At 44.1% G+C, this 465,285-nt stretch overlaps 9 protein-coding genes and 1 long non-coding RNA gene across 34 annotated transcripts; 6 read left to right on the forward strand and 4 right to left on the reverse strand.

Annotated features, from left to right (window-relative positions):
* Positions 1-9,672: 9,672 nt before the first annotated feature.
* On the reverse strand, positions 9,673-72,674 carry LOC128349455 (2-hydroxyacylsphingosine 1-beta-galactosyltransferase-like). The gene is made up of 6 exons (XM_053305763.1): positions 71,941-72,674; positions 55,936-56,780; positions 52,056-52,195; positions 43,041-43,117; positions 18,263-18,482; positions 9,673-11,550 (listed from the first exon to the last, which is right to left on the reverse strand). Exons 2-6 carry the CDS (start codon positions 56,770-56,772, stop codon positions 11,235-11,237), a joined length of 1,590 nt encoding a protein of 529 aa, XP_053161738.1. The 5' UTR covers positions 56,773-56,780; positions 71,941-72,674; the 3' UTR covers positions 9,673-11,234.
* Positions 72,675-83,630: 10,956 nt separating this feature from the next.
* Positions 83,631-118,901, reverse strand: NOLC1 (nucleolar and coiled-body phosphoprotein 1). Of its 3 annotated transcripts, none has more exons than XM_053305761.1 (14): positions 118,745-118,901; positions 114,812-114,867; positions 109,547-109,671; positions 107,344-107,450; positions 105,542-105,710; positions 103,903-104,021; positions 101,698-101,851; positions 100,887-101,015; positions 97,520-97,603; positions 92,982-93,101; positions 88,939-89,463; positions 87,728-87,840; positions 87,338-87,418; positions 83,631-87,156 (listed from the first exon to the last, which is right to left on the reverse strand). In XM_053305761.1, exons 1-14 carry the CDS (start codon positions 118,853-118,855, stop codon positions 87,115-87,117), a joined length of 1,935 nt encoding a protein of 644 aa, XP_053161736.1. In that variant the 5' UTR covers positions 118,856-118,901; the 3' UTR covers positions 83,631-87,114. The 3 variants fall into 3 exon arrangements, with proteins under 3 accessions (XP_053161736.1, XP_053161735.1, XP_053161737.1); XM_053305760.1 differs by having other exon boundaries at positions 83,631-87,160; XM_053305762.1 differs by lacking the exon at positions 92,982-93,101 and having other exon boundaries at positions 83,631-87,160.
* LOC128349456 (uncharacterized) lies at positions 89,864-113,981 on the forward strand. Its single transcript, XR_008318816.1, has 2 exons — positions 89,864-92,062; positions 113,424-113,981. It is a non-coding gene; the product is annotated as an uncharacterized LOC128349456 (long non-coding RNA).
* A 4,302-nt stretch (positions 118,902-123,203) lies between the features above and the next one.
* On the forward strand, positions 123,204-214,836 carry PIK3AP1 (phosphoinositide-3-kinase adaptor protein 1). Of its 3 annotated transcripts, XM_053305759.1 has the most exons (18): positions 123,204-123,409; positions 133,962-134,021; positions 134,195-134,369; positions 144,579-144,730; positions 152,023-152,167; positions 159,376-159,518; positions 162,459-162,591; positions 167,137-167,333; positions 169,854-170,043; positions 187,847-187,930; positions 191,107-191,289; positions 193,870-193,935; positions 198,123-198,328; positions 200,805-200,877; positions 204,633-204,788; positions 205,454-205,524; positions 207,618-207,733; positions 211,189-214,836. In XM_053305759.1, the coding sequence occupies exons 2-18, from the start codon at positions 133,998-134,000 to the stop codon at positions 211,253-211,255; spliced, it is 2,181 nt and encodes a 726-aa protein (XP_053161734.1). In that variant the 5' UTR covers positions 123,204-123,409; positions 133,962-133,997; the 3' UTR covers positions 211,256-214,836. The 3 variants fall into 3 exon arrangements, with proteins under 3 accessions (XP_053161734.1, XP_053161732.1, XP_053161733.1); XM_053305757.1 differs by having other exon boundaries at positions 133,962-134,369; XM_053305758.1 differs by lacking the exon at positions 123,204-123,409 and adding an exon at positions 126,306-126,324 and having other exon boundaries at positions 133,962-134,369.
* An 11,151-nt stretch (positions 214,837-225,987) lies between these two features.
* Positions 225,988-228,840, forward strand: LOC128351834 (uncharacterized). Of its 2 annotated transcripts, XM_053311785.1 has the most exons (5): positions 225,988-226,727; positions 226,909-227,034; positions 227,214-227,255; positions 227,340-227,564; positions 228,531-228,840. In XM_053311785.1, exons 1-3 carry the CDS (start codon positions 226,022-226,024, stop codon positions 227,240-227,242), a joined length of 861 nt encoding a protein of 286 aa, XP_053167760.1. In that variant the 5' UTR covers positions 225,988-226,021; the 3' UTR covers positions 227,243-227,255; positions 227,340-227,564; positions 228,531-228,840. The 2 variants fall into 2 exon arrangements, with proteins under 2 accessions (XP_053167760.1, XP_053167759.1); XM_053311784.1 differs by having other exon boundaries at positions 227,214-227,564.
* A 10,675-nt stretch (positions 228,841-239,515) lies between these two features.
* Positions 239,516-304,756, forward strand: TM9SF3 (transmembrane 9 superfamily member 3). 2 transcript variants are annotated; one of them, XM_053309400.1, is made up of 15 exons: positions 239,597-239,754; positions 255,728-255,923; positions 266,852-266,974; positions 279,403-279,563; positions 280,219-280,296; positions 282,076-282,207; positions 287,592-287,758; positions 291,228-291,322; positions 295,181-295,311; positions 300,154-300,293; positions 300,748-300,816; positions 300,937-301,083; positions 301,435-301,518; positions 301,652-301,728; positions 302,559-304,756. In XM_053309400.1, exons 1-15 carry the CDS (start codon positions 239,677-239,679, stop codon positions 302,624-302,626), a joined length of 1,746 nt encoding a protein of 581 aa, XP_053165375.1. In that variant the 5' UTR covers positions 239,597-239,676; the 3' UTR covers positions 302,627-304,756. The 2 variants fall into 2 exon arrangements, with proteins under 2 accessions (XP_053165376.1, XP_053165375.1); XM_053309401.1 differs by lacking the exon at positions 301,435-301,518 and having other exon boundaries at positions 239,516-239,754.
* Positions 304,757-314,119: 9,363 nt separating this feature from the next.
* Positions 314,120-335,588, forward strand: EIF3F (eukaryotic translation initiation factor 3 subunit F). Of its 2 annotated transcripts, none has more exons than XM_053310160.1 (8): positions 314,120-314,170; positions 316,324-316,394; positions 318,779-318,858; positions 321,204-321,341; positions 322,088-322,179; positions 325,554-325,690; positions 325,781-325,894; positions 335,288-335,588. In XM_053310160.1, the coding sequence occupies exons 3-8, from the start codon at positions 318,791-318,793 to the stop codon at positions 335,363-335,365; spliced, it is 627 nt and encodes a 208-aa protein (XP_053166135.1). In that variant the 5' UTR covers positions 314,120-314,170; positions 316,324-316,394; positions 318,779-318,790; the 3' UTR covers positions 335,366-335,588. The 2 variants fall into 2 exon arrangements, with proteins under 2 accessions (XP_053166135.1, XP_053166134.1); XM_053310159.1 differs by lacking the exon at positions 314,120-314,170 and adding an exon at positions 314,521-314,845.
* Positions 317,133-349,722, reverse strand: LOC128351057 (uncharacterized). 4 transcript variants are annotated; one of them, XR_008319572.1, is made up of 4 exons: positions 349,444-349,582; positions 345,965-346,038; positions 334,085-334,338; positions 317,133-321,825 (listed from the first exon to the last, which is right to left on the reverse strand). XR_008319572.1 is itself a non-coding variant. In XM_053310161.1 (3 exons), exons 1-3 carry the CDS (start codon positions 349,720-349,722, stop codon positions 334,089-334,091), a joined length of 603 nt encoding a protein of 200 aa, XP_053166136.1. In that variant the 3' UTR covers positions 334,081-334,088. The 4 variants fall into 4 exon arrangements, 2 of the variants coding, with proteins under 2 accessions (XP_053166136.1, XP_053166137.1); XR_008319573.1 differs by having other exon boundaries at positions 317,133-321,842; XM_053310161.1 differs by lacking the exon at positions 317,133-321,825 and having other exon boundaries at positions 334,081-334,338; positions 349,444-349,722.
* On the forward strand, positions 349,657-388,983 carry ANXA7 (annexin A7). The gene is made up of 13 exons (XM_053310158.1): positions 349,657-349,789; positions 358,124-358,178; positions 367,863-368,106; positions 368,681-368,776; positions 369,732-369,769; positions 370,424-370,526; positions 371,568-371,662; positions 372,799-372,912; positions 374,957-375,127; positions 384,531-384,701; positions 384,857-384,932; positions 385,483-385,595; positions 388,652-388,983. The coding sequence occupies exons 2-13, from the start codon at positions 358,125-358,127 to the stop codon at positions 388,772-388,774; spliced, it is 1,398 nt and encodes a 465-aa protein (XP_053166133.1). The 5' UTR covers positions 349,657-349,789; position 358,124; the 3' UTR covers positions 388,775-388,983.
* A 4,929-nt stretch (positions 388,984-393,912) lies between these two features.
* On the reverse strand, positions 393,913-458,450 carry PPP3CB (protein phosphatase 3 catalytic subunit beta). 15 transcript variants are annotated; one of them, XR_008318977.1, is made up of 16 exons: positions 458,141-458,448; positions 441,643-441,843; positions 436,038-436,162; positions 425,151-425,262; positions 423,935-424,080; positions 421,976-422,115; positions 421,819-421,896; positions 421,629-421,723; positions 419,283-419,408; positions 411,267-411,344; positions 410,517-410,543; positions 407,922-408,006; positions 403,787-403,884; positions 401,611-401,686; positions 398,513-398,542; positions 395,403-395,507 (listed from the first exon to the last, which is right to left on the reverse strand). XR_008318977.1 is itself a non-coding variant. In XM_053306665.1 (15 exons), the coding sequence occupies exons 1-15, from the start codon at positions 458,211-458,213 to the stop codon at positions 395,341-395,343; spliced, it is 1,527 nt and encodes a 508-aa protein (XP_053162640.1). In that variant the 5' UTR covers positions 458,214-458,450; the 3' UTR covers positions 393,913-395,340. The 15 variants fall into 15 exon arrangements, 11 of the variants coding, with proteins under 11 accessions (XP_053162640.1, XP_053162635.1, XP_053162643.1 ...); XM_053306665.1 differs by lacking the exon at positions 401,611-401,686 and having other exon boundaries at positions 393,913-395,507; positions 421,819-421,842; positions 458,141-458,450; XM_053306660.1 differs by lacking the exon at positions 401,611-401,686 and having other exon boundaries at positions 393,913-395,507.
* Between the last annotated feature and the right edge of the window lie 6,835 nt (positions 458,451-465,285).

The raw sequence follows: 465,285 nt of genomic DNA on the forward strand, positions 1-465,285 counted from the left end.
AGGAATTGGGCAAAGGGCTGGGTTTTGGTGAATTTTTGAAGTATAGGATTTTTCACTTAGGGAAGAATTGAGGTTTTAGCAAAAGTATAGCTTCATGTTGGGGGGAAAGGGGTGGCCCAGAGCAGAGTAGGGTGGGTGGTAGTGCCCAGTGGGGGCAAGGAAGCTGCCAGAATGATTTCAAAGGAATTGGGAAGAGGGCTGATTTTTAAAGATGTAATGGAGTTTGCACGTCTGTAAAGTTCTTCCCCATAGGGAATGATGGACCTCTATAATTCCTGCCCCATATCTGCACTTGGGGGGCACCAGGGTGGCCCAGAGTGAGTGGTGGTGTAGACCACATAGGGTGCCAACCACCCCCATGGGTTGCTAACCCATGGGGTACTGGGATCTGTTGTTTCTGAGATGTTTTGAGTGTAGATTCAGATTCTCTGGTAGCATATGAGAGTGGATTCATGGTTTGTCATTGAAAATCTCATGTGCTGCCAGAGAATCTACACTCAGAACACCTCAGAAACAACAGAACCCAGCACCCCATGGGTTAGCAACCCATGGGGGCGGTTGGCACCCTATGTGCACTACACCACCACTCACTCCTGGCCACCCCAGTGCCCCCCAGGTGGAGTTATGGGTCTGCTGAAACCTCCATTATTGGGGGGGGGGATTAAAGAAGCGTAAACTTCCAACAATTCCTAAGAAATCAGCCCTTTGCCCTGTTCCTTTGGAATCTGGGTTGTGGCAGGCACCCCTTGGGGCATTGCCACCCAACCCACTGCTTTGCCCCTCAGGCCCCCTTTCTGCCACAAAGACATTTCAACTTCAGAAATTCTTTAAAAATCAGCCCTTTTCCCAATTCCTTTGGAATCTGGGTGGCAGCAGGCACCCATTGGGGCACCACCACCTGAACTGCCCCTAAAGCCCCCTTTCTGCCCCCAATCCACCCCAAATAACATCAACATCACCCATCAACAACAGCAGAGCTTTGGAAAAAATCAGGCAGATTTCCAAAGGTCATGCACATCCACATCCCCCCACCCGAAATGCAATTGATCTACACACAACAGTGTGAAACAACAACAATGAAATGCACACTGCCCCACTGGCCAATGAGGGTAAAATTTACCCTTAAATTTGCTTTAAAGGAATAAGGAGGTAATTGCCAGCAGATCAGCCCATGCTTTTGCTGGCCAATCTGCAGGCTGGAAGGGCTGGAAATTCAAAAAGATGTCAAAACTAAAAATAGAGACCGCAAGAGAAAAACTTTCTGCAATTGCAAAATGGAGTTCCAAAACAGCCGAAACAACAAAACATTTCGTATCCGAAACAGGGACATTTTGTTTTGGCTACAAAATTTTCTGTTTTGAGCATTGGGTGTTTTGTTTTGGCTACAAAATAGCCGAAATGGCCTGTTTTGTTCACAAAACGTTTTGTATCCGAAACGAAACGCACATCCCTAGTATTAAGAGGCATCATGTCTCTGAGGCTGGAGATGGCCCACAGCCACCAGACTAGTAGCCATTGATAGAGCTTGAAGATCCTCCTGATTTTCAGGAACCCTGCCCACTCTGCCACTCCTATGCCACAGACTGAACCCCAAGACAGATGGCGCACCCCAATTGCAACGCCCCCTAGCTTCAATTGCGACAATCCCTAGCTTCAATTGCAACCATCCCTAGCTCCTAACCCCTTCTACAACCTACACTGTGACTGAACAATAGATGTCAGCAGGAACTATTGCTTGCCAATACTTGCCAAGAGAAGAAGCCAAGAGAGGGAGAGACAGAGAGAAATAGATTATGTCTGACCAAGGCATTGTGCCTGGTTTGGGCACTCATTCTGTCGAACTCCCTCCCCAATCTGAACAATGAACACTGAAGTCCTTTGCAAAATGTATCTGTCTGCACATATTTACTTATGTTATACTTATGGGGTTTAGCCTATGTGCTAGAGTTCCTAGATGGGGTTTATAGGAATGTATAATTGATTGAGTGTATATCTGATGGAGGTTATATTTGATTTTTGTTGTTGTTGTTGTTGTTGTTGGGTGGTGTCACAATGATTTAAATGTATAAAAGCACTTGGCCTCCTGAACTGCAGGACTCCACTCTTGCATGGATCCCTGTGAGCTGGGAAAGCCAAGGACAAAGGGCAATTGACAGACCTCTGTTGCTGTGGGATCTGTGAGGTTGTAAATTCTGCCACATTTGAAGGCAAATACTTGGCAAACTATCTGGCCATGAATAAAAGGCTCTCTCAGACACGTGCTTGTGTGACTACAGCACATGTGACTGTGAGATGTACTCAAAGGGAAACTGGACAAGAGGGGGTGCACCCCTACTGATCCACACTCTAGATCACAACAGCAATATTGAGAATATGTTTATCTTCAAACTATTACTCCAACTGCGCTCCTGCTTAACACAAGCTGGTTTGAAAAGATGCAACTGCATCTGCTGGTGAAATTTTTTTGAAAAGCCCTATTGGGTCAGCTACTGACTAGAAGCAGGGACAGCTATTGAGACTGTCCACTGCTGTCTTGTGAACATGCAATCAGGGAAAACAATCATTACTATGAGTTCGGCCTAAGCATTGTCTGTCTTATGCATTTTGCCCGGGGCAAAAAAAAAAAAAAATGCATAAGAGAGGAGGAATATGTTATGAGCACCCCAACCTTAGACTTAAAGGTCCCAACTCAGAAGTATGTGGAATTGAGGCCTGTGTCTGATTTCATTTTATATTAAGAAATGAATTAAGGCCTGGACTCAAGGTGAACTGACACCCAGGTCAACTGCTCTGTGAGGGAGGAGGCAATCCAGCATTGTATTGTGAAATGAGCACTCACAGAAACAAAAAGGCTAGGCCTGAGCTAATCAATATGCTAAAATGTAACTCAGTATCAGATAATGTCTGTGGAAGAAGCCAGGGGCTGATCTCCCCTTTCCTGTTTCAAGAAGTCTGTGTTAATCTTGGTCAATGATTGCTCTGCTATGCCCAAAGGGGATGACTCAGTTGCTGTCTATAGAAATTCTACCCTAGGAGAACACCTGTAGATTTAGTCCTTTTACTAACACCTTTTGGGACCAGGCTAGCACATCTGGGGCCCATTTGCAACTCAGAGATGCAGAATTGCTTTAGGCAATGTCCCCTCCTCAAGATAGCAGCTAACAGAAGATGGGATTAAGATCTCTCTGGACTGACCAAATATCCTGAGCTAATTTTGGTAATTAAAAGACAGTATTCAGAGGATAGCAGGAAAAGACGCCTTTTGGGATCCAGAAGACTCAAATGGACATCAAAGGATGGAACCACTATAAGAAGGAGTCTCTGGACATGGCAGATTAGCTATCTTGTGCCTCCAAGCAAGATCTGCTCACGAGCGATCCCAGAGTTTGCTGCCCAAGCTGCAGGGCTAGAGGCAGGAACTCTGTCCATGCACAGGAACTTTCTGTGACTTCCACTGGGCAGTGGGAAGTCAAGACTTCCCCAGCCATGGTGCTCTGACTCTCAGCCGTGCTCTGAGCAAACTGCATGCTTGATCCAAGAGCTCCTGTCTCCAGCCAGAACCTCGCTCCTTCAGCTGAAGAGATCTACCACTCTCAAGTCTCTGGTCCTGGGTAATATGCTGCCTTCACAAGCCTTGGATCCCTCTTTCTTCCTCCTTACTAATCACTGCTACCCCCCCCTTCCTAAGCCCCCCCCCTTCCTCCTTCCTCTGCTTCTCTCTAAATGTTTTATTTAGGAATTGTTAGATTGTTAGATAGTTGTAATTACTGATTGCACACACACATGTTAGTTAGGCACATTACACTACACCTTGAATCGGAAACATGTTTTTAATGTGGATTATTTTATCCTAATGAGCAACTTTTTATAATAAAGCCCATTGAACTTTCTGAGTGTGTCTCTCTCTATCTCTGTTTGCACGCCCAGATCCTACATGGTCACCATCTCCAAGAACCAATTCAGTTTGTGTATGATGTGACTTTGTCTCTTTCCCTCTGAGCATGTACAGAGTGTGAAACCAGGTATAGTTCACAACACTGTCCACCATGAATCTGTCTAAGCCCCTTTTAAAGCCATTCAAGCTGGTGGCCATCACCACATCCCATAATAATGAATTCCATAGATTAATTATGCGCGGTGTGAAAAAGTACTTCCTCTTGTCGGTCCTAAATTTTCTGACCTTCAGTTTCATGGGGTGACCCAAGGTTCTAGTGTTGTGAGAGAGAGAGGAAAATTTCTCTCTGTTCACCCTCTCCACTCCATGCATAATTCTATACACCTTGATCATGTCTCCCCTTAGTCGCCTCTTTTTTCCAAGGTAAAGAGCCCCATATTCTGTAGCCTATGGAACGTGCTCCAGACCCCTGATCGTTTTGGTTGCCCTCTTCTGCACCTTTTCCAGTTCTACAATATCCTTCTTAAGATATAGTGACCAAAGCTGTACGAAATACTCCAGAGTGGCCGCAGCATAGGTTTGCATAAGGGCATTATAATATTAGCATTTTTATTTTCAATCTCCTTCCTAATGATTCCTAGCATGGAATTAGCTTTTTTCACAGCTGCCGCGCACTGAGACAACACTTTCAATGAGCTGTCCACTGCGACCTCAAGATTTCTCTCCTGGTCAGTCACTGACAGCTGATATGTGAAGTTGTATATGTGAAGTTGGTGGTTTTTGCCCCAATGTGCATCACTTTACATTTGCTTACATTTAACCACATTTGCCATTTTGTCTCCCACTCTCCCAGTTTGGAGAGATCGTTTTGGTGTTCATCATGATCCAGTGTGGATTTCACTACCCTAAATAGTTTAGTGTCATCTGCAAACTTGGCCACTTCGCTGGTCATCCCAACTTCTAGATCATTTATGAACAAGTTAAAGAGCACTGGTCCCAGTATCAATCCCTGGGGGAACCCACTTCCTACCTACCTCCATTATGAAAACTGTTCATTTATTCCTACTCTCTATTTCCTGTCCAGTTACCAATCCACACATGAACCTGTCCTCTTATTCCATGACTGCAAAGTTTACTCAAGAGCCTTTGGTGGGGAACTTTATCAAAAGCGTTTTGCAACTCCAAGTATATTATGTCAACCGCATCACCTTTATCCACATGCCTGTTGACACTCTCAAAGAACTCCAAAAGGTTAATGAGGCAAGACTTTCCCTTGCAGAAGTCATGCTGGTTCTCCTTCAACAAGGCCTGTTCTTCTATATGCGTAACAATTTTGTCCTTAAGTATGCTTTCCATCAATTTACCCAGCACCGAAGTTAAGCTGACTGGCCTGTAATCCCTTTTTGAAAATCAGAGTCACATTGGTTACTTTCCAGTCCTCTGGTACAGAACCTGATTGTAGGGACTAGTTACATATTTTTGCTAGGAAAGCAGCAATTTTACATTTGAGTTCCTTCAGAACTCTTGGGTGGATGCCATCTGGCCCTGGCAATTTGTTAATTTTTAGTTTTTCAAGACAGTTTAGAATATCTTCCCTTGTCACCTCAAATTGGCCCAGTTCTTCAGCCGCTAAACCTGAAAAGCTCAATTCTAGAGAGGGTTTATGGTCAGTATCCTCCACCATGAAGACAGATGCAAATAAGTCATTCAGCTTCTCTGCAATCTCCTCATCCTCCTTAATAATCCCTTTCACACTCTCATCATCATCACACTCTCAACATCTCTCATCATCCAACCGCCTCCCTTGCAAGTTTCTACTTCTGGTATAGTTAAAGACATTTTTGTTATTCCCCTTGACACTTCTAGCTATATGCTCCTCAAACTCTCTCTTTGCATCCCTTTTTGTCTCCTTGCATTTCTTTTGCCAGAGTTTATGTTCCTTCCTGATCACTTCATTTGGACAGGACTTCAATTTTCTGAAGGAAGTCTTCTTTTCTTTTTATAGCTTCCCTGACTCTACTTGTTAGCCATGCTGGTGTCCTCCTGGACTTGGTGGTACCTTTCCTCCATCTTGGTATATGTTCATATTGTGGTTTTAAGTAAGTTCCATGCCTTCTGGAGTGATTTGACCTTCCTGACTTTCTCTTTCAACTTCCTTCTTATCAGTCCCCTCATTTTTGAGAAGTTTCTTCTTCTGAAGTCTAGCACATCTGTGTTGGACTTCTTTGATAATTCTCCACCCATAAATATGCTGAATTGGATCACACCATGGTCACTGCTACCCAATGGATTTGCAACTTTGACATCTTGCACCAGGTCCTGGGCACCTGATCACTTCTGGTCACAAGATTAAGTCCAAGGTCGCCATCCCTCTGGTTGGTTCAGCAACTAACTGTCCTAAGGCACAGTCATTTAGCATGTCTAGAAATTTGGCCTCTCTGTCGTTACCTGAATGTGAATTTACCCAGTCTATGTGTGGGTAGTTGAAGTCACCCATTATTACTGCCCTGTCTCTCTTTGATGCCTCACTTATCTGTTTCTCCAACTCCAGGTCACTCTCAGCGCTTTGATCCAGAGGGCAATAGCACATCCCTAGTAACACATTTCCTTTCAGTTCTTGTAATGTTACCCATAATGATTCTGTGGAGGACTCCAGTCCACCTAGGTTTTCCAACTTATTGGAATCTATCCCTTCTTTGACATACAGTGCCACTCCTCCCCCAATCCTCCCCTCCCTGTCCCTTCTATAGAGTTTATATCCAGGAATAATCATGTCCCACTGATTCTCACCATTCCACCAGGTTTCTGTTACACTTACTATATCTATGTTTTCATTAGTAACCAAGTACTCCAGCTCACCCATCTTGGCTCGGAGACTTCTGGCATTGTATATAGACAGCCATACACCGGGCCCCTCACCTGGTGTTGGAGTGTGCTATCCCCCTTACCATCATTTGACCCATTTGGCAAGCTGTCCTGTGTTTCCTTCTGCTCAACTCCTGGCTCTACTCTGTCCCCTTCTAGTTTATCCAAAACATGTTCACCCTCACACCTTGGGGGTTTTGCTGGCCGAAGCAGATACTAGGGATGTGCACGGAACCAGGTGGGGGTGGTTAGACGGGGTGTGTGTGCACCTTTAAGGGTGGGGGGAGTGTGTGCTTACTCCTCCCACCACATTTCCCCTGCCGGTGCTCTGTTTTGTTAAAGCCCCTTGGGGCGGCAGCGTACCTCCCTGCTGCTGCGTCTCCCAGAAGTAACAGATGGGCCTGCATGTGTCGGGCATGGGCGTGCGCCTGTTGTGGGTGCGCATGCACATGGAGTGTGCGCACACATTGCGGGTGCGCACAGGCGCATCTGTTACTTCCGGGAGATGTGGCGACATGGCGGCAGGGAGGTACACTGCTGCCCCAAGGAGCTTTAACAAAATGGAATGCTGGTGGGGGAAATGCAGCGGGAGGGGTAAGGGCACCCTACCCCACCCTTAAAGATGCACCCTCCCACCATTGAACCGGTGGAACCGCCCACTGATCGAACCAGTTCGAACCAGTAGGCACATCCCTAGCAGATACCACCCAGTTCCTGCCAGCAATCCTCCAGGCATTATTTTAAAAGCTGATCTGCAACCTTCTTGATTTTATGCACCAGGAGTCTGGTTCCATCTTGGTTCAAATGGAGCCTGTCCCTTCTGTACAGGCTTTGCTCCCCCCCAAATGTAGCCCAGTGCCTAATGAATCTAAACCCCTCCTCCCGGCACCACCGTCTCATCCATGCATTGAGACCCCTTCAGCTCCACCTATCTCACTATCCCTGTGCGTGGAATAGGTAGCATTTCAGAGAATGCTACTCTGGGGTTCCTGGAATTCAGTACGTTACCTAGCAGCCTAAATTTGGCTTCCAGGACCTCCTGACTGCATTTCACAACATTGTTGGTGCCAACATGCACCACAGCTGACTCCTCTTCAGCACTGCCTAACAGCCTACCTAGATGCAGCATGACATCTGCAACCTTTGCACCAGGCAGGCAAGTAACCATGCAGTCTATACGTGAGTCACAAACCCATCTCTCTATGTCCCTACTGACTGAATCACCCACTACTAAGAGGCCTCCACCCCCTGGAGGAGTATTCTCTGTGCGAGAGGCTATGGGTTCATTACCCAAGGAAGGGGTCCCTGCTAAGGGAGTGTTTTCCTCTTCCTCAGACCAATGTCCTCCTTCCTTGAGACTCTCATTCTCCATGACAGCATAAGTGCCATCAGCCTGGGAGTGGGATGTCTCTACCACTTCCCTGAGGGTCTCATCCACACACCTCTCTGCCTCCATGAGCTTCTCTAGGTCAGCCACCTTGGCTTCAAGGGAACAAACTTGTTCCCTGAGAGCCAAGAACTCTTTGCACCAAGCGCACACCCACGACTTCTGCCCCGCAGGCAGATAGTCATACATGCGACATTTTGTGCAATACACTGGGAAGCAGCCCCACCCCTGCTGGCATTCTACTTTCATAATTACTTTTATTGGCTATATAGAATATATGGGGTTTGCAGCTAGGTACTGGGTACAGTTGTCAGCTAATTAATGGTTTTTAGTTTGTCCTTCAAGAAAATTACAAAAGTTGGGTAGTACTCATCTTATTCTTGCATTGGGTGTCTCCCCTGTGATGAAGGGGCACTACTGTGTGCCTCCCCACAGATTTTCCCACCAATCTCCCGCTAAACTCCTGCTAAACTCCTTAATTATCTGTTTGCAAGCTCCTCTGGCCTGAGCATTGTATTCAACACCAGCAGTCAAACTGACTCAGCTCTGGAATGTGAGCCCTCCCAGAAGCTGGGGCCCTCACCTGCAATGAATCCCCCACTCAGGCTTCTTCTCTGACAAAGACACAAACACCTCCAGCCAGCCAGAAATCAAACCCTAGGAGAGTTCTAGCCCTAGCAGACTTGGCTTCTCCTTCCCCTCTTGTTTTCTTGGTGATTTTTAAATTTTATTTCCTTGCTGTATTCCCTTGCTTGATATCTTCTTTAGGAGAGAAATACAAGTTTGTTGCTTTTTCTCTTTTCAAGACCAGCAACCAACTGGGTTTTTTCCCCTTTTTGTGTGAATGCATATTTTTAAAAACATGCATATTTTAAAAGTGAATCTGGGTACAGGGCCAAGGCCCTCAAATCCAGGGTACAGACAGGACATGTACAATTATATGCGCATTGAACATAGTGTGTGAACATCTTTGTCTGAACATCCTTCAGATCTGCTCTCACAGTCAATACCCAATTGATTTGTTCTTTTAATAGAAAAAATGTCTTTCTTTTGAAAAGCCCTGACCTCTTGACTCTCTTTGCCCCTGGGGATTCTTTATGGCGACACTTCACTCTCAAGACCTGAACCGAAGTTACACATAGTTGTGTTTTGGTATTAGTTAATCTGGCCTGATTGAATGGACAGATTGCTGTCTGCTTCCCTGCCAAACAGTTCTCTGTAGAAGGGAAAGATTCCCCTAGTATTTGAATAATTGCCCCAGAATCAGATTGGTGCCCTTGGCCATGAGCATGCAAAATAAGTGCACATATGCATAAAGAGAGAGGGTCAGAGACAGCAAAGAGCATGATTGCCCATTCATGTGTAAATATTGATCATGTATCTGGCATATTTAATGTGCTACATTACGTTGTATATATACACAACATAATATGTAGTTATGTCATAGATGTGTGTACCATATGTCCCATTGCTGAATAGCCAAAGTTCTCATGTTGCTTGGGGAATAACACTATGTACAACATCAAACCATTGAATCTTTTATTCTCCTTGGCTGCGGGAAGGAGGATGTCGACAAAGCAAACACAACTGGCAAAATGAATGTGGTTTTTCTTTTACTGTAGCCAAAGAAGCATTTGCAGGGCAATTTTGATCTTAAAAGAAATAAAAAAATTAGCATTTCCCCACTACTCAAGAGTCCTTAAGTTTCAAATAGTGCAAAGCTTTACCTTTTTTTCCTGCTTTGGGGTTGTAAGCCCTTATTCTCTCCATAGAGCGGCAGAAGATAGGTTGGAACTGAAGCATAGCTTGCCACAGATAGCAATATGGCATAGGTGAACAGCCCCCACCCTCTCTCTCTCTCTCTCTCTCTCTCTCTCTCTCTGCTTCCATCATCTCAACTGTGCATTATTTCCCCTGCCTTCAAGATCACAGATTGGGCATCACAACTATTAGTAGGAAGAAGAGGTGGGAACTTAGGAGAAGCATTTTGATGACACACCAAAAGACCTAGCTAGGATAGAGATGGGAATATCTATGAGAAGGGCAGCTTTGTACTTTGTTTGAGCAACTCTGGTGTACCGAGTCTTGATTGTTCCATTTTCTTTTTTTACCCCCACAACTAATTTAGATTACCTGGGTTGGTGCAGGAGGGATTCTACCTTATGCAAGGAATAAGGCTAGCTGATCTTCAGGTGCCTCCTAGGTATATCACAACTAGAAGCAACAACTGAAATCGCTCCATCAAGCTTTCAAATTCAAATTCAATCCTTGACTAAAATGACTGAAACAATGTCATTTATTAAAAATAATTTACTATTAAACAGACAAGAGTGTAAAGTACCAAGGGAAACTGGAACACCACCCACTGATGAACAAACTTTGAAAAACATTTTGGTTTCATTGTAGTACATAAAAGGGCTCGAAGTCTTCTTGGGACCCTTGCTTGCTGCTGAGCATGTGGCAATGATATTCCTCAGCTACTAGATCAGGGGTTCTCAAGCTTGGGTCCGCAGATGTGGTTGGACTAAAACTCCCTGTCCTTTGGCCACTGTGGCTGGGGATGATGTAGTCCAACCACATCTGGAGGCCCAAGGCTGAAAACCATTGTACTAGACCATAAAAGCACTATTCCTGCTCCTTTGCTCCCATATCTTAACTATAACGCAATGATCTTCACTATTTTTTCAAGCAGGGACTACTTTGGTGCAGGGGCTGCAGAAGATTTCATTTCCCTTAAAGGAACTCCACCGGTGCTGGGCAAAGCACAGCACAATACAGTGGGAACTCCACATGGTGCCAGGGGGACTGTGCAGAGTATTTCATTCTGGCCAAAGTTCCACACAGACGCAATACACCATGAGTCAGGGAGCCACACTTAGGGCTGATGGGGGTCACCACTGGCTCTCAGGCCTTACAAGGAACAACCGTGCTATAGTGAATCAGGGAAGAGGGGAGTATGCATTTCGCAGATTTAGTCCTGATTTCAATGCTCTCACAGAGGCCTCACATCCAGCATCCCCTTTTGCCATTGTCCTCATTTCCACCCATTTCTACATACAGAGGCACCAACGTACATTCTGCCCAGCCCTACTGCACTTTCTTCTCCTCCAGAACATGGCCATTCAAATAGTGACCATTTCGATGCACTAGGCCGACTTCTGATCTCCTGTGCTTCAAACATAGTCTGTATATAACATAGAGGATGCCTCCTAAGCAAAGAAGCAGAAGTGCCAAAATATCCAAGCAATAGTACTGATAGAAAGAAAGTTTGTAGAGGAATGGGCGGAGGTGTGGTGCTCCATCATGATGAAGGATGTACTCCAGCCAGTAGATTGTGCGGTTGAGGGGAAGCATAGGTGCATCCAGATGCAATTCTGAGATCTTCTTGGCTGCCTTGCGGAAACTACAAGAGAGGAAGACAACAGTCACACCCATGGCCAGTATGAAGGAGAATACATGTCCCCTATTGCTACCTGCCCAAATCTTGCTAGGACACAATTGCCCAAGGTACCCATCAGCTTAAGTTGCAAATACTCAGCACTCCTAAGTAAAACCCACATCTCTTTTGTAAAAGTCTCCCTGGTGAATATCCAATCTACCACTGGGCTATAGGCCCTCCAGTTCCTACACTCAGCTTTACCAACCTACCTCTAGAAGCAAAATGCATGTGACAGAGACTATGACTATATATCCCAGAAGTATTTTGAGTGGCTCCCCAGATCATTTGCCTCCATGTAACAAAACAGATGACATATAATAATTGTATTTCATAGACTCATCATGAGTCTGACAACTCAATATCAGCAAAAGAATTAGTGAGGAATGCATTACAGACACATAAACAAAACTCAGCATCTGGAAATGAATGTACAAGGTAGACAAATTGCAGGCTTTATTCAGCTTTCAGAATTAGTTTGTTTCTGGAAACTGGCAGCTTTATGGCACTGTAATAGCATTTCGTAAGATACTGAGATAGTACAGGAGAAAAGGCTGGTAATCACTGAACCAGCCATTTTCTTGCAAAAGAAAATGTCAGCAAAGGAATATAGTAAAGAGAATTATACTCACTCCACACACACTGCCGTGAGCAGCACACCTGAAGGCTCACACAAAACCTTTCTGAGATTTTGGTAGGAACTGCCCACATCCTTAAGATCTGTGATGCAATCATGAGAACTAGAACTATTTCTTTAGAACTAGACTCCCAGGATTCCATAGATACCATCTGTGATTAGTCAGGACCTTGCCCAGACTTAGTCTCTGCTTTCTACCATCCTCTGTGAGCATCCTGTCCTAGACAGGGGCAGAGTCACAATTGCTGGGGGTTTTTTTTCCAGAGAACCTGGGCTGCTGTGTTCAGGGGCCTTGCCTGGAGTCCCAGCCACACCCCCTGTATCTCACATCAGATGCAGAAGGTGCGGCCACGTTAGGAAACGGGGCCACGGACCCTGTTTGCAAGTCAGCTTCGGCAGGCATTACATGTGTAGCACGACCGGTAGTGCCTCTCCCTACTTGCAAAAGCAGAGGCGCGTTTCCAGCCAGGCTGGGAGTCCAGTGCTGGCTGAAGCCTTTCAAAAATGGAACTGCATGACAAACAGGGCACGGGGCCCCATTTCCTAATGGGGCCACACCTCCATGTCTGACATCACATGAGGGGCGTGGCTTGGGTGGTGGGGACTGGCAGCAGCAGGATGGGTGGAGCCACCAGCGTCTTTGCTCTGCCACTGGTCCTAGAGCAGGGGACTCCCTAACATTATAAGTTTAACTGGTTGGCAGGGGTGGAAAGGCACTTAGCCTCATCCCCGACTCTCCACAGAGAAAGCTCTTGGTCTGTTTTCATTTCGGCCTGCTTGCCCTTGGGCGGTTAAGTCATTAAGTCAACTTGAGATGATCCAAATGAAAGAAGAGTTTATTATTAAAGAACTCTGTAAAGAGGTACAAACACACCTTAAGTGGTGCAGTGAGGAAATGCTTGACTAACAAGCAGAAGGATGCTGGTTCGAATCCCTGCTGGTACTATATTAGGCAGCAGTGATATAGGAAGATGCTGAAAGGCATCATCTCATACTGTGCAGAAGGAGGCAATGGTAAACCCCTCCTGTATTCTGCCAAAGACAACCACAGGGCTTTGTGGTCGCCAGGAGTCGAAACCGACTCGACGACACACTTTACTTTAAAGAGGTACAAACAGGAGTGAGAAAGACATCATAAAAGTTACATAAACTACTTAAATCTCTAAACTTGCCTAGACAGTAACAATTCTAAGCAGCACTTAGATCTAGACTTCAGCATCCATACTTGCATGTATGGGTCAGCTATAGGTGTCACAAAGCTAGTACATTTAATTAAAAAACAGTTCCTATTTTGAACTTTATAGGCTTTATAGAGGGTGAAGAGGAGTTGGGCCCACCAGTTTGGGTGAGGAGATGAGGACCTACCGGTATCCAATGAAACCGAATCTTCTCACAGTCAAGTTGGTTTTGAGACTGCCCAACAGGTAGATTTTGACAACAAGTGTTGGAATATATTTTGCATGCCTGCTTTGACACAGCACCGAACTGGTTGAGACTGATCTGTGCAACATGCTTGGCTGCAAGATACTGGTCTCCAGAGATCAGATCCCCTTTGGATTTTGCCTGGTTCCAAGACCCTCATTTGGCCCTGAGTCCTCATTCCTGTTTTTTGCCTTATTGCCTGTCCTGGAGGCAAGAGGTCCCTCAGCACTGGGTCCATTCACCCTACCATATGGATTTAGGTAGTATAACTAATTAAGTATAACTTGTATGTTTCCCAAACTATGGGAAACATCTATATTGGGCAGCAGAGATATAGGAAGATGCTGAAAGGCATCATCTTATACTGTGCGGGAGATGGCAATGGTAAACCCCTCCTATATTCTACCAAAGAAAATCACATGACTCTGTGGTCACCAGGAGTCGACACTGACTCGATGGCACAACTTAACTTTTAACTTTAACTAATCTCTGTTCCAAAACCTCTTGCTCTCCTCCTTTCTTGCTCCTTCTGAAATCCAAAGCTGTTACTCTTAGATTGTGTCTCAAGTCAGCCTTGAGTGAACTTAATTCAGAACTCAAGCCAAATCACCTCTTTGTGAGCCATAACTTAATTCTATTGATTTGTTAGTCTTTTTAGTTTTGATAGTTAAATATTGTGTTCTCTCTTAACCAACATTTCATTTCCTGTACCCATAAACCCTAAAATAAAACTCATTCTCTTTTTGAACAACAAACTGTCAGTTCTTTCCCAGACCGAAGCTCTGCACAAATTTATTCTGAGGTGGGATGCTCCATTCATGCTTGCTAGTTCCCCACACAAGCCCCAAAAGCAATCAGCGGTGTTTGCCTGTTCCCCAGGAGCAGTACCATTAACACCCTTCCTATGGCATCGAACCAACGCACGAAACTTGGTTTGTGCACATCCTAACAGAGAGACTGGAAGTTTACAACATCCAGGTATCAAAAGGAAAGATGAGATGAAGACACAAGGGATGAATGGAGCAGGCAGAGCATCAGGCAGAAAAATTGAGATCTTAACAAGACAGGCCCTAATAATGAGGCATTTTATGCTGGCTGAATGCCATATTCAGAGTTGGAATTAAAGTCTGTGATTTGTAGAGCAAGGTAACTTGGTGATATAATTTGGAAAAATATTTTTCTTTTCCCTGCCCCTAATTTTTCAGGGTTTTTTACAGTGTTTTTTAATTCATAAGATGTAACACAACCTTAACATTTTGGGAGATGATATACTTAATTAAAAGTGCCACAAGCTTTAATTGTCTTAATCAGGAGATTTATCAGTGAAAGCCTAGAAGTTAGATGGGGCCAATTTCAAGATTTCAATTTCAAGACTAGCCATTAGAATTGAGACTATTTTAATTCCAGTTTGTTATGGCAACAGGGAAAGAAAAAGAAGAAGAAGGTTGGCCTTACCCCCTCCCCTGTGTTTACTAAAAATCACAGGCAGCTGGGTTGATCCATTAGAACAAATCCAAAAGCCACAATCTACTAATACCTCTATTAGGATCAACCAAATGGCAAAAAATTGATTGATTCTCTACCTAGTGCACCACCTAAAATTAATTTCTAGCTTTGCTACTATAAATGTCACCAAGCTTCACTTGCTTCTGCTCTTTGTTTTACAAGGGATCTGTATGTTTTGATTAGCAGTGGGGATGGAACAGAGTAATTGCTAAATTGTCTATTTGTGAACAATGGGGAAATAACATCTTCCCCGCCCCAGAAGCCCTTAATGCCGCTGAGATCTGTGCCTAGTAGGGCTGTGCAGTTGTGTCGGTCCAAAAGACATGTCAGAGCCAACATGCCCTCTGCTGGGGGTTTGTTCGAGGGAGTTCCAGAATGACAGCAGGAGCCTCCAGCAGTCAGAACTCCAACTAAGATCCATGTTATCATTCTGGAACTCACAGATAGTCCAATATTTCTGTTGAATACCCTGCCCTGCCTCCTTCTCCTACCCACCTTACCTGGATGGGTAGGAGTTGCTTCACTCCTGAGGCAACGTGCAACTAGAGGATTGAATTTTAATGTCATTTTATTTGGACCATCTACCAGTCAATAGCAGCACCAGAAAAAATGGGGGGGGGGCACAGGAGGAGGAAAGTGCATTTATGGGAGAGTGAGCCATTTCTGAAACAGAAATGGAGGGGGGAGACACTTGGAGGGGGCACTTCGCCACCCATGCCTCCCCTCTGGAGCCACCACCCTTGCTACCAATATATGCCTGAGTGCCCCAGGTAACCCCAGACACAGATGGGCCGCTCAGGCACTTAGTAGGACAGCCTTTTGTTGAATGATATATAGTATCTTTTATGTTTTGTTGTTTAGAAGTTTGTCCCAGTGGGGATCTGGTAGAGAGTGTGGTGGGTGAAGTCAGAAAGGGAAAAGAAAGGAAAGGAGGAGGAGATGGAGTTGTTTCTGAATAAACTCTTAGTTAAAGTAATCTTATATAGATTTGTGTTTGTAAGCGAAGCAGCTATAAAAACCTTTCTTCTAGGACCTTGAGTGGCCCTGAGTAGGATCCTTAACTTAATTTGTAAGTCACTTGACTTTCCCCCCCCCAATATCTCAAAAAGTTACCTAGTTAAGGTTTTTATATATGCACATGTATTTAAATTCAATTAACTTGTTAACAGGCAGATGATTCTTCAGCTAAAAATTATTTAATAAGTTGATAGCCGTATTAAGTAAATACTACACAATTTGGGGATGGTCTGGCTATTGTTATATGGCTAAACCTTTTAAGAGTTTGTTATAAAAGAAGAGAACATCCACATGACACAATCCAAGATCTGAGTAATGAATAAAGATGTGGATGTACAGGGGGGAAATGGTAAGTTGGGAGGAAAAAATCCTTTTCCCCATGAGGCCTTTTTATCCTCCAGAGATTTTTCCAATGGAAATTGGGAGAATAGTTAAAGACTGCTTATGAACTATTGTTTCATTTAGAATAATAGTGATGAAATGCTTTTTAAGGCAGTGCTTTAAAATATAGGATCTCTCAGAAACCAATTCATTGGGGGGGAAAGCTTCAGATGGTTGTATTTTTCAATACAATCTTTATTGTTTAAATGCTGTGATATTGGTCTCATGTGGCTGATTTTATTCATAGTTGCTATGAGTGTGTGGAAGATGGTAAACTTTGATCCCCTCAGTGCTATAACTCAATTTACAGGCCTTAGTATTGCAATCTGTTACGCTTGAGGCAGATATTGGTTTGTTTCAAAGAGCTGGAAGCTGTCAAAGAGTTGAAAGAGAAATTATTGTTTGTGGTATATGCACATTCATTACATTGTCACCTCTGGTAAACATGTGTTGCAAGTTTTTCTAGTGTTTCTGGATGATCCTGACATGATCCAGCAGTGAGATAAGACTGCTTCTAAGTCCAGATAATCAACAATTGCTTTCATTTACCTCAATGTTGATTACAATGGTTTCAATTTTCAACACCCCGCCCCCTCTATTTTCCTAACTGGCAAAAAGTGATATATTGATATATTGATATATATATTGATAAAAAGTGATATACCCTGGTGGCGCAGTGGTAAAACTGCCGCCCTGTAACCAGAAGGTTACAAGTTCGATCCTGACCAGGGGCTCAAGGTTGACTCAGCCTTCCATCCTTCCGAGGTCGGTAAAATGAGTACCCAGAATGTTGGGGGCAATATGCTAAATCATTGTAAACCGCTTAGAGAGCTCCAGCTATAAAGCGGTATATAAATGTAAGTGCTGTATGTTTAGGTACCTTTAGCAGCTTGTTTCTTCATCTCTAATACTTGGTGGTAATTGATTAAAACTAAGGAATTTGTACTACTTAATTTCATAACGTAGTGGTTAGGGTGTTGGACTTGGACCAGGAAGACCCGAGTTCAAATCCCCATTCAACCACGAAATTCACTCTGGGCTAGTCATGAATCTCTCAGCCTAACCTACCTCACATGGTTATTGTGAGGATAAACACAAACATGTACACTGCTCTGAGCTCCTTGGAGGAAAAAGCGGGATATAAATGTTAAATAAATAAATAAATAAATAATATACTGAACAAAGGTTTAAATGCTAAGTCAAACGTGCTACAAACATCTGCATTATATGCTTGTAAAGTAGTACACTTGGATCTAATTATATATTTCAAAATATATTTCAATTCCCCCAAAATAGAAAGAAAACAGTATCCCCCCCATCGGCTTTTATTTCTAGAAATGTCACTTCTCTCATGATGAACTAAAGCACCAGCCAGCTGTCTCCACCACCTCCCCTGCCCCCAGCAGTTAATTCAGCTCTTAGCAACTGATAGCCAAGGCCCTGCTGATGATAATCCTGTGACAGCTTCACCCTAGCAGTGGGATAAGTTGTTGGAATCATTTATTCAGGGACAGCATATGCTGGAAATCTGCAGGCTGCTGCTTGACCTGAGCTACTTAGCAGATGTGTGCAAAAAGCAGTCTAAAGCCAGTGAACATATGCATTAGCTTTCACTAACTGACGTCCACATAATAGGCTTCCTATTAGGAAATAACAGTCACCAAAGCCTCATTCCTTTTCCTTCCTTTGAAGAAGGCTACCCTGTGGCAGACTCACCTGGGGTTAGAAATTACTGTGGACAATGTGTGGTAGAGACCATCTTCAGTAACCCGGCTCCAGTCCACAAGGATCCCCATCCCTTTAGCCTGAATTCGTGTCATAATGTCAAACTGGTCCCCGTAGAGAGGGAAGCCTATAACTGGCACTCCATGGAAGATGGCCTCAAATATGCTGTTCAATCCACAATGGCTGACAAAGGCTGTCACACGGGGGTGGCCTGCAGCAAAATCAAGCAACGTTTCAAAAGTCACACTCATAGGACCTACTTAACAGTATACATTTACCACCAACCAACAAGGGGGCACAAACTAGATTTGTGTTTAAATGCTAAGCAATGTGTGTTTAAGCCACTACCTACCTGAATTATTTGCATTAGTAGCCAGCAACTTTGGTCCCTACCAAGAGAGAATTTAGCTAGTTTTCCATTCTCCCTGATGAAGAGTCCTCAGCAACTCAAAGAGATGCTGTTGTACTGTAGAAGCTAGAAACCTCTGGTTCAATCTCACCTCCCGCAATCAACTGGGCCTGATCTACACATGCGGCAAACTGAGGAGGTAGACTGGATTGAGCCACTTCAGACCATAGGTGGGGGCTCAATCATTTTTGAATGCTTGCCTGTATAAAAAAAACAAAAAGCTATCCTGTAAGTAGGAAACTACAGCAGCTGGGAAAGGGATGATCTGAAACCAAAACTCTAGCCTTAAAAAAAAAAAAGCAACATCTTTTAAATATTTATTTTACAATATGTATATACTGCTTTTACTGCTTTTCAGCAAGTTCACAAAGCAGATGATATAGCAGAGGTATACAAAAATGTTATTTATTCATTCACTTATTTTTTCACATTTATATATCACTCCATATACAAACTTCTGGGGAGTTTACAGACAATGGAAGCAAAAATGCTGGGCTTCGATCTTTGAAATTGGGTTAGGGCTTCGATCTTTGCCCTACACATGTAGGGCAGGATGAGACGGCCCCCATAGTGAATTTGAAGCAAATTGGTCAATCCTTTAATTTTTAATGAATTTTTGAAAATAGTTTTAAAATGGCTAAAAATGGCAAAATCCAGCTTGTTTCAAAGCAGAAATTCACAAAAACATATGGATCTGAAGTGTCCCCCCCCCTGCACTCTAGTCATTATTCCACCCCCAGGTGGAGGGACTCTGCCCTTTGCCTTCAGGAACAAGGTAACAACATACACCCTTTATATTTCCAGAATGGCTGGGCATAGGTTGGACATAGAGTAGTGAAAACAGGCACACATGTAGGACAAGATGGCAGGACTCTTGTGTTTTTATTTCAAGGAAATCAGTCACTCCTGTGATTTTTCATGTTTTACTTCTTCCTATGCAGGATCATGGAGGCAGTCAGCAGAATCAGAACACTTCACAGCTTTCTGTTTCTTTAATCCCTTTATAGCTGCTGTGAAGTATTCTACTTTATGTTTCTGATATTGGGTTATAAACCATCTGATTTTGACCAATTTTGCCAGTGTTGGATTAATTCTGACATTGGAAATCAGACTTTGCACAGCCCTAGAGACCCTTCTAAATCTGGTGCAATCCTAATAGAACTTGGCTGAAATGCAGTGGTTTAAAAACTGATCCTTAAGCTCTAGAAAAGCTGTTGGCTACCTTTTGTTGGCATCTAATAAGTAACTCCTGAAGGGGCCATGCAGCCCCTTCAGGAGTTAAAAGGCTAGCGCAGCGCAGCCATTCGCAGTGCAGCCAGGAGCAACTCTTTTCTGCAGGGAAGAGCCACTCCTGGCCGCGCTGCGAAAGCAGTGCCAGCCTTAGTTTAGCTCCCAAAGGGGCCGTGTGGCCCCTTCGGCAGTTAAACTCCAACTTTCGAACGGAGCCTCAAAGTTCCGTTCAGGAGTCAGACCACGCCCCCACATCTGATATCGGGGCGGGGGCGGGGCTGTTGCCGGGGCAGCACACGGGCCGCCGGTGGTCAGGCTCCACCCCTGCAGGAGAGAGAACTAGTGCAATGTGTGTTAACTGAGAAAACCAGTTAAAAAATGAGGAGATAATGAGAAAGGAGATGGGGTGGGGGCTGGAGGAAGCAAGGTATGAAATGGTGAATGGAGGAAATGGAAGGAGGGAGAGTAGGATGAAGAAGGAACCCACTAAAAGCTTTCACACTCATACATAGCACTTTTTTCTCCTTAAACTTCTGCTTTAAAATCATTACAGTTATAAAGACCTGGATATGTATGTGTGGTATCAAGGGTTAATCTCCCACCCAATTCCCTGTGGTTTACTTTTCTAATGTGGATGCCATGTTTATGTGTAAAATGCACTACCATAACATTACCATTTCAAGGGCTGCATATTTTGGTTGTGATTGTACTGCTTGGAGGTTTGTGATTGGTTGTGATTGTACTGCTTGGAGGATGTTGTTTGGTTTCAGACTTCCAGTATGATATGAGGTTTTGGGCTTCCTATCAATTAAGTTGATAAAGTCTGCCCTGTTTTGCATTTGGATCTACATGTGGGCACTGTATGGTATTCCTTTAGGGCAGGGGTGAGCAAACATGGCCCTTCAACAATTGTTGAACTACAACTCCCATCATCCCTAGCATGAGTGTCTCTCTCTCAACCTTGTCTAGTTGCTCTAGGAAGAGCAAATGCATGCAGAAGGTTCCAAGTTACCTTTCTGGCATCTCCAAGATCGGTCTGCCTGTAACCTTGGAGAAGCCGCTGCCAGTTTTTGTGTGTATACTGAGCTGGATGGACCAATGGTCTGACTCAATGGGAGGCAGCCTCCTATGTTCCTAAAGTCCAGAAATCTCTGTTTTGAGTATGTTTACAGTGTTGGACTAGGATTGGGAAGACCCAAGTTCAAATCCCCATTCAGCTATGAAACTCACTGGGTGACTCTGGGCCTGTCATGTATCTCTCAGCCCAACCTACCTCACAGGGCCATTGTGAGGATAAACAGGTATAGAAATCTGATTATGTAAACTGGAAACTGCTGATCAGGAAGAGATAATACCGGATCTTTGAATATATTATTATTATTATATTATATGTGTATTATGTATGCCTAAAATTTTGGTCTATGTCCGCAAATAAACATGATTGATTGATTGATTGAAATCTATTAAATAAACAAACAAACTTAAACTTGAAACCCTTTTACTAACTGCTGGTCCGGGAAATTGTGCATGAAGAATGTACCAGTCCTTGATTCCGAAACCGTTGAAAAAAACTGCCTTAGAACACAGAGGTTAATACTCAAAGGCAGAGTTTTAGTTCCTCAGAGGAATACTGCCCTCTATGAGCAACCAGAATTCTGCTTTTGAATATTAACATTCTACATCAGAGGTCTACAGCCTAAGGATATGGAAGCTCCACTCAACCAGCATGAGTAAGAACCACTGATATACATTTCTTTCCCACAGTGCCCAATCAGATGAGAATTAAGGTGCTTTCAATTTTCACATGTGCTCTAAAAAGCATGGAAATGTCAAGTTAAGGTGTCCACCTTAACTTCCATGCCTATAAGCTGTAAAGATATCTTGTATATTACGCTGCTATAGAAATGAGGATCTATACACCCATGCTTTGCCTTGGTCTTTCACTTCAAGATTGGCCTGGGGAGGGATGAGCTCAGGCAGAAATTCAAATTGTGCATCTTCCCCAATCACTGGCTAGAGATACCCCTTATCAATTTCTATCTGATGCATCTCTACTAGGCAGCATACAGAGTATTTACTGCTTGAGTGACGTGGAAGATCGGCACCTTGACTTGCAGTTTTTTGTTTTTTGTTTTAGCATGAGTGAAAATGTACATCATCTTAACTCTCATCTTAAACCAAAGTTCCTTGGATTACTGAACACCAGCAACAGCCACTGGAAAGGCTATGCTGAAATGAATAGGGACAGTTGCTCTCCCCCTGCTAAATATAAGCCACCACATGAAAGATGCCTTTTGGCCCAGTGAGCAGGGGTATCTGGGAGAATTTTTTTTAAAAAATGTGACCCTTAATCTGTAGTCTGAATGCATACAGTCCTCACAGCTATCTTGTGAACCTGCCAACACATTCTACTGCAGAACAGTCCTCACTGAGCCTCAGTTGAGACATATGGACGACTCCTGATGCAGATATATTCCAATTTAAGTGCAAATTGCTACTAAAACTAAGAGGGGGACTCCACACTACCAGAAGGATGTCATGTAATTCTCAGTGCCATCTGCTGGCAATCTGTGGCAATTCATGGAACCACCATCTTTTTACAAGCTCCTTTTATTCTAATTTCAAAAAGATGGTTGTTTCATTCATTGCCACCAGATAGCGCTAACAATATTATGCAACACACTTCTTTGTAGTGTGGATTTTCCCTTTTCTCTATAGTAATTTGTGTTGTTTGGAATATATCAGTGTCTGGAAGAGCCCATGGACAAGAGTTTTGTTCTGACTGGTGACTGGTTGGAATTCTGAGGGCCCCTATTGACAAGCATACTAAATAATATGAGTTACACTCAATGGCTTTCCATCATCCATCTTATATTATCCCGGGAGAAGAAGCTGCCATGGTTGCTCTGCTTTGCCCCCCTCCCCCCGGCCACACCTGCCCCGACCCCTTCAACCTAACTTCAGCAGCTGTGGCTATCTTTTGTTCCGGAAGTTGCTCATCTCAGGAGTTGCTGCTGATGGAGCAAGAAAACATCTTTACAAAGCTAGCTGCAATGGTGGAAGACATCTGGGGATGGGGAGTAGCAGCAGTAGCAGCTTCTCCCACTTTTTTGACCTTCTTGAAAAGGTTCAAAGTGGGAGATGGCAAACCACTGAGGTCCCCTTGCCCTGAGGACATGAGGATGCTGTTGAACAGGGGTCTAAAAATTCCAGCTAGCCAGAGATGGACTCCTACCCTGCACAGCGGGAAAATGTCTGAACCTCTCAGCCTTCTGTCCCACATCTTCCATACAGTGCTGAGAAAAAGCATGTGAGCCCCCTAGGATGGGGTCTGCGTGCGTACGTGCATGCACACACACACACACACACTTATCCAGTTGAGCAGGGAGGAGAGCTGATCTTGTGTAGGCAGGCAGCATGAATTGTCCCCTTTGCTAATCAGGGTCTGCCCTAGTTTGCATTTGAATTGGAGACTATATGTGTGAGCACTGTAAGATATTCTCCTGAGGGGATGGGGCTGCTCTGGGAAGAGCATCTGCATGCAGAAGGTCCCAAGTTCCCTCCCGGGCTTCTCCAAGATAGAGCTGAGAGAGACTCCTGCTTGCAACCTTGGAGTCTGTGTAGACAATACTGAGCTAGATGGACCAATGGACTGACTCAGTATAAGGCAGCTCCCTATGTTACACACACACACCGCCTGATATGTGTGTCTCTACACAGTGTACACAATTTAAAACAATAAACATAAAATGGAGTAAAAACAAAACAATTTAACAGAATAAAAAAAATTAAGACAATTTCATAGAATAAAAACAAACAGTTTAAAATTAATTTCATTTAAAAGCCTGAGAAAACCAGTGTGTCTTGAGGGTCTTCCTAAAAGCAATCAGAGATAGAGATGCTCTTATTTTGATAGGAAACATATTCCAAAGCCCTGGGGCAGCCACAGAGAAGGCCCGGTTCCGAGGCGCCACCAAATGAGCCAGTGGCAACCGTAACCAGACCTCCCCAGAGGGCTTGAATGGGCAGCAAGGTTCATGATAGAGAAAGCACTCTTTTAAGTACCCTGGTCCCAAGTCACTGAGGGCTTTATAGGTAATAACCAGCATTTTGTATTTCACTCGGAAACATATTGACAGCCAGTACAATTCTATATGGTCTCTGCGGGTTATCCCAGAGACCAGTCTGGCTACTGCATTCTGTACCCATTGTAGTTTCTGGACTATGTACAAAGGCAGCCCCATGCAGAGTGCATTACAGTAGTTGAGCTTGGAGGTTACCAGCATATGCACCACTGTTTTAAGGACATATATTAGCTCAATTCTTGTTAACAGGATTAAATCCTAAGCTAAACCTGATAAGAGATAGAGGCAACCCCACTGAATAAGTAACTCAGGCAAAAAGGATATACAGGTAGCCCTCATTATCCGTGGACTTGCGGATCGCAGTTTCGTGTATAGTTTTAGGTTGGGTTTCTTCATCCATGGGTAGGAAAGTAGGGGAAATTTGCTTATCTGAGGTCTTGAGTGGCTGGAAGTATCCTGGAAATGGCTTTTGATGTCATTCACGGCCACCATTTTACAGTGGAGAGCCATTTTGTTGTTCTCTTTTTTAAAAAATGGTGAATATTCATCCAAATTTGACTTTTTTCAGAGTTTGGGAGGCATTGCTGGAGAGCTGGACACCTGGAGAATAAAGTACTGTGATTTTCTTGTCATTTCTGCCTCCCTTGCTTTTTTTTCTTTTTTTCTTTTTTGCATCTCCTTTTATTTGCTAAGAATCTAACCCCTAGATTCCTATAGGGGTAAGGTTCCATTATTCGTGGTTTCCATGTTTGCACCTATAGGTGAGGATGGAACCCCCATGAATAACAAGGGCCACCCACATTTTGAATAGTTACCCAACAGAAAGATTCAACAACAAACATCTCTGTGTGAAAAAGTACGTGAACCCTTCATTCAGTAGCTGTGGTACCTCCTTCAGCAGCAATAACTGCAACTAAACATTTCCTGTAACTCATGATCAATGATCTCACATTGACTTGGAGGAATCCTGGCCCATTCTTTCATACAAACTGTTTCACTTCAGTGACATTTGAGGGCTTCCTTACATGAAGCCCATTGCAAGGGCTTCCTTGCTTCAGATCTTGCCACAACTTTTCAATAGGGTTTAGGTTGGGACTTTGACTTGCCCACTCCAGAACATGAAATCTCTTCTTCTTCAGCCATTTTAATTGCTTTAATGTTTTGGGTCACTGTCTTGCTGTATGACCCACTTTCAACTAAGCTTCAGCTTGCAGACAGATGTCCTAACATTGTCCTCTAGAATTTTCTGATATGCAGCTGAATTTTTCAGTGATGGCTAACCATCCAGATCCTGATGCAGCAAAGCAGCCCCAAACCACAATGCTTCCAACACCATGCTTGACAGTCGGGATGTGGTTCTTACTTTGGAAGGCAGTGTTTCATTTTTGCTAAGCAAAATGTTTGTGATTGTGAAGTTCATTTTTTTGATTAATCTGTCCAGAGAACATTATTCTAGAAGCCTTGTGGGTCATCCAGATGCTCTTTAGAAAACCTGAGCCAGGAAGCAAAGTTCTTTTTAGAGAGCAGTGGTTTCTTCCTAGCTATCCTCCTATTAACACAATTCCCATTCAATTTCTTTCTGGTGGGTGATGCATGAGCCCTCTGTTGCCAGTCAGCTCTGTTTCAGGGTAGCCCAGAGAGTACCACTCTATTCAATGTCTGAGTAGCACTGGATCACGGGCTCATGACCAGTCAACTTTTCACCCTGCCCTAGTCTGGTAAGACTCACAGCTGGTCGCTGGCACAGGCAAGAGTTAGGCAAGTGCCTGCAGCTTAGAATATAAAAATAATCAAAATGGGACACGCCAGCCCCTTTCTTTTGCAGAGAAGTATCAGCATGTACATGCAGACATTTTTTCAAAGGTTCAGGAAGGAATTCCAGGGAGGAATTTGGAGAAGCCGCTGCCAGTCTGTGAAGACAATACTCAGTGAGATAGACCAATGGTCTGACTCAGTATATGGCAGTTTCCTATGTTCCTCGCCTCAAGAGATGCAAGGAAAGCACCCTTCAGGGGCACATAGATAGATGGCACATTCCAAGCCCAGTATAAATTACAAATTGTCTGGCAAGGACTCGATGGAGAAGTGGCCCATAAAATTATTTAGGCGCATAATACTGCGTCTGAGCACATCCTAGTTTTGAGGTAGGTAACCAAATGTAGCTCTATTCACCACACTTAGCACATTTACATAGTTGCACTCTTGCCTTTTGTGGGTCAAGATCCACTCAAAGTTACTCAGTCCAGCAATGGACGTCTTTGTTTTGCAATAATTCCTTACCCTACAGGGAAGGATAAGCCCCCTTGACTGACTCAGTTCAAGCCTCAGGGGATGATTTTGAGTATATCTGCCCTATCCAAGCCACATGGCCTCAGAGTCTTCACATCATGTAGACTCAGTCTCCTTGGATTACACTCTCAGACACATGACCTGCAGCCCTTCGTTCCTTGCTCTTCTTTTCCTCTGCTTCTTACTCACAAGAAGTCCTCTCCGTCTGAAGTACAACAAATGCACTAACTTATTAGGACATATAGGTAAATGAACACCTTGTTCTTTTAAGCCTCTTCGCTGCTTTTCTCCCTCCTCTGTCTCTGCTCCCAGGCACTTTTCATGGCAAGCCTTAAGCCAGGCTCTGGTTTAGAACCCTAGCCAAACAGATTGACTCTCAATTAGGACTTCAGCTAAATTATTTTCAGCAAGACTCTCAGAATATTAGCCAAGATTTATTTCAATGCCTAACCAAACTTGTCTTCTTGTACCCTCAGCAAAGTGATTTAAGCCGTATTTCTGCCTCTTCATCTTTTCCAGTACTCCAAGACTTGCTTAAGTTGATACTGAAGCTGAACTGCTCCCCAAGCCCAGCTAATATACCCACTTTAAGCCAAAAGTATAGTTGGTGTGTCTAGCCATCAGTCCTGGGCAGTTCTGGTAACACCTCACATCAGCCACAGTGAGAGAGGCCTGCAGATCTTTACATGTTAGTCTGGGGTTCTTTGCGACTTCGTGGATGATTTTCTGGATTGCCCTTGGGGTGATCTTGGCAGGACGACCACTCCTGGGTAGAGTCACTGTAGTCTTCAACTTTTTCCATTTGTCTGAGAGTGTATTGATGGAGCTTAGAAATGCTTAGAGATGGCCTTGTAACCTGTCCAGGCAAATGAGCATCAACCACTCTTTTCTGTAGGTTGAGACTCTACTTGGAGAAGTCGGACCTGACCTAAATCACTCATGTGTTGGTAACATCCAGATTGGACGACTGCAATGCGTTCTATGTGGGGCTGCACTTGAAGACAGTTCGGAAGCTTCAGCTGGTCCAGAATGCTGCTGCAAGGATGCTTGTGGGCGGCTTCATTGGTTACCTGTCCGCTTCTGAGCTAGAATCAAGGTGCTGGTCTTGACCTTTAAAGCTCTACACAGCTTGGGGCTGGGGTAACCGTTGGACTGCATTTGCCCATATGACCTTCCAGGGCCCTCTATTCATCATCTCAGGCTCTGCTCATGGCCCCACCACTAACAGTGATCCTGTTGGCAGGGACTAGAGACAGGGCCTTTTCTATTGTGGCCCCTCAGCTTTGGAACTCCCTCCCTGAAGAGCTTTGCCATGCTCCCTCCCTCAGTGAAAAACAACTAAAACCAAATCTTTTTAAAGAGGCTTTTCAATGCTCCATTTTTGGTTATATCTGGTAGGTTCTTTAGCTTTTAGTCTTTATGATTCTCAATTTTTAGCTTTTAAAATAACTTTAAATTTGAAACTTAATACTAAATGTGGTTTTTAATCTGACTTTTAACTTGTTTACTTAATTTGGTTAATTTTTAAACTTTTATTGTATATTATATCTATCGTATTGTTTTGAGCCGCCCTGAGCAGTAGTGTACTGGATGGTCGGGGTATAAATATTTTAATTATATAAATAATAAATAAATAAATAGGCTCTCTGGAATTTCTTTTGATTGTGAAATGTCGAGTTCCCACTGACTGTCATGGTGCAGACCTAACTCGGGGCCTTTAGGACCTTTTTATAGGACATGTTGCCCAAACTCAGTCATGCAGTATTTCTCTGCAGGGTGGTTTACTTGTTACCTAGTTTAGTTAGGCACCTGATTGTGATTAGCCCATTAATTGTGCTAAGGACATTAGGGGTTCACTCACACACTGATCCTGAATTTAGACTGTGTGTGAGTGAACAATTCCCATTTTGTACATTATTGTGTCTCAAGAAACTCCTATTGGAGTACTGAGATTAAAACAAGCCTTGTGACAATGGGGCTGGGGATTTGTCATTTCGGTGAGCTCTTGAAAGGGTATCAATCAATCCTTTATTACGGTCAGAGACCAGCATAAAATTGATACAGGTTAAAAATTACATGTTATTTGATGTTATGATGACATGATGTACATAACTTGACAAATCTAAAATTAAGGATGATTGCAATTTTAAAAGGCAAGTTAAAATACATTTTAGTACATATCATCAAAAGGCTAAAACTACGAATGACTGCAGTTCAAAAAGTAAAATAGATAGAATATACTCGTTAAAACTAAATAAACTAAAAACCTAAAATTACTAAAGCTAAAAGAGATAAAATAATGATAATATAATGGTACAGTTTCTATTATAGAAATGCCCAGAAAAAATAAAAAGGGGAGTATAAAATTGGAAAAGTCCAGATTCAAAATTATAAAAAGCAATAAGGGGGTGGGGAGGAAAACAATGAAATGTAGTAAGATGCAATAAAAATGCAGTACAATGCAATAAAATAATAGGCATGGAGGCATGGGCAAGTGCAAGATCAATCTAGAGTCATCAAGAATTGGATTAAGGGGGCTCACAGCCTATCATCCTTCGACGGATGCCAATCGCAGCCACACAGAACTTGGCAACGCTATGTGTAATGGAAGGGTTAGAGTCAGAAAGCAACAGAAAACTGTAGAATTGTCTCGAACATCCCAGGAACTTGCTTAGCAATGGAAGAATAAGGGCGACACGAATCTCTCTATAGAACAGGCAGTATAGAAGGACATGCTCAATAGTTTCGATCTGTTCTGAGCCACAGGGACATAATCGCTCTGCAAGTGGGATCTTTCTGTAATGGCCTTCTAGCACTGCTGAGGGGAGACCATGGCAGTGAGCCAAAGTGAATGCCATTCTGTGGTTTGGGACCTCCAAATGAGTGAGATATGCTGCAGGAGAGGCAGTATATCTAAGCTCCTCACTGATACAAAATTTTGAGACACTACTGAGGTCCGTTTGGTGCTCAATGTGTGTAATGCGCTGCTTAATAATTGCTTTTGCCTGATCATGGCCCATGTTGAGCAGGAACAGTGGGGAGAGGCCCGGGGAAGCTAATTTCACCTCAATTGCCTGAGTCCAACTAGATTGATAATCATCATGCAGGGTTAGAGGGGCAAGACCAATTGGGCAAAAGGATAGTCTAAGCCAATAGGAGAGAGTGGCCATCCACATCCTGGCCTCAATCTTGATCTGGCCTGTCTCCAGGTGTAGGGTGGCATTGGAGACACATCTTGGTACATGGAGCACTGCCCTCAGGAACATGGATTGTACATGTTTGAGGGTCACAATATTGGGAAAAGTGCCCAGTTGAGCGCCACAGAGTCGTTGAGCTAATGACTTGGCTTGAAACAGTTTGAGAGCTGCGGGAAAGTAGTGGCCTCCTCTTGTACGCATAAATTGAAGGATGGTGGAGGAGCTTCTCTGTGCATTTAAGGCCACATGTTCTCCATGGGCTTTTCTAGAGCCCCCGGAATGAAAGACTACGCCCAGGTACTTAAAATGAGCCACTTGTTCGATCTTGTGTCCCTCAATCCTCCACGAGTGGATCTTGGGCCTCCTAGCTAAGGCCATGATTTTAGTTTTGTGATAATTGATTTCCAGACAATCTTCATTACAGTGCAGCATCAGGGCCCTCAATGCTCTTCTAAGGCCAATGGGAGTCCTTGAAAGGATGGCTGCGTCATCCGCGTATAGTAGGGTGGCTATATGTCTCCCTTTGGAGCTTTGGAGGGTGAAAATCAGTATTTCTGAGCTGGGCCACCGTTGAGTTGATATAGAAATTGAATAGGAGCGGGGCCAAGATGCATCCTTGCTTGACGCCCTTCTGTGTTAGAACAAGACTTGTAACGTGACCTTGTAGACTACATCACACCTTGAGTGAAGTGTCTAGGTGCAGAGTTCGAATGAGATATAGCAGGCGCCAGTTAATGGTGGAGGCCTCCAGCTTCTCCAATAATTTGACACGTGAGATGGAGTCAAATGCTGCCTTGAGATCAATAAAGGCAGCATATAGAGAAGTCGCCCTACAGGAGAAGTATTTCCCAATGAGGTGCTGTAGAATTAGGCATTGATCGATGGTGGAGCGCCCCTCTCTAAAGCCTGCTTGTTCCCGGCAAGGAGCTTTTCCTGTTCCAACCAATCCCTAACTTTCCCATAAAGATGTCTTGCATAAAGTTTACTGACGGTATTGAGTAGACTGATAACTGATAATTGGCAGGATCATCCCTCTTGCCCTTTTTAAAGATGGGGACAATAATTGCTCCCCCCCCCGCCGCAATCCTTGGGGATTTGGCCATTCGTGTTGATGAAGGTTAAAAGCAATGCCAAGATAGGGGCCTACCGGTCCAGATTGTTCTTAACAGCCTCCGATGGAATGAGGTCCTCACCTGGAGCCTTTCTCGGCTTCAACTGGGCAACAAGACTGAATCTCTGAGGTTGACACCGGAGCCCATGCCGGAGTGTCCTCAATGGCACTAGGGGAATCTCTGCATGTGGTGGTGGGATCTTTGTATAAGTCATAAAAGTATTTCTCCCAGGTCCCTGGATGAATGTGACAGATTTGGCCCATAGCTGGGAGAAGACTTTGTGAGATGCCAAAATGTGGCCGAGTCCCTGGATCTAGAGGCCTGGATTAATCCTGTCCAGGCCTCTTTCATGGCCTCTTTTTTCTTGTGTGCCAGCACAAGTTTATACTGCTTTTTCTGCTAAAGAAGATTCTGTGCTGCCCTCAAACCAGAGCTGGATTTGTAGACTTGATAGGTATTGGTGAGGGCTTTTTTTGGTGTTCACATAGTTCTTAAACCACTGCTTGGAAGGCGGTTGGTTCAGGACATGATGCTCACGGTTCCTACGAGAGAGGAACTGCTGTAGTTCCTGAACTAGTGCTTTGTAAGACACCAGAGGTGTAGAGGTAGGATCATTGTTTAGTAAAGGTGAGTGGATAGACTGCAAAAGATCACAGGCAAGTAGCTCTCATAGCACTTGATCCAGCCGTGGTGACCATTTTGAGCGGTAATATGTTCCCTCCGCTGAAGATATGGAGGAATTGTAATAATTCTCAATGTGTGACTGATGGATGAGTGGTTTTAGAAGTAGCAAGATAGGGAGATGGTCACTATCAAATTTAGGAACAACCTCCAATCCCTTCACTAGAGGAAGCAGGTTCCCTGATGTAATGAAATAATCAATCAGGCTCATTCTAGTGCCAGCAAGATAAGTAAACTCAGCAGGGTGGTCTTTTTCAAATGAGCTGTTCAGAATGGAAAGGTCAAGTCTTGTGGCCATTTGGCTCAAGTGGATACCCACATAATTTGACTTTTGATCCTTAGAGAGACAGATAAGAAGGAGCCCATCTGCCACGGGGCTGGGTAAATAGGCCCTTTGTTGGGAGTATAAGGTGTGGTCATCTGGGTCCATCCTAGCATTGAAATCACCACCCAGTACCACATATGCATTGGGACTGGAGTGGATGAAATCTGTTACATAATTTTCAAGTTCAATCCACAACGTTTTGACCTGTAATTTCCTATGTTGGAGAGGGAGGTAAATGTTGATTATCAGCAATTCACATCAGCTGAATTGAACCAGGACGGCCATCGTGTATTGCTTGATCGATGGGAGCAGTCTTGAGGATGCGCGCAGGGAGGTAGCAATAAGTACGGCCAGTCCTCCTTTGAGTCTGCCACGGCCTGCCCCGGGAACAGCTCCAAAGGTATGTGAGTGGAAGCCATTGAGTAATAGATCCCCGGTAGCCCAGGATTCCTGAATCGATATAATATCCTGGCAGGCTAAATAGTCTCTAAAGGAGGGGTCTGAAATAGAGGCATACTAGCCATTAACATTCCGAGTTAGGAACCCAATTTTAAGCTGTTCTGCTGGATAGCATTGAGTATCTGGAGGTGCGCTATCAAGTTCTTGAGCGCTCACTGTCTCTTCTGTCCTTTCGACCAGCTGGCCTGGATCCAGCCCAAGCAGGGTGGTAGGAGAGATCAACGTGTTCCCAGCCTCTGGTGAATAATCTTGGGGGTTCAGCTCAGCACCATCAGAGGAAGGATCAGGCCTTACATCCAGTGTAGGGATGTCTTCTGAGACTTCTAGGTTGGTCTGGGAGCCTGTATCTGGAAAGACACCAGTAGGGGCCTGGATACACATTGGACCTTGGGGGCTGACTAAAGCTCCCACGATGTTTAGTTGAACCGCTCTGGTCGAGGGCAAGTCAGATCCCCGCTCAGTCACAATGGGTGACGCTTCTCCTGCATCAGCAGAGGGGTGTTGTGATGTCTCTGTGAGTGAGGATGTCACTAGGAGGGGCTGCCCTTCCATCTCTTGGGTTGCCTTTGTCCCCAAAGCCATTTCCTCGACATCAGAAGAGGGCACTGCAGTGGGGGCCTGGGAGCTTCGAGGCATGAGCAGTATGTCTGGGACAAGGAGGGCAGTGACACTATCAAAGTGTGGATCTGGAGATAGCATCATCACGCACGTCGGGGAGACGTGAAGCTCGTGCGCAGCGTCTTGTCGGAGCCTTTTGCATTGAAGAGCAAGAAGGGGCGGCAGGGAGGTATCCTGCCGCCCCAATGTTTACAATACGAGCGCTGGAGGGGGCAAAGCGACGGGAGGTGTAAGTAAACCCTCCCCCGCTCTTAAAGGAACCCACCCCACAGTGCCGGACCGCAGCTCTGCGGTTCCGTGCACACCCCTATTAATCTTGTCTACAGGGTTGGCAGTCAGCCATCTCACTAAAGAGGGTTGCCTGCGGCTTATCATGACCAGCAAGCCTGTGATGATAATGTGACCTTGTTCTTACATTCCGGACCCCAGTTGACGAGGCGATGGTATAGCTCATGCGATTGACATTAATGAGGTCATTAATTAAAACTCTGGAGCCGAGATCTTTGAATACATGTTGGGAGATGATATTAAATGTTCTCAGACGCTGTGCTGAAAGAAATGAGTAGACACACTTGCTGTTTTAAAGTCTATAAATAGCCTTTTGTAATCCAGTTTCTTTGTTTCTTTGTTTGTTTGTTTGTTTAACTTCTATACCGCCCAAACTTTCGTCTCTGGGCGGTTTTGTCTCTGGGCAGTTGGGACGGCAGAAAATGAAAGTTCTCAATTTCTGAGGGGGAGACCTGATAGTTCAGAAGTTCTGAAAGGGAGGTAAGAATCCTTTTCTTATTTGCCCATAAATAGGTGTCCTTTCTGGGAAGGCGGATTAGAATCTGGTTATCTTGCAGGATTCTTTGCACCTTTTCCTTGTTATAGCCATCTATCTCAGGGTGTACTTGGTAAGGAATTTCAGATGCCAAGGAAGAAGGGAGGGCTGTAATGACGTCCTCAGAGTTGTTAACCCCTTGCTGGGACTTAGCTGAAAGTTTGGCAAAAGCCTGAGTTAAGGTCTCTATTTGCCCCCCAATTTGATTTAAATGCCCTAATATCAGAATTAGACTTTTGGCAGAGATTAAGCATGTGTCACTCAGCTGTTGGGTGATAAGGTCAGGCTGAGGATGAGGTGCTTGGCCGGCATTAGGGTTGTGGGAGTTCTGTCTTGAGGAATTTCCCTCTCCCTCTCTTTAGTGAGACAATTTTGAAGTTGATGGATTGCTATCAGTCTCCCGGGGAGCCGGTATGCTGGTGGGGGCCGTGGCCAGGGCTGCAAATCTGTTTTTGGTACTCATGGCAAACGAAGTTCCCAGCACTGCCTCAGTTGGGGGGAGGAAGTTTTCAATCCTTAGCTGTTTCTTCTTCCTCTCTCTCCCCGTTTTTCATCAGAGGGGCTCTTGCTGATGGGACTTTTCTGCAATCTTTTCCTCCCCCTGGATGTGGTCAGCCCCTTGGATGGTATGCCTGGGATGGAGAAATGTCCAGGCAAAGGCAGGAGCTGGGAACATAGGCTGTTAGTCCTTCGCCATCTTGCCCCACCTCTCTTGAAAGGGTATATAGTGGGGGTGGGGAACAGATTTCCTGTGTCAACATAGCCAGCCAAATCTGATTCCCCCCCCCCATATACCTTTTCAAGAGCACAATAGATTGCTGCATGTTCAATTACCTGTGTTGAATTCTGAAACTATACAAAACACATAGAGTTTATATTTTCAATTGATTTTTTTTTTACTGAATCAACTGAAAACAATCTTTATATGTTTTGTATAGTTTCAGAATTCAACACAAGTAATTGAATACACAGCCAACCTAGTGAGCATAGAAGGTGAAAATAATCACACTAAACATTACATCAATGTATTAACATATATTGGCTATATTTTCTGAAACTATATATTTTCTGAAATATATTGTTAAATACTCATTGTCTTTTATTGTATCTCAATGTTTAATTGCATTTTTAATGGATCAGGCCTTACACTGAAGCTATCAAATCCTGGTTCATCTGTGACCAAGAAATTGTTTTCTGCTTGACTATTTTGGAATTTTGGTTGCCTATGTAATACTTGCAGTCAGCGCTATGAAAATATAATGTACCAACACTGAAACCCATGAGAACATGGAACTGAAACTTGCTGTTAACTTTTTGTTGAACCTTTCTGTTTTCTATTTAGAACTATAGGTTAATCAGATCTGATGATGTAATTGTATTTTATATGAAGGAATCTTTTATGCAGTATGATACTTTTATCATTTGTAATTAAGTATTCATGTTCATTATGGAGAGAAGTGTGTGTGTGGGTCTCCTATACTTTTAATTTTAAAAAATTCAGCAATGACCCTTTTGAGTCAGACTGCTGACAGGTAGGGATGTGCACAAATTGGTTCGGCGGTCCTCTCCGGACCGCCAAACCGGTTCAGAGGTCCAGAGATTGGGCTGGTTCAGTGGTGGCGGGGAGTTACCTTTAAAGAGCAGGGAGGGTGCTCATCCCACCCCCCGGTTGTGTTTCCCCTGCCAGCACTGCCTGAAAAACCACTGGTGAGGGGAGGCAGCGTACCTCCATGCCACCCCAGTCAGTGTCGGATTGGGGGAGAGAGAGAGAGAGAGAGAGGTGTGTGCACGTGCACCGGCCATTTCCAGTTTGATGCTGACCAGGGCCGCAAGGAGGTACACAGCTGCTCCGCACCAGCAGTTTTGCAGACATAGGAACATAGGAAGCTGCCATATACTGAGTCAGACCATTGGTCTATCTAGCCCAGTATTGTCTTCACAGACTGGCAGCAGCTTCTCCAAGGTTGCAGGCAGGAATCTCTCTCAGCCCTATTTTGGAGATGCCAGGGAGGGAACTTGAAACCTAGATGCTCTTCCCAGAGCGGCTTCATCCCCTGAGGGGAATATCTTACAGTGCTCACACTTCTAGTCTCCCATTCATATGCAGCCAGGGTGGACCCTGCTTAGCTATAAGGGGACAAGTCAGGCTTGCTACCACAAGACCAGCACTCAGACAATGCTGGTGGGGAAAATACTACTGGGGGTAGGATGAGCACCCTCCCTGCTCCTTAAAAGGTAACCCCTGCCACACCAGCTGAGTGCCAGTTCATGCATATCCCTACTGACAGGCTACCAAATTATTTTGAAAAGCACTTTGTTTATCATGTTCTGCTGTACCAGCTGTCTGGCTGACCACGAAGAAAAGGAGAAGCAGGAAAGGATAAGTAGCGGCTGTCTTGCAGTTTCATTAGGGCACTGATTTGATTTTTTAATACACCCATAGTGAAAATATGCTTTGATGCTTGTTGGTATTCCAGTATTTACAATATCTGCAAATACTTTATTGGTAATCCAATAAAAGGGGGTTATTTATGCTTTTAATTTACATTTCTGTCCAGGAGTTCATTTGGAACTTTCTAACTATAAAGTTCATACGGATCAGTAGCTGGGCAGATTATTTTTAAGATTTCATTTGTCAGACATTTTGGCAGGACATTTGTTCCCAAAATGGAGAAGTTAGTCTGGTTTTACTAAGTCAAGTGAATATTTTCTATTACATCTATGCAGACCATTTATGGGGGAAGAACCTTAAAAACCAGACATAATCTGTCTGACACTGATCATTTGATGCTGATATAATTGTATTCTCAATTTAAATTTGCAAAGTGTTGAGATTTATAATTATTCTGTATGACATCTTCCTAATTAATAATGGGAGGTCTTTTGTTCTTTAAAGTAGCCTATCAGGGTCTACCACACATCCCAAACCATTTTATTGGCAGGCACAAAACTTTCTTTGTCATAAATTAGAGAACATAAAAGTGTCAGTCATTGAGAGATTAGATGCAATTCTTTTTCTTTCTTTCTTTCTTTCTTTCTTTCTTTCTTTCTTTCTTTCTTTCTTTCTTTCTTTCTTTCTTGGATTATCTCCCTCCTTGGAGATTTGTTTTACCTAATGAGGAAGAACCCTCTTTCTTTGAAGCACTTGCTTCTTTTTGGAATTTCTCATCTATCTTCAAGTAGAAGAGCCTCTACTTTTTGAGAAACTCCTTTCCCATTTTATAAATTTCATGTGAATTGGGGTTCTTCTGACAATCTGCTTTTTGTCCACTATTTTCATTGAATAATTTGAATTTCTCCTTTGGCTCTGATCATTAAAAGTTGTGCCATCGAGTTGGTGTTGACTCCTGGTGACCACAGAGCCCTGTGGTTTTTCTTTGGTAGAATACAGGAGTTTTTATCATTGCCATCGCTCGTGCAATACGAGATGATGCCTTTTAGCATCTTCCTATATTGCTGCTGCCCAATATAGGTGTTTCCCATAGTCTGGGAACCTCTTGCTCTCTTGGCAACCAGCAACCTCTTGCTCCCTAGGCAAGTTATTTTTCCACTGTGCCATTAGGTGGCTAGGTCTGAGTATTAAGCTCTAGCCAAAAATCCTTAATTTTCCTCTTGATTCCTTTGAAAGCATTTGTTGTTTTTGCCTTTTTAAAATTTTTATTTTTGCCATATTTTTATTGTTTTTATTTTTTATTATTATTATTATTATTATTATTATTATTATTATTATTATCATCATCATCATCATCATCATCATCTTGTTTACACAGTCAGACAGGTGTTATTGACTGGTTTGTTTTATCCAGACATCGAGTCCTTCCCTAGGACCTGGGATGGCTGAATTTTATCATCAATACTGTTGGTTATTATAGATATCGTCGCAAAATATAGGCTGCTTTTTGTAATTGGCTGATGGTGATTTCTGTGGCCCCTATGGTGTTGAGGTGCTCTTCAAGGTCTTTTGGGACTGCACCCAGGGCGCCAATTACCACTGGGATGATTTTGGTCTTTTTCTGCCACAGCCTTTCAATTTCAATTTGTAGATCTTTGTATTTTCTTATTTTTTCTATTTCTTTTTCTTCTATTCTGCTATCCCCTGGTATTGCTATGTCGATTATTTTGACTTGTTTTTCTTTCTTCTCGACTGTAGTTATATCTGGTGTATTGTGTGGCAGATGTTTGTCTGTTTGAGTCGGAAGTCCCATAATATCTCCCATAACATCTTCATTTTCTACCACTTTTTCAATTTTATGGTCCCACCAATGTTTGGCTACAGGTAGCTTGTATTTTTTGCAGATGTTCCAGTGTATCATCCCTGCTACCTTGTCATGCCTTTGTTTGTAGTCAGTCTGTGCGATCTTTTTACAACAGCTGATTAGGTGGTCCACTGTTTAATCTGCTTCTTTACAAAGGCGGCACTTGCTGTTTGTGGTGGATTTTTCGACTTTTGCTCTTATTGCATTTGTTCTTAGTGCCTGTTCTTGTGCAGCCAGTATTAAACCTTCTGTTTCTTTCTTCAAGTTGCCATTCTTAAGCCATTGCCAGGTCTTGGTGATGTCTGATTTTCCAGTTATATTGTGCAAATATTGACCATGCAGGGGCTTATTTCTCCATCTTTCTGCTCGGTTCTTGACTTGTTCTTTCTTGTAGGCCTGCTTTGTTTCATTGGTGTTGAATAGTTTCTCGTTCTTGACCATTTGAAGTGCATCTTCTTCATTGTCCTTGATATATTCTTCAAGGCCTCTTTTCTCTTCCTATTATTATTATTATTATTACCACCTTACTGAGATTGATCTGCAGACTGAATCAACAGGTGTTGAGAGACCTTATAGTATGTTCAATATCTGGGATTCTAATCTTTTCTTAGTATGTTTAGTGTTTTCATATATGTTTTATTTGCTTCTGCTAAAATGTGCTCTGCTAAATTATTACTAATGTAGTTCAATGTAAAAGGGATTATCCTCATTTCTGGAATGTGTGTTTCCTTTTGGACAGTGGGCAAGCAACTAGGTCACAATCCAACAACCACAGTCATGTTCTTTCTGTTGGGAAAATTGGGAATAAACAAATCCCTACAACAAGTAGGAATAGTTTAATGATAGTTTAATTCATGCCCTTTTATTGCATCAAGAAAGACTGGTTTCAATTACACAAGGGTATCATGGTAAGATCTTGCAGTGCTATTCTCCGTATTCTACTTGGGATTCACAAGCCTTTTCTCAGCACTGTATGGAGATAATAATACTGACTATTTTACAGGTTGTTTGTAAGAATTACTGAGATAGCGTATGCATATATTCTAAAAGCAGAATATTGATAAAGGGATGTTCCGATAATGTGCAGATAACCCAGCATATTTTCAGGAATTCTCACAGGCAAGCCAAGAATATCTAACAATGGAAGTCTATTCAAGATATAGAGTGGGGTTACAAATAGGTCAGGGTGAAGCAACAGAAGGCATAAAAAGAAAACAAACCAGTAAAGCTCTAAATCACCTACCCATGGAATAATTCTAGCTTCTAAAATCTACATTTATATCCATGATACAACTAGGGACAGCCTCTGGTGGATGAAAAAGCTGACAGAGAGAGTGGGGGGAACTCCTTAATATGATAGGATCTGCTGGCTAAGGGAGGAGGTTGAGCTTCCAGTACCTAGCCAATGAAGGGAAAAATCTTCTCAGTAAGGTGGGTGGGTGTGACTGCTGCATAGGCAAAAAATTAATAAGACTACTGCATAGGCAGAGATTTAATGACAGGTGTCAGGGCACGTTTGACAAGTGTACCTTGACATGTAGGAAATGGGCTATTCATACTCTGGCCCATCCCAAGGGAAAGGTGAGAATGCTTCATCTCCTCCTAGTGAGATTAACAGTGATATTTTCTTGTCTGTGCATATGGCAATCAGACTGATGGCTGAGGTGAACTAGTAACTGAACAGAGGAACAAGACAAAAGGGTACATTGTCTGCACACCACATGAAGGAAAGGGAATTATCCTACTTGCATGCATGGGAAGAGTAAGGGAGAGCACGTTTCCCTGCTTCTGCCTTGTCCTCTCCATCAATCCTTTGTGTTTTCAGATTGAAGTCTAATTTTGTTCATGTGGCAGCAATCCTGGAGGCTCCTTCCCCAATGGATATACAGACTCTGTGTTCTGGATTGGGTCTTACCTCTTGATATGCCAAATTTATTCCAAAATATGCATCTGTGGTGGAGCCCCTTCGAGAACTGTTAAGGAGAACTACAAGTATGAATTGGACAGTAGCAGCACAGACAAATTTTGAGAATGTGAAGCAGCTTATTGTTAACATGCATTGACATTGTTTGATTCTATGCTACCTACAATTGTAAGAACAGATGCCTCTGACTATGGGTTGGGTGCTATTCATACACAATTACATGAGGGGGAGTGTAGAGAAGAACGCTGCATTTGCATCAAGAACACTTACTAATGCTAAAAGAAATATTCAGCTATTGAAAAGGAAGCACTTGCATGTATGCGGGCTGTTGAAAAATTGAGAACTTGTTTGTGGGGTCATGTGTTTAAGTTACGTACTGATCATAAGCCTCTAACAGCATTATTGGCTACAAAAGGAATGGGACAAGCAAATAGTTGTATTGCTAGGTGGTCTGTAACATTGCTCTCTTTTACTTATGAGATAAGAGTATAGACCAGGAATACAAAATGTGACCTATCGGGAAAGTTTTTGAAAACCCCTCTGGCCAGTCAGTTATGCCCTTGTGGCTCAATCTGTCCACCATGTGCTGTTGTTTTGCCCTTTTTCTAATGATAGCCGGTACAGTCTTATTTCTTCCTTGCTATCACGCTTTCCCGGCCGGACAGATGAATTTTATGCCATGCTCCTCCTGGCAGATAAGAAACATACAAGGTTGCCAAATTTTGTGCTGTTCAGATCCGTCAACAGCTAATCTCTAGTCCTTCTTTTTAGATGTTGTTACATAAGGCTTCTATGTTGGTGTATTGTGTATGATTTACTTCATCTGTTTGTATATATAACTGATCAAGGATTGTAATAAAGTGTTTCATTCAAAATGTGACAGTTGATTGTTTATCTTAATTGCCATTGCCATCCTCAGAGGAATAGGCTGATGGGGGTGATGAGGAGGTAGTTGCAGTTCTCTCTAGTGCACTTACTGCAGTGACCCAGGAACAATTTCGAACTGCATGTATGGTATGTCCAGTTCAACAGAAGTTGCAGGAATATATGGCTGGCAAGTGGCCTAAGGATAAGAGGAAGATTGACCCAGTGTTACTGCCATTATAGGACTCAGGATGAACTTTCAGTAGAGAATGAATATGTGCTGTGGGTGGCATACTGGCTGCTTGTGCCAAAAGAATTACAGCAAGTGTTTACACAATTGGCACATGATACTCATCAAGGAGTGGTGAAAACCAAACAAAGATTGCAGGATTTGTATTGGTGGCAAGGTATGGATTCTCAAGTAGAAGCAGCAATAAAATCATGTGTTATTTGTCAGTTGCATGATAAAACAGCAGTAACATACAATTACACCCTATGCCACTCCCAGATGCTGCTTGGGGAAAGTAGCCATTGATATAGTAGGTCCTTTGGATGTGGCCCCTGTGGATTGCCAATATGCGATTACCTGAATTGATAGTAAATGGCCTGAAGTAGCATTTACATCACAAGCTACTTCTGCTGAGTTATTTCTCTCCAGTGTTTTCAGTAGGGAAGGAAACTCTAAAGAGATAGTCTCCGATAATGGGGCTCAATTTATCTCTTTGGAATTTGAAATATTTCTAGCAGAATGTAATATTATACATAGGAGGACACCAGTGTATTATCCTTAAGCAAATGAAGAGATTGAGAGGTTCAATAGAACCTTGAAAGACAGTTGACAAACAGCAAGGCTAGAGGGGAAAACATGGAAGACCTTTACTACTGAATTTTTACAGGTATATAGAGCCACACATCATGCAATAACACAAAATTCACTTGCAGAATTGTTGCATGGGAGAGATGCAGACTAAATTGAATGTGGCTGGGATAGTAAAATCAAGACCAGAGATTTGTTCAGAACAGGATATGAGAAGGGTGGGGGAAAGACAAGAATAGTCTAGAGTATATGCCGACCAGTGTTGGGGGGCTAAGATGCAAGAATTTAAATGTGGTTCACATATACGGGTCAAAAAAACAAGAATTAGAAGGAAAAGGAAGAATAGATTTACATCTATTCGTAAAGTTATTGAAAGCAAGGGACAGTATACTCATAAGTTGTTGGATGGAAGAGTGTGAGATGCTTCCCATTTGGCCCTGTAATTAAGGAAGAGCGTGGTAGCTCACAGTCAGTGCCTGATAACTTTGATTCAGCGTCTGGATTCCAATCTAAAATAAAAGAGGTCCAAAGGGCAAATGAGCAGAACCAAGAGGAAGGTAGAGCTGAAAGGTGGTCAGTTTGTGTAAGACATTTATCTGTATGGACAAAGGGTTATATGTAAATTTGTGTTTTATCTTTTAATTTAAGAGGAAGAGAAATGTGGTGTGTGTGGTTTTAAGAATGTACTGTTCCTTTAAGGGGTTTGAAAGTGGAAACCAGCTGAAAAGAGTCAGTATATGAGAGCAGTAGAAGGACAGTTTGCTCAGCTCTTATTATGTATGTGTTTTGTTCTGCTTATAATTACAAGACTACAGACAAGAACAGCATCTGAGATTTAAAATTTAAAGAGAGGGGGGTGGGGAGAGAGAGATTTAAGGGCAAACGCTCAGCAGAAAAGAAACATCTTCAATAAGTTCTTAAAGGCTGAAAGGGAAGAGGCAGACTGAATCTGGGGGAGGGGGGAAAGATAATTCCAAAGTATTCTCTTGGCAGTATCTATACATGCAAAGATGAGGGCACCCATTAGCAAGTTCTATTAATTCATCAGAAGTGGTGCATGGGGGTTGGGAGCTAGTGGTAGAACTTAGAACACTATAGATTTTAAATACATGCCAAAGCAGCAATCTCCCCTTCAGACTCACTCACCAGAAGAAAGGAGGAGTAGCTCACATTTAAAAAGAAGAGCAAGTACCACAGCCCCTCAGAAACACGTTTCCCTGAGGGAGCAAACAAACAAAATAACCATCCAGGATAGGAACAGATGTTTCAGGGTGCTTTCCAGATTAGACCCTGCTATGGGGTCGTTGGATCTCAGAAGTGTGCTTTCACACTTCCTGCATTGTGACACCACAGTCCATACATGGACAGCAGGGTGCCGTTCACACTGCCAATTTCTTGTCTCAAATTTAATCACTGCAATATAGAGCTAGGACGTTGTATAACTGGTGTAAGGAAGCTGCTGGTTTTTTCGGGTTGTTAGTTTCTGCAAGACTGCTCCCCCTTCTGTTTACGTTTTCAGTGCAACTTGCCTGAACGGAGACATTTTGCTGCTGTTGAGCAGCTAGTCTGGAAAGCACCCAGCTGTGCACTTAGTTGGATGGCAAGGGGGATGGCTTCCTCCCTTCCTCGGGACATGACAGACAATTATTTGCTCTCATTTGGCTGCTACCTCCAACTTACCCAACAGATCATTTTGAGGAAGCCATTCCATCATCAGTGTGTTCTTGCCCAGGTTACCTGGCTTCTGACCAGAGTATCTGTCAGCAGGAAGAGGGGTGAAGAAGAACAAGAATGCAAAGGAACCATCACTTAAACAATAAGAAATTCTTCCTCTTTCCCTCACACCTGACTCAGAGGAAGTGGATGGGAAGTCAAAAATGTTTGGCAATATAGAGGGCTAATGCAACAATGTATGGTAACACCTAGGGTAAATGACCTATTCCTTCCAGTTCTGCAATTATTTTTATTTTTATTTTTTATTTTTACAAAATATAGTTGCTGGGCCCAAGACTGCCATGAGGAGAGAGGGACTTCTTAACCATTTCCCCTCATGGTATTTTCTTACAGAAGATTACCCTCCCCAGATGCTTTTTATTCCTGACAGAAAAAAGATATGGAGTATTGATCTCTCTGCCAGCAGAAATGGAAGCAGCTGGGGGGTGGGGTGGGGGGCAGCACAAAGGGGAAAGGGTTAAGGAGCCACTCTCCTGCATGACGGTCTTTTGCAGTCTCTGAATAAAGCCAGTCTTTATACAACTGCAATGTATAAAAGAAAAATTCTTTTAATAGAAAATTTCACAACATGAGGCAATGAATCGTTTTTTGGAAGGGTGGTATATAAATCAAATAAATAAATAATAATTTTAAAATGTGCAGTTCTGCTCCTAAAATGCTACATACATTGTACATTTTACCAGAGACCTGCGACCAAAGATTTGGCCTGTAAATTCCAACCAAGAGGATATTCAGGCCCTTCTAGATACATCCCACTTCTTTGCCTCTCTTAGCTGAGACCCACACATTTCTCAAGTGTTCACTCCACTCCAACATCATTCTTCTGGTAGGACTGTCTGGTGCCCACAGTACAGAAACACCCCTCCCGTTCTCAAGCTGTGTGAGAGTTTTATTCTTCATGGGATGGAAACTTATTGCCTACATACCTCATTCTTTGACATACCTAATTCTTTGAAACCTGTCCACTTATACTGTACTAGTGTTTCAGGCCCGTTGTGATAACGGGCGCTAGTAGGGGAGAGTTCCCCCCCGCCCCACTTCCTCTGGCCTCCCCCCCCCCCACGCCCTCCCAGCTGGCCGAGACTTCCTTACCCAGAGCAGCCCGCGACAGTCGGGCGATCAAAAATCCATTTTTTGCGAAGAAGAGAGGAGCTCCGGAACAGAGCTCCTCTCTGTGCTAAGCCAATGCCCAAACTGCTGCTATGGACGCAAAGGACGCAATAGGCGTCCTTTGCGTCCATAGCAGCAGTTTGGGCATTGGCTTAGCACAGAGAGGAGCTCTGTTCCGGAGCTCCTCTCTTCTTCGCAAAAAATGGATTTTTGATCGCCCGACTGTCGCGGGCTGCTCTGGGTAAGGAAGTCTCGGCCAGCTGGGAGGGCGGTTGGCGGCCATGGCGGCGGCCGCGGAGGCATTCTTCTGGGCCGTTTTGGCCCTTAATCATTTGCGGGGGGGGAGCGGGGAAGGAGTATTTGGGCAGCTGGGAGGGCGGGAGAGTGGGCGGTGGCGGTGGTGGTGGCCGGGCAGACTCTGGGGGCGCCGCTGCCGGTCCGGTCCGCCCCCGCCTCACATTCCCGGCCTGTCTCCCCGGAAGGGCAAGGGCCCCAAGGACTCGCAGCCGCCTGGCTGCGGCGGCGGTGCCAGGCCTCGGCGGCGGCTCTGCCGCCACCTCGGCCGGCTTACCCCGTCACCTCCTCCCCCCGCCCGGCTTCGGCGGCGCGGCTCCACCGCCGCCTTGGCCGCGCTGCATCCTCTGGCCGAGGCGGCGGCTTCGCCACCGCCTCGGCCAGTCTCCTCCTTCCCCGCATTCCCGGCTTCTTCGGGGCGCCCGCTTCTGGCCGCCCAAGATGGCCACCGGGTGCCGGCCCTCATGTCTCCCTTGCCCTGTTCTGTGCCTGCGCTTCGCGCAGGCGCAGAACAGGGCAGGGAGGCACGAACACACACTTGGTGCCCGTCCACGGACGGACACCAAGCGTTTTATTAGAGAGGATAATATAAGCTGCTGTGAAGAATTCGCCTAATGATATGGCAAAGAAAATAACTACAGGATGCTTATTTATTTAGTTAGTTAGATTTATATGTCGCCCTACTCCCACAGGACTCAGGACTCATAGGACTATCGGTAACTTTGGTTCTTCTTGTGGTCATCCGTCCTTCTACACAAATGGGCTATGTGTCTGCGAGAGACCTCATTGGAACCTAACAAGCTCAGTTCTTCAATTCTAACAAGCTTCAGGCGGGAACCCCGCCCCCAGCCACAATATGTAGCTGCGCCACTCCTCATCCCCTTCGTCACGCAGTCAAGCTTCAGTAGACCCTGCGGAGAGGACAGGAGGGGGTGTAAAAGGACAGGTGACCACTAGAAGAACCAAAGTTACAGGTAAGCAACCTGTAGTTCTTCGACGTGGACTCTATCTTTTACACAAATGGGTGCATAACAAGCAAGCACCCAAGGAGGAGGGAAGAAACAGAAGCAATCTGTAAACTGCCAGAAGTATTTATTTCAGAAACAAGTACAACAACTGAAAATGGATTGCAGGACACTCCTGCCAAATACAGCCTCATTCCATGCCCTGGCATCAGTAGCATAATCCTATATAATAAAAGGCTAAGTGAGTGTCCATGGCTTTGGAATGTTGGCGTCTGCGTCCCTGTCTCCCTGGGCCGTTCTGGGCCTGCGCAAAGCGCAGGCCCAGAACTGTCCGAGGGAGACACGACCGCCAACACCAGGCGGCCATGCTGGCCGGGTCTCTTGCTGCCGCGTCTGGGAAGGGAAGGGAAAGACGTCTGGGAAGGGAAGGGAAAAGAGGGAGGAAAGGGATTAAAGTAAAGCGGTGCCCCCCCCCCCCCGAGAGAGGGAAAAGGAGAGCAAGAAAAGGAAGGAAAGGAAAGAAATGAAGAGCAATAGAAAGAAAAAAGAAAAAAATGTGGGGCAAGAGAAAGGAAGAAGGAAGAAAGGGGGATTAAAAAATCTAGCGCCCGTTATTATAACGGGCTTAAAAATACTAGTGATGGATAAACGAGTGGGGCAAAGCCTGGCAGATAGCGTCCAATGGGACTGCATAATCCAAGGCGACAGAGGCCACCATGGACCTAGCTGAGTGCACCTTAATGGTAGCAGGCAGCTGCTTATGAGCCAACTGACAGCAAAGTTCAATTGTGGAAACTACCCATCTAGACAGGGATTGGGCCGAAACTTGAAGACCCTTACGAGGCCCATCATAAAGAACAAATAAGGAAGGAATTTTTCTTCACTCAGCAGACCTCTGGACTTAGAAGGATAATGCCCTCCTATCATTCAAACAATGCAACCTTCGCTCTGCATCCGAGGAAGTGTTTTGGAAAAGCACAGGTAACGTGAGCGGGGACGAACGGTGAAGCATAGATACCATCTTAGGAAGAAACTGGACATCTGGCCTGAGCACAACCTTGACCTTATGGAACTGAAGGTATGGTTTATCAGCCCTCAGGGCCCGTAACTCACTCACCCTCCTAGCGGAGGTAACGGCCACCAGAAAGGCGACCTTCCAGGTCAGGAGACAGGGTTCAATTGAAGCCAAAGGCTCAAAGGGAGGCCGGAGCAGACCGGCTGAAACCACAGACAGATCCCAGGCTGGTGACATGACAGGGTCATCTGGCAAAACATGAGACAAACCCTTTACGAAACTCTTCACCACTGGGTCCTTAAACCACGAAGCCCAAGTTGTCGGGAAATGCATCACAATGGCAGCCAAATGTACCTTAAGGGATGAAAGCTTCAAACCACACTCTTTAAGGAACACCATATATGTGCGTATGTTTTGTACTGAAGGATTAAACGCATCAAACCCATGCAAAGACGCAAACGAATAGAAACGAGTCCACTTGTGATCATAGGATTTCTGCTTGGACTGCTTTCTGGCTGCGACCAAAACTTCCTTGAGTCTTGGTGGGAAGTTGGTAGGACCTTCCAGGCTGTCAGATGAAGGGGCCAAACATCCAGGTGGAACACCCGTCCCCCCCTCCCGCAACAGCAGGTCCGGTAGGGTGGGAAGTTGCAACCAATCCACTGCCAACCACCTCAGGGCCAGAAACCAAGGCCTCCTAGGCCACCACAGGGCTATCAGGATGGCCCTGGCCCGATCCACCCTCAGTTTGCGCAGCACCTTCAGAATGAAGGGAAACACGTACAGCAGAGGGCCTGTCCAAGATAGGATGAAGGCATCATCTAGAGAGCCCTCGCCTTCCCCTCCCCTGGAACAACAGAGGGCACATGGAGCATTGTCCAGGGAGGCAAACAGGTCCAGAGTCGAGACTCCCTATTTTACAAATATGTCCTTGAGAATAACCTGGTCCAAGTCCCACTCGTTGGAGACCACCGTCATCCTGCTCAAGGTGTCCACATGGATATTCAGGGAACCCTGAATGTTGACCGCCCAAAGTGACACTGTATGTGCCACGCACCAAAGCCAAAAGGTCCAGAGACAGGAACAGAAGGCTCCTGGAAGGTGTCCCACCCTGTTGATTGATGTAGGCCTTCGCCATCGTATTGTCCATTTGGATTGTCGCTGAGCAACCCCCAATCATGGGCAAGAAACCCTTGAGAGCATTGAATATGGCCAGCAACTCCAAATAATGGATGTGCCGGGTCCTCTCCCTGGGGGACCAATGTCCACTCAGGTGAGAGCCTTCCTGGTGTGCCCCCCAACTGTGCTCCAACACGTCTGTCATAATCACCCATTGGGATCGAGAAGCCTGGAAGGGGGCACCAACATTCAGGTGTTGAAACATGGCTCACCATGCCTCAGTCGTCCTCACCCACCGAGGGGGCATACATTCAAAACAGCCTGGATCTCGAAGTGGGTAGAATATGTCCAAAAACCACCTCTGAATGATGCACATTCGAAGGCACGCCTGAGGTAGCACGTAGGTGGTAGCCGCCATATGCCCCAATAGGCGCTGTACCGAGCACATAGTCTGTGGGCCTCCAGCTAAGAAAGCGGTGGCCAGCCTCTGGAGAGTACTTATGCGGGCGTCCGGAAGGAAGACCTTTTCCAATGTCATATTGGCCCTATGAATTGTATCCTGTGGGTTGGTTCCAACTGATGTCTTGAAATTGATTTGAAAACCTAGAACCTGCAGAGTATTGATCACAATCTCTAGGGCATCCAGAACTGCTCATCTGGTGCTCGCCAAGATGAGCCAATCATCTAAATATGGCAGTACCTGCAACCCTCACTCCTGCAGGAAAGCCACCACCAGGGCTAGACATTTTGCAAAAACCCTCGGCGCCGTCATGAGGCTGAATGGCAAGGCCTTGAATTGATAGGAGATCCCCCCGATCTGGAAGCACAGGAAGCATCAATGCTGAGGGCATATCGAGATGCAGTAATATGAATCTTTCAAATCTAGGGAAACCATCCACATGTCCTTTTCCAGGATAGTCATAATGATCGGTAGCGACAGCATTTTGAATCTTTTGTAGACCAAGTGCCTGTTCAGGGCCCTGAGGTCCAGTATAGGATGCCGACCTCCGTCTGGTTTCGGCACAATAAAGTACCCGGAATAGAAATCAGGACTCTCCAGATTGGCAACTTTCTCGATCACATCCTTTGACAGAAGAGCAGCGACCTCCTGGTCCAACTCCGGGGTGCACGGAGTAATCACAATCCCAGACACTGGCGGAGTCCTGCAGAACTCCACGGCATAGCCCAAATGTAGGATTGTAAGGACCTACTGGTCCCCGGTCACCCTGCCCCAGCTCACTGAGAACAGGGCCAGGCAAGTCCAGAAACGCCCTGAGACATTGCTTCTTTTGGAAGGTGTTCGGGCGCAGTTTCTGAAAGGCTGGCTTACTAGGCTGGAGGCCTGACTTGTATCTTGACTGGAACATGTTGCCACGAAAGGAACGTTGGGATGCAGACTGCTGTTGAGAAGGGGCCTTCTGTGGTTAATAAGGGGACCACCTGGAAGTTTACTGTGGTTTGGTGGTTGACGACGAGTACGACATGGATCACGCTGTGCTCCTCAGCTTCTGAACTTTCTGGAGTATGTCATCTGTCTGCTCCACAAAGAGGCTAGAGCCCTCAAAGGGCAGGACCTCAACCCTAGCATGGGCCTCATAGTTCAGTCCAGACAAATGCAGCCAAGCATGTTGACTGAGTGTCACAGATGTGGCCATCACCTTAGCCACGCACTCCACTAAATGCTGAGCTGAATAGAGCTCCTGATTTACCACCTGAATAGCCTGGCAGAGAAATTCTTTTGCTGGATCCCGCTTGTCCTGTGGCAGGAGATCAGGGAAAGGACCCACTTTCTCCCACAAAAAGTGGTTATATCGGATGTTATAAGCCTGATAATTGGCCACCCTCAAGAGGAGGACTGAGGCTGAGTAAAGCTTCCTCCCAAAGGAGTCCAATTTTCTGCCCTCTTTGTCACTCTGTGCCGAGTGGCTGTGACCCTTGGTCCTTTGCAGGGACGCCTCCATGACAATCGAATTTGGGGTGGGATGATTCTTCAGAAAGGCCGTATCATCTTGCAATTGCACCCTGTAAAAGTTCTCCAAGTGCCTATTAGGCTGAGAAAGAGTCATTGGCTTTTTCCAATAACCCCGCATGACTCCCAACAATGCCAAGTTCTGGGGCAAACTGGCTGGTACCTTGGCCTCCAAATTGATAAGGCTGAACAATGGGTCCAGTTCTCCCTTCTGCTGCATACCGAGGCTCATACCAAGGGCCGAAGCCATGTGGGCCACATACGTGGTGTACTGTTTGAAGTCCTCTGACGGGGAAACAGCCTTTGAATCCGACTGTATGTCGAGTGGGGACAACCCCCAGGAAACAACTTCAGAGTCCTGGGAGCTAGTATCGCTCTCATATTCCGACTCCGGAGAAGCCAAAGAGTCTTGAGCCAAGGGTGTCAAACCTATGGGGGAGACCGGTCTGCTTCCCAGATTGTCCGGTACCGAAGCGGAAAGCTCTGCCAGCAGTACCTGGACAGGCACAGCAGCCTGTTGCAGCATGGGAGCTGAAGCAGGTGGTTTACATCGCTCATTTCGATTCCAAAGAGAGCACTGTGGTGAGCAGGATTGCGGCCTTGCTTCTGAGAGTGAGGGGGGATCACTCCAGCCCTGCACAGTTCCAGGTTTCCCATACGTGTGGCCTTCCAAGTAACAAGGTCCATATCGGGGCCTAACATAGTCCAAATAGTCTGATCAATAGTCCATCTGATATCGATCACATGATCCAGAGTCCCGACGCCAAGCACCATAAGAAGGCTCAATCTTACTCAAGGAAGAATGGCACTCTGCTGCCCAGTACCGATCCGGATATGATGGCTCACAACACTCCCAGGCCCAATCTTGCCTGTAAACCGAGGAGCGTTATTCCGAGTACCAACGGGCACTACAGTCCCTAAGAGGGATGTGCTCCTGGCGCCTTCAAGGGGGTGAATGACACCTAGGCAACCCCGATGTGTCTTCCACAGGCTTGGCCAGGGAACAGTCCTCCTCTTCCGATGAAGCATACCCCGGCTCATCCATTGCCATAGTTCTCTACTCGATCGAGTTTGATCATGGGCCACTGAATCCACGACCAAATCTGAGTTAGGCCGCCCCAAAACCGACAGCCTCCATATAGGATGATCTGAGTCCGCTTTAGGTTTCTTGGCCACAGGGGCCTCCAACACAGGAGCCAACGCGGCCTTCTTTTTCTTTGGTATAGGAGGGAGGTGTTGACCCGCTGGCAAATCACGAGGCAACTTTGACTTCATCTTCTTCCTCTTTGGTATCAACACCAAGGGATTCGGGGAAGACTTTGGTACTACTTCCGAGCACACCGGCTCACTCGACACTGAAGGACGGTGCTGAGACTGGTAATGGGGCCGGGTTTTCGGCCTCCACAGGAGCAGATACTGAATGCTCCGACTGCACCGATGAAGCCATTTTAATGGATCACTTCAATGATAAGGCTTCCGAGGAACAGAGAGCCAGATCCCACAGGGCTGCGCACAGGCAAGAAGCTCTATTTTTCTGAGCCTGCTTCGTAAACTTCTGACAATGAAGACAGGTCTCGACAATGTGGGATTTCCCCCAGGCACAAGAGACACTCGGTATGAGTATCGGGGGAAGGGATCTTAGATCCACAATGAACACATTTTTTAAAGTTTGTCGTGCCTGGCATAAATGCCAAAAGCTGGCTGGACACTATGCTCCATCCCAGCCGGGATTGGAGCTCTGAAGAAGCGAAAAAACCCACAAAAAACCAAAATGCCAAAAAAAAACCCACGGTACTGTGCAAAAGAAATAAAGAAACCAAGAAAGAAAATTGAAGAAGCAGGGAGAAAAAACAACAAGGGGATAGATAGATTCTACTCGTTGTCAAGCTGCAGACTCCACAATGCTTACTGAAGTGTGGACAACGAAAGACTGAAGGGGTGTGGAATGGTGCAGCCGCATATAGCGGCTGGGGGTGGGGTTCCCGCCCAAAGCAGGAGAACTGAGCTTGTTAGGTTCCGACAAGGTCTCTGCGCAGGTGCATAGCCTATTTGTGTAAAAGACAGACCATGTCGAAGAAAAATGGTTGCCCATCTTGGCATTGGAGAGGGGAGAGTGGGAACTGCTGCATGCATCTGACATGAACCCACACCTGTTCTCTTGCCTTGTCGCCCTTCCCCTCCCTCAGTGGCTACAGCAACACTTGTGCCCTCATCTGAAGTCTCATTGTGGGGGTGAATTTGGTGCCTTGCTCAGTTCTGCCTCTCTGAAGTGTCAGGCCCACTGATCTGCAACCCTGAACATCAATTTTCAGCAAACCATTGCAGTGCTGGCGCACCACTCCTCTGCTTGCCTACTACTACTAGGCAGAAAGTGGTGCTGCACATGTGAAACAGTCACACCATCACCCACCATTATACACACACTGTTGGTAGCAAGGCTTTATCACCACAAGTGCAACACAAATAGGTTACTGAAAAGCAGATCTTACCTCCATACAACCTTCTGTGGAAGGCGTGCAAATGCCCCAGCCATATTTTCCACTATGTTGTTTGGGAGCACTTTAATACCAATGCCAAAGGAGACTACGACAACACCAGCATCTGCAGTTTCCATCCAGAGACGCAGGTCCTACACACAAACACACATCCAAATTGCAGGGATGAAACTCCTCATTTAAATGATTTTTTTCAAGGAAGAGAAACACATTTTGGAGGAGGGAGATATGGGTTATTAGATGGGGGGGTTTCAATAAAATGAGAGAGGAAATCCTCAGATGCTTAGGTGGTGGGATCTGCACCTCTGCCAAGTTGTTCTTTAAAACGATATCCAATTATCTTTCTAGCAAGACAGGCTAGAAAGAAAATACCTTGCCTTCCACTTTCAGCCAGGTTAGCAACAAGACCGGAGTCACTTAAGGATCCCACCAAGTTGGATTTTGTCCTCACTCAATCCTGCCTGCCCCCACCAAACATGGCAAAACAAGTTGCTTGTTATAATGAAAACTTGCAGTCTTTGCATAATTATTTATGATGGTTTGGGTATTTGGAGGGAACTAGGCAAGACATCAGAGCAAAGAATATTATCACAAAGGCCCCACATGGCAAAATAATATTTTTTTAAAAAAACCACCACTAATTTTGAGAACACACTGCAAAGTTTCGGTATTCAGGTTTTTTTTTTTTTTTTAATGTCTGTGAGCACACCTGTCCACCTCTAGAAATGCTGTTCTGGCACAGGCAAGGAAGGTACTATCAGAAAGCTGACATGGGCAGGGGGAGGTAACAGACTTCTATTTGAAGTACCTGTCAGAGAACCCCCAAGATGCACAGAAATAATAGTTGCAAGGACTGGTGTTATCAATGTGTTTTGATAAACATTCCCTTGAGAAAGACCAATTTATTTACAAACCCAATCAAAACTGTATTGCAATAATCTCTAGCAAACTGAAACTGATGGCATTATTTCTACAGACATTGCACATAGCATTGTAGACACCCACTTCCAGCACAGACAGCATGGCCTCTTGGCCAACTTTCTCTTTACAAAGGCTAGGGTTGAATATAGATGCTGCTCTTTCAGCCTGGCTCCGTTCATGTTGATGCCACCAAATCTAAATTCTAGAACATGCTCACAAACAAGTTGGACAAAATGTGTTAACTTGAATGCAGGATCTGGAGTGTAGATATGTCCATGTCCTCCATATAGACAGTCAGCTCATTGAGAAAAAACTGAGAAACCCTATTTGGTTTTTGCTAATTACTACACTTCTTTCTCTTGGAGACTTGCACATTTATTTATTTTTATTATTTTTATTTATTTATTTTATATACTGCCCTTCCAAAAGTGGCTCAGGGCAGTTTATATCAAAAACATGAACAGCAACTGTCTGAAAGTAAAACTTTTGCATTCATTCCATCTTTATGTAGGCAAAGCTGCCCAAGAGGCTGTGCTGAATCTGAAGGAGAGGTCCATAATGCTATATGTGAAGCCTGTGGAAATAACATCATCAGTGATGGGACCTGTCTAACAAAGATTCCTTGGAAATATATGTTTGATGAATATCCCAAATTGTATGGGTCTTTTACCAAAGATGAAGTTCTGTAAGTGTATTCGTGGTTGATTCCATTGACTTCAGTGGCTGATATCTAGATTAATGAAGTCCTGGTGGAGCGATGCTCCATGCAAGCTGCAGAGAAGTGTTATTCCCCTACTCCCTCTAAAGCAGACTGTAACTTCTGAAAATGTGTCCACAAGGTTCCCACAGCCTTCAGACATACTTTTTGGAAGCCACAGTCAGCTTCAGAGGGAAGGAGAGATTGTGGCACATTGCCCCTCCCCACTAGGACTGGTGAAGCATTGGCAGCATGTCTGGATGTCTGCCACTGTGTCTGACCTGCAGAAGTGTCTCTCTCCCTAATAGTCAAATACAAATGTTTTCTATTACATTATTTCATTCTTATGTTTCATTGGTCAGAATGAACCAATTCATTCTGTGGAATTTTTCCTTAGCCTAGGCTATTTAACTTCTCTCACATTTTTCTACTTCTCTCCATACATTACAAGAATTTGGCCTTTAAATAGTAAGAGGTATATGAAACACCAAACTCTGAAATCCTTCATGCTAATACAATTTTCTTAAGAAATTGGATATCCCAGTGTTGTCAGAAGCATGTTAAATAAGTTAGGAGAGCCTTTTTCTATGAAAGATATATACACAGGACTATTGTGTGCATTTGTACACACATACATATTTTAGTGAATGACTGCATTTTAAAAGTTAACCTGGCTACTGGTCTCCTCAAATGCAAGGTACAGATAGGAAATATACTACTGTACATGAGTTTAACATACTGTGAACAACTTTATGTGCATAGAGATATGTATGTGTGTACACTGTATACAAATTGTACATATGTTGAACGTAACATGTGAACAGGGATTATCTCAAAGTCTAAATGCATCAGGATCGGATTGATATAATGCAACATTTTATAAAGTGTTCAAGAACAATTTAATTCCAAGTTCAAATGCTTTGTGTACAGTATTTAAGAGAGAAAAAAGTTAAAAGGGGTGGGGGGGATCAGAAACATGGACAAATCCTGAGTTTCCTTTATCTCAGATCCAAACAAGGCTTTGTCAAAAGTAGCATCTTATAGACATATGTTGCTTTTAAACATAGATTATAACATTTTGACAACTGTAACTGAGGTTATATTTTTTAAAATTTAATATGGGGCAAATAGGGGTGTTTATTTCTTCCTTTCTTTTGGCAGATAATTTGGAGAAAAGATTAGGAGTGTGACCAATATACCCATAATGTTATCAAGTTGAATCAGCTTATTTCTTCTGATGCTGTTTTTAAATCCTTTGAGATTTTGAGAGCTGGGTTTGATCTATCTCACAATGATAGTTGGCAATTTATTCAGCTTAAACATTTATCATAGCTTGGTGGTCCCGATGCAATTACAACTTCTGAAACTCCATCCTTACTAGATTTGGAACATTTATTGGAGGTACCCAAACCAGTAATTTTCCTTTACTGGAAACTTAAAGATATAGATAAGATTGATATTTATATTCAAGATCAATGGAATAATGAACTTGAGTACTCTGTTCTTCCAAATCAACAGTAGTTCACTTTGAAGGCATTGAAACATACTTCCTTTGATCTCAGAATATTAATATAGCAGAAACTTTTATTCCATATTTATTGGACATCTCAGGGAATAGGGCTGTTTACATGACCTAAGCAGGGTCAATTGTTCTTTAGCAAGAACAATTTTGAATGGGAAATTGTCAAGGCCTATCTTATTAAGCATGGAGTAAGGCAAAGTTGTTATCTCTCAACACTGGTGTTTAATACTGGTATAGATATTTTTATAATTATTAAGAGGACGGACATGAATATTTATTAAGATTTTCTTGTATATAGCCTCCTCCAAAGACCCTAGGTGGTGAACAACAATTTTTTAAAAAATTAAAGGGCAAAAGCCTGGTGAAACAGGTAGGTCTTAGGAAGGGCCTTAAAACCAACAAAGGCTGAACAAATCTGGGGAGGGGGTGTTCCAAAGAAGAGGGGCAAGAATACACTTGGAATTAGAGTGATGTAGTGACTCTCTGCAGTTGGAGGTAAGTTAACTGTGGACTGGCTTAACAACCCTCCATTAATCAACAAGTACTGCAATAGATGTATCCCCACACACAGGGTAAGAGAATACAGTTTGCAGTTAGGGGGACTCCTTCCCACTCATGATGCCATTTCAAACCAGTCTCTCAGTGCAATTGGTATATAAGAGAAGCAGATATTAGTGATGACTGAGCACAATGATCTGAATATTCTACAGGAAACACTATGTTTCTTTACTTACCACTGGAAGGGGCTTTGCAGGTTCTGCAAGAATTCCCCCAATGAAAATAATATTGGGAAGAGTAGGCCGAGGGAAATCAAGCACCACGTCATTGGACAGGAGGAAGAGACTGGCACCATGGAAAAGCTCTATCATGGATTTCTGTGGTTCTACCACATGCTTCTCCATTAAAAAGTCAAATCTGGGCATGATCACCATCCTGGTTCCTATGCGAGACATGATAAAAAGTAGGAGATTCCAAGCTCGGCCCACAAAGCCCATTTGATCAGTCATCATGGAGTTGAATTCAGGGACATAGGCAATAGGGGAAGTGGCTCCAATCTCTGCAGGGAACCAAAAGCCAGTGGAGAGGGCAACATATTTTACACCAAGGAGGTGGGCTATGATTAAGCCACACATTTCATTAAGATCTACCAAGACCAAGTCAAAGTTTTCACTCTGAAGCTGCTGTAGAAGGCTAGTATTTCCCAGCATTAGATCACAGTTCTCCAGGTACTTCCCCAGAAGAGAAAACAGCGCCAAGACAGTCATTTCCCCCTCAATCACATGCTTCAGCTTTTCTTGCAGCCAGTCATCAGCATTTTCTGTGCTGAAAATACCTTGGTATCTCTGTACTCGGAAGTCCTGTGGGAAGGAGTCCATTTTCCGACCTTCATGGAGGAGGAGGACAGAGTCATGTCCCCGGCTATTTAATGCTTGTGCTACACGTGTGAAGATAAGTAGGTGGCTATCAAATACAATTGTAGGCATTGCCAGCACTTTGGCACCATAACATGGATCAATGCAGATGGCTTCGATAGCAAAGAGAAGAGCAATGAGGTGCAGCCAATGCTTCATGTCAATCACTGCAGAGAAAGGGACACAGTCATTTCTCATCATTTAGTGCACAAGTCAGAGGTGTTGACATCCTATGAAAGGACCAGGTGCAGTTCAACTGAACCTGCCAATATGAAGGTGTTGCAGATTGCCTCTGGAAATCTTATACCCCAGTACTGAGATTAGCTATAACCTTTATCAGGAAACTGCTGCGTGTAATCTCCCATCCAGAAATTACACCACATCACGGGTTCATGTTCATGAGGCTATGGTAATGACAATAATTAAAGATAAGTACTCAAGAGAAAAAAGCTTCTATAAAACATTAGTGTACTTATATAGCTTCTAGTACAGCATATATAAGCACAAACATAGACCAAGCATAAAACATCAGCATAGAAGTCATTACACAGGGCATTTCATGAAAGAGACTTTCAAGGAGCATTGTACTTACTTACAAACTATAGAGAAAGAGCCATGAGGAGCCATAAAAGGCAATCTAATAGCAATCTAAATTTCCACCTTTGTTTTTCTAAAGTGTCTTATGAACAAGCAGAAAATTCTAAGAAAAATAGTCAACACTTCAATTTTCTTAACAGACAGCTAGTGGTCACATAAGAGTTCTTCCATTGTTTTACTGTTACTTTAACTCAATTTATTAACATCCCCTTTAACCTCCTTTTCTAATTCTCATATTAAGAAGCAAGAGCTTTGAGAAGCAACAAACTTACATAGGTACTAAATATATACATCCTGAAGCACAACTGTGTTTCAGGAACAAATAAATTGTAGGTTAAAAGGTTACATGTAGGCCATCTTCTCCAGGCCTAGCTGAATCAAGTGAAATAAGCAAAGAAAGGGTGATTTTATTCCTAACATCCATGACAAGGGCTTGGTGAATATGGATCAAAGAATTTAAATTACAGATACTACTCTTCTGTGCAGAGGCTGAACTGTCACAAATCTCTAAATTGTGTAAATAAACTATGCACATCTGTACAGTTAAAAAATACCTTGACACAGAGGCAGTGCTGGTAATGTTGGCAGAGAGGGCTGAATGGCCAGCTGTCTCCTAGACCATCCCCTATTCCACCATGGGCGGGGGGGGGACAAGCTTTTTCCTAACATCCATGAAGAGGATGGACTATCCAGTGCTTCTGCTGCTCCATCTATTTTAACCAAGGTGGGAGTTGGTGGCCATGCCACTGGTGCATATCAAAGGTGTATGATGACAGGTAAAGGTCAATAAAGGTTTTATTGTGTTCCTAAAAAAATCCTAATATAAGCATTCATTTGCTTGCTTGCTTGCTTGCTTGCTTGCTTGCTTGCTTGCTTGCTTGCTTACAGTTTTCAGAATTCTAGAGCAACTTTAGAGCATTATTTTGTTCTAAAGTCAATTTCTCTACTCTTTCCCTGCTACATTGGAGCTTATGATGCTGGTGAGAAACAGGAACGATTCACTAAATCACATAAGCGCATTGCAGTAATCAAGTCTGGAGGTGACCAGCAAATGTACTACTGTTCTGAGATGATTTATCTCAAGAAATTGATGCAGCGTTTTGGGCAGTATATAAATGTTTTAAATATAAATAAATAAATAAATAATTTTGCAAGTCATGTCATCATAGAGTCATCTCTCTGAGTTTATGATTAAAACTCATCTTTAGAGTTGGACAGAGACTGAGGGTTTCCTCCCCTATCTGCAGGCCACGGCTGCAGCCCCTCAGAGCCAGCACAAAGCCAGCACTCCTCCTTGCCACACCCCTGCGTCCTGGAGAGTGTGCATGCATGCCTGAAAGCCCCTTCCTCCTGCCTGAGCATGCGTCTTTCTCAGGCACTGCTAACTCCCTCAGAGGAAGGACTGTGCCTCCTTGATGTGCTGTGGTACAGGAGGAAATTGGGAGAGGCTCATAGGCACACTTACTTAGGTGTAAGTATTGCACAGTGGGACTTACTCTTGTGTAAAAACAAAAAAGGAGATTGGGTTGTCGTGTGGAGGGACTTGCATTTGAAGGGTCAGATCAAAAAGTTCCAAGCTGAAACTTTTTGTACCCTAAAGAGAATGGCTGGTGCTTTTGTGTCTAGTATAAGGTTTTATCTATCTATCTATCTATCTATCTATCTATCTATCTATCTATCTATCTATCTATCTATCTGTCTGTCTGTCTATCTGTCTATCTGTCTGTCTATCTCTCTATCTGTCTATCTGTCTGTCTATCTCTCTATCTGTCTGTCTGTCTGTCTGTCTGTCTGTCTGTCTGTCTGTCTGTCTATCTATCTATCTATCTATCTATCTATTTCAGGGGGTGTCATGTTAAATTCAAGGTCCTCTTCCTTTTGGATAAATACAGGTATTACCTTTTTTTAAGCAGGAGAGTCTTATGTTAAGTCTTCCTATGGTTTCACATTTTTCAAATATCTCTACAGTCATGAAACAGCATTGGGATGGGAGAAGCAATTAATAATCCAAGACCCAATGCCCACATTTCTTACCAGACTGCATGCAGCAAAATGATATCTACGATTAGAGCCAGCTTAAGGTTTCAGAGGGCCTTCTGCTTACTGCCCTCATGCCTGCCCTGCTCCAGTTCATGATGGGGCTTACCTTGGCAGAAGGGATGGGAGAGAGGAAGTGACTCTCCTGGCCAAAAGAATCACTCTATCACTGCCACACAGAGATTGTGTGTGTATAGGGGTGGTCAGCAGCCGGCCCTTCTGGGGGCCCCAGACTCATGGCAACTGCCCAATGACATCAACTTCTGACACTAGCCCTGCCCATGACAGAGAATACACATAAAGGCCCAGAATTCAGTTTCTGCTTCACTGTCGGATTCTATTACTATTCTCACCCTCTGGCTCAGTGCCTGAGCTCAACTTTCTGATTTCCTAATCCTTTCCCCACATATGTGCAATGAAAATAGTTGCAAAACGCTAAGCAAGTTGAGCAAAGCACTGGAAATGGAGGGTCCCTGTTGCAATTGCAACATTAGAAGAGCAGCTTCCCATTAGGGCTGAGGTTCATCCTACCTTCTCCTCCTAGGACACAGTGGAAACGAGACAACCAGTTCTTTGCACTGATATTCTACCACAGCCACAGCCAACACAGAATAGATATAGGTCCAAAAATCGGTTTGACCATGAATGTCTCACCACAAAGAGGGAGTTAATAGGGATGTGCACAAAACCGGTTTGCCCGGTTCGGTTCGGATCCAAACCGGGTCCGAACCAGGAGGGGGTGGTTCGGTTTTGGTTTTGTCCGAACCACCCCCTGGTTCAGTTTGGATCCAAATCGGTTCAGATCCGAACCGAACCAGTTTGGACTGGTTCAGATCTCGAAAAATAGCTAGGATGGTAGCTGGTACCCAGGGGTACCTGTCACCCAAACCCCAAAGCAATCGGACACTCGTACGATTTTTTTATGAATTTTTGAAAATTATTTTTATTTTTTTCTCATAGGATATAATGGGATTCAAAACAGACCATTATTCCTTATTGTGGAGCACCCATGGGTGCCAACAACCATGCAAACCCTGAAGCAATCAGACACCCCTATGATTTCTTATGAATATTTGAAATATTTTAAATTATTTTTCACATAGAGTATAATGGGACCCAAACCAGTCCATATCCCCTATTGTGGAGCACCTAGGGGCACAAAAGCAGGGTGGGTGGTAGACAGATAGGGGTGCCTACCACCCAAAATATCCCAAGGCAATTGGACACTCCTCTGATTATTGGTGAATTGTTAAAGTATTTTTGAATTCCTCATAGAGAATAATGAGGATTGCAGCAAATGTATAGCTTCACGTCAGGGGGAAAGGGGTGTTGTAGAGTGCAGTGTGGTGGCTGGTAGTTCCTAGGGTGGGCAAGGAAGCTACCTGAATTATTTGAAAGGAATTGGGCAAAGGGGTGATTTTTAAGTGATTTTTGAAGTTTACGCGTCTTTAAGGTTTTTCTCCATAAAGAAGCATGGAGGTGTCAGCAAATGTATAGCTTCACGTCAGGGGGAAAAGGGTGTCGTAGAGTGGAGTGTGGTGGCTGGTAGTTCCTAGGGTGGGCAAGGAAGCTACCTGAATTATTTGAAAGGAATTGGGCAAAAGGGTGATTTTTGGTTAATTGTTGAAGTTTACATGTCTTTAAGGTTTTCCCCCATTAGATATAATGAAGGGTGTATCGCTTCACATCGGGGGGAAAGGGGTGGCCTAGAGCGGTGTGGGGTTGGTGGTAGTGCCGGTTAGGGGCAGGGAAGCTACCTGAATTTTTTCAAAGGATTTGGGCAGAGGGCTGCTTTTTGGTTAATTGTTGAAGTTTACGCGTCTTTAAGGTTTTTCCTCATAATAAGTTATAATGGAGCTTTCAGCAGCCCCATAAGTGCACTTGGGGGGTGCTGGGGTGGCCCAGAGCGAGTGGTGGTGTAGTGCACATAGGGTGCCAACCACCCCCATGGGTTTCTAAGCCATGGGGTACAGGGTTCTCTTGTTTCTGAGGTATTGAGTGTGGATTCTATGATAGCATATTAGAGTGGATTCATGGTGTCTCATTGAAAATCTCATTTGCTATCATAGATTCCACACTCAATACCTCAGAAACAAGAGAACCCTGTACCCCATGGCTTAGAAACCCATGGGGGTGGTTGGCACCCTATGTGCACTACACCACCACTTGCTCTGGGCCACCCCAGCACCCCCCAAGTGCACTTATGGGGCTGCTGAATTCTGCCCAGCACAATTGTTAGAACAGGGCGAGTCGACGGCAAGATCCCTAGTCAAACAAAGGCATAGGGACACAAATTTCCAGGAGGAAAGGGCTTCTGTAAATAGGCCGCTACAATTCCTAAGCACCAAGAAAGACTGGGTCACAGCCTCTTATTTCTATACAATCTATTCACCAAAGCTGTGCTGGGCGTTTACAAGAGCTCGCTTGAATGCTTTACCCTCAGCGATGCTAGTAGGGAAATTTGAGAGAAAACCCTATGAGGAGAGACTATGCCCCTGCGGAGCTGCTCCCGAAACATTGACGCATTCACTGTTACATTGTCCACTTTATACCGATGAAAGAGATTTATTTTTATCACAGTATCTGAAAGATCTCCAAAGCCACTCAGTGGAGACAATTCTTATATGCTTATCAGAAGACAGGGACCCAACAATATCCCTGGCGGTTGCTAAATTTTGTTATACATTGACCAAACTAAGAGAAGCTAGAGCACAGCAATCGGTTACTGTCAAAAATTCCTGATTTTATATATTTGATGACATTTTAGACTTGGTTTCCATTATTGTTTTCTCTTTTTACTGTGTATATTGATGTTTGATCTAAGATCATAAATAAACAATAACCACATGACTGCTGGTCAAAAAGATCAAGTGACAGTAAGGGAGATAGCACATAGCAACGCCAGGCAAGAGACTTGGCATATAGGTGTTTATATAGCAATGCCAGAAGCCTCTGAGCCAAGATGCTTGGAGGCTTCTGGCCACCAAGCCTTTCTGGAAGCGCGGTATAAAAATTGACCAAATAAAATTAAAAATAAATAAATAAAGACGGGTGAACTGGAGTGCTTGATGGTTAATGAAAACAGATATAGTGAGCATAATGGAAATCTGGTGGAATGGACAGAACCAGTGGGACACTGGAGGGGAGGACTGGGTATGAAGTAGCACAGTATATTAAAGAAGGGATAGAATTCAACAAGCTAGAAAACCTAGGAGGACCAGAGTCCTCCATAAAATCATTATGGATGGCAATACAAGGACTGAAAGGATGTGTGTTACTAGGGATGTGCTATCACCCTCCAGATCAAAACACCCCCTAGGTTGGACCCTAGATGATGCGGATGGGAATGGGAATGAGGATAAGAAGATTGCAAAGAAGCTGAATGTGTTCTTTGCATCTGTCTTCATGGTGGAGGACACTGACCATATTCCCGCTCCAGAACTCAGTTTCTCAGGCTTGGAGGCTGAAGAACTGGGCCATTTTGAGGTGACAAGAGAGAATGTTCTAAACTGTCCTGAAAACTAAAAATTAACACATCACTAGGGCCTGATGGCATCTACCCAATAGCTCTGAAGGAACTTAAATGTGAAATTGCTGATCTCCTGGCTAAAATATGTAACTTGTCCCTACAATCAGACTCTGTACCAGAGGACTGGAAAGTAGCTAATGTAACCCAAATTTTCAAAAAAGGATCCGGGGAGTGGGGGGGAGCCAGGAAGTTACAGGCCAGTTAGCTTAACTTCTGTGTCAGGTAAATTGACAGAAAGCATACTTAAGGACAAAAATTTTAAATGTATAGCAGAACAGGCCTTGCTGAAGGAGAACCAAGTCTTGCCTCACTAACTTATTGGAGCTCAATGAGAGGGTCAACAGGCATGTGGATAAAGGTGATCCTGTTGACATAGTATATTTGGACTTCCAAAAAGCTTTTGACAAAGTTCCCCACCAAAGGCTTTTGAGTAAACTTAGCAGTCATGGATAAGGTGGCATGTGTGGATTGGTAACTGGTTAATGGACAGGAAACAGGTGGTAGGAATAAATGGACTGTTTTCACAATGGAGGGAAATAAGAAGCGGGGTCCCCCAAGGATATGTACTAGGACCAGTGCTCTTTAACCTGTTCATAAATGATCTAGAAGTTGGGGTAAGCTGTGAAGAGGCCAAATTTGCAGATGACACTAAACTATTTAGGGTAGTCAAATCCAAAAGAGATTGTGAAGAGCTCCAAAATGATCTATCCAAACTGGGAGAGTGGGTATCAAAATGGCAATGCAGTTCAATGTAAGCAAGTGTAAAGTGATGCATACTGGGGCAAAAAACCCAACTTCACATATACAGGCAAACCTCTTTACTTGCAGATTCATTATCTGCAGTTTCGCATATCTGCGGTTGCAAAAATGACACTCAACCTTGACATATGTGGGGGGAGTGGGGGAACACGCTGACCTCGTGTATCTGCAGGTCGGAGGGATGGCCGTAAATGGGGGAGAAGCAGAGTAGTTAAGAAGCTCCCCCCCCATGAAAATCGGCCAATTTTGGTCCATTTTGGCGCCATTTTTGAACCTAACCCCCGTGATCCCATAGGGATCAATGATCCAATATTTGCGGTTTCTGTATGCACTGTACAGCCGCAGAATAGAATCCCTGTGAATATCAAGGTCCGCTTGTACATTGATAGGGTCTAAGCTGTCGATGGATGACCATGAGAGAGATCTTGGGGTCACTGAAAGTGTAGACTCAATGTGCGGAAACTGTGAAAAAGAGAAATTCTATGCTAGGGATCATTAGGAAGGGGATTGGAAATAAAAATGCTAGTATTATAATGCCCTTATACAAATCTATGGTGCAGCCACATTCAGAGCACTGTCTGTGTACAGTTTTGGTCACCGTATCTTAAGAAGGACATTGTAGAACTGGAAAAGGTGCAGAAGAGGGCAACCAAGATGATGTGAGGCCTGGAGCACCTTCCTTATGAGGCAAGACATCTGAGGCTTTTTAGTCTTGAAAAGAGGCAACTACAGGGAAACATGACAGAGATGTATAAAATTATGCATGGAGTAGAGAGAGTGGACAGAGACAAACATTTCTCCCACTCTCAGAAACTGGAACAAGGGGTCATCCCATGAAGCTGAAGGCCAGGAAATTTAGGACCAACAAAAGGGAGTACTTTTTCACACAGCACGTAATCAATCTATGATGTGGTGATGGCCACTAACTTGGATGGCTTTAAAAGGAGCTTAGACAAATTCATGGAGGACAAATCTATCAATAGCTACTAGCTTGGTGGCTATAGGCCACCTCCAGCCTCTGAGATAAGAGGCCTCCAAATGCCAGTTGCAGAAAAGCAACAGCAGGAGAGAAGGCATTCCCTCACCTCTGTCCTGTGGTCTTCTCAGAGGCATCTGTTGGGCCACTGTGTGAAACTGGATGTGCCTTGGGCCTGATCCAGCAGGGCTGTTCTTATGATTGTGAGTTAACCTCAGATTTTGGAGGGATGCTCCCGGGTAGAATCCCTAAGGGAAGAAGCTGCAACAGAGGAACTTGAGTCTAACGGAAGTGAAACACACAAGAATGGGATGAGTATTTGAAGCGGAAGTGTTTGCCACCATGAACACCCCTGCTCAAATTAATAAAGGATTCCAGTTCAAGGTGAGCATAACCTTTCAAGCTTACCCCTGTTTCAGTTAGAGCTCCTATCCTGCCTCCACTATTTCAGCAAACCCTACATTTTTGCAACCCCACCCCCACCCCACCCCAATCTCTGGTGCAAACCACAGCCAGCTCCATAAGAACTTAGGCTTTGGCTAAGCGGGTGGGTGTCTGCAAAAAGTACTCTGCTATCCACCACCTGCCCTGCTTTCTATGGATTGTTACCCCTCTCCCTTCCTCATAGTAAGGATTGTTCTCCAGAAGAATGGGCAGGACAAAAGAACTGAAGAAGCTGAGAAGAACTGTCATGACCCCCTTGGACACTGACACCCTCTCAGAGTAAGATGAGCATACCCCTCCTGAAGCTCTCTTTCCTGACAAAAGCCTCTTGGAGCCAACAGACCCTTGATAACCAGAGCTTGTCGCCTCTCCTGCAGTCCCCTCCTAGTCCTGGTGCTCCCCAGCAAGGCTTTTGCTCCATCCCCAGAACCTCCTTCATCTCCTCCGAGTCTGCAGGAGTAGAGGAAACACTGCACCAAAGCTGAGCTCCAGCTCTGAAGGCAGAGTGCTTGCCTGGCTGTTCAGGGCTTTCTTTCCAATGGGTCTACTCAGGAGGAGAGTGAGGCCAGCTCAAGCACCTCTTTTAGAGCAGGGCTGGCTTGGAGTTCCAGGAAAGGGCAGGGCTCTCGTTGGCCACAGCCTTTTGTCTGGCAACTCTTCATGAACTTGTGACTCCAGCTGCCAGACCTGAGAATGGACAGGAATTTTCAGGTCAAACACGCAAAACCCACTTTTTTGTTGGTTTGTTTTTAGTATTCTACTTGAGCCCCTGAGCAGCCCATTTGGTCAATCAAAGAAGTGATCACTCCTAAATCTGTATCCTGAGTTAGGCTTACTGTGCTGTAGCTAAAGTCAAATCTAGGAATCAGATTATTACTAGCAGTCAGATTCCTACTACATTGCTATGGCAATGTAACCTTCAACTGATAAATAATACTGGAAATACCGTAAGTACAGGTTGCGCACGTTGCGTGCAACATGTGCGGCATGCGCACGGCAGTGTACACACGCGCAACCCATACTTCCACTATTTCCGGGCAACAACAGGGGCAGGGGCAGCAGGGAGGAATGCTGCTGCCCCCAAAACTTTTTTTTTAATGGAGCGCTGATGGGGGAAAAGCAGCGGGAGGGATAAGTGCAAACCCCCGCCCCTAAAGGGAGACACCCCCTGCCAGTGTCGAACCGCGCCTCCGCGGTTCCGTGCACATCACTATCTGGGAATCCCTGTTAGAGGGAACACTGCTCCAAATGTCCCACTAACACCAGCCTGGACCCCAATTTCTCTTTCACGTGGCACGGGTGCAGCTGTGTGGCCCAGCCACGGTAGCAGCAAGCTGCCTGCCTGCCTGCCTCCCAGTGCAGCTGCTCCTGTGTGCAGACTCACCCACTCATGCTGGGAAAGACAGTGAAGTGAAGTGAAGTGAAGTGAAGTGAAGTGTGCCATCGAGTCGGTGTCAACTCCTGGCGACCAAAGCCCTGTGATTTTTCTTTGGTAGAATACAGGAGGGGTTTACCATTGCCTCCTCCCACACAGTATGAGATGATGCCTTTCAGCATCTTCCTATATCACTGCTGCCTAATATACGTCATGTTTCCCATAGTCTGGGAAGCATACCAGTGGGGATTCAAACCGGCAACCTCTGGCTTGCTAGTCAAGTCATTTCCCCACTGTGCCATTAGGTGGCTGGGAAAGACTGAGAGCATGTGAACTGAGTGACATCACAGACATACACGAGGCAGGCTGCTCAGGCAGCAGCAGTGAGAGGGAGTGGTAGAGGCCTGACTTGTGCTGCTGGCTGGAGGCTGCATTGGTACAGATGACTCACAAGAAGTAAGAGTGCGACATGTTTTGTTGCACAATTTTTATATTAACCCATAAATTGTCATCAATAATAAATAAGCTTACTAGCTGACCTTGCACAGAGCATCTAAGCGGCAGTGCACTTACTGTTTGGGCTTCACTTTGGAGACTTCGATTGGCCCCCGCACAGTGCATCTGTGCAATAGGGCACTCAGCCTTTGGCCTCCCCTCCGGAGACTTCACTTGCCCGCCCAGCTCCTCGTCACTTACCCATTTGTGTCCTCCCATCCACTCACCTGGTAGCTGTGGCCATCCAGCCCACCCACCTGCTGCTTGCCCATTCATCCCGGCTGCCATAACTGCCCCAGCTTGTTCTCCCCCCCTACCTTCAGCCCCAGCTTGTTCTCCCTCCCCCACCTTCAGCCCCAGCTTGTTCTCCCCCCCCCACCTTCAGCCCCAGCTTGTTCTCCCCCCCCACCTTCAGCCCCAGCTTGTTCTCCCTCCCCTGCCTGCCAGCCATCTCCGGCAGGCCTGCCACCACCTCAACCTGCCAGCCGCCGCCTCAGGCCAGCACAGCTTTGCCCGCCAGCAAACCGCCAGCCGCCCCCAGCGGCCAAACTCCCTGCCGCTTCCTGAAGCGGCCCAACTCCTCTGTGCCTGTTTGTTGCTCCCAGCCGCCAAACTCCTTTCCGCTTCCCAAAGCGGCCGCCTGCCAGCCACCCGCAGCCACCAAACTCCCTGCCACTCCCGAAGCGGCCAAACTCCTCTCCGCCTGTTGTCTCCTCTCTCGCGGAACTCTCTCAAGTAGTGCTGCCACTCTCGCAAGAGTTCTGCTATGCATCCCCATGCATAGTCTTAGAGAATTAATTATATATTTAGATACTTGGCACAGATCGAATTTTAGCACAGATGTATGTGGGCCAGAGGCTACATAAGGGGGGAAGTTAATATATGTTGGTGCTAGAAATGTTGAAATAGGGTGCTTGTAGTTAAAAAGGGTTTCAACATGGGGCAGAAAGGAAAAACAGGAGTCTGCAATAGCCTGTAGACAGGGGTACCAGTCAGGTATAAAATGATTGTATTACATTTGTTCTGGGTCTGACTGTTTCCCCAGTCAGTCCCAACCAGCTGGTTGAGCTGCTTTGCTTCTATGCTCTTGCTGAGATGGTGGTGAGATCAAATAAAGCCTCACAGAACTTATACCTACAGGTGAAACTCGGAAAATTAGAATATCGTGCAAAAGTCCATTAATTTCAGTAATGCAAATTAAAAGGTGAAACTCATATATGAGACAGACGCATTACATGCAAAGCGAGATAAGTCAAGCCTTAATTTGTTATAATGGTGATGATCATGGCGTACAGCTCATGAAAACCCCAAATCCACAATCTCAGAAAATTAGAATATTACATGGAACCAAGAAGACAAAGATTGTAGAATAGAACAATATCGGACCTCTGAAAAGTATAAGCATGCATATGTATTCAGTACTTGGTTTGGGCCCCTTCTGCAGCAATTACTGCCTCAATGCGGCGTGGCATTGATGCTATCAGCCTGTGGCACTGATGAGGTGTTATGGAAGACCAGGATGCTTCATTAGCGGCCTTCAGCTCTTCTGCATTGTTTGGTCTCATGTCTCTCATCCTTCTCTTGGCAATGCCCCATAGATTCTCTATGGGGTCAGGTCAGGCGAGTTTGCTGGCCAATCAAGCACAGTACACTGTATACTTTTCAGAGGTCCGATATTGTTCTATTCTACAATCCTTGTCTTCTTGGTTCCATGTAATATTCTAATTTTCTGGGATTGTGGATTTGGGGTTTTCATGAGCTGTACGCCATGATCATCACAATGATAACAAATTAAGGCTTGACTTATCTCACTTTGCATGTAATGCGTCTGTCTCATATATCAGTTTCACCTTTTAATTTGCATTACTGAAATTAATGGACTTTTGCACGATATTCTAATTTTCCGAGTTTCACCTGTAAGTTTCTTACTTTGGGAGGGGTTCCTGGGAACAGCTTGTCAAGGTCTCATTCACTACCTGAGAGCAGTCAGGAGTAGATTACCCAGACAAACCCAACTTTTTGAATGGAATACTTCAAATAGGCAAGGCCAAGTCTATTTGAACTGTTCCTCACATGTAATTGGATTAAATTTCTTTCACTGACAACTCTTGAACACTAACCGAAGGAAGGCAAAAGAAACTGGTATTTCTAAAAGTAAGCATGGAGGTAGAGAGAACAAGCGGAATGTGAATGGAGAAAACAAATGATTAAAAAGAGGGAGAGATGAGAAAGGGATAGTTAAAGGGGACAGGGGAGTGACTGGGGGAAACAAGGTACAAAAGGGTGAATGAAGGAGGGAAAGTAGAAGAAGAAAGAACTAGCAAGTAAAGAGGGAGCCAGCTGGGCACAACAAGAAAGGAGGACACAGAGGCAGCAGTTAAGTGAAGGGGGAGTATTCAACATTGGGATCTTGCAGGCTGAGCCATCTGTTTGGTAAGGGGCTAAAGCTGCTGAATAAATGATTTGGGGTTTGTTTGTTTGTTTTTTTAAAGAATTGCATCAAAATAAGACTTTGCAAATCAGTTGATTGTGATTTCTTTTTTAAGCTGCCTTTCTCTCCTGCCCTTGAAATGCTTACTTATTCTTAAATCCTAAGAAACTAGGATGACTCCATGTATGCCATTCTATTGTCTGGTTTGAAATCAAATTTGTGGAGATTGTCTTGTCTATATTGATTGCGAGAACTGAGTGACTTCTCTTTCTGTTTGGCATAAATGGCATTGAATAAGATGATTTTATTGGGGTCATATAGCTAAAAGTCAACATAAATATGCATATGTTGTTGTGTATGTTCTTATGACACTTATATCCTGCCTGCCTTTAAGTAGCTCAGGGTAGTGTGTATGATTCTTTCTTCCTACTTTTAATCTTAAAACAATCCTGTGAAGTGGATTAGGATGAGAGAGAGTAACTAGTTTAAGGTTATCCCCTGAGCTTCCTGGCTGAGTGTGGAAAGATTTGAACCCAGTTCTTCCCAATTCTCATCCATCACTCTAACCAGTATCCCACACTGGTGTGACAGTTTTAACTGTGTGGGGCACTGAGTGCAGGAGACAGAAGAGACTGAACTCCTCAAGCTATGAAACAAATAGTGGAGTGGTATAAACTAAAAAACCCACCATGCAATAGTAGCTTTTCATAGGGGCACCTATGGAACCTTACAAACACTTACTCCATAGTAAACCTGTTTTCAGTCGGATGAACTCAAGAGATTGTGTGTTCAGGACTGAATCTGTTCCCCATCAGGTGGTTGATAGATACTTGCACATGTGAAGTGGAAGAAAGGGAGGGGGGGACTGCAAAATACAATTTTTCTTTCTTTCCTATTTGTGAGAGGTGTGTCTGTGTGCATGCACACACTTGTACCTATAGTGGCATACATGTGCAACTTGATGCTGCTGCCCAGAACAAAACTCATTCTGCACATGGATGAAAGAAATTAGAGGGAACACTGGTGCTGGCTGATATCTAAAGCAGAAGAGCAGCATAGGGTGGGAGAGGGTGAGAATCAGAGCAGAGGGGCTGCTGCATTACAAGAAGAGCCCGGTGGCATGTTAAAGCAGAAGCTGGCATTGGGTAGACTGGCAAGAGAAAGTTGATGATTCCCAATAATTTAAAAAGAACAAGTTAAAAAAAAATCTCAACCATGGCTGGCCTTGTGCTGATCGCTTACCACTCAGCCTTGGTGTTCATTACCAGCAAAATATAATTGGTTCCCTTTGACTAGGCATTTGTACAGTTCTGCTTTACAGTGTATGGAGTTTTATGTTAGAATCCTTAATCTGTGTGAACGGAGGCATAAGTTTGTCTGTTAGGGATGGGCCTACAGTTCTCTAAAAGAGCACATGTTTTGCACGCAGAAGGTGGGTCCCAGGTTCAATCCATGGCATCGTCAGATAGGGCAGGGATAGGGCCCCTTAACTTCTAGAGAGCTGCTGCGAGTCAGTGCAGACAGTACCAAGTTAGATGGTACTGGTATGACTCAGCATCAGGCAGCTCTTTATGTTCCTAATCAAGATGTCATGCAATGTGCAATTGGTCAAGCCAGTTTACACAACTTTCTAGAGAAAGCCCTCCAAAGTATGCTAACAACATGAAACAGTAAGGATCATTACTTATGCCTGTGAAATCTTGGCACTCAAGTTTCACCCACTCAGAAAGCTGAAGCAACATGATCCACCAAAACCCCTTTGGAAGTGGCAGCTTTTCCCAGTGCCACCAGAGTTTGACTTCCCCCTGCCCCTCTGGCTTTTCCACTAAAAAAACAACAACAAAAACAACAAGCAACAACAACAACACTCCACAACTAGTTTCCACCTCCAAGGAGAATTTGTGTTGGGAGTTCAGTAAGGCTTTTATATCCAATTTGTCACCACCAGTTTTTCTGCAATGTTCAGCAGGGAATGATGCTTGCTGAGATGCATTTCGGGGTGGGGTGGGGGACTCCAAAGTCCTTTAAGGTGATGAGACATAACTTTAGGCCCAGACTCCAAAATTACCTAGGTCACCATTGGCAGCTATGATGGAGTCTGCAGCGTACAGGGAAGTTTGATAGTTAGGTGAGGAAAGTATGTATGAAATATCGATGCCTGTAGGGTGGGGAGTTCAATAAAAGAAGGATGAGAAGGGAGCGTGGAGAGAGACCGTCTCAGAGGGAGAAGTGGGATGGAAAGCGTGACTGTCCCCCTGAAAAGGCAAAGCTTGATGGCAGCGAGTGACACCAGAAGAAAAGTTAAGGGGCGGCACAGAAGGGGTCAAGAGCATTTATGCGCAGGGGTGTAGGGGGCGGGGCGGGGCGCAAAGGGACAGAGCGCCTGTGCTTCATCTCGGCTTCTGGGGGGGCGTGGCCATGGCCATAGGGAGTGTCATGGGGAGCGCATGCACTTCTGAATTTGCACTACATCACCAGCGGGACCCCACATATTACATTTCAGAAATGGGGGGCAGTGGGGACAAACCACTTTTGAGGGGGGAAGAGGCCCGCCCCCGCCCCCGGAGCCATTGGCAGTCTTTGGGGGCAAAGCACCAGGAGAACGAAGCCTGCCTCCGACGGAGGACAGAGCCGCTAGCTCGACGCCCCCCGTCCCCCAGTCGCCTCCGTCTCCCTGTCCCCACCTTGCGCGCCCGGGAACTTCGGGAAGTCGAGGCCACTCTTGCCTGTCTGCGTGTCCGCGGGTGTGAAAAGGGCGAGAGCGGCGGGAGGCTCGGCGGCGGCTGTGTGCGGTTGTCTCGTGCGCTGGCGGACTTGCTCGCTCCGTCGCGCCGGTCGCCTCTTTGGGAACTGCTTCAGCCCAGGGTTGTGCTAGGAACAGGCGCGGCCGCGTTCAGCCCACACGCGGCTCTTTCATTGGCAGCCGAAGCCGTCCCAGCGCCCTTGCCTCGCTTCGCCCGGCCCAAGCACCTGCGGGCAGAAGCCAGAAAGCTGTGAAGCGCCGGCAGACAGCAGCAGGCGGGCGCCTCCTCTCCGGCCCACTCGCGCCTCCAGCACCCCGCGAGCAGACTCCCTGGATCCGAGAACCTCGTGAACCAAGCAGGCCGGCCGGGCGGGCGGGCTGGCCTCCGGCCTCCCCTGTCCCCGGCTTACGCGGCGTGATGACTTCTTGTGCTGTACGTGGTAGAGCAACAGGCAGCAGCATCGCTTCCCTGTAGGCTGTAGACGCTCCATAGAGGATGAAGAGAGGAATCCTCTTTTGGAGGCGTCGCGTATGTTGTTGTTGCCGCCGCCATTCTGCCGTCTTCCCTGTCCAGTACGCTGAGCGACACTTGCATTTTGACCCTTTCGGCCAAATATCTTGGGATGAAAGAGTGAGTGTGTGAGTGTTTAAGTTGGTGGGCTTCTTCCGTGGTATGAGAAGCAGGTGCTCAGTCATCCTCCTGGAGCGGATGCTGAGGAGCAACATAAGAAAAGCCGTGCTGGATCAGGCCCATGACCCATCTAGTCCAGCATCCCATTTCACCCAGTGGCCCACCAGATGCTGCTGGAAGCCACAGGCAGGAGATGAGGGCATGCCCTCTCTCCTGCTGTTACTCCCACGCGACTGGTACTCAGAGGCACCCTGCCCCCGAGGCTGGAGGTGGCCTACAGCCCTCTGACTAATAGCCATCAATAGACCTCTCCTCCATGAAGTTATCCAAACCCCTCTTAAAGCCATCCAGGTTGTTGGCTGTCACCACATCCTGTGGCAGAGAGTTCCACAAGTTGATTACGCGTTGTGTGAAAAAGTACTTCAGTTTGCTGGTCTGTTTGCGTGCCTGTTCTTTCCTCCGAAACTATAAACCTAGCCAGTCCAGGGCCTGGCAGTGGATCATCATTTAAAAGCGATGAATGTTTGCATGTCTGGCTGGCTACAGATATACTATAATTATATAAACATGGGTGCGGGGGGGGGAAGCATCTCTAGCGCAGATTAAGACATCCCCAAAATCTCCCCCAAAGCAAAATGGAGTGTGTATGTTGCAGGAGAGTGCATGTTGCAGTGTGTTGGGACAAGCATTTCCTACAACTCCAGTACAGCCCATTCGACAACATCGAAGTATGCCGGAGGGGAGGGGAGGGGAGGGGGAGGGGGAATCCTGAACTAAGGAAACAAAAATGATTTATTCACCTAGCCTCCCTTCTTTCATACAACTTTTTGAGAACAGGTAGTTGTTAGGCAAGTCGCAGTGCAGCAACAAGGCAGGAATAGACAAAAAAAATATATTGGTCTTCAGCCTATGCTACGATCGATGAGCAGTTGAGCACCTGTTTCTTATACTATGGAAGTCCAGCAATTTGAAGAAAAATCCCACACAATCAAATCCCAACAGGGTCTTTGCTGTCATCATTGCCTTCCCCCAAACGGGGAAGGGAGCATTTGCGTTTCTCTCCTCTCAGCAACAATTGCAGCTCCAAGATGGTGATACAATATATCACCTCCATTTTCATTTCATGCACATTAAGAGACAGAGAGAAAAGGTAAGTGTTGCATTCTGTAGCCATTCCAGAAATAATTCCAAGGCGGATGCTGTGTGGCTTTCCTCTCTCTACTACTATTTTTACCTTATATCTTGAGTTTTGACTTTAGATGTAGCTATAATTGAGTGAAAGGGTTCAAAGAATACGGGCCCCCAGCTCCTGAGGGCCCTCCAGATCCATCCCTCCCTATTTTCTTCCCTTACTCTGGGGGGGCTGCCAGAGAGAGGGATGAATGGGCCCACTCTTCCCTAGCTACGCCCCTGGTAAGCATGTCGCACACTGGATGGGGTTACATTCCCCTTGAAAGAGTGAGTACTTCTGGACCCCAACTTCTTCCTGGTTTCTTAGGTTGAGGCTGTGGCCAGGAAGGCTTTCTACCAGCTTTGGCTGATAAACCAGATATGTCCATCTCTGGAGATAAATGACCTTAAAACAGTGGTGCACATGTTATTTTTATTTATTTATTTTATTTATTTAACATATTTTTATACCACCCAAAACTTATGTCTCTGGGTGGTTTACAACAAGATAAAAACAAAAAGGTAAAAAAATTAGTTAAAAACAAAAACAAGAAATTTAAAAACACAATTTTAAATTTTTTTAAAAAAAACAATATTCTAAAAACATTAAAACAATCAAAACAATATCAGTTAAAAGCCTGGGTGAACAGATGTGTCTTTGAAGACTTTTTAAAATTTGTCAGAGATGGGGAGGCTCTTATTTCACTATGGAGTGAATTCCAAAGCCTCGGGGCAGCAACTGAGAAGGCCCGTCCCTGAGTAGCCACCAGACAAGCCAGTGGCAAATGCAGACAGACCTCTCCTGATGATCTCAATGGGTGATGGGGTTCATGATGAAGAAGACATTCTCTTAAATACCCAGGGCCCAACTGTTTAGGACTTTATAGGTTATAAACAGCACCTTGTATTTTGCCCGGAAACATATCGGCAGCCAGTGTAACTCCTTCAATATGGGAGTAATATGTGGTCTCTCTGAGATGACCCAGAGACCAGCCTGGCTGCCGCACTCTGGACCAACTGTAGTTTCCGGACTACATACAAGGGCAGCCCCACATAGAGTGAGTTGCAGTAATCCGGGTTACTAGCAGATATACAACTGTTTTGAGGTCATCTATCTCAAGAAACGGGCGCAGCTGGTGTATCAGCCGAAGCTGATAGAAGGCACCTCTGGCCACTGTCTCAACCTGGGACACCAGGGAGAGACTTGGATCCAGAAGCAACCCCAGACTGCATACCTGTTCCTTCTGGGGAAGTGTGACCTCATCCAGAACAGGCAGATCAAGATTGTCTCTCGAGTTTCGACTCCACACAATGAGTACCTCCATCTTATCTGGATTCAGTCTCAGTTTGTTATCCCTCATCCAGCCCATTACTGCCTCCAAGGCAGGCTTTAGGGAGGTTATGCCCTTTCCCAATGATGCTGACATGGAGAAATAGATTTGGGTGTCATCAGCATACTGATAGCACCCTGCACCAAATCTCCTGATGATCTCTCCCAGCGGTTTCATGTAGATGTTAAACAACATCAGAGACAATACAGATCCCTGAGGGACACCATACAAAAGTTCAGATTTTGAAGAACAACAGTCTCCAAGGGACACCATCTGGAACCTGCCCGAGAGGTAGGAACGGAACTACTGCAGAACTACTAGCTGCCGAGAGATCCAAAAGGACCAACAGAGTCACACTTCCTCTGTCAATGCCCAGTTGGAGATCATCCATCAGGCCGACCAAGGCAGTCTCCACCCCATAGCCAGACTGGAAGCCAGTTTGAAATGGGTCTAGATAATCAGTTTCCTCCAAGACTGTCTGGAGCTGGGAGGCCATCACCATCTCAATTACCTTGCCCAGCCACAGAAGGTTGGAGACAGGCCTGTAGTTACTCAGCTCTGCGGGATCCAAAGTAGGCTTCTTCAGAAAGGGTCTAATAATTGCCTCCTTAAGACTAGGAGGCATCCTACCTTCCCTCAGAGACACATTTATAATCTCTACCAGGCCTTCTACAACAACCCCCCTGCCAGATAGTATAAGCCATGTCAGGCAAGGATCAAGTGAACAAGTGGTGGGCCACACCGTTCCAATCAGCTTGTCCACATCCTCAGGAGTCAAACTGGAACTGATCCAACCTAACCTCAGAAGAGGAGTCGCTGGATACCTCCACATCAGACACTGAAGTAATTGTGGAGATAGAATCTAAGTCCGCCTGAATTCAAAAGATTTTGTCCACAAAGAATTCATTAAACACATCACAGCAGGTGGTAGATGGTTCCAGATTCTGATTCAAGGGAGGAGTGGCACATACTAGCCCTCTCACAACCCTAGACAACTCCGCCAGATGTGAACTTGCAGATGCAATACGGGCAGAAAAGAATTGCTTCTTTGCTGCACGTATCACCTAAGCATAGTGAGCTCTATGTTGCAATCTTTCGGATTCAAGCCGAGTCTTTCTCCACCTGCACTCCAGTCGTCTACCTCGCCGCTTCAGCCCCTGTAGTTCTTCTGCATACCAAGGGGCCAGTTTTGAAGCGGGTCAGAGAGGACACTTAGGAGCGATCATGTCTACCACCCTGGTGAGTTTGCTGTTCCAATTCTCCATCAGGGCATCAACAGGATCACCAGCAGAGCCAACACTAAATCCCTCCAAGGCTTCTTGAAATCCTATAAGATCCAATAACCTTCTCAGGCAGACCATCCTAATAGGTCCCTCACCCCTGCAAAGGTGGGGTGTGACTGTGAGTCCAGTGTGATGGCATATGATGGTAATATCCATACTTGACTATTGCAATGCGCTTTAGGTTGGGCTGCCTTTGTACATAGTTCAGAAACTGCAGCTTGTACAGAATGCAGCAGCCAGGTTGGTCTCTGGGGGTGATCCAATCATATTTTAAAAGAACTACACTGGCTGCCAATAAGTTTCCAAACAAAATACAAAGTGCTGCTGGTTATTACCTATAAAGCTCTGAATGACTTGGTGGGTCCAAAGTATTTAAGAGAATGCCTTCTTCATGAACCCTGCTGCCTATCAAGATCATCTGGGGACTGGAGATTGCCACAGGCTCAGTTGGTGGCAACTCAAAACTGGGCCTTTTCTAGGGTTGCCCCGGGATTTTGGAGTGTGCTTTCTAACAAAATTAGAGCCTTTTAAGAAGAATATGAAAACACTAGTTATTTTAGGCCCGTTAAATTAACGGGCGCTAGGAGAGTTGTGCACTCCGGGCCCCCGGCCGCCATTTCCCCTCCCGCCGCCGCCAGCCTCCATGCCGTGGCCGGTCTCCCAGGCCGGGCAAGGGCCCCCCGCCACCGCCAGCCTCCCCTTTCTGGCTTCCCCCGCCGCCTCCTCACCCCATCCGGCGGCGGCTCTGCTGCCACCGCCTCGCCTGGCTTCTTCCTCTGCCTTTTCCTCTGCAGTGGTTTCGGGTGGGGGGTCCTCTTCCCCCCGCCCGGCTTCGGTGGCTCCGCCGCCGCCTTGGCCGGCTTCCCCCGCCACCTCTTCCCCCCGCCCGGCTTCAGCGGCGTGGCCAGGCCTCAGCCACGGCTCCGCCGCCGCCTCGGCCAGCTTCCCCCGCCCGGCTTCACGGCGGCCGCTTCTCCTCAGCCACCGCTTCTCCTCCTCCAACATGGCCGCCGTGTCTCTGCGGCCGAGAAAGACACGGGCGCAGAGACACGGGCGGACACCAAAGGCTTTTATTATAGAGGATACCTGTTTAGTCAGGCTTTTAGTTTATAGTTTTTACCTGTATAGTTTTAATAGTGTTAATGTTGTAATTGTTGTGGTTTTAGATTGTGAACCACCCAGAGACTTATGTATGAGGTGGTATAAAAATGGGACAGAACTGGTCTTGAGGAAGCAAGCATGAATTATCCCCTTTGCTAAGCAGGGTCTGCCCTAGTTTGCATTTGAATTGGAGACTACATGTGAGCACTGTAAGATATTCCCCTCAGGGGATGGAGCCGCTCTGGGAAGAGCATCTTAGGTTCCATGTTCCCTCCCTGGCATCTCCAAGATAGGGCTGAGAGAGACACCTGCCTACAACCTTGGAGAAGCCACTCCAAATCTGTGTAGACAATACTGAAGCACAATGACACATCTAGGCATTTTGGAAGCTTGGAATTGAAGGGCTTTGGAGGCCCCCCTCCCCTGCTTTAGAGAAACCTGGAAACCTTTTTTTTTTTTTAAATAAAGGGGAACAAACCTGCATTTTGCATACCACGAGTTCACCATGGCACCTGCCATTCTCCTATCCCCAGGGGACTCCAGCTGTCCTGGGGGGCCTCCTCAGCAGTCCCCTGCCATGCCACTCCTTTGTGCTGCCATGTGTGTGGCCGGGGGTGGGTGGGAGCCAAGCGGGCCTCCTCCATGCCACCAGTGGCGGTAGCAGCTAAGTCATTGGTTCTGCCGGGCTGTTGAGCTTGTCCAGGCCTGCTCGAGGCTTAAGCAGAGGTGTGGGGCTCCTTTGTGCCTGTTCAGTGTGACATCACAGGCACTCGAGACTCACACTGCACCTGCGTGTGGGAGTCGCTCACCTGTACTCAGGCCTCCAGCAAGCCCAGATGGACAGGCCCACCCCCAAGCAGGACCAGTGGCTTAGCCACCTCCACTGGCAGCATGGAGAAGGCCCACTCGGCTCCCACCCACCCCAGCCACACACATGAGGGCATGAAGGAAAGAGAGTGGTGCAACGGTGGGGGTGGGGGCAGGCAGGTAGGGCAGAGGGCTGCAGGGAGGCCCCCAGGACATTTGGAGGCTCCCTCCCAGTGCTGAGGACTGGACTTCATCCCCAAAGTACGGTTGAAAGAGCCAGGGGCGTAGCAAGGTTGGAGCAGGCCCAGAGACAAGATTTTAAAATGCCCCCTCCTCACTGAAGCTCAGCTCATGAAGTAAAGAAATCTTAAATTAGGCTGAATTGTGGTAACAAAAAGCACTATATGGTTTTGTAAATTGTGGACGATGCAAGTCATTTAATGGTACAAGAGAAAGAGATGCTGTTCTGGTAGCTCCAGGTCTTAACACTCACATCAATTTTTAACCTCACAGCAGTCATGCCTCCAGCCCCAATCCCACCTCCAGGTTACTAGTACTATTAGAGGCTTATAGAGATGTAAGTTTTGGGTGGTGTACAAATATGTTAAATAAACAAACAAATAAATAAATAATGTGGGCCAATGAGTTCCTTTCACCTCCATGTGACCTGCTTCTGGGGGCCCCCCCAAGGCAGTGGGCCCCCAGACAACTGTCTCCCCTTGCCCTATTATAGTTACGCCCCTGGAAAGAGTGTTGCTGATAAACCAATGGTCTGACTTGGTATAAGGCAACTTCCTATGTGCTAAATAAATAAATTTACAGACAGCAAGCAGGATCCAGACTGTTTGTCATGGCTAAGAACAATTTAAATAAATGAGGCGAGCTAGTCATGGCTAACCTAAATCCCATTAATTTCCATTACACTTACTCATGACTAACTTAGCTTAGATCCTGCCCTCTGTAAGCAACCAGGGTGCTTTGGGCTGCATAGAGGTACCTCACTCATATGTGATGCTGCCCAACATGAAATCAGACTGCTGATCGACCTAACTCAGCATAGTCTGCTCTGCTCAGACTGAGAGTACCACTCCCCAAGATCTCATACATCTTTCCCAACTCTTCTACCTCAGAACATCTTTAACTTGAGCTTGAACCTGTTACCTAATGCTTGGGGAAAATATTTGCTTTGCTACAGAGATATGGGTCTTCCCCCTTCTTGAAGGAGAATTGTTGAAATTTACTATTTGATTTCTTAGTGATCAGGGTATCTTGGACTACATGTATATCAACCTTCTGTGTTCTATGGAAGTAACCTCCATTTGTATCCTCATGAGCGTGGTGTAGTGGTTAGAGTGCTGCACTAGGACCGGAGAGACCCGAGTTCAAGTCCCTATTCAGCCAGGATACTTGCTGGGTGACTCTGGGCCAGTCACTTCTCTCTCAGCCTAACCTACTTCACAGGGTTGTTGTGAGGAGACATCTAAGTATGTAGTACATCACTCTGGGCTCCTTGGAAGAAGAGCGGGATATAAAATGTAAATGAATGAATGAATGAATGAATGACTATAATCTACTCGTGTTCTGCAGGCATAGAAGATAGTTTCTGGCTGCTGCTTGAAATATCATGTTCCATAATCCGAATCTGATTAGTGGGTGTGAAGAGGCAATGGAATTTGCATAGTTCAATTTTCAGAGAAGACAGGCGGCTTCCGCCTCCCATTATCTCCAGGCAAGTGTTTGGGGGAGGGATTTACAGCTCTGTCTGGATCTGAGCCTGTCTCTCAGAGCCCAGTTTTGTTTTGTCCTTCCACCAACAGTCACTTTAGAGACGGATTCAGTTCCTGAGATAACCATTTTGGAGGGAGGTATTTTCTGCTCCATGTGCTGGCTGAGGAGAGCAACCTGGTTGGCCTCCTTTCCCACCTTAATTTGTGTTTATACTTGTGCACTCCAGGAAATATTACCCAACATCTGCGTCCACTTCTTCCTGGCTTTGGGGGCATGGGGGCTGTTCTCTATTATTTGGGTACACCTTAGGCCCCACCCACCTCCAGTCCTCTCCCTCCTACCATATGGATGTTGCTCACATATACATGTTGGAGGTACACTTTTCTAGCAAGTGAATTGAAAGGAAACTAAGGACAGACAAATATGGACCCACAACAAAATGTTGCAATATAGCCTGGCATGCATGTGGCTGAGAATGGGGGCTGGGGGGAGGGGACAAGTGTTCAACAAAGAGGAGTCTCTACCAGTGTTCCCTCTAATTTTTTTTTCATCTATGTGATGAATGAGTTTTGTTCTGGGCGGCAGTATCAAGGTGTGCGCATGTGTATTCAGAGTAGGGCCTAAGCTTTCCTGACTCAACCTGAGCGTGATCTAAAATTTGAAAAGTGGACAAATTTAAAAACGTGTGGGCACATGCACACACCTGATAGGGAACACTGCTCTCCATTCTAACTTGGGTCTTATTTCATATGCAAATTTTATATTTGCTGGATTTTTCAGGAGGTACCACTGTTCAGTCTCAGCTTCTTTTCATCCAGCCCTAACATTTTAAGAGTTAAATGGTTGGTGAGCGGTCAGTTTAATGCTTACAACGCTATTTGTTGAGGTTTTAAGAATTGTGGAATAGGCTATCTCTAACAGTGAGTGTTGTTTATTGTGTGAGTGCATGAGTGAGACAATTTTCTCCTCCATTCTTCAGGAGAGCTCACATACAGACGGAGTTGTATATCTTATTTGGCGGCGGTGGGCGTGTTAACCAACCACACCAAGAACTTACATGGGTCAAACCCTTTCCTCCTCAGAAACACAAAGCTGTGAAACGGCTGATAAGAAAACAAGTTTAAGACACATTTAAAGAAGGGGGTTATGACTTTTTTTGCATAATCTTCAAGCTGAGAAATTTCCTGCACTTTTTTCAAGCCCTCCCCACCACATGTCTTTCTCCACAGAGCTCCATTAGCTCCGCTTGCCTGGTTTTCCGATAAGTGCCCTCTGTGTGTCTACAAACATTCAGTTCCACTGAATTACAATTTGCAGGGTCCTCCTCAGGTTTTGTTTCCTTCAGATTTTTATGACATATCTTCAAGTTACCCTGAGTCTGCCAGTACCTCCCTCCGTCCATAAAAAGATAAAATTCACAGCTCTTTCAGAAAGAGATGTTAAATTGTTAAAACATTTTTACCTTGCTGTTAAGGAGACAAGGTTCCCAGAATGATTTGCACAGAATCAGTGAAAACAGCAAATCACAAGAACAATAAAGCAGGGTGAGGAAGGTTTGGCTTTATGGATGCTACTTTTCTTTGTCATAGGGTAGCTGATGGTTCTACTGGCCTCTGCAGAGGGAGGAGGGGCTGAATCCCAGCTGGAGAAGTCACAGCAGACAGAGATGGGGTGATTACAACACTTCACCTCACTTACTTCACTTAAAGTCCATTGAACTGAATCATGATTCATTTACTTCTGTGCAATCCCACAGCCCTCACTGGAGGAGCACTCGTCACCCGTCCTCCCATCCCGTCCCCTCCTATTTATTTATTCATTCATCTGGAGACGTGCCACCGCCATCCTCTGTCCTCAGAAGATCCAGCAGGAGGGGAGCAATGAGGGCAACAGCTCAGAGGAGTGAGGTGCCCCATCACTACCACAAGGCTCCCAGGTCCTAGCGATATATGCTGGTGCAGCTCTTTGACCAAAGATAACCACATAGACATGCAGTATTAAAGTCTCACCATTTCTTGTAAACATATTTTATGTATCCTTTTAAATTCTTCTCTTGTTACCTTTAGCATGCATATGTATTTGATCCCGACTATTCTTTAAATTTATTTGATGAGCCCCTTTTCCCTAGCTGACCTAAGAGAGCAAATTTGTATCTTTTACTTTCAATATCTAAATCTCTTCCCTTATGACGCCTAGAGACATTTTCAGAATTATAAATCTTGCTGCTTTATCAATTGTGTGATAAGAAAAAGTAACTGATGTAATAAAGTGCTAGAACCACTGTTCGCTGTAAGGTGTGTGCACGACCGTGCACTTAGAAGTTTTTGGATGTCCACTCAGTTCATTTTAGATCCCACTCAGGTTGAATCAGGAAGGCCTCATTCTGAATGCAGGTGCGCACACACTGCCTTGATACTGCCACCCAGAAGAAAAATCATTCTACAGAGAAATTTAAAAAATTAAGAGGGACCACCAGCTAGAACCACAGCATTTCTGTAATAGTATGCAGTGCCATCCTTTTATCTGATCAACCACATGCTTTATCTGAAGTTGGGTAATATTTATGCTACCTCTGTAAGTCATACCATAAGGAGTCAAAACTATATAACCTCCCTGTGTAAACAGCAGAGCGCACACCTGGCTTCCTAACAGCACTGAAACGGCACTGGTTGCCCTGTTGGATTACCTGTATCGCAACCTCGATGGGAGAAGCACACCTCTCTTGGTTCTCCTTGGTCTCTGTGGCCCTCAATACCATTGATCATGCTATCCTTCTGGAATGCTTAAGTGGGCTGGGCTTTGGTGGCACTGTTCTTCTGTGGTTCCGGTCCTATCTCACTGGGCAACTCCAGTCGGTGTTGACTGGGGTGAGTGCCTTTCTTGTGAGGTTCCACAGGGCTCAGTCCTTGCTCCCATTTTCTTTAATGTCTACATGAAGCCACTGGGCCTGGTCATCTGTCGGTTTGGGGTAAGTTTTCATCAATATGCTGATAATACTCAGCTTTGTATCTCTACTCCGGCCAAACAGGTGATACCATCCATGTGCTGGCTGAGTGCCTAGAGGCTGTCGGGATCTGGATGGGCCCAAACAAGCTCAGGCTTAATCCCTCCCAAGACCGGAGTTCCTCTTGTTCAGCTTGTGATCTGGCCAATTACTGTGTGTGTTTTTTTCTTTTGATGGGGTTGCACTTCCCTTGAGAGTTTGTGATCTGGGAGTCCTTCTGGACTCATGGCTCCTGCTTGAACATCATGCCTTTGGCCAGCTTCAGCTGGCTTGCAAGTTACAGCCTTTTCTTGACCGTCAGGCCCTGGCAACAGTAACTCATGCCTTTGTTACCTCTCGTTTGGATTACTGTAATGCACACTACCTAGTGTAGCCTTTGAAAATGATTCGGAAGCTTCAACTAGTCCAGAATGCAGCGGCCTTTGGAACACTCTTCCCTGCCAGATTAGTACAGCCCCCCTTTGGTTGGCTTTAAGGCCTTCTCAAGACCTACCAGTTTCGCTAGGCATTTGGGCTTTAATTTTATTTAATTGTTATTGATATTGTTGTTGTTCACCGCTTAGTCTTTGGAGGAGGTGGTATTATAAGAATTTTTTATTAAAAAACAAACATCAACATAGATTGGTGATTTAAAGTTCTACTTTTTCTACATACACACAATTGGCACCTCCGACATAATTCCCCTCACAGTATCCTTCTAGATGTGTGGTCTTGCAGTGATTTTATTCCTATCTCATAGAAAGACACCAAATGGTGGTTCTTCCCACCAGGATTGGAGTGAGGCATCATCAGCATGCTCACGACAACCATTTCTCTTTTTGTCCAATACAAATGAACTGTTAGTTTCCTTTGCAACTGAAATACTGTACATAATCCAATGACAGCAAATCATTTGGAAGCTTAATCCTAATAATATAGAGCTGTTGATAGTGGGAGACCCGGTTAGCCAAAAGGCAATTATTCTAGGGTTACTGCCAAGTCAGCACTGTTGTTGGATGATTACATGTGGTTGGTGCACTCTTAATTTGCTTTGGTTGATTTAGCAACTGCACTTCCTCCTGAGAAAGAAGGTTCTTTTATCACTGCCATATACATCTTCATAACTTCCAGATTTGACTACTGTACTTTTGATAGTCTTTGGAAACAGCTGGAAATGTCAGTTGGCTCTAAATGTATCTATACTATTACTCATTTGTTTAAAAGCTAAATTCAAGTGTACTATTTTAGACCTGTATAGCCCTATCTAGCTTGGAACCAGAGTAGCTAAGCTTCCTTGAGTAATTTGACAATATGGGTTTCTTCCTGCGCAGATATATAGGACTCTTCCAAAAGACACACCAAACTGGAGTTAAATTTGCCTGAGGTTAGCATTTCTGACCATTCAAATGCATGATTTCTTCCCAACTGTGGCTCCATTATTACCTGGAAATCTCCATTTGAACCCTCAGTTTGAAGTTGACTAGACTGTTGAAACCAGAGTTTTGAAGGCTGCATTGTGACATTAGATTTCAGCACAAGCTGTAACCTGGGGTTCATGCTGAAACTCCTCCCACAGCCACAGAGAACAAGGCACAGAGCAGCCCCCAAATGCATCTGCTCTTGGCAGCCTGCTTCTCTCACTGGCTGTTTCTCAGAGGGAATGCTCCGCCTTCTTCTACCTAGTAACCTGTGGCTTCAACACCTCCTTTCATTGCCTGGCAACAGGCACACCCAGGGGTGTAGCTGTAATTGAATGGATGGGTTCAAAGAACCCGGGGCCCCCAGCTACTGAGGGCCCCTCAGCTCCACCCCTTCCTATTCCCTTCATTATCTCCCTCACTCCAAGGGGCCGCTGGGGAGAGGGGCGAACATGGGCCCCCTCTCCCCTAGCTACACCCCAGGCACGCCATGTTGAGAGACTTCCTAATTTAAAAGCATAGAACTAGGAAAAAAGCACTGGGGAGGGGGGAGTCAAGAGCCATGTCTCTTCTTGCTTCCTTGGAACCTTTTCCAAAAACCACCTTGTAGGATTACCTCTGACTTGTTCACACATTGGCATGTGTTTGAAGAAATAGTTGAATCCCCCCCCCCGCCCTTTAAACAATTTTACCCTTATTTGCAACTTCTCAAAGTTTTCAAGACTTTCTTCCCTACTGGCCATTCAGCCTTTAAAAATACGTTGTGGCTAAGAATTAGTTTGTATCGCCTCATTTTACTGTATGCCAACAACTGTACTACAACAGGCTGTGGTAGATGGATATCATTTGGGGGGATACTGTTTTACACAAACAATTTTTTTTAAACCTGAAAGCTAGCCCATCACATCGCCTAGTTTGTTTCCCTGCAAGCAAAGAGTTAGCATAGCAGGGTTCAATATATATTAGAACTTTAAAGCTAGTGCATGAAGTTATACTCGCCTCTCCTCAATCACCTTTATACACCTGGAACAAAAACCTGCCAACATTTACAAACATTTTATTGTACTAGATGCTTGTCAATTCAAATAAAACCTCTAACCCTCCCCACACAATTTAAAAATCAAATCTTGATATTTTTTGTACTGTTCTCATGGAACTTGAACACACAAACATCCAAGAGCTAAGGCTGTGTAGAGCAGCCTCTTTCAAGCATTAAACTGTGTAACAACATTGTTTCGAGCCCCCAAGCACTGTTGGTAAAGGAAGGGGAACCGAGAAGAAGACTGAGAATTGCAGCAGATGCTCACAGCAGAGGAAATACCAAAGACACTGTCTCAACAGCTCACCACATAGTAAAACCATTCCTGAATTGGTGATGGGGGAAAATCAGATGACTGGAAGAAAAAAAAGTTCCTGCACAGAGAACTGGATGTTTGGGAGTAGGGTTCTAGCCACCTTGTTAGCTTTTGATGCATAGGAATGCCCCCCATGGGAAGACATTCTATCAAATGAGCACCTCATCTCAAGTCCCAAACTGTACCGTCTTTATGTTTTGTCCAGACAACCACCTCTCCCTCACCCTAACTCACAGTTATCAAAAGGACATTTCTCTGACAGACCAGGCTTCCAATAAAAGCAGGTTTCTATCAAGCCTCTAGGCCCCACTTGCCAAAAACAAATCTCAGGGTGTCAGCTGCCTCCCTCACTGTCCCCATTAAGCTTCGCTGAACAAATCTGAGGATACCAGCTTCTCGCAGCAAAGTCTTAACTGGAATTAGCTGTGCTAGGAATTAAAGTCATCACATTTTTGAAAAGAAGAAAAAAAGAACAGCCTGAACTAAGTTTTCACAGGGCGCACTTGTACACTATTAAAATGAAACGGGGGCCATTGTGAGTGACATGACTCTGTATTCTAGCTGCAGCTAAGCCTTGCATAGAACAATTAATTTGGGACAGTCAGTGACTATCAGTAATCATGACTGGTGCACTTGAGGAGGGAATGCTCTAATACCCCAGTTGAAGAGATGATTTTTAAAAAGCCACTCTCTCAATGGGAGCTGATGAACTACTCTAAAAACGATCCAAATAAGGCATTTCAAATGGGATGAGGGGGCAGCAAAATAAGGCATCTAAAAAACAGCAAATAGAAGATTTGATTGCCTACCAAGTGTATGCTCTTTGTACTATGAAAGGGGAGGAATAAAGAGTGTATGCTACTTCTAATTCATATCTGAAATGTGAAAAATCAAAAGGGATATTCACAAAAATGACATATTACTATATGCATTACACAGAACCTGAATCCCTGCCTTTTAAAATAGAATGGTACATAACTAAGAAAGTCTGGGGATCCCCTGGCACAATCATAGTGACAATCATATAACTACTGAAGACTGTGTTTTCAAGTTTTGTCTGTTAATAACCTAGCAACTGTCCTTCCACTTTAACAGTACAAGAGACTTTATAAGACAATGTTTTGCAGAAGACATATTCACTATGATTAGTCTTTTCACATCTTAAAGTCTGTGCTCCCTCAAACACAACTGAAGTTTAGTCACTCTCAAATTTGATGGAGTTGATCTGTGTAGAGATAGTGCCACCACAGTAGCTTCCCCTTTTCTTCTTTGTCTTCTCATGTCGGAAGGATTTGCCTTTTGTAAATTTCAGCACATCATTTGCTTTCTCACCCCAGTCACCTGCAGCTCCTTTCTGGAAGAAATTGGCAGACAGTGATTACCAATCAGCAAAACAATGCCCAGCAACTACTGAAAAGTAGTGTTGCTTCTTAGACAAGCTCCCTTAGGCAAGAAGTTCTTGAACAGTCTTCTAATCCCAGAGTTTGGCACAGACCACTATTTGAGGCACGCAGCTCTACTGTTTGCTTACCTTGGCATCAAATGAATTGTTTGCCACCCGCACATCCACTTCAATCTCTTCTGCCCTCACTCTGCGGAATGGACTGGATGACTGTTGAAAGAAAGGAAGTATTTTGCCTTTTCCTGCAGTAACTGTCAAGAAACTGCAGAGCACAAGCCCAAGACACATTTAATTCCTGGTCTTACCCTCCCAGGTACCAAGTTAAGAATCTGTCTGGGCCTGAATTTGCTTCTAGAGGCCCCAGTGACTACAGCCACAGATATCACGGCATTCCAGAAAATTTGTAGAACTTCATAAGGTACGTTAGGATTCATGGAGACAGATAACAGACATTAAAGCCTCTGCAGCTCTCATGATGACAGAAAATTATCACTAGATTCCCCAAACCTCATTACTCACCCGCTTCATCTTGGGAAATGTGTGTGGTGTCTTGGGTTTTGTCTTGCTTTTCTTAACGTCTGGCGTCTCCAACTCCTGATCATTTCCCCTTTTCCGCTTCTTCTTGGTTGGGCCTGCCACATTTTCCATATTTGTATTAGGCTTTAACACAACTTAACCCTCCTGGTCTAGAAGAGGGTTTAATGCCCATTAAAGCCAGGGCATTAAACTGCCAGGCCACAAGCCGGATCTGGCCCGTGGAGTTCAGCAACCAGGCCTCTGACAAGCCACTGCTTCCCCCTCCCCATCGCCTTGCTGCGCTCCCAGCCTGCCAGCCTTCACTCAGAGGTCTGCCACCATTTTGGAGAATGGTGAGGCTAGGGAAGGAAAAGCACCAGCAGCAGGGAAAAGAAACATCACAGTGGCAGCTGGAACCAGCCATTTGGTGTGTCCGCCCCCCCCCCCCCCCGCCACCACACTGTGCTCTGAAGCTTCCTGTGGCTGGCTGGATCCAATCATCGCCGTTTCCTCCCCCAACCTCGCCATGTTCCGAAGCAGCGAGAGACCTCCGAGCAGAGGCCAGCAGACTCAGGCCTCTGAAAGAGCAGGGGCTGGGTGAGGGAGGAAAGGAGTCCATGGTGGAGGAGGCCAGGCTTCAATGAGTGGATGGTAAAGGAGGGGGGAAAGAGGGCTTCTGCTTTTCTTGAACATGGTGTTTTGGAATTATTGAGTGGGGAAAATAAATTCTAACCGTTATTGTTCTCAACCTATTTATATGTCTATTGCTTTCTCTGAGAATATTCTGGTGTAAAAAATAGTGCATTCAGCCAATTTAAATGGCAGAGCAAGGGAGGAAGGAAAATGGGAGAGGGAAGAAAAAATTGAAGAGAGCGAAAGAAAAGGTGGAGGAGGAAGGCTATTGTGGCTCTCCAGAGGTACACTGGAATAAAATCCAGTCCACCACCCGATTTGAGTTTGCCACGCCTGCATTAATATAGCCCATTACATTAGCTAAGGTAGGAAAAGGAAATGATCAAGTTGATCTTGTGACCGAGATCCTCAGCCAAGAATAGAGATATGCACATTTAGTGAGTGACATGTGATATTGCGTCGCAATAATACTATACACTGTGCCATTACTGGGGAAAGACTAAACACACAATATTATTAGAGAAGGGTCATCCCTCACATGTGCTCTGCATTAAGAACTTCCTCCACAGGAAGTGACCTACCTCCATTCATTGTCTCTTCATCAGAACTGCTGGCCTCCACAGCAGTAGCTACTTTAGATGTCAGAGGCTTTGATGCTGGTGTTTTGCTCACAGGAGTGGATGAAACTTTTAGTTTCTTCTTCTCAGAGCTATTGCAGCTGGTCTTTACTTTTGTCTTCAGTCCCACTTCTGCCACTTTAGGCTCTTCATCACTGGAGCTATCAGAAGAGCTGCTACTGTCAGCTGCTGCTTGCTTCCTAACCACCGTGCTGGTGCCCCCTGGAGATTTGCCAGCTGACTTCCCAAGAGGTTTGCTCTTCTCCTCTTCACTACTTGAGGTGTCAGTATCTGAACTGTTTTCTTTGGGTCCAGGGATATTGGACTTTGAGCCTGCTTTCGTATTCTTTGCACCAGGCTTTGCTTTCTCACTCTTAACTGAGCTGCTTTCTGCTTTCTTTGCTGCTGTCACAGAAAGCTTCTTCACTGTCTTTGGGGCTAGTTTAGCGGCAGACTTCTGAGGAACTTCATTCTCAGAACTGTCAGAATCTAGAAAAGAAGTTTTTAAAATATTGCATTCAGAAAGCACTCCAACAAGGCAAATCTGCAATACAGCGTGAATCCCATCCACACTATCTTAACATTTTGGATTTAGGATGGGGCGGTGTGGGGAGGAACACAAACATCCGGAATGTCAAATCTGGGTGCCAGTGTTTGATATCCAAATAAAGAACAGAAGGAAAAGCCTAGGATTTCAGGATGGAGTTCAATTAGGAAAGCCTGTGAGAGTCAGATACTATTTCTCAAATCTTTGCCCTTGCTATTTGTGACGGTTGGCAGCAGCACCAGAGCTGTCAAATCATCTTTTGAAGCCCAAGGAACCGCCAGCCAGGTGGGATTCCTGAGGGAGGGGCTTTAGAATGGAGCAGCGTATGGCAGTTAAGCGGCCTTTCTGTAAGCTCAGAGAGTCAGATAGGGCTGGAAAGAGCCAGAGCTAGAGAGAGGGCTCAGAGAAGCCAGGAGATAGCGACGGGCAAGGCGAGAGAGAGGCTCTCTAGGGAGACAGTGTCTGTTCTGGGACTGGTGGGGTTCCGGGGAGGTACAGGGTAGAAAAGAAGCGCTGTCTATAGGTGATAGACAATCCAGTTGTGGATACCTCAGTCAAACTTTTTGTTTAACTATCTGTCCATAGGTGTAGAATGTCTATCAGTGGGTGAAGCGGTCATAAAACCTTACATCAAATTATTATATACTCTGTAGCCAAGTCTTGATCTTGTTACATACACCATTACGTGTGAAAAGCCCTATTTTGGCAGAGAAAAACCTTTAAGCTGCTTGTACATAAACTTCACTCTGTGTCCAGTGAGTTATACTTTCTCCCAATGCAGCCCTCAGCTATACTACTAAGGAACTGTCAGGACATAAACCTAAGCAAGAGGAGCTTGATGGTGGTTGCAGAATCTTGATAAAGGGGAGAAGAGATAAGAACATCATTTTCAGTAAAATGGGTCCACAAAGTCATCAAGTTATTAACCTCTCTAGTTTTGGGCATAGACCACCCCACCTGCCACTAGCAGTATCCCAGAGTAACAGTCAGGGTACGGTTCATCACACGATTATCTACCAAAACTGACACGCAAGATATATGCATCTCTCATGCTTGTTCATTAGAAATTAGAATGACTCACAAATTAATTTTACTGATCAAATACTGCAAAATCTTGAGATTCTGAATCATGACTGATGAATCTTATAAAAATTGTTTCAGAATAGCAAGAGCTACATGTCTTATCAACTTTGAAACAACCTTGCACCTCTGCTGGAGCTAACAGGATCAAACAATATTAAAATAATGAGGGAATAATGAAGTGAGCCACCCTTTATAAAAGCAGTGGGCAGGATCCAGACTAAGTTAGTCATGACTAAGAACTGTTACGAGGGGGTGCTGTTGCGCCCCCTTGGGGATATTTTAGGCTACAGCTATAAGGCAGGCAGATTCCCAGAAAGTCACAACCGCAGGCTTAAAATCTGAATAGAAATGTATTTTATTGAACACAAAGTGCAAATTGAATAAAACAGAACATGCAGGGCATTACACAGAACATGTAAGATGGTTCACGTATCTGGGCGCTAATACAGGAGGACCTCATTATTCGTGGGTCCAGCACCTGCAGTTCTGCATATCCGTGGTTAGCACCCAACCTTGGTATATGCAGGAAAAACCCAGGGAGGCGGATGGTTAAACCTGCATATGTGCAGGTTGGGGGTGACTGGAAACTACCTCGGAGATCATTTCCAGCCACTATTTTATTTTTGGGAGCCATATTATGGCTCATTTTAACAAAAACGGGGGAAACACAGCTATTTTTGGTTGATTTTTGCCATGGTGGAGAATATGGTAGGGCACTTTGGAAGATTATTCTTTGGGGGGGCACTTATTTTCAGAAATTTTGGGGCAGTCTGGGAACCAACCAACCCCCCCTTCCATAGCCCTCATTATCCATTATTTGTGGATTCACTATCCCCCACCCCCGCCCCGACAGAACACAACGCCTGTGAATAACAGGATTCTCTTGTACTTGACTTCTGACATCCTGGCTATTAAAATGTATGTGCTATACTGAAGACTGGGGAAAGGGAAGAGGGTGGAGGATGTGAAGGGCAAGGTGGATAGAGAGAGACCTGAACAAGATCAGGCAAGAGAGAAGGCAGGGTCAATGAAAAGCTCCTGAGAGACAGCAGAGGGAAGAGAAAGACAGACCCAATGAATTCAGGTAAAGAAAGTGAACTGGGGTCAGTCCAAAGTACTGAAGGGAAAGTGGAGCGAAGGAAGGAAGGAAGGAAGGAAGGAAGGAAGGAAGGAAGGAAGGAAGGAAGGAAGGAAGGAAGGAAGGAAGGGGAAAGCCTGAATGAGTCTAGGAAGAGAAAGCAAATTCGGGTCAGTCCAGAGGACTGGAGAAGGAACAGAGGACAGACCATGACAGATCTGAATGAGTTTGGGGGAGAAGAGAAAACTGAGTCAGCCCAGAGAACTGGAGAAGGAAGTGGGGCAAAGATCGAAAGACACTCGAACAAGTCTGGGAAGAGAAAGTAGGTTGAGGCCATCCAGAGATCTGGGGAAGGCAGCAAAATGAAGAAACAAGTTCAGGTAAAACTGTTAGGAAAGAGCGATTTGAATTGGCTTCACTGGATGATGGCACAGCTACGGCTCAGCTTCCTAGCCAGGGAGCAAACTTCAGGGCAGGGCTATGTAAACGAAGGCTTAACTGTTCCAACCCGGGATGTGAAATTGGAAGAGATGACTGCTAATTAAGCAGACACCTTTAAAAGTAGTGATTCTCTTATATTTAACAAGGGGAGAGCAACTGGCCCTATCCAGCCCCAGCACAGCATCCTCCCAGTGGCTGTTGCTGGTATCTGCCTTGTGTTTCTTTTTAGATTGTGAGCCCTTTGGGGACAGGGGACCATCTCATCTGTGTATTATTTATTTTGCTATGTAAACCACTTTGAGAACTTTGGTTGAAGAGCGGTATATAAATATCTGCAGATATAGTAATAATTTCTGCTCAGCCCCAACAATCCTACTTTAAAAACAAAACAAACAAAAAAAAAAACCCAGTACATTTTCAACTATCAAAGATGAAGAGTTGAGTCTGAAGCCTTGTGCACAATTTTTTGACTTACACCTGTCTGTTCAGGTTCCCAGCAATAAGGGCCTAGGACATTCTCATAACATTACTGTTGCTCTTATTGACCAATATTTTGAATTTCAACTATCCATTGCACTCTAACAATTCTAGCAGAGAAGTACCCAAAATAAAACCTCCAGTCCTATGCAAATATGATGAAGCTGCATTATTTGCTTTATAATTATGAAGCAATTATAATTATAGAAATAATTAAAATTATAATTATTTGGTTTATAATTATACTATTGCTTTATTATAATTTGGCAAGGTTTTTGTTTTGTTCGTTCAGAACTTACTCCAGAGTTCCCAACTATTCGGCAAAATAGACCAAATATTATTCTTGCCCTTGGGCCAGAAATGGTCAATACGAAACAATACCTGAACTATCAGAGGAACTAGCTCCTTTCTTCTGTTGCACTGGTTTAGTAGTACCCTTTGCTGCAAAAGATCCGGCAGAGCGCTTGATCAGCACCTTCTTGTCTTCTTCAGAGCTGGAATCTGGGCAAGGAATATACATTCCCCATGAGCACTAACATGTTGAATGTCACCTCAGAGGCTAGCTCTATAGTAATTATATGTGCTTAAAGGCAGAATATACTGTACAGCTATGACTATAAACAGAAATTCTAACTGAATTTTCATGAATACAGAGAGGAAATGAGCAAGCACCAGAAAGCAAAATAAGTAGCTACCACAGCGCAGAGCCTGATGGCACAAAAATCGCTTAATGAGCTACTCATCAGCTGTCTTGGAGCAAGTGGCAATTGTATTTGAGTAAAGAGAGTGGCAAATACATGGTACACTCGCCCTTCATCTCCTTTATCTTAAAAAGGAAGCTTTAAGGCTACAAAAGGAGGAAGCCAGTCTGCACGTGTCACCTGCCAGGTAGAGCTGTGTCCCTCTGGGTTCAAGGAAGATGGCGGCAGGGAATGAGTCCCAATGCTCATCTTCCTGTGAGAGAAAAGACAAGCACAAAAATCTCTGCCTCTACTTTCCCTAACTCTAAGGCAGAGATTCTCAATGTGTGGGTCCCCAGATGTAATTGGACTTCAACTCCCATAATTTCCAACCAAAGGCCACTGGGGCTGGGGATTATGGGAGTTGAAGTCCAATAACATCTGGGGACCCACACGTTGAGAAACCCTGCTCTAAGGAGTGTCTGTGAGGGGCAACATGAAAGACAAATGCAGTTACCCTTACATAAGTTATCTGCAAGAAGCACTACATTATACCATGCAGTCCACTCCCGATGACAGCCTAAGCAGGGAGAATGGAAAAGAGGTAATGTGGCCATGATGCCATTTTATCTTCTTTGCTTCAGGGATATGCCTTATTGGCACAGAAGTATGTATGTCTGTGTAGGATAGGAACATGGCAAAAAATTGAAACTGCAAGTGAATACAAGGATAATAAAAATAAGCAGTAAAACACTTATCTGAATATTAGTAATTTCTCAATTTAGACTTAAAGACTAAAAAAAGCTTCCCTAAATACAGTCCACATAGTATGTTAGAAAAGTGTTCCACATAATGGGATGCCTGGTTCATTCCACAACAAGCAGTTCAGATAAGAATTAGTCTACCTAATTTCCATGCAGCCACCATTTGGGATTGGGGTACATGATGTCATTACAAACTAGGCCATTCAGGTTTGATGTTAAATTTATTTCAACTTGGAGCATTTACTAAAATAATAGTATCAAGCTACACTATTTGCTTACTTGCCAGATGGCATTCCTTTTCCCATGAATTCTGCACCAATTGAATACATAAAGAGCAAACAGTGGGTAATCTCTCCAGTGGAAAATACCCCTGTACCTCTCATGGAATCCTTAAGACCAAATGTTCTCCTCAGTAAAGGTTACATAATGACTAGGGATAGATTGGGGATTCTCTTGGAGTACCGTCCACACCACTGCCCAACTGACTCCCTAACTGAGCTGATGGAGCTGGACGCGGAGTTGGTGTTGGAGTCTCCTAGACCTTTGGTGCTGGGGGACTTCAATATCCACTTTGGGGCTGGCTTGTCAGGAGTTCATAGCGGCCATGACAACTATGGGCCTATCCCAATTAGTTTCTGAACCAACTCATGTTACCGGCCACACACTTGATTTGGTCTTTTGTTCAGATCAGGATGTGTTCCGTAGGTAGGGGATCTGGTAGTTTCCCACTGTCATGGACGGACCACTACCTGGTTAAGGTTGGTTTCACAGCTGCAATCTACCCCGGCAGGGGTGGTGAACCTATTAGGATGGTCCGTCCAAAAAAGGCTGCTGGACCCAGTAGGCCTTTTGAGGCCTTGGAGGACTTTGATGTTGATGTGGCCGGTGATTCTGTCGATGCCCTGGTGGGAACCTGGAATAGGGAACTCATCAGGGCAGTAGACATGATTGCTCCTAAGTGTCCCTTCTGACCTGTTTCAAAAATGGCCCCTTAGTATACTGAGGAGTTGCAGGGAACATAAGAACATAGGAAGCTGCCATATACTAAGTCAGACCATAGGTCCATCTCACTCAGTATTGTCTACACAGACTGGCAGCGGCTTCTCCAAGGTTGCAGGCAGGAATCTCTCTCAGCCCTATCTTGGAGAAGCCAGGGAAGGAACGTGGAGCCTAGATGCTCTTCTCAGAGCGGCTCTATCCCCTAAGGGGAATATCTTACAGTGCTCGCACTTCTAGTCTCCCTTTCGTATGCAACCAGGGCAGATCCTGCTTAGCTTAAGGGGACAAGTCATGCTTGCTACCACAAGACCAGCTCTCTTCCAGGGGCTGAAGCAGTTGGGTAGGCAACTAGAGCGCAAGTGGAGGAGAACTTGGTTCGAATTTGACAGGATGCAGCATGTGACCTATTTGAAGACTTATGCGATGGTGGTGCATGCAGCGAAAAACAGATTCTGGTCTATGAGCATTGCGACTGCTGGTTCACTCTCAGCAGAGCTATCCCAGGTTGTGAGGAGTTTAGTTTCTGCTCCTTCTACTTCAAATCAGTCCCCGGGGTTGTTCTGCTGTGATGCTTTTAATGAGTTCTTTGCAAACAAGATCTTCTGTATTCAGGCCAACTTGGACTCCACTATTTCTGCAAGGTCTATGGAGAAGGTATCCAGCGATCCCTCTTGCAGTATTAGATTGGATCAGTTTCAATCTGTGACTCCAGAGGATGTGGACAAGCTGCTTGGGCGGTGCAGCCTACCACCTGTTCTCTGGATCCTTGCCCAACTTGGCTGCTTCTATCTAGCAAGGAGATTGTTGGAGAAGACCTAATTAATATCATAAATGCATCGCTGAGGGAGGGCAGGGTGCCTCCTTGTCTGAAGGAGGCAATGGTTAGACCACTCCTTAAGAAGCCTTCCCTGGACCTCTTAGCGATGGATAGTTACAGGCCAATCTCCAATCTCCCTTGATTGGGCAAGGTGATTGAGAGGGTGATGGTTGACCAGCTCCAGGCAGTCTTGGAGGAAAATGATTATCTAGACCCATTTCAAACTGGCTTTAGAGCTGGCTATGGGGTTGAGACAGCCTTGGTCGGCCTGATGGATGACCTTTACCAAGGAACCAACAGAGGGAGTGTGACTCTGCTGGTTCTTCTGGATCTCTCGGCAGCATTCGATACCATCAACCATGGTATCCTTCTGGATTGCCTGGGGGAGTTGGGGATAGGGGGCACTGCTTTGCAGTGGCTCCGCTCCTATCTCTCGGGTAGATTCCAGATGGTGGAGTTTGGTGACAGTTGCTCCTCAAAACACGAACTGTTATACGGAGTCCCTAAGGCTCCATTCTCTCACCAATGCTTTTCAGTATCTACATGAAACTGCTGAGTGAGGTCATCAGGAGATTTGGTGCTGGATATTACCAGTATGCTGACGAAACCCAAATCTACTTCTCCTTTTCATCTTCACGAAATGGCACTCATTCTCTAAATGCCTGCCTATAGGCAGTAATAGGCTGGATGAGATAACAAATTGAAGCTGAATCCAAGCAAGATTGAGGGGGGCTCAGAATCTGAGGGGTGAGTTAGATCTTCCTGTGCTGGATGGGATTACTCCCCTCCAGAAGGAGCAGGTGCGCAGCTTGGGAGTACTCCTGGACCCAGGCCTCAGCCTGGTATCTCAGGTGGAGGCCATGGCCAGGAGTGCTTTCTATCAGCTTCGGCTGATTCGACAGCTGCACCCATTCCTTGAAGAAGATGACCTCAAAACAGTGATGCTTCAGTTGGTAACCTCCCGGCTTGACTACTGCAATGTGCTCTATGTGGGGCTGCCTTTGTAAGTCTTTTGGAAACTTGAGTTAGTTCAAAATGCGGCAGCCAGATTGGTCTCTGGGACAACCTGGAGAGACCATATTATGCCTGTCTTGAAACAGTTACACTGGCTGCCAATATGTTTCTGGGCAAAATACAAAGTGCTGGTTATTACCTTTAAAGACCTGAACGGCTTAGGTCTGAGTTATCTTAGAGAGTGCCTTCTTCTGCATGATCCCCACTGCACATTAAGGTCATCTGAGGAGGTCCGTCTCCAGTTACCACTGGTTCATCTGACAGTGTCTCAGAGGCAGGCCTTCTCTGTAGCTAAACCTGGGCTGTGGAATGCACTCTTGGCAGAAATCTGTAATTTGAGTTCATTATTGGCCTTCAGGAGAGCCCTTAAAACCTATCTGTTTGGCCTGGCCTTCCAGGGTTTTTAAACTACTGTAAACTGTTTTAAATTGTTGCCCTGGTTTTCCAGGGTTTTTAGCTGTTTGAATGTTTAAATTGGTTTTATTCTATTTTTATAGTTTTGATTTTCATTGTTAATTGGTTTTAATTGTTTTTATCCTGTTGTAAACTGCCCTGAGCCATTTTGGAAGGGCGGTATATAAATCGAATGAATGAATGAATGAATAATAGGAATCCAGGGAACTTGCTTGTGCCTGAGATACTCACCCGATTCAGTCTCTGAACTAGTATCTTCTTTTTGAGTAGAAACAGCAGCGGATTTGGAGGCAGGTAGTTGTTTAGCCACAGGTCCTACAGTAAAATTAAAAGAGAGAGAGAAAAGTAAAATAACAATGCTCTTACCACACTTTCTTTCCAAGAGACAATTAGAAGCTAATATCAATCTGAGATCAGGAGGCTTCCTACACATTGACACCAAGTAGTCTAATTCTGAGAAAGCAGGAAATTTGCGAATAAGCTTAGCAAACACTAACAGAGAACAGAGTATTTATACATGTGAATGGTGTATGTGTATAAAAGCATTTTATAAGTGTTAGAACTCAAAAGAGATTTATTTTAAATGTTGTCAAAGATATTGGTAAGCATCCAGACTAGTCATGGTGAAGCATCATAGCAATCAGTGAGACAAGTATGTAATGAGCAACTAAAGTCACATTAATTTCAATGAGTCTCAGTAATGACTAGCTTAGTCTGGATGCTGCCCAGTATGGTTTGCCCTCCCACTTTGAAAACCATGTGTGCAATCTGTGCTAATATACAGTCATTTTAATAATAATCATTTTCATAATGTTTTAGAACATTAAGAACCTTAAAAAAAATATGCAACAGTCTATTTTATTAATCAGCAAATTTTACATTAAGCAAGCAGTGTTTCTTAGATTGTACTTTAATGAGGGAGATTGCAAGTAACAACATATTAATAAGAACTTTTAAGAATTTGTTGTTGGGTGACATCCAGACTTTTGGTGCACTACTGGCAGAAGCTCCTTTTGTTAACAGCCTTCCTCAATTTGGTCAGATACTGGGCAGCTGCCCCATAGGTGGATGGCAGGCTTCTGTGGGCGGGGCTTTTCCAAGTCTTGGCCCATAAGAAGAGAGGGCAGAGCTAGTGGGGCAACTAGGAGGTACTTTGAAGGTAAAGGAGATGCTGGGAAGTGTGTGTGTGTTTCATCTCTCCCCCTTTTCCTTTTGGGTGGGAAGGTTTGGCTGCAGGCTTGGCTTTGTGTGAGGCTCCCTCTCCCACCCCTTTCCTCCTTGGCTGATCTGCCTTCCTTAATTTGCACAGATACTGGGCAGCTGGGTCAGCTCTGCCTCACAGATGGGAGGCAGGCTCTTGTGGGCAGGGCTTTTCCAACTCTTGGCCCTTAAAGGGGGAAAGCAGCAACAGGGGCACAGCCTCTGGCACAGCTTACTTGCAGGCGGCTGCCAAAGCTGGCTTTTGAGGTGGGCCTGAGGCCTATTTATTTTCTTGGACCCTTTCCCTATAGTGCCAGCCTCTCTTTTATTGCCTGGCTATTTACAGCTATGTGTCAGGGTTCTGGTATAGGTGGAGGAATAGGGGCACTTCTGGGGGTTCTGGAGCAGCTTTTACAGTAGTGGTGGGGAAAAGAAGATTTGGTGTTAGCAGGTCAGCATGCCATTACAGGGGAAGGCAGACCAGAAATGTAATAGAGGTTTCCCCTTCCAGCTGTCCTGTCAGCTCTCAGGCTTCAGTGAGTAGTTCCAATCACCCTCAGAACGACCTTGCTCCTCTGCAATGCCAGGTTGGTTCAAAATAAAACCACAATAATCCATGATTTGATCATGGACGAGGGAGTCAACTTGGCTTGTATAACTGAGACCTAGCTGGGGGAAGCTAGTGGCCCAGTATGGGCTGAGTTCCTCCCTACTGGGTACTCAGTGGTGCAGCAGGTATGGGGAAGGGGGTGGGGCGTGTGCCGAGTGGCTGTGATCCATCAGAGTACTATCTCCCTTACCAGAATCCCTGTGAGACAATTGGACCATGTTTATTATGTGAATAATAAATAGGGGTGTGCACTGGACCACGGAGCTGCGGTCCGGCACTGGGGTGGGGGGTTCCATTAAGGGCGGGGGGGCTTTACTCACCCCTCCCGCGCTTTGCAGCTTTGGCGCCATAATTCTTTAAAAAAAAAAAAAAAGCGGCTGCAGAATCGCTCTCCGCCCGCTCCTATGGCTCCGGGGCTCCTTCTTGTTTTAAAAATCGGGCGGCAGGATACTTCCCTGCTGCCCCCTCAGCCCCCTCAAGCCATTTTGCTTCTTTAAATCTTGCCCGGACCGAGTCCGACCACGCTCGGGCGGGCTGCAGCAAGATGTCCGCCCGCCTGCCCGCCCCCTTCCCTGCCGTCTGCGAAGTGCAGGAAGCCTTCTGCGCATAGAAGGCTTCCTGCACTTCGCAGACGGCAGGGAAGGGGGCGGGCGGGCGGAAGGACATCTCGCTGCCGCCCGCCCGAGCGTGGTCGGACTCGGTCCGGGCGAGATTTAAAGAAGCGAAATGGCTTGAGGGGGCTGAGGGGGCAGCAGGGAAGTATCCTGCCGCCCGATTTTTAAAACAAGAAGGAGCCCCGGAGCCATAGGAGCGGGCGGAGAGCGATTCTGCAGCCGCTTTTTTTTTTAAAAAAAAATTATGGCGCCAAAGCTGCAAAGCGCGGGAGGGGTGAGTAAAGCCCCCCCCACCCTTAATGGGACCCCCCACCCTAACCCTCCCGAACCAAAACCACCCCGTCCGGACCGGTTAGGAGGCCAGTAGAATGGCCTCTGAACCAGTCCGTGCACACTACTACTAATAAATATAAGTAAATAAGTATAGTGGTTAGAGTGCTGGACTAGGAACAGGGAGACCCGAGTTCAAATCCCCATTCAGCCCTGAAACTAGCAAAGACTGCCTGAAAATGAGCTCTGGAGAGCTGGCCGAAGTTGTTTTGGGGGGGCTGCCTGGGAGTGGATGCGAGGGGGGTGACCCCCTTACTAACTGCTGGTCCAGGAAACAGCACAAGAATAATGTGCCGGTCCATGACTCCAAAAGCGTTGAGAAGCACTGGCCTAGATTATATCATAAATGCCTCACTGAGGAAGGGCAGGATGCCTCCATGTTTGAAGGAGACTATTGTAAGACCTTTGCTTAAGCAGCCTGCCCTGCTCTCAGTGATGGGTAATAGAGCAGTTTCCAACCTCCCTTGGGTGGTAGCCTGATCAACTCCAGATTTGGAGCAGGGTGCTATCAATATGCTGATGACACACAAATCTATTTCTCCACGACATCATGCTCAGGAAATGGCACAGCCCCCCTAAATGTCTGCCTACAGGCAGTAATGGACTGGATGAGGGATAATAAATTGAAGCTGAATCCAAGCAAGATGGAGGTACTCTCTCATTTTTATGGACAAAAAAGTTATCAAGCCATAACACTGAATCCAGGGAGAGGAAATGTAAAAGAAATATTTCACAGTCCAACTTTATTCAAAATTGGATTGTATAAAGAGAATCTGTTTCTCACATTGGAAACAATATGGATAACTAGTCACTAGGATTCATAACTCCTTCTTCTCATACACACCTGTTTTCTTTTTGGCAACCTGCTCCTTTTTGCCATCACTCTTCTTCTTGCCAGTCTTTACAGCAACATCTTGTGCTTTTCTTTTCTTTGACTCTATGGCCAAAGGGGGTGGCACAGCACTGTACTTTCCTGTACAGATACAGATGAGATCAAGAACAAAGTATAACCACCAAGCTCACACAAAAAGCAAAAAACATGCATGGTTAGTCATATTACCAATAAAACCATGCATATATTATGCTTTCTCTGTACACTTTCTTTATAATTTAGCTCTTAAAAAGCTAAGATAAGTTGTGAAGCATTTGGGGTTTTGTTTTTAAAAGTAGTATTGCATTTTACATGTAGCAAAGATTTCATAATGGATTCTACAGCACAGCCTTTTTCTAATGCATTGAAGAAGTGAATATTCAGCATCAGGAAATTACATTCACATTCTGTGCTGAGAATAATCAGATCAAAACAAAATGAAAATCGCCTTTTTCTTTTAAATTCAAAAATGATGCTTCAAACCTAAATCATAGTAAAATTGAAAGATGGACTGCTACTACTGAGTATGTGCACTTGCATTCATTGACTTAATTAACTGAACATGAACAACTATTTGTCTTTTCTACAACCTCTGATCTCTCAGAATTCTTATGCATACTTTTCCTATATAGATGAACTAATTTGCTTAGTAGCAAGTCAATTTTAGCAACTAATATATTAAAACTACAACAATTGTGCTTTTCCTTAAGTGTGCAATATAATTGTCATAAAACAGAGTTTCTCAGAAACAAATTTCTATATATGCCCCTCATCAGTAACTCACCAGCCTTGGACTTTGAAGTTTGTTTTTTATCTTCTGAACTGTCAGAAGAATCCTCGCTGCTACTACTGCTGCTGCTTTGGTGCTTGCTCGGAGCTTTGCTTTTATTCAGGGACAGCTGAGCAGATTTGGACACTGGAGTTTTCTTAGGAGAATTCTTATTAAAGGGGGAAAAATGTCCACTCTTATTAAAGGGGGGAAATGCCCTATCAGCACCCATTCATTATAAGTGAAACGTTTAAAGTCTGATCACCATTCAAAGCTACTCATTCCTGTCCAACCATGCATTGGACAGGAAAGTATCAAATACAAAGTATCAAGCCAGGGACATGGAGTGCTATTAAAGTTCCACCACTGACATGTATTCCAGAGGGGTAGCTGTGTTAATCTGTTTCAGGAAACAGAGTTGTGTGACTCCTTAAAAGACATTGGATATCATCCAGATTAGTTTTGTGCTAGCATAAATGCTGTCGTGCAAGCATAAAGTCATGGACATTGGACAAAGAAACTCACCACTAGCACCACCTCTCAAACAAGCCCACATATGTGCAAATAGGAAACTCCTTGAGAAATATACATTCAGGTAGTTTCTCTCCAGCTAGCAATAGTGCAACTTTGTGGAGCACCACAACCACAAAATGCCCTTCCAAAGGTATTACTGTGGATGCTATCTGAAGACAATTATTGTGGCACACACTTTTGTGGACCAGAGCCCACTTTTTCAGATGCCTCATGAAAAATTGTATTAAATTTCAAAAATGTAAAGAAACAAATTTTTTACTTAAAGGGTCTGTTAAAAGGGCCAGCAAAGCAAAAACACACACACACACACACACACACACCACAAAACAAAAAAAAACAGCTGCAGGTATAATACAGAGAAAGTTCCCACTCCACCCTCACCCCTGAAAAAAAGTAAAGGTTTCGTAAAAATTGAAATATCCAATTTTCTTAGTGCCTTTTACAGATCTAAAGTCACTTTTTTTCTTTGGGAACATAAAATTTATTATGTATAACCTGCTTTGCACAATAACATTGATAGTGTTTGGTATATTACATTGAAATATCGTTTATTCAAACAGTAAATACAAACTGAATTTACTTTTAAGTGTTATTAATTTTTGTTCCAAAGAACTACAAGCTGCTAAACTCCTAGGAATCCAGCATCTCTCTGTTTTTGCCAGTGTATGAGAAGCAGCCAAAAATCAAAACAAAAAACTATTATAGAAGAAACATTATAGTAAAGAAACAGAGTAAAATAAAGAACACTATTATGGATTTTGTCTGCTCTAGTATCAAATACAGAAAGTGTTCATTTTCAGAAAAAGAGAAGATGGGGGGAGGGAGACTAAGACTTCTTGAATACAATTTTTCACCACATGAAACTTGATCTTATCAGTCTCATTTCCTGAGCTCTCACTATCAGCAGTGTCTCACACACCCACAAGTAGCTGTACATCTAAGAGAGATGCAAGCTTGCTGGTTCTGCGGCACTTACCAGACCATGGGTGCTTCTGACAAAGATGGAAGAGGTTCTATGAGAACAACGCTTTGTGTCGTTGCAATTCCACCCGACTCTCATTCCCAATGGTATTTGGTACAGCAGCAACGACACACGGTATCATTGGCATGGAGCCTCTTCTACCATGGACTGGTAAGTGCTGCGGAACCAGCTAGCTTACACCCATCCTGGGTGCACAGCTCACTGTGTGGTCTGTGGGCCACTTTCTGCTTCTTCTGATCCTTAATTTTTATCATTTTCATGGACTTCTGAAAATTGCCTGAACTGAGACAAACTTCTCTACTGTTTCATGTTTGCTCATTTCTTGATCTGGCTCAGGCATTTCCAAACCTAGACCAATTTCTTTCACACACTGCAGAAGATGGAGGAATGTGAATCAAGCAAGATGCTTGGGAAAGCAAAGGCCAAAACACCCTTTGTTACACATTTTATGCCCCCCTCAATTTTTCTGGTTTTCTAGGCCTTCCCATCTCTAATCACAGTACTAAAGTATTTTAAAGTGCCACAGCTCACCTTTTATTATAATGGCATTCCATTTCAATAGGACAATTGAGAAAAAGAAAAATGCATTCCTTACAGACTTGTGAAACCAGCATAGCTCTGAACAAAAAAAGAACCCAAACCAACCAACTGAATGGTAAGCACACAGATACAGCTGTAGCTACCACAAAATACCTATTGCTTACCTTGACAGGTGCACCCTTTTCTCTGTCAGAATCCTCACTGCTGCTGCTGCTTCCGCTGCTACTGCTACTACTTTCTGCCTTGCCATTGGTAAGTCTGGGTACCACTTTGGCAACTTTTGCTGCCAATTGTGATAAAACAAAGAATATTCCATGCACAAAAACAGCAGACAATCAAAACCATAAAATCTAGCTATAAGAAAGAAAGAAAGAGGAAAGGTGTGTGTCTGTGCACCCTCACACCGCAGGAATTTACTGCCCTTTTCCCAAATGTAACTTCCTGTACTGTACAGTGGGTCCAATGGTACTTAGTAATGTGCCCGGACCGATCCGGAGGCCATTCTACAGGCCTCCAGACCGGTCCGGACCTGGGCGGTTCGGATTTGGGTGGTTCGGGGTGGGGGGTCCCCTTAAGGGCGCGGGAGGGTTTACTTACCCCTCCCGCCGCTTTCCCCCCTCCGGTGCCCGTATTTCATGGATTAATTGTTCTATTTCCTCGAGCACCCCTTCACCGGCGCTCTGCTGCAGCGATTGTTTTAGTAATGGGGTGGCAGGATACCTCCCTGCCGCCCCTTCCTCCGCTTGGCGTCATGGCATAAAGTGCAAAAAGGCTTTAAGAAGCCTTGTGTGTGTGCGCACGCACGTACTTTCTTAAGTAAACGGAGTGGCAGGATATCTTCCTGCCGCCCCTTCTTCCATTTCGCTTTGCTGCAAAGTGCAGCAAAGCGGGAGAAGGAGCAGCAGGAAGATATCCTGCCGCTCTGTTTACTTAAGTACATGCGCGCACACACAAAAGGCTTCTTAAAGCCTTTTTGCATTTTATGCCATGACGCCAAGCGGAGGAAGGGGCGGCAGGGAAGTATCCTGCCACCCCATTACTAAAACAATCGCTGCAGCAGAGCGCCGGTGAAGGGGCGCTCGAGGAAATAGTAAGTACAATTATTCCATGAAATACGGGCACCAGAGGGGGGAAAGCGGCGGGAGGGGTAAGTAAACCCTCCCGCACCCTTAAGGGGACCCCCTACCCCAGTGCCGGACCGCAGCTCCGCGGTTCCATGCACACCCCTAATGGAACTCTCCAATAGCATAAAGAAGCCCAAATTAGTGTGTGCCACATTTACTGCTTTCTGCAAGATTAATTCACTTTAAATGGAATCTCTACAGCACTATATATGATTCAGGAGCTGGTCTCAGACTGTCTGAAAAACAATGAGGTTCAGAGCCCTTAAGCAAGAGGGAGGATTATATTCTGCACACATGTCTTTAAATTCAACTTCATATTTTTATTTAGATGTATGGCTGAAAAGCTTTTTGAGACCCATTCCAAGCCTTTTGCACAGGACAAGCAATTAAATGAAAGTTTTCTTCTTTCCCAAGTGCTGTGAGCCACAATACCTTTCCTAGTACAGCCTGAAAAAGGAGTGCTTTATTAGAGAGAGCTGGGGGGGGGGGGATGAGAAGAAAGCCAATGATCTACTTCCTTACTCTAGAGTAGGGGTAGCCATCTTCCTCAGCCAAGGCTTTATACAAGCTTCTTGCCACATGTTTGCTCAACTCATTAACAAAATTATCTCAAAGAATTTGTTTAAGAAGTTGTTTGCTAACCTTCCTGCTTATGCCATGTGTAATGCAGGATAAGTACCTGATTTAGAAGATACTTGTACTCCCTTTTTGACTCCCGCTGGCTTTGGTGGCTTCTTCTTTGAAGCTCCTTCATCTTCTGAGCTACTGGAATCTGAACTAGAACTGCTAGCCTTCTTTTGGGGCTTTGTTTTCAGGGTAGCTGTCTTCACTTGGAGTGCTGCTCCCTTCTAATAAGAGGTGTAAACAACACAAACCATATAGCTACATTTATGCTAGTTATCTTTTATGTAATGACTACAGTCCTGTATGAACTAGAACCTTGCTTGGCCTTACCTGCACAACCTGGGGTACAGCCTTGTTTGACCTCCCAAAATGCTTAGAGCCAGTATTCCACTCTGATTCTTTCCCAACAGCCATTCATTCTACATTTTGTCAGGATACACAGATGCTATCCTTACAGCACAAAAGCACATGAACCCACCTCCCAGCTGCTCTGTGTTTATTTACTGGCATCTTCCAGAATAGGTAGTAAATTTCCCAAATCCAGAACGTGAGCTAGCCCACTTTCAGCAGACGCCAGAGAGCTTCAGGAATAATCACAGTGTTTTCATTTAGCATCCATAGTTGATATTCTCAAGTTATGACCTTTAATCTCAAATACAGTATGTAATATATCCTAAACCAGTGATTTTCAAACTTCAGCTAAGGAATCCATGTCTGCCAAGGAACTTCTGCACACCTGCAAGGGGATCCATTGCAGAGAATACTGGGATGGATTCTAGAGTGCATGTTTAGTTCACGGGCAAGGCTTGCTAGACCCTTTCATTGCTCCATATGAAGTGAGAGGGCAGCCTAAATCACTCCATACTCTTCTGCCCTGGGGCACTGCAGAGGACAAACAACAGAAATGGGCAAACTCTCTTACATAAAAATTTGTCTACCATTACCAGTTTTTTTTATTGCGTGTTCCCTGGAATGAAATTTGAAATCTACTTTCAAACTTCACTAAAGGAAGAATATGCAGCATAACACTAACAACCAAGATGTCTCTGTGCATTGAGCTCTGCTGCTTTCTATGTCTGAACGGCTTTCCATTGCCTCCTTTAACTAAATCCTCAAAGCCCCACTTCATTATCCAATTATTTCCAGAACCAGACTAACTTCTCCTTTCCTGCTCTTACATGAGCATATAATCAACTGCAAACTCATTCCCACGACTCATGTGCCTTAGCTTCTCCTTCCCACAATATCTATTGTCCTGACATCCATGGGAACAAAGGAGGCTGCCTCATACCGAGTCAGACCATTGGTCCATCTAGCTCAGTATTGTCTACACAGACTGGCAGCAGCTTCTCCAGGGTTGTAGGCAGGAGTCTCTCTCAGCCCTATCTTGGAGATGCCAGGGAGGAAACTTGGAACTTCCTGCATGCAAACATGTAGATGCTCTCTCCAGAGTGGCCCCAACCCCTGAAGGGAATATCTTATGGTGCTCACACGTGTCTCCCATTCACATGCAAACCAGGGTGGCCCCTGCATAGCAAAGGGGACAATTCATGCTTGCTATCACAAGACCAGCTCTCCTCCAAAACTACCTGCTCCACTATTTTAATTTTGGATGGACCGTACTCTATAAATACCTGAGCACAAATATAACAAATGCTGAAAGTCACAGCAGTAGGTCTTTGCTCTTGCACTACTTTTTGTCCTGGGGGAAAAACCATCACAATTTATTTCTTCATTAAGGCCAGGCAAAGCGTACAGCAGAACATCCCACAGACTATTCAAGAGGTTCTTTCAGTTCGACTTTCCAGACGATCTCTAGGGAGTAGCACTTGGGAAAAGTGAGGGTAATGCACCAACCTTTGCTGGCTTCTTTTTTTCTTCTTCAGAGTCTGAAGAGTCACTAGAGTCCTCACTGCTGCTCTCTGCCTTTGCTGGCACTTTGGGAACAGAGGCTGGCTTAGTGACTAGATGTGGGGAGGGAAAGAGCAGATACTGAGACATACTTATCCAAAAATCAAGCATCATTTTCTTATCTCGTTGGTAGACCATGACGGACAGCAGTCAACCAATTTTTTAAAACTGGTTTGAAATTGTAGATTAAACCCAAATAACTAGTGCAAAATTAAAGCCTTCGTCTCAGAGGCAGCACATGTAAGGGAAAGAAAATGCTGAGTCATCCCTGCTGGGCTGCCTGGGTGGGCTTCTCATAAAACCTTTCTATATTTCCAGTAGATTTAAAATGCTGCCACCAAGCACCCTAAAGCTTGCAGAGAACCAGACCAGTGGATTGGGTGCTTTAATCCAAGGCCCCTCTGTAACTGGGTATTGGACAAATACAAAAACCTTCCACGTGTATGCCTACACGAGATGAGAAAAACTGCTGAGTACTTGAGGACACTTTTGCACCAAAGAAATCCCCTTTTCTGCCCCCCTCCTTTTCCTGAGTTAAACCAACTCTGAGACGCTTATAAAAAGAACAGAACAAAAAACAGTTTTATTCCATTACTACAGACTGCTTCTGTCTGAGGCTTTTAGCTTTAGATACATTAAAAAATACTTAGTAGGTTACAAAAATAGGTTGTCTTAGGCTTCAGTTTTAGGTTGCATTTAGGCACACTTAGATGTTTACAGAGTCTTTTGCAACGCCCTAGGTGGGTTGGGTGTAGGCTAGTGTTTCTTATTTTAATTACGTTGCAGGTAAACAATACAAGAACAGTATCAGGGATATACAAAGCACACATACAAAAAAATATAAGTTTCTAACGCAAAGTCTGAATAAACAAACTTTTTCCTAAATTAATCTTCCCAAAGCCAAAGCCCAGACTTCCTTTCCTTGAATTCACCAAACTAATGTTGAGAATCAAGTCCCTGCCGTTCTAGCTTCCTACAGCTGCAGTCATCCTGTTGCAGCAAACTCCATTGCCACATGCCCCCTGGCTCCTCCAGCAAATAACTTCCTTTCTTGTTCCCAGAACTCCCAGCAACAGCTCTCTAGGTCCCCTTCCGCCCAAGTGGACTGACTGGGCGATCTCTGTAGGTCACCAGCCTGTCAGTCAAGACAAGGGTTCACTTCTGGTTAACTCTTTAGAAGGAGGGGAGACTGGTCACTACAACTAGTTTCTCTCCTGTAATATGATTATTTGAACCCAGAAGGTGGCACTTCTTTCCTAGTGCAAGACCTACACTTATATATTTTAGCACTCACAGAAACTATTAAGTTTACAATGGTCTGCACTAAAGAGGAATTTATGGCTTCTTAATCAACTACCTGCCTCCTAGCAAAATCAAGATATAAAATGAGAGATTAAAGAAGAAAACCATTTTTACTTAACAGATTTATATCCTCTCTTTCTGCCATTTAGGTCCTCTTGTTTGAATGAAGCTGATTAGTCTCAGCAGAGGCAGGTTTAAACATTTTGGATTTGTTTTTCTCGTGTTTTAATTGATTTCTGCAAGCCATCTTGGGAGGCTTGCAACTTTTTCAGGGCTAAAAGACAGGATATAAACCAATGTCTTGCTTCCAAGTCAAGCACAAAGGAACACACTCTCCCAACCCACAGCTGATGTCTGATTCTGGCTCTCTCAGTGGTGAGGGAAAGAACAGACACTTTCTGAAAACACCGAGAATATATTCCAAGAGAGGAACAGATAATGTCTGGGTTTGACAGAGGTGGCTTGATGGCTGTTAGAATCCTTGCAGGCTGGGTGGGCTTGATGAAGCTGTCTTCACTAATGTCAGTGACAATTATGGCTCTCTCAGCTTTGTCAGTGGGGCAAGAAGTACATCCTCCCCAGAAACACCAGCTTTTGAGAACTGGAGGCAAACAATGGAGAAGACTGTAGCCTTCATGGACTGTTTCTAGGTTTCCTGGAGGTTATCTGGTTAGCCACCACTGGAAATGAAACAATAGACCAGACAGACTTTTGGTCTGATGCGACAGGGCTCTTCTTATGTGGATGTAACAGTAGGACTACTTACAAGCTTGTGAAAGCAGCAGGGGTCATCTGAGTCATGTTTGCCATCTCTAATCTGCACCAGAAACAAGCTAGCAAGCCTCACCTTGTTTTTTGGCTGGGGGCTTCTCATCTTCACTGGAGCTCTCCGAACTGGATGAAGATTCTTCCTTTGCCTTCTTTGCAGGAGGGCCATTGGGAAAAGCTTGTCGTTTTTTGGCTTCAGGTGATCTGAGGAGAAATTTTAGGGTCATTATTCTGTATTACTCTGTGGGCAGGATTTTCTGTTACTTCAATAGGAGAAGAAAAGGTGTATGCCCATTTCAGATATCTATTCAGCCTTTATAGATACAGATCCTTCCCTCTATTAACTGTACATTGGAGAAGTCGTTTCATCTTGAATGGCAATGAGGCACCCAAGCAGAAAAATAGCAAACAGGCAGTTAGGAATACAGGACCAGGTGGAGCCGATAGATCGCCCCCTTCCTCCTTTGCTTTTGGTACATGACTGAAATCAGACCAGCAGCCTTTCCCAGTTATCTCTTCTGAAAGGAGGAGGAACCTACTGGGAAACTGGCTGTTTGTAGCAACAAGCATGAGGAAAGGAGAGGTGTTAGGCAGACACTATTGTCGGTGCTTCAAGGTGTAGAGATCCACTGTCCAACACATGTGAACTGCCAACTCCTTAAAACATACTGCTTTGGGCTTCACAAAGATCCCTCCTTCTCCCCCTCCCCCCTCTCTAATGACAGCTGAGGAGAAAGAAGTGGGGGCAGAAAAGGAGGGAACTTTGCAGAAGCATTTTGTTCTTTGGGGCTCAGCAGTTCATGTGTGGTGCTTCTCTGTATCTTCCATGTGGGGGCTAATGATAATATAGAAGGCAAGTTTTGGAAGATCTCCCTCATTCCCTTTGCTCAGCCAGGCATAGTCAACACTTGCAAGCAAGCAAGGAATAGGGATGTATGAACTGGATCAACCTTGAGCTGGTTTGCCATCGAAATGGGCATGGTTTGGCTCTAGCTGAATCTCACCCTCCTCTAGCCGGCTTGAGGGCCAGTTCAGGGGTCCTAACATTTAAAAAATTACAAGGGGGGAATAAGGCGTGCTGCTGCAGTGGGGTCTCCCCCCGCCTGCCAGCCAGTGTTCCCTCTAAGGCGTGCGCATGTGTGTGTGTTCACAAGTTTTTTCATGTCTGCTCAGTAAATTTTAGATCCCGCTCAGGCTAAATCAGGAAGGCCCCATTCTAAATGCATGTGTGCACACACTACCTGTATACTGCCAGATTTTATAAGCCATGTCAGGCAATGATCAAGAGGGTAGGTGGTAGGCCACACCATTCCAAGCAACTTGTCCACATTCTCAGGGGTCATGAACTCAGGGGTGTTTTAACCATGGAACAGTTCCTACTCCACTAATGTGTGAGGAAGAAGTTTAAACAAGTTGTTCTAGTAATAATTAATTAGCCTACTTTTCTTTCACTGTCTCTACATCTGGACTAAATTTGGTGCAAATCGAGGTCCACAAGTTAGATCTCTTGCGCATCAAAAGTTTTATGGTTCCGCCACCTTGAATCAAGGTGGATGACATCATCACAAACTACACCACACCACTGAGGTGTCCTTGTGTGTCACTACAACTGTACCTAATTTGGTTTAAATTGGTTAGACAGTCCACAAATTAGCCCGCTTGCACCTCAGATGTTCACATGGCTGCCATCTTGGAGTGGATGACATCACACACCACACGGACATCCCTATGTAACCCTACATCTGTAGCAAATTTGGTTCAAATCGGTTAGGCAATTCACAAGTTAGCCCACTTGCACCTCCGCCATCTTGGATCGAGGAGAATGACATCATCCCAAACTATGCCGCTGAGGTGTCCTTACAGTTGTACACGATTAGGTTCATTTTGGTCCATGTGTTGCAAAGTTGATAGGTTTGGGGGACACACGGATGGACAGACACATGCACAGAATGCCAGGTGATCTCATAAGCCTACTGGAAAGCAGGCTAAACACATATGTAGTTTCATGGTGAAGTTATATGAAGGGAAGGCACAATTATCTCCAAACAGAGCATCAACAACTATCGGAGTAGGGGCTTCAATTCCTGCATTTTTGTAACTTTCTGCCACAAAACAAGCTGTTTATAGCACCCTTCACTTGTTTTAAAAACTTTTTTCTTACAGTTATTAAAAATCAATGTGTTGGCCTATTACCTTCAAATTCAATGCACATAGTGCTCTCATGTACTACCACCATGTGAAATTCTAAAGCTTTCTGACAAACTATCCAGAATTGTTATCAAATTTTGTTTCTTATTGATCTCTATGGGGGAGAATCTGATCTGTTAGAATTCCCAACTGAAAATATGACATGATCCAACTATATAATGGTACATACACATACACACACACACACACACACACACACACACACTAGCCGACCCACAAAGAGCATCTGTGCGCTCTTTGGGGCCGGCTGTTCCCCCCCCCGCATCCTGTCCCACTCTCTCTTTCCCTCTTCCTCCTGCCCCTCCCCTCTTTCCCCGTCCCCCCCTCTCGACACAGTGACAGGCTGCCCCTTCATTGGCCAGACCAGGCAGCGGTGGCTGCCGCCTCCTCATCCGGCAGCTGAGCGGCCAGCTGAGGCGCTGCTGCCGCCCCCGCCCCCCCATCGCCTCCTCCTTGCTCGGGACGGCCTGGCCAGGCCACCCCACCGCTGCCTCCCAGCGGCCAGCTGAGGCTGCCTCCTTCTCCTTTACCGGGACGGCCAGGCTAGGCCGCCCCACCGCTTTCGCCTCCCAGCGGCCAGCTGGCCGTCTCCTCCTCCCCACCCAGGACGGCCTGGCCAGGCCAGACCATCCCACTGCCACCTCCTCTGGCCTTTTTGCGCCGGCCCGCAACCGCGATTTTTTGTTTCCCCTGAACTCTCGCAGCTCGCCCATGCCGGCATGCATATATACACACACACACACACACACACACACACACACACACACACACGCCAATTCCAATTCCAACAATTTTTATGTTGAATCAAATCATATCAGAGCTGATCTGACTTTTTTTTCTCATGCACAGGCCTAGTATATAGTACCTTATTGTAAAAGAGCTTAGAGTCTATCAATGACTTGTTGGGAAGGAAAGGAATCCAATTTCAACAATTGTCCTATTGTTACATACAGACCAATCCCATTCATATCTACTCAGAGGTAAGCCCTGTTGAGTTTGATGGGGCTTATTCCCAGGAAAGTGTATACAGCATAGACTAGCAGCCTTGCTATACACAATAGCCAGGATCTCGATTTAGTCCTACTCAGAGTAGACCCATTGAAATAATGGTATTTAAGTGTGTCCTGAGCCAATGAATTCCCATTACTTTAGTCAGTCTACTCTGATTAAGACTAAGCCAGGATCCCAATTAATTCAACATTGGTGTTAAAACCTTTTTCTCCTCTTTTTTGGTATGTAAAAGAAAAGGCCAAAATATTCACCAGAAATCATATGGTCATGTTTTGTAGCTTGTGAAAATACCTTTCCAATGACACCTTACAAAACAAAACTGGCCAAATAGTAACTGAGATAATGAGGTTTAATATGCATGTGATGGTAGCCATCTCGATGATGTCATGACAGCCAGGTGCCACACTTGCAAGTGTAACACCATGGTAATTCTTCCTCTAGATAGCATTTCAAGTCAAACAAAATCACCTGTATAAAATTTCTCACAAACTTTGCCATGGAACAGGTTTTTCCACACTATGCTCCCAGACTAACATGTGTGTGGGCTATCTGTAGCTTTCATTCTGGTACATATAATTTCAGGATCTAGAGAAGCACCTCATTAACCATACATTAAGGACCAGCATCACGGCCATGTGCCTATGAATGTCAACACAGTAGGAGAATCACACGTGCCAGTACCCTTGAATGTAATTCTTCAACACAAACTGCAATATTTCCACTTCATGTAATTTCAGATACAAGGATGGCCCTGCACCTTTAAAAATGAGACAGTGAAGACATCCTGAAGTACACACACATGTTCCAGCATATGCTTAGACTCAGAGCTGGAAGACTCCACAAGACCATCAAGTCTCAACCATTCTGTTGCTCTAAGGCAAAACGCCTACACTTCAGCCCCTCCACCCCATTCCCAAAATGAACAAAATGCAAGTTTTCCACCACAGGGTGCCTGCAGAGCTCAAGATGGCTACACACAACTTCAGCCCTCCAGCTGTTGGATTACAACTCTCTTAGCCCGAGCCACAGTGATCTCCAAAATATTTGGAGATCGAGACACATTTCTGACTCAAGTAGCATTTGAAACCTTACATAAGCACTGCAAGTCTCAGCCATCTGTCTCTTCCAGTATTCTGATAACTGTGTCATCATTCATTGGGTTACTTTGCTTTGTTCTGCTGTTTCAGCATTATGATTTTTGTGTTATTAACCATTGGGATATTGTACACTGTATAATTACTCCTCACATGTATATATTCTCTTACCATTGATATTATAATATACTTTATTAGGTACTTCTCTTTTTTGTGTTTCGTAACTGCATTTGGTGTTACCCTTCCCATTTTCCAACTTTTCCAGTACTACCTGGAGATGCCAGAGACAGAACCTGGGATCTTCTGCATGCAAAGCAGAAGCTCTACCTCTGAGCTACAGGTCTACCCGCAAGAAAGCTTAGGGCAGAAACTAGATATTTGGAGGTGAACATGGGATTAGACAGTCTGTGTTTGTTGCCAATGTGTTTGTCTACCCTGAGCCATTTTTGGAAGGACAGTATATATCAATCAATCAAATAAATAAGTTAGTGCAAGGGTGAAGAGGCAAGCAAGAGGCAAGGTGATTAACTTCTTTCTGCATGCCACATTTTCTCTATAATCCTCACCAGAGCTATTTTATCTCAAACTCCAAAAACAGGTTTTCTGAGTCAAGTAAAATAAATCTGCTCTGTGGAGAAGTAGACCCCCGTCTCCCACTAGCTACTTCTCACCTACATACACTCTCCATCACACTCATCCTACATGAGTACATGTCAACTTTGCATTTGGCAGCAAAAAAATACCATATTGGAAGCTACGGGGTTAAGAACCTTGAACTTGGCATTTGCTGCTTTATGAAATCAAGTAGCATAATGATCTATCCCGTTATCCAAAAGCATTGTCCACTTGGTAAGGGAGGTTTCAAAACTTTTAAACTGCTTTAAAGAATGATTAAATTGGAGAATTCCAACAGTTGGAATTAACATTACTATCTTCTGCACAGACTTCTAAGATTCTTGACAAAGCTCAAGTAATCAAAAGTACTTTGGAACAAACAGGCAGAGCTTTCCTTCAAGAGCCACATCACTTACTTCAGCCAATAGTTGAAGACATCAAGGAGAGAAGCAGCATTAGGATCGTGTTTAGTCTAAAAAGGCAAGCATAATACAAAATTAAGATATCTGCAATACATGCTTTTCCACAAGACATTCTGAGCCTGTTTGAATATGTACAGCTCATAAACAAGGAAAACCATGCATCATTACAAGCACAGTAATGCCTGTAACACAAGCATTAACACAAACTGAAAGCAAAGCTTTCCTCATGACATTAACACTAACAGTTATAAAGCAACTTCAGATATCTGTTATGCTACTATAGTTTACCAATTTATAAACCTGTGATAACACCATTAAATACAGAACCAGATTCATTTAGTTTGGGTGGCTTAAATGAACACACACCATGGGCACATCAATACAGCAAGTAAAGCCAGTGGACTTTCTGCAACTGAAAACTTGTCCGGCAATATAGTGCAGGTGGCCCTCGTTATCCGCAGTCCTGACATGTACCGTTTCGCATATCTGGCACTGGACAATATAGGCCTGATCTCATTATCTGCAGTAGAGGTTTCGCATATCCACAGTTTTTGGCTCTGTCCTTATATGGTCATGTGCCACATGGAGTTTGCGTGACAGAAGAGTGCTTGATTTGCATGTTTAGAGTTTTCTGTGCTTCAAAAATGCATTTTTAAAAGCATTTGGCAGGCTTGGGTACTCTTTGGTGGCCTTCAGGAGCCTTCTAGAGCTTTTGGAACCTTATTTTGGAGGTATTTAGGTGGAGCCTTTGCAAGCATGTTGGAGCCCATCTTGAGCCATTCCTGTGGAGTTTTTTGGAGGAGCCTCTTGCAGCATTGTGCAGCCCTAGTAAGATGCTAATTATTTTAATATGTTTAATCTTGATGAAATTATATATTTAATTCTCTAAGACGTACCCATGGCTAATCCCATGTATGGCAGCTCTCACATGGGTTCGGAGAGTTGCCAGATAGCTACGGGTATGGATGGGAGGGAAGAAAATGGTGGCTGCGGTATCAGGGCCGGCCAGCTGGCTGGGCAGCCTAAGACTACCACCAGCAGCGGTGGAGAAGCAGGCGCGGGAGGAAGCGGGCCGGCCAGTCTGCCAGCCAGCCTAAAAGCAGCGGCAGTGGCAGAGCAAAGAAGCCGCCAGCCGACCAACCCAAAAGCAGCAGCTGGGGGTCGGGGGAAGCAGGCCAACTGGCCTACCAGCCTAAAAATGGTGTGGGGGGAGAAGAAGTAGGCAGGCAGGCCCACCAGCCTAAAGGTGGCGGCAGGGAGGTGGAGAAGAATTGGGCCGGCCAGCCCACCAGCCTAAAAGCAGAGGGGGGATGGGAGAAGTGGGCTGGCCAAAAAGCAGCGGGGGAGGGGGAAGAAGAAAAAGCTGGAGGTGGTGGCGGCAGGTGAGTGGGCCAACGGCGCAGATGCTCTGCACCTGGCCCAACTAGTTTTTAATTAAAACATTCCAATTCAAATGTTAATTTTGGCAGTTATAATACTGTACTATATAACTATAGGCCACTTAATGATGCAGCGAGGAAGTAATCTGCCTAGAGAGCAAAAGGCTGTTGGTTCAAATCCTCGCTGGTGTGTTTCCCAGACTATGGGAAACATCTACATCAGGCAGCAGCAATATAGGAAGATGCTGAAAAGCATCGTTCATCTCATACTGCATGGGAGATGGCAATGGTAAATCCCTCCTGTATTCTACCAAGACCACATGGCTCTGTGGTCGCCAGGAGTCAAATCCAACTCGATGGCACAACCTTTCCTTTCCTATATAACTGTAGTTAATTTAAATTGCATTTTAAAAATTATCCATTAAAATTCATTTTTACGTACTGTACAGTATCCATTAAAAATTGATTTTAAGTATCCACTGAAAATTGATTTTAACTATCAGTTACAGTCCTGTCCTGTACTTTATCAATGTGGGTGGATGGCAATGATGTACTGTACTGTACATTGTACAATGATGTACTGTATATGTTGTACAATTTTTTTCTTCCTCCACAGTAAAAATGAGCAAACACACAGCAGAGAACCCTGCTGAGGGGAGTGGCAAAGATCTCGCAAAGAGTTGCCCTTGAACAAGAAAGTGAAGCTGCTGGACATGTTGGCTCATGGGGACAACCAAAGACCTGCACATGGGTATTTTTAAGGTGGCAGCACCTTTAACCAAGAAGCACCCAAATCCTAGTCGACACCCACTGAGCAAAGACAGGTCTGAAGCTTGGCGCGTAAGGAAGAGCCGATTGCTGGTGATCCTGGAGGAGGCATTGCTGGAGACTGTCAAGGCTGGGAAAACATTTGAGCTGTTGAACTGTGATAAGCATAAGTTGTTGCTCCTGCAGTAGGAGAAACCGTAGAAAAGAGGGCATGCCCAGTTCAAGAGCGAGCTGGAGGTTGCTTTGCAACTCTATAAGGATAGCTACCGGGTTCTGCAAAGCAAGAGGAAATGAAGGACCATCATCAGCTACTTTGAAAAGGTAGCTATACCCACCACTACAGCTGCGGAGTCATCATTGAAAAGTGACACTTCTTTCCTCTTCTAGGAAGATGATGATGATGACGACGACAATGCCAGCAGCAGGTCTGCCTCTGCAAGGCCTGCTTCTGCTACGTGACCTGTGCTCCAAGCAAAAGACTGAAGCCTGAGTGCTGCAAACTCCAGCAGTGGAGTGAAGGAACTCCACTGCTTTCAAATTTTGATTTTTGCTGCTGCAGGCCAGAGCCTGGAGAGAGATGGAATGCTGCGAACTCCAGCAGTGGAGCGAAGAAACTCCCCTGTGTGTCAATTCAATCTACTTGAATTGGTTTCAATTCTGTGCCGCCTCCTTGGCCAACCTACCAACCAATCAAGCCAGGGATTTGTGCTGCTAAGTGCTGAACTTCAACTGTGGGGAGCAAAAACTTCACATTTACACATTACTGAAGGAGCTGGGGGTCACTGCTGGAGCACCTGGAGAGTGGGAGGTGGCCAAAGTACTGTGCTGTGCTCATCGCCTTTCAGGTGATTTTTTGGGTTATTTTCCAAAACCAACCCACCCCCAATTCCTATTGACTCAAGGTTTCATTAGCTACAGTTGTAGACTAGAATGGAACCCACAGGAATAACAAGGGCCACCTATACTTACAAAATTCAGGAGTGGGGGGAAATTAGGTTTAGCCAGTTCTTCCATTATTTCCCCATTCAAACTTACATAACCATTCACAATTCCTGAAGCCAGTAGTTTATTGCATATGCTTCTTTACAAAGTCCTCTTGTAAAACCACAAATATAATGTTCTATTATGCAGAACATAATAGGGATGAGGGAAATGCAGTATGACAGATTAAAAATTTAAGTCAAGCTACCATGGTGAAGTGGTGTTTCTGCATTATGTTATAGGCTTGAAATATCCTGGAAGAGCAAACACATTAAAACTAAGTACCCAGCTCACACACTCCCGGTCTTGGTTCTTTCACACAATCCTGCAGCCAAGACACTGGCATTCCAGTCACCTACGATCACACTTGCCCTTCACCCTGCCTAGTAGCCACAGCCCAGCCAAATAAAGACAAATTTCCCTCAAGCCACGCATGTCCTGGCTTCAATTTTCATGACTTTGCTGCAGTTAACCTCGTTTGCCAAAATATTTAGCCTTTGCCTTACCTGGCCTCATTCCCATATATCATCATCATCATCATCTCACCCCAAGTGGGCACTCCTCCCCTTCTGCTTCTGGGAATAACAGCCAAACCTCCCACCTGCTTTAGAAAGCAGCTCTTCCTCAGACCACAACACCCGCGTGGAAGGTAAGTCACCTCGAAGCAACCCTGATCCTGGAGTGCCTCTTTCCCAAATCAGAATCATCTCTCTCACGCACTCAGACCACCCGACCCGGACACACAGATCTCGCCTCCGTCCCAAAGCCCAGCGGGAGAGCAAACCCAGCGCCATCTCACCACTCCAGCCTCCTTCCCAAAAGCGCGCGCCGCCCTCTCGAAATGGTTTTCCCTCAGAAAGGCAAACACCAGCGGGAACAGGTCACTCGGCACCACGCGCGCCTTCGCCATGCTGCCACCCACAAAGGAAGTGACGCCAGCAGCCCCGACCGGATATAGTTCCTCTCAGCGTCCACAAATACCATAGAGAAAAGGAGCTAACTAGAGTTAGGAAAAGACGAGAGAGACCTACGCGGTGCCTTATTTTACGTAAACGGACTTAACCTTTTACGTAAAATTATCACATGGCATTTTGTTCATGGCAAAAGCGCAACGTGTTCGTCTGGGTTGGGAGGCAGGTTGGACATATCGGAAGAAAACTAAATTAGCCTTATTTGCTGTAATCTGGAATGTGTTTTGTGGGGCAGGAGTTACCAAGGATCACTGCATCATTTTAAAGGACTTTTAAATAACCACTGAGGCCCAAACTACATATTGGGGGGGCGGGCTGGGAGGGTGAATGCAGTCTCGGCGAGGGTGGGGTTACGAAACTAATCACAGCAGAAGCCTTGCGGAAGGAGCTGATTAAATCTTTCCTTCAGGCTATTTTTGCAATTATTCATTTTAAAAGAGGTATACCCCGCCCCTCGCTGTAATGATCCACAAGGCCGGCTTATATTAAATTGTTGCAGTAATAAATAAATATGTGTAGATATATTAAAACCACACATATTTTAGCTTTCCCAAGCGTGAGAGACTAACAGGAGAACTGCCACGGGGAGGGGTCGGTTTTGCTCACAGAATAATAAAAGCGCTTAGAAAATCCTCTCCCCACCGCCGGCGCTCGGCTACCCATCAACTTCGGCCTGCCTCTCCCCCCTTGCCCCACCCCCACTGAAACTCTAGATTACACTGACTGCCGGGTTGCTGAACACTCTCTTCCTCTCCCCTCTCAATATGCATATGGCAACATTGAATTACTAAGCACCGCTTTATCAAACATAGCCACCCTCTTTTGAAATATCTCGATAACCACAGGCTGTAGTCTGTCGGGGTGACCGACAGGACTCCCCACCCCACACCCCATTTTTAAACTGTCTAAAGCGAGGGGATCTTTTTCTCGTGTCAGAAAAGCAAGCATGCCTCGTCTTCCTTTCTGCCTTTTGAATGGAGGAGACACACACGCTGTTACCCACTGACAATGACTCTAGAATCTTGGATTTCTTTTTATGAGCAATTCTGACTTGTGGTGTGACACGCACACACAAATGACTCCAAACGAACCAGGAAGCATCGCCAGACTTTTGGTGTGTCACTTTAATGGCTATTTTTAATTTATTTCCGTGGGCGGGAGCCCCAGTAACGTATGGGTCGCTAACATGCTAGAGGCAGGCAAGTCTGCTGTAGCAGTGCATGAGAAAGGCGGGTGGCTAGACTAGTGTTTGCTAGTCCTGAGCCAGGCAGCACAAAAGGGAAAAGACTGTGTGAGATCATGGCAGTGTTACACATGGGCTCCAGACCTGCACACCTAGAATCTTTATACAGATGTCGTTATATATACACCTGAAGTGCAAATACTAAGTTGGTTTAAAGGCAATTATTGTCCAAGGAATCCTGGGGCACTGCTGGAAATAGCGATAGATCTCAGGTGAATTCCGAATGAGAGGAAGAACAAACCAGAAACCCTCCTAGATAACATAAAGCTAGTGCACATTTATTATATGCATAATGGTTGGATAGTAAGGGATTTGCAGGTATTCTCATGCATATTCATTCAGAAGTAACTCCTACTGAGTCCCCTTACTCCCCAGTATGTGTGCATAAAAGTTGCATAATAGCAGTCCAGTGCTATGTCCAATAACATGGCCACCAGCACAAGCTATAATTATCTTCTGGTCAGCAAGTGACACCAACATGATCAACATGAGAAAGAAGAAATAAAACTAATATCAGAATCAATAATGCAATGGATGGTGAACACCCAGCCACACCACAGAGCAGAGACAAATTCTCCACTCCCAGTAATAGAAGGACCATGAAAGATGCACCTCCTCTTGCTCACACATCCTGCTCACCAGATCACTTTGATATTCTATATGAAAATGCCTTTCAGCCAGCTGCTTACTTTAGCAGCATCTATGTAGTTAAGCATCAGTGCTTTTACTTGGATAAGATTGCATGTATTTCCCTCTCAGGTCCTGCAAGTGAAGATTTGATAGGATCCCCTTGTCTTTGATGGTTTGTCCATTTAATAGTCAGGAAGTGGAGTCAGTGGAGAATGTTTTGCTGCACTGTAGCCACTATACTACACTACACCTTGATCATGTAATGTAATGGTCAAGCAATGAATGCACCACTGAGAGACCTTAAAGGCCAAGTTGAACCAAGTTTAACAGTTGAACTTAACTGTTGCTAAATCTCTCTCAGTTGCTAAAAAATTTTTTAAATTTATTTAACTTTTTTTTCTATACTGCCCCAAACTTGTGTCTCTGGGCAGTTTACAATAAAATAAAATAAATTACAAAATACAAAGTTAAAACATTACAACGATTTAAAATTTTAAATCCATGTTAAAACAGTTAAAACAGTTGTTTTAATAATAATGAAAAAGCAACTTGTGAACTAATGCAAATGGTAGGACTGTTTTGTGGGGAGGGGTTATTCTGCGTCACTTATTCCATATTTATGAATCTAGATCAGGGATTCTCAAACTTGGGTCCTCAGGTGTTATTGGACTTCAGCTCCCATAATCCCCAGCCTCAGTGGCCTTTGGTTGGGGATTATGGGAGTTGAAGTCCAATAATACCTGAGGACCCAAGTTTGAGAATCACTGATCTAGATGGAATTTTAATTTCCATATTTTGTGTTGTACACATGATTGTTGCTTACTTCTACTTCTGGTCCATTGACTGCAATAAAATGAATTGATTGAATGATGCACCTAAGAACACTTAAAACCCAAAAGATAAAGGTCTTCACATGTTACAACTTGTAGTGAGAATTGCTTGCACGAGGGGACTTCTGTTTGGCTTTCCACCATGAGTTATGTTTGCAAAAGAGGAACACATGGATGATGGACTTCAAGAACTTCAAGCATCACCCAGTTGCAAAACATAATATGCTTTTTTTCATTTTATGCCAAAAGTGGGTTTCCATTAATAACTTTGTTATCCCATCCTCCAAGGAGCTTGGGATGATATACAAGGTTTCTCCTGCTAACTGAGCAAAGAGGTGTCTTTTTAAAGTGGCAATTCTCTATATTTAGCAACTGTCCCCAGCACAGCATTCCTCCAGTGGTTGTTGCTGGTGTCTAACTGATGTTTCTTTTGTAGATTGTGAGCCCTTTTGGGCAGATGTGTTCCTAGGTAATTTTGGAGCCTGGACCTAAAGGCTTTTCGAGCCCCCGCCACACACACAGTATTTTTAATACATATTTAACTGACCACACCATCGGAACAGACTAAAAAAGATTTGGGGAGGGCCCAGAGGGTGTGGAGGCCCTGGACTATTGGCCCCGAAGTCCAGGGGTAAGAGCTCTTCTGCTCTGGGGACAGGTCAGGAGCCACTTTATTGATTTGCTTGTTTTTACTTCTCTATGTAAACTGCTTTGGGAACTTTTGTTGAAAAGTGGTATATAAATATTCATTGTATCATCCTTTCCCTGCCCATTTGATACTTTTATAATATGCCAAGTTAGTGGCTCAAAGAGATTGCACACCAAACAAAAAGGCACAGGACGCCTATTGACTGTGTAAGGAACATGAAATACATCCAGCAACACTGGGCAAATTAAGAACAGACCCAGAATAACATAGTCAGTTTCTCATTCATTAATAACTAGTTAAAAGGCCCATCAATTTGACAAGCAAGAGATGCGTGACCCTTATATGCCTAAGGCTCCTGAGGGGGCACATATGCATTCCGCAGCCCCACATCCTGATCAGTGCCGGACGGGCCACGGGCTGTCAGGAGAAGGTTGTACCCAGGGGCGTAACTATAATAGGGCAAGGGGAGACAGTTGTTTAGGGGCCCACTGCCCTGGGCCTCCACCCTGATGCAAGTCACATGACTGACTCCCACAGCTGTGCACCCACCTGGGCTGCCTTCAGTTGTTTTCATCCTCTGAAACTGATGTGAGTGTTAAGACCTGGAGCTACCAGAACAGCCTGTCTTTCTCTAGTACCATTAAATGACTTGCATCGTCCACAAGTTACAAAATCTTTTAAAAAATAATTTAGGATGATGTTCTATTGTGGCACATATATATATTCAGCCTCATTTAAGATTTCTTTACTTCGTGAGCTGAGCTTCAGTGAGGGGGGGCATTTTAAAACCTTGTCTCTGGGCCCACTCCAACCTTGCTACGCCCCTGGTTGTACCCGATCGATTGTTCCCAAACGAAGCGCTTAACCTTTCCCCATAGGAGTCGTCCGTGGCGCCCCTTGGTTTTTATGCAAGATAAAGTGAAGGGGAAGGGAAGGGAAGGAAGTGATCGTCGCTTTCAGTCAGGCTCTTCTTCTTGCGGTGGAAGCCCTTCCGCTTGCCTTGCCGCCCGCAGCACCGACGGGGCCAGGCACCCAGCAGCAGGGAGGCGGGACCGCTCTCTCGGTCCCGACTGCTGTGCTGACCATCGAGGGCTCGGCTTCGCCAAGGCTCGCTCTGGCATGGCGGCGGCCCCAGCCCCAGGTAAGTGCTGCTCTGCTGCCCGACAAAGCCCCAGCTGGAGCGGGAGATGCTCTCTGCAGGACGCCGCCGGCGAGAGCTAGCCGGGGAAGGGTCGCTGCGCAGGACCCCCCGCCCTTGGCAGGAGGCAGTTCAGTTAAAGGGCGGCTCCCGGGGGGGTGGTTATGGGGGAGAAGCCCCCCCCATTAGTGGCTTCCCCCCACCCCGCCGATTCTTGCTTCCGAACTCCAACATGTGGGCTCACCCGACGCCTATACATGCCGGCCTTTGCTGTGCCCCGCCACCGGTTCAGTGCCATGTGTCGTTAGGGGGGGAAATCGGAATAGCCGAGATCTGGCCTCTCTCGGTTTAGGGGCTCCCATTACCGCCCTCTAAGCCCCAAGTCAAGGGCAGAGGCAGGCAGTAGCTGAATGCGCCTAACCCACACGGGGCCGTGGAGGTGCTTTCCAGTCCCATCTGAGGCTGGCAGGCGGCGCCTCACTGGAAGGGCTGGCTGAGGAGCCCCGCCGCAGCCTCTGTAAAGGCTCCCACCTGTGGTTAGCCAAGCCCGCCTGCCCATTGCGCGCCCCCTCCCCGGTCTCGAACCCCACCACTCCTGCACCCTGGTACAGACAGACCGCGCGCTTTGCCCCAGCCTTCTTGCCGGATCTATGCTGGTGACTTTATGAAATGTCTTCTGACAGGACAACGGAACTTTTTCCCCGCTGAGGGGATTGTTGTTTTACACGTTAAAACGAGGGCTACGTGCAGTTTTCCCAACTCAAATCCTTATACTGTGCTAGGAATGTTTGCTCCGATATAAATCTCGTTGGTTTCATTGGGATTGAGTTTCCTACCTACTGCTTAGAATTGCAACTTGATAGTATGCATATTTACCGAGATGTGAGTTTATTCAATCGGCTTATTCCCAAGTAACTGCGGTAGAATACATAGACGACTTAATACATAGATATGCAGCCTGCTCCTATGCATATTTCGTTGGATTCAATGGGATTAATACCTTAATCTATCGATGCTGGTTATCCGTTACGTTTTGCCTGAATAATTGCCATACACAGACAAGGTGGTGAAGGTTTGGTAGTTGTACCTGCTCCAGGATCCAGCCTCTAAAGTGCTTTGGTATTATAGAACAGTCTTGCCAGTTAAGAATCTGCAATTAAATGTCTTTTATTCTCAGGGTGTTCAGAATGGATAATGCCAATGACTGGGATTGTTTGTTGAAAGTAATGGGCCTTGGCAGACAGACTTGCAGACCCTTCTGGTGCGGTTAATTGATTGTGCTGTATTCACTTAGCCCAAAACCCAGCCTTGAACCTATCTTGCAACATACTATTACTGACTACAGCTGTTTAGCAAGCCATTATACATTTTTGTTCTTGTTACTGAAGCCAATGTAAGCAGAATAATATTTTGTATTGATAATAAATAATGAATAGAATGTGCAGCCTGATCCTGTGTAGAGTTAGGTGTACCTAGGCCCACTGAAATAGATGGGTTTAAGTGCATTTTGCTCTGCTCAGATTTGCCACGGAAGAGGGAGAGCGAGCACAAACAAGTTTCTCTTCTCCTCCTTTGGGGGTGGTGGTGGTTGTGTGTGTGTGGGTGTGTGTGCGTTTCTGCTCTAATAATGTACAAAAAGGGAACTTGTGCATCTCCCTTATGGGGAGCTGCACAAGCTGCCCTCGCCTGGAGAGCACACTTGCGTTACCCACAAGTGCAAACAGGGGAAGTGCGACACAGTGTTATATAAAGCCTCCCCCAGATGTGTGAGAGAATTCTTCTATATATATTTATATTACTTGTACATCCTGGCTTAATCTTTACACTGGTTAGCAGCAGCCCCTTTCCCTGCCACTGCTGTTCAAGGCAGATTAAAATTACAATAATATAATCTAACAATAAAACTTTAACTGCTTGTACAAGCAAACATAAAACTGCTGTGTGGTAACAACGTAGGCTAAACAACTTGTGATAAGGGAGATCTGCAATTAAATCTCCTGGTGTCTTTTTCTATACTCCAGAGGCTGATCACCAGGCTGCTAACCTGATGTGAGGGATGTTGAACCCTTTGTCAATGCAGCAGGAGATGGCAATGGTAAACTCCTCCAGGGGTGTAACTATAATAGGGCAAGGGGAGACAGTTGTCTGGGGGCCCCAACAGGCAAGTCACATGACTGACTCCCCCAGCTGTGTACCCGCCCGGGGCTTCCTTCAGTTGTATTTATCCTCCGAAACTAATGTGAGTGTTAAGACATGGAGCTACCAGCACAGCATGTCTTTCTCTAGTACCACTAAATGACTTGCATCGTCCACAGTACTATTCAGCCTCATTTAAGATTTCTTTACTTCATGAGCTGAGCTTCAGTGAGTGAGGGGGGGGCATTTTAGAATCTTGTCTCTGGGCCCACTACAACCTTGCTATGCCCCTGAACCCCTCCTGTATTCTACCAAAGAAAACCACGTGGCTTTGTGGTCGCCAGGAGTCGACACAGACTCAATGGCACAACTTTATCTTTAATGCAGTATTGCTTCCCCTATCAAGATAGCAACCTCCTCCTGCTTCTTTTGAGTAAACACAAGAGAGAGAAATCTGATTTTTGGATAGTCCACATCGCATGTCATTTGTTCCTTATTCACCTCCATGCTTCCTACACATTATGGAGTATTATGTGAGAATAACCCTGCCCTCCAAGGTAGTTGTGACCATGCAATAAAAATCTACATAGGAAAGGAAAGATTGTGCCCTTGAGTAGGTGTCGACTCCTAGGGACCACAGAGTCATGTGGTTTTCTTGGTAGAATACAGGAGTGGTTTACCATTGCCTTCCTCCTATGCAGCATGAGATGATGCCTTTGTCATTGTCACTGAAGTGAGCATCTGCCTCCAGCACCTTCCTAGATTGCTGCTGCCTGCTACAGGTGACTACAAATATATATTTACTATGCACACTCTGGGAAGCACACCAGCACAGATTCGAACTAACAGTCTTTTGCTCCCTAGGCAAGCGGCTTCTCTTCTGCTCCACCCTGTAGCTGATAATCATTCTCTGCAGCTGATAATCATCTACATGTACCCACAAAATTAAGTTATTGGAGCTTATTTACATATTTGGTAGAGAAACCAAATATTTGTAATAGTTTATGGCAAAATACATCAGTTCAGACTCTTGACCACTCTGGGTAGTTCTTAATGGTGATAATCAGAGGAAAATCTCACCCTGGCTATCTTTATCCTTGAATACCAGGGAAGTGATTAGATATCCCTGTGATATAAGCTATAGTAATTCACCTGTGTCAAAAGGATTGATACAATAGGCCTTTAGCTGGTTCTGTGAACAACAACAAATATTTATATACTGCTTTTTAACAAATTTCCAAAGCAATTTACATAGATAGATAGATAACCCGGCTCCCTGTCCACAAACAATCTAAAAAGAAACCTAAGAGATACATCAACAACAGTCACTGGAGGTACTGTGCTGGGGGTGGATAGGGCCAGTTACTCTCCCCCTGCTAAATAAAGAGTGAGAATCACCATGTTAAAAAGGTGCCCCTTTGCCCAGTTAGCAGGAGTTAGCAGACAATAACTGATTGACAGTTACATAGTAGTTATCTACAGCCACTGTGGCAACACACTATCTAAGTTCCATCTGATGCCAATTGTTATATTATTTGCTAGTGTGATGCCCTGGAACGCTAATATAACAAACAATTTCCGACTGTTCCAGGATCAAAGGTACTAAAGTCTGCAATACAGCCTCTGTGAGGTTGGAACTAAGTATGAAGCCGCACCATACAATTCTGGTTGTGCTGAATCCCTATAAACACTGTGGTGAGTGGAGGGAGGTGTGTGTGTGTGTGTGTGTGTGTGTGTGAAAGGAGTTGACCTTTCACCCACTTTTGCTTTTCTTCATTAAACAAGGTGTGCCCCCCCCCGCCCGCCCACAAGTGCAGGTGACTTCCAATCAGTAGCCCCACTAAGAGAAAAATTACTTTTATAACAATGGCTTGGCAGGGTGGTGGTGGAATGCTGGCATGGGAAAAGTTCAGCTCCTGTCCAGTATGTGTGTGTTCAATATCCCCAGCCCTCTGCTTGTAGGGATCCATCACCATTACCTTTAGTCTGGCCCTGAGAGAAGTGAAAATTGTCAGTTTGGCTGGGATTAAAACCTCACACACCTTGGGGATAAGAGTAGCATGGTAAAACATGCTGTGGGCTGGGAAGAAATCCCAGGAGGCATGGGGTTAGAGAGTCTAAGGCAAAGTGGCTTTAAAAAGGGTGCAGAGAAGACAATGGATTGACCCCCGCCCCGCCACCCCCCCCACACACAAAAGGACGTGAGGGAAGAAAGTTGCCTGAAGAAAAGGCAGGTAAGGCAAAAGGGGGCAAAAGAGAGAGGCGTTCTGAAGAAATTTCAGAGCATTTAAGGTCAAGAGCAGCTCCGTGCTATGGAGGAAGGGAAGAGCAGAGCAATAGGGAGGTTGGCCATAAGACACAGGGCAAGCTCAAACAATACTACTACCACTGGTCCTAGCACATGAGAAAAGGATGTGTACACACCATGAGTGGACAAATATATTTTCTCTCCTGGCATACCTTTCCTTACTTATATGGGGATGGGTGTTTAATTGGCGCCACTCCTCCTTAGGCACTACAGATACTTGTTTAAATGTCCTTATTGTGCATGTTTGGGCCGATTAATATAGGGCTGTCTCTGGCCTCTGTGATGAATCAGTATTGCCCTGGCCAGGCCAGAATTATAAGTCTCCATTGCTGTGCTACAGTGTGGGGACCCCTACAGGTGTGGGATCCTGGGAAGTTGTCCCTACCCCCAACTTCAGAAAGTCTGGGTGGATGAAGTACTGTCCCACAGTGGAGCAAGAATGTGCTCAGTTTTCTCCTAGTTGCTTCCAAAGTGCAGTTTTCCTATGCTGATAAGCTGGGAGGCACTAATACAATCATGGTTAATAACTGCAGTAAGTAATTAGTACTACAAAATGTTTTGTTATTCAAGCCACATGAGTGAACTTAAGCATTCTGCACCCCTTCTGTAATAAGGTACACATGGCTGAACTTTGGTTAAATCTTAGAAGGGTTTGCATACTTCCCAACCTGTCCCTATTTTCCCATTCACCTGAATTTCATCTGAATGCGAAAATAGGGACATGTTGGCAGGTATGGATTTGGCTTGATATACTAACTGTGAATTAAGAATCCTCAGCAGGCTTGTGCTGCTAGGCCACGTTTGATTAGTGGTGCATTCACATTGTCTCTGCAGCTTCCTCTGAAATCACTGGCAACTTTACAGTTAATTTGCAGAAGGTCAACATTTTGATGTTAACCTGTGATTCTATGCAGAAAGCTTAGTAAAGGAACAATTCAGTTTAACCAAAAATGAGGAAATGGAACAACTTCCTGCTTTGCAGAGCTGATCTCATCACTGTTGGTGTTGGTCAAATACTTGCCTAGGGCTTTTTGGTAACAGGAGGAGCTTAAATGTGTTAGTACGTGGCCGTGTTTTATTGGGAAATTCTATTCACTGTTGCTTTTGTAAACCATATGTTAAACATTCTCTAATAAAAGTCAATCAGTTCTCTGTCAGAAACTGATAGATGCTTTTGTGTAATGCTTCTTGAAATAATAATTGCACCTAGCCTATGCTCTAAAAAAAAATGTAGATTACATGTAATGCTCAGCAACAATTTAACCGACCTGTGGTCTTAGGTTGAAGGGCAGTATAAAGAAATAAAAATAAACAATTTGAGTGAAATAATAGCAACTATGGGTCTTCTGTGCCTATATTTACCAGTTGCAGGGGAGTAACAGCAGGAGAGGGCATGCCCACAACTCCTGCCTGTGGCTTCCAGTGGCATCTGGTGGGCCACTGTGCGAAACAGGATGCTGGACTAGATGGGCCTTGGGCCTGATCCAGCACGGCTGTTCTTATGATCTTATATTGCTTGCTTATTCATTCATTCATTCATTCATTCATTTATTATTTACATTTATATCCCGCTCTTCCTCCAAGGAGCCCAGAGTGGTGTACTACATACTTGGCTTTCTCCTCACAACAACCCTGTGAAGTAGGTTAGGCTGAGAGAGAAGTGACTGGCCCAGAGTCACCCAGCTAGTATCACGGCTGAATGGGGATTTGAACTCAGGTCTCCCTGGTCCTAGTCCAGCACTCTAACCACTATACCACGCGGGCTCCATCCCTCCTATCTTATTCCTCCACTCCAAAGAGAACTGACACATCTGCTTAGTGAAATGCAGGGTACCCTGGCAGGCACTCCTAAACTCAGATTGCAAGGCTTGGTCAACCAGTACCCAAGAGACAAGACAGCCACGGATTTATTAATCCAAATAAATATATATTGATTACAATTAAGAAGCAAAGGATTTAAGAACAGATGAGAATTCTTACATTACATAGAACACTCTAGATAGCTATAGTGTACTAGTTTTTTCAGGCCCGTTAAAATAACGGGCGCTAGGGGAGTTGCACGCTCCGGGCCACGCGCCGCCATTCCCCCTCCCACTGCCGTCAGCCTCCATGCTGCGGCCGGTCTCCCCAGCTGGGCAAGGGCCCCCCGCCACCGCCGGCCTCCCCTTTTCTGCTTCCCCCGCCGCCTTCTCACCATGTTTGGCGGCGGCGGCGGCAGCTTTGCCGCCGCCTTGACCGGCTTCTACCTTTCCCTTCTTTTTTCGGCAGCCGGGCAAGTTCCGCCGCCGCCTCTCCCCTCCCCGCGGCTGTTTCTGCGGCAGGGACGGTCCTGCCGTCCCCCCCCCCCGCGGTCAGGCCAGTCCGCCGTCCGTCCCCCCCCGCGGTCAGGCCGGTCCTGCCGCCGCCGCCGCCTTTCCCTGTCCCGTCTTTCCTTGCTCCCTTCTCCCTTTTCCCTGCTCCCTCCGGGAGCCAACATGGCCACCCATGTCCCTGCGGCCGTATCTTTCTTGGGCGCTCTGAGCATGCGCTCTGCGCATGCCCAGAACGCCCAAGAAAGACATGGCCGCAGAGACACGGGCGCACACTTTAGCTCTTTATTATAGAGGATAGGCATGAATCACTAACTAAAGTGGGTTCTTGAGTGTGTTGGAGACTGACGGGTACTTTAATATATATGTGACTGATTAGGTAAAGAATAAGTAAGCAGTTAACTCGGCAATCGACTAACATACTAGGTCAATGTATCTAAATTACTAACTAAGGCCAAGTCCTACTGAGGATAGAGGAAGAAAGAAGCAAAGGGATAATGTTAAGAGCTTCAGTCAGGACCCCCAAATAAACAGTGTTAGAGAAGGGCTCAAGGAAGAAGGGTGGGGGGGAGGTGAACCACCACTAACACAACTAAATCTTTCAATATTGATTAATGAATGAAGCGAGGAAACGGTTACAAGGACTGTGTACAAAACCCTATCAGAGGAAGGGACAATAACACGATTTAAGTGAAAAGCAGTATTGGAGGCAGGTTAAAAAGGGACAGGGAGATTGAGGAAAGAAGAGGCTTTAATGGAAAGAGTGAGAGAGAGTGTCCCTAGTTAGCTAAGGGATAGGTTGAGGCTAGCTAGAGGAAGCAAGTCAGAGTACTTCTCCTAATCAAGGCTTATTCCTATTAGAGATAGAGGAAGAAAGCAAAAGGGGGAAAGGTGGGGAGAAGCAACCAAGGCTGAGGAGAAATTAGTATCAGAGAAGAGACAGCTGAGGGAAAAGGAAAAACCGGAGACAAGGGGGAATAAAGAGTGCTCAGTGTAGAGACAGAGAGATAAATCAACCACAACTAAGGGAAAGCAGAGAGACAGAGAAGCATGGGTGAAGCATCCATTGGACAAGGGGCAACAAATTTGCCCAGGCCTGGAGGGTCAGGGGGTCCACAAGGGTTGGGGTGTAGCCTTTCACCACTGCCCTTTCCGCAACAGGTGCTGGTGCCCTGTAGCTGGGGTGCCTGTTGCTTTGCACCCACATATTGGGAAGGAGTGCACTGGGACTTCCTTTCTCCTCCCAGCAGACCGTTCCTCGCCGCTGCTCTGCCCCCTGGCCACCATGCGAGAAGCTGCTGGAAGAAGGGTTGCCTGGCCCCGATCCGCCGCCACCCTCTGTGGAGGATGGCAGCCCCCAGCGACCCTGCACTCAGTCCCACTCCATTGTGCCAGCGCTGCTGCTAGCCATCATGGCAGCCACCCTCCTGCACTGAAATGCTCACTGAATGGTGAGTTCAAGAAATGGGTGTAGCGTCCAATGGGTGGGGGGTAGGTTGCCCCGCCCCCTTGCATCTGATGTCGGACGCAGGATGTGTAGCTTGTAGCTCTGGGTTACGTGTGATGGAGGCCCCCTGGCTAAACTTTGTCCCCTGGCCGCCAGGAACCTTGCTGCGCCCCTGAGAGAGAGTCTAGTTAGGTGACAGGTCTAGGCTATATGGATGAAGCTGAGTCAAATAAAGCAATAGAAAGACAAACTAGGAAGGTTTAGGAAGAAAATACTTAAAAATGCTGAGCTATTCTAAAGTGAGACCACGCAAATGAAGGGTAAGTGTTGCGTTCTGGGATGTAAAATCATGGAGGTGGCCATCCCTGGTTTACCAGGGGGTTATCAATGAGGAAATGGATGGTTGGAACAGAATTATGGAGGCTTAAACTATTGGGATTCATTTTGGAGGGGTTCTGGTGACTGGAGTTATTTAAATCTGGAAGGACACCAAATCAGAATCCTTCCCATAGAGGGTCTCCATGGAGACTCTTCTCTTGTCCTGGGGAAGAGTTGGCTGTTCTCCCTAAAGGCCCTTGTCTCTCTGGCCCCAAGGGACAAAGGGCCTTTCCCGTTACTCTAGTAAAAGATAGATCTAAAAACTGCTAGGCTGGCTGGTCCTTACACACACACACGTTGCCATATTCAAGCTCTCCAAATCCAAGCACCCAAATTTGCATATTATGCAAATTAACTTATGCACTGTCCAGTTGACTTGTATTTACTCTGGTTATCTACCAACAATAATTGGGGAGAATCTCTTTACCTGACCATTTATCTGAGCATTAAACACCCAGACTTAATATCTCAACATTTTCTAACATACAAGTTCAGTTTTAAATTAGCTAACTAGTTGTCTAATTAGCTGTGTGTAGTGCTGTCATGGATTCTTCACCCACTGCAGACTACATGTTAGACAGCAGCCTCAGTAGACCTTGGGTCTTAAGTTGCAGTTCACAAGCCTACATCATGGTAGATTTTGCACGCTTCCAGGAGCCATGCAGCCCAGTCTCGGCTAGCAAAGCTAAACTAACACAAAAGTAATATTCTGGAGACAGCAACCTCAAGAGCCCATCTGATGATGAACTACCACCCCACCTAACCCAATTATACACATTAACTAGCTGTTTCCTTTATAGGGAAGAGATTTGCAAATTTAGCATCTAACATGCAGAAAAGATACAGTCAAGTGTCAAATTATTCTTCTTGTAGATGGGCAAAATATCCTAGGATCCATTTGCTCAATATTTATTTCAAAAGCATAATATCTCCCCCTGATAATAGCAGATTCCTGAGACTATAGAGACCCCTATTCGCATCTTGGGTACTTTTCCTGGGCGCTTTCCAGACGAGACCCTTCAATGGGGTCATGACACATCTCTGAAGTGTGCTTCCACACTTCCTGTGTCATGACACCGCAGTCCCGACGAAAGTGCCAGGGTGCCGTTCATATGTCGGATGCTTTGTTTTGAATTTAATCACTGCAACTTAGTGCTCTGACGTTGTTTATCTGGCTTTTAAAAGGTGGTGTTTTGGGGGGGGGGTTGTTAGTTTTCGCGAGACTGCTCCCCCTTCAGGTTTTCTGTTTTGAAAGTGGTTTGCCTGAATGGAGCAATTTGGTGCTTTTGAACAGTTAGTCTGGAAAGCACCCTGGTCTACAGAGGTTAACTGATTCACAGCAGGTTAGTGTGAGACACAAAATACACTGAACAGCCAGGCCAGGCCAAATTGGCTTTTAGATTTGAGGGAGGTTCTGATATGAAACTCTTAAACGAGTTTTTAGGCTGAACATTACACTAGAGCTTAGCTTTCTTTTTCCTTTTTTTTTTTTTTTAATGAAAGCTGGGAATCTGGGCAAGCTAATGGCTAACTGGGCACCAGGGGATATGCTTAAAATTTGGTAAATACCAGGAAATCCAGGAGAGATGGCAACCTTATCTGAGACAAATGGTAAAATATGCAATAAATGCACAAACCTGTACGTGGTGGGGAGGGTACAATAGTTGTAATTCTGTTACATCAGTTAACACGTTGATTTCATTGGTATTACAGCAACCTAAAAATGTTCAGGATTGCATACCGATGGTAATAGTAGGATGGTTGTGCTGAGATTGGTAAATATCTACATTACTTTAGGTAGGTCACTACTAAGAGCTGAGATTACTTTCACTTGGTCTCAACAAGGTTATTAAATGTGTGCTGGATCATAGTAATATCTAGTTGTTACTTTGTCTACTGTTGAACTTAAGAATTTGAATAGTGCAGCTTAAGATTCTTTTCTTAGAAACATATCTATCTTATTTCACTTTTGCACAGAAAAACACTCTGGTGAATATGATGTGCTGATTATGTATGGAAAAGATGCTGGTGAATGGTGTGAGTATCTTCAGAGCCTCTTCCAGTTGTACAGAGAAGTCCAGAGCTACCAAGTGCAGAATGGAACTGCTATTACTTCTGAGGAACTGGACCTCTTTAAGAACAGCAGATGCATCATTGTAGTGTTATCCTCTGAGCTAGTGCAGAACTTCTATATCCCTGCTGTCCTTCAGAGCCTACAAGATGTTCTCCAGCCACCACATAAAGTGGTGAAACTGTTCTGTGGCTTGGAAGAATGTGGGAATTACCAAGAATACTTCAAAGACTGGCCCCAGTGGAAACAGCTTACACATGATGATGACCCTGAAGTCTATGTAGCAGCTGTCATGAAGGCTCTTTCAGAAGGAGGTGAGCTAGTAATTATTAAAATGAATTGAATGTGACTTATTATTTTTTAAAATGTGTATATACTGCTTTTGATCTCCGATGAAGTTAAGAACTTGGGGCTGTCTCTTTTCAAGCCTCTTGATCATGATTCTCAATACCTTGCAAGCTCCCTGACTCAAAAGGACTGCATTTAGCAAATGCAATACTCAAAGTGCTTATGGGGAGAATCTAACACTGTACACTTATCACATATAGCAGTAATGTTGCTCTGATATCTTCCTAATTCATAACAGATGTAACTGGAAATAGAGTTGCTGATAACTTGGTTTCAGATAAGTCCTACAAAATAGATGAGGTGAGGCCCACCTTACTGGACCACCTTTGATAGATACAACGGTATGAAAGCAGTCAAATTTGCATTACAAATAATTGGATGTGATTTGTATGTTACATTCTTAAGCAGGAATATGAGCTGAAGGAATTGCTTGCCCCTCTGCTTTCTTGATATTGCAATGTATGAGTCTCTGACACAAGTAATTTATCCAGTCAGATTCTTACCGTGACATGAACTCTTGTAGCAAATGTAATGGAGGGAGGAGGCAAGAATATAACTTCTATCCTGTAGTGCAAGTACATTTCTAAGCATTTCTATCATCTGTTTAGGAGCTAGCTTACCTGAAAACATGAAGTTTATCTAAGCATTAGAAATTCTAAAATGCTGAAATGTTGTATGACTCATCAATGATCCATATAGTAAATTACTTCATTACTGAAAATGACAAATATCTTAGAGGAGGTAATACATGTACACAGTTCTGTACTGTAGGCAGTCCTCAAAGAAAATAATACTTTGTAAACCAGGAGCTTTCCCAGACAGCAGACTTTCATGTAAGTTTATTGTGTGGATTTACTGCGAGCTCAAATTTGCCCCCCAAAACTGATGCAAAAAATGGATTTTTAAAAAAACCTGTGACATAAATCAAGCTTGGCTCTAACGCGCAATTAAAAACCTGAATAGTGTGTGAAGTGCTCCCCAATATCTCACATAGACTTCGGTGCAAATCTGGCCAATCTGTGAACACACACCCTCCATTCTGGTGGAGATGTGAGCTAAAAAGCCCTATCCTGGAATGCTCCGGGACAAGTGGTAAAGGGCATGAAAGATGGGGATGAGCTTGTTGGAAGACAGCAGGCAGCTTTCTGAATCATTATGATACCACAAACCCAGAAGAAAACATTGCATATACTCAGCAGTTGTAATCCATGGAAGACAGGATGCCTAAATAGATCCTGGGTCTGTGGTGTTTGAAAATAGGTGGCTAAGAGTTGATCTTGCCCATACGCTTGAAGCTCTTATGAGAAGCTGGCGTTGGCAGGAAGCTTTACAACACGGGTGTCAAACTGTGGTCCTCCAGCTGATATTGCAAAGAAATTGATGCCCCCTGTAGAATCCAGAGGAAAGAGTTGTGGTATGCAAGGACAAGACAGTAGGAATATTCATGGTTTAATAAGACAGATATTATTTACAGAAGTGCAGTCTGCCTTCAGTGCTCTTGCTGCTGGCTGGTTGTCCTCTACTCCAGGACTGGAATAAAACTGAAGAAAGCCCCATTCAGAAGCTGGCCTGGATCAATGAATGGATTAACCAAAAACACCACACACCCCTTAACCTAGAAAGAGATTTCCCTTTGTTAACTACAGCTAACTACAACCAAACTGAGTTATGTTCCATTGCTCAGTGTGACAAGCAGACTTGTATCTAATAAAGACAAGAAGGCCAGCTCTTTGGATCACTTTGTTCCTTCCTCTAGTTATTCTCTTCCTCAGAAGCAAGTTGAAGGCTTTTCTACAGGAGGTGCTTCTGCTTTGCAACCAAATATTTTTTCTGGGCTTTGAGCCGAGGCCTTTTCTTATATCCAAAGCAAGACAAGTTTTCTTCTAAACTGTAGGAGTTCTCTGTCGGGGTTACTAAAGACGATTCCTGCTGCATTGAGCAGGGGATTGAATTGAAGGCCTTCAAGATCACTTTCAGTTCTGACATTCTATAATGATAATGACATCTGCGCAGAATGAACCAGGTGATAAGGATCATCATCACAGCTGAGAACCGAACATTCAGTTCTTCCGATGGCATCTGTGGCTTGACGGAGAAAAGAGAGTTCCCTTCTGAAACATCATTTTGGTTAAGGTTTTGCATCTTAAAATCTCTTCCACAAAAGCCACAGATAATCGTAGCAGGTTATTTTTAGCATTTGCATTGCTCCCTTTGTGGTTAAGATTCATAAGATTCATCATAAGATTAACGATAAAATATATTTTGTTAAATCTGCCACTTCTCTATGGTGTCCCCCAGGGCTCCATATTGTCTCCAATGCTTTTTAACATCTACATGGAATCTCCTCCTGTTTTTTTAAAAACATCTCTTTTCTGGACTTTGTTGCTGATTGTCGACTAATCACTTCCTGAAATAGTTACAACCCCAACCCTTTCCCTTTAGTAACTGGGCTGCAGTCTTGTGCATGTTTTTGTGGAGAGTAAGCCTCAATGAACACAGTGGGAATTGCAAGTAAATTAACATATATTGTGATACTGAGACCACCAATTTTCTTTTTTCGGTACAGAGAATGTACACTTTACAAAACAATAAAAATCAAAGTTGCAAATCGGGAAAGACACTCCCCACCCCCACACTTCCTTCCACGCTTTTGTAACTAGGATGTGTGTGTGAAGTAAGCGGTATAACAGTGATACTGCTATTATTTTTGCTTTGGCGATAGACTATAATGAGAAATCACCAAAAATACTTAGAGCTTCTTTATTCCTTATCAGAATGGGATGAAACTTGCATGCATGGTAGACCTTCTGAGCCAGCGTGGTGTAGTGGTTAGAGTGCTGGACTAGGACTGAGGAGACCAGAGTTCAAATCCCCACTCAGCCATGATACTTGCTGGGTGACTCTGCGCCAGTCACTTCTCTCTCAGCCTAACCTACTTCACAGGGTTGTTGTGAGGAGAAACCAAAGTATGTAGTACACTGCTCTGGGCTCCTTGGAGGAAGAGTGGGATATACAATGTAGATGATGATCCCCAGATATCACAGAAACGCCTTCTTTGAAGGCACACTTAAAAGTTTTGTAGTTTGACTTCTCGTCATTTAAAACATCTCAATCAGAGGAGTTGGGGTGGGAATCATTTTTTTAAAAAAAATCTGATTAGTAATTAGTCAATACATAGCCTGCCCCTGTCTCAAAACATATGATTATCCTCACTTCCTCCCTACTTGGGAAGAAGTCCTAATAACAGCAGTGAGGCTTACATATGAGTGGGAGTGGGCTATTTTTTTAAAATTGCAATTGCAATAATAGTGGCATTGGGTTTTGTTTTGTTTTTTAAAGGCAAAGTGCAGTGATTGGATGTAAACTGGCAAAGGGGCACTCAAGTGCAGAAGTGAGGATGACTTTGGGAGCCAACCCTCCACTACCCACTACTTGTGCAGAAAATTACTTATCTTCAGACCCCGGACTAGGGATGTGCACGGAACCACGGAGGCGTGGTCCGGCACTGGGGGGAGTATCACTTTAAGGGCAGGGTGGGGTAGTGCTTACCCCTCCTGCCGCTCTTCTCCCTCCAGCGCTTGTCTTTAAACAAACGTTTTTGGGGAGGCAGGGTTGTTGCCACTGGTGCGCACGCACATGACATATGCAGCGCCCCGGCAGCGACAATGAGTGTGCGCGCCCCGTGCTGGTCCCATGTGTAGCACCAGCTTCTACTTACCTTGGCCTTCCAAGGTTTTTAAATTGTTTTAAAGTATTTTTGATTGGTTTTAAATTGTGTTAAAATTGTTTTTATATTGTTTTAAGTAGTGTGTTTTAAATGATGTTTGTTTTTTATGTTTTTAAACTAGTTGTGCACCTCCCAGAGCCTCTGGATGGGGCAGTTTATAAATGTAATAAATAAAAAAAATAAAATGTAGGTTACAGAAGGTGAGAGGTATGAAGACAGAAGACCTGATTGTATGTGAGATTGTGTGTCTCTTAATGGGCATTCTGACAAAGCTACAGATATGGAATGGCCGCTGTATGTGTATATATTATCATCTTACAATTAAAGTAGCTGCTTATATAAACCTAATTGACATCATTCTGAAGAAGGAATCTGCCTGGTTTTGCTACTACAGTGGGCTGCCTGATTACATAATACTGGTGTTGGACCTTTAGCAAGTTAATTAAAAGGCAGATGATGGAACATATAGTCACTAGAACTGGTGGAGGTAATAGCAATAGCAATAGCACTTACATTTATATACCGCTCTATAGCCGGAGCTCTCTAAGCGGTTTACAATGATTTTAGCATATTGCCCCCAACATTCTGGGTACTCAGGTAAGCCAAGATAACATGTTTAAATTAATTAGAAAAGAAATGAAGCTTCCAGCACTTTTACTGCATTGCTAGAGTAAGTGTTCTGCTGAGGGAAGTGTGGATTTCTTGGTGACATCTTCTAAAATCTTCTAGTAAGAACAAATCTGCCTACTTTCCTTTCACTGTCCCTATGACTGGACTAAATTTGGTCCAAGTTGGTTAGGCAGCTCACAGGTTAGCCCACTTGCACCTCAAATGTTCATGTATCTGCCATCTTGACCTGGGGTGGATGACATCATTATGAACTATGCATTTGAGGTGTCCCTACAACTCTACCAAATCGGTTCCCATTTGCACCTCAAGCATTCTTGTGTCTGCTATCTTGAATCAGGGTGGATAACATAATTACAAACTATGCCTTAGAGCTGTTCCTATGTGTCCCTACATCTGTAGCAGATTTGGTTCAAATCAGGCGGTTCACAAGTTAGCCCAGTTGCATCTTAAATGTTCATGTGTCTGCCATCTTGAATTGGGGTTGATGACATCATCAGAAACTACACCACTGAGGTGTCCCTATAACTGTACCCAATTTGGTTCATATTGGTCCAGGGCAGGTATTGCAATGCTGATGGGTCTCTCTCTCTCTCTCTCTCTCACTCACACACACACACACACACACACACACACATCTAGGTAATTTTGGAGCTGTTGTAAATATGTTGGCACAGCTGACCCAACAGGATTTATGGTCCCTCCAGTTCCACTTCTGTGAGTCATGATAGAAATTCTGTAGATAAGAAAGTAGCAGCTTAGCTGCACAGACTAAAGTGAAGGATGACTCTCAAAGATAAAGTAGTAGAAACAAAAATAAAGTCCCCTTGTAGAGGGGGGTCCTAGGTACCCCCCTCTACAATATCTGAGCAATAACTGAAATAAAAGAGCAAGGAAGGAGCAGAACAAGGATAGGCTGAAACAAGAAAGGTTGAACAATTATAAGCACGAGGAACACTGTCTGCAGTAGGCAATGTTGCTGACAGTACCGTCTCAGGAACAGTGTTTGCTTGATATAGGGTTCGAAATAATCGGCAGCCAATCAGGCTGTCCTGACTCAGCATTTCTATTCCCTCTCCCGCGAGATCTTACGCCTGCGTGTCTCCCACTGAGCCTTTCTCTTGAGACATCTTCTTAACACAGGTGAAATTCCAGCATCCTCCTGATCAGACTCCTCAGCCCTCATCTCTGCCAGCTGTTCAGATTCCCGTCTGCTGCCGTTCCACCTCAGCTTCTGAGCCTGCAATCCCAACCAAATCCTCCTGCTCCTCCTCTGACTCAGAGGTCTGGGCCATGACAGGAGCCTGGACTGAAAGGCCTTTGGAGCGCCCCCCCACCCCCACCCCTGCTGCAAGTTAAGCATCATTTTTTAACATGTAGGTTCTTGAGGGCACAAACCACACCACCTAGGACAGACTAAAGAGGATCTGGGGGGCCCCAGGGGCTGTGGAGGTCCTGGACTTCGGCCCCAAAGTCCAGGGGTAAGAACACCTCTACACATACATGGATGGACACACATATGGAATGCTGGGTGATCTCATCAGTCAGTCAACATTTGTACATATTATTACAAATATTTATATACCGCTTTTCAACAAAAGTTTCCAAATTGGTTTACATAGAAAAATTATAAATAGAGATGGTCCCCGGTCCCCAAAAGGCTCACAATCTAAAAAGAAACATAAGATAGGCACCAGCAACAATCACTGGAGGGATGCTGTGCTGGGGATGGATAGGGCCAGTTGTTCTCCCCCTGCTCAATAAAGAGAATCACCACTTTAAAAAGGTGCCTCTTTGCCCAGTTGGCAGGGAACGTAATGGAAAGTAGGTTCTACTGGAACAAGCTACTGGAAAGTAGGCTAAAAGAGTGTTCACTGGCCCACTTCACCAACCACAGGGTGACTTTAAAATGAAGACACTGGAAATCGACTCAGCAAAAGCCTATCCCATCTGAGATGTTCATCTACAGTATTTGATGGTTAGTCTCCACAGTGGGGAAATAACTTGCCTAGGGAGCAAGAGGTTGCTGGTTTGAATCTCTGCTGGTATGTTTTATCCAGACTATGGGAAACACCTATATCGGGCAGCAGTGATAAAGGAAGATGCTGAAAGGCATCATTTCATACTGTGTGGGAGGAGGTAATAGTAAACCCCTCCTGTATGCTACCAAAGAAAACCACATGGCTCTGTGGTCACTAGGAGTCGACACCAACTCGATGGCACAACTTTACTTTATTGCTATCTGAAGGAGAGGACTGGGTACAACTCCAAAGCACAACATCTTGGATTCTGAATTAAGTTAATTAGGTTAGATTGGTAAGCAACAAAAGCATAAGGGAATAGTAGTAAAGACTGATGGCCATGGAGATCAAGGACAGTGATTCATTTGTGAGAACTGAAGGCTGATCTAGAGAAGTTTGTCTCAGGTGGCAAGGACATTTCAAGTAGCAGGACAATTGTAGCTCCATCTTGGAAGAAGTTTTAAAAAATAGAGATGTGCATGAAATTTGCACAAATTGATATGATTTGGAACCGCTGAATAGGGTGGAGATTAATTCAAATTGATTTGAATTCGCCCAAATTCAAATCAAATTTAGGAAAATTTGCATCAGTTCGAGCAAATCTCCACTCTGTTCAATGGTTCCAAATCAGATAAATTCAAAGTTGATTCGAATTCAGATTGATTTGTGTGAATTTCATGCACACCACTATTAAAACCCCCCACAAGAAATCCAGGCAGAGAAAACACATTCTAGTCACAGACAGCCAAGATCAGGAATAAAGCCCCATTCAAACATGGTTGTAGGAGTATACATATATCTGTACACTTGTTTTGTGTGAATGACTGTACCTGGGTTCATTTTAAAAGGGAACCTGGATAAGGCCCTTCAAATGCATGGTACAGATGGGAAGTGTACTGCTATACCTGTGTTCAACATAACATGTGAATCACTGTACACTGTATATTTATTGTATGCATGTTGAACATAATGTGTGAACGGGGCTTTGGTCTGCTTGAAATGAATTGAAAGTGTGGAAAACTCCCCTTTCAGTCTCTCTCTGAAAGGATGAAAAGCATATGCCTCTGCTTCCAAGACAGTAGCCATCTTTTATATGTCCCAGCTCAAGCTCATCTACAATTCTAACTTGAGGCATTTATGGTAGAAGTTAAAACTAACTAAAAGCTCCATCTTGTTTGACCTGTTTTAATACCTCCAGCCATGGGGCAGATTTAGATAACTGCCAACAGCCCTGCCCACATTCCATTATTGATATGATTTGGAACCGGTGAATAGGGTGGAGATTAATTCAAATTGATTTGAATTCGCCCAGATTCAAATCCAACATTCTACCAAGATTATCCTCCTGACTTCCAGATCTTGAGGATGGAAGAAGGTAAAATATTGTGTGGAGAATCTTGGTAACTTGACTTGGCTGGTTAAGTTGGTGCTCATACCCTCATTCATACTCCCATTTTACTGAGACGTTACCAGCGTATGGAGCTGCCAGGGGTCATCGGAACCCAGCCATAGAGTGGGAGGAGACTTCTAGTCTAACACCCTGCTCATTGCAGGAATGATAGATCTAGACTGAGCATCCACAACAGATGGCTGTCCAGCCTCTGCTTGAAGACCTCCAGTGAGAGAGAGCTCCCCCACGGTAGTTTCTACTAATGCTCAGCTGAAATCTACCATCCTGTAACTGAAACCAATTAGAGACTGCCCTGTCCTCTGGGGCAGCAGAGAAGAAACTGTTGCCTCTTTCATGTGGCAGCCTTTCAGATAATTGAAGAGTGCTACTACTGGTTCCCCCTTAGTCTTCTTTTCTCTAGGCTAAACATATTCCTTATAGGATTTGTTTTCCAGAATCCCTGACCATTTATATTACCCTGTTCTAAACACATTCCAGTTTGCCCATATCCTTTCGAAAAATGTGATGTCCGGAACTGTACTCCAGACGAGGTCTGACCAGTGTGGCATAAAGCAAGATCTTTTACTTCTCATGACTTGGAAGAACCATTAGTGTGGTTCTGCTAATGCAGCTGCTGCCTACAACTGGATTTGCCTTTTTTGACGTGGGAGTGATTACAATCCCAAGATACTATTCACACGTGTAACTGACAAGACATCCCCCCCCCACCAATACCTGTGCATTTGATCCTCCCCCTCCACCAGTGCAGAACTGTGCATTTGTTAGTTTCAGCCAATTTCCCCCTTCTATTAAGGTAATCATTCCTGTCTTCTGAGGTACTAGGCATCCATTCCAGTTCTGTGTTGTCTCCAATTTGATGAGGATTCCCTCCATTCCTTCATTTGTAGCCATTGAACATCTACCTCCTTGTCACTGGATCCTAGGGAGGCAGTGGTGGGCTGGATATAGGCTAGCAAACTGAGGTTAAATCCAAACAAGACAGAGGTGCTGCTGGTCAGTAAGAAAGCCAGTCGGGAGTGGGGGATTCAACCCACTCTGGATGAGGTTGTACTTCCCTTGAAAGAGCAGCTTGGGGGTATTGCTGGACTGGGATACCCGGCTCTGCTTTTAGATGCTCAGGTGGAGGTGGTAGCCAGGGGTGCATTTGCACAACTTTGGCTATTGCACCAGCTACGTTCCTTTCTCAAGAAGGCAGATCTGGCCATGGTTACCCATGCCTTAGTCAAGTCATAGCTGGATTACTGCCATGAGCTTTACATGGAGCTGTCCTTGAAAAGTATTTGGAAACTTTGGTTGCTGCAGAATGCGGTGGCTAGGATTTTTTCTGGAGTTGTTCATCTGGAGCATATTACACCTATTCTGAAAGAGCTGCACTAGTTGCTAATTTGTTTCCAGATCCAATTCAAAGTGCTGGTTATCACCTTTACAGCCCTTAATGGTTTGGGCCCTGGTTATCTGAAGGATCACCTGCTCTTGAAGGTTTCTGCCCATCCAACAAGGTCGTCAGAGGGGCCTTTGCTCTGCATGTAGACACCAAGGGAGCCTCAATTGTCCTGCACATGGGACAGGGCCTTCTGTGTTGTTGCCCCCAGGCTCTGGATTGTTCTCCCAGTGGGATCCGTTCTCTAACTCTGTGGCTGCTTTCAAAAAACAACTAAAATGTTTCTAATTGTTTAGGTTTTTACCCTTTAGGGGTTGCCAGTTTCTCTGCCCCTTGCTACTCTTTCTCTTTCTATGGCTGTTGCGTTGTGGCATTTCTACAGTTTTTAATGCTTTTAGTACTTTAATGTGATTTTAATGGAATTTTATTGTATTTTAACTTGTGTAAATCACCTTGGGGTGAGTTTTATGAAAGGTGGCATAGAAATTGAACAATAAATAAATAAAATTATGATAATGACAATGTTAAAGAATACTGTATTAAGGACACAGCAAATGCAGCAAACCACTTAGCTATGTTGACTGACATCCTGATTAAGGTTCTCAACACTCAGGGAGTTACTCTATACTTAATTTCAGTAGGGCTACTCAGGAGTATTTTAGATTACCCTTGAGCATTTTGACAAGTGTGCTTTGTCCAGTTGAATCTAAATAAAGCTAATGAGTCACAGGCTTGACCAGGCCTTGCCTAATTCTTAGCTAAGTTAACTGCCTTACTGGTAGCTAAAATGAGTCCAAATGGGACGCCTTTATTTCAAGGAAATCAATACAGAGATTAATGCCGCATTGTTCCTTATTGTGCAGAATGCACCTGTAGTTTCTAGGTACTGGCTAATTGGTTTTCAAACACACAAACAGACCAACTTCCTTTTAAGGCACATTCTTAGCTAAGTAACTAATGTTGTTGAACTACTTTTAGAAATAGCATTCCTCTCTGTGTTCCACTTAGACTCTGGTTGTGATTCAGTGACGGATGCAGAAGTGGAGGATGACGGAGACCTACACGGCCTGTGCAACCGTGCAATAAGTCAGCAGCATGGGATGTCGGTGACGAGACTGCGGAATCTAATTGCAGTGCAGCCGGATCGCATACGGTGTGGGGTACAGAATGTTTCCATTCCTTCAAAGCTGTCATGAGAGGGCAGAATTTTTTTAAAAAATGCTGTGTTGGGAATGCAAGCTTAGTTTTGCCACCACCTTCCATATCTCAAACCTGTGTTTATGTTGTTGACTGAAAGTGATAACCTTGTGATGAGTTTGCCTTCCCCTGCTCATAGTTGTAACCTGACACCCTGTTGGGCATTTTCCTTCATTAATTCCACAGTATTGTCTGCTGCAAGGTGGGAAGGAATGCACAATGTGATGGCCGATAACTACGTATTGGGGGTGAATTTGACATGGGGCTACCAATTTTGGTGGCAACCCAGTGTTTGACATCCTCCTAACTTGGGAGTGATGATTTTATAACACTTCACTAGCTGGATGCCCTGATGGTTGTGATGTAAACCTAGAGCAAAGATGCTTTGCTTACGCACTTACTGAGGAACCACATCTGTTTCGTCATGCTCATGTCCAGGGCCCAAGAATGGCTGGTGCCCCAGGCAAAGCTGGTTTTGGCACTCTGCCTCATTTGCCTGGGTGGGTAAGTGGGCAGGCAGTCCCCATTGTCTGAGCAGGGGGACGGATGGGTGAGCAGACTTGCTGTCTTCACTGTTCTGCTGCCTTCGCCTGCCACTATTGCCACTGCCAGATGCTTCTGGGCAGCTGGCCTGCCACCATGCATTAAAACGATGTTGCTGTGTGATGCAGCAATGCGATTATAATGTGTCACAGCAGGCCAGTTTCCCAGAAGCTGCCAGGAGTGGCAAGCGGAGGCAGCAAGGAGCACAAGTGGGTGGCGGCTGAGCAGGCTACAGAGATGGGAAGCCCCAGTTCGGGGGCCTCAGCTCTATCACCAGCCTGCTTACTCACTGAAACAACAGGAGGTGAGCGCATCCTCCCACAGGGATGGGGGTCCAAAGCAGGCAAAGAGGGCAGGGTGCAACAGTGCACTTCACAAGCTGCTGTTCCAGGCGACCGCCTAGATCTTCCTAGCAAGCAGGCCAGCCCTGCTTTTGGCTCGCCAGATGGCATGTGTCCCAGGTAATCAGCACCCTTCCCCACTTGGTGTCCTAGGCAACTGCCTAGTTTGCATAGTGGATGAGCCAGAACCGTTCAAGTCTTGATTGTTGACATTGAAACATGGGTATTACCAAAGCTATCCATGCTGCTCTATTGGTGAGGCTTGAATGGTAGATTTTGAAGAGTTTATTGAAGAATTTAGCTGCATGCTTGCTTCTGCAGTTTGGTATCCCAAAATTCTTGGAACTGTATTGCTTTTGATTAATGAAGCAAATGCAGTATATGGCTTTAAGGCAGGCCTGCTCAACTTAGGCCCCCCAGCTGTTTTTGGACTACAACTCCCATAATTCTCAGCCACAGCAGCCAATAGCCAGGAATTATGGGAATTGTAGGCCAACATCTGCAGGAGGGCCAAAGTTGAGCAGGCCTGCTTTAAGGTGTGTAATTAAAGTCCTTTATGAATAGGGACAGAAGCAAATTACAATCACAACAGTAATAGAATAACATCATAATTACAGACTGGCAACATGTGCATGTGTTACTTGAGCCTATGGCTGAGCATGGTGAAAATACCAAAGTTGTTATCAAAGACAGAAGTCCCTACTATAACTTGAGTCTTACTTCATGTGCACATTTTCTGTTTTCTATTTTTCTGGATTTTTGTTTTTGTGGTGGGTAGGGACACTGATGTTCAGTTCCAGCTTTTGTTCATCCAGCTCTAAATTTTCAGGAATGAATGGCTGGTGAGGGATCAATTTAATGTTTTCATCAATATTAGCTGAGGTTGTAGGGAGGGAAATGGATTATGGAACAGATTATATCTAATGATGAATGGTGTTAGTTTATTGTGTGACTGTGTGTTCGTGTGTATACACAATGATCAGCAGATTAACAAATTTAGTGTACAATTTCCATCTCTGTTCCTCAGGAGAGTTCACACGCACACAGTTGTCTTTATGTTCTTTTGTGGGGGTGGGTTAATCCCCCCCAGCCATGGAATGGCTTATGAGAAAGCTGTGAAATGACTTATGAGAAAACAAAAGAGTTTTAGACACTTTTCCCCTTCAGAAGCAGAAGGGATGTGACTTGAAGAAGACAATTCATTAATGAAGCGAATTTGGTATATGGCTTTAAACTTTTGTAATTAATGTCCTTAATGGACAGGGACAGAAACAAATGAAAACAGCCGCAATAATAATAATATTTAAAAGGGGACAATCCATCCAACCTCCTACACATGTGAGTGCCTCTCTGTGTGGAAGGCTTCTGATGGGGATCTGTGTGTGGAGCAGCACATACAGGAGGGGTGAGGAAAAAGAAATGTGGGACTGGTGCATGCCCATGGTGGGGAGAGAATCTTCCAGCATTTCACATAATTATCTCAGTAATCTTTACAGTAATCCTGTAGGAAAGTATTATTATCCCCCAATTACAGAAAGGGTGAGAGTTGCCAAATGTTAACCTATGTATATTTCATGTTCCACACAAGTGTATTAAACTCACAGTGTGATTAAACTTAAACATTATAAGACCAAACAGATTTTATTTTGTTTGGGGTTTTAAAAAACAAAACAAAACAAACAAAAAGATTCTTTAGCCCTTTTGGTTGCATCGAGGCTAAAAAAGAGCATGCTTGAAAGTGTGTTGGCAATGTGTGGTGAATTTTCAGAAGGCAAAAGTGTATAGTGGCTAGGGTGCAGGGACTTCGCTCCCTATCATGAACAGAAACAATATGCAAAACAGGCAATTTTATTAACTTATACTGATTGCAGAATTAATATTTCCATGGAATGGATTTTGAGATGCCTTCATGCAAAATATGTGTGTGTTTGATAGTATGGTATAATTTTCCTTTAGTATATTACTATGTAATATATCATATAATAACTGAAATCAAGATCTGAATCGGGGATTTCTAGTTAATAGCACCCACTCTTAACCACAATGTTATCAGCGATCAAAACTTGTTTTCATTTCTGATCTATAGAAGATAGGATTTACTACTGTGCTTTCTTTTAGCCTCACCTACGCTCTTTTGTAAAGTAAAGTACAGTTGTGCCATCTTGACTCCTGGAGACCGTAAAGGTAAAGTGTGCTGTCAAGTCGATTTCAACTCCTGGCGACCACAGAGCCTTGTGGTTTTCTTTGATAGAATACAGGAGGGGTTTACCATTGCCTCCTCCCGTTCAGTATGAGATGATGCCTTTCAACATCTTGCTATATCGCTGCTGCCCAGTATATGTGTTTCCATTAGTCTGGGAAACATACCAGCTGGGAATTTGAACTGGCAACCTTCTGCTTGCTAATCAAGCAGGGGCAGAGCCACTGTTGGGGGAATGGGTCCAAAGAATCAGGGCCGCTGCCCCTCGGGAGCCGTGCCTCATGGCCTTGACAACCCCCCCCATGCGTCTGACATCAGACGCGGGGGGTGCTGGTTTAGCTCCCGAATGGGGCTGCGCGGCCCTGTTCGGGAGTTAAGTGGCCAGTGCTGCGAACGCAGTGCCGGCCCCAATCTAGCTCTTGAATAGGGCTGTGCGGCCCCATTCGGGAGTTGGACAGCCAATGCTGTGTTCACAGCACAGTTAGAAGTGGCTCTCTCCTGCCTTTAAGGCTGGGAAGAGCTGCTCCTGGCCACGCTGCGAATGCAGTGCCCGCCGGGCTCTAACTCCAGAACAGGAGTCCATTTGGGAGCCAGACCATGCCCCCCGCGTCTGACATCTGACACGGGGGCATGGCTAGCCCCGGCGTCTGATGTCAGGCGTGGGGGCAGGGTGAGGGGGGCCGCTGGGGTGGCTGGGCACGGGCCGCTCTCGGTCTGGCTCCGGCACTGTAGTCAAATATTTCCCCACTGCACCACTTAAGGTGACTGTACATCACATGAAATTGATGGCTTCTGCTTGAGGAAGCCATCAATTTCTGCTTACATATGGAAAGAGAAGACTTAATGGGAACAGCATAAGGCTGGGTTGCCTAGTAGTTGGATATGTAGAAATGTTGAAGGTATGATGGTTGCAAAAAGGCTTTGAAGAAGGTTTTGTTAGAAGAGAAGGAGTTTACTGTTATTTCTGTGTTAAAATTACTGCAGCTGTGTTCTGGGAGTCAAACTTGTATACCAGTACTACTTAGAGCATTTGACATTGTAAAAATAATAATGCAACCTTAATTCTTGGTTTGCAATAAACTCTATCTCTCCTTCCAGTACAACATACTGGAAACCAGTAAATTAAATATTAAAATAGACAAAATTATGGTTGTATTGCAATTATACATTCACCTTGTAGGGCAGCAGTTTAATACCAGTGTATCTGATCTCAATCTGAATTAATACCTCCACAGGAGGTTTTACAGACAGGGCTCCCCCCTCCCCACCGAATCCACTCCTGATTGGAGTGTGCTAGTCCTCCTATTCCAGGGATTTAACTTGATCTCCCTGCAGGCTATCAGGGACCAGGACAGACAGGGCTTTGTTTTTCTCTGAAGGGAGGCTGCGAATTCTGGTTTCGCCTGAGTTATATCTGGAATAAAAAAAATCTGGGGCTTCTGCTTTCTCCAGGGTGTTGATGGAGGTGCTGATGGCTATGTGAATGGTCCATCTAACACCTTGAATTAAAATGCCTCAATTCTGCTGCAAAGCAGATTCGCTCTTCAGATACCCTGAGGCATAGAGCCATGTGTAAAAAACCTCCAGGTTAAACATTATTCAGGTTCTCTTGAGTTCAGTGGCCAATAGATTGTAACAGGCCAAAGTAACTGATTACCATCTGGATAATATTAAAGTTCAACTGGGATTTTAATAAAGCATTTAAAAGGAATCTGGATATTGTGCACAAAGAACAAAACCCTGGTCAATGCATATGAGGAAAAAGCATGAAGGCGAAGTAGTGCCCACTAAACTATATATTTTGGAGACTGAAAGGAACGTACAAAAATGGAAAATAAAGGAAGCATTATTTATAGAGAGATAGCCACCTAATGGTGTAGCAGGGAAATAACTTGCCTAGGGAGCAAGAGGTTGCCGGTTCAAATCCCCGCTGGTATGTTTCCCAGACTATGGGAAATACCTATATCGGGCAGCAGCAATATAGGAAGATGCTGAAAGGCATCATCTCATACTGTGCGGGAGATGGCAATGGTAAGCCAAGAAAACCACATGGCTCTGTGGTCGTCAGGAGTCGACACCGACTCGACGGCACACCTTTGCCTATTTATAGAGAAACTGAGACCAGACATCATTGCTTGGGAGGCACAGGCTGATGCTATAAAGTTCATTAGCCTCTGAGAAAAATCAGGTGATTGCTCTTCTCTCTCCCCCCACCCCCACCCCTCTCATTATGTCTCCGCCAATCATGGAACAGAGTGTTATCTGCTTTAAATAATTTAACAGCTGGGGAACAGAAGAGGCCTCTTATCTGTGCTTGTTTGTTTAACTGATGATGGTGTGTAGACCAAAACATTTTATTTCATACTAGCATATACCGCTCAGAGCATCTGTGCGCTAGGACTTTATTGCTCACGCACTCACTTACTCAGCCGCCTCCCTCTCACTCGCTTACTCTTCCTCCCCTTCCCCTCTTGCGCACTTGCTCATCCCTCTCCCCTTCACTCACTCACTCAGGGAGAGTCTCCTTGCAAGGAGGATGGCTGATCTGGGGTGGGAGAGTGCACCAAGGGCTGTTCTCTGTCACCCCACGGAGTCTCCTTGCAAGGAGGACAGCCAAGCTGGGGCTTGCCGCCGGCCTGCATGGAGGGACCCAGCCGTCGCCCTCACAAGGAGACTCAGCAGGGCAATGGAGGCCCCACAACTCACTGCTCCGTGTCTCTTCTCAATGTCCCTTCCTCCTCCTCCACAGGAGCAGCTGCCTCTCTGACCGCCGCTTATCCTACACTGTGCCTTCTCTCTCTCTCTTAACTCTCTCTCACAAGTCTCGCAAGATGTGCCACGTACCATGGGATTTCCAAATATGCCCTTATATCAACTTTATTTTTGCGCAGTAAAGGGTGTTTTTGAAGAGAGTTGAGAAATCTGGATATTTATGCTAAGTTAATGTAATTCAGTGTCTATCCTGCCCGCACTCAACACATTTCTTTAAAAAGCAAATACAAACTAAATAATTACTCAATATTAAATATATACAATATAGAAAATAACATTACCCCACTCACAGTTCACCCTTGAAATTAAAAGCAAGAGCAACTTGCAAAATGTTTCCATTAACCCAGACAGTGTTTAGGTTCAAATTTTGGTGGATCAAAATGAGAAAAGAGTCTCCCAAGTGCGGCGCAGCTACTAAGAACTTCTCTTTATGTGCTCTCACTATTTAAATGTGGGACTTACACAGTGCATCAAGAAGACATTTTTGATTGTAACTGGGGTGGGGTGGGGTATGTTACCTTAAAAGTGCTCTCTGTTGTAATCAGTCAGCTTCCACATAGCTCAGTGCTGTAGCTGTTTTCCTTCCTGCTTCATCTACCTCAGGTCTTTTGCAAACCAAGCGAGCTTGGGGACCTGTGCCAAGGAAGTCTTGGGAAGCAACATCTCTAATCATCTGTGTCAATGACTGAATGCTATCAAAATGGGAGCCACTAAGGTGGAAATTCCCTGAAGAGCCAGCCCAGCAGTCTAATTGGTTTCAATAGTCTCTGGGGGATAGGCATAAATGTGGATAGGCATCAAGGCGGTGTCATAAATGGGCCAAAATAAGGTAACTGCAGTGCAGGATTTCTCTGAATTTGGTGTTTTGAAGTCAAATGTTTTATGAAAGGCTGAGGTGAAGAGTTGGAACTAATTGAAGAGAGGATGGATGGAGAATAAAGGCAGGGTCCATGGACTGAGATGCAGGTGATAGTCGCACAAAATGAAGGAATCCCAGGCTCATTGGACTGTCTGCACAAACTTTCTCAATTGTAGTTTAGCAAATACCAGCATCATTTTTCCTTTTTTGTTTTTCCCCTGTAAGAAACAGGAACCTAGAAGAAACTTGCAAGATTCTATTCAGGTTATCATGTGCCATGCTCTGCAGAATATTTTCATTTAAAAGATAAACAGATGTGAACTTAAACTGATACTTTTGTTGATTTTTTTGTGATTGTGGATCGATGTGTTTTAATTCTTTGTGTGCATTTTTTAAAATGCTTTTTATATTGCATGTTATTTTGGACACATGTTTTGAAGAAAAGGACTACCAAGTCTGTACAGAAATAAATAGCGATTGTACAGTATTCAAGAGCCCCTGGATATGATTACTTAAAAAAATGTTATAATCTACTTCTAGGTGCAGACAACAGTTTACATCCTGCTAAAATGTAAGCTGGATAGCCAAGTAAAAATGGAAGTGGAATTTTCTTCTGAGAGCTGTCAGTCGATGCGAGTCCCAGCTAGAATGGAGAATGAGTATATAGTCTCAGTTTGCACACCTGGTAGGTACAAAACGTGTCCTTCCTTTTACTAAACTGCATTTCTGGAGCAGGAAGTATTAGCAGAATTTAATTATTTAACCCAGACACTGGCCCTCCTCTCAAAAGTAAATTGGGACTACCAATTTACTTCCTGCCTAACATGTAGTCAGGAACTGCTACCTTCTAATCAGAGCTAAAAAAACCTAACAAACATTAAAAAAGAAAGTTAGGTCTATGTGAAACCTCAGAACGATTAATGCTAGAAATAGAATGTGTAGAACTTTAACAGCCTGATTTAGACCATGCTTCCTGTTTTCACACTTCTGTGTAATGTCTGAAGTGAGGGTTTGCGACTTCGCGTGTCACATGGGTGACTGCATGAGCTCAGATGTGGGGAGAGCAGCCTCCAAAGGAAGCAGAAGTTCACTCGCACTTCCTGTTTCACTCACTTGCTACCAAACATTCAACACCACTGTTAATTTTAACTTTGTGTCTGTGTCGAAAGTACATGAGGACATTCTGTGATATTCAGATGTGAAATATTATGTGTCTTCAAACAAGGGCATCTGAAAAAATAATTATGGGAGGAACAGTTCTATTAATTCTAACTACAGACCATTGGCCTGACTCTTTATTATCATTGATGCCCCCCACTTTCCACTGAATAAGAATGAAGGAGAAAAATTAGGCACCAGAGGGGCCACAATTGTGTGTGTGTGGTTTGAAACTGACTTGTAACAACTAATTTATCCATTTAACAATAATATAGTAGGGCTACAGATAGATGTACAGCTGTAATTTAAGAACAATAAAGAGGAACTCTAGGCAGACATGCATTTTAAAAACAGAAATCTGAGCAGCTACAAGCCATGCCCCCAAGGCTGCATTTCACATCCTTCACACAGAACCTATGACCTACCTTGGCGATGGAATGCTAGGTATCAGGTCTGAAACTGGTCTGGCTTCTCTAGTAATGCAGAGGGCTGGCCCTAGGGTTTTTTTGGTACCCTAGGCAACATGACTTTGGTGCCCACACACCCCAGGCAAGCCAAGCTCCACCACAACCTGGCTTCCAAGCCCCAGGGCTACTCTTTGCAGAGTGTTCCACCACTTCTGGGTGCTCGGTGAATGACAGGCTGCCCCAACTTCATAATGTCCTGGCTGGTGTCCAGGACATTATGCTTCCATTCTGTTTCCTTTCCTCCAAGCACAGGAAGGAAGAGACCCAGTGGAAGCCAAGAAGGACAAACCACCTGCTGCCGCCACCACCACCAACCCCATGTGATGCAGCCGCTCTGGATTTCTTCCAGTTCCAGAAGAAAATCAGAGCAGCTGCATCACTTGGGTTCTTCTCCTCCTAGTGGGTGGGCCAGCCCTGAAATGCATGTCTGTAAAACAAAACCACAGCAGCGGAAATACATCAAGAATGTTCAATAAATTTCTAACTCTGGCAAGGTGGCAAGCACCCTGTCTTGCCACCCCATCCTCACACTTCTTCAAAACAGATACTATGTTTATGTTCCATACTAGTAGGTGAGGCCTGTTGCTGACCAGGCAAAATCACTTTGCAAAGATTACACTGATCGGGAAATCAAATATATGTATTTAAAAAAAAAAATTATGTGGTTGAAAACGGGAAGTAAAATAACAGCTTGAAATTTGTAGGATTTAACCTTCAAATTATTTAATTTAATTTAATTTAATAATTACAATATTATTTGAATCATAGTAAATTTGAGAAAGATCTGCTTCTCTTAGGCATGATGTTGTTTTTGTATTACTTATCTGATTATTGAGTATTAAAAATCTGAGAACAATAACAGTTAAAATCTGCTGATTGCATTAAGAATCTATCTATCTATCTGTCTATCTATCTATCTATTCGATTTCTATACCACCCTTCCAAAAATGGCTCAGGGCGGTTTACACAGAGAAATTACAAATAAATAAGATGGATTTCTTCTTTTTTTAAAAATTAAACCATTCATCAAGTGTACACATTTTTTACGCAATGCTTTTTAATGCACTGTGTAAAAAGTAGTGCATTCAGGTATTTTCAGTGGCAGGATTGTGTATGCAAAATTTGTATCTGTAGGTCATCAGGTTTGTTATGATCGAGGCTAAAGGAAGAATGAAGTGCTGAATAGTGTCCCTGGCTAATTCTTAAACTTTCTGTTTCATTTCTGGATAAGCTTGGGTTTACACAATTGCCTATCGTGCTGGTTTGTAGGTTTCTCTAGGAGGGCTTTTTGGTGCTTTCTTCCCTGACTTTCCAAACTGATTGCATGTGGAAGAGAAACCGAATGAGCTTCATGCAGCAGTTCTCACAAGTTTCTTTTGTATACTTGTTGCTATGTTTCCATCTGCACTAGGGGGCATAAAATTACCAGGTGATTGTCTATACGTCCCCCTTTTCCTCCCCCATGCCCCCCCCGAACTTGTTTTTTAGTTTAAGTTCTATTTTAGTTGACTTCGGGTTTATTGAACTTCCTCAGCTTCTCGCTTCCTTTCTACCAAAATTCCCATGGAGCTTGGAATGGGAGAAACAAAAGAATAGATGTTTGTGGTTTTAAGTATGACCTGGTTCTCTGAATATTGTTGCTGATTATTAACTAGTCACTTCCTGAAATCCGACCTATCATTTTTTAATGACTTGACTGCAATGAAAGTTGTTTTTAAACTCAAAAGGGAATGGCCAGAAGAACAGCGACAAAGGTGCACTCAGGTGCAGAAGAAGAAGTGTGCCCATAACCCTCTGCTACATTGAGCCCTTTCTCATGAGCAGTGAGAAAAGACTACCGTGTTTATGGGGAGGAAGCCCTAAAGAACTTACCTCCCCACAGGCGATCATTCTGCTGTCCCTGGGCAGGCGGATTGCCTGTCCACACAAGCACCGGCTGTTGCCAGTAGCACCGAGGGTTGAGGTGCCGGAACGCATTGCCCCATCCCCTGGAGCTCCATTAATGAACCGCACAAGTGTGTGGTGCATTATAGGGATCCCCCCTCTCCTCCCCAAGTTTGCCAGCCGCGGCTGCGTGCAGCCACAGCTAACACATTATCAAAGAAACAGGACTAGGAGAGCACTTGCTCTCCTAACCTCATTTTCAAGGGTAGCTCCTTAGGCGGGTTTGCCGACATGTTGCTGCCAGGATCAGGCCCAGTCCTGGTGGTTCACATGTGCATACAAAACTGGGCTAGGCTCCCTTAGCCTGGTTTTGCAGGCCCATGTGAATAGCCTCATTGTCAACTATATGAAAAAACAGGCATTTTATGAGAGTGGCACAATTTCTGCTGAGGAATGAGAACATCACCTGGATGCTCTATAAATACTTTATTTATTTATTAGGTTTATATACCACCTTTCAATCTCAAGGCATTTTACAAAACATTTAAAAACACCACAAAACTATCAAACAGTTAAAACAATACAAATATTAAATTGGAATATACAAATCTAATTAAAAGTGTGTGTGTGTGTGTGTGTGTGTGTGCATATATATATATATAGAGAGAGAGAGAGAGAGTATATATACTCCATAACAATCAGAGTTCATGCTGGAATCATCATCTGGAAGGGCCCAAGATGTTTCACCCTCTACCACACAGACACAAATTAATGTCAAAGGGGGCATGTCATAGCAACATCACACCTTCAAAAAATAGCCTCACAACTGATTTTGGGCGACATATAGTGTTTTGATGCTTATTTTTAGAGATGACCCTCATGTCTGTATGCTTGGTGGTGGGTAACACACTGAGGGGGGAAATATTGCTAATTTTGTAAGGTAAATGAACACATAAAACTACCCTTGGTTTAAGAACACCCCTTGGGATATCGCACCCATGGCAGCATGCACTTAGATGTGGATGATCAATCAGAACTGGGGAAAGCACAGCACTGTGCGGAGATTACCACAGTGAGAAATGGCTCTCACATTAAAGATTTTTTGCCAAAGTAACCCCCACTTGGAAAATAGTGAATATCATTGGCCTAGGGAGTTGTTCCGTATAGACAAACAAAGCAATGGCTGACATCCTCCACTAAGGTTTATGAGAGAAGTTAGAAAGCTGGGGATAGTTTAATAGGGTTTTGTGAATAGGCAGTAAATAGGCTAAATTTCCATGAGGATGTGGTTTTTTTTAGGTGTGAAGTGGCCCAGTCCACTGAAGTCAATGGTACTCTAACCCTAACTCAGCGCACTGAAGTCAAATGCAGTTCTGCTGTTAGTATTCTGACAGTGTGTGTGTGTGTGTTGGGCGGGGGGTAATTTTGAGGGCAGAGGGAGCCATTTTCTGCCTGTCAGGAGGTTGAATGATGAAGAAAGGAGATTTCTGTACATTGTTCAGTTGTGTACAGTGGCTATGGGGGAGAGAAAAGGGATGCTGCTGTCCTGGCCAGGCTTACTCAGAAGTAAGCCCTTCTGAACAGAGAGGAACTTGAGCTAAAATATCCTGTCTCTTTTCACTCGTACACATCTACACAGCTAACTACTTGTGCTCTGTGCATATATTTGCATGTATATGTGTTGTATGCCTGTGCACATATTTGCATGTGTTTGCATATATTTGTGTGTGCACATGTATCTGTGCCTGTTTTGAGTTCATGTGTTTGCAGCATACACACGTTTGCATTTGTGTGCATGTGTTTCTGTTTGTGTGTTTTGTGTGTGTGCATTTTCAAATTCATTCCATATACCCAAACTGCTACAGCTTCTCCCCCACAGTGCTACTAATTACCTACCTGGCTCCCCCAACCTGTCTATTCCATGTCTCCCCCTCCCCTCCTTCCCTGAGAGTTAACATTCCATTGCTAACAGAATAGGTATTGCACTTGCAATAGACTCTACTGGCTCAGAGGTTCTCAAACCAGGGGTCCCCAACAACATAAAAGAGGGTCCCAAATAACTCAAGGGAATTTTCAGGAGCACAGAGGCCTTACCCAACATGTCCAAGGTATTGAGACAGTCAGGGATGATGGGAGGCAGACAGAGACAGAAGCCAACAACTACTTGGCTTCTCCTCCACTATCAGAGTCCGCTTTAGCACTGGCTCTGAACCTGAGAGAGGGCAGCTAGTCTTGAACTATCCTCAGATGAAGAGTCACATTCTCAGGAAGCCACGGACATAAAACCCGAGAACCCCAGGGCTGAGACTTCTGAAGATTCCTCTGAGAGGCTAGAAACTCAAACACCCAGCCCATCATCAGAACCTCTGGAGTCAGTAGAGAGTACCCTGCCACAGACTTCAGAGACAGAGACCCTTTGCACCCAACCACAAGAGTTGGCTAGGCCTGAGGCAACCCATACCTGGGCTCAAGGTTCTTCAGGCCCTAGCACTTCCCCTGCGAGTCCCCAATCTGATAGATGCTGCAGACTCAGTGAGGCCAAGCCAAACAGGAAATGCACATCTTGTGGCCAGACAATGGGAATACTCGGGGAGGAGAAGTAAGCAGCCAGCCCCTGCCAACTCAGGAATAAGGCTTAGTGTGCTCCAGGAAAGGGGCTCTCCAGACCCTTTATAAGCAGGTTCCTGAACCAGCACCAGTGCTGGAGACAACAGTTTTCACTGAGCACCACTCTCAGTCCTGCAGTCCTGAGTCCAGCCCCACTCTCATATCTTATATTCAGATACTAGAGCTTCTGAACTGCTGAGGGCTGCTGGAACCCTACTCCCTGTGTGAGAACCCAGACCTGCTGTGGTTTCCTGAGCTTGCCTGTGACGATGTGACCTCCTGCACCTCCTGGCTTGTGCACGCTACAGCTGCCTCCTGGGCTTCCTGGTGAGCCCCAGCTGGACCTCGCACCGTGGGTGCTTGACAGCCACTCACAAAGCCAACAGCAGGCACAGCAGTGGCACTTCTTTGGCTAATGGGCCGGGGAGAGTTCCCTCTCTGGAGACACTCACTAGAGCTCATCTAGTAAGTGACCAAAGAAGTGCCATCACTGTACTACCCTTGGTTTGGTGAGCAGTGGAGGATCCAGGTGGTTTTCAGCTCATGTCCCCCTGCCCAAGACTTGGAGAAGTCAGAGCAGCTCCTCACTTTATGTTCTTGAAAGTATCTCTTCCTGAATTTTGAATTAATGTGCAAGCTGAGTACAAAGAACTAGATAAGAAAACCATGTAAAAATACTGACTTCCTTTGCTTGATTCCTACTTGTGTAGATTAGAATTTTCAGCAGGTGCTGTTATAATGAGCAAGTATCTAGTGAAAATAACTTGGAGCCCAAAATTATTAGCAGTCTCAAACATAAAGCCCAGGTTTGAAAAACTAATTAGGAGCAAGCAAGCTCATCCTCATTTAAAAAGTAAATGTGCTTTATTTATCTTGGCCTAATCAAATAAATGGCTGACATCCTGGCTAACCAAATGTGTGTGCTCCTAACATCAGTAAAGCACTAGCCGCATTGCATTTTGCTAGACTGCTTGACCCACGGCAATGTGTTTCTGGCCTACACATCATCAGGATGTCAGCCAGTAGCTTTAAACTTGGCAGGGGGCAGGATCACATAGCTTTATATATTATGTTAGGTTGTCACAGTATCAAAAAGCTTGAGAATCCCTGCACTAGCTGGCTCCCTGTTAAGAGTACTGGCAGATGTGTCAGCATTTTGGCTTCATTGTCAAATCAGCCATGTTCTGTATAACTTTTCCAGGTCTTGCTAGCCATAGGTTTTAATGGGACAGTAGTTTGAACTACTGCACAAAACTTCCCCTCCTGCACAAGCCTAAACAGAGTATGTCTGTCATTTTCACCAAATATGAAAGAGATATATGATATACTTGTCTAAATTTTGGACAGAAAGCATAGATGTGTTGATTTTAGCACTTTTTAACTTGCTGTACTTGTGGCAATTTTCATCAGATTGCTTTGGAATTAGATATATTTGTGGACTTTGTCTAGTAGGCCACACATGCCATGTTTCACATTATTAGCTCAACAAATGTCATATTTATAAGCAATACACTTTTGAGGCTTATAATTGCTGATTTATTTTTATTTTTTATTTTTGCTACTCAGATTAACTAAAGGGGCACTTTAATTCAGTTGAGATGTTTTCTTACTGTAGCTGTTCAAGATCTGTGCATTCAGCTGCAGTTGTGTTGAAAGAAGTATCATCTTGCCTGACATTCACACACACAAATAATCCCCTGCCCCATTGCTGCTTCTAGCATAATGTATTTCTTTTGCGGCATTGTCTGTCAGTGATTAATCTTTGCTCATCTCACAGACTTATCACCTGGAACTGTATGTTTACGATTGTTTTCTGGAGATTTAATGATAGTTGAAGCAAGTATCAGCTATTACACCGACATGGAAGAAATTGGCAACTTGCTGGCTTCTGCAGCAAACCCCGTGGAATTCATGTGTCAGGTAACATGTTAAAGCAGCTTCTAATGGGGCAGAAATGAGAGCTTAATTGTTTGCATATTAACATCATTGTTACATTCACGATAGATCCCCAGCTGGACTGGTAGACTTGAGGCTTGTTTACACAACCATTTGGAGGGGCAGGGGCAAGCTCTTACCCCATCAGTAGCACGTGAGCAGAACCTCCATTTTGGTTCACAAACTCAGGAAACAGATGAGCAAGGCATCTGTGGCTGTCCTCCCATTGGCCACCAAGGAGCAAGTGGCGGACCCAGCCCTGCCAAAGCAGCTGCAACTTCAGAATCATAGCATGTGCTTTGCAAGGGAGTGGGTCCCATGCTGATGGCTGCTATGGTTGTAGATTTCTATGATTGCCATGTGGGGAAGGGCAAGATGCCATTTGACTGGGTAGAAGAGCCACATGAGTTCTCACAGCCATAGAATCAAAATAAGTGAGCTTTCTACCTCTACCCTCAGTGAAAAGCTGGGTTACCTTGCTTTGAGCAACCTGGGTTGGAGGCATTTGTGTGGGTTGTGATGATCATACAAATCAGGGTAGCCCAGCTCCTACCCTGATTGTAATGGTTGTGTGAACCAGCCTATGTTCTTCTGTGATATCATTCAGTGTGACAATAGAATAAGTCTCTTTGGGTAGCTCCAGATACCAGCTTGGCTGCTGCATTTGCAGTCTCTGGACTATGTACAAAGGTAGCCCAATGTAGAGTGCATTTCAGTAGTGGAGCCTGGATGTTACCAGCATATGCACCACTCTTTTAAGGTCATTTGTTATTTCTCTATGCAAACCACTTTGGAAACTTTTATTGAAAAGCAGTATATAAACATTTGTTGTTGTTTATCTTGAAAAATAGATGTAGCTGGAGTATCAGCTGAAGCTGATAAAAAAGCATTCCTGACCACTGCCTTAACCTGAGATTATCAGGGAGAGGTTTGAATCCTGAAGTACTCCCAAACTACATACCTGATCTTTCAGAGGGAGTGTAACTCCATCCAGAACTGGCAGATCTAAAGCACTTCCTAAGTTCCGACCTCCCACAATGAGTACCTCCATCTTGTTTGGATTCAACTTCAGTTTGTTGTCCCTCATCCAGACCATTACTGACTCCAGACAAGCATTGAGGTTAAGCCATTTCCTGATGAAGCTGATATGGAGAAATAGATTTGGGTGTTGTCAGCATATTGATAATATTCTGCACCAAATCTCCTGATGATCTCTCCAAGTGGCTTCATGTAGATGTTAAAAAGCATTAGAGATAGAATGATAATATCCTGCACCAAATCTCCTGATGATCTCTCCAAGTGGCTTCATGTAGATGTTAAAAAGCATTAGAGATAGAATGGAGTCCTGTGGGACTCTCCCTCTGAACAGCAACGATCTCGAAGCAACACCTTCTGGAGTCTATCGGAAAGGTAGGAGCAGAATCACTGCAAAGCAATGCCTTCTGCTCCCAACCCCCTCAGGTGGTCCAGAAGCATGGTCAATGGTATTGAAAGCCACCGAGAGATCCAAGAGGACCAATGGAGGACCAAGAGGACCAATGGACGACCACTAGAAAGAACTTGTCCCATAGCATCACAATTATGCATACATTTGCTCCATTTGAAAATTATACTGGAAGGGATGGGTTTGCCTAGTGATTGAAGAAAGGGATTGCTGATTGCTATAGAGAGGTGAGAAAGTGCTAGTCAACAGGCAGTAGACCTCCTTGGTAGTGGGAAACGTAGACCAGAGGAACTGGTAGAGCTGAATATGGTCTTGGTTAGCAGAAACAGGCTATGGGGAGAAGGTGAGCTGGAGAATCTAGTAGAAGTTGGTTTGATGGTGTTACTGCTAAAATTGGGGGGGGGGGTGAGGGCTTATTTCATATGCCATCACAGAATCTTCCAGGCAGAGTTGCTTTTGTTTCTTCTTGCCTCATGTGGTACTGACCCCAGTCTGTATCGGCCACATCTGCTGCCTCTGGTCTCTTTAGCTCTTATCTGCCGGCTCCAGAATTTGACATCCCTAGCTACAGACTGGTTTAGAGTCATGCCAAGACCACCTGACAGAACCACAGGATCAAGTAGAATCTGGGGGTCTGGCTGAACCTGCCCTCAAATACTTCTTCAATTTGAACTGAGAATAGTTGTATGGCCTTATCTAACCATGATGTCCTGAGACACCCCAAGTGTTTTCCTCAATACAGTTACCTGAACTTGGGGCACTGAAGGGTTGTGTGACAGTAACTACAGGTACAACTAAACAGAAGCTATTCACCATAATATGCGGGCTTCTTAATTATTCTTAAATTCAAACAAAGAATGGAGGAATTATCTTGTACCTCTCTGTTTCCATGTGATCATGTAGGATGCGATACAAATTATATTTCAATACAGATCTTCTCTCCAGACCTTTTTTACTGTGTAAATTAAAACATAGAAAGACAAAATTGCAACAAAGATCGGACGTTTTGACGTATATACATCAGCTTCAGTAGTCTGAGAGGTCTGGAGAGAAGTATTGTAGCAGATCCATCATGCATATTGCGTTGCCATTATATCAACTAATTCAATACAGATTGATTTCCTGCACTAACTTGTATTTAGAAGCAGTGTCCCAAAAGGCAACTTAGACTGCCTCATATTTATCATTCTCTGATTCCCAAGGGTTCATTTCAGGATTTTATAATCAACCATATTAAAAATGTATGCAGAGTTATTTTCTACCACCTGACAAGTCACCAACACTTAATGTGCATTGGTTCAATCAATATTGCTTCATTTGGCTTAAATTAATGTTGGTTAAGGAACTCTGAAAATTTACAAATACTTAACCAAAAGGGATTACTTTTTTACACTCTTGAGATTTCAAAATGATGAACAAACGCTTTTACTTTACACTTTCAAAATCTATTCTAATTTTTCTGGTTTCCTTCTTGTATTCAGGCATTTAAAATAGTACCTTACAACATAGACACTCTCGACAAAATTCTGACAGAGTCATTGAAGAAGAACCTTCCTGCAAGTGGTTTGCATCTCTTAGGGATCAACCAGCTAGAAGAAGAAGACATTACAACAAGTGAGTGTGATTGTGGTTTGAAAAATACTCTGTGAATACTTAAAATCTGAAAATAAATGAAAATAATCATACCACATTTTCTGGAAAAGCATTATAGAGTTCATGGAGAAAAGATGGGAGAATATCAGTTTGACATGCCTGAATGTCCCACACAATACAAGCCAAATGCTTGTTCTAGCTAAGCTGTTTGGTTCTCCACAAGGCTTTTAAAAAGGAAAATTCAGAACTGCACAATGGTACATGAGTGTAATTTACATGTGTGGCATGTGCCACTACAACATACACCTGTGTGTTTTCCTTGCCTGTGCACACATACTTTATGGCCTAGAGTCACATTTCATAACATATAGAAGCCTACATAGAGTGGGAGAAAATCCTCAGAACTGGGAATTTGACAGCACTGTTGAAGAAGAGTTTTATATTCATTGCTGAAAACTGAGGGGAGTAGCTGTGAAGTCTGTGGGAAATGTCTTTGGCAGGGGAAAAGAAATGGGTACACTTGATTAAGGTCTGGGTTCTAGAGGAGCCTGGACTACTCACTTAATTTTTCTCATGGTTCTGAGTCATTTTTTACATGCTCTAACATAAAACAACTTTCTCATTACTTGAATTTTTGAACTGCACAAATGTTCGTTTAGAACTGCATGTTTTGTGGCTAGTTGCACATAAAAAAGACCCCAATTCTTCATTAAACAAACATAGTTGAGAGCAAAGGGCCATGTCTAGGAACAGCAGGGTTAAGCAGATGTGAAGATTTTTTCAATGACCTTCTTTAATGCACAATAAAAGTTTAAATGCACATTAAAGAAGGTCATCGAAAAAGCTTTGCAGTGTGGAAATGCATATTTCATCGCCCTTATACCATCTTAAACAGATGTGTATAAAAATGTATTCTGCTATTAAAATCTAAATCTGAGATGAAGCTCAGCTGTGAAACCTGCCAATGTTAGGCTTAACTCTAAAATATGAAAAGTACAATATGGTGCATTAACTGTTCTTTAGTAGGATTGCCAATGGTATCTAGCAGCCCTTGTTACCTTTCCCAGATGTTATGCTAAACCATGGTTTAAGGCTTAGCATTACAATTGCAAGCTTTGGCCTTGGACTCCACCATATGAGGGGAGGAAGAATTGCAACTTCCAGTCTTGGTTTAAAACAAATTGAGATTTGCCACTGCACCTAGTGGCAGATCCTGGCTTCTTCTAACCATAGTTTGGGAACATGCCAGAGTATCAAACTCAGATTCAGTAAAGTCCCAAATGTAAATCAAGATGGCCCAGTTCTCTGTCCATGGAAATAGAATAACCAAGGAGATGCTCGAAGTGGTGATGAAAGCATTTCGGGGCAGGGTCTTCCATATACCAACCCAGAAACTTATGAAGCTGCTGGTCAGTTTTCTGGACTTTGATAGCCATTTGTTTTAACCTCTTGTGGGGAATGCTCACTCATCTTTGCATGGTCTATGGTTCTCCTCCCTCTTGAATTATCATTTGAAAGGAGTCTTTCCCAAACAGTGTAGACTTTGTCTTGACAGAAATGTTTATTTTTACTTCTGTGCATTTTATAAAATAGGAAGCACACGTTTCTGCATAATCTGTAGCCAGGGTTTTATACACTTGCCTTGGACTCCCACACTCGGTACATTGTGCACCAATGAGACACAAATTTTTTATTCGGTGGGGAGGGATGCAGATCAAACCTGCATTTAGTTTGAACAACTCTGCTGCCATTACAGGTATATCACATTTTCAGTACATGTACATATTTTTTGGTAAGGCCAGGGTTGGTTAATCCTATAGGCTTACTAGTGGGGTTCACTCTGATACTAATACTTCTCAATAGTGTAATTATGTAAAAAAGTGGTGGAAGAATACTGGACTCTAAGGGGTTCAGGGCAATGACAGTGGTTAAAACAAAGGACTCAAAGGCAGGGGAGGCTTCTGAATGGGGTATTTCCAAGATTACAAAAGGCAGAGAGTATGACAGTTAATTTTCTAACAAGAGGAGCTGAGTGGGCCAGGTGGTAGTCCCTGATATGGAAACAAAACAGATGGGGGTCTAGGTATGCCAGTTTGATCAATAATAAGGAGTTGTTCTGCAATCCCATTGCATTAAGGAGGGACTGGGTAGTCTGTTCTGAGGCTCCTTTGTCCTAGAACCTTTGCTTGACTGGCTGACAATCTTCAACAAGAATGCAAGAGCACTGGATGTGTTTCCCACTTTTCCCAGGTTGGTAGCTTTGAAACACAAGCTTCTGTCTACAAACAGGGTCCTTCCAGATGGCAATAAATTGCACAATGTGAGAAGCTAATGTGTAATTTTCAAGTGTGAGTTTACTTACCCTCCACACACTCCTGCTGGTTTCTTTCATCCTTTCCAGCTTGAATTCATGCTTTGTTCAGATGCTGAGCTAGGGCCTCAAACTATTTTGACATCTGACAGGGTGAAGCAGGGAAGTTATAATTGCAGAGAACTATGCTGTGCATTATCTCCAAAATCCCACACCATTGGGTTCATTGTAAACCACACCATTGGGTTCATTGTAAATTCACTAATTGATTTGGGTCAAAGGAGCTGTCCTGCCCTTTGCAAATTAATTTACATAGACTGCTAAATTGATAGTGCTGATGCATATTTAAATTAATATCCCCACTCCTTTGTGGATAACCCTTTGACCTCTTTCTTAAATTAGCTTGCATTTGAGTTAGTTAATACTGAACAAATACTACTGACATAGACTAGTGGTTTTCAAATTGAATTCTGGGAAACTCTGAGGTTCCTCAGAAGCACGTCAGGGTTCCTTAATGACAAGATCAGTAAAGGCAGGCAAGCTTCTCTGAAAGACAGCTTGCTCACCACTACTAGCCTTTCTCTGCAATGTGAAGCCAAAAAGGAGTGTTGCATGTGCACTCCTAGTTTGCATAGTGCACTCTTAGTTTGCATAGTGTGACAGTGAAAATCAGGAGACACAGAAAGCATGAACACTCAGTCCACAAGGGGACTAACACATGTCCTAGAATCCTTAGCAACATGCAGGCATTTTATAGCAGTTGAATAATAATTATTATTTTTATTTTATTTTATTTTATTTTCAATTTCAACAAGAAGTTCTCAAAGCAGTATACATAGAAAAATAGTAAGAAGATGGTTTGCTATTCCCAAAGGGCTCCCAGTCTAAAACTATTAATTAGTGCATGTCATTGTGGCAAGGTTACTGTAAAGTAGCAAGTTTCAAAACTATTGTATGGTGTCCCTCAGGGCTCCGTATTGTCTCTGATGTTGTTTAACATCTACATGAAACTGCTGGGAGAGATCATCACGAGATTTGGTGCAGGGTGCTATCAGTATGCTGATGACACCCAAATCTATTTCTCCATGTCAACATCATCGGGAGAGGGCATAAGCTCCCTAAATGCCTGCTTAGAGGCGGTAATGTGCTGGATGAGGGATACCAAACTGAGACTGAATCCATATAAGACAGAGGTACTCATTGTGCAGGGTCGACACTCTGGAGATGAGTTTGATCTGCCTGTTCTGGATAGGGTCACACCCCCCAGAAGGAACAGGTACACAGTCTGGGGGTGCTTCTGGATCCAAGCCTCTCCCTGGTGTCCCAGGTTGAGGCAGTGGCCAGAAGTGCCTTCTATCAGCTTCAACTGATATGCCAGCTGCGTCTGTTTCTTGAGATAAATGACCTCAGAACAGTGGTACATCTGCTGGTAACCTCCAGATAATCTCCGGTAATCTCTAGATTACTGCAATTCGCTCTATGTGGGGCTGCCATTGTGTGTAGTCCGGAAACTACAATTGGTACAGAATGCAGCAGCCAGGCTGGTCTCTGGGTCATCTAGGAGAGACTATATTACTCCCGTTTTGAAAGATCTACACTGGCTGCCGATAAGTTTCCAGGCAGAATACAAGGTGCTGTTTATAACTTATAAAGCCCTAAACGGCTTGGGCCCTGGGTATTTAAGAGAACGTCTTCTTCATTATGAACCCCACCACCCATTGAGATCATCAGGAGAGGTCCGTCTGCAGTTGCCACAGGCTCATTTGGTGACTACTCAGGAACGGGCTTTCTCCGCTGCTGCCCCAAAGCTTTGGAACATGCTCCCTGCTGAAATAAGAGCCTCCCCATCTCTGACAACTTTTAAAAAGTCTTTAAAGATGCATCTATTCACCCAGGCTTTTAATTAAATATTGTTTTAATAGTTTTAACATTGTTTAAAATGTTTTAAGGTTTGAATTGTTGTAGTGTTTTAACTTTTGCTGTATCATTTACTTTATTTTAACAGGTGTTTTAATTTTTGTTGTCATTTATTTTAACTAATGTTTTAACTTTTTCTGTTTGTTTGCTTGCTTGCTTTGTTGTAAATCACCCAGAGACGTGAGTTTGGGGCAGTATAAATTTTTTAGATAGATAGATGGATAAATAAATAAATATTGATCCAGACTATTTCTTCTGTATCATTTGCTAGTGTGCTCATCACCCACTGGCAAAGCTGATACTACACTGGAAGTTTTCTTTGTCTTTTATTTTTTCAGGCCAGAGGGATGAAGAGCTGCCAACTCTGCTGCACTTTGCTGCAAAATATGGGCTGAAGAACCTCACAGCCCTGTTGCTTACATGTCCAGGAGCCCTGCAAGCTTACAGTGTTGCCAATAAGTTAGGACACTATCCCAACAACATTGCAGAGATACACGGCTTCAAAGATCTCCGACAGTTTATTGATGAATATGTGGTAAGAGGGACTGTTTGCCTTCTACTTACCCAAATTGTATCCTGTTGGCAGTAGGCTGTGATAGAGGGAGAAGTATTGAGATTCCTAAAGCTTAACTGCATGATTGAGAGTCCCAATGCTATACTTAGCAGTTTTATCTCTCAAAAAGTGATAACAGAGCTGAATGCACTCCCCATTCTCCAGAGGATGAAGATAGGTTTCCCATGAACACCTGTCTCATAAAAAGGCCATTCTGATAACAGAATAATAACGTGACAGAGAGATCCTGAGAACACCTCCCCAGAACTATTTAGATGTCAACCTGTAAAATTAGGACTTGGAGATATCCGCAAGTGAGCACTGTGATGTTTTAGGTTTTATATGAAGGAAAATATCTCATTTGGACTATGTTTGACACATTCCCAGGTACGCAGAGGAATGGGCAAATGCAGGGGCACTGTGGTTTGTTAGTGTGATTTTGTGGTGGGCTGGTGTCTTCATGGACCAGGGCAGATATGGAAGATGCACCTACTGTTCTGCTTTCCTGGAATTTTGTAGGTACAATGTCCATCATAGTTCTCTATAGTGATTATCTCTATGTTCCACCTAAACAAAAATCCACGAGGTATAGAGGTGCATTGTTGCAAAGGAAAGGGGATGTGTGCATATGTGGGTCAAAAAGAGGACTAGATGAACTCTTTCATGTTGGAGAGGACTTGGCATTAAACTACTAAAAGCAAACCATGAAAGAGTGTAGGCATAGCAAGAGCAAGAGCAGGTGAGGACAGAGTTGTTTCATTCAGGATGGTACAGGGAACATGCACAATAAGCAATATCCCTTAACATAAGCACTTTGAAGGAAAAGGAATGGGTTCTGTACAACCCATGTGCAATATGCAAAAAGAAAAAGAAAGAAAGAAAAGTCTGAAGCATCTGTGTAAGAGTTGTGTAGGCCTCTTAGCTTTTCCTGACACATACACAACATTTTTCTTGTACAGATAATATCTTCATATGGGAAAAGCATGTCCACCATTGTATGAAGGGCGGCATAAACGTTTGTGATTGAGTGTATCGGGCATACAAATTCTAAGCCTATGACAATTATTTAAAAGTCTGGAACAGTGTTTTCAAGCTGCATTCCAGGGATTCCTGGGGTACCTCAGGAGCTTATCAGGAGATTAAAGTAAAGTTGTGCCATCGAGTCGCTGTCAACTCCTGGCGACCATAAAGCCATGTGGTTTTCTTTGGTAAAGTACAGGAGGGGATTACCATTGCCATCTCCCACACAGTCTGAGATTGTTCCTTTCAGCATCTTCCTATATTGCTGCTGCCCAATATAGGTGTTTCCCGTTGTCTGGGAAACATACCAGCAGGGATTCGAACCAGCAACTTCCTGCTCCCTAGGCAAGTTACTTCTCCACTGTGCCAGATCACTAATGGTGGACAGGTTTCCACAAGACAGCATGCCTGCTACTGTTGATATTCCTGTATTATGTACATTCCAAACATCTACTGAAGTTTCGCCTCTGCCTTTTTGTTTTGTTTTGTTGAAGGAAGAAAGTTCTGAAAACCACTGATCTTTGACTATAAACTAATTCAGAGGGTAGCTGTGCTGCATTGTTGGTACCACTGACAGTGCCATTGACCTGAAGACACAAATTGTCCTCATATCTGGAATAATTAGTGCTAATGGCAACTTTCCCTATTTAGCTGCGGGGGGATGATCCATATCAGGACCACAAGGTGGGGGCGGGGGGAGGGAAATGTCAAAGTTCCCTCTCTTTGACATGGTCCTTTATCTAGATGGCAGCCCTGCAAACCTGCTCTTTGTTTGATTATATTTAAACACCCAGACCCCAATAATACGATCAGTGAATTGTCTAGTTGTTTCTGCATGCTGGGCAACTGAGTGACTTCCTGAAGCACAGAACATCTAATTTACACCCAGTCTGGTCAGTTTGCTTTAGAGCACTGAAAGATACTTGTATGACTTAAGCATAATTGTTGGACAACAATTAACCATTTGTGGCGATCCAGGATGCCGCTTATGGAAGTGTCAGTCATCATGGTTACAGTGCTTTTCCCTTCACACAAAGGGTGCCATAACTGTGAGTGGCCAGCTGGAGGGAGTGAGTGGCAGTGCTGGGGTGGGACTTCCTCCCTGGTTTTGGCAGTGTAAGCATGAGGAATAACACTGCCAGGAATAACACCTAAAGACGGCTCAAGACAAAAGTAATTTAGAATGAAAATCAATTTCAGCTTCCATGTAAGTTGCAACTTTGCATATTGAGCATTTCCCCACTTGTGCACTGAAATACATGACAATCCACCTTTATCAATAAGGTGGGACAACAGCACAATTCTGCTTCCATGGCAACACCCTCTCTCCATCACTTTCCTCCATCCCTCCCCAACATCCATTCAGTATGAATGGGCCATCCTGAAAATGCTAACACTGGGGAGGGACATGCATCCCACTGATTCAGTAGCAGTCACTCACTATTCCTTTAAAGGGAAGTCTATTTTTTCCCTTTCTTCTAGGAGACTGCTGACATGCTGAAAAGTCACATCAAGGAGGAGCTGATGCAGGGTGAAGATGATGGCTCTGCTTATGAGTCCATGGCACACCTTTCCACTGACCTGTTGATGAAATGTTCTCTGAACCCTGGCTGTGATGACGAGCTCTACGAATCCATGGTTGGCTTGGTTCCCAGTGCCGCAGATGACTTGTGTATGTATAGAGTTCATTTTGCTGTGAAATTCTATGTTTACAATATGCTAAAATTGTAAATTTCCTCCCCCAATTTTGTCATCATGTTTGTAGGATAAGAAGTTGGGAGCATTTTGGCAAGGGCAGGCGTGGCCATTCACAAAACTCTTTCCACATGTGGCAAAGGCAAAAAGGACTTTTTCTGGCGGGAAGGCTTGGGTCAGGCTCCTTTTGACGCAATCCAGCTCCCTTTGGCTTGCTCCCCTTGCTGGAGCTCCAGCCATTGTCGGGGCTTTCCAGGCCTGAAGCAAGGCAAGTGGCACATTGCCCATCCTTCCTGCCTTCCTTCCCTTACTTGTGCAAGGCCAGCTCCCTGAAGGTGGAGTGAGCCCTGCTGCCTGGCTAGCTGGAGCGCCTGGCACACCAAGATGCTGCCAGCACTGCCTGCACCCCCCCCCTTGTTGCCTTTGGGGAGTTGGGTGGGAAAGGGTGCTGGCATAGGCACAGGCTCAGTTGGGGGCGTGTGGAACGCCTTTCCCTTGTCCCCCTTCCAGATACCTATAAGGGCAGGGATGTGAACAGAGGCAAAGTGTGGGGGTAAATTTACCAGCAGTGGACATCACAATCCTGAGTGTTGGCAAACATCATGCTTTCTGCCCACAAGGTGCCAGAGTGAGAGCAGGATGCATTGTCTTACTCTGTTGCATGAAGACACCACATAATCACCTAGCCAAATCAGAGTGAGGGCAATGCTTCTTACCTTCATGCTGATGCCTTTGCGTTGTGGAAATGGCAGCTGCCAGTAACCTGGAGCACTATCTCTGCCAATGATTGTACTGCGAAACATTGGTAGAACTGGTGAAAAAGGTGAGTGGGGCTTTCTTGAAATCTTTTCTCCTGAACCCCCAACTTTCAAGTGAAAAAGTTCTGCAAAGAATATTCTACTCAACTCTAGCATAAACAGAGTATTGTGCTGACTTGCCACGAAAGTGTAGTACAGAAGGTGGGGGAGGCAAAATTGTTGCAATTTGACGTCAGTAAAAGTCTTTCCAGATGGTGATTTATTCTAACATGATCGCTGAGTCTTACTGAAGATTTTGCAGTGGATCTCGACAATGTTCTCCATATTCCATAACTTTGTTGCACAGTCTGCATGACAACCTGCACTTGTGTTTTTTTCATATTTATTCCAACTAGATCACGGAAAATAAAAAGCTTGTGCAAGGAGGAAATGTGTGCACAGACCATAGTCTTGTAGAGGAGTGGTTATCTGCACAGGTGTATGGGAGGGTGGGCTCTCAAAGATATACTTCTGCATACCCTTTCACTTCTCCACCTGAGCACCCCTTTGCTTCAAGGCACAGGCACACTTTTCTTTCAGTTCTCATCTTGTGCTGTCCTTTTGTGAGATTTTTAAAAGGTTAGTTTGCTCAATATTATCTTTTGATTCCTATCTGAATCCTTTAAAAATTTAAAGGAGAATTAGAAACATTGTTCCTGTCCAGTTAGGGCAGGAAAATATCCATCTGAAATCCTGGAGAGTTGCAGCATAGACAGTATTGACCTAGATGTACCAATAATCTGGCTCTGTGTAAGGTAGCTTCCTATGTAGCCTAATAGCATTTTAAAAAGAAAAAGGAAGAAAATGTGATTTCAACATCACAATAATGCATTTTAACTCAGAAGTAAGTCCCATAGCAAGGCATTAAAGGGGAGCTATTGGGCAGAGAGGAAAGGGGAACAATTTAGCAGGATTTCAGAAACTGATTTATGAAGTGATCAGCAACAATGCCCAGAGAACCAGGAGAAACTGAAAGCCACATGAAACATGGTTTCTTCCCTTCCAGATTTCTTTCTGTGGGGGAATACTGCAGAAGTTCAGTAAATGGGAAATATACAACAGTGCAACAACAACACAAAATTAAATTAAAAACATTAAATTCCTGCTTTCTGTGCATGCACACCATTGGAGGGGAGACAACAGTGGGAGAGAACCACCAACCTGGAGTCTTCTCACAGCAGGATGATCTAGTGCAGGCATCCCCAAACTGCGGCCCTCCAGATGTTGCTGAACTACAACTTCCAGCATACCCAGCCACAAAACATTGTGTCTAGGGATGCTGGGAGTTGTAGTTCAGCAACATCTGGAGGGCCGCAGTTTGGGGATGCCTGATCTAGTGTAAGAACTGCTAGTTATAGATACCCACCAAGTTATAGATTCCACAACCAGTTCATTGTGGAAGCTAGTGCCAAAAGGCCCTTTGTCTGGAAATACCTGGAGACTGAGGAAGACTGTGCTTTATTCTTGGTACTACAAAAGAGCTCTGATCCAGAAATCTTCATGATCATAGTTCTGCTTCACAGTCCTTCTGCCTCCATGCTGTTTTTCAATTTCTGGTGCATTCATATATGTTTAGTAATTTGCTCCGTTTAAAATGCTGCTGTTTATGACCTTTTTGAATCTGTTAACCACGTTGACTTAATCATGAACTTCTTTCTAAACTGTGGTACATACATTGTGAGCTTTTATTATAGGCTGCTTCTGTACAGCAATAAAGTGCAGAATATTCAAAGCTTTTGTTCAAGTTCCAAGTGCAATCTTACTCCCTATCCGCATGCTGCTGCAGGCTGCAATGCTACTTCCTAGCATGATCTTAGCCTCTGCACACATGCTGAGCAGGGGCCTCATGCAATTTTTGTCAGCTAGCTCTTGCATTCAGAGAAGAACTCATCCTTTTCCTCAGTTGCCACAAAAGTGGCAATGAAAAGAGGCAAGTTATTTTTGGGATACTAGAGCTGGCTGTCAGGTGGCATGTAGAAAATTGTACAAGGTCCCTGCTCGGAGTGCATACAGAGGATAAGATTGTTCTAGGAAGTAGAAGCACGTGTATGGCAAGTAAGATCATGCATGGAACTTAAGCAAAAGCTTGGAATATCTTGCATTTTATTGACGTATGGGTGTGGCCATAATTGTTGTAAATAACCTCCAGTATTCCTGAAGGGGTTTTACCTTTCTGACATCCCCCTTAGCTCCTTTTTGGAAATTCCCAATTTTGAAATGGAATAACATATTGGCTGTAATCATTTTGGACTTTCTGGACAATTTTCCACTCATGTTGATTATATTTGAGAGCAGTATGGTCACTGTTCCAGGTGATTTAACAGCACTTACGTCTCACACATGATTCCCTCCGTACCACTTAGAAACAAAAAGAGTTGCCCTTCCTTTTGGTCAGATGACTAAATGTAGTAAGCAGAGGCGTAACTATAGGGGGGGCAGGGGGGCCATCTTTTCGGGTCACATGGGGGGCGCCGCCATGACCAAAAAAATTTTAAACAATTTTTTTTTAAAAAAATACAAATTTCTCCTGCTCAGTGCAGCAGCGCTGCAGCAGTCAAGGGAGCGCGTTGGCGCCCCCTCCCCCACGAGCGGTCCCTTCCGCACCATCTGCGGCCCCCCCCATTGCTTTGCTGGCGGCCAGTCAGTGGCCTGGCTTGGCGGCAGGCGCCGCGGCGGGCGCCTTTCATGCTGCTCACTGTGCCTGCCCTTGGCTGAGGCTCGCTCGCTCGCTCCGTCGCTCGCTTAGTCTGGAACAGCCAGAAAGAGGCCCTCTAGTGGCTTGCTAGCCAGAGGGTCTCTAGTCAGTGACGCACGCATGTGCAACTCGGACGGTGTGTCGTGTCGCGCTGTGCACGCGTGTGGTGCGTCTGTCCTCCTCTGTTCGCCTGCACGTGGTGGTGCGGTCGCCGTCGTGGAGGAAAGCGTGGTTGCAGGGGCTGGGGCTGCACTGCAGCAGGCGCAGGCAGGACGACGAGGACACACACGGACACCCGGCACGGAAGAAAGGATTCGGCGGCGGGTGGGTGGAAGCAGCAGACCAAGTGTCAGGGTGAGAAATTGAATGAGTTGCAAAAACTACAGAAGCCACATGTGGGGGAAAAACATATTAAAGAATCAGGCTTTTATTTAGCTGCCCAACTATGGTTCTCAGATGCCTAACAGGTGTTAATGTTTGCATTATACGCTCCTCTCTCTGCCCCCAAAGAAAGAAAAACAATCATAAAGATTCTTTGGCACTCAATCTTAAATGCATGCATGTATATGGAACTGAGAGTCAATTCCCACAGCCTGGGTAGTACAGCAGTGTGAGTTGACTCAAGTAGTGTAACATATCTGCCTGTGCATTGTTACAAGGTGTTTCAAGAGAGTTTTACCATGAGTTCTGCTTGCTGGCATGCTCGTTTTTGCACTGTGAAAGCTTGCCTTGTGATCTCAGTTTACGCTGAAGTGCTCCTATAACAGCTCCATCTCAGAAAAACCTGCAGTGTTAGCTTTAACAAGTGCCTGTGGTATCCTGCTAAAGACACAAAGTTTGGCAAGAAAAATGGGGGAGGGGGTTATATGCCAGGACCTTTGGAAATTGTCTCTTGCTTGTGAGGAAAAACCTAAGTATAATGTAGTGTGTTTCATCATTGCATCATAATTCTGTTGTTTGAGATACAGGCCAACTCCACAGGGTTGTTGCTTGTGAGGAAAAACCTAAGTATAATGTGGTGTGTATCATCATTGCATCATAATTCTGTTGTTTGAGATACAAGCCAACTCCACAGGGTTGTTGGTTGTGAGGAAAAACCTAAGTATAATGTGGTGTGTATCATCATTGCATCCTAATTCTGTTGTTTGAGATTCAAGCCAACTTCACAGGGTTGTTGTGAGGAAAAAACACATGTGTGTCAGTCAGATGTATGCTGGGGGGCGGCGGCAGGGGGGGGCACGGCGGGGGGGGGCGCAGTTTCAGTGCTTGCCCCGGGCGCTGTTTTCCCTAGTTACGCCTCTGGTAGTAAGATTTCTTTTAAGCAGTTAAAGGCCTTAATTAAGTTGTTTTAAATTGGTATTTATATTTGTATCTCTGTTTTAATTGTTTTTAATGTTTTCTGTTTTAATTGTAAACCGTCCTGAGCCATTTCGGAAGGGCGGTATATAAATCAAATAAATAAATAAATAAAAAACCCTTCCTGTTGGTAAGTTCGGCTCATTTCATTGCTTCCTGCTGACCAGACAACAGGATTTGTGATGAATAAACTGTTAATGACATTGCCCAAATGTTAGAGTGTTGGACTAGGACTGGGAAGACCCGAGTTCAAATCCCCATTCAACCATTAAAACTCACTGGGTGACTCTGTGCCAGTCATGTATCTCAGCCTAACCTACCTCACAGGGTTGTTGTGAGGATAAAAATAACCATGTACACAACTCTGAGCTCCTCAGAGGAAGAGTGGGATATAAGTGTAAAAATAAATTTAAAAATTCTGTTTCCTAGGGAAGTGAGGCTCTTTGACATTTCCCCCTGACCCCTGTGATAATAGAAACGAACATTGGATAAGCTGTTCAATGCGGTTTAATGGGTTATTTGTCACTCCTCTTTCAGCTGTGCTCAACACAAAGCAGTAATTCAGATGGAACCCGCGAGGAGGAAATGTTTAATGTTGTAGAGAACCTCTGTTGAACAGGATTTAGCTTTGAGTAAACATTTTAGATGAATGCTGGCCACAATTAAGGGCACTGCAGGATAATATATCTTCTGCACTATATTAAATGTTGTGTGCTCGCTCAGTTGCAGTTCTGCTTCCAGCTAATTGGGGTTACTCCCCACAATTAGCTTGAAGCAGAATTAAAACTGAGGGGCCACATAAGAAGCAATGCCTTGATAGCACTGAAGAACACCAGCTGTGAAAGCAAGCCGGAAACAGGAGAGATATACAGGTGAAACTCGGAAAATGAGAATATCGTGCAAAAGTCCATTAATTTCAGTAATGCAAATTAAAAGGTGAAACTGATATGAGACAGACGCATTACATGCAAAGCGAGATAAGTCAAGCCTTAATTTGTTATAATTGTGATGATCATGGCGTACAGCTCATGAAAACCCCAAATCCACAATCTCAGAAAATTAGAATATTACATGGAACCAAGAAGACAAGGATTGAAGAATAGAACAATATCGGACCTCTGAAAAGTATACAGTGTACTGTGCTTGATTGGCCAGCAAACTCGCCTGACCTGACCCCATAGAGAATCTATGGGGCATTGCCAAGAGAAGGATGAGAGACATGAGACCAAACAATGCAGAATTGCTGAAGGCCGCTAATGATGCATCCTGGTCTTCCATAATACCTCATCAGTACCACAGGCTGATAGCATCCATGCCACGCCACATTGAGGCAGGAATTGCTGCAAAAGGGACCCAAACCAAGTACTGAATACATATGCATGCTTATACTTTTCAGAGGTCCGATATTGTTCTATTCTTCAATCCTTGTCTTCTTGGTTCCATTTAATATTCTAATTTTCTGAGATTGTGGATTTGGGGTTTTCATGAGCTGTACGCCATGATCATCACAATTATAACAAATTAAGGCTTGACTTATCTCGCTTTGCATGTAATGCGTCTGTCTCATATATCAGTTTCACCTTTTAATTTGCATTACTGAAATTAATGGACTTTTGCACGATATTCTAATTTTCCGAGTTTCACCTGTATGAATCAACTGTGGCTATGGTGTGATGAGGAAATGGGAGAGAAAAGCAGAGTTTGAAGGAGGACAACAGAGATCTAGGTCAGGGTGGGCATCCCCAGAGATTAGCAGGAGGAAGTGGAAGGGGATAAGGAAAACAAAACACATGAGAAGGAGACAGTGGTTTATAAGGACAGCAACATAAAATAAGAAGTAAAAGGAACAGTGGCAACTTAGAATGGGTGGTGGCAACAAATGTTGAGGAAGATAAACTACAATTAAGGTTATAGATAGAATACTGCTGTATGCCGGGATAAGACTGATTTACAAAAACACAAAAGCATATTAGAAAACAATATCAGGCTCCATTTCTTTTCCTGTAAACACACCTCAAAATTCTGCAAACCCCTGTTTTAAGATACTAGGTGTCACAAGTTCCTGGCACAGCCAGAGACTCATTATGAATCAATATGCTCAAGGAATTCATATGCAAAATCGTGTCTGTGTGGTTAATTAAGAGGACAGTGACCAGTTCCTTACCCTTGATGTCAGAGCATAAAAACCAAGGCAGAAGAGAAGATGAGACAGCTGGTGAGTATACCCAGCCACCAACTAGGCTTTTGGGGGGTTTGTTTTCCATTCTCCTCCTGAAAAGGGAAAAGAGGGAGAGGAGTGTGTGCATGATTCCATCCTGGAAGTTCTGATTACAAACTTTCTCTTTATTTTGCTTTTAAAAATGTGGTATTAGGGCTCACAGCATGGAAGTTAAAGGCAGGTGGCAGAAATGCTTCTTGTTCTCTTCTGCTTGCCATAAAGGATTGGTGACCTTGAAAAGTGCATGGCTTGAGGTGACCCTGAATCCTTTCACAATGGAAGGCATCTTCTTAACAAATGTTTAGTAAGTATGGTGTGAGGTAACCCATGGTCAGTGAAATATTTTAACCTATCAGCAGAGGCTTCTATTGAAACGGGAATTCAGGAATTAAGTCTTGGGTGAGTAGACTGCTGTGGGGGGGAAACCACTTTGATGTGCATTGTATTAATATCCTATGTGCTTTTGCAGTTTTTCCAGATCTGTTCCTCAGATCTACTTGTAATTATCCATTGGAAAAAAGGGGAAGGGCACGAATATCATCCTCATCAAGCTTTCATAAATGGACAGGCCAAATCTGAAATGGAGGCGTTGAGGAAGAGTGTTAAGGAGAAGCATGAATGGCGTCCGGAGGAATAATTGCTACCAGGTTGCAACTTGAGAAGAACATGTGGGTGAAGACAAAGCAAGTTTTCCAGATGCAACAGACCAATGGCTCAGGAAGGACCTGAAAATCTGTGCAGGCATTTCTATCACAGCCTTATAGAGAAGACAGGACAAGTGACTGTGCCCAGGAATGTGTGCCCCTAGAAGAGAAGTGCCCCATGCCATGGAATGGACAACATGCGTCATGCACCTAGCTGACCTCAGTCTCTTGCTCTCCTTTGAAAAGAGGAAGTACTCCTCCTCCCCACCTGAATGCAGTCTGTAATTGGGGATCTCTCCTGCCCTATGTTTACCATTAGGGAAATCTGTTTTGTTGTTCTGTTATTAATAAAAGTTGTTTTACTTTCCGTGGTGGGTCACTCAGCTTGTTTATATTCGCAATGGCAAATAAAAAGAAAAAAGGAAAGCAATCTTTGTGTGCAAAGATTATAATCTGCTTTATTAAAAAAAAAAAACCCAAACCCCTCTATTGTAATGCACATCTTGTGCACAATCTTACCCATGTTGAATGGCAACACAGAATAGACATGTCATGGAGTCAGATTCCCCAATTCTGATGGCCACTCTTGTGGCCACTAGAATGTGGGCTTCTGCATCACACGCTTTTGGTCTAGTTCAGGGAGCAGGACTCCCACAATTTTAAGAAAGATCTTCATTCTGAAAATGTCCACCCTCTGGTCAGAATCCCAAGTACCACAATTTCCCCTCCCCACTTGGTGGCAGCAGCATTTAGGCCAAAACTAGAAGATCTCTGAGGTGATCCATGCCCCCTCACAACTGGGGGCGGGGTATCTTCTGCAGTAGCCCTGCAAAGGAATATTTAGCTCAGATAGGCACACTCTGGCATTCAGAGGCACGCAGGAAGAGTCAGCTAAAACAGGCGGGAGAACTCCCTTCCCTCTCCATTCCTGAAGCGGCCGCTGTGCTTGTTGCATTGTGAAGGTTCTGCTCCTGTGTTTCTCTCTTGATTTTGTGGAAAATGTTATTTGGATTGAATTCAGCTTGACTTAGACTGTTTCACAGCTATTCTCCTCGGGCTATACTATTGAATCTGACTCTGTATATACAGGTATAAGACACACCCGCTTGATTCCTACCTTAGAGAAAGGAGTTATTACTCTACTTTGGGCCTGCTCAACTTTGGGACTCCAGCTCCCAAAATCTCCAATCTCACAGTGGCCAATAGCCAGGGATTATTGGAGTTGTAGGCCAACATCTGCAGGCCTACTGAAGTTGTAGGCCTACTGGGATTTGTAGGCCAGCTTTTGCCAGCTCTTGCACCCAAAGGGTGCAACAGAGCCTATTCCACCTGAGGCTGTGCAGGGTGGTTTCTACTCTAGGTACCTTTAGGTTCCAAAGCATGATGGGGAGCTTTGCCCTGTTATGGACTTGAGTAAGCTTAATGAATATTAACATGTGAGCAAGTTCTGGATGATCTCTTTGCACACCATCCTTCTTCACCTATCGGAGGAAGAATGGTTTGTGATGTTAGACAAGGATGCTTATTTCCATATAGCCATCTAGCCATGTCACAGCCAGTTTCTTCATTTTTGTTTGGGCATTAATACATGGTCCTACCCTTTGGTCTGTCAACAGCACCTCATGTTTTTACTAAATGTATGACTTATTGCCCATCTTGCATCCCAGCATTTTTCTGTTTTATCCTCCTGTATTTTTCAGACAGTAGGATTTCCATTTATTCCTACTTAGATGACTGGCTTATAACTGGCAAATGCCAATTATAACTCCCTTCACTCTGATGTTCAATATACTGTCTCTTCTCACAGATCTGGGACAACATCTTCTTTCGTATATTGGTGCTGTCCTGGATGCAGACTCCAAACCCGCCTATCTTCCAGGCAACAGACTTCTATTGCTAACCTGATCTCTGCCTTTCAGGCCACTCCAAAGCAGAGGGCTCACTCCATCCAATGCCTCCTAGGCTTGATGGCCTCCTGCACAACCACAGTTGCACACACTCATCTGAAGATGTGCGGATTACAGCTTTGGTTCCTTTCTATGTTTCACCTGAACCTAGACAAACAAACCAAATAGCTGACTATCCCATCTCATGTCATGCACTCCCTTCTATGGTGGGTTATGCCTCTATCACTATTTCAAGGCACTCCCTTCTGCCTCCACTCCCCATCAGTTATGCTGACAACAGATGCTTCCCTTCAGGGTTGAGGAGTCCACTTGCAATCTTTGTTCTCAGGGCCATTGGAACATCCATCAGCAGGAGTGCCGTAAACCTGTCCCACTAATCTGGAGGTATAAATATCAGCCTCCGGAGAGTGAAACGGACAGGGCAGAAGTCAAAAAACAAAGCCAGACAGTAAGCAGTTTCTTCAAACCAGAGCCAGTCCGGGTCGTAATATCACTTGTCAGTTGAAAAGAGTCCAAATCGTAATCGACAAACAGAGTCCCAGCTGTCCAAGGTCAACACATAGGCACGCACAGAGTCCAAATGGTTCAAGGCCAAAACACAGGCACAGCAAACAGGAACACAGCCAAGTATCTCAGTGAAGAACAACGTTGATACCAGCACAGTGGCTGTGGCAAAGCCAGCTAATATAGGCTGAAACCATGTGCTGTTAATCATGGATCCCTGAATCAACAGCCTTGCTTGTTAGTCTAGCCGTTCTGCACATGCGGTCCTTTATCTCCTGCTGTCTCTTTGAGTGACGCCTCTCCACTGCTGAGACCAGCTATCCTTCTTCCATAGGAGCTGCCATGACAGGCTTTAACTCTTCTCCAGCCTCCCGTGGGCTGGTCCCACTCTCCTCTGCAAGTTCTGGACCTTGCACTCCCACCTCTGCTGCCATCCCGTCCATCTCTTCCTCCTCCTCCTCGGAGTCCGTCCACGTGCTTATGACAAGGAGCTCCATATCAACTTCCTTGAGCTTCTGGCAATCTTTCTAGTTCTGAAAGCATTTCTACCAATCCTGTGGGGGCGTGTAGTTCAAATTCATCTGGACAACACAACCGTGATTGTCTATATTAACCACCAGGGCAGCACAGTTTTGAGATCTCTGAGCAACTTGGCTCTTCAACTGTGGGAGAATGGCAGCCCTGGTTTTCAACCCTACTCAGGCTATCCATGGGCCAACATTGTCGTCTCCCACTCAGACGGGATCTATTCTCCCAGGAATCCAGGCTGGTTCTCCACCATGCCCTAGGAACCCTCAGCCTGACAGTTTGGAGGCTAAACTCTGGTCTAGATCCTCCTTAACAAGTGAAAGACAACCACCAGGAGAAATTAGATGTGTAAGTGGAAGCGCTTCACATCCTATGTTACCACACACCGGTTCAACCCATTCTTTGTCTCCATCTGGCAAATCCTCCTATATCTGACCTCCCTTAAGAGAGTGGGATTCTCCAACACCTCGCTCAAGGTTCATGTAGCAGCTATCTCAGCTTGCCATCTGGGGTGGGATGGCCACTCCATCCACCCAGATTTCTAAGCATTTTCTCAAGGGCATCAAAAACCTGTACCCAGCTGTGAAGGAACCTGTTGAACCATGGAGCTTGTCTCTCTCTCACTTAATCACCTTTTGAGCCCTTGCTCTCCTCCTCTCTGAGGCACCTTTCCCTCAAGACTGCCTTCCTAGTAGCCATTACATTTAACAGGCAGGTCAGTGAACTATCTGCTTTAAGGGCTGACTCACCATATACAAAATATACAAGGTGGTGCTTCACCCCGAACCCGCCTTCTGTCCCAAGGTGATAACTGACTTCCACCTCAACCAAGACATCTTCTTGCCTACTTTCTTCGTAAACCCATCCACTTCTCTGGAATGGTCAGTGTACTCCCTGGACATACGTCAATGCCTCCTTTACTATCTGGACCACACAAAGTCCTTCCGCCAGTCTAACAAGCTGCTCATTTCCTACTCTGACTCCAACAAGGGATGTGTAGTCTCCCAACAGAGACTCTCCAACTGGCTCATTGAACTCCTCTTTTCTTGCTATAGACTGCAAGGAGTCCAGGCTCCGGTCAGAGTCTGAACTCATTCTACCAGGGTCATGGCTCCTTTCGCTGCCCATGTGTCCAGGATTAGTATGGCTGACATCTCCAAAACTTCCACCTGGTCTTTGGACTTGCCCTTTGTAAGGCTTTATGCTGTGGACCTCTGCTTAGCTGTGGAGGCCAACATTTGTCGAGTGGTACTCAAAAAAGTTCTTTAATCACACTAGCATCCACCTCTGTCTCCAGAGTTTGTCACTCACCCAGTTGTGAGGGAATATGGACCACCTCAGAGATAAATAGGTCGCTTCCTGTAACAGGTGATATCTCTGGTGACCCATGTTTACCCACAATACCCGCCCGACCTACTCCACTGTTAGTGTGTATTCACAGTGGTTTTTTTGCTCTTACTTGTCTTACCTGAACTCTGCTGGTCTTCACATCATGGCAGGAACTGAGAGGGAGGGGCTCTCTTGGGAAGGGCTCTCTCCCACTTATTTTAACATTTGCTTCCCACACACATCAGAATGCCGGAGAGCTAGATATTCCTCCATGGGACTACTGCACAGACTCAGAAGACCTCCCAGTTGTGAGTGAACATGGATCACAAGAAGGATCACCTGTTACAGGCAAGCAACCTGTTTTTATAGGAAATATAGGGTGGTGTTGAGAACAGCAACCCAATGTCTCCCAACAAAACCTGTAATGTGATATTGTTTCCCATTAGGTAGACTTTCCCGTCTTGCTCTGAATTTCCCTTGAAGTGGCAGCCAATTAAGTAAAGTTGGGAGACATGCAATATTGATGAGGTTACATCACATACTTTTTGCATTACTGTAAATGTTACTGCAGAGGGGGAAGGAAGAGGAGACACGGGATTTCTTTTTTTTTAGTGGCAGCTGCATGCCTCCGGTAACATCTCATCATAGCAGCCCAAGACTTCCACATGCCTTTTGAGAAGGGATGGTAGAGGAAAGTGTGAAAGATATGGGAAAAGACAAATTTCCCCTCCAGTACTGCTCTGGGTGGCTCACGACATTAATGAAATAGATACAATGTAAAAAACAATTAATAATAAGGTCAAACAAATTAAAAGACTAGGCTAAAACCACTTGTGATGTGCACAGAACTGGCTGGCCCGGTTCGGTTCAAGTCCAGACTGGACTCGAACCTGACTGGGCCAGTTCGGTTTGGCCCCCTGTCAAACCCCACTCCCCTGTTCAGTTCGGTGGGGGGTGGGGGGTGGTTCGTGAACGTGTTATAGTGTAAAAAAATTTTTTTTAACCTTATTCTTCTCTGAGGAGTTGCTGGAGGCGGGGGGGGCTGTCCGTGGAGGTTCCCCCTCCCCCTGCCGGCTTTACTTATGCTCTTTTTTGACCACTTTTCAGCCTTCTCATGGCAGCCATTTTGGAGGCCACGTTCCTGCGTGATTGGCCTCTGCGTGGCCTGGGCCATGCAGAAGCTAATCGTGCAGGCACGCGGCCTCTAAAATGGCTGCCAGGCCACTGGGACAAGGCCGAAGAGCGGCCGAAAAGTGAACTTATGCCAGAGGGGAGCATAAGTAAAGCCGCCGGGGGGGACCTCCACGGGACCCCCTCCGCCACCTCCAGCAACTCCCCAGAAGGGAGTAAGGTGTAAAAAAAATTTTTATTATTATTATTTTACACTGTAAAGTGTTCACAATTCCCCCGAACTTTCGGGGGGGGGGTCGGTCCGGGGTCAGACCGAACAAGGGGTGGTTCAGTTCAACCTCGGACCATTGAACTGAACTGGTTCGACGTCGAACCAGTTTGCACAACCCTAAAAACCACATTTAAAATTACATTTTAAAAAGCTCCAAATTAAAAGTTATTAATAAAAAGCTAAAAACTGAGAACTATAAGAACTAAGGAACCTACACGATATAAGCAGCAGATGAAACATTAAAAGGCCTCTTTTTTAAAATGTGTTTTTAATTTTAAAAAAAAATTGGTGGGAGGGAGAGAGCATGGCGAAGCTCTGAAAATAGCTGAACCTGTAGAATGGAAGTTATCTTTTAGTTTTGGAAGTTTGATAGCAGTGCATGAGAGGGCCTTTTCTGTGGTGGGATCCAGCTTGTGGGATTCCCTGTCATATGAGATTAAATCAGCTCCTTTTTCTCTGCATGCCACCTACATTTAAATACTTTTTTCTGCTTTGGCAAGTATTTTAATTTTGATGTACTTACTGTGCTCTTCATGTTTTATTGGTTGTTGGATTATGCTGCTTTGTTTGTTTAGATTTTGTTATCTTAATTGTTTTGTTTTTAATTGATGGTTAGCTGTTTTGAATGCCTCTCTTTCAAGAGGGGGGAAACTGGAATACAAATGCTTATACTGTATAATGTAAATACCAAAGATAACTTGTCTTTAAGACCTTGGATTTCAGCAAGATATTTTATCCCATCCTATGTGGCAACCTCATACAGGAAGCTCAAGAAGTGTGGCTTAAGTGGAACATAAACTGAAGTATAATGTATATAATAGTCAAAGATCAACATTAGCTTAGAAAAACACTTGGCAAATAACTTTTATTTGCCAGCCATGCTTCTAAGCTAATGTTCACTTACTTTATGACTGTCCATTGCATGCAGCTTTTTATCCAGTTTAACCGGAGCTAATTTCTGACTTGGAACAGAAGGACCAGCAGTGTTTGCTGCATCCACTAACTCACTTCCAAGCAAGCCAAGACACAGTCAAAAGGCTCCTTTAAAGCATGCTTCCCCAGAGCAAACAATGGCTTGGAGAGAATTCTCCCTTATGAATTTCATCTGCTTACTGCCATTTGCCTGTCTGTCTGGAAAGTGGAGGTGCACACAGTGAAAATTCTAAATAAATCCCTATTGCTGCCCATACCAGGGCACTAATCTTCATTATTTTCAAGCAGGAGCTACTTTGGCCAAAAAAAAATGTGATAGCCATTCTCTACTGTGTGGACCTCCATGCTGTGCTGTGCTTTCCCCAGCACGAATGTGTGTGTGCGGGGAGGAGGGGGACTTGAAGAGAAACAAAGCCCTGTTGAGCCCCACAGCCACTTTGGAAGGTACACACAGAACACGGGGAAATGTTTTTCCTCGTGCTTCCCCCCATAGAGCTCTGTGGGGGAAGTGGTTGCATTGGGGCTATATACCTTGCGGGGGGGCTGGCATTGGGCAAAGTGCAGCACTGTATGGTGAGAGCATAAGAACAGCCCTACTGGATCAGGCCCAAGGCCAATCTAGTCCAGCATCCTGTTTCACACAGTGGCCCATCAGATGCTGCTGGAAGCCACAGGCAGGAGTTGAGGACACGCCCTCTCTCCCGCTGTTACTTGACTGGAAACTGGTACTCAGAGGCATCCTGCCTCTGAGACTGGAGGTGGCCTATAGCCCTCTGACTAGTAGCCATTGATAGACCTCTTCTCCATAAAGTTATCCAAACCCTTCTTAAAGCCATCCAGGTTGTTGGATGTCACTACATCTTGTGGCAGAGAATCCCACAAGTTGATTATGCATTGTGTGAAAAAGTACCTCTGTTTGTTGGTCCTGGATTTCCTGGCAATCAATTTCATGGGATGACCCCTGGTTCTAGAGTTATCTGAGAGGGAGAAGAATTTCTCTCTATCCACTTTCTCCACACCATGCATGATTTTATAGACCTCTATCAGGTCTCCCTGCAGTTGTTTTTTTTCTAAGCTAAAAAGCCCCAGGTGTTGTAGTCTTGCCTCATAAGAAAGGTGTTCTAGGCCCCTGATCATCTTGGTTGCCCTTTTCTGCACCTTTTTCCAGTTCTACAATGTCCTTTTTTAGATGTGGTGACCAGAATTGTACGCAGTACTCCAGGTGTGGTTGCACCATAGTTTTGCATAAGGGCATTATAATAGTAGCCATTTTCTTTTCAATCCCCTTCCTAATGATCCCTAGCATGGAATTGACCTTTTTCACAGCTGCCGCACATTGAGTGGACACTTTCAACAAGCTGTCTACCATGACCCCAAGATCTCTCTCCTGGTCTGTAACCGACAGCTCAGATCCCATCAATGTATACCTGAAGTTGAGGTTTTTCATCCCAATGTGCATCACTTTGTGTGTTGAGGTGGGTGGGGCTGTGCAGTGTATTTGACTCTGGATGAAGCTTCATATAGGCCCATTCAACAATTAGTCAGGGATTCATTAATTAATTAGTCAGTCACTGTGATGAAATGGGGGTGACTCTATGCTTTCCTGGAATCTACTCTCAGTAGAGAGATTGCTCTGATCCCAAATCTAGGAGCATGCTGCTCCTAGGTAGGCTGCCACCAGTTTAAGAATGACCTAAAGCCACTGACCAGGTTTAGACACGGCTTCAACAACCTAGAACTGTTCGGCTTGGAACTTACAGGCCCTGTACAGCCAGAGTCCACACAACCCAGCTCTAGAAAATAAGATATTTTGCTGAAAACAACGCTACCGTAGCAAATGAGTGACCTTACAAGGCACATGGGGAAGAGTTTTGCAAGTAACCCTCCAGAACCTGTTAAATCAGACTGAAGCCACTTCTAAGTATATGGACTTTATTAAGAAACAGGGTTGCACACAGAATAAGAAATTTGGGAAAATAGGGTGGAACTGGGAGTAAAGAAAGGAATACAGGGATTCAAAAGAAAATACGAAAAAGCATTTACTAACTGACTAGCCGATCAGTAGGCAGCTCCTTGGCTGAGAGAGCATTAATCTTTACAGTTATCTCCGTGGAACACCCATTTTTGCAGATGGAAAAGAGTGAACACTGGCCAGGCCTTTGCCCTCTAGCTTTAAAGCCATGAGGGTGGGGGTGAGGTGACTGTGAGTCTCACACCTGTTCCTGGTTCAAAGAATATGCTAATTTCCTCCCCTCTGGGTGGTGAGATGCAAAGTGGCCCTATCTCCTGTGTCAGATAAGATTAGGAAATTGGTGAACTCTCTGGGTCTGGGTTTGTCATAGTCACTTAGGGTTGATGGGAGCTTGCAGTGAAGAACACTGTACTGGGGAAAAGGAGTTGAAGAGCTCTTTGCCTCTTTCAGCTCAGAACAGAAGTGGTGGAGATAGCTAATATTGGAGGCGGGAAGAACTCCTTGGAGTCTGGATATGGGTTTGGTGAGGCCAGATAGAAAGTTCTTGCAGGGGATGGATAAGGCTTCCAGATGTCTCTTCCTCACTTAGATGTAGGGCTTTGGGCTGGGTCCATAGGACCCATGTTTTCACATTGCATCTGAAGGTGGCCATGGATATACATACATTAGTGGCAAGAACAAAGACAATATATGTACACATAAATCCCAACAATATCACCTGCTTAACTTATGTGTATGAGTGATACAGCTGTTTCTTATTCTCCTTATAGTTCTTGATTTCAGAATTAGATATGGGGGGAAACCCACATCAGTACAACTGTGTGATTTAATTGTAAAATTTACTAACCTTATTTATGGCTGTTTTGATCAATGATGGAGGCTAAAATGATTTTTTTTAAATAAAAAAATCTGACATTTATAAATGATATAAAAAGCTGTGCTGAGCAGCATCAGGTGGCCCTTCTCTACTTTCTTCGGGATATTAATACCATTCCCAAATTACTGATTTGGGATTAAAAGGAGACATAATGCCCTGAGATTTATGCAGCAGATAATGAAATTCTTTTTACATGCTTCCCTTACACTGATGAGTAATAACTTATTAGTTATTAGGGCATTATAGCACTTAAGCAGTTTACTGATTTTGGTGGGCCAGTCGGGACAAATACTGACATGGGAGGCCCTGCAGTATGACAGTGGCTCCATACAAGGGCATTGAGTGCTGCTCATGGATTGCCCAGGCTATGTGGAGAATCTCTATGCCAGCAACCACCAATAATTACAACATTGCTATAAAGACTCCCCATATGGCGGGGTTGAGCCACCTGGAGGGTGGAGGTGTTTTCAGTTGTTACAGCTTCCACATGAGGTCTTGCTGTGCAAAAGCATTTTTAGTGGTCTTCCACGTGGTGAGCAAATATGAGACTCTGCCTTTGTGATGAGAGATACTGTTAAAGAATACAAGGAACTTATGTGTGTCCATTTTTTGTTTCAGATGTTGAAATGCTTCAGCCAGATGCTAGCAATCCCTTGCAATCACGAACAACAAAGGACTACATGATGCGCAAATTTTTAGAAGGTGAGCACTCTGTGTGGAGAGAGAGAGAGGGCTTGCCTAGGACTGGTAAGAAGTACCATGACTGTGAAAGTAAAGCCCTAATTTCTGACTGACGTGACCAGTGTCTCTTCTGTCTTGGTGAGGAATAATCAGTTTCAATAATCAATAATCAGCTGTTCCTCCAAGGAGCCCAGAGTGGTGCACTACATACTTAAGTTTCTCCTCACAACAACCCTGTGAAGTAGGTTAGGCTGAGAGACAAGTGACTGGCCCAGAGTCACCCAGCTAGTATCATGGCTGAATGGGGATTTGAACTCGGGTCTCCCCGGCCCTAGTCCAGCACTCTAACCACTACACCACGCTGGCTCACTATTGACCATAGTATCCTTCTGGAATGTCTGAGGGGATTTGGGGTGAGAGGCATGCTTTGCAGTGGTTCTGCTCCTACCTCACCTTGTAATATGATATGAAACTAAGTAGGAATACCATGTCTTCATCTGCTCAGTCTGCCCCTGGATGAGGCCCCAGAATGTCCAGCATCCATCTCAACTCCATCGGCCTGTGCTTCAATCCCAGCTTTGGTATATAAGTCTCGGGGCTTGAAGTCTCCAGGATAGACAATGCCTCACAAATAATCAGATTTGCAAAATTTAAATATCACACTTTGCCAAAAAAGGCCATTCTCATGGGGAGCCAAAAAAGGAAGGAAGGAGATACTGATGGCTGCTGTCTCTCATTTACGTAGTCTGGAAACTTCAGTTAGTTCAGAATGCGGCAGCCAGATTGGTCTCTGGGGCAACCCGGAGAGACCATATAATGCCTGTTTTGAAACAGTTACACTGGCTGCCGATATGTTTCCGGGCAAAATACAAAGTGCTGGTTATTACCTTTAAAGCCCTGAATGGCTTGGGTCCGAGATATCTTAGAGAGCACCTTCTTTTACACGATCCCCACCGCACCTTAAGGTCATCTGGGGAGGTCCGTCTCCAGTTACCACTGGTTCATTTGGTGGCGACTCAGAGGCAGGCCTTCTCTGTAGCTGCTCCTGGGCTGTGGAATACACTCCCAGCAGAAATTCGTAATCTTAATTCTTTACTGACCTTCAAGAGAGCCCTTAAAACCTATCTGTTTGGCCTGGCCTTTCAGAGTTTTTAATTAGTTTTAATTGTTTTAAAGTTAACCTGGTTTCAGGGTTTTAATTGTTTTGATAGTTTAATTATTTTTTAAGATGTTTTTAAATTGGTGTTTATATTTGTATTTCTGTTTTAATTGTTTTTAATGATTTCTGTTTTTTAATTGTAAACTGCCCTGAGCCAGCTCGGAAGGGCGGTATAAAAATCAAATAAATAAATAATAAATTTAATCAGTGGTTGAATGTGACTAAGCTTGAAAATGATTTGGCACAGGCTACTTCACTCCTGTTTGCCAGTGATGGCATTGATAGCAGTAATTCTATCTGTCCCATTATTCGCACAGTCCATACAAGCTCTAGGTCACCAGACACCATATTGTTCTTCAGTTAACTCAGGAGGAAATCTTTTGAACCATAACACATGTTTAGTATCTTTTAAAACAGCTTTTTGTGTGTGGATGTAACATCAGCAAGATGCATTGGTCAGTTTTGTGCTCTACTCTCATACCATCCTTACCATCAGTTCAACCAGGACAAGGTTCTCTTTTGTCCAAACATATATTTCTACCAAAAATGGTCTCAAAAGCTACTTTATTATTTTATTTATTTATTTATTTATTTACTTTCCCCTCTTGTCAAATAAAATTGGGTGTGTGTGTAGTTTGGAATTAGGGTTGGAGCCCTCCTACTCCCTGCTTTGGCCCTAATCCAGCATCAGCACTAATTAAAGCCTTAACATAATGTGCAGTTTGGCCATAAGTGAGTGATAGTAGTTTGCCTAAGGCATGAGCTCATAGCTGAGCTAAGATTTGAACTAGGGCATGAATTTGAACATATGTCTGCTCTCATAACACTAGGACCAGGGGTCATTCCATGAAATTGATTGCCAGGAAATCTAGGACCAAAAAACGGAAGTACTTTTTCACACAACACATAATTAATTTGTGGAATTCTCTGCCACAAGATGTGGTGACAGCCAACAACCTGGATGACTTTAAGAGGGGTTTAGATAACTTCATGGAGGAGAGGTCTATCATTGGCTACTAGTCGGAGGGCTATAGGACACCTCCAGCCTCAAAGGCAGGATGCTTCTGAGTAGCAGTTGCAAGAGAGTAACAGCAGGAGGGAGGGCATGCCCTCAATTTCTGCCTGTGGCTTCCAGCAGCATCTGGTGGGCCACTGTGTGAAACAGGATGCTGGACCAGATGGGCCTTGGGCCTGATCCAGCAGGGCTGTTCTTATGTTCTTATGTACTTGGGGCCAGGTCAGGAGATGGAAGCATATCTTGCTTCATTTGTTTTATCCTCACTCCCTAAATATAAATTTTGTTTTAGGTCTTTAACCTGCTCTTTCCTGAATACTCAGTGGACTGCAGTATAACCGGATTCTGCACAAACGCATTTGGCCACCTTGGTGGAATGTGTTCTGGTGCTGAGTCTAATGGACAAGGTTTAATTCTCATGAACTTTTGCATTCCTTGTCCTCCTTCAAGCCATACATTCTGTAGCCATTCCGTGTCATCCTCTCTCTGCCCTTATGGAGATACATGACCAACTGAAAAGTTACTTCACTTCTGTCAATGAGGCTCCTCCAACAAGGTATTCTTCCTTGTGACTTAAGATTCTCTAGGAAGGGCTTGTTTGTCTTCCCCCTCCCCCAGCTTGATACGTTTGGATGGTAGGGGCAAAATCTCTAACCTTTTCAGTTGCGGCACCTGCTTTTAGAATTCCCTGTCCAGGGAGATTCTCCTAGTAGGCCTTTAAACTACTGCTATGATGCTGAGATGTGAAAGCTTATTCTATGCCATTTGTGCTAGAAGTACCCATTTTGATGGAAGAAGACTTTTCAGGATTCTGCAAGCTTGCACATTATTGTTCAATAATTGTTCAAATGATTGATTGGCCCAATAACAGATATCACTTCACTTATTCTATTTCCAATAAAACAAAGATATTCAGGCTCACAGTTGATATTTGAAAGATTTTTTCCAGCTGTATGAAAATGAAAGGCACACATTTGCTCCGTTCTGCATTATCTGTTTCCTAAATATTAGTTTGCTCTCTAGGTTTTAGTGTGATTGTGCCGGAAACTAAAGAGGATATATACCATCAGTGTGAAGATGAAGAAGTCTACCACATTGTGGAGCAGGATACCTTCCCTCAGGAAATGGCTAACAGACCTCCTGTTCCTGTTCCAAGACCTGAGCCCTCTTCTAGACAACAGGACAAAGAATCATACATTCATAAAGGTGAATCCTGCATCAGAATAATCTATTATTTTCCAAAAACAAATCCTAGTATCTAGTCTGCTTTTTAATAGGTTCCTTTTAGGAACCCCACTCAATGGCAAATTTGATTAAATCTGACTATAAAAACTACCAAAAGATTGAAAACAAAGGGAGAAACAAAAATGAGGCTCCCCACACCACGTTTTAGCACAAGTTCATATAACCAGCAGCCACCGTGTGATCAGCTCTGACAGTGTCCAGAACCTCAGCTGGACTCATTGCCAGAAGACAATCATACAGAAGCATATTTGTATAATGAACTGGATGCAGGGTCCCTCCAAATGCAGGGTCTGAGCATGGGGATGACAGGAATGGGTACATTTCGCCAGGGATGGGTGGGTGTGGTAGGGTCCAGCTTCAAGCTCAGTTGAAAAAGCTGAAGCTAGATCATATATCATGCTTGAGGGTGTTTCTGAAAACTTCCTTTCCTGTAGCTATATGGGGTGTTCAGATCTTGTGAGATTTACTGGAACCAATCAGAAGCAGTTTTGAAACTAAACAGAACAAGGAACACTCTGAACAGCGAGCTGCTGGCCAAGACCTTCCTCTAGAACAGATGAAGAGATTGCACAGGACTCTCTAGCACTAGGGATGTGCATAGGACCGGTTCGGAGGCCCTTTATGGGCCTCCGAACTGGTTCAAAGACCCGTTGGTTCTGCCGGTTCGAAGGTGGTGGGGGTGCTGCTTTAAGAGCAGGAGAGGGTCAGCTGGCTTATTGAAGGATGCCGGCGGGGATAAAGCAGCGGGAGGGGTAAGTGCACCCTCCTCTGCTCTTAAAGTGGCACCCCTGCCACCTTCAAACCGTCCCACCGCAGTCCCGTACACATCCCTATCTAGCACTTGTACTCTGAGAGACAGAGAGAGATGTGCATATGTCACTTACTTTCTCAATGACTAGGTACATCCCAGAATTTGTTTGTCTGAAAGATGTCTAGACAACCCTTCAGAATACCTGCCAGGGAGTAAGGTATAGTCAAACTAAAAACGTTGTATGCAATATAATCACACAATTATAAACAACAGAGGAATGCATCAGCAACAAGATTACTGAGCTTTCTGTAGAAACACAGTGAGATTAAACCAGTTTTAATTGCATTCTAGAATGTCTGGCCAAATAAAAACATCTTTGTCGGGCAAAAAATAATAATAATACTCTCTGCCAGGCAAGATTCCCCAGGGAAGGCATTCCAGAGTTGGGGGTGAGAGGGCCTAATGAAAAGGCCTTCTCTCTGTCACCATGAACCAATACTGAGCAATACCAGGCAGGTTTATGTAGTAGGTATTTGTGGAGGAACGAGGCCTAGATCTCTTGGGTTTCTGTAAATAAGCCCCTGTATTGTATAGTGTATTAATAGTCCCAGACCTCTTCTCGTAAATCAGCCCTGATAAATGAATTGTGTGATATTATATTCCTAAAAATCTCTGTATTGTTGTAAATAGGATTTCTGTGATTGCAAATCCCTATGCATGAAGAAGGTGCAGGGTCAAAATTTCATTCTTGTTTCACTTTTGGTTTAGTGTTTTTCTGACAGTTGATTTTTGGAGGGAAAAGAGATTTCAAGAAATGGAGGGCATTTTTGTTTGTTCTAATTGGATAGCTTTAAAAAACCTGTTGGGCCAGAGAAACTGTATATATTGAGAGTGTTTTGAGAGGGAGGTCAATGAAGTCAACAGAGTCCTCCTGGGAGACAAAGAGTCTTGGAAGCCAGAGAAGTCAAGTCTGCTGGAGAGAGTCAGAGCTGAAGGTTGAGGAAGACAGAGAGTCTTGGAAGTCAGTCTGTTGTAGGGAGACACCCAACTGAAATCACTAAGAGGAAAAGCAAAAGCCAGGCTGGGTTGTGCCCCAGACCTGTGCTGTAATCAGAACCACTCAGCAAGCCAGAAGCTGACAAGAAAGCATAGAGGTCTCTGAGTAGGAACCAGTGAAGAGTCAGGTAATAGATGTGTTTTTCCAGTTTTTATTTTCTTGACCTGCTCTGTTAGTAACTGTTTTGAATTTTTTTTTTTTGCTGCAAAGTAATGCTTTAATTGAACCAATTTTCCAAAAGTAAACTTTCTTGTTTTTTTAAAAAAGTTAGAAGCTTGTTGATTATCTCCACCCCACACCTATAAGCCTTTTTCACACTACTGAGGGCGTTTTTTGTTTTGTTTTGTTTTGAAGGGCTGTTGTAGTGGACCCAGCCATACCAAAAGTCTACTTGGTGGCAGTGGTAAAAAGGTTAGGAGAAATAGAAGGGTGTCCTTCCACAGTAGTTCTTCTGGTACCCAGCTCCAATTTGTTAAAGATTAGCACCCACACTTCGAATTGTGCCCAGAAATAGGCCGAACCAGTCTTTCTGAATGCCCTAATCAGTGACAAGCATCTGTCTTGGTCTTTAATTCATAGACCAGTAGAGATTGGTCAGCTAATTCCCTTTGGTCTAGAGCAAAGTAGCTAATTTAGTTAAGCTTTTTGCTCTGAAGATGAGTTCTCCTATGGGTTGTGTGGGCTGAAGTCATGAAGTTGTTTCATGACTTTCTATGACTTGTCTCTTGTTTAGTATTTTCAGGAAAAGAGCAAGAAAGACCTGGAAATCTCTATGTGTCTGCAAGAAACATTAAAAAAGGTAAGCCAGAATTACAGCACTCTCCACTCCCCATTATCTGACAGGCATGTTCTTGGGTATTGAGTTCAATTTATTGTAGCTGGGGATGATGGGAGTTGTTGTTCAGCAACATCTGGAGGCCCCCAGGTTGGGAATCACTGGTCAGTATCATTCATCATATTATACATAGATGAGCTGTGTGTGCTGCTTACTGAACTTAAGATTCCAACTGAGTACATATAGACACACGGTGGCAGTCATTTTAGCTGAACTATAGAAATGGACTGCTTTGGGTGGGGGGAAGCAAGCTGAAAAGGAAGATATAACAGTCTACAAATATATTAAAAGGGGCTACAGAACTGAGACATGAACCATTTAGGTTAAAGAAGACAAACTAATGGCTACAAGTCTAGCTTAGAAATCAGAAAGACTGACTGCATGCACATACACACAGAAGTGCTCTTTGATGGCATCCTTATAGGGGCTACAATATTTAAATTGACTCATGTGATTTGTACTATCACTTTTCTAGTATTGTCAATAGGGCAATTTCCAGTGTTCATTAACAGTGGTATTAACATTCATATGTAACAGGAGACCAGAGCCTGAGGTTGAATTTCTTGTACATATGAATGCATGCAACCATGGTTCCATCAGAAAAGTGACTTGAGGTGTTCCAAACTCCAAACTCCCATTTGAATCCTCAGCTTGTAGTGAGTTTCACTGCTCCTATCTGAAGTCTGTGTTCGACAGTGTTACGTCTGAAGGCAGAACTGGAGTTACAGCGAGCTGTAACCAGAGCTAAGGGAGGAAGCTCCTCCTTCACTCTGACTGCGATTGGCTGCCAGGGCTGTCCTTCATGCCAGAGGGAAGCCCATATAGCCAGGTCCCCTGCCAGCACAGCAAACAATACCTCCTCCTTCCAGTCTCTGATATTGCAATTTTGCATGCGAAAAGTGGGGTTGGTGGGGGAGAGCCCTTATTAGCCTGGCATGAAGGATATCAAGCTGGCAGGGACTGGGGCTGGTCAAACCTCAACTGGGCACCCCTAACATCTGTGTTTAAATTGGTTTTTCTGCTACCGTCAGCCTTTTGGGCTGGCCAGGCAGGGTGAATGCCTGGAAATCATGATCCATTCCCAGACCCCACTATGAAGGGTTTACCCTTTGTAGCCCAAGAAAGGGGTGGCCTCCAAACTCTATTTTAAAATGCCCTGGAGCCTCTTCAGTAGCCTATGGCCTCAGCAGTAATGTAGGAGAGGCAGAATGCAGCACGGTTAACCTTGTGATAAATCAAGAATTAAAAACAGTTTGTTTAATTCAAAATTTAAGGAACAGTTTACAGGCAATTAAAAGTATAAATGCAAATGTTCAAAAGCCAAGCAAGCCTTCTTCATCTTGACCACAGAATGTTATTGGGTCAGAAGGTTGATAATCTTAGTTACCAAGGGTGAAGTTTTAAAACTAAACTCTCAGCATGATTGATTGGAAGGAATGCTTCATGCATCTTAGAGCATGGAGCTCTGATGCAGGAACCCCAGGATGAAAGCTTTCTTAGCTTTTATAAAACTTGTGTTTTCCTAATCTGGTGACTAGAGCTCAGAGGGAGGTGTTAATTATACCCTCCATCTATGCACCATCCGGGCTGGATGTTGGGAAATGGCTTGGGGCTTTTGTAATCAAAGGCCAGCTGTCCAATCCTGATGGGCAAGCTAGCCCAAGTCATAGCAAGCTATTTATCTGATGGCTCCAGACAATAGGAAGCTATTTTGCATACTAATTTGCCCATTCTCTGCATTTTGTGGTTTGTCGGAAACAGGAAACATAGAATTTACTGATTGTTCCTAGGCTGTTATGTGAGACAGGACAGGTTTAAAATGGAGTTTCAGAACAAAGGAAAGTTCTGGCCTTTGGGCTGAATAAAGGCCAAGTTGCCTGCTGCCAGTCTGTTTAGAACATACTGAGCTAGATGAACCAATGGTCTGACTTGACTCGGTAGAAGGCAGTTTCCTATGCTCCTAGGAGGGTGTGCTAGGCCAGGAGGAGGTGTGCGTTTGCATATGTCTTGCATATGCCACTTCATTAGACACATGTCTAATGAAGTGGCAATGGCAGCTATTGCTGCCACTGCAAACAAAAAATGAGATATGCAAGCTGGGGAAGGCATCCATTTGACACCTTGCCTCTGGTGTGCCAAGGTCTTGGGCCATCCACCATTGCAGGTGCAACATGTAAAATATGAATTAAATGGTATTATCTTCATGTCTCTGTGTGTGCAACTACTTGTGCAACTACTTGTGTGTGTGTAGAAATAAGATGCAGCTTGCACCCCAAACAGACTTGAGTTCTGGAGATCTGGGAGAAAAATAGTGACAAAATAAGAACAACGGTTTAGTAGGGAAAGGTACCAGGAAACAAGGACTGTCCTTGGCAAATAGAAGCACTTGGAACATATGAAGTTGCAGCAGAGAGCTCGACTAGATGGACTTTTGGTCATTTTCATCTTCAATTCTCTGTACTACACAAGGCTCTGTTCTTTGCCATTAGTGGCATTTAGTTTTCATGAAGCAATGATTGGTATTTGAGGATTGTGTAAAACTTCCTCTATGTGTTGCATCTTCAGCCACAGTGACCAAAAGCCTTCATATAAACAACCTCATTTTCTTGTATACATATTGAGGTCTAGATGTTTCCTGTATGTGAACCTTTAGAAAGTACCATTTAGAAACCATCTACATTTTCAGAGCTCAAACATTTGCCACTGAAAGGGTCTCTTAACACGAGGCATGGCTTTACTATGGTGGACTCTACTCCCAGTGTTTATAATGTGAATGCTGAAGATTATTTGTGTAATTGTCTCCCCCAAAGTCACAGTTGTAGACCATGCTGGATTTTACGTTCATCATCCCCCATTCCCGAAAGCCACAGTACTACTCTGGCCATGTGTGGCAAAGGTACAGTTCAGGTAGCAAATGGTGAACACCATGGAGAGCATAACATAGGGCTGGAATCAAGATTAGTCCATATTCACTAAAACAGAGAAGTGCTTCAAGAGCATGCTTCAAGTGGTCTGAGAGCCAGCTCCTATGATGATAGGCAGGGAACTTGCTAGAGAGTTTTAAATGAAAATTGAACTTTGTATTCAATGTTTTTAATATTCACTGAAATATTGTTTTCAAATATGGGATGCCTTTACTGAGGTATTTCTGTCAAAGGTAAAATTACTCACTATACTGCTAAATTGTATTGTCCATTTTGTTTCCAAGCATTTATCATATATATAATAATTCAAATAGAATGTCAAATATCAAATAAAAAGTTTAGGGGGAAAGGGGAGCTGCACTCTGTTATGTGTACAATGAACAGCAGTTGGGCTGGAATGCCTCCTGCAGTCTCTGGGCTTAATGTGGGGGAGCAGGATCCTCTGGGGCTGCAGGTGGGTCTGTGGAGAAGTCCTCAAAGATAGGGGGAAGCTACCTGTTCAGGAGAGGAGAAGGGAGGCTTCACTGTCCTGGAGCTCTTCTTTCTCTCTGGAAATCTTTAGGAGGCACTTCCTAAAGCACTTATTGTCCTGGATTCAAATATCCCTTTGGCAATCATCTTGTGCCAGACTGGAGCTTCTTAAGAAATTAAGAATTTTCCTCCTCTAAAACAAGGTGGTTGTTGTTGTTGTTGTGCTTTAATGCCTACAAAGGAAAGTGAGCATAGGATAAGCCATTGGAAACTCTGGCCATGGCTTCACCACGACCGTCTTTGTTAATTCAGGCCTTTCTTGGTCCCCTCTCCTCCCACCCTGTTTGTCCAGACTGTTTTAAGCTTGGACAAACTCTAAAATTATAGCCAAAATTTGGTACAACTTTATGCAAAAATATATAGATTTTTCTGTGTGGAACTTGTTTTTATTCAATTATACTTAGAATTTAAATAGCACTTTTCCTAAGTGCTTTGTGTACATTTTCAGTAATCCTTTGAAAGTACTGTAAAGTAGGTTAGCATTACCTTTTCCATATAAAGAAAAGGGCTGAGGCTATTGGCTTACCTAAGACATCTTCAGGGTTGTGCTAGGATTTAAATCAGGAATTTCCAGCTCACACTCTGAACCACAGCACGAGTCCCTGGTAAGGGAATAGGCAGCTTTGGTTAACCTGAGTGATTAAACAAAATTTTAATCAAATTAAATGAATTTTCTAAGCAATTTTTCTTTTTCAGAGACAGCAGTCACAACTTTGAAGGCTCGGTCTGAAACCAGTATATATGACCCATTTGTGGGGATGAAAACCCCAGGCCAAAGGCAGCTGATCACTTTACAGGAGCAAGTGAAGATGGGGGTGCTCACGGTAGATGAAGCTGTCCTGTGCTTCAAGGAATGGCAACTTAATCAGAAAAAGCGATCAGAATCGTTTCGCTTTCAGCAGGTGTGTGATTCAAAAAGTACTTTTGTGGGTAACTTAAAGGAGCAGCATCTGCTTTGCGGATCTCACATAATTCTTCATTTATCTTTTTGTTGTCATTGAGGTTTTCCAGACAGGGAGGTTTATTGTGTGAGAAAGTATCATAAATGCAAAGTGGAATTGTGGAGGGCTGTACATATGGACTGCCTCTCGTACAGGTCTCCCCTGCCCTGTTCCATCCACACAGGATGATTCCATAAGGAAATGCTCTTGTTTCATCTTCCCACCTTCCTCTTCCACCACCAAGCCTTTCTTTAATCTCCACCCATTTCCCCTCTTACTTCCTACAAGTCACTCATTTCCACTCTGATGGGATTATTGAAATACCCATTTTAATTGGATGGGAGTGTGTCCAGGTACCGAAGTTAGGGTTCCACTTCACCTGGCAGCTATTTTAAGTATTTTTGAATCACACCAAAAAAAAGCCAGCATGGTGTAATGGTTAGAGTGCTGGACTAGGACCGGGGAGACCCGAGTTCAAATCCCCATTCAGCCATGAGACTTGCTGGGTGATTCTGGGCCAGTCACTTCTCTCTCAGCCAAACCTACTTCACAGGGTTGTTGTGAGGAGAAACTTAAGTATGTAGTACACCGCTCTGGGCTCCTTGGAGGAAGAGCGAGATATAAAATAATAATAATAATAATAGATTTTGAGTGCAGAGGTGGCTATCTGCAGATCCACCCAAACAGTGAAGCACATTCGGGATTCCCCAACAGCAGCAGAATACACTTACTTTCTGTGTTACTGGGATTATTCTTCCCATTGGTGACAATGGGTTGAGGGTATATCAGGGTGTGGTAATGGTTGGGCTGCACCTGACGGCCATTTTAAGTACACCTGAATTTCATCGGATCCCCTCCACCACAGGCTCATAGATCTACAGTCTGCAGATCCAATTGTACAGTGAAACACATCCAAGATTCTCAGACAGTGGCAAAATATTATTTTATTTTGTTTTGTTTATTTGATTTCTATACCACCCTTCCAAAAATGGCTCAGGGCAGTTTACACAGAGAACTAATAAATAAATAAGACGGATCCCTGTCCCCAAAGGGCACACAATCTTAAAAGAAACATAAGATAGACACCAGCAACAGTCTTTGGAGGTACTGTGCTGGGGGTGGATAGGGCCAGTTACTCTCTCCCTGCTAAATAAAAGAGAATCACCATGTTAAAAAGGTGCCTCTTTGCCCAGTTAGCAGGGTTTATATGCAGAGTTCTGCTGCTGTTGGAGAATCTTGAATGTGTTTCTCTGTATGGGTGGATCTCCAGATATCCTCCCGTAAACCCATTTTTTAAAAAAAGTCTGTGTGATTCAAGGGTACTTAAAATGACTGTCAGGTTAAATGGAGCCCTCACTTCCATACCTGGACACACCTCAACTTGAGGGGCATGCCTGTACCAGCAACATTCCCAAAATCAACCCCTCCTCAACAGGGAGCTGTGATAGATGTTTTCTGCACACAGTAATGTCATATCTTGGACTGCCGTTTTCAGGACAGTTTGTAGATAGTTTTTTTCTGACTGTTATGTAATGCATTGGAGGACTAAATGTCAGGAGAAAAGCTGGGAATGGTAATTTCCTGTGTGCATGCTGCACAACGACTGTAGTGAAGCAGCAATAAATCACCATATAGAAAACCTAATTGCTGGGAAAGATTAAAAAACTGCTGTTCTCTTGCCTGAATCTGGCCACAAATGGCATACCATAGTTGAGTTCAGAATTTACTGGTAGTACACAGTGGCTTCAGTATGTGAAGCTGCTGTAGTGGTCTGTAGACTTCTGTGGTGTAGGTGTTGGACCCAAGTGGGCCTAAAAAAGACATCTGATTAGCAGTCTCTAGCATCCCTATTTATGCAAACAAGACCACAGTGACCTGCTGAATTGAAGTCTTGTCTTTAGAGCCCTCTAATGGATTGATGTATTGTTTTTTAAAAGATGGCTACTACTACAAATTCACATATACTATGTCAATGCTGGAATCTTGTCTAATAACCATAACTGGGAGGAATGTACTGAGTACAGAAAATGGTCCCAATTACACCCAGCTATGTGACTCAAAATGGGTTAAAAATTGGGCAAACTTTAACTGAATCAGCATATTTGAGGATATTTTCCCACAGAAATTGAAAATATGTTCAAGATATGCTTGTGGAGGACTGTGGGAGAATAGATGGGATTCATGAAGTGTAGGGAGAGGGGAATAAGTTTATAATTCTAGGAGAAACATGGGTTGGAGATCATGGGGAGTTGCTGAACCCTGCTAGAAACATGACTACTGGTATCCCACTCCTAAAAACCTACACAGTGAGGGCCATAGGGAAAAATGTAAAGAAATGCAAACCACTTATCTAGTTTGGATGCAGGAAGATTTTGTCAGTTGCCGATAGTTTCACATCTTTATCCAGATCCTTGAGAATATAATTTTATACTTCTAGGAAAATCTGAAAAGATTGCGTGATAGCATCACTCGACGACAAATTGAGAAGCAAAAGACAGGCAAAAATCCAGGTAATGTGTGGCTAACTATGCTCAAAACTGCAGCAGTTGGAAGTCTCTAGCCCAATGTGATGGAGCTATGATGCTCACCATGCTAGTGACCAGGTCCTGCCTAGTACATAGCCTGTTTTTGTCAGACCTTTTATATTTTGAAGAATGTGTTGATTAGTTTGTGTGAAATAAAGTCATACTTTCTGATGACCTACAGATACCAAATTTTACATACACAATCCTGCCACTGAAACCAGCTGAATGCAATATTTTTACACTGAAAAATACAAGGAGGGTGGGTGGGTAGTTTTAAAAAAGAAATCCTGAATATCATACTGCCTGATTTCCTACAGATAACAAATTTTCCATGAACAATCCTGAAAATAGTTGAATGCAGTTGAATGCATTCTATTTTACACTGGAATATGCTGGAGGGAAGGTTTCTTTTTTAAAATATTAAAAATATTAAAAATAGTGGTTTCACTTATTCACAGAGTACTTCCTTGTATACCAATTTAGTTATTGTGGGAGGTAGTTTTAGTTATTCAACAACTAGATTCCCACAGTTACTTTTGCAATTACTTTCAATATCACATTCAACAGATTCAAAAGTTTTAAAAATTGCTCCAAGCCCTTTTCCTTTGAAAGAGAAAAGTTCTTTTCTTTGAATCCCTGTTAGTCCTGTTTTTCTGATTTGAAGAGATTCTGGGTAATGAGTCACACCTCTTGGTATTTGCCCTGTGTACAAATGTAGCTTTGAACAGCAACCACCATGTTTTCCCTCTTGTAGAGTGAGCCTAGCTTCCTTCTACTTTTGCAGCAGAAATGATAGGTGTATGTACCATTAGTTCTAACACTGATTCAGTCTTGCTCCTTCCCCTAAGTGTGAAAGGATCTACCTATCTTTCTTATTTATTAAGCATCATGTTCTGTTAAACATTTATTGGTTGTCTTTTTTAAACACACACATGCTCGCTCACTCCACTTCTAATAACACTGCAAAACTACTCTAAGGACTGGGGTAATCAGGATTGGATTTGTAACATCACATATCAGCCAGTTGGTGCTGTTCAGCTGCAGACTTGCAGAACCAGTTTCCATTGACTTTAGTCCTGGGGGGAAAGTTATTTGAACAGAATGTGGCGAGTGTACTTCTAGGGCAGTTCCACTGCTCAAATAATGTTTTGTGTGTACTGAACCACCGAGTCACTGTTATCTATCCAACCTAAGGTTTCTACCTGTCAGAACCAAGTGCATTGTGTGTCAACTCTGAACTTCTGCCAAATGTACCTTGATTGTTTGTTCATTTTTCAGCACCTTGGTTAAGCATAATATTAGTGACTGCTTTAGAACACCCTGCAAACAGAATTGAACCAATCACATGCATCTTTTATGGTGACTCAAATGCCTGCCAACATGCCTCAGTGGGAAGTATAGGGACACAGTCTCACAAGCCAGTGCTCTGACCAGCACTGAGTCTCCCTCCAAGATCGGATGATGTGAACATTCTTACAGTCTCTAGAATGTACAGTTACATGATGCTGTCTTATCCTAGAATGTTTTATATTTATTAGCCTGCTGGAAAATGGTGGTGTTAACAGTAAAGTCAAATGCAGTATAAGAAAGATGCAATTGACCATTGGAGTCTGACTTAGGTTTGTTCCATTAGGCAACCTCTCTAATGACCCTACCAAAACCTTATCAGGATTTTGTCCTGATCTAATGGCATCTAATGACCATCTAATGTCCTGATCTAATGGCATCTAATGACCCCACCAAAACCTTTTTGTCTGATAGATGCAATGCAATGCAATAAGTGATGCCATGCAATAAGTGATCTTAACTGTTTTTCAGTGAGGGCCACTTTGGGGGGAAATCTTCAATGTGAGATCCATTTCCCACTATGCTTTTCTCAGAGCTCGGAGGGCCCTTTAAAAAAGAAGGAGCCCTTTTAGAACTTATGTTTTGTCACTCATCTATCATCTGTTGGTGTTTAGTTAGTTATATCTTGACCTGTACTGGGCAAGTAGCTTAGCAGGTGTATGAGAGTAGGATGTGCTTAGGGTTCCTTATTAATCCACTTTCCTTAGAATGAGAAAAGCAGCATTGTGCTTTAAAAGGCATGCTCTGCCATCTCAGGAGTGTGCGAATGGCATACATGCCCTGATCAATGGAGAAAGACCACTCTCCTAAAGCCACCTATATACAGGATAATGACAAAGGACCTCAAGCAGCATCCATTGTCTCTCCCTATTGCAACTTCCTCTTTGCCATAGGACCTTATTATAAGTGGTAGGCTGCCGAATGATTTTGGTGTATATCATGTGATAAAAATAGATTAAAATGAGAGAGGTTTGTAAAGACTCTTTCCTGCTTTCTTGCACAAACTACTATTGTTACACAGGGCAAAAAATACTATATAAAAACACAGCAGTTCATATGGCTGCAGGATTTGTAAGTGGAGTTAACATTCCTAAATGAGTTTCTAAAAAAAGCTGAAGAATCTAATCTGCCCATTGCTATAATAACCCTAGCAAAGAGGGGTAAGAGGTTACCCTTGGTCTCCAAACCAACAACTCCAGGTTCCTGGAAGGCAGGAACATCTCACTCTGCCTATATAAACCTGTTGGAGATGCCTTCAGTGGCCATTAGAAGCAGTAGGAGTAGTACTAGTGACAGTGAGGAAGGATCTTCCTCTTTATTTCACTCTTCTTGTCTCTCTGATCTGGCTTTCTCTGATTGGTAGACTGATCCCTCCACCTTCCTTGCTCCCAGACTGCCTGTTGACTCTGCTCTGCTGCAGACTCTATTAGCCCATGCAGCTTCCCTCTTTCTCTCTATACTGTGAAGACAGAGAGCTCAGTCATATAGGCTTTCTATCCAAGAATGTAAGTTCCTTATTAAAGCTTACCTACTTTTGGATCTTAAACAATTTCTCAAGCTATTCTTTAATGGGCTCAGCTTTTACTGCTCGCGCTGGCTCCGTTATAATTGGGGCTCCCTTCCAACAAAACCCTTCAAGAGTGCCCTCACACCAAATGAATATAGCTTCCATCTCTTGGCCAACATTATGTTCTTCACTGGCATCACTGCTCACTAAATGGAGCACTTCCATCTAAGCTGGTACGGTGCCTTTATTTGTAGCAGTGCACTGATGAACAGAGACTAGACTGGGCATTGGGGTGTAGCAGTGGCCATTGTCACCACTATGCTGTAAAAGCTCAGAGTGCAAGTTTGGCCAATTGCACTGCTCAAGGATATTTGCTTGGCATCAATGGTGGCACACAGAGGAGGCAAGGCTCTCAAAAGAAAGCCAAAGCAAACCTGTTCATGGCTTTATTTCCAAAGTATAGGAGGGGCAGTTGGTTTGGGGACATAAACAATTGTGCCCATTTGCAATCTTAGCTGCAGATAGAGATATAGTAGGTGACAAATGGTATTGGGGGGGGAGGCTTTTTTTGTTTTTACATTGTATATCCCGCTCTTCCTCCAAGGAGCCCAGAGTGAGGTACTATATACTTAAGTTTCTCCTCACAACAACCCTGTGAAGTAGGTTAGGCTGAGAGACTGGCCTGGAGTCACCCAGCAAGTCTCATGGTTGAATGGGGATTTGAACTTGGATCTCCCTGGTCCTAGTCCAGCACTTCAAAGTTTAAATTTAAATTTGTGCCTTCAAAGATTAAATGGTATAACCTCAAAAGTTTTGTCCTGCAGATGGTAACAAAACAAGGGCCATCTTAGTAAATGACTATCAAATCATTGCTTTTTCTTCCTAGACTTGGAAATCTCTGTGCCTACTGGACATTTCCAGAATGTTCCCAAGAAACCAGAATGCAGTGTGTATGAATCTAGCCCCCGGAAAAATTTCTTCCCAGCAAGTAAAGAGATAAAGCGAGGGGACTGGAAATCGGAAAGCACATCAAGCACTGCAAGTAGGCAAGCAACTGGAAAGCTGATTGATGATGTTTTAGAATGGCAGGGTGTGGGTGGCATTCCCACCCATGCTGCATATTACTGGGCCTCATTGAACCTGTCACTAAGTTTGTGTGTGTTCAATAATTCACAAGGGCAACATTTGGTATTAGACATAGAATTCAGCATCTCTGTCCACCCCACCCCTTTTTTTTAAGTCAAGCATTTCTACCTCATCTTACTTAAAGCTTTGTAGATGAGTGCAAAAGTCTGGCAATGCTTTGGTCTGGAGAGGATTCAAATAGTTGGAAAGCAGGGCTTCAAATGCCCCGCAAGTATTCTTTGTGTATAGCCACACAGCCCACCACCATAATGACTAGCAGACACAGAATAAATTAGGGAGCATTCGTAAATATTACCGCAAATAAAGCTGATTTATGTAAACTCTTGATATTATGCCAAGTAAACAAATTTGCATATGCTTGCTTATTACTTATATGTTTTAATTAATTTATAATTACTTATATGCTTATAAATTCAAAATTTATAGGACTAAGGGGAGAGGTGGTTTCATGGCAAGGAAATGAAACTGACAGGTGGTTTTTCAAAAGGAAAACTTAGCTAGTGGGCCCCATTTATAAAATGCTTGACAGCAATTGCTGGACTTGTTTTCTCACCTAACCAGGTAGTTCAAGTAACCGATCCAGTACACGAAGTATACTGAGCATCAGCAGTGGGATGGATGGAGACAATGAGGTAACTTTTCTAAATGCAAATTTTCTTTCTAGCAAACTTTGGCAATTCTTTGAACTAATCCATTTACAAATAGTTTATCTCATCTAGGTTTCTCTAAAATAAGATGTAGTTTCTCTGAACTAATACTATACAAATATACTACTATGTATAGGGGATGTACAGAACACAAGAAGTATCTTCCATCTCGTAGACATCAAATCCAAGACAGACAGGATAGAAACTGATAAAGCAGTAACTTGAAGAGTTAATTGATAGCAGTAAATGGAACTGTAGTGTCTATAAAAGGCTTAGTTAGTTGGTTAGTTCTTTTATTGCAGCCATAGGCCAAACAGAAACAAAAGTGACAATAACACAACCATTCAGAATTACAGTAAATAGAGTAAATATAACAATACATATACAGATAAAACTAAAACGACCATAAAATCAAACCTATAAAAGACCGTGGCGGGATGTCTGTCTCATCGCTCCATAAGTAAATTTGGCTACCACTTTGGTGACTTCATCGTTAGTAACAGCCAAGCAGTAGTTAAGATAGAAGGAATCAGGCCTACCAGGTAATGGATACAGTAATTCACTCCTAGGATCACGGTAAAGGGAGCAGTATAGAGGAATATTAGTGACTGTTTCCAAGCTACCCTCCCCACATGGACATAACCCCGAAACAGGAGGTTCTTTAGAGAACCTCCTTTGAAGCAAGGCCAAAGGTAGTACATTCAGCCTAGCCCTAGCAAAGGCTGACCTAAATTTAGCAAAATGGAGCGTGGTTAGATATCTAGCAGCCTGGTTCCCAGCTGGAAGAGAATACCAAGATGTAAAGGGGAACAACATTTATTTCTAAGGTCAACTAGGCATTGGTACTCAATGTCCTTTAGGTGCTGAATGACAATAGCCTTCACCTTTGCAAATCTCGGGGGGAAATGTAAGAGGGAGAAAGCCCCATGCCCATCATTTTATTAGTGACAACAGTCAACCATGGATTAGGGAAGGTGTCTCTCCACATATATTGGACATATGAAGGTCGCTGAGGGTCCAAACAAAGTTTAAGCCAGAGTGTCAATGAGGCCTCCCAAGCTAAACAGGAGATCGGATAGGAACCGGTCTCCAAACATAATGCAGCGTAAGAGACACATTTGGGGACTCTAAAGATAGCTCTAAGGCAGGCATCCCGAAACTGCGGCCCTCCAGATGTTGCTGAACTACAACTCCCAGCATCCCTAGACACATTTTTTTGTGGCTAGGTATGCTGGAAGTTGTAGTTCCACAACATCTGGAGGGCCACAGTTTCGGGATGCCTGCTCTAAGGAATCGAGACTGGATCGATTCAATATCCAAATAGACTCCTTGGATCCAGATAGCGACTCCGAAGAGCATTTGAGCCACAATCTTGGCATGAAACACTCACAAGGCCATAGGTATAAATTGGCCACCTTTTCCATAAAAAAGCACAAAAAGGCATATAGTGTATTACGAGCCAGGGAAATAGCATATAGCCACTGCAATTTCCAGTTCAAATTGGATTAAAAATAAATCCCAAGGTATTTGAACTTGGTGACCTGTTCTATACTGGTCTGGTTGATACTCCATTTATAAACTTTCCTAGAATTCAAAAATACCAGAACCTTTGATTTATTTAAGTTAATGGAAAGTTTATTTGAATTACAATACTGGGCAAACACCTCCAAAATTCTCATTAAACCAAGCCAAGACTGAGATAAAAGCGCCGTGTCATCAGCATATAACAACGCCGGTACTCGTACATCTGCCAGTTTAGGAGGATGGATATCCACCTTTCCCAAAACCTGGACCAGGTCATTAATAAATAAATTAAACAGTGCAGGTGCCCACAGACAACTTTGCCTGACTCCTTGGGTGGTAGGAATATGCTCAGTTAAAGCCCCTGAGGGATCGTATCTAACTTGGATTGTGGAGTTGGCATAAAGTCGTCTGACTAGGAATAAGATGTCAGATGCAGAGATCCCCCCCACCCCGCAGCTTAGAAAGTGGTTGTGCCACTTCAAAGAGGATAGTTTCAAGGTAGTGGTCTTCTTGTTGTGGCAGAAATTCACTTTGACATTCACATCTTTGTATAGGATAATGAGATGCCAGAAGTGAGAAGAAATGTCAGCCCCATGATCCAGCAAGTGGACAAGCAACCCTTCCCACCACCCGAAAGGCCTCCAAGAATACCTCCTCGAGTTGCTAGCAGGTTTAGTAGAGCAATCTTTTACCATTTTAGCTTTGCTTAGAAAACAAGGGGGATTAAAGGTCAAACTAGACATGGCTTTAATCTTATGGTATTTGCATTTGCATGGTGTTTGTATGTGTGCATATGCTGTTCCCCCATAGCCAAATGGCAAGCTGTGCAATAATTCACCACTAGGCCTGCTCCAAGGCAGCCTGAGGGGTTGGGTCAGGCATGGGAACTGAAGGAAGGCACAGTCAAGGTGTTGCCAGTGAAGCTGAACCAATACCCACAGCAGGATCCATGACTGGGGTGGGGAGACAAGTCTTAGATAAAGCTGAAGCAACAGGCTTCTAGGAATACTCCTAGAACGCAGTATTCACATGAGCCATGTTACAAGGTACAGGCCTGAAGCTAGCTAGCCTACAAAAATTGGAGATTATGTACATTTATTTAATAAGTAAATATTTTGCAAGTACAAATTAAATGCAGGCCATTTCCCCTCCTAACTGAGCAAAGAGGCACCTTTTTAGCCTACTTTTCAGTAGGCTTATGAGATCACCCGGCATTCTGTGTGTGTGTTTGTGTGCCCCCACCACCACCACATCAACTTCGCAACGCCTGGACCAATATGAACCAAATTGGGTACAGTTGTAGGGAGACATAGGGACACCTCAACAGCATAGTTTGAGATGACGTCATCCATCCCAGTTCCAGATGGCGGACATGTAAACTTTTGAGGCACAAGTAGGCTAACTTGTGAACCGCCTAACCAATTTGAACCAAATTTGCTGCAGATGTAGGTGTACATAGGGATGCCCAAATGGAATGGTGTGTGATGATGTCATTCACTCCAATTCAAGATGGTCGCCTTGTGAACATCTGAGGTGCAAGCAGGCTAATTTGAGGACTGCCTAACCTATTTATTTGATTGATTGATTGATTGAGTTCTATACCGCCCTTCCAAAAATGGCTCAGAGCGGTTTACACAGAGAACTAATAAATAAATAAGATGGATCCCTGTCCCCAAAGAGCTCACAATCTAAAAAAAAATAAGATAGAAACCAGCAACAGTAAATGGAGGTACTGTGCTGGGGGTGGATAGAGCCAGTTACTCTCCCCCTGCTAAATAAAGAGAATTACTACGTTAAAAGGTGCCTCTTTGCCAAGCTAGCAGGGGTATTTGAACCAAATTGGGTACAGTTGCAGTGAGTGACACACATGGACACCTCAATGGCATAGCTTGTAATGATGTCATCCACACTGATTCAAGATGGCGGACACATAAACTCTTGAGGTGCAAGTGGGCTAACTTGAGAACCGCTTAACCGATTTGAACCAAATTTGCTGCAGCTGTAGGGACACATAGGGACACCTCAGTGGCAAAGATCGTGACAATGTCATCCACCTCAATTCAAGATGGTGGACACGTAAACTTTGGAGGCACAAGTGCACTAGCCTGAGAACTGTATAACCGATTTGAATCAAATTTGGAACAGCTGTAGTGAATGACACACAGGGACCCGTCAATGGTGCAGTTTGTAATGACGACATCCACCCTGATCCAAGATGGTGGACACATGAACATTTGTGGTACAGGAGATCTAACTTGTGGACCTCCATTTGCACCAAATTTAGTCTAGATGTAGAGACAGTGAAAGGAAGGTAGGCTGATGAGTTCTTACCAGAGCAACTTGTTAAAGTGGTGATTCTCTTTACTGAGCAAGGGGAGAACAACTGGCCGTACCCAGCCCCAGCACAGCATCCCTCCAATGGCTGTATCTGGTGTCTATCTTGTGTTTCTTTTTAGATTGTGAGCCCTTTGGGGGCAGGGACCCATCTTTATATTTTTCTATGTAAACTGCTTTGTAAACTGTTGAAAAACAATATATAAATATTTGGCCGTGGTGGCCATCGCCCATTCTTTGGAAATGCTTTCTTTCTTTCTTTCTTTCTTTCTTTCTTTCTTTCTTTCTTTCTTTTATTTGCTTGCTTGCTTGCTTGCATTTATGTCTTGCTCTTCTTCCAAGGAGCCCAGAGCGGTGTACATAGCACTTACATTTATATACTGCTCTATAGCGGTATAAACATAAACATGATTATGTTTATCCTTACAACAACCCTGTGAGGTAGGTTAGGCTGAGAGAGAAGTGGCTGGCCCAGAGTCACCCAGTGAGCTTCATGGTAGAATGGGAATTTGAACTCGGGTCTTCCTGTTCACCTAATGGCACAGCAGGGAAATGACTTGATTATCAAGCCAGAGGATGCTGGTTTGAATCCCTGCTGGTATGGTATGGGAAACACCTATATCAAGCAGCAGCAATATAGGAAAGATGCTGAAAAGCATCATCTCATACTGCACGGGAGATGGCAATGGTAAACCCCTCCTATATTCTACCAGCAGAAAACCACAGGGCTCTGTGGGCACCAGGAGTCCATACTGATTCGACAGCACACTTTACTTCCTGGTCCTAGTCCACCACTCTAACCACTATGCCATGCTGGCTCATAGTTTTCTGGTTATGACAAACTCATATATCAGACTCAGAAGAGATGAACTGCTAGCAAGTCTGAGCCTCTGAATCCACTTTGGGATCTCAGTGGAATCCTGACACAGAAGAATGAAACACATGACAACGTAACAATTGATACACAACTCCTCTTCCTTTAAGATATTTGTTTAACCTTGTCTTCTATGGGCAAAGGTCTCACAAGGCAGTTTACAAAGATTCAAACTCAATAAGGAGACGTGTACAAACTTTCTGGAAGGCAGGGCTGTTTGCTGCAGCTGAAGTGATGGATGTAGTAAAGTGCATGCTGGCTTAGTGCTGCTATTACATTGAGTGGCATTTGTTGTTTTAATGGTGTAAAGCAGAACTGTTTGTTGTAAGCTACTTCAACTCTTCAGCAAGACAGAAACTTTAGTAATAATTTAAAAATAAACTCCCAGGAAACCAGTTTTGAAAGAAAGAGCAATTTTAATCCCCTTGCTTCAAACCCTTCTCAAAACCACCTTTTCTGTAATCTTTTTGCTTAACCCTTTAATTCCCATCCTAAATGAAAATGAAGTTTAAATACTTCTCATTTTGATTGTCTTTCACATTCTATCTTTTTCACCTATGTCACGATGTATGCACCTTGGCGCAAAGACCTGTGTTTCTGATGAGTTACTTTGTAAAGTGCCATCTGGTACTAGTTAGTACTATTAAATAAATTAATTGTACTAATTCCTTATACACTTTCATGAAAGACATTACTTCAGAACTCCTCATTTTGGGGAAGTTCAATTTGAAACCATTGTCAAGGTCTGACTTTTGGATAGCTATTTAATGTGTTTCTGTTTCAATTTTGAGTTGGTGGAAGACATAAAACTGAAGACACCAAGACATTCTGTTGTTTTTCCATCTTTGAAGTTGAACATATGTTGTGTACTATTCCAAAGCTGCTCTTATGCTTTGCTTTTCAATGTTTTAATGCAGGCCACTGAGTAATGACAACTTCCATCCTCCACCTGTACCCCCAAGAGGTCGTGAAATGCCGCGCTAAATCTTTGGGATAGTGAATATTTTAAATAAGGAAATTCATGGTTTTTATTGACTTTTCAATAGTAAAGATGTAAGTATGTTCAGCACAAAATTCCTTCCCCTTTCCACTACTCTTCTCAAATGAATCCTGTTGGCACAGAAGGTTATTGTAAAACCAAAGACTTAAAGGACACCAAGTTAGTCCTCTAGCAGTAGTGACTTTTTAAATGATTACAGCAGGAGAAACAACACATTGAGCTTCCTTGGAAATGGCCAATGTGTCAATTTTCATCACACCAGACTCAGGATAGTTGGACAATCATCTCAACAATCCCTCGACATCAAAATGGAGGATCTACAAGCAGAACTTCTTTTGTGTTAATCTGCATACACAATGCTCAGTGCTACTTCATTGTACTGCATGCATGCAGAAATGTACACTGTACTTCAGTTAGGCAGATTCAGGATTCCATGGTCCTTGCAGCAGCTAGACTGTACTACACCAGACATACAGACATCAGCCTATATGTTTACTGATTTTATTATGGTTTTGTACTTCAGACTACCAAGTTGATGCCTAAGGTTGTTCTTTAAATAAAAATGAAATATAGAAACATTGACCAGTGTTTCCTACTTTAAATTTGGTATCTTAAAACACAGGGACGAATTTCCATGTAACAGTGCTTGCCTTGCCTATGTACTGCTTCTCTGGCAATGCTCACAACCCACCCAGAAAACTGAATGTAAACCAGATTCTGTATAATGTATGATTATCGCATGTTTTCAGTACAAGTATGTAACAAACATAACTTTTGAAGAATTCCTGTTTGCAGGGAGCGTGTGTGTCCTGTCCTGTACCCCAGAGCCCTTCGGGTCTGATGGTTGACAAAAGCAGTCAAGCAAGGCAGCAGAGCACAGTTCAGGCTACAATGCAAGATTCAGGCAGCATCATGGACAGAGCCATGGAATATGTTGACCCAACAGCAGCAAAGGCAGACTGAGCCCTGATATACCCCTGAGTCCAATCTGCCCCTACTGGGCTCTGTCTCCCTACTGAGAGAGTAACCTACTTCAAGGGGCTTAAAGCCTGACACTCCTTTCTAATTGATATTGCCTCTGCTGCTGGTGCTGATGCACTAATATTGGAGAGGGTGATGGAGGAGGAGGGGCTGGCTCCCCAGGGTCTCAAGCTCCGAGGTACCTCTGGTATCGTCACAAGGGGCCCCATTTCTGGGGCTTCCCCTAGCTTCAGTCTGGTGTTGGGACTTGAGGCCAGATCTGGTTCTTGTCCCTCCTCAGGATTAACCTCCCTCCTGGGACTCCCACAGGGGCTTCTGGGCCATTGCTGGGGCCAGGGCTGAGTCTTGTGAAGGTCCTGTCTCCTTAGGCCACATTCTGGGATTTCCATATGCTTTGGATATCAGGGCCCGGATTTGTCCAGAGATGGCTCTGCCTCTTCCTGGTCAGACTCCGTTTCACTAGTGAGGGTGAGGCTTGTGACAATATGGTGGCAAAGAGAAAGTAGAGAGACAGTAAGTTTTAAGGCCTATATTCCTAAACTGTCAGTGGGACCTCTTGGGGAAGCATATGACAGCTGGAAAGAGTCCTGAAGTTAAAGTGGGAGAAGTGGATCATGCACCAAACATCTTTCCTCCCTACCCTGTGCCCATATCAGATAATATATCTTCCAGAGTCTGTTCTGACAACAAATGCCTAAACTCAAGTTGAAAAGAAACCTGTGTCTGGTACATCCTTCTCTATCAAATTTGCTTGAGAACAATCTACATGGAAAAGGGAAGTATGACTTTGGCATAGAGGTATTCCCTTTAGGGATGGGGCCATATTTCTGGTCGAGTGTCCCAGGTTCAATCCCTGGCAGCATCTCCAGATAGGGCTGAGAAAGACTCCTGCCTGAAACCTTGGAGAGCTGCTGCCAGTCAGTGTAGACAATACTGAGCTAGATGGACTAGTGGTCTGATTTGGTGTAAGGTAGCTTTTTATGTTCCTAAGTTGCATGTCTCCTGGCAGAGGACTCCCATTTTGTTGGAGTGACTGTATAACTGCCATCTTACACTGACCTAGAAAAGGAGCTCAAAGAGCTACTGCCTTTTTCTAATTATTTTCAAAAAGCATCAGAATTGTCCTTTTCCTCTCAGGAATAGGTCAGGGTTGCATTAATATCCCAGTTCCTTCGATACAGGCTTAGATACACAGCAAAGATTGTCAGATGCAGTAGTGGGCCATATCCTTATGATTGCATGAAGATTGCCATGTACTTAACCAAACGCATAGCCAATGGCGAAATGAGGGGCCAGAAAGAGTGAGTTTTGGAGGGAGGCTTGAATTCAGGATGTTTGAGGACCTTTCAGTTTCACAGCTGTTTAGGAATGCCCCATCCTAACGAGTGGGGGTGGGGTGCTGAAGGGGACACAGCTGCATCTGGTTCCTGGCAACTCAGTTGCTCCTCCCTCTCATTCCGCCTGGGGTTGCCATCTGTCCCACATTTCTGGGGATAAATTATTGTCCTGTGTGGGACACAATTTCTCCCACATCTTTACCATTTTTGTTTTTAATTTAAACTTTTTGGGCGTGCACAGCGGGGATGGCAACGAGAGCTTGGCAGTGGCACCCACCTGTCAAAACCATGGCAGGCAGCAGGTGGGCGCGACGGGCAGCGGTGGGCTGCAGGTGGCTGAGCGAGCTGGGAGCAGCTGAGCAGGGCAGGCAGAGGCAGACAGACTCACTCAGTGACAAAAGAGCTCCTCCCTCATTCCAGCCTTCCTTCCAAATGAGGCAGAGCAGCCTCGGTGTACACATGCGCATGTGCAGAGGCCGCCTGAAGTCGGCTCTTGTCATTGGGAGGAAGGCGGGGCCCAGGGAGGAGCTTCCTCATCGCTGTCCAAGTGAGTCTGTGCCTGTGCCTGCCCTGCTCAGCTGCCTGCCGCCCGCAGCCGACTCCGATCCACCCGCTGCCTGCCATGGTTTTGACAGGTGGGCGCACGCAGACTGAAGGTACTAAAAGAAACCAGACCCCACTCTTGACTCCCTTCCCCCACCCGATTTGTGTCCTGATTTTGGCCAACTCAGTGTTGGCAACTCGAATTCCGCCCCACCCTGGAGTAAATGAGATCAGTGCTGCTTGCAGGCTGGCTATTCATCAGGTAGAGCTGTGCCAATGATTAACCAGCCCACACAGTTCTATCTGATTAATGGCAAGCCTGCCAGCAGTGCAGCTCTTGTTAACTGCAGGGTGGGGCAGAATGAGAGAGAGAAGAGCAATGGAGCTGCCAGGAACCTGAAGCAGGTGTGTCATGTTTCACTCCCCCCGCCCCACCCTTGGACATTCGGACTAGCCGCTGCTGCAGCTGCTGAGGAACTAAGATAAAAGAGGGATTGGTCATTGGTGCCAACCAATCCAGGGCACAAGAACTCTGCCTTATACCTGCTGGATGAGTTATGGTCTCCACTTGCATTGTTTCAAATTTATTTAAGATTAGAGACTTTTCCTGCAGAAATTATAGTTATGTTTCAGATACTGTTTGGAGCAGAATTCTATTGTCTATGGACCAATTTTGTTATAATAAAAGAATTGCTGTAAAAACTTCCTGCTGGTTGAGTTCTGGTTATACAGATTTTGAGTGCTGCCTGCAGCTAGCTAATTAGGCTGGCTTTGTTGGGTGGCATTCTCTCTACTCGTGTTTTGTCATGTTGTAAGCTGCAAAGTGCCCCATTATCCCACAGAGTGCTCTCTCATGAGAGTGGCAGACTAAGGGAAGTGAGGCAGGATGCTCTATGCAGAGAAGCTGCATGGATGGGCACTTGGGCAAGTGCTGTCCTGGACTTGGTAACTGCCACCAAGCTTCTGTCAAACCTTCCACCCTACCAGCCTGCACGCCCATGTGTGGGTGTGCCCCACTGCCTGTGGCCCTGAAGGGCAAACCCACTGTCCTGGGGCATCTAGAAACTGGGGCTCTCCTCTCCCGGGAACCCCTGTGCCGGGACATCTGCATATGGCATCAAGTCGAATGCAGCCTGGGAATTTTGAATTGGTTTAAAGGTCCATGCCCAACCCCTGTGCCCACACTGTCCAGAAAAAGCATAACTGAGTCAAGAGGACAAGACATCTCATTTTCCCAACAACACCTGCCTCGTGAGAATGTCAGCCATGGGGGTGCTGAATAGAGCCAGGTTGCTGGGTGCAGATGAGGCTCGGGGAGGGCTATCCTGGAGACTGCTCTTGGGGACTGCAGACGGGTTCTAGGCAAACCGGGTTCTGCTTCCATCTGGGCAATGACACATGGAGCATCTAGATGTTCTCTGGGTGCATGCAGAGGTCTGCACAGGGGAGGAGGGGTTGGGGGGGAATCTGTTCTATTCTTGACAAAGAAAGAGTGGGGAAGTGGGGCCCAGCCACTTTCCTGGGGCGGGGGGGGGGGGGTTACAACCCTGGCTTATTCATGAGCGGGGCCAGCAGGATAAGAATCCCTCAAGTTATTGGAATGATACTTCCTCTGTGATGAGGGAGAGGAGAGCTGGTCTTGTGGTAGCAAGCATGACTTGTCCACATAGCTAAGCAGGGTCTGCCCTGGTTGCATATGAATGGGAGACTTGATGTGTGAGCACTGCAAGATATTCCCCTCAGGGGATGAAGCCGCTCTGAGAAGAGCAGGTGGTTTCAAGTTCCCTCTCTGGCTTTTCCAAGATAGGGCTGAGAGATTCCTGCCTGCAACCTTGGAGAAGCCACTGCCAGTCTGTGAAGACAATACTGAGCTAGATAGACCAATGGTCTGACTCAGTATATGGCAGTTTCCTATGTTCCTATGAGGGTGGCTACCCAAGCCCACACGGACTGCGCCTGCTCATAAGTGTCAGATCATGGGTGCTCCAAAGTAGAGCTGTGTTGCTGTGTGTTGGGAAGCATTGGGCAGGTATCACTGAGACTGATCTCCTGCTCCAGGGGACAGTGGCTGAGGTGCCTCGGAAACAAGGCCTGGCCATCCGCATCGTTGAACAGGTACACTCTCACATGCGGCCCCTGAAGTCGACCCAGCTGCCCTGGGGTTGGCGGAGCAGAGGAAACTGCCCTCTCCCATGATTCCTCATGCCTGCTTATCTGCATATGGCGCACAGATGGAACGGACCCCAGATTTTTAAATGTGTGTAAATGTGCTGTCCGGTTGGTCCACGCTATGGCTGTGCACACAGCCAGGCTATGGCACATGGAGTGTCAGGATGTCCTCTCGGGTATGTGCAAGGCTTCAGAGGGATTTGGGGAGAGGGAGGTAGTGTGCCCCCCCCAATTTTTTAACTAAGAGAGTTGGGGGGCCCTGGTGAATTCCCTGGTGGTGAAATGGGCTGACTATTTTTGTGACTCGCAGTAGACAGGCGGGGATTTGTCCTTTTACGAGCAAAAAAACCCCAGTCCACATCCCCTGTAGACTGGTCATCTCATGAGACTGCCAGCCCACCTGGCAGCAAGCTGATGGATGGAAGGAATGCACTGGGGTCTGGATGGACTGCTCTGCTGGGGCCACCTCTCACAACATCTTCCCAGATTAGGGTCAGACAGACATCCCTCCCCCAAGCATCCTTTGCTCTCCCCCATTTGCACATCCCATTCTAGCTAATGTGGGATTTCCCCTCGTCTCCCACACTGAAAGCGGGCCCCAACCTCTCCCCAGCCCCCAATCCCCCCGGAAATTTGAGTTTGTGTGGTGCTTTCAGTGTGGGTGTCCACTTGTGGGGGGGGGGCAGCATTACCATCACTGACAGAAGCCGCAATGGAACTGCCAGGCATTTAAAGGGCTTTCAATGCCCTTTCCCTGCCAAGGACAGGTGGAGCACTCTGAAATTGCATGATCATGCTCAGCATGCCCATTCAAGATCATAGCCAATCACAGTCACCCTGGTGATGCTTTGCCCACAGTCTGGCCATGGAGCTGGCTGGGATTGGGCTGGGAGGCCAAGCAGCAGGGAGGGGCTCCTCTCTCCTTCAACTCCAGTTTGGCTGGCCACAGTTTGTTGAACTTCTGCAGCATAAATTAGAGTTGGGAATTGTAACTCCAGCCATGATTAACTGCAGTTATCCTGTATGTCTGAGCCCGGCCACTGTATGTTGGACTCTTAGGGAAGCACATAGCAGCTGGAAAGCTACCAATACACATGGAGTACAAGACCCTTATTGACAGAACACTCGAACCTTACAAATCTGTCACTGGGGAAACCCTTTAATTGGTCTAAGGCAGGGATCCTCAATGTTGGGCCCCCAGATGTTAGTGGACTTCAACTCCCATAATCCCAAGCCCCAGTGGCCTTTGGTTGGGGATTATGGGAGTTGAAGTCCAATAACACCTGGGGGCCCAACGTTGAGGATCCCTGGTCTAAGTTATCTCAGGTGGATGTTATAGCTAAGAGCATTTTTCATCAGCTTCGGCTGATTTGACAACTGTGATTCCTTGAAGAGAACAACCTCACAACAATGGTGCACCAGCTGGCAACCTCCAGGCTTGCCTTCTGCAATGCACTCTACATAGGGCTGCCATTGCGTGTAGTCTGAAAACTTCAATAGGTTCAGAATGCAGCAGCCAGATTGGTGTTTGGGGTAACAATGCTGGTGGCTGAGGCCAAGCTTTGGCTGGTACACTAGCTATAGCTGTTCCTGGAGATGGCAGCAGGTCTGGCCAATCACCACCACCCCCGAACACCCTCCTTGGTTTGGTTCAGTTTGCGGGGGTTCGTGAGATTAAATTTAAAAAAAACTTTTTAAAAATTAGATTTTACTTACTGCCACCCAGTCCAGGGGCTTAGATTCAGCCATGGGGTGGGGGGTGGGGGGTGTCTCCAGAAGTTCCCCCTCCCCCATGTCAGCCTCCATTTATGTACAAATCACCCGGTTTGGGTGGTCTTCAGCCTGTTTTGGGCCTGTCCTCTGTTGCCCATGCCAAATGGGCCTTTACGTGGCTGGGTCATGGCTATTTTTGTAAAGTCACGAACCCCACCCCCCCCAAAATGGCCAGGGGGTCCGGTAGCAAACTGAATCGGTGGGGGGGGAGGGTTCAGTTTGATATCTGATTCTAGAACTGCACAGGTTGAACCTATTCGACATCGAACCTGTTTGCACAAGCCTAATAGATATGTGAGAAAGGAAGATTAAGAAACAAGCAGTGGTAGGAGGGAAAGCATGCTTGATGCATATCTTTAATACATACACCCCCATGGAGTACTGACTCTTATCCCTTATTGGTTTTGAAATAACTAGCTGCCTTCTGTGCTGCTCACACAATATGATTCCTTTCCAAAGTTATCAGTCCTCATTTGGGCCCAGAGTACTTACTGTCAGGATCCAGCCATACTTGCTCTTGGACCATGACGTGGTCTTCTCCTTTTCAGCACTGAGGATCCTATGGTTACTACCAAGCTGGAGCTTGGCCCTTTTGCAGACATTCTTTCTGAGGAGTGTGGTGTCTTGGGCGACCCAGCAGTCAAACCTAGACCCCTGCTCCAGCTCTGGACTCTCCTCCATCATGCCTAGGGCTCCAGGAACAGTTATGACAACAAATTAGAATAGCACTCCAGAAATAGCAGTGATGGGGTCACCTGGTTGCCCAGGGGTTCCTTTCCAGTGGGCCTAATTGGAAGGAGGAAACAAGCTCTGGTGCATGCCCTAGATGGGGACTGAGCTAGAATTAGGAAGGGCTGGGTTGCCGCCACTATATTCATGCTTCAGCCTCAGCCTCGTTTTCACCTATGCAACAGCTCGGAACTGGGAGTTCATTGCAGACCCAGCTCCAGGTTTTTGCTCCAGCCCTCTGCTTCTGCTTTCCGTCTTGGCCCTTGCTTCAGCCTCCGAGCCCCATCTCCTGCTTTGCGCTCTGATTTCCAGCCTGCAGCTTCCTCTGGCCTCTCCTGCCTCCAACTCTGGCTCCAGCCCTAACCTGCAATCCAGTCTCATCCTGAGCCTCCTGTGACTTACTTTGCCTCTTGAAGGCAAAGGACCACCTTACTCGGCACCCGTCCGCTCTACCATTGCTATCCTGTGAGGAGGCCCTCTTCCAGGTCCCACCATATTCTGAGGTGAAATTGGTTGGAATGCAGCATGTGAGTGAGTTACTGTTTCTAGTCGAATGTTGGTATAGGGGTTTTAAATAGCTTCCACCTCCCTTTCCCCATATCCATTCAGAATTTTTTTGCAACTCTTATATTACAATTCCAGAGAAATGTATACAACAAACTGTACAAAGAGATGACAAATTACAATTAACGTACTACATTACAATTAAATGCCTGAATCTGGAATCCAAGTTCACTTTTCTGGGAATAAACCCCACTGAGCACAGTGGGACATACTTATGGGCATAGCGTCCATTGGATGAGGGGGTACAAATGTCCCTGGGCCCGGAGAGTCAAGGGGCCCACAAGGGCCCCACCATCCTGCTCCTGTGCATCCCTGCTCTGCCATTTCCTATTTCCCCTTGATGTTGTTGGCAGTGGTGGCGGCGGGGGCCCCTTCCCCCTCCGTGGCCGGCACACAGGCCTCCCCATTGAGTAGGGGGAGTGTTGCATGCTGTGCCATCTGGACACTGCCTCGGTAAGTGTCCCTCACCAAGCACCCTGCCACTCCCCTCGCCTCCCCCGGCTGGCTCTCCTTCCCCAGGACACCAGTAGCCTGCCGTGTGTGTAAACGCAGCTCCTGCTCTCTGGAGCATCTCTGGCTGCCTGGGAGAGAGACAGCGATGCTTGCTTTGCTTTCCCAGCCAGGCTGAGCTGTCCTAGAATAGCCAAGCCAGGCTTTTCTTCCCTGCAGCAAGTGGGGCTGGGAGGGAAATACAAAAGGACAACAGAACGGATACTCAGCTGCTTGGTAGGGGGAGGTTAGACAGGACGGCTAAAATGGGTGTGTGTGATACATTCCCCCCTTTTCCTTCCATAACTGAGCGGCAGCGCTGAGAACTAGGAAGAGCCCAGAGCAAGGCACATCTGTAGGGATAGTGATGGAAGAAGAGAAGCACTCCCCACCAATCCATGGGAGGAGCATGCCCCACCCAGGGGTCTGCTTTGGCCGAAATGCACAGGGGTCAGCCCCCGGCGGGGGCCAAGCAGATGCCTACAAATGGGCACGAAAGCAGCCCCCTCCCCCTGCATCACAGTCCAACCCACACAGCGCTAGCAGGGAGAGAAGCCAGAGCACTGAGAAGCCCACCCACAGATAAATTTAGAGGGGGAAGTGCAGTGGCGAGGCTGGAAAATAGGGGGTGTGGCTTTGGTGCTGGCATGGGGACCCCTCAAAAGAACTTTGTCCCTGGGCCGCTGGGGGACTCCCTACAACTCTGGACATACTTTTAAATAAACATGCACAGGATTGTGCTTTAAAAGTCACGTCATTGCTCGCAGTAACTCATGGACATTTACATTTCACTATGAATGAGGGTGAGGAATGGCACAACCCTTAAAAGTCGATGGCCCTGATCCAGAAAGAGAGGTGTGTACAAAGCCTTCCATGGTCATCAGTTATGCCGATGTGTATCTTTAGCCACACCGTGATACCCATCTGAGCACTGTTTTGCTGTCTAGATGTACTTTTTAATGCATTCACACCCAGAGCCAAAAGTTACCATGTGTGATGAGTTGTCTATAATTACAGCGGCTGAAATACCGTGCAATATTCCACCTGCCTTGTAATGGAATGTGTGTGCAGTTGCATAAGCACAAAATGCAACAATTGTGCAAATGCAGTTGTGCGATGAATGGCCATTGGAATTAATGGCCTTCTGCCATGTAACTGCATTTGTGCAATTCTTGTGTTTTGCACAACTGCACTCTCACGCAACTATGCACACGTTCCATTACAAGGCATTGCGCAGTATGTCAGCCAGTTAGATTAATAGTGCCACTGCCAGCCACTGTAGACATTGGGGACTCCTGAGATTGGGTGAGTGGCATGCAGGTCAAGTGATGGGTGGAGCCAAAGTGGGTGGTGCCAATGATGGTGGGTGGAACTGCAAGTGGGGCATTGCTAAAACCTTTCCTCCCTAAAAAAACAAAAGCAACATAAGCACTGCGGAGAAAGCTTCAGCTGGTGAGCTTTCTCCTGTCCCCCCCCTCCGCTGACTTTTTACTTGCCCCCCCCACTACCTATATTCCTCCCCCACTCCCCTCCACCCTACATACTGGGTGAATATGTATGTATAATTGAACATATTGTATTCTATGTATATCCTGCATTCTTTTGTTGCTAAGGTAAGAAGCACTGCAGCAGGCCTTTTTATTTCACTAACAATTCAACCAACCAAACCACAACAATAACTATAGCCCCCATAACAAAGTTCTCCACAATAATTGTTACAGTCTTGGGCCTAATATTTGCGTTAAAACTAGCAGTCAAAACAACCCTAATATTACACAAACATAACCAATGATACAACTTTTCAAACCAACTTGAGTTCTTTAACATGACTGCCCACCGCAACCTACCCAAAACAACAGTCTTTATTGGACAAAATCTCTCAACCCATGTAAACAATGTGTTATGAAAGCTCCCGGTGGGCTCTCTCCTGGTTTTCCCCAGTGGGAAAGCTTTCTGACTGACCATAGTGCCAAATGGAGCCCGGTTATAGTGACTACACCGCCTTAAGTGGTGCAGAGGGGAAATGCTTGACTAACAAGCAGAAGATTGCCAGTTCAAATCCCCACTGCTCTGTTTCCCAGACTATAGTAAACACCTATATTGGGCATTTCGACTCCTGGCGCCCACAGAGCCCTGTAGTTTTCTTTTGGTAGAATACAGGAGGGGCTTACCATTGCCTCCTCCTGTGCAGTAAGAGACAATGCCTTTCAGCACCTTCCTATATCACTGCTGCCTGATATAGTACCAGTGGAGATTCGAACCGACAACCTTCTGCTTGTTAGTCAAGCATTCCCCACTGCACCACTTAAGGTGACTGATAAAACAATATACTGGAGAGTAATTGCAGTGCTGTTGGTGGCAGCAGCAGCCAGAGGAACAGGAAGTGAAGGATACATACCAGCTGACAGAATGTCAGCAAGACATTAAGCAAAAGCACTTCCAACAACAACATGTGGTTTTAAAACAGTGGCAAAAATAATAGCTATAAGGGAGCAATAGCTAGAATGCTCCTGACCTATCCCCTAAAAATGTAAGAGTAGCATCCTTGGGAGGATTCATCCATCCACTGTGGGGCCATGAGCTGCCGTGGTGGGTCTTTGGGGAGGCCAAATAGGAGGTCCCTTAGTCCAAGGTTCATTTTGATGTGCAGCTGGGTGCATTCTATGCAGTGCATTTTTAAAAAAAGTGCAGTGGAAACTAAGATGTTGTGCAGTTGGGCCTATGGAGTTTAATAAGGACATACTGTAGGTTGTTTCTGAAGAGGTAACGGGGTGGGGTGGGGGGCAAGATATTGAATATTGTTTGTTTTCCATTTCATAACCTTATACAAAAAGTACATTACAGCCTTCTGTTTCTCTCGCTCATTCTTTGTGAGGCACCATCATTTTTCTTGCTTCCCCTCTTTCTTTGTCCTTCTCATTTCCCCCTCCTTCCCTCTCTGTCACTCTCTATTCATTTGCCTCTTCCCTTCTGTTAGCAAATGCTGAAGGAAGGGGATGCTTGTGGATAGGGGTGGACTGCAGCCACTGCTAGTGCAGGTTTATAATAAACCTGCATGAGTCTTCTGTAACATCTGAGTCCTCTGTAACTCATGAAAGAGTGCAAAGGCAACAGCCACACCCACTGCATGTCCCCAGCATCTGGGATTCAGCCTGTGTACCTAGAGGTTCTCTATAGCCATCCTGACAAATCGTCACAGAGGGGCCTCTCTTCCTCCATGAATGTTTCTAACCCCCTTTCAAACCCATCTAAGCCAGGAATCATCACCACACCTAGTTCCACAAGTAAATTGGCTTTCTTTTTTGTGTATTCTGAACAGAGACGGGCCTTAGTGCTAAATGTGATGTAGAGGGATTTCCTAGCTAAGGGATTTCAGCAAGTGATTAGGTGGAAAACATGTGGGGAGCAGGGAAGGCAGGACAGGGGTGACTCTCCCCTGGTGCTTTGACACTTTGAGCTGACAACCAAGACAGTGTTTGGATTCAAACCAGAACCAGCATGGCCAGTAACTGATCTTGCAATCTCACAATCAGCCACAGAATTCTGCCGTCATGGTTCCCCTTGGAGACCTGCGAGGATTCTGCAGGAGGCTCACCTGGCAGCATTCTAGATAAGCTGCAGCATCTTTGATAAGTTGGCTGTCTTTGGTTGTCAGTTTATCATCAGCTTATCATCTTAGCTGTCAGGATGGGTGGCTGCTGGTCATGGGTGAACTGTAGGTAAGTCTCCGGCATGATGGGGAAGCAAAATCTAATGGCTGCCTGGACTTGGTTTTTAAAGATGCCCTTCCATTGTTTTACATGCCATTGCACTCCCTATGTGAACTTCAGTGGTCACAAGTTCACCACCAGTATTCACACCACACAGCTTCTCCTTGAAATGCAGGTGGCCCTCGAAGGTCACTTGCTGGGCTGATTTCCACTGTATTTCTTAAGCTTACAGGTCCTAGACCTGTGAAACTGTAGCACCCAGGAGCTACTGGCTGGCCCCTGTGGGCCCACTTGGGGGTTTTTTTGGGGGGGGAATCCTGCCCACCAGTTGAAGTTGACTTCAAAAGCTGCCCCCCCAACCCCCCATGTTATTTCCAAGAACATGCCTAACCTTTTCTTCTTTCATGTTCCCATAGGTCCCACCCCGAGGCAGAACCAAAGTGAGTTGCTTTCCCCCCTCTTGACTCCTCTTAATGCTTTTGGCTCTGGTGTGGCCATCTGCAGGGATGGGTGAGGAGGGGGTTGTTCAGACATAGCCCAAACCCAGGTAAAAGTGTGCCATCGAGTCGGTGTCAACTCCTGGTGAGCACAGAGTCCTGTGGTTGCCTTTGGTAGAATACAGGAGGGGTTTACCATTGCCATCTCCCACGCAGTGTGAGATGATGCCTTTCAGCATCTTCCTATATCGCTGCTGCCCGATATAGGTGTTTCCCATAGTCTGGGGAACATACAGGCAGGGATTCGATTTGTCACAAATTTAAACCCTCTTATTCAAATTTTAAAAACCAAAACAGTATGTATGTTCTTTTAGCTGAAGTGTCCCCCTTTTGGGGGGGGCTTTCTAAAAAGTTGAAAATCTTCTCTGGAGAGGGGTGGGAAAGCTGGCCTCATATCTATAAACTACGAGAGTGGGTCTGCCCCCCGCCCTGTCAACCAGTCAATCCCCAAGTGAAAACAATCTGAGCAAAATGTAGTGAGTGACTTTCAATAGCAATTACTTTCACTGCTCCCAAGTATTGAATCATCCAAAATTAGCAGGGCCTTCTAGAAGTATTATGGGTGAGGGCATGCTTGGGATGGCACAGCACCCCCTAGGATTGCTGGGGGGACCCCTCAATTTCCTGTGATTCACTACTAAGAATGTTTCTCCTTATCTTGGCAGGGATGAAGATGAAGAGGGGGCACAGTCTGGTAAGTGGATGACGAGAGTGCATGCTTCTTCTCAAGGCTCCTCAACCCCCCAGGGAAAGCCTCTTTGGAGACCTGTTTCACTTTGACAATGGAGAGAGATAGGCAGACATCCATCTGATGGATGAATGGCAGGAGGGCAGGTTCATCCACCTCTATCCTTTGCTGCTGGCACTTGTTGCAGCCAAAAGTGTTGGAGGAGACCAGGGGGCCCAGGCAAGTCACATCTGGATATCCTCCCTTCTAGGAGAAGATGGGGAAAGGGCTGTGGCAGCAGGCAGGCAGGTTTGGTAATTCTCCCTTGGAGGTGGTGCACTTCTGGAAAAGCCCTGCAAGAACCTTTTGCCCACACCCAGCCCCAAGACATCCTCTGGGCCTTGTTCCCCCTGCCTTGGAGAAGAGGAAGCTAAAGAATGCTGGTGTCTTGTTTCCAAAGCATCTCTTTTTTTGACAATTACATGGGTCAAGATGGAAATAGAGGATCACCTGCAAACAAGGGCAACATTTCCTGGCCAATGAACTCTGAGATCAGTCCAAAGAGACTCTTTCTTTCTCTGATCCCAGTTTTCTGCCCCTTGGAGCTGGGCCTGCATTCCTCAGATCATAGCTATGCTTCCTGCTTATGGCGTCCAGGCAGATTTTCAAGCCCCACCCCTACCCACGCACATAGGTCAAAAGGCTGTAACTGGGGGTTGTTGCTTCATTGCATTGCATAAATGCATTGTTTAGTCCATGTGAACCATCAGCTCCCACTCTGCTCAAAGGAGAAGCCTCTTTCCTCACAGGTATGGGAGGGCCCATAGTCCAGTAGTGGAACAAGTGCTTTGCATGCACAAGGTCTTGGGTTGAGTCTTCTTCATCTTCTGTTAAAGGATCTTAGCTAGCCAGGGAAAGGCTTCTGCCCAAGAGCGGCTGTCAGCCAGAGTAGGGCAGAGTGAGCCAGGGGTATGACTTGGTAGAAGGCAGCTGCATTGGTATGTTCAGCAGATAGAGCCTGGCCATTGCACTCCCTTCTGAAGCGTAGTTGATGAGGGCTGTCTTGCCAGTGCTAGGCAATGTATTCCTCTTCATCCCTTGCTTGTTTCCTTGGGTGGACCGCCTCACCCACAATCCAAGGCTGCATCCCAGCTGGTTAACCTAGGCAGAAAGGGGAGGCAATTTCTATCAGGTCTATGGGCCATCCTCATTTCCAGATTCCTGCTTTATTTCCTCTCTTTCAGGTCATCCCAGAAATCCGACCCATGTTGCCCCGTGTCCGGGGGGACCCATGTTGCACCATGTTCTGGGGGACCCTCTGGGGGAAGAGCCCAATGAGGCAACTTTGGTGCCAGGACCCCTTCCAGGACTTCATGTCCCCACTGACATTCTGGCGAAAGAGCTCAATGAGGAAACTTCAATGCTAGGATCCCTTCCAGAACCTTGTGTTCCCACTGATATTCTGGAGCAAGAGCTCAATGAGGAAATGTTGGTGCCAAGATCCCTTCCAGGACCTTGCATCACCAATGACATTCTGGGGGGAGAGCCCAATGAAGCAACCTTAGTGCCAGGGCTCCTTCCAGGTCTTCGTGTACCCACTGACATTCTGGGGAAAGAGCTCAATGAAGCAACCTCAGTGCCAGGATCCCTTTCAGGACCTCACATTTCCACTGATATTCTGGAGGAAATGCTCAATGAGGAAACCTCAATGCCAGGATCTCTTCCAGGACCTCGCGTCCACACTGATATTCTGGAGGGAGAACTCAATGAGGCAACTTCAGCGCCAGGATCCCTTCCAGGACCTCACATCACCAATGACATTCTGGGGGAAGAGGTCAATGAGGAAACCTCAGTGCCAGGTCCTTCCATCTCCACTGGCACTCCAAAAGAAGCAGCTTTTGTGTCAGAGCCCTTACCAGAGCCTTCCACTGCTGGCAATTATCTTGAGCAAGTAGTAGAAATCCTCACAGGATTACAGCATGACTATGTCCAGCGGCGTAAGTATTGTGGCACCTCAGAACCCTTTTGCATAGACACCCAGCACAAAGTTCAGCTGGAGTTTTGATACTCAGCCCAGATGATGGACCAAGCACTAGCACTGCCTCTTTTTGCAAGACACCAGCACTCGGCCTGGTCAGAACATACAACACTTGTTCCTTTTTGCTCTCTTTGTTGCAGAAATGAGGGTTCGCTGCATTTCCCAGCAGTTCCCTCGTTCTCTCCGGGCCATCAACCTGCAAATTGGACACACACGGACAAGGCTCATCCGCAGTGAAGTTCGGCTGCAACGGTGGGGAAAGGAAGGTGCGTTCGGAGCACACCCCTGAAGTTGCTGCTGGGCTAAAAATGGCTCTTTTGCTCTCTGTTTCCTTCTCCTGAATGTTGAAATGTTTGATTTGAGTCTGCATCTAAGTTTCGGAGGGGAGGCCTGTGGGTGGGTTGTCAGTGCTTGCTGAAGTGTTCCTTCGTTTTCTGTCTTTCAGGTGACCAAGCTCTGATGCCTGTAATTTAGACAGCTTCTCATGGTGAGCAGTGAGGGCAAGTGATGGCGGGTGTGGTAGTATGCCAGCGTTTGCGGCTGACCACCTGTTGCTTCTTCTCTCTTGCAGATGTTCCTGAAGGCCCTGCTGCATGTCTCTGCCCCCCTGGGTCCAGTTCATTATTATCTTCTGCCTCGCTGGAAGTTGGCTCCATCCCACCCTCCACCTCTTCTTTCCTCCTGCATCCCTCTCCCCCTCCTCCTCCTTCCCCACCCCTTCTAGAGCCGGACCTCAGCAATGTAAAAGAAACTCTGCAGAGTTTGATGGATTTGCAGTTCCATCAGCTGAATGACCGTAAGTTTCACAGAGGCAGCACCCCTTTTCCATCCTCATTGTTGTTGTACAATCTAAAACACTTATAGTCTAAAAACAGAGATGGGCAAGCAATAGAGGAAGGAGAGGGAAGTTGAGGTGGGACAAGCGGGGGAATGATGTGTATGTATTTCAGCTGCACCTCCTTAGGACCAGGGAGACCCGGGTTTGAATTCTCATCCAGCCATGAACCTCGCTGGGTGACTTTGGGCCAGTCACTTGTCCCGCAGTCTAACTTAACTTTTAGGGTTGTTAGGAGGAAAAAAATAACCATGTATACCTCCCTGAGCTGCTTGAGGAAGAGCAGAATGTGAATACTAAATTCATGAATGCTAATAATATGAATGCTAATATCAGCCCTTTTGAGTTCAAGCTGGGCTGAAACAAGAAACCAAGGAGGATGACATACAATTGTGCTTATCACAATCCTCCTTATAGCATCCTCAATGTACATGGGCAAAGATTCCCGGCCACCAGGAGCATACAGTCTAAAGTTTGGCTTTGGAGAGAGAAGTGAGGAAGAGGAAGAAAGCATAAGGGGCATTCAGTTCAAGCTGATGGAGCTGCCTCTGCTGAGGCATTAAGCCAAAAGCTGCACAGAAGAGGTGGGTTGCATTGGAAGGATAGGAGAGAGACGTGAGCCCACATGAGTGGCGGTTCTAGAGCCAAGGGTCAGTGTGGGAGAAGAAAAAGAGTAGTTTTAGAGAGCAGGAGACCTCCAGGTGGCTGAAGACAGAAGCTGGAGGAGCAAAAACCAACCTGACGGGGTGCAAGTTGGGGGAGGGGGGAGGATCAGTGCAGAGGGACAGGGTGGGGCATAGCCATGGTGGGTTTTCAAGGTAGAGATGAGAAGTCTGTGCTGGGCATGGAAAGGGACTAGAAGTCAGTGCAGGGACTGATATTGTGGAGGACAGGCCCCTTGACCCTGTTTGTTTTCTTTCCTTCAAGGCCAAAGAGACCTCCGCAGCTGCCAGGAATGTTTGCAGAACCTCAAGGCACTGAGGGGACAGCTCCGGAGACTGCGGAGCAGACTGGCAAGGGTGGAAGCCACTATGGGGATCCTGGTTCCTCCAAGGGAGCTGGATGTTGATGAGGAAAAAGAGAAAGACAAAAACCAGACAGTGCTTCATACATAGGTAGCAATGAAATGCTGCATATTTATTTTAAAAATATTAAACATTTGTTTTAATAGGATAGGATGTAGAGATAAAACAGCAATAGAACATGCATATTTACTGCTTAAAAATGAAAAAGTTGATTTTAAAGAAAATAAAGTTGTCTTACTTTGAATATTCTTTGGGCAGAGTTGGGTAAAAATGTCTTTGGGTCAAACCCAGCCACAGAAAAGGCTCTATGGCCAGTCCACTTGGGGCCAAGAGATGTTCTGAGAAGTTCAAGAGGTAGCTCAAGATAGACTGCTCCTTGCCAGGAGGCTTATACAGAGCTTGTCTGCCCCAATATGTATGGCTAGGAGGCCTGATTTTGGCCCTGAAGAGGGATCTGCCTCTTGTGGAAGAGGATGGAGTGGTGATGCAGAAGGGGAAACTTGATTTAGGGCAGGGCTGCACAACACCAGCCCTCCAGCTGCTGTTTGACTACAGTTCCCATCAACCCTGACTTTTGGCTAGTGCGACTGGGGACTATGGGAGCTGTAACCCAACAACAGCTGGAAGGCCCAAGTGGTGCAGCCCTGGGTTAGGTGAACCACTCAGGGCTGCTGGGTGGCAGGAATAATGGAAACGAGGCCAAGTGTTCCAGATGGGAAGGAGGCCAAATGTTATTCTTCAGCCCCCTTATTTTCCACCAAGAGCCAAAGCAGCGGCTGGAGGCTTGGATCCAGGCAAAGAGTCGAGCTGAGTGACTTATTTGGCCCTGGGGGAGCAGCTAGGAGGTGCCCCCCCATTTCCTTTGCAGGAAGAAAAGCCATGGGGGTGGCTCTCTGTAGAGCATGACACTCCCAGTAGAGAACAAAAAAGGCAACATCGATATCTGCCTCCTCCCAGGGCCTTCCGGCCCTGCTGATCTTCCAAGGAAAGAACGAAAAGAAGCAACCTCCAGAGGCGTATCTAGGGACAATAGTGCCTAGGGCAAGCACTGAAATTGCGCCCCCTGTCCAAACATCTGAAACCCATCTTTCAGATAACTTCACCATAATATCAGCTGAAAAATACAAGTCAAGCTTGATCATCTTTTAATATTTCAAAAACTATATGGCAGTGGACATAGCCAGACCAAAAAATGCTGGAAAACTACAAATTTCAGTATGCTGGAGCTTATGAAATACCCCAATACTATGTGGATTTATACTTGGAAAACTAAACAGAAGTGCCTATCTAATTCTCTATTATGCACTGTAGCATCACTATTACATAAGTTTTAAAAATAAATGGAGAATTTGACTTTCCCCAGATACTCTGAAAATAATTAAAGGATATGCAGAGTAAACTGCATCACTGCTTGGAATATATTCTAGTATTTCAGACAGGTAAAATGAGAGAAGGAGAGCAAGAAGTAGGCCTTAAAACTAAGGATTTCACACCGATTCAAAGACAAACTCGCCATTAACAGCCATATGATTAAGACATCACATTTAACTCACTTATCACAAGAAGCAAAGTAAGAGCAAATGAATACAATCCTAGCTCATAACCTTCAGCTCAGTATTCACAAGCCCTGATTCTCTGTACATAGTGCCAATCTAAATATGTGTACAGTGACTTATATTATATTAATTTTTTTAAAAAAAATTCACCTGTAGCCCCTTCGAGGGGCTTCCTAAAGGCCATGAGGGGATCTGCAAAGGTTCCCCTCCCCCCTCTGGCCTCTAGGGCCTCGCAGGGACCATTTGAGCATGTGCAGTGACCATTAAAATTTTTTTTAAAAAATGGTTGAAAACAAAATGGCCTCCACGCATGCTCAAATGGCCTCTGCGAGGCCTGGCATGGCCTAGGGACTCACAGAGGCCATTTGAGCATGCACGGTGGCCATTTTGTTTTTGGTGGCCATTTAAAATTTTTTTTTAATTTTTAAAAATGGCGCCCCCTTTGAAGTGGCGCCCGGGGCATGTGCCCTGCCTGCCCCACCCTAGATACACCCCTGGCAATCTCCATATCAGATCCCCTTCAAGGATGTTCCATCCCTGCTGATCTTCCAAGAAAAGAACCCAAAAGAAGCAATCTCTGTATTAGGCCCTCTCCCAGGGCCTTCCATCTCTGCTGAGACTCAGAGAAAAGGACCTAAAGAGGCAAATTCTGCATCGGGTCCCCATCCAGGACATCCCATCCCTGCTATGAGCAATCTCCCAAGTATGGGCAATCCACACTTGGGGGAAATAACTCAAAGAGACAGGAGAGGACCTCTATATCATGGAAGCTCTGCACCAGACCTCCACCCAGGGCAATCCATCCCTGCTGATACTTCAGGGAAAGACAATGAAGAGGCACTCTACATAGCAGGCCCCCTCCCAAATGCAGGATCAGCAATGAGAATATACTTTTAGCCTCCAGGCCATTTTTCTGCAAGAGGAGAGAGAAGGAAAGCCTGAATTGGAACACTTGTCACTGCAAATGCTAGATTTGATATGACTATGAAATAAGACAGCAATGCAGAAAACGCTGCATTTGAGCCTATCTTAGCTACACAGCTCAGTGACCAAATGCCTGTCCTTGACCATCTCTAAGAGCCCTTAAAGATGGTCAAGGACAAAGACATGTTTGCTCTTGATGCTCATTGTGCATGCACTGGGAAGAGTCAGAATCAACAGAAGGTGCCTTGTGAATGGGATACATTGGGCTTAGTACCTAGAAAAACACTTTAGCATAAGAGTGCTGTGTCCATGAATGCAGTAATCATGGGTGGAACAGCCAGGGCAGGTGCCCTATGCGCCACTGAGTTGAGGGCGCCACGCCAGTTCCTGCCACCCCCACCCCATTGCCCACCTGCCCAGCCCCAGGGCCCCTCAGCCACTTGACATTCTGCTTGCCTTCTGTGAGGCCTAGGATCCTCCACGGGCTGGGCCTGCAAACTGCGGAGCAGCTCTTCTCTCCCCACCTCTCAGCTGATCGGCGAGTGGGCAGGGCTTACAGAGAGTCCTCCATGTAGGCCTCCCTGAAGCCTGAACTCGGCAGGCGCCAAGGAAGCCAGGAAGAAGAAGGCAGGCAGAGTTCTCTGCAGCAGCAGACCCTCTGCCCAGAACATCCAGCACAGCTTTTACCAGGTACTGTGAATTCCTTTTTGTGGTTTACTCTCCCCCACCCCCATATATAGGGATCTGCTTGCCATAGGGCTTTGATATGGGTGGTGGTGGGGGGAGACTGAGAAGTCTGAATATTTAATTTAAAACAGAGTGGAAACTTTGCTGGCTTTAAAAACAAAAACTATCTAAAAAGCCCTATAAGTGGCTTGTTTCATGGAAGAAAATTACAAAAACGTCTGGAACAATATTATATTTATTTATTTATTCATTCATTTATTCATTCACTCATAAATGCACTTATGTTAAAGTTGTTTTGCAACCCAGAAGGTATGAGTGAGAACTGTGAAGCATGTGTGCGCTTTTGTTTTATTTTATTTTATTTTTCTTATGTGTGAACTGCTCCCCAATAATTTGCAGGGACTTCAGGGTAAATCTGGCCAACATGTGAACAGAGGCGTATCTAGGAAAAATATCGCCTAGGGCAAGCACTGAAATAGCGCCCCTGTCCAAACATCTCACACCCATCTTTCAGATAACTTCACCATAATATCAGCTCAAAAATACAAGTCAAGCTCGTTAATCTTTTAATCTTTCAAAAATTATTTAGCAGTGAACGTAACCAGACCAAAACATGCTGGAAAACTATGAATTTCAGTATGCTGGGGCTCATGAAATACCCAAATACTATGTGGAGGTGTACTTGGAAAACTAAACAGAAGTGCTTGTCTCATTCTCTACTATGCATTGTAGCATAGCTATTACACAAGTTTTAAAAATAAATGGAGAATTTGACTTTTCCCAGATACTCTGTAAATAATTAAAGGATATGCAGAGTAAACCGTGTAACTGCTTGGAATATATTCTAGTATTTCAGTAAGACAGTTAAAATGAGAGGAAGAGAGCAAGAAACTCCCAGTGGGCCTTAATACTAAGGATTTCACACTGATTCAAAGACAAATTCACCATTAATAGCCATATGATTAAGACATCACATTTAACTCACTTATCACAAGAAGCAAAGTAAGAGCAAATGAATACAATCCTAGCTCAAAAGCTTCAACTCAGTATTCACAAGCCCTGATTCTCTGTACTTAGTGCCAAACTAAATATGTCTACAGTGACATTATATATATATGTGTGTGTATATATATATATATATATATATATATATATATATATATATATATATATAATTTTTTTTAAAAACTACCTGTAGCCCCTTTGGGGGGGCTTCCTAAAGGCCATGTGTGGGGGGTCTGCAAAGGTTCCCCCTCCCCCCGCTGGCCTCTAGGGCCTTGCAGGGACTATTTGAGCATGTGCGGTGGCCGTTAAAAAAAAATTTTTTTTAAAGGCCTCTGAAAACAAAATGGCCACCACACACGCTCAAATGGCCTCTGCAAGGCCTGGCATGGCCTAGGGCCTCACAGAGGCCATTTGAGTATGCACGGTGGCCATTTTGTTTTTGGCAGCCATTTTTTAGATTTTTTAATTTTTAAGAATGGCGCCCCCCCTTCAAGTGGCGCCCGGGGCACGTGCCCTTCCTGCCCTACCCTAGATACGCCCCTGCATGTGAATGCAGCACCTCCATTCCAGAGGAGATTTGTGTTAAAGGGCTTTAAAAGCCCCGTGTGGAAAACCTCCTGGAATCAAACTTTACTGAATTTATTCAGAATTCTGAGAAAACAAACATAGGCTCACCCTGCATGGTTGAAAGTCTCCTTTGCTAATCTGCAGCGAGGGGGCCATTTTAATAATTAGTGTTTCTAGTGTGTTCTAGGCATTAAAAGTAGCACAAACATACAGTACTCAATGTATATCACTATATATTGTGAAGTGTGCGTGTGTGTATTCAGTGAAATGTATTTCCAGGCCGCATACTTATTTTGAAATATCAGACTTAAATCCTTGGGGGCCTGGGGTGTGTGGACGCCCTGGACTTTGAGGGGCTGGGGTCCCATTTTAAAATCTCATCTCTGGGCCCATTCCAACCTTGCTATGCCCCTGGCGGTCACTACACATGGGTTTCTGCACAACACCTGCACAGAAGGAACTCCCATGTAGAAAATGTGTCTCTTGTAAATTGACCCTGAATTTTCCATCCATGACTGGGATATCTAAGAGTTACAGTCAATAATAAAAGAACAGCACGCTGCTTGTGACAGGAAGGGGCAAATTACAATGATTTCTTAGTCTGGCAGGGGCTGGTTTTGGCCCTGGCAGAACTTGGCTGTCTGCTCCTGTTGCAAATGCCTCCGTCTAGTATGGCAAACTAATGTATCCTCCTCCCTCCTGATGTCAAAGTAAGCACTAGTGTGGTGAATGCACATATACACCATCATGAGCCAACAATCATCACAAGACAAAGGCTGGCAGGAATCATTCACTGGTTTATAGACCCTCCTCCTCCTCCTCCACCACCACCACCACCACCACCACCACCACCACCACCTTCTTCCCCTATTTTGCTAGTGGCTATTTGGGCAGGTGATCCTCTAGGACAAAGCCATGTTTTTAAAAAAGCATGAGATGAGACAGAGAAAATGACACTTGGAATCCTCACATAACTCCTGACTGTTGTTCTAAGTCTTTTACAGAGATGGCTCATGTTTTCAGGTTTTGATCAACAACCATGTCTAGATGGTACAGTGTTCCTTTTAACAGGGATTTCCAGATATTGTTGACTACAAGTCCCATCATTCCTGTTTGGACAGGGGCGCAATTTCACTGCTTGCCCTAGGCGCTATTTTCCCTCGATATGCCTCTGCAAACTCCTCATTATATTTCTAAGTTGTTCAAATATTGGCTTTAAGGTTTGTGCCATTAAAAGGCATTCATTTGCTGAAAATTCAGTGTGTTATTGCATAGTGGGCTTTCATCTTGGACATTAGAAAAAGAATCCTTCCTTTCCGTTGGGATATCAACTATCTCTAAAGGTGCAGAAGGAGCACTAACTCTAAAAGTGCAAAGGGGAAAATCTATTGGAGTACAGCATGATCTTCTCTCTCATCCAACTCATCACATATGTCATGAAATACGTTATCCGTTCTGGATTGTTTAGGCTCTTTGGGAGCAGAAGTAGAGGAGGAGCCTGATCCATTACGAACATGTTTCTTACTCACCATTTTAGTATTTTTAAGTCCGTCAGATAGCCTTCTTTAAGGACCTTGACAAGGAGCTTTCTTCAAAGCTTCACTAGTGCTGTTGCTACATTATTTAGTAGAAAGATTCAGGGCTCCGCTACCCAAGATGCTTCCAAGTCCATTGCCAAGTGATATAACTAGCGTAATGCTGAAGCACCTCAGCAAGCTGTAGGTTTTTTATGTCTTTATCAAGGGAAGGAGGGAGGGGAGATGGAAATACACTCCAATTGGCTCCAGGTGGACACACTCTTCTCCCAGCCCCAGTCAATCACTCCCTCAGCTATATGACATATGCTGGGTCTCATTAATAAAAACATCCCATTGTGTTAAATTTTTCTTGTATTAGAAATAAATATAGAACAACAATCAAAATGAACTAAACTATTAATCCAATATTTGTCAAACTTAGAGAAAATACCATTTTCCCCTCAGGGAGCGGAGAGCTGGTCTTGTGGAAGCAAGCATGACTTGTCCCCTTAGCTAAGCAGGGTTCTCCCTGGTTGCATATGAATTGGATACTTGATGTGTGAGCACTGTAAGATATTCCCCTTAGGAGATGGAGCCGCTCTGAGAAAAGCAGTATATGACAGCTTCCTATGTACCATATTTACCTGAATCCAAAATAGGTTTTCTCCAAGTTATTTGATGTTAGAAACGGGTGTGTTCCTTCCTAAATCTTCCTTTTGCGTGAATACATGTGTAACCTGTATGTCACCAGTATTTTTAAGTGGATCATCTTCAGAGGCATCTTCTGAGTAAATATGGTACAGAAAAAGATCCCCCCGCAACTTAATCTATTTATATTCTGCCCTTCCAAAAATGGCTCAGGGCGGTTTACAACAAAATAAAAACAAAACGATTAAAATCCAAACTAAATAAATAATACAATTAAAATCATTTAAACATTAAAATCTTTTAAAACCAACATTAAAATTTTAAAACCATAGATCTAATTAAAAGACTGGGTGAATAAATGTGTCTTCAGTGCCTTTTTAAAAGTTGCCAGAGATGGGAAGCGTCTTATTTCAACAGGGAGCGCATTCCAAAGTCCAGGGGCAGCAACAGAGAAGGCCTGTTCCCAAGTAGCCAACAAATGAGTTGGCGGCAGCCACAGGTGAATCTCTCTGGATGATCTTAACAGGCAGTGGGGTTCATGGTGAAGAAGATGCTCTCTTAAATACCCAGGGCCTAAGCTGTTTAGGACTTTATAGGTAATGACCAGCATCTTGTATTTTGCCTGGAAACATTTCAGCAGCCAGTCTAGTTCTTTCAACACAGTAGTATGGTCTCTCCTATATGACCCAGAGACCAACCTGGCCTCTGCATTGTGGACCAACTGCAGTTTCCAGACTACGTACAAACATATATGTAAATATACAGCTTATATAACAAATTCCAAACCATACATGAAACCAGCATATACAATAATGGTAAAGATGGAATAGGCAAATGTAAATGTTCAAAATCCAATCTTCTCAGCTGGAGTATATAATATGAAAAGTACTTCAAAGCCAGAGATGGCAAAACAAATCTTCATTCTTCACAAGTATGAGATATGTGAATTCCTTAACAGGCGTCCTAGGTTATCTTCACCAGTTTCGAAAACAATCTTCCTCAGAAGTATGTCATATCTATATATAAACAACCATTAACATAATATGCATTCCAAATGAACAAACTTGTTCCTTTGTGTATTATGTTAATGGTTGTTGTTTATATAGAGGACATTTAAATATATGTTTATTATACACATATCCTTTCAAGACTGGTTCACGGATTTTGTTTCTAGCTTGGTTTTTTGTCCGTAATTCCCCATTTGGTATTGGGACTACGCACAAAGGCAGCCCCACATAGAGTGCATTGCAGTAATGCAGTCTAGAGGTTACCAGCATATGTACCACAGTTTTGAGGCCGTTCATCTCAAGAAATGGACACAGCTGGCGTATCAGCTGAAGTTAATAAAAAGCACCTCTGGCCACCGCCTCAACCTCATTTAGGGAGGTTATGCCTTCTCCTGATGAGTTTGACATGGAGAAATAGATTTGGGTGTCATCAGCATATTGCTAATACCCTGCACCAAATCTCTTTATGATCTCTCCTAGCGGTTTCATGTAGATGTTTGTAGCGAATAGCTGATTTAAGCCCAGCCTTTGTCTCAAGGCAAGTCCACGTGGGGGTAAGAAAAATGCTGATTCATTCCATGTTCGCTCAACAAAATGAAATTCCAGGAAAATTCTTCTTCGTTTACCAGTGGAAAAATGTAGAAAGCCTTCCACATGCAGTCTACATGTGAAGAGCAAACTTGGTAGTGTGAGTTGCTGAACAATCAAACTTGAGACTCTTGGTTTGCACCAGAGTAAAGCCCCTTTTTCCTGAGTTAAAAATCCACCCAGAGGCAAGTGAAATATAAAGAACAAAAGGAGAAAAACTTTATTCAAAATACTACAGACTACTTCAGTCTGGGGCTCTCTCAGCTTTGAGTTACAGGTAAAAAGACATACTCAGTACTTTACAAGATTACTTCCAAAGAACACCCCAGCTGGTATTTGGAGTTGCACGTTTTAAAAATCGTGGTTACCCTGTTGCAAGGATAATTCAAAAAGTACCCCCAGTTGCAAGGAACCATTAAAAGCCCCTTTACACAGTACAGGGACGTCTACAGAGCCCTGGTTGGATAAAAAGGGCTCAGGCTAGGGTTTCTTAGAAGGTTACATTACAAATAACACACAATAGACCAGTTGTAAGGATCTACATAATACCAAAATAAAGTAATCTAACGCAGGCTAACTAACACACGGTTTCCTAGCTAAGGCTTTCTGAAGCCAAAAAGCCCTGGCTTTCTTCCCCTTTGAACTCACCCCAAATTCAGGAACGAATTCAAGCTTCCTGCAGTCCTGTCTCCCAAGGATCTGCAAATGTCCTTCCATGAGAGGATCTTCAGGCTAGCTTTTCACCATGTGGCAGCAAACTCCACTGCTCCTCACTAAGCCTTCCACCCATCTTCTCTCCGCCCACTACTAGCTCCTTCTAGGAGTGAGAGCCCCCTTCACTTCTGACCACCAGACCCTCTAGGGCCCGGTTACCGTGTGCTGAGTGGCTGATCCCCAGAGATCACTGCCTGACAGACAAAACAGGGTTCACTCTTTAGGGTAAGGGAGTGGCCGATTGCTACAATGTTAAACAACATCAGAAACAATATGGAGCCCTGAGGGACACCATAGGAGAGTTCAGATTTGGAAGAACAGTATCCAAGAGACACCATCTGGAATCTGTCTGTGAGGTAGGAGCGGAACCACTGCAAAGCAGTTCCTCTCACCCCAAATCCCCTCAGACATTCCAGAAAGATACTATAGTCAATTTTTATTTTTTATTTATTTTATATTTTAGGCTACGAGGTGGAGCCTGCCTTGGTCTGCCTGATAGATGATCTCCAATTGGGAATTGACAGAGAGAGTGTGACTCTGTTGGTCCTTTTGTATCTCTCGGCGGCTTTCAATACAAAAGAGAGCCAGTGTAGTGTAGTGGATAGAATGCTGGACTAGGACCGGGGAGACCTGATTTCAAATCTCCATTCAGCCATGATACTTATTGCGTGACTCTGGACCAGTCACTTCTCTCTCAGCCTAACATACTTCACAGGGTTGGGCAAGTCACAGCGGCTCAGAGAACAGAACCCAGGAGGATAAAGAAATGGAGCCACCCCCCCCCCCTTAAGTGCTGTATTTATCTAAGACCTTGGGTTGTGCTCTCATTATCCCAAGACAAGGCCATTCTGGGGGATGATGGGAGCTATACAATAACACATCAGGACTCAAGGTTAGGAAGCCCTGGTCTGTTGTTTCATGTACTTTTCCCTGACAAATTCTGTTAGTATGATAGTTTGAGCCTGGTCATTTGTGCCTCGAGTGAAAATTCGGGATTGATTTGTTATATGATCTATTTGTTTGTTTTCCTGGCTATCCGCCCTGAGCCATTTTTGGAAGGGTGGTACAGAAATCGAATGAATGAATAAAATATCCATAGTAAGAGTGTCACGGGAAAAACCATTGTCCAAACGATTCTAATATTTGTAGGTATAGACACATCACGGCATCTAAATATCCTTTCTAGGGCCTTCATTGCAACCCTACCAAATGGTAGTCTGCGGGAGTATTTCTTGACTGCTGGATACTTTACTGTTGATGGTCGATCCTAAAAGGCAGAAGCTTTTCTGCCTTTTCTGCCTGGAGATCGGAAGAGACACCGAATACTTAAAATGCAAGGCACAAACGGTGCAACTTGCTTTGCTGCGAAGACACTGTCGCTTTTCTCGCCTGCAGCTGGCTGCCGGGCGCCGTCCTCCTCTCTTTGACAGTTCCTAGAAGGTAAGGTTCCCAGAAGGTTGAATTAAGTCTCACATAAATCAAAGTGTTTGATTCCTATCCTGTGCACCATGAAGCTCGCTTAACATCCTGCACGGAGTTTGGCTGGCTACATTTGACAGGAGAAACCAACTCGGCTGTCGGCTCAGCCCGCCGACTATTTGAGTGCCGATATACGGTAGAGAAGGCTCCTCCCGCCCTGCGCTCGTCAGTCAGTCGCGCAAAGGTGAAGCCCAACCGCTGCTGCCTCGTACAGCGCCTCCCTCTGCGACTTCTGCAGATTTTGGGTAGTATCGGCCGCCGTAGAAAGTGGCTGTTCCGGTGTGCGCCCGGATGACGTGGCGGGAACGGCGGAAGCGGCGCCTCCTTTTCCTTGGCGGCGGCTGGTGGAGACGGGGATGGCGCTGGCCGGGCTTCTGTGGTGTGTGGCGGCCTTGTTGGTTCTGCGTGGCCGGGCCGATGAGCACGAACACACGGTGAGGGGCGCGGTCCCGGCGGCGGCCAGGAGGGGGCCGCCTCCTTCTCCCGGTCGCTCCTCTGAGGCAGGCGGGCAGCTCCCCCTCGCCCGCCCTGCCCTGAGCACGGCCCCCCGAGGGGCGGCCCGTGTGCCTCTTGAGCCGGGTCCTGGCTCGCCCCCACAGCCCCGTCTCTGGTGCATCAGAGGGAGGAAAGGACCAGGCCGGTTTCCCCGCAACACAGAAGAGACGTTGCTTGCTTACGGGGCGCGTCGCCTTTCGTGGTAGATAAGGAACCGTTGCTGCTCGGATGCTTAAATCTAGGGGGGCTCTGCAGCAACGTAGCCTCTCCCTGAGGGAGGAGGCGAGGCTCCCCTGTGGCAGAGCCAAGGCCAGGACCTGCCCGTTTGAGTCCATTGGTGTTGTGCTGTTCAGCTTGTCACAGGGATTGAGCCTCTTTTGTTCGCTGCTAAAACATTAACTTCCTGGAACTTGAGAGAACAAGGGAGCCGCATCCGTTAAAAACGGTGCCTTGCATAATTGTATAATGACGTTCCATTTACTTTAATAATCTTTACCGTAATGCTGGGGGTCTGATTCTGAGAGACAGCAGCTGGTCTAAGGGCCATTTAATTTATTTTATAGCAGCAGTTGAGGGCCTTGCGTTGCCACTATAGAATCCCATTGGCGGGTGTTTGGTCTGGTGAAAACTTTCAAGCACTTGGGAGCTGCAATTAGTCAGGAATGCTAGATGTGTGGACCCGTGGATGCACTTCTATTCATATTACAGGAAAAATTTCTTGATGTGCAACATTAATATGTGTGATAACTGAGCATTTGGGATTATTTAGATCACTCCAATAGCACGTATAGCAACCCTCTGAGATAGGTCAGTGGCGCACAATTGCAGTATTGTAAGTGGCAGGTGGGTGCTAAGGGGGTAGTGGTTGCATAAATGTCCACCTGGCCTTGTATCTACCTGCTCTTGTTCTTTGACTCTGTGTAGTGCAGCAGTCACATTAAGTGGCACAGTGGGAAAATGCTTGGCTGACAAGCAGACGGTTGCTGGTTCAAATCCTTGTTGGTACTATATCAGGCAGCAGTGATATAAAAAGATGCTGAAAGGCATCATCTCATACTGGGTGGGAGGAGGCAATGGTGAACCCCTCCTGTATTCTACCAAAGAAAACCACAGGGCTCTGTGGGCACCAGGAGTTGAAATCGACTTGATGGCACACTTTACCTTAGTGCAGCTCAAAGGCCATCCAGTCCATTTATGGCATAGCTAAGAGTGTACAGAGGGAGCTTCCTGCAAGCAAGCTTTTAATCTCTGCCAATTAGCGCTTTAATGGTGGGACATTGTTTTACTATATATGTCATCAGTGTGTGAGTTTTACAGAGCAGTATCTGTGAGAAATAAGCTTCTGCTCTTGGGAGCTGTTTCAGTTGGGAATTAAGACTGCCGGGGAGAAGGTTAAGACAAAAATACTTTAAAGAGTTGAGTTTTGTATTGGGGTCTGAGGAAAGTGAAGTGGTACCACATAGACTGGATATATAAGGGCAGCAAGGCTGGTCTTTAACACAGGAGGAGACTTCTGGGAGAGGAGGCAGGTATACATTGGGCTAGGATAGTAGAAATGGATGGGGGGCAGTGAGACTGTGGAGAGTTTTTAAAAAGGTAAGGACAAGGAGGGTATATACATAGGAAGCTAGTATAGGAATAGAAGCAGGGACATTGCATGGTCTAAATGATGAGAGATGACCAGTTTCTAAATTCTGGGAAGAAGCGGCAGAAATGAAGTGGAATAAACAAGGTCAGAGATAAGCTAGTTATAAAACAAGAACTAGAATGGCTTCTGAAAGGAATGGATGGATTTTTGCAATATTAAAAGAGAAACCAAATGACTTGCAACAGATTTGAACATGGGGTGGGTGGGATAAATCTAAGATAAAACCGAGAGCTTGTTCCTGGTTGACAGTATTGGTGGTGGAATAACTGAAACAGAGAAATCAAGGGGAGAAAAAGTTCAGAAAGAAAAAATAAAAGTTTGTACTAAGCTTCATAGTGATGAGATGATGGAGCCGGAATATCAGACAGCAGTTGAGATGTGTGGTTGAATTGAGGGATAAAAGGGCTGGGACAGAGCTGTCTTCTGCTGTCATTGCAGGAAATTTGGTATTGAAAGCCCTGAGATTTAATGAAATTTAATGAAACCTTGGGCACTGTATGTACAGGAAGAGGATCCAGAACAGAACTCTAATGGGAAAGGCAAAATATGAGTTCCCCTAGTGAACATGTTGAATGACTTTGGCTAAAATTGAGAACTGGTAGATACATTTGCTTTTTTATATTTGATCTATAGTTCATAAGATCTATAGTTGTAAGAAAAGCCCTGCTGGATCAGGCCAAGGCCCATCCAGTCTAGCATCCTGTCTCATGCAGTGGGCAACCAGGTGCACGCCACTACTGATCCTGATGGAAATATATTTTTTTATACATTTATTTATTTTTACATTTATATACTGCCTTTCGTTAAAAGACAACCCCAAGGCGGTTTACAAAAGTTAAAACATACAATAAAAAGGCAATTAAAACATCAAGCTAAAAATATAAAAACATATAAAAACAGACATAAAAAACAATACAACAGGTAAAAACACACAGAAGCAGCCGTAAAAACGATTATGTAAAAGCCTGGGTAAAAAGCCAAGTCTTTACAAGCTTTCTAAAAGCCGTGATGGAGTCTGAGGAACGAATGGCCACTGGGAGAGCATTCCAGAGTCTAGGAACAGCAACAGAGAAGGCCCTGTCCCGAGTGCACGATAGCCGGGCCTCTCTCATTGTCGGCACCCGGAGCAGGGCCCCCTCAGATGTCCTCGTCTGGGCAGCAACCCTTGGGAGCAGCAACCTTGGGAGCAGGCGGTCCCTCAAATACCCTGGGCCCAAACCGTTTAGGGCTTTAAAGGTCAAAACCAGCACCTTGAATTGGACCCGGAAACGAACCGGCAGCCAGTGCAACTCTTTCAGAATGGGGGTGATGTGTTCCCAACGGGCAGCTCCGGATAAAACCCTCGCTGCCGCGTTTTGCACTAGCTGCAGCTTCCGGATATTCTTCAAGGGCAGCCCCACGTAGAGCGCGTTACAGTAATCCAGCCGCGACGTGACTAAGGCATGGGTAACCATGGCCAGATCTGCCTTCTCGAGAAAGGGACGCAGCTGGCGCACTAGCCGAAGTCGTGCAAAGGCACCCCTGGCCACCGCCTCCACCTGAGCCTCCAAAAGCAGAGCCGGGTCCAGTAGTACCCCCAAGCTGTGTACTTGCTCCTTCAAGGGGAGTGCAACCCCATCCAGAACCGGTAAAATCTCCTCATCCCGATTGGCTCTCCTACTGACCAACAGTACCTCCGTCTTATCCGGATTCAATTTCAGTTTGTTAGCCCACATCCAACCCATCACGGCCTCTAGCCCCCGATTCAGAACATCCACCGCCTCCCTAGGATCAGATGACAAGGAGAGATAGAGCTGAGTGTCATCTGCATATTGCTGACAACTCAGTCCAAATCCCCGGATGACCTCTCCCAGCGGCTTCATGTAGATGTTAAACAGCATGGGGGACAAGACCGATCCCTGCGGGACCCCACAGGCCAACGGCCACAGGGCTGAGCAGTAGTCCCACAGCACCACCTTCTGGACCCTCCCCCCAAGAAAGGACCGGAACCACTGCAACACAGTGCCTCCGATTCCCATACTCGAGAGGCAGCCCAGAAGGATACCATGGTTGATGGTATCGAACACCGCCGAGAGGTCCAGCAGAACCAACAGGGATGCACTCCCCCTGTCTAGTTCCCAGCATAGGTCATCCACTAGAGCGACCAGGGCAGTCTCAGTCCCATACCCGGGGTGGAAGCCAGATTGAAAAGGGTCCAGATAATCTGTATCATCCAAGACCCTCTGGAGCTGGGATGCCACCACACGCTCCATCACCTTGCCCAAAAAGGGAAGGTTAGACACAGGTCTATAGTTATCCAGGTTGGAGGGATCAAGGGAGGGATATACTCCTAGCCTTAGGAGTATATAGCTCCTAAGGCTAGTAGCTATTGATCTCCCTATTCTCCATGAAACTGAATAACCCCTTTTTAAAACCACCTAGATTAGTGGCCATCACCACATCCAACAGCAGCAAATTCCATAGTACATAGCAAATTACACTACACATTGTATAAGAAAGTACTTTGTTTTATTGTTTGATTTCTATACCATTTTAATTAGAATAATCTCCTAGCACCTAGCTTCATCAGATGACCCTGGGTACTAATGTTTTGAGAGCAACTTGTTTCTGTCCACTTTATCCACACCGTGCCTGTTATAAATCTGTCATTTCTCCCCTTACCAGTCTTCTTTCTAAACTAAAAAGGCCCAAACATTGCAGTCTTTCCTCATAAGGGAGCCACTCAAGCCCCCTCTTCATTTTGGTTGCCCTTCTCCTCACCTTTTCCATCTTGACAATATCCTCCTTAAGGTGCGACGACCAGAACTGAACACAATATTCGAGGTGGAGTTGCATCATAGATTTGTATAAGGGCATTACTATATTATTTTCAGTCCCTTTCCTAATGATCCCTAGCATGGCATTAGTCTTCTTTACAGTTGCTGCACACTAGGTTGACATTTTCAGTGAGCTATGCACCATGACCCCAAGATCCTTTTTCTAGTTGGTCGCCACCAGCTTCAATCCCATCAGTGTATATGTGAAGTTTGGATTTTAGCACCACTGTGCATCACTCTACACTTACTTACATTGAACTCCTTTTGCCATTTTAAAGCCCATTTACTCAGATAGAAGAGATCCTTTTGGAGCTCTTCACAATCCTTTTTTGTTTTTTACCATCTTGAATACTTTTGTGTCAGCAAACCTGGCCATCTCTCTGCTCATCCCTAATTCCAGTTAATAGAGCCAAAGGAACAAATTAAAAACCAGTCCCAGTACAGATCTTTGGATGACTTGTTTGCACATCCTTCTACTGCAAATTGTTCAATTATTCCTGCTTTCTGCATTCTATTAAGTCAGTGTCCAGTCCATAAGAGGACCTTATTCCATGGCTGCTTAGTTTGCTCAGAAGACTTTGGTGAGGGACTATGTCGTTTAAAAATTGAAGTATGCAATATCTACTGGATTACCACTATTGTTATACTTGTTGATGCTTTAAAAGAAATCTAGAGTAGTGAGAAAAGACTTAACCTTGCAGAAGCCATGTTGGTTTGTCCTTAGTAAAGCTTGCTCTTCTATGTAGTTTGATGATTTTCTCCTCAGTTATGCTTTCTATCAACTTGCTTGGAAAATCAAAGTTAAACTGATTGGCCTGTAGTTACCTGGATCCCTTTATAACAATTGGAGTTGCATTGGCTGCTATCCAGTCCTCGGGTACATAGGTTGATTTTAAGGACCAGTTAGAGACCACCAATTTCACACATGAATTCTTTAAGGACATTCTGGTGGATACTATCTGGACCTGTCAACTTGCTTATTTTTAATTTGTCCTTAAGACATAGAAAGTACCCTCTAATCTCTATTTGCATCAATTTTTCAAGATTTCCTAGCTAAAAAGGTAACTTCAGGCACAGGTATCTGCCCTACATCTTCAGTAGTGAAGACAGATGGAAACAATTCATTCAGCTTCTGTGTAGGAACATAAGAACAGCCCTGCTGGATCAGGCACAAGGCCCATCTAGTCCAGCATCCTGTTTCACACAGTGGCCCACCAGATGGGGAGCCCACAGGCAAGAGGTATGTGCATGCCCTCTCTCCTGCTGTTGCTCCCCTGCAACTGGTATTGAGAGGCATTGTGCCTCTGAGGCATGATGTAATCTCCGTATCCTCCTTTAGCACACCTTTAACTGCTTTGCCATACAGTGGTCCAACCACCTCTCTGGCCTCTTAATGTTTTTAGCTATATGCTCCTAAAAAATGTGTTTTTGCATTTCTTATTCCTGCTTGCATTGTTTGTTGCCAGAGTTTGTTCTTTTTTTGTTCTTCTCAATAGGGCAAGACTTCCCTTTTTTGAAGGAAGGCTTGTATTTTAATAGGTTCTTTGGTCTTGCTAGTTAACCACTCTGGCATCTTCTTAGGCTTGATGACATTTTTTCTGAGGTATACATCCTAGCTGAGTTGCTGTTGTGGTTTTGAATACTCTCAAAGCACTGGAGAGACTTGACTCTCTTGTAAGGTATGTGCACGAATGGTTTTGGTGGGGGTAGTTTAAGCATGAATAAAGCTGGTCCTTACCTGCTCCTCTGCCACCCCACTGCATTTCCTGGTGTGCCGCTGCACTGCTCAGAAGTCTGCTGTGGCGGGATGCATATAACCACCGTGCATATGCAGCAGCCATGTGCATGGTCAGCATGGTGTTGCTGACCATGCACATGGCCGCTACGCATGCACATGGCCATCTGCATCCTGCCACAGTGTGCAGGCTGCTGGGTGCAGCGCCGCAGCTGCAAGTGGACTTCTGAGCAGTTTACCCTATAAGGCATGCACATGCTCACAATTTTTTTGATATCCACTTAGTTTGTTTTAGATCCCGCTCAGGTTGAATCAAGAAAGCCCCATTCTGAATGTACATGTGCACACATTGCCTTGATACTGCTGCCCAGAACAAAACTCATTCTGCACACAGATGAAAAAAATTAGAGAGAACGCTGCTTCTGAGTGGTGTGATGCTGCAGCAGGAAATGCAGTGGGGTGGCAGTGGAGCAGGTAAGGACTGGTGTGCTTAGAGGTACCACACCTTGCCCTGCTAAAATGATTCAGCGGGCTGCACTGAAGTGATTTGGCATGTCCTTACTCTTGATTTTCCCTTTCAACTTCCTTTTTACCAATCCCCTCATTTCTGTTAAATTTCCTCTCTTGAAATCTAATGTGACTATTGGGCTCTCTCAGCAATGTTACACTTACACATATGCTGAATTTGATTGCATTGTTATCACTATTTGATCCACTGACACGTGCATCTCGTACCAGATGTATGGTGAAATGAGGGATGACAATAAAATGAAGAAAACGAAACCATTTGGAAAAACTTTGTATTAAAGATGAAAGTTGATTTTATTACTGTAAATCAGGTTTCTGTAAAAATGGTCAAGTTTTGGTTATTGGGGACAAAAATTCAATACAATATTAGACTTAACATGAAAAGTTACACACATGTAAACATAGTGACAAAGCCCAGTGGCACATCACCTAACAGTACTTTATAGTAGGGATGTGCACGAACTGGTTTGTGCACTCCCGGGAGGTGTGTGTGTGGGGGGGGGGGAGGTCCTTTAAGGGGCAGGGAGGGTGCCCTTGCCTGCTCTGTTGCTTCCCCCGCCCCGTCGCTCTCCCCAAAAGTGTCAGTGTGGGACTGCAGTGTACTTGGTTGCAGCCCTGGTGAATGTCATACTGGAAATGGCCGACATATGTGCAGGAAAGGGCACCCTCCCTGCCCCTTAAAGAACCCCCCCACCTCCGAATCTGCTTGAATGCTGGACATCTGAACGAGTTCGGCGCTTCAGAATAAGAGCGCCAAACCGTTTCTTGCACATCCCTACTTTATAGGCAAAATGTGACTGTCCGTATATTATCTGACAATGGTCATGCTTACTGAAATGAAGAGTACCTGTGTGATAGCCATTCACTTTTTAAATTTCATTATGGTGTGGTCTGATAGCAAAGGTAGGAGTAGGAGTTTCTTACCAGAATCCATGGACCAGCACACAAATATTATCCTTCCATGTGATAAGCTGTTGATGGTAGGGCTACATTTTCTGAGCCATTCTGAGCTCAGGAAAGAAAAAAGTTTTTCCTACTGACAGTGTGGTATAACTGAAAGTAACATCATGACAGTTGGGGATCATAAGTAACAGTGCCCTGTATTCTGCTGAATAATTTGGGGCAGATGTACACAGAACTTCCAGGGAACTGTAGTACTTACTGGAGCTTGTAAATGCTCCCCACTCCCCAAACTCCAAGACTTCTGTTGAGAACTGTTGGTTAGCAAAATGAGTTCAGACACTTATTTTGAAACCTATATAACAAGAATCTTGTCTGTTTTTGAACACATGGGCTAGCATCCACAACAGTATTTGCATAATGTCATGAGCAGAAGCCGTTCCCCCTTCCTCATTACTGCAGTCATCAGAGCCCCTGTGTTGAAGGGGGGAAAGTTGGCTTAAAAATAACCCACCTTGTTTTAAAAGAGAATCTGAATTTCATGTAATATAATTCAGGCCCATTGTGGGCTTCATCCTGGACCCAGGGACTGGCAGGTCATTGCAACCACAAGATTCTAGAAGATCTTATCCTGTATCTCACTAGGATCACCCACTGGGCCCAAATAGTCTAGCCAAATAGTCTAGAATCTAGCGTATACTATTTTGCACCACCCAAATACCCAAGTGTTGCAGTGTTTTCAGCTCTTGGATCATGAATGCTTGACTTGTCAATCAAGCAGCACAGAAACATATTTTCTGTCTCCTAGGGATAGTACCAACCACCCCAGCTGGCTCATGTACTATCTGGGGGTAGGGGAGACGAATGCTCATTGTGATTTTTGACAAGGACTACACCCTTAGTGATTGAAAATAAGTGATAGCATTGCAATGCTTTCAGGGTCATGTTCTTTTATTGTCCTGACCATTGGGCCTGCAGCAGGCAAATGTGCAATGGTGGTTTAAAAGCATTTAAAGATTTTAAAAACACAAAAAAATACTATAAAATGTTGGTGGTGTTAAGGAATGGGAATGAAAATGAGCAGGTATGTCCTCCAAACAAAACTTCATGGAGAGAGTGCAACGATTTGTTCATTGTTACCCTAAAACTTTCCTCTGTGCAAATATGACTGCAATTTTACCCTAATTGTTTAGGGGGAGGAATAAAGAGAGTGATTATAAGTAAGCTTTGACAGCTTCAAACCAGAAAAATAGCAATACAAACAGCTGATAAATACAGAAGAAAATTGTAAGTAAAACAATGCTACTATCTATTTTCCATCTCTAGGGTGGTAGATGCCAAAAGTCACAATGAGCACTAGCCCCCTGAGAAGAAACTGATGCCCAAAATTTGCAGGCCTGGCTCATGGACTATAACTACCATTCCTGGCTTCTGGAAAATTCTGGATAATTGTTAGACCCTGATCCTGTGCCTGTTGTCTTGGATGCAGGTCCCATTTTGTTCAATACTTGCTTCCATAGAACTGTGCAAAGAATTGCAAACAGCCTTCTTGAAAGTGATCTTGCTTTATATCCTTCCACGTATACAGAGCCAAATAGAAATTTCTTGTTTCTAAGCAGACATAATTCTGCAGTGGTGGCCTCCCAGCTCTAGGCGATCTTGGAGGAAAATGACTGGAGGAGAGCAGAACCCAGCAGGATAAAGAGATTGAGCCCTCCATTATCTAAGACCTTGGATTGTGATCTCATTATCCCAAGCCAAGGCCATTGTGGCTTGGAGATGATGGGAGCTGTTCAGTAACATATCAGGACTCAAGGTTAGCCCTGGTCTGTTGTTGCCTGCGCAAATTTTGTTAGTATTAAAAGACAAACATGGAATATATATGGTTTATTCCCAAGGGTAAATTAATGTTTTCTGATGCTTTATTATCAGGTATGTTTCCGTAGTGCTTTTTCTAGAGGTAATACTTTTATTTCTATGATTAAGAAATAAAAGGCTTGTCTCCAACCTTCCATGGCTGGGCAAGGTGATTGAGAAGGTGGTGGTCTACTAGCTCCAGGCGGTCTTGGAGAAAACTGATTATTTAGACCCATTTCAAACTGGCTTCTGGGCAGGATGTGGCGTGGAGCCTGCCTTGGTCAGCCTGATGGATGATCTCCAATTGGGAATTGACAGAGAGAGTGGTCTGTTTGTATCTCTTGGCAGCTTTCAATACTATTGACCATAGTATCCTTCTGGAACGTCTGAGGGGACTGTGGGTGGGAGGCACTGCTTTGCAGTGGTTCTAGTCCTAACGGGCAGATTCCAGATGGTGTCTCTTGGAGACTGTTGTTCTTCCAAATCTGAACTCTCTTATGGTGTCCCTTGGCTCCATATTGTCTCTCATGTTTAACATCTAGATGAAACCACTGGGAGAGATCATCAGGAGATTTGGTGCAGGTTGTTATCAATATACTGATGACACCCAAATCTCTTTCTCTATGTCAACATCATAAGGAGAAGGCATGACCTCCCTAAATGCCTGCCTGGAGGCAGTAATGGGCTGGATGAGGGATAACAAACTGAGGCTGAATCCACATAAGACAGAGGTAAGAACATGAGAACAGCCTTGCTGGGTCAGGCCCAAGGCCCATCTAGTCCAACATCCTGTTTTACACAGTGGCCCACCAGATGCTGCTGGGAGCCTACAGACAGGAATTGAGGGCATGCCCTCTTTCTGGCTGTTACTCCCCTGCAAGTGGCCTATAGCCCTCTAACTAATAGCTGTCGATAGACCTCTCCTCCATGAAGTTATCCAGACCCCTCTTAAAGCCATCCAGGTTGTTGGCTCTCACCACATCTTGTGGCAGAGAATACCACAAGTTGGTTATGTGTTGTGTGAAAAAGTACTTCTGTTTGTTGTTTATAAATTCCGTGGCAATCAATTTCATGGGATGACCCCTGGTTCTAGTGTTATGTGAGAGGGAGAAGACTTTCTCTCTATCCACTTTCTCCACACCATGCATGATTTTATAGATCTCTATCATGTCTCCTTTCAGTGTCTTTTTTCTAAACTAAATAGCCCCAGGTGTTGTAGCCTTGCCTCATAAGGAAGGTGCTCTAGGCCCCTGATCATCTTGGTTGCCCTCTTCTGCACCTTTTTCCAGTTCTACAATGTCCTTTTTTAGATGTGGTGACCAGAATTGTACGCAGTACTTCAGGTGTGGCCACACCATAGTTTTGTATAAGGGCAAGATAATATTAGCAGTTCTATTTTCAATCCCCTTCCTAATGATCCCTAGCATGGAATTGGCCTTTTTCACATCTGCCACACATTGAGTGGACATTTTCAACGAGCTGTCCACCACGACCCCAAGATCCCTCTCCTGGTCAGTCACTGACGGTTCAGATCCCATCAGCATATCCTTGAAGTTGGGGTTTTTCGTCCCAATGTGCATCACTTTTCACTTGCCAACATTGAAGCGCATTTGTCGCCCAATCACCCAGTTTGGAGAGATCCTTTTGGAGCTCCTCACAATCCATTTTGGTATTTACTACCCGAAAGAGTTTGGTATCATCTGCAAATTTGGCCACCTCTCAGCTTACTCCTACTTCTAGATAATTTATGAATAAATTAGAAAGCACCGGTCCCAGTACAGATCCCTGAGGGACCCCACTTCTTACTTTCTCCATTGTGAAAACTCTCCATTTATACCTACGCTCCGTTTCCTGTCCTTCAACCAGTTAGCAGTCCACACATGTCACCTTATTCCATGACTAAATTTCCTCAAGAGTCTTTTATGAGGAACTTTGTTGAGAGCTTTTTGGAAGTCCAGGTATACTGTGTCAACTAGATCATCTTGATCCACACACTTGTTGACACTCTCAAAGAACTTCAAAAGGTTTGTGAGGCAAGATTTACCTTTGCAGAAGCCATTCTGGTTCTCCCCCAGCAGGGCCTGTTCTTCTATGTGCTTTACAGTTTTTTCCTTGAGAATTATTTCCATCATAAGAAACATAAGTTACTTATTGTGCAGTACCTTATTCCATCATAATGTTCTTATTGTGCGGGGTCGGAATTCAGGAGACAATTTCAATCTGCTGGTTCCAGATGGGGTCCGGAAGGAACAGGTACGGAGTCTTGGTGCTTCTGGACCCGATCCTCTCCCTGGTGTCCCAAGTTGAGGTCTTGGTGGCCAGAAGTGCTTTTTGTCAGCTTTGGCTGATACACCAGCTGCGTCTGTTTCTTGAGATGAACAACCTCAAAACTGTGGTACATATGCTTGTAAACTCTAGGCTGGATTACGGCAATGCGCTCTGTGTGGGGCTGCCTTTGTATGTGTTCTGGAAACTACAGTTGGTCCAGAATGTGGCAGGCAGATTGGTCTCTGGGTCATCTAAGACTGACCATATTACTCCTGTGTTGAAAGAACTACACTGGCTGCCGAAATGTTTCCGGGCAAAATACAAGGTGCTGTTCATTAGCTATAAAGCCCTAAACAGTTTAGGCCCTGTGTATTTAAGAGAACATTGTCTCCGCCATGAACCCCACTGCCTGTTAAGATAATCTGGAGAGGTTTGTTTGCAGTTGTCACTAACCCGTTTGGTGGCTACTCGGAAACGGGCCTTCTCTGTTGCTGCCCCTGGACTTTGGAATGCACTCCCTGTTGCAATAAGAGCCTCCTCATCTCTGGCAACTCCTAAAAAGGCACTGAAGAAACACTTAGTCACCCAGGTTTTTAATTAGATTAACGGTTGTAAATGATTTTGATGTTGAAATGATTTTAATTGTTTAGTTTTGATTTTAATTGTTTTATTTTTTGTGTTTGTTAACTGCCATGAGCCATTTTTGGAAGGGCAGTATATAAATAAAATAAAAAGCTTCTGGGTTGCATGGCCATATGTTTTGGATTGTGCTTCTAGATTAGATACAGCATTGAGGCCTTAAAAAAACCAACCACCTCACCCTTCTTTCCAAGGAGCTTGAGGTGGCATACATAGTTTCTCCCCTCCCCTTGTATTATTTAATACAATCCTATAAGGCAGGTTTTTCAATATGGCAACCAGTTAATATGGTTACCAATCGGGTTTAAAAAAATTTCATTTTACTGATTTTTACCAATTTTGGATAAAATTCAAATCTAAATTTGCACAGGCTAGAGGACAGTTCATAGTCTCCCTTTCCAGTTTGGAGCTTGGGAATGGCTTTCAGGGCTTGCTTAGCTGTTGTATTTGCAAGATGATTTGCAAACACAGCTAGCAAACAGACAAATCCCTGTTACCCTTTATCATTTCTGGAGCTGAAAAGGGGTGTGTGTGTGTGTGTGTGTAGGGGGGAAGGGTTGTGAGTTGCTTTGACTGTCTTGCAAATGAGTTGTAAGGATTGTCGTGAAAACATCCCTCAGCTTTCATCTCTGAACCTTGGAGGGGCAGGAATTCTCTCTACTGTTGATCTGTGCTTCTAAGACAGCTGAAGCTAGCTTGTGAGTTGTGATGAACACCAACGAACACACACCTTAACCCTAGAGCTCCCATGGCATATCTCGAAGAGAGATTTTGTAAACTTCCAGTGAAACAGCACCTTTGTCCCTATGGCACTGGACAAGTGGGGGATATTATACACTATGGCTTTTACTGTCCCTTCTGATGTGGTTAGGGAAAAACATTGAGACAAATCATATATAAATTCAAGGGCTCAGATATGGAATATCTGATTTACCTTCTTGCAGATGCGATCCCATATGATAGCAAGTTACCATGCTTGCCTTGTTTTCTTTTACACTCAGAAAGAAAGTTGGGACGGGAAGGCTGGGACTCATCATGGTAGACAGAAGGTGGTAAGCAAAATTGTGGAATCCTGCTTGGGTTTCTTGGAAGCAAGATGGGATTTTTAAAGGTAGAACATATAGATATTCTGTGACATGTTGAGGATAAAAATGGCTAATATGGATAGACATCAGAGAGGATTTCTTTGGGAGAGGGAGGGGGAGAGGGAGATCATGCACTGAGAGGAAGAGTCAAAACGTTTTAGGATGTGTGGAGGCAACCTAAAGATGGCAAATGGGAAGTACACCAGCAAATCCAGAAGGATGCTAGCATGGTAAACAGTAATCAAGAAAACTATAAAAGCTGATGCCTCCTTTAAAAAGTAGAGGTCTTGTCCAAAAGGAGAACAAGACTGCAGAAATGGATAAAACAAATGTAAATTGACAGTTTGAAGAACAAATTCCTGAAGACAGAAAATGTTTGTATTAATATTTGTAAATTGTCTCTTGATTAAAAACTAATATGTAAAGATATGTACAAATATTACATCTTTAAAAGCCTAACAAATGCTCATTAGTAGCAGCAGCATCAGTCAAAAGTAAAAAGGACCTAGTGGGGAAAACTAAAAGCATTCTAGAAGAGGGTACCTTGGCTGGCTTCTAAAAAGTCAGTAAGCAAAATGTTCAATCCCTTCAGTGCCACTCTAGAGAATGCCATGCTCTACTTCACTACCCACTGTGCAACAGTTATACTTTAAATACCTCGGAAACCAGCCAAAGTGACAGGAGGACCCTGAGATTACAACTGTGAAACGATCCCTGGAAGAGGATGGAGGAAATTGTAGAGAAGTTGAGTGGATTTGCATCTGTTGGAGAGAGACACATACTATGCATTTCCTCCCTTCCTCTGTAGGGTTTTTTGTCTTAAGGCAGTTGGTATACCACAAATAACCTAGCTAAATGGATTACTAAATATTTGTGTTTAAAGCATGACGACATACTTGCGTCAGCCTTGTTTTGGGGGATGATTAGAAGGTTTTAGAGTGGCTATTTTTATTAGCTGCTCTTCAGGAGGAATAAAGCCAGTGTTCATAAAGTGTTTCAGTTTTCCCTGTTTGTCAGAAGCCAGAAATCAGCCAGGGAGGCAAAAGGATAACCAGTGAATACAAATAAGTATAAAACATGGGACACCCACTGGAATATGATCATGTTGACTTGAGTGTTGCCAGATCTAAAATAGCAAAAGCTCGTGCCTAGGTCAGCTATAAATCCCAACTGTGCTTGTTCATATGCCTTTGCTATGCGTAGCTTAGTTCCTCCCAATGTCTGGTGTAAGAATTGGGCAAAGGAAGCATGCAGTATTCTGAATAGTTCAGGCAATTTATTGCTTTGCTGAAAGTAGATTTGTTTGCACAGCATGCATAGTGCAAACAATTTTAAAACTTGTTTCGCATACCCTTGATTTTTTTCTTAACCTAACAATCCTCCTTTTTAATGTTTTTTGTGTCTTCTTTTTAAATTGCTGCTCTTCTCAGCATCTAACTTGTATGGCATTGCAAGACACAGACAAAACACCAGGCCTTGACAATTTTTCTTTGGCTGTAGGAGCCAGACTGCCCTCTGCTACATGGAGAGGGTGAGTGGTGTGGATTCCCTGCCTTGCTTGTATGCTGCTCCTGGTGGTGTCTGTCTGGCTCAAAGAGGTGATGGATGAATGCCACCAGGAGGAGGAATAAGCAAGCAAAAGTGGGTGCCCTCCTTCTAGTCATGACGGTCTCTCTGAGCTAGATGGACGTGACCAGGGAGCAACCTGCCCTGGTTTGCGTGCACACTCCTTGTCACAGCAGTCAGTCATCTGGCTCAGCTGGCACCTGGGAATGGTTGAGCCCTGCCATATGCCAAACTTTCCACAAAGCCATTCCAAACTACTCGATCCCATGTACCAGGATATAGAGATATTTAAATTACTGATGTGTAGGAAGGAATTATTTTATCAGAGTTCTTTGTACTCAGCCATCCAAGTCAAACCCAGTGCTTCTCTGTACTGTTTGCCTGCCTCTCCACTAGTCTGTCTTGGTGCGCTAGCAGTTGCCTGTAGCTGTGGTTCTGGATTTATCTCGGTGTCTTTTGATGTATCTGGTGAGGGAAGGAGCGGAAGAAGACAAACAGAACTAGGGGTAGCAATGGTCCACTTATTATTTACAAGGCTTTTGTGCTAGATTTGATTATTCATCTTCTGATGCACAAGTAGGGGGAGGGGTAGACTACTCATAGCTGGAGAGTTAAACTTCAAAGGGATATACAAGGTTTTGATATGTTTAAGACCAGCCTGTAACAAGAAATGGCAACCAATACAACAGCACCTCCGGTTAACTTCCCTATAATCAGTAAATGGCTTCAGGGGGGTAAGCTCAGTTTTTAAAAATGCAAACGTAGTATGGATTTTAAAGCACTTCTCCTAAACCTCCCCATTAGTATTCATGCACTAAAGAACACCTAAAATTATATAATTCTATACTTGTGAATATGCTTTCTTTTCAGTACCAAGATAAAGAAGAAGTTGTTCTATGGATGAATACTGTAGGACCATACCACAATCGCCAAGAAACATACAAATATTTCTCTCTCCCTTTCTGTGGTGGATCAAAAAAAAGCATTGGTCATTATCATGAAACACTGGGAGAAGCACTTCAAGGTGTTGAATTGGAGTTCAGTGGCTTGGACATTAAGTTTAAAGGTAAAAACCCTGCAATTGCTTTTACCAACATTTTTTTAAAGTGGTCCATGTTCTGAACATGCTTCCTACAAGCATGTCGACTTATTTTCAGAAGTGTATTTCCAAATAAGCATTCTCGGGGTTGTGGCACAGTGACTCATTGGTTGATAGCTACTTTTTGGATGATACCGACATCATGATCAATGTTACTTCTGTCACTTGGAGACTTTGGACACAATCATAGAGTTCAGGAGCAGAACATTCACATGGCTAGTTCTTCGCCCTTTTGCATGAATTCCTCTGCACCCACTTTCATCATGGTTAAGGATTAGATCTGCATTGATGTTAAAACTAGCTGGGTTTTGTGATTAACTATCATTTGATAGTTAATCAAACTATCAAACTGAATGATCAAACTATCATTTGAAGCCAGAGTTTGAATTTGGCTAGCACTTATTACAATTAAGGTTGTTTGGGGAATTTTTCTCAGGAGAAGGAAGCATGAAATTTACCTTCATCATGGTAAAAAGAGTGAGAACATCACTTCAGCACCAGCCTTTCATTTGATTTAACAAATATGTGCCTCATGTGATTAAATGGGGATTTTAATCTGGGATTAAGAGCTTTCTAACAGTCTCTTCCCCTCCCCCGCCTTGGTGGAACTCTTTCCATATTGAAGTGTGCTATAGAGTAGGGATGTGCACAAATTTATTTTTTCCAATTCAATTTGTACCCAAATCGAATCACTTCCAATTTGTTTTGGGTCGGAATCTGCCCCTCTGAATCACCCCAGATTTGATTTGTACCTGAATTTTCCGAATCGATTCAGATTTTTTGTTAAAGGGTTCTGGGGCCAAAAGAGGGGTCGTGGTGGTAGTGTCCAATGGGTGGAAGCTAACACCCAACTCTCAAAGAAATTGGGCAAAGGGGTGATTTTTAACTATTTTGAAGTTGGCATGACTTTGGGGCAGAGGAATGGGTCGGGTGGTGGTGCCCCAATGGGTCCATGCTACCACCCAGATTTTTAAGAGGTGATTTTTAATTCCCCCTCCTGAAGCTTGCACATCTTTAAGCTTTCCCCCCATAGGGTATAATGGGGATTTCAGCAGCCCCATAACTCCACATAGGGGGCACCCCCTTTTCTGCCCCAAAGACATGCCAACTTCAAAAAATTGTTAAGAATCACCCCTTTGCCCAATCAGTCTGAAATTTTTTTGGTAGCTGCCACCCATTGGGGCACTACCACCCAACCAACTGGCACTCCTAGGAGGCACCCACAGGCAGAAAAGGGCACTGTCTGTCCTCATTGTCCTATAGGGTAGATGCAGCATACATCAGCAACCAGAGCTTTGCAGAGAACATGGTTTCCAGAGGTCACACACACCACATCCACTGTCACTCACCACATCCACTGTGTCCCACTATCCCCCCAATAGAAATGCAATTGATCTGCACAACAGTGTGAAACAACAATAAAATTCACTGCCCCATGCAACCCCCCCCCGCCCGCCATGCAGGATAACAGCAGCAGCCAGCGACTAGCAGGCAAGTGTGATATCGCAGATGCCAACTAGGGCCAGTAACAGCATCAAATGCCTTCCCTCCCCCAAGCATTTCATCAACAAGCAACTGAAACAGCTACATCTGCTGCACCTGGCCATAAGTGGGTTACGTAAGTTCAGAATGATGCAAAACAGGGCTGGCAGTGGAACAGCAAGGTTGGGGCCACCCTCTCACCTGCACAAGTAGAAGAGTTATGATAACGACACACATTTTTGACAAAAGATTTCTGCAATGGATAAGAGCCTGTGGCACCAGCGCAACCTATTGTAGATGCAAGCAAACTAGTTTGAATAAAATTGATGATGATGCTAGAAGTCACAATATGACCCAATCTTCATTGTAGAGAAGTCCACACACAGAGAGAAAGCCTGTATGCTGCTGAGAGTGACTATAACTCCCATTGTCCCTAGTCTCAGTGGTGGCCAGCCATTGCAACAGTGGGGAATGGGAGTTGTAGTCTCTTTCAGCAGCATCTGGGAACCCCTCCCTGATACAGGGAGCACTTACTTGTCCTAGCCCTGAGTGCCAGCACAGCAGCAATGCCCCATCTCACCATTCTCAGGCTGGCAGTGCATGTCTGGATGTGTCAGCAGCAGTAAGGGGCAGAGACTGTGACACATCTTGGTCAGGTTGAGCTGCTGTGGTGTGGGAGGCACTGCATGGGGGGGTGACGCGAGTCATTCATCCTCCACTGCCAGCTCGGGGTAGCCCAGCAGGGGGAGGTTGGCCTTCAAGGAGACCAGCTGCTCAAACAACTCGGCATCCAGCCATGAGCATAGGGTGGTCACCATGTCCCCTGCCATGGAGAACAACCTCTCACTTGAGACACTGGTTGGCGGGCATGAGAGGAACTGACCAGCAATGATTGCCAAATCCGGCCAGACATAGTGACGTGTTGCCCAAAACTGCCACGGCTCTGTCTCCTGGCCTTCCACCGGCTCCTGCAGATACAGCAGAACAGACTGCTCAGCATGCTGCAGGGAGCAGTGGGCTTCTCCTGTCCCCCTGGCAAGGCTCCAAGGAAGCCCTCTGTGAACCACTGGGTGGTGGAACGCAGAGGTGGCGCTGGCTGCTCCATTGGTGCCACTGCCAGAGAAATCGTGCTGCTGCCCTGGGAAGAAGTCCTCCTCCAGTGCAACCAGCACTAGTGGTGGCAGTGCTGCTAGGGTGGAATGCACACTGCTAGGCTGTGCACTAGTCCCCTCCTCCTGGTCATTGTCTGCACCTAGCCTCTTCTCTGCACGCCTAACATGCTTGACCAGGAGGTCCCTCCACCTGGGCAGCTGGTCAGCGGTGACAGCTCTGCCATTCATCCTTGGGTCGCAGATGCATGCCAGGACATGCCATGAAGGTGCATCTAAGGGTGTTGTGAGTCGTTCCACTACCCCAGTCCTCAGCCAACCTGCCAGGGCAATTGCGTCCCCAGTGGTCAGAGTGACCTGGAAATCACCCATGGTCGTCTTGAGGAGAAGACCGGTGGGCAAAGCCTGGCTGCCTCCGTACACGAGCTGTTCATGGCAGCATAGAATGCCTCGAGTACTAAGACCAGCTCGGAAATGAGCTTCCAGTCTGCAGTGGACAGGTCGCACAAATCCAAGCCACTACGCCTTGCTAGGCTGTGGATGACTCCCTCTTGCTCCCGCAGGTGCTGGAGCAAGAGAAAGGTGAAGTTCCAGGTAGGAACATCCTGAAAGATCGGGTTTTCAGGCAGGCCCAGTTCAATCTGCCTCGCCTTGAGCAGGCACCTCGCCTTTTCGCTCCGGTGGAAGTGGCCAGCAATCGTGTGGCACTGGTCCACAAGAGCAGCCACGGAAGCAGCAGGATCTGGGGCGGGAGCTAAAGCTAACCTCTGCTGGCACTTGGACTTTGTCTCCTTAAGTCCAAGTGCATCCTGCGCAACCATGTTCAAAGTGTATGCAACGCAAGCGATGTGCACAAATCGAACCTGCCTGACTGCCTTACGAATGTTGTCGGTGACCATAAAGCATCGGCAGATGGTTGGCTCCTCCGCTAGCCAAGTCCCCACATGTCAGTCCATGACTGACAACTCATCCAACCTGTGGTATGTGTCCATCACCTCCACATGCAACACTGCCCAGGAAGGCTTGCCTGCATGGGAGAAGATGGATACATCACCAGTGGAGAGCCGGATGTCCCCTCACCCTCATACCTCCCCCACCAATGGGCTGTAAGGGACATGAAGGCAGTGTGCCGCCCACTGTGGCTCATCCAGAGATCCGCAATGAAGTGCACACTGGTGCTGGGCCTGGCTGCATGCAGCTGGGCACCACCCTTCTACTGAAGGTGGTATGTGAGGGGCTTTTGTACTCTCAAGCAAGCAGCTGAAGCAGATGGCAGAAGCCGGCATTCTCCACCATCTGAAATGGCTGATCATCCAATGCCATCATTTCCCCAATTGTCCGGCTTATGAGGGATGGTTATTGGGGGATTGGAGCGCTTTCCCAGAGGCTGCACCCACAGCTCAGTCACCTTTTTCTGCCTAGGAGCAGGAGTCACTGACTGTGCTGCTAGAGGCACTTGGCCTAGTGCTGCTGCCAGCAGAGGCAGCAGTGTGCAACTGCAGGTGCAACAGCCGACCCGACGTGCTGAAGTGCTTAGCTTCCTTGCCCCTGCTAACAAGTGCCTTGCAGTGGGTGCAGGCAGCATGGCTGGGATCGAGGGGCAAAGTTCAGAATGATCCCACACCACACTGCCCAGACTCAGAGCCTGTAGGCTGGTGGGCAGAAAACATTATAGGCTGGTGGTGGTGGATTTGGAGTGGGTCTAAGGTGTCTTTGTTTAAAGGGTTGAGTGGGGGTGGGTGGGTGAGACATGGGTACAGAGGGCTGGAGAGGCTTCGGTTTTAAAAAACTGGAAAAAATAATAATTTTGGGAATTGGAAAAAAGACATAAATATTTTTTTAAAACCATTAGGCTAGGCTACGCTTCCTAACCACCTAGTACCTAGCTGATAAGGGGATCCTTCCCACAGACAGAGCCCCTGTTCAAACTTCCTTTAAACTAAACACACAACTTTTAAAAATGCAATTGCAAACCCAAAACAAGTCAAACTTCCCTCCAACCCTATCCACCCCCAGCACAGAACCTCCAGTGACTGTTGCTGGTGTCTATCTTATGTTTCTTTTTAGATTGTGAGCCCTTTGGGGACAGGGAGCCATCTTATTTATTTATTAGTTCTCTGTGTAAACCGCCCTGAGCCATTTTTGGAAGAGTGGTATAGAAATCGAATGAATGAATAAATAATAAACCAGAAAAAAATCCAGCTAAAAAGTACACAATTCAAGACGTGTGTGTGTGTGAGAGAGAGAGAGAAAGGGTACTCACTCAGTCTAGGACTTCACCCACGTTGTGTCCAGTTGTCTACTTTTGTTGTCTGGTCTCTGCTGAGTCTTTTCTTCTTCTTCAGTCTTTGGATGGGTGGGGGGCAGAGGCAAAAGCCTGGGGGGGAAATAATTGGGGTGGGTGTCCAGTGGCCACAAGGGTCCTAGGGCTGGTTGGCACAGACAGCAGGTGCAGGCAGGCAGTGATTCAGCAGTAGGAAGGAGTTGGAAAAAAAATCTATTTTCTGTTCCTCAATCAGCAGGAGCAAAACAAAACGAGAGACTCCAGTCCAGGCTGGCATGCAGCAGGGATGGGCAGGCTGGCAAGGCAATAGGCAAAGCAAAGTTCCTCTGTTGCACTCTCTCTCTTCTCACAAGAGGCAGAATGGTGGCTGCTGCCTCCTTAAGTACATTTGAAAATTCCTCCTTTAACTCCCCCCCTTGTCCCTTCTTTGACCCTTCCCTTGGCCAATGCGGGGTCAGTCAGCAGTGGCAAGTACAAGCTTTGACTGAAAGGAACCAATCTGGAACAGGGTTGAATGGCCAGCAAATCAATATGTACTGTCATTCACCAATCTGAAGCTTGGGAGGGTGGGAAATTCAAAACAATGTCACTGCACAAAACGGAGACAGCATTGAGATGGTCACAAAATAGAGGTCTGAATCTACAAAACTTTCGGCTCCAAAAATCAGGTGACTTGTTTTGGACCTGAATTTAGCCAGGTAGCAAAGGCCCAAATTGTTTTGTATACAAATCACCCGAAATCAATTCACATATCCCTACTATAGAGTTCATGCCCATTACAAAGGGCTGTGGGGCAGTGTTCCCTCTAACAGGGATTCCTAATGGGAGTTGTAGTCAACAACATCTGGGAATCCCTGTTAGAGGGAACACTGCTCTGGGGTATATTCTAGGATGCACATCCAGGGCACTGGTTGCCTCTTGAGCCTCACTGTTAAGTATTGTTGACTTAAACTATACCCATTGCTGTACTACAGGGGAAAATCATTAGTGGGTAGGCAAGCTGTCTTTCAGACAATCACTTCCTCTGTTAAGATATTTCTCACTGAAGTATCCTTGATTAGCTTTTCAGAGAACTCTTGGGTTTTCTAGAACGTTTTAAAAAACCACTTGTTATAGTTAACCTTCTAGCTAATTTCTTCTCCCAAAAACCATTGGTATCTGAAGGTTAATGCCACCAGAACCTTCTATGCTAACTAAATTACAAATAACCTAGTCTTGTTGTATCTGCTTAGAAGTTGGACGCATCCAGGTAAAGAACAGCTTTGGCGAGTGACACTGCTCTGATAAGACACAATTCCAAAGCTCACCTTCTGTGTCCACAGTGGCTCAGTCAATACAAGACATCATCTTTCCTGCTCTGTCATTACAGATCACTTCAAAAACAATATCAACACTTGCAGGGCCAGGGCTATGGGTTCTGCAACCTATAAATCGGCACCCCGCTCCCTCCTCAGTATTAATGGCAGACTAGACCACTCCCATTTCCCCAAACTCCTTTACGAACTGTTTGTTCACAAGATGCTACTTGTCATTTATAATGTTCAAGTCTTCTGTGTTCCTACAATGTTCTTTTAAAACATCTCATTATTTAAAGCAAACACATTGTTATGGGACCTGCAAGACTTTATTTTTCCCACAAGAATTTTTTAATCTGGTATTGAGAAACATGCTGCTTCCCTGTAGCTGAATATTCCATAAACTCCAGTTCAGCATTTTACTAGCAATAAGCCTTCCCATGATGACCACCCCTGGGCTCAGGGAACTGAGTGCCTCTTCCTGCTTCGGTGCTTAATTTGAGCCAGGGCTCAGCTCTGCAACATGAGAAGCATACCTGAACATGTGCAGAGTGTCAAATCACCTATGTAACCAGCTGGAGTCAGGGCAAAGGCTTCAAAGCTAGAAGGTCAGACTGACATGAGCTTCAGCCAAGATTTGATCTTGGTTGCTGGGCCGGCACCATTCTTAGAAATGAGCCACTGCAGATGATAAATACAATTAAAGACAGACAGTTGTCTGATGGAGCAAACCCTCCTCCCCGTGTAGATCTCTGTGCTGCAGCAGTTTCCATCCTCTGCTCCACATTTTCATTCCTAAAAGGAGAATCATGCTGCCGCTCATGCCTGCCTAAGAAAACACATGCTACCCCAACCTCGTTCCAGATATGCTGCTGCTGCTTGTGTTGGCGCTCTGCATATGCTCAAACACTTTCTTCACCTAGCCCCCAAGTCCCCATCCTGACCCCACCAACAGCTCAAATAAAAACTCTCACTCTGCTCAGGAAGCTGCCCTGCCCTCCCAGGGAGGTGCTATGGAGCCGGCCGCTTCTGCAACGCGAGCCTCCCTCTGCCACCTCCTGCAAACTTTCACCCCAGCGCCTGCTGCATTCCCAGGAGTGCCAAGCCAAGGCCAGCCCCTTTCCCTTCCCACTGGATTTCCCTGGCGGGCAAGCTGTGTTGCCTGCCCACCTACCTCCTGTGCGATGCTATGGCACGGAGAGAAAAGGAATTGGAGCAGCAGGGCAGGCGTGTACATGTGAGCTGAAGCAGCTGCCAATAAGTGAGGCAGGCTGCTTGATGGGAGCAGCATGCACCATGCTCCCAACGTCGGTGCACCCCTGCCATGTGGTCCTTGGTTAACACGTCATGCTGGCCCTGAACACTTGAGAAATGTAGCTTCTAGAGCTTTTCAGTATTAGAAGACCAGATCAGCATATTGACACCAATATGTCAGCTCCCTCCTTGTGTCATCCACGTTCATGGCTGTATATCTCGATGCGGGAGGAGTAAAAATCTTTGGAGTACTATATTTTGGCACATTGCTGTGTTTGCAACATAGCCAAAGTCTCAATTCCTTGCCTTCTGCACATTGATGGCAAGATTATACCCTGGCCTGAACGTTGTTCTGACACTGTCTTCAGCATCCCAGAGATGGAAGCTTCAGGAGGCATACTCATTTGATAGATAGATAAATACAAGACTGAAGATCCATTCTTCTAAAAGTCTGCATTCAAAATGAGATTATCTAAGTATTTCTACATTTAGATTAAGTGGCTGTCTTTGTTAGACTGCTTCTCCAGAATGCAAAATGATGCTCTTACAACAGTTGCTGACAAACTTAGACTTCTGTAAAATGCCTGAAGCAGTCCAACCACTCAGCCTTTGATACAGCTTACCACTCTCACTACCTTGACTCCTTTCATGCACTAGATTGCCATAATTCAATCATCAGCTGGTTCTTTCCCTACCTGTCTGATTACTCTCAGTATTTCCACAGGAGAAGCCTTCTGTTGGGGGTCCCTTGGGGATTTGTGTTTTCTCTGAACAGTGTAACTTAATCAAATTTCATGGCTTTCAGTACCACCAATATGCTTATGGTGTCCAGCTATACCTTTCCACCTTGGGCTTCTTCCTCTGTCCTGCATAGCTTCCTATCTGTCGAAATGCACACACGTCTCATTGCGGTGTCAAACTCAACATGATCCAGACTTCTTTGCTTTCCAAGCCTTGCTTTCAGTATTTGCCGCTGCCGCCACCACCACTACCACTCTGTTGCCTAGAAATGCAGCTTTGGCTTTCTTGGATTGTGGAGATGGTTTGAATTTGTTTTCAAGTCATATTTATCCCTGTGTAACATGACTAAAATCTGCCCCTTCCCTAAGCAAAAGCTTGGGTTGGGCTCTGGTTTTGGCAACTATAACCTGCTCTTATTCTTAGCTGTAACACTTTGTGTTTAAGCTGCAATTGTGTGTCATGTAAACTGAAATTTGATCATGCCTGCCTGCAAAGGATTCAAATCAAGTCTCTTGCTTTTCTTGGAGGGTAGTCTCCATGTGTCATAAAGGACATTTGGCCAAAGCAGTATGTACTGTGTACTAAAATAAATTAGTTATGCACTTGGAGGATGAGGGGCCTGCTTCTAGCAAACCATACTTTTTGCTGGCAAGTAAAATTAATATGCTATATGTTGCACTGTAATCGGTTAAAAATTAACCTGTTAAAGGTAGACTTCTGCCTGGAAAAGCTCATGTCACAAATTGTTGATCTTTAGGGGCTAGAAGACTCCTTGTTCGTCTGCTGTGATAAACAGGAGTGTTTGCATTTTTGGTAAGGTCGGGGAAAATGGTGCCTCAATAACTATTGAAGAGCAGCTTCTTAAACAGATGTGCCAGTATCAGCATCCCTTGGAAATAATATTATAAGGAAGAATAACCACAGAGTATTATTATTATTATTTTATTTTATTTTATTTTATTTTTACATTTATATCCCGCTCTTCCTCCAAGGAGCCCAGAGCGGTGTACTACATACTTGAGTTTCTCTTTCACAACAACCCTGTGAAGTAGGTTAGGCTGAGAGAGAAGTGACTCGCCCAGAGTCACCCAGCTAGTTTCATGGCTGAATGGGGATTTGAACTCGGGTCTCCCCAGTCCTAGTCCAGCACTCTAACCACTACACCACGCTGGCTCTCAGTTGCTAATATATGTACTGAGACTTGGCCATATTGGCAACATAGACACTACCTGTGGGGCAGTGGGTGTCTATCATCTAAAAACAAAATTTGCATATGCCTTTTGAATGGAGGTGGAATTTTGTCTACAAAACCTACAGCATTATTGACCTAAGTGAAAAATTGGCATGATGACCCTCCATCCTTGGTGACTAAAGCAAGAACGCTTTGCACCTCTGGTGAGAGAGGCAGCCCAACCAACTTATCTCTGTAACATATGCTTCCCCAACTACTTTGGCAGTAAGAGAGAAGTGGGCAGCTACAGGAGCCCTGCTGTAACTTGACCTCTACACATGAAGAATGAATGTGATGGAGAAACCTGGCCAAACAGAGGCCAAAGAGAATCATCTTACTTGATCAAAACCGCACCAGGATTTTAGTACCTGATGCTGTTTTCTCTGCATATCTGGATTTTTTGTTATAAAGGACCATAAGAAGCTGCCTTATACCCAGTTAGACCATTGGTGCATCTAGCTCAGTATTGTATACAGACTGGCAGTGACTTCTCCAAGATTACAGGCAAGAGTCACTCTCAGTCCTATCTTGGAGGTACGAGGGAGGGAACTTGGAACCTTCTGCATGCAGATGCTCTTCCCAGAGCAGCCCCATCCCCTGATGGGGATAGCTTACAGTGCTCACATGTCTCCCATTCAAATGCAAATCAGGGTGGACCCGGCTTAGCAAAGGGGGCAATTCATGCTTGCTACCACAAGACCAGCTCTCCTCTCTTGGGGGGAAAAACCCACAATTTAGAAAGTTTGAAAGCTGTCTTATACAGAGTCAGACTATTGGTCTTTTGAGCTCAGTATTGTCTACACTGACTGGCAGTGGCTGTGTAAAGTTTCAAGCAGTAAGTTTTCCCAGCCCTACCTGGAGATACCAGGAAGTGAACCTGCGGTCATCTGCATGCAAGACAAATGCTTTAACACTGAGCTATGGCCCCATCCCTGCCTTAATACAACTGAAAACAATGCAGCTCAGAAGATAAAATTCCTTTCTTCCCCCTCCCCCTCCATATGACAGAAGGATATGCTCTTCCTAGTGCTGATAGAAGATGGAAGAGGTACCCTGAAAACCTCTCTCAAATCTGGGAGGACTATTTGGAGGCCTGTAGCAGCATCTCCCTGGAAGACTTAAGCTTTCCTTGGATTCTATGCTGTGCAGGTCTCCGAGACACTTGCACACTTCCATCTTAAAATATTCTTCTTTTGTGTATGTTGAAAGTGACCATTTGATGCCAACCAATGGATTTCTGAATCTGTGTGGGTGAATGCACATCAGCAGCAAATGTTTGGAAACAGTGCAGTCTAAAAAAAAAAAAAAAAGCTCTGCAGGTCATGGACTGCAGTAGAGAAAATCCATATTTGGATAATATAGCCTTTTGGAAGGGTGGTATAAAAGTTTTCATAATAAATAATGGATCCATTTAGCAAAAAAGAAATTATGGTAGTAATGGTCTAAGGATCCGTTAATTCTCAGTTTATGAATGATTAACACTGTTTTCATTTCCACAGATGATGTGATGCAGACCACTTACTGTGAAATAGACTTGGATAAACCAACACGAGATGCATTTGTTTATGCTATCAAAAATCACTATTGGTACCAGATGTACATAGATGACTTGCCGATATGGGGTAAGAAATGTTTGTTTACACTGTGATAGTGCAAAACTAAAACCCATCCTAAATGGTGTATTCTAGGATGCACTGCCTTCTGCTTTTCCCTCATTCCTCCTGCTTTTATTTATATTATCTTTAAATTTTTATACCACCTTTCATTAAAACAATCTCAAGGTGGTTTACAAAACATTTAAAACAATATAAGACTATAAAACAGTTATACAATAAAAATACAAACCTAACGAAGTTTAAAAAAACATATACAATAGGACCATAAAATGCAGAGCAGCAGCAAAAAATCCTCTTCTATAAAAGCCTGAATAAGAAGCTAAGATTTTACTTGCTTTCTAAAAACTGGTGGAGACTGAAGATCAGCTGCCCACTGGGAGAGCATTCCAAAGTTCGGGGGCAATAACTGAGAAGGCCCTGTCCCACCTGCACGGCAGCCAAGTCTCCCTCACTGTCAGCATGCAGAACAGAGCCCCCTCCAATGACCTCATCAAGCGGACAGAAACGCCGGTAGTCCCTCAGGTATCCATGGCCCAAACCCTTAAGGGCATTAAAAGTCAAAATCAGCACTTTGAATTGGACCCGGAAACAAATGGGCAGCCAGTGTTGCTCTTTCAAATGGGTATAATATGATCCCAGTGGGCAGCTCCAGATACAGTAACATCCTAGCTGCAGTTTCTGAATATTCTTCAAGGGCAGCCCCATGTAGAGCATGTTACAATAATCCAGCCATGACATGACTAAGGCATGGGTAATTGGCCAGATCTGCCTTCTTGAGAAAGGGACGAAGCTGGCGCACTAGCTAAAGCTGTACAAAGGCACCCCTCACCATTGCCTTCACCTGAGCGTCCAGAAGCAGAGCTGGGTCCAGCAGGACTCCAAGCTGCACACCTCCTCTTTCAAAGGTAGTGCAACCCCATCCAGAACTGGTCAAATCCCCTCATCCCGATTGGCTCTCCTACTGACCAACAGCACCTCCATCTTGCCCAGATTCAATCTCAGTTTATTAGTCCACATCCAATCCATCACTGCCTCCAGTCCCTGATTTGGAACATCCACTACCTCCCTAGCATCAGGTGATGATGAAAGATAGAGCTGCATATTGCTGACAACTCAGTCCAAGTACCTGGATGATCTCTCCCAGCAGTTTCATGTAGATGTTGAACAGCATGGTGGACCCCACAGGCCAAGGAGCCAAGCAGTAGGTCTCTCCCCTGCCCACACCAAGTACCACCTTCTGGACTCTCCCCCTTGAAGGGTCCAAAGCAGTCCCTCCAAACCCTGTACTTGAGAAGCAGTCCAGAAGGATACCATGGCCGATGGCATTGAATGCTTCTGAGAGGTCCAGCAGAACCAATGGGGATGCACTCCCCCTGTTAAGCTCCCAGCATTGGTCATCCACTAGAGCAATAACAAGTTTTGACATACTGCTCAAGCTTTTACTCCCACAGAATCCCTGGCAACTCCATTGTCGTCCACTGATCATGACAATCAGCACACAGTCATAGCAGGAATGCTGCAGTGATGTCGCAGAGTGGAATACTTGGTGGTGGTTCCTGTTGCCTTCACCTTATAGAGGATGAAAATGTACTTGCATTTGGGGGTTGGCTTGGTAGTAGAGTCTACTTTCTGCACACTCCCTGCTTATTTAATGTCTCCTGTGAGAATGAGATGCTCCTACTGCCTGTTGAATAAGGGAAGAGTCCATTCCTATTTGACTGTTTGTTCAAACTATTTCTGTTTGCGTAGAGTGCCCTTCTAGGAGCCACGATTCTGCTTTCCACTCTTGTGGTGAGGACCTCTGCAAGGTAGCCCACCTGCAAGGGATCCTCCCCCCTCTCACCAAAGCAAGCAAGGAATCTTATACAGCACTGCCATGCGAGGTTGGCAACTAAGGCTGCAGTCCTCTGTATGCTTAACTGAATACAGTGGGATGGCTTCTGAGCAGACATGCATAAGACTGTGATGGAGGTCAGGAAGGGTATTGGTGGCTGCAAATTTCTTGTGGAGCCTTTTATCTTTTTACTAAAGTACTGCTATAGATGGGGAGCCAAGGTAATTTAGCCCTGGACCACGGGTCTTGAAATGTGAACTATGTTATATATGTTCTTCTGGTCATGTGCAGTGATTGGTTACTGAGTTGGTCAGAATCTTCTCTGATACAGCTGCCACCTGGAGTTCAGAAGAGAAGATACTGTATTTGTGGAGGAAAAACGCCTTGATGAGTGAAAATATTCTGTATATTGTGTTAGGATTCTACAATGCACAGAACTTAAACATCCATTAAAATACAAAACCTCTATTGTGCAACAGCCTGCAGTGCTGTATTTCATTACAAGTAAAGCTATTTTGGAGCATTAGCCTACAGCAGATTGCCCCCACCCACCCACCAGCAATTTTGTAGGCAAAAGGTCCTATAGGTACAGGGAAGAGAAGCAATCCTTGAGGGAGCTGGCCAGTCTCCTCCCTATTGTGCTGGTGCTGTCTTGCCAGTTTAAGGCATCTGCTGGCTCAGCCTTTCATATGTCTCAGCCTGTTTTGCTGGTACAAGGGGATTTTGCTGTGATCTTATTCCCCACTGAGCAATTGGAACCCAGTGCTAAGATTGCATTGTAAATCTTACAGCATGCTGTGCCTTGTGTCCAGAACTTGACACTGTGAGCCTCTGCAGCTTCAAAGCATAAAGTCTGTTTCAGTGTGGGCAGCTTTAAACCTTTCCATTATACTGTACTTAGATTCAGATAATCCGAGGTGTGGCAGGCAGGTAACTGCAAGAAGCAGGCCGCTTCAGTCATGGTGACAATGCTTTGGAATGCCCTCCCCAGGAAAGCCCATCTGGTACCATCATTAACCAGCTAGCTGGTTAAAATCTAGACTTCTTTTTTAGGAGGTTTTGGGAGAAGGTTGATGGTAGACCAAGACCTTTTTGCTGTGTTGAATTGTTGGTGTATTTTTATTTTTATTTTTTGAAAAAAATCCAGTTAGCCATTTTGACCACCTTGAAGGGAGGAAATGTAGAACAGAATAAAAATACTAAGAGTACAATGGCATAACAGGCTTCCTGGAGGCCAAAAAATCACAGAGAGAATGGACAAAAACACTATTTCTGTGGTGTGTGTGCGTGTGCAAAGTAATGTGCTGAACCATGTTTTGCGGGCCTCCAGAAATGCCCCTACAAAGTCCAAAATCCTTTATGTGTTTTTTTGCAAAAATTGTGGATTTTTTGGTTACAAACAAGCTACAATAATGGCTCCTTTTCTAAAAGTGGCAGCCGGGAATGACCTCCGAGGTCATTCCCGGCCACCACTCTCTGACCGTGGGTATGCAAATTTAATATCTCTTTTCTGCCTCCCTGGTGTATGCCAAGGTCGGGTGTCAGTTACCTGATTGTGGATACTAAAGTTGTGCACAAAACCGAGAAGCCCGGTTCGAACCGAACTGGGCCCAGTTCAGTTCTGTGCACGTTGAGCCAGGACCTGGTTCGGCTTGAGGCCAAAATAGTTTGAGCCCTGCTTGGGGGCGGGTGGGGGGAGGGATGGAGGTTGAAAAGAACAAAAAAAGTTAACAAAACTTACCTCTTTGTCTGGCGGCCTCCAGGGGTGCTGCTGTGTGTGTGGGGGGGCTCCAATGGTCCCCGCTCCCCAAAGTCTTCTTAGGGCTGGTTTGGCCAGTTTACAGGCCTTTTTGATCCTCTGCGGATCAAAAATGATCCTCTGGCGGCCTCAAAAATGGTGATCAGAATTGTACACAGTATTTGAATTTTGGCCACACCATAGATTTGTATAAAGGCATAATAATATTAGCCAATTTATTTTCAATCCCCTTCTTAATCATGTCTAGTATGGAATTTGCTGTTTTCAGTGAGTTGCCCACCATGCTTCCTCTGCTGGTCAATCACTGTCAGTTCAGACTCTACCAATGTGTATGTGAAGTTGCAATTTTTTGCCTCAATGTAGGGATGTGCAAGAAACTGTTTGGAGGCCCTTTTACCAGCCTCTGAACAGGTTCGAACTCTAGCCAGCTAGAAGGTTTGATGGCGAGTTGGTGGTGGTCTGCCTTTAAGGGCGGGGGAGGATGCACTCCCCACGCCGCATTTCTCCCGCCAGCGCTTGATTTCCTAAAAGTCCATCAGGGTGGCAGCGTACCTCCCTGCTGTCCCATTGCCCTCTTTACCAGATGTAACCAGAAGTACACGTCAGGCATGTGCGCACGCGCATTGAGTACTTCCGGTTACATCCAGTAAAGGGGGCAATGGGGCGGCAGGGAGGTATGCTGCTGCTCCAACTAACTCTTAGGAAATTGAGTGCTGGTGGGGGAAACGTGGCGGGGTGGAGGTAAGTGCATCCTCCCCCGCCGGTTCCATGCACATCCCTGCCTCAATGTGCATCATTACACTTATTTATGTTGAACCACATTTGCCATTTTGTTGCCCAGTCACCCAGTGTCATCTGCAGATTTGGCCTCATCACTGTTTACACTGATTTCTATGAATGAATAAAATGCACTGATGAATAAAATGCACTGTTCCAAAAACAGATCCCTTGTGGACGCTACTTTTTACTTCTCTCCATTGTGAAAATTGTCCATTTATTTTACTCTTCATTTCCTGTGCTTCAACCAGTTACCAAACCATGAATGAATCTCTCCCCTAATTTATGATTGCTAAAGGCCACAGCTTACTTAAAATGATCTCTTGGGGGAAAGCCTGAACTGAAAAAGCTTGCAACAAATGTCTTGTGGAGATCACAGGGCATGTACTCTACAGTGGAGTGAATAAACTATTTTGGAGTCCACCAGCTAGGACCTTTCACAAAAAATAGAAAATTCTCTGTCCAAGTGTACAGCTATTGCATGTGTTTATGCCCTCTTCAACAATACCATCCTCACAATTCAGGTTGATCTTTTGTATCTACTGCAGTTGTTGCTATTGTGTTGTAAGCACAAAGCAAGAACTATAAGGGGCAGGGGGAATAGTACAGATAACTCAAAATGCGTCAAGATGCAGCCTGCCAGTAAAGTGCACATGCACAATCCGGGTCTACAGCTGGGGAAACTGAGACTCAGGGAAGCATGAATGCCATGCTTGCTTCTCCTTTCCCCAAAGTTCTTTGCTGAGTAAACAGATGCAGTTGGTGGAATGGAATGAATTAATGCTGCGCTTCTGTGCCTACCTACCAGTATATATAGGTAGGTAGGCTTGTAAATAAACATGCATATAATTGGGCTGCATGCAAAAAAGTTTTACGCTGCTTTTGCCAAGATACAGAGTAATAATTCTCATGTACATTTTTATTTACACTTAGATGCACACACATTTGCCCACCTCTACCTCTGTACTACTGATAGAGCGATGATGGTTGTGCTGAAAATCATCTAATGGTAGACAATGATGCCCTGCCTGCCCTGGTCTGTGGTATTGCATTGAGATGCTTCCTCTCAAATCTTCTGGGCCAGTTATAACATTTGGTGGCTGGATAGGAGTTTGAGCTTCTCCAGGGGACTGTATAGGGCGATTATATAACTGAAATGTAGAAGAAAGGAGAAAAGAAGAAACTAATAGAGTAATGTCAACTACCGACTGCTCAGAATAAAGGTAGCAAAATAACCATGTATATAATTTTTGTATTTTGTTGGGTGCTTAATAATTCCCAAATTAGGACGTGTGCCCTTGAGAAAGAATGTGCACATGAAAGATGAAGAAAATAACCTCTTCGTGCCCCAGATGTTGATTTTTAAACTCCTTTCCATCCAGTGTAAGCAGCAGCGGCCAGTGAGGGGGCGGGATGGTGAGAGGTACCTTTAAAATTAAATTAGAAAGTGCTTACCACTGCAAGCTGCCGTGAGCAGTGGTGCTCTGCCCAGCATCCTGCAAGCTGCGGTGGTCCTGGCACTCACCTGGCCTCTGTACATGCACTGAGGTCATTTGTGTGGTCAACAAATGGCCTCTCTCTCCCTGGCAGCTTGCAGGTACTGGCCGTACTGCTGGCAAGCATTTTCTAATTTAATTTTAAAGGTACTTCTCGCTGCCCCACAGTGCCGCCCTCACCGGCCGCCACTGGAGGCAACACCTGAAGCTTTTCAATATGGATGTGCACAAAGCTGGTTTGCCTGGTCCGGTTTGAGTCTGAACTGGACTTGGACCAGGCGTGTTTGGTTTTGGCATCCCCGAACTTGGGACCCAGTTTGGTTTGAGTTTGAACTGGTTTGGGCCCGTTTCAGGGGTGCCAGACACATTATAATTCTTTTTTTTTAAAGTTGGACTTGCCAACGCCAAGTTCAGAGGCCCTGGGGGGTGCTGCTGCAGCCCCGGGTGTGTGTGCGTGTCTTGGGTAGCCTACCCTGGTCTTCAAAGGCCCATTTCAGAGCTGTTTTGGCCCTCTGTGATTGTATGGTGACCTTTTTTTTTTTTTAAAGGCTGTTTTTGTGACCTGGCCATGCAAATGACCCTCGCCCATGCACGGCTGCCTCAAAAATGGCCCTTTGGAGACCGAGGGTAGGCCGACAGGGGGAGGGGAAGCTGCCAGTGATACCCACCCTCCTTGTGGCCGCAGAAGCACACCCTGGGGCCACTGAATGTGGCAGTGGGTCTGACTTAAAAACCCCCAACTAATTCTGACATGTCTGACACTCCTGAGCCAGGCCCGGGGGCGGGGAGATTGGCTCAACTTCAAGCCGAACCGGGCCCAGTTTGAGGTTGAGCCCTTAAACCGAGCTGGCTCGAGGTTCAGTTGCCTTACACATCACTACTTTTCCTGTGAGCTCTTGCATTTCTGCCTTCAGCTGTTAAAGAACCAGGAAATCTGTCCATCAAAAGGGACACAATTCTCCATTTGAGCAATACCTTTCTGATTTGCATGTGTGGGAGGGTGAGGCACTAGGATTGGTGATCTGAGCCAACATACAGCTAGGTTTATTGCCTTCTCTAGATGTGCTTGGACTTGTCTGTATCCTTTCTTTAAGCGTCCGCCTCGTTTTAATGATCTCCAGTGGTCAATATGTTGGTTGAGAATAGTGTCTTATTTTTCCATGGTTACCCAAATTAACTTTTTTCATCTTTCAGTATATCATAGATTTCCTACATTAGAAAAAGTTCTTATGGGGTTGTAGGGATGGTTTTTGTCAGTGCTATTGCATTTGATCACATTGAGGGCTGTATTAACACCTCCCAGACCCAACCTTCTATTTCGCAGGTATGTGCATAAAGATCCTTGTTCTCTGCAAAATGTCTCAGTTGTGGCTTTCTTATCACAGATTAATAATATAGACATTTAATCTAGCTAAATACAGTATAAATATAATAAAAATGTAACACATGGCTCACCAGCGAGTAATTTTTCTTCCACATCTTTAGGTTTAGCAATTCTTTTTGGAAGTTACAAATGTGCAGCTCGCATGGTTACTTAGGTCTCAGTTATGAGACCCGCCTTCGGCCCTCCTGTAAATGTTGGCCTACAACTCCCATAATCCCAGGCTATTGGCCCCTGCAGCTGGGGATTATGGGAGCTGTAGTCCAAAAACAGCTGGGGCGGGGCAGAGTTGGGCAGGCCTGATGTAAGAGGCCATTGCCAGGAGTCTTTAGTCAGATAATATGTACAATTATGGATAAGGCTTCTGATATAATAAATTATAATTGGGTTAAACAGAAATAGACGACAGCTAATATCTTACAACTCTTATGACAAAAGTTAATAATTTTAATAACTACAAATTGTTCACATGTATGGGAATCCTATGAAAGAACAGTTTTAAAAAAATACTTTTGTAGCTAGAGAAGTTGAAGCCTGCAATATTGAATCTCACATTTATGCGGAATATATCCCAGTCAGTCTGAGTGCAATATGCATCCGCAAGCGCATGTCCAGTGGAGTTGTTCAGAGTTGTGAGAGGGATAATACATGCCCCTCCTCCCTTGAACCAGAATTTGGAACCATCAGTTACTCTCTGTGATGTGTTTGAGTTCTTTGTGGATAAAATCTCTCATATTAGACTCGGACCCCACAATTACTGCAGTGTCTGATGTGGAGGTGTTCAGCAACTTCTCTTATGTGGTTAGGTTGGATCAGTTTTAATTTGTGACTCCTGAGGAAGTGGACAAGCTGCTTGGAATGGTGCGGCCTACCATCTGTTCTCTTGACCCTTGTCTGACATGGCTTATACTATCTAGCAGCGGGGTTGTTGTGGAAGGCCTGGTAGATATTATAAATGCTTCTCTGAGGGGGAGGGTAGGATGTCTCCCTGTCTTAAGGACACAATTATTAGACCTCTTCTGAAGAAGTCTGCCTTTGATCCCTCAAACAAATATAGGCCTATCTCCAATTTGCCATGGCTGGACAAGGTAATTGAGAGGGTGGTGGCCTCCCAGCTGCAGACAGTCTTGGAGGAAACTGATTATCTAACCCCACTTCAAACTGCTTTTCGGGTGGGCTACGGGGTGCCTGGTGGATGATCTCCAATTAGGAATTGATAGAGGCAGTGTGACTCCGTTGGGACTTTTGGATCTCTTGGCGACTTTAAGTACTATCGGGCATAGTATCCTTTTCAAGCGTCTAAGGGGTTGTGGGTGGGAGGCACTGCTTTGCAGTGATTCTGCTCCTACCTTTCGGGCAAACTCCAGTTGGTGTCCCTTGGAGATTGCTGCTCTTCAAAATGTGAAATATGCCATCCTTCAGGGCTCCATACTGTCTCCAATGCTTTTTAATATCTATATTATTAATTCTCCAAGATGGGCCATGCGTGGGGATGTGGTAGAAAAGAGGCGATTGGCTGACAGAGTTTGCAAGCAGAAGCACCTGATTGGGCATTGGGGATTCCATATGCAGATAGGGAGAAGGAGCCTGTGAGAGCAGGAGCACCATGGTGATTGGGCAGTGGGGATTCCAAATGCAGATAGGGAGGAAGAGCCTGTGGCACTGTGGTGACTGGGCAATGGGGATTCCCTTTGCAGATGATGAGGAGGAGCTTGTGATGGTTAAGGTCAGTTGGAATGCAACTGTTACTGGTCAGAAGATGTTCTTGATTGTAGAGGAGAGGAATCTATATATAAAAAAGGATAGCAGGCAGGGGTCTGCAAAAAGACGGGTCATGCGGGAGGAAGGAGCCCCTTCAGGAGAAGGAGGATGCTGTTGTGTGAATTAAATGAAGAAACAAGATGAACAAAATCTGTTAATTCAGGGAGGGAGGGAGGGAGAGAGAGAAAAAACATGAAGGGAGGGGGAAGAGTGGGGAAGAGCGAGTGGAGGAGAGAGAAAGAAAAAAAGAAGGGAAGGGGAAGAGAGACAGAAGGAAGGTCAAGGGATGGGCCTGACTGAGCCTGTCAGCAGCCTGAGAGGAATGAGCGGCCATGGCAGCACTAGCAGCAAGGAAGGGCCCAGTCAACCACTGCTGCTGTTTGGGGCTACCGAGACCATTGGCGGAGGGAGGGAGGCAGGCAAGGGACGGGCCTGGGCCTGTCAGCGGCCTGAGGGGAATGAGCGGCCATGGTGGTGGCGGCAGCGAGGAACAGCCTGGTCAACCGCTGCTGTTGCTCCTGGAGGGGGGAGCAGGAGCGGGGCTCGGGCTCGGGTGGGGAGGTCTCTGGGGATAGAGGGCTGCAGCTTGGTCAATAGGTGGCAGCAATTCTGCAGCCATGACCAAGAAGGGTGAGGGGGATGGAAGCAACGGGATGGAGGAGGAGCAGGATTGCAGCTCAGGTGAAGGTGGGGAGATCTCTGAGGTGAGGGGAACAATCAAGTACTAATGTGCAGATGCTCTAGAGCGTGCAAGAGTTCCAGCATTGAAGCGGAGAGAAATAATGGCGGCAGCCAGGATGCAGAGGTGGAGGGCTGGCAGGCAAAGCCCCTCTGGCTAGAAGAGGTGGGTGGACAGCCGGCAAAGCCCCGCTGGCCAGGAAGAGGAGTCGGTGGTGGGGAGAAATAATGGCGGTGGCGAGGAGGTGGGCAGACGGCAGGTAAAGCCCTACCAGCCAGTGGGAGGTGGTGGCGGGATGGCCTGGCCTGCCCAATGGGGAGAGTCTGGAAACTGCAGTTGGTAGACTTAGTTTTTTCACCCAAGCTTTTTAAATTTGTGGTTTTAAATTGTTTTAAGGTTTTCATTTTTGTCTTAATTTGTTTTATGTAATCTGCCCAGAGATGGAAGTTTGGGGCAGTCTACAAATCTAATTTAGAAAATAAAAGTAAGATGAGACTAGCTGAGACTTGCTATTTGGGGAGGGGCAGTTAAATAATTAATGGTGAAATTTCATTTTTAATGAAAATTAGCAATGGAGCCCATATAAGCAAGCTTGTAAATAGCCACTTGCTGGTGTTGACTTTTACTAAGGTCAGGCAGCCAAGTGAGGCAGCTCTGTGTGAAGAGCTTGCATATCTTTTCCTTTGTGGAAGAGGGAAAGAAACAACTGATTGTAATATGCACCGTCTAGACCAAAGCTGTGTTGTGAGGCAGTACGTAGGCCTGATACACTTCCTGGAATGTGGAAAGGAACTGTCCCATGTCCAACTCTGGAATGGAACTCTGTCTAAAATAGGTCTCTGTTTCAAAGGCTGCATACCAGTTTGTCTGGCCTCCACTTCAGAAAGGAGGCAAGGAACAGCCCTCTGATCTTAAGACTGCTCCTTTCTAGATTCATGGTGGTTCTTTTTTCTTTTCTCACTCTCCCGCAATGCGCGGTAGGCAGCAGCAGTGTGTGCTCAGCCAACTGTTTCTTCCACCTCTCTGTTCTCCAGCAAAGCCAGCGTTTGTTCTTCAGTACCACTGTGCAGAATGGTGTTTTTCCTGTGCTCGGTCTCCACAACAGAGATCTGCTGTGCACAAATCTGTGTGTTGGGCTGCTTTTACTTTTCCTCTTCCTTCCTATGAAAGAGAGGAACAGCCCCATATTAGGAATGTGCACGGAACCAGGCGGGGGTGGTTCAGTGGTGGTGGGGGGTGCACTTAACCCTCCCATTGCATTTTCCCCACTGGTGCTCTGTTTTGTTAAAGCCCCTTGGGGCGGCAGCGTACCTCCCTGCTGCCCTTTCACGGCGTCTCCCAGAAGTGATCAGAAGTAATAGATGTGCCTGTGCGTGCCAGGCACAGGTGCATACACGTTGCAGGTGGGCGCGCACATGGCGTGTGACGGGGCAGCAGGGAGGTACACTGCCACCCCGAGGGGCTTTAACAAAACTGAGCGCCAGCGGGGGAAATGCGGCGGGAGGGGTAAGTGCACTCTCCCCTGCCTTTAAAAATGCACACATCCCCGCCATCGAACCAGCAGAGCTACTTGCTGATCAAACTGGTTCAGAAGCCCATAAAGGGCCTCCAGACCGGTTCCATGCACATCCCTACCCCATATTCCATAATTCTGAAGGTTGTGGGTCTAATCTGCTTTTCAACAGAAGACCACCGAAGCAGTGACCAAGGGGAGGGGGGTGGGAAGCAAATAAAAGACAGCACAGTCAAACACTAAGCAACAGCAATATCAGTTTTTTGCGGGGAGAAACCCAATCAGTTAAATGCCAGCCAGCCAGCAAAAAACATAAATTGGGAAGAGCCAATCATAAGTCTGTTGGGGAAAAATAGTGTTTGCAATTCATCAGAAGGAAGAAGCCATATATGCCTTCTGAGGGATGGGGTTCCAGATCCTAAGGCACTACAGCAGAAAAGGCTTTCTCCGTACTCTCCAAACAATGGTGAGATGGGGAGCAGAGCCCACTCAGAGCATAGATTTGCATTCTTTGTGCATCTAGAAAGTAGAATGCTACCCCAGCCTCTCTTGCTCCATTTGACTGGCCAGCAGTTTTCTCCTTTCCTCCCATTCCTGGTGCACAGAGTAACTATGTAAGCATTCACAGAACCTTAAACACTGCTGTGGAGGCAGTTCATGGTTTTCTTTCTTCATGTATAAGAGGGAGAAACAGAATAGTAGCTAGTGCTACTGCCTGACTGTCTGCTCTGAGCTTGGAACATGGGGGAGATAGATATGGGTGTGTGCATGCATGTATGTGTACACATAATCACAGCAATGTTTTCTCAGATGTACTTAAATTTTACTGGGTGAAAGAAGCCTAAGGCCTCTTGAATTGCTAGTGGTCCAAAGTGTGCTTGGGTGCCCTATATAGTGTTGTCTAGCCCCTTTCTGTGAATAGTAGAATCAGAATAAACCGCAAAACTAATGTTTGCGAACTTACAGACTATATAACAAAGCTTTTTTGTGCAGAATGAGTTACCATGGGACAGTACGTACTTATGTATAGGAGATATGTACTATCCCTGCAGCAGTGAAGACATATCTGGCCACTTGAAGCCCATCTTTTCTTGCCCAAGGTAACCAGGTTTGGGACTGGCAAAGCCACAATGACAGGTCTGTTGCAATACGCTAGCTTTGGTGTATTAAAACATAGTAACAGATATATGGAAGTTAAGTAACTCAAGTTTATTTCTTTTTTCTCCCACTACAGGTATTGTTGGTGAAGCAGATGAAAATGGTGAAGATTACTATCTCTGGACATACAAAAAACTTGAAATAGGCTACAATGGGAATAGGATTGTGGATGTGAATCTGACAAGTGAAGGAAAAGTTAAATTGGTTCCCAACACCAAAATCCAGATGTCATACTCTGTAAGTAATTTGAATTTATGGATTATAGTAAGGTTTTGACTTGCCGAGTTAAGCTTTTAGTTCTAGTCTTGCCATTACAAGCCCTCTAGTGTGTTCATGGCCTCTTTCTCCTAGCTCTGCCCATTTCCAGGAGTATGTAAAAGTGGAACTTGTACCTAAAATAGGTGGAATTAAAATTGGCATCTGGCTGTTTACTCCAGATTAGTTTATGAAATTAATTTCTTCTCCTTGGTCTCTGTTGGGTCTCTCTGCCTCCATAGGATTTCCAAGTCCAGACCATGAAAAGATGTTTGTAGTTGTAAGAGTTATATAAAAGTGAGGAAATCACAATATTTGGCTCTTCTTGTCTTAGCATTATGATTGGAGTATTTTTCTTGGGTTTGAATCTGGGAACCCTAGTTTTCTGGTCCATGGTCCTTCAGTTTCTACAGATCCCTCTGTAGAAGGTGGTGGTTGCTCTGTATGAAGATAATTTTCTTGTGGCCCTCTCCCACAAAGTATTTATATTGGGTCAGTGAATATTTCATGTATTTTCTCTCTCTCCAGTTAGAAGTGATGACCTGATGTTGGGCTCAGTAGATTTGTAAGTGAATGTTCTCAGTTTGTCAAGTATACTTTCTTACTTACTCTCTCTCCCTCCCCCGCTTCTCTCTAGGTGAAATGGAAAAAGTCAGATGTGAAGTTTGAAGATAGATTTGATAAGTACCTCGACCCATCTTTCTTTCAGCACAGGGTGTGTTTTCCTTTGTGAATTTATACACATTCTTATTTATAGTGGCCTCACAACTCTGGTCATGATTAAAACCTGAAGATGTAGTGTCCAGACCCGTTGATCAATGAATGACTCAACTTCAGGTCTTAACCAGACTTGGGATTGGCTAAGTCACTCCCAACCCCTGTAGTGTTTTATTCAAACTGAACAGCAGCATGCAAAGCGTTTGCCTCGGCTTATGCATATCTGTGGGCCAGTTGACTACTGATTCAAGTCCCAATAAGTTATTTTGATTGATGTCATGCATGTGCTCTGCTTCCAGGATATATTCTACAGTGTTACTAGTATATACATTCTTTTCCATATATGTAGACACTGTTCTCCCATTGAGAAGCTCTGGGAGGAACTACAATACCCAGGCACTCCCACACACAATCCCAGCCTCTCCTCTGCATGACTCCCTACCCTCCACATCGATCCTCCTGGCATTCTCTCCTGCCCAGGCTCCCCCGTGCCAGTGCTGGATTGGGCATTAAAGAACCCCACCACCACCACTGTACTACTTGGGGCAATTGCCCCACGATAAACTTTCTCTGTGTGGTGATGGGAGGAAATCATGCTATGGGCATTCCAACATTTCTGATTGCTCAGGCCTAGTCACTGAAGGCAGATTACATTTAATCAGGAATTTCCTGGGCTGAAATGTGTGTTGATCTAACAAATATTAGTAAAATCAGCCTTGAAAGGTTGCCAGTGTTACCGTTGATTGATTTATTTTGATTTGATTGATTGTATTTTTAAAGGAACTGGGGGAATTGGGTGGCCCACAGAGGGCTGTGGGCCACCTCCAGCCTCAAGGGTGTGCCTCTGAGTACCAGTTGCAGGGGAGCAATGGCAGGAGAGAGGGTACGCCCTCAACTCCTGCCTGTGGCTTCCAGCGGCATCTGGTGGGCCACTGTGCGAAACAGGATGCTGGACTAGATGGGCCTTGGGCCTGATCCAGGAGGGCTGTTCTTATGTTCTAATTCAGGATACGACCTACTTCTCCTAAATAAATTGATGGAAAGCATTATTACATGTAGAATTATTAAATACTAGTAGGTGAGGCCCATCATTGACCAGGCAAAGTCATTTTGCGTAGATTACACTGATAGAGAAATTAAATATATGAGATATAATTTTTTAATTAATGTGCATGCAAAAGGGATGTAAAAGGACAGTTTGATATTTGTAGGATTTCAAGTTCAATCAGTCATTTAATTAAATAATTACCATATATGGAGAATCTGAGAAAGATCTTCTGCTTCTCTTGGGTATGGTGGCTGTTTTTGAATTAATGATATGATGATTGACTAATTAAAAATCTGTTGAACAATAACAGTTAAAATATGTGTATACTCAAAATTTCTTTTCTTTTCTTAAAATTGTTTTAAACTTTCACCCAACATCTTCTGGTGTAAAAACCACTACAAAACAGGAAATAAATGCTACGACTATTTTATGGGAACAAAAATATGGTATCTTAGGGAGGTAGAGAAACAAATATAATGCTGCTTTACAATTTTAAATAGTAAAGCTGTAAAATTTTACAAGTAATGTTTGTACCTGACTTAATGTGTTACCTCTAATAACATTGATGCCATTGATTAAAAACACGAACTCCAACTCATAGGAGACCTCTGGGCTTGTATGCCTAACCAAGCAATAGTTAGGCTCAACTTGCTTTTTGACCTGCTCTAGATGGGATTTTTTGAGAAATGAGTAGCTTGTTTGAATAAACATTTCTGTTTTTTATTGTAGATTCATTGGTTTTCAATCTTCAATTCATTCATGATGGTTATTTTCCTGGTGGGCTTGGTTTCGATGATTTTAATGAGGACATTGAGAAAAGATTATGCTCGGTATAGTAAAGAAGAAGAAATGGATGATATGGTAAGAAGTCCTCTTTATAAAAAACAACAAATCACAGGTTTCAAAACAGCAGATTTTGTCCAAATATCTATATGCATTGCTTTCAGTAAAAGAAACTGCTACAAGAAGATATTTGAAGTCAGTTCTGTGTGTCTGTGCAGTCTGTGCAAGGCTCCAAATGCAAAAAGGTTTAGTGTGCTGCGGTGGGTTGCAGGGGTAACATCCTTTTCCAGTCCAGTCTTGATTGCCACAGAGGCAGCTGTGCCTTTGTTTTGAGATAAGTATTTCCTGGTAGGTCAGTGTTTTACTATTTAGTGAGAAAGTTGCCTGCATCTTTCACCCTGCTCCCCAGCCTGTACAGCAGTTCAGTGTTCCCTCTGTTGAGAGAAGCCTGTCATAGATCACAGGGAGTGAGCTTCAGAAAGGTTCATGTTCTGGTGTGAGTGTTGCACAGAGAGCCTCTTGCTATGTGTCTTTTGCTGGGAGAGTTCCTGTAATGATCAGCCTCCCCTCCCTCTAATAAGTTAACAGGGAGTGAACCCTCATCTTGACTGACAGGCTGGGGAACTCCAGGGCAGCCAATCAGTACAACAGGTGGGTGGGACCTAGAGAATGCTTGCTGGGAATTCTGGGAACAAGAAGGGCGGTCTGTGCTGGAAAAGCGTGTCCAGAATGGCTTAGTGAGGAGCATGGAGTTTTTGCTCCCTCATGGTCAAAGCCAGCATGGAGGTTTCTCTCATGGAATAACTGCAGATCCTTGAGAGACAGGATTGCAGGAAGCTTAATTCTTATCAGGTGTTGGGTAAGTTTTCAAGGAAAAAAGGATTCAGCACAGGGAACAGTTTGTTAATCAGATTTTGTGTTAAAAACTTACATTTCTTTGTGTGTGTGCTTTGCATATTCCTGATACTGTCCTATTATTGTTTAGCTGCAACATAATTGAAATAAGATATACTAGCCTACGCTCAACCCACTTAAGGTGTTGCAAAAAACTCTGTAAACATTTAAGCATCATGCCTAAATGCAACCTGAAACTGCAGCCTAAGACAATCTGTTTCTGTAACCTACTCAGTATTTTTGAGTGTATTTAAAACCTAAAAGCCTCAGATGGAAGCAGTCTGTAGTAATTGAATAAAACAGGTTTTTTTCTTTTTACAAGCCTCTCAGTTTTTTAACTCAAAAAACAGAGAGGGCAGAAAGGGGATTTCTCTGGTGCAAAAGCATCCTCAAGCACTCAGCAGCTATCAGTTTTCTCATAACATGTAGGTCTACACATGGAAGGTTTTTGTACGTATCCAATAGCAAAATAAAGAGAGTTTTCCCTGGGATTCCATCCCAAGCTCAGGGAGGTTCAAGCTCCCTTGATAAGAGGGGTGGCTGCGGCAGCATTTCAATTCTACCAGAAATATAGATTAATTGTATGAGAAGCCCAGCCAGGCAGCTCGCCAGGGATGATTCAGCATTTTTTCCTTTACGTGAGCTGCTCTGAGACAAAGGCTTTAATTATTTATTTATTTAGAATATATCCTGCCCCTCCAGTGCACTGCTGCTTGGGGCCTCTCACAACATTAAAATAGATACACTTTACAATAAAAGTAATAAAATTAAACAAATTGAGTAAACAAATTAAAAGTTAGGTTAAAAACCACCATCAATATTAAGTTCAAATTAAAGTTATTTTAAAAGCTAAAAACTGAGCATTATAAAAATTAAAAACTAAAGAACCTACCAGTTATAACCAAAGATGGATGGAGCATTAAAAAGCCTCCTTAAAAAGGTGCACTTTTAGGTTGTTTTTTTTAAAAAAACAACACTGAGGGAGGGAGCATGGTGAAGCTTTTCAGGGAGGTCGTTCCAAAGCCAAGGGGCCACAACCTAAAAGACCCTGTCTAGTCCCTGCCAGCCGGATCTCTGTTAGTGGAGGGACCATGAAAAGGGCCTGAGACGATGAATGGAGGGCCCTGGCAGATTCATATGGGCAAATGCAGTCCGACAGGTACCCCAGCTCCAAGCTGTGTAGAGCTTTAAAGGTCAAGACCAGCACCTTGAATCTAGTCTGAAAGCAGACTGATAACCAATGAAGCTGCCGCAGGATGGGTGTTATACTTATGGAACGACTTGCACCCACAAGCATCCTTGCAGCAGCATTCTGGACCAGCTGAAGCTTCCGAACAGCTTTCAAGGGCAGCCCTACATAGAGCACATTGCAGTAGTTCAATCTGGATGTTACCAACGCATGAGTGATTGAGGTCAAGTCTGACTTCTCCAAGTAGGGTTGCGGCTGGCGTACCAGCCGTAGTTGGTAAAAGGCGCTTCTGCACACTGCCGCCACCTACGCCTCCAAGGACAATGTTGGGTCCAGAAGCACCTGCAAGCTGCTTATAGTTCCATATAATTCAGATGTGAAAGATCTACCAAGCTTTAGGGAGAGCTGCATACCATACCATACCTTCATTCTGGAGCCTTGTTCTGAAGAAAGGAATGCAGGTGGATCCAGGTGGCAAGCAATTTTCACAAAAGCTTGGAAAGCCTTATACACTCTAAAGGTATGTGGCTCCAGAAAGGCTGTGATGGCCTCCTACTCTACAGAGTGAGGCCACCAAGACCTTCAGCCTCCATCAGCAAGCAGAACTTCATTGTCTGCTCAGCACTTAGGGATATACATGAAGAGTTTGAGCATTCCACAGGGGGGTGCCTTTAAAAGAGCAGGTAAGGAGCTCCTTACCTGCTTTCCCCCTGCTGGCCCTTGGTTTTTCAAGAGATGTGCTGCTTCCTGCAGCCCTGATTGGTGTCAGCACACAATGGGCTCGTGTACATTGCTGCTCAGCCCTCCAGTGCATGAGCTAACCTGTCAAAGAGCCTTCAGCTCCAGTTCCCAAATCAGTTCAACCCATAAGAGGTCAGTGTGGATAGCCAAACCATCCACCCTGCAATTATTTTAAGATGATCAGCAGTAGTTGCCCTTTGAAGCTTACTCAGCTTCTAAAAAACCAAAAATTACTGAGGGGATTTGACCAGCTTTTGCACTCCCCTTGAAAAGGCAGGTGGACCTAGCTCTGCTTTTGAGTGCTGAGTTGGAGAAGGTGGCCAGGGGTGCCTTTGCTTTCAGCTGCTGTTCCCCTTTCTTGAGAAGGAAGTTCTAGTCACAGTTACCCATACCTTAATCATATCGTGGCTTGATTGCTGCAACACACTCTACATGGGGTTGCCTTTTGAAGAATTATTTGGAAACTGCAAGTGATTCAGAATGCAGCAGAGTTTTGTCCAGAGCCTTCACTGGGAGCATATTACACCCATTGTGAAAGAGCTGCATTGGCTGCCGATTTATTTCCAGATCAAATTCAAGATGCTGGTTATTGCCTTTAAGGCCCTTAATGGTTTGGGGCCTGGATACTTCGAAGGGCCATCTGCTCCCTAATGGGACTTGCAGCTCAACAAGGTTATTGGAGGGGACTCTGCTTCACATGCCAATATTGAGAAAGGTTTCTCATGCATACAGGACAGGATCTTCTTGGTTATTGCCCCCAAGTTTTGAAATGCTCTCCCAGTAGATATCCATTCTCAGGTTATATTGCTGTCTTTAAGAAGCAAGAAGGTTATCTTGCTGTCTTTAAGGAGGGACCTTTCTGTTCGTTCACTGTTACATCTTAAGGGGTGCTGGCCTGCTGCTCTCTGAATTTTATGGTTTGTGTTGGACTAGGGCCGGAGAAACCCAAGTTCAAATCCCTACTTGGCGGTGGAACTCACTGGGTGACTCTGGGCAGTCACTTCTCCCTCAGCCTAACCTACCTCATAGGGTTGTTGTGAGGAAAAACAGAACTATCTACACCACTCTGAGCTCCATGGAGGAAAAACAGGATATAAACGTATAAATAATATGGCTTTATGAATTTTACAGTGTTAAATTTGTAAACTGCCTTGGAATAAATTTATGAAGGGTAGTATAGAATTTTAAATAAATCTTAGCACAGACACCAGCTGACATCTGAGAAGTATCCCTTCTTTCGAGGTGGCTCTTTTCTTGGCACAGTCCAAGAGCCCTGAGCAATGATTTTGATGTTGAGCATAGAAATTGCAGATGGTCTTTGACTCTGTGAAGAATAGCACCCTGTGAGTCTAACATCCTCTTCAGAACTGATTACAGTGAGATGCCATACTTGGCTATCATCCATATCCTTCACAGTACTAGGCTGCTAGGATAGATATCTCTTTCAGTTACATTAGTCCACTTCGTGTATATAGATGAGTTCCTAAAAAAATTAAAGGACACCAAATCTGTTGCTAGATCTTTTGGAGCTCTCGTGCTAAAATTCAATGCACAGTCTATCCTTAACTTGATTATACTGCCACCACAGGGACAGATTCATTCAAGAGACTTAGCCCCTCAGCCTCCATACTTGAAGCAAAACATTGGATGCTAATCCAGTATCAGTTCCAGCAATATGCCACCCTGAGCTCTTGGGAGGAGTGATGGGATATCAGTGCAATAAACAACTAAATAAATTGGGATATGAAGCAGTGCCTTCCCTGGCAAATAGGAGAAAAATGTACAAATGCGTGCTGTCTGGGGTTAAGGAACCAAAGTTACCTTCCTACCTACACCAGTACTTCCTATCAGAAATTGTTCTAGGAGGTATCTGGAAGGAATAGCTGCATTTTCTGTTGAGGAATTGGGAAGTGAAATAATTCTCCTTGATTCTGAAAGAAATATAGATATCTTATTCCCAGAAAGCTGAGGACAGATGTCTGATCCTTGACTTGAAGGGTGAATGTCCTCTTCAGTAAATGGCCTTTGTGGAAATCCTGTGACTCCCAGGCAAAGGAATGAGTTTGTGGTTCTAGATTTTTAGGACTCTTAGTAAGGTGTATGAAGAACTAAACTGATTACTGTTGGGTTAGGGGTTGTTCCATACAAGAGGGCCAGTGGCTAAAAAACTAATTTTCATAGATAATTTGCAACTTGAGACAATAGAAATTTTGTAGCCAATTGCATTTACAGTACTCCACCACTCAGTTTATCTCCTTTCTGTACAATTACTTTAGCAAGTAGCTTATCCTTCATTAGAAAAGCTGAAACCTTCCAGTAAGAAGTGAGGAAGCTGGTGGAATGATCTATGCCTGTCTTTCCTTTTTTTAAGAAACGGTATCTCATCTGTTTGAAACTGTTGATATGGAATCTTGGTCACACAGGAATTTTTTAATTCCTATGCAGAATTGTACTATGCCAGTTGCAGTGTCTGATCTGTACTTGGGGTAGATCATACTGTTTTCCAGTAGAGATTTTTGTTACATTTTTAGAATACTATTTTTGGCATTTAGTGTTGGAGAAGCATTTAAATGTGTGTAATGCTGGACAATTTCCTTCTCTTTGACAGTGGTTGATTTTCAAATTATTTTTTGTTCAGGACAGGGATCTAGGGGATGAATATGGTTGGAAACAAGTTCATGGAGATGTCTTCAGACCATCCAGTCATCCTTTAATATTTTCATCCCTCATTGGTTCTGGCTGCCAAATCTTTGCAGTTTCTTTCATAGTAATCATTGTTGCAATGCTGGAGGATTTATACACAGAGTGAGTATTGCTTCATACCTTCTTTTATCCGTTTAAAGATCTTGGCAGGTCCACTTAAGTTTTCAAAGGTAGCTTATACTGAGACACCATGGGGAGCAGGAATAACTGTTCTACCCCACAAAATGAGAAAGCCACCATTGAGTACACAGTTTTCAACGCCTCCTCTGCTTGAAGGTGAGGCCAGAAGACTTCATGTACTATCCAGAGAGAAGGGCCCTCCTAATGTTCTGGCTCTGCCTTGGCACCTGAGGGCAGGATCCTCTTTTTGCTCCCTTGGGTGCAAGCTCCACGCTGCCCCCCAGCCGCAAACATACTCGCAGAGTAATTGCTACCTAAAGCGCTTCTCCCCGCCCACCACCCAATGATCTTAGTCAACAGATAGTAGTGAACAAGTATTCAATTTCTCTGGCTTCACTGAGCTGAGAAGAAAAAGAGAATCCTATCAGGTGGACTTTCCCCCATACTCTCTATTAAGCCTGCCTCTTTCCCCATCTGCTAGCCCTTCGCCTGGGGGAAGGGAAGAGAAGATCAATGGGGCTTTTGAACCCTGACTATTTCTCCTCTCATGTACAGGCAGGGAAGGAGCTCGTGTGGGCAGGTTTGTCCCACATGCCACATTGAGTGTGCCACATCGCCTTCTTGTTGGCACTCTGCTTGGAGAGGGAGGTGACAAACTGGCCCCCATGCCCACCAGAGAATGCTCCTGTAGTTGCAACCTCAGCCTGATGGAAGGAGAATAGAAAGTCTCATTCTCCCCAGACTTCACAATCATTTTCGCAGAGGGCAAGGATCTGGCCACATTCCTATTTGACTTGCATCCAGACAGGGCCATCCCTAGTGGGATGCGGGGCTGAGGGCGAATCAGCATGTGTGGGGCCACCTTAACATTTCATATCATTACAGAATCATACTGATTGATGACATACAGTATAAATAGTGTGAGTGAGGTTTTCGGATATGTCCAAACAGCTTGGACGTATAGGGCATTTCTAAAGAAAAATAAAATAAAAGCACAACACATGCTTCACAGTTCTCACTCTTACCTTCTAGGTCGCAAACCAACTTGAGCATAGTACACTTATAAATATGTATATTTTATATATTGTTTGTTCCAGAAATTTTTGTAATTTTCTGCCATGAAACAAGCCACTTACAGGACTTTTTTGATGGTTTGTTTTTTAATTCAAAAAAGTATTAAAACAATTTGTCCAATCCACTTCAATTTAAATATACGTATTCCTCCCACCCTGCCCTACATCTCTGCTCAATACCAAAGCCCTATGCCAACTCATTCCAGGTGATCTAAAGGCTGGGATAGAAAGGCGGGGGGTGGGGAGGTGCAGTTATGTTTTTTATGAAGGCAAAGGGCAGATTCTTCCATATGGGGGTAGAATCATAGTCTAAGGGGGGGCGGGGGTTTCAGTTCCAGACATCTTTGTAATTTTCTGCCATGAAACAAGCCACTTACAAGTCTTTTAATATATATATATCTCACCAACAAATTCCCCAATCTGTTTCAAATTAAATATTCAGAGACTTTCCAATCTGCCCTACATCTGTGCCCGATATCAAAGCCCTATGGCAAGCCAATCCTAAATATTCAAGGAGTGGGAGAATAACTACAAAAAGGAAATCACATTATACCTCCCTTACTAAATCTGAGGACTCCGATTGTCAGCCGGCAGGGGCTGGGCCGGGCAGAGCGTCTGCACAGAGCTGTGGTAGGCAATGGCAGCCAGCGCTGGCCACTTTGCCTTCCTTCCTTGCTGCCTGCAACAGGCAGCTTGCCAGCCAGCCAACACTAGAGAGCTTCAGGCTTCAGCGAGGCCAGCATGAGAGGCCTCTCTGGAAGCCCCGCACACCCACCGAACCGCCGAGAAGTGGGAAGGGAAGGAGCTGTAGCAGCTTGCCTGGAGGGAGCCTTTCAATCGCAGGCAAGCCTGTGCTGCACCCACGCACCCACAAAGGTCAGCTCTTGGCTGGGCTGCACAGGGAAATTGCTGGGACTGGACTGGGACAGGAATCAGGGCAGGCTGCAGTGTGCCCAGAGCTGGGCCTGTGCCAGCTTGGGAAGTGTGGCTTCCGTCTCCCCTTTCAACCATGTATTATTTTGTGTGGTGATAATTCCTGAGTCCTCAAATATTTGTTTGCATTTGGGTTTTTGTTTTTTTTTAAATTGTAATAGGAAACTGGGTGGCATCCAGACTAGTGCTCTGCCAGTGCAAAGTTCCTTTATCTTGGCCCATTTTCTCTGGATTCCCCACCACCACCACAGTTGCCCATGATGCATCACATGTTGTTGAGGGTTCCTGGACCCTTGGGATTGGCTTTTCCAGCTACTCTGGAGATTGCAGCAATAAGGAGTGGGCGGGAGAAGTGGCTTCTGTTCCCACAGCAGCTTGAGCACCACTCTGGATGGTAGCTAGTGGCTTTATGTCAAGTTGTGGGAGAGCTGATAATTTTGCCCCAGCATGAGAAACACAGTGACCTCCTGCATGAGTGATAATATGGAAACTGTCATGTGCAACATACAGTTTGAATATGGCTTGCACATATGCCATGTGCAACATACAATTATATGGAGGCCCCTTTTGACTGTTGCTTGAGCAACAGCTATCAACAATTAGCATGTCCAGAACTGGTGCCGCTTCTTTGTGGAATGATATGAAAAAGTCTCCTCCTTTTTATATAGTGCATAATGGAGGTAATTGCTGTGAATGTGTGGCTGAGGGCTTTGGGGCAGGCTTCCCCTTTTCCTTCCTGTCCCTAGCAAAGCATGTTTTCAGAGGCTCCTACTACAGATAAAAGTTAGTTTGGCAAAAATAAACATGGAAGCAAGCTGTAGTTTGAACGTTAATCGTTCAGTGGAAATTACAGCTCTGCTCCCCACCCCACCGCTCTTTTTTCTCCTACCTCCAATAAATCATCTATTCAGCATGCTCTGAAGCATTACACGTTTGAGTTTAAAAGGGCAGTTTTCATAATCAGCAGTGTTACATTTTAATGGCATTGGTCAAAACTGCATTCTGCTAATTGTAATGAATGTTGATTTGGGGCTGTTGAAAACAGGCAGGGGAGGCAAGAGTTTCTGTAATAGCTAAAGCCGATTGCCACAGCACTCCAGCTTGTCGCTTCACTGACAGCCTTACAATATGGACAAGGAATATTTGGGCAGGTACAGTATGCTCAGTCCACTTGCCCAGCCTGCATGTTGCAGACTTCAAGCTGCACTGTGGGTATGACTGCAGCTGGGACCACCATGGTACATGTAGGGTTCAACTTTTGCCAGACTCCCCCTCGTTTTGAGAGCCATTTTTAAGTTGAAAGTTACTTTCAGTATGAGTTTTATTCTTGCTAAACATCCTATTACTGGTATTTTCTTTTATAATATGCTTGTTGTGTACCTGTTTCCTTTGGTAGACTTCAGGTAATCATTTGTGTAGCCAAAAATACATGTCTTTCATTTTAGGAGAGGATCAATGTTAAGTACCGCTATTTTTGTTTATGCTGCAACATCCCCAGTGAATGGCTACTTTGGAGGAAGTCTTTATGCCAGACAAGGAGGTAATTTTTAAAAACTACCGTTTTTCACTGGATCTAAATAAAGATAATTGAGGAAGGAGTATTACCGCATACCCCCAGTGCTACTGTTGAATTTTTGGGAGTATCTGCACTGTTACACAGTTGTGAACTTTCTGAATTTTAAAAATAACTTTGTCAAGCAAATATCAATGTATTTCATGACCAGTTTAAATACATTAGCATAAACTAACAATTTAACATTGTTAGCAGAGGTGGACACTAGAGATGTGCACAGAACCGGTGGTGGTGGGGATAACTTTAAGGGCAGGGGAGGGTGCACTTACCCCCTCTCCCCACCCACATTTTCCCCGCCCACGCTCAATGAGAAACCAGTCCGGCAGGGCGGCAGCGCACCTCCCTGCCACCCTGTCCACTCCTCGGACCGGATGTAACAGGTAGTAGTGCGCACTGCTGAACCGGTTTTTTAGTGAGCGCTGGTGGGGGAAACGCGGCTGGGGGTGGAGTGCATCCTCCCCTGCCCTTAAAGTTATTCTCCGCGCACACACACACACACCGGCCAACTCTCCGAACTGCCCAGTGTTCAAACCTGTTTGGAGGCCTGTAGAAGGGCCTCCGAAGAGGTTAGTGCACATCCCTAGTGGACACTAAGCAGTGTCCACTGCACAGTGTCCACCTCTGTGTCCACTATTAACAGTATCCACTATTACAGATGAGTTATAGGGTGAGGAGAAACTTAAGTATGTCGTACACCGCTCTGGGCTCCTTGGAGGAGCGGAAAATGTAATAAATAAATAAATAGGGATTTGTAAGAAACTGGCAGTAGTTGATACATTAAGGAGAATGTGTAAGTAGGGAAGTGGAGTGAGAAATGAGACCATTGCCATGGGAATGAGCAATTTACCTTGGGAGACAGAATAACAAGAAGGAGCTAATCCCTCTGCTCAAACGGTAATAGTGGCAGAAAGGACGACCCAGGCAGACTGTAATTGTCAAAGGCAAAATATCATGCAGCCTGTAATTGTCAAAAGTTATTCCTGTTTCCTTCAAGCAACACTAGCCAGGCATATTAAGGGCTTGGTGGCTGAAGCACAAACTATCTCCAGGTTTGTCCCTAGGCTTCACAGTATATCTGAAGCCATGTGGTAGAGAGGAAGATGAGCTCTTTGCCACGGCTGCATACATGTGCCTTGGGGTGCATCTTATCTGTGGGAATGCTTGTGGGTTTTGAGCCCAAACTAGACAATTGTTGATAGGAAAAGATACACCCTGAGGTAACCATGTGGCTACCATTACCACAAAACATTTATATACTCCTTTTCAACAAAAGTTCTCAAGGTAGTTTACGTAGGGGCAGGCGCGAGTCGTGAATGCGCTTCCGGGGGGGCGGCGGTCAGCTTCTTTAAGTGTAAACAGAGCCGGTGCTCTGAGTCGCTCAGCAGCCTCCGCGGTGGGGAATCGCCTCCTCCACTCACCTGGCTGCTGGCGGGGGCTCGCCTCTGTGGGAGCCAGATAAGTGGCGGAAGCGATTCCCCGCCGTGGGGGCTGCTGGGCAGCACGGAGCACCGGCTCAGTTTACACTTAAAAGAAGCCGCCCGCTGCCCCCACCCCCCGGAGGCACATTCATGGCTCACGCCTGCATAGGGGAAATAATCTATTGTATATTTTGAAGATTATGTACATTTGTGTGAAATAAAGTCATACTTCGCGATTACCTGCAGATACAATTTTTTCAAGAACGGTCCTGCCACTTAAATTAGCTAAATACACTACTTTTTACACCATGCTGTGTGAAAGGTTTAAATTATTTTAATCAAAACAGCACCAAGGTATTCTTACAGATACTGCATTTTGCACAAACAATCCTGCCACTGAAATTAGCTGAATGCTCTTCTTTTAACACTGGAATATGCTGAGAGAAAGATTTAGATTTTGATGATGATGATGATGATTAATGCTGGATAGAATCATATTTTAACTTGTTCTCAACAGATTTTTTAATAATTGATCAATAATTTAAAAACCACATCATGCCCAAGAGAAGCAGAAGATATTTCTCAGATTCAAATTTACTATGATTCAAATTTACTGTGTATAGTAATTATTCAATACAACAAATAATGTTTGGTTAAAATCCTACAAATTTCAAAATGTTCTTTTACTTCCCCTTTGCAATCACATTAATAAAAATAATTCTGTGACCTATTTAATTTCTTGAAGTTTCTTATAAGTCCAATCTACGCAAAATTACTTTGCCTGATCAATGATGGGCCTCACCTCCTAGTAATAAATAAATGAAGATGGCTCCCTGTCCCCAAACAATTTATAATCTTAAAAAAACAACAACAAGGTAGACACCAACAGTCATTGGAAGGATACTGTGCTGGGGCTAGCTAAGGCCAGCTGCTCTGCTCCCGCAAAACGTAAGAAAATCATCAATTTAAAAAGTACCGCATTGTTCCCTGAGACTGTGGAGAGGATGGAGGGGATGATAGCAGATACATCCCAGGAATGAAACAATATTGGAGAACCTCATTAATTGAGGACCCGACATTCGCAGTTTTGTGTATTTGCTGCATTTGCTACCCAGTCTCAGTATACACGATAAAATTAAGCATTTAAAGGGTTAAGACACGTGTATCCACAGGTCAGGGATGGGTGTAAATGACCTCTGAGGTCATTTCCACCTGCCATTTTGATGACAGGAGCCATTTTGTGGCTCTTTTTGTGAAAAAAAGAATGCATTTTTTCACAAAAAGTGATTAAAAAAACTTGGGGAGGGCATTGCTGGACACCTGGGGACACAGAGCTCAGTAGGACCTCCCCAATTCCCCTACATCCAGTCCATTTTTTGTCCTTTTTCTCCCATTACTTGCTGCCTCGAACTTAATTCCCCAATTCCCATTGTCTCAATGCCGCATTATCCATGGTTTTGCTATCTCCCCCCACCCCCGAATGGAACCCCCGTGGATAATAGGGTTCTCCTGTACTTCAGCCACTCCTCCTACTTTTCCCATCAATTCCATGGGTACATTTTTAAAATGTTAATAATTTTAACAGGGTGTTTAATATACAAATTGGGGTATGTAGTGAAGTGGCCAAATTTGCAGATTACGTTAAACTCTTTAGAGTAGTGAAATCCACAACAGATTGTGAGGAGCTCCAAAAAGATCTCTCCAAACTGAGTTAGTAGGTGACAAAATGCCAAATGCAGTTCAGTGTAAGCAAGTGTGTAAAGTAATATATATTGGGGCAAAAAAATTTCCAACTTCACATACACTGATGGGGTCTGAGCTGTCGGTAACTGACCAGGAGAAAGATCTTGGGTACAGATCTTGAAGGCCAGGAAATTAAGGACCAACAAAAGGAAATACTTTTTCACACAGCACATAATCTATGGAATTCTCTGCCACGGGATGTAGTGATGGCCAGTAGTTTGGATGGCTTTAAAAGGAGCTTAGACAAATTTATAGAGAACAGGTCTATCAATGGCTACTACTCTGTGACCACCTTCAGTCTCAAAGGCATGATACCTCTGAATACCAGTTGCAGGGGAGTAACAGCAAGTGAGAAGGCATGCCCTCACCTCTTATCTGTGGGCTCTCAGAGGCATCTGGTGGGCCACTGTGTGAAACAGGATGCTGGACTAGATAGGTCTTGGTCCTGATCCAGCAAGTCTTACATTCTTATGAATATTTTTTCTGAGATGAAGATTGAGCTTTAGATAGTACATATGTTGAATGTGCATCCTTTTATCCAATAAACAGTTTAAGCTCTCAGCTAAACTACATCCCACCAGACAGTGCTTCTTTGGTTGTAGTGGAAAACTTCTGAATATGCTACACTAATTCTGATTCTCAAATGCAATGTTGCTTCTTGCAGGAAGGCGGTGGATAAAGCAGATGTTTGTTGGGGCATTCCTTATTCCTGCAATGGTGTGTGGCACAGCTTTCTTCATTAACTTCATTGCCATCTATTACCATGCATCACGGGCGATTCCCTTTGGGACAATGGTGAGCACATTAATAGAACAACAGGCTTAACATAAATCAGGAAAACCTCTAGATATCTTTAGCACCCCATCTGCTAAAAGTGGGTAAGAATTTGGACCATATTATATATACAGATACAGTTCAAACGTGAAAAACTGAAAATACTAGTTGCTTCTGATTCAGTATTATGTCATCTAGATAGCACTCCTGCATTTCATTTGAGTTTTGCTTGATACTGAATTGGATTCAGTTTGTAATTGTAGGCCAATATGTTGGTATTAAATTCAAATTTCACTTATCTGGCTCTTTCTTAAAAAGAGAGACTTACTGCTAATGAAAGCCACCTAATGGCAGAGTGGGGAAATGACGTGACTAGCAAGGCAGAGGTTGCTGGTTCGAATCCCCGCTGGTATGTTTCCTAGACTATGGGAAACTCCTATATCAGCCAGCAGCAATATAGGAAGATGCTGAAAGGCATCATCTCATACTGCGCGGGAGATGGCAATGGTAAACCCCTCCTGTATTCTACCAAAGACAAACACAGGGCTCTGTGGTCGCCAGGAGTCGATATCGACTCAACGGCACATTTTACTGTTAATGAAATGTTTGGTGAAAACATTAAAATCTGATGAACTTTACAATCTATTTAGCATTTTAAATAGTTAATGGTTTCCCCCCCACTCTGCAGATGGCTCTTAGTTATTGTGTATTACATTACTAAATGTAAGGATGCAAGATTAGCAGAGTTGTGCGAGAGAAGAATTTGGCCTGGTTCAGAAGTAATTCTTAAGCTACGTTTAAGTACTACACGAATGAGTTTAAGGGAGCCGTGGGCTAACATGCCGCCACTCCCTCCTTTCTCCTATATGATGGGAGGAGAGTTTCTCAGAGAATAAGCCATAGCTCCCTGCTACAAATGAATTTGAGAGAACGATGAGTTAATTAGAACTATAGGAGAACAAGTTTCTCCTACAAACCATAGCAAACTACAGCTCCCCTAGTCCATACATAATGGGGACTAAATGGAGATTTATTCTTAAAATTTATTCTTAAATGGGGATTTATTCTTAAAGTGTAAGTAGAAGCTCTCGCTCTCCTTGTGAGTGCAGGGTGTGAGTGGGGGAGTGCATAAGCGTGACTGCCTTAAGCTCCTCCATGTAGTGCTTTATGTAGGCCTCAGTTGCCAGAAGCCTTGCAGGGAGGAGGAGACTGTAACATCTGCTCCTCAGAGACAGCTGCTGCCCAGTGGTGAGAGCTTGTGTGGCTGCTGTGTTCTGTTGTCAGCTTGCCAGCCTGTGTGCCCCCTGGTGTGTGGGGGGCTGTGGCTGTTGCCCTGTGGGTGAGTCTGCAGGATCGGGGCCAGAGGGAGTGAGTCAGCATTTCTTGAGGATCAGCTTCCCAGATTAGCCATCTTTCTGGGTTTATAAAAGGGCTGCTGCCCTGTGGCGGCGGGCCCGCCACCGAAGGGGTGACACCGAAGGGGGTCACCCCTTTGGAGGAGCCACTTCGGCGGGGGGGGGCAGGCAACGAGGGCGAGGGCCAGGTGGTATTTTTGGCTTCTGTTGTTTTGGGGTCCTAGGTGTTTCATATGTGTATTGCTTTGTCTGTGGATGGGGAGACACGGGGTGTATCCATTGACTGTGGGCTGGCTATTCCGGTGGTGGTGGGGAATAGAGGAAGTAAAGTTGGCAGGTCAGTGCGTCGTTACAGGGGAAGGAAAGTCAGAAATCTTTTCGCTGTTTCGCCTTCCGGTTGCCCTGCCAGCTCTTTGGCCTTGAGGAGCAGTGCCAAACTCCCACAGACTCTCACCTTGCTCCTCTGTAATGTCAGGTTTGTCCGGAATAAGTCTGAAACCATTCATGATCTGATTCTGGATGGAGGGGCAGGCCTGGTATGTATTACAGAGACTTGGTTGGGGGAGGCTGGTGGCCCAGTCTGGTCCAAGCTTCTCCCTCCAGGGTACTCTGTTGAGGAGCAAGAGTGGGGACGTGGGCGGGGAGGTGGAGTGGCTGTGGTCTATAAGAATAACCTCTCCCTGACCAGGATCCCTGTCGAAGTGTCTGACCATATTGAATGTGTGTCCCTAAGTTTGCGGACCAGGGATAGACTGGGACTTCTGTTGGTGTACCGATTGCCCTGCTGCCTGATGGAGTCCCTAACTGAGCTGGTGGAGTTGGTCTCGAATTTGGAGTCTCCCAGGCTTGTGGTGCTGGGGGACTTCAATGTCCACTTTGGGACCAGTTTTGCCTGGAGTTCATTGTGACCATGACAACTATGGGCCTATTCCAAAGGGTCTCGGGACTGACGCACGTTACAGGTCACACGCTTGATCTGGTCTTTCACTCTGATCAGGGTGGTGTTCCATGGGTGGGGACTCACCACCCACGATTTCCACATTGTCATGGACAGGCCACCATCTGGTTAAGGTTGGACTCACAGTCACTCCACACCTTCACAGGGGTGAGGGGCCCATTAGGGTTCCAAGAAGCCTTGGAGGGATTTAGTGTTGGCTCTGCTGGTGATCCTGTTGATGCCCTGGTGGAGAACTGGAACAGCAAGCTCACCAGGGCAGTAGACATGATTGCTCCTAAACATCCTCTCTGACCTGATTCAGAATTAGCCCCTTGGTATACGGAAGAACTACGGGGGCTGAAGTGGTGAGGTAGACAACTGGAGCGCAAGTGGAGGAAGACTTGACTCGAATCCGACAGATTACAACATAGAGCACATTTGAAGATCTGTGCTCTGGCAATACAGGCAGCAAAGAAGTGATTTTTTTCAGCCCGTATTGCATCCGCAAGTTCACGTCTAGTGGAGTTGTTAAGGATTGTGAGAGGGCTATTGAGTGCCCCTCCTCCCTCAAATCAGAATTTGGAACCATCTATTACCCACTGTGACGTGTCTAATGATTTTTGTGTGGATAAAATCTTCGGTATTCGGGCCGATTTGGATTTAGACCCTACAATTACTGCAGTGTCTGAATCAGAGGTGTCCAGCGACTCCTCTTATGTAGTTAGGCTAGATCAGTTTCAGTTTATGACTCATGAGGATATGGACAAGCTGCTTGGAGTGATGCGGCCTACCACCTGTTCTCTTGACCCTTGCTGGACATGGCTAAATCTGGCAGGGAGGTTGTTGTAGAAGGCCTAGTAGAGATCATAAATGCTTCTCTGAGGGAGGGCAGGATGCCTCCTTGCCTTAAGGAGGCAATTATTAGACCACTTCTAAAGAAGCCTGCCTTGGATTCCTCAGAGTTGAGCAACTAATAGGCCTATCTCCAACCTTCCATGGTTGGGCAAGGTAATTGAGAGGGTGGTGGCCTCCCAGCTCCAGGTGGTCTTGGAGGAAACTGATTATCTAGACCCATTTCAGACTGGCTTTCCGGTGGGCTATGGGGTTTCGGCTTTCGGGTGGGCTCCCTAAATGCTTGCCTGGAGGCAGTGATGGGCTGGATGAAGGGTAACAGGCTGAGGCTGAATCCAGATAAGACGAAGATACTTATTGTGTAGGGTTGGAACTCTGGAGGTGACTTTGATCTACCAGTTCTGGATGGGGTCACACTTCCCCAGAAGGAACAGGTAGGCAGTCTGGGGGTGCTTCTGGACACAAAATTCTCCCTGGTGTCCCAGGTTGAGGCAGTGGCCTGAGGTGCCTTTTATCAGCTTCAGCTGATACGCTTTCCTGAGATAAATGACCTCAGAACAGTAGTACATTTGCTGGTCACCTCAAGGCTTGACTACTGCAATGCACTTTATGTGGGGCTGCCTTTGTACGTAGTCTGGAAATTGCAGTTAGTCCAGAATGCAGCAGCCAGATTGGTCTCTGGGTCATCTCGGAGAGACCATATCACTCCTATCTTAAAAGATCTACACTGGTTGCCAATGAGTTTCTGGGAAAAGTATAAGGTTTTGGTAATAACCTATAAAGCCCTAAACAGCTTGGGCCCTGGGTATTTAAGAGAACGTCTTTTTTGCTATGAACCACACTGCCCATTGAGATCATCTGGGGAAGGTTCGTCTGCAGTTGCCACTGGCTCGTCTGGTAGCTACTTGGGGACGGGCCTCCTCCATTGCTGCCCCGAGGCTTTGGAACACACTTCCTGCTGAAATAAGAGCATCCCCATCTCTTACAACTTTTTAAAAGGCAGTCAAGATGCATTTGTTCACACAGGCTTTTAATTAGACATTGTTTTAATTGTGTTTTTAATAGTTTTAACATTTTAAATGTTAATTGTTGTAATGTTTTAATCTTTTTATCTGTTGTTTTTATTGTTTTATTGTAAACCGCCCAGAGACTTGCATTTTGGGCAGTATACAAATGTGTTAAATAAATAAATATATCTTGGTTTTAGAGTTGTTATCTGAACTGGATCTCTGGCTTGGACCCAACTAATTTTAGTGAAAAGAGAAACTGTATTGGTGCTGCTCTGTTAATTTTTTCACTAGCGCTAGCAAAAGACTTAGCAGTGCTGCAGTGTCAGAAACACAGTGAATACAGAAGATGAGATTGTACCAAATTCAGTGGACCATGGAGAGTTCTTGAAAAGAGCTTTTTGTGTAAGAGCTTGTGCAAACAAAAGAACTTCCTAGATTTTGGTCACGTTTTGGATCCAAGCTTATATATTAACTCTTTGAATAACATTCCAAATATTTCTGAACTAAATAAAATAAATATTTAGACGTGTGTGTAAATGGAATAAATGTTTTTTGTTATAATTACTGTTACCATACTGATTAGACAAGAAGTTAGATAGTTATGGCTAGTATTGTTAGATGTAACATTTGACGTTATGGTCACGAATGCTTGTGCTTAAAAGTGGATTCATTTTATATTCTCTCTTCTTGTGTGCCCATGAGTTTACAGGTGGCTGTATGCTGCATCTGCTTCTTTGTTATTCTTCCTTTAAACCTTGTCGGCACCATACTTGGACGGAATCTGTCGGGTCAGCCCAACTTTCCTTGTCGAGTCAATGCTGTTCCTCGTCCAATACCAGAAAAAAAATGGTAACGTATAAGTGGAAGCTCTCTGCATTCATATATCTGGTGAAGTAAATTGTTAATGAAACCAGTTGACTAGTGCCAGAGGACTTTCAGATATGTTTCTGAGCAGTGACGGTGATGTGAGGGTGCAATACGAAGTATTTGAAGGGCTTAGAGCCACCATCACTCTTTTGGGCTAGTAGCAATTCATACTCTCCATTGGTGGATTGCAAGTGATGGATGTTTTGACCCAATTGCAAAACACAACAACATAGTAACACTTGTGAAATTCATCTTCAGTGCTGAAGGTCACTAAAGTGTTCAAAGGCCTTTTAAACTTTAGCATTAATATCTCATTAAACCAGTTATGTAGTACATAAGTTATGACCTTCCATTTGATTATCAGTTCTGCAAGAACTCCTCTGTTATGTGAATTGGTTTTGGTCAAATGAGAAGGCTAGTTCTACTTTCTTTTCAGGTTTATGGAACCAGCTGTTATTGTTTGCCTAGGGGGAATTCTTCCATTTGGATCCATTTTCATTGAAATGTGAGTCTTTGCCAAGAGAACAGTGCAAGTGATTACCAGTAAATGCTTAATATGCCTATCACATTAAACTAATTTACAAATACGTGTCTTACATTTAAATAAGACTTTCTTTGTTTTTAGGTATTTTATCTTCACCTCCTTTTGGGCTTACAAAATCTATTATGTCTACGGCTTCATGATGTTAGTACTGGTTATCCTTTGCATCGTGACAGTTTGTGTGACAATTGTGTGCACATACTTCCTATTAAATGCAGAGGACTACAGGTGGTAAGTATGTGTTTTACAGTCCAAATCTTAATAAACAAAGATTTAGGTAACAGTACTGGTCCAAATAACTGACTCTCCAGCAATAGACTGATTTCTTTAATTTATCAAATAATCTTGCCTACTGGGATGTGAAGCAGAGAGAACTGGAAAAGAATAGTTTCACAAGAGTACAACTATAGAAATTGTGGACCATGAGGTTTGTAAAACTGTATCAAGAAAATCAAACTGCATGAAAAAGCAAGGCAGAAAATAGCCATGTAAATCTTAAACCATGTAAATGATATTTTGATATGGTCCTTGCCAAACAGTTTTCTTTCTAATTGTTTGAGAGAGTTGTGTGTTGTTTTTTAGGCAATGGACGAGTTTTCTGTCTGCTGCTTCGACTGCAATCTATGTTTACATGTATTCCTTTTATTACTACTTTTTCAAGACAAAGTAAGTAGTCTTTGACATGTGTGTTCCCTTTTTAAAATAACAAAACCAGTAGAAAATGTTTTAATTATTGGCTTCAAAAGTCAATATGTGAGTGTCAATAAAAACTTGTCTTCTTTTGGTTTTGTTTTTTCAGGATGTACGGCTTGTTCCAGACATCATTTTACTTTGGTTATATGGCAGTATTTAGCACAGCCCTGGGAATAATGTGTGGTAAGTTCAGAATCTTCAGTTCCCAAGACCATATCTTTGTTTTCTGTTACTTATTTTTAAAGCAATTTAATACAATAAAATACAGAGCCAAAAATCAGTGTTCTTGTGTTTCCCTCAGGGGAAAAAAATTGGCAGTTAGAGCTCTTTTTGGAGAGCAGCAAAAATCACTCTCTCCCCACCCCACACACACTTCCTCTGTGTGCTCTGCTGCTCGGCACACCTTCAGCTGAGCTTGGACCAGCCCTTGCTAATACAGGAGGACCTCCTTATTCACAGTTCCATTACTTTTGGTTTCGCATATCTGCAGTTTAAAAACAGAGGACGAGCCTCATTTTATTTTACTTTATTTATTTATTGTTAAATTTATATACCACCTTTCATTAAAATAATCCCATGGAGGTTTACACAAAATTAAAAACAAAATTATAAAAATGACAAAATTAAAATATTAACCACGGTTAAGGGGTTCGGTCTTTGGTGGAGGGGGAGAAAAGCCCAGGAGCAGCAGTTTAGACCACACGGCCCTTTTTCTTCTCTTGCCCCCTTTTTTGGCACTTTGGAACCCAACCCCCAGGTTTTCATTGACTTACTGTCCCAGCATCCATGGTGTTTGGCCGAGAACCTAACCCCCTCAGATAACTAGGTCCACCTGTACTGCGCTGGATGTCAGCCACTATATTCATCAAATGAGGGTAATGACATAATAGCAAATTTTAGTTTGATCTACTGAACTCATAAATGTTTTTCCTTTAGCAAACACTCATAGGATTGCAGCCGTGATCATATTATGCTTAAGTGAATCTAATATATGTTTCGTCTTTTCTTTACAGGAGCTATTGGCTATATGGGAACAAGTGCCTTTGTTCGAAAAATCTACACTAATGTGAAAATTGATTAAGGAAACTTGGCTCTGGAACAGTTAACATTTGGGGGGTGGGAACAGAGCATATATACTTGCACACCAAAAAGCGCAAGAAGAAAATTGTGTGTTTAACACTGGGCACTCTGTGGGTCTCTGTTTTATGGATCATTAAAAGCAACATCTGTTTTCATTGATCCTAGGTTCTTACTGACTTTCTCCAACTGTTCTCAGCAAGTGCTTGGATTGTATTCAGTAGGCATTACCACAGTACATGCTAATCTTCCCAAAAAGTAGCTCATAAAGATGATATAGACTAGCTCTCTTCAGTGAAGAGGACAAACTGTATTTAAACATTTGTTCCATTCAATTAAAAAGGAAAGTGAAATATGTGGCTCCTAAAACTTTGCTGATTAGTTGCCGGTACTTAAAATAGTATCTTGGAAACATTTCTTCCCTCCAATTCTTAGTGCTATTTGACAATGAAAAGTAACACTGGGTGCTACCAGAATTTAATTTGCAATATCAACTAATTATCAAATATACATGCATTTGTTTTTAAAAAGACAAATATTTGCATGCAATATCAGTTTAATAGGACCAACTTGCCATTTGTTCATCTTTAAAAGAATATCCAGCTATATCTGAAATCCATCCAAAGAAATGAAGTACAAAGGTGGAGTTGTCTGCACTGCAATTTTTGTACAGTTAGCAAGTAAAAATGTTAAATGAAGAGGATACAATCTGTTTTTATTCAACGTGTGGAGGTCTAGATTTAAAAAAAATTAACTGAATGTCTACAATTATTTCTTTTTATTTTTCCCTACATCCTCCCTCCCTTGGGTTTGGAGTGTTTACTTGATTAAAAGGGTAACAAGTGTATAAAACATTAAATGATGTAACTTAGTTGTAGCTCCCAAATATATTTGGATGTACAGATTTACTAAAGAATACTTTTTTCTGATGATTCAGTGTACAAATATGTGAATTTAGGTGGCTTTTTACATCTTGCCTGCTGTTGCATGAAATGTTGGAGGTTTCCTCGCAATATGTGTGTCTTGTTTTCTGTTTACTGAAGCTCTTTCAGAAGCAAAAACTTGTAATTTATAACAGTTTAATTTTGTTTAGTTATCTCTGGACACTTGTGTAACATCTAAAGCAATGCTGCTTTAAGTGTTCAGAAAATGAAAATAAACTTTTCAGACAAATGTTCTGATTGTGAAAAATAGATAAACTTGCAGTTGGAAATGTGTTTTTTAAAAAACAAAAACAAAAAAGACCAGTACTGCAGAACACGAATTTCTGAATAAAGTGCTAATATATTCTTTGGATACTAAAAGACAGAGGGTCTGTCATAGTTCAATGTCAGTGTGCTTTGTTTATCTAGAAAGAAGGTTCCTAAAAAGCAGCATCCCAGAGTGTGCAGAGTATATAGATGAAAGAGAGATGAGAGTGGACAAATAAAGGCCATAATTTTTGAAAGTTGGTTACAGCAATGGCTTTAGCATTTATTTTCAGACAGTTTGATATGAATGTTGGCATGTATCCTCAAGTCAATGCTGATACCAAAAATGCAGTTATTTCCAAAAGACAATTACTGAATGGAATTTATGCATTAATCCAAAATTTTGTGTGGGTGTGTATAAAGCCCCCTCCCCTGGCACTTTTTTTTTTTTTTAGTGGTAAGTTAACCTTGGAGACTTATTTTCACATTGGAAAATATTTGTGCAAAAAGAAATAAAAACCATTTATAGTAAGTGAATTTTAACTGGCTGTTATCTGCAATGCTAAATGCATAGCTTAATCCCATTGTGAATTTCCAAATGAGTCTGTATTTTATTTTGCTATGCAAATGTTGGGCAGATATTAAATGATTATGGCCTTTTGGTTTTTATAATTTGTAGTACATTTATGGAGTAATTTTCTTCCTACATTCTAACAGAGTAGCTTAAATCATCTTTATGCTGCTGCTCTACAACCTCTTCATTTCTCTGAGGCTTGCACAGGACTGTTTCATGAGCCATACTTGAAATAATTGCGGATAGCACAGCAGTAGCAAGTCTATATGTAGCAGACTTATATCTGTTTATAAGTTTGCAAACTTGGAAATCTTGGTAATCTTTCTAGTTGATTGTCATTACTGATGAATTATAATTTTTTCCACCTTCATTCCTGGCTTTTTGTGTTCTGTGCCAAAGGAAAAGTCTAGATTCTGTACGAAGGGGGAATAAACTTTGCCACCTGAATAAAGCAGGCATATTAAGTGATATGTTCATTTTTCATAAAGTATTGGGTTTCTCTTATTTAGTCACTTATGTGCTGCACTTTAGTGTTACCTCAATCATGTTTAGAAAACAATTACAACCAAATGCCACAAGCAGCACTAAAATTGAGCAGTAAAAATATTTTTTTAAAACAGCAGAATTTACAAGTATAAGTCTTGTTAATGGGAGTTAAGTTAGTTATTTCAGTAGTGCTTGAGCATGACAGTCTGGATGTTGTCCAGTATTTCAAAAGGCCTCCGCAAATAAAGTCTTTGCTGCCAAAAGAACACAGAATGAGGTGCTAGGTAAGCCCCTTGCTAACTGGCTTAAGGGGCATTTTTCAAAGTGGTGATTCTTTTAATTAGCAGGAAGAGAGCAACTATTCCTATCCAGTGCCAACACACCATCCCTCCAGTAGCTGATGCTGGTGTCTACCTTCTAGATTTCTTTTTAGATTGTGAACCCTCTTGGGACAGGAAACCGTCTTATTTATTTATTATATATAAACTACTTTGAACAGGCTTGTTGAAAAGTGAGATATACGTATTTGTTGTAGAGTTGAGTATTCCATAAATTGTGCCACATCTGCGAGAGTGCTTTCTGGTCACACCCACCTAGTGTCTAGGGCAGGGGAACTTGGGAGAAGGGTAGGCCCATGTCAGAGTAGATGCTCCTTCCAATACTTGGGTCCAAGCTGTAGGAGACTTCATTCAAAATGCTGTTGCTAACTATTGAAGATTGGAAATGGATGAGTAAACAGCACTGTTGTGTTCCATTAAGCTAGTCCTAGTCAATCACCTAGCAGCAGTACTATTAAAATTTTAATGTAGGTGGTGACTGAAACAGTATATAGGATGGGAATGCTAGAAGATAGTGGTATAGACAGCAGTTCAAAGCTATACAGAGCTGATGCGAGGGGAAGGCCTGGTCATCATGGTCTGGCAGATCTTGCATGCTGCCATGCAGAACTTGGCGGTGTTAAACATGAAGGCTGGAACTTCATCTGAAAGCAGCATCTGGGTATAGACATGGTTTGGGTGACTTGGGTAAAAGGGGCAGAGGAGAAGTATATGTTTTGTAGTTTCTACCTCCTCAGTATCACGGGCAAAGTCTTCCTGCCACTGGGATGTTTCTGTATTTGCCTTCCAGTACAGCTGAGGGGAGGGCACGACATTGGGCGAGGATAAATGTCCTGTGGCTTGGGGTTTCTAGCTGCGACAGATATGTGGCGGGGGAGGCAGTGTATACGAGGCTTTGGGGGGACAGGAAGGATGGGACCCTACTAGTCAGCCTAGTCCATTATCCTCTGTTTGATGGCTGTTTTCTCCTGATCATTGCCCATAGCAAGTAGGAGAGGGGGAGAAAAGCCCAGGAGTAGCAGTTTAGACCACACGGCCCTTTTCCAAGAAGAATTGTCCTGTAAGGTGCCAGACCCTGAGGGTTGAGGGATAGTTTAACCTAGAGGTTAAGAATGGACAGCCACACTCTGGCCTCAACCTTAATCATGCCCGTTTCCAAGCGTAGGGCAGCATTTGAAACACAACGAGGGACTTGGAGGGCTGCTCTTAGAAACTTGGACTGCACCTGCTCCACAGGGGCAAGATTGGAGGGGGACCCAAATCGGGCCCCTTAGAGGAGTTGTGCCAGTGTCTTTAGCCTCAAATAGTCTGAGTGCAGCTGGTATATATTGTCCCCCTCTAGTCCGTAGGAATTTAAGTATAGCAGTGGAGGTCCTCTGGGCAGTGAGGGGAACATGGTTGCAGTGGGCCTTTCTTGAGCCAGAGGCATGCAGGACCACTCTCAGATATTTGAAACAGGTGACCTGCTCAATCTTGTGGCCGTTTATATTCCAGTGATGGGTCTTGGGTCTTCTAGCGAAGGCCATAACTGGTTTTTTGATAACTGATTTCTAGTTGATCTTTTATGCAATACTGAGCTAGAGCCACCAGTGCTCTTCGGAGGCCTATCGGTGTCCTAGACTGAATTGCAGCAGCATCGGCATAGAGTAGGGAGAAGATGCTTCTATCCGCCAGCTTCGGGGGATGATAGTCTGGGCTGCTAAGGTATCTCACCATGTCATTGATGAAAAAGTTGAAAAGGAGTGGGGCCAAGATGCATGCTTGTTTGACTTCCTTCTGTGTTGAGATAGGGTTCGTGAGGTTCCCTTGTGGGTTGCACCTTACCTTGAGGGTTGTGTCTGCATGAAGGATCCAGATCAGGTAGAGCAGGTGTCGGTTGATTGGGGAGGCTTCCAACTTCTCCCATAGCTTGACTTGGGAGATGGAATCGAAAACAGCCTTGAGATCAATGAAGGCAGCATAAAGGGAGGCCGAGTTGTTAGAAGAATATTTTTCAGTGAGGTGCTGAAGTACCAAGCATTGATCAGTTGTGGATCTACCCTATCTAAGGCTGGCTTGTTCCTCTGCAATCAGATTTTCTTGGTCTAGCCGGTCTTTGAGTTTATTATTCAGATGTCTAGCATAAGGTTTGCTGATGGTGTTGAACAAGCTGACGGGCCTGTAATTGGTGGGGTCATCTTTTCTCCCCTTTTTCTGAATATGGGAACAATAATTGCCAGTCCCCAGTCCTTGGGAATGCGGCCATGGGTGTCAATATAGGTGAAAAGCCAGTCCAAGACGAGCCCACCATTCTTTATTATTCTTTAAAGCTCGGTGGAGGGGGGGATGAGATCTTTCCCAGGGACCTTCCCTGTTCTGGTTTGGGTAATGAGAGACTTTATCTCGGCCGTACAAACTGGTGACCACCTGAGCAAGTTCTCCATATTCAGAAGAGGGTAGCTACCATCCACAGTGGGATCTTCATACAGCTTCTTAATGTGCCTTTCCCAGACCTCTAATGTGATATGATTGGCTAACTGGGCTGATCCATTGCTGGTGCTGTTGGTCATGATGTGCCAGAATATAACTGAGTCCTTTGATCTGCTTGTCTGGATAAGCCATGACCAAGTGGCCTTCATTGCCTCTCTTCTTGCATACTATTAGGTGTTTATATTGCTTCTTGAGGCAGCGTGAGACAGTCATTGCAGTGCTGACTCCTGTGCTGGATTTGTGGCTATGGCAGGCAGAAACGAGCTTTCCTGGCGTCAACACAGTCCTTGTCAAACTATGATTTGGATGGGTGCACAGGCAGCTTTGCAGGGGGATCAGCCCTAGGGATTAAATGCTTTTGTAGCACACGGACTAGGGATTCGTATATCGCCAGGGGGTCACAGAAGGGATCCTCTGATGTTAGGTCTAGCTGGTAACTGTAGGTTTTCCTTGGCAAGGAGCTCCTTCATTTGCTCTAACTGGGGAGTCCATTTGGACGACACCTGGCTTGTCCTGCAGGTAAAATGGGAGGAAGCAGGCCTCCAGGTGAATCTGCTGATAGGGAAACAGTAGTTGAAGACAGATTTGGAAATGGCCGCTGTCCAGGTGAGGTATTACTTTAAAATTCTCAGCAAAAGGTAGCAGGTTTCTGGAGATAGCGATGTAATCAATGGTACTTGTTTTGGAGCCAGATAAGTACGTATATTCTCCTGGATGGTCCTCTGTAAAAGTGCCATTTAATATATAGAAGTTGAGCCTGGCAGTCAATTTTGCAAGGCAGAAGCCTGCATAGTTTGATCTTTGGTCCTTAGAAAGGCGGTGAGGGTAGAGGTGCTTGGACTCCAATGAGGATGGTGGGTGCTGGTGTTGGGGGGGGGGGAATAGAGTGCCAGCCTGGCATTGAAGTGATCCCCCAACCCCATCAGTGGGATCACTGAAGTGATCTCCCAACCTCTTGTGGGCTGGCCAGCAAGAGGTCAACTGTGTATTGTTCGAATTCAGCCCATGCAGAGATCGTTTTCTTGCCCTGAGTGGGGGACGGGACACAAGCCTTTGGAAGACATGCCCAGGAGGTGGGGAAAGTCCAGGTTGAGGAAGGAGCTTGGGAGTTGGACTGTTAGCCGGTCGCCATCTTGGCTCCTCCTCTCTGCCTCTGAGGTAAGTAGGGGAACAAGCTCAATCATTTAGGCCTGGGCTCCTTAGCTGCTGTTGCTTCTGACAGTGAGTCCTTCATTTTGCTCAATTTTACCTCAGAACTGCTAGGCCTCAGTGTGAGTGTTTACCAACCTCTAACCTTGTACCTCTTAAGGGGGAAGGGCTGCTGAGTTCCTTCTAAGGGCCAGAGGGCCTAGGAATTCTAATAGTTGTATGACAGGCAGACATTCAACAGGTGCAATATTGTCTAGCATATGGGGATGGAAGTAGGATCTTTTTATATTCTGCCTGTACTCCAGCTGCATGACAACCAGAACTTCAACTGGTGCAGTTCCCATCTCCAAATGCTGGGGAAATGGAATGGTACTAACTGAGTTTCTGCTTGTCATTGAGTACTTAGACACAAAGCACTGGGCAGAGTGGAAGGAAGTAATGCTTCAGCTATTAAAAAAATATGTGCTTCCACAATGCCTGATACATTAGCCACTTTTGTCAAAGTTATGGCTTGTGTCAAACCAAGCACTCATGTCTGCCTCTTTAATACACCTGGCAATGCTCAAGCAGTATTTTCTCTTTCCTTGTACTGAACACGCTTATATTAAGTGTGGTGTGCATGGAATCCTCCATCTTAAAAAGAACGCATATTCAATTAAAGGAAAAAACCTTCAGTTTATAGGGATAGTTATGGGTATGACAGCTCCAAAAAGCAGGAAATTTGATGGCCCGTGATATTCATACCGAGAGGGCAACAGACAAGTGTTTGTTGTAACAGATTCCCAAATGTTGACTACAACTCCCATCATCCACAGCTGCAATGGCCTTTCTTGAGATGATGGGAGTTGTAATCAACAACACTTTGTAAAATCCCTTTTACAAGGAATACTGTGAGATATTGTACTGGCCTACAAAATCATAACCATGGAAACACAATTTGGCTAGGTCCTCCATGCTCCAGGCCACTGCCTGAATAGGCTGGTGGCAACAGCAAAAACTGAGGATTAGTGTTACAGCAGTGTTTAAGAAGAATTTGGTAATGTGCTTCTGAACATATGGTAAGGGCTGTTCTCTCAGCAGGCAACGACTTCAATCAGTACAATTAATAAAAGTGAACCTTTTAGGCAGAATCATCTGATCATAATTGTTGACAGAAACCCAGCAGAGGAGAGAGAGAGTCCATCTGCTTCCCACCTAGTGCTGTCTGGGGTGAGAGACCAGGAGGGTGCTGTGGGCGCCTACTGCTGTTGCCTGCCTGCTCCTGCTTCCTCTATGGGTCTGCTGCTTCTGGGTAACATCTGTGGGGAGTGTGTGCCACATTGGGATTGAATCCTGGGTGACTCAGCAGTTCTTTGGGTGACCTGCTCAGATTTGGGCTTTAGAGGAACACTGCCTGTTGCCCCTTTCAGGGAGCCACTTCAGGGGATGAGGGTGAGGACCAGGCTGTTTGGCTCAAGATCCCTCATGGGTGTGTAAAGAGGGCGGGTATTATAATCAAGTTTCTCTTTGAAATCTTAGGTGAGTTGAGCTTCAATGTGTCTGTGTCTGTCTGGAGATGGGGAAATGGGGTGTGTCCACTGATTATGGGGCAGCTATTCCCGTGGGGGGGAATAGAAGAAGTAACGTTGACAGGTCAGCAGGCCATTGCAGGGGAAGGGTGATCAGAAACCTAATTGCTGTCTCCCCTTCTGGCTGTCCTGCCAGCTCTTTGACCTTGGAAAGCAATACTAACCACCCATAGAGCCTCATCTTGCTCCTTTGTAATGCCAGGTCAGTTCAGAATAAACCTGAAATCCTCCATGATCTGATTCTGGATGAAGGGGCTTATCTGGTATATATTACGGAGACTTGGTTGGAGGAGACTGGTGGCCCAGTCTGGTTCCGGCTTCTTCCACCAGGGTACTCTGTTGAGGAGCATGGGAGGGAAAGTGGGCAGGGAGGTGGAGTGGCTGTGGTCTACAAGAGCAATATCTTCCTTGCCAAGATCCCTGTGGAAGCGTCTGACCATATTGAATGTGTGTGTACCTAAGTTTGGGGACCAGGGATAGACTTCTGTTGGTGTACCGATTGCCCTGCTGCCCGACGGAGTCCCTAACTGAGCTGATGGACTTGACCTCAGGCTTGGCGGAGTCTCCCAAGCTTGCGATGCTGGGGGACTTCAATGTCCACTTTGGGACCAATTTGTCTGGGTCGGCTCAGGAGTTCATAGTGGCCATGATGACTATGGGCCTATCCCAGGTGGTCTCAGGACTGACACATATTGCTGGTCACACACTTGATCTGTTCCTTCACTCTGAACAGGGTGGTGTTCCATAGGTGGGGACTCCTGTGCTTTCCCCTTTGAATCAGTACTTAGAACCAACAATTATGCGCTGTAATTTTTTAATGAGTTCTTTGTGGACAAAATCTTACATATTTGGGCCGACTTGGATTCAAACTCTGCAATTGTTACAGAATCTGATGCCGAGGTGCCCAGCAGCTCCTCTTAAGTGATTACCCTGGATCAGTTTCAGTTCGTGACTCCTGAGGATGTGGACAAGTTGCTTGGAATGGTGCGGCCTACCACCTGCCCTCTTGATCCTTGTCCGACATGGCTTATGTTTTCTGTCAGGGAGGCTGTTATAGAGGGCCTGGTAGAGATTATAAATGCTTCTCTGAGGAAGGGCAGGATGCCTCCTTGCCTTAAGGAGGCAATCATTAGACCGATTCTGAAGAAGCCTGCCTTGGATCCCTAAGAGTTAAATAATTACAGGTCTGTCTCCAATTTTCCATGGTTGGACAAGGTGATAGAGAAGGTGGTGGCCTCCCAGTTCCAGACAGTCTTGGAGGAAACTGATTATCTAGACCCATCTCAAACTGGCTTTTGGGCGGGCTGTGGGGTGAAGCCTGCCTTGGTCGGCCTGATGGATGATCTCCAATTGGGAATTGACAGAGGGAGTGTGACTCTGTTGGTCCTTTTGGATCTCTTGGCGGCTTTCAATACTATTGAACATAGTATCCTTCTGGAACATTTGAGGGGATTGGGGGTGGGAGGCACTGCTTTGCAGTGGTTCCACTCCTACCTTACTGGCAGATTCCAGATGGTGTCTCTTGGAGATTGTTCTTCAAAATCTGAACTTTCGTGTCCCTCAGGGCTTCGTATTGTATCCGATGTTGTTTAACATCTACATGAACCCGCTGGGAGAGATCATCAGGGGATTTGGTGCAGGGTGTTATCAATATGCTGATGACATCCAAATCTATTTCTCCATGTCAACATCAGCAGGAGAAGGCATAACCTCCCTGAACACCTGCCTGGAGACATAATGGGCTGGATGAGAGATAACAAACTGAGGCTGAATCCAGGTAAGACGGAGGTACTTATTGTGTGGGGTCAAAACTCGGGAGACAGTTTTGATCTGCTGGTTCTGGAAGGGGTCACGCTCCCCTGGAAGGATCAGGTGCGCTGTCTTGGGGTGTTTCTGGAGCCAAACCTCTCCCTGGTGTCCCAGGTTGAGGCGGTGGCCAGAGGTGCTTTTTATCAGCTTCAGCTGATACGCCAGCTCCATCAGTTTCTTGCCATGAACGACCTCAAAGCAGTGTTACATTTGCTGGTAACCTCTAGGCTAGATTATTGCAATGTGCTCTGTGTGGGGGTGCCTTTGTACGTAGTCTGGAAGCTGCAGTTGGTTCATAATGCGGCAGCCAAGTTGGTCTCTGGGTCATCTAGGAGAGACCATATTACTCCTGTGTTGAAGGAATTGCACTGGCTGCCGATACATTTCTAGGCAAAATACAAGGTGCTGGTCATTACCTAAAAAGTCCTAAACAGGGCCCTGGGTATTTAAGAGAACGTCGTCTTCGCCATGAGCCCCACCGCCTGCTAAGATCATCTGGAAAGGTTCGCCTGCGGCTGCTGCAAACTTGTCTGGCAGCTACTCTGGGACAGGCCTTCTCCGTTGCAGCCCCTGGACTTTGGAATGCGCTCCCTGTTGAAATAAGAACCTCCCCATCTCTGGCAACTTTTTAAAAGGCACTGAAGACACATTTATTCTTCCAGGCTTTTAATTAGATTTATAGTTTTAAATAATTTTAATATTGGGTTTTAAATGTTTTTAATCTTTTAAATGATATTGTTAATCGAATTGTTTTAAATGATTTTAATTAATTGATTTAATGTTTTAAATGATTTTAATTGTAAACTGCCCAGAAAAGACCTTAGAGAACACCTTCTTTATGTCCCTCATCACATGTTTGAGGTCACCTAGAGTGGTCCGTCTCCAGTTACTACCAGTACATCTGGTGGTGACTTGGAACCGGGCCTGTTCTGTAGGTGCACCTGGATTGTGGAATGCACTCCTGGCAGATATATCAACAGTTTAATCTTGCCATTGTCCTTTATGAGTGCCCTAAAACTGATTTGTTTGGCCTGGCCACCAAAGTTTTTAAATTGTTTTGTGCACTGTGCTTTAAATGGTGTGTGTTTTAATGTCTTTTAAAACTTGTACACTGCCCAGAGCCTTTGGATGGGGTGGTTTATAAATGAAATAAATAAATAAATGATCAATCACTTTTTCCAAGCGCTGGGCACCACTGCTGCCCCTAAGTTCACCGCCTTGAGCCTGCGTTTCTCAGAAAACATACCTCTGTATAGTTTGAGCCTCATTGATTTTTTAAGAGTTCTTAACAATGTCGACGTCGGGAGTTATTGTATTCTATCTTTTGGTCACTTTCTGTAGGTGGCTGGTTTGGATTTCCAGCCAAAAGAAAATCCCCGCTCAAAAACAAGAACACTTCAAGTTGCAGCAATCTACTTAAATTGTCTTCCTCGCCCTAAATGGAGCATTCCGCGACCGTGGACTCTATCGACTTATGCGTTGCGCTTTTGTCCCAGAAAAGCATAAAGTTACAGTAAGCATTGCAAGTCAATGCGGAAGCTGCAAAAGTAGTTTTAACGCACCTTTGTACAGCCATATTAAAAACGAACCATCCCGATAAGAGGAAGCAACGCGCCAACCTACGCTAAAACGAAGAAGCTTTCAGCCAATCAGCCATCTCGCCGTGGCTTTCTGTTTGGATGCTATGACAAGCTAGGCCGTGTGGTCCAAACACAGGAAGGACGCACCGAAGCAGTTAGTGCGAAGTCTCACTGCCAAACACATGTTAAGTCTCCCTGTTGCAGCTGGGGCTGATGGGAGTTGCAGTCCAGCCCCATCTGGGAGCTTCCGGTTAGCCGTCCCCACTCTGTGCGTCTCGAAAAGGCAACAATCGCTACAAGTAACAAGATGAGAGGAGGACTAACGCGCCTCAAGTCAAGACAGAAGTGAAAACAAACCAGCTCGTGGACTCATCTTATTTTCTGAGTAAGGGCAACGACTGGATTTACAGTGAAGAAGCCATTTTATTTTTATTTCCTTTTAATTTTTTTTTAATCTTTCCCCCGGATGAAAAGGAAAGGTGCCCCTAGAAACCAGTGGAGAAATCTGCCCCCACACCACACACACAAAGTAAAAAAAGGCGCTCTTGTTCCTTCTAACCCAGGTTTTATTTAGTGCAGTCTATTGTTCTGGAAGGGAAGGCGGAGGAGGAGAGCCAGACCGTAAATGGAAGAGTAAATTCTGTGTCGCTCTAGTCGTTTTTTAGTCTTCTGACCTCAGCAGCCGCTCGGAAGCACGTGACTGCGTGTCGCCTGGCTTATCCTATCACTGCCGCGGAGGCTCCCCGCCTCCCCCCTTTTGCCGACAAGATGGCGGCTGCAGTGGCTAACGCTCCGCAGGCTGCTGTGGTGCCCCCGCCATCTCCAGCGGCCGCGGCTTTGCCGGTCGCGCCCTCGGCAGCGCCCGCTGCGGTTCCGGCGCCAGCTCCTTCTCAGGCCGCTCTTGCGCCAACCTCAGCTCCCCCGACTGCCCCTCCCGCGTTGGCAGCTCCTTTTCCCGGGGGCCGCGCGGTCCGACTTCACCCGGTGGTCCTCGCCTCCATCGTGGACAGCTTTGAGCGGCGTAATGAAGGCGCGGCCCGAGTCATCGGCACGCTGCTGGGTAAGGCCGTCCCCCCATTTCTAGATCTGGCATGAAGAAGAAGAAGATCCTGCTTCGTCAAAGCCCAGAGGAAGGCGGGGCGGCCGCCTCCTTTCGAAGAGGAGAGGAGAGCTGGTCTGGTGGTAGCAGGCATGACTTGTCCCCTAAGCTAAGCAGGGTCTGCCGTGGTTGCATATGAATGGGAGACTTGATGTGTGAGCAGCACTGTAAGAGATTCCCCTCAGGGGATGGAGCCGCTCTGGGAAGAGCAGAAGGTTCCAAGTTCCCTCCCTGGCAGCATCTCCAAGATAGGGCTGAGAGAGATTCCTGCCTGCAACCTTGGAGAAGCCGCTGCCAGTTTGTGAAGACAATACTGAGCTAGATAGACCAGTGGTCTGACTCAGTATATGGCAGTTTCCTATGTTCCTAAGAGATGCAACGTTTTAAACTTCTCCTGGGTCTTTAAAGGAATTTAAAGTAGCCTAGAAATCATAACTGTCTGCCCTGTAAGCCCCCGCACCTTAACCCTCAGGGTGACTCCTGTAGTGGTTTAGTGCTGAACGCTGTATCTGCTCCGATGCTTTCCTTTCTATTGCACTTATAATACTCAGTATGTATCTAAGACTTTAGGAGGCTCAAGGTGCTCCTCGTGATAACCCTGTAAGGGGTAGAACTGGCCCGTTCAAGCTTACCCACCACATGATTAGGAGCTTGAGCGTGCCCTGCATTAATATAGCATTTAAGTAGCATGTAGAGGTATTTTGGATGAGCCATCTCTTCCACATGACTGACTGAAAAAAGTTTAAGGGTGCTTCAGGAGGCAGAACAGGACATACATACTCCTGTCTGCAGTCTCATGGTGGGTGGTACTGGTTGGACTCATCAGCCAAACCAGCCACATGAGTGAGTGGTTGGTTTGATGTCTGCCGGCACACGCAGTCAGGATGGGGTCATGCTGATCAGCACAGGGAGCCAGGATAGGGTTGTGCCCACCCTGTCATCAGTGGAGGATGTCCTGACAGGTGCTGGTAAAGGTAAAATGTGCCATCGAGTCAGTTTTGTCTCCTGGTGACCACAGGAGGGGTTTACCATTGTCTCCTCCCACACAGTATGAGTCCTCCCTTTCAGCAGAATGTCTTTTAATCAAAGGGCTGTTCACCTGAATTACCCCTCTATGCACTCTCAGTTAAGTATGTGTAGAGGAGAGATTCAAGTGGACATTCCCTTCATGTGATTAAAAGACATTTTTTAAAAAATGTAGGAGAGCATTCAAAAGTGATTCCACAATTCCAATTTGAAGTGATATCTGAAAACTTGGTGGTATCTTTTGTCCCCAAACGACTTTCTTAAGAGAATTTAATCTGATCCTTTTGGTCGGTCTTCTCATGTTCCCTACCTTAAATGTATATCCCTCCCCACATGATCTTGTGGCCCAGGTTAGGATGGTTCGGTCTTACTGAAATGTAGCCTACTTTAAAATATATATGTACATTCCACAGGCACAATTGACAAACATTCCGTGGAAGTCACCAACTGCTTCTCTGTCCCTCACAATGAGTCAGAAGATGAGGTGAGTGCTTACTTGATCTCCAAGCTGTCTTACATTGTTACTGTGGCCATTTAGTTTTTTAAAATTATTTATTTATTTATTTATTTATTATTTAAAATATTTATACCCCGCCCCTCCAGTGCACTACTGCTCTGGGCGGCTCACAACAATGGCAGAATATATGTTAAAATGATGGTTCAATCAAGGAGGAGAGGAGAGCTGGTCTTGTGGTAGCAAGCATGACTTGTCCCCATAGCTAAGCAGGGTCTGCCCTGGTTGCATCTGAATGGGAGACTTGATGTGTGAGCACTGCAAGATATTCCCCTCAGGGGGTGAAGCCGCTCTGAGAAGAGCAGGGAGTTTCAAGTTCCCTCTCTGGCTTTTCCAAGATAGGGCTGAGAGATTCCTGCCTGCAACCTTGGAAAAGCCACTGCCAGTCTGTGAAGACAATACTGAGCTAGATAGACCAATGGTCTGACTCAGTATATGGCAGTTTCCTATGTTCCTAAGGAGTTCTGCACTTAAAGAGTTCTTTGATAATGCAACATCATTTTTGGGGGGTTGTGATAATTTACTAAAATTTCTTTCTATGCCAGCATCTAATGCTTAGGATAAGTTGTGCCAACTGTAGTGCTGGCACATTGTATCAAACAGCAGTGTGGTGTTGCTGTGATTTACATCTGCTGATATGTAGTGCAAGTGTTTAGGAGTGAGATAATACCATTTTTTGTAGAAAGGACATGACCAAAGCAACGTGGATATGGAAGTGTACACTCACTTATTTACTCTCTCTAAATTTATAGATATTCTCACCATCAGTCTCAAGGTGGTGTACAACATACAGTATATAGTTATATAATAGCAATACAAATAAATATAGAAAAATACAGAGTTGAAGAAAATTCCCAACAGCATCTAAAAGTGGAAGAGAAATTCTCCAATTACAACCAGGTCAACTACTCAACAAAAGCCCGAATAAAAAGTGCAGTTCAACTATTGGTGAAAGGCTGGCCATACATCCCCAAATCCCTGATCTGGAGGCAGTCACTGAAAATGTCCTGCCCTGCATGCCTGATGATTTTGCTTCACTGGCATTGGCATATGGAGCAAGACCTTCCCCAGAAGATATTGTAAGGTGGGAGCAGGGGCGTTGCTAGTACTTAAAAAAAATTGGTTCACAGCCTCGCTCTTGATAATTAAACTTAATCATATCCCGCCCCCCGCTGCCACAGAATAATTAAGTATGCTTTAACAAATCTCTAATATATAATACAGTACCTATGAAGGTAGAAACTGCAGAGAGCTACATGAGGCAAGGAGATCATTTCCCATTCTTGGTGCAGGTACCTCCACTACTGCACTTACTTTCTGGAATACTTCATCTAGGTGGCTTATGCAGGGCTGATGTAGTTAATTGTTTTATTAGTCTGTCAGATTTTATTATTCTATGCAACTGATCACGCTTAACTGCAATGGAGCATGCTTAATATGATCAAAGGAATCAGAAAACTTTACTGGATCAGAAAATCTTGACAGACTAAGAACATTTTTGCTACACTAAATGGTCCTTCAGATAACTAGAGCCTAGGCCATTTAGGGCTTTCACGATAGAGACTATTACCTTGAATTGGACCTGGAAGCTAGTTGGCAGCCAGTCCAGCTCTTTCAAAAGTGAGGTGATATCATCATCTCTTGTGGCACCCAGTATTAGCCCAGCTAATGTTTTGCACAAACTGCACCTTCAAATTCTCTTCAAAGGCAGCCTCACCTACTGGATGTTACAGTAATCCAAATAGGATGTGACAGTGGTCAGGTCTGCCTATTCAAGGAAGGGTCTCACCTAGGGATGTGCACGGAAGGCCCAACCTTCATTGTTGCAACCATGAGCCTTAGGTTTGCATGCTCTGCTCTCCCTTTCAGGCATGAAGTGAGGAGACTCAGTGTGGCTTGTAAGAAACTGCTGCTTTGATATCCTGGTTTGTTAATTAACAGCAGTTTGAACAAACTACAGTCTCTTGAGTTTCAGCTAAATAAGAAATTGCAGTAGGAAGCATTAATCATGCATGAAGGGGAGGGGGACGATTTGTGCCAACTTGAGGTTTTAAAAACAAAAATAATGGCTTGATGCATCTTCACAGAGTCATGCACATTGGGTGTATAGTGTGCTATAAAATGATGTGCTGTTGAGGTTCTTGGTATGAAGAGGAGTTATAGCTCAGTAGTAGAGTACATGGTTTGCATGCCCAAGGGCCCAGGTTCAGTTCCTAGTATCTCTAGTTAAAATAACTTGGATAGTGGGGCTGAGAAGGACCTCTGCTTAAGGCCTTGGAAACCTTGGGGCTAAGCTAGATGATCCAATTAAGCTTTGTTGCAGCAGATTCTCATCATGTTTTGCTGACTTCCAGGTGGCAGTTGATATGGAATTTGCCAAGAATATGTATGAACTACACAAGAAGGTTTCCCCCAGTGAGATTATTCTGGGATGGTAAGTTATCAGTCTTCCCTACTACAAAGACATCACATTTGTTACACGGTAGCATGGAATTTCTTGATTTGTAATACAAGTAATGCAGTTTCTTGCAGTGGCAAATGCACAAACACCTGCTTTACAACACGCCAGATAATCAAACATTTGTATAGTACTTTTTGAGTGTTCAGGTGTTACATTTATTATCTTGATTGTAATCCTTACAACAAGATCCTCATAGTATACCCTAGGGAGCTGAGAGGGGAGTGGCTTGCCTAAGCCTTCCTAGTAAGTTCATGACATAAGTAAGAGTTAAACTGGGAAAATTCAGACTTGCAGCTATTACACTATACCACCTCTTTGATCTTCTTGACTTGACTAAAACATGGTACCTCTGTTGAACAAAGAGGCACCTTTTTAAGTGGTGACTCTCACATTTAGTGAGAGGAAAGAAACTGCTTCTATCTATCCCCAACACAGTGTTTTCCAGTGGCTGCTGCTAGTGGTATCTATCATGTATTTCTTTTTAGATTGTGAGACCTTTTGAAACAGGGAACCATCTTATTTTTCTGTGTAAACCACATTGTGGACTTTTTTTTGTTGAAAAGTGGTATATAAATATTCGTTATAATAATAGAACTACCAGCAACTTGCTAACTGGCTTGATTCTAGGCTGGAACATTTGGGTTGTAGTGGTATTTTTGTTAAATTCTTTTGGTGCCTTGGATCTGGGCAGGACTATCTTCCTGTTGTTTTGCACACGCTAATGTGCCAGCAACAATAAACATTAAATGGCTGGAATGTTATCCGGTTATATCACGGAATATTGGGGTGCCAGTCTCTCTCTAACTGATGTTCGCTGTGTAAATGTCCTTGTACAGAAGGTAGCACTCATCTGATTCAGTCTGGGTAGACAGTACTGAGTTAGATGGACCAATGGTCTGACTTGTTGAAAGCTTCCTGTGTTCTTCCTAGATATTGCACAGAGCCAGGATTGAATCCAGAGCCAGGGATGAATCTTGGTTTTGCCTGATGTCCCCTATCTTCAGGCATGCATGCTTTCCCCTGCTCTTCATGCACGAGGGGAGATTTCGCTTCCGATACTGATTTGGAACGTATCAGACTCTGTCATGATGTTCAAGAAGGGTGTTTCTGACTTTTCTAGCCAGTGTTTCCAAACAGACCAGAATGGAAATTCTGGCTGGATTAAGCCAAGATTGCTAGGTTTGGACATGTCAGCAGAGTCTGACTTGTTCTAAGCCAGGATCAAAACTGGACTGCTTCTTCCCCCTCATGTGCGATGGGGAGCATAGGCACCTGAGGCTATGGAGTGTTGTGTGAAACCAGGATTCAATCCTGACTCTGTGTGACATCTGAACCAGGCCATTGTGCATCTTGGTGCCCACTTGATAAGATTTAATTTCGTGCCAAGTGAACTGCCTCTGCTTTCACTTATGGCTTCAGGGACAGTAGACAGAACACAGGTCCATAACCATAGGCGAATGCCTTTGGAGCCTGCACTCTTCCTGAAGGGTACTGTTGCAAGAGTATTTTCAGAGGCTTTTATAAAGTGAGCATCTGGCATTCCTATTTGTTGTCTACTATATCTCTCGGTAGTTAAAAGGACAACAAAAGGTTGACCATTACTTTTGGAAATTATTGCAACTTGGATCTTTAAAAAGTATATTGTTCAAGATACAATGGCAAGAATGATGTAGCTAATTAGTGGGCAGTTACAAAAAATTGGACTAGATCAAATGATACAATATCTTTATTGGTCTGAGTGTGCAAGCAAGCTGTTGAGTGAGATACACTTCTCTCACTGAACAACGTTATTTGACATGAAATCTTGTCTACTCTTGCACCTACAGAAGGTGCTTCGGAAACTTATTTCTTCCGTAAGGTGTAGAACAAAATATGGGAGTAAGTGCCATGCATGTGCCCTTCAGGACAAAGTGGTGGACATCACATTGTAGGCTACATTTTTGTGGAAGTAAACTACTTCTTAAATCGTCACAAGGCTGTGGGAAATGGCACACACTTTATGCCCCAAGGCACAGTGGAAGTTCTAATTCATTTAGACTTAATCTTACTGAAAGGTGTTGCTGGTAATACTCTTCTGTAACGTTCTGATATTCATTATGAGGTAACTGGCTTATCAAGAAGTTATATGAATTTGTCACACTTCAGAGGACAGCACAAAAACCTTTTATGGATGCTTCTAAGTACAGAATGTCTGAGCATTGTTTTAGTATAATACCGCTGGTGAAAATATTCATCTGTGTTGTTCAGAGTGTATCTTTGAAAGGTTGGTGTTGAATAGTATTGTACAGTTCTTAATTATTTTAATTGTATTTTTGAAGGTATGCAACAGGACATGACATCACAGAACACTCAGTCTTGATTCATGAATATTACAGTCGGGAAGCACACAATCCAATTCACCTTACTGTGGACACCAGTCTACAAAATGGGCGTATGAGCATCAAGGCATATGTCAGGTATTTGTCTGCAAAGACAATGTCAGGATTGCACTTAGTACTATTAAACAAGGATAACCAGGTTATCCTTAACATGTTTTATCTACATCATATAACCAGAAATTTGAAATATTTCTTAAATCTGAAAGACTTATGAAGGCTTTTCAAGGTTACAAAATGCAACTTGTGAATCAGATTCATTGTAGTTTTTGAGAATATTCCAGAGTTCCTGTTCATAGGTTTAGGATTATGAGAGGACTACAGAGAACAATAAACTTGCATGGTAGAAGGAGTTGCCATTCCTTACTCTACTTTAAAGTATCCCAGTTGTGAGGATGAAAACACTTTTTTATGGAGGCATAGTTCCTGCTCTCTTCTGTCTACTGTTGATGAAGAAGAGGTGAGGTGGGAATGACAGCAGGCTTTAATGCTTTTGTTGGTGTGGTGTTCTTCTGTGTCCTGCCATCTTGCTATTGTTTTGCTTCTGAAGCAGAAGTTCATGTATCTGAAAGTTCAGAATCACTGTTAATCAGAAAAACAAAGGTTGTGGCATGCTTTATGTGATACACGTGCTTCTCAGAATCTGTGTATTGATGAGGCTTGCTATATAAAAGTTGCTCTGAGCTTTTGTTTGGAGGCATAATTTGAATATGTATGTGATGGATAAATGTGTTTGCTCCTGCAGTTTCTTCTCCTCAACCTCAACTGTGCTTAAGAACATAAAGCGATATTCACTAATCTGTTGTACTAATCTGTCTTCCCTCTAGTACTGCAATGGGGGTCCCTGGTAAGACTATGGGAGTTATGTTCACTCCCCTCACAGTGAAATATGCATATTATGACACAGAACGGATAGGAAGTAAGTACTCTTTCTCCTTTGATGCTTGATTTGATGTCTTCAGTGGTGAAAGTAATGTCTCCCTGCCTTCCCAATCTGCTCTTGTACTCTGGTGGTATTTTCTAATGTGAATAAGAAATGGAGCACAATGAAGAGTTGTGTATAAGTGAAATAGTTGCCACTCATTCATATGAGAAGAAAAGTAAAGGATTGGTATTGTGGAAACTGTTATGGAGGCAAATCTGACCTTGGTTTCTGGCCCTAGGTAGCCTAGTATCTGCTGACAGGAACCCTGTTGAGCATGTAAAAGGATCAAACAATTCTTGCCTGACCTTGGTAGCCAGTCCCAAAACTTGTGGTTGCTGGGACCATGCTTCCCCTCTTGTCTTATGCTGCGCTTCCAAATGAGATAATGGACAATCCGGTTCCCTCCCCAACTCCAAGCTTGCAGCTGAAGGGGTAGGAATCCTCCTTTTTAGTTGCACTGCGCTTGGAGATGAAAAGGGGAGCAGGGGATCATTTTCGTGCTGGGTTGCCAATGCATTTGGAGCAGTTTGGCACCAAAATGACACCCCCATCTTTCATTTCCAGCTTCGCGCTGGAGAGGGAGATGGTAATTGTGCTGCACTCTTGAATACTGTACAACTGTTGTGATTTATTTTCCCTCTCCTCCAAGCTAGAAAAGAAGGCTGGAGCTTTTTGCAACAGTCTTGAGGTGGGGTTGTAGAGTATGTGCGTGTGCATGCACACACAGATGCTACAATGTGCAAGCTCTTTTTCTGTCTTCATTCCCTTCATCTTGAGGAAAAAATGGTTGAAGTGAAATGCAGGGCACTTCAGCTGAGGCTTTATCAACCAATTGATTAAATAGTACAGAAATCTAAATTATCGTGAATGAATACTTGACTCACTAATATTAAAAGTATATGGGCTGAACTAGGTGTTCAGTAGCAGACTTGGGACCAGGAATCTGGATTGCCACTAAACTGCTACAGAGTTGGAGTAAGGCTTAATTTGAAGCTGTATGTGATGGATAATATGTTTTCTCCTGCAATTACTTTTTATCAGCTGTGCTTGAGAACATGAGAACAGCGCTGCTGATCAGGCCTAACTAGTCCAGCATCCTGTTTCCCACAGTGGCCCACTAGATGCCTCTGGGAATCCCATAGGCAAGAGGTGAGGGCATGCCCTCTCTCCTGCTGATGTTCCCTTTGTAAGTGGTACTCAGAAGCATCTTGCCTCTGAGGCTGGAGGTGGACTATAGCCACCAAACTAGTAGCCACTGATAGATCTGACCACCATGAATTTGTCCACACCCCTTTTAAAGCTGTCCAAGCTAGTGGCCATCACCACATCTCGTGGCAGAGAATTCCATAGATTAATTATGCGCTGTGTGAAAAAGTACTTCTTTTTGACAGTCCTAGATTTCCTGGCTATCTGGTACATGGGATGGCCCCTGGTTTTAGTGTTGTGAGAAAGGGATAACAATTTTTCTTTGTCCACACTCTCGACTCCATGCATAGTTTTATACACACCTTCTGGGTGTATGTTTACTCTTATAAGAAAATAAAAATAAAGCAGTTGAGGGAAGGGTCTTGCAGGGGAAATTAGCAGGCAAGCAGTTAAGTAGCATCTTGTCCACTCTTCATCCTCTGGGTCCAGGGTGAATAAAAATCAATGATTTAAAAAAAAATTGGATTTTTAAAATCTTTCTAAAGATAGATTTATATTTAAGATACATTATAGTCCAAAGGTTATTCATCATGAAATAAGGATTAGTTTTTAATTATGTAGCATGAGGCTGTATATATGCAATGTTTAAATTTTTTGGTAAATGAATTCCATTAATCCATTCACAATGTCTATCTAGAAGAGGACCAAAAATGAAACTTTCATTTGGTTGTAAATGTTAAGATTATACCAGCAAGAATGAGTCTTTATGGGAAAAAAAAAACCATGATTAAAAACACACACACAAAAAACAACAACCCACCCTGCCTGGATCTGTTGTCAGATGTGTAGTTTGGCCCTTTAAATGTGTTCCTTATGTTGGAAAATACACACCATTGAGCATATTGTCAACAGTTTATAATTCACACTTGTTTAAAAATTGGAATTTAATCTTTGGATGAAATTATTTACCAGTAATGTTCTCCGCTCTAGAAACAAATGATCATGCAACAACTGGGGGAACCATGTGCATTGCTCTGAGCTCCCTCAAGGAAGGGCAGGATAAATGGGACAAGAGAGGCAGTAGCATCAAATAATTGTTAAAGTCTCACTCTTATTGCTTGTTTATACAGGAAGTTCCCAACTTACAAATGAGGTGTGTTCCGAAAGTTCATTTGTTAAGTCAGGTGTTTGAAACTCGAAATTCATTTTCCCATAGAAAGAATGTTAGAAATCATGATTAGGTTCCCAGGCTAGCCCACAGAAGTTGATTTAAAATCTAATGTAGCTGAACTACTACACATTTGCAATTAAGAAATAGTAAGAAAAAATACTGTTGCAATATTAGACTGCTGCTCTGGAGAGAGGTGGCTTTCAGAAAGAGTTTGGCTTGGAAGTGTTGCTGCTAAGGCACTCGCAGAGCCATTTCAACCCTCTGGAGTGCCTGTGGAAAAGGCTGGGCAAAGTGGAGGAGGTGCTGGCAGGCAGAACGTAGCCCACTGGGCTAAAGAGAGGGCTTGGGGCTCCCTTCAGCTGCTGGGGTCTGGGCAGTAGTGAGGTGGGACATGACTCAATAGCAGCTTGGATGGGTGTGCACAACCCAACTGTTGTGTTTGGAGAGCAACCTGTTGGATATTAGGGAAGAGATGTACTGTACTGAGCAACAGCTTAGCCAAGTGCATTGTCTTTGAAACGAGGCAGCAGCAGCAGAAGCTGAGAAAGGGATGTTTAAGCCTGGAACGCATGAGGTGGTCCCTTTAAGAAAGAATAGCTGGGGCTATGCTGTTTTGTTATCCCGTTCCTGTTTATATGTGCAGGTTGGTGTTCGTATACCAGGATTTATGTACCAAGGAGCGTGGTTCATAAGTTGGATGTTTGATTGTCAGGGAGTCTCTGTAATTTCATGTTATGGTAAGATGTGTGCCAGGAAAAGTTGGACTTCTTACTCTTACTATAGCTCCCAGCAGGAATGCCAACATCTGCTAGTCACCCTGCCCCCCCCCCCCCCCGCTGTCCTGGGGCATATGGGTAATAAAAATGGGTGCCACAAGGGAGTGGCTGCATGTTGGAACTCTGGTAGAGAGCTACTACAACCAGACTTTATGCTTTCTGTGCAAAAAAACAAAAGCGTTGGGGTGTTCCATTTATTTAAAAAATGAATGCAGGTGCCTAGTGATAGCAGCAGCTGTCCTAACAGTCTCCCCCCTCCCTTGCCTTGTGCTCAGTTGATCTCATCATGAAGACTTGCTTCAGCCCGAATCGAGTGATTAGTTTATCGAGTGATCTGCAGCAAGTTGGAACGGCTTCTGCTCGGATTCAGGACACCCTGGGCACAGTACTGCAGTATGCAGAAGATGTGCTGGTAAGATTATTGTAGCTTGCCCAGAAAATATTGCTTTAAATGTTTTCCTTTTCTTTGTATTAAATGGGATCACTATCTCTTTGCATCTAGTCTGGTAAAGTGGCTGCTGACAACACTGTTGGTCGTTTCCTAATGGACCTCATTAATCAAGTTCCAAAGATTTTACCAGAGGACTTTGAGACAATGCTGAACAGCAATATCAATGTAAGTCTTTGAAGCAAAGTTGTAAACAGTTTATCTAGTAGCCTGTGCTAGGAAAATACCTCCTCCCAAGTAGGCAACAGCGAAGCCTTTATATATTAGTTCTGAGTCATTAGTGTGGCGCACATGACTGAGATAATTATGCATGGACAACACATAGGCTAGTAACTCTTGCAGACCAATTTGTAATGCTGCCTTGGCTCTTTTGTGGTACAGTCTTCTTGAGCAACCAGAGGGACATTTTAAGAGACTGAGATCTCTAAGGCAGCTTTCCCTACAATTCAGAACTCAATCTGTAATCATTGGTCTGAAAAGCTGCCCACTGGAGTAACAACAGAGACTCTGAACATTCTAAATGCTAGCTTTGTGAGGGAGTATATGCAAGTGTGCATGCATGCGCTTGCCATAATAGAGTGGTAGTTAATATGTCAGTTTATTCTGTGCGGTAACAACCAACCTCAGGCTCCCTGCAATGCTCTTGCCTAGTGCTATGGTGATCCTTGAGTGTTCTGACTGCAGATGTCAATTTAGCCAGCTTAAATTTTGCTGCACATGGCTACCTTGGATAGTAATGTCTTGGAGATGTCAAATTACAAGCAGTGGCAAAACAGTTGAGAACTTAAGATAAATGCTAAGCTCAGATGATGACAGCTAGTGGTGCTGAAGCACAAAGCACCCATGGATCTGGGGCGTGATCCGTTGAATCCATTATAATGGGTTCTGTGCCTGCGCGGAAGCCTCTCGGTGTCAAGTTCCACAGCTCCTTTAAGGCGCCTGCGCCCCACCCCACGTGGCTATTTAAGGTGGGAGGAAGCGCAGGCACCTCAGTTCCTTTGCGACTGCCATGGAGATCGGTACACCGTTTTCTATGGCTCCTTGTTCTGGTTTCTTAGCTATTCTATTCAAATTCTACTGTTTTCTACGGATGTTTGACTATGGACTGCCCTTTGATTACGCTTTTGGACTTACCCTTTTAACTGTCGGCCTATTTGACTGATATTCGGCTTTTCGACATTGGACTGTTTTTCTGACCACGTTTGTGAGTACCAGACTGCTTGTTTTCGTGACTATTTTTTTTTTTAAAAAAGATACCCCAATATCTAAAAAGACCTTTAAACGCTGCGAGAAATGTAAAGCAAAATTGCCCTCTCAAGATGCCCATAATTTGTTCTGTTTGGGTGAGGCACACAACACTACGTCGTGTAAAATTTGCCAGTCTTTCTCCAAGCAAACACGGAGAAATTGGGAACTACGCTTGAGGGCTTTGCTGTATGATGATGTTTTGACTGTCCCTTAACTCCTAAGTTGCCCCATCATTCTCATGGCTCAAGGGACCTGGTTGCTACCCTGTCTAAAACCTCAAAGCCCACCGAAAACCCCCCATACGCCTTGAAAAGGCAGGGGGATAAAATGGCTGCCGCGACTGATCCCGCCAAAAGGGCCAGAAAGCTGTCAACATTGGGCTCTACTCCTTGACTCAGCTCAGCCCAGGATATACTATTTGCCTCTGAATCGAAGCCATCGACGCCGACATGTCCGGTGTCGAAACAGACAGCCTCTGGATCGAAGCCGTCAACACCAACACGCCTGGCATCGAAGAAGAAGAAATCTTCTGTATCGAAACCTTCGACACTGACAAAGTCGGCATCGATACAATCACCCTCCATATTGAAGCCTTCAACACCAACCCATACGGAATCGAGACCGAAGGCTTTGACTTCGATATCGAGCGGGACGACATTGAGAGAACCTTCCAATTCAATGTGGCCGGCTGAACCAGTGATACCCGACGCGCTACCGTCGATGTCGACATTCTCGATACCGGCAGGAAGGGATTTGATGCCAGCACCAACACCGATCAAGTCCTCTTCGACATCGGGAGATGTTCAGCAGGCATCGACCCTGAACACACCGACCCTTATAACTACGGTCACCCCTCGCTTTAGGGCTCTTATGACATTTGCCCTTGAACATGAGGATCTATCCGATAATGAGGGAGCATCATTGGATCCGGGCACAGCTCAGTCTCTTCTGAACATGCTGGAATCCGACACTACCACGCCGTCTACCTTTAAATGTTTTCCACGCTCTGAAGAGGAAGCTCCTCCCAAACCTGTGGTTTCCACGTCACAAGTACTAACTGCAGCCCTGCTTGCTACACCTACACCATGGCACACCTGTGGATTTAGCCATGCTGTTTCTCCATCAAATGAAAGGGCTTTGCCTGGAACATCATCCCCTGGCTTGGACTATTATTATTATTATTATTATTATTATTATTACATTTATATTCCGCTCTTCCTCCAAGGAGCCCAGAGCGGTGTACTACATACTTAAGTTTCTCTTTCACAACAACCCTGTGAAGTAGGTTAGGCTGAGAGAGAAGTGACTGGCCCAGAGTCACCCAGCTAGTTTCATGGCTGAATGGGGATTTGAACTTGGATCTCCCTGGTCCTAGTCCAGCACTCTAACCACTACACCACGCTGGACTATGATTTTGGTGAAAGCTGGGTTTGGCGCGTTAATGCATTACCAATTCGTAATCTCTCAGCAGGTGATGCACCTTCTGCCCCAAACCGGAAACGACATTCTTCCATTGCTACGCAGACTTGAGTGGCATTACAGCATTCTTCCATTGCGACACAGACTCGAGTGCCATTGTCTACAACACACAAACTTCTGTGCTACAGCTGTCTTCCAAGGCTGTACAAACGGAGGACTACACCCCATCTAGCCCACTGCAGCAGCCAGTAACACCCATACCGCCAGCACCACACTCTCCATCACTGCATGAGACAGAGGACAGTCACCGTGGGTTGTCCGATTTTGAATCTGATGTTTAAACTGTGGAGGCGCAGATCCCTTGCCGGATGTGGCAACACCTTCACATGTCTCACCAACGGAAGACCTCAAAGGTTATCTCCATGTCAAGAACATGGCTGCAGCCCTAGGCCTGGACTTAGCTTCTCAGGTTAAAACAATTGATGACCCAGTGTATAATTTCATCGCCCGGTCTCAATCGGCCCAACCAGTCGCCCTGCCTCTCCTGCCAATTATTTCAAACGCTGCTCAATGTGCATGGGCAGTTCCTTATACTTCCACTCCGACATCTAAAAGACTAGAAGGTCTCTATGGAGTACAAGAGCAGGACAACACATACCTTTTTTAAAAAGCACCCAATACCCAACTCTTTAGTTATTGACTGTGCTACCACGTCACATTCTGGAAGACGACATACTACACCCGCGCACAAAGAAGGCAGAAAACCGGATGTATTTGGCAGAAAACTGTATTCAGCTTCTTGCCTCACAGTCAAAGTGGCCAATTTTTCGGCCTGTATGGCTAAATATAGTTACTGCCTTTGGGAAAACCTAGAAAAGGACCTGGACACGCTCTCACTCGACCAACTGAAAGCCCAGTTCAGGAAGACTCTGCAGAGGGCAGGGGATCTGACCTGTCAACAGCTAAACACTTGGCTGAGTCAGAATCTCGATCAATTACAGCAGCAATTATTTTTAAGACGTCACGTTTGGCTACGCTCAACCTCTTTACAACAAGATATGAAGGATAAGATTGAAGGTCTGCCTTTTGATGGCAAAGGCTTATTCTCCGAAGACAATGATGCAACTATGGAAAAGATGAAAAAATCCAAGTTCACCGCGAAAACTTTCACCTCAGCTTCCTCTGCCTCTACATCATATATGATGAAACAGAGAAATTTCTATCATCCCCGTATGAGCTATAGACCACAGGAAAGAAGGGACTACCAAAAAACCTATCAACCCTTTTCAAAACGGACCACACAACAAAAGAACAAATACCCCTCTGTCCAACGTAACAAATAGCATCTTTGAGATTCAGGACAGCCCATCGCACACCCAAACATCTGTTCAACTGCTTCTTCCGACCCCAAACATCAACTGGGAGGAGACATTGTCGGCCTACAACATCCATGTGCTGATTCCAATAGCCAACACCAACAACAGATTGGCAAGTCATGCGCAAGCATGGCGCCACATATGAGATCGCTGGGTCTTGAAAATTGTCACATCCGGCTATGCGATAGAATTCAAGACCCGACCACAATTTCGGGGCCTACGTTTCATGAAGGCGACTCCTGCCTTGCTGCAAGAAGCACAAGAACTCCTACAAAAGAAAGCAATAGCCCGGGTGCGATGGGCCCACCGGCGGGAGGGGTTCTACTCCCGCTACTTCCAAGTCCTGAAGAAGGATGGCGGACTCTGGCCAATAATGGACCTGAGACATCTCAACAAATTCATGCAAGTGAAAAAGTATCGGATGACAACGTTACAAGACATCCTGCCACTTCTGTTTCGGGAGAGCTGGCTTGTGACGTTAGATCTAAAAGATGCTTATTTTCATATAGGAATCCGCCCTTCCTACCAGAAGTACCTGAGTTTCCCTGTAGGCACCTCGGTCTACCAATACCAAGTCCTGCCCTTCGGACTCTGCACGGCCCCTCACGTATTCACCAAATGCATGGTGGTTGTAGTGGCCCTTCTCAGAACGAAAGGCCTGAAGATATACCCATATCTTGACAACTGGCTCCTGACATCGCAAGACAAAGGAGAATTACTTTCGCAGATAAAGTATATGTTATACTTTCTCAAGGACCTGGGGATCCAGATAAACTGGAAAAAATCTCATCTGACAACAGTATCCACCATATCTTACATAGGAGCAGTGTTGGAAACCGATGCGGGACAGGCCTTCTTGCCAGAGGACCACTATCTGACTATTACAAGCCTGGCTCGTCATTTTCAAACCTCCCCACTACAGCCAGCACAACAAATCCAACGCTTACTGAGTCTGATGGCCTCATGCAGTTCAACGGTTCATTACACACGGCTGAAGATGAGAAAGCTCCAACTTTGGTTCCTGTCCTCCTTCCATTCACATAGGGACGATCCCAGGAACAAATTGTTGATACCTCTGTCAATTCTAAGGTCCCTCTCTTGTTGGACATGGAGTACCAATGTACTAAGGAGGATCCCATTTCGATTACAGCCCCCATCGGTTTGGTTAATGACTGATGCTTCACTCAGAGGTTGGGGAGGCCATTGCAATTCAAGGTTGGCACAAGGTCTGTGGACGAAGGCTCAGCGGCTGCTTCACATAAATTTCCTGGAACCGCTAGCAGTTTTCTAGGCCATGAAGGCTTTCTTCCCGATGCTCAGAGGTCGGGTAGTGCAATTGCAATTGGACAACACCACTGCGATTTCCTACATCAATCATCAGGGGGGAACGGTGTCCCGATCTCTTTGTGGACTCAGCATTCAGATTTGGCATTGGTGCATCAGGAATAGCATCACCCCCATAGCCCTACATATCAAGGGGACGGACAACATCCTGGTGGACGACCTGAGCCGTACCTTCTGCACAGACACCCGTCACGAATGGGAACTGAACTACCTCTACTTGTGGCCAATATTCGACCTCTGGGGGTCTCCAGAGATAGACTTATTTGCTACAGCACAGAATGCAAAGTGCAAACGCTACTGCTCGAGAGTGGGCTGCGACCCCTCCTCCATGGGGGATGCGTTCCAGATAGACTGGTCACTGTACCTGAGTTACATGTTCCCACGGTTGCCCTTGGTGAGCAGGGTAGTGGCAAAGATTCTGGAAGGACCTATGAAATTCATTCTGATCACACCGTGGTGGCCCTGCCAAGCATGGTTTCCACATCTACTCAAACTCTCCTAACACCTACAAGAGACTTCCTACCTATCCAGACCTGTTAGTGCAGGAAGACGGCCCTGCTTCACCCGGGGTCCTAACCCTTCAACTCATGGCGTGGAGGATTGGCTTTTGAGAAAGATACTGCTAAATGAACAGAAACCCTCCACTAGGAAGAATTATGCAGGCAAGTGGAAGTGATTCACCACCTATGCTGCAAAACATGGCTTCCATCCATTAAGAGCATCAATACGTCAGATCCTTCTCTACCTTACTACACTTAAAACCACAAACTTTTCTAATGTCTCTATAAAGCTTTACCTAGCTGCACTGTCTGCTAAACATCCGGGATGGGATGGCAAAACGGTTTTTTCTCACCCTTCCTGCAAAAGCTTCCTGAAGGGTCTCTCTAATCTATATCCTCCCATTCAACAACCTATAGAACCATGGAGCATATCCTTAGTCCTTTCAGCTTTGACAAAGCCTCCTTTCGAGCCTCTTAAGACTGCTAGTATAAAGTTAACGTCCCTACAGATTGCGTTCTTGGTAGCTATTACTACGGCCCGTAGAGTGAGCGAACTTACAGCTCTCCGCATGGATGTGCCATATGCCCATTTTTACCAAGACAAAGTACTCTTACACCCTGACATCTCCTCCTTGCCGAAGATTGTGTCGGATTTCCATACCAACCAGGACATTGTGCTGCCAGCTTTCTTTAAGTCCTCTACTTCTGCTTTGGAAAAGGCCTTACACTCTTTGGACGTCCGCAGGACTCTGTTATATTACCTCTCAAAAACCAAACCAATGAGGAAAACAAAGGAACTCTTTATTTCTTACAAGGGAAAGTCAATGGGATGGGCCTTGTCCCATCAAAGGCTCTCTCATTGGCTAGTGGCAACCCCTGCTAACTGGGCAAAGAGGCACCTTTTACCGTGGTGATTCTCTTTATTTAGCAGGGGGAGAGTAACTGGCCCCATCCACCCCCAGCACAGTACTTCCAGTGACTGTTGCTGGTGTGTGTCTTATGTTTCTTTTTAGAATGTGAGCCCTTTGGGCACAGGGAGCCATCTTATTTGTTTTATTTCTCTTTGTAAACCGCCCTGAGCCATTTTTGGAAGGGTGGTATAGAAATCGAATTAATAATAATAATAATCTTAATGGCCTACACACTGCAAAAAGTTGATCCCCCTAGGTCCATTAAAGCACATTCAACAAGGGCCTATGGGACTTCGGTGGCACACCTATCTGGCATATCTTTCCATGACATCTGAACAGCCTTTTGTAAGGCATTATGCTATTGACTTACGGTCTGCAGCGGAGGCGAATGTTGGGAGAGGTGTTCTCAAAAGGGTTTTGCAATAACTCTACTGCTCCCTCCTCCTTTATGGAGCTAACTAAATATCCATTCTAATGGATTCAACAGATCATGCCCCAGATAAACAGGTTGCTTACCTGTAACTGATGATCTGATAGTGATCCGTTGACATCCATTAGACCCTCCCGAACTGAACCTCTGCAGTAATACTATTTCTGCAGTAGAACTTACCTGCTACATCAGATGTTACGACTGCCTCTGCGGTCTCTAAGGAACCGAGGTGCCTGCGCTTCCTCCCGCCTTAAATAGCCACGTGGTCACCTCGGGCAGGGCGCAGGCACCTTAAAGGAGCTGTGGAACTTGACACCGAGAGGCTTCCGCGCAGGCACAGAACCCATTCTAATGGATGTCAACGGATCACTACTAGATCATCAGTTACAGGTGAGCAACCTGTTTTTCAGTTTTTTTTTCAATATGAAAAATGAAGGAACATCATCTGCATAATTGAAGTGTACTGTATTACATAACATAAGAACAGTCCTGCTGGATCAGGTCCAGGGCCTACCTAGTCCAGGTTCCTATTTCACACAGTGGCCCAACAGCTGCTTCTGAGAAGCCCACTGGCAAGAGATGAGGGCATGCCTTCTCCCTCTGTTGCTCCTCTGCAACTGGTATTGAGAAGCATTGTGCCTCTGAGGCTGGAGGTGGCCCATAGCCAACAGTCTAGTAGCCATTGATAGACCTGTCCTCCATGAATTTGTTGAATCCCCTTTTAAAGCCATCCAAGCTAGTGACCATCACCACATCCCATGGAAAGAATTCCATAGATTGATTATGCGTTGTGTGAAAAAGTGCTTATTCTTGTCAGTCCTAAATTTTCCAACCTTCAGTTTCATGGGATGATCCCTGATTCTAGTGTTGTGAGAGAGGGAGAAAAAATTCTTTCTGTTTCCTCTCTCCATTCCATGCATAATTTTGTACACCTTGACTATGTCTCCCTTAGTTGCATCTCCACCGCCCAAACTAAAGAGCCCCAGATGCTGTAGCCTTGCCTCATAAGGCTACAGTTGCTGCCCTAACGGTAGCTTTCTATGTTGCTGCCCCAACACTTTGGAATGCACTCCCTCCTGAGATGAGAGCAGACATCTCTGACAATTTTGAAAAAGTCATTAAAGACTTACCTTTTCACCCAAGCTTTTTAATTGTGGTTTTTAATTGTTTTAAGGTTTTTACTTTGTGTTTTGGTTTGTTTTTATGTTGTGAGCCACCCAGAGACGGAAGTTTGGGGCGGCATACAAATTTGATAAATAAAGGAAGGTGCTTCGGGTCCTTGATCATCTTGGTAGCCCTCTTCTGCACCTTTTCCAGTTCTACAATATCCTCCTTAAGATACAGTGTTCCGAGACTGAGTGTGTTATCTTTTGTCGACCAAATCCTGTGGAGAGGAGAATGACATATCAGGACATAGAAAACTGTTGGTTTTGATATAGTGTTGCATTTAAGAAAGCCTTGTTTAATTGGAAGCTTAAAAGCAGTGATATCAGTTTTCCAGAAAATTTGGAATGAGACACTTTTCTGGAAACATTTCTAATGCCCTGAATAGTTTGGTTTAGCATGTTTGACTTGGTAAATAACTTTTAAAATACACCTTATTAATTTTACATATTGTAAAAACATCTCAGAAGTATTTGAATAGACATATTTGGGTTGGGGGGAAGTAAGCACACTTATAACCTAACTTTATGCATTGTAAGTCCCACTTAATTAAGTGAAATGTACTCTTAGATATATGTGCATAGGACCACAGCTTTCATGCAATTTAAATGTTATAATCAGAGCTTTAGAGAGAAGCTATTTTTACTGGAATACTAAATACAAGACATGACAACTCAATAACATATTTCTTAATCGGTTACATTTTAAGAAAAAATGTTAACATTTTTAGTGTCTTCATTCTGTGCCAAAAAACATTTTGCTTGTGCAACAGGGATTTTAGCCCATCTCTCCTTTCCTCTGGAGCCCACGGTGCCTCCTAAAAACATATTCCTGAGGATTGCAGGACTCTCAAGGAAATATTGGGCTCTAGAAAGACGGAGATAGATTGCCTCCCATGTTGTGTGTGCATAACATTTTTCAACATGTGCAACATTAGTCTGGTTGGCTTTTTTTTCATGATAGTCTGAAAATTCTATTCATATATTATACTTGCATGCTTCCTAGGGATAATTACCTGATAAATGTTATAAAAGCATTTTTAGAAAGATAGCAGTATAAAATTTTCTGCCCTGCATCACTACTTAAAAGACTTCTTGGCAAAAACAAATAGATCCATTTATACAACTGTGTTCTATTTCATCTTAAACATGTTCCTTTTTTCTTCTCAGGATTTGCTGATGGTGACTTACTTGGCAAACCTCACACAGTCGCAGATCGCACTCAACGAAAAAATATTAAATCTGTAACGAACTCCTGGCCATCTTGTTAACAGAAAAGTGTGAAGAAAACTGGAGTTGTCCCTCTAGTCCAAGGTCTTAGTTGGACTGTAATGTCTAAAATGACTGCTAACAATCTTTCTCTTCACCCCTCCTTCCCTCCCACCTCTAAGAAAATAATTGAAATTGTAATTGGCTCACAAAGCTGAAGGCTGTAATTAAAAATGAGTTGGCAACTCCTCTGCAGATCCCAGACTGCTCTGTCTTGCCCTTTTTATAATCCTATTTTTATTGTATGGATTGGTTTTAAATAAGCCAAGTATAATCCAAACTGCAGATCATTTTAATTCCATTTTTTGGACTCAGAATCTGTGGTCCACAGTGGTCTAGGAGGGGAATGATGAAATATTTTTAAAAACAAACTACCTAAAACTTAGGGGTATGCAAAGCAAAACTGATTTTGGATCCTGCTCAGTGTGCTGAAGGCCTCCCCAATCCATGGCACTTCAGTGAGGGGCAGGTGGATTTGGGACTGACATCTTGGTGTTGCCTTCCCTCTACATACCTTACCAGACTGGAGGAGAGGAATGATGCTCCAAGTGGCAAGGGAACAGCAGCTGGACCATGCAGCTGTTTCAAGTGGATCCAGGAAGATGTGTGTGATCGTGCTTGTGTGTGGTGTTAAGAGTCTATGGTCCCGTCATCCTGCCCAACCCTACATCTATCCAAGGACAGTAGGGTTTTAAAAACTACACACACAAACCTCTGCCTGACTTCATTTTGAAGCAAAAGTTGCATGTTGCAGTCAGTGCTCTCTTACTGCCAGAAGTGTCCTTTTAGAACCCTATGTTTATTTTATGGATGCCTGGTTTCTCCAGCCCGTTAAGATCAGTATATGGAAGGGGTGGAGTGGGTGGGCAGCAGGTAGATTCAGAGGCCAAACTGGTTCAAAATCAATTCAGCCCAAACAGGATGGTGGTTTGGGTCAAATTGATTTGGAACTGGTTCCGCTTCCAAAGCTTTGCGTAGGTCTGTTAAAAAGTAGGATTACCCTTAAATCCTTGCCAATAAATTTCTGCATGAAAAGGTCTTTCAGCACTGCCAGAATATGCTTGGGCAGACCTTGGTAGAGTCCCAGAGGTAGGCGACACTGAAATCAAATGCAGTATGTGGAGTGTTTGGCATTCTTCCATGGTTCTTCCATTCTTCCATTCTTCTAAGGCTTAGCATTCATGAACATACAGAAAAATAGACAAGCAGACAGCAAAGTGCAAGAATTGGAACAAGGATTAGTTGGAAGTTGACTCTTCTAGAAGAAAGAACTGAAGGGTGCAAATTACAGTTCCAAACTGATGATATGCCCCAACTCTATATGCCCTTGCTCTAAAGCTGTAAACTTTCTCTGTAAAGCAAATGTATCAGCAAGGGATATGGTTCTTTAGGTGTGTTTTGTCTAAAGCAGATAATAGTGTCTCCTTCCTAAGAAGGCAGTAAAATACAGGGAACTGTTTTGCTGCCATGTTACATAGTTGTATGTATAACTTATGATTATCTGATTCCTATGACTCAGTATTAATGACGTTTCATCTCTGCAACCTATTCTGCACTTTTTCTCTAACAGCCACATTTGCCAAATTATTAACTGAGTTACAGTTTGCGGAAGCCTTCACTTATTTTGGGATTAGTTATGCTACCTGTGATGTGAAAGTTATGCTACCTGTGGTGTATGCTACAGCAAACTGGTAATCCTGGTCCATATATTGGAGGCAATGACTACTGATAAAATGACCATCAAGCCAATGCAGTTGCTGCCTTGATATGTTGAGGTATACCTTCAGCAGATTGATGTAAAATATGGTCTTTGATTATTCATAGCTGGAAACACTTCATAGAACATTTAGTTAACTGAGAAAGTATAATCTGGGTTGTCTAGCTCTTTTTATAAAATGTCACTTTTGATCAAATGTTACAATTAAAATTGAGTCCTTGAGGCAATAGCTTTTCTACCACGATGCTGAGGGATAAAGTTGGTATGAAAAAAAAATCTGAAAAATGTGTCCTTTCATAGTTTAATCCCCAAGCACTACAATCATCCCCACCTCTTACACCCACTTTTAGGAACAAACATGTTTCCACTGTGGTCCCTTAGTGGTGAGCCACCTGGGATGTACCAGAGGCTTTTCATGTGATAATGCAGTCTTTTAAAAAAAGAAAATTATTCTATGTGGGGGAACAATGTCACTATATCCAAATACCCTGATTTGATCAACCATTTGCTCTTTGGAGGCCTCGGCTAAATAACACATTTAGTTATTAATGTCTAAGCATTCCTAAGAGAGGAACAGAAAAATATCTTCTACAAATCTTGGACCTAACTGCATATGAGAAAGATCAATCCTGGAAGAATCTTCCAGGATTGTAGAAAATAAGTCACAATATTGTACCTTGGAGATAATTTTATTTATATCTATCTAATATATTATATTATATTATATTTATATTATATTTATATTATATTTATATTATATTTCTCTAAGGCATACCCTTTGCTTAATCCCATGTGTGGCAGCCCTTGGGAGAGGAAAGTGGTGGTGGTAGCGCCAGTGGACAGGCTTGTGGGGGGCGAAGAAGATGGTGGGCGGGCAGGGAAGAAAAGGGCAGGGGGAGAAGTAGAGGCGCGGATGCTCTGCGCCTGGCCCAGCTAGTTCTAATTAAAGCATATCTAAAACTAATTCAGTACTTGAATTAAGGGTATAACTGTTCCATGGAAAACTCAACTAAGCCCTATTTCCCCACTAATTCTGTAGCTTCAGGTTCTCATGTGTCATAGCCTGAAGCTACATCATACTTGGAAGGAACATGTCAAAGATTTGATGATATTTCTGATTGTGTACTTATAACATCTTTTATTATTATATCATAGTAAGAATTTTTCCTGAGTTTGTCTTTTTTTGGAAGGCTGTTTGAGGCATAGTACGGTGAAATAATTCCAATTTCCAGGAAAGCCTATTTGTGTGATAGCAGTTTTCCCAATATCATATTGTCAAGGTTTTCAACCTATTCATTTTTTAGTTATCTTCCTCCTAATGGTAAATTTAACTTTTATGCTACCTAAAATTTGAGAGGGTGCTCTTTGAGATACGGTAAGATGTGTATGATTTATCATTTAACAAAAGTGCTGTCTCAAAGTGTTGAGAGGAAAGGTTATTTTTCAGGATCTTTCATTTCCTGTTACAGTAACACATTTGAACCAAACATCCTTTAAAAAGTGTGTCCTTGACTTGCATCTCATTTAAAATTGGTCTCCAATTAATTAATGAATTTTGGTTGCGCTACTGATTAAAGGTTGCAGTCTTATCTATAACTCTGAGGATAAATGCACTTTCTGAGTAGATCACAGAAGTGTTATGAAAAACCCAGTCGACTTCTAATTGTAGTTTTTCCACTGCTTAACATGAATTGCAACATGTCCGTGGTGGTGTAATGTTTTTGAAGAAGACAGGGTTGGCATTCATAGCAGTTCACTGTCCTTATGTCATACCATAAATACCCCCCAAACACCAGTGCTACACTCATGTGAATGGAAAAACTGCAGACCTCAAGGTAGGCAAATCAAGTAAGTACGTGCATGCATAGCTGTATATGTTAGTTGCACAATTCTGGGCTTTGCTCACTAGGAAGTAAATTGTACTGCATTTACCTGAATCCAAGATGACCCCCTCACCACCGCCCGAGTTCTTCAATGTTAAAAATTGGGGGTCATCTCATATGCAGAGTCCCCTTTTTAGGTAAATACAGGCATAACCTGTATTTTTAAAAGGGGGTTGTCTTAAATTCAATGTTATCTTTTTGGGTAAATACAGTGCTTGAGAGCACTTGAAGCACTTTTAGCACTTGAAGCATTATAGATATGGTAAGCATTAATAGTAATGTGTGAATATTTGCATGCCACTGAGTGTTGTGTGCATTGCAGGCGCTACGGATTGGGATGGGTTAGGTTATATTGTAATACGATTGATTCCAAGAGTCTTTTAGTTAACACCTAACTGTTGCCTATCCTGTTTAGTGCAGCTGTCTTATACTGGATACTTGAATTTAGACTGACAAGTGTCATAGGTGGTTGATTAGTTGTAAGAACAGCTGTTCTAGGAAGAGCCTTGAAACCTGATATGGCAGCAGCCATGGGCTCTTCGTTTTGTGATGGTTGTTAAGGTCATTACATGTCTCTTGCTAGCCTGCCTGTTTCCTTTTGTGCATATAGTAGGTATCTGGGGGGAAACACAAAAGGATGATGTAAAGCAGGGCTGCACAACTCAAATGCCCTAGTGGGCCAGAACCACCCACAACTTAGTGTGAAGGGGCCAAAGTCAATTTTAGCACATTACATTAAAATTGAAAATATGATTAGTTACTTGTGGATCTATTCTGTCAGTGGACCCATCGTTTCAAACAAAGATAGTGGCCAGAAAATAGGTCCTGTCCCTGCTCACTCAGTGCCCTGGAGTACATGCCAACCCTAAACAAATGCCAAGTCCTCGCCTCTTCCTAAATGGACACTGCTTTCAGGCTGCAATCCTAGGCATGCATACATGGGAGTAAGCCTTGCTGGGAACACCCTGAAACATATTTATGAGAAAACATGCATAGTATGATGCTGTGAAATAGTTTCCAGATCCTGCGTTGCTGCAGGATACCTGGGGGCCAGTAAAATAGCCACTGCGGGGCGAATCTGGCCCCTGGGCCTTATGTTGTGCAGGCCTGATGTAAAGGGATGTCTTGCTTGTGATGTCTCTTGCGAGCCTGCCTGCTTCCTTTTGAGCATATTGTGTGTCTGGTGTACACAGGCATGTACTGGAACAAAGAACTGGAGTTGCTACCCACCCGGGCTGAATCAGTTAATATCTTTTGTGTCAACTAGCATTCAGCAGTCTCCAGGCACTCTGCTTCTTAGCAAAGCTTCAGAGTCTGTTTTTGTTTTTTGAGCCACTGCAAGATTCCACTTGAATAAAATTTGTGAAAAGCTTTTGTGGGGGTTGATCCATAGATCTGGATTGCAATGCATTAGTAAAGGAAAGCAAAGATTGTGCCATCGAGTCAGTGTTGACTCCTGGCGACCACAGAGCCATGTGGTTTTCTTGGTGGAATACAGGAGGGGTTTAACATTGCCATCTCCCATGCAGTATGAGATGCCTGCTCTCTAGGCAAGGTTGCTTCCCCCCTGCACCATTAGGTGGCAATCCTATACCATAAAAAGCTAATGTGTGCGGCCGTGCTGCCCGTGTCTTTTTGGGCTGTTCTGGGCATGCGCGGAGCGCATGCCCAGATCGGCACAAAAAGACACGGCCGCCCAGACACGGGCGGCCATGTTGGAACAGGGGAAGCGGCGGCCTAGGAGAAGCGGCCGCCGCCAACGGGAAAAGAGTGCTGGCGCAGCGGGGCGGGGCGACTGGCCCTGATGGCGGCGGCACAAGTGCAGGTGAGGCAGTGGCGGCCGCCGCCAAAGGAGTACGGGCGAGGCAGTGGCAGAGCTATAGGTACGGCCGAGGCGGCGGGGGAAGCCAGAAAGGGAAAGCCGAAGGTGGCGGGGTGGACTGGGAAGGACTGGGCCCGCTGGCGGCCGCACTCGGGGGGGCGGGGGTGGTCTACTAGCGCCCGTTAATCTAACGGGCTGAAAATTGCTAGTGTATTAATACTTTGTCAGTATTACAAATGGAAACTTTCAGTTTTTAAAGAAAAGCCAGAAGGGAAATCTTGTATCTCCAGCAGCTTTGAAAAGGGATAGAGAAAGGCCTTTCTAATAGTGTATTAGCCTCTCCCCAACCCCCACCTTTCCCACTTTGGGAAACTGTCTTTGATTACATTGGAAATCAATCAACAGAAACAAATAAGCACACATACACACACTCTTCTTACTTAAGCCAGAGAGATGTTAAAAGTGTGAGGCTGAAGAGCCTTAAAATTGCATTCTGGGGTGCTTATACAATCCAAATCAAGCATAGCCAGTTACATGATTTGGCATAATAAAACCCTTTTGTTCTCAAGTTTGAGCCTTTTGACTACCTTGAAACATGACATTTTTTTAAAATAAGGGGTTTAATTGAAAACAAAACCGTATAAAAAGTCCTGACATGTGATTCCCCCCTTAGGTTTCCTGGGAGGCATCTTTGCTGCTGCGGGAATTGGGTAGCTCAAACTGCCTGCTACTGCTCCAGAAACTCACATGGCCGAGTACCTACCATGTACTCACACCTCTCCCCCACCCCCCCGCTGAATAACATGGTTGCTGCTGCTGAGCCCCAAGTTGGAACCATGGGGCCCACAACTACTACTGAGCTGAAATCACTAGCCTTGAATATTCCTTGTATGGGACTGCTGCAGAGATACCAGCCCTGGACACTATTGGAAACCAGAGTCCTTGTGTCACTATCTGTGTGGGCTTGTCAGAGGTCCATCCCTGTATTATCTGAGAGCCCCTAGGCTCCTGACTGGAACCCTAAATAGACCTTGACACTGGGCTTTCTGTGGGCTAATCCGCCTGCCTGCCTGCCTTTGTTAGCAGTATGTGTTAGTGCCCTGCCTCTCTTTGCCCTTGCTTTGTCAAAATCTTTGTGAGAGACCCCAGATTTTCTGGTGGGAAAGTCCTTCCCCTTTTGGCATTGTGCACAACACAGCATTGTGGATTTTGCTCTCTTAAGCTGCTCTTTCCCCTCCATTCTTTGCGGTGTCTCCTTCCCTCCTTTTTTGCCCACATCCCAGTGTCTGCCAGCCACGAGGCTAGTAGAGCCTCTACTCCCTCCCTCTTATTTAGTTTTGGGGAGTTGCCTTCCCTCTCTGTACAACTGTGATAGTACTAAGGATGCCAAATACCTCTGGCTGACATGTGCATGGTCTTGGTGATGCTGCAAACTGAGTCAGGGCTGCTGTGGATGGGTAGGGCACCCCTGACACTGCTGAGGATGGGCGGCTGCACAAACAGTGCTGCTGCAGTTGCTCTCATTCGCTGCAATGGGGGTAACTGTGTCAGAACTCTGTGCACATCTTCCACAGTGTCGGGGCTGACTTGTGTGTCTGCAGCAGTTGCTGAGATGTCAGCCCATGTTTACATTGTCCTACTTAAAAAATAAAATGTTTCAAAAGCCTTGCCTTTTGACTCTGTTGCTCTTCTGGGGTACCCTAATGTTGGCATTTGCTTGTGTCCATGTTTGTAATGCGGACTTGCACATTTGGTTTTTTTTTTAGCTAATTGCACCAGTTCCAAAAGCACAGATATAGAGGTGTGTAGTGCACACATGTGTAACAAGTGGCAATCTGCTGATTCAGACATTCATGTACACTTTCTCTAATGCCCCAGTATATAAGAGGATTAGTAATTGTATTCATACAGCACCATCACTGTATGTGTTATTTGCAACATTCTGAGTTTTTTGAAAACAGACATGCTTCTCTTGGCCTTGAGTTTAGAATGTGTACCCTGCTCTTCTGTACTTTGATTTGGTGATTTAGTGATGAGCAGAGCTTCCCTAAGCAACAAAATGTTTAAAGGGCTGTGGGCTTGGCTTCCTTTTGAGGACGGTGCACTGAAAACTCATGTTTGTAGTATTTGCAGATATGCAAGCAGAGCTTAAGTGGAAGCAAAGAGGCACATCTACCAGGCAACAAGTCTGCTGCCCGACCGAGCAAGGCCCTCATGGTGCCTGCAGCCAACTCATAGCACACACTTTCCCCAAATGCAAACATACAAATATGACCAATATTTACTTTCTGCTTTTCAACAGAAGTTCCCAAATCAGTTTACATAGATATAAATAATATAGTTTCCTGTCCCCAACAGACTCGCAATCTAAAAAGGAAACATGAGATAACCGCAACAGCCACTGGAGGGATGCTGTGCTGGCGAAGTATGGGGCCATTTTCTCCCCCTGCTAATTAAAGAGAATTGCCAATTTTAAAAGGTGCTTCTTTGCTCAATTAGCAACTTTCTATACAAACCCACACCCCTGCTCCCCTCTTTTCATCTATGTTTAGCATTATTTTCTGATGGGTATATAATTCAAGCACAGAGATCCGACACCTATCAGGAAATCATCTGCCATCAACTTGCTCCACATTGTTGAGGTCTCAATTGACCAGTGTGGACTATTAATCAGTAACCTGTCTAACAGGCATGGTTAGCAAAGAGATGATAATGCATAGGATGTATAGGTTATGTTTAGAGAAAAAGCTCATGTTTTCTCAGCACTTGATGACAGGTAGCCCAGAGCCAGCTACAGGTATAGCCATTCCCACCCCACCTGTAAAAACAGTCACTGTGTGAGTTGAGGTTATTGAGTGAAAAAACTCAGTAGGTGACAGTTCCAAGTCTTCTGGTGAATGCTATAAATGAGGTGAGTGGGCTGATTTTTCCCTGTGGTCATCATAGCACATAGCCTGTAGGCTGCACTGAAGATTTTGCTTTGCTGTTATATAGAGCAATATGAGGATTATATAAGAATTGTGATGGCTCATGTGCACTAACATATTGTCACTTGATGTTCAGTAAAGATGATGCACATGCTTGTGCAAACACCAAAGCAGAGTGGTGCATGCTTTCCTCTAAAATCATCTTAACAGAAATAAGCTACAATGGTATAATATAACTAAATCTCCATTTTGCTATTGATGACAAAGAGTAGTTCACCAAAGTAGGAAGTAACAAAAAGATGCTTAGTGTGTATTTAACTAACTAAAAATATTGTGGGGCTTTTTAAAAGGACTAAATCCAGGCTCTCTCCGTTTTGAATCAAACTTGCTTAATCTTTAACTGGGGTGTCTTTAATACAGCACATACTTCAGTCACAAATTGTGACCAACAGTTTGCTGCCTAAACATGTTTATATTAGTCCATAGAAGTCACATGCACAATCTCTGGAGTTACTGAGTATGTGTATGTGGGTGTGTGTGTACACACACACACACAGACACACACACAGAGTTACCTGATTAAGAAAATCTTAGCAGGTGAAAATCTGCATACATTTGCACATGGCTAAAATTATTCTAAAATAAAAACATTTTAGAAGATATATGCACTTGTATATATGCGGATCCTGCTTAGCTTAAGGGGACAAGTCATGCTTGCTACCACAAGACCAGCTCTAAGAAGTGTGCCCTCCTTTGTTTGAGAGGAAGAGGAATGCCTGCCTCTGGTTTTTATAAGGGTGCTAAAAATATGTCGATAGATAGATAATTCTTTATTTAGTTACTGATCAGAAAAGGGGGGAGAAATACATTAACACATAAAAAAACAAAAATCAGAGCATAACAGTATACAACAGCTATAATACAGAGAAATTAAAGGGCTGTAGAAGATGTAAATTGTCTAATCCTGTTAGCAATCAAAAGAAATTTATCTACATTATATGTAATCTCAGCGTCTTGATCCGAAAGTAAATAGCTAATACAAGATTGAGTTGAACGGCCATAATAATTTCTTATATATGGGTAAATAAGAGCATAGAAGCACTCCACTTCAAGGGCTAGAGCGCAGCTTCTTCTTTTTTTTTTTAATTAAAGAAAGCTGGGAATCTGTGGAAATTAATAGGCGGAATCTGAATTTTGAATCAAATCAAATCTGGCACAATTCGATTTGGACTCAAATCCAGCCAATGAACCACAGAGGCGATTTGTTCTGTCTCCAAATCACCCAAATCAGCTACATCTGGGTACAAATCAATTTGTACCTGAATCAATTTGAACATCCCTACTTGCCAACCACGGATACTTGAGTTGCAGTTGGCAAGACCTGTCACAATTTCCCATTCACATATACTCAAAACCGCGGTTGGTAAAACCGCAATCGGCAAGTCATGGAAGCGGGGGCCCGGCTATCCGAGGCCAACCGAGGCTCCACAGTGCTGCAGTATCGTTATGTTTAGGGGGGATTCTGATTTAGAGGCGTTCATACAGTTGTCCCTCGCCAACTGCGGGTTTGCCAATAGCGGATTTGAGTATCCACGACTGGCACACTGTCACCCTCCTCACCACCTGCAACTTGAGTATTCACAGTTGGCACCTTTTTTTTTTAAAAAAAGGCCTTTTTTGGGCTGATTTCTGGACTCACAGGGTCATTTCTGGGAGTCGGGGGGTCATTTCAGGGGGATTGGGGAGTCATTTCCAGGGCTCGGGGGACTTCTAGCGGTCAGGGGACCTTTTCTGGGGGTTGGGGGATTTTCTAACCTTTTTTGGTGTTTTAGATTAGAATGCTCTGCACAGTCCCCCTGGCACCATGCAGAGGCAACTATTCTCATTGTGCAGTGCTGTGCTTTGCATAGGCCCAGAGGGGCTCATTTAAAAGAAACGGATCCCTCTTAAGCCCTTGCACCATCTTGGAAGGCATGCACAGAGTACTGAGAAATGTAGCCTTTCCATGTGCTTTCCTCCTAGAGATCTTGAGAGGGTTCTCTCTCTCTTAAAGGGCTCTCCCAGCACTAAGAAAAGCACAGTACTGTGTGAAGATCAACACAGTGGCAAATGGCTCTCACATTGAACATTTCCTGCCAAAGTGGCCCCTGCTAAAAATAAAAAGTGGCCCCTGCTAAAAATAAATATGAAGATCATTGCAGTAAACAGATTTGTATCTTAAGGAGGTACCTTGGTGTCATTGCTGGGGCTGTCACACATCCTTTTTCTGCCTCTGGATGGCATAATTTGTTGAAGACACAATCCTTCAAACAAAAGAGAGAAGTAAAAGATGTGTAGTTGGGAACCAGCTCCTGAAATTGCTTACAAATGCATGTTCATTCCTTGATAACCTAAAGCGAAGACAAGCATGTGTGAATGAACTGTCTTATACCTAAACCCACAGTGTTCATATCAATCAATCAATCAATCAATCAATCAATCAATCAATCCGTTTTTACTACAGCCGTTGGCCAGCAAAGCACAGTGTTCATATGATTATCACCTCCAAAGCAATGGAGTCCACACACTCAGCTGCAAGTCATCAAGTTATGGAAAAACAAGGAAACTTGAGCTTTTTGAACTTATGTACACTGGGGAATGTACATGTAAAACTCTAAGTGTATGTACAGACAAAACATGTGTTAGCCAATAATGTGGCTCACTTTGCTAGATTCTTGAAATTTCACAAAGCTTCACTTTTTCTGTATGTCTTGTTAGCTCTAGCACTAAGACGGCCGCGCAGTGACAGCAACACTATCAAACTAATTTTTAAAAATCCCTTTCTGTAGCCAGCAGAAAGTCTGCTGGCTGCAGTTTCTAAATAATGTCAGAATAATTCATTTGTTATTCGTGGTTGTAGCATTCTTTAATGTGCATATCAGGGGCGTAACTACCGTTAGGCAAGGGGAGGCAGTCATCTTGGGGCCCCACTGCCTCGAGGGCCCCCCGCCCACCCATGTTGCACCCCCTATGAATTATGTTGTGTCTCTTGGAGATCGGCAGGAGCAGAGAGTAAAAGAAACTCAATTCAATGTGAACTAAGTATTCACCGTATTCATAATGGGGATGTGAGTGTGAGTGCACTATATGTTGTGAAGTGTGTTTGTGTGTGTATATCAGTGGGGGCCCCATTTTAAAATCTTGTCTCTGGGCCCACTCCAACCTTGCTACGCCCCTGGTGCATATATAATACATGGCGTCATGTGTCATGGTTGCCATTATACCTGACATCATTCATAGTTGCATGTTACATGTCATACTATTACATGTAATGCCATCATGTGCTAATATCATTCAACATGATTTTGAATATATGTAAGTTGGACTATTATTTTGAGAAGTAGGACGAAGTGGTGGTGGTTCATAAGTGCATGTACTGTTCAAAACAGGGGCATAACTATAATAGGGCAAGGGGGGACAGTTGTCTGAGGGCCCACTGCCTTGACCCCCCCCCAGACGCAAGTCACATGACCAACTCCCCCAGCTGTGCACCCGCCGGGGCTTCCTTCAAGTTGTAGTCATCCTCCAAAATTGATGTGGGTATTAAAGACCTGGAGCTACCTGAACAGCATGTCTTTCTCTAGTACCACTAAATGACTTTCATCGTCCACAATTTAAAAGACCTTTAAAAAAATAATTCAGGATGATCTAATTTTTACTATGGTTTTAGTTACCACTATTCAGCTGCATTTAAGATTACTTCATGAGCTGAGCTTCAGTGGCGGTGGGAGGGTGGCATTTTAAAATCTTGTCTCTGGGCCCACTCCAACCTTGCTACACCCGGTTCAAAACCAGTTATTTTAGTGATCCTCACTATTTTTCAACTGGGAGCCACTTCGGCAAAAATCCAACTTTAATGAGAGAGCCGTTTCCCATTATGCTAACCGCTGCACAGTACTGTACTTTTCTCAGTGCAAGGAGGAGAGCCCTTTTTAGAGAAGACAGAGCCCTCTCTTAGGAAGGAAAACGCTGCGAAGGGCAACACACTCCCCTTCCCAACCCTCAGTGAACACCTTCCGTTACGCAGGGCCGGCTCTGGGGGATCTGGCGCCCTGATGCAACATTCTGTTGAGCGCCTCCCCAATAGTAAAAAATAAAAATTCAAAATAATTACAATTAGTGTGTATTCAAAATTTAATACACAAAGATTTTACTTAATTATGTACATAACATTGTATATAATATAATTATGTACATAATATGTATATAATATAATTATAATTATATTACTCCTATACTTAAAGAGCTATTTGGCTACCAATACGCTTCTGGGCAAAATACAAGGTGCTGGTTATGACCTATAAAGTAGGCTTGTGCCCGAAACGTTTTGGAGGCCATTATGGAGGCCTCCGAAACGTTTCGACTCCGGGGGCCATTTCGGTGCTTCGGCACCGGCAGGGGTAGTCATTTAAGGGCGGGGGAGGGTGCACTTCTGTCATCGGCTGGAAGTGGCTGGAAGAAGCAAGTGTGCGCGCACACCCGCACGGCAGACGGGTGCGTGCACACCCGCAACGGGCGCATGCGTGCTTGCTTCTTCTGGCCACTTCCAGCCGATGACAGAAACGGGGTGGCAGGGAGGAACGCTGCCACCCCGAGGGGCTTAACAGTGACGGAGCGCCGGTGGGAGATATGCGGCGGGAGGGATAAGTGCACCCTCCCCCGCCCTTAAAGGACTACCCCCGCCGGTGCCAAAGAAACTTCATGCACATCCCTACTATAAAGCCCTACACAGCTTAGGCCCTGGGTATTTAAGATAACGGAGCAGTCTTGGCTTGAGTGAGTGAGTGAGAATGGAGCAGTCTTGGCTTGAATGAGAGAAAGAGAGAGAGAGAATGGTGCAGTCTTGGCGAGAAAAAGAGAGAGTGTCAGTTCCCCATTGTTCTGGAGGTCCCTGTCCACATCCTGCCAGAGGCAGCTTCCCCCGCCCCTGACAGCGCTTTCTCTCCCCACCGGGCTCCCTCCCTCCCTGCCATTTTCGCCCGCCCTTCGCCAGGCTCCCTTATGAGGCCGCCGGCCGCTTCCTTCCCCTCTTCCCTCATCACTGCATCTGGGGCCATTTTCTTCTCACCGCCTCCTGTCAATTCGAGCCGCCGCACGGCTGAGGGGATGGCTGCGCGGGTGCATGTGTGTCCTTCTAAACCCCCCTCCCCGGTGGCAAAAGATATCAGAGCAATGTCGTGGCCTGCTGCTTGGCCCGGCATTGCTTCCCAACTGTGAGGCGTGCCTGCGCAGTTAAGAGTTACTCATTGGCTCAAGGCCCTCCTGCAGACTGCGCCCTGATGCGGTGCATTATCTGCTTACTGGTAAGAGCTGACCCTGCCAGTACGGAAGAGGGCTGGGTAAAGTACAGTCCTGCAGAGTGGGAACGGTCACCTCTCGATGGTCTCAGCCGCGGGGGCTGCGTAATAAGAGTACTGAATATTCAATTCAGCTTCGATCTAAGCTCCCCAAAGCCCCCCAAAACTATCAGGAAACCATACTTTAAAGTGTTTGTGATGGGATGGGCGCCGCCGCCGCCAGCCGCTGGGTCCTCTTGTGCCTTACGGTGAAGAACACTGGGTGGTGGGCTATAGGAAGGTGAATTGATTCAACTTGAGAATTATTGCTAGCAATGTAATGCATGCGTGACAAAGACCATGGTCCACTCAAGCCTGCGTATGGCCACTTACCGCAGAACAGACAGTCCCTCGCGGCAGGAGGCAAACGCACGTGGAAAGCGGCCCTTCAGAAGCGAAGTCCAGAGCGCCGCAGGATGATGTCACGGAGAAGCGGGGATTTGGGGCCTCGCCTTTCCTCCTCGCAAGGTGGCTGCCAGTGCCAGCAGCAGTGAAGCCTCTTTCTCTGGGCTTCGGGAAGGCGGGCTGGGCGGAGGCGTTCCCGGCCTCGGCCCAAGGGAAGGGGCGGGACAGGTTTTGCGAGCCTCGCCTTTCCGAAATCGTCGTCTCCATTTTGCAGGCTGCGCTGTGTGTGGGTGGCGGAAGGGGTCTCCGGGATCACACGCAGGTCTTGTCTCAGGTGAGCGAGGGCGGCGGCGAGGAGGAGAGGCGGGCCTGGGGGTCGGGGGCGGGCAGGAGATGAGCCCCACTCCTGGTCCCCTCCCGCGCGCGCGGGGGGGGGGGGTGCTCCCGCAGCTCGAGAGGGAGTGGAGAAGAGGGAAGTCAGGAGGCGCTGTTTGTGTTCGCTGCTCTCGGGAGGGGAAATATCCGAACAAAGTGTCGTCATGCAAACTTATAAGGTCGGGGGAAAGCTCGCCGGTTCTTCCCACTGAGAGAAATGTTTCAAGGGGAGGAAGAGCGTAAATGTCAAACTGCAAGCAGAGCCCGTTGCTGCCCCCTGATAAAGCTTATCTGAGCTCCCAAGTGCGCAAATAGATCAACCCGGTGCTTTTCTCTCTGGATTAACTATCAGGAACTACAACCAACCCTCAAGTTATTTGCAGTGCCATCGCTCAATGCAGAATAGAAACGCAGTCAGCCCTTTTATTATGTGTGTTTGCTACTCCAGGGAGAGTTAAAATGTTGCTTTCCTCCTCCCTCCAGGTTTTGATTATAGTTGCATAATGGCACCGTGAATGATCAAGAGTTGATTGGGACACTCTTTCTTCCCGTTGGCATTTTTAATGTCCCTCACCTTTCTTTCTGGCTTTTACACAAGTGTGCCTCCGCCCCAGGCAGCTGGTGGAGGTCAGAAAGCTCTGGGGCGTGTGTATGTGTGGTTGACCAAGTGCTCCCTCACCAAGACATTTATACAGCTGAGGCAAGACCCCTCTTCAGTTTAAATACCTCGGGCAGTTGCCTGCTTTGCCTCTGGCTGTGGTAGCCTTTTATGTGTTGCAAGTGTGGACACATTCACAGTTGAATTGCTTTCTAATTAAAAAAACACACTACCTTTAAAAACCAAAAGGTTTCAAGTTCCCTCCCTGGCGTCTCCAAGATAGGGCTGAGAGAGATTCCTGCCTGCAACCTTGGAGAAGCCGCTGCCAGTTTGTGAAGACAATACTGAGCTAGATAGACCAGTGGTCTTCCTATGTTCCTGTGTTTCTGGCAAACTATTTGATGAACACATGCTGGAAGAAGCCTTGCCAGAGGAATGTTGTTTGTGGGTACACATTGATGATTTGCCACCATTTTACATTTAACAACCCTTTGGGAAATTGGTTTCCCCCCTAGATTATCCTAGAGTGCATCTTGCCAAAAAACTAGTTCCCAGAAGGGTTGTTAAATGTGAAATGGTGGCAAATCATCAATGTGTACCCACAAACAAAAGCATAACGATCTTGGATTATATTCTTCAGTACTGCATAGTTGCTTGACATTTAGGTGCACATCTCAACATACAAAATGTGAGTGCAGCAAAATGCATTTGTTATACCATCATGTAAATGTTTGGAGTGGCTCAAATTCAGCAGGGTCCAACTTTTAGTCTTTGAGTTATTAAAGATTTCTTAATTGCTGTTGAGTTTCTCTTTAAATGGATGTGTAAATGCACCTTTACACATGCAATCAGAATAGCTGAAAGAATGAAAAAGGTTGTGTCTTTTAATTCCTTCAGTGTTTTGTTTATGCATAGGGTGGCATGATTCTGAATGCAGAATCATTGCCACATAGATAAGAATGCACTCTCTTCTTAATCAAACTGCTTCTGCCTGATTCTGCACTTGTAGTTTGTTCATTTAGATATATACCTGACTACCCTGTCTTAAAGGTTTGGGGTGGGTAATACCGTTTCCCCGAAAGTAAGACCTACCCCGAAAGTAAAACCTAGCAGTAATTTCTGATGTACCACTAATTGCCCTAGTGCATTTTTGGGGGCTAAAATTAATATAAGACACTGTCTTATTTTCGGGGAAACACGGTATCTTGAAGGCATAACAATTTCACTTAAACAATCTGATTGTAACCATTAAATGATTCGCCAACCCTACCTGTGAAAACTAGTCCAGACAAGTACAAATGTTCACACTTGCACAAGTGTTCATGCTTGTACTGTTATGAATCTCCAGGGATAAGTTGTTTATTACTGAGAGAAACACTTCTCTGTATGCCTTACACATATGGTATCATAAAGAGGCAATCACTGATGTTGATTTCTAATTACTAATTTATGCAAAAATTGTAATTGAAAGCGGGGAGGAAGTACTCTTTAACACCTATATTAGTGGGTACAAAATTATTAGCCCACATTATGTCCTTATGTTTTCCCCTAAAGTAAACTCTTTTGTTAGTGATGCTCAGAGCTTGCATTAACAGCTTGCACAAAAGGCCACCATGAATCTTAACCTGTCCCTCATTTAAAGAAGAATCTCTTTGAATCTCTGTTTTTAATATCTATAATTTCACTTATTTCAAAACAGCTGGAAAAACCAAATGAAACCCCTGCCTCCACCACTACTACAAAAAAGTAGTGGGTACTTTGTTCTTCAATAGTGTGCTGAATTTTTAAAAGTACAATCGTTTATTTATTTAAATTAAATTTTATTTTATTTCAATATTTATACTGCCCTTCCAGAAAGGCTCAGGAAGCATGTGCTCCTGAAAATCATTTGACAAACTATGGATTTCCTAAACACTTCCATGTAGAAATGTACATGGAATGCCTTGTATAAATAATCAGGTATTATATTCCTAGATATGTTTATGCACTGAAAAACTATGATGAACACATGCTGGAAGAACCCAGCATTATTTTATTACATCCAAAAAGTCATGATTTTTGGATTTTTGAAATCTTATGATTTCTTGTACAGAAGTGGCTTCCATTTAGAAAATTCATAAAGTGGGCCTCAGAGTCCCATCCAAACAACCTGTCTGTTGAGCTCCCTCTCTCTCTCACTTACTTGCATTCCTTTAATGGCCATGTGGTTATCCATTAAACTGATTGAAAATCTATCAGGTAATTGTGGTGTTCTCTGCCACCAAGTATGTAGAACAGAAAACCCTAATAAATTGCTTTGAGCTCTGCAGAGTAATAGTGATTCATTTCCTAGTATCCTTTGTTTTTCAGGCAGCTCTATTCACCTGTAGAAGCTTAACCTTTTCTAAAACCTCTCTTAAATGTGATAAATACATATATATCTTGTCTTTCTACATTCCTTCTTGCTTCCTTCATCCTGCTCTTGTTGAATTCTGTATTCTCTCTGGCCAAACTACACATTGTGTTAGAGATCAAGGTTTCGCAGCAATAAATAATAACGATATAAGCTTTAAAGCAGCCATGAATTATCTTGGGGCATTAGTGCTACTGGGGAGCATAATCCTTTCCTTCTCTGCTGTTTCTCCAACTGAAATTCTCTCCCAAGTTCCCATTATCCCTCCTGGGGGGGAAAGACAGGTAGCCACATTATGCCTGCCTTTTCCTCAGGGCTAATAGCAGCTTTGGAGGGGCTAGTTTCCACCAGGGCTGTGCCAAAACCACAGTTCAAGCACCATTTGGGAGTGGGAGCTTTAAGAGCGGGATATAAATGTAAAAATAATAAAGAAGAAGAAGAAGAAGAAGAAGAAAGAGGCAGCAGGTCCTTACCAGCGATCTGCTGCCCCATGCAGTTTCCTGCTGGGGTGTTACACAGCCCAAGTACCCCCGCATGGCACCAGCACACACGGTGTTTGCATATGCGCAAATGCCATGTGTGTTCTGGCACCATGCAGGGGTACTTGGGCCACCATGAACACTAGATGGGGTGGCAGAGAGCAGGTAAGGACCTGCTCACTTCTTTCTTAAAGCTCCCGCTCCCAAACAGTGCTCAAACCATGGCTCATGCATACCTCTATCAGGGAACTGGCCTGGGGGGAAACCCCAACACCATTGCCCTGATCTAATTCCTGTGCCCCATGGCTTCTTAATTTTTTTTTTTTTAATGACAGGATCTTCCTGGCAACATATAGTTCAGCTCTCTATTGTTTCCCATTTTCTAATGCGGCACCTTACTTATCGAAGTCATCTCCTATTTTTTGCAATGTATGGCATCGGCTTTTCATCAGTAATATCACATTCGTTATCCCATTGGTGCCTGTGACTCTTGTGCAAGAGCAATTGGCTGTACTAGCTTGATTTTTTTCAGCAACAAAGCTATAAAGGTAAAGTTTGCCGTCAAGTCGATTTTGACTCCTGGTGCCCACAGAGCCCTGTGGTTGTCTTTGGTAGAATACAGGAGGGGTTTACCATTGCCTCCTCACGCACAGTATGAGATGATGCCTTTCAACATCTTCCTATATCGCTGCTGCCCAATATAGGTGTTTCCCATAGTCTGGGAAACATACCAGTGGGGTTTCGAACTGGCAACCTTCTGCTTGTTAGTCAAGCATTTCCCCCGCTAAGCCACAAAGCTTATAATGGTTTGAAAATCTGATCTCTCTCCTCCACTGGAAGTGTTATGTTAAGAGCTGTTGTAGTGTTGTGTACAAGAGACTGAGCTGTGAATTGGGAACTCTCCAGTTTAAATCTTGCCTCTGCCATGACCTCATGATGGTGGTTTTTAAGAAAGCCATTCCCTCTCAGCTAGACTCCACCCCCCTTTTGCAGTATGGGAATAATTATACCATATTCCCTTATATTATTGAAAATGGAGAATGAAGTGGCTGCAGGCACTTTATTTTTCTCTTCATGGTTCAGATGCAGTTTCTCTTTTCTCTCTCTTTAGAATGCAAGGGAAAAAAACCACACTTTACTAGATTGTTTTGCTAGCAAATGTTTGCCTTGAGTGCTACAATTCAGTGCTTCTTCTAATGAGTTTTATTTGCATTAATTTCCATTTACAACCGCCTTTAAAAATTTAATGTAATAATAGCAAGCAATGCACTGAAGCCACCCCAAATAGTATTTAACCAGAGTAAGGCTGTAGTCCTAAACATAGTAACTAGAAAGTAAGTCCCACTGTGCTCATCGAGCTTACTTCAGAGTAAGCTCGTATAGGCTTGTACTATGAATCCACTTGACTGTGGAAAGTTACTGTGAAAAGTAAAGAAGTTGGAAAAATATGTAAAAGTGGGTTGTTGTTTTTTAATTGAAAGTAATCTGGTCAGAATCCAAAATGAAATCTTAACTCTGGAATGTGAAGAGATATGTTTTCTTTGCAAGGATTTTCTAAATTGACCAGGTGGTGATTTAAGAATATTTAAAATTAAGTACCACACCAAAGGAATTACTTAAATTCATTTTCTATCATTCTTTTTTAAAATCAACTTTTGTTGTGTTCTACATAGCTAGTTAGGGATCAAGCTGTGGAAGAGACAGAGGTGCTAAGAGAATCTGTTAATGAATAACTAGCTAATGAATAAAACTTTGGGTGATGATACAGTATATGGAATGGAAGAGGTTTGTTGTAATACTTGAGGGAGGCTGAAGTAATTAACAAGCCTGATACAAATAAGAGGAAATTGAAAAGGATTACATGCAAAACATGGGACTAACTGCTTTGTTGCCAGCTGTAGTACTACTTATAACTTCTTGACAAGTGAAAGCAAAATGTGAATCCGACAGCTGTGTTAAGGGACAATTCCAGAGAGAAAGTGTATTCTCTGTAGGGTAGCAGACTTGTTGCCTGGTAGATGTGCCTCTTTGCTTCCACTTAAGCGCTGCTTGCATATTTGCAAATACTACAAACATGAGTTTTCAGTGCACCGTCCTCAAAAGGAAGCCAAGCCCACAGCCCTTTAAACATTTTGTTGCTTAGGGAAGCTCTGCTCATCCCTAAATCACCAAATCAAAGTACAGAAGAGCAGGGTACACATTCTAAACTCAAGGCCAAGAGAAGCATGTCTGTTTTCAAAAAACTCAGAATGTTGCAAATAACACATACAGTGATGGTGCTATATGAATAAAATTACTAATCCTCTTATCTACTGGGGCATTAGAGAAAGTGTACATGAATGTCTGAATCAGCAGATTGCCACTTGCTACACATGTGTGCACTATCCACCTCTGTATCTGTGCTTTTGGAACTGGTGCAATTAGCTCAAAAAACCCCAATGTGCAAGTCCGCATTACAAACGTGGACACAAGCAAATGCCAACATTAGGGTACCCCAGAAGAGCAACAGAGTCAAAAGGCAAGGCTTTTCTTTAAAAACTGAAAGTTTCCATTTGTAATACTGACAGAGTATTAATACATTGCCACCTAATGGTGCAGCGGGGAAGCAACCTTGCCTAGAGAGCAGGCAGCTCATACTGCATGGGAGATGGCAAAAGTAAACCCCTCCTGTATTCTGGCTTGCATGTGTGGGCCCTGTTGCTCTGATCCTTCTCTCCAAAGTCCAGTGCATGTGCCAGCGAACTCTGGTGTGTGTTGTATTTGTCTCATTATCATGCTGAGCTTTGTAGCAGACAGTTCTTTTCATTCTAAGCTCCCTCCAAGCTCAGTGCAATGTGGGACTCTTGGAGCAGGTTACTTGTTCCAAAACTCTGTGTGATATGAGACACATTACTTCTTTGCACCTGCATCTGGAGAAGTTGTCACCTCTCCCCACCCCCCTGCCCCAGAGACGGAGGCCTGCACCAGATGGCAAGAAGCACATGATCCTGGTGAGAGGATTTGTGGAGGCTGATCCTGTGCGAAATGCTAATGTGAACACACACATGTTGTCAGTGCTTCTCTTCCAAGATTCTGAATATGAAAACTTTCTTTCTAATTTTTACTTCTATGTTTCTTGGGGCAATCTGTGAATAGACAGGAGAAAACTGTACTACCTTAATTCACTTTTTGATCTCATGGGCAAAATTAGCATAAGTTTTGTTAGTTCCAGTGTTCCCATGGTTTTGTGTGCAGTTGCAATGTGTAACCTTATCTGGGCATGGACACGCCTTGGAACTCCTGGCTGGGATTAACTTCTGCCGGCATGCAGCACTTAAAGAAAAGATCCTTCCACTTTTTAGCTGGGAAGAAATTTTAAGAAAAGCAATAAGGCAGATGGGGGTATTCTTGGCCTGTCTTTATGATTCTCTTAATAAATGTGTCCATGTGCCCAGGAAGCATATAGTTGCTACAGATATACAGTAGAGAGAGAATCAATTTCTTGCATGTACCTTATAAACCAGTTCTGTTTGTTATCTCTCTTGTTTTGCAGAGCACTGTTGTTTTCTATAACGTAACAACGGACACATTTAAATTCCTTTATTGAACGTATTCCCTCATGCTGCCTTGAATTAAAATGTGGCAAGAGTCACAATTCTAGCTATAGAATATTGTTTGTTTTTTTGAAAAGGAAAAGGGAGTGGTTTAAAGTATTAAAATTCAACTGGCCTGTGTATGTTAGGCCATGGAACAGAAGATGTGTTATACACTTCCTTTCATAGCATTTCAATTCCACAGAGCCTTTTAAATGTCCAGGAAACCTTTTTAAGCTTGGAAACATTTCTCTTAAGAACCACTGAAATTGTCTAACCGTTTCATACTCAGCAAAGTTTATATGTTTCCTTCTTGTTATGTAACTGCCTTCATGAAGGGTGTGGTCTTTTTCCTTCAGGATACTCGAGAATGTCAATTGGGCCATTGCTCTAGTGGGACTTGTTGAAGCCTGGACACCTCCTTGGTTGTATAGGCTGCTCCCCTTTAGTCTAGTGCCTTGCCCAGTTGCATCTTTGATAGCCTGTTTTGATTCAGGGTTTCCCCATGGGACCTTCTGCTTTTGTGGATGGAAATTCAACCCTTGCTTTTCTGCCCATCTTAGGATCTCTTTGGTTATCCTGCCTCCTTTGTATTGTCAATTACCATCTGTTTTGGACATGCATTTTTTACCATGGCGAATGGTACTGTGGCTAATATTGCAACTGATTGACTGTCCCAATGAGCCTTCCCCATTTCTTTGTTGTATTGCTTGTGCACTCCTGGGAGGTGAAGCACCCACTTTAGGAAGCTGCTTATTGCAGTGTTCTTCATTGTAAGGCCCGAGGAGCCAATGGTGGCCCCATCAACTCAAAGTGCAGCTCCCTGACTAATTGTGTATTTGGCCTGTGCAAAATTTTGGCCAAATCTGAATACTCTGCACAGTCTCCCTGACATCATGCAAAGGTGACTGTTCCCATAGTGCATTGCTGTGCTTTGCCCAGTTTGAGGGGCTCCTTTAAGGGGAATGGAGCCCTCTTGAGCCCCTGCCCCATCTTAGAAGGCATGCACAGAGTGCTGGGTAGTGCAGCCCTTCCCAGTGCTTTCCTCCTAGAGCTCTTAAGAGGGGGCTGGGCTACATCTCTCTTAAAGGTCCCTCCCAGGATTGAAAAAAGTGCAGTTCTGTGAGAAGGCCTCCCACAGTGAAGGTTTTCTGGGGGGTTTCTTTGGCCAAAGGTGCCCCTGCTTGAAAAATAGTGAAGACTACTGGCTTATAGCTTTGCAGAAGATCTCAGTTGTTCTCTCTTTTTACAGAATGTCATACCCAGGATATCCTCCTTCAGGTTACCCTGCTTTTCCTGGTTATCCTGTAAGTAGTAACTTGTTTGTTTATATAATACAAATGTTTCACTTTTCAGCTTTTAAAAAATGTACCTGGATTCTTTCTTTTTGTCACCACCCAGCACTACCAACAAATGTCTAATTAAATATGGGTGAAGGAGATTGTGTTGGTGTATGACATTGAATTTATAACCTCCTTTTGATTCTTGGATTTCTCCTTTTTATTTATTTACTGATAGCCTTATATCTCCCCCCCCCCCCCCCGCCGTGCTGGAGCTCATCAATACTGGGATAAGGTACTGAGCATGCTTGAGACGGGCCGGAAATTAAACTTGCTAGTTCCAGTTGCCAGAGTGCGCCAATCCCCAGTTCCGCTCCTGTCTGCTCGAGACTTGCAGGACTGAGAGTTTGCTCTCTTCCTAGCATGCTATTTCAACTGCTAGTTCCTTAGATATCTCTTCTTTTCCTTCTGCCCCTTTCCCCTCTTAGATTGTGCGAGGGCGGGAAGGGAGCTGACTTGGATTTATTTTTTATTTTTTGTCTAAATTCATCCAACCAACCTTTTTTGAGTTTCTGAGTTTCTGATTCGGCTTATTGGACTTTAGTTTCATTTTTAGTTGTTTTTTGCTTATTTTCGGGCACCTTTGGCCCCGGTTGCCTCGCTCCTTTATGGAGTGCGCTCATGCTGAGGACCTCTTAGCTGGCTCTCTCTCGGAAGGCTCACGCCCTAACTGTCCCTTAGAGCCTGGCGCCAATGCTCTCCTGGGAGCACAATCAGCGTCTACCGCACAAACAAGCCTTTCCTGCTCCGGCAGTGGCTATACTAGTGGAGGCTAGGTGCTCGCCACACAAAGCCTCCAAAAAGTCAAGGCACCTCAAGGATATGGGCGAGCCAAAGTTGAAAAAATGCAAGAAAGCCTCAGCGTCTTTACGGCTGAGTGAACGGCTCCTCATGCAAGCGGTATGCAAGAAAAGAAAACCTCGCTGAAAGTCTAATGCTGAGTGGGTTAAGAAAGGGGGGAAAGACAACTTGCACCCTGCAGGGGACCTGAGGGCACTGGAACCCTTTCCCCCTTTGGTGGAGAGCGCAGCAGAGGAACCGGCTAGCCCGTGTAGTCCCTTCTTGCTCCACGTGGAACCTACCAACCCTCTGCTGGCGCCTGCTGAACATTTGAACTCACGCCTCCTGGCGGATGCCTGTGAACCAGCAAACTTTCTGTTACTTGCTCAGCCCCGTCAGCTGGACGCCCAGCTGACCATGCCTGCAGTTCCTCCAGCCCTGTTGTGGCCCCCACACCGCACAGGCGGTTCTCCTCTTCCTCCCCAGGCACAAGAGGCGCTCCTCTTCATCCTTGGAGGCAATCCTAATGGCTCACAAATACTCTTGCCCAAGGGCGCCGGGCACTTCTAATTCTCCTCCCACCAACCCAGGTCTCCCTTCACACCCTCTTCCACTTATCCCCAGACAGCCCATCCCTCCCCCCCCATACAACCCGCTCCACCTGTTATACCTCCGCCTGATTATATGCCTTTAAGAACTGGCTCAAGCTCAGGTCATTCTAACCCAGGGTCACCTGCACAACTGGATCCGCTTGAACCAACTGATCCAGAAAAAGAAGGAGGAGAGTTGTCTGAGGAGGACTCTACTCCTGTAGTACCTATTTCTGCCCGTTTATTTTCCTCTACTGATTTTAATGTATTGCTTTCTAAGGCTAAGAGGATGATCAATGATGTGGCTCCCTTTGCCGCTATGCAAGCTTCAGACTTAGATCCAAATGTTTTCTCCACATCCTCTGTCCCTCAATCCTCAGTACCCTTCCCAGACCTTTTTAAACAGGTCTTGTTGGCAGGATGGCAACAACCAGCCTCTAGCAGGCCAATTGGCAGTTACCCTAGAAAACATTATGCCTTCACCCAGGAGACTGCCTCTCTTCTGGCTGCCCCCCATATTGATTCACCCATTGTGCAGATGGTCTCGGGGACACTTAATAATACCGAGGGGCAAGAACAGTTAAAAACCATAGAGGATAGGAAGACCAATTTATTACTCAAGAAGGCGTATGAAGCCTCTGCCACCATCGTCAGGGCAGCACCTGCCAGTTCTGTCTTTGCTAGAGTGTCCATTTTGTGGGCCAAGGAGTTGGCGGCATTGGTTCTCCCTGAAAACACCAAACTCAGGCAAGGCATTAACAGAATGGTTAAGGCTGCTGCCTTTATGGCAGACTCCAGCCTCGATTGCATCCAGCAGGCTTCCAGGGCACTTGCCTTGGGAGTGGCGGTGTGGCGGCTCAAGAGCTGGCAAGTGGACCCCAAATCAAAGATTGCTCTCATCGCATCACCCTATTCAAGATCCAGTCTTTCTGGCCCATCTTTGGACCCTGTCCTAGTCGAAACAAGGGATAAAAAGAAAGTCATTCCGTCCACTCGGAGGGAACCCAGGAGGTTTTTTCGTTCCCCTGCCTCATCCTTTCATCCCCATAGGCAATTCCACAGGTCTTTCAGGTCTGGAGACTACAGAGGTCAAAACTTTAGGGGGTCAATGGAGACCATGCCACAGAAGGGCATACAGAAACCAAGGTATCAGGACCTTCAACCCTGCCCCCCCCCAAAATAAGAGACAATGACTACTGTCCCATAGGGGGCAGGCTCTCACAGTTTGCCCTTACCTGGATGTCCACCACACAGGACCAATGGATACTGGACACCATTTCCCAAGGTTCCCAAGAGGGTGGACAAACACAGGCAAATGAATCGGGCAATTAAACGTCTTCTGGAGATTCACACCATCGAACCCGTACCATCAAAGAAGCGATTCTTCCAAATGACTTCCTGGCGTCCATAGACCTCTCAGGCATATCTCCACATTCCCATTCTCCCGGTCCGTTCCTTTGATTCACGTACAACAGACACCACTTCCAATACAGAGCACTTCCTTTCGGTCTCTCCCCAGCACCGCGGTTGTTCACGAAGGTGATGGTGACCGTCATGGCTCATCTTCACCAACAGGGGGTGTGCATATACGTATACTAGATGATCTCCTGATCAGCGCTTCGCCTCTCCATCTTGCCCAATCACATGTCCTTCAAACCCTCAGGTATCTGAGTGGTCACAGCTTTGTCGTCAACACGGAATAGAGCCATCTCTGCCAAACTCAGTTTCTACAACACCTAGGAGTAGTGTTCAACACAGTCCTGGTGCTGGTTTCCTTACCCTCAGAAAGGAAAGCCAAGCTTTCTGCTTTCCTTCGGCCCCTCTGCCTTTCGCTTTCTGCAGATCTGATGCTCTTATCCTAGGTCCTAGGATCAATGATAGCTTGTATAAAATGCACCCCTTGGGCCAAGTAGCATGCTCGCCCCCTCCAGTGGCTTCTCCTGCCATTTCAGGACCAGATCATGGCAGGGACACATATGCCAGTGCACCTCACAAGCCTGGTCAGGAAATTTTTCCATTGGTGGCTATCGCCAGCCTCTCGGGTTGGGGAGCGGTCTATCAAGGGCATCCAGCCCAGGGCCTATGGTCCAACTCAGAAGCAAAGAAGGGCATCAGTTGGCTGGAGCTCAGCACAGCCAGGTGGGCTCTACTCCATTTTCATCACCTGACATGCAAACATGTTCTGCTATGCACGGACAACATCACAACCAAGGCCCACATCAACCGCCAAGGCGGCACTCACTCCACAGCACTGATGAAAGAACCAACTTATCTCTTCAATTGGGCGGAAACGCATCTGTTGTCGATAGTTGCGGAACATCTTAGCGGGGTAGACAATACATAAGCGGATTGGCTCAGTTGTCAACAGGTAGATCCCGCAGAATGGTCACTCCATCCGGAAGTATTCAGGCAGATCACCAGTCAACTGGGCCACCTGCTCGTGGATCTCTTCGCAACCATGACCAATACACAGCTCTCCCGCTTCCTCTCAAGGTTTCTGAGTCCTCAAGCGGAGGACACAGATGCACTCTCAGCCCCCTGGCCTCCAGGTCACCTCTACATGTTCCCTCCACCGTCCATCCTTCTGAAAGTAGTTGCAAAATTACGCCGAGAGCACGCTGAACATATCCCAATAGCTCTTTGCTGGCCCAGACGCCCTTGGTTTCTGGACCTGCTCAACCTATCGATCCAACCTCCCTGGTGTCTCCCTCTATGCAGAGACCTCCTGACTCAAGGACCAATTGCCCACCTGGATCTGGGCTGGCTCCAGCTCTGTGCCTGGAGGTTGAGTGTGAGAAGTTGACGGCAGCAGGTTACTCTCCTCAAGTACAGAATACCATCCTCTCCTCTTGCCGGCCCTCTACTCAGCGAATCTACCAAGCCACATGGGCGGCCTTTTCCAGATGGTTCCGCAGACATCATCAAGACTCCTGATCAGCAGGAATTCTAGAAGTGCTGGCCTTCCTCCAAGATGGGGTGGAACTCCAACCCGCCTTGTCCTCGGTCCTGGACCTCTGCCCCTCGGCTCTCATACCCTTCTCCCCCACATTTCACTGGTGCTGACTGGGATCACCGCTCACTCCACCCGTAGTGCAGCGACTTCTATGGCCTTCTCTGCCCAGACTCCCCTGGCGGACATCTGCAAGGCAGCAACATGGTCCTCATTCATTCCATTTATCCGTCACTACAAAATTAAATCTTTCTCTCTTCTTCAGGGGGCTTTCAGCTGCAGAGTTCTCCAGCAGGTGCTTTGAAGACATCCCCCCACACACACCAACAGATTGCATACCGCTTGGGCATGTCCCTGTATTGATGAGCTCCAGCACAGGGGAAAAAGGAACAGTGGTCTTATCTGTGAAGGGTTCTTTTCCCCTGTAGCTGGAGCTCATCAGACCATCCTGGATGTCATGTCTGGGAGCGTTCACCTTCTGTATATATGTAATATGTATGCCGTTATAGCAAGGAAGAGGACCCCTTTTGGGTAGTGGCAGCTCTCAGGGGATGGAGTCAATAGTTTTTTTTCTCTGTTGGTCCCCGTCACACTTCGATTCTATCTCCTTACCCTTTCTTCTCTTGTAGTTTTTAACTCTCATTATAGATCTTTCACTGTCTCATTTCCTACACTTCTTAGCTACAGTCCCGGAACTGGGGACTGGTGCACTTTGGCGACAGGAACTAGCAAGTTTAATTTCTGGCCTGTCTCGAGCATGCTCAGTACCTAATCCCAGTATTGATGAGCTCCAGCTACAGGGAAAAAGAAGCCTTCACAGGTAAGACCAATGTTCCTTTCTTGCAAACATATAGTGTGTCCTGCTGAGTTACAAAGTTTGGATCCAGAAGTAGTTTCAAATATCCTAGATGTTGAGTACACTGCATTTGATTATAGGAAAAGAGTGTATATATTGTTTGAAGTGTGGTGGGAATGTATTTCTATGATGCATTGATCCAGTAGTTGCTTAATCAGTGTCAGGAACACTCACAATTGAGACAATACAGTGTCTCTCTCTTCTCCTCATCCAGCTACATGTGCACACACACATGAAGATTACATCCATGCAGGTAACCTTTTAATGGGTGAAGCAACCATTTTTTGGAGTTTTATCACTGGAAAATGCTAATAACTGATATCAATATATACTTGAGAACAACAACATTTTATGAAAAGGTTTTCATGGAAACCCTTTAATGCAAAATCTTCAGTTTAGCTTGGAAATTGGATATCAAAATTAAGGATGTGCCTGAAACGTCTCAGAGGCCATTATAGAAGCCTCCGAAATGTTTTGGCCACCGAAGCTCTTCTGGATTTCGGAGGTGGCAGGGGTGCTCCCTTAAGGGCAGTGAAGGGTGCACTTAACCCTCCCGTCGCATTTCCACTGCTTAGTCACAAGCTCTGTTGTATCAAAGCCTCTCAGGGCTGCAGTGTACCTCCCTGCTGCCCCATTGCTGTCCTTGGCTGGAAGTGGAGCACTCCCGCCGCCTCTGAAACGCGGAGGAGTGGTTCCAGACACATCTCTAATCAAAATGTTTCCTGACACAGAGCTCAGATTTCATATTGTGTTGACTGTTGCCTAAGAGTCCTGCCAAGATGTAGGAACAGTTCAGTGGAAACTGTTTAGTCACATGAAAGTAGCTATGTCTCTCTTTGTAGTGTTGGGGCAAAGAAACCAAGCAGAATTAAATTGGAACTTCACCTAGTAGAATAGGGCTAGGCAACCTTGGCTTTACAGCTGCTATTGATATTCAACTCTCAGAGATGCAGGGAATCAGCAAGTGGCCAGTTTGCTAATTCTCCCATCAGTTATATGCTGGGGTGTGAAGAGAAGAAGAAGTGTAGAAGCTGATGTGGGGAGGGGGCAGGCTGCAGCAAGGAGAGGGTGAATATGCATCTTCTGGTCTTTCCTCTCCATGCTGGGTCTCGAGTTTTCAGGTCATTTTTCAGATGGGATCATTTTTCAGATGGTTGACTGAAAAGATGGTCAACCTTCACACCCATCAAGGATGTAATTATGAAGACTCCAACACTATCCTTTCAAGTTCAGGTCTTGGATGTTCTTCTCCTTTCCCCTCTTGTTAGTCATAATTGAGCCATTTTGGAAGGGTGGTATAGAATTTGAATGAATAAAATAAATAAATAAATAAATAATTAGCCTCTGCACCACAAGATGTTTAGCCAGCTTTTCTTCTTCTTCTTCTTCTTCTTTTAACTCAGATTTTTGACTTTGACCAGAAGATGCCAGCTTGTTAAATAATAAGCATAATGCATTACAGATAAGTAACAAGATTGTTGTGAATTGCTTGTGAAAACACAGGCCTAGGCTGAAATTCAGGCCTGTTCACAACAAGATATGTAAGGAATATTACAAATGTGATTATAGATAATGCATCAAAACAACTAGCTAGCTATAGCAGGAGTACACAGGCTACAGACAAAGCTTCATTATTGTCTTAAGTTTTTGACTACTACATCAAAGTAGCTAACAGTAGCCCCATTAATCTAAAGTTCACACTGTGGTTAATAAGGTTGTTCATAAATCAACACACTCAGTGTTCGGTGACCTTGATGCAGCTTCCTTTCTTACAACTGCTAACAAGTAGTCTTTTGTGTTCACATTTAGCATGGCACACAGAAAGAGGGAGAAATATTGGGGATTATTATACAGAGCTTATAGCATTGGGGAGGCCTATAAAGATTAGGGTCCTGTAGAATAGGAGGAGGAGAGCTGGTCTTGTGGTAGCAAGCATGGCTTGTCCCCTTAGCTAAGCAGGGTCCACCCTGGTTGCGTATGAAAGGGAGAATTGATTTGTGAGCACTGTAGGATATTCCCTTCGGGATGGTGCCACTCTGGGAAGAGCAGAAGGTTCCAGGTTCCCTCCCTGGCATCTGCAAGATAAGGCTGAGAGAGATTCCTTCCTGCAACCTTGGAGAAACCGCTGCCAGTCTGTGAAGACAATACTGAGCTAGATGGACCAATGGTCTGACTCAGTATATGGCAGCTTCCTGTGTTCCTAATACAGTAGAAAAATAGCCATGAAGATTGGAGTGCATCTTCAAAAATTTAAATGTGTAGTTATAATGTATACTTTAGGATTTTTATTTAAGAACGATCATTCTAGTGGATGATCCCAAGATGTGTGTTCTAAATTTTGATGTACTTTTAGATGCTCCTTATAAAGTGATTCAATGCATCAGCCCACAGTTCTGTAAGCCATTCTGCCTTGAAACTGTGTTTGTGATTTCCAGTGTCTAGCACACCCTATCCTAGCTATTACTGTCAAATTTTACACTAGGGATTACTGTCAATAATAATTATATATCTTCTCAATTGTGAGAACAGTTTGTCATGGGGCAGCTAACAAATAAAGATGATGCTGATGATTAAATGTTGTACCTGTTGAATAAAACTATTGAGGAATCATACTGTACTATCTTCTGCTCCACAAAGGTAAACAAATCAAATGTATATTAAAATTTCATTCCCTAACACTTTAACATCCTATCTCATTTGGTTTTGATTTGACTTGATGGATTGCATTTATATCCCACTCCTTCTCCAAGGAGCTCGGGGTGACATGCATGGTGATGTCACTGCAAATTCAGAAGTGTGGGCACTCTCCGTGACAGCCCCCATGGCCGTGCCCACCCCAACAGCCAGAGTGCACATCCCCCCTCCACTATACCTCTGGTGTCCCGTCCCCCCCTCGTCCCGCCCTGTGATATTGGTTAGCCTGAGAGAGGGAGAGTGGCCCAGGGTCACCCAGTGAACTTCATAGTTGCAGTTGCATGTGGATTTGAACCTGAGTGTCACCAGTCCTAGTCCAGCATTCTACCCATACATATTTATTCAATAAAGTGTACTGGACAAATATTACTGCATTCTTCTGTAGAATCCAAATACTGGTGAAGGGATCTGTATTATAAAGCGGGGTGGAGGGGCGGAGCTACAACTAGTGGTCCTATGAAAGCCCTACCTGCTCTTGGAGATTAGGAAATGGCTCAGATATTCCATTGCTCCTGAATACTCCCTCCCACTTATGAGTCCATTTGGCTCCTTAGTGTTCTGTGGAGCTTGGGTTGATGAAATGGCAGGTGATACAGCTAGAGCGTGTTTTTCCAACTTTTAGTACTCCAGATGTTGCTGAATTACAACTCTCATCATCTCCGGCTGTACTCCACAGGTTGGGAGCCCCTGAGCTAGAGTATCAATGGAAAAAGATTCAAAGCAAATCTGAGCAACGCAAGCTAGAGCTCATTTTAGGGCCTACTCTGTGATGGTAAAGAAGTCTTTTTCAACCATCGTTGCATCTACACAGTGTTGGCCAGCAGAAATATTGTGAGCAGTCCAGAGCCTTTTACGTTCTGGCTTTTAGGGTAGTTTGCAAGACAGGGATAAAAACTGCTCAGATCTGTTCAGGCTTGGATTCTACATTGCTGTTTCAGTGGTGGTGATGTTTGAGAGTTTCTGCTTGCCATTAGGGATGTGCACGGAACCGGTTCGGAGGCCCTTTATGGGCCTCTGAACTGCTTCAAGCGATCATTGGTTCTGCCAGGTCGAAGGTGGGGGAGGGCGGCACTTATTTCTCCCACCATTGTAAACCAGTCTGGTGGGGCTGAGGTGTACCTCCCTGCTGCCCTGTCTGCTTGTCAGACCGGAAGTAAGCTGAAGTACCCGACAAGTACTGTGGGTGTGAGTGCGATATGTGCACGCGAGCGAACGTGACGTACGCATGCCTGACGTGTGCCAGGTACTTCAGCTCACTTCCAGTCCAATGAGGGGATGTGATGGCAGGGAGGTACGCTGCTGCTGCTCCGTCCGCTCGTTGGACTGGAAGCAAGTGGAATTACCCAATGAGTACTGTGCGAGCGAGCGCAATGTGTGCGCGAGAGTGAACACGCCGTGCGCTTGCCTGACGTGTGCATGCATGCCAGATACTTCTGCTTACTTCCAGTCTGACAAGGGGACGGGATGGCAGGGAGGTACTCTGCCGCCCCCCCCCCCCCGGACCGGTTTACAATGGAGCGCCTATGGGGGGAAAGCAGCGGGAGGGCCTCCGATGTCACTGCTGATTGGTTAAGCACTGTGGGGGTGGGGCTTGCCAGTTGTCATGTATGACCTAAGGCGTGCGTGCGTATATGTGTGTGTGTGGGGGGGGAGGGTCTTCAGAGCTAGAACTTGGTGCTACTTAAGGAAATGAGTGATGGGGCACATAGGTTGTGGAAGTTTAATATAGGCTTTCTTTTTCTCAAATGCTCTAACACTTGATTTATTTTTTGTGTGTTTAGCCTACAGGGCAAGAGTCTGCTTATCCACCTGCTGGGCAGTATTCTTACCCTGCTGTGCCTGGAGGCTTCCCACCTATGGGAAGTGGTGCATATCCTGCAGCTCCACCAGCTGGTGGGTTCCCAGGGGCTGGTGGATATCCTCCTGCACCTGGTGGATATCCTCCTGCACCTGGTGGATATCCTTCTGCACCTGGTGGGTACCCTGGAGCTCCTCAACCTGGCGGGATGCCAACGTACCCTGGAGGTAGTATGCCAAAATATTGTTTTGCTTGCTTCCACTGTAACTAAGTGCCTGTATCTAGTAGTTCAAGAACCATAAACAAATATGCAGAAAAATGTGGACAGCACCAAGGCAAAAGGGAGGCAGGTGCTTTATTGGTTGGTGCATGTATGCCCAATGTGTTCCGGCCACAGGCTTCCTTAAGGGCTTTGAAAGCAATAAATAAAAATGCATGTATAAATGCAAACATATCAGAATGCTTTCAATAAATGATTCACTGAAATAAATGTCAATATGTACAGTGAACCTAGAACTAATTTTATAACAAATTTATAAACTAATAAGATTGAAACACCAGAATTGGTATTGAGTAAATGGGGGGGGGGGGAATCTTTTATAATTTTAAAAAAATTGTGCCTTTTTTTCTTTGATGATTATATTAATTATACCTTGTTTTTAATGATATTGCTATATACTCTGAAATTACCAAAGGATGTTTAAGTTATTTAAATTGATGCATGGTTTTGTAACTTGTGTGTGGAAAATCTTTGGCTACAGTTGCATGTCCTGAATTTTAATTCACTCCTATTTATTGCAGGTGCTGGATTTGGGGCGCCCTCTAATGGTTCTGGCTTTGGCTATCCTCAACCTCCATCCCAAAATTATGGAGGAGGTGGACCAGCACAAATACCAGGTATACACAGGCATTCTGGTCAGATTTTGTAAAGAACTATGTGAGATGCAGAAAATCATAGTGTTGTTGTGAGGTAGGTTGTACCTGGGAGGAAAGAGAAGATACTTTATTTAAATAGTTTTTTCTTGTAAATGTGAAATAGTAATTGGGGTACTGTTGAAATAACCTCATGTACAGCCCCCATGTTGAGGCAATTTTACATGAAACAGTAACTCCACACAATCCCAGCTAGTTTTTCTTTCCATTGTTACTCCTGCATGGTCCTAGAGGCAATTGCATAGATATTGCTGTTGCTTGCTTTTAAAACACTATTAAAAGCTGATTATTGTTACATTTGACTGGCACCACGCAAGTTAACACTGCACCATAGTTTTCACTAACCAGAAGGAAAGGTAGCAGTGAAATTGCTGTGAGGAAGTTGGGGAGAGATTGTAGATCAGCCCATGGCATGTTTTTGACCTTCTTATCGTGGCTACTGGGTCTGCAACAGGCCTAACTCTAGTCTAAGACTGCCTAACCTGTGGTTTTTTGACCTTCTTATCGTGGCTACTGGGTCTGCAACAGGCCTAACTCTAGTCTAAGACTGCCTAACCTGTGGTTGTTGACCTGGAAGCTTTAGTTGGGTGGTAATGGAAGACCCTGTTGATGGAGAGCTTGATTATAACTGGTTTATGAGTAGGTGGTTCTAAAGACAGGAGGGGATGGAAGGAAAGAGGTGAGATCAAAGGTGGCATAGTTTGGAGAGTGATTTGGAATGGTGCTGTGAAGCTGTCAGGCCCCTCTATAAATTCAGAGGTTTTGCATGTTTCCCACTCCATAGCACTGATCTACTCGAGAGCATTTCAGCAGGAGACTAATGCTTGAATGAATGGCAGGCTTCACAGCCTTCTATGGACACAATAGTAACCATGTGCAAATACTGACTAAATTTTACCCTTTTCTCCCCCGCTTTAAGTTGGGTATCCTGGTGGACAAACATCAACACCACCTCAGGTATGCATGTGTGCTCTTGCTTATAAAATGGAATAAAGTTTTTGTCATCACATTTTTCTTCAAAGAGGTCTAAGGTCCAATTCTGCATACCTATGTCTAAGGCTGTTTTCTAGCAGTCTTCCGTGTGTGTGTGTGTGCGCACACACACATTGTATTTGGAAAATCCCCCTCTATGTGCTTTTTGACCCACTTGCTTACAGTGGGAGCATAACTAAGACTAAGATTAACTAAGATTATTTGTCCTGATATAAGCATAACTAAGATTATATGTCCTGAAGCAGAGCAGGGACCATGACATTCCTGAAACGTTTTTGAAGCCAGAAAATCTGGCCATCAGTTAAAGTCATTAACACAATTTTTTTTTAAAATGTGAAAGTAATGGCTGGGACTCAACTTGTAACAGGGATAAGAAGATAACTTCCTGAGAGCTTAACTCCTCAGCACAAACTGAAGAGAAGAACCTGAAATGTTAAATAAATAACAGCAACATATAAATAGTTAGGATCCTCCAATGCTTATTGCATTTTGAACTTGAGGCCTACAAGAGCTCTGTGAAAATCTCAGCCTCTCTCTAAATGACAGACTCTCAAGATTTTGGTGTTAAGCACTTCATATGAAGCAAGTCAAATGGTAACACATATTTTTCCTTCTCAGCCTGCAGCAATGACTCAAAATATGCAAGGCACAATTCGACCTGCTCCTAACTTTGATGCAGGACGGGATGCAGAGATTCTGCGTAAGGCTATGAAGGGGTTTGGTAAGTGCCATTGTGTGTTGCAGTGTCTATATTATTCATGTATAAACTTGCTTGAACCCAGAAGCTAAGAACGTTCTTCTACCTCTTCATTCTCACTGAATATTTTTAATACTGGTAAAGGTACTACAGAGTTATTCTATAGGTAAAGGCATAACTTGGGGTAAACTACCCTCCTGGTCTTTGATCTGAATGAACTATGTATATGAAGTATCATCTTCTCTTTTGGGGGGCATCTTTTTTCTTCTTCAAGTGTGCAGATATTTGGGGGTGCAGCGGGGTGTAATGTAATGGTGCAGCGGGGAAATGACTTGACTAGCAAGTCAGAGGTTGCCAGTTCGAATCCCCGCTGGTATGGGAAACACCTCTATTGAGCAGCAGCGATATAGGAAGATGCTGAAAGGCATCATCTCATACTGTGCGGGAGATGGCAATAGTAACCCCCTCCTGTATTCTGCCAAAGACAACCACCGGGCTCTGTGGGCACCAGCAGTCGACACCGACTCAATGACACACTCTTTACTTTAAGCTAGTGAGTGACAGAAAGGCCAGGAGCTTGGGGCAGCACCACGTTGTAGGGGGTCTTGAAGCAAAGCTCCACACTGGGCCCCTCAGTGGTGTTTCCACCCAGCTCCCAGCCTCATGCATTCCCTCCAAGTGTTCCTGAATGGGAAGGAGACTCAGCAGGTTGGGAAAGCAGCAGGATGCCATGGTAGAGGCAGCAGCTCTTCCACATCACTGGTGTCAGGGGAGATGGTTGCTGCCAGATTCTAAAGAATGGTAATCTTGGGATAGGTTAGAGAGATTGGCAAGGTAATAAACCTTCTCCAGTGTAAGATTTGGTAAGAACCGCTCCTGAAATCCAAATGGAAGTGAAGTGAAGTGTGGAATCCACATCTTGTATAGCAGATTTGTGGACATAAGACCTGACTACGTCCTTTTTGTCCCCTTTATTTGTGGGTGTGAAGGGGATGCTATTTACTTTAGCCTGATGTGGGACTATACTGAGGAGGAGATCAAAGCATTTGCCTTCTTCCTTCCTAGGAACGGATGAACAGGCAATCATTGATGTTGTGGCTAACCGCTCCAGTGCTCAGAGGCAACAAATTAAGGCTGCTTTCAAGACCATGTATGGCAAGGTATGATTGCTGGCAATTCTTCTTTAATCCTCGAAAAGAGAGACAAATACAAGAGATGCACAGTTGTGTGTTCAGTTGCCCAAGTGAGGCTGGTGACTTAACTTCTGTTTTGCATTCTTGTTTGTCATGCAAGAACTATGTTGAACACTGAGATTTTGGAATGAAATTGGGTGCATGGCACAGTTCTACATTTCAAAGACAAAACCTAGTTTGACCTCCCACACCTGTTTTCAGACAAGACAGCCAATATGTAAAACACTGCAGTTTCCCCCCGTTTAAGTGTGAGGCTTCTGAATGAAACTTGCTACACATTTTCAGGGTACTACTATTATTACATAATCAAATTCCAGGTTTACCCGACCCCCATTTTCAAGAAAGCTAGGAGTAAGTGAGGGAAGTCCCATACATTATACTAGTATAGTATGCGAGAGTGACTGTGTGCTCATTTTCAATATGTGCAGAGGGAAAGGAGACTTTCTTTAATTAGAGGCTCTTCTTTCAAACAAAAGAACTTGGAACTTCTTTTTCATGATGTGAATGGTAGAGACTGAATTTACTTTTGACTTGAAAGATCAATGTAGACCTAGGCTGACATCCAGGATAATGTTGCAGGCACCGAAAAACATTCCTTGTGCATTGGAGGGGCAATTTTTGCTGAACGCTCCTCTACACCTGCCTGTACTTCCAGACAATATGTCCCCAAGGGTTGTGAAACTCTCAGGGACATACAGTATTTTCTGGAGGTACAGGCAGCTGCAGAGGAAAGGTGAGATAGATAAAAATTGCCCCTTGCCTGTTCATATTATCAGAGTTGAGTGATAGGTACTAGTATTAATATATGATGGTATCTGAGGCATAGCAAACTCCAAGTAGAAACCCTGTTCTGATGCTGGAAAAATTACATTTGAATTAAACTGCAAATGTTATAATCTCTGTTAGAATGGCTGCTGGTCTTACTAACTTGAAAGAATAGAAATGTGAAAATAATTGATCTACCATGATTGATTACTTCATTTTCTGCCTTGAAAATATGCCTCACAAATCAAAATAACTGACTGGCCCTCAGAGGCTGAATGCTAAATATGGAGTAATGATGTACACATGTATGTTTTGATACTTGCTTTGTAACTGGACAGGATTTAATTAAAGACCTAAAGTCGGAGCTAAGTGGAAACATGGAAGAGCTGATCCTTGCATTGTTCATGCCAAGTACCTATTATGATGCCTGGAGTTTACGGCATGCTATGAAGGTATGATTTTTTTGAAAACACATCTACATGTTAAATTCTATAAGAGCAAAGTAATCAGAAATAACTTTGAACTCCCTACTAGCTCAAAGCAGTTTTATTTTTTATTATTGGTAATGAAGGGCTAGCTGAATTGGTGGAAACCTGAGTTAACTTAGGGATGCAGGCAATAAAAGTGCTTGATAGATTCTGCTTTGGTGCATATTTTGGCAGTAGCTGGGGTGTTCGCAATCTAAACAAAATAGGGCACTTGTAGCCTCCATAAGGACTCTTGAAACTTAGTTTGGAGAAATCAGAACTTCACTGTAGTATGGGCCATAATTGCAGCACTTTGTTTTACATTGGAATGAATGGTGAATATTCATTTATAGGTGAAAGAGAATAAAAAGGTACATTCAAGGGCACCACTGAGATGGGGCCAAAATCCTGTCCCTGGTGACGCTAGCGTTTGGATAAGGGTCAGGTTTTGCCCACTTTCTACAGTGTCCCAGATTGCAAAGCTTTTCTGTTCAGTGAGGAAAAGCATGGAAGGAGGTCCCTATAAAAACCGAAGAGCTTTCGAGAAGTGAGCCAGCTTCCGTTTACACATTATGTGCATATCTATGCCTTGGGGTCAGCTTCTTGACAGAATCCCAGGTGTATGTACAGAGGTGCACCTAGGTAATTTTTGAGTCTGAACCTAAAGGCCTTTGGAGCCCCCTCCCCCGCTGCAAGCAAAGCAACACCCCCCTACACACACCATGACACACACAGTATTTTTCACATGTGGGTTCTTGAGGGCACAAACAGCAACTGAAATCACAAGAATGTAATATAAAATAGGTATATTTATGCAAATATGCATTAGCAGAAACATTTCATCACAGAGCTTAACATATTCCCACTCCACATGTTTCTTTCCCCACTCCCCCCTCTGTCTCTAAAGCGCCCGGCACAGCTCGCAATCACACTCAGCCACCCAGCGCAGTGTGGGCAAGTGGCGACCACACCACCCAGGGCAGACTAAAGAGGATTGGGGGCCCCCAGAGGGTGTGGAGGCCCTGGACTTCGGCCCCAAAGTCCAGGGGTGAGAGAACCACTGTGCATGTAGGTAGATAGATACAAAAAAATGTCCATTTCCATGACTGACAAACACAAATGAAGGTGGGTTTGTTGCATGGAGTTCGGTATGTGGTGGGTGTCTGCCTACAGGATTCCCATCAGTGAGGGCCAGACTACCTATGATTAAGATTGTGTGCTGGCTTTCCCCTCAATGCAGACTTTTCCTGTTGCAATACTTTCCCCCACAGAAGTGGGGAAGTAAGCATTCTACAGAAGAGTAGATTCTGTAGCACCATTTTAATGGGCTTAAAGCTGTTCTCTGCCTCTGATCCTCAGCCATTAAGAATCAGCCTGTCTTCTATTTGCATAAATCTGTTGCTGTTGTTTTGTCTAACCAAGATGGAATCATCTCTATATAGAGGAAACTTGTGATAGCTGTCTTTAATTTCATTTCCTAACCCTATGTTATAGTCCCATATGCAGCAGTCTCTCTGATTCTGTATTTTAAATGTGATATGCTTGCATTCATATTTCTAAAGCTGCACAGCCTGTAACACAGTGTGGAGGGAAATGCTTTATTCTGTAATACAGGCAATACTTGTGTGGCCTCTTCAGCACCAAAGTTGCCTAATGGCTGATGTTGGTTCAGAAACCGTTGGGAAACAACTGTAAGAATACTTTCAGGAGGGAAGCAGGGATGCCAATTCTGTGAATTTAAGTACCATTCAGTAGAAAGTTCTGCTGCATGAGCTGAATGAGACCTGTGCAAGAACAGAGTAGTGCTCTGTAGGTACCATTCACTTTCAGTGGAGCTTGTTTGTGCTCTTTGATTATAGCAAGGCAGTTTGGAGGACGGCACATCAACTGGCTAGAAAGAAACAGAACTGCTTGCAGTGTAATCTCTAGTGTATGGTGTAATATGACACTTACTATAAAAATGACTTTCCACATCACTTTCTGATCAGCCGGTTGTACTATATGTACTGCTTCATTCCACTGTTCACAGGGTGCAGGAACACAAGAGAATGTACTGATTGAGATTCTCTGCACAAGGACAAACCAGGAGATTCGAGAAATAGTTCATTGTTACAAGACTGAATTTGGAAGAGACATTGAGCACGATATTCGGTCTGATACATCGGGACACTTTGAACGATTACTTGTATCTATGTGTCAGGTGAGATGAATAACCATCTTCCATCACAATCTTATTTATGCTTACCAGACAAATTATTGATTCCTGATACTTTAGTACAGTTGGCACATCACGACAGCCCCCTGCAATTGGTCCATGCAGGACTGTCACTGGGCTTGTGGCCAGGCCTTCCTTGCATAGTGGAGCCATGTCTGAACATTTGCCTTCACATGGCTATGTATGACTTAATGCAATTTCTGCAGGGGCAGTGTGACTAGTGGCACCCTTCTCGTCAGCCTGGGAGTGAGGGGGGTCTCTACCCAAACCAGAGAGGTTAACAACCTACCCAAACCGGAGAGGTTAACAACCCACTTATGTGGACTACTATTACCAAGAAATATGTATTTCAACTTCTCTTTATCTAATCTTTGCTGCCACCACCAAGCTCTTTCTGCTTGGTTTTTTAAAAATCCTGACAACCCCTAGTAGTGTAGCTTAGGGCTGCGTGAGAAGGAAGTATAATCCACTGGGTGCACAGGACAAACTTTTGTTTATGCACAAGCGGCTTACAGGTTTCTCTCTGCCAAAGCAGGGGTCCACACTCATAATGGTTTCTATAACAACAACAACAAGACTTGGCTACAGCGTATATATTGTATGATGTAAGATTTATGACACAGATTTCATCCACTGGCAGAAAGTCAACACAGTGCACACGGACAGATAGATAAACAATATGACTGAGGTAGCCACAGTTGGATCACCTGTCACCTATACACACCCCAATCCTGTCCTACCTAGTCCCTCCCTGGAACCCCACCAGTTCCAGAACAGACCCTGTCTCTCTAGAGATCCTCTCTCTAGCCCTGTCAGTCCATATCTCCTGGCTTCTCGAAGCCCTGAGAAAATCCCATCTCCTGGCTTCTCGAAGCCCTGTCTTAACACTCTGAGCTCACAGAAAGACGGCTTAACTGCCACTCTCCGCTCCGTTCTAAAGCCCCTCCCTTAGGAGTCCCACCTGGAGGGCGGTTCCTTGGGCTTTAAAAGGTGATTGACAGGACTGGAGCCTCTGCCAACCACCACTTTCAGTGATTTTAAAAAGAGGGGGAGGTGGTACAACTATGAATTGTGGACAGGCTCTTTGGCTGCAGCATGTGTCAGAAAAAGCCAGTTTCAGAATGATATCTATTATGAAAATTAATAGGTTTTAATTATTCTGTTCCACCTTATACACTTGCATATTGTATTTGCATGAGGGTCAGAGTGAGACGCGTGTGCGCGCGTGTGTATGCATCTTATTGGATGGGTCTTCAATGGGGGGCAGGATAGGCAAGCTCTTCTCATGTAACACAGAACTAGGATTAAATTCTGGCTTGGCATAATATTCCTGAGCCTTGGTAGCACACTCTCTCCCCAACTTGCCTGCCTGCACAGGACTTGAAAGAATTCTACTTCTAGTTGAGAAGAAGCCAAGATCACTCATTATATCCAAACTAAGTGATCTTGGTTTATTCTAGCCAAAGTTTGAAATGAAGTTGATTTATGGGCAAAGAAGATAATTCTAGTTATATTTTCCTTTTATTGATAATCACAGGTTGCTGCTTATAATGCATTTTAGCTTTAATCCAAATGTTTATGAGAACCTTTAAACCTTGCCACAATGTAAGACCCATATATATAGCTGTACCTTTACAAACCCATATATCCTGAATCTTCAGGAAGAAGATTCAGGATGATACAGTGTTTCAGGGGGGAATTGATGTGTTTCAGAAAACCAAAGTAACTCCATTTTACTTAGAATATCTCACTCTAACTTAAAGTAACCCCAGCCCAGCTCAGCTCAGAGCCTTCAAGGCCTCACATGATCAACATCATTATCTCTCCCCACTAAAATGTATCTATGAAACTTGGTTCTCACAGGGTTCTCACTGTTCTTTTGCTGACAGTTAAGAAAACAGGATGTAACCAAATAAGGAGTGATCACCAGATGAACAGTGAATCATTCGCATGCGTACTAGATACTTAGTCCACCATTTTGTTGCCATGTCTAGGGTATCAGCATCATTCAGATTGTTTGTATAAATGTAAGATGCACCTATAACCAATTTGTATTCAGCTTGAGAGCGTAAAGCCCGCTGATTACCTGTTGCTATCGCGAAGCAATAAATGCCTCTGATTGATTCCCTTGAGTCTGTTTGATTGGCTAAAAGCGGGCCCAAGACGAGCCAGGGAATTCACATCAAAGTGGTTTTGAATCTCAGGTTTATGTTGTGGTTTATTTCTTTACGATACATATACTGATCTCTTGCATCTGGTGGCCAAATTCTGTACGGCTGCAACTAAGATCCGCACATGGTGTGTGGGAGATAGTTAATACAGGCTCTTAATTGGCTTTGCTTTGTTATGTTTTGTTATCTTATTTCATTTTATATTAATTTTATGTAATAGTTCTTAATTGTATATTTTATATGTATACATACACACACATTTGTATCAATATTCACTTTTAAGGGCCCTTGTATCTGGATCTGAACTTTATATTGAGCTATGATCATAATAAACTGAATCTGAATCACTTAATGAGCATTAATGGTATTCACTTACTGAATACCACACAACCTTAAATGATCAAAATATTGGAATTCTGCATTCCAGTTTAAAATTTCTCTTGGGTATGCTTCCACAGATGTTCTTTGATGGAAAAACTTTGTGTAAACCACCTATAGATGTGTATCTTGGTGATATACAAATGGGCAATACAATAAATCCAACATTTAACCATGTCTAAATTCCTCTCATAGGTTGACACACAAAAAAGAAACAGGGAAAGTTTTTATCTGTTGAGGCAGAGGCAGGTAACTTACCTCCTGCACTGATGGAGAATTATCCTTAGTTGATTGATCTTCCTGCATGCTCCAAAGACAGGACTGTGCACATTGTTTTATTTTAAGAATGTACTGTATATCCTGCCTTTCAACATAAAAACATTTTATATTGAATCAGGGCAGCGTACATTGATAATATAAAAACAAACAATAATAATTTTAAAAATAGCCAAAGAAACAACTGGATTAAAACATTTTCTATCACATTAAAAAGTCTGAGAGAATTTAAAAGGTCTTTGTCGGGCACCCAAAGGACATTAGAATAGGCACCTTCCTGGGATTGAGTTCCATAATCAGGAGCCACAACTGCAAAGGCCTTCATCTCAATCAGTGGGAATTCCTGGCGAAGAGTCTCTGAAGACCACCTGTGTGTCATAATGTATACCCCTCCTTTCCCATTTAAAACTCAGCACAAAGGCAGATGAAAACATCACATAAACAAAATATATTGGGTAGCATCCAGACTTTCAGCAGAGCAGGGTTCCATCATCAAAGCTCCTTTTGTGAATTTCACAAGGGGTCCTTGACTTCCATTGACTGTGTGCAGCACTGTCCGCTGAAGATCTGGATGCCGCCCAATAAAAATACAGAGAGTAAAAGCAACTGTTAAACTGTTCTGCTGAGAAAAACACTGCAATCTAAAAAGCTTTGCAGAACAAAAAATGACTTAAAGTCACAAGAGAGAGTCTGTTGAACCTCTTGGGGTTCAGTTGAAAAAATGAGGTACCACTGCTGAAAAAGCCCTGTTCCTGGTATCCACCAAACTAATCTCCAGTAGCGTCAAGGCAAAGAACAGGGCCTCCACTGCTGACCTAAGGGCTCAGGTAGATTCATATTGGGGTAGGTAAAGCCCTTTGTGGTCTAGGAACAAAGTCAGCACTTGGAACTGGGCCTGGAAAATAGGCCTGGCCCCTACCAATATTCCAGCTGCTGCATTCTGCATCAGTTGCAGCTTCCAAACAGTCTTCAGGTTCCATGTAGAGTGCATTGCAGTAGTCTAGCCTGGAATGGCAAGACATGCATCACTGAGGCTAGTGTGCTGCATCTAGAGAAGACCACAGCTAGTGCATCAGCCAAAGCTATGTGAAGAGATTCCTGGCTATAGCTGCTACCTGTATATCTATGGTCAGCTGTAGATCCAGGAACACTCCCAAACTGCAAACCTTTTAGAGGGAGTGCTACACCATCCAAAACCAGCCAAACACCTCCAGCCAGATAGTGGGATCCCCAACCAACAGGACCTCCATCTTATCTGGGTTAGGTGTGCTCAGCTTCATCCAACTTAGAACTGCCTCCAAATACCAGTTCAGGATGTTTAATTTATTTTGCCATACTTAAATAAGAGGGAGAGTTTTGTCTAGATGCAGCAATCCCTTGGGGGAGTGTATGGATCACACCCCATGACATGCTGCAGCTTCCCTGTTAAGTTTGTTGCATACCATGCAGTTTGGGGTCATGATGAGTGGCAATAAATAAATTAAAGGCCAGCCTTAAGAAATGATGCAGAATGAATTTACAAAATGCATTATCTCCATAATCTTTGTGGTGGTCCGGTATCCTTCACAGCGTGGGCTTTGTGCCTGCACAGTAGTCTCCACAGAGGGATTCACAAGCTCCTCAAAGCACTCTGAAGCCCCATGCTTCGCACACAGAGTGTGGTCGGTATCCTTGGTGCCAGAGCACTCTCTGTTCCAGTTCTTTTCTGACTACCGTTGCGTGTGCTTCCCTCGGGATTCACTCCTTGGTTGTCCATGGTTCCTGGAAAATAAAAGTTAAACGGTTTGTTTACTTATTTTTATTGAACTTTGGGTTGTGTTTGACTACTTTTTGCTTCACGTCTTGGTTTTATCTGCCTTTCTTGGTCTAATGGAGTTTAGAAGAACTTTCAAGTGGTGCTCCTCCTGTTCCCCTCCCCTGATAGTCATGTCCTTTGTCTCCTTTGCCTTGGAGAGGACCACAATGTCCGCACCTGCAAGATTTGCTTGTTCTTCTCTAAACAAACTAGAAGGAGCAGGAAGTTACGCTTGAGGATCACTTTATATGAAAATGCTTTATGCCCTTGGCGGCATTGTTTAAGCTGCATTCAGCCTCTAAATCTCCTCTAAAGCCTGCATACCCTAAAGCCTGCATCCAGCCTCTAAATCTCTCCTTTTGCTTTTAAAAAAACCTTGAGATCTCCTGAAGGAAACCCATCATAAGCACCACAAGAAGCACAAACAAAGAGATGGTGATTGCTTGCTGCAACCAAAAGGCCACAAAGGTTCTTTGACATTGACACCACCATCATCGATGACGACAACCTCACACAAACCAGCCACAGCAGCATCTTCAACACCTACCCATTGATCACCCTCAACACTGGCTCTGGCTTTGAAGTCAACTTACTCACCACTCTCTACATCGACACCTCACCCACCATCATCGATACCATCAATGACTGTATTAGGTTGGACACTGTCTCCGTCCACAGTACAGGTTGTCCGTACCCACTCTTCTTCCTTCTCTCCAGAGATCTTCAAGTCGGCTTTGAACATTCCTCCATTGATGTTGTTTACCCAAGTCCCAATACTGGCATCGCTCTCAACATCTACCACCACACCAGCTTCCTCACTTGGTGTCTCCAGAGTGCATGCCTCTCTGCAGTCACTCCTGATACCAACGACATCTCAATCTACGTTGCCTGGTGACCCACAACTCTCATCTTCCATCCTGATGTTGCTGGCCTTTGGGTCTTATTTTCCATCGACGTCATTGATATCGAAGGACTTCCCTCTTCTGCATGACTTTGACTCCATCCTAGGCTCACTTATGACTATGCCCTCTTGCTCAACCTTTAAGGGCTTGTCTCTGCATGGTCTCAACATTGATGAGGAGGCTGAGTCCAGTACTGTGCAAGTTCCTAAAACACCTCCCACTTCTCCAGGGAAGGCAACACCTACGTGCACACCTTCACACTACCCAGATCCCCCATGGAAAGAGCAACAGAATTTTTCCAGCTTATTTTCCTTACAGGAGAAAAGTGGATTATTGGCGTTCTCCAGGAGCTCTTGATTCTGGCTACCTAAGGAGGTTGGGAATGTTCAAAGATCCCCTTTTATGTGCTTTCACCTTCTCTCCATTATGATTATGAGGAGTTCAGGCTTTGGGAACTCAGAAGGCTCAAGTCCATTTCTAATTATCAAAACCAACTTCTCGTTCTACCAGGTCCTTGACTTTCATGCGCCTTCTGGACCCTCTCCCTGTTCCACAGACTCTGGCAGAACAGCCTACTAGTCCAGTCCAACCAACCACTCCACTTGAGCAACCTATTGTCCCTTCAACTCCTCTGGAAGTTCTCTCTGTTCCCGACAAACAAAATTCAAAGGATGACTACACTTCCACTTCTCAATCAGATGATGACCCCACGCTCATGGAAAACCCGTCAGACCTTTCTCCTGATGATAATGTACCATACAATATGTCCAGTTCTCCAACCAAATCTTATTTTGTCTGTCTGTCTATCATGTTTTTATACTGCATGGTATGTACATCTCTACCATATACAGCTAAAACAGATGGCCAGGGTACTTGGCCTAGAACTTAAGTCACCAGCCCAAGTAGTCCAAGATGCTGTCTATGACTTCATGGCCTCTACTTCTACGTCTCACACTGCAGCTCTCCCAATGTTTCCTGTGTAATTCAGTTCTGCTTAGTTGGTTTGGGATGCTCCATCCACTTCTCCATCCACTTCTAAATACTTAGAGAAGTTTTACAGAGTGTAGGAAGACGACCGCAAATTCCTGTCTAAGCACTCTCCGCCTAATTCATCAGTGGTGTACTGTGCTATGGGCAATAGGTCCAGATGCTCTGCCCCAATTGATAAGGCAGGAAGCTGGACTCCATTGGTCACAAAGTTGACGACTCCTTCTTCTCTTTCTATGAAGATAGCAAACTATATGGCCTGTATGGCCAAGAACCATTATTCAATGTGAGAGAGCTTCAGAGATGACATTAAAAAAAATGCTCTTGAAGCAATCCAGACAAGACTTAGAGAACTACTTTCTAAATTAGCTGACATTATGTGTCAGTCTAAGTACTGCAAACCATCTAACTGAAACAGAGTCCCGCACACTAGCCAGTGCAATCTCCCTCTGTAGGCATGCCTGGCTAAGTTCCTCCTCCCTCCAGCAGGATATGCGGGACAGAATAGAGGATCTCCCTTTTGATGGAGAAGCCTTATTCAGTGCTGAAACCGATGAAACAATGGAGTGCATGAAAAAAACCCAGATTCATGGCTAGAACCTTTACTGCTACTTCTACCCCTCAATCTTATTCGCAAAGATTTCTGGAGTATGACAAATCTAAATGCCAACATAACAGAGCAGAGCACGAGGACTACCGCAGACCATTCCAACACTCTTAAAGGCGCTCTTTCCCACAAAAACAGAGGCCCCCAAAATGAGGTCACGACCAATCTAAAACAGCCTTTGACTTCCCAGTCACCTTACCCATTTGAAATTCAACTACACTTGTATGGCTCGCCACTTTCCTAGCACCCTGGCATCATATTGCATCTGACACCAGGGTGCTAAATATTATCTCCACTGGCAATGCCATAGTGTTTCACACCCTCTCCCCCCCATTTCTGGAGAGAGAGAAATCCCTGCAACGGGCTCTATTCCAGCTACTTCCAAGTCCCGAACAGGGATGGAGGCCTACGTCCTATCCTAGATCTGCACTCTCTGAACAGATACATCCACACATGAAAATTTCAGATGTTGACTCTTCAACAACTGTTTCCCCTCTTGGAGGAGGAAGAGTGGCTTGCCACTCCGGACCTTAGACACTTATTTTCATGTGGCAATACGTCCTCAACACAGGAAATATCTCTGATTCACCATAAGGGACCAGATTTCCATGTGTTTTCATAGAATGTGCAAGCACAATTTTTGCCCATTTGAGGGAATTTCAATATTTCTATCTTGGACGATTGATTAATCACCTTGACCAACAAGGACGCATTGACCAACCAAATCTTCTCTCTTTTGGACAACCTGGGCTTACAAGTAAATTGGAAAAAGTCGAGTCTGTTACTCCAGAAGTATCTGCCTTACACAGGCACCACGCTCAACATGGTCAAATGTGCGTTCCTCCCAGAGGAGCACCGAATCTCAATTGTGAATCTTATTCACTCTCTCAGTCTTACTCAGTCAAATCATGGAGACCATCCAATGTCTATTGGGCCTGATGAGGTCCTGTATTTCGACTGTCAATTACTCCAGGCTGCATATGCAATGCCTCAAACTCTGTTTCCTGTCCAAATTCAAACCAAACACAGACAACCAACAAATGCAGCTTGTAGTTCCTCAAACTATACTGGACTCTCTTCTCTGGTGGATGCTACCAGAAAATCTCAACATAGGCATATCATTCCACCCTCCACCAACGACTGTGATGACAGATGCTTCCCTAAAGGGCTGGGGTACTTACTGTGCGGCCCTTTATGCACAGGGCTTTTGGAACCACCATCAGATGTCCCTACATATACATCTTTTAGAACTTCTTGCTGTCCTCTTGGTCCTGAAGTCTTTCCTCCCACTCCTATACAGCAAAACAATACAAGTGCTCCTAGACAACACCACAGCTATTGTGTATATCAACCACCAAGGTGGCACAGTTTCAAAATCCCTCTGCAACCTCACCATTCCATTCTGGAACTGGTGCATTACCATTAAGTTACCTTTTGAAGGGGCTCACAGAGGTCAGCCTGAATCTAGACAAAGACTATCGGAATGGCTGGTCCAACTTATCTTCACTTGCCATGAGAAGCAAGGGGCGACACCACCTTCCACTATCAAGGCCCATTCTACCAGTGCCATGGCCACTTTGGCAGCGCACCTGTCTGGCATTAACTTCTCAGACATTCATAAAGTCACTTCGTGGTCTATTGACCTGCCCTTTATGAAACATTGCATCTTAAACATCAGTTCCGCAGCTGAGGCTGGTTTTGGGCGTGCAGTAAAGAAGGTCCTTTTAACTTTTTTTCCCTTCAAATTCAATTTTTATTAATTTTAACGAAGGTCCTTTTAACTTAAGATCCTTGGACCTGGATATGGGAGCTTGCTAATCACTCACATTGTGAAGCATACTAGACCACCACAAAGATAAACAGGTTTCTTACCTGTAACATTTGATCTTTTGGTGGCCTGGTATCATTCACAACACCCACCCAGCCTCCCTGCTTGACAGATGCACTTACCTAATCACCTGCTTCGTGATGGGAGAACTCCAGTTGACACAACAGCCGTCCAGCAACTGAGAGACAGAGTGCTCTGTTGCCAAAGATACCGAGTGTGCTCTGCATGCAAAGGGTGGAGCTTCAGAGTGCTTCAAGGAGCTTGTGAATCTTTCCATAGGGTCTATTGTGCAGAGAGAAAGCCCATGTTGTGAATGATACCGGACCACCAAAACATCGAAAGGTATTGGTAAGCAACCTGTTTCCTTATATTTCACTTTAAAGTGAGAAAGCAATTTGCAAGTTAACCTAGTGTTTAGTAATTGTGTGTACATTTTCTTTGTAGGGTAATCGGGATGAGAATCAGACTGTGGACTACCAAACAGCTCAACTAGATGCTCAACGTCTTTACCAAGCTGGTGAAGGGAAACTGGGGACAGATGAGTCTTGCTTCAACATGATCCTGGCAACAAGAAGCTTTCCTCAGCTGAAAGCCATAGTGGAAGCCTATTCTCAGGTAGAATAAAGAACAGAAAGAGGAGTAGGGGAGAGGGACCTGAGAGGGACTTCTGTTGACTTCAAATAAATGTTTGCTGAACATAACAGGACTGAGTTTGGCTTCAACCAGTTCTTTGACCAAAGATGTAACACTTCCCTAACTTCTGTTTGCAGATTGCGAATCGTGATTTATTAAGCAGCATTGGCCGGGAGTTTTCAGGAAATGTCGAACGTGGCTTGAAGACTATCAGTGAGAGAGACTTCCTGCTTTTTTACTGTTCAGTTAGTCTGTTTCTAATTAATGATTATTTTCCAAGCACCTGTAATAATTTGGTGCTAGAGGAGTTGCTGAAGAAAACGTCAAGGTATCAGGAGGATGGGGCTCCAAGACTAGCAAAATAAATTATAGAAAATGAGAATTCATGCAAGGTTGCATCATTAACCCATGTATCAGAATTAACTTACTTGTGCATTCCCCTTTAATTTGTTTGCCAAGCAGATAATGACTCCTCTCCCATCCATTAGAAGGTAGGGTGGTGGTTTTTGTTTGTTGAAGAAAGCATTGGTTTACAATCCCATTCCCTCCCAAGAATTAGAATTTCCTCTACTAAGATATAGATCATATTCATCTATTTAGATCCTGTTTTAGAATGTAAAAATGAGATGGAAAAAATTACAATTTGAAATTTAGGTTGGGTTCTGGGTTTGGAAAGGATCTGGCATGTTGATACTAGAACTGAATTGGATGTGAGCTGCAAAGGTTGACTTTTTCAAATGATCTTTGCACTACTTTCTTGCAGTACAATGCGCTCTGAACCGCCCAGCCTTTTTTGCAGAGAGACTTTATCATGCCATGAAAGGAGCTGGCACAGATGACTCTGACCTTGTTAGAATTGTTGTCAGTCGCAGTGAGGTAAGAACTTTAAAGTGTAACTTGGGTCTTCAGATGGAACTGATTGGTCAGGGGCTAAACTATTCATACATTTGTTAAACCATCTGGTCCTTCCTCCGGGGTGCCCAAATGGGTTTTTTAAACAGCTTTCCAATATTGGGGTGGGGAGCGGACTGTAATGTTTATATGTTTTAAAGGACTTTTGACTAAAAAGGGCACCTTGCTTAATTGTACAGGAGACTTTTTTTAATTAAAAAAAACCTCCCCTGAAAGGAAAGCAAATTGTCGTCCCAGAAAGGTGGTCTCCAGATGAACCAGAAAGCAGGTTCAAGACGTCTCCTTTCACTCCCCCGATGATTTCTTGCCTTTGTTGCAGGGATAGCTAGGGTATGTTTAAAAATCAGCTTCTGGCCCAGGCTATTCATATTCTAGTTTTTCTCAAGATGGCCTTTCTCCAGATTTGAAGCCAAATTCCTTGTGCAAATAGGTGTCTGCTCTTTCCAGTATCCTGGAATCCCTACCACTCCCTTCTGTCACCATCCACCCTAACAAAGATTCCTAAGGGCAGTTTCCCTTGAGTACCTACTTGGATCTTAATGTAATCCCGAGGCCCCTAGTAGAAGTTCCCTTTGGATCTTTACGATCTTGCTCAGTCCAAAGTTTGTCTTTCTGCTGGCAGTCAACTCAGCATGCCATTTCCAAAAAGAGCTATGCATCATGTGCCAAGACAAAGTTGTTCACAGGTCTCATTTCTCCTTTGTTGCAAAGATCAGTTCGTTGCACAGACTGCAAGAACTTGTATTTTTTCCTCAGCCAGATTCTCCTGATATGATGTAGATATGACAAAATTTATCTTGTCACTGTCTCTTTCAAAAAGTCATCCATGAGCTGCAGGGTCTCTTACTGCTTTGACCCTGTTGGCTTCATGATTACATTGTTGCCTATACTTCTAGCCATCTCTCAGGCCAGAGGAAATTCTTTTCTACTGTGCTGGAGTGTTGCTTGGTGGGCTCCACTGGAGGAGATATGCAGGGGGGCCACTTGTGCATACCTTCACCAGATATCATGAAATAGACTGTTTAGCCTCTGCAGAAGTGACCTTTGGTAGCTGGGTCCTCCAGAAAATATTAGTATCCATACATGTAATGACTGTGGATGTATATACTGTATATGTATTTGTTTATATCCCACCCTTCGTATATCAAGATATAAACAAGACAGCTAACTGCACTAGCCTCTCCTCTAGGGAAATCTGGGCTTGCATGTGAATTTCTCTTCTTCAAGGGAAGGACAGCTAGGCCAAGCCTTCATCTATGGATATTCAGTTTCTTTGTGTCAAGCCCAAACTAGGAGGCACTTAACATGTGGAAAGCAGGAAGGGACAATCTAGACTCTTCAACTCTGCATTTTGCCTACCTTTATCAAAGGCGGTGTTTTCTCTTGGCCCCTTTTTCTATTTTGCCACTGATAGCAGGGTTCTTCTCAGCCATAATGTCTAGGAAGTGAAGGGAGAGGCCCCTCCTCCTCTGGCTTAAGCCTAGAGACTGCCTTTCTCATGCTCGTTCTCCTTCACTCAAAAAGAAATTCACAGGTCAGTTGAGAACTTCGCCATTTTTAATACAAGTACAGGTGGCCTTCGTTATTTGCAGGGGTTCCGTTCTTGCCTATAAGCACAAATAAGGAAAACAGTGAATAACAAAATCTTACCAATATGGGAACCCAGGGGCTAGGTTCCTTAAACTAAAAAAAAAAGGAATAAAGCACAGTACCTTGCTCTCAAACAAGCCCCATTTCTCCCCCCTCCCCAACACACCAAACCCACACATGTTCCAAATTTTTGTGAAGTTTTGCAAAATTGCTTGGGAATTTTATTTATTTATTTATAGAGCCACAAAATGACAGCTGGAAATGACATCAGTAGTCATTTCTGGCCACCCAGCAACCACGGATAGGCAAATTGTACCTATTTTAAAACCACAAATAAAGAAACGCAAGTCTCAAAGACCCAACTGCAGATATGTCAAACTGCAATCCACAGTCTTGTCACCTGCAGGCTTTACAAGTGCAGGTTGCCCTCACAGATAATGAGGGCAACCTGTACTTGTAAACCCTCAGGTGACAAGCACCATTTTAATGGAGGCATTCCCCTTCTCTCGCTCACAAGATGGTGTGCCCCCTGTAACACATGCATGCATCATCTTAAAAACAAAGGGTGTTTCTTGCTTCAGAATGGTTTTTCCTGTGTGCAAATTTAGTTGATCAACTGAAATTCATATAACTAATAGACTTAATATTTCTTTAACTGGGTAACAAATCTACTTTATGTAAATGAAGTACACTCTTTTTGGGGGCTACAAAATGCAGAAGAGAGCTGTAACTTCAAAGAGGACTATTTACAAATTGATTGTAAGTTTCCTCCAGTTTATAAGCAGCTGTCTCAAGTGAGCTCTAATGTGTAGACTCAAGTATGTCCGTTCCAGCTACTTGCTAACAAGGACAGATCCAGCAAAGCATACCGGTCCCGCCCCCACCCCCCTATGGCTACCAATTCAGTCACTGATCAGATTCCTGTGTCTATAAAAGATATAACTACTAACAGTCTGGCAGTAATTTATGTAAACCACCTAGAGATGTCTATGCCAGATGGTTTACACATATATAAATGCACTGGTTTCTACCTCTGTACTCATCATTGCTGATTCCTCCTCCCTGATTCCTAAATATATCCATAGCAGATGGGGTAGGCAAGCAGTCCTTGGTACTGAATCTAGTCACTGAATTGTAAATCCACAGCCCTGCTTTTGAGAGGGTCTTTGCTGTTTGTAGTTTTATCTCTCCCTTTCTCTTCCTTGGTCCTCCAGCATCTCCCAAAGTAATGTGAAATTAGATGGATCATATATGGCTTTTGTTCCGTTAAAGCCTCTGTTGTTGAGGGCATGAACCTAGGGCACAATCCATCAGGAATCATGTTGGCACGAGGCCTGTCAATTAATGGGAGCAGTACAAGAATAAGGCTTCGCTTTCTAGTGAGAACTTCTTTTACATGACAAAATGTGCTTTGTTTTCTTTTGGTACAGATTGATCTTGTACAAATCAAACAGATGTTCACACAGATGTACCAGAAAACTTTGGGCACAATGATATCAGGTGACACAAGTGGGGACTACAAACGCTTACTCTTGGCTATTGTTGGTCAATAGAGCATACTCTCAGCAAACAAAATGGAACAAGACCTGCTTAGGCAAATAACCAACTATCCTTGCATATAAGAGTGTAAGTTACTGTAGACAATGAAAAGTATGCTTTTAATAGATTATTTGAATGGCCTTCATTTTGCACATACTGTATAATTGCCTTAATGGAGCACATCATGTACTTTACAATGTAAAATAAGACACCTGCTGCCTGAGTTGCTGTCAGTTGTCTCTTTGGGTTATGGGGGCTATAGCCAGCACACACTATACTCTTACCTAGAAACATTACATAATTATATAAACATTACATTTGAGGCTATGTTATATATTGAGATAATGTTGCTTCTGTCTAGATAATGCCTCCTATGTAAAAGTAACCGTTAGAAAGCCCTATCACATCCCATTCTGCATATACAAATGCTAGGTAGTCCTAGAAAGAAACAATAGTAAATACCCAAGTTGGATATTCTGGTAGGTGAGAGGGCTACTGCCTTAAAAGAAAAGCTACCTGAATTTGATGTCAATTTGTGTAGAACTAAATGGCAAAGTGAAAGATGTGTGCAATTTAAAGTCTCCCTGGCTGCTTTCACTTGCCTTACTTGTGCTAACTAGGAAGCTACTTTTCAAAATACTGTGGCTGGTGGTTTAATGCAGCAGTCTAAAAATTGTTCAGGGACACGAGGGCTCCTCAGCAAGACAGCCAGTAATAATATAGAAGCTTCTTTGAAAAGCAACTTGCCTGATCCTAAGGCAGAGTTGTCTAGTGTTGTCTGCTGACTGGCAGTGGCTTTCTAAGGCCTCAATTTGAGATCTTTTCTAGCCCTCTTGAGAAAATGAACTGGACATTTCAGGTGTTGGAATTGGGCCCTTTGGACTCTAGCACCCTTTCATCTACCATAAAGCTATGGGCTCACCTCTTTCTCTAAAACCCACTACTACAGAGAAGTGTGTGTGTTAACACAGAGCTTGACAAACCCTCAGCACCAGAGAGAGTCCATGGCACCGTGAATGATTTAATAAAGCCTTTATTTGCCCCAGGAAGCCAAGTTTCTATTCTAAGTATGGTACTGTATGTTACCTTATCAAATTCAGTTCTCTTCATAAAGACCCTTTATTGCACAAAGGTTTGTAAAAATGTTGGTACAAATCAATAAAAATGTTTCAGCATACACAACATCATCAAGCACAGAAATCAATCAAGCACAGAAAAAGACCTCTTCTGTTCCCCAGCTGTTAAATTCCTTAACCAGATAACACTCAGTTCTGACTGGCGGAGGAAAGAGGGAGGGAGGGAGGGGGGTCACTTATTTGTCTCAGAAGCTAATTAATCTTATAACTTTTCTATAAGTAATGCTTCCTTTATTTTCCTTTTTTGTAAATTCCTTTCAATCAGTGATGCATCAACTTATCAAATTCCTATCAAGTGGCTAATGCTTTGCACGTCAACCATTAAAAAACAGCCCTTTGGCAACAGGGATCAATTTTTATTTCTCTCAATGTGAACCGTTTTGGGAACATTTGTTGAAAAGCGGTCTATAAACATTCGCTGTCATCTGTCAAGTTCTGACCGCCATCTTATTTGGATTCGGTTTGTTATCCCTCATCTAGCCCATTACTGCCTCCAGGCAAGCATTTAGGGAAGTTATGCCATTCCCTGACGAAGTTGATATTGAAAAATAGATTTGGGTGTCATCAGCATATTGATAATATCCTGCACCACAGCTGCTGCTGATCTCTCCCAGTGGTTTAATGTAGATGTTTTGAGCACTGGAGACAGTATGGCAGCTTGTGGAACTCTGTACATAAACTCCCACTTTGCAGAGCAACAGTCTCCAAGCGACACTATCTGGAATCTGCCAGCGAGTTAGGAACAGAACCACTATAAAACAGTGTCACCAATCCCAACTCCCTCAGGCGACCCAGAAGGATACCATGGTTGATAGTATTGAAAGCCACCAGAAGATTAAAAAGGATAAATAGAGTCACATTCCCTCTGTCAATACCCAATTGGAGATAATCCATCAGGCTGACCAAGGCAGTCTCAACCTCATAGCCTGGGGCCTGAAAGCCAGTTTGAAATAGGTCTAGATACACTCTCTCTCTCTCTGTTCAAATCAAACCATAAGACATTATTATTAGGAGGGTATCTCCTCCTTCATGAACTCACCACCTATTAAGTTCATTGGGGAAGTCTAGTTGTCTGGTGGTAACCCAACACCAAGCATTCTCGAGAGTTGCCCCAGGGCTCTGGAACATGCTCCCAAAGGAAATCAGAATCTCTGGCTGTTTTAAAGCAGTTTTTGAAAATTCACCCATTTTATCAGGCTTTTTTGTTTATTCATGGTTATTTTAAATTTGTTTTATAGGATTCTACGTTTTAATTGTAAACTGCCCAGAGATTTTATATGGGGCAGTATATAGATATAATGAATGAATACGTAAATAAAACTTTAATACTTCACAAATAATAATAATTCATGAATAATATTCATAACTTCCTTCTTATCACATGATATGGGGCAGTTTAACCTAATTAGCAGCAAGTTTATTATGCAGTCCTTCCTATGCATTATTAGTAAGATCCCACCTTTAAACCAGCCGATAAACATATTATCACTTGTTTAAGGCTATCCAAAGCCTTATAGGTTTTGCCTATCTCCTTACCTTAACATACCTCATATTTTTCCATATTCGGTTTCTTCTAAAAAACAGTATGCTTTGTATTGAGACTGCCAGAAGTCTTAAATCCCATGGGTGAGCACCAAACACAGGTAGACATTTGTGCATCTTTTGGATCAAGAGCTGTCAAGATGAGAACAGAATGATCATGCTGTTCTACACATCTCCCTGCTCCCACTGCCACACCAGTCATCAGAGGGTTAGGGTTCTAAAATTAATTAAGAAATGGCAGTTGCAAACATTAACTGATAATATCACCAGAAGCAAACAGAACGGTGGGTTTAGATTCCACCTGCATTTTTGGCCACACAGCATCAAAACTAGCTAAACAAGGATACAATTAAAAGCCAAGAATAAAATTTCTCAAACCAACACACCAACTGCCTCACACAACAGGATGTCAAAGTATAGCAATCTCCAGTGGGCTATGCCGAACAAAAGTCCACCAAAACTGTTTTTCAAGTAAAGGAACAGAGAAATAATGCAACAGAAGAAGGCTCTCTTGTAACATTTGTAGTGATCCCATGAGCCATGGAAACTTTAAATTGCAACTGTTTTACTTGTAATACTTGAGCAAGAAGGGTGACAGGACTCTAGGATCTTGATCATAGAATTGTTTCAGGAAAGTCTGGAGCTAACTAGTTTGGATCATCTTGCCTACCCATTCATATGATTAGTGAAGCCATGAGCCTAAATGTTATATCAGGTAGAGAAGCTGGTGGCAGTCACTCAACCAAATCCAGATCAGCATCCCAGGCAAAGCTGACCAACCTACATTTTTCACTTGCCAAAAAGATGTTCCAGGCAGTGAGTGCCAGGTAAGGGTAAGATGCATGGGTAAGTTGAGCTTATTACCGCTTTCCCCCCATTATGGAATTCAAGGTGGCATACATGGGGTTGCAAGGTGGTCACCTATCCAAAACACTAATCAGAACTATGGGGAAGCCAGGAATAAAAGGGGTTTCCTGTAATCTCATCTTTTTTGCTCATCTCTCTCTGGCTTCCTCAAACATCTGTTTCGGATATACCCCAAACAGCCGGAGGGGTATGTATAGGTAAGAACCGTGTGCACTATTTCATGTCTTTAGCTTTTTCTCCTTTTTCATACCAAAAAATAGTAGTGAAGAGCAGGAAGGACCAACCAGCTTCTACATGAAGGGGAAAAAAAATCTGGACCCCAAAACTCCATTGCCTCTCTGGTCCCCCTAACAAAACTGTTAAGTGGCTCAGCAGGTAAATGCTTGACTAACAAGCAGAAGGTTGCCGGTCTGAATCTCCACTGGTACTATATCTTACCTTACTTTAATGGAGGTTACATAGTTTCACTATAGAATACCTTTTCTTAATTCTTACCATGGCTTCTTATGTTCAGTGTCCAAGCTGGTCTGGATTTCAGTATTACTGCATCTAATATAAAAACAGAATAGCCTAACAAATGTGTGTGTCCTCCCAACTCCAACTCCAAAAGGTGTATTACCAAAATGAAATCATAAGGTTTAACTTAATGGCCAATGATGCATTACTAAAACAAGTAAAATTTATGCAAGTCATTAGGAAATGCAAGTGATAACCCTACACCATCCAAACCATCACTGTCTTTGAATGAATAGCTTTATTACGATCATAGCTCAGACATAAACACAACAAATTACAGAACATTCAGATAAGAAGGCTATCATACAACACACCAACAAAGTAAATGTTTTATGGTAAGATCTAAAGTAGAAATTAATTGTTGGTGGATCTTAATAGCGGCTGCACATAATTTAGCAACCTTGTGTGTAATAGACGATTTCTTGTATGCAAGAAGAAGACAGACTACGTCGACTGTCATTATAAAAGGAACAATATAGCAACATGTGGATAGATTCAACCTCACCCAAACCACAAGGGCAGATCCAACTGACATGGAGAATTTTCAGAAATTCCCCATAAAAAACTGTCGATGGTAAGGCATCATTTCTTGCTCTAAGGAGTACTCTATGATGGTTGGGCAAAGAGAGTGACGATAAATAACTGGCTGGTTCCTGACTGTGATCTCCAAGGCGCCCTCTTATGGGTTAGGTCATTTTGATGCTCAGTATCCAAGATCTCATCCTTACGCTGGTGTTCTCATAAAGTTTTTGAATGAGAAGTAATCGCCTATCAGTGTTGGTATCCCTGAGTTTTTCCCACATCCTTGGTCTCAAAATTAAGGCAAATGCTGATTTGAAATCTACAAAATCCACATACAGCTATCTTTCAAAATGTAGACTTGCATTAAAATTTTAACTGGTACCTCAAGTATTTAAAAAACAACAACAAATGAAGTGTGGGTCAAGCTGTATTTCTCTTTACTTGGCTAACTATACCCAGGTATGATTTATGAACACAAATTCCAATATGACGTTATTTCCAATAAAAGAGTTTTCTAATAAAGCAATTCAGAGGCACCGCAAAGAAAACCAGACACCACCAATCAGAGCCATGGCCCATGCACAAGGTTTATTGTGCGCTTCTTTTATAAAACACTTGAATGATTCAAAACATGCAAATTGCCAATTTAGACAGGGTTATGTACAGTCTGTATTTTGCTATTAGTTTGCTATTGGGAGGTGAAATCTATTAACAAAATATTCAAATTGTTTTCCATGGGGTGAGAAAGGTAAGTAGCAAAAGGTCAAGAAATGGAAGTGGCATTTGACTACAGTTCATTATTTGTAAAATCAGCACATGGTTTCATTTCATTTTAACCAAACAGTCCAGTAGCTATCAAAAACATAACATGCATCTTGAGTTTGTATTTTCACTAACACCTTAACATCGAACAGATTACTTATGCATTGTATGGCCAAAACAAATTCATTATTTTACAGTATTAAAAGGACACATTTGCAGCCACTCAGCCCAATGATTATTAGCTATTTAAGCAATACAATGAACTGAAATATCTGTAACATCTACCTATAAGATTATTTTCCTGTACATCATACGTCTATATATTAAATATCTGCAAAATGAAAACATGCATACACAAAATACAAAGCCAAGCTTTACAGATTTGATATGAATCAAATGTACTTAAAACACAATGTACAAAGTTCAATTAGGAGTACCTTAAAATTAACCATGTTTATACCATTTGACTTTCTAAATATTCAAGTGTGGAGAAAGCCTAAAAAATGGTTTAAATTAAAGTTCTAAATTTAAAAAGTTCTAAATTAAAGTATTTTTCAAAACCTATGTTCAAGTAATAAACATTTCTATATAGAAATACTCCAATAAGTCTTAACTAAAAATGTTGAGCATTATGAACATTATACAGATTTAGCAACAGGAGTACACCTGAGGTCAGCATTTTATATTACTAAGATTTTTGGCATTTTTCCTCATTTATTTAAAAGAGTTGTCTGAAGCCTCAGATTTCTATTTTAAGACCATTGTAAAACTAATGTTTAAAGACATTTCATAAGACCATTAAATAAATAGTTCTTAGGGATGCATGAGAATGTCCAATTAAAAAAACAAGACACATCACCACCTAGCTCTACTTTAAAAAGACAATCCCATTCTGTAAACGTAAAAAGTGTTGACATTGATAAAAAGGAAACATGCTAGTCTATATGGGGGCTTTTGTGATCATAGCTGAATCTTGCCCCCAGATCTCTCCACAGTTCAGCTTTGGCAAAACTCTGCTTATATCCAAGTCATCTCCTTTAGAAGAGGTGTTGTCATCTCCAAAGCATCATGGCTTCTCTTTAGTAAGAGCAAGCTATGGTTTCACCTGATGTAAAGCATGTGGACTGGATCTCCCTGGGGTGTTTTGGCTATTGTCATATCAAGAAGCAGTCCTCTAGGAATTCTCAGGCAAGACAAAGGGGAAGCAAATAAAAGAGAAGAAGATCTGGTGATCACTATGCATTGTTATTGCCAGTCCCATTGTCATTTGTTGTGTTCACAGAATTAATGCTGTCTTGCAGAAGAGCATCTTTTCTCGGTGGCATTCTCTCATTAATCCTATCCAGACCTTTTGCCTCTTCAAAACTGCAGATTTTATGTTGTGGAGAGAATCCTCGTATTGCTTAACAAAATGCAAATTCAAAATGTCAGTAATGGGGGAAAAACCCTGAGCATTTAAAGTAATGTCTTACATTTAATTAATTTATTTTAAGCGACAAAGGCAGCAAGTTAGAATACATGTAATTGTATGTATTTACACCTCTCTTACTAGAAGGGGCTACAATCCCTAGGGAAGCTTCATTATTATGAGTTGTATCAGTGGATCATGTTCAGCACTGCTTTTCTCTGACAGTATATGATATCAATAGTAATTGCTGGATGCTGTTGCTGAATATTTCTAAATAGTCAAGTAATACGAACACAAAAACAACAAAATCTTGACTTCAGTCAACAAAAATGTAAAATATGGCTCTGAATTCATGAGGCTTTCAGAAATAAAAATAATAGCCTTGAGAGTCTCCAAGATCTTGAGTAGTAAGCAAGGGCCCATTTCATTTTGACCATTGCTTTAAAAAAAAGTTCAGTTTTGGAGGAAAATTATGTATGTGCCCAACACTATAGATGCTTATAGAGTTCTGGAGACTGCAGAACTGTGGCAACCACTTTGTTCTATTTCCTATCAGCAATGTGCTGTACTTTGAAAATACAATCCCATTTTGTAGATGCAAAAAATGGTTTCCCTGAGGAGTTTAAGAAGCGGGCTAAATGAGCCACCATCACAGGTATAGCCCAAGTCCTTGGGCTACTTCACATGCTACAGAACAAGCAGGTACACATTAAAAAGTAACATATACCCCAACCTTGCGAATTATTCCACAAAAATTAATAGTCCACATACTTTACTAATCCACTTGTGTGTATCACATTTACTTCCTTCACCCCTGTACTGTTTGTGCCACCATCTGAAAACATATTTGTCCAAGATGGCTTTTAATACTGACTGACAGTCCTTAGTTTTTGTTACTAATCATCATTCTATTCCCTCTGGTTTTACTGTATTTGGCAGTCTTAAAATAAACAAATAAACCACCATGTAAATCACAGACTTTATGGAAAGCAGGGTATAGACATTATATGAACAGTAATGAGAAAAATAATAAATGTGTGGTCTGGGGAAAAACTAACCAACCAACTCTTCTTTAGTTTGCAAAAGCTTACTCAAAGGTGACAAAAGGGTGACTACTGTGCAAGCCAATTGTATCCCATTACCATGTAAGGCATGTACAGGTCTTTTCCCAATTGGAAACCCATGTTGAGGAGCTAGAGTCAAATTCTGCAATGCTCATTTCTGCAGAGTACATGTAGTTTAAAATACATGGGAAAGAAGAAGGTACATGCTAAATTTTAAACACGTGGCTGTTCCTACTCTAATATGCAAAGTACTCCTAAACATGAACTGTACTGGACAGCAACTCATCCAGGTTCTTGAAAATCTTCAGAGAAACTTCCCTAGATACCATCTTTCTTTGCCATTCTGCTCTTAGGAAATGGAGTAAGTGGCCTAGGGAGCAGACCTTAAGGAACACTGCAATTGAATGGCACTAGACTTCTGGGGTCCCTTTATAAATTGCATTCTTTCACAGAAAGAGAACTCTCATACAGTAAGAGAAGAATTTGGCTTTCTTTTACCGCAAGCATTGCTTTCTAACCACAGCAACACCGGTTAAGAGTGCCTTCTATCTATTTTATTATTCACACCAACCAGGAGTCTCTGTCTATAGACAATGACGAGTGTGTGGTCAAACCTTCCCCTGCAGGGAAACTTAGTGTTTCTTCACTTTTCTTAATAGCTCTGTCACACTGGATCTTGCCTAGCCTATGTCTCTTATACCCTCTGGCTCAGCTGCTACCTCCACTGAGATCACAGAAGGTTTAGTTGTTGGTTTAAAATGTTTGGGCTTAACAACTTACGGCAATGAGAAATCTTTTGATGCTGAAATCCAAGGTCTATAAGGAAGCCAAATAAACTTAAGCCCACAGAAGCACAGGCTACACACCATGGGCTTTTGAATGACACTTCTGGCATGCAAACTGAGCAGTTTGGGAGGCTTTCTAGGGACAAATATACATTTGGGTATGCTGGAGGAAATAAAAATGCATATAGAAAGAATGGGCAGCATCCAGACTAAGTCAGAACCAAGTTCCGTCCCATCTGATAAGCACTTTGCTTGTTGAGTACTTTGCACTGATGGGAAGAATTGGCTTTTACAGCATTACTATGAAGTAAGGGCGATGGTTAACCTGCCAGACCCAAGGCGATCTCCACCACATTACCAACCACTTTGAACCTGAGCAGTTACAAGAGCAGTCAGTGATGCGGCATTTGGGAGTCTGCTGCTCCAAAGTAAGAAGGTCCCCCTGGACACATGCAAGCTCTTGGATGTGTCTAATTAGCTCTTTGAATCTCAAGTCAGTGTATAGGTTTCTACCAGAAAACAATACCCAGGAATCAAGATCACAGTTAATAAAAAGGAATACTTCATGATTCACTAGTAACAAATCTTGCACTACCAGATGTATGATGGAAAGCAATGAAAAGACACAGGCCCCAATCCAGAAAAGCACATGGCAAGATCTCTTGTACTGGTGGGAATTGCATTATTTTCTCAACAGCACTAGCTTCCTTATGTGGCACTGGAAGCTGCTTCTGAAACGCAGGCCAGGGAAGGACTGTTCAGTAGCCAGGTTCAAAAGCAAAGGGGATGCTACTGTCAAGAAGGTTTAAAGCTCTGCTTTGCATGCTCAAGCCTGCTGGATTGGAGTGTCCAAAATACAACACCACAAAACACATCCTGAGTTTAACACACAGCACATATGTAGAGCATGCAGTTATACAACAAGCAGCAAAGGGGGGGGGGGGAATCAGTCCTACATAGAAAAAAGAACATCTCTAAAACAGTAAAGGCAACAGTCATCAACATGACAAGATGAAATGTTACACATAACAAATGAATCAATATACCGATTCATCTCTGGTTGTGCAAACTGAACCTAAACATGAGCAGATTTTTAGATTCCCTCCCAGACATGACAGATCCCTGCCAGTGGCAAAGACAGAGACCATACCTTTTTCAGCCTCAATTGCCTCTACTGTGGCTGTACAGAAGTGAGCAGATGCATGCAAAACGAATGAGAAAGATGAAGAGTGTAATATCACATAGCAGAAAAAATTATGACTAACATACTAATTCAAATTTAATGTATGACATTCTTTTTAAATCAATTTTATTTTTCTTGTTTTTTGGTTTTGCTGCTACAGTACTGTTTATCAAATTCAAAAATACAGTACATGTGAATGGAACACTTAAAGAACATTTAAAAAGTCTAAACATTGTTGGAGGTCTTAAAGACATTACTGCACTCCACAATTCTACTGAGTAAAACACAATAAAATATCCAGTGTTTCATTATTGAAGCAACGTGGTAATTTAAGGAAGCAATGTTTTTCCTTATCACCATGAATAATTGCTTCTTTACATACAAGCTATACCACAATATAACAATTTCCCTTGCAAACTCTGAAGACAAAAACTTGCATGTGTATATGTTGGGCTGCAGATGGAAAAGGGGAAAATGCAATCCTCCAAAATTTTTAATGGGGGAGGGGACATCCCCCCTCCACCTCACATTTTAAGTGTTTTGTTTTTTTAATGGATTTTCATCACACTTCAGGTATTGGGGGTGGGGAGATTGAAGCAATTTCAATGACCACAAATCTTACAGAAGATTCTGGATTTTCAAAGAAACTGGATACATTTCCCTCAAAATTTTCAGATTTTAATCACTTTTCCACAATGGAAGGATACAAGATCTAACTGACAATCATTCTTTCACATGTCAGTTTTACTCAGGTGACCTGCCAACAAAATATCCACTCTGCATTCTCAGTTTTGAAAAATAGTTTGTCTGAAATCAACAACAAAACTCAGGTATTGTAACTTGGCATTCAATGTGAAAAGGAACTCTCAGAAATTTTAAGAGAGTTAGGAACAACTACATGGGTGTGTAGATTAGAGCAGTGATATTTACAGAAGCCCTCTTCTGACTAGCTATCCTGTTTAAAGTAGATGTGGAAGCTGAAAACTTTGTATGTACTTCAATGCATCTTTTAATATAGTTATTAGAAGCCTAGCACTATTTCAAATGACACATGATATAAAGACTCAGTATTGATCCTCTTAATATCCATAATTGAAAAGCGGAAGAATCTCACCAGAAGATTGTCCTGTGCAAACCTAACTGGGGGGAGAGGCAAATTTTGTACGAGGGAGCACAGCTACTCTTGCCTATCTCCTCCCTCTGTCAATATGAGATTCTGCAAGAGGGGGCCCCAGTGAACTGAAACCATGGACTTTTAAGGTGTTTCTTTGCATAAGAGTTCTCTCAGGTATTACAAATGTCTAAAGCATCACTGAGAGAACAGCCAACTTAATTTTATGACATTTGAAAGCATATTAATTATGACCGGATCCTAGGCAACTGCTGTGTTTACATGCTAAACATGCAACATGCTAAAAACTAGACGCAATGGACAGGATCCAGACTGACTAAGTTGCACTGAAATTAATGGGATATAAGTTAATCACAACTAACATATCTCATTTATTTCAATGTTATTTAGTCTGGATCTTGCCCAATAACTATGACACCAGCAAAGCGTCAAAAAATAAGCTATTATATTAAATCAATTATGGGCAGATAAGGGGGTAATGTCAAATACATCAGGATATTTTCATACATCATAATGAGATCAATACCTAAGCACTCTGAGGTCATTTTGTGATGTATGAAAGAAACACGGCACACCTAGTTCAACAGAAAAAATGTCACAGCTAAATTAACCACATACTTATCTGGTTTTAAGCCTTCATAAAAATTTAAAATATTTATCAATGCATTTTCTTTGAATATTTCACTGGTCAAAGAAAATCCTAAACATATTTCTGTACCCTCTATGACAAATGAAAAACAGTGTTGGACAAAATAATTACAATTACAATCTCAGTTAACAAAGATTCTGTTCAATAAAGCAGTCATCTGCTATTACCACTATAACTGTTCTTTTGTACTTTAGAGTATTACCTACACTCACTTCCTATGAAAATGTTGGTGAAGTCAATCTGCAATTCCCAAGAAGATTTAGATTTGTCAGTGTCATTTAAATGTAGAACTATATTATCTGACCCCTATTTCAAAACCTTTTCTTTTTCATATTTTAAACATACACTGCTAAAGATCTGCTTCAAAATGTATTTTATGTACATTTTTTTTAAAAAAATGGAAATACTGTGACATCATTTTAATGGGGGGGGGGAGAGATTGGGAGAGAAAACCCAAAGAGTTAACAAGTATAGGAGCTGACTAAAACACAATATTTTAAAAACATTATAAACAGTGCTCTCTAATTTTTTTTCATTTGTACACAGAATGAGTTTTGTTCTGGGCAGCAGTATCAAGGCAGTGTGTGTGCTCATGCATTCAGAGTGGGATTAAACCTGAGCGGGATTGAAAAATCACTGAGTGGAAATCAAAAAGATGTGTGCGCTTGCACGCCTTAGAGGGAACACTGATTATAGAGTATAACTTCAGTATGTGATGGAGCTATGTCAGAAGGAGCAATACAGAGGACAAACGGAACAAGTCATGGGGGTCTCTAGTTTGTGAACAATGCCTGGGCTGTTCTTACTAGACATTATTTAACTTCACAAACAACCTTCTCTTCTTTCTTAAATCCCCTCATAATACCACATAGGCCAACGAAAAGACAGTTACTAACTCATATAGCTAACCTTTACCCGTGTAAAACGAAAGGTACAAGAACAACCCATTAACAGGTGGATGGTTAGATCCCAGAGTTACAACAGCAGCATAATGGGGGTTCTTGTGTAATGCAAGAGCACAGGCTGTCTTTGTGATTACCAGTATTAATCACAGATCTAATTTTAAGCATGTAATGACTCCAACTGATTACAAAGAACTTACTCAGCTTGCTTCCAGTCAAGCACCATTTAAATTACTGAGCTGAATTTAAAAATGCCAGTCCTAATAATTGCTAGTTTTGGTGGCAGTGAAGGGGGTTTGTTTGTTTTTAGGGGAAAGGGGGGGGGCACCAAAACTAAAAATATGTTGATGTAGCATTACATTTTGTACCTCATTAAAATTACCTGAATTAAAATATGAAAATGTCAGGCTATTAAGGATCGAATGCTCACTCCCAACAGCCTCACCCATAAGATGCAGCTGCTCTTACCAAAAAACAAAAACAAAAAGGAACAAAAGCAATGGTGTTCAATAAGTCTCCCACCACAAGAAACCATTTATCTCGGTTTATCTTCATTTAATTCTAGAAACATGTTACATCCAGTTACATCTCTGGCAAACAATATTGAAAGAATGGTAGTTTTTGTCATTTGTCCAATTTACCATTATTATGTTATCAGTGGTAAGTGCACAGTTGCTGAGTGTTTCAACTTACTATTACATCAAAGTCTTTCAACCTGCAGTGAGAATCACCTGATTCACCCTAGCAGCAGCATTACACATTGTGCAAGTGCTGTAAAATTCAATAGTATTTTATCTTGCATTTAACAGAATTCCTGTGAAAATTCTACCTTTTGAGACTCAAAAGAAAATTCTAAAGTTGCAATCAGATAAAACAGATTGATGTGCCTATTACAGCTGACTTGCTTAAAAACAAACGAAACAGCATTACAGAGCCTAACAAAATCCTTTCCATTTGTTCCAATAGTCCACAACTTACATAATGCTTAGAGAAAACCACAGTAGGATAAGCTAAGTAGTTAATATACAAATCAACATTTTAAAGGTGTGGGGTGGGGGAAGGATGATATGAAAAACACGCACATCATTTGCTATTACAGACATTCACAGATCACATACATATATAAGGACATATAAAAACTTAACTTGTAGACATTATATGTCCAAAAGAGGGTAACGATAGTTTGAAAAGAAAATGCAACAGTTTAAGAAAGTATTAACATAAAGCCCTCAAACTGAAAATGCAGCAGAAAATTTCAGAATTTTACATAACAATTTTGATAGTTTTTAAAGTAAGTGATTATATTAAGTGGCAAAAGTAGCTAACTTTAACAGACTGAAATATGACAGTATATGAACTATATAACTCCTACAAAATCACATTCACTTATTACAGAGACTGGGATAGTATAAATCAGTACAGAAAACTTGAATGTTTTCTGTAAGTAAGCAAGTCCAGGACTGGTGTGAAGCCCACTTTCCATCTTTACCTTCATCACAAAATAATGAATGCCATATGCAGAAAGTGCTTTTAAAGAGTCTCACAATATTATTCTGGCAACAACTTAATCAACTTTTAGAAAATATTCAATGAGCCAGTTTACAGGTATTTTTTGTGTATAGTTCTTTTTATTTTCATGCAAAAAAATAAGCACACTTAATAAACACCCTTTGATTTTGACTTATTTACAAGGTTTTCATTCAGTCCCTTTATTCTCAACTGATTTTATAACAGTTACTGAATATTTTTCAGTTACATTAGCAATCAAAATGCATGGTGTGCAGCAGCAAATGCAGCCAACCTCAAAAACAAGGTGCTACAAAGTTGCTTGTACATCAAGAGACAGACACGTGTCTGAGACAGCGATTAATTTTATACACACTTATACAGACATACAGCTATACCTAGAGAAAGACAAACAGATCTAAGAAAGCAGCTACATCTGCAGAGGAAGGAAACAGCAACTTACAGGGACAATTCAGGGAGTTCAGTAGTATTACATAGAACATTTGACAAACAACATGAAGAAACAAACTTTGGCATCAATCACCAGGGTACAAAACGTAGCATATTTTCCATCAATGGAATGCAAGACTGAGCTTGGAAACCTGTAGCTAGCAATAGTAAACTTCCAAAAAGCAATTAATACTTACTTAACATATTAATATATGTGATACAACTGTTTGTAGAAGTGAAGAATAGTGTCATATTCTATATCTGACGTACTAATAATGACCCTCTCCTTTTCTGACCTAAACTGTCAATCCAATTCCAGCTCAGAGACAAAAATGATTGGAAAGGTTCTATCTAGGACAACTCAAAGACTGACAAAGACAAGTCTAGAGTGACTAAAATAGTTTGCTTTTTGTTTTATACCCTGGTTAAATACTGATTTTAAATTGCCTGATTAACACGTATTGTTATGCTTTATCATCAGCCACTAAGACAGGAACTGAAAAGCATAAGGAATTCCCTGCATGCACTGTGTGTGGTGTTAGCAAAAGAATGAGATGTGCCCCAGTCCATTTGAGGCACAGCAAGTTGCATAACATCATTACCACTTTGCAAGGTCTGGCGTCCTCCAGCCAATACTCCACTAGGTAACATTCCAGTGGGAGTCAAACCCTTGAGTGTCAGTACACTTTCACTCTCCTCCCTAGACAAAAGACAAAAAGGGGAAAAATCAGTATTTACCCAAGTAATCGTGATATTCAGCAAGCTTTATACTACATCCAGACATGCAATTCCAACACTCAGTTTGTCATTGTAGTGCACAACTGGGAATGTGCAAAGCATGCTGGGAAAATACCACCTCTGATGGAAGGCTCCTCTTTAAAAATCTTTGACCAAAGCCAGCCATTCATTCATTCATTCGATTTCTATGCTGCCCTCCCAAAAATGGCTCAGTGCGGTTTACACAGAGAAATAATAAATAAATAAGATGGATTTATTTTGTTTATCTGGCAGTCAGATTTTATTTCTTTGTATCCAGGGAATCATGTAGCTTTTCTTGTCAGTCTAAAAATAGGAGATGAGCAATCAGCTCCAGGAATACCCTCAGATTTCCTGCTCCTTTGAGGTCAGCAAGGAGCTAGCCATCACAGCATCTTGGGAAAGTGTGTTCTGAGACATATGAATATGGGAACCCCAGCTCCCAACGGAGCACCATCTTTGCTTAGAGCAGATTTACTTTCTCGCCTAACCTGTCCTGAAAACCTTGTATGATATTATGCAATTTGGTCAGCTGTCTGATCCGGATGTCCAATGGAAATCCTGCATGGTGAGTCCAAGGGGGCTGTTGTGACAGAGGGGTCTTTGATCCTGGCAAGGGGCAAGGAGGAGAAGCCATGCTTCTTAGAAATTAAAACTTTGAACCACCTGTTTAGCAACTCCCTCCTGATCTACCAACAGCAGGTGGTCTGCCAAAAATATTTCTGGTGCTATTCTTTTTTCTATTTTCATCCTTCATCTTTATTGCCAGTAATTCTGTTCCGCTTTTGCAACAAAGCAAACATTGTGCATGTTTACCATAATCAGACTACGTTTACTGTTTATACTTGTAGTGAACATCCTACTACACCCTAGATGGTTACACATTTACCCAAAGGAGGGTTGTTTTGAAATCTCTCTCACGCTCCAAGAGAGTTGCTCTTAAATGACTGAACCTTTCAAACCTACTTGGGGGGTCCAGGCTTCAGGAGGCATCCAGCCCACCTTAAAATGGTGGATGGTGGCAATGGAAAACGTTTTTCACTTTGGTGTGTCCGTGTATGTGTGTGTGTGTGTGTGTGTGTTGGCAGCCTAAAAGATCCAGCCCACAGTCACAGAACACCCACACTACCTTCCTCTCCCCAAGTCCCCCACCAAGTTTGTTGCACACTGCACAGGCTTGTTTGTTCCCACTGGCCACTTAAATTTATGAGGGCTGAAGCAGTTTGACCAGTTCTACTATGAGGACTGGGTGTGCTTGAGCACCACATTCAGGGCAGCCTGAACATACCCTTAAAGAATGACCAGAAATCAATCTCTGCCTGAAGGCAAAAAGCACTTACGGTATGACAGGGCAGGAAAGATCCAGATTGCAGAATTATATGCCCAGAATCATCACAGAACTGAAGTGAACCTGAAAGTCACTAATCCAATCCCTAAACCAGGCCTGCTCAACTTCAGCCCTCCCGCAGATGTTGGTTTACAACTCCCATAATCACTGGCTATTGGTGACTATGGCTGGGGATTATGGGAATTGTAGTCCAAAAACCACCGGGGGGCCAAAGTTGAGCAGGCCTGCCCTAAACTAGCCAAAAATATGATGCACAGAGAAAAGGACCCCCTGCACTGACTGCTCTAAGCTAAAGGCACATTTCAATTATAGTGCTCAGAAAATCTAGGGAGCCTACAGGAAGTCATCATTGTATATTAATTGTGAATCCCTGTTGGGATATAAAACATGCCAGTCATGGTTTATTACCTCTGCAGCCTTCCCTTTCTTACAAGGAACTCAGAGCAGCTTTTTATCTTTACAACAACTCCATGAGGCTGAGAGTTAGTGACTGGCATACAAAGCCCTCAGTGTGCTTCACCAAGGAACAGAAATTTGAACCTGGGTTACCCATTTCCAGTTCCATTCCTAGCTAATGGAGCTCTGATTGTCTCCATCTATGATTCTATTTGCAACATCTTGCATCCATAACCAAGTCTCATCAATAAAGCCGTGAGATACAAGGAAAGAAATCCCAGCTTTACAGTAATACTAAGAAGTTAGCACTCGCCTAATGCACATATTAAGCTGCCTTGTGCAGAGTGAGACCACTGGTCCATCTATTTCAATATCATCCATACGGACAGGCAGCAGTCTTTCAGCGTTTGAGACTGGGTCATTCCCAGTCCTACCTGAACCTGCTAGGCATTGAACCGGAGACTTTTGTAATGTACAGCATGTGTTCTATCACTTTGCTATGGCTTCATACCCATCTAGGCTAGTAATGAAACATTCCTGGAATGGGCAGAAGATACAGTGAGACAGGGAACCATTTCCTCATTCCGTTTGTCATCTAAACTGCTTTGAGAACTTTGTTTTTTGTTGAGAAGTGCTGTTTCCCCCCTATTCTATATAAATAAATAAATATTGGCCAATTGCAAGATAATTTGCAGTAGATCAGCAAGGCTTTCCAACTCCAACCAATGGGCAAGCTGCATATCCTTAGTGCTCCCTTGAAGTAAAATGGGTGGTGACACAACCTGTTATTCTTTTAAAACCACAAATAAAAATGAATTCCCTGCCATGGCTGGCCTTGTGCTAAACTTACTCATCCTCAGTACTCCTCAGTGGTAAAATAGGAGTCGGTTACCTCTGACTCTGTGTTGATTTGTACAGATTATCGGGTTGTTTGTACAGGTTATATGTGGAGGTTATCACAGTGTATGGCTGATGGCGTGAAGTGGACAATTTGCTCCACGCCCTTAGCTAGCATTGTTTATCCTGCTCTGCCCTCGGCCACAATTTGGTACCAGGGACCAACTGGTGGGCCTCAAGGTTCTACTAAAAAACAAAGTAGATCCCACAAGCCTGAAGTCTGCTCATCTCTGCTGTAAACATCCCAGCTAGTATTGCAATAATATCCCATGGACGTTCAGAGGAAGATTAGAATGTAAGCACCCCACACCTTGCTCCCTGCCTGAGATCTCCACTGCAAAACCCACACACAGTCTCTCAGTTAATGTTCAAGAGCTAGTAACTATGGACAGAAATAAAAACGAGAACCATGTACTCTGTTGACAGAATGGTGCAGGATGGCACTTCTTTATGGTGACTTCAAGGAACATACTCCCAAGGAAGGTATGGCAGCACTCCTCCTCAGTGGTGTTTTGGAAGGAAAGGAGGAATTGTTTGCCTGTTTCTAGTAGTTTCGAAATCTGGTTTTAATCAAGTTTTGTTTTTAAAATGAATTTTGTTGAGATATTATTTTATTGTCTTTGTGAGCCACCTGAGTAGTATTGCACTGAAGGGGCGGGAAACAAATATTTATTTTTATTTGATTTGATTTATTTGATTTCTACACCACCCTTCCGAAAATGGCTCAGGGCGGTTTACATTAAAACAAAATATATTACATACATACATACATACATACAAGTTCATTTCTGAAAAGTGTTTCAGGATATTTAAGTGTGGGGTTTTTTTTGGCTGCTTTTGCCTTTTCATCATTGATAATAATCATTTTAAGAATTTTGTCTTTTAAAAATTGGTTTCAGAAGTTATCCAGAACTCTTTTAAAAAGTTAAATAAATAATTATCAGCCCCCTTGTTCTTTTCTCCTGTTTTAACCGCATGAACCCCATACAGTTTCTCCACTGCCTCCATTACACCATTCCCCTTCCCTCCTTTACACCTGTCTTCCAAATGCATTTCTGCAGCAGAGCCTTTCCTGGCTTTCCTTCTTGCACTCTTTGATCTAGCCTCACTACTGCTTTTACCTTTGCTTACACAGATTGCATGGGAAAGCAACAACTAACTTCCAGGTTCAAGAAGGAAACTGTTGGTGCTAAACAACAGTCGAGTCAGCAGTAGATAACTCATTAATTTAAAATGTTACAGTTGCCCTTAATTACAAAAAGTTTCCCACCCCCAGTGGTGGTGGCGGTGGCTAATTATCTCCAGATAAATAGATTAGGCAAACTGAGACTGTTAATTACCTGAGAACAGAGAAAACTCTTGCCATCTTGCCAATTGCACGTATTTTGTTTCTGATTATTTCTTTTCGTGCTGCAGCTGTACCTACTTTCAATGGAATAAGAGAGTCTCAAGTTCATGGGGAACAGGACAAGGTTTGCATACAATGTAACATTCAGCAGAGCTCTGAAATATATAATGGCACTCCTCCACCCTGGAATGTAAGATGATTGAGTGTTAAAGCTGCCTTATGACAGGCAAATCTCTTTTCTCCATCAATTTAAAAAGAACCTTAAATGATTTTTCAAACCATCCTAACAGTCCTACATGACAAACATCAGGACCACTCATGGTTGCCAACTGCTTAGTAACTCTTGTTCACAGACTTTTTGCACCTCATCTCTGAACCACACAGATAATCAAAGAGTAAGGAAGGATGAAGGACACAGATGAGAGCTAGTTTTAAGTTATTCAGACAAAAAACTTGCTTTTGGAGCAGCACCTCCTCCTTACCAGGTTTTCCTACTGTAGAGGCCCTATTTCCCTTTCAACCTATGCACTGCTTCATGTGCAATAATTTTCTCTCCCTCTCAAACTTTACTACTGTGTTGGGAAAATGTACATAGACTGGAAGCACACATACACAAGATGTATGCCCACAATTTTCCTTCATGAAAGTAAGTTGTTAGGAATCTTCGCATATAAAACAGTCCTAAACAAGACTGGCTCTTTCATGCCTTCCTGCAGTTTCTCTGTTCAAAATCACATCCTTCCAACCACTTTCCCCACCCACGGGGAAGAATATTGGGAGGCCATACCCTTTCACTATGAGTGAAAAGCCATTTTCTTGGAGGGGAGATTCTGAGCAAACATCAGGAAGGCAAAGAGGGAAAAGCCATTGCTTTGTGTTTTAAAAAAACTTCAAGGAAAGCATTGTACAACTGCGCATCACAAGTAGTTAGTGCCAAGATCACTGGTCTTAGATATGTGATAGGCTGTGTATCATGTCGGGTCCAACAGACCTGTCAGACTCGACTTGCCCTGTGTTGGGAATTATAAGACAAAGTTCCTCAGTGACAGCTGGGAGCCTCCTACAGTCAGAACTCTATCAGAGAGCCAACAGCTCTGTCCGACCCTCCCTCACTTGCTGCCCTCCCCCACCAGTGACTTGGTGCGGGGGGGGGGCAGGAGACAGGCTGCATTGCTTTATCTGCACTTGGGAGGAAGCACAGGTGTGTGTGTGTCTCTGAGGCTGAAGCCATGCCTGCAACATTGGAGGGGCAGCGGGGGGTGGGGGGAACCCACCCTACCAATTCCAGAAACACCCGTGCCACTCACAGGACCCAGAAGGAAAGGTAAAGGGGATTGGTAAACCCCTTTGATTAAAAGAAAACCTTTGAAATCCCAAGCCAAGCAAGGCAGTTATGTATGTGTTCCCTCCAGAGCAAAGATGAAGCAATGCGGCCTGGCCCCTCCCAGTCACAGAGGAAGGAAGCGGAGGAGAAGGCTGCAAGGTGGGAGGGGCTGACATGGCTCCTCCTGACAATGCCTGTTGGCTCAGGCTGGAATTCCACCTTTTGGATGGTGCACAGGTCTGGTATGCAATATTCTAATGTACAGTCTGGGAAAGAAAAAAGCTCCAGTAACAAAACAATGGGAAAGTAGGCCAGAATACGGAAACAATGTTGTGGCAAAAGACAGGAGAAGACAGATTTGTCTCATCAACCAATTTACTGCAATACTACACTAAATGAATTATGAACAACTGAGAGATTTCAATGCAGCATTTGGAAGAGAAATTATACACACATTGGGGACATTTCTTCTTTCATTTAAGGGAATACCCATCATACCACAACATGCACATTATTTTAAATCTAATTGTAACTGCTGTTAATTCTGTCCCCAGTGTCTACACTAAGACTATGGCTACTTTAGGTGCTCTGATAGAGCTTGGGCATGCCCAGTGGAATTCTTTACGTTTTTCTTTTGATCATTAGTCATGCCTCCACCCATCCATGTGACAGCAAAGTTTTAGTCAGTGACATATTTCTACCTATTGTGCAAATTGTCATTCAAAGAAAGATTGTAGAAGTTGTGATAAAAATATAAAAAGTTAATTTGACTTATATCCAGATAAGAGTGAACACATCCATTTGAAACTGGCACAATAAAGATAAGGTTTTCTCATGTACATACAAACTGGAAGAGAACATTACTGTACAAACAGGAATTAGAACATTACAAGAGATCACATTTCATGCACCATTTAAAATTAAGAAAGGCTTAAAATAAAACCAAGATGACAACAATTGAAATCTTCCCTACACATGCAGGTCCAAAAATAGATATTAGAAAAAGACAAAATATGAGATTCTACAAAAAAGGGGAATGGAAAGAGAGGATAAAAACTCTTCATGCACAGAAAGACAGATGCTGTAAAATATGACTTCTGATAATACCAAATGCATGTTTTTGTACTTTCCATTCTTAGAAAGACTGGCAATAAAACAAATACTACACATTTATATGAGGGCAACATATAAATGTGTTCTCTATTCTGATAACTGATCAAGGAAGTCATATTTCAAAACGATGTTACTCTGTCTGGTCTGTACCTTTTTTATTGCCATATATGAGTCGCTCTTCAGATGGAGAGTCCAGAAAAAGGAAAATGAATGATGGAGAAAAAGGTGAGAGAGGCAAACTAAAAAGACAATTTTTTATATTGGCAGAGATAATGAAGAATGAATGTTGAGAAGGAAAGTGAGGAAAAAATGAAAACCTGTTGTTCTCAGAAGAAAATACCACATACATGAGTGCATTTTTCAATGTTGATAAGATTTGGACAATCTGTCCAGTATTTCATGATTGTATTGATGTTTGATGATATAAAGTGTAGGCAGGACACAAATGCCATTAACACAAATATACAAATAAAACCTTAAGCATTAAAAGTATTGCAAATGTAAGCAATAGTAGGAGCTACTGAACTACAGAGGGAGAGAAGTCAATTATAGATCTAAAAAAAATTAACACTGCAGATTTTCCCTGAATGAGGATAAACAAATTACACTTACAATGAAGCAGTCACATGAAACATGCTTATGCCTTGTTATTCAAGGCAATGTAAGATCTTATTTTTAGAACTTCTAACCAAGAATACAAAAGCACATCAAGTCTTAAATTAGTATCCTACATTTTAAAAAGTGTTCCTATGTTAAAAATCTAATATTAGTACTAAAATATGGCATTCTTATTGTCCACAGAAGAAATAAGTGCAATGTCCAGAACCACCACCCAATAGCTCTTTCACAAATGCTTTCAGAAAATTAAAATAAACTGTTAAGTCATAGAAGTAGCCCTACCGTCAAATTGATCTTCTCCCTCCGTCATTAGTTCATCATCAGAGCAAATGCTCAGAACATTCACCAGCATTTCTGTTACTGAATCAAAAAAACCAAACACAATTTATTACAGACTGCAGAGGTTAATACTTTGATACACAGTTTGATATGGTAATACTGTTAAAATATAAGATACATACTATCAGCCTTCATAAGAAGAGCCATCCTGAATCAGGCCAAAGGCCCATCCAGTCCAGCATTCTGCCTCACGCAGGAGCCAACCAGGTGCATCTGGGTGGGTAGGGGTGTGTGTGTGTGTGTGTGTGTGTGTGTGACACAGAGAAAATGTGTGAGAAGTCGACAGATGAACTTCCATCCCCTTCAGTACACTTCTTCATTGAATGGAAGACCAAATTCAATTTGGTCAGACCAAAAGGTCCATCTAGTCCAGCACTGGCTCTAACTAGCTATCCAAATGTTTCTGGGAAGCTCACAATCAGGGCATGAGGGCAGCCCCTTCTCTGTACTGAGAAACTCATCAGAGCCATACTGCTTCTAAATATCAACATTCCATTGAGCTGTTGATAGGCCTAACCTCCAAGAATCTGAAAGATTGGCCCGGTTCAGATGTAACATGGAGCCGTGGGTCCAATGGTCTGTATGCGGACATTAGGGAAAACTGCTTCTCTGTAGTCAGCAAGACTGCAGAGAGACAGGGGAGCTGGTTATGCAGGCGTCCTTCTTCCCTGATGGACAGCCCACACAGCCAATTGGGCCAGAGTGAGGGAGGAGCTTCCTCCCTCAACTCAGGTTCCGTGGGGCCTAAACTGCGATGCCAGCATTCGGATGTAACACTGGGAAACTCCATTCTGACCAAAGTCCACTAGTCTTGATAGCTATAGGCTACCTCCAGGCTCAGAGACAAGATGCTTCTGAATACGAATTGCAGGGGAGCAGCAGCAGGAGAGAGGGCATGCTTTCATCATCTCATGCTTGTGGGCTTCCCAGAGGCATCTGGTGGGCCACTGTGTGAGAGGATCACAGTGAGAGAGACCCACGGTTTCCTCCACAAAGTTCCACTCTGACCAAAGGTTCAGAGTGGAGCTTGGCAAGGGGAACCGCGGGTTGCTTTCCTCCACAAACGCCATTTCCCTGAATTCAGACGTTCAGGTGAGAAAACTGGAGGTGAAGGGACTCCAGTTTCCTGTTATGTCTGAACCGGTCCAGAGAAATGTAACATTGTTTCTATGATCTTAAGGTAAACAGGTTGCTCACCTGTAACTTATAATCTCTGTGGGGATCCATGGTCACTCACAACTGGGTCTTCTGCGCCTGCACAGGAGGCCCACAGAAGAATCTATAGTTCTGTTTAGGTGCTCACTGGCCCTTTAAGGAGTAGTGATATTGGAGTCTACAAAGACGGCTGTAGAGTGCCTCCCTCTTCAGTTCCTGAATCGGCTGCTGCGAAGGGACAGATGACATTGAGAGATAGAGAAGACAGACAAGGCACAGCAGCACAGGTAGTAAACAGTTCATGTCAAGCTAGCAGAGGGGACAGCCGGGCAGGTGATGTGAGTGACCATGGACTCTCACAAAGATCATTACAGGTAAGCAACCTGTTTATCTCTGTAGGGATCCATGGTCCCTCACAACTGGGTGAGTGACTAGCTCCCGTAAAAAGGAGGTGGGTGCTAGCAGTTACAGTACTTTTTAAAAGACTGCCTGACCAAAATTGGTCTCTGAATCAAAACGCAAGTCCACAGTGTAGTGATGGACAAAGGGCAGATCCGAGGACCAGGTGGCAGGCCTGAAAATGTCCTTCATACTGATGTCCAACATGTGGGCAGCTGAGGTAGCCACAGACCTAGTGAAATGCACCCAGAATTTGGAGGGCAGCTGAACGCCTTGCTTCTTATAACAGAAGAAAATCAGTTGCACCAGCCAGTTGGACAATCTTTGTCTAGAAATGGTGAAACCTCTACTAGCTCCTGCATAGGAAATGAACAGTTTGTTAGATCATCTGAATGCCTTTGTGCAATCCAGAACATAAAGGAGACACCTGTGGACATATAGGGCATGCACAGAATGCTCGAGAGGCGTAGATGGGTCACAGAAGAATGCAGGCAACACAATGTCCTGATTGACATGAACATCCAAAACAATCTTAGGGCAAAAAGCAGGATCCAGATGCAGAACCAACTTGTCTGGGTAAAATTTAGTATATGGGGAATCAGCCCTTAGAGCCGTGAGTTCACTTACACGTCATGCAGACGTGATGGCCACAAGGAAGGCTGTCTTTAAGCACTACAGCTTCAAGGAGGCTGACATCAGCTGTTCAAAGGAGGCCTCTGTAAGCATGGACAGTACAAGTAAGAGACTCCAAGGTTCAACTAGTGCCCACACTGGGGGGGCGGGGGTACAGGTTGTTAACTCCTTTCAAAAAATGTTTAGAGTCAGGGTGGAAAAAAATCGACTAGCTGCTCCAGCCCAGGTGGTGAGCCAAGATGGCAGCAAGGTGAACCTTAAGGGAGGTGTTGGAGAGATCCAAACCCTTGAAAGACGCGAGTAGAGAAGTATTTGGCGTATCGGAGCCTGAAGTGGGTCAAAGCCTTTAAGCCAGGCCTGCTCAACATGGGCCCCCCAGCTGTTCTTCGACTACAACTCCTATAATCCCCAGCCAGAGTGGCCAATAGCCAGGGATTATGGGGGTTGTAGGCCAACATCTGCAGGAGGGCCAAAGTTGAGCAGGCCTGCTTTAAGCAGACACATAGGACGTGAAACGCTTCCATTTGCACACATAGTCACGTCTCATAGATGCCTTTCTCTTATTTAACAGGATCTCGTCTAAATATTCAGCCTCAACACTGTCGGCAAGAGTGTCCGAAGCGCATGGTGTAGGACCAGACCCTGTCTCTTGTGAGAAGGCCCTATCAAGTGGATGGCGAAGGTAAGAGTCCTTGCATAATCAAAAGAGAGCCAGGAACCAGGGTTGCCTGGGCCAGCAGGGGCAGTCCAGGATGCACTGTGTGTGCTCTTGCAGTATCTTCCCCACCACTCTGGACATTAGTGGAAAGGGAGGGAAGAGGTAATACAGCCTGTCCTTCCATTGTAGCTGGAAGGCATCCCCTAGGGCAGGGATCCTCAACGTTGGGCCCCCAGATGTTCTTGGACTTCAACTCCCATAATCCCCAGCCAAAGGCCACTGGGCCTGGGGATTATGGGAGTTGAAGTCCAAGAACATCTGGGGGCCCAACGTTGAGGATCCCTGCCCTAGGGAGTTCGGGCCGATGCTCGCCCCAGAACAGAACAGAGGACACTTCGCATTTTGTGCAGTGGCAAATAGGTCAATGGCAAGGACACCCCAGGAGTCAAACACATCTGTCAGGACCAAGCCATTCAATTCCCAAGTCATGGAGGGTAGAGAAAAAGAAATCTCAGCTAAGGGAGTCAGCCAAAATGTTATCTTCTCCCTTGAAATGTATTGCCATGGGAAGGATATCAGATCTCACAGATGCAATGCAAGGTTATTCAGGGATTTGGATACAATGCCCCCCTGATGGTTCAAGTAGGCGATAGCAGTAGTATTATCGATATGGACCTGAACCACTTGGCCCTGGATGACAGGTAGGAATGCCTTGGAAGCAAGGAAAACTGCTAGGAGTTCTAAAAAGTTAATATGGAGCTCATGTTGCTGGGAGTTCCAAAAGCCCCGTGCCTGTTGCCTGAGGGAAGACGGGAAAGCGATCACCATGGAGAAAATGGCCTGGATGCGTTCTACACATAAGTATGCATGCTTCTCGCTGGTATCCAGGATTGCACAGATGTACTGGATGTCATGCTGGGGGGTCAGAACAGATTTCTTTGGATTGATACTGAACCCCAGATCTGCCAGGAGAGAGAGAGAGAGTAAGTTGCAGGTTAGACAACAGGGTGGATTCTTCCCTAGCCGTGATAAGCCAGTCATGTACACAGGGGAGCACAGAAAAACCCTGTATGTACAGATAGGCAATGGTGGGATGGTCGCCATGCACTTAGTGAAAACTCTAGGGGTGGTACAAAGGCCAAATGGGAGCACCTTGTACTGGTACACCATAGAAACTGGTGATGCCAAGGCCTTATGGTGATGTGGAAGTAGGCATCCTTTAGGTCTAGGGACACAAACCACTCCTCTTCCCACAACAATGGGAGAATGGATTGCAGGGAGATTATGCGAAACTTGGAAGTTTTGACAAACTTGTTCAACTCTCTCAAGTCCAGGATGGAACGGATCCTGCCATCATGCTTAGGAACCTGGAAGTATCTGGAATAATAGTTGGAATGCATGGAAGAAGATGGAACTGGTTCTATGGCATCCTTCTGGAGCAGCGAAGAAACCTCTTCTTCAAGGATAGGAGTTGAGTGGGTGTATTTTATGCCCGCATGGGTGGGTAGAGACAGTCAGAGTCAAATTCAATAGCATTGCCATTGGCCACTATGTATAATATCCATGAGTCTGATGTTATCTGAGGCCAGGAAGGAAGGAAGGAAGGGAGCCAGACGGATAGAGGCTGAGGTAATGGGGGTAGATACTTCTAGGTCCTCATCATTAAAAGGACTGCTTGGACTGGTCCTGAGGCTTTGATTTTTGTTGGCCCTTCTGGCGCTGATGGAAGGAGCACCTAGAGTACTGCCTAGACCCTCATCTGAAACCTCCTATGTCTTGGGAAGGCTGAGGCTGGTACTGCTGCTTGTAACCAGGGCGGGTACCTGTGTTGGAAGGATGAGATCTGAGAATGAGTGAAAGTCTTAGCAGTATAACTAGACTTTTTCAGTTTCTCCATCGTCTTGACCATGTCCAAGAAGAGCCCCTCGCTGAACGGCAGATTTTCAATTTTATCCTTCATGCCTGGCTCCAGAGGAGTGGACCTGAGCCAGGCAGGGGGACAAAGAGCGACTGACCCAGCCAGCCCCTTGGACTCTGCTTCCGTCAGGTGCTTGGCTGTCGTCAGGTGCTTCCGTCAGGTGATGCCTGGTAAGATCAGCAGACTTGGAGAGTGTCAATAGGAATTTGGCCCTAAAGGGCTCAGGAAGATCAGCAATGTGTCCCAGAGGGACTGCTGATACCTGGCCATGCAGGCCAAGAAGTTGGCAACTTTAAGGGAAAGACAAGCAGAGGAGTAGAACCTTCTTGCCAAAGAGCCCAATTTCTGGCCTGCCTTACCCACTGGTGCTGAATATTTCCATGTCCACTTCACTTGCAATGCACAGTAAGGCATGTTGGAAGAGCACCATGGAGACGCATTGATTTCTACAGCCTATATTTTTGGAAGTCATATGGCAATACTGGGGAATTGTAGAGAGCGGAAATGTTTCCTCACCCTCAAATGCGGTGGATCAAAAGCCCCTGGGGAGCTGTTATAGTCCAGGGGGTCCCTAGGAATACAGGAAGCTGAAAAGTGTAAGCGCTCCCTCCAGGGCACAGCCAATGGGCAATTTGAGGTGGAAAGGCCACCCACAGGGCTCTTAGGAATAAGCACAGGCGAGCTGGGTTCATCAGTGCCAAGACTATGGGATAAGGTGAAACCTTTGCAAGTGCAGCCTGAGGGTGTTGCATTAGCAGAGCCAAGCAGGCGCTCCAGTTCCTTCCGAAGTAGGTTTGCCAGCACCAGAGAGTCCAAAGAAGGTGTAGCAGGCTGCAATGGCGAAAGGCGGAGAGGAGACTGGGCAGGTGCTGATCCATGGGAGATGATGATGGACGAAGGTGGTGTTGAATAAACAGGTGAGAAATGGGGAGCAGTCGTATTGCCACTGAGAGAGACCAGCACTATTGACGTTGGGGCCAAGGTCATCGATCCTGGTGAAGACAAGAGCCTTGGGTTCAGAGCAGCAGATGTTGATGCCAAAACATGAGGCACATGCATCGAAGATGTTGAACACCTCGGAGCCAGAGGAGCAGGAATCAACACCAGCGGGGTTGATGCTGAGCGCACCAATGCTGAGGAATTTCCTGATGTGCTTAAGTTCCTCAACGCTGAGGGAGACAGAACCAAAGCTCTTGCTATCGGAGACTTGGAAGAGGATGAAGGCAGAAGAAAAAATGAAGTGGCCAGCTGCGCTGTGAAAGGTTACGGGGTCTTGATGCAAGGCAAAGCCGGTGAGCATCAAAACTGGTACTGAGATTGAAGCATGCTTCTCATGCTTTTTGTGTGGCTCTCCCATGGATAAGCGGTATTGGCTGTGCTTATGTTTCTGGGTGTGCTCTCAACCTCTCTCCACAGACTTCTTAAAGTCCGAACTTGCAGACACGGTGAAAGTGGACGGGGTCAGCGCCGAGATGGGCACCGATGGTGCCAGAGGCTAGGCCACACAGTTTTCGGTGGCGACAGTAGGCTCAACCTTGTAGAGGTCAGAGAATATTTTCATACAAAGAGGCTTTCAGTCATAGTTCCCTGCTTAAACCGGTCTTTTTCTTAAAAGACAAACAGACCTTGCTGGTTTATGATTATACCCCAAACTTATGAGGCAGTCAGCATGGCCATCAGAGGAGGGCATAGTGCCCCTGGAGGTCGCACACCTTTTAAAACTTTTAGGAGCAGATATAGCCAAGTCCAAAAACCTATCTGAGGTCAGCCAAATCAGAGATAAAATGCCAAGTCCAGAAACACAAGTCAAAGACTAGTTAAAAATAGTCCAAGGTCAAACAATCCGAATAGAGCATTAAATCCGAGAGACAGAAGAATAATAAAAAATACAGTCCAGGTCAAAGCACAGGAGAGTCAGATAAAGAGTTGTCAGAAAAACAGTCCAAATGAAAAAAAGAAAACAGTTCAAATAACAATATTCACTTTCTCACAGTAACGAGGGAACAGGAGCAGATTCTTCAGGAGGCAGCACAAGCAGTGGACAAGAAGGAACTGAAGAGGGAGGCAATCTAGAGCTGGCTTTGTAGGCTTCAATATCACTACGCCTTAAAAGGGTCAGAGAGTGCCTAAACGGAGCTATAGATTCTTCCGCGGACCTCCTGTGCAGGTGCAGAAGCCCAGTTGTGACGGACCATGGATCCCTACAGAGATTAACTGTTTTAAAACCAAAATTTATTTATGCTTATCATAGCTACAATCAATCATTACACAAAGAATCTGTTGAAATATTATGTATATTTAAAGTATAGGAGGCCCTCATTATCCACAGACTCGCAGATCATGGTTTTACGTATCTGGTGTTGGGTTTTAGAGACCCCATTTCTTTATCCACAGGTAGAAAAATAGGCAAAATTCACCTATCTGTGGTTTTGAGTGGCCAGAAATGACCCCAAAGTGACTTCTGATGTAATTTCCGGACACCATTTTACAGTGGAGAGCCATTTTGTATGGCTATTTTGTTTTTGACAAGTATTTGCCCCAAAATTGACTGTTTTGGGGATTTGGAGGGCATTGCTGGAGAGCTGGAAATATGGAGAATAAGGTACAGAGTTTTCCTCCTCCTATTAATGGCCCCCTTGCTTTTTGGACACTCCTTTTTTGGTAGGAATCTAACCCTAGATTCCCATAGGGGTAAGGTTTTGTTATTCATGGTTTCTGTATTCATGCCTACAGGTGAGAACAGAATCCCCATGAATAACAAGGGCCACCTGCAATGCCCTCACTTTTTTGCATCAAGGATGGCTGCTTAATCTAAATATGCAGTTATAAACACAAATACAGAGAAAGCTTTCTGAAGATTTATAAATATGCAGCTCAACAATGCAAAGCAAAGCTATAGCACAACGGGAGATCTACCAAGTCAAACCTAGCCTAACCTCCTGTTTTTGCTGCCTGCCTGGGACCACAAACGCAGAGGGGTTGTCAAGCACTTGGCAGACCACAATACATAGTTAACAGGCTGTGTTTGCATGGGGGGGGGCACAAGTTGTGCATCTATAGGCACCTGTGATACAAACAAGATATCAACAAAATCATTATTTGGTTATTCTTAGGTAACTGTAACAGCAACACTGAGCAAGCAGCTTATAGTTTAACAACATATACTCATAGCTTTTACTTGTCAACACTTGTATACCTTTTTCTCCAACAAATGGCAATGACCATGTGAAAACATCCATAAAATTTGGCAACCAATAAGGATGCGGTGAACAGTTGAACTGCCGAATATTCATAACATTGTTTTCATATTTTAATACAGCAGCTGTAAAAAAGATTCAGAGATTAGCTGTTTTATCTGAATCAGTAATAAATGAAAACCTATTATCAAGCACATTTATTCCCCCTACCAATGTGACTTTTTCTAATATCCTGCAGATGTGACACAAAAACACTATGAGGCTGTTAAGATACAATGCCAAACTATGGTTTGGCGTTATAAGAACAAGCAGAAGTGAGCCCCTTGGTCTGTGAGCCTAATTGATAGGCAAGCACAAATCAGTCTACCTGTTTGGATGAAAACTAGAGTTTGTTATAAACAAGATCAGAAGTAATCACCAAGTGCAACAGATTGCACAGACTGTTCTTATAACACCACACAAAGGTTGGTATTACATCAAACAGCCCCCATAACTCTTCAAGAAGCTCAACCATGTTGTCACATGAAGGAGCTTTCAGGATGTGATCCTCTATGGCCCTCAAGAAGCATCATGTCCATTGGTCATTGCAAAAATTCTCAAAAGTATGCCAGCATTCTCTTTGGAAAATGCAATCTTTGGCAGAAACAACAGTCAAGGCTACACAAAGGTCAGATCTCCATTCTGCAAAAGATTAACTGCATCCTTGCTTTCTTGCATGACCTCAGCCTTGGTTTTCAGCAAAGAGCCACTGCAGCCATACTGGACCAAATGGATTCCACTGTAATCAGAGTGTACTGAGAGAGACCTTGGTGCCCCTCACTCAACATACATAAGGGTTGCTTTGCTTAACAACTAAATAGGCTCACACTCCTTAATATAGGGTACAGCCTATTCTGTTCAGAAATGAGAATGTTAACTCCTCCTGCCCTGAAGCAGTGGCTATCATAGGAACTAATCGTTCTGGTTGTCCTTTGGTCCTCGATCTCTCTCTCTCAAAAAAAAAGTTGCTTACATGAGAAACGTTCTTCATCTCCAACTTCAAAGATAAAGTCAGGAGGGGAGGTGTTCAGTGTTCCCTCTAACGCTTCCACATGCTCACAAATTATCTGATATCCACTCAGTTAATTTTAGATCCTGCTCAGGTTGAATCAGGAAGGTCCCACTATGAATGCACATGCATGCGCACTGCCTCGATATCGTTGCCCAGAACAAAACTCATTCCGCACACAGATGAAAAAAGTTAGAGAGAGGACATTGGTGGGGTTTGAGAAGACCCAGACCACCATGGTAGCCAACAGTGCCTGAGAGCAGTGGATCATGCACATCAAATCAGCAATGATCTCCATGAATTACAAGTTTACACAACACACTGCAGCTGCAAGAGTTTCAAGAAAAAGTGGGTATTGTGCTCTTTTGCCCAAGAGCACTTGATCGGAAAACCAAGAAAGGGTATGAAGACTGCCACCTGTGCAGAGCAAATCACAAGCATTTTATGCAAATAATGTCTCGAGTGAAAAGGTTTCAAAATGCTGGCTTGTCTACCAGGGGTGGGAGGGAATTTACTGGCTTCTCTATCAAGATCGGTGGGGGTTAATTTTTGCTAAAAAAAATAATTAAAAAATAAATGGGAGAAAGTTACTTCATTAGTGCTGAAAAAATACTCAGAAAATAATTTGAATCATGTGAATATACTTCCATCTTTTTCAGGACATCAGCTTTGGGTTCAATATATCATAAACATGCTTTCAAGCATGAATGTTAATACTTAATAAACAGTTTCCCCCCCAATTTGCCCAGTTACCCCTGCTAACTGGGCAAAGAGGCACCTTTTGCTGTGGTGATTCTCTTTATTTAGCAGGGGGAGAGTAACTGGCCCTATCCACCCCCAGCACAGTACTCCAGTGACTGTTGCTGGTGTGTGTCTTATGTTTCTTTTTAGAATGTGAGCCCTTTGGGGACAGGGAGCCATCTTATTTGTTGTTTCTCTTTGTAAACCACCCTGAGCCATTTTTGGAAGGGCGGTATAGAAATCGAATAATAATAATAATAATAATAATAATTCATATTATGGCCACTGACTTCCATTTGTGCTTGTGAGTGGGATACATATTATAGATTATAGCAACAATGTGGATGTATGGAATACAAAACCATTCCCCAATGACAGAAACAGATATATTTATTAATACTTTTAACCAAGGAACACATTCTATAATTTAGTCACCCATCTCAATGATTTGGGATTTGTATGAAATAGTTATCCGAAGAATAATTGATTATTTACTGTCAATTACCTTTAACAACTAAATAAAAGTTTTACATATTTCTTAGCAATACAGTCTTACCTTTATTATTGTACACATCCAAATAATTAGGTGCCGAAAAAATGGTTATTAATGATGGGAAGCCTGTTGTCTGACTTTTCCTGTACATTCTATAACTATAAAGAAAGAAAAATTGACTTTGCATCAAAAGAGAACTGGCAATTCTAAAACTTTTACTGAATAGTTCTATCATAGGAAGCAGAATACTCACCCTGCATCTTGTGCTTCATGAGCTCTGATAATGGACAATAAATTATTATTCTGCAAAAATTCACAAACTGCAGGATAGCTGTGAAATAAAACAACTATGAGCAAAATTGATTTTTTTAATGTAATAATTTATCAATACAATCTATATTTATTTTTACCTATAAAAATAGGAACATCCTCTGACTGTATTGTGGCTGAAATGCTCTTGTGATTTTTCATTTCCAAAGTCTTCTGAGGGATCCGACCACAATAAGTCACACATTGGTCCAAATGCTGGGGGCTCTTTGAATCTATCTAACTGTTTAAAAGGAAAACACGAAAAGTAATCTTTGAAATGTCCATTTTATTTCTCTCCCTCCCCTCTCAACACATACATTTAAGTAGTCCCACTGAAATTAAAGGGACAAATTAGTAATGTTTAACTTGTCCGATTAATTTATATGGGAGTACTCATGAATAAGTTAATCTGGCTGTCAGCCATTATATTTTGGTTTTTATATTACTGGTTTTGGTGGGGGGGTTAGTTTGCTTTAAAAGAAAGCTGCATTAAATCCCCAGGTTTAGAGGCAGCATACTGTATGCATACAAGGAATGATAATAGTCATCACTCCCTGCTCATGAACTACCAAAGGCATCTGGCTAGCCATTGTTAGAAAAATAGTATAGACTAGACTGGTCCCTTCCCCATTAGACCTAGCTGACAGGGAACCTATGAGGAGATAGTGGGTATCTGTTGAGTGTACTACCTATGCAATAAACAATATCTTCTATTTACATATATTCTGCCTGTGATAAAGGTTAGCATTTCACTAAAAAGAGAAATGTACCTTTAGATCCAGAAAGGAATAACAGCTATCATCTCCTTTGTTACCTTAGACACTTTGGTTTGGAGTTTTACCACACTGGGACAATTTATCAACAGTGAACCAAGTCTTTCCCTCTTGCCTCTGGACGTTTAGCACTTTTAATACATATTATACAAGTACCCTTTAAATATATTTTATAAAGTTTTCAAGAGTGACAAGCTAACACAACTTACAGCAGCTTCCTTTTAAATTTGCACACACAGTTTAAAAATATGAAGCGCTCCAGTTATTCCTAGTTATAAAAAGATAATATACACTCTAGTTTTGCTCACCACATTATCATTTAGAGCAGGCCTGTGCATTTATTTGACTCTGAATAGTCAAACCAAATAAGTCACACAACCCATCCGGCACCAACACACCTCCACACAGGACCCAAATCTCTCACCGACTCCCTATCAATTCTAAGGACCTCTTAAGAAGCACAGGACCCCACTTAATAGGGGCCATGAGCTTAAGCAGGGTAAGAACTACACCTCCCAGTGCTCCTTGCACACCATCCAAGATGGCACTGAAATGCAGCAGGGTTCTGTGCTCCTTAATGAATCCTCAGAACCAGTAGGGAGTTTGCGAGTGAGTTGGGTCCCATGTGTGTTGGGACTGCACAGATTTGGCTTCAACTATTCAGAGCCAAATAATTACATGGGCCTAATTTATAGTATAAATAACCAATTTGTTGTGTTATAGATTCCCCTCTTTTAATAAAAAATGTCATATGGAATTATTTATAGAGTAAATGCAAATTATCCACCCTCTCCTCTATTTCTTTCCCAAGCCCTACATTAACGCTATAGTTTTTCAACTTTTAAAACAACATAATTGCTCCTATAAATCTGAAATGCAGGAAATATAAGAGGCAATAAATACTGATTGAAAATAATGTATTCTTATACTTGACATGCTTTTTCAAGAAAGATTACATTACTACATTTCTTGTCATTTGAGTGCTGTATCCTCATTGTGTGCCACACTAAATATTCAATATATAACTGCTACATATACTAAATGTTTTATAGAAATATTTGAGTAGAATCACATTTTTGTTTTTTTAAAGCACTTGTATGTCAGTCCATGAGTGCTGATTATCCCAAATAAAATATTTTTTAAAATTCTATTTGAAAATCTCCCTTGCAAATATGTGATTTGGTTTTGGTCTGTTGGCTAATAAAGGACAAGAAAAGAATCAGCCTAACATTCAACACACATAAACCCGCAACACACCAATTCTTTTCTAAGAACAGAAATACTTACCCTCCTAATATCATCTATTGTATTTATTTCTGGAGACAGACCACCATGGACACAAAGAAACTGTTGGTTTAGAAGTGCAGCAAGAGGGAGACAATCGAAAGCTTCCATGCAAGCATCATAGACTCTTTCAGAATATTTTATTTTACCTATAGAGGCAGAAGGGAAACTAGTATCACATAACCTACATTTGGTTGCAACAACAGGCTAGCATTTGTAGGAGCATTTGAAAAACAATGGAACAATAGTTTGTGTTGATAATTTGATGAGTATCACGGTGGTTTTTTTAAAACAAAGAAAACTCTCTGGCAAAGCACATTTTATTTGATTAACAAGTTGACAATCTGGTTGCTCGTATATACTGTAAAACATTCTACAAACAAGTTCACAAAAGTTACTATCCCATGAGTGGTTTTTGTGTGTGTGTGTGTTTTACTAGTACACACCATCTGTCATCTTAAATTCGTCTGTTCAAGCATAACTTTATTCTGTCAACTACCAATCAGATCTCATTAGTTCCCAAGGTCTTAAAAGAAGGATAATCAGCTAGTCATTTTTGAAAATATTAAGACTACATGAAGATGAATGCCTTCATCAAGAAATGACACTAGTATATATGTCACAGATAAGGTTGATCAATTGCCAGAAAAAATTTGGTGGCCTTTAAAGCATAGCTGCTCAAGCAACATGAAGTAACAATGAAAGGAACACTGGGAAACCTGCAAACAAACGCACTGTCCAGCAGACACTGCTGTGTGACAACGTTCAATTCTTAGCTGAGTCAGGGTAACATCTTGCCTGCATTCTTGAAAGATGCATTTGACCACACTGGTTTGAGCTCAAAGTGTTGTTTGTTGTCTGGATTCCCTACAGTTCTTACCACTATGCCCTCAATTTAAAACTGAAGATGCAGTAGTTTACCAAGTGGGATTTCTGTGAGCCTAATAGCAACACAGGTTGCCAACCTGGCAGCCAACTGAGGTGAAAAGACAACAAAAAGATTTGTCTGAGAAAGGAAATGCTGTCATCATACTATCATATCCTCTGCTAGTATTGGCAGTCATCCAAGGTGCAGCCCTAGTTAAGTCAACACTACAGGGCTGCATCATGCCCTAGATACCACTCAAACACAACTGGAGCAATGCAGAAATATGTTTTTAAAAGAAAAAACCCAATAACTAGACATTTAGAAGCAAGCAAGTGCTTTAGTAATACTTACATTCCTGCTTAAAAGTAAAATATTCTGTGAGGTGCCTACATTCATGGTTGCCTCTCAAAAGAAATAACGTGTTTGGGTACAGAATTTTCAGGACCCACAAATATAGCACACACTGTTGAAAAACAAAGACATCTAGTCATATGTGGTTAAATAAACAAACAGTTAATAAAATGGTTAACAGAGAAGACAACAAATTGATGCAGAATGTCATTTATCACATTAGTATCCTACCCTTCCTCGAAACACCTCAGAGTAGAGCACATACGAGGCTACTTGTGGAGATCTGGAAAGGAAAAACAGGTTGCTCACCTGTAACTGATTATCTAGCAGTGATCTGTTGATATCCATTAGAATGAGATCTGAGCCTACATGGAAGCCTCTTGGTGTGGACTACCACAGCTTCTTTTCAGCGCTTGCGCCCTGCCCCACATGACTACATGGCTATTTAAGGCAGGAGGAGCACAAGCACCTAAATTCCTTGAAGACCGCCATTCCTGCGACCTACTGTATAAGCAGGTGAGTTCCAGGAGAATACGTGCACACTACTACAGAGATTGGGAGGGTCTAATGGATATCAACGGATCACTACCAGATCATCAGTTACAGGTGAGCAACCTGCTTATATTTGCATTGTGATCCGTTGAATTTATTAGAATGAGTGTTTAAAGTTAGCTCCTTTAGGAGGAGGGAGCTGTAGTAGAATCACTGTAACACTCTTTTTAGGACACTTCTCCCAAAATTTGCCTCTGCCGCAGAACGCGTCAATGGCGTAATGTTTTATGAAGGACAGTTCAGAAGACCATGTTGCTGCTCTGCAAATGTCCTTAAATGAAATGCCTGACAGGTGAGCCGCTGAGGTACCATATGCCCTGGTTGAGTGCACTTTTATGGATTTTGGTGGCTGCACTTTTTGTAGCTTGTAAGACAATGGAATGAGTTCCACTAGCCAGAGGGACAACCTCTGCCTAGATAGCGCTAGACCTTGAGATCTGCCTTTAAAACAAATGAACAACTTATGGGCTTTGTCCTTGATAGGTAGAACAGAAGAGCCCTTTTGACATCTAAGGAGTGCAAGACTGTCTCAAGAGAGCTGAAGAAGGTAGGTAGTACTATATCTTGATTTATGTGAAAGTCTGTCACAAATTTTGGTAGGGAGGAAGGGTCAGGACATAGTAAGACCTTATCCTTATAGTAACATGTAAAAGGCACATCCATTCTCAATGTAGTAAGCTCGCTCACTTTGTGGGCAGTTGTAATAGCCACCAAGAAGGCTGTTTTTAATTAGACAAGTTTCAGGTCAGCTGTAGCCATAGGCTCAAAAGGTGGTTCTGTCTGGGCCAAAAGAACCACAGAGATATGCCATGGCTCTAGAGGTTGCTTAACCAGAGGATATAGGTTGGAGATACCCTTTAAAAAACTTTTGCAGCTGGGGTGGGAGAATACTGTTTTTCCATCCCATCCCGGGTGTTTTGCTGAGATAGCCACTAAGTGAACTTTAACGGAAACACCAGACAAGTCTGTTGTTTTTAACAAGGTCAGATATAGCAGGACCTCGCATACTGAAGCCTTAGATGGCCGGATGCCTCAAGAGGCCGCCTAAGCAGTGAAGCGCTTCCACTTACTCAAGTAGTACCTTCTGGGGAAAGGCTTTCTTTGGTTTAACATAATCTTGTTCAGAAGCCTATTCTCCATGCTGTTAACTTTAGAGTGGGAACTTCTGGGTGCAATACTCACCCACTGTATCAGGTTAGAAGACCCTGGAATGGAGGAAGTCTCCTGTACATGTTTTGACAGTCTGAGTAAATGAAGAAACCATGGTTGGCGAAGCTACCATGGAATGACGAGAATGCCCATTGCCTGGCTGGCTAGTAGATGGGCCACCACCCTGCTTATCAATGGTAGGAGAGGATACATGTACAACAGATATTGAGATCAGTCCAACTGGAATGCATCCCCCAAAGATTGAGGGTCTTCCTGCATTTCACACTGAGAGCTGTCGCAAATAGGTCTATTTAGGGGTATTCCCACACTCTGAATATTGGTAGCAGGTACTTGTTGCTTAGCTCCCACTCATGTCGTTTGTCTCTTGTGAGTGACTGAAATCACCCTCTAGAACATTCTCTGACCTTTTTATGTGAATTGCCACAGAAGTGATGCTGTTCCTGATGCACCAATGCCATATTTGCACATGCAACACACACAGCTATCTGGACACAATCCCCCCTCACCTGTTTATGTAGATGGTTGCTGTTGTATTGTCCAGTTGTACTTGAACAGTCCTGCCCCTGAGCATGGGCAGAAAAGCCTTCATGGTCTGGAATACTGCCAATAGCTCTAGGAAATTTATATGGAATTGCTGTGGTTGGCAACTCCACTGTCCCTGAACTACATTGCCATTGCAGTGACCAACCCCATCCCAACATGGAGGCATCAGTTGTCACCCAAACTGTGGGGGACTGCTATTGAAAAGGTACACCCCACAAAAGGTTTTCTCCTCGAGTCCACCCAGCCAAGGACTGAATGATCTGTTGTGGAACCAGAAATTTCTTCTGCTGGGGATCCACGTTCAGGCAGAAGCTGGATAAGAACCACAACTGGAAGACGACTGGAGCGCAAGTGGAGAAAGACTCGGCTCGAACCAGACAGATTACAACATAGAATGCATTTAAAGATCTATGCTCAGGCAATACATGTGGCAAAGAAGCTATTCATTTCTGCATGTAGTGTATCTGCAAGCTCACGACCAGGAGAGTTGTCCAGGGTTGTGAGAGGGCTATTATGTGCCCCTCCTCCCCAGAATCAGTATTTGGAACCATCAATTATCCACTGTGACATTTTCAATGATTTTTTTTTTAGACAAAATCTCTTGTATTCAGGCCGACTTAGACTCCACAATTATTGCAGTGTCTGATGCGGAGGTGTCCCGTGACTCATCTTGTGTGATTAGACTGGATCAGTTCCAGTTTGTGACTCCTGAGGATGTGGACAAGATGCTTGGGATGGTGCAGCCTACCACCTGTTTTCTTGACCCTTGCCCAACACTGCTTATACTATTTGGAAGGGGGGTTGTTGTAGAGGGCCTGGTAGAGATTATAAATGCTTCTCTGAGGGAGGGCAGGATGCTTCCTTGCCTTAAGGAGGCAAAATTAGAACTCTTTTGAAGAAGACTGCCTTTGATCCCTCAGAGTTAAGCAACTATAGGCCTGTCTCCAACCTTCCATGGTTGGGTAAGTGGATTGAGAGGGTGGTGGCCTCCCAGCTCCAGGCGGTCTTGGAGGAAAACCCATTTCAGGTGGGCTATGAGGTGGAGCCTGCCTTGGTCAGCCCGACTGATGATCTCCAATTGGGAATCCACAGAGAGAGTGTGACTGTAGGTCCTTTTGGATCTCTCAGTAGCTTTCGATATTATCGACCATAGTACCCTTCTGATGTATCTGAGGGGGTTGGGGATAGGAGGCACTGCTTTGCAGTGGTTCCGCTCCTACCTCTCAGGCAGGTTTCAGATGTTGTCCCTTAGAGATAGTAGTTTTTCACAATCTGAACTTTTGTATGGTGTCCCTCAGGGCTCCATATTGTCTCAGATGTTGTTTAACATCTACATGAAACCGCTGGGAGAGATGATCAGGGGATTTGGTGCAGGGCGTTATCAGTATGATTATGACACCCAAATCTGTTTCTCCATTTCAACATCGTTGGGAGAAGGCATAACCACCCTAAATGCCTGCCTGGAGACAGTAATGGGCTGGATGAAGGATAACAAACTGAGGCTTAATCCAGATAAGACGGAGGTACTCAGTGTGAGAGGTCGGAACTTGGGAGATGAGTTTGATCTGCCTGTTCTGGATGGGGTCACCCTTCCCCAGAAGGAACAGGTATGCAGTCTGAGGGTGTTTCTGGATCCCAACCTCTCTCTGGTTACCCAGGTTAGGAGGCGGCCAGAGGTGCCTTCTATTAGCTTTGGCTGATACACCAGCTGCATCCATTTCTTGAGATAAATGACCTCAAAACAGTGGTACATATGCTGGTAACCTCCAGGCTTGACTACTGCAATGTGCTCTATGTGGGGCTGCCTTTGCATATGGTCTGGAAACTGCAGCTGGTACAGAATACGGCAGCCAGCTTGGTCTCTGGGTCATCTCGGAGAGACCATATTACCCCTATATCGAAGGAGCTACACTGGCTGCCGACAAGTTTCCAGGCAAAATACAAGGTGCTGGTTATAACTTATAAATCCCTAAACAGCTTACGGCCCTGGGTATTTAAGAGAACATTATTAATTTTATTATTATTAACATTTATAGCCCACTCTTCCTCCAAAGAGCCCAGAGTGGTGTACTAAATACTTGAGTTTCTCTTTCACAACAACCCTGTGAAGTAGGTTAGGCTGAGAGAGAAGTGACTGGCCCAGAGTCACCCAGCTAGTTTCATGGCTGAATGGGGATTTGAACTCAGGTCTCCCTGGTCCTAGTCCAGCGCTCTAACCACTACACCACGCTGGTTCTCATAACATATTTGCTATGATTCCCACTGCCCATTAAGATCACCTGGAGAGGTTCGTCTACAGCTGCCACCAGCTCGTCTGGTGGCTACTCAGGGATGGGCCTTCTCCGTTGCTGCCCTGAGGCTTTGGAATAGGCGCTCCCTATTGAAATAAGAGCTTCCCCATCTCTGACAACTTTTTAAGTCAATTAAGACAAATTTGTTCATCCAGGCTTTTAATTGGATTTACAGTTTTAATACTTTTAACTTGTTTTAAGTTTTAAATTATTTTAATGTTTAAATTTTGTTTTGATTGCCTTTTTATTATGAACAGCTCAGATACTTAAGTTTTGGGCGCTATAGAAATTTGTTAAATAAATAAATAAACTGCAGTTTTCGCATTTTTAGATGTTTGTGGCGAACTGTTGTTTTGCAGGAAGCCATCAGGCCTAGGAGGCATTGGATCGGTTTCGCACACTGCAGTGGATTGGACTGGAACTGACATACCAGATCTGTTATGGCCTGGAATAGGTCCTGAGGTAAGTAAGCTCTGCCTTTCCTCGTGTCCATGACAGCCCCTATGTACAAGATTGTTTTCGCAGGGTCAAGATGCACCTCTTCCAGTTTACCTCTATTCCAAGGTCCTGGAGGAGATGCAGTAAGTACTGTATTTGATAATTTAACTCTTCTTTTCTCTTTGACGCAAGTAGCCAGTCATCCAGGAAAGGGTAAAGCGCCATCCCCGTGGTCCACAGGTGTGCCACCACCACGGCCATGCATTTTGTAAATACCCGGGATGGGGCAGTGCAGAGGCCAAATGGAAGAACCTGATACTGATAAACTGTTATCCCCACTGTGAATCTTCTCCATGGTTGTATCTGTCTGTTCAGGAGAACAGAGATCCATCTGTTCAGAGAACAGGCCTTTCCCATCAATTGGAAGACCTTCAATTCTGTCCTTCATATCAACTTGAAGAGACACAGAGCGAAGCCAAGCATGTCCCCTTAGGGTGATGGCGGAGTCAGAATCGAGAGCAAGAAGTACCTCCAAGTGTTTTGCGGTACTGAGCTGTTGCCTGGTAACTTCTGCTGATTTTAATAGCACTTTCTTAAAGTGTGCTTTAAACTCCTCTGGGGAGAGTGTCCAATTCCTGTCCTAAATTCTCCCAGAGGCAGTAATTATATTTTGCTGTGCATGCTGAATAGCTGGCAATCTTGACAGATAAATATGATGTTGAGTATACTTTTCTGCCTAAGACATCCAACTTCCAGCCCTCTTTGTCAGCAGGAGTGGTATAGCATCTACCTGACCTTGCAGAAGTTGCACAGTCTATAACTAAGGAGTTAGGTACTGGGTGCTTCAATAAGTAGGTGTTTTTCTGTTCTTGCACCTTGTAAAGCCCCTCCAGTCTTTTTGAAGTTGGGGTTGAAGTATGTGGCACTTCCCACGCTCATTGCACTGCTTTGGAGATCACTAGTAACAGAAGCAAAGCCACAGGGTGCAGTGACAAGGACTTGGCCATAAAATTAGATACCGGGTAATCCACAGTGGATAACTGGAACTTATTGTCCAAGCCCAGTGCGACAGCCATATCTTTAAGATGAATATGATAGGCTTTCATTTCCCCAGTTGGTGAAACGTGTGTTGGTGTAGCCACATCAGGAGAGAGATCTGGATCAATAGTTTCTGTATCAGACTCAAAATCTGAAGAACTGTGGTGACTTTGTTCAGAAGGAACCGATGAGGAGAGAGGCTGTTGATCCACTGGGGCTGGCTGAGTAGGAGTGGGCATCACTGGTTCCCACGGATCTGTTTGAATAGCTACTAATTGAAGTTGGAACCCTTTAGTCAGAGTCTGTTTTGTAGCTAAAACAGGTTCAGCTGGTGGTAAGACTGATGACATATGAGTTGTTGCTGCTGCCATCAACACCAGGGGGTGTATAGGCATAGTGGCGTCACCACCAGCCAGAGTAAACACAGGACGTGCTTGAGTTAGTGCACAGGAAGCCTTTGTTAGGAGATTCTGTTTATGGAATCCAGAAATTTTCCATGGTCTATCTTCCTCATAATCATACACTAGACCTGGAGAAGTCTGCCCAAATGATACAGTATGAGAGGGAGGAGAAGTGTGGTGAGTGAAACCACCAGTGTGCCACGCAGTCCAAGTTTCCAGCTGTGCAGCAGTCAAAGTGCAGGATGGGGTAGAAACAGGCTCTGTTGGTGGTAGGTGAGTTTCTCTTTCCGCAAATTGAGGGAAATTCCTGAAAGTTGAGGGGGTAGTAGCAGCAGAGTCCAGCATCGGTAACAGCAACTGGGCTGTATTATGTAGTTGATCCGTTCTGATTTTCATCCTCCTCGATTTTGAATGCAATCGGTACTCTACACTGAGGTGTTATAGCATCTCCTATTACTGGAGTATTTAAAGTTGAAACTGGTGCATTGGTTCTTGGCGTCGACGGGGATCTTATTGGCTTTGGCGCTGGGGACAAGGAGATTACATTTGGCATCGGAGGTGTTTCTGATGTCAACACTTGGAGAGATATCGGTGTCAAAGGTCTCTGCGTTGAGGGTAGATGCATCGATTCTGAGAGCACAATATGCTGTCTCGAAGTCTAAGTGGAGGCCAGCAAGACACTTGTAGATGGAATTATCGATGCAGGTGTTGGTACAGAATGATCTTGTCAGCGCCATCGGTGCCAAATCCTTCATTGTTGATGGCTTTGATGCTGACACAAACACTACCTTTTGCACCGATGACAGGGAAGCGGTCAATGTTGAGGTCTTTTTCTTTTTCTTGGCAGGTGCTGACACGTCTGCCACTATCTCCATGGTGCTTCGGCATCTGCCCTCGAACTAACTACTCTCAATGGCTGTGCCTCTTCCTTAGCTGGACCTGGGGGACTTAAATGTCATAGTAGAGAGCTGCCCTTAGACAAAGTTCTCTGTTTCACCAGGTCTGTTTAGAGAATGACTGGCAGACTTTACAAGTGGAGGTAACATGTGCCTCCCCCAAACAAAGTAAACATAAGTCATTCCCATCTTGTGAGTGTAATTTCAAGCTACATTTTCAGCAGCATTTGAAAGTCTTTTTCTCCATCCTTTTTTCGGAGCATTTGGGGAAGTCCACTGTCATTATCCACGCTCTGGTCCAAATCAAGCCTAAAATATCCGATCTATCATCTGAGCTGTAGGAATTTCCAAAAAACATAGTTGAACAACAGACCAAAGTCCAAATAATTTTTTTTAAAAAAGAACTTGCGAAGACATGGAACCAGAATGAAGGAGCCGCAGTGATGGAAGAACCAATCGCTACAGCGGTAGTAAAGGAACTGAAGTGCTTGCACTCCTCCTGCCTTAAAACAGCCACATAGTCATGTGGGGTGGGACTCAAGTGCTAAAAAGGAGCTGTGGTACTCCACACCAAGAAGCTTCTGCACAGGCGCAGAACCCATTCTAATGGATTCAACGGATCATGATCCAGATCTATATGTTATAAGGCAAGACAGGGTTCCTGTCTTGTTTGCCTCATAACACTAGTGCAGGAGGAGGAGCATATGCAGGAGAGGGCAGGCAACTGGGAGTGGAGTGTTCAACTCTTTCTCCACTGATTCTCCCCTGCACCCAAGTAGTTTTTCACCAATTTTTCTCCCACAGAAAAAAACCTGGCCATAAGAACAACCCAGCTAGATCAGCCCAAGGTTCATATAGTCCAGCATCCTGTTTCCCACAGTGGCCCAACAGATGCCTCTGGGAAGCCCATCGGCAAGAGTTGAAGGCATGCCCTCTCTCTGCTATTGTTCCCCTGCAAATGGTATTTAGAGGCCTACAGACATCAGACTAGCAGCCATTGATAGACCTGTCCTCCATAAATTTGCTTATGCCCCTTTTAATGCCATCACCAAGCTAGTGGCCATCACGAGAGAATTCTATAGATTAATTATGCAGTACTACTTATTCTTGGTCCTAAATTTTGTGGCTATCAGTTTTATGGAATGACTCCTGGTTCTAATGTTGTGAGAGAGGGATAAAAATTTAACTATGTCCATTCTCTCTACTGCATGCATAATTTTATACAGCTCTACCATGTATTCCCATAGTCATCTCTTTCCAAACTAAAAAGCCCCAGGTGCTGTAGCCTTGCCTCATAAGGAAGGTGCTCCAGGCCCCTGATCATCTTGGTTGCCTCCTTCTGCACCTTTCCCAGTTCTACAATGACCTCCTTAAGATAGTGACCAAAACTGTACACAGTACACAGTGCTCCAAATGTGGCCGCATCATAGATGTGTATAAGGGCATTATAATATTAACATTATTTGCAGTCCCCTTGCTATTGATCCCTAGCACGGAATTTGCCATTTTCACAGCTGTTGTGCACTGGGTCAACACTTCCAATGAGGTGTCCACCATGACCCCAAGATCTCCCTCCTGGTCCATCACCGACAGCTCAGACCTATCAGGGTATATGTGAAGTTGGGGCTTTTGCTGAATTTGCATCACTTTACACTTGCTTGCATGGGTCCGCATTTGCCACTTTGTCATCCACTTACCCAGTTTGGAGAAATCCTTTTGAAGACCCTCACAATCTGTTCTGAATTTCATTACCTAAATAGTTTAGTGTTATCTACAAATCTGGCCACTTTGGTGCTTACCTCAACTTCTAGATCATTTATGAATAAGTTAAAGAGCACTGGTCCCAGTACTGATCCCTGGGGAACCCCACTTCTTACTTCCCTCCATTGTGGATACTGTCCATTTATTCCTACTCTCTGTTTCCTGTGTTCTTGCAATTACCAATCCACAATTGAACCTGTCCCCTTATGTGCACCTGTCCACCAAGGGGGAGGAGAGAAGTATGAGGGGTTGCAAGGGAGAACTGGCAAGCAGAGAAAGAATGATTCACATCACACATTTGATTCTACAATATAATTGTCACACACACACACACACACACACACACTCACATATAATTCCACCCTGCGACTGAAGCAGAGTTCACAAGATGTAGTAGTCTCAAGTCCACATCATGTAGAGGCTGCAACTATCTAGCAACTATTCACCTTTCAGACATACCAAATGAGTCTATCTGTGTTGACACATCAAGCTACAGCATCATTCTGTGTAAAATTCCTTATGCATACAGGAAAAGAAAACTACCAGCTTTTGATTGGATTATATGTTTCTGGTGTACTGAAATCCTTTCTGAAAACAATGTCTAAGGCAAGTATTTTCTTTAAACCAATGGTAGAGTTTTAAGATGCCCTCAGCAACCGTAATCTCTCTGACATGAGAGCACACAATTTTCTGCCTGGGATGCATTTTTTGCACATGCCCACAGAGAGAGACAGTAGCTTTCCTTGATCGAAGTGAAACTGGTCATGATGGAATGGGCATCCCTCCTTATCCTAGCTTCACGGGACCTTGGAATTCATTCACCTCTTCTCTGTCAAAGCTCTCTACCGATAGACTGATGTCCTCCTCCTTGCAGCAGTGCAGGATCAGAGACTATCCAGGTAGGAGTATACATCCTCCCTACCAGGCTTATACCACTGTTATGTAACAACTTGCCTGCAGGCCAATCATTCCGGGGGGAAACTGTGGAGGGAGAGGCCTTCACAGGCTAAATCCCCAAAGTCCAAGACGTGAGGCTGAAAGATTTCAGGAAAGATTTCCCATACTTTACTTTCCCATAGAAATTGTGTATTTCTAAAATTCACTGTTCCATAAAATTCATTAGTAACAAGTACATATATGTATTATTGATTTGTAAACAGGAGGGTTAATATACTCAAAATAATCCAAACCAAAAATCGAATTAGGAATGCAGCTAACTGGCTATTAAGCTTAAATCAAACACAATGCTAACATTATTGGACCACAAGTATAAGCAAAACCAAAACTAGAACTGTTTTGGTTATTTTTTGTTTCAGTACAACAAATACACAGAGCAGTATCTCCTTTCTTTTCCTGAACTGTGCAAGTTGGAAGTCTTTTCATAAGATCTGGTTTTTTAGTGCTTTTGGTTTGAAAATAGTCCTAATAATGCCTAATCAGGAAAAAAAAGTCAGCTGGTAGAGGTAAACAGAGTATCAAGAAAATGTGCACTGTAAAATATCCTGAGCATTTTTTTTCCAATACAAATGAGAAAACAATGCATGAGAAATTTTGCAGAAAAAAATCTGGAAATTTTTCCAATTAATTTTTTTCAAAAAAGGAAAGCAAAGAAAAGAAAAAAGAAAAAGGAAAAAATCTCTTCTTGGGTCATATGCTGTTTACCCTCGCACGAAACATAAATGCAACCATGGTAAACCAGTATTGTGAATCACCAAAATAGTAGACATTAAAAAGTTAGTATGTACGTAAAAGCTAAATTAACATTATTGAATAACATCAGAACACACATTCAGTTACCTCTATGCTAAAATATCCTCTGTCTACATAGTCACCAAGGAACAGGTATCTTGTGTTAGCAGGGGATCCTCCCACTTCAAATAGCTTCATTAGGTCAAAGAACTGGCCATGAATGTCTCCACACACTGCAACAAAAATGCTGCTGATTAGAGAACAAAGATGATTTTTACTGATGGGAAAAACAACCAAATCCAAAACTGGACTCAAGCAATCAAAACTAGACTGCATATCATGAATCTCAAAACTACGTTTTAGTACTTAGCTGCCCTCCACAGCTTATCTAGAGAAACATACAGCTGTTTTGGTGAGAAGCAGGATAGGAAAAGTATTGACACTTAATGGATCATAAAACAAATCAATCCAGAATTTTCACTCGAGGCACAAATGACCAGGCTCAAACTATCATACTTGGGACACATTATGTGAAGACCCAGCTCCCTTGCGAAGTTCATAATGCTGGGAAAAGTTGAAGGAAAGAAGAGGACGACAAGCAGCAAGGTGGATGGACTTGATTACGACAGCAATGAATGCATCACTGAGAGACCTAAATGGCGAAGTTGAAGAAAGATCATCCTGGAGAGAAATCTATCTATGTGGTCGCTAAGAGTTGACACTGATTTGACAGCACTTAAACAATTTTTCAGCTACTGGAAAACATAATGGAAACTTTAAGTGCCAACAAGGATCTTTAGGCACAAATTGTTCAAGGCTATGCATTATTAAGTTGCCAATATAGTCCAGAAGCTCCAAAACGGTTTTCACAGCAAGCAAGGAAGACCAAAGCGATTTTAACTTTTCCAAGTATACATATGGCAAAATTAAAAACATTTAATTGCACTAATGCAAACATTTCCTCCTTTATTATTTTTCTAGCCTTTCATTCTTTTTGTTTTGGACCCCCCCACTCCTCACTCCACAAAAACCTTTTGCTTCCAGTCACATATCTCTCAGCCAAACCTGCCTCACAGGGTTGTTGTGAGGATAAACATTCCCATGTACACCGCTCTGGACTCCCTGGAGGAAGAGCGGGATAGAAATGTCAAATAAATAAATAAATAAATAAATAAATAAATAAATAAATAAATAAATAAATTTTTTGTCTGTCCCTCCCTCCTTATGACCTTTGTCCTTTTCTCTCTTCTTGTCATTGTTCCTCCATGTTGCTTCCCCTTCCAGCATAATATGCATAGAGTGGTCATATGCCAATGGCACACAGCCCTAAGCAGCCAACCCAGGCATATATCACTACAAGCATTTAGACCACAACTTCAGCCTTCCAGCTGTTTTTGGACTACAACTCCCATCATTCCCAACTATTGGCCACTATGGCTGGGGATGATGGGGGATGTAGTCCAACATCAGCTGGGTGTTCAAAGTTGTGCAGTCCTGATTTAGACTGAAGTACATGGCAATGTGGCACCAAGTCCCCTGGAGGAACTTGCTTCTTGAGTTGCATCTAAACCTGAAAGTTCCCAGACTACAAACAAATCCAAGGTCATCTCTGAGATATGCAACTTGTATCCCTACAATGATGGGAAGTAGGAAACCAGATAAGGGAGATTAACCTATGGAAAAGGAAGGTTTTTCCTCAACAACAAAGGCTGCTATCTGAGCAAGTAACTATCTTACTGTTATTGATTGGCTGCAAAGAGACACAGTTTCTAAAAAAAGAACAAGAAGTTAGCTTCAATCCGAACCTCTGGTCAAATTACTGCCTATATTCACATTCTTTTAAATGATAATATAATTAAAGCTTTTTGGCAATTTTTGAATTTTTCATCATTTACCATATTTACAGTTCATTGTGGTCCAAAATCAAAGCCTTAATCCTACTGCCAAACATAAGCTGCCATGAATCAGTTTACTGAGAAAGTCAGTGTATACATATTTTTAAACCAATCAATCAATAAAATAGCAGCAACACTGGCAGGAAAACTTGCAGTACCTTAAAGACCAACACACATTTTACATGGCAAGGACTAAATCCTATATCAGATGCTCACTGTGACTTGGAAATCCAGTAGCTCTCTATACAAGATTAAAAGGTAAGGATGTACATCTCCTGAGATTGCAGAAATAGCACCGAATGTGACAGCTGATCTAGAATTCAGTTCCTGACAGCTTTTTGTTTTAAAGCACATTTCTTATGGCGGCAAATAGGTTTTAATGTATGAATGAGAACTATCTGTTGAAATCTCAGAAACCAGGAAAGTGGTGGAAATAGATTTGCAATGGTCATGTGCTCTGTACATCTTCAGTGCTCTGTACATCTCCTGACCAGCAGAAATCAAACACATTATGAAAAATGCATCATGTATACACATAGCAGATTTTAGCTTTTGTTGGCACCATGTTTGGATTACCTTGGTCCAAATTTTAATTCTTTTAAGCACAAAGTCTAACACAGCCCTGGTTAAAAGGTAAAGCAAATGCAAAAGAGTCAAGATTATCCAACCAGAGTTGGCAGCATTCCCATCCCACAGAAGTCCAAGAGCCCAGATGAATGCCAATGTGAGTCAAGCATATCCAGTGTACAAAAATATACAAAATACAAACAGAAAGCGGGAGGGATAAAGAAATGCTTTCATTCTTCAATATATTATCCAACTACCGACCAGAATTGGTCTTAAGAGAGCCTTGGGGGCCTTGGCTCTCCATTGCTAGGAGCAGCATTTGGTTATCAATTACTCCAAAACTAAAATTGTCTGTTTTAACAACAGAGTTAAGAATTTCACTTGGTCTGCAGATGGTCATTGAACTGAGCAGGTGAAACGTATTAAATATCTTGGAGTGGCCTTTTAGTACAATGGTAGGAAATCTGCACATGTCAGACTGGTCTCTGACATGGCACAAAGAAGTGAGCAGCTATACTGCGGTTCCACTGTACTCAGGGCGGTGGCTATATCCCTGCCGCTATCTATATTATTAATTCTCCTGGGTGTGCCTTGGAATGTGCGTCCCAGCACCCAGCTGATTGGCTGGGTGGTGGAGGCGCCTGATTGGCTGAGGCGCACCCAGGAGGATTGGTTGCCGTGGTGGTGGCAGGCCGGCCGCGGAGACCATAGGTGGCGGCAGGCCTAGCCCAGCCGCAGAGGCAAGGCCCACGAGGATGGAAAGGAAGTGGGAGGGGAAGAGAAGTGGTGGTGGGGAGGAGAGGTGGCTGGGCCCGGCACAGGCCGGCCATGGTTAGGAAGCAGAGACTGGGGCAGAAGGTGGGGCGGGGGGAGAGGTAACCACAGGCCCCAAAGAGCACACAGATGCTCTGTGCGGGGTCAACTAGTTAAACTATATCTAACCAAATCTATGACACAACTCTTACATGGTGCCCAACTGGGCTCCTATACTAATCTTGTCACTCGATAAAGGACTCAGTCAGGCTTCCTGAGAGTTCTTTTTTCTGCACCTAGGTGCACTGCTAATGTGATGATTCACCAGGAGGCTGGTTTATTAAAGGTAGAAACTAGGGCTTGGCTGTTAATCATTTACTATTGGCTAAAACTTCACCTTCAATCAACAGGACTTATACCCAAATTTTTATCAGTCATGCCTCAGCCGCCTTGGTGTCTGAAGACAGTCAATAAACTCCTTCTCCTTGGATTAGCTCCAGACTCCTTACTTGAAATGGGCCTTGTGAGAGCAAAAAATAAGGTCCGTCAGCGACTGGAGGATATTGAGTTGCAGAATGAGGTGGCTTGTCTGCCTGCATTCTACAGACCACTAAAGATCGGGTCAGGTTTTTCTTCTGCACCATATCTGACATCTATTAGTTTTTCTAAATTCCACTGGGCCTTCTCGAGAGCCTGTTTGAATGCCTTCCCCTCAGCCTTGCTTACTGGGAGGTTTCAACATCTACCCATAGAGGCTCGACTTTGTCCTTGCAGCTCCGGTGAAATCAAAACTATTGCTCATATTTTATTGTATTATAGTTTCTATCGGGATTTTAGGCACTGTCTGATTCTACCCTTATTGACTAGATTCCCTGGATATTCTGATGATTTTTTTAGTTAAATTTTTACTTGCAGATAATGATTTCCTTATTTCTTATACCGTGGCAAAATTTTGTTATATAGCCATTAGGGTGCATAGCTCCTTGAATGATTCAAAGGGGAGCTCAGACTGTTCATGAGACTGCTGTGATGATGATTTGGTATCGCTCTAATTGCTACTGTTATATTGTTTATTCATCTGATATTTGTTTTCTGCTATTGCAACCTTTGTAATTTCTGGCTTTATTCTTGGTCAATGACCATAAATAAATAAAACGAACTAACTTATCCAACTACCCATCCAAATATTCTTGCCTAAAACTTTAAAGCAACTCTTACACTAAGAACAAAGCATAATTATTCATTTTCCAAATATTTTGCTATAACAGAGGTATATGTCTTTGTGGTTGTTCCAAAATCTAATAAGCACATGTCATTTTTCCAGCAAGTAGTAGGTTTATAGGGTAGTAGGTTTTTAGGATATAGCTTACCATCTATATATATAAAATAGGGATGTGCAAACAGGTTCGACATCAAACGTGTTTGACGTCAAACTGAACAACCCCCTGTTCGGTCCAACCCTGGATCAACCGGGGGTTCCTGAGGGTTTTTTAAAAAATGTAAATTTGAGCTATAAAGTCCTAGCATGTAGATGCTCTGTGCGGGATACGCTAGTATCTATTTAATACGTTACTTTAAACATCAGACAGTTATTCTTTCTTCCGCATTCTTTGACTGTTGAAGCAATATTGTTCTTTTTTTAAAAGCTACCATAAAATAGTAGTAAAATACTATGGCATACTATTTTACTATCATCATCCTTAGTGACCTACCAACTCTCAATGTTCAAGTTAACCCAATGTTCTACATAGTTTAAATTCAAACCCAAAGATATTGTCAAATTTGCTAATGAACTAGTTTTCTTTATCATTTAGTCTCCACTGCTTATGCATCCACTCTATCATCAAACAAAGCAGGCTCTTGTCTATGAAAGATCATACCATATTAAATTTGTTAATCTTCAAGGTGTCATAGGAAATGGTCATCCTTTCATGAAACTGAAAGGCATTTATTTAAAGGCAAAAGAAAAATGCAGCATTCATTAATGCACATTAGAAACTAGGGATGGGGGGGAAATTCTAAGTCGTTCAAAATACACATTTAGAATTTCCTTCAACAGATAATACTAAATATAAGGAAGATAACATATTAATGTCATAATCTAATGTGTTTAATTGCAGAAACAAATTTTCGATATGTTGTGTATTAAGACAAACCTAATAAACAAGTCAGGAGAAAAAATATTTTGTTTCAGAAGTACAAACATTATTGGTAATAAAATCTAAGAAGCAAAAATGACATTTCAGAAAGACTCATTCTAGTTTCTACTAGACTTTCAAATTGTCATTTATAGCAATTGTCATTTATAACACTGTGTCCAAGAGACAATACATAGTAATATATATTTAATAACTGACATGTTATTGCTTCTGTCCTACCCTATTAACGCAAGAATAACCTCTTGGCCTCAGTTATTTTAGTTCCAAAGAGCTGCAAATGAACTATTCCTCTAAGCATTTATGGAATTAAACATGGCAGAACTCAACCAGAGCTTGCACCTGTAATAGGAGCTTCGACTTCTATCATGGTTTTCTCTCTTCTTAAAATTGCAGCACCCTCATTGATGATTCTAAGTGCAATTTCTTCATCTACCCGACCTTCTTTTATTAAGTGGTTCTTCAAAATATCAACCCGGGGCTTTCCATCTGTATCAAACACTTCTTCCAACGTTAGTCGATGTGTTGGTGGGAAAGGGACAGCTGAAATTCAAAGAACACCAATATTACTTAAAACATACTCCCTGAAAAACATTGTGTATATGAGCAGAATTATTATTATTATTATTATTATTACATTTTATATCCCGCTTTTCCTCCAAGGAGCTCAGAGTGGTGTACTACATACTTAAGTTTCTCCTCACAACAACCCTGTGAAGTAGGTTAGGCTGAGAGAGAAGTGACTGGCCCAGAGTCACCCAGCAAGTATCATGGCTGAATGGGGATCTGAACTCGGGTTTCCCTGGTCCTAGTCCAACAATCTAGCCACTACACCGCGCTGTGAATTTTGATCCACATTTGACAAAAGGAATTGACTTGTTTTTGAAATAAATTCATTTGGTTTAAAATTGTACAGCAAAAGGCTGGAAGTATGTGGAAAGAGTGCAGTGCAAGAGCTGTAATGCAAAATCCCTGCCAGTGATTGCCTGGCCACACAGTAGCAGGGATAAAAATGCAGTGCTTTACTATTCCGCAAAGGAATGAACAACAAACATACATTTATATGAGAGAAATTAGAAAGTGCCCTTGGAGATACCACTGAGATTGGGGTTGTAGTGTAAAATGTCCTTAGCTTGTGAAATTCCCTTTTCTATTCTACTGAGCATGGTCAAATGCAGCGGAGCATGCTTAGTATCATCAAATGAAACTGTTTCCTATTTGTTGCCAATAACTCCTGTGGAATTTTCTTTCTTCAAAACAGGGAGAAAACAAATCCCAATTTCTCAGAACAGCATCAGATTTTATTGCTTGTGTTATTTTGAACCAAAAGAACTTTGAAATCCATTGAGGGAAGGAATATAATGTTGTTTATTATGGGAAATTTTAAGTGTTCTGAAATGCCTGGAAAGCTAGCAAGAAAATAGCATGCTCAGTCTCTCCAAATGTAGCCAGTGCCCTTGCCCTGAAGATACAACTGTGAAAAACTCTTGCCAAAAACTCTTCTGAAATTTTATTTGTTTATTTTTACATTTATATTCCACTCTTTTCTCTGAGGAACTCACTGCATTACAGTTCTTGCACATGATTATTTTTATCCTCACCACAACCCTGTGAGGTTGGCTAGGCTGAGAGATACATAACTGGCCCAGAGTCACCCAGTGAGTTTCATGGTTGAATAGGGATTTGAACTTGGCTCTTCCCAGTCCTAGACCAACACTCTAACCACTATGCTATGCTGGCTCTTCCTACTTATATATGCAGTGCTTTGTTTGCAATGCTATTGAATTGCAGTTAAATAAACATTTCCCTTCCTATTTCTTTTATTAGATGGGCTCTTTTTCAGTGTTTGCTATTGAATTCCAAGCTGCACACACATCAAGACTTGTCCTTCTGCATGTCCTGAGAAGAAAGCCTCTGTGTGCTTAAGCAGACATAGTTAGTGATGATGGTTGTATAGTCCACAACAGGGTGGATTTGATTTAAATCACTAGCAGGGTGGATAAAAATAAAAAAAATCCGATTTAAATCAAAAAATCTGATTTAAATCAAAAAAATCCAATTTTTTTGATTTAAATCAGATTTTTTTAATTTAAATCGGATTTTTTTGATTTTTATCCACCCTGCTAGTGATTTAAATCGTGATTTAAATCAGTTTGATTTAAATCAAATCCACCCTGGTCTACAATTAGGGATGTGTATCCCTCTGAACTGGTCCGGATGGGCACGGGGGGGTTGTAGCTTTAAGGGGGGGGTAGTACTCCCCCCCCCGCCGCTCTTCCCCCTCCGGCGCTGTAGCTTTTGTAAAAGTTTCTGGGGCGGCAGCATTCCTCCCTGCCGCCCCTGGCCCCGTCGTTAGCCCTCCAGAGCTCAAGTACGCCACACACATGCGCCCGTTCTGGCGCGAGTGCGCACTCGCCACCACGCGCGCGGCGGACCGTCGACGTGTGACGTGTACGGAGCATGCGCGCGGTGGCGGCGCGCGTGCCAGAACGGGCACATGCATGTAGCGTACTTGAGCTCTGGAGGGCTAACGACTGAGCCAGGGGCTGCAGGGAGGAACACTGCCGCCCCAGAAACTTTTAAAAAAACTACAGCGCCGGAGGGGGAAGAGCGGCGGGGGGGGGGGAGTACTACCCCCCGCCCTTAAAGCTACAACCCCCCTCCGTGCCGAGCCGCCGGACCGGCTCGGAACCGGACCGGTTCGGAGGCCTCCAGCATGGCCTCCGAACCGGTCTGGGCACACTCCTATCCACAATTTCACAAGTGATTGTTAGCTTAGCAAAGCTACTGCTGAACAGCTTTGGCAATTAGAGGTTTCTTAATTAGAATTAGGAATGGTTTGTGTTCACATTCACTTTTCTTTGCATTGGATCTCAGCGAGTATCTGGATTGTTTTGGTTTAGGAAATTTTTTGTCTGTGTCTGCAGTGATCTTGACCTCACTTCACTTTATAGACTTGCCAATTTTTATAAACATGCTAATCTTGCTAATTGAAACTAGACCTCTCTGGAGATGTAAAAACCAGAAGCCTACACAAAGAGCTGGAACACATGCTGTCCTGTCCTGTTAATAGATAAGCTGTTTAACTTTATAATTCAATGTTTGAATGCTTTTGACTATTCAAGTAGTTGCTACAAAAATGTGCTATTGATCTAAAGTTCCTCAGAGTGAAAGGAAATCATTATTTCCTGTTTTTTCTTTTCCTTTCTCTCATCTATTTCTACAATTCTGTTCCTTATTAAAGCTTTATATTCCCAGCTGCACAAAAAAAGTTTCCACTGGGAAAATGCCCCCCCCCCCCGCGCTGCAAAAAATGCATCCAGGTGCACATTACATGGGAATAAACCCAGGGGAGGGGGGAGGAATGCAAAATTATCCTCTCGTCCATGAGAAGCCATGTTCCTCTAAATGAGAAAAAATGCAAGAAAATCTTTCCTGAGTACAGAAATCTTATAGGGTTCTGAAAAGTCATGTTCTTGTTCATGAGAAAGCAGCACCCGTGAGAAAATAGTTCCCTGGCACTGAAATATCACAGGCCACTTGAAAATCATGTTCTTCTCCATGAAAGACAGCACCTGTGAAAAAATCTTTCCCTGGCAATGAAATCTCACAGAGTACTGGAAAATCATGTTCTTGTCCATGAGAAAACAGCATCCGTGAGTAAATATTAACATGGTCAAGAGTAAGATTTCACAAATAAGAAACAATCACATTCATGTCCATGGAAAACAAGTAGTTCTGGCAAGAACTAATCTGCCTACTTTCCTTTCACTAACCCTACAAATGAATTAAATTTGTAGGGGTTAGTTAGGCAGTTCACAAGGCACTTGCGTCTCAAACATTCAAGCACTCACCATCTTGTATTGAGGTGGACAACATCACAAACTATGCATGAGGTGCCCCTATGTGTCCCTACAACTGTACTAAATTTGGTCCAAATAGGTTCCTACTTGCGCCTCAAGCATTCACGCATTGGCCATCTTCGATTGGGGTGAATGACATTATCACAAACTACGCTGTTGAGATGTCCCTTTGTGTCACTCACTACAACTACACCAAATTTGGTCCAAATCAGTTAGGCGGTCCACATGTTAGCCCACTTGCGTCTCAGACGTTTATGCATCCGTCATCTTGAATGGGGTGGTGGACATCAGTGTTCTCTCTAACTTTTTTCATCCGTGTGCAGAATGAGTTTTGTTCTGGGCAGCAGCATCAAGGCAGTGTGCACGCCTATGGATTCAGAGTGGGACCTTCCTGATTAAACCTGAGCAGGTTCTAAAATTAACTGAGCGGACATCAAAAAACTTGTGAGCACATGCAAGTGTGTACGCCTTAGAGGGAACACTGGCAAACATACAGGTGAAACTCGGAAAATTAGAATATCGTGCAAAAGTCCATTAATTTCAGTAAAGCAAATTAAAAGGTGAAACTGATATATGAGACAGACGCATTACCTGCAAAGCGAGATAAGTCAAGCCTTAATTTGTTATAATTGTGATGATCATGGTGTACAGCTCATGAAAACCCCAAATCCACAATCCCAGAAAATTAGAATATTACATGGAACCAAGAAGACAAGGATTGTAGAATAGAACAATATCGGACCTCTGAAAGGTATACAGTGTACTGTACTTGATTGGCCAGCAAACTCGCCTGACCTGACCCCATAGAGAATCTATGGGGCATTGCCAAGAGAAGGATGAGAGACATGAGACCAAACAATGCAGAATTGCTGAAGGCCACTAATGAAGCATCCTGGTCTTCCATAACACCTCATCAGTGCCACAGGCTGATAGCATCAATGCCACGCCGCATTGAGGCAGTAATTGCTGCAAAAGGGGGCCAAACCAAGTACTGAATACATATGCATGCTTATACTTTTCAGAGGTCCGATATTGTTCTATTCTACAATCCTTGTCTTCTTGGTTCCATGTAATATTCTAATTTTCTGGGATTGTGGATTTGGGGTTTTCATGAGCTGTACGCCATGATCATCACCATTATAACAAATTAAGGCTTGACTTATCTCGCTTTGCATGTAATGCGTCTGTCTCATATATCAGTTTCACCTTTTAATTTGCATTACTGAAATTAATGGACTTTTGCACGATATTCTAATTTTCCGAGTTCCACTTGTAATCACAAACTAGGTCACTGAGGTGTCCTTATGTGTCACTCACTACAACTACATATTTTATGTAATAGCTGGACCACAGTTTCTCAGTACTCTGTTATAGGTGTGTACACAAATCAAATTCTGCAATTTGATTAGAGGTCTAATGGAACTGCAGAGCCCTCGAACTGATTAGTTGAAAATAACTGGCTTGGCCGGGTTCCTCAATCACCCTAATCAATTTGCATGTTTCGAGCACCATTTTGAGGCTCTCTATGATGGAAAAACTGGCCTCTAAATGGTGCTTCACCACTCCTGTAGAGAGCTGGTCTACCAATTGGGGTTGGCAGGTAGACCAGCCCTCCGCTCTGGACTTGGTGTGTCTACCTGTCTCAGAGCAATGGTCTAGTAGCGGGCAGATAGGCTAAATCCAGAGCAAAGGGCTGGTCTATCCGCAGACCTCAACTGGTATACCATCCCTCCGCAGAAAAAAGTGCCATTTGAGACCTGTTTTTCCAGGAAAATGGGCCTTAAAATGGTGTTTGAATCACCCAAATTGATTTGGGTCGAATTGGAGGGGATTCTCTTCTATCCGAATTGGGGCCTCTATTTTGAGATGATTCAATTGGGATCAAATCTGTGAACGATTGCATCTTTCTTTCACAAGAAAAAAGAAAAAGAGAGAAAATTTCCATGTCACTTTATTTATTATTTTGTTATTTATTTAAACATTTTTATACCACCCAAAACTTACGTCTCTGGGCAGTTTACAACAGAATAAAAACAAAGTAAAACATTCGTTAAGACAAAAATGGGGGGGGGGAGAGACACACACACATTACAACAATTTAAAAATAGTATTTTAAAACAGCATTAAAACCATTAAAACAACATTAATTAAAAGCCTGGGTGAAGAGATGTGTTTTTAAAGACTTTTAAAAAGTTGTCAGAGATGGGAAGGCTCTCTCTCTTTTTCTTTTTTCTTTTGAAAGAACCGGGAATCGCATCTTGAGACAACGCCCCCAGACATGTTCGATAGAATGGTGTGGCAGAGAGGAGGCATCACCCTTCCTAGAAATGACCAGATGCATGTTGCAAGGTGCAGGTGTGGCAAACCACAGTCACGCTATTGGTTGCAGATGGTTCACAAAAGGAGGTGACAGGCAATTAAAGGAGGTATTGGGGATCAATCTCAGGTGACCTTGACATTGAACCAGTCACCTCCAATGACCACTAGGGCATTGGGGCTAGGAGAGATATTGTCTTTTCATTTTTCTTATTTATCTCTGCTACTATGGCCATTCTATTGATAAGAGTGTACTCAGGAGCTTCCTGGGGGTGACTCCCTTCATCCTCTAACCAGAAAGCCTCTAGCTATTTCTCTGAGCATCATGCTGTGATAGGTTTTTTTGGGGGTGTGTGTGAAATATATCTAAAGATAGTTTTCTATTTAAGACACATTATAGTCCAAAGGCATTCATCATGAAATAAGGATCTATTATATTAATTCTCCTGGGTGTGCCTTGGAATGTGCATCCCGGCACCCAGCTGACTGACTGGCTAGCGGAGACACCTGATTGGCTGAGGCGCACCCAGGAGAACTGGCCGGTAGGGTGGCCGCTGAGACGAGGCGGTGGTGGGCCAGGGTGTGGCAGCGGGCCGCCAGGCAGCGGCAGCGGCGGTAGCGGTGGGTCTGCCCGTGGACGCAAGGCACAGTGGCGAGTCAGGCCGCAGATGTGAGGCAGCGGAGGTGAAGCGGCGGTGGGCCCGGCTGCAGAGGCAAGGTGGTAGTGGCGGACCTGGCCAGCGAGGCAGCGGTGGGTCCGGCCGCGGATGCAAGACGGTGGCACCTCGGCCACAGTGGCGGCACTCAGCTCGGCAGTCTGGGCCCGGCCAGAGACTGGGGCGTGGGGGGTGAGAGGTAGCCAGCCCCAAAGAGCGCACAGGTGCTCTGTGTGGGGGTCAGCTAGTTAGTTTTTAATTATGTAGCATGAGGCTGTATATATGCAATGTTTAAATTTTTTGGTAAATGAATTCCATTAATCCATTCACAATGTCATGCTCTTCCAGAGGTTTTTTTGGGCAATTTTTCTATCTAGAAGAGGACCAAAAATGAAACCTTCATCTGGTTGTAAATATTAAGATTATACTAGCAAGACTGAGTCTATGTAAAAAAACATGATTTAAATCTAGTCTTACTGACCAGTGATTTAAATTGTGATTTAAATTGATTTGATTTAAATCAAATCCACCCTGCGCAGGAATAGAACAACCCCCCAACCAGGGTATGGGTCCTTTCGGCTAGTATGGAGAATATCCTACAGCAGACAGCACTCATGCAAAGTCATCCATTCAAATGCAGACTATGGCAGACTCTGCTTAATTTTTTATTTTTTTTACAAATTGTTATTACTATTATCATCTCCCTGTATCCAGACCCTGATTGTAAGATGGGGCTTCTAGATTAAATATAGCACAATTTGTTCTCATGGCCTTAGCCAAGAGAACATCAAGTCTGTCGCTCGGAAGTGGCGCTTAGAAGGAGACGTCACTGGGGGGATCTCTACCTGAGAGATCTTAGTCCACTGAATCGACAGTGATCAAACGGCATGTTTGGTTGGATAGGGAGAGGAATGTCCAGCTGGGCCAGAGAGGGAGCGGTGTTGCCTCGTCCCTTGGATGCATCATCTGAGAGAGGATGAGTGCTCTCAGAGTTAACCCCCAGCTCCACATTACTCAGTTCCCAGCATTTTAAAAAAGGATCTCGTTGGTGGAAGAAGACAAAGATGGATTATTTGGCTGTCTTCCTTGCCTTGGAGAGCGTGGCGCTGCTGGCTGGGCTGCAGTGGGAAGGGGTGGAACAGGTTCCCCCTCCCACAAAGAATTCAAGGTTGTGGGCTCCCCGCCAAGCCGCTTTTATTTTTAACCATCGTGAGAAGATGGTATGCGGCATGCCTGACACTGAAGGCAGACTACCTTTGTTTTTCTTCTTCTTTGGTTTAGCTGGAGGTAGCAGTGGGTCTTGGACCAAGTATTTGGTCTCTCTCTTTGCCTTTTGTCAGGCTGAATTTAGGGCTCAGTGGCAGTTGCAGTAGCGGCGGCACTGAAAAGGAAACGCACCCTCATTAACTGGGAAAGCAGGGCAGCTCCACGTTCTTTCGGTAGGGCTTGAGTTGGAGCTGTAAGTGGGGCTTCCGAAAAAGGCGGGGGGGGGGCCTCTGAAAATAAGCCCGTGAGGGCTTCTGCCGTTTGCATAGGATCTATGAAAACTAAAGAGCAACGCCCAAATAAAATTTAAGGAAAGAACGCAAATAGAATATCCAAAGGTCGAATTAGGAACAAAAAGGATGTTGGGAATTCGATAAAAGTAAACAGGTCTGAACTGGGTATTCAATTTGTAGAGTTATCTCTGTGTGCTGATCTCTGAAGCAAGACAGGAAAGGAACTGGGGCTTTGGGGCTCAACCTACTGCTAACCAAAAGTTCTGCTCTGTTAACTCCCTGTCTGTTCCTGAAGCATGATAGGCACAATCCTATGATAAAGGATGGGCTCCAATTAACGGTGGAAAAAAGTGAATATTTTTAGAGAGCTGGAGATGACAACAGTGTAAAAGGCATTAAAAAAAATTCCTGTGTGTCAGTGACATGGGCTTCTTGGGAAAATATAGATTGGAAAACTCTCCTGGAAAATTTCCTCATGTAATTTTTTCCTAATTTGCACAAAGTTTTCTCAGAAATGTTTTAATATGCATATTTTCCTGAAGCTCTAAATTATGATCTGACATGCTGACTTCAAGTGCATCAGTAGCATTATGTAAATACAGAAAACCTCACAGCTTAGAACAGGGGTAGGCAAACTTGACCTTCCAGCTGTTGTTGAACTACAACTCCCATCATCTCCAGCCTCAATTTATTAGAGGGCCAAGGTTTGCCCATCCCTGGCTTAGAGCCATGACATTAAGAAAATACAACTAATTCAGGATTTCAGGAGTCATCTAGACCAGGGGTTCTCAGCGTGTGGGTCCCCAGGTGTAATTGGACTTCAGCTCCCATAATTCCCAACCAAAGGCCAATGGGGCTGGGGATTATGGGTGTTGAAGTCCAATAACATCTGGGGACCCACATGTTGAGAAACCCTGATCTAGACTATACTTTCTGGAAGACTTAGCACAATTCTAGCAAAGATCTGGGAGCTGCTAATAAAAAGGTCAAACAATTGAGCACAGGATTGAGCTCATTACCATTAACATTATGGAAGGAAGAATTACAATGCTAAAATCTGAACCAGAAGTTCAAGGGATAATTAAATAAGTATTCCCCCTTCACCTGTTGCAACTAAATCCTACTCTGGGAAACCAGACAAGGCGGCCCTTGTAAGTGAAAGAGAGGAGCTTTCTGTTTTTCCAGGAACTCAATAGGTTACAAATTTACAAAGGTATATGAGAAGTAGTAAAATTTAATAGGAAAGCAACTCTGCAAGGTTGTATTCAAATTACACAGGTCCCCTTGGCAGTTTGTTCCACTTATCAGACTTTCTTAAAAATTATGGAATATTATTTAATACTAGCTTAACCTGCGCAGAGCATCTGCGTGCTAGTACTTGATTGCTCCCCTCACCCCCTGCCACATCCCCCCTCACCTCAGAGATCTCTCTAGCCCCAACCTGAGCCACACTCCTCCTCCATCCCCCTCATCCCTCTTGGTCGCGGCTGCAGCATTGTGCAACCTATTGACAGGCCCGGGCCCATCCCTCAGCCTTCCTTCTTTCTCTCTCTCCCCCTTCTTTTTCTTTCTCTCGCCTCCACTCGCTCTTCCCGTCTTTCTCTTCCTCCTTTTCCTTCTTCCTTCCTCTCCCTCCCTGAGTTAACAGATCTTGTTCATCTTGTTTCCTCATCTAATTCACACAACAGCAGCCTCTTCCTGAAGGGGCTCTTTCCTCCCTCACCATCCCTCTCTTCACAGACCCCTGCCCACTATCCTAGATAGATATATAGAGAGATTCCTCTTCTCTACAATCAACAACAACTTCCAAGCATAACAGCTGCATTCCAACTGACCTTAACCAACACAGACTCCTCCTCCCTATCTGCATATGAAATCTCCACTGCCCAATCACCACGGTGCCACAGACTGCTCCTCCTTATGTGCATATGGAATCCCCACTGCCCAATCACCACGGTGCTTCTGCTCGAAGATAGACAGACACTAGGTGGGCCAGGCACAGAGCATCTGCGCCTCTGGCCAGCCCACCCACCACTGCACCCCGCCTCGTACACCGAGCTTTCTAGCTGACCAGCCACTTTCCTCCCCCCACACACACTTTCTGGCGGGTGGGCAGACCGGCCAGCCCGCTTCTCGCCCCCACCCCACTTTCTGATTGGCGGGCGGCCAGCCCGCTTCTTCTCCGCCCCACCCCCACACATTCTGGCTGGCCGGCCCATCACCTCCGCCCGCCCCCAGTAGCGGCCACCTCCTTTCAGTGGCCAGCCCGGCTCGATGCTGCCTCCTGCTCCTGCCGACCAGGCTGCCAGCTCCTGCTCCCGCCGGCCGGGCCAGTCCGCCTCTTCCTCCTCCGGCTGACCAGCTACCACCGCCATTGTCATCTCCATTGCTATCCCCCAGGCATCTGCTTGCAAACTCTCGCGAGAGCTGCAACACATGGAATTAGCAACAGGTACATTTACGAGAATTATATTTATGAGAATTAGATAGATAGATAGATAGATAGATATGCAGTCTCAATGTGCTAACCAGCAACTCTGATGAATTCCTTCTGCTAACTGCAGCCTGCTAATTGAACAAAGAGGCACCTTTTAAAAGGGGTGATTCTCTTTATTGAGCAGAGAGAGAGCAACTGGCCCTATCCATCCCCAGCACAGCATCCCTCCAGTGGCTGCTGCTGGTATCTACCTTTCTTTTTTACAGGGAACCATTTTCATGTATTCATTCATCCATCCATTTTTATGTAAACCGCTTTGAGAACTTTGGTTGAAAAGTGGTATATAAATATCCATCGTATTCATATTCTGCTGATCTCACACTACTCTTTGAGTAACTGTCTCCAAACGAATTATTTACCTCATTTATGGTACCTGTAAATTAAGCCACATTTCTCCATCTTTTATAATAGTGTTAAAAGACTTACAGAACTCTGTAGATTACAAATATTTTTTCCTCAAGGGAGAAAAAGGAAGCATCCAACCAGCAAAGCAAGCACTTTGTAGGCTTGAGGGGGCGACACACGTTTCTTTCCAGCACCGGCCACACTTCTGCATCTTCATTATAACAGAGAAGGAGCATGGCCAGTGCACATCGGGAGGTGGATGGGAACAGGGGTGGAGCTATAACTGGGCAGGCAGGTTCAAATACCATGAAACACCCAGCATTTGAGAGCCACCTGTCTTGCCCCTCCCCCCAAGTTCCGACTGGCTTCATTCCTAGCCAGCTTTGCTGTCAGCTGTGTGTTTTCTTTGTTTTCTCTCTCGCTCAGTGTGAAGAAAACACTCGGCCGACAACACAACCAGTTGAGAAATGACCTCCAGAGGAGCTCAGTGGGCCCTTCCAGGTGCTGACCATGCCCCCTGCATGTGATGTCACACGCAGGGGGCGTGACTGGTGTGCACAAGGGGCCACCTGAGAGGGGATTTACATGAGCCCACTTTCCCCTAGCTACGGGGGAAACACAGTGGTGGACTGCCACCCAGCAAGCTATGCCCCAGCACTGGAGAAATGCTATGTTAGACTGGACAGACAGACTCTTTATGGGCACTGTATTTCCTGTATCCTTCAAATGAATTTAAAGAAAAATTAGGCTGACAAATCAACCTGCAGTCTAGCTGACCAACGTTATCTCAAACATAGGGAAGAATAAGTCCTGCTTAAGGTGGTTTCTGCAAAGGTAAGTCTTGCCTCACTAATCTGCTAGATTTCTTTGGAGTGTCAAACGTGCCCTTTGGTCTGGACTCAGCAGGGCTGTTCTTGTGCTTTCATATAAAATCAGTAGTACTTGCATCAGAAGCCAAATAATACAACAGCAAATTGAAATGAAGAGTGCTTTAAAAGAGCAGACTATAGAAGGCATATTTTAATGTCAACTATGATAGAGAGTGTAAAACCACAAAGGGCTTTGGAAAAGTATACTGACACACTTTAATAAAGCTTTATTCATTACTATATTGAAGGCACATCACTAAGATTTTGTGCAAAGAACTGACATCAGAATTTCACAAACAGCATATAAGATAGTAAACCTGCTTTTATTCTATACCAGCTCAGCTAAAGGAAATCATGATGGAATGCACTCCCCCCGCACACCCCTAAATATGGAGCAGGATCTACACTAGTACTGTGCTTCAGAAGGTGAGAAAATGCACACCTCTCAGCGTTGTGCTGGTGTGCTATCGTGCACAAATTCTAGTAGAAGAATAGTAGCAACCTTCTCAGGGATATACAAAGGATATATGGTATTGTGGAATGGGTAGCACAGGGGTATACAACTTCAGCTGCTGTGGGACTACAAGTCCCACCATCCACAGCCATTTGAGAGAACAAGAATCATAGAATTTTAGTGCTGAAAGAGACATTAGAGGCCTTCCAGTCCAACCCCCTGCTCAGGGCAGGAAACTGCTAAAGCATCCTTGACTGATGGCCATCCAGTTTCCATTTGAAAACCTCCAATGAAGGAGAACACACCATTGCATGAAACAGATTGTTCCACTGTCTAACAGCTCTTACAGTTAGGCAATTTTTCCTAGTGCCTAGCACAAATCTGCTATCTTGTAATTTCAACCCTTTGGTTCTGGGCCTGAAGAAGCAACAGACAACAAGTTTGCGCCGCCTTCTACGTGACAGTCCTTCAGATATTTGAAGATAGCTTTTACAGCCCCTTTAAGTCTTCTCTTCTCCTGGCTAAGCATACTCTGCTCCTTCAACCATTCCTCATAGGACTTCCAGACCCCTCACCATCTTGGTTGCCCTCCAGTGAACCTGTTCCAGTTTACCAACATTCCTCTTAAAATGTGGGGACCAGAATTGGACACAGAGAGCTGTGACAAGCACAAAAAAATTGGAACTTTTACTTCTCGTGATCTGGACACTATGCCTCTGTCAATGTAGTCTAAGGTTGCATTAGCTTTTTCAGCAGCTACATCACACCGTTGGCTCATTTCAATATATTGTCCCCCAAGTCCCTTTCACATGTGCTGCTGCTGAATCAGGTCGCCTACACCCTGTATTTGTATGCAGTCATCCCTCGCCAACCTAGAGGGTTCCGCTCCAGCAAAATCCCATGGTTGACATATTTGCAGTTGATGAGGCATAGAGATGAATGGGAAACAGGGAGTTGGGGAACTGTGATCATGAAAACCCCTAAAAATAAAGGAAAAAATGCTATCCATTATCTGGACCCATTTCAAACCAGCTTTCAGGCAGGCTATGGGTGGAGACTGCCTTGGTCAGTCTGATGGATGATGTCCAAGTGGGAATTGACAGAGTAAGTGAGACTCTGTTGATCCTTTTGGTAATATCAATCATAGTATCCTTCTGGACAGAATGCTTAATAATCTGTTATAGAATCCTGCCATCTTATCAACACCAAGATACGAGTTTGTAATTTTGCGACACCCATGATTGGGACAACACTTGCTCATCTCCAGTCTTCTGGCACCCTAGGCCCAAGTCACAAGCTGATTTTGCTCTCATTCAGAATAGCTACACAAAACTATAATCAATGATGTGGGTTCTTTTTCCTTTGACATAAACATTTTTCTAAAGAGAAGTTTCCATTCCAAATAACAAATGAGAAACAATGCAACCTAATGAACAGATAACAATATAATAACAGGCAAATTAGGCAGTTTGAAAGGCGCAATTAACTTTTTTTCAGATGATTATCCCCAGGGAAAGAAGATAGAAAGAGCACAAGTGTATGTATATATAGTTCAGTTGCCAAAGTCACCAAACAGCACTGCAGACAAGTGCTGGCTCTGGATTCCAGAAGGATACTGTCAAACATGAAACCATAATATGAATTAAAAAGTGAGTGACAAAACAGAGATCACTTTAAAACTTTTTAGTCAGATGCATCATCTTCTGTTTTCCTCAGTAACACACAGTGGGTTGTGATTAAACTACAAACCAAGGGGACAGTTTGAAATAATGTGGATGTGATGGAATTCTCGGCAGAGTGGCATATGCAAGAGAATTACACACACAGTATTATCTTCTTCAAGACTGAGGTCATGAGATGTCAGGGTCTTAAGCCTATAGATCCAAAACTTCTCTCTTACTTCTAATAACCTTGGATTAGATTATTTCTCTATAGGAAATATTTCCAAGTCAGGCAGATTGTGACCATCAGAATTAAAATGTTTTACAACAGGCTGTTTGAGCATGTACCATCTTCTGCAAGACATTTTAATCCAACTTAATTTACCTACAGTTCTGCAAGTTTGGATGTTACAGGGAACTGTGGTTGGTTCAAATATGAAAGGAGAAATTTCATATCCTCGTGCACATGGAGGAAAGGGGAGCAAACAAGCTTGAGGCTAGTTCAAAATCATCTAAACAATGATACTTTAGATGATCGCCTGAACCAGGCTAAATTATCAGAACTCACCTAGCCTGAGTTCTGGTGTATATGACCTCAATACTAAAACTAGCGTAAAAATGATGTGTCTACATTCTTTCAAAGCATTCACATATATTTAAAACAATTAATGACAAGAACTGGAGCAGAACACAGATAGATATCATCACCCACCAGTCTCATGCCTCCTGCAGAACCATATGGCCCAAAAGTCTATCCAAACTAACTGTCTCTGTCCCATAGCTAGCCACTGTCAACCTTAATTGGCAGCACTTAAGTCTCAAACCAACTTGCGGCTCTTTCAGACAAATCTTTTCAGAGAAACTCAATAAAAAGTTCTCAAACGAAAATGCACAGGACTCAAATGCAAGCATGCTCCCCTTCTCAAACAACACACCACATGTGTTTGTCACACATATGCCTTCCTTAACCTTCTCCCCATCCTTTGTATACACTTTGTGAATGACAACCACCACCACATTTATTATGTTGAAGAATTTGTTGGTTTGTTTGTACAAAATAAAGTTGTACTTCTCAATGACAGAGATACCAAATTTTGCATACACAATCCTGAAACAGAAATCAGCTGAAACTTAATGCACTACTTTTTATACCCAAATATGCTTGGTGAGATTTTTTTTTTAAGCAGAAAGCTTAAGATAATGATCGTATTTTAACTGTTATTGTTCTCAACAGATTTTTAATGCTCAGTAATCATATCAATAATTTACAAACATCATGCTCAAGATACGCAGATCTTTCTTAGATTCAAATCTACTACGATTCAGATTACCATACATGGTAATTATTTGATAAAATGAATAACTATTGAAATTAAAATCCTACAAATGTGAGAACACATTAATAAATAATTCTCTTACATATATTTTATTTATTTAACTTTCCTATAAGCACAACCTACACAAAATGATTTTGCCCATTCAAAAGGGCCTCATCTACTACGGTAGGTACTTAGATACCACTTTTCAACAAAACAAGTTCTCAAAGTGGGTAGCACAGAAAAAAAGTAATAGTAATAAGACTATTCTGTCGCCAGAGGACTCATAATATAAAGGAAACACAAGATAGATGCCAGCAACAGCCACTGGAGAGACAAAGTGCTAGGCAGGGGCTGAAGGGCTAGTAGCTCTTCGTCTGCCAATAAAAGAGAACCACCACATTGGAAGGTGTCGCATTGCCCAGACCTAACCCTCACATCCACAGCCACTGCTAAATGAAAGAGAAAGAAAATAATTATAAATGCAAAGAGGAAATGTACATGAGAATAATGTACAAGCACAAGAGCTACAGTGTTAGATTTCCATATGAGAAACGTAAAACTACCAGATACAAAGAAGAGCAAACTCTTGGCACCATGAATGTGTGTGCAGCGGGGACAGCTCCTCCATGAGGCAATGCAATGGCCTCAGTGGGCAACTGCAGGCACCCCACCCACTGCAGGTGTCACCCACCTGTTTGGGGCCACTGCCCCGGCTATGGCTTTTTCTTGGGGGGCCCTCATTGGGCCCACCTCCTGCTTTCCTTGCTGCCAGCAAGGAATTGTATGTTACAATTTCTATTTTGCTGGACCCGGAGTACACGTTAGCTACATTTCAAGAACACATTTTCCAATCAAACTTTTGGATGGTTTCTTCCCGTTCCCATCCCCTCTTATTTCTGCATCTCCAGGAAAACCTTGGCTCAAATCTCTGCTCAGTCACGATCTATGGAGTTCATGGGGAGACCAAGCACCAGCTGCTGCAAGGGTTACAACCCAGAGCACTGTTTGGAGAAGAGACGCGATAAAAAGAAACAAACAGACGCGTGTTCAATAATCCATTGCTTCTTCAGCACAAGATCATTCCGCCAACACACACACAAGCGCCTTCTCCACAACAGCAGCAGCCGCCCGCCAAGTCGGCGGAGCGAGCCTTCCCTTCCTTCCCACCCACATTACAGGCGCCGCGGAGGAGAAAGGAGAGAGAGGAGACGCGCCCGCCCCCCTCCGAGCACGTAGGAACCCCGCCGCCCTGCAGCCCAGCCAGCCCGAGGCAAGGGAGCGCCGGGAGAGCGCGCGGCAGTGCCCAGCCCAGCCCCGGGAGGCGGACCTAACGAGGCGGCTGGGCCCGGCCCGTCACTCACCCTTGACGGCCCGCTCACAGGTGCCGCCGAGAGGCGTCCCCAGAAGCACCCGCGGCCCCTCCTTGCCGGACATGGTCCAGGCGGCGAGAGCAGCGAAGCCTCCTTCGTTCTCCCCGGCCGGGCTCGGGCTCTCCTTCCGCCACCGCCAGGGCCCGGCGAGGACTGGGGGCAGGCTGCGGGGGCGGCCCAAGGCTAGGGGCGACCGCCAGGATCCGGGGCCCAAAGCAACATGGCGGCGGAAGCGACAGACTAGCCAGTGAACGAGCGAGGGGGGACAGTCTGCTTGGTTACCGGCATGCACCGCGCCCGCACCCCCGCCACGAGGAAGCTGAAGGGACCGCCTCAAAACTCTTCAGCGTGCTCCGAGTTTCTTGCTAAGGCAGCGTGGCAAAATTTCTGTATCAACCAACATAATTGCTTGCTTGTTTGCGCCATGTGTATAAATTATTGGTCCTCCTTCCGCCTTCGTTTGCAGGACGCGAGCGGTCTTTTCTTTATGACTTCTTCCCAATGGAAAAATGGGGAAATGAGGAGAGCTTCATTTTCCCTCCGCGATACATAGATGTACACACACACAATATATCACCTTAAAATTCTAAGAATGTAAAATGCAACTCATGTAACAGTAAAATATGGACTGCTAAAACAATCTCAAAATACAAAAGAAAACTAAAAGTCAAGGATTAAAACTGCGTAAGATTTGCAAAAAGCACTTAGCTGCTCAACAGCAGCATCAGTTTCAGATTATTAAGCACTAGAGTCTGGTCTTGGTCCCCTACTTAAAGCATATCAGATCTAGTGCCTGGCAAGCATCTCTGTGGAACACTTTCTGAAGTTGGTGCGCCACAGCAACAACAAAATGCTCTCTCTCAGCTTGACACCTGCTGCCCCACCATTTACAGCTGGCATACCCTTTGACAACTGGCTTTACAATCAGGCAAATTTATGATAGAATAGGTGGTCCTTCAGCTGAGCTTGAAGCTCTATTGGGCTTTAAATATAAAAAACACTGCTTTGAATTGTGTTCAGAAAAAGACTGGAAAGATAAGATATGTCCCAGTTACTGATTCTTCCCAATTAGTACTTTAGCAGCTCTTGTTTTGAGCCAGTGAAAATATTTGAGGTGTCAAAGGCAACCCCACTTCAGTAGTTTAATCTGGATGTTGCCATGATGACATAGGTGATGGGAGGGGAGGGCGGTGGCAGGAGTAGACAATGGGGCTACTCTCACACGATCAGCAAAAATTGGACTAGGAGAGCCTAGCCTGATTTCTGCTGATCATGTAAACCACTGGGCTCGCAGGCAAGTGGCTAGCCCGCTTTTGTAGCCCTCCCCTTAGCCTGGGTTTGCGGAGCGAGCACTCCACAAACCGGGGCTTCCTGATCGTGAGTAGCTGCAGCATGGCTCCGTGCTGCGGCTACTTGCGAGGAGACCCTCAGAGGGGAGGTGAAAAGCCGCCTCCTGGCTCCAGGGGTCTCGCCAGCATGCCCTGAGTGCTCACGCAGGGCATGCTGGAGCTTCCGGGGGCCAATCGGAGCTGGCAATCGTGTGGGCGGCCGATCCGGCCACCCAGGGCTCCCTGCCCGCTCTCCCTGTGCACTCACAAAAACTGATCGTGAGACCCGGATCAATCTCTGTCCATGAGGGCTTGAAGGTGTTGAGAGGTGTTTTGTGCCACAGTGAGCTCTCTACACAGCAGGCTTTAACGCATGTTTTCTGGGAGGCTTTACTGCAGACTCAGTTATCCCAAAAACCCAACGCAAAAAGTTTTTGCTTTTTAACCCCAGATATAAACAAGACTGCACTCCAACGTGCAGTGAAAAACCCAAATTGTGTGTGAAGTGCTCCCCGATAGCTTACAGGACTTCTGGGTAGATCTCAATATGCAAAGACCCACCCTCCATTCCAGAGGAGATGCGAGCAAAAGGCTTTAAAAGCCCCATGTGGAAAAACTTCCAGGTGTTACTTGGATATCAGGAGTAAGGGCCAGATCTAATACACTTTCTTTTATGGGGAAAGGAGCTCCAGAACAGGTCAACCAACTCTTCCCTAGTCAGACACCACCTATTAATAGTCCCTCTTATCTGATCTAAATTGAGCTTCTGTTTGTTGGTCTTCATCCAGCTCATCCAGTGACTGTTGCTGGTGTCTGTCTTATATTTCTTTTTAGATTGTGAGCCCTTTGGGGACAGGGATCCATCTTATTTATTTGTTTGTTATTTCTCTGTGTAATTTCCTGAGCCATTTTTGGAAGGGCAGTATAGAAATTGAATTATTATTATTAATAATAATGATAATGATGATGATGATGTCTGATTTCAGGTACACATTCAGCATGTCCCTCACCTTACCTGCATTTGACCAAAAAAAAAAAAAAGGAATACAGCTGGATATTTATTTATTTATTTATTTATTCGAAACATTTAATATACCACCCACTCCAAAGACATTGCACAAAAACATGCAAAGAAGGCAACATTAAAAATTACATTCTAAATTAAAAACTAAAGTAACTAACAAAAAACAAATGAAGATGCGAGCAAAAGCCTGGCAAAAAAGATAAGTCTTCAATAGAGATTTGAAGATCAGTAAAGAAGGGGCTAGACGAATCTGAAGGGGAAGAGAGTTCCAAAGAAGTGGGGCAGCAACCGAAAAGGCCCTTTTGCAGGTTCTAGAGCCCCGAACCTCTTGGAAATCAGGGGCTGACAAAAGAGCCATCTGAGATATTCTAACTGGACGGGATGTAACTGGGTGGGAGAGGTGGGTCTGTAGGTAGACAGGCGCCAAGCCCCTCAAGGCTTTGAAGGTCAGAACCAGGACCTTAAATTGAACTCAGAAGCAAATGGGCAACCATTGCAGCGACATATATCATTCATACTTATTACACTTCAGTCCAATTCCCCAGATTTACCTCATTTGGTGATTTGATAGATAGATAGATAGATAGATAGATAGATAGATAGATAGATAGATAGATAGATAGATAGCATGGGGGACAAAACCTAACCCCGTGGAACTTCATAATGTCATGGATATTTAAAATAAAACCACTTATTTCCTTCCTTCATATGCTTCAACTTAGGCCCAGAAATTATTACTTTCTTACCTACAACCTTTGTACATGGAACTCAGTGTTTTTCATGATCATTTTCAGAAACCAGATTTTTTAGGATAAAATTAGTGTCCCCTGATCCTCAGACATAAGGATTTGTGAAGGAATTATACTGGCACAGTTGTGCCAGTATAGTTCAGAAGAGGAGTGTTTTCAACATTCTGCCATTATAAGCCCTGAACATTCTATTATAAAATCAAAAGTATTCACTCAGTTCCTCTGAAATTATGCATACATCAACTAGGAAGCAAGAGACACCACCTCTCCAAAACTGGTTCTAATTTTTAAAAATGCAAATCCAAAACATGACTGAGATACAGCAGTTTAAGTTTTTAACTCCTAAAAAGAGGTTTCAACGTTTTGTGACCTTTTTTCACCACAGATAAAGCATATTTTAAAATGTTTTATGTCTTTTTCTCATTTAAAAAAAATCCAGGTCCATAAGGCACTGGTGCCTTTTGCTGGGCGCTTTCCAGACTAGACCCTGCAACAGGGTCAGGATGCATCACGGAAGTGTATTTCCACACTTCCTGCGTCCTGACACCTCAGTCCCTACGCGGACAGCAGGGTGCCGTTCACATTTCCAATGCCTTGTTTCAAATTTAATCGCTGCGAAATGGAGCTATGAGGTTGTACATCCGGCATGGAAAAGTTGCTGTTTTGTCGGGTTGTTAGTTGCTGTGAGACTGCTCCCCCTGCTGTTTCCGTTCCGAATGTGACTTGCCCAAATGGAGGCATTTTGCTGCTAACGAACAGCTGGTCTGGAAAGTGCCCTGGTCTGAAAGACCAGTCTAGTGATCTTTGAATACTTACTGTTCAGAATTCCCATAATAAAAGGGGAAATAACTAAGGGAATCCTGTCTAAGAGCATACCTGAGTCTGCCCACAGAATTCTGAAGCCAAAGTTGGAAGGGGCATGTCCTGGCAATTTCTAGTGAGTGACTTACTGGTTCTGAGCATAGGTGCCTGATAAGGACAGTCTATGAGGAGTCTGGCACTTGTATAGTTAAACCACCATTCCTCTCCCTCCCTCCCTTTCATGGGCATTTTTCTCCCTTTGCCCCCTTTCTCTCACCTCCACTGGGGGAAGGGGAGGGGGCGGGGACCAGAGGCCTTCACAGCAAAGCTTGGAATAAATTACGATAAAGTAAGTCCATTGAAGCTTACTTCTGAGTAAACACACATAGGACCAGTAGAGATCCTAGGCAAGAATGTGGGTTCTCATTTCCCCCCTTCCAGCCTCTATCTCAGCAAAGCATAGAAGGGAGGAACCCCATTTATTTCTCTGGGGCTTACTTCTGTGTACAAATGTTTAGGATTTGGACCAAGGATCCCATGCTAGGAGAAGAAGAAAGAGAAACCCCAAGGAAATTCTAAAAATGATTCCCACTCAGCACCAATAAACCATAATTCTGGTGTAGACTGCTCTTGAACATGGAGGTTCTACATCAGAGCTAAACTGCCAGTGAATATGGAAACTTCACTTGGCCATACTTCAGGAATGAAGCCTCCATATTTACAGGTGGTTTGGCTCTCATATAGAACCTCTATATTCAAGGGCAGTCTACACAATAATGGTTAGTTGGCACTGGGTGGGAATGGTTTCTGGGATTTCCTTGCTGCACTTCTTTGGAGCTTGCTGGAAGCATGTAGCTGAGCACTGTGAGAAAGAGGATGCTGGACTGGAGTACACATGCCTTTTCCAGCAGCATTTTGATAACTGAAACTGCAATTCTGTGTGCACACCTAGAAGGAAGTAAACTCCATTAAACTCAGTGGGACTTGCTTCCATATAATGAGGGACCATTCAACAATCCCTGAAAAATGGTCTTGAAGGAGGGGTGAATAATGGAAAGGACCTTCTAAAAATGTGAGTGGAAGACAATGTAAAAATCCTGTAAGGTAAACCCACCAGTATACAGATTGTTCTCAAAGAATCTGACATTAGCCAAAGTATCCCACTGGGCATAAGATCTGTAAGTATATTTAAAACAAAAATGCCAATGATCCATCCTTTCCTAATTTTTGTAAAGAACACAGCAAGAAAGAGATGGTGACATAATGAGGAACCTTACTCAAAGTTATCCTACTGAAATTAAAAGAACATGTTAAAGAATCCCTGTCCTTTTAATTTCAATGGGACTACTTTGAGTAAGCCATTATCCTATCAGCCAGTGTCCTGAGTGAAGGAAGGAGAAAAAATAGTAGTTCTAAGGGCTCCTATAGGTTTCCATCACTTAAAAGAGTTGGGGTTTTAGGAATTGAGGGGCTTTTGTTCTCTAGGGGGCTTATAAAGCAGAATAACTATATATCGTAAAAAGACACAATGCAGAAGATCTACTATTTCAGTCAGATTGGCTGAAAACCTACTACTATTTTGCTGATAACACCACCCTAAAGGAAAATAAACCAAGCAGAACTGTGAGGAAATTTCTGGGAAGAGAATCTGTAGTTTGGACATCGCTGTTAAACCGTTTATTTTTCATGATTAATGTTGTTTGTGTGTGTGATTTTTTTAAGAAAAAGAGAAAATGGAGTACAGATTTAAAGTGAACAACACAAATTACCTGCTTCTTGTTGTGTCCTTATTCACTGCTGAATAACCATGAGGTGGGATCACACTGTCATTATTACTGAATCCACTAATTTCATTTAATTGTGTTTTTTCAGGTGGTGGTGGTGGGGTAGTGTGACTTTATCTTAGTTGAAGGTTTTACAAAGTTTTTGGTGTTCAGCATCAGGAAGTTTTACCTTGTGGTTTGGGTAAGCTCTTCCCCATAATACCAAATCAGATTTTCCTTTTCAAAACGCCTGGAAATGCAGTAATCCAAAAACCTTCGGTTTAAGGTGAGAGTTAAGATGCTTTACACTTCCATTCATGCTCTAAAAAGAATGGAAATTGCAAGTTAAGGTGCCCATCTTAACTTCCATGCTATACAAGCTGTAAAGATTTTGTAGTCTGGTGTATGATAGGGATGTGCAAACCAGCTCAAGATGAAGCTGGTTCGCCATCAAACCAGGTGAGCTCTAGGGCCAGGGCCTGGTTCGGCTCGACGAGTTATGACTCGGCCTCTCAGAGGCCTATTGGGCATGAGTGGTGGCCTCCAAAATGGCACCACTGGAGGAAGGGCTGGAATGGCCCAAAAGGGCTGGAATGGTCGGGCTGAACCGACCCTTTTTAGAATGGAAGAAAAACAGTGGGGGAGGGGGAGATGGCAGAGACACACACACCCCACCGCAGCCACCACCGCTGACCCAGACCCAGCAGTGAGTGTTAAAAGTAAAATAAAAATATTTTAACTTAAAACCCTCGAACTGGCTCAAATTCGAGCCAAGCCAGGGGTATGTTCGGGGGGTGGGGGCACAAAACCAATCATGCTCAGTTTGGCTTGCATCTGGTTTGGACTCGAAAAGACCCGGGCAAACCAGTTTTGTGCATACCACTAGTATATGATGATGGCTTTAGAAATGAGGCTTCATGCACCCACACTTTGCCTTGGTCTTTCAGTTGGACATTGGGCTGGGGAGGGATGCATCCAGGCAGACATTTAACAAGTGAAGTTTCCCTAATCACTTTCTAGAGATGCCCCTGATGGATTTTCCCCTGATACATCTCTGATCAAGGCAAAGTATGTTCATGATTCCAGTTTATGAAGGTACAATGGGACTCCCATGAACCAAAGTCACATCATCCCATATGCTTGTTCTAGCTACAGTACTGGCCAATATGAAGAGGCAAGTATCAGGCTTTGCCTGTCAACCTGTCTCATTTGCAGATATTTCTAGGAAAGAAGAGCCTTAGACTGTGTGTGTACCACATTTAAGTTTTGTGGGTGATGTGGAAGTACCTAATGATTTTCCTGTCTCAATCAGTCATTCCCAGTTATCTGCAAATATACTTATGCTCTTTGTTGCCAATGAAAATCCACCCATCCCCAGCAGTAATATAATAATTGGGGAACTCCCACATTCCTCCATTCTATTTTGTGAGTTATGTTGTCCAGTGGGTTATGTTTGTCCCATTTTTAGCCT

This window comes from Hemicordylus capensis, chromosome 3, assembly GCF_027244095.1.
Source record: "Hemicordylus capensis ecotype Gifberg chromosome 3, rHemCap1.1.pri, whole genome shotgun sequence".
Classification (NCBI taxonomy): domain Eukaryota; kingdom Metazoa; phylum Chordata; class Lepidosauria; order Squamata; family Cordylidae; genus Hemicordylus; species Hemicordylus capensis.

Coding starts and splice junctions, on each gene's coding strand:
- LOC128349455 (XM_053305763.1), bottom strand. CDS start 56,772: ATGAAGCATTGGCTGCACCTCATTGCTCTTCTCTTTGCTATCGAAGCC. Junction 52,196..55,935: donor CTGCAAAGCCCCTTCCAGTG/GTAAGTAAAGAA, acceptor GTTTGTGTGTAG/GACCTGCGTCTCTGGATGGA. Junction 43,118..52,055: donor CCACAGAAGGTTGTATGGAG/GTAAGATCTGCT, acceptor TCCTGCTGACAG/ATACTCTGGTCAGAAGCCAG.
- NOLC1 (XM_053305760.1), bottom strand. CDS start 118,855: ATGGCGAAGGCGCGCGTGGTGCCGAGTGACCTGTTCCCGCTGGTGTTT. Junction 89,464..92,981: donor TAGTTCCTCTGATAGTTCAG/GTATTGTTTCGT, acceptor CTTCTTTTCTAG/ATTCTGACAGTTCTGAGAAT. Junction 87,841..88,938: donor TGAAGAGACAATGAATGGAG/GTAGGTCACTTC, acceptor AAAATGTGGCAG/GCCCAACCAAGAAGAAGCGG.
- PIK3AP1 (XM_053305757.1), top strand. CDS start 123,388: ATGGCGGCGGCCCCAGCCCCAG. Junction 123,410..133,961: donor GGCGGCGGCCCCAGCCCCAG/GTAAGTGCTGCT, acceptor ACTTTTGCACAG/AAAAACACTCTGGTGAATAT. Junction 167,334..169,853: donor AGTTTATTGATGAATATGTG/GTAAGAGGGACT, acceptor CCTTTCTTCTAG/GAGACTGCTGACATGCTGAA.
- LOC128351834 (XM_053311784.1), top strand. CDS start 226,022: ATGTTGCACCATGTTCTGGGGGACCCTCTGGGGGAAGAGCCCAATGAG. Junction 226,728..226,908: donor GCATGACTATGTCCAGCGGC/GTAAGTATTGTG, acceptor TCTTTGTTGCAG/AAATGAGGGTTCGCTGCATT. Junction 227,035..227,213: donor GCAACGGTGGGGAAAGGAAG/GTGCGTTCGGAG, acceptor TCTGTCTTTCAG/GTGACCAAGCTCTGATGCCT.
- TM9SF3 (XM_053309400.1), top strand. CDS start 239,677: ATGGCGCTGGCCGGGCTTCTGTGGTGTGTGGCGGCCTTGTTGGTTCTG. Junction 239,755..255,727: donor CCGATGAGCACGAACACACG/GTGAGGGGCGCG, acceptor CTTTCTTTTCAG/TACCAAGATAAAGAAGAAGT. Junction 301,729..302,558: donor AGCCCTGGGAATAATGTGTG/GTAAGTTCAGAA, acceptor TTTTCTTTACAG/GAGCTATTGGCTATATGGGA.
- EIF3F (XM_053310159.1), top strand. CDS start 314,554: ATGGCGGCTGCAGTGGCTAACGCTCCGCAGGCTGCTGTGGTGCCCCCG. Junction 322,180..325,553: donor TGACACAGAACGGATAGGAA/GTAAGTACTCTT, acceptor CCTTGTGCTCAG/TTGATCTCATCATGAAGACT. Junction 325,691..325,780: donor AGTATGCAGAAGATGTGCTG/GTAAGATTATTG, acceptor CTTTGCATCTAG/TCTGGTAAAGTGGCTGCTGA.
- LOC128351057 (XM_053310161.1), bottom strand. CDS start 349,722: ATGGAGACGACGATTTCGGAAAGGCGAGGCTCGCAAAACCTGTCCCGC. Junction 346,039..349,443: donor GAGGGACTGTCTGTTCTGCG/GTAAGTGGCCAT, acceptor TTTTGTTTGAAG/GATTGTGTCTTCAACAAATT. Junction 334,339..345,964: donor GCCCCAGCAATGACACCAAG/GTACCTCCTTAA, acceptor TCCTCTCCACAG/GATTTGGTCGACAAAAGATA.
- ANXA7 (XM_053310158.1), top strand. CDS start 358,125: ATGTCATACCCAGGATATCCTCCTTCAGGTTACCCTGCTTTTCCTGGT. Junction 368,777..369,731: donor TGGACCAGCACAAATACCAG/GTATACACAGGC, acceptor CCCCGCTTTAAG/TTGGGTATCCTGGTGGACAA. Junction 369,770..370,423: donor AAACATCAACACCACCTCAG/GTATGCATGTGT, acceptor TTTCCTTCTCAG/CCTGCAGCAATGACTCAAAA.
- PPP3CB (XM_053306660.1), bottom strand. CDS start 458,213: ATGTCCGGCAAGGAGGGGCCGCGGGTGCTTCTGGGGACGCCTCTCGGC. Junction 425,263..436,037: donor GAGGATATTTTAGCATAGAG/GTAACTGAATGT, acceptor GTTTTTCAACAG/TGTGTGCTATATTTGTGGGT. Junction 395,508..398,512: donor GGCAATTGAGGCTGAAAAAG/GTATGGTCTCTG, acceptor CATTTTGTTAAG/CAATACGAGGATTCTCTCCA.